The sequence below is a fragment of the Stomoxys calcitrans genome, chromosome 3 (genome assembly GCF_963082655.1).
Source record: "Stomoxys calcitrans chromosome 3, idStoCalc2.1, whole genome shotgun sequence".
NCBI lineage: Eukaryota > Metazoa > Arthropoda > Insecta > Diptera > Muscidae > Stomoxys > Stomoxys calcitrans.
The window spans coordinates 79185311-79718216 of record NC_081554.1 but is presented as its reverse complement, the minus strand read 5'-3'; the positions used below and the strand labels follow the sequence as shown (position 1 = coordinate 79718216).

The window sequence follows — 532906 nt, the reverse complement described above, 5'->3', positions numbered from 1 at the left end:
TAGGATGAACGAGAATACTTGTACTCAAATGATAGGACGTGTCAGAGGGCAATCCCCTCCCCCTATCCTACTCAAAAAATGGAAATTAAGAATAATGTATGAATAATATGAAATAATACATGCAGGCCCATCAGGATAGAACAGGGCAGAAATAAAAGGTCTTTGGTAGAAGAGTATACTTTTTACCCTCAAATTGGGATGGAGACAGAAGGACCTACGGATCTTTAAGAATGTAGTATACCAAGTGTTCGCTTTGAAATATGATTTCGAATGTAGATAACCAATACAAAAAATTAATTAGTGTTAATCTGAACGAGAACCCCTAGCCCTGAATATCTTGATAGCCTCCTTTAAAATGCTTGACATTATGGGACTCGAAACAAAATCGTGCTCTAGCACTATGCTGATATCACTTCAGGGTCCGCCTCTAAACTCCCTTCAAACCATTTATGATTGCCTACTGTGGCGATAAATAATAGGCGATAAAAAATAGTAGAAAACGAATTTGATATCCAAGTTTGAGGCCAAATGTTTGCGGGTCGTGCCAACCCATAAACTCCCCCTAAACCAATGGCAATTGGGGCTCAAATTAAAGAAATTTGAGAGTAGAGCACGATGCTGATATTTTCTCGGGGCTAAGTATGGGCTTATGCTTGCAAAATTTGTGAGATACTATGCCATGTAAAACTTCTCTCCAAAGAGGTTTGGACGCCTTATGGACTCGGCTATATAAAGGAGGTCCCTTATCATTGAGCATAAAACTTCCGACTGCACTCATTGATATGTGAGAAGTTTGCCCCTTTTCCTGAGTGAAGGTTCATGGGCAAAATTAGTTGTTTGTTTGTAAGTTCGTGGGTGGCCGCCCCACACTGCATATCCCTCAAACTGCACATATTTGTGGATTATGGCAAAAAGAGTGAAAGAAGTCGCAGCGAAGCGGGCCCTGTCCAGCTAGTATATATATAAAACCCAGTTTACACTGCTCATTAAATCCGGATTTAATGCACTCGTCAGCTGATTTTTTAAAGGGAAAACAGATGTTCGAGGCATTAAATCCGGATTTAAAGAGAAGTGTAAATGGGGTTTCAGATCAAATTCAACTACCGTGGTACAGGGCAAAATTAGTTTCAATATGCAACTCCAAAAAGAAGAAGTGCTGAACCCGTTGTTTATTATACCGATCGGCTGGAATTTCTTTTGATTTCATTTAGCCATGATCGTCCGTCTGTCCATGTACCGTTGTAATCGAGGTATTGCCAACTCTCCTTAATAATCCATTACATGTTACCAAACTTTTGTTTCATTAAATAAGTACCACAATTTAGTATTTTTGTATTTATTTCAATGTGAAAACCATTTACAATAGTCAGACTTCGGTAACAATGATGGTGAAGTAATCAGCTCAGTTCAACAAATCCAGATTTTTTTAATCACTGCATTTATGGACTTTGCGAATATAAACTCAAATTTTTTTTTGAGAGCATAATATAATTGGATGCATATTAACCCATGTTGTTCGATATTAAAATGTTCTAAAATAAATCCTAAGGCTGTATAAAAGTAGTGACATCTTTTGATAAGCAAATACTTTTTCTTTCGTTTCTTTTCGTTATGGACGATGATACTAGAACTGATTACCCGAAATAAAAAATACATACTTTTAAAATACAGATTTTAGGAAAAAATCCGAGACATATCTTTTAAAGTGACTACTTTGATATCTCCAATTCAATATGAAAGCATGATTTACCCTAAAATGTATATGCGGAAAAATGATTAGAAAAAATATATTTGAAAATTTTGTAGCCACTTACGGTATCATGCTCCACATTAGAGTCAATAACCAAATTACCACGAGCCAGTGCCAAAAAGGATTTGTAATTTGAAATGTCAATCCTTTTGTCATCAGAACAAATTTTGCTCTATGAATGGACACAGTATATATGTATAGAGAAATGTACAATACAATGAAAAAGTATTAATGCAGGTGCACTCACCTCTTCCACGGGACACGATGTAGGAGCACCAAATACTTTGGCGTAGCTTTTCACTTCTTCGGGAACTTGTTTGGCCATGGTGCACCAGTCCATTTTACCCTCTTTGACGACAATTCCGTCTTTGGTTGCCTTAAATTTGGAAACAGCGGTCTTAAACCCTTTATTTACAATGCATCCTGTTGGTATGAGTTCACATTTTTTATTCAGCTTTAAGGTAGACTCTGGATCTATAGTAATAACGGGATCTTCAACACAGTTCTCAGCTTTTAGTATTTTTATTTTGTAGCCATTCTAGAAGAAGCAAAAATTAAACAAACTAAATGAGATATAGGAAGCCATCAATACAACTTCCAACAGATGCACAGAATCATGTGTACTACGGAATTGGTGTATTTGCCACAGAAAAAAGTCTGTCATTACACAAAAACACATGCATTGGGAAAAGGTGCAGCTAATAGACAGGGTCGTCGAGCGTGGTTAATGTAGTAATTGTATTATAGATGCGTTTTCGCAATTAATACGATTCAAATACCTAATGTGGTTGAAAAGCTTTCTAACCAAAGACGAAACGCGTCCTATAGTGGTTGGTGTGTGTTGTTATCTTTGGCTTTCCTTTTCCATTAGCAATCTCCGATCATTGAGCTCGTCTCGAAAGAGAAACAAACAAAAATTGTTCTTTATGTTGCAGTTTTTGCAGCAATGTTTATGTGAAAACAAAACAAGTAAAAAGGCGTTAAGTTCGGCCGGGCAGAACTTTGGCCAAAATCCGGTGAAAATTGCATGCCTTTGCCCCATAGCAGCGATATCGAAATACGTTCCGATTTGCACCAAATACTAATAAGTACAAGTCATTATTCAATTGTTTAAACAAAATATTGATCTTTTTAGTAGCTATATCTAAAAATAGAGTGATCTGAAACATATACGACACGAATGTCGAAAAGCCTAACATAAGTCACTGTGTCAAATTTCAGTGAAATCGATTATAAATGCGCCTTTGATGTGGCCAAAACTTTAAATCGAGAGATCGGTGTACATGGCAGCTATATCCAAATCTGCACCGATTTGAGCTAAGTTGCAGAAAAATGTCGAAGAGTCTAACACAACTTACTGTCCCAAATTTCAGCGAAATTGGACAATAAATGCGCTTTTTATGGACCCAAAACCTTAAATCGAGAGATCGGTCTATATGGCAGATATATCGAAATCTGAAACGATCTGCGCCATATTGAAGAAGAATGTCGAAGTGCACAACTTAAATCACTGTCCCAAATTTCGGCGACATCGGATAATAAATGCGCCTTTTAAGGGCCTAAAACCTTAAATCGAAAGATCGGTCTATATGGCAGCTATATATATATCTGGACCGAACTGCGCCAAATAGAAGAAAAATATCGAAAGGCCTTACATAATTCGCTGTCCCAAATTTCAGCAAAATCGGATAATAAATGTGGCTTTATATATATGGTATATATATGGTAGCTATATCCAAATCTGGACCGATCTGAGCCAAATTGAAGAAGGAGGTCGAAAAGTTTAACGCAACTCTCTGTCCCAAATTTCAGCGAAATCGGATTATAAGTGCGCTTTTTTCGGGCCCACGACTTTAAATCGAGAGATCGATCTATATGGCAGCTATATCCAAATCTGGACCGATCTGAGCCAAATAAACTAAGGACGTCGAAGGGCCCACAACACTCACTGTCCCGAATTTCAGCGACATCGGACAATAAATGCGCCTTTTATGAGCCCAAAACCTCAAATCGAGAGATCGATCTATATGGCAGCTATATCCAAATCTGGACCGACCTGAGAGAAATTGAAGAAGGATGTCGAAGGGCCTTACATAATTCACTGTCCCAAATTTCAGCAAAATCGGATAATAAATGCGCTTTTTATGGGATCGATCTATATGGCAGCTATATTCAAATCTGAACCAATCGGGACAAGATTGAAGAAGGATATCGAGTAGCCTTACACAACTCACTGTCCCAAATTTCAGAAAAATCGGAAAATAAATGTGGCTTTTATGGGCCAACGACCCTAAATCGGCGAATGGGTCCGATATAGCTCATCTTCGAACTTAACCTGGTTATGGACAAAAAAAGAATCTGTGCATAGTTTCAGCTCAATATCTCTATTTTTAAAGACTGTAGCGTTATTTCAAGAGACAGACGGACGGACGGACATTGCGCCCTCTAGAGTCTTAAGAAATCAAGATCCCAGATCGGTTTATATGGCAGCTATATCAGGATCTATACCGATTTACGCCATACTTAGCACAGTTATTGGAAGTCATAACAAAACACCTCATGCAAAATTTCAGCCAAATCGGATGAGAATTGGACGCTCTATTGGCTCAAGAAGTCAAGACCCAAGTTCGATTTATATGGCAGCTATATCTAAAACATGGACCGATTTGAACCATACATGGCGCAGTTGTTGGAAGTGAAACCAACACACCATGTGCAAAATTTCAGTCAAACCAGACGAGAATTACGCCCTCTAGAGGCTCAAGAAATCAAGACCCAAGATCGGTTTATATGGCAGCTATATCAAAACATGGACGGATTTGGCCCATTTACAATCTCAACCGACCTACACTAATAAAAAGTATTTGTGCAAAATTTCAAGCGGCTAGCTTTACTCGTTCGCAAGTTGCTTTGACAGATAGAGAGACGGACGGACGGACATGGCGATAGACTTAAAATGCCATGGCGATCAAGAATATATTGGGATGCCCAAAAAGTAATTGCGGATTTTTTAAAAGAAAGTAAATGTATTTTTAATAAAACTTAGAATGAACTTTAAACAAATATACTTTTTTTACACTTTTTTTCTAAAGCAAACTAAAAGTAACAGCTGATAACGGACAGAAGAAAGAATGCAATTACAGAGTCACAAGCTGCGAAAAAATTTGTCAACGCCGACTATATGAAAAATCCGCAATTACTTTTTGGGCAACCCAATATATACTTTATGGGGTCTCAAACGCATATTTCAAGGTGTTACAAACAGAATGTCGATATTAGTATATCCCCATCCTATGGTAAAGGGTATAAAAATCATGCTTCGCAACCATATAAAAGCATTGGTAGTATCATAGTTTTGTAAAGTGTTATTTTTGTCTGTAGAGAGATGACCTTGTTTCTAAACTGCTTGCTTATTTTTTGTGTGTACCCATGGAACGAGGCCATTGCAAATTTTTCTCTGAACATTCCCTTCATGTCAAGCAGAGACACTACTCTCATATCAAATATGCAGTGCGATTGATGTATTTAAAAGTATAATATTGGCAAACAGATGTTACTTTGGATTGAACAAGCTGTTCAGGAACAAAGCCACCTTTTGACAGACGAAAATCACATTGTAAAAGACCCTGATAGTACCTGGGCTGTTATATGGCTCCAAAGCATGGGTACATGTGAAAATCGACGATGCATTGCTAGGAGTGTTTGAGAGAAAGAGTCTTCGTTTAATGTATAGACCAGTTTGCATTGATGTCGAATATCGGTTTCGTATGAACGAAGGGCTGTATGACGAACATAAACTCATCACAATACAACGATTGCGTTGGCTTGGTCATGTTGTCAGAATGAATGAGGAAGCCTAAGCTAAGAAGTCTTTTGAAAGCAACCATAATAGAACACGCGGGGAAGACCAAAACTCTGATGGAGTGACCAAGAAATATATCTCAAAACTGAGTGCCAGAAGAATCGCAGAAGATCTAGACCCTTGGAAATCTATTCTACGTTCGGCTAGAGGAACAAATGTTCTGTAAACCACACATCGGAATATGTATACCAATATCAATGTAAGTATGTTTTTTGTTTTGTCATTCCCTTACGTGTCAGAAGTTGTAATTTTATTTTACCCAACAACAAATATTGCCCTAGAGTTGTTCAAAAAATTATGAGAGCCAATTGTTTAATGACAATGACCGTAACGAATATGCTGTATTGCTTAGTATGGTTGAATAATGTTATTCTTTGTTTGTTTAATTTCATTGACTGTGGTCCCCGGCAACCCAATCGTGTCCTTAACATCTCATTTTTTTCTTGCTATTAATTTTCAAACAAACTTACACAGGCAAAGGCAACTTCCAAAATCACAGCAAAGATGGCAAGATTTAAAACGGTTTTCAAAAACATTTCGAGCAAACGGTTTTATTTCACTTATATTTTTTTTTTATTACAAATTAATATTTGAGGTCCAAGTTATCGTGAGTCGTCGTTTTTATAGCAGATTTTTCCATAATAGCTCTACAAATTTAAAAGCTCCATAAGTTTAGCATCAATTATTTTTAAATTATTCGCTTCACAAAAACGACAATCTTTGATCGTAAACCACCATTATTCCCAGTGACAAGCGAGATTTTGACCATCAGACTTTGGAATTGTTGGAAGCTTATCTCTAGCGTTCTTTTATATCTTTGGGTTAAATGTTGCATGAAAATATTATTTTTTACCACCAGACCATTATCGATGTTGTAAAAATTTCACTTCCAACTTAATGGTCCAAAGAAAAAAATGGTGTTCCAACATTAAATGTTGGTTTAAGGGATAATTAATAATTAAAATGGCATTTAATTTATATTTCAATGGTCTAAATGAAAATTTAATAATTGGCAAGTTGAAAAGTTTTAAGAGATTTAATAACAAAACTAAAGCTTTAAGGGCCATTAGAATTTATAATCGAATTAAAGATTTTACTGTTCATGGTCGCATACCACAGGCAAACAAAATATTTTAGACCAATCTGCTTAACCTTTCACATTCTCAATAGATTAAGGTAATTCAACTTTTACAATCAGATAAATAATTTTTGATTTCTTAGGGGGTATACTAATTTCGTCATTCTGTTTGTAACTACTCGAAATATTCGTCTGAGACCCCATAAAGTATATATATTCTTGATCGTCGTGACATTTTATGTCGATCTAGCCATGTCCGTCCGTCTGTCTGTCGAAAGCACGCTAACTTCCGAAGGAGTAAAGCTAGCCCCTTGAAATTTTGCACAAATACTTCTTATTAGTGCAGGTCGGTTGGTATTGTAAATGGGCCATATCTGTCCATGTTTTGATATAGCTGCCATATAAACCGATCTTAGGTCTTGACTTCTTGAGCCTCTAGAGTGCGCAATTCTTATCCGATTGGAATGAAATTTTGCACGACGTGTTTTGTTATGATATCCAACAACTATGTCAAGTATGGTTCAAATCGGTCTATAACCTGATATAGCTCCATATAAACCGATCTTGGGTCTTGACTTCTTGAGCCTCTAGAGTGCGCAATTCTTATCCGATTGGAATGAAATTTTACACGACATGTTTTGTTATGATATACAACAACTGTGCCAAGTATGGTTCCAATCGGTTCATAACCTGATATAGCTGTCATACAAACCGATCTTGGGTCTTGACTTCTTGACCCTCTAGAGTGCGCAATTCTTATTCGATTTGCCTGAAATTTGTACGACGGATGCTTTCATGACCGTCAACATACGCGTTTATTATGGTCTGAATCGGTCTATAGGCTGATACAGCTCCCATATAAATCGATCTCTCCATTTTACTGCTTGAGCCCCCAAAGGGCGCAATTCTAATTCGAATTGGCTGACATTTTACACAGGTCTCCAACATATAATTTAATTGTGGTCCAAACCGGACCATATCTTGATATCGCTTTAATAGCAGAGAAAATCTTTTCTTATATCCTGTTGTAATGGTCTTAGACACATAAAAGCCACATTTATTATCCGATTTTGCTGAAATTTAGGACAGTGAGTTAAGTTAAGCCCCTCGACATACTTTTGCAATATGGCACAGATCGGTCCAAATTTGGATGTAGCTGCCATATAGACCGATCTCTCGATTTAAGGTTTTTTGCTCATCAAAGGCGCATTTATTGTCCGATTTCACCGAATTTTGGAACAGTGAGTTGTGTTAGACCCTTCGACATCCTTCTGTAATATGGCCCAGATCGGTCCAGATTTTAATATAGCTGCCATATAGACCGATCGATTATAAATCGAGAGATCGGTCTATTGGGCGGCTATATCTAAATCTGGACCGATCTAGGTCAAATTAACAAGTATTCCAAAGGTTTTAAAACAAGTCGTTGTCTTAAATTTCAGCGAAATCGGACAATAAATGCACCTTTTATGGGCCTAAAACCTTAAATCGACAGATCGGTCTATATGGCAGCTATGTCCAAATCTGGACCAATCCGGGCCGTATTGAACAGGGACGTCATGGAGCCTAACGTAACTCGGTATCCCAAACTTCATCGTAATCGGACTATAAATACGCCTTTTATGGGCCAAAGACTATAAATCGAGAGATCGGCCCATTGGGCAGCTATATCTAAATCTGGACCGATCTAGGTCAAATTAAACAAGGAGATCGAAGGTCTTAACACAAGTCGGTGTCTTAAATTTCAGCGAAATCGGACAATAGATGCACCTTTTTTGGTCCTGAAACCTTAAATCGAGATATAGGTATATATGGCAGATATATCCAAACCTGGACAGATCCGGGACATATTTAACAGAGACTTTGAGGAGTCTAACACAACTCGCTGTCCCAAATTTCATCGAAATCGGACTATAACTACGCCTTTTATGGGCGAAATTAAACAAGGAGATCGAATGACTTAACTTAAGGCACTGTCCTATATTTTAGTGAATCGGGCTATATCAAGACATAGTCCGATATAACCCAACTTTGAACAAAAAAGAATCTGTACAAAATTTCAGTTCAATATCACTATTTTTAAACACTGTAGGGTGATTTTAATAGACAGACGGACAGATATGGCTAGATCGTCTTAGATTTTTACGACGTTCAAGAATATACATGCTTTACAGGGTCGGCAATGGATATTTCGAGGTGTAGCAAACGGAATGGCAAAATGAATATACCCCCATCTTTCGATGGTGGGTGGGTGTAAAAATAATAAAGCAACAAATAAAACCCACCACCGAAGAGAGATGATCGACAGACCTACTTACATGGTAGCTATACCATGTTATAAAATGATTTGGACCGTGTTTGGCACAGTTGTTGGAAGTCGAAGCTGCTTGTAAGGGCTCAAGAAGTCAAAAAGAGAGATCGGTAATAGACTGATTTGGAACGTACTTAGCACAGAACACCACATGCAAAATTTCAGGCAAATCGGACAAAAGTTGCGGCTTGTAGAGACTAAAAAAGTCAAATCAGGAGATCGGTTTATATGGGAGTTATATCAGCTTAAAGACCGATGCCGACGTGGCTAGATCTACCCAAGATGTCGAGACGATCAAGAATATATACACTTGATGGGGTTTTAGACAAGTATTTCGAGGTGTTACAAACGGAATGACTAGATAATTATACCCTATCCTATGGTGGTGGGTATAAAAGTAAATAGACAATTTTATAGCAAAGGAGCGGGAGAGGATTGCAAAAAAAATTGCCGGAGCGGAGCGTAAACATTTTTGCCGGAGTGGGAGTGGAGCGGAGCGGCATGAATATGCAAAACGAAAGATTTACATTGCATCATATTTTGCAAACATTGTCACATCTACGTTGGAATGGCTACTCTTATCAAATTTCGTTTTGTGAAAACCGGAACATAGTTTTAAGACTACCCTTTGCAAGAAAACAGGCTCTGTGTCTCCCATTCCCTGTACTCTTGAGTAGTTAAAATTCAAGAACTCTTAGTCCACAAACCATACCTCCACACACCTACGGCTGCTGGATAAGAACAACGTAAGACTTCCCTTTGCAAGAAAACAGGCTCTGTGTCTCCCATTCCCTGCACCCTAGAGTATTTAAAATTCAAGAACTCTTAGTCCACCAACCATACCTCCACACACCTACGGCTCTGGATAAGAACAACGTCAAATCCTCCCGTCATTAAAAGCACCATTAGTGTTCGCAAAGCGGCCTTACAATGGTGGTGATTTATCTGACGAAACCGGACCATAGTCAGGATTCAAAATTTCCATATACTTCGTCTTTCGATTCTCCCAGGAGTTTATCCTTGCAAGATTCGTTCGATGTTATCATGATGAGTTGCATCCAGGGGCAGTTAAGAAAGCAGTATAGCCACTCATCCTCAGGACACTGGACACTTGCTGTGTGGATTTTCGATTCATCCTTAGATTCTTCACAAGCTGCTGCTGTCGAAGTACCTTTGGAGTTTCCCCCTTCCACGCTGGCGCACACTTTGAGCCCAATCCAACTGGATAAGCCACCAACTCAGGGCTTGTGGAGTTCCTTTTCGAAGTCTTTCAAATCTGCTTTGATAGTGGAAGGTGGATTTTCAGTCTACAGCAATCCTCACCAGCTGTATGAGCTGTATGACGACGATAGCATAGTTACACGCATCAAAATATAACGGCTACGTTGGCTAGGTCATGAAGAAACTCCAGCAAAGAAGTCTCTTGAAGGCAAACACGGTGGTATATGCAAACCGGGACGACTAAAAGCCCGATGGAAAGATTAAGTGGTGGGAGACACCTCGAAACTTGGTGTCAGAGATTTTAGAATGAGCGCAGAACATCGAGGCGCTTGAAACGCTATTCTACGTTCTACGGCTAGTGGAACAAATATTCTGTCATAGCCAATTAAAGTAATTAAAGTAAAGTAAGCAATCCTCAAGACTGCAGAGATTTGGTTGATAGTTACTCAGACAAGTGTTCAGCAATAACTGCTGAGTCGTCTCCTGAATCCCCAAAGACACCGCTTCTCTATACCTTCAGCTTCAGTTTTGTTGAATCGGTGGAATACAACTTCTTTAGACTTGATGATCTTAAAGAGCTCCTTAAATAGCAAACCTTTAAACATGCCTCCTTATTCTTCTACCGCATACACGATAGCATACACCAGTGTCAGCATAACCCACTTTGTATATACAGTGTAAAATGTTTTAATAACAGCCATATCAATGGAGGGATGAGCGATGGAGGCCACCGTAGCGCTGAGATTAGCATGCCCGCCTATGACGCTGCACGCCTGGGTTCGAATCCTGGCGAGACCATTAGAAAAATTTTTCAGCGGTGGTTTTCCCCTCCTAATGCTGGCAACATTTGTGAGCTACTATGGTATTTAAAACTTCTCTCCAAAGGTGTCACACTGCGGCACGCCGTTCGGACTCGGCTATAAAAAGTAGACCCCTTATAATTGAGCTTAAAACTTGAATTGGACTGCACTCATTGATATGTGAGAAGTTTCCCCTGTTCCTTAATGGAATTTTCATGGGCAAAATATGCATTGATGAGCGATGTCTTCAAGCTTCAGGATCCGACCATGGGATTATAACGTCCGTTGCACAATACGATTATTATTGATACGATCGATGTTGGCAACTGGGATCAATCGTAGTACTTACTACAAACTGAATGCCTGCCTGACAATCACAACAATTAATTTGTCCTCTCGTTTTCTGATTCTTGTCAGGAGAACGAAATCTGGTGCTCCTATATGCCAAATGTTTGCAGTGGGAAGACTATTAGCCTCATCCCAATATTATATATGCCTTCGTGAGGCCTTAGTTTCGAAATTGTATTCTTCCATACTATTTTTTCTCATAAAATCTCTTTGAAAATTAAATGTCATAGTCAGGAGGGCTGCAATTTTGCGTCACACACCCAATAGAACCTTCACATTTAAAATTTACTTATCTATATATGGCCCAATACTTTCCTTATCTTTTATTAACATATAAAACAATTGTTCTTTTTTCTAATAATTGATCCAATCCATTTTATTTACAAAAACGAATTATTCCACACGTATAATAAATTGGACATCGATAACACAAACATATAAAAGTTTCCAAAATATTTCCATTGGTGTTTAAAGAATAAAAGAAACAATGATAGATCAAGCACAAATCAAATGCCGCTAGTTCCCATACAATTAACTCCCGACAATCTCCGACTTCGCGTGTGGGTCAATAAATTCCTCAGATTAATTGGTGATCTCCATTTCAATGTGGAAACACGATTTGCCCTGATTGTACAGAAAGAAAATGGAGGCATTATATGATCATTCTAAAAGAAGTTCTAGCCAAAATTACTTACGGTGTCATGAGTTATGTCCGAATCAATGATCATGTGACCGCGGGCCATATTCAACATGGCCTTATATTTGGAAATGTCAACCTTGTGTTCATGGGCACAAACTTTTGACTACAAGCAAGAGAGAAATGGCACGTTTAGACAATATTTATGGTATTTTTAGTTATTTGGTACTGCTTACATCTTCCACGGGACACGATTGTGGAGCACCGAACATCTTCAGATAATCCTTAGCTTCGGCAGGAGCATCATTAGCCATGGTGCACAAATCCATTTTGCCCTCTTTCATTACCATACCGTCCTTGGTAACCTTAAACTTGGAGACAGCGGTCTTGAAGGGCTTGTTTATAATGCAGCCACTGGGGATAATTTCACATTTTTTGTTGAGTTTCACTGCAAAGTCTGAGTCAATGGTTATGATAGCATCGGCACCAGCACAATTTTCAGCCTTTAACAGGTTAACTTTGAAGCCATTCTGAAAATAGAAAATAAGTAAAACATTTTTAGTCTCTAATGTGGCATTAGCATTTTTAAACCCTCCACCATAGGATAAGGGTATACTAATTTCATCATTCTGTCATCATTCCGTAACACCCTAAAAAGTATATACATTTTTGATCCGTTCCTCTGTTAGTCTATCGAAATCTGGCCATACTCCTTTCGAAGGAGTAAAGTTAGCCATATGATATTTTGCACGAATATTTACTTTCTATTAATACAGGTCAGTTGAGATTGTTAATGGACCAAATCGGTCCATGTTTAGATATAGATTCCAATCTCCCGATTAACACCTTGAACCTCTAATGAGCGCACTTTTTATCATATTGACAGAAATTTTCACAATGACTTCTTCTATGACCTCAAACATACTTGCCAAATATGGCAAACCTTACATAGCTTCCATACAAAACGATCTCCCAATTCTACTTTTTGACCCCCTATAGGGCGTTGTTCTAATCCGATGTGGCAGAAATTTTTCACAATGACTTCTACTATGGGCCAAACCAAGTATGGTCCTAATCGGTCCATAGCCTGATATAGCTCCAATAGCATAGCATTATCATATGTTTGCCCATAAACAGATATGGTGGAGGGTACACTGAAAAAAATGTATCATAAAATTTTAGGCAAAAGAGCTAAAACTTTAAAATAAATAATAAATTTTTGTACCACCTCAAAATATTGATCTAGGACCCCATAAAGTATATATATTCTTGATCGTCTTGAAATTCTAATTCGAACTAGCCATGTCAGTCCGTCCGTCTGTCGAAATCACGATAGCGGTCGAACGCAGCTTCAAATTTTGCAAAGATACTTTACATTGATGTAGGTCGTTGGGGATTGCAAATGGGCCATATCGGTTCAGATTTTGATATAGCTCCTTGTCAAATCGGGAGATCGCTTTATATGCGATCTCCCGATTTGATTTCTTGAGCCCCTGGAAGCCACAATTTTTGCCTAATTTGGACATAGTGTTCTGTTATGACTTCGAAATACTGTCCTACGTACAATACAAATCGGCCAAGAACCTGATATAGCTCCCATCTAACCGATTTTCCGATTTGACTTCTTGAGCCCATGAAAGCACCATTTTTGTCTGATTTGCCTAAAATTTTGCACATGGTATTCTGTTGTGACTTGCAATAATTCTGCCAATTACGGTCCGAATCGGCCTATAAACTGATATAGCTCCTATAGGTTTATATAAAACCTATCTCCCGATTTGATTTCTTGAGCCGCTGGAAGCCTTAATTTTCATCCGTTTGGGTGAACTTTTGCACATAGTGTTCTGTTATGACTTCCAATAACTGTGACGAATACGGTCCAAATTCGTCTATAACCTGATATAGCACCCATATAAACCGATCTCCCGATTTGACTTCTTGAGCCTTTATAAGCCGCAAATTTTGTCCGGTTTGGCTGAAATGTTGCATGTATTGTTTTGTTATGTTTTGACTTCCAACAACTGTACCAAGTACAGTCCGAAACAGTCTATAACCTGATATAGCTCCCATGTAAACCGATCTCCCGATTTGAATTCTTGAGCGATTACAAGGGGTACGGCCACACTGAGCTGCAATGAATCCACTTAAAAACGGGAAAGGCCGTCCAGAACCACATTAAGGGTTCCTTTTCTGTGTTCCATCTGAAAGTCTTAGCCTTTTAGTTTAAGGCTTCATCTCGCTAGACGCTCATTTAAGTGAGTTAAGTTAAGCCCCTTGACATATTTCTACAATTTGGCCTAGATAGATCAAGAATTACATATAGCTGCCATATGGACCGATCTCTCGATTTAAGTTATTGGGGACATAAAAGGCGCATTTATTGTCCGATGTCGCCGAAATTTGGGACAGTGAGTTGTGTTAGGCCCTTCAACAGTCTTCTTCAATATGGCTCAGATCGATCCAGATTTGGATATAGCTGCCATATAGACCGATCTTTCGATTTAAAGTCATGGGCCCTTTAAAGGCGCATTTATTGTCTGAATTTGACGAAATTTGGGACAGTGAGTTGTGTTAAGCCCTTCAGTAGTCTTCTTCAATTTAGCTCAGATCGGTGCAAATTTGGATTTGGATATTGTCCTATTTCGCCGAAATTTGGGACCATGAGTTGCGTTATGCTCCTCAACAATTTGTTTAATTTGGCCCAAATTGGTCTAAATTTGGATATAGCTGCCATATAGACCGATCTCTCGATATAAGGTTTTGGGCCCATAAAAGGCGCATTTATTGTCCGATTTTGCTGAAATTTGGGACAGTGAGTTGTGTCACATCGTTTCAGATTTGGATGTAGCCGCCATATAGACCGATCTTACTTTACTTTACTTTAATTGGATATGACAGAATATTTGTTCCACTAGCCGAACGTATTGTAGAATAGCGTTCCAAGCGCCTCGATCTTCTGCGCTCATTCTAAAATCTCGGACACCAGGTTTGAGGTGTCTCCCACCACTTGATCTTTCAATCGGGATTTTGTTCTTCCCGGTTTGCGTGTACCACCTTCAAAAGACTTCTTTGCTGAAGCTTCTTCATCCATTCTGACAACATGACCTAGCCAACGCAGCCGTTGTATTTTGATGCGTGTAACTATGCTATCGTCGTCATACAAGCTTGTGTTTCATACCTCGCCTATATTCTCCGCTAACGCAAACTGGTCCATATATTTTACGAAGAATCTTTCTCTCAAATACTCCAAGCACTGCCTCATCTGCTTTCACAAGTACCCATGCTTCGGAACCATATAACAGCACGGGTAGTATCAGTGTCTTGTTAAGTGTAGTCTTCGTCTGTCGAGAGATGGCCTTGTTTCTAAACTGCTTACTTAGTCCAAAGTAGCAAACTGGTGTCATTCGTTTCGGTTACGGCGGTGCCGAGGTAGATAAAGTTACTGACTGTCTCAAAGTTGTGGTTCCCAACTTTCTCCATTTTCTTTATCTGCTCGGTTGTGCAAGGCTTTTTGGGAGTTGAAACCATCCATTTCGTCTTATCTCCATTTACTGCCAGACCCATTTTCATTGACTCTCTTTCGATTCTTTCAAAGGCTGCAGTTACTACTTCCGGTGACCGACCTATGATATCGATGTCGTCGGCATAGGCGAGTAGCAAGTGTTCTCTTGTGATTAGTGTGCCATATCTATTCACATCTGCATCTCGTATAATCTTCTCCAGCAGGATATTAAAGAGATCAAACGATAGGCTGTCTCCTTGTCTGGAACCTCATTAGGTATTAGATGGTTCGGAGAGATCCTTTCCTATTCTTACTGAGGAACGCGTATCAGCAAGTGTCATCCTGCAGAGTCTTATTAATTTTGCCGGAATAACAAACTCAGCTTGGCTTGAAATACCTTTGAACGTAAAGGAGTATCGAAGACGGCTTAGTAGTCAACAAAGAGAGATGGTAGGTGTTGATTTGTTCTTCTCGGGTCTTTTCCAGGATTTAGCCCAGGTCTAGAGTGGATTTACTAGGTCTAAAGCCGCATTGGTAGGGCCCAATTATCTCATTGACTTTAGGTTTTAATCTATCACACAGTACTCTGGAGAGTATCTTGTATGCGATGGGGAAGAGACTTATTCTCCTGTAGTTGGCACATTCCATCTTGTCTCCTTTCTTGTGTACGGGACATAGTATGCTGAGGTTCCAATCATCGGGTATGCTTTATTCTAGCCAGATTGCGCAGATAAGCTGATGCATACGCCTTATCAGCATGTCGTCTCCGGTCTTAAATAGTTCAGCGGGTAACCCGTCGGCTCCTGCTGCCTTGTTGTTCTTTAGTCGGGTCACTGCTACTTGGACCTCATTCTGACTAGGGTAAACATTCTATACCATTATCGTTGATGGGTTCTGCGGTATCCTCTTCGCCGCCAACGTCGGACACTAGCGGTTGGGTAAAATGTTCTTTCCATATCCTCAGCATATTATCTGTGTCAGTTACCAGGTTTCCTTCTTTGTCTCTGTAGGAGGTTATAGACCGATCTCTCGATTTAAAGTCTTGGCCCCATAAAAAGCACATTTATACTCATTCGAGTGAGTATTAAGCGGCAGATGGAATTTGTCGAGCGTCTTTCTCTTCCTTCGATTAAGAACCAAATCACAGCCGTCACTTTGCTCCCATACGGGTTATGGTGGAACTGACTTCCCTTCTACCATATTAAGCACACTGCTGAAAATAATAAATATTTAAGACGGCTTCTATACCATTTGCCTTAGCCAACTTCGCCGTAGTTCGAAGAACCTCTTGACTTATATCTCAAAAAAGATGAGCAGCCATTGCAGATGGGGCGGATGAAGAAATGCAGTATCGTTGTATTGATATAACCTTTACATTGGCATATCACCCAATTCAAATTCTTTACTTCATAGACGGCTCTATAGCTGTACTGTGGTGCTACACAGAGAAGGCCCAAGGACTAGATCCAATTATTATGGTTGTCCAAAACGATACATGCGCATATAAAAACGAAAGTGGACTGATATAGAGAAAAAGTGCTACATATGGATAATACAAAAGGTTCAGAGAATTTACTGTCTTAGCTAGGCGGAGCCTACTGGAGCTCTTCAGACTATTCTAGATATCCGACCCATAGACATGTGAGGAAGCCACTATGGCACTATGACACTGAAGGCGATGGGATAATGGATACAGGATAGGAGCAGGTCAGGTATAGTCGATGCGACGATAGGAAACTTGAAAGGAATAGAAGAGGTTTCCGATCGGATATCTGAGATGACACTTGAGGTCGTGTGCGAGGCACAGTTGTCGTCTGCACCGTCTTGTTTTAACGAAACGGTTGGACCAAGGCACCGTCTTGTAGTGACGAGACGGACGGATCAAAGCCAAAGGCCAGAGTGGGTCTGGGGGTCTACATTGAGAACCCAGGGGCTGAGATCTGTTTCCGACTACCAGATCATAATACAGTCCTGCTGGCGGAGATAGCGGGCGGTCACAGAATGCGTGAGGTAGCGAGGTTTTAACGCGAGTACGTCGAGTGTAAACAACTTTACGGAGAGTAAATTGGCCATCAGGGCAATATCAACCAGAACTGTAAGGTAATAAGGACTGTTAGAAGGAGATTAACGCGTTCTCAGGGGATGGCACGATCCGCATCGTTTGGATGCCGGGCCATAGCATAGTAAGGGGGAATGATGGGCAGACGATTTGGCAGTGAAGTCCAGAGGACTACCATTAATAAACTTGGTTAATCTGGTGCTTTTCGGGACGACGTGGTCAGAGTTAAGGACGTGGGCGGCGTACGCGCATTTAACACTGTGAAACAGCGAAGCAATCGATAGGATGACGAAAATCCAATGATTACTTCAAGAAAATTAGGAGGAGATCAGTATCATAACGTGAGTTATAGGACTGTGAGTTCACTTATGAAGAATGGGTGTGGTAAGTGATAGCACGTATAAGGTATGAGATGATGAGACGTTTAATTTATTTCCAATGTCATTACCCAGCTCTCACGTCTAACAAGCAACAGCACTTGGGGGTGGACACAATACCCGATATGAAGCAAAGTAGGTGCGTGGTATGGAGAACAACAAAGAATTTTGTTAGTTGCACTCAATTCCAGACTTAGATATGCTTAGTTTTTATACCCAACACAATAAGGTGGGTGTATACTAACCTAGCCATTCCGTTTGTAATTCCTCGAAATATTGATCTGCGACCCATTAAAGTCTGGACATTTTGAGTCGATCAAGCAATGTCCGCCCGCCCGTCTGTCAAAATCCAGACTTCCAACAACTGTGCCAACAACTGGTTGAAATCGACCTATAACCTGATATAGCTCTCATATAAACAGATCTCTTGATTTCATATCTGGATCCCCTAGAATCCACAATTTTTGTCCGATACGGCTAACATTTTGCACGTGGTGTTCTGTTACGACTTTCAACAACTGTGCCAAGAACGTTCCGAATAAATCTATAACCTGATGTAGCTTCCATATAAACTGATCTTCCATTATCCTTGTTCGGTTCCTAGAAGCTTTCATTTTCGCCTGGTATGGCAAAAATTTGGTACGTAGGGGGAATTGGACTCATGATTTACAAGCAAACACAAATGCCAATTTTCCCACGAAAATCCCATTAAGCAAGTTCGGGGACTTTCTTCCATATCAATGAATGCTCTCGATTACAATTATGGCTCAATGACTAAAAAAGAGAATTCTTCTTTTAGCTGAGTTCGGAAGAGTTTTACCTGCCCAAGGGCCTCATAAGCGCCTCGCATGCAGAAGTGATGGATTAAGCTATCATTGATTTAAGCATTCAATGATTTAAAAGAAGTCTCCACGCTCTTCCATTATGGAACGTTCGTGAACGTAGATAAGGATCCTTGATGTTTATTATGCTAATGTCGGGATTACTTATCAATAATTCTTTAACTTACACAGGCCAAAGCAACTTCCAAAGCCACAGCAAAAATCACCAAACTAAAAACTACTTTCGACAACATTTTTCCACAGATTGTTTATATAAATGGTTTATTTTTATCACTTTAGTTTGCTTATAAAACGAACTGTATTGATCATTTTCTGCATTGCAAGGGCTTATATAGCGGCAATTGAGTTCAGATTTTTGGTGCTTTTTTTACAAATAATTGCCGTAGAAAGCTTTTTTCCCATGCATTTTGGCTATTTCGTAATTATTTCTAAATTTTCCACCCCATAACTGCGGCAATCTAAGATAAGCCCATGTCATACTAAAAGGTCAATCAAAGTTCCAAACCAAAGCATTTGGAAACTGTAATTGTTTTGTTTGTCTACACCATGTGATTATAATTTTTTTTTGTCAATTTCCAAAACTATTAAAGATGAGTCAATTGACCAGTGCATGCCAACTTTAGTGGGTATTATTAGGTACTCATATACTTGATAAGTGATGGCAAAATGTCGATAAACACTTAATATTTAAAGGCAATGTACGAAAAAATTGCAAAAAAATCAATTTCTAACGCACATACATATCTACATATAGATATATAGACAGTGATATATTGATATAATGGAATTGAACATATTATAATTGTGTTGAACCAATTATTTTTCTACACTCTCACAACAGAATATTTTTCGGCGTAACAAAGAGGTAAAAGGATCTCTTGATCACTCAACAATTAATTTGTATTACAATTATAAGCAAAAAAAAAAATTTTTCTGCATCAAAAATGATATCATATTTAGGTTAGGTAAGGTTTAAATGGCAGTCTGCCATCAGACTCACTAAGAGGTTTTCGTCAATTGTAATACCACAGGAATAGAAGATGCCTTCCACTTCCTACGTTGAACCATCCAGATCGCTTTAAAAAGCCCAATAACGAATGTTAACATCCCTTAAATCAGATAGGTTCTCAAAGAAATGAGAACCTAAAGTGGAACTCCTTCTAAATGCCAGAGCACGACACACACATAGAAGGTGTTCTATAATCTCTTCTTCTTCGATGTCCTTACAGCTTACGCAAAGTCTTTACTGGCAACCTTCAGCCTGTCAACATATTTTCCAATGAGACACTGACCTGTCATGACGGACACAATGACTGAGACGTCTGTTCTAGCAAGTGACAGCAAAACGTTAGACCTCTTCAAGTCTAGATTAGGCCACATAGTTTTGGAATGCTCACAGTCCCCTCTTTGGTACCTTCTATCATTCGTAGCCCTTCGGCCCTGATCCTGGAAAATTAGCTTACATGTGGCTAGAGGCATACCCACAGATTCCAGTTTCCCTGGCACTCAGAACAGGTGAATTTTGAACTGTTCAACCATCTCGCTGAGAAATCTGCCACAAACTTCTCATATATCAATGAGTGCTTTCCGGCTCAAGTTTAAGCTCAGTGATAAGGGGCCTCCTTTTTATAGATGAGTCCGAACGTCGTGCCGAAGTGAGACACCTCTTTGGAGAGTAGTTTTTAGATTTGTAAGGCACTATGCCAGTACCTCACAAAAGTTGCCAGCAATAAGAGGGGAAAACCACATTTGAACATTTTTTTTTCTGATTCGATCCGCTAGGATTCGAACCCATGCGTTCAGCGTCATAAATGAACTCTGCGCTACAGTGGCTCCAAGGGTGGCCGGGTAACCTGGTAAAGTGATATGACCAGTTCTAGATCTTTAGAGTACACCCCAAAGCCCAATTGGTCGTCCAGTTTGGAACCACCCATACATCAAGGATTACACAGTATCCGTATCCGCCACATGACCAAAGAGAAAGCTCCCTTAGCCTCATGGCAGTGGTAGCAGCAATTTGTCTAGCCACATTCCACAGGGGCATAAGATGTAATATTAAATTTAGTGCATCAGATGGTGTCGTCCTCAATGCGACTGTAATGCACGAACAAACCATCTTTTGGATCCGGTTGACTATTGAACAGTAGGTGGACTTTTGAAGCGCCGTCCACCAGACCACAGCACCATATAGCATTGTAGGTCTGACACCTTCAGTATATAACCAATGCATGACTCGCGGTCTAACGCCCCAACTTTTGCCAGTGGCTTTCTTACAGGTGTATAGGGCAAGAGTTGCCTTTCTTGCCCTTTGCAAAATATTGCATTTAAACTCCAATTTCATGTCCAGCAAAACACCCAAATATCTTGCGCTTTCTATAAATGGAACATTCTCTTCTCCTAAGAAACTCCTGCTGTAGAGAACTACTACCAAAATGTTGGATTTTAAGTTAAATTTCCTGTCCAACAAAACGACCAGGTATTTTGCGTTTTCTCATAATGGAACATTCTTCTTCCGAGAAGTGACAACCTATGTAACTTGTATCTCCTGCTGAAAAGAACTACTTTGGTCTTGCACGGATTTTCGCCTAAACCACTTCGCCGTTGAAGATAGAACTTCCTGAAGTATATCTTTCGGAGTAGTGGGACACTTGCCCCTAACCGCAATTGCCACGTCACCAGCATACGCGACCACCTTTTTACGCATTTCTCTTCCAGAGACAATAAAACATTGTTAATGGCTATATTCCAAAGTAGAGGACACAGAACATCTCCTTGAGGTTTTCATCTGCTGACCCATCTTTTTAGATCCACAGATCCCAAGCCTGCCGTAATGCATCTTTTAGTAAGTTATTAATAAACTTTCTTACGGTAGAGTTGATGCTTGGATATTCCAACTCCTTTATGATTGACGTCGGTTTTACATTATTGAAAGCAAAGCACCTTCAATGTCGAAAAATGCTGCTATTGTATATACCTTGGCAGCGAGATAACCCTGTTTGTAGGCGATTAGGTCGTGAAGGGCAATTTGATCGAACTAGCCCTCACCATATGCATGCTATTGCCTAGACTGGCGATCTTCAAGGATTTTTGCCCTAAAATATGTTTCTCTCAAGAGTATTCACCATAAAGGATGGCAAACTAAAATGACGAAGATCTTTTGCCTTCGTGTGGTAAGGTTTTCCTGCTTTTGGAGTGAAAATGACCTTAGTGTGCCTCGATCCCTCAGCTATATACGACATGCCGATACAAGCGGGGACCAGTTTATCGGACACAGTTTGTTTTTCAACCGATGATACATCATCAGGGCCTGGCGATCAGGGATCCGGAGCGGGTACTTTTTCCGCTCCACTCAGACAATTTTTTTCGCTCCGCTACCTCTCCTTTACAATTAAATTGCCAATTTTTCACAGCTTCATAGAGAACGAGATATGCATATTATTTTTGCCCTTACGATCACAACATCAAGCAATATTCCACTTCGATTGTGCTTTACAACTTACTATGGTTGGAATGGTTGTAAAGCATCAGGATTTGATATCTCTTGCTGATGATTTTTCTTGGTCGGAAATGAAATCGCGATACAGGAAACTAGTGAAATGGTTCGAGCAACAATACACTCTTTGCTGACTTTTAAATGTTTTTCATTAAACAATGGTCTAAGGCCGGACAATATCCTGCAATGGAATCACAGTATTCATGATCACCATTTATATCGGACTATATCTTTATGAAGCCTCCATATAAACCGATCTCCCGAATTGACTTCTTTAGCCTCTAGAGGGCGCGATTCTCATCCGATTTGGCTAAAATTTTGCAAATCTTGTCGATTATATTGCCAATTGGTCCATAACTAAATATAGCTCCCATATGAACCGATCTTCCAATTGTATTTTTTGTAACTTTTGAGGGAGCAATTCTTATCCGATTTTGCTGAAATTTTGCATAATTTCTCCTACAACCTCCAAGATTTTTCCAAAGTATGGTCTGAACCAGTGCATAAACTGATAAAACTCACATATTATTCGGCCTCCCGATTTCACTCCCTCTAGAGGACGCAATTCTTATCGATTTGGCTATTGCTTGATGTTGTTGCGATCAATGGTAAATGGTACACAATCTAGGCGGGGATGCGAGCTAAGCGCGGTGCAACTAGGTGCGGATACAAGCTAAATGCGGATGCAAACGAATCGCTGGGCTAACACATTGAACTATTTTAAGACAAGTTGTTTTGATTGCGGATACTGCCACTTATCTACTTTGGCCAGTCTTTCTCTAGCACCAGAGAGTTCACACCGATAGCAACAAAGACCCAACCTTAAAAGCACTAACGAAAACCGATTGATCGGTCGCTGTTTGACCCTAGGCTTGGCTCTAGAATATGCTGACACAAGCTAGTCATTCAGAACCTTTGTGATCCACTTGACCATTATGTCTTTGTCCTCCGCAGTTTCCAATTCCATTTTAGGTCTAGGGGGGATATTCATGCAGATTGTATACCGTAATTTATCCCAATCCACGACGGAAGAAGAAAAACACTTAGATTACTTTTTGCAAGAATACAGCCTCTGTGTTTCGCTTTCCCCATACATTTGAGTAGTAAATCCTCCTGCCAACGGAAGGATCTTTAGTGCGGCCTTACAATGGTGACGATTTATCTACAGAAACCACACCATAGTCAGGATTCAGAATTTCCACCACTGTTTCGTTAGCCTCGTCTTCTGAGTGCGCTGGGTGTTCATCCTTACAAGATTCGTTCGATCTCATCATGATGAATTTCTTTACGCATTCAGGGGCACTTGAAAAAGCAGTGAAACTAATCTTCCTTAAGACACTGTATGAATGTATATATATATATATATATATATATACATTCATACTGTTCCCGAATGTGGGGATCTTGGCTTGTATTTTGAGAACTCGAGGGGTTTTTTCTAATTCTATGAAAAACAAGTAAAATCTGGGAAGTTGAAGGGCACAATTCTATTGGCTCTAGAGGAGGCCACCGTAGCACAAAGGTAAGCATTGTCCGCCTATGACGCTGAACGCCTGGGTTTGAATCCTGGCGAGACCATCAGAAAAAATTTTCAGCGGTGGTTTTCCTCTCCTAATGCTGGCAACATTTTTGAGGAACTATCCCATATAAAACTTCTCTCCAAAGAAGTTTCGCACTGCGGCACTGCGGCACGGCATTGAGATTAAATTTGAATCGGACTGCACTCATTGATATGTGAGAAGTTTGTCTTCGTACATTAGTGGAATGTTCATGGGCAAAATTTGCAAAAAATTAGTATTTTAATTTTATTCTACTATTTAATTTTATTCTACATACCAAATCAGCAAAAATTAAAGCTTCTAAAATCCGAACAAGCATGATCAAAAGACCGATTTACATGGGACCTATATCAGGTTATAGACTGATTTGGACCGTTTTTAAACCAAATCGGATAATTATTGCGGCTTGTAAGGACTCAAGCACTCAAATTAGGAGATCGGTTATATCAGGTTATAGACCGATTAGAACCGTACTTGGCAGAAATGTTGGAAGTCATAGTTAGGTTAGGTTTAAGTGGCAGTCTGCCATCAGACTCACTTAGACGTTTTCCTCCATTGTGATGCCACAGGAACAAAAGAAGGAAGATGCGTTCTAGGTCCTACCGTTGAACCATCCATATCGCTTTAAAAAGCCCAACAACTTGCGAACGTTCACATCCGCTAAATCAGACAGGTTCTCAAAGAAATGAGAACCTAAAGTAGAACTCCTTCTAACTGCTAGTGCGGGACACAGACACAGAAGGTGTTCAATAGTCCCTTCTTCCTCGATGTCTCTACAGCTTCTGCAAAAGTCGTTGCTTCCGTCTGTCAGCATGTTTTCCGATTAGACAGTGACCTGTCATGACGGACACAATAAGTGAGACATATTTTCCAGCCAATGACATCAAAGCAGTAGACCTCTTCAAGTCTAGATGAGGCTAAATCGGACAACAATTGCGGCTTTCGGGGGCTCAAGAATTCAAATCGGGAGATCGGTTTATATGGGAGCTATATTGATTTGGACTGTACTTGGCACAGTTGTTGGAAGTCATAACAGAACACTATGTGCAAAATTTCATCCAAATTAGACAAAAATTGCGGATTCCAGGGGCTCAAGAAGTCAAATCGGGAGATCGGTCTATAAGGGAGCTAAATCCAAATCTGAATCAATATGAACCAATGTCGAGACGATCCAGAATATATATACCTTATGGGGTCGCAGATCAATATTTCGAGGTGTTACAAACGGAATGAGTAAATTACTATACCCCCATCCTATGGTGGTGGGTATGAAAATTGCATATTTTGTTCTACATATGCGCCCTTAGAAATTGACATATCTTGTTCAAACTTCACTTAAAAAGCATTTACAATATGTTTTCTTCTATTTAAGCAAGACTAATCAATGAAAATACTTTTTTTTTTGCAAAAAATGCAAAAATCCACCTTTCTTCACATTGTTTTATTTCCAAACCGTATAACTTTAAACTCAATTATCGAAAGATGACGAATACTGAAGCAAAGTCATAGTAAATTTTGTCACCAATCTAAATCACAAATGCTTTCGTAAATCGCAAAATACGAAGCTAATCACGGCCAAAATTTCAACAAATAAAAATTAAAAGTCGAATATCCCCGAAACCAGTGTAGATATTGTATTCCATCGGACTGTAGAGATTTTTGAGCACTATCAAGCAAAAAAAAAAAAAAAAAAAAAGAATTTTAAAAATCGGTGCCATCAAATCGATGTTTTGAGTGCTCAATAATGCAGTTTTTTCGTATTTTTGGAGAATTTTTTTTTTTGGACCAAAACGTTCTGATTACGTATAACCTCAAAAATGTCAAGCTTAACGATCGAGCTGTTAGTTAGCAGATGGCAACACAAGGGTTGTACAATCCCAAAATATAAAAGGCATCCCGTATATTCTTCATAGGATCCGATATATCTATGGGATGCAAACGAAATGAAACAATTAATATTGGGTTGCCCAAAAAGTAATTGTGGATTTTTTAAAAGAAAGTAAATGCATTTTTAATCAAACTTAGAATGAACTTTAATCAAATATACTTTTTTTACACTTTTTTTCTAAAGCAAACTAAAAGTAACAGCTGATAACTGACAGAAGAAAGAATGCAATTACAGAGTCACAAGCTGTGAAAAAATTTGTCAACGCCGACTATATGAAAAATCCGCAATTACTTTTTGGGCAACCCAATATTTCGACTCTTATCGTTGTTGGTATAAAAACGTTCGTGATTCACAAACCCTTAAGTGTTCATTATTTATTAAACAAAAAATTAATTTTATAACAAACAGTTGCGTAAATATTAAAATATACAAAAATAACAAGTACATATCCTGGGAAGGTTTCTAAGCTAGTCTCCGTATTATTTCGATATTTCCATTTCGATGTGAAAACAGGATTTTCCCTGGAAATTAAGTTTGTTTAATTCTCTAAAAGTTTCATTTATTTAAAACTACTCAGTTTCCATTTTTTAGATGACAATATTCGTAGAAACCACCTGAAGAATATACTTACAGTATCATGTTCTATATTCGAATCAACGATTATTTTACCACGCGCGAGACTAAGCATGCCCTTATATTTGGACAAATCAATTTTATTCTCATTTCCACAGACATTATCCTGAAAAAACATCAAGCAAGCGTACGAAAATATGTTAAAGTTTAATTTGCCTTCTTCTATAAATGTAATTTAATTGTTTTTACCTCCACTACTGGACACGATGATGGAGCTCCAAACATTGTTACATATTGCTTAGCCTCATCGGGAATCTGATTGGCCATGCTACACATATCCATTTGACCCTCTGCCAGCGTAATACCATCCTTGACCACTTTGTAATTGGAAACTGCGGTGTTAAATGCCTTAGTATGCACACATCCTTTGGGCACAATTTCGCATTGCTTGTTCAGCTTTACAGAGAAGTTTTCATCTATAGTAACAATAGCATCCGGTCCTGCGCAGTTTTCCACTTTTAATAATTTAGCTTTGTAGCCATTCTGAAAGATTGAAAGGCCCGCTGATTACATAATGCTTACATATTTACTTGCTTCGAAATTCAAAGGTAGTTGTTAAATTTCTCAATCAATGAAACGAATATAATTGGGATTAATTCTTATTAATATATCGAATTTCTTCTCAACTTGCAAAAAATAACAAGTAAAAGCGTGCTAAGTTCGGCCGGGCCGAAATTATTTACCCTCCACCATGGATCGCATTTGTCGAGTTATTTTCCCCAGATCTCTTCTTAGGCAAAAAAGGATATAATCAACGATTTGCTCTGCTATTAGAGCGATATCAAGATATGATCCGGTTTGGACCACAATTAAATTATATGTTGGAGACCTGTGTAAAATGTCAGGCAGCTGTATCGGGCTATAGACCGATTCAGACCATAATAAACACGTATATTGATGGTCATGAGAGGATACGTCGTACAAAATTTCAGGCAAATCGGATAATAATTGCGACCTCTAGAAGTCAAGACCCAAGATCGGTTTATATCATAGGAAAACACGTCATGTAAAATTTCATTCCAATCAGATAAGAATTGCGCACTCTAGAGGCTCAAGAAGTCAAGATCCAAGATCGGTTTATATGGCAGCTATATCATGTTATGAACCGATTTGAACCATACTTGGCACAGTTATTGGATATCATAACAGGGCACGTCGTACAAAGTTTCATTCCAATCGGATAAGAACTGCGCACTCTAGAGGCTCAAGAAGTCAAGACCCCAGATCGGTTTAGAAGCAGCTATATCAGGTTATGAACCGATTTGAACCATACTTAGCACAGTTGTTGGATATCATAACAGAGCACGTCGTGCAAAGTTTCATTCCAATCGGATAAGAATTGCGCACTATAGAGGCTCAAGAAGTCAAGACCCCAGATCGGTTTAGATGGCAGCTATATCAGGTTATGAACCGATTTAAACCATACTTGGTACAGTTGTTGGATATCATAACAGAACACGTCGTGCAAAATTTCATTCCAATGGGATAAGAATTGCGCACTCTAGAGGCTCAAGAAGTCAAGACCCCAGATTGGTTTAGATGGCAGCTAGATCAGGTTATGAACCGATTTGAACCATACTTGGCACAATTGTTGGATATCATAATAGAACACGTCGTGCAAAATTTCATTCCAATCGGATAAGAATTGCGCACTCTAGAGGCTCAAGAAGTCAAGACCCCAGATCGGTTTATATGGCAGTTACATCAGGTTATGGACCGATTTGAACCATACTTGGCACAGTTATTGGATATCATAGAAAACACATCATGCAAAATTTCATTCCAATCGGATAAGAATTGCGCACTCTAGAGGCTCAAGAAGTCAAGACCCAAGATCGGTTTATATGGCAGCTATATCTAAACATGGACCGATATGGCCCATTTACAATACCAACCGACCTACACTAATAAGAAGTATTTGTGCAAAATTTCAAGCGGCTAGCTTTACTCCTTCGGAAGTTAGCGTGCTTTCGACAGACAGACGGACGGACGGACAGACGGACGGACGGACAGACGGACGGACGGACAGACGGACGGACGGACAGACGGACAGACGGACGGACATGGCAAGATCGACATAAAATGTCGCGACGATCAAGAATATATATACTTTATGGGGTCACAGACGAATATTTCGAGTAGTTACAAACAGAATGACGAAATTAGTATACCCCCCATCCTATGGGGGAGGGTATAAAATTATCGCGTCATTTATTTCGCTAAGGATAGCTGCATATTGCATATTGTTAAGGATGATTTTTTGGCTATTATCTCTATGGCAACACTGTTTTGTACAGCTCACGCACGTTTCGTGATTCGTTTCACTGTCAAACATCTTCAGTTTTGTCTATAATTTAACCATGAATCGTCTTACAAACGACCAACGCTTGCAAATTATTGAATTTTATTATCAAAATGCGTGCTCTGTTAAGAAAGTTCATCGCTCGCCTTTTTCATTTTATGGTAATTTTTTGCCTCAATGGGTACGTAAATAAGCAGAATTGTCGATTTTGGAATGAAGATCATCCCAAAGCATTGCAAGAGCTACCAATGCATCCAGCAAAAGTCACAGTTAGTTGCGGTTTATGGGCTGGTGGCATTATTGGACCGTACTTCTTCAAAGATGATGCGAATCGTAACGTAACTGTGAATGGTGGGCGCTACCATGAGATGATATCCAAATTTTTTTTTTTGCCAAAATGTTAGAGCTTGACTTGCATGACATGTGATTTCAGCATGACGGTGCCACATGCCACACAGCTCGCGTTATAATGGACTTAATGAGAGGGGAGTTCGGTGAACATTTTATTTCACCATCGGGACCGTTCAATTGGCCGCCCAAAACGTGCGATTTAACGGCTTTAGGGCTATGTTATAGCTCATGTCTATGGAGACAAAACCGCTTCATTTGACGCAGCTAGTGAAGCCATGTCGGCTTCACTAGCTTCAGGCGAAGTCCCTGGTCCGGTTCTTGAGGATTATACCGATCCTATTTCAATTTGCATAGGGCATTGGACTTCTCTACCTGAAACATATGTTCTTCGATGTGGAGTGCGACCGATCCTAAATCTCACCTATAAGGAGAGAGACTCCCAGTAGTTGTTAATAAAAACGAAGTATCTATCATTCACATCGCCAAAGTCTGGCCGTTTGATAGAGGCGAACAATTCCTTTACCTAGGACTTTATCAGAAAAGGAAGAAGAAACTCCGGGAGGAGAACAAAAATACCGACAAACTTTGTGAGAGTCGGTTAGTATAGATACAAGATGTTCACTAGCCGCTGAAGAGGAAATTCTGTGAATGTGCTTCAGCAGCTGGAGAAACAGCTAAGGGGGAATGATAAATACGGCAAGTGTGCAATCACTGCGGACTTGAAGTTAATTAGTCAAACTTTTATTTGGATTCCCATTGTCAGGTAGTGGTGATAATGCATTCGATATGAGATAGTTCAAATTTTAACGAAATGGGTTAACTAATTATCGAATATACATACGTAAGAGGCATTCTGTGAAAAAAAGCCACTTAAAAAAGTGCTCATATTTGTTTGGAAATTATATATGTTTTAGTACATGTAAACACCATGATTTTAGGTCCGTGTAATACAGGGTTGTCATAGTGTCTGGATTCATAACTTTCAACTAAATAATTTTCGAACCGCTATAACTCTAAAACAAGTGAATGACTTTAGAAACTCTCAAAGAACTTTTTTGCAGAAATTCCTAATACACACTGATAGAAAAAGGATGGTAATTTGCCAAAACCGGCTGTTATTATTTTATTCGCGTTGTTGGCAAATATTTCTAATACCATTTGGTATCAATTTAATACCAGACGAGGGTGGCTTTTAGGAATTGACTGCGTCAGATTAGTATTCTTGTCATCACGACAAAAGTGTTATTTAGCTTTGTACTTAAAAAATATAAAATATTTGTTTTTATAGCCTCCAACATAGGATGGCTGTATACGAATTTCGACATTCTGTTTGTAACTCCTCGAAATATTCGTCTAAGACCCCATAAAGTATATGCATTCTTCATAATCATGACATTTTAAGTCGATCTAGCCATGTCCGTCCGTCTGTCTGTCGAAAGCACGCTAACTTTCGAAGGAGTAAAGCTACCCGCTTGAAATTTTGCACAAATACTTCTTATTAGTTTAGGTTGAATGGAATTGTAAATGAGCCAAATCGGTCCATGTTTTGATATAATTGCCCTATAAACCGATCTTGACTTCTTGGGCCACTAGAGGGCGCAATTTATTATGATATACAACCACTGTGCCAAGTATGGTTCAAATCGATCCATAACCTGATATAGCTCCCATATAAACCGATCTTGGATCTTGGGCCACTAGAGGGCGCAATTTTTATCCGATTGAGCTGAAATTTTGCTCGACGTGTATTGTTATGGCTCTCAACAAGTGTGCCAAATATGGTTTAGATAGGTCCATAACCTGATATAGCTGCCATATAAACCGATCTGGGATATTGACTTCTTGAGCCTCTAGAGGGCGCAATTCTCATTCGAATTGGCTGAAATTGTATACAATGACTTCAACTATGACCTCAAATCTCGAATCAGACAATAATTCGTATAAAAACGATTTCTGGGAACTCTACAGCCTTTAAAAGTTGAAACATTGAGCTCAAATTTGACACAGATACGTCTTTTTGATGCACGCTGGTTAAGTTCTTGAACGGGCCAAATCGGACCATATTTGGACCATAGCTGCTATATAGACCGATCTGCCGATAAAGGGTCTAATGCCCATAAATGCTTTATTTTTAATCCGATTTCGCTGAAACTTTAAACAGTGAGTAGCTTAAGGCATCCCTACATCTGACCTGACAAATATGGTTCAGATGGGACTATGTTTAGATTTAGCTCCCATATATACCAATCTGATGATAAAGGATGTGAAGCCCATAAAAGCTTTATTTATTAGCCGATTTCGCCGATTTGAAATTTGAAACGGTGAGTAGTTTCAGACCTTCCAATATAAGGCCTAAATATGGTTGAGATCGGACTATATTTAGATATAGCCGTCATATAGATCCATCTGCCAATAAAGGGTCTGTAGCCCATAAAAGCTTTATTTTTTATCCGATTTTGCTGAAATTTGTAACAATGAGTAGTTTTAGACCTCCCTACATCTCACCTTAATATAGATCAAATCGGACTATATTTAGATTGAGCTGCCATATAGACCGATCTCCAACTAAAGGGTCTGAAGCCCATAAAAGCATTATTTTTTAACCGATTTCGCTAAAATGTGAAACAGTGAGTTGTTTTCAGCCTCCCGATATCCGAGCATGGTTGCCATATAGACCGATCTGCCGAAAGAGGGTCTAAAGCTCATAAAACCTTTATTTTTTACCCGATTTTGTTGAAATTTGAAATACAAAATTCAGCAGTGGCTTATATCTAGTAGACCACTTAATGTTCGTGCCGAATTTGTGTTCATAAGTTATTCAATTTTCAGCGGTCGAACCACAAATGCCTTCGCAAATTGCAAAATACGAGGCAGATTTTGGTCAAAATTGCACAAAAAAAAAATAAAAATTGAATATCTCCGATACAAGTGGAGATATTGTAGACCTCAAGCGGACTTATTTGTAGGGATTTTCAGGCACTATCCAGTAAAAAATTTTGATAATCATACCATAAATGGAGATTTGGCAGCCCGAACAATTATTCGAAATATTGAGGTGACCAATTTTAGGGGCCTTTCAAAAGGCACACGGGCAACCTAGGGCCTTAGAATTTTGCACACGATCTTGTTAACATCTCAGCTCTAACTATTTTAAAAAAAAAATCTCTACCCCTTCTCACACGGCATATTTTTTTCGATTTTCTGCCACTGTGTATTTTGAGGCTATTTGGAAACTGGTTGAAAATTTTTTAGACATCGTTAGAAAGGTTACAACATTCTGCGAGTATTGAAAATAAATTGAGCAAATTGTTCCTTCCTATCAAAAATTATTGGCTTCAGAATCTAAAACTTTGGAAAAAATCTATATTTTGCATTTTTTTGTGAAAAAAATAACATCTTTATTTCTTTCATAACTTTTTTTTTCTTTCCAGTAGGTGCTATTTTTATACCTTCCACCATAGGATAGGGGTATACTAATTTCGTCATTCTGTTTGTAACACCTCGAAAGATGCGTCTAAGACCCTATAAAGTGTATATATTCTTGATCGTCATGTCATAGATCGACTTAAAGATCTAGCCATGTCCGTCTGTCCGTCCGTCCGTCTGTCTGTCGAAGCACGCTAACTTCCGAAGGAGTAAAGCTAGCCGCTTGAAATTTTGCACAAATACTTCTTATTAGTGTAGGTCGGTTGGTATTGTAAATGGGCCAAATCGGTCCATGTTTTGGTATAGCTGCCTTATAAACCGATCTTGGGTTTTGACTTCTTGAGCATCTAGAGGGCGCGGTTCTCATCCCATTTAACTGAAATTTTGCACGTAGTGTTTCACTTTCAACAACTGTGTTAAGTATGATTCAAATCGGTTCATGGTATAGCTGTCATATAAACCGATCTAGGATCTTGACTTCTTGAGCCAATAGAGCGCGCAATTCTCATCCGATTTGGCTGAAATTTTACATGAAGTGTTTTGTTATGACTTCCAATAACAGTGCTAAGTAAGGCGCAAATCGGTATAGAACCTAATATAGCTGCCATATAAACCGATCAGGGATCTTGACTTCTTGAACCTCTAGAGGGCGCAATTCTCATCCGATTTGGCTGAAATTTTATACAACGGCTTCTCTCATGACCTTCAACATACGTGTCTAATATAGTCTGAATCGATCAATAGCTTGATACAGCTTCCATATAAACCTATCTCCCGATTTTGCATTTAAGCCCTTATAAGGCGCAATTCTTATCCGAGTGAACTGAAATATTACACAATGACTTCTACAATGATCAGCATTCATTTATGGTCCGAATCGGACTATAACTTGATATAGCTCCAATAGCATAACAGTTCTTTTTCAATATTCTTTGTTTGCCTAAAAAGAGATACCGCGCATAGAACTTGACAAATGCGATCAATGGTGGAGGGTATATAAGATTCGGCCCGGCCGAACTTAGCACGTTCTTACTTGTTTTTGTATATTTTAATTTTGCTGTATCACGTTTTGAAATCCGATTCTTCAGTCAAAAGTTATGAATTTAGGCATTTCCATTCGTTGTTAAGATTCAACTTTTCTGTGTGCAGATGAACTTTGCAAGCCCAGGACTGGAACTACAATACACATTCTATGGAATTTTCAATCTCTTGGGTATGACTATGGCGTCATGTAACCTAATTCTTCGAGATAAGCCCCAAAGGGCAACGGATGATAAATGATACCGAATTGGGCTGTAAAAACTTGGAGATTAAGCCGCCTAATCTTAACATGAAAAGTGGATATCTATCATGACTGGTCACTGTCTGATGGAATATCATTCTGATAGACCACAGTTTGCAAGAACCGATCCTTACAGAAACTGAATTACACACCACAGTAAGTGTGGGCGTGTCCTAACAGTACAAACAAATAAATTCTCCATGAACGTAAATGTCAGTTAAAAAATTTCAAAAGTAGTTAAGAAAATCGTACTTACACAGGCCAATGACACATACAACAATCCAGTGAATAATGCTATGTGAACGAGAAGTTTGTCCATCATCTTTTGTTCGCGCTAAAAAATCTATAACGCTAGCAGAATTTCTAAAAAACAAAGTCCTTGATGTTTCTAAAAACTCGAGGCTTATATAGTGAAAATGTTTTTCTGTCAGTAGTTTTATTGCCTCGTTATTAGTAATAATTTGTTTAGCGATCATAGAGAGCTTTTATAATACTTCATATATTTATCAAAAGCATTATCCTAATCTACACGATACTACAATCGTGCTAGTTTAATTTCCTTTGTACTTTACTAATTATTTCATCAAAGTAGATATTATAATTTTATATAAACTTTTGTATAGGATTATTGACTGCACGGGTGTAAATGAATTGAAAGACTATTCATTTAAAATGAACTCAAATTAGAAACTTTAATACGGAAGCAAAGTGTTTCTTTTGGATTGACATATTCCAGGAGACAGAGAGACTGTGGGTAATTGCTCGAAATGAAGCCTAAAAGGGCAACATATATTAGGTAGTCATATGTTATGTGCCACATAATCTTGGAGTGTTCACAACCTTCCACAATCTTAACTTGAAGAGGTCACAATCTTAACTTGAATAGGTCTACCATTTTTTGCCATTGGCTAGAACAGTTTGTTTCTCCCATAGTGTCCGTCATGACAAGTCACTGTCGGATTGGAAAATATGCTAATAGACTGGTTTCGAATAATGATTTTGGCAGAACCTGTAAAGACGGCGGGGAAGAGGAGACTATAAGACATATGCTGGGTGCGTGTCCCAGAATGACAATGAGATCCACTTTAGTTTATTATTTCTTCGAAAATTTGCACAATTAGCGGATGTGAACATTAACATGTTATAAGGTTTTTTAAAGCTATCTGGCTAGTTCAGCGGCAGCATCTAGAAGGCATCTTTCTTTTCCCGTTTTGGTAGTATCAAAGTGTCTAAGTGATTCAACTAAACTTTACTCATGATGTAGTTCTTACATCAAGCCAAAATGAATTATCTACCTTTAAAAAAGTCTTGTATTTATAGCAGGGATGGAAAAGTTAGTACTTTGATACTTTGTTCAGTACTTTTCCACACTAGGAGTACCGTAGTATCCCCGCGAAGGATTTAGTACCATTTCAATCACAAAGAATTTTTCAAACAATTTGGATGTTTTCCAACCTATTTTGTCTAAAGAGGCGAGTATTTCTCATTTGCGACGACTCCCAGATATCTTTCATTTAAGTCCCATATTGTACCGATCGCCCTATGAGGCCGTTTGAGGGGTTTTAGGGTGGGGCGTTCCCCCTAGTTACTTGACTCGAAATTTGAATATCTGATATTCGTTTTTGGGTATCATTGTACAATACAATCAAAAATTCGTCCAACCATCTCCGATATATGTATGTATATTTCGGATATATCGCAAACCCTTCGTCTTTGGCTTCCATTAAGATACAAGGGTACTTCTCCCTTATTACAAAGTGCAATCCGATTTAAGTTTTAGCTTAACGATGTGCCGAGTTCGAATGACGAGTCGCATAGTGACACCACTTCATAGACATACCTTGCCATATGCTTCACAACTATGCTAACCTTTGCGCAACGGTAGCCGCCTTCGTCTTCGCTTAGGGTTATTATAAATGACACTAAAACAAGTAAAAGTTAAAGCACTAAGAATTTTTCAAAAAAATTTAGAGCTTTTCCAACCTTTTTTGTCTAAAGAGGCGAGTATTTCTCACTTGGCACAATAAAATAGGATTATTCACTTGTTAGCCGATCGAATCAAGTTCATCCGGCTATCGAATTTGCGTTATGCAGATCGTTTGGAGGTGATAAGGAGCAATATCAGTTCATATTTAGGAACAGGTGCCTAATTTGTCTTATTGAGCTTCTAGAAAGCTTTGGAGGAGACACGGACCTCTGATACATGGCCTCCGAATTCTATAAGAGATTCGTGCCCGACTCCCAAGTATCTTTCAGTTAAGTCCCATATTGTACCGGTCGGTCTATGAGGCCGTTTGAGGGGTTTTAGGAAGGGGCGTTCCCCCTAGTTACTTGACTCCAAAGTTGAATAACTGATTTGCGTTTTTAGGTAACTATGATTGTACAATCACAAATTCGTCCAACCATCTCCGATATATGTGTGTATATCTAGGATATATCGCAAACCCTTCGTCTTCGGCGTCCATCAAGGTACAGAGTGTAGTCCGATTTAAGTTTTAGCTTAACGATGTGCCGAGTTCGAATGGCGAATCGCATAGCGACACCACTTCATAGGCATACATTTCTAGATACTTCACAGCTATGCTAACCTTTGCGCAACGGTAGCCGCCTTCGTCCTCGGTTAGGGTTATATATAAATGACACTAAAACAAGTAAAAGCGTAAAGTTTGACCGGGCCGAATCTTATATACCCTCCACCGTGGACCGCATTTGTCAAGTTCTTTGTCCAGTATCTCTTTATAGGCAAACAAAGGATAATGGATAAAAATTGCCATGCTATTGGAGCCATAGACCAGGTTATAGACCATTTCGGACATTAATTGATTTGGAGGTTGGATACAATAGTAGAAGTCATTGTGCAAAATGTCAGCCAAATAGTATAAGAATTGCCCCCTATAGAGGATCAAGAACTTATATCGGGAGATCGATTAAGATCGATGTAGTAATCAACAAGTAAGAGCGTGCTAAGTTCGGCCAGGCTGAATCTTATATACCCTCCACCATTGATCGCATTTGTCGAGTTCTATGCGCGGTATCTCTTTTTAAACAAACATAGAATATTGAATAAGAACTGTTATGCTATTAGAGCTATATCAAGTTATAGTCCGATTCGGACCATAAACGAATGGTGAACATTGTAGAAGTCATTGTGCAATATTTCAGATCATTCAGATAAGAATTGCGCCTTGTAGGGGCTCAAGAAGCGAAATCAGGAGATAGGTTTATATGGGAGATGTATCAAGCTATTGATCGATTCAGACTATATTAGACACGTATGTTGAAGGTCATGAGAGAAGCCGTTGTACAAAATTTCAGCCAATTCGGATTAGAATTGCGCCCTCTAGAGGCAAGATCCCAGATCAGTTTATATAGCAGCTATATCAGGTTCTATACCGATTTACGCCATACTTAGCACAGTTATTGGAAGTCATAACAAAACACCTCATGCAAAAATTTCAGCCAAATCTGATGAGAATTGCGCACTCGATTGGCTCAAGAAGTCAAGATCCAAGATCGGTTTATATGGCAGCTATATCAAAACATGGACCGATTTAACCATACTTAGCGTAGTTGTTGGAAGTGCAACCAAAACACTACGTGCAAAATTTCAGTTAAATGGGATGAGATTTGCGCCCTCTATAGGCTGAAGCAGTCAAGACCCAAGATCGGTTTATATGGCAGCTATATCAAAACATCGACCGATTTGGTCCATTTACAATACCAACCGACCTACACTAATAAAAAGTATTTGCAAATTTTCAAGCGGCTAGCTTTACTCCTCCGAAAGTTAGCGTGCTTTCGTCAAACAGACGGACGGACGGACATGGCTAGATCGACATAAAATGTCGCGACGATCAAGAAAATATATACTTTATGGGGTCTCAGACAAATATTTCGAGTAGTTACAAACAGAATGACGAAATTAGTATACCCCCATCATATGGTGGAGGTTATAAAAACGGACCCTCCCAATATTGACGAACCATGAAAACGAAAAAAGGACCATTATTTGCGTATCTGCACCTGGAATGTCAGCACTCTTTATATAGAAGGTGCAGTATACGCGCTGGCGGATGTATTAGAGAATTATAAGGCAGATATTACCGCCTTACAGGAAGTTCGATGGACTGGGAATGGCGTCACCACAACACCGAACGGTAACGAACTATACTATAGCTGTCATAACACGAGGCATGAATTCGGCTGTGGATTTGTGGTTAGTCGAAGACTGAAACACCTTGTCTCCAGCTTTACTCCGGTGGATGAGAGGCTAGCCACAATCCGCATAAAAGCCAAATTCTTCAACATCTGCCTTATTTGTGCCCATGCCCCGACGGAAGACAAGGACGAGCAGCCCAAGGATATTTTCTACGAGCGCCTAGAGAGAGAATATGACCGCTGCCCCGCCCATGATATTAAAATCGCTCTAGAAGATTTTAATGCGAAGATAGGGAAGGAAGATATTTTTGGTCCAACAGTCGGAAAATTAAGCCTCCACGAGACAACGTCCAGTAAGATAGATTTCGCCGCGGCAAAAAACATGGTAATTAGTAGCATCAGATTTCAACCTAAAAATATTTACAATGCCACATGGCTGTCACCAGATCAAAACACGAGGAATCGATACAATCGATCCGTGGAGCGAATATAGATTCGGATCAATACCTTTCGCTCCCGTTTGGACATGGCGAACAAAGTACGATCTGACACTGCACGAAAGCTGGACATTTAAAAGCTGCAAACAACACAGATGGCAGCGACATACTCCACTCGACTGACCCAACTGCTTGTTGAAAGCACTCATTGTTCCGATGATATAATGGCGCAGTGGCAAACTATTGTCCACTCCATGAAAAATGCCGCGAAATCAGTACTTGGGTACCGGAAGCCTCCTCCAAGAAACCCATGGTACGACCAAGAGTGTCGAGATGCTACTGAAGCCAAGAATGCGGCATATAGAGCAATCCTGCAATAGCAACGCAACGGAGAGGTATCGGGAGAAAAGGAGAGAGGAGAAACATCTATTCCGCAAAAAGAAATGGAAAGACGTGAGTGTGAGCGAATCTAGATGTACAGGCGTCAGAATGAAGTCCGGTAATTCTACCAAAGAATTAAACATCAAACCGATGGCATTGGTGCAGGCAGATCCTCCTGCAGAGACAATGAAGGAAATCTGGTAACTGACACTGATATCATGCTGACTGGCAGTAAGTGGAGATAAGACGAAATGGATGGTTTCAACTCCCAAAACGCCTTCTACAGCCGAGCAGCTGAAGAAAATGTAGAAAGTTGGGAACCACAACTTTGAGATAGTTAGTAACTTTACCAACCTCGGCACTGCCTTAACCGAAACGAATGACACCAGTTTTGAGATTAAGCGAAGAATAATACTGTCAAACAGATGCTACTTTGGACTAAGTAAGCAGTTTAAAAACAAGGCCACCTCTCGACAGATGAAGATTAAACTATACAAGACACTGATACTACCCGAGCTGTTATATAGTTCTGAAGCATGGGTACTTGTGAAAGCAGATGAGGCAGTGCTTGGGGTACTTGAGAGAAAGATTCTTCGTAAAATATATGGACCAGTTTGGGATGATGGAGAATATAGGCGACGTATGAACCACGAGTTGTAAGAGCTGTGTGAACAGTATGACTACAATAGCATAGTTACACGTATCAAAATACAACGGCTGCGTTGGCTGGGTCATGTTGCCAGAATGGATGAAGAAGCTCCAGCAAAGAAGTCTTTTGAAGGCAAACACGTTGGTACACGCAAACCGGAAAGGCCAAAAGCCCGAAGGAAAGATCAAGTGGTGGGAGACACCTCGAAACTTGGTGTCAGAGATTTTAGAATGAGCGCAGAAGATTGAGATGCTTTGAACGTTATTCTACGTTCGGACAAATATTCTCTCATAGCCAATTAAAGTAAGAGGCTCAAGAACTAATATCGGGAGATCGATGTAGTAATCAAAAAAGGGGATCACAAATGAGAAAGTACCTAAAGAACTAAGAAAATGCACTAGTTCCTTTTGTGGAACGGAACTATAAGGAGCGGTCACTAAAAGGAACTAAAATGCCCACCTCTACTTTCTCTACTTTATTTCGGGAGATCGGTTGAGATAGATGTAGTAATCAAAAAAGGGAATCGCAAATGAGAAAGTAGCTAAGTAACTAAGATAAGGAACTAGTTCCTTTTGTGGAACTTAATTAAAAGGAGCGATCACTAAAAGGAACTAAAACACCTCTACTTTCCACAGACTGACGTCAAACGAACCGACATGGCAAGATCGACTTAAAATGTCATGGCGATTCAGAATATATACTTAATGGGGCCTAAGACCAATATTTTGATGTGTTACTAAAGGAATAGCGAAGATAGTATACCCCCAGCCTATGGTGGAGGGTATTGATCTGAGAACCAAAACTCTTTTGAGGTTTTCTTTACTTAAATTTCCATCACACATTGTGTAATCTGTAAACGGCGAGGCAGAAGTTTTCCAAAGATATATTTTGTATACCTGCACTCCAATATTTTGGAATGCTTTATGCAAAACTTAAAAGTACTCTTTCGGTCTAAAAAGTACCTTTTTAGTACCATTTTAAAATTTGTATTTTCCATCCCTGATTTATAGGTGAGTGAACACCCTGATGTGCAGCAATTCTTAAATTCCAATAGACAGCTTTACTAAAATGGATTTTTATGATAACCAGCATCACTCCCTCTTCTTTCAAAAATTCATCATGCCATTTCATTTTGAAACATTATACGATGGACAAAATTTGCTATAAATAATTACATTAAAACACGAAGTATGTCTAATTGCCAATTCGAGTACATATTTTTTTTTTTTTTAATTTCTGATGTTTTGTTTCAAAAGACATAATCCCGATAACACCATGAATGTTATTTGCATCGTAGTTTACCCTCGAAAACTATCGTATCAACCGACGATCCAGAATTTTGGTTTGTTTTCAATTGAATGTTGAAAACCATTTTTGTTACACATTTTTTGTGCAAATTGTCCACATCGCCATTTGCTGAAGTAAATGTGACAATAATTATTGTACGACAAGGATTATTGTCATGTTTATAAATGCTTACCATCGTATTGCAAAAGCATATGACAATAGCATACGTAAAGGTAATCGATCCCACATTAGCATTGAATACCCAAAGTTTTTAAACGATTTTAAATTTAAATTTAAACACATTTTTGTTTATTTAACCAGCTTAGTTGCCAGAACTTGCATTTACAGTTATTATATGTATTTGTACTTATTTATAAATATAATAGTTGCGTTATCAGTTCCGCTAGATGAAAATACTTTTTAGAAGGGACAGCCGCCCTGACAAAGTTCAACGGTCCCATTAATATTTGCTCTGTTTATAATCAATATCATTGGATGGTGGTATTTGCTTCTGTTATTCCATTTGCTACGAATGAAGATTAATGTTTCCAAAAAGCATAGAAACTATTAATTAACGATCAAAAATATATATAGTAGACCGTCCATGCTTTAGAGGATATTTTTTTTTTTTTTTTGCAAAAGAGAAAATCGTATCTTCCATTTTTCCCCCTCTTGATCCCAATAAGCAAAATGCGAAATATTATAGCGATCGGTTAAGATACCCAGTGTCAAAGCGACGTTCAAAGTTGGATGCACTTAGATTAGGATAGATTCTTCCATTGTGATATCAAAGGAACAGCAGAAGGAAGATATCTTCTAGTCCCACTGTTAAACCATCCAGATTGCTTTAAAAAGCCTCACAATTTGCGAATGTTCACATCCGCTAAATCAAAGAAGTCCTCAAAGAAATGAGAGCCTAAAGGGGACCTCTTTCTGACTGCCAGTGCGGAACACACATAGCAGATGTTCCATAATCTGTTCTTCCTCGACGTCCTCACAGCTTCGGATTTTGTCAGTCTGTCGTCATGTTTTTCGATCAGACAATGATCGTCATGATGGACACAATGACTGAGACGTCTGTTCTAGCCAATAACAACAAAGCGGTAGACCCCTTCAAGTCTAGATTAGGCCACATATTTTTGGAATGCCCACAGCACCCTCTTTGTGACAAGAACAGTTGAATTTTTAACTGTTCAGCCATCTCGTTGAGAGATCTGCGACAGTCGAGGGCGGTTTTTGTGTTCAGAAAGGGTTTTAATGACTGCCTGGCTTTCTCAGAAGATATTTATCCCAATCGTGGTTATGACATTATATCTTAGCCATTCCACCACTAAAGACTCTTGAGACGTTAATAGAAACCTATCTTGAGGTAAAGATCCCTCAAAATCGCCTGTCTCGCCAGCAACATGCCTATAGTAAAGGAAAATCTACTGAAACAGCCCTTCCCTACCTAGTAGGCTACACAAAGGGTTCCCTCGCTGTCAAGGAATATACAATGATAACATTTTTTGACATTGAAGGTGCTTTGTTTTCAATAATGTAAAACCGACGTCAATCATAACGGAGTTGGAGTTTCTAGGCTTCAACTGCACCGTAAGAAAGTTTATTAATATCTTATTTACTGAAAGATTCATTACGGCAGGCTTGGGATCTGTGGATCTTAAAAGATAGATCAGCAGAGGAACACCTCAAGGTGTACTGTCTCCTTTACTTTAGAACATAGCCATTTACAATATAGTATTGTCTCTAAAAGAAAAATGTGTAAAAGTGGTCGCGTATGCTGATGACGTGGCAATTGCAGTTAGGGTAAAGTTTCCCAGCACTCTAAGAGATATACTTCAGGAAGCTCTACGTGCAACCGAAAGTGGTCTAGGTATAAATCCGCGCAAGACAGAAGTAATTCTTCTCAGCAGGAGATAAAAGATGCCTACAGTGGCACCCGTCTTCTTAGGAGGAGAGAATGTTTCATTTACAGAAAACTCAAAATACCTGGGTGTTTTGCTGGACAGTTAATTGAACTTCAAACCCAACACTTTGGAAAGGACAAGAAAGTCGAATCTTGCCCTATACACCTGCAAGAGAGCCATTGGCAAAAGTTGGGGATTTAGACCGCGTGTCATGCATTGGGTATATACTGCAGTTATCAGACCTATAATGCTGTATGGTGTTGTGGTCTGGTGGACAGCGCTTCAAAAGTCCACCTACTGCTCAATATTTAACCGGGTCCAAAGAATGGCTTGTTTGTGCATCACAGCCGCACTGAAGACGACACCATCTGATGCACTGAATTTAATGCTACATATTATGCCTCTGAACATTGTGGCTACCCAAATTGCAGCGACCACTGCCGTGAGGTTAAGGGAGCTGTCTCATTGGTCTTGTGGCGGCAACGGACACTGTGTCATCCTTGATATAATATCCGATGTTCCTGGCAGTGTGTATTACACTTACCTGAGCCGGTTCTGATAGAACCGATTGGATCCACGATATCCCTGGGAATAAAATTTACAAAGACTTCTATATGGATGGTTCCAAACTTAACGACCAGGTGGGCTTTGGGATGTAATCTAAAGTCCTAGAACTGATCATATCGAAAAGGTTACTCGACCACTACAGTGTGTATCAAGCGGAGATCCTTGCAATTAAGGAAGTGGTGGAATGGCTAAGATATAATGTCATAACAACGATTGGCATAAATATCTTCTCAGACAGTCAGTAGCAGACTGCCATTAAATCCCTGGAGAACGTATATCTGAACACAAAAACCGCCCTCGACTGTCGCAGATCCCTCAACGAAATGGCTGAACAGTTCAAAATTCACCCGTTCTGGGCGCCGGGCCACAGAGATATCCCAGGGAATTGTAAAGCGGATGAACTTGCGAGACTAGGAACTACCCTACACATTTCAGGGAAACTAGAATCTGTGGGTATGCCTTTAGCGACATGTAAGCAAAGTTTTCAGCATCAGGCCCGAAGAGCAACGAATGATAGATGGTCACAAAGAGGAGGCTGTGGGCATTCCAAAACTATGGGGCCTATTCTAGGCTTGAAGAAGTCTAACGGCTAGAACAGAGGACTCAGTCGTTGTGTACGTTATGACAGGTCACTGTCTAATCGGAAAACATGCTGATAGACTGAAGGTTGCCAGCAACGACTTTTGCAGAAGCTGTGAGGTCATCGAAAAAGAAGAGACTATAGAACACCTTCTGCGTGTTCGCACATGCATGCAGAAGGAGTTCCACTTTAGGTTCTCAATTCTTTGAGAACCTGTCTGATTAAGCGAATGTGATCATTCGCAAGTTGTTGGGCTTTTGAAAGCATCTTCCTTCTTCTGTTGCTGTGGTATCACAATGGACGGAAACGTCAAAGTGAGTCTGATGGCAGACTGCCACTTAAACCTTGCCTAACCTAACCTAAGCATTGAAATCTATTGCGATTATGCTACAATAGCGTTTAGGTCGCCCCGGTAGCCAAATTGGTAGCGTGCTTCGATTACCAGTGCAGGGGTCGTGGGTTCGATGCCCGCCAGAAGCCTTGGTCTGTCGCAACTGTGGTATCACAATGGACTTTAAATTATCTAAGTGAGTCTGTAAAGAACTGCCACTCTCACCTAACCTAACATACAATGGCCTTTACGGTTGTTTTATAAGTCTTTTATATTATCTCCAGGGCTCTTGTATGCATCCAATGACGCCTGGAAATCCCTTTTTATCATAAAAATATCGTTTTATTTTTTATTTCTTCCTCAGGAGATAGCATTTTCATAAACCGACGACACACTCTGTTTTCAAAAAATCCCAAAAATTCTTGAAATATTTTGCAAACGAATGTTCTGCAAGAAGTTAAAAAAAACTTTTTTCCAACAGTTTGCTGGTAGCTCTCTGTAGCCAGGAAAGGCAAAAATGTCGCAAGCTTGATATCATCTTATATGGCGGTACTTCTCTAGGACGACAGTGAACTTTTCTCAAGTTCTCGATGAAGCTTACGAAAACTGTATTTCGACACACGAAATTTAAAAAAAAAAACATATTATACAAATTTTGATTAATAGTTTTTCAGCCATAAACTTATTGGAGAGTAGATATCTCCACAACGTTGAATCTGTCTCGTAATTGCCTACGAGGTCCTTCTTCAATGTTTGACTCCTCTTCTGTAGTATACAAGTAAAAACGCTAAAAGTTCGGCAGGGCCGAACTTTGGATACCCGCCACATCGGGTATATATGTCAACCACCTTCCGTCAAAAGCCGGTGAAAAATGCATACTTTATGCCCCATAGCAGTTAGATTCAAATATGTTCCGATTTGGACCAAATAATAGTAAGTACAAGTCATTGTTCAATTGTGTATAACAAAATATTGGTCTTTTTAGTAGCTATATCTAACATTAAACCGATTTGAACCATATACGACGCGGATGTCGAAAAGCCTAACATAAGTCACTGTGTCAAATTCCTGTGAAATCGGAATATAAATGCGCCTTTTATGGGCCCAAAACCTTAAATCGAGAGATCGGTCCATACGGCAGCTTTATTCAAATCTGAACCGCTCTAGACCAAATTGAAGAAGGGTGTCGAAGGGCCTAACACAACTTACTGTCCCGAATTTCGGCGACATCGGGTTTTACATGCGCCTTTTAGGGGCCCAAAACCCTAAATCGAGAAAACGGTCTATATGGTAGCTATATTCAAACCTGCACCGATCTTTGCCGTGTGTCCGAAGTATGTCAAGGGGCTTAACTTAACTAACTGTCTCAAATTTCGGCGACATCGAACAATAAATGCGCCTTTTATGGGCCCAAAGCCTTAAATCGAGAGATCGGTTCATATGGCAGTTATATCCAGATCTGGACCGATCTGGGCTAAATTGAAGAAATATTTCGAAGGGTCTAACACAACTCGCTGTCCCAAATTTCAGCAAAATCGGATAATAAATGTGGCTTTTATGGGCCTAAGACATTAATTGGGGGATCGGTCTATATCGCAGCTATATCCAAATCTAAACCGATCTGGGCCAAATTGAAGAAGGATGTCGAAGGTCTTAACAAAACTCCCTGTTCCAAATTTCAGCAAAATCGGATATAAAATGCGCCTTTTATGGACATAAGACCCTTATTCGGCGGATCGGTCTATATGGCAGCTATATCGGAATTTGGATCGATCTAGGCCAAATTGAAGAAGGATGTCGACTGGCCTAACACAACTCACTGTCCCAAATTTCAGCAAAATCGGATAAGAAATGTGGCGTTTATGGGTCAAAGACCCTAAATCGGCGGATCGGTCTATGTGGGGGCTATATCAATATATAGTCCAATATAACCCATCTTAGAAATTAACCTGCTTATGGACAAAAAATAATCTGTGCAAAATTTCAGTTCAATATCTCTTTTTTTAAAGACTGTAGCGTGATTTTAACAGGCAGACGGACAGACGGACGGACATGGCTAGATCGTCTTAGATTTTTACGCTGATCAAGAATATATATACTTTATATAGGTCAAGTGGCTAGCTCTACACGTTCGACCGCTATCATGATTTCGACAGATTGACGGACTGGGTAGATCGACTCAGAATGTCGAGAATATCGAGAATATATATACTCTATGGGGTCTTAGACGAATATTTTGAGGTGTTATAAACGGAATGACTAAATTAGTATACCTCCATTCTATGGTGATGAGTATAACAAATAGCCTAAGAGTTGCAGAATTGTATATAAAAATTAGAAGTTGATCAAGAGAAATTGGAAAAACACCCTTATGGCAATGCTAAAATCGTAAGCATTTAATAGTATTAACATAGCTTACATATGTAAGGGCGAAAATATGATTTCGATGTGCACAAACCGAAAAGATTCGTTTTCGTGCCATTTGTTCGTCTGGATTATTGTTTGATGTCCATAAACAGGCTATTAGTGCGACGTTTTTCAATTCACCACGATGCTCACCAGCACTACCTGCCTCTCAGTTTCTGTACTTTATTAAAAGCCTAAAGGTTTGTGTCGCCGCTAAATTATCTTTACAGATTCCATAACATATCGATAAGTTTGCCAGTTCAAAGTTAATTTAAATCGATTACTTTGTATGCATTCAAATTAATCGATTCTGGATTTATTTCGATTACGACAACGAATAGCCAGTGGTATGTGGCTTTACTACATGGTTTGTAAGGCGTTTGACATTTCTTTTTTGCTTTTTTCGTCATTTGCACCAAGTGCCCGCCCCCCCCCCATACGTCTGCTGTTTATGGTTCTGTTTTGGTTTTTGCAGTGGCCAACAACTACCAACACAAAACACATTCAATCAGTCTTAACCGGGCGATAAGAACAAAAGTTACGGTCTCTCGGCCACGCGGGTAATCAAATGCTAGTGTGCGGCAAACTAATAACGAAATACAATAATAATTATTGAAGTTTTGAACAATAAAACCAACGAAAATCGAATTAATATATCTAAAAAGTGTAAAGAATTTTTGTGTTTTCACAAGTATTGTCCAATCAAGTTGAAAATAATACGAGGTAATAAAAATAGAAGAGAGAAAATGGTTACCGCAATAAATATTGGTTTGAAAACGTGTTAAAATGAAATGAAATATCAGAATAAACGAATTCGATTCCGTCGGTCAATGGCTTTTTATTAAAACCAACACCTTTCTTGAAGAAAAGAAATAAAAACAACAACGGAATGAAAGAGTAAAACATCAGTGTTCTTTGTTATTTTCTACGTTGTTTTAAGCTTGGGTTAAATCATCAATGTGATGTGTGAATGCGCTCCAGCGTATGTGCGTGTGTGTGTGTGTGTGGGTTATAAAAATTCGAAAAATTTATCTACCAGATAAATTTAAGTGCTTGAGATAAGTGATTTTGGAAATTCATTCACAGGTGGTTGATAAAGGGTGTAGTCTTATCAATTATCACAAAAGTAGGTCTTACCAATTAAAATAAAATGAAAATTTTGATTAACAAAAAAAAATCTACCTTAAAAATGATAACACAGCGATATTGAAAATTCTAAAAGCAGCAGTGTTCGATCATAAAGTTTTTTTTGATGTGTTAAGTGTTGTGGTTGTTGTTGTTGCAGTTGCTGTGAATACAGTTCGTTGGTGTTTACTCTCGCATGTGGTGAAATGAAATGATCTCTCCCATATGCCAGTTGGTGACGTTATAACGTCATTTTTGTTGAACACAAACACATATTTATGAATGACCTACACATCGATGCCTGTTCCTCTCCCCCCACCCCATGTTATGGCCAATGACAACAACAAATGTCTCAGTGATCAACAAATTGTTTTTTTTGTTGTTGTTGTTGTTGTTGCTCTACCTACGTTTGTTGTTTTACCACTTGTGTATTGTTGCTCTGCCAAGAGTCGTTGTTGCTGTATGATGCCGCTTAAGCCCCAGGAATCACCAAACAAACTGGTATGTATTTAATGAATCATCAATGATTGATTGTCAAATAATATATACCTATGTATATTTGTTTTGAACTTTTTTCGTGTAGAGAAATTGCGTTTTTTTTTATCTTTTGTAATTTTTAATAATAAATATTGTGATCAATATTTTTTTAAAAGAATAGCTAGACGAATTAGATAACGTTGATCAGCTGTTTTCATTTTAGTTGACAACAGTCTTAACATAAAATTTATTGTTGACATTCATTTAACATTGTTACCTATTCGCATGGGAGCTACTCAGTAGAAGTATTTGGAGGGAATCGACAAAACTTTGCTCGATTTTAACTTCAGACACTTTCTTTCAACACCGCAAATTTAATCAAAATTTTTTATTTATGTCTAAATCACAGTAAATATTGGTTCAAATAGATAAGAATACTAGAGAGTTCTAAGAAATATGACACTGTCTGCGAACAGGTCGATAGCGTTAATGACGCCGCCAAGGTAAAAAAGTTTCTCTCAAAAACCCATGTCCAAACTGAAACTTTAGTAGACGACATGGGATTGAGCGCAGAGATAACGGAGGACATGTTTCATCCACAGGATATAACGTGACTCACGGACACACCGGAATCTTGGAATAATGACGTTGATCGAAGGTTTATAATTACGGAATTTATAGTGAAGGAGTGCTTGAGGAGCTTCAAACCATTTAAGTCTCCCGGACCTGATGAAATATTTCCGGCGCTACTACAGAAAGAGGCAGACTATCTTGCGCCTCATTTGGTCAACATTATCAAAGCGTGCCTAGGACTCAAAACCATGGAACGTATTGTTGACACCTTGACAAAGAGTAGGAACTGCTCAAATACAAACAGCATGGCTATGTCAAGGTCAGTGGAGACTGCCCTGCACGAGATTGTGCATAAAAAAGAAGAATCCTTCGATGCCAAAATGTACACCTTGGCGGTATGCATTGACATCGAGGGGGCTTTTAACAATGTGCGGACCACTGATCCAATCCTTAGACCAATACCGGGTGAACCCGGTCCTTAGAGACTGGATAAACCATATGCTAACGGACAGGTGGATAAATTGTGTGTTCCATGGCATAAATATAAAGGAGAAAGTGGCACAAGGCACGCCACAGGAGGGCATTTTATCGCCACTCCTATGGGTGACCACCATTAATAACCTATTACGGATGCTGACTGAGGAGGGATTTGAACCAGTCTGCTATGCAGACGATGTTATAATACTTCTAAGGGGTAAGGATCCGAACGAGCCATGCAGAAGGGCCGAAGGGTCTTGCATATGGCATATGACATCTGTGCTAGACCCTGAGGTCTTAATGTTTACCCACAGAAGACTGAAGTATGCCTGATCACGAGGAAAAAGAAGGTGGGTCAATTTAAAGCACCACGCTTCCTCAATTAGACAATTTCGATATCTGACAAGGTCAAATACTTAGGTGTGATCTTGGACAGGAAACTGAATTGGAAGTGTCACATTCAGGAGCGTACTGAGAAGGCTCGCAGATGTTGGGCACTATATAGACGGGCCGTAGCTCGAAATGGGGCCTGAATCCGAGGTTATCCCACTGACTCTACAGTAGCGTGATTAGATCAATACTTACTTACGCCTCAGCAGTTTGGTGGACAGCTATGGAGAAAAAGTGCAACATAGGGACCATACAACAGGTTCAGAGAACATGTTGTCTTGGCATAGGCGAAGTGATGAGGACCACGCCCACTAGGGCACTGGAGACTATACTAGATATCCGACCCATTGACATACAAATTAATTGTAAGGCAGCCACTGCGGCTATGAGATTTAAGGCGATGGGAGAATGAATTGAGGATGGGAGCAGCTCATACGTTATGCGTTATAATCGAGGCGACCATAGGAAACCTAAAAGGAAGGGAAAGGGTTTCCTATCGGATACCTGAGACGTACTTGAGAACGAGTGCGTGGCACTGCTGCCATCGGCACAGTCTTGGATTAACGGAACCCTAGTATTGCCATCTGGAAGATCATGTAACACGGATGGATCAAAGCTAGAGGACAGAGTGGGCCTGGGGGTTTACATTGAGAACCCAGGGATTGAGATCTGTTTTAGACTGCCTGACCATAATACGGTGCTGAAGGCGGAGATCCGGATGATCACGGAATGCGTGAAGTGGTGTGGTGTTAACGCGGGGATGTCGAGTATGAACATCTTTACGGACAGTAAACAGGTCATAAGGGCAATAACAATCACGACGGTAAGGTCACGAACAGTCTTGCAGTGTAAGAAGGAGATTAACGCCTTCTCTGAGGATGGAAAAATAAGCATCGTTTGGGTGCCGGGCCATAACGGAGTAAGGGGAAATGAAAGGCCAGACGATTTGGCGGTGAAGGCCAAAGGACTGCCGTCGATAAACTTGGTTAACCCGAAGCCTTTCGTTTCGACGCAGTCCGAGTTAAGGGAGTGGGCGACGAATGCGCATGCAACATTGTGGAACAACGAAACGGTCGGTAGGACGGCGAAAATCCTATGGGGGGCCCAGATCGTGAGAAGGCGAGCCTATTACTGAAAGGAGGAGGTCAGTATAGCTATTGGTATTATAACGGGACACATAGGACTATGAGCTCACTTAAGAAAAATCGGTGCTGCAAGTGATAGCATGTGTAGGGCATGCGGGGCAGATTTTGAGACGTTGGAGTATTTTTTTTGTCATTGCCCGGCTTTCGCGTACAACAGATACCGGCACTTAGGTGGAGACAATACCAGCCATGAACCAACTTAGGGGTGTGGTATTGAAAATTAACGATTTTGTAAGTAGAACGGAATTCCTAACTTAAAATTTTCTTTTTAGAGGTTACTTAATAGTTTTTACTGGCTTAGATGTACGTCCATAGTGGCATGGGGCGGATTAATATATGCACCCTCTTTTCAACTTAACCTTACCTAACCTACTACGAAAGTGCCACCGTGAGCCATTTGGTGCCTCTTTGAGGAGCTAAACTTTTTCCTTATAGGTATGTATACCAAGCCTTCGGTCAGAAAGGAAAAAAGTTGAATTTGCATATTCGGTATATTTTAGTTTTTAAAACCCCGTATACACTGCTCATTAAATCCGGATTTAAAGCTCTCGTCAGCTGATTTTATAAAGGGAAAAGAGATGACCGAGCCATTAAATGCTGATTTAAAGAGCAGTGTAAACGGGGTTCAGGTTTGTCCTTAATATTGATAATCTATATAAAGGGTGATTTTTTAAGAGCTATAGGAAATTTTTTCAAAAAAAAAAACATGTAAAATTCAGAAAAATTCATAAAATCTTTATTGAATCCATAGTACGGTCCATATAAATTAATGTTTGAAGATTATTTCATACAAATGATTACCGCGACTGCTCTTCAAATGCTCAATCCGCTAAGTCCACTTTTGGCATACTCTCCAACATTTCTGGAGGTATCTCACGAATAAATGCTTCAACGTTGTCTTCCAATGCGTAAATTGAAGATATGAGCTTGAACATAGTCCCACGGAAAATATTCTAAAGGCGTTAAATCGGACGACCTAGACGGCCAATTAACCTGTCCCGAACATGAAATAAAATGTTCACCGAGCTTGACTCTCCATAAGTCTATTATTACGCATGCATGTGGCATGTAACACCATTTTGATGAAATCGCACGACCTAGACGGCCAATTAACCTGTCCCGAACGTGAAATAAAATGTTCACCGAGCTTCACTCTCCATAAGTCTATTATTACGCATGCATGTGGCATGTAACACCATTTTGATGAAACCACAAGTCAAGCTCTTTCATTTTGGACAAAAAAAAGTTGGATATAACCTCACGAAAGCGCTCACCAGTCACAGTTACGTTACGATACGCATAATCTTTGAAGAAGTACGGTCCAATAATGCCACCAGCCCATAAACCACACCAAACTGTGACTTTCTCTGGATGCATTGGTAGCTCTTGCAATGCTTCTGGCTGATCTTCACTCCAAAATATATATAAAAATGAATTTGTGTTTGTTTTTTTTGTGGCTTTGTAAATTTGTTTATTCCGAATAGAATCATAAAAGGCTGAACCGATTCGCTTTAAAGTTTCGCAGATTGTGTATGTTGGTCTGGAAGGAGCAATAGGCTATCTAATTTTTATACCCACCACCATAGGATGGGGGTATGCTAATCTAGTCATTCCGTTTGTAACACCTTGAAACACTTGTCTAAGACCCCATAAAGTATAAATATTCTTGTTCGTCCCGACGCCCTGAGTCGATCTAGCCATGTCCGTCCGTCTGTCGAAATCACGATAGCGGTCGAACGCGTAAAGCTTGCCGATTGAAACTTACACAGATACTTAATATTGATGTAGTTCGTTGGGGATTGCAAATGGGCCTAATCGGTTCAGATTTAGATAAAGCTCCCATGTAAACTGATCTCACGATTTGACTTCTTGAGCCCTTACAAGCCGCCCACAATTTTCATCCGAATTGGTTCATAATCTGATAAAGTTCCCATATAAAAGGATCTCCCGATTTGACTTATTGAGCCCTTACAAGCCGCAATAGCGGACGAAAGCGTAAAGCTAGCCGTTTAAAATTTTGAAAAGATACTTAATATTCATTCATTCGAGATTGTAAATGGGCTATATCGGTTCAGATTTAGATATAGCTCCCATATAAACCGATCTCCCGATTTGACTTCTTGGGCCCCTGGAAGCCGCAATTTTTGAAATTTTGCACATAGTGTTCTGTTATGACTCAACAATATACACCGATCTCCCGATTTGACTTCTTGAGCCCTAACAAGCCGCATTTTTTGTCCGATTTTGCTCAAATTGAGTATGTAGTTTTTTTATGACTTCTAACAACTGTGCCAATTACGATCCAGTTCAGCCTGTAACTTGATATAGCTCGCATGTAAACCGGTCTCTCAATCATCCTTGTTCAGTTCCTTGAAGCTTTAATTTTTTGATAGTTTGACAGAAGTTTGGTATGTAAAATAAAATTATCCCCTTCAACTAAATCTATTTTGTATACATTTTTAGCAGAATACATGATGGTGGGTTTTCAATATTCGGCCCAGCCGAACTTGGCACGCTTTTATTTGTTCTATTTAAGGCCAAATTTTCACTTTCCGCGTTGTGTTGGAATCTGCCAAATGACAGCTCTGTTGTAAAGCTAGACATTTTTGCTTTACTCAATCTCCTCAATCAGAGTGGCAAAAGTGCTTCGACAATTGGTTCAAACGCATGCAAAAGTTTATAGATCTTAATGGGGAATATTTTGATAAGTAATAAAGCGATTTTCTATGATTAGTATTTATTTTTGTGTTCTTTAATTCCGAAATATGAAAGGCAACCCTCGTAATTACATTTGTTATGTTTACGACACTGTGTGTATATGCTAAAAATACTCACACTCTCTCTAGAAGGAGAGACACAAGAGAATGATTTTTGGTCGCGTAAACGAATAATCATTTGCGGCTGCCGAAACACTATTGCAATTAAAGAATTTTTGATTTTACAATGAAAGAAAGATTTATTAACGGTGGGAAAATTTGATAACTGGTTAACTATAAACAAAGTTATTTACTTTCAATAATTCTACATTTATGACTAAATTTTTATATGTTGGCGCCAAACGTTATACATTTACAACAAAAATAAAACTTTGTAATAAAATTGTTTAGTTTGTTCTAAATACGTTCCAAACGTTTGGTTTTTTGGTCATCGACACCAATATCTCCGACTTTATTTCCAAAAATTTCATCCCAAAAGACTATATTTCCTTCAACCGAACTGATATGGAGCCAATACGGAAATTAAGTGGAATATACTATGGAGTAAAGGTCTACTGTCTCCTCTACATTGGAATATAGCCATTAACAATGCATTATTGTCTCTGGAAGAAAAAGGCGTAAAAGTGGTCACGTATGCTGATGACGTGGCAATTGCGGTTAGGGGAAATTTCCCCAGCACTCTAAGAGATATAAAGGGTGATTTTTTTGAGGTTAGGATTTTCATGCATTAGCATTTGACAGATCACGTGGGATTTCAGACATGGTGTCAAAGAGAAAGATGCTCAGTATGCTTTGACATTTCATCATGAATAGACTTACTAACGAGCAACGCTTGCAAATCATTGAATTTTATTACCAAAATCAGTGTTCGGTTCGAAATGTGTTGAAATTTTGACAAATTTTGTTCAGCGATGAGGCTCATTTCTGGTTGAATGGCTACGTAAATAAGCAAAATTGCCGCATTTGGAGTGAAGAGCAACCAGAAGCCGTTCAAGAACTGCCCATGCATCCCGAAAAATGCACTGTTTGGTGTGGTTTGTACGCTGGTGGAATCATTGGACCGTATTTTCTCAAAGATGCTGTTGGACGCAACGTTACGGTGAATGAACACATTTCGAACCGAACACTGATTTTGGTAATAAAATTCAATGATTTGCAAGCGTTGCTCGTTAGTAAGTCTATTCATGATGAAATGTCAAAGCATACTGAGCATCTTTCTCTTTGACACCATGTCTGAAATCCCACGTGATCTGTCAAATACTAATGCATGAAAATCCTAACCTCAAAAAAATCACCCTTTACTTCAGGATGCTCTACGTGCAAAAGCGAAGTGGGCTACCGAAAGTGGTCTAGGTGTAGGCGTAAATCCGTGCAAGACAGAACTAGTTCTTTTCAAGAACTAGAGATACAAGTCGCCTACAGTGGAACCTGTCTCCTTGGGTGCTGAGAATGTTCCATTTACAGAAAGCGCAAAATACCTGGGTGATTTGCTGGACAGGAAATTGAACTTCAAGTCCAACATTTTGGAAAGGGCAAGAAAGGCCACTCTTGCCCTATACTCCTTCAAGAGAGCCATTGGCAAAAGTTGACAAAAGTCAGACTTATAATGCTATACGGTGTTGTAGTCTGGTGGACGGCGATTCAAAAGTCCACCTACTGCTCAATACTTAACCGGATCCAAAGGATGGCTTGCTTGTGCATCACAGCCGCACTGAGAACGACACCATCTGATGCACTGAATTTAATGCTACATCTTATGCCTCTGGACATTGTGGCTATCCAAATTGCAGCTACCACTGCCGTTCCTGGCAGTGTGGACTACACCCTAGCTGAGCCGCTTTTTGATAAAAATTACTGTACCACTACTTCTGATAGAACCGATTGGAACTAAGATATCCCTGGTAACAGAAGTTACATAGACTTCTATACGGATGGTTCTAAACTAAACGATCAGGTAGGCTTTAGGGTGTACTCTAAAGATCTAGAACTGGTCATATTGAAAGGGTTACCCGACCACTGCAGTGTGTATCAAGCAGAGATCCTTGTATCAAGCAGAGATTCCTGTATCAGCGGAGATCCTTGCCATTCCTCCAATCTGATGTGGTGGAAGGGCTAAGATATAATGTAATTACGACGATTGGCATAAAAACTTCTCAAACAGCCATTAAATCCCTGGAAAACGTATTTCTGAACAAGAAAACCACCCTCGACTGTCGGAGATCTCCCAACGAGATGGCTGAACAGTTCAAAATTCACCTGTTCTGGGTGCCGGGCTACAGAAATAATTCCAAGGGAATTGTAAAGCAGATGAGCTTTCGAGACTAGGAACTACCCTACACATTCCAGGGACACTGGAATCTGTGGGTATGCCTCTAGCGACATGTAAGCTAAGTTTTCAGGACCAGGCCCGAAACGAATGATAGATGGGGCTGTGAGCATTCCAAAACTATGTCACCTAATTTAGACTTGAAGAGGTCTACTGCAGACGTTTCAGTCATTGTGTCCGTCACGACAGGTCACTGTCTAATCGGAAAACATTCAGACAGACTGAAGGTTGCCATAAACGACTATTGCTGAAGCTGTGAGGACATCGAAGAAGAAGTGACTATAGAACACCTTCTGTGTGTCCCGCACTTGCAGTTAGAAGGAGTTCCACTGATTTAGCGGATGTGAACATTCGCAAGTTCTTGGGTTTTTAAAGCGATCTGGATGTTTCAACACTTGGAACTAGAAGGCATCTTCCTTCTTCTGTTCCTGTGGTATCACAATGCATGAAAACGTCTAAGTGAGTCTGATGGTAGACTGCCACTTAAGCCTAACCTAACCTAGTGCAAATCTAAAAGCTTATTTTTAATATCATCCTCCCCATAAAATCAGGAACAGGAACTGTCCTCCCCATAAAATCAGGGAAATATCTTAACCTAAAAGAGTTAAAATGCACCAGTAAACATTTATTTAAACTCTTTACTGTGTCTCTACAAGGTTCCAGTATTTCTATGCTTCCTTTATTATGATCGAGTGCTATTAGTCATTCGTTTTTGAAGTTCGAATGGTTAACAATAAAAATTGTCATAAAATTTAAACAACAAGAAATGGAATTGCCTTGCATTTCTGAAATCACGTAATCAATTGCTGTGACTCTTGTCTTCCCTCTTAATGTTTGACCTTGTTTTTATTCCAATTGTAAAATGAATGGACGTTTTGACTTTCAATTTCAATACAGAGAGTAAGAGAAAATAAAAAAAATAACTCAAATAGGTTATTTAAATGGGTTTTATTTGTCAGTAAAAAATTTATTTATTTGTCTGTTAAAAAAATATTTCTAAGGTCACAATGTAAAAATCTGCGCAAATTATTTATAGAGAATACCACCGGTATTCACAAAACTTAATGAATATTTGAAATAGGTTTATTTGACTGATTTCCTTTATATAGAACTGTCAAATGAACATATTTTAAGGCTTCATCAAGTTTTGTGAATAAGACCTTATATCTGTAGCGTGTTTTCAAATTGCTTGATTGGAAGTGGCATCTTGATTATCTCCTACAGATTTGTAAAAATTTATTGAGTACAAACAAGTGTATGGTAATCTAGACATTCCTTAAAATATTTCTCTTTGACCCTATAAAGCATATGCGTTTTTCATCTTCTTTACATTCTAACTAGAACGAGCCATGTCCATTAGTCCGACCATAGGGGATATCACTATGGCTGTCAAACGAATAAAGATATCAGCGTGATACCTTTTTTTAGAGCATTGGATACAGCTTACATTTGAGGTTCATCGACATAACTTCCTGAGCCCCTAAAATCATAAATATTTTTCCGATTTGGTTGAAATTTGTTATTTATGAGGCCTTCGAATTGGTGTAGTTTACGACATCCTTGTCTGATAAGGTTTTGATCGGATAATATGATAAAGCTCTCATCCCGGCCGACGCGGAGTAACTGAGAGCTTCACGCGGTTTGGAACATTGAGCTTCGACTTGTGTGGTGTTCTTCGTTATAGTCTAGTACTGACTTCGACTTTTCGTCCGAACAACTGTCAAAACGCATAATAAAAATATTCTGACGAAGAAAACTCGAACACATTCCATACATTCCAACACATTCCCTGGTAAGGGGCGGTTAGAAGAGAGCGTCGGATCTTGGAGCAAACGGCTAGCGACATCGAGATATACATCCCACATAACCCATGCAGTTGGGAATCTGGGCACCCGGAAAAGTAAAGGGTCATTCTGAGAATAGTAACAAGTTAAAATGTGCTAAGTTCGGCTGGGCCGAATTTTTGAAACCCAACACCATGGATTCTGCGTAAAATAGACACAAAATAAGATTAGTTGAAAGGCATAATTTTACTCTACGTACCAGATTTTTGCCAAACCAGGCAAAATTGAAAGTTTCTAGGAACAAAATAAAGATAATCGAGAGATCGGATTACATGGGAGCTACATCAGGTTAAACACTGATTTGGATCGTACTTGGCACAGTTCTTGGAAGTAGTAGCAGAACACCACGTGCAAAATTTTAGCAAAATTGGACAAAATTTATAACTTCCAGGAGATCCAGACATACAATCGAGAGATCGGTTTATATGGGAGATATATTAGGTTATAGACCGATTTCAACCGTACTTGACAACGTTGTTGGAAGTCGTAATAGAACACTACATGCAAATATTAGACAAATCGGACGAAAGCTACGGACTGCAGGGGCTCAACATGTCAAATGGGCAGATTGGCAGATCGGGTTATATGGGAGCTATGTCAGGTTATAGACCGATTTCAACGTACTTGGCAAAGTTGTGGGAAGTCATAACAGAACACTTCGTGCTAAATTTTGGCCAAATCGGACAAAAACTGGGCTTCCATGGGCTCAGGATGTCAAATCGGAGATCGGGTTATATGGGAGACCGATTTCAATCGTACTTGGCATGGACGTCGTACCAGAATACTAGATGCAAAATTTCAGCCCAATCGGATAACAATTGCGGCTTCAAGGAGCTAAATATGTCAAAGCGGCAGATCGGTTTATATGAATCCCCAATGACCTTCATCAATAAAATTTATCTGAGCAAAATTTTAAGCGGCTAGTTTTATGCGTTCGTGATTTCGATAGGCGGACGGACGGACATGGCTAGATCGACTTAAAAGGTCCAGACAATCAAGAATATATTGCATTTTGTAAGGACTCAAGAAGTCAAATCGGGAGATCGGTTTATATGGTAGCTATACCAGGTTATAGATCGATTCGGACCGTACTTGACACAGTTGTTGAAAATCGTAACAAAACACCACATGCCCTATTTCAGCCAAATCGGACAAAAATTGCGGTGTGTAAGGACTCATGAAGTCAAATCGGGAGATCGGTTTATATGGGAGCAATATCATGTTATAGACCGATTCGGACCGTACTTAGCACAATTTTTGTAAGTCATAACAAAACACCACGAGCAAAATTTCAGCTAAATCGGAAAAATTGCGGCTTCCAGGGAGATCGGTTTATATGGTTTATAAGTCTGAACCGATATGGACCATTAACAATCGTCATTGACCTTAATCAATATTAAGTGTCTGTGGAAAATTTCAAGCTGCCAGATTTACGCGTTCGACCGCTATCGTGATTTTGACAGACGGACGGACATGGGTAGATCGACTCAGAACTTCGAGACTATCAAGAATATTTATACTTTATGGGGTCTTAGACGAATATTTCGAGGTGTTACAAACGGACTAGAATAGTAACCCTCCTCCACATAATAATGTCCGATAACAGGTTGAGGCTAATAGATTTCGCCGCGACAAAAAACATGGTAGTAAGCAGCACCAGAAAAAAAAATCACAAAGCCACATGGGTGAACCCAGATCAAGAAGTAAGGAATCAAATTGATCACATTGTGCTAGTAGAAAGGCATTCATCCAGCGTGTTAGATGTACGATAGATCTGAGGAGCGAACAAAGATTCGGATCATTACCTTGTTGCTGCGAAGGTTCGCACCCGAATAAACAGGGCGAGAGAAGTACGATCTGACACTGCACGGAAGCTGGACATTGAAAGGCTGCAAACACAACAGATGTCAACGACACACTTCACTCGACTCATCCAATTTCTTGATGAAACCACTACTTGTCCCGGCAATATAACGGCTCAGTGGCAAACCATTACCATTACTTGAGTACCAGAAGCCTCCCCCAAGAAACCCTTGGTGTAACCAAGAATGTCGAAATGCTACTGAAGCCAAGAATGCAAACCTGCAGATCCCGCAGAACCAATCCTTGATGATGGTACGCAATGTTTACCTGTTTAAGCCATGTCTAAGTTTCATAACCCTGTAAAATTAATAAGACTCTGCAGGATGACGCTTGCTGATACATATTCCTCAGTAAGAATGGGAAAAAATCTCTCCGAACCATTCAATACCAAAAGCGGTTTCCGACAAGGAGTCTTATCGTGTGATCTCTTTAATATCCTGCTGGAGAAGATTATACGAGATGCAGATGTGAAAAGATATGACAAACTATGCACAAGAAAACACATGCTACTCGCCTCAGCTGACGACATCGATATGGAGGGACTTTGCTACGCAAATGGAATATAAACCATGTTAATCATCTTCCGCGGGCCATCGTTGCGCAGAAGAACTTGAAATGGACAGCAGTTTGACCCTGTTCCTTAATGGAATGTTCATGGGTAAATATGCAAATGTTCTTCCCAAAAAGATGTTGCTTTGAAGCCCGCCGTTCGAACTCGGCTATTAAAAGAAGGTTCCTTATCATTGAGCTTAAACTTGAATCGGACAGCACACATTGATATGTTAAAAGTTTGCCCACTGTTCCTTAGTGTAATGTTTGTGGGTAAATTTTTATTTGCTGCAACATGGAAGTTTATAAAACCATAATTTTCATAATCTCATCTTCAGGAACAAGAAACTGTGTTGTATTCTTCAATTACGGTTTGTTGGTTTGCAAGCCAAGTATATTTCCATACTAATCGTTTAATATAGGAGGGCAATTTGAAATTTTAAAATGTTTTCCCAGCAAACAATGAATGCAATAAATGTGGACACCAACAAGCCGTGAAAATACGCATCGACAGACATCATCAACAGCACAAGTCATCCATTGGCTTTGAGCCAAAGTAGCAAGAAATTATGATTTTATTCTTTTTGGCTATACACTCAAAGAAAAAAGTATGTTATATGCTGAGAGGAAAAAAAAAACATACTCTCTTACTGAGTTAAAATTCATGATGGGATATTCTTAAATAAGAATGTCCGATAATACGATGCAGATGTGATGTACATATCAGATGCATATGCAAACTCTGGCGTGACCCACTTTTTGCACTTCAAATGTCTTTATTTCTGTTATGGGCAGGGATTATTCGTATTTATTTCTTTGGAGGTAGCGAATATGGTTGTCATGTCCCTCAAAAAACAACATGGCACCACTAAGTTGATAGGCAAGGGAAAACAAGCATGAAAACATAAAAACAAATGGTTTGAATTGTGCTATTAAGTTGTATTTCAATAAACACATTTATCTTGCGATTTATTTAAAAAATCTCCTCTATATATGTTTATATGACCATATATGTGCGTAAATATATTTGTACAGAAAGAGTGCCAAAATATGGTTTCGTTAAACACAATGCCTGAAATTCATTTTCAGACAACGTCAAAGAACGTGAGTGATGTTTTTTCGACAGCTATTCTCTTGGGAAAAATTTAAATCACTTCACTGATGTGTCAGCATCAATAAATGATAATGACGTCCACTTTGTGTACGACAATGGAATACTAAAAAGAGGATATATTTCATAAAATAAAATGTAAATATATATTTTTATATTTTCTATTTAAACTGTTGGAGAATGTGGAAATGTGTGGTGCATTTTGAAATAATTTAAGTAAAATATAACCAGTGGAGTAAAACTTGAGAGCCTATTTAAATTTCTATTGCATTATAAATGAAAAGTTATTTTCTTGCAATATATAATAAGTCGATCACACAAAAAGGAGTTATGTAGTTGCGTGGACAAAAAATCTACCACCACAGCTAGCAGATAGGGTGCCGAGCTTGGTTGCTGTGGTATTATATCACAAAGATAATATACAAGTACAACCAACCAACGTGCGGCCCTTAAAGCCTTCACTATTAAAGAAGATTTCCACCAATAATCGAAACGAGTGATGCTATAGTTAGCGGTGTGGTATCCTCCAGCTTTACTTTTCCATCTTAAAAGAAAAAACAAGTAAAAACGTGCTAAGTGCGGCCAGGCCGAATCTTATATACCCTCCACCATGGATCGCATTTGTCGAGTTCCTTTCCCGGCATCTTTTCTTAGGCAAAAAAAAAAAGGATATAAGAAAAGAGCGATATCAAGAAATGGTCCGGTTTGGACCACAATTAAATTATATGTTGGAGAGCTGTGTAAAATGTCAGCCCATTCGAATAAGAATTGCGTCCTTTGGAGGCTCAAGAAGTAAAATAGAGAGATCGATTTATATGGAAGCTGAATCGGGCTATAGACCGATTCAGACCATAATAAACACCTATGTTGATGGTCATGAGAGGATCCGTCGTGCAAAATTTCAGGCAAATCGGATAAAAAGTGCAACCTCTAGAGGCTCAAGAAGTCAAGAACCCAGATCGGTTTATATGGCAGCTATATCAGGTTATGATCCGATTTGAACCTTATTCCACACAGTTGTTGAATGAATAAGAATAAAATACGTCATGCTCAATTTCAGCCAAATCGGATAGGAATTGCGCCCTCTAGAAGCTCAAGAAGTCAAGTCCCCAGATCTGTTTATATGACAGCTTCATCAGGTTATGAACCAATTTGAGCCATACTTGGCACAGTTGTTGGATATCATAACAAAATACTTCGAGGCAAAATTCATTCAAATCGGATAAGAATTGCGTACTCTAGAGGCTCAAGAAGTCAATAATCAAGATCGGTTTATATGGCAGCTATATCAGGTTATAGACCGGTTTGAACCATACTTGACACAGTTGTTGGATATCATAACAAAACACGTCGTGCAAAATTTCATTCCAATCGGATAAGAATTGCGCTCTTTAGAGACTCAAGAAATCAAGACACAAGATCGGTTTATATGACAGCTATATGAACCAACCCTCCTATACTAATATGAAGTATTTGTGCAAAATTTCAAGCGGCTAGCTTTACTCCTTCGAAAGTTAGATTGCAAATGGGCCAAATCGGTCCATGTTCTGGTATAGCCGCCATACAAACCGATATCGGATCTTGACTTCTTTATCCTCTAGAGGGCGCAATTTTGTACAAATACTTCTTATTATTGCGGGTCGGTTGGAGTTGCAAATGGGTCAAATCGGTCCATGTTTTGGTATAGCTGCCATATAAACCGATATCGGATCTTGACTACTTTATCCTCTAGAGGGCGCAATTTTTATTTGATTTGGTTGAAATTTTGCACGTAGTGTTGTTGAACCAAATCGGTTCAAAATATGATATAGCTGCCATACAAACCGATATCGGATCTTGCCTTCTTGAGCCTCTAGAGGACACATTTCTTATCTGATTTGGCAGAAATTTTGCACGTAGTGTTTCATTATAATTTCCAACAACTGTGCTTAGTATGGTATTAATCGGTTAATAATCTGATATAGCTGCCATATATACCGATCGGGGACCTTGAAATATCTAGAGTAAGCAATTATTGCCGGTTTTAGCTGAATTCTACTATGATTTCTCTCACGACCTTCAACATACGTGCCAAATCTGGTCTGAATCGGCGCATAACTTTATATAGCTCCCATATAAACCGATCTCCCAATTTTACTTCTTGAGCCCCTAAAGGGCCCAATTCTTATCTGATTTGGCTCAAAAGAAAATTAAAAGCTGCATCTGTTTTCATAAATTTTAATATTTAGAGCAACGGTCGGCTTAAAAGTGAGTCAGTTGGTTAGTTTGGGACGTTTTCATCCATTTTGATACCACAGGAACAAGAGATGTTAGATGCCTTCTGGTTAATACCGTTGAACCATGCAGATCGCTTTAAAAAGCCCAACAACTTGCCAATGTCAACACACACTAAAACAGACAAGTTCGACCTGTCATGACTGAGACGTCTGTTCTAGCCAGCGACTGCAGAGCGGTGGACCTATGAATTTGAACTGTAAATTTTAAACCGTTCAGCCATCTCGTTAAGTGATATGCGACAGTCGTGGGTGGTTTCGGAATTCAGAAATACATTCTCAATAGATTTGAAAGCTGTCTGGCTGTCTGAGGAGAGATTTATGTCAATCGTCGTTATGACATTATATCTTAACCATTCCACCACTTTTATAAATGCAAGGATCTCAGCTTGATACGCACTAAAGTGGTCGGGTAATATTACCGATATGACTAGTTCTTCAGAGTAAACCCCAAAACACACCTGGTCGTTTGGTCTGGAACCATCCGTATGGAAGTCTAATTAACATTTATTACCAGGGATATCGTATCTCCAATCGGTTCTATTAGAAATAGTGGTACAGTGCTTTTTATCAAAAAGCGGTTCAGGCAATGTGTAATACTGTTTGGAACATCGGGCAATGTATAAGGATAACACAGTGTCTGTATCTGCCGCATGACCAAAGAGACAGCACCTCACAGCAGCGGTCGCAGCAATTTGTATAGCCACAATGACTAGAGGCATTAGTTGTCCTATTTATTGTCTAGGGAACGACCCATACACAAATCCACCTGAGAGAACATCCTTGTTGATAAGAACAATATGGGATGTAAATACATAATAAAGATTAGCAATTCTTAATTTAATGGATATGTGAGTTAAGTTGGCCTCTCGGGAATGTAATAAAATCACAAAAAATGAAGAATGATTGCAATGGTTCAGTGATGCAATGACGATGAACAGTTTTTTTCTTTGCCTCTGCTGCTCAAGTGAAAATTTAGAGTCAAACGTGCTGGCGGCCATTGAATGTTTAAAAGGACACAGACCAATCGGGAGATATGGGAATAAAATGCATAGGTCATGGAATAGGACCTCAATTATGATATTTCGAATAAGTAGTCAAATATTCAGCGACACATCATTAAAAATTTCTTATTTTATTGAAAACTTGTTTTGCCTCATAAAATATTATATAAAGCAAAACGAGAAAATCATTTGTCATTTGAGTATGCTGAACCTTTGGTGATTCATTTGTAATATAATCGATCTCCTAACAAAAAGCATAAGTAATGAAAGCGATGATTGTGATTAACATTATTTTCCTTACCCAGCGTTAAACTTCCAGCTTTCAGCAACACTGACACAGTTTCTTTTGACTGCCTATAGAGCTTCAACATCATGATTGTTCATTGCCTTAAATGCTGTCTGTCTATCCGTTTGTCTGTCTTTTTGTACTTCGAACATCTGTTTATCACTGCTTGCATGCCTTCAAGTCTGGTACGTGCCAAGCGATTTTTCTCTGCGATTATGGCGAAAATTTGTTCATGAGATTTCATTTAATGTTCATATTTTACGCGACTTTCTGTAGCAAAGATTTGTGAATTGTGTTCGTTATGTTCCCAGCTACCCATGGGCATTCCAGTCTGGATTGCCATTTTCAGCGGTTTACATTGCTTTCTTTTATTCATTGTTCCTTGCCTGCAGAATTTCGTAGTTATCACCTGCGTAAGGAAGTGGAAGTGCGTGCATTCGTTTAATGGTAAAATGACTGCTGTTGCTTCCACGTTATCAACCTTTGCTAAGGTCACTTGGTGTATGAGTAAAACTCCAAGATCCAAAAGCACAGAGATTTGTAATAAAACCGTCGTAAAAATGTATATGAGTTTCAGTTTCAATTAAAATGTAATTATTTATATTTGTTGTATTTTCAATAAACTTTTAATAACAGAAATCATTGAGGCCTCCTTTGAATTGTTAATTTCTTCCTAGCTACGTGAAGTTTGCATGTATAAATCGTTCTCAGAATTTCATCTTGCTAGAATGCTAATGTCTGGTGCTGGGCGACACAGGGAGAAGAAAATATATGAAAAATACGGGAAATATAGGAATGCGAGTGCTTCTCCGGATCTAAAGTCCTCGCACACACAAGTATTCTTTCTCCCAGTGCCTAACATTGGTGCTCCGCGTCTGCCCATGCATGACAGCGTATTGAAGATCACCGCGACCTTCGTCATATCAAACCCCTCTTATTCACGTATCTGAGGAGACTCCCCAGAGACACAACTGTAAGTTCGACGAGATCGGGTAGGAACCGCCTCCCTATTGGTGCTCCGCGTCTGCCCATGCATGGCAGCGTATTGAAGATCACCGCGACCTTTGTCATATCAAACCCCTCTTATTCACGTATCTGAGGAAACTCCCCAGAGACACAACTGTAAGTTCGACGAGATCGGGTAGGAACCGCCTCCCTAGGATGGAAAGCCTGTGCTCCTGTAGACACGGGCATGAGCATAGCATGTGCGCATGGGAGTTCCGTTATGATTGCTTTAATCGTATCCTGTTATGATTCCTTTAATCGTACTCAGTGACGAATTAACGAGGGTCAGCAATGAGAACCCGGAACCACTTCGACCTCATCGTTCTTGAATTCAAGCCCTTGAGGGCTGCCATAACGTCCATATCCTAAGTCTCAAAGGTGGCAAGTTCAACCTCCCAATTTACTTTGCGGCAAACGTAATGTTACAAACCTCTGCATGAAGGATCGTGCACTCGTCCGTCAATCTAACTGATATTTTGTTGTTGAGTGCCTTCGAGTAAACCCCCTGTCCCGTCCCTGACTCCATTCTGGAGCCGTCAGTGAGACCCGAGGTTTCACCCAACTCAAACACAGAATCCGCCTCCCACTCCTGCTTACCGGGAAAGCGAATCCGGGACAATCTTTCCCGAATCGGTTTTGAAGATAGGTATTCTGAGACCCTTCTCAGCCAACCTCCTGCATCCATTCCTTGTCCGCCTTCTCTTAGCATACACAAGTTGCCTTAGCCTAAATTCTACCTTAGCGAATCAACATGTGGTTAAGCATCTGTATATATTCCAGAATTCATGGAATATTTCCGGCGTAACTACAAAAAGAGGCCAACTATCTGGCGCCTCATCTGACCACTATTTTCACAGCGTGTCTAGGACTGGCATATACTCCGAAAGACTGGCAGAAGGCAAGGGTGGTTTTTATACGAAAGCCTGACAAGGCAAGTTATGCGACAACAAAGGCCTATAGCCCTATAAGCCTTACGTCCTTTCTACTCAAAACCATTGAACGCATTGTGGATTCCATTATAAAGAGTAGGACGTCCAGCGAACTACTTAAATACAAACAGCATGCTTATGTCAAGGGAAGGTCGGTGGAAACTGCCCTGTACAAGGTTGTGCATAAAATAGAAGAATCCTTCTATGCCAAGACGTACACATTGGCGGTTTGCATTGACATCGAGGGGCCGATTTCTAAGGTTTTTTTTAATGGATAGTTCTCAAAAATCTCTACAAAATTTTTTCAGATAAAAGTGTCCTCAAAAACCAAAAAAAAAAAATTCTACAAATATCCCAAAATACCAGTTTCGAGAAATGATGATTTCAAAGGAATTTTTTAGAAAATTTGTTATGGAGGCTACAGTTTTAAATTTCGGACCACAAATGAAAATTTGTCAGCCCGAACAATTTTTCGAAATGCCGAGGAGACAAACTTAAGGGGCCTGCCAAAAGCCGCACGGACCACCTAGGGTCTTAAAATTTGCACATGATTTTCCCACCACCATAGGATGGGGGAATAAAAATCCCATAAAGTATATATATTCTTGATCGTCTCGTCGTTCTGAATCGATCTTGCCATGTCCATCCGTCCGTTTGTCGAAATCACAATAGAGGTCGAAAGCGTAAAGCTAGCATCTTGAAATTTTGCACAGATTCTTAATATCGATGTAGATCGTTGGGGATTGCAAATGGGCTATATCGGTTCAGATTTAGATATTGCTCCCATATAAACCAATCTCCCGATTTGACTTCCTGAGCCCCTGGACGCCGCAATTTTCATCCTATTTGGCTTAAATTTTGCATGTATTGTTCCGTTCTGACTTTTAATAACTGTGTTAACTACGGTCTAAATCGGTCTATAACCTGATATAGCTCCCATACAAACCGATCGCCCGATTTGATTTCTTGAGCACCTGGAAGCCGCAAATTTTGTCCGAAATGGCTGAAATTTTGTACATAGTGTTCTTTTATGACTTCCAACAATTGTGCCAAGTACGGTCCAAATTGGTCCATAACCTGATATAGCTCCCGATCTCCCGATTTGACTTCTTATGCCCTTACAAGCCGCAATTTTTGTCCGATTTGGCTGAAATTTTGCTTGTGGTCTTTTGTTATAACTTCCACAAAACTGTGCCAAATACTGCTAAAATCAGTCTGATATAGCTCTCATGTAAATCGGTCTCTCGATCATCCTTGTTGAGTTCTTAGAGGCTTTAATTTTTACTGGTTTGACAGAAGTTTGGTATGTTGAATAAAATTATGCCCTACAACTTAATTTATTTTGTATAAATTTTTAGCAGAATCTATGGTGGTGGGTTCCCAAGATTTGGCCAGGACGAACTTAGCACGGTTTTACTTGTTAATAGTTTGTTTCGTTTTTATCTCATTGTGCGCCCCATATCTGACAGGGGATTGCCATCTTCGAACGGTAGGTACCTGTATTTCATGACCGGTAGTGGTTCACCTGATCCCTTCAGGGCTGCTACCGTTTAATCCTCATTGCTGTAACGAGATATCACGGTTAGATTCAGATCTCTACTTGTAACGATACTGCTTCTAATCTTACTATTAGTAGGTGAGGGATATCTTCTTAAGATGCTTTAACCATGGTTCCTGAACTAGGGACATATTTCTGAGCAGTTCTTCTATGGCTGCCTCTGAGTCAGACAGTCAGCCGCAGGCTATCAGCGTCTGAGGGTTGAGCTTTTCTTTGTCAACAATATCCAACTTCATATGACGTCATATTTTGAATTTTCCATCTAGCTACTGTAGTGGGTATGCCTTTTATGGTTGTCGCCAGACAATATTTTCCTAGTTGATTGTCTCAGTTTTACTAATCATACAGAAGCGCCAAATAAGCATACTTTGATGTGTTGAAAGGATGATATCGTCCCTTCCCAACATAAATGATTTATGGCCCACGAATGTTTATATACTGAAATGGCAGTTTCTTTTGGCATCGAAAAGAACTTTCTGCGCTTCCTGAAATGATATCATTTCCTTGTAAATGTTTGTTTACAACTTAATTTCGGCCTTTCGTTAATAAATTTCATTAATATTTTGTATTTTCCAAGAATTGTATTTAAGGAGTTTTATTTAATTAACATGTGTTGCACCCCCTATTGGTTAATATGTGCTATCCTCCATACAACAATGCAACAAATGTGAGCAAGAGTTGTTGTACTTGATCTTAATTAACTTGGCTGTTTACATGGCTTTGCGAGACGGTTGTGCCATCAAGCCAATTATCATAAGTATTCCAAAATGGGCAACAGAAAAAAAGTTGCCCAAGTATTTGCCACTACCCACGCCAAAAGAAAAACAACAACCAACCAATGACGTAAGACAAAAAGTTTTTCTTGTACATAAGCGGAAAGGGAGAGGAAAAACATCGATAAGGATATTCAAACATGAACTTTAACTGTCTTAATTCTGGCAAAAAAAGCATGTCCTGAAAACTTCTGCATCAATTTTAAATTGACCATTTTTTTCCAATTAGAATCGAAGAATTGTAAAAGCTAAAAAAAATTGCTTGCATTATTTATCGCAAACAAGAAATGGATTTTTGGTTTTATATACTTTTGTTAGCAGACATATAAAACATTCTAGTTACAAATAAAAAGTTCAGTTTGAAGCTGCTGTTTTACACAGAACATAGTTTTTCCTTGAATTCTTTGCCACACATCTGCAACGTATATGAAACCAGAAAAAACCTTTTTGATATTAAACATTGACTTTTAATATTAGGTTGCCCAAAAAGTAATTGCGGATTTTTCATATAGTCGTCGTTGACAAATTTGTTCACAGCTCGTGACTCTGTAATTGCATTCTTTCTTCTGTCAGTTATCAGCTGTGACTTTTAGCTTGCTTTAGAAAAAAAGTGCAAAAAAAATATATTTGACTAAAGTTCATTCTAAGTTTTATTAAAAATGCATTTACTTTCTTTTAAAAAATCCGCAATTACATTTTGGGCAACCCAATAATTTACTACAATCAAGACTTTTTGAGAGAAGTTACAGTAATTTACAGGAGGTCAACTTAGAGCTGGCAGATTATGGATAATCGCAACATTCGATATTTTCAATAATAAACATCGATAATATCGATACTATCGTTAATTTCCCATCGCCTATATTTCAAACGAAAATGAGAGGTAAAAATCTGGAGATCGATTTATATGGATCGATCGATATATATTTATAAGGCAGTTGGAAGTTCTTCATCATCTGATGAAAATTGCGCTTTCTATAGGCACAATGTATCGTATAGAATATTTTTGTTCAATATTGAAAAAAATTTACTTTGCGAGAGTATTAGATAGGAAAATTGTCGATAGATATTCAAATATATTGCCAGCTCTAGGCCACCGAAGCGCAGACATTAATAGGTTCTCCTATAATACTTAACTGAATTTGGCATCTAGCAAAAACGTCCAGAAAACATCATATACATAAAAATATATTTGTAAAATTTTTTAGCTTTAGGATAGGTCTATGTGGCAGTCTGCCATCACTTTCTTAAACGTTATCGTCTATTGTGATACCTTAAGCACTGAAGAAGGAATATGCCTTTAAGCTCCTGCCGTTGCACCATCCAGCTCGTTTTAAAAACCCCAACAAATTGCGAATGTTCATATCTGCTAATTCTGACAAGTTTTCAAAGAAATGAGGACCGTTTGCCCGCCAGAACACACACGCAGAAAGTACACCATAGTCTCTTCTTCTTCGACGTTCTCACAGCTTCTACAGAAGTCCTTGCTTGCAACCTTCAGTCTGTCATACAGTGGTCTCTCATGATGGACATAATGACTGAGAAGTCCGTTCTTGCCAGCGACAGCAAAACGATAGACCTTTTCAAGTCTAGATTAAGCCACATAATTTTGGAGCGTTCACCACCCGCACGTTGTGGTCATCGGGTCTGAATACCCACGGTTCCAGTTTCCCTTGAATTTGTAAGGTAGTTCCTAGTATCGCAAGCTCGCCTGATCTACAATTTTCTGGAATATCAATGAGGCCCGCCACCCAGAAAAGGTGAATTTTGAACCGTTCAGCCATCTAGTTGAGAGAGATTTGCGACTGCCGAGGACGCTTTCTGAATTCAGAAATATATTTCCCAGAGATTTAATGACTGCTTGGCTGTCCGAGAAGATATTTATGCCAATCGTCGTAATGCCATTACATCTTAACCTTTCCGCCGCTTCTTTAATTGCAAGGATCTGTGTATCAAACTACAATAGTCGGGTAACCTTCTCCATATAACCAGTCCTAGATCTTCAGAGTACACACCAAAGCCTTCCGGGTCTTATATTGTAGTTTGGAACCATCCGTATGGATGTCCATGTAAAAAAAAAAACTTTCGGCAATGATGAGCCTATAAAATCGCACTTGGTTCAGTTTTTTGCAGATAAAGGCCAGAAGTTCTATGAGCGTGGAATACTAAATTTGCCAGGAAAATGGCAAAAGGTTATCGAACAAAATGGCAATTATATATTTGATTAAAGTTCATTCTAAGTTTTATTAAAAATGCATTTACTTTCTTTTAAAAAATCCGCAATTACTTTTTGGGCAATTACTGAGCAAGTACTTTTTGGAACCATCCGTATAGAAGTCCATGTAATATCTATTTTATTACCAGGGATATCGCAGTTCCAATCGGTTCTATTATCTACCATGAGGCTCTTTTTTCTTGCAGAAGCGGCTTCAACCAGCAACTTAAGTCTTGAAGGTGTCATCTCTGAATGGTGTGCCATATATAGAGAAACCAACCAGTAATGAGACTTATTAATTTCAAGGCTGGTTACTACTGAATCTTCAGTGCTTAGTGAAGGAAGAAGAAAGGCGTTTAGACTATTCTTTGCAAGAATACAGGTTCTGTGTCTCCCATTCCCCGTACACTTTAGAGAAGTCATTGATAATTCAGACAGACAAGTGTTTAGCAACAACTGTTGAGTCGCCTCCTTCAGATTTTTTGAGGTCTGCGGAGCCGGAGTTTAGTACGAATGCTACGTGTCTCCGATCGTCTTCAGCCTCATCCACTCCACCGATGTTACAGTCTGCGTTTAAAAGATTGGGAATAGAGTCCCTAAGTCTCACAAGTATGGAATCAGGATCTGAGGGAATACTTGGAATCCAAACGTGTTGCCATTGGTCGAGAATTAATATTTTCATTATTGACCAAATCCAGTGGTGGCACAGGCGCAATGATGAAGACCACGCCGACTAGAGCACTAGAGACTTAAGGCGATTGGAGAATGAATAGAGGATAGGAGCAGGTCATACTCTCGTAGTATAGTCGAGGCGAAGATAGTAAGCCAGGATGTATTAGAGGAGGTTTCCGATCGGATACCTGAAATGACACTTGTAGTAGAGTGCGAGACACTGCTGTAATCGGCACAGTCTTGGATTGACGGAACTCTGATATTGACATCTGAGAGATCGTGCTATACAGATGGATCAAAGCTAGAGGACAAAAATCCTATGGGGAGATCCGGATCCTGAGAAGGCGAGGCTATTACTGAAAGGAAGTAAGAAGGAGGTCAGTATAGCTTTCGGTATCATAACGAGACTCATAGGTCTACGAGCTCACATATGCAAAATCGGTGCGGCAAGTGAAAGTGTGTGTAGGGCATGTGGGGAAGATGATGAGACGTTGGAGAATTTCATATGACATTGCCCGGCTTTCACGGCTTACAGACAACGGAGTGAAATAACAAGACGTCCGCTCCACTCAACGGTTATATAACTTTTTAGACAAACAATAACTTTTTATATCTTTTTAAACTATTTGATTAATTTTTGCACCAAAACCTCGATATCCCTTTTTTATGTTTATCAATGAACGCCATACTGTGCTCTGATCCTGGACCTTGCAAGAAAAACAAGTTCCACTTTATATTCAAATTGTTTTGTCTGAATTAGCGTGTTTTGTCTTTTTAAAGAAATTTGGCTGATTTTTCTGCAGGAGCTAGATAGCATCTTTTTATACCCACCACCGACGGATGGGGGTATATTCATTTTGTCATTCCGTTTGCAACACATCGAAATATCCATTTCCGACCCTATAAAGTATATATATTCTTGGTCAGCGTAAAAATCTAAGACGATCTAGACATGTCCGTCCGTCTGTCCGTCTGTCTGTTGAAAGCACGCTACAGTCTTCAAAAATAGAGATATTGAGCTGAAAATTTTCTTGTCCATAAGCAGGTTGAATTCGAAGATGGGGTATATCGGACTATATCTTGATATAGCCCCTATATAGACCGATCCGCCGATTTAGGGTCTTAAGCCCATAAAAGCCACATTTATTATCCGATTTTGCTGAAATTTGGGACAGTGAGTTGTGTTAGGCCCTTCCAAATCCTTTGTCAATTTGGCTAAAATCAGTCCAGATTTCGAAATAGCTGCCATATAGTCCGATCCTCCGATTTATGGTCTAAGGCCCATAAAAGCCACATTTATTACCCGATTTCGCTGAAATTTGGGACAGTGAGTTGTGTTAGGCCATTCGACTTCCTTCGTTAATTTGGCCTAGATCGGTTTAGATTTGGATATAGCTGTCATATAGACCGATCCTCCGATTTAAGGTCTTAGGCCCATAAAAGCCACATTTATTATCCAATTTTAATGAAATTTGAGACAGTGAGTTCTGTTAGGCCCTTCGACATCCGTCGTGAATTTGGCGTAGATCCGTACAGATTTGGTTTTAACTGCCATATAGACCGATCCTTCGATTTAGGGTCTTAGGCCCATAAAAGCCACATTTATTATCCAATTTTGCTGAAGTTTGGAACAGTGAGTTGTCTTAGGCCCTTCGACATCTTTCTTCAATTTGGCCCAGATCAGTTCAGATTTGAATATAGCTGCCATATAGACCGATTTCTTGATTTAAGGTTTTGGGCCCATTAAAGGCGCATTTATTGTCCGATGTCGCAGAAATTCGGGACAGTGAGTTAAGTTAAGTCCCTTGACGTACTTCTGCAATATCACACAGATCGGTCCAGATTTGGATATAGCTGCCATATAGACCGATATCTAGGTTTTAGGTTTTGGGGCCATAAAAGACGCATTTATTGTCCGATGTCGCTTAAAATTTGAGAAAGTGAGTTTAGTTAGGGTCTTTGACGTCCTTCTTCAATTTTGCCCAGATCGGTGCAGATTTGAATATATATCTGTCATAAAGACCGATCTCTCGATTTAAGGTTTTGGGCCCATAAAAGGGGCATTTATTGTCCGATTTCGCCGAAATTTTGGGACAGTGCTTTTTGTAGGCTCTTCGACATGTTTCTGCAACTTGGCCCAAGTCATTCCAGATTTGGATATAGCTGCCATGTAGACCGATACCGATTTAAAGTCTTGGCCCCATAAAAGGCTCATTTATATCCGATTTCACTGAAATTTGACACAGTGACTTATGTTAGGTTTCTCGACATCCGTGTCGTATATGGTTCAAATCGATTTATTTTTAGATATAGCTACTCTACTTATTAGCATTTAATCCAAATCGGAACATAATATGACATAAGGTATGAAATATTCACCGAATTTTGATGAAAGGTGGTTTACATATTTATATACCCGAGGTGGTGGGTATCCAAAATTCGGCCCGGCTGAACTTAACGCCTTTTTACTTGTTTTGTCTTTTTAAAGAAATTTGGCTGATTTTACGGCAGGAGCTAGAAGAAATCTTTTTTCTCTTCTTGCTGTGGTATCACTATGGACTACATTGTATAAGTAAATCTGATTGCAAAATGCCACTTAAACCTAACGTAACATAGCCTTTCATATACACAGCGGTAGTTAGTGCTAGATGAACTTCAAATATCATGTGTTTTTTGCGGTTTCAATTTCAATTTTCATTTCGTCCAAAGGGGGATTCTAATCAATAAATAATTGTCACTCGTACTAAATAAATTACACCGTGGACTTTTATATCCATCTATCAAAAGATTACATGTTTTAAACTGATATCATGGTTATAGTATATATGTTAGTGTGGTATCGATTAAATTGACCTTCTACTTCTAGAAATTTATTATTTATCCCCCAAACTCACATTTTCATTTACATGTTCAGTTTTAATTGATGTATTAGCTTTAGTGCAAATGTTTAGTATTTGAGTTTAAATTTGCTCTGCTGCATTGTTGTACTAAAGAAACAAAACGAACAAAGATAACAAATCTTATAAAACTTTATACCTTGGCCAAAAATAAGCAAAATCAAGTTGGGAGGAGATCGATGATTGTGAAATAGTATTAAGTCATTTATAACAAAGTGTACTGAAAATCGTAGCCCTCTAGAAGCCCAAAAAGTCTAATCGGAAGATCGATTTATATGGCTGATATATCATGATATAAAAACTTCATGCAAAATTTCGGATAAATCTGATAAGAATTGCGCCCTCTAGAGGCTCAAGAAGTCTATTCCGGAGATCGGTTCATATGGCGGTTATGTCAGGTTAAACAGTTGTTAGAAGTCATACCACAGTTGTTAGAAGTCATACCAGAAGACTTCATGCAAATCGAATGGGAATTGCGCCCTCTAGAAGCTCTAGAAGTCAAGACCCAAGGTCGATTTATATGGCACCTATATCAGGTTATGAACCGATTTAGACCATACCTGACACAGCTGTCGGATGTGATACCAAAACACCATGTTCAGCCAAATCGGACAAGAATTGTGGCCTCTAGAAGCTCATGAAGTCAAGACCCAAGATCGGTTTATATGACAGCTATATCAAAACATGGACCGATTTGGCACATTTACAATCCCAACCGACCTACATTAATAAGAAGTATTTGTGCAAAATTACAAGCGCCTAGCTTTACTCCTTCGAAAGTTAGCGTGCTTTCGACAGACGGACGGACATGGCTAGATCGACTTGAAATGTCATGACGATTAAGAATATACATATATACTTATGGGGTGTATAAAAAACGATTTTATGTGACTCCAAAGACATTCAATGGCTTCGAAGTTGACACGAATTGTGGCTAAAAGGTAGGCGTATTGTCTTCTAAAATAGGACTGCAAAGGAAATAAAATACAATACTAGACTCCATGATTTTATCTTATCCCATATGTTAATTTTTGCTCTTGTTGGAGTATTATGCCAATGCTCAATCGGGAGCGAAGAGCCATATTGAGTAGTTATGAGGAAAATTGCACTCTAACTTTTACGAGCCTTTTTGGTGGAACGGCGACTTGAGGAAACTTAGATAGATTATGAGGCTCTACAATAAGACGAAAAGAACCAAGCTATGTGAGGATTGGAATCTTTAAGAGAATTCCTTAAGCAAACACAAGAGCCAGGTGGAGTTTGCCAAGAGGGCTTCATGGGTCTATCATAAGCGTAGAGAGGCTTAGCCCAACCCCCAGAAAAGTAGTAGTTTGACCTCTATGGACGCGAATTCCCTTGGAAGCATTTTAAGGTATGACGGAAACTAAGAAGAGTACCGCAAATCGATTACGCGTAGCCTTCTGGTCGATTTCCTAGGATGGCATCGATGCTCTTCACCCAACAAAATGCCGAGGCATTATGTTCATAGTTGAAGCATTATAATGGTGAATTTATTTGAATCCTACAATACTACATGACCGGATGGAAAACTGCCAACAACTTTGCAGACCATGCTCCTATAGGCCACCATACACTCGGAGGCCATCGTGGCGCAGTGGTTTGCATGTCCGCCTTTGAAGCCGAACGCCTGGGTTCAAATCCCAGCGTGAGCATCAGAAAAATATTCAGCGGTGGTTTTCCCCTTTCTAATGTTGGCTACATTTATGAGGTATCCTGCAATGTTATAACTTCTCTACCAAGTGGTGACGCTATGCGGCACTCCGTTCAGATTCGGCATAAAATGGATAGCCCTTATCAGTGAGCTTCAATTTTAATCGGACTGCACTCATTGATATGAGAGAAGTAATGGAATGTTCATGGGAAATTTAGTTAAGTATACACCCATAGGCAAAATCAACAACTTCTTTGTCAAATTGAAGCTATTGTTTTATAAAACTGAGTCAACGCACAGATACAGGGTGTGCCAGGGAAACTTAGTTAGTTGAAAGGTCAATAAAAACAAATCAACTTCTGTTATTGTTTTAATTCTTTTTATACCCACCACCATAGGATAGGGGGTATATTCATTAGTCATTCCTTTTGGAACAAATCAAAATATCCATTTCCGACCCTACAACGTAAATGTACTTCTGATCGTCGTAAAATTCTAAGATGATTTAACGAACTCCATGTGTCTGTCCGTCCTTGTGGCCGCCATTGTAATCACTCTACAGTTCTTGAAAATTGAGATATTGATTTAAAATTTTGCACAGATTCATATTTCTTCTACGCAGGCGCATTTATTATCTGATTTAAATAACATTGAAAAAAAGTGAGTTGTTTTAAGCCTCCCGACATCCGATTCAATATGGTTCAGATCGGACCATATATAGCTGTCATATAGACCAATCTGCTGATTTAGGGTCTTAAGCCAATGATTGCAGCATTATTATCCGATTTCACTGAAATTTGAAATAGTGAGTTGATTGTTCAAATATAGTTGCCATATAGACCCATCGGGCGATTAAGGGTCCTAAGCCCATAAAAGCTGCATTTATTACCCGATTTTGGTGGAATTCGACACAGTGACTTGAATTAAGCTTCCCGTCACCCGACCAGCATATGGTCCAGACCACACTTTATCTAGATAAAGCTGCCATATAGACCGATCTTCCAACTTAAGGTCTTAATCCCATAAAAATCGGATTTGTTGTCCGACTTCGATGAAACTGTGACTTGAATAAGAGTTCTCGGGACCTGAATGAAATATGGTCCATACCATGTTATTCATATTATTATGGATATGATAATGGAGTTGTTATAAAAAAGGATGGTTAATTTATCTATGGTGGTGGGTATCCGGCCGCACTTAACACTTTTTTATTTAAAAATTCAATATCCCAATTTTTTTATGTAGTCTTGAAAGTAACATCGGGTAAATGGGTACCCCCATTGCGCATACACTGATTAAGCCGAATGTGTCCACTCATTGCAGCATAGCAATCAGTACGTTTGCAATGACGTCGCGAATTTTGTTCTTGAGGTGTGAGGTATGGTTCGTGGTCGATCGACATAAACCAGGGATTTCAAATAACCCTACAAACAGAAATCGCAGGGAATGTGCGCCATCAGCGCAGTAGTTTTTATTGGGATGAAATTTAAGGTATTGAAGGAGAATTCGTTGAACCCTGGGGTCTGAAATTCCTATAGCAGCTACGTGTTTGTGAGCCGAACCCCGGGGAAAACGCACTACTGACTGATTCACTCTTTCGACATTTTTCCCAAGTTCTGATGATCCGTTGAAGTCCATTTCTGGGTTTAACGACACTTCCACACCCGGAATGGACTCGTAAGAATGTATTACATGCAACTTTGGACATCGTGTCGGCACGGGTGTTTTTCGATCCGATCGCCATAATATTTTGTATTTTCCTTATTGGGATCAGAAGGAAACAAGTAAAAGCGTGCCAAGTTCGACCGGACAGAATCTTGGGAACCCACCACCATGGATTCTGCTAAAATATGGGAGCTATAACAGGTTATAGACCGATTGGGAGCGTCCTTAGTACAGTTGTTGGAAGTTGTAATATAACACTTTGTGCAATATTTCAGCCAAATTGGTAGAAAATTGAGGCTTTCAGGGGCTCAAAAAGTCATATCGGGAGATCGGTTTATATGGGAGCCATATCAGGTTATATGCAGATTTGATCCGTACTTAGCGCAGTTTATTAAATGCTAACATAACACTTCGTTCAAAATTTCAGCCAAATTGGAAAAAAATTGCGGCTTTCAGGGTCTCAGGAAGACAATTCGGGAGATCGGTTTATATGGGAGCTATATCACGTTATATACCGATTTGAATCATACTTGGCACAGTTGTTGGAAGTTATAACATAACATTATGTGCAAAATTTCAGCCAAATCAGGTGAAAATTAAGGCTTCCAAGGACTCACGAAATTAAATCTGAAGATCGGTTTATATGGGAGCTATATCCAAATCTTAACCGATATGACCCATTTGCAATCCCCAATGACCTACATCAAAATTAAGTATCTATGCAAAATTTCAAGCGGCTAGCTTTACGTGTTCGACTGCTATCGTGATTTCAACAAACGGACGGACATGGCTAGTTCGACTCAGAGCCTTGCGGAAGCTAACTGGAAGGTCAATGGGCTTGGCACAAACTCTATAGATACTGAGGTGGTACTTTTGAGCATAATGTGAAAGCTGGATATTTCCAGCGATGAGGCATGGCGGCATGTAATACACGTCGCGATGGATTATGTCCATGGGGAGTCAATCCTTTTAGATGGACAGGTTGTGGTTTTCCTGATAGAGTAACATTGAACTGAGGGTACCCCGTCATTCCAGAAGTTTTGTATACACGGATAGGTCCAAATGGGATGAGACAGGAGTCTTCATTGAGTTCATATAGGCTTCTGGAAGGGTGTAGCATCTTGTGAGTCAAAATAAATTTCCTACATATAAGAATTTTATTTACTAAAAGCAGTTGTGGGCACACAAATACATTTTGTGTAGGTGCGCTTTAATGTGCAAGTGTCTATGTTAGCTGATTTCGAGTAATGAAAGTACATTAAACTGATGCTTTTCTTTTTTTCAGATTCGACTTCGTTTATGTCGACACCATTACAGCGTTTACAATTACAAAACATTGGACCTGACAAAAAGAGACTTTAGGTGAACGCTACAAAGAATTATATCGTGGTAAGTTTGAAATATTTAGTGTTTTTTACTTAAAACAAACAAGTAAAAACGCTTTAAGTTCGGCCATGCCGTACTTTGCATATCCGCCATCATATATATATTCATCATCCTATTTTAATATTACTCCACTACCATATGCATAATTATATCCAAAGTCCACAGGCTTATATTGGGTGATTTTTTTGAGGTTAGGATTTTCATGCATTAGTATTTGACAGATCACGTGGGATTTCAGACATGGTGTCAAAGAGAAAGATGCTCAGTATGTTTTGACATTTCATCATGAATAGACTTACTAACGAGCAACGCTTGCAAATCATTGAATTTTATTACCAAAATCAGTGTTCGGTTCGAAATGTGTTTCGCGCTTTACGTCCGATTTATGGTCTACATAATCGACCAAGTGAGCAAACAATTAATGCGATTGTGACCAAGTTTCGCACTCAGTTTACTTTATTGGACATTAAACCAACCACACGAATGCGTACAGTGCGTACAGAAGAGAATATTCCGTCTGTTTCTGAGAGTGTTGCTGAAGACCGTGAAATGTCGATTCGTCGCCGTTCGCAGCAATTGGGTTTGTGTTATTCGACCACATGGAAGATTTTACGCAAAGATCTTGGTGTAAAACCATATAAAATACAGCTCGTGCAAGAACTGAAGCCGAACGATCTGCCACAACGTCGAATTTTCAGTGAATGGGCCCTAGAAAAGTTGGCAGAAAATCCGCTTTTTTTATCGACAAATTTTGTTCAGCGATGAGGCTCATTTCTGGTTGAATGGCTACGTAAATAAGCAAAATTGCCGCATTTGGAGTGAAGAGCAACCAGAAGCCGTTCAAGAACTGCCCATGCATCCCGAAAAATGCACTGTTTGGTGTGGTTTGTACGCTGGTGGAATCATTGGACCGTATTTTTTCAAAGATGCTGTTGGACGCAACGTTACGGTGAATGGCGATCGCTATCGTTCGATGCTAACAAACTTTTTGTTGCCAAAAATGGAAGAACTGAACTTGGTTGACATATGGTTTCAACAAGATGGCGCTACATGCCACACAGCTCGCGATTCTATGGCCATTTTGAGGGAAAACTTCGGAGAACAATTCATCTCAAGAAATGGACCGGTAAGTTGGCCACCAAGATCATGCGATTTGACGTCTTTAGCAAATTTTATGCGTTTTTTTTTAAAAAAAAAGTTATCAAGCTCTTAACAAATCACTCTTTACTTTTGTGCACCAGCCACTGCTGTATGTGGTCCAATGTGGGTCATGTTCTGTTTATATGAAGGAAGGCTTTAAACAACACACTGTGGATCGTATTTATCAAGTTCTTTGGACGGTTTCTTTTTATAGGCAGAAACTTAAAAAAGGATAATGGGAAGTCATAACAAGAAATCCCCATGGATTTTGTTATGCTTGGATAACAAAGAACTACTATATTCGGAAGATCCGCTCATATGGGAGCAAATCTGATTTTGGAACGATTGCAACCATACTTGATAGATCTGTTGGAGGTCATCGGAAGGGTCTTAGGGCAAAATTTCAAATCAAATAAGAATTGCGCACTCCAGATGCTTAAGAAGTATATTCGGGGAATCGGGTTATATGGGAGCTATATCAGGTTCTGAACTAATTAGGACCATACTTCGCATATTTGTTTGAGTCATAAGAAAAGCGAATTTTCAGCTAAATCGGAAAAGAATTGCGCTATTTGAAGGCTTAAGCAGTATAACCTGGAGATCGGTTCGAAGGCCACCGTAGTGCAGAGGTTAGAATGTCAGCCTATGTCCGCTGAACGTCCTGATTCGAATCCTGGTAAGAACATCAGAATTCTTTTTCTTGTGAGGTACTATGCCATGTAAAAACTTTTCCCCAAAGAGGTGTCGCACTGCGGCAAGCCGTTCGGACTTGCCTATACAAAGGAGATCCCTTATCATTGAGCTAAAACTTGAATCGCACAGCACGCATTGAGAGAAGTTTGTCACTGTTCCTTAATGCAATGTTCATGGGAAATTTTGCAATTTGCATAGAAAAGGTCAGTTATCAAATGTTCGGCAAACTTTTAGCCAAATCGGATAAGAATTGCGCACTCTAGAGGCTCAAGGGTATATGTGGGAGAGGGGTCTCCAAACCAAGTATGGTCTGAATCGGCCCATACCCTGATGTAGCCGCAATAGCATGGCAATTTGTATTCATTTTGTTTCCTTTGAATAGATACCGATCAAAGAATTTGACAAATGCGATCCATGGTAGAGGGTATATAAGATTCGGCTTGGCCGAACTTAGCACTCTTTTGGTTGTTAAGGTTTATATATTTTTAAACCCACCACCGAAAAATGAGGTTATATTCATTTTGTCATTCTGTTTGCCAAATATCCATTACCGACCTTATAAAGTATACATATTCGTAAAAATCTCAGATGATCAAGCCATGTCGCTCCGTCCGTCTATCTGCTGAAATCACGCAAAATATCTATCTTAAAAATAGAGATATTGAGCCGAAACTTTGTATAGATTCTATTTTTTTGTCCATAGGCAGTTTATGTTCGAAGATAGGCTATATTGGACTTTATTTTGATTTAGTCCCCATATAGACCGATCTGCTGATTTAAGATCTTAGACCCATTAAAGCCACATTTATTATCCGATTTCGCTGAAATTTTATAGACTGAGTTTTGTATGACCTGTCAATATCTTTGTTTAATACGGCCCAGATCGGTTCAGATTTAGATATAGCTGCCATACAGACCGATCTCTCGATTTAAGGTATTGGGCTCATTAAAGCCAGTGAGTTATGTAAGGCCCCTCCGCATCCTTGTTTAATTTCACCCAGATGGGTCCAGATTTGAATATAGCCGTCGTATAGACCGAATTCTTGATTTATAGTCTTGGTCCCATAATAGGCGCATTTATTGTCCGATTTCATAGAAATTTGGTGACATTTGGCGACATCCCTGTTTAATACTTCCCAGATTGGTCCAAATTTGGATATAGCTGCCATATATACCGATATCCCGATTTAAGGTTTTATGTTTATAAATGGTGAATTTACAAACTTCTTTTGCTGAATTTAGGCATAATGAGTTGCGTTAGGCCCCTCGACATTCGAACCGAGTGGGGTTAAGATCGGCCTATATTTCAATATTACTGTCATATAGACCGTCTTACAAATTAATGTGTTGGGCTCATAACAAGCGTATTTATTGTGCGATTACGCTGAAATTTGCTAGACGTTACAGTTAAGTTACACTCCTCAACATCCCTGTTCAATATGGTACAGATCGGTCCACATTTGGATATACCTGCCATATATAGCGATCTACCGATATAAAGTCTTTGGCCCATATCGGTCTATATTTGGAGATGGTTGTCTTTTGCCCCATAAGAGGTAAATTTTTAAATTTATTGTAAACATTTTTAATAAATAAATGGGTTTGCATTGACTCTAGGAGTGAAAATTGGGCGATAAATATATGAGAGCTATATCTAAATCGGAACCGATTTCCATGAAAATCACCAGTAACGTCGAGAGTCATAAAAAAATCCCACCTGCCAAATTTCGACAGAATCAGTTAACAAATGACCATTTTATTGCTTTATTACAAAAAAACGGACGAATATATATATAGGAGCTATATCCAAATCTGAACCGATTTTTTCCAATTTCAATAGGCTTCGTCTCCAGGCCAAAAAAGATGCCTGTACTAAATTTGAAGACGATCGGATGAAAACTCCCACCTGTAGTTTGTACACAAATTAATATGGACAGACGGATAGACAGACAGACAGACATAGATAAATCGAATCAGAAAGTGATTCTGAGTCGATCGGTATACTTATCAATGGGTCTATCTCTCTTCCTTTTGGGTGTTACAAACTAATTCACTAAGTTATAATACCCTGTACCACAGTAGTGGTGTAGGGTATAAATAACCTAAAGTATCCTTTGGGAATTTTGCTTTACTGATCAAATGCTATTACACAAACTTGGAAATTCTCAACCCCAGACCTTGACCCTGAAATTGTTCCACATTGTTGTTAATAAACAACATAGACATAGCAAACATGTATATGCCCTGCCTATGTAGGAGGGTATTCAAATTAATTACATTGGACTTAGTCTATTTCACAAACAACTCCACAATTCTTCTAATAACAATAAAGTCACAATTGAAAGTGAAAAAGACCTTAGAGAACAAAGAGAAGTTAAGTGGTATGAGAATAGCTCCTCCAAATGATAACATTCCATCCGGAGGTTAAGTGTACTATACTTTCGTAACCAAATGTTTACAGTTGGCGCTCTACTAGACTACGCAAATGCTTAAGCCAACAAAACTCAACCACTTTTTTTTTATTTTTGTTTGTCTCGCTGTCATCGTTAGCTTCGTTGGGTTGTTGCCCAAATGCTGGGTAGTTAGCACACTCATATACCTAAAGGTATACTGAGTATATCTAAGCATTTGGCAGTAGATAGTGCTGACTGGAGTTAGGACCATTTTCTCGGTAACTGCTTGTTATAATAGCATCAATAAAGCAATACGCTTGAAATTCGCACAAAATATTGTTATTGACTTAGATTGTTTGGGATTATAAATGGCTCATATTCATATGACATCTTGACCGTAAGACTAATCCTAAATACCTTTTAATTCGCCTCTTACCATGCCGGGTGCTGGGTTTTGGCCCGGTAGAGATTTTTCCAGCTTTTACTTGTATGGGCTCATTTAGATATATTTTAACTAGTCGTTGGAAAAATAGTTCTTATTCGTTTATCTTTCGCCATCAGCATGGCTAAGCGAAATATTTGGCCAACACAAGTGGAGACTCCAAAGCTTTCCGCAGTTTTCGATTTTTGCCTTTGAGCAGCAAGAAAATAAGCCCCACCAGTAATGAGATGAGATGATTAATTAATATTTAGGATTAATTCATACAACTGCTGCAGTACAAAGTCGTCTAAAAATCCGCATGATTTCTCTGAGTTTGCCAACAGTTTTTGGTTTCTTTTTCTCCAAAAGTCTATGTCGAGTGAGTGTATGTTAAGTAGCTGGTAATCGAAATAAATTTGGCGGCGCTTAGCCTCTGTGGCTTGGAAAAAAAACAACACAAATCATTAAATATCTCTGGCGGTTTATGTAAGACTTTCACTTGTAATTCTTGGATGAAAAATGAAAAAAAGGAAAATCATTAACGACTTTAGCGGTTTGAAGTGTAGGAAAAAAATTTGACAATTTGTGTCCGTTGCCTAAAAAATATTTAAAATTGAAGGCATTCATCCGTAGCAATGATACCATTTATTATGGAATGCCGATATTTTCATTCGATGTTTAAAGAAGTTTTAAAGATTTAAACGTATATTTGGATAAATTTTGAATTGCTTATCACAGTCAAAACCAATTGTTTTTGATACCCACCACCATAGGATGGGTGGGTATTAAAATATTGATCTGCGACCCCATAAATTATTGTAAAGGGTGATTTTTTTGAGGTTAGGATTTTCATGCATTAGTATTTGACAGATCACGTGGGATTTCAGACATGGTGTCAAAGAGAAAGATGCTCAGTATGCTTTGACATTTCATCATGAATAGACTTACTAACGAGCAACGCTTGCAAATCATTGAATTTTATTACCAAAATCAGTGTTCGGTTCGAAATGTGTTAAAATTTTGACAAATTTTGTTCAGCGATGAGGCTCATTTCTGGTTGAATGGCTACGTAAATAAGCAAAATTGCCGCATTTGGAGTGAAGAGCAACCAGAAGCCGTTCAAGAACTGCCCATGCATCCCGAAAAATGCACTGTTTGGTGTGGTTTGTACGCTGGTGGAATCATTGGACTGTATTTTTTCAAAGATGCTGTTGGACGCAACGTTACGGTGAATGAACACATTTCGAACCGAACACTGATTTTGGTAATAAAATTCAATGATTTGCAAGCGTTGCTCGTTAGTAAGTCTATTCATGATGAAATGTCAAAGCATACTGAGCATCTTTCTCTTTGACACCATGTCTGAAATCCCACGTGATCTGTCAAATACTAATGCATGAAAATCCTAACCTCAAAAAAATCACCCTTTATATACATTCTGGATCGTCTTGACATTCTGAGTCCGTGCGTACGTCTGTCGAAATCACGATAGCGTTCGAACGCGTTGAGCTAGCCGCTTGAAAATTCTCACAGATACTTAGTATTAATCTAGATCATTGGGGATTGCAAGTGGGCCATATCGGTTCAGATTTGGATATAGCTTCCATAAAAACCGATCTCCCGATTTAATTTCTTGAGCCCCTGGAAGGCGCTATTTTTGTCCGATTTGGCCAAAATTTTGCACATAGTATTCTGTTTTCACTTCCAATAGCTGTGCCAAGTAGGGTCCAAATCGGCCTATAACCTGATATAGCCCCCATATAAACCGATCTTCCGATTTGACTTTTTGAGCCCCTGGAAGCCGCAATTTTTGTCCGATTTGGCTAAAATTTTGAATGTGATGTTTTGTTATGACTTCCAACAATTGCGAATACGGTTTAAATCGGTCTATAACCTGATATAGCTCCCATATGAACCGATCTCCCGAATTGACTTCTTGAGCCCCTGGAAGCAAAAATTTGTGTCCGATTTGGCTTAAAATTTGCACATAATGTTCCCCTATGACTTTCAACAACTGCGACAAGTACTTTCAAAATCAGTCTATAACCTGATATAGATCCCATAAAACCGATCTCCCGGCTTGACTTCTTGAGCCCGTGGAAGCAATAACTTTTGTCCGTTTTGGCTTAAAATTTGTTTAATATTCTGTTATGACTTCCAAAAACTGCGCCAAGTACGGTCGAAATCGGTCTATAACCTGATATAACCCCCATATAAACCAATCTCCCGAAATGACTTCTTGAGCCCCTGGAAGCAAAAATTTTTGTCCGATTAGGCTACAAATTTGCACATAATGTTCTCTTATGACTTTTATCAACTTTGCCAAGTACTGTCTAAATCAGTCAATAAGCTGATAAAGCTCCCATATAAACCGATCTCCCGATTCGAATTCTTGATCCCCTAGAAGACGTAATTTTTATCCAATGTACATTACATTTTGCATATAGTGTTCTGTTATGATTTCCAAAAGCTGTGCTAAGTAGGGTCCAAATTGGTCTATAACCTGAAATAGCTCCCATATAAACCGATCTCCCGATTTGACTTCTTGAGTCCTTACAAGCCTCGAATTTTCTCCGATTTTGCTAAAATGTTGTACAAGTTTTCTGTTATGACTTCCAACAACTGTACTAAGTAAAGTCCAAATCGGCCTATAAGTCAAGTCAACTGTACCGTATAGCATACTGACTGCTATGGTAGGCAAGATTATAAGCCTTGCGGCTGCTTGAGCTGACCTTTAGGAGATGTATTTTGCTGTATTATATGTCGACTGGGTGAAGGGAGATTATGGGGGTTTTATCCTCCGTTTCATTTCTGGACAGAATACTGATTTAGTCTATTATGAAGCAACTTGTCCTATTTTTGGTAAGCATGCTGGCATAATAGCATGCCAGCATGCTGTTACTAATTGTCGTCCAAAGATCTTCATGTTGTGGTGTGCAATATAAAAGGAAATTTGGCGATAGGTTGGTTGTTTTAAGGTTGTTGCCTACGCCGATGACATAAGTATCCTTCCTCTTCTGTTGAATTGGATTGATACGATGCTGAAAGGCATGAACGCATCACTTAAAGATGTCTCAATCAGGAAGATCACCAGAAGGAGAGAATTTATCCTCCGTTTTGCAGCCCTAGGTTATCAATGGTAATCTCGAGGTTTAAATGTTGTTGCCTACGCCGTTGACGTTGTTATGCTGCCGCTATCTTGTGAATGTTAGTTTCTTTGCGTCGTTCTTGACTAAGACAAAACTGCACTCAACCAATTTTGTTATTGAAAACAGCAAAAATGTTTGCTTAAACAGCAGTTTTTGTCTGATGAAAATTAATCCATGGTGGTTGATTTCCAAGATATGGCCCGGCCGAACTCTACATGCTTAATTTTTGCTTCAAAATATGTATAAACCAGCAAGGAAAGACAAAAGTCGGGCGGTGCCGACTGTATAATACCATACACCTACCCTATAAGTGCAATGTGGGAGCTATATCTAAATCTGAACCGATTCCGACCAATCTTCTTAGATAATGTGGTAGTCGTAGAGGAAAGCGTTGTACAAAATGTTGGCAATATTGGTCAATAAATGCCCGACACGGGATAGCTGTGAGCACCACACAGGCTGCAACAATGAGGTTCGATCTGTGTGGTATTCAGTGCTGTCACGAGAAGCTTAGCTGCGAGCTACCAGGCGCGTCCACAGGATGCGGATAGTGGAATTCTTCATACGGAGTAGCTAAAATGGCAGTCGCTGTACAGATCTGCGGTATCGGGCGCAGAGTCTCAGTAAAAGGCCGGGTGGCACCGGCTCTTGCACAAATACTGAGTGCCTATGATGCTCGATATGGCAAGGCGGGTTATTGGCGCCTTTAAGTAACCAATGGTCACCTTGTTTCCGCGGCCATCGGTCGTTTGGACCGGAACGAGCTTGCTCAGCTACAGGAGCTTGACGAGGATCACAACCTCCTCATGAAAATGTGGCTACAACAACAACATAAATGCGATTGCAGTGGATCTAAAAAAGAAAATTGGGTGATATACATATATAGCAGCTATATCTAAATCTGAACCGAGAATCAAGAGAAAATCCTTACTGCCGAATTTCGAGAAAATCGGATAACAAATCAGCACTTTATGGGAGCTATATCCAAATCTGAACCGATTTTTACCAATTTTAATAGGCTTTGGCTCTAGACCGAAAAACTCCATACCAAATTTGAAGACGATCGGATGAAAATTGCAACCTGTAGTTTGTACACAAATTAACATGGACAGACGGACAGACAGACGGACGGTCTATCTGTCTGTCATGGCTAAATCGAACCAGAAAGTGATTCTGTGGCGTTCGGTATACTTATCAATGGGTCTATCTCTCTTCCTTCTGGGTGTTACAAACAAATGCACTAAGTTATAATACACTGTACCACAGTGGTGGTGTAGGGTACAATTTTTTATCGTAGTTGCTTTCTAAAACTTTTTTTCAATGTTTAAACTTCTAAGTTCTTTGCATGCAACTAGAAGATATTCTTTTACTTTGTATACCATTTCATGGGGTTTTTTTCGCCTTGACTTGTTTACAATTAATGTCCTGCGCGTGTCCAACAACACTTCATTTGCTCAAAGTGAGTTTTATATTCCCACATACTGAAAGTTTCGCGCATTCACAGCTCCAATTACAAAATGTTGCTGGTGAGATAAGTGCTTATTAGACGGCAATCCGCAGCACCATAGTAAACCAATTTTACAGCACCTTTGTGTACTATTACAGATTTTTATCGCCGTCTTGCAAAAGTCAAGCGAAATGTTTACATTGGCTAATAAAACAACAAAACTATAACGCAGAGGCCGGTGACCACTGTTTGCTATTCACCAAATAGGAAAGACAAATCATAGCCACTGGCGTCGGTTTGCGATTTACCTACATACGTGATGAAGTCAAATTTAATTTTTGAGGTGGGCATGAAATGTTGTTCAGAATTTAAAATTTGCTTAAGGGTTTATTTTTAATTTCCATTAAATCGTCACAACACAGAGAAATGTAATTGGCCAAACAGATCATATCTGACATGAAAATTAGAGGTTTTAGGTAAGGTTAGTTTCAAGTGGCAGTCTGCCGTCAGACTCACTTAGACGTGTTCGTCCCTTGTTATTCCACAGGAACACACCACGGAATACGTCTACTAAAGGGTGATTTTTTATCTATTATCCTTTTGTTAACTCTGGTTTAAACACCTCACCCAATTTTCGTGTTATGTTTCAAACATCCTCAGTCTTACCAACGAACAACGCTTGCAAATTATTGTTTTGTATTATCAAAATGCGTGCTCTGTAAAGAAAGTTCATAGCGCGCTTCTTCCATTTTATGGTCAGTTTAATTTTTGGCTCAATGGGTTCGTAAATAAGCAGAATTGTCGATTTTGGAGTGAAGATCAGCCAGAAGCATTGCAAGAGCTATCAATGCATCTAGAAAAAGTCACAGTTTGGTGCGGCTTATGGGCTGGTGGCATCATTGGACTGTACTTCTTCAAAGATAAAGCGAATCGTAACGTAACTGTGAATGGTGAGCGCTATCGTGAGATCATATACAACTTTTATTTGGCCAAAATGCAAGAACTTGACTTGCATGACATATGGTTTCAACAAAACGGTGCCACATGTCACACAGCACGCGTAACAATGGATTTATTGAGAGGCTAGTTCGGTAAACATTTTATTTCACGGACCGGTCACTTAGCGGCGTAGATCGTGCGTTTTAACGCCTTTAGACCATTTTTTGTGGGGCTATGTTAAAGCTCATGTTTATACAGACAAGCCCGCTTCAATTGACGCATTGGAAGACAACGGTGAAGCATTTATTCGTGAGATACCGGAAATTTTGGAAAAAGTATGCCAAAATGGCACGAAACGGATTAAGCATTTGAGCCACTGTCACGGTCAACATTTGAATGAAATAATCTTCAAACGTTAAATTATATGGATCGTACTAGCGATTCAAATAAAGATTTCGTGCATTTTTCTGAATTTTATGTATTATTATACCCACCACCATAGGATAGGAAGTATATTCATTTATCCATTCCATTTGCAACACATCGAAATATCAATTTCCGAACCTACAAGGTAATATATTTCGGATCGTCGTAAAATTCCAAGACGATTTTACGATGCACGTGTGTCTGTCCGTCCGTCAGTTGAAATCACGCCTTAAAAAATTGAGATATTGAGCTGAAATTTGGCACTGATACGTCTTTTTGATGCTCACTGATTAAGTTCTTGAACGGGTCAATTTGGACCATATTTGGATATAGCTGCTATATAGACCAATCTGTCGACAAATGGTCTGAAGCCCATAAATGCTTTTTTTTATCCGATTTCGCTGAAATTTAAAACAGGGGTTAGTTTCTGGCCTCCCAACCAAATATGGTGCAGATGGGACTGTATTTAGATATAGCTGCCATATAGACCGATCAGCCAATAAAGTGTTTGAAGCCCATAAAAGTTTTATTTTTTATCCGATTTCGCTGAAACTCGAAACAGGGGCTCTTTTCAGGCTTTTTGCTATTTGAACCAAATATGGTGCAGATGGGACTATATTTAGATATAGCTGTCATATAGACCGATGTGCTGCCCTATAGACCGATGGATCTTGACTTCTTGATCCTCTATACTGCGAAATTCTTATCCTGTTTGGCTGAAATTTTGCAAGAAGTGTTTTGTTATGACTTTCAACAACTGGGCCAGGTATGGTTCAAATTGGTTTATAACTTGATATAGCTGCCGATCTTGAGCCTCTAGAGGGCGCAGTAATTATCCGATTTGGCTGCAATTTTTTACAACGGCTTCTTCCATGACCTTCAACATACGTGTCAAATATGGTCTGAATCGGTCTATAGTCTAATACAGCTTACGTATTAAGTGATCTCCCTATTTTACTTCTTGAGCCCCTAAAGGACGGAATTCTTATTCGAATTGGCTGAAATTTTACACAATGACTTCTACTATGGTCTCCAACATTCAATCGATTATGGTCCGAATGGGACCATAACATGATATAGCTCCAATAGCATAGCAAGTATTTTCTTTTATCCTTTCCTTCGGTTGCCAAAAAAAGAGATACCGTGAAAAAAAAACTCGAAAAATGCGATCCATTGTGGAGGATATATTAGATTCGGACCGGCCGAATTTAGCACGCTTTTTCTGGTTTTTTCTCTTTTTTAAAGAGGCCATATTGTAGATCAGGGATGGAAAAGTCAGTACTTTAGTACTTTTTTCAGTCCTTTTTCCAACCGAGGAGTATCGTAGTACCTCCGCGACCGATTTACTATCTTTTCAAGAACTACGAATTTTTCGAACAATTCGGATACTTTCGAGTCTTATTTATCCTAAAAGACGAGAAGTTCTCAATTTATGAAACAAGCCACGATAAAATAGAGATATTCATGCGGACCGTTTGAGAATTGTAAGGGGCAATATCACTTTATTTAATTGACTAATTGTTCCTCTAGAAAGCTTTGGGAGATTAGCGGCGGCCCTGACACTTGTCTCCCAATTTCTATATGAGATTCGTGATATGCTCCCAAAATGAAGGTCTCTGTAGTACCAATCGGTCTATACGTTTGTTTGGAGTTGGGCGTTCCCCCTAGGTACTTGAATCGAAATTTGTGTTGTTGGGTTACTATCAACATATTTGCCAATGCCATCCATTAAAGAACAGGGGGAAAACTTCACACATATCAATGAGTGCTGTCCTGCTCAAGATTAAGCTCAATGAAAATGTTCCTCCTTGGGCACCTCCAACAATTTCATCGCTCATGAAATCTCGTATATATCGCAAAAGATGGGGATGCTTTGTCTTCGGTTAGAGTTAAATATAAAGAGCCTAAAATTGCTTATCATGAGAATTCTTTTGGGGGTTTCCTTTACCATTACCATCGCCATAACTTGGAATATCCAACACCTCTGTTATGCTGTGTAGTCCGGAAGGTAGAAGATTTCCAAAGAAATACTTTTGATTTTTATTATGGCTTTAATTTTCCATTCCATAGAAATGTTGGATCCTTAAGCTCGTCTAGAAAGAGAAATGAATACATCATGAAAAATGATCCTCGCCCTAACAGGCAAACAAAAATTGAGGTTTTTGAAATCTTTGTGCAAGACAAAAAGTACTCTTTCCGCCCCAAAAGTACCTTTTTCCTACCATTTCAAAATTAATAGTTTCCATTCCTGTTGTAGATGCATTGACTTCAATGTCCACAACAATGTTGCGTATACATATGCAACATGACGTTTATAACTAAATTTGATATACACTTCGAAGGTGTGTTTATATATAAACAACTAAACTTGTGTTTATTTCTTGGTGTGAAAGCTTCGGTCCAATCCATTAATAACCATCAGTTATGTACAGATTTACCAGATTAATGATACTGGCACAACATTTCTTTCTACATATTAATATAAACTTAGTTTTTTTCTACTTTCAACTTAGCCTCGTAGTGATTTGTTGATCAAACGTTGTATTTTGTTATCATTTGTCCCATAATTTGGCGTCTCCAGTTTATGTGCTCATTTTTTGTGTTTCAGCTGATAAATTTCCCATATATCAAAACAAAACATAAAATATAAACATTTCTTGTTTATGGGGGTCAGTGATTACAACAATTCACCCCATAACACAGATATTAGAGTTTAATGGATTTCGGTTTATTTCTAGGATCTTATCGATATAATTGTGCTTGAGTATTATGTTTGTGTTTATGGTAAAATGTGGTGTTTTTATAAAAATACTGGTGTTATATTTTTATCAACACTTCATAAGAGAATAAAAACATGTGGCAAAAGTAATGGCAAATTGTTAGAAATCTCACAATCCCACACAATATGTTACTGGGAAGCAGATACATACAGTAAAGTGGTCAAATGACAATGTCAATAAAATGCAATGAGGAGATATTAACCTTCAAAATACAATATGTTAGGTTGAAACCCCTGTTTTTGGAAGATAAATACCATGGATAAGTTACTAGCTATTTGATGAGGATATTGTAATCATGTTTAACTCCAATGGAGCCATTATAGTCAAGAGTTTCAAAACTTCCATAACTACATTAAAACAAAAACCAGCAAGGAAAGCCAATAGTCGAGCGGAGCCGACTATATAATACCCTACACCTACCCTACAATTATAAATTCAGGCAATAGATATATGTATATGAGAGCTATATCTAAACCTGAACCGACTTTTTCGAACAGATTGCTTGAAAATTATTGTTACTTCAGCCACATAAGTGAAAATCCGGCGATAAATATATACGGGAGCTATATCCAAAACTGAACCGATATTGATGAAATCTCGCAAGTATGTTAAGATCAGTAACAAAACAATCCGTGCCAGATTTGGTGCAGATCAGTTAAAAACTATAGTTACTATGGCCATTTAAGTGCACATCGGGCGATAGACATATATGGGAGCTATATCTAAATCTGAATCGATTTTTGCCAAAATAAATAGCGTTCGTCCTTGAGCCAAAAAAGTGGCATGTACACAATTTCGTGACGATTGGACAACAAAAACGACCTGTAACTTGATTACAAGAATACATGGACACACAGACGGACGGACGGACGGACATGGCTAAATCGTATACATACAGAGACTATAGAAACTTTGGTTATAACTGACTATTTAGTGAAATTGGTACCGTTGGCATTTATGTTATGTCTTGCGTGGATGAACAGACTGCATTTTTTCAACGTAATGTCAGTCGGATTTTCGACAAATGTGTTCCGATGAAGACCCCGAACTGTTTTTACGAATGAGAATCAGTGGTTTGATAATGATAATAAAGTATTGATACGTAATAGAAATTGTGACACTCTCGATGGAAGCGTTTTAGAACACCTGAACTCTCTAATGATTACAAGCGTGCGAGGAATCAGATCACATTTGTATAAAGACGAAGAAAATATCTTATTTTAGTCGTAAATGTCAAGAGGCATTGAACACGAAAGATACTTGGAGACATATTAAGTCAATTGGAATAGGAAGTGATAATGCATCAATTAGTCGTCATGTTGATTTAGATGAGATTAATAGGAGTTTCATGAACAAATCTTTTCCTGAGCCAAACGTACATTTCTACGACAGTGAATTTAGTAACGTAAACCATAGTAGTAACAACACCTCATCAGACCTACGTTTTGATCTTGAGCGTTTTGAACAAAGCCATTTCGTTAGCGCTGTAGAATCGAGTAAGTCTAATGCCATTGGCTCTGATGGTATTGACCCGAGATTTTCTTCGATAATTCTACCCTTTATTCTTGCGTATATGTGCCATCTTTTTAACAATATTATTTTAAGGAGTTGCTGTCCATAGTCTTGGAAACAGGCAAGGATAGTCCCAATACCAAAGAATAACCAGGAATTTAGGCCAATAGCAATACTTCCATACATCTCTAAGATATTTAAGACTCTAGTCAACCGGAAAATATCAGGATATATTGCGAATAATTCGCTGATAACAGATTTTTAATCTGGTTCCTGGCTAAAGCACAGTTGAAGATGTAAGGAGTGATATTGACAGCGATAAAGTTGCCTTTCTTGTTCTTTAAGATCATTCGAAGGCATTTGATTCCGTTGATCCCAATATACTTTGCCTTAAACTGAAACATTTATATACATTTTCTGAAAGAACAACGGATCTTATATTTTCCTATCTTTCGAATAGAAGCCAATCGGTATGTGTTGATAGCCGGTGTTTTAGTTATCCTTCAGTCTCAAGAGGTGTTCCACAGAGGTCTGTAATGGGTCCACTACTTTTTTCCTTATGTAGCAATAACCTTCCTGGACAGTCGCGGAACTGTGGTATTCATATGTATGCCGACGACGTACAGCTGTATATAAGCTCTTCGCCGGAAAGGCTGATCAATAGCGTACTACGCCCTAATAGTGACTTGGATAGGATAAACACATAGGCAAAGGCCAATGGACTTCTTTTAAATCCAACAAAGTCAAAGTGCATTGTGATTGGTAGGAATCGGGTCACAATGCCGCCCAATCTTGATGTCTTTTTTTATTTAAATATTGTATCAGTAACATTTCTTAAATTGTTCTATTTTAATGAAAACTTGTTGAACTCATTGTATTTATCAATTTACCAACCCATGCTTTATATAAAATATTGTCTTTTGTTTGGTTTTTAACATTATAAAATATAAAAACCGAACAAACAAAAATCGAATCAGAAAGTGATTTTGAGTCGATCCGTCTAGCTCTTCTCCTTCTTAGCGTTGCAAACAAATGCACAAACTTATAACACCCTGTACCACATTGGTGGTGTAGGGTATAATTATGCACCTCTAAAACTTGTCCAATATTACTTAGACATCCGCTATCACCATTTGTTCATCGAATTTCATTCATTTGTTTCCAACAAATTGTTGCCTCTTTTTAAGGGAAAGTCAATGCCATTCACATTTTTATGTGTAGTTATACCAAATAACTCACATTTTAGTTGCTGCCACACATAGACCTGAATTATAACGAAACGCCAATTGCCTACCTCTTCCTAATTAACTTTTTTTTCTAATTACCGTCACAAAATACTAACTAAAATTACGTGAGTGCGAAAATTACGCAATGTCCACCATAATGTCGTGATACACAAATATTTATCATGGGTTTTTGAGTTTGTATCGAATTCAAGACACTAGACAGCACGAACCATATGTCAGATGGTTTTATTCAATTTATACGCTCGTTGGCGTTTAATGAAGAAACGTACATACGTACGTTCATAAGTAGGTGGGTAGGTATGCATATAAATGTCGGCGAAGTTCCTCTAAATGAAAAATCAAACCGTTAAACTAATGAAAACACATAACAAACCAATAGCAAACAGATATTCTAGCCTCGTAGAGTGCATTTTTATACGCAGGCGTGTTTTTTTCCAGATCAACGGACGGACGATATGTTTACACTTATCTCAAAGATATGGTTTGTGTTACAACCAACCACAAACAAAATCGACACATTGGTGTCAATTAAACGATTTAACATAAACATAGCCTGCATTTGACATACAAGCAAACAGATATTGGAAACAAAAATATTATCTTTGGCTTTTCTATGGAAACCAAGAGAATAGATGCAGTTGGTACAATTGTTGAACAGCTGATCATAGCACACCAGTGTTGCCGTTTCACAAAACAAAGTGGTTTCTGGGATACGAGTGTAACATACATGGACCCTTATTTAGTGTAGGCAGTTCAGACTATAAGATCACTTCCATTTTTTAGCATTGAAGTGGAATAGTTCATTTGGATCGGTTGAAGGACAAGATGACTGGAGTAGCAGGAATGGTCAAGAGTGTTCTAAGAAGTGATTGGGGTCTTAGTCGTCGCTCTGTTCGTTGTTCCACATATGGAGGTCAATTTGTAGCTTGCGCAACTTATGCGCAAGCTGCGACTGCCCTTGGACGAAAGAAGATCCTCTCTTGTCAACGGGTGGCTATGGTGGCTTGTTTGCCTGTGAACAGTACCGTTTCGACAGATGCACTACAGGAATTCCTTGGCGTGCCTCCACTTAATTTACTCTTTACTTGGCTGTTCTGTGAAGAGTAAAAAAGGGAATTCTATTGCATTGGCCCACTGATTCTGAGCTGGCTGTGGTGTTTAATGGGTTTGTTTTACTGCAGTGTTGCACAACATGAAAATGATACTGTATGAATTATTCTCCATACTTTTTTATACTCGCCACCACAGGATAGGGGGTATATTCATTTAGTCATTCTGTTTGTAACTCCTCGAAATATTTATCTAAGACCCCATAAAGTATATATACTCTTGATCGTCATGACATTTTAAGTCGATCTAGCCATGTCTGTCCGTCCGTCCGTTCGTCTGTCTGTCAAAAGCACGTTAACTTTCGAAGGAGTAAAGCTAGCCGCTTGAAATTTTGCACAAATACTTTCTATTAGTGTAGGTCGGTTGGGATTAATATAGATGCCATATAAACCGATCTGGGATCTTGATTTTTTGAGCCGCTAGAGAGCACAATACTTATCCGATTTTTCTGAAATTTTGCATGAGGTGTTTTATTATGATTTCCAACAACTGTGCTGAGTATGGTTCACATCGGTCCATAACCAGATATAGCTGTCATATAAACCTATCTGGGGTCTTGACTTCTTGAGCGTCTAGAGTGCGCAATTCCTATCCGATTTGGCTGTAATTTTGCACGTGGTGTTTTGATATGACTTCCAATAACTGTGTCAGTATAGTTTAAATCGATCCATAACCTGATATAGCTGCCATATAATCCGATCTGGGGTCTTGACTTATTGAGAAACTAGTAGGCACAATTATTATCCGATTTAGCTGAAATTTTGCATGAGGTATATTGTTATGACTTTCAGCTGATGTGCTCAGTATGGTTCAAATCGTTCCATATCCGGGTATAGCTGCCATATAAACCGATCTGGGGTCTTAACTTCTTGAGCCTCTACAGGAAGTAATTCCTATCCGGTTTGGTTGAAATTTTGTACTATGGCTTCTCTTATGACCTTTAACATACATGTCGATATGGTACGAATCGGTTTGTAGCCTAATATAGCTCCCCTATAAACCGATCTCCCAATTTTATTCTTCAGCCCCTAAGTGCGCAATTCTTACTAGATTTGGCTGAAATTTTGCACAATGACTTAAGACCCCGATCTGGGGTCTTAACTTCTTGAGCCTCTACAGGAAGTAATTCCTATCCGGTTTGGTTGAAATTTTGTACTATGGCTTCTCTTATGACCTTTAACATACATGTCGATATGGTACGAATCGGTTTGTAGCCTAATATAGCTCCCCTATAAACCGATCTCCCAATTTTATTCTTCAGCCCCTAAGTGCGCAATTCTTACTAGATTTGGCTGAAATTTTGCACAATGACTTCTACTATGGTCTCCAATATTCAATTCAATTATGGTCCGATATTGTTCCAATAACATAGCAATTTTTTTCGTTTATCCTTTGTTTGTCTAAAAAGAGATAATGTGGAGAGAAGAAGAGAAGAAGATTCGGCCCGGCCAAACTTAACACGCTCTTACTTGTTTATACTCTAGGGGGTATATTCATTTAGTCATTCCATTTGAAACACATCGACGCCCTATAAACCAAGGTTCTTCTTTGACTTTTGAACACCTGCATGATGTTTTACCGAAATATAAAAACAAGTAAAAATGCTTTAAGTTAGGCCGGGCCGAACTTTGGATAGCCACCACCTCGGGTATATGTATATGTAAACCATCTTTCGTCAAAACCCGGTGAAAAATGCATACCTTATACCCCATAGGAACTATATTGAAATATGTTCCGATTTTTACCAAATACTAATGAGTACAAGTCATTGTACACAAAATATTGGTCTTTTAAGTGGTTATATTTAAAAATAAACAGACGAGATCCATATACGACACGGATGTCGAAAAGCCTAACATCAGTGACTGTGTCAAATTTCAGTGAAATCGGATTATAAATGCGCCAATACTTTAAATCGTGATATCGGTTTATATGACAGCTATATCCAAATCTGGACCGATTTGGTCCAAATTGCAGAAAAATTTTGAAGGGCCTAACACAACTTACTGTCCCAAATTTTGGCGACATCGGACAATAAATGGGCCTTTTATGGGCCCAAAACCTTAAATCGAGAGATCGGTCTATATGGCAGCTATATCCAAATCTGAACCGATCTGAGCCATATTGCAGAAGAATGTCGAGTGGCTTAACACAGCTCACTGTCCCAAATTTTGGCGACATTGGACAATAAATGCGTTTTTCATGGGCTCAAGACCTTAAATCGAGAGATCGGTCTATATGGCAGCTATATTTAAATCTGGACTGATCTGAACCAAATTGAAGAATAATGTCGAAGGTTCTAATACAACTCACTGTCCCAAATTTTGGTTAAATCGGACAGTGTATGCGCCCTTTATGGGCGCAAGACGTTAAATCGAGAGATAGGTCTATATGACAGATACATCCAAATCTGGATCGATCTGAGCCAAATTAAAGAAGGACGTCGATGGACCTAACACAACTCACTGTCCCAAATTTCAGCAAAATCGGATAATACATGTGGCTTTTATGGGCCTAAGACCCTAAATCGGCGGATCGGTCTATGTCAAGATATAGTCCGATATAGCCCATCTTCGAACTCAACCTGCGTATGGACAAAAAAAGAATCTGTGCAAAGTGTCAGCTCAATATCTCCATTTTTAAAGACTGTAGCATAATTTCAACAGACGGACATGGCTAGATCGTCTTAGATTTTTATTCTGATCAAGAATATATATACTTTATAGGGTCAAAAATGTATGTTTCGATGTGTTGCAAACGGAATGACAAAATGAATATACCCCCATCCTTCGATGGTGGGTATAAAAATGAGTTTTTACCAGGTTGTGGCTCGAATTTCTATAATGATAAGTGAGAATGCATTTAAAGTTCATTACTGGGGATTTATTGAAATACAATGACTTAACAATAATTTGATAAGGCAAGAATGGCTAAATGCTACAGCGGCTGATACGAGGAAAAGGAAAATAAAAGAAATGCTAACAGTAAATTAAATCAAAATCTTATTTTTAATTCAATATTAAGGAAATTTTGTCTTACCAGTGCAGATTTCGATTTCCACTACAGGTGTTGGTATGTGGTGTCACAAATTGTGTGACTCTGTAACGGACTGTCACAGTTTAACTTATGTATGAAATTTAAGTTTCTTTAGCGGATTGCAAATTCTTTAATGGAAACTTCTTCTTTAGAAGATGTGATTATCCTTATAGACCAAGAGTCATGTGGAAATAACTATGAAATGCAAACAATTGAAATGGATGCAATAACACCCATTTAATAGGAATGACAAACATTTGTACTATTCCGAACAATTTGCGTCATCCGTGAGAATACATTGTGTTCCAGAATACATTGTTTTAAACGTGCCACACCAATAGTGGCTTTACTGAGAATTTTTAGTTTAGTTTCGCTTGTCTGTGGCGAGGACACCATTGTTCAAGTTTATTGCAACGATAATGAGATTTCAATTGAGAATAAATAGAATTGAATAGATTTCACTTAGACGTAATTGCCATAAATGTAGTAGGTGTTGTGGGGAAAATTAACTAGAAAAATTGCAGACTCCTTAAGCGATTGCCATCTAATGCGAACAAAGTTTTAAACTACTTTTTTGCATTGGCCAGAATAAAAGAAAAACAAAAGTCGAGCCTTGCGGACTTTATTATACTCTACAACTAATCCACATGGGTATAAACAGACCAAAATTCGAGCAAGTCTGTGTAATTATAGTAATATCGGCTTTATAAGTATAATATCCGTATCTGAACAGATTTTTATAAAATGTGCCGATTTTTGAAAGGATCAGTTGTAAAATTACCACATTATTGTGGTGTATAGGAGAACTATATCTAAATCTGAACCGAATTGTATGAAATCCTCCAGTTAACTAAAGAGTCTTAAAAAATCATTCGTGACATGAGAATTGGTTGACAATTGACCAGATTATTTCAATATTGGAACAAATCGGATGAACATATATATGAAACCTACATCTGAATTTGAACCGATATGGACCAAACACCAAATTGTGCTAGTTGTAGGCGAAAACGTTTTGATAAATTTTGAGAAGATGGGTTAATAAATGCGTTGCCATGTGCTCTAATTATGAAAATAGGGCTATTAATCCATAGATATGCATATTTCGAAGCAATACCTAATTCTAAAAAGATTTTCAGTAATCTGAAGAGTCACACAAGAATCTCTGGTGCCAAATTTCGTAAGGAACAGATATATCGAAATCTTAACCTAATTTTTCCAATTTCAATAGACTTCGCCACTAGGTCAAAAAATTGTCTGTGCCGAATTTGAAGATGATCGAATGCAAATTGCAATTTTGTACACAAATTAACAATGTAGACCCCAGGTCCACTCTGTCCTCTAGCTTTAATCCATTCGTGTAACATGATTTTTCAGAAGGCAATACTAGGGTTCCGTCAACCCCAGTCTGTGCCGCTGGCAGCAGTGCCTTGCACTCGACCTCAAGTCACGTCCCAGATAACCGATCGGAAGCCTGTTCCCTTCGTTCCAGGTTTCCTATCTCGGCCTCGATTATACCGCGATGGTATGAGTATGCTCCCATCCTCAATCCATTCACCCATAGTCTTAAGTCTCATAGCAGTAGTGGCTGCCTCACACTCAATCTGTATTTTAATAGGTCGGATATCTAGAATAGTCTTCAGCGCCGGTCCTCATCGCTCCGCCTATGCCAAGCCAACATGCTCTCTGAATGGTCCTTATGTTGCACTTTTTCTCCATCGCAGTCCACCAAACTACTGAGGAGTAACTTGGTACTGGTCTAATCACTCTCCTATAGAGCCAGTGGACTAGCCTCGGATCAAGGCCCCATTTCGAGCCTACGGCCCGTCTACATAGTATCCAAAATCTGTGAACCTACTCAGTAGGTCTCTGAATGTGAAACTTCCAATTCAGTTTCCTATCGAAGATCACTCCTAAGTATTTGACCTTGTCAAATATCGAAATAGCTTGATTAAGGAAACGTGGTGCGTCAAATTGGCCCACCTTCATCTTCCTCGTGAACAGCGTATTTCAGATTTCTCTGGGTTAACATTGAGACCCCTGGGTCTAGCCCAATCATATGCCATATGCAAGACCCTTTTGGCCCCTCTGCATAGCTGGTTCGGATCCTTACCCCTTAGAAGTATTATAACATCGTCTGCATAGCAGACAGGTTCAAATCCCTCCTCTGCCAGCATCCGTAACAGGTCATATGGTGGTCACCCATAGGAGTGCCGATAAAATGCCCCCCTGTGGCGTGCCCTGTGCCACTTTCTCCCTTATATTTATGTCATGACACCGGCAATTTATCGACCTATTCCTTAGGATATTGTTAAACGGCTCCCCGATGTCTATGCAAACCGCCCATGTGTACGTCTTGGCATCGAAGAAGGATTCTTCTATTTAATGAACAATTTCGTGCAGGGGAGTCTCCACCGACCTTCCTTTGACATAATCATGCTGTTCGTATTTGAGCAGTTTGTTGGATGTCCTACTCTTTATCATGGTTTTCAAAATACATTCCATGGTTTTTAGTAGAAAGGACGTAAGGCTTATAGATCAGTAGACCTAAATACCATCCTTGCCTCCTGTCAGGCTTTCGTAGTATATGCAAGTCCTGGGCACGTTGTAAAAATAGTGCCGGATGAGGCGGCATCCTTTTGTAGAAACGCCCGAAATATTACATCAGGTTCGTGAGACTTAAATGGTTTGAAGCTCTTCAAGGATTCCTTCACCATAAATTCCGTAGTTATAAACCTTCGATCAACGTCATTATTCCAAGATTCCGTGAGTCCCGTCGTATCCTGTGGAAAATGGGTTTTCATTAAAAGTCTCAACATGTCTTCCGTTGTCTCTGCTCTTACTCCCATGTCGTCTACTAAAGTTTCAGTATTTTATCTTGGCGTCGTCATTAACGCTACCGGTAACGCTCTTCGCTCTGTTAATTTTTTTGTATTCCTTGAGCCCAGCCTAATAAACTTCCGCTTTTTTACGACGTGATCTGTTAAAAAGTCTGCGGACCTCTTTCCCAACATTGCGAGTCTCCCCGGTCATCCAGGGTTTATCTTGGGCTGATTTCCTTTCCCGAAGAGGACAACTATCTTCGAAGGACCCTACTAGTGGAGGCGTAATCCTGTTGACATTTTCGTAAATGTCTTCTAAGCGTGGATAATCTAAATTATCTTGCCCAAGTCTTCTACTGAGTAGCCTTCCGAATTTTGTCCAGTTAGTGTTCAACTTATTCCGGAAGCTTATCGGAATTGGCGCTGGCCGTGCTATTTTAAACCTAATGTAGCGATGGTCAGAAAAAGAGTGTTCGAAAGAAACCCTCCTATCTTGAACGCCATCGATTAGATTTTCCGAACACAACGTCACATCTAATACTTCCTCCCTAATCCTATTAACAAAGCCTACGGTGTTACCAATATTAAGTGTTAATAGGTGGTTAGTATTCAAGAACTCTGCTAGGGTTTGGCCTCAAGACTTCATTGACAATCAATCCAGTTATAATATACCTTCGATTAAGTTCATTATTCCAAGATTCTGTGTCTCTGTAATAAGTTGATTTTCAAATTATTACTGAAGTTTATCGGAGGATAAGGAGGAAGGAACTCTTCTTGTGGTGGACCTTGATCAAGTGGCTGTGATAAGTTTGACTAAGACTAAGGGCATGGCGTTATACGGGAGCAAGGCTGACTTTTTTTTAAGACATGCTCTTTTAAAAGTTTTGCGAACCTCCTTCACAGTCTAAATTATCTTGCCAAAGTCTTCTTCTGTGTAGTCTTCCAACTTACGTAATAAGTTGATTTTCAACTTATTACTGAAGTTTATCGGAGGATAAGGAGGTAGGAACTCATTTTGTGGTGGGCCTTGATCAAGTCGCTGTGACAAGTTTGACTAAGACTAAGGGCGTTCTACGGTAGCAAGGCTGACTTTTTCAAGATTGGGAAGACTAGGATAGGCAAAAAATTTCATGTTGAGACATCAGGCAGGGCAGTGGGAGGTGACTTAATACCGCCTAACGAACAGGGGGCTAACGACTAGACCATCACTGAATTTCTCAATATTGGAAGACAAGGATAAGCAAAGATCCTAATACTAAAACAGGCAAAGATCTTTATATTGAAACATCAGGCAGTGCAGAGATAGCAAACTCAATGCAGCCTAACTAACATAGAGCTGGCGTTGTGAATATCACCCGCTCCCAACGATCCCATTTTCTGCAGGACCAATGATTGAGGTCATCTAGATAAACCTCCACCGGAGACATACGCTCTGATGTAGAAAATCAGCAAGGGAGGAAGATTTAAATACCCTTTATTCAGGGGCCATGGGCGACACAGTTTCTTGACAGAATTATATCAACTACCAATCCGAAGACCTGGGTTATTTGTCATAAAAATTTAAATTATATTTTTCCCCAGAGTTGTCAATGCCGGATGCAATGGCATCACTTTATCTGCCTTTCGACTCTTCGACACCGCCACCCACGTCGGAGCAGCAACAGCTGGTGAAAAAGGCACTACAGACACGAAACGAGGTGCTAAGCAAACTCTCACCACTTTTCGTGGGGTAGTACCTATATTTATAAGCGGGGTCAAGCCCTGGCAGAATTCATGAATACTATCGACCTAATAACACTTAATATTGGTAAAACCACTATCTTTGTTAATAGTATTAGAAAGGAGGTTTTAGATGTATGTTAGCAAAATTTAATCGATGAGATTCGGGATTGGAGAGTCTCTATGGAGCACTCCTTTTCGGACCATTGCTACATTAGGTTTAGAATAGCAAGGCCATTGACGAATCGGATAAGCTTCCGGAATAAGGTGAAAACCAACTGGACAAAATTCGGAAGACTATTCGGAGGAAGACTTGGGCAAGATACTTCAAATTATTCAAGCATAGAAGATATTGACGACAATGTCAACAGTATTATGTCTGCAATAGTTGGATCTTTCGAAGATAGTTGTCCTCTTGGAGAAAGCAAATCAGCCCAAGAAAGTAACGCAACATTGGGAAAGAGGTACTCTGACTTTATAATAGAGCACGTCGTAAAAGAGCGGAAATTTATGGGGATGTGTATCACATACGAAGCCCACCGTAGCGCAATGGTTAGCATATTCGTTATAGGCTGAACGCCAGTCGAGAACAGAACAAATTTTTCAGCGTTGTTTCTCGCCTCCCAATGCTGGCGACATTTGTGAGGTACCATGCCATTCTCGTCAAAGAGGTGTAGTACTGCAGCACGCCGTTCAGCACCTAGGATCGAATCCTGGCGGGACCATCAGAAAAACATTTTCAGCGGTGGTTTTCCCCTCCTAATGCTGGTAACATTTGTGGGTTAATATGCCATATAAAACTTCTCTCCAAAGAGGTGTCGCATTGCGGCACGCCGTTCGGACTCGGCTATAAAATGGAGACCCCTTATTATTGAGTTTGAACTTGAATCGGACTGCACTCATTGATATGTGAGAAGTTTGCCCCTGGTCCTTAGTGGAATGTTCATGGGCAAAATTTGCATTTACTTTATGATAAGGTTATACAATTTTAGAATTATACAGAAGGAATAACGACATCTTATTGCGGAGCGTATATAAAATGGCCGACAGATGGCCAATTCCCTGTCAAAATGGACAACTTCACAAAATGGATTTCCGTTTTTCATTTTTTGGCCCCTCAAAAATTTTCAAAATTTTTTACAGTACTATATTGAATTCCAACTTAACACATAAATTATGATAACCTCGCCTTGGTAACTTTTGGTTCTACGGAATATTTAAACCATTAGTCCTATTTACTTACATTCATAAATATATTCATATTGTGCTCTTTGCTGTCAACGGATGAACTCGTAAAACTTAAAACCATTAAATTTGCTTTTTCAGCTATCATCTGTTAGGTACTGAAATATTAGCAAAAATTGGGGCACATAAACGAAACCCACAAATGTCCACATTCATTGCAATAAAAGTCATTTAAATAGGAAATAATTCATTCGTACAATAAATGAATATGATAACAAATGTGCTGAAAAATGTGTTGACAGGATTAAACATCCATATTATCAGTACAGCTATTCAAAATTTAGTACAACCTTTAATGTTTGAGAAATTCGGATGTAGAGTATTTTAATATCCACCACCATAGGATAGGGGGTATATTCAATTATTTATCCTGGCTGCAACACGTCGAAATATCCATTTCCGACCCTACCAAATAAAGGGTGTTTTTTTTGAGGTTAGGATTTTCATGCATTAGTATTTGACAGATCACGTGGGATTTCAGACATGGTGTCAAAGAGAAAGATGCTCAGTATGCTTTGACATTTCATCATGAATAGACTTACTAACGAGCAACGCTTGCAAATCATTGAATTTTATTACCAAAATCAGTGTTCGGTTCGAAATGTGTTCAAATTTTGACAAATTTTGTTCAGCGATGAGGCTCATTTCTGGTTGAATGGCTACGTAAATAAGCAAAATTGGCGCATTTGGAGTGAAGAGCAACCAGAAGCCGTTCAAGAACTGCCCATGCATCCCGAAAAATGCACTGTTTGGTGTGGTTTGTACGCTGGTGGAATCATTGGACCGTATTTTTTCAAAGATGCTGTTGGACGCAACGTTACGGTGAATGAACACATTTCGAACCGAACACTGATTTTGGTAATAAAATTCAATGATTTGCAAGCGTTGCTCGTTAGTAAGTCTATTCATGATGAAATGTCAAAGCATACTGAGCATCTTTCTCTTTGACACCATGTCTGAAATCCCACGTGATCTGTCAAATACTAATGCATGAAAATCCTAACCTCAAAAAAAATCACCCTTTATATATAAATCTAAAGTCTTAATTTTAATACGATTTCATGATGCCCGTATGTATGACCATCTGTGCGTTCATCAGTTTTAATCTCCCTAAAGTCTTTAAAAGTTGAGCTCATAATTGGCACAGACCGGTATTTCTTCCATACGCAGGTTTAGTTCTTGAATGCTTCAATTCGGACTATATTTGGATATATATGCTATATAGGCCGATCTCTCGATTTAGGGTCTTAAGCCCATAACAGACGCATTTATTGACCGGTTTTGATGAAACCTATTCCTTAAGATGGGAACATATTTGGATATAGTTTTAATATAGACCAATCTACCGATTTTGGGTCTTAGGCCCATAACAGGCGTAATAATTACCCGATCACGCAGAAAATTGAAACAGTGAGTTGTACTTGAACTGTCAAAATGCGAACTGAGTATGGTTTATATTCGTCTATGTTTAGATACAGCTGCCATATAGACCGATCTGCCGATTTAGGGTCTTAAGGGCATTTATTAACCGATTTTCCTTGAAACTTGGAACATTGAGTTCTATTAGACCCAGTGACATCCACGCCAAATTTTGCATGCATATACCAAAAAAATAAAGAAAGGTGCTTTGGCGTTATGTAACAGTGTCAATACTTTGTCTTTGTGTCTTTGCATTTTTTCAGCACTTCGTGCATAGTACTCAACATCGGATTTAAGGTGTATTTTTTTGGAATAATCATAAAAAGATGTTACAAACAAAACTACATCATTACCTTTCAAATGCATATTATAGAACTCGTTTGGTAGCTGATATAGGGGGACGTATGTAGACTTTTGACGCCCACTGTATACTTTTAAACAAAAGAGACCTCCTATTAGAAAGGTTTTTCTGTGACTTAAACTAAGTTGTTGTTGTTGTTGTAGCAGCTTGTTGTGTTCTATCTTTCGTCTGCTTGATTCTGTTGAGTGTCAAGACCCAGGAACTCTGCGACTAACAGAAATCTGGGTCTGAGTCTGTATCATCTGATCCCTAGTTACAATTGGGACATACATCTTGCACGTCGGCATCAATCCTTGCTCTGTAGGAGTTGAGGCGGCTGCATCTGCCGAAACGTAATTGAGCCAGAACTCTTTTGGTTTGCCGGGGGAGATCAATTTCTTCGGGTGCAATGGGAGGCGGTCGTTCTTCAAGGACTACATTCACCAGGTAGTTATTTACCTTATCTGCTACCGTGTCTGCATGAATGTTGTCTATACCTGTTTGATATGCGGCTTGATCTAGAGGTTCTCTCTTGTAGCGCTGAACTTCACGCTCTATATCATGTAGATCTACCTTAAGGCTTCTGGGTTGTGGATGATGATGATTTGGATGGTCTCTGCGATAACAACCCAAAACCTATTGCTTAGACAACATATAGTTATGTCTTCACACTGGTAGGATCTTTGTCTCCTGATAGAGGTGATGCACATGCGAACTGCGGAGACAGACCGTCGCAGTTCGGTGGGTGGCTTTCTGACAGATCTGAATATTATTCCACTGCGTGTCACAAAGCTGTGGAGACCACACTGGCGCTGCATAACTTACCACAGACCGGCCAATTGCATTGTACATGGTACACAAGGTCTCTCTGTCTGCACCCCAAGTGTAGCGGTCACTAGCGCCAGGTGCAGGAGAGATGGGTCTATATTGCACGGAATGGTGTATCACGAAGGCCAATCCCCCACCTCCATTCCTTGAGCGGTCTTTACGTAGCACATTGTATCCGTGACAACTATGCAAGCTGCAGGTGTTTGTCAACTTTGTCTCCTGGATCGCTGTGACCAATATGTTCTTTCGACTCATAAAATCCACAATCTCGTCGATCTTGAAACGGAGACCGTTGCAAAAATGTGAACTTCCCGGCACTGGCCTGGCAATATTGGGAATGGGATGCTGCTGTTGCGTATATTACCGCACGGGAGAGGTAAGGGGGCCACATAGTCCGAAGACGAGGACTCAGAAAGCGACGACGACGACGCTTGTGACCCACTGCTGTCTATGTTCGCACAGCACCTTGCAACATATTCAGTATGACTATACTCCCGTAGAGATGTGAGGCTATAGCAAGATCGAAAATGTACCCTCTCCATGCACCGGTTACACCTCACCGACCAATGATTGAGGCGGTTCTGGCAAAACGAGCAAAACCAGAGTCCGGGGTTCTTTTCAATTCCGGACCAGAAGCGTGCGTAGAAGGCACTCCGCATACTTGCACAGATTCTTTTTTTTTTGTCCATAAGCAGGTTAAGTTCGAAGATGGGCTATATGGGACTATAGGCCCCATATAGACCGATCTGCCGATTTAGGGTCTTAGGTCCATAAAAGCCACATTAGTTATCGGATTTTGCTGAAGTTTGAGACGGTGAGTTGTGTTATGCCCTTCGACATCCTTCTTCAATTTGGCCCAGATCGGTCCAGATTTGGCCATATTGACCGATCTCCCGATTTAAGATTTTGAGCCCATAAAAGGCGCTTTTATTGTCCGATTTCGCCGAAATTTGGAACAGTGAGTTGTGTTAGAACCTTCAACATATTTCTGCAATATGACCCAGATCGGTCCAGATTTTGATATAGCTGTCATATAAACCGATCTCTCGATTTAAGATCTTGGGCCCATAAAAGACGCATTTATTGTTCGATTTCGACGAAATTTGAGACAGTGAGTTGCATTAGAGCCTTCGACATCCCTCTTCAATTTGGCTCTGATCGGTCCTGATTTGGATATAGCTGCCATATAGATCGATCTCTCGATTTAAAATCTTGACCCCATAAACGGCGCATTTATAGTCCGATTTCGCCGAAATTTGATACAATGACTTATGGTAGGCTTTTCGACAGCCGTGTCGTATATGGTTCAAGTCGGTCTATATTTGGATATATTTACAAAAAGCCAATATTTTGTTCTACAAAATTGAACTTGTACTTATTAGACCACTCAATGTCCGCGCCGAGTTTGGTCCAAATCGGACCATATTTCGATATAGCTGCTATGGGGGCATAAATTGTGCATTTTTCACCGAATTATAACGAAAGGTGGTTTACTTATATACCCGAGGTAGTGGGTATCCAACGTTTGGAACGGCCGAACTTAACGCCTTTTACTTCTTTTTTGTTGGCATATTCATAAAAAGATATTACAAACAAAACTACATCATTACTTTTCAATTGCATATTATAGAACTTCTTCGGTAGCTGAAAAAGGGGGGACGTATGTAGACTTTTGACGCCCACTGTGTATTTTTAAACAAAAGGGCCCTCCTATTTGTAAGGCTTTTCTGTGACCATAAATAAGTTGTAATTTCTCAAAGTAAATTCCTAAATTTTAACGATATTATATGACCGCTGTTAAACATTTTATTTTCAATACTAAGTCTTATAACCAAATTTATACTAAACCAAGAAAACAAATTCTATATAATAGTTTCTAAACATAAAGTTAAAAATCTTTCTCAGAAGGAAATGTTTCCTTTTAATAAGGTTCTTCAACTATGACTCAATCTGTTAATTATTAAAAAAAATTATTGCATAAAATTAGGTATATGTAGAAGTATAAGGTATCAATGATGCGGTATATTCGACTTTGTTCGACTTTTGGATTTGCTTTGTTATTAGCACTTGCGTCTAAAAATTCATAAAATTATTCATATATTTAAGTTCTTATTATATTTAATCCTAGTATGTATGATTTTCTTTAAGACCTGCTGATTTGCTCAAAGATTTGCTTATTGACAAGCAGTTATTTTATCAAATGTAATCAATTTAATAATAAGAAATTTAATATATGGCTCTAAGTTAAGTATTTAAAGAACATTTAAGAACTTATTTCATGATTGCCAATACATTTCACCAACTCAAGCATTACTTATGTTTACAAAAAGCATTCGGGAGATACAAACAATATCCTGTTTGGTGCTTCATTTTATATTTCGTAAGACGTTCGATGAGCATTGATTGACAGCAGCCTTTAGAAATTGACACATTGTGTTGCTCTTACAAAATGTGCAAGGATATGCTTTGAAATATATATCAATACTGAATGCGTAAGCATGAGGAGCTAAGTAAAAAGACCCACGCATATAATCAACAAAATGTTATGAATGGATATCTCTCGATTTATTAATAATACCTTTCTTGTATTCCATTTGCAAAAGGCTGAGAAGGTAGCAGCACAATTATATACAGAGTAATGAAATTGTATTATAAATCGTAAAATGTTATCATTACGAATGGATATTACATGGAATAAGGGTTCAGAAACGAAAACATGAAATGAATCACATTGTATAGTCACTTGAATTTCGAAAAAGTAATTTTCATGTGACGTTTATGTGAAGTGAGACAACGGATTAGGAAGATTTTCAATATATATAAAAATGATTGTGTTGACTTCTAATGCAAACGCATAGTTAACGCCTCTGTTGTTAATTGGGTCATTCATTAAATAAAACTCACTAGGCATTTTTTTATGGACTTGATCATAGAAAAACTTCTAATCAAGTCAGCCAAGTAAGATATAAAGATCATGTCAATGGTTACATAGTTTCCTAAGCCGATCCTCGATCAAAGATTACCAACTCGGATATCATGGCAATACTGTAAATGGACTGACAAATTTGTTATTCTGCCAGACTATTGTGGTTGGTGTAAATGCTGTGTCGGATCATTACCTTGTTGCAGGAAAGGTTCGCACCCGTTTGAACATGGCGAGGAAAGTACGATCTGACACTGCACGGAAGCTGGACATTGAAAAGCTGCAAACACAATAAATGCCAGCGGCATACTCCACTCGACTGATCCAACTGCTTGATGAAAACACTACTTGTTCCGATGATATAATGGCGCAGTGCTAAACTATTGCCCACTCCATGGAAAATGACGCGAAATTCGTACTTGGGTACCGGAAGCCTCCTCCAAGAAACCCATGGTACGACTAAGAGTGTCGAGATGCTACTGAAGCCAAGAATGCGGCATATAGAGCAACCCTGCAATCAGTAGCAAGGAGGAGAGGAGAAGTATCGGGAGAAAAGAAGAGAAACTTATATTCCGCAGAAAGAAAAAGGAAATGGAAAAACGTGAGTGTGAGCGAATTGAGACGTACAGGAGTCAAAATGAGTCCGGAAATTCTACCAATGAATTAAACACTAAACCGATGTATTTGGTGCAGGCACATCCTCTTGCAGAAACAAAGAAGGAAATCTGGTAACTGACACAGATAGCATGCTGAGGATATAGAATCAACATTTTATACTACTGTTAGTGTCAGGCGTTGGCGGCGAAGATGATACCGCAGAACCAATCAATGATGATGGTATAGAATTTTTACCTCATAGTCAGAATGAGGTCCAAGTAGCAGTGACCCGACTAAAGAAAAACAAGGCCGCAGGAGCCGACGGGTTACCTGCTAAACTATTTAAGACCGGAGGCGACACGCCGATAAGGCGTATTCATCAGCTTATCTGCGCTATCTGGCTAGAAGAACGCATATCCGATGATTGGAACCTCAGAAAACTATGCCCCGTATACAAGAAAGGAGACCAGATGGAATGAGCCAACTACAGAGGAATAAGTCTCCTCCCCATCGCATACAAGATACTCTCGAGCATACTGTGTGAAAGATTAAAACCTAAAGTCAATGAGATAATTGGGCCCTATCAATGAGGCTTTAGACCTGGTAAATCCACCCTGGACCAGATATTCACACTGCGCCAAATCCTGGAAAAGATTTGAAAAGAAAATCCGAGAAGGACAAATCAACACCTACCATCTCTATGATGACTACAAAGCCGCCTTCGATACTCCTTTATGTTAAAAGTATTTCAAGCCATGTCTGAGCTTGGTATCCCCGCAAAATTAATAAGGCTCTGCAGGATGACACTAGCTGATACGCGTTCCTCAGTAAGAATAGGAAAGAATCTCTCGAGGTTTCAGACAAGGAGACAGCCTCTCGTGTGATCTTTTTAATATCCTGCTGGAGAAGATTATACGAGATGCAGATGTGAATAGATATGGCACACTAATCACAAGAGAACACATGCTACTCGCCAATGCCGACGACATCAACGTCAAAGGTCCGTCACCGGAAGTAGTAACTGCACCCTTTGAAAGAATCGAAAGAGAGTCAGTGAAAATAGGTCTGGCAGTAAATGGAGATAAGACGAAGTGGATTGTTTCAACTCCCTAAACGCCTAAAAATGGAGAAAGTTGGGAACCACAACTTTGTGACAGTCAGTAACTTATCTTTATTTATCGACACAGCCGTAACCGAAACGAATTACACCAGTTTTGAGATAAAGCGAAGAATAATACTGACATACAGATGCTACTTTGAACTAAGTAAGCAGTTTAGAAACAAGGCCACCTTTCGACAGACGAAGATTACACCATACAAGACACTGATACTACCCGTGCTGTTATATGGTTCTGAGGCATGGGTACTTGTGAAAGCAGATAAGGCAGTACTTGAAGTATTTGGGAGAAAGATTCTTCGCAAAATAAATGGTGATTTTTTTGAGGTTAGGATTTTCATGCATTAGTATTTGACAGATCACGTGGGATTTCAGACATTGTGTCAAAGAGAAAGATGCTCAGTATGCTTTGACATTTCATCATGAATAGACTTACTAACGAGCAACGCTTGCAAATCATTGAATTTTATTACCAAAATCAGTGTTCGGTTCGAAATTTGTTCAAATTTTGACAAATTTTGTTCAGCGATGAGGCTCATTTCTGGTTGAATGGCTACGTAAATAAGCAAAATTGCCGCATTTGGAGTGAAGAGCAACCAGAAGCCGTTCAAGAACTGCCCATGCATCCCGAAAAATGCACTGTTTGGTGTGGTTTGTACACTGGTGGAATCATTGGACCGTATTTTTTCAAAGATGCTGTTGGACGCAACGTTACGGTGAATGAACACATTTCGAACCGAACACTGATTTTGGTAATAAAATTCAATGATTTGCAAGCGTTGCTCGTTAGTAAGTCTATTCATGATGAAATGTCAAAGCATACTGAGCATCTTTCTCTTTGACACCATGTCTGAAATCCCACGTGATCTGTCAAATACTAATGCATGAAAATCCTAACCTCAAAAAAATCACCCTTTATATGGACCAGTTTGCATTAATGGAGAATATAGGCGACGTATGAAACACGAGCTGTATGACGATGATAGCATAGGTTCACACATCAAAATACAACGGCTGCGTTGGCTAGATCATGTTGGCAGAATGGATGAAGAAGCTCCAGCAAAGAAGTCTTTCGAAGGCAAACATGGTGGACCAAAGACCAAAAGCCCTATGGAAAGATCAAGTGGTGGGAGACACTTCGAAACTTGGTTTCATAGATTTTAGAATGAGCGCAGAAGATCAAGGCGCTTGGAACGCTATTCTACGTTCGACTAGTGGAACAAATGTTCTGTCATAGCCAATTAAAATAAAGTAAGTAAATGCCGGGTGACTGGATAATTCTCATGAAGCCATCACAAACATTGTAATTCCCTCCCTATCATTTCACTGACTTAAATTAATTGCTTTGGTTTACTTCTCGCACAATCACTTTATGTAATGTTTCCCTGCATGATCAAAAAAATTTTTAAAAATCAATTAAGTTAACATCAATTGTCCAAGATTATGTTTTTAAATTAATTAATCCCATTGCTGTTTTCTTGCCTTAATAAAATTTAAAGAACGTAAACAGAATGATTTTCTTGTTTTACTTTATTTGCTGTAATCTGTAATGGACATAACATTTTCTACATCTAAACTAGTGTCTATGACTTTATAACTAAAATTCCCATCACGAAGCGGTTGCTTCCACTTAATCCTTTCGCCTTGCCTTTTCAAAGATATTATGTCGTAAATCATGGACTTTGTTACCAGCCAAAAGTTTTCTTTACACAAGATTTGAGTCTAACTGTCGTAGACAGCATACTGGTGTATACAAAACGTATGTACTTGTACTTTTGCCACAAACTTAGATGCACTGTACGGAATGAGGTCATGGGCCAAAATTTCCCGGGAAAATTTATTTTCAACTTGACCAAGCATAATAAGTGTAATGACAGTTATGATAGGTATGGGTAAATATTTATTTTTTACAGCATAGAAGAGTTTTTATCAGGAGTACCGAATTTTTGTTACACTTCACACGGTATCCATCTAAACAAATGAAAACATTTTAAGCTTAGACTGGACAAGCTCAATCAACTTTGTATTTTGTCATTCCGTCTGCAAAGCATCGAAATATCCATTTCCGACCCTATATATATTCTTGATCAGCGTAAAAATATAAGACGATCTAGTCATGTCCGTCCGCCTGTCCGTCTGTCTGTTGAAATATCGCTAGTCTTTAAAAATAGAGATATGAAGCTGAAACTTTGCACAGATTCTTTTTTTTTTTGCCCATAAGTAAGTTAAGTTCAAAGATAGGCTATATCGGATTATATCATGATATAGCCCCCATATAGACAGATCCACCGATTTGAGGACTTAGGCCAATAAAAGCCACATTTATTATCCGATTTTGCTAAAATTTGGGACTGTGAGTTGTGTTTAGGCCAGTCGACATCCTTCTTCAATTTGGGCCGGATAGGTCCCGATTTGGATATAGCAGCTGGGTCTCATATAGACCCATCTCTAGATTTAAGGTCTTGGGCCCATAAAAGGCGCATTTATTGTCGAAAGTATCCGAAATTTGGGATAGTGAGTTGCTCATATCGGTCCATATTTGGATATAGCTGCCATATAAACCGATCTCTCGATGTAAGGTTTTGGCCCCATAAAAGGCACATTTATAATCCGTTTTCGGTAAAATTTAACACATCCGTTTGGTATAGGTTCAAATCGGTCTACATTTGGATATGGCTACCAAAAAGACCATTATTTTGTACTACAAAAATTAAACAATGAACGAACTTAACGCCTTTTTACTTGCTTTTATGATTTTAGTTTTTCGGAGTGGTAGCAAAATTGCAAATTTTGCCCATATATCAATGAGTGCACATATTAATGAGTGCTCTCTGACTAAAGTTTCAGCTCAGTGATAAGCGTCCTCCATGTTATAGCCAAGTCCGTAAGGCGTGCCGCAAAGCGACACTTCGGAGTGGTGGAACTGGTTGATAATTGTGTCAAAGCGTCGTCTGTGAAATTGAAAAGCGTTCAGGATATTCTGCCATTTCATCATGGGGTAAACCACAATAGAGCAGCGACAGTAAATCATTGAAATTTATTAGTAAAATGCGTACTCTGTGAAAACCGCATTGTTTGTGATAAAATACCATAAACTGATCTTGACTTCTTTAGCTTCTAGAGGACGCAATTCTTATCCGATTTAGCTGAAATTTTGCACGAATTGTTTTAACTTCAAACAACTGGCCCAAGGATGGTTCAAAACCTGATATAGCTCTCATATAAATCGGTCTCGGGTCTTAGCCTCTTGAGCCGCTAGAGAGAGCAATTATTATCCGATTCAGCTGAAATTTAGCATGAAGTGTTTAGTTTTCCAATATGCCAAGCATGAACTAAATCGGTTAATAACCTAATATAGCTCCCATATAAACAAATCTCGGATCTTGACTTCTTAAGCGTCTAGAGGGCCAATTATTACCCGATTTGGCTGAAGCTTAGTATGACTTCCAATGCGAAGTATGGCTTAAATCGTTTCACAACCTTATATAGCTCCCATATAAACCGATCTCCCGACTATACTTCTTGAGCCTCCAGAGGGCGCAATTATTATCCGATTTGGCTGAAATTTTGCACAATGACTTCCACTTTGGTCTCCAACAGCCAAGTCAAGTTTGGCCCTAATCGCTTCATAACTTGGTATAGCTCCAATAGCATAGCAAATCCTATCTATTATGCTTCGTTTGCCTACAAAGAGATATCGGGCGAAGAACTTTGCAAATGCGATCCATGGTAGATGGTATATAAGATTCGACCAGGCCGAACTTTGCTGCCATTACTAATTAAAAATAAGATACATAAGTTATCAAATTAAAAACATTTTCAATGAACAATACGAAGAAAGATTATTCATTCCATCAAGTTTCACCTACGCGAAATTTTTTTCTAAAGCGTATTACTGTTATGCATATGGAAAATTTTCAGTTAAATTCCCACAAAGTTGCAAATGCAAATTTCCTCAAGAATATTCCAATAAGGAACTGGGGCAAACTTCTCACAAATCAATGAGTGCTGTCCTATTCAATTTTAAGCTCAATGATTAGGGGCCTCATTTTTATAGCCAAGTCCGAACGGCGTGCCCCGAGCGACACCTCTTTGGGGAGAAGTTTTTACATGGCAAAGTACCTCACAAATGTATTAGGAGGGGATAACCACCGATGACATTTTTTCTTATGTTCCTGCCAGGATTCGAACCCAGGCGTTCAGCGTCATAGGCGGACATGCTAACCTCTGCGCTACGGTTGACTTCCACAAAGTTGCAAATCCGAATACTAAATTATTCTTTCTTTAATAAAAGTTATAGTTTAAAATTCGTAAAAATATAACACAATCCTCCACCTTCAATTCTAGTAGCTTTCAACATATTAGCGATACATATATGTATGTGTGTATATTACATACAATTCAAATATTTAGGCATTTCCGTTTATTTGTTCAAATGTGTGAGTTTTGTGTTTTCCTCGCGATTGTTTGTTATGGGAAAACATTTACATGAAAAATACATTTCGTGTAAAAGTATGCTTTAAGGGTATCCCATAATGAAAGATGAAAACTTGTTTATGACATCCCAAAAATATAAGTCTATGGAATTGAGGTCCTCTTTATTATTAACCACCAATACCCTTAGAAAATGCAAAACAAAATATCTTGTATATAAAAATCAATTTGTGTTTGTTTGTAGGTTTGTTTTTTTGTTTGTATGTTTGTGTGTTCCTTATAGATTCAGAAACGTCTGAACCGATTTTCTTGAAATTTTCACAGATGGTGCATAATGACCCCGTGGTGAAAATAGGGTACTACATTTTTTGATATCTGAAGGGGGGGGGGACCCTCCCCCTTACCCTAATTTTCAGAAACGGCAGATCTCGGAGATGGTTGGTGTGATTTATGCGAAATTTTGTGTGCTCTCATAACCTTAAAATAAAAATTTGGTATCCAAATTTCGGATGGGGTACCTAGGGGTGCTGCCCCACCCTAAAACCTACCAAACATATATTTAGTCCAATCAAGACAATATGGGTCTCAAATGAAAGGTATTTAGGACAAGAAAACGTATCTGATATCCAATTGTCGGCCAAGTGCTGCCAAAACACCCCTAAATCGGACATATTTACCGACCATGGCAATATGGGACTCAAATAGTAAGTATTTTCTGACTATTGCAATATGAGGCTCAAATAAGAGGGTTTTTAGAGTGGAACACGAAGCCGATATATATTTTCAAGGCCAACTCACTGAGTGGCAGCCCATCCCCCAAAACACCCCCAAGCCGGCCATGTTTGCCGTCTATGGAAATATGGGGCTCAAATTAAAGTTATGTGGGAGTAGACCACGTATTTGATATCAACATTAGGGGCCAATTGTCTAGCGGACGTCCCACCACCATATAACGTATTTGCTCACCAAGATAATTTGGGTCTTAAAGAGAGTGGAACTAAATATTTATAGTTTTTAGGGCCAATACCCCAAACCGGACATATTTGCTGACTTTTGCAATAGGTGTTTAAATGAGATTAGAAAACGAATTTGATATCCAATTTTGAGGCCAATGGAAATATGGGGTTCAAATAAATGATATATAGATATATGAGAATAGAGCACGTTGCTGATATATTTTCCGGGCTTAGTGTTTGGGGGACCACCCCAATCCCCAAAACACCCCTAAATCGGGCATATTTACCGACCATATCAATGTGGAGCTTAAATGAAAGGTATTGGGGGGTAGAGCAAGAATTGATATCCATTTTCGGGACTAATTTTCTGGGGGTCTACCCCTTTCCCAAAATACCCCACAAACAGCAATTTTTTAGTGACCATCACATATGGGGCTCAAATAAAGGTATTTGGGAGTAGAATACGAGTTTGATATCCAAATGTAGGACCCTGTATTTAGGGCATAACCCCTTTCCCAAAACACCCCCAAAGGGTAAACATTTTTCTACCATGCCAATATGTGGCTCCAATGAAAGGTATTTGAGATTAGAAAACCAATTTGATAACCTATTATGGGATTTGGGATGTCTCATCCTGTAAACTCCTCTTAAGCCAATGGCAATATGAAGTTTACATAAATGGTATTTGAGAGAAGAGCACGATGCTGATATTTTTTCAGGGCCAAGTATCTGGGGGACCACCTCTCCCCCGAAAACATCACTAAATCAGACATCATGAGAATACCGGGCTGAAATGAAGTATTTTAAGAATGGAGTACACCTTACATCCAAACTTAAATTAGTGGACCAATAAAGATCATATGGGATTCAGATAAAGGCACTTATATTGTTGAACTGTTAGTCAAGTTAGCATGGTATTTCACTAAAAGATCTTTAATTGTCCAAAATAAATATTCCAAGGAAACTTTTGTTCCATATAAAGTAAAAGAAGGCGCAGCGGAGCGGGCTCGGGTCAGCTAGTAGAATTATAAAATCATAAAGAAGCTAACCCAGACGACGTATTTTCAAAATATAAAAGACTGCTGTTACCTGGCGAACGTCCCTTCCCTAATAGTAATGTGGATCCAGGAACCTTTGCTTTTATCGTTAAAGACAGCTTGATTGTGTACGTTATTATCAAGACATTATTGAGATTTGACCAGGAATAGGTCAATAAGGAAGATATCCCTCCTCAATCAATAGCATACGCATTGATACTACGGCGACTAAGGGACTGCAATCCAAATATTTCAGCTATCGAATGGAAGATTGGAATAGCCTGGTCGAAACCGGAGACACGCACTATGTATCCTAAATTCCGGCTACCTCGATCATTGATAATTGGGCGGCTAAGGGACTGCAATCCACATCTTTCAACTATCGAATGGAATATTGGAATAGCCATGCACTATACATCCTAAATTCCGGTTACTACGATAAGCTATACAGGTCAAAAGCAGTTTTGTCCCACGGATTCATCAAGATGAGGCTAAAGATGTGGTTGGAAGTAGAGGTGTGAACGTGAATCGTGAGATTATCACTCATCAATAAAGCGTAAGTCTCGTGATTCGTGAGGAAGATCCGAATTCAATCACGTCATCGTGCGTGACCCTGATTGAATTTAAATTCTTCCTGCGTGAACTTGAGGAAGTCATATCATGATCACGACACTAATCACGACTCACTAGAAAATCATGACTCACGAGGAAATCACAACTCACGAGTCACGAGACATTCACGACTCACGAGACGCTCACGAGCCACTCACGAGAAAATCAAATGTGAGTCAACATAAAAACTTATATTAACTTTTTCTGTGAGCGTGAATGGTAAATCACTCTAAGCGCACATCTCTTGTTCGAAACTTTTGAAACGAATCAGCAAAAGTTGCTGAAGACTCGTCGGAGGAATTATTATCCACATCGCTAAAAACTTTCGGATTATTCGAAACGGGAAATCTCCTTACCTCGCTCAAAGGCGGAGGGGAAGGCCCCAGAACTTAACAAGCCTCTTGTAGTAATTCCGCTTCATAGTTGGTAGTTCGGTTTCATTAGGTTCAAGTTGTACGCTAGTGGCAAAGGAGGGGCCTCTAAATACGTATATATTGATGTTTCAAATCTCTGAGGATGATTTTATATCTAAGTCGATTTAAAGAATTGCCAAAAGAATTGGGACTGCGAAGTCCCAGGCGACTACAGCTTTTGTTATCATTGCAACATTAGTTTCAGACTTTGTGAAAATACTGCAGAAGTGGTCCCTCCGTGAAGCATATGGAAGTCGAATAGGCATAAATTTCGGCAAGCATTCTACAGAGCTTACCCTAGTTGACCTGAAAAGCAAATGGACACTGTCGAAAACATTGATATGATGGTTATGCAGATCAAAAAGGCCCTGAACTTCTCGCTCAAGTCTGTAGGAGAAAACCAAGGGGCAGCAATGACCGCCACGGTGGTCCACAGAACTGGTTGATCTAAGGAAGGGATGCAGAAGACACATTAATAGAGTGAAGCGGCTTCATAGGAATGAGACATCTATAAGGCTGAGTTAAGAATATACAGGGGCGAGCTTAAAAAGCGCAAGGCCATATTCTAGGTGGAATTTGGGAGCTCTGTGGAAGGTACATCGGAGCTCTAAAGGCTACGAAAGCTTTTATCCCATACACCTATTACGAAAGGCTACATGCAGAAGTGTCAGAATGTATGGACAATTTCTATTAGGGAAGCAGCGGAACCACACAAGTCAAATTGCCGAAAAATGTCAAACGAACAATGTGACATAAAAGAGGTATGACACTGGTATGTGTTCTTAAGGGATTGTTGAACAAATTGTTTCTGAGTCAAGAAAAATCCCACTCAAACAATCCTTCCTGACCTAGCTTACACATATGAGAAAAACTGGAGTCTGTGGTCATGCCTCTAAAGCCTTATAAGCCCATCCTTCGAGATGAAGCCCAAAGGGCAACTGATGACATATCTTATATATAAAAATCAATTTGTATTTGTTTTTAGGTTTGTTTGTTTGTGTGTTCCTTATAGACTCAGAAACAGCTAAACCGATTTTCTTGAAATTTTCACAGATGGTGCATAATGATCCCGTGGTGAAAATAGGGTACTACATTTTTTGATATCTGAAGGGGGGCGGACCCTCCCCCTTACTCTAATTTTCAGAAACGCCAGATCTCGGAGATGGGTGGTGCGATTAGGACACCAATTTTTTATTTTTAGGGTACTATACGAGAGCACACAAAATTTCGGATGGGGTATCTAGGGGGGCTGCCCCACCCTAAAACCTACCAAACATATATTTAGACCAATCACGGCAATATGGGATTCAAATGAAAGGTGTTCAGGATAAGAAAACGTATCTGATAACCAATTGTTGGACCAAGTGCTAGGGGGACCACCCCAAGCCCCAAAACACCCCTAAATCGGACATATATACCGACCATAGCAATATGGGACTCAAATGAAAGGTATTTGCGAGTAGAATACGAATCTGATATCCAAATGTGGGACCACATTTCTGGGGGTCCACCCCTTTCCCAAAACACCCCCCAAACAGGACTTATTTACTGACCATGGGAATATGGGGCTTAAATAAAAGGTATTTGAATGCAGAATACGAATCTGATAACCAAATATGGGACCAAGTGTTTGGGGGGCCGCCACTTCCCAAAAACATCCCCCAAAGGGGACAAATTTACGATCATAGCAATATGGGGCTCAAATGAAAAGTCTTTGGGAGTAAAGCACGAATTTGATATCAATATTCGGAAAAATTGTCTATGGGGCCACCCCACCCCCACAACACCACCCAAAGAACATTCTATTAAAGAACTGGGGCAAACTTCTCACAAATTAATGACTGCTGTCCGATTCTATTTTAAGCTCAATGATATGGGACCTCCTTTTTATAGCCGAGTCGGAACGGCCTGCCGCAGAGCGACACCTCTTTGGGGAGAAGTTTTTACATGACAAACTTCCTCACAAATTTCGCCAGCATTAGCAGAGAATAATTTTCTAAAGTTTCTGCTAGTATTCAAACCCAGGCGTTCAGCGTCATAGGCGGACATGCTAACCTCTGCGCTATAATGGTCTCCAATAAAAACTGCTGTAGCATGTTAGAACTTTACCTTTATGAACTCATTGCCTTTCATACTTGGTTTATTTGTACACACAGCGAAAACATTCACAAAAATAACAATTAATTTGCCCATTTATCTAGACTAATGAATGATGGAAAAATTATAATTATCAACATTTATTTGAAATAAGCTAATTAATGAATATCTCTTTGAGAACTAATTTCCATTGTTAGTTATGCCAAAGATACCCTCCCTTAATGCCACAATTTTACTGTTACTAATTTGAATGAATTATCACTCCTTTCATGGCTTTGTGAATCCCATTCACGTGATTTTTATTTATTTCGTGTTTTGTGGCAACAAGTTCCCCACATAGGAATTCCATTTGACTATTTTGGTAAACACACATACCCAACACTTCAATGTGGTACAAATGGAAATCCCTTTAGGATACCTACTTATATTGGAACATGGCATATACTATGTAAGTTTCTTCGAAAAAATAGCTATGAATATCCACTTGTTTTTTTGGTTTTTTTGTCTTTCCTTCATAAAATACTTGACCGAATTACTTTGTAAGGGTCTCATAAATTTTGTCGCAACTAAAAACTTTTGGTTTTGTTTTGTGGTTAGAAAAACGGGGTTCGCCAATAAAGCAATTAATATGGTCATTTTACGAGTAAATGGCATTACTTAAGTGTTGTCCTTTGTTGCGTAGGTCACAAAGTCATGTTAGTGAAAGAACTTTTAGGTTTCAAAGGCGTTGGAAGTCAAAAGATTAAATTCACAAGTTAAGAGTAATTGGTTTGTTTGGTTCTGGTGTGAAAAAATACTAAGCAGAGTAAGGGATCTTTGAAGTAACAAACAGATAATAAGACATGGGATAAATATGAGTAGATCGAACGAGTGTGTCTTTACCGTCTTTGTCTGTTTTGATAACAGAGCAAAAGAATTGTGCTATGTGAGTATCCCAGAACCCGATTTGACTTTGTATGAAAGTTGTATCAGTTCAGGTTCACCGCTTCTGTAATTTGGCCCTATTAGTATAGGCCAGTCCCGATAAATCTTCAACCTCCCAGATATTCACTTTAAAGCATATCCAAGAAATGTATTATAAATTGACATCTATAAAATACGCTGTGGAACATCTTATGGTTACTTTTTGACTATTTTACTTCGTTGAATTGAGGATAAGTGCTACACACAGAGGTTAGCAGCGCAGAGGTAAGCATGTCCGCCTATGACGTTGAACGCCTGGGTTTGAATCCTGGCGAGACTATCAGAAAAAATTTTCAGCGGTGGTTTTGCCCTCCTAATGCTGACAACATTTCTGAGGTACTATGCCATCTAAAACTTCTCTCCAAAGAGGTGTCGCACTGCGGCACGCTGTTCGGATTCGACTATAAAAGGAGGCCTATTATCATCGAGCTTGAACTTGAATCGGACTGCACTCATTGATATGTGAGAAGTTTGCCCCTGTTCCTTAGTGGAATGTTCATGGGCAAAATTTGTATTTTTGCTACACACAAAATTCAGAGATGATACAAGACGAAGCACATGTTATTAAAGTTTCTCTTGCAACAAAAGTGGAACACAATCAAAAATATGTTAAACCAGATAGGAATGGCGGTAACGACTTTATAATACCCTACACCCACACTTTAAATACAAAAGTGGGACTATATCTAATTCTGAAGAAATTTTGATGGACCTCGGCGGATGTATTCAGATAGGTTATTAAAATTACTGTATCAAATATCGAGCAAAGCAAATATGTTCAAAATGTAATAACTACGATTGACAAATGACGGGAGATGGGAGCTATATCTAAATCTGAACTGATTTCGATCAAACTTTATGGATATTGTGGAATTCGTCGAGGAAAGCGTTGTACAAAATTTTGGAAAGACTGGTCAATAAATGCGTTTGCAGTGGGTCTAGGAGTGAAAATCGGGCGAAATATATTTATTTGAGCTATACCTACTATACTATCGAGAGTCATAAGAAAATCATTCCTACCAAATTTCAAGAGAATCGGTCAACAAATGACAATTTTATTGCTGTATTACTGCAAATCCGACGAACATATATATGGGAGCTATATCCAAATCTGAACCGATTTCTATAAAATTCACCAGTAATATCGAAAGTCATAAGAAAATCCTTCCTGCTAAATTTCAAGAGAATCGGTCAACAAATGACCATTTTGTTGCTGTATTACTGCAAATCGGACGAACATGTATATGGGAGCTATATCCAAATCTGAACCGATTTCCATAAAATTCACCAGTAATATTGGGAGTCATAAGAAAATCCTCCTTGCCAAGTTTCGAGAAAAACGGTTAACAAATGATCATTTTATTGCCGTATTACTGCAAACCGGACGAACATATATCTGGGAGCTATATCCAAATCTGAACCGATTTCCATAAAATTCACCAGTAATATTGGGAGTCATAAGAAAATCCTTCCAACCAAATTTCGAGAGAATCGGTTAACAAATGATCATTTTATTGCATTATTATTGCAAATCGGACGAACATATATATGGAAGCTATATCCAAATCTGAACCGATTTTTTTTTCCAATTTCAATGGGCTTCGTTTCTAGGCTGAAAAACATGCCCTTTTCGATGTTACAAACTAATTCACGAAGTTATCATACCCTGTACCACAGTAGTGGTGTAGGGAATAAAAATTCGCGTCAGTTTCTTAGGCACAAAATCACTCAAAAAAATATATTCGTCGATTATAAAGCATCGCCATCTCACTATACATACATATACTTCCAATTACAATGTTAAAACCATAGTCGCTTTATAATCTCTTTGCATACATTTATATTTAATATGAACATTCATTCTTTTACTTCCAGGTTTACATTTTGCATCTTTAAACGCCATCAAAAAAAAATAAGGTAAGATACAATAAAACTGTAGACAACCAAGTTGAAAGGCATTATAATGGGCCCAGACTAACTTCGGATACCCTCTACCCTGAATATGTTTGTTATCCTATTTCATTATAACTCTACTATACCATATTTTTATCCAAATATGCCATATATGGGACGCTCATATTTGGTTCAGGTGCCAAGAAGCCTTATGCAAGTCACAGTTTCAAATTTCAACGAAAAGGGTTTATAAATGAGACTTTTATAGGCTTAAGATTCTAAATCGGCTAATCGGTCGATATGACAGCTACATTAAAACTTGGATTATAATCGTTTCGAACAACAGGATGCTTAGTCCAAATCACTGTCCCACATAACAAAGAAATCGGGTAATAGATGCGCCTGTTATGTGCTTGGGAATCGGCAGTTCGGTCTATATGCCAGCTATATACATCCAAATATGATCCGATCTAGACCATACTAAGTTTGGAAATCGGTCGTCCTAGTTTAACTCATTATTCCACATAATCGCTAAAACGGGTAATTAATACGCCCCTTATGCAGTTAAGACCCGAAATCGGAAAATCAGTCTATATGGCAGCTATAAGTAAATGTGGACCATACTCGGATCGGATATCAAGTGACCTAGTGAAATATACTGTTCAAATTTTCAGCGAAATCTGGTAATAAAAATGCCGTTTTTTATGACCAAGTCCGAAAGGCGTACTGCACCTATTACGTACGACACCGTACGACACCTATTAGGACACAAGGAAATAATAAAAAACTTTTTTTATGTTCTCGCTAGAATTCGAATCCAGGCGTTACGCGTCAAAGGCGGATATGTTAACCTCTGCACTACGCTAGCTTTCGTCATTCGTTTCGGATATGGGGGGCTCTACTGCAACTCACTCTTCCAAATTTCAGCAAAATCGGATAATGGTCCTTTTAGAGGTTCATGGGTCATTAGCCAGCTATATCCAAATATCATCCTATTTGGCCCTTTCAAGAATTAAATCTGAGCATTAAAGAAATATGGATTTTATCAAAAATCAGTCTTTTCGAATTTGCAAAAAATCCAATTTTTATCAAAAATTTTCAAACTTTTCCAAATAAGATACTTCTATTTCCTACAGGTTTACGTAAACTTTTGACAGGAAGATATAATATTTATACCCTACACCAACACTGTGTTACAGAGTATTATAACTTCGTGCATTTGTTTGCAACGCTAAGAAGGAGAAGAGCTAGACGTATCGATAAGTATACCATTTGGCTTAAAATCACATCATGATTCGTTTTAGCTACGTCCGTCTGTCCTGTCCATGTATTCTTGTAATCAAGGTACAGGTCGCATTTAGTGTCCGATTTTCACGATAAGTCACGATAAGTCTCTTTTATTGGTTCAAGGCCAAACGCTATTGATTTTGAAAAAAATCGTTCCAGATTTAGATAGATTCCATATATATCTTTGATCCGATGTGTCCTTTTAAAGCTGTAGAAACCACAATTTTGTTCCGATCCTTACAAAATTTGACACAAAGTGTTTTTTTTTTTTGACGTCCCAATATGTGTGCGAAATTTCATTGAAATCGTATCAGATTTAGATATAGCTCCCATATATCTCTTTCATCCGATTTGACCCGATCTTTACTAAATTTTTCATGAAGTGTTTTTTGTGACGTTCCAATACATGTGCAAAAATTTAGAAAAAAATCGGATCGGAAATTGTCAAAATCGGATATAGCTGCCATATACATTTTTCATTCGATATGGCTTTTAAAGCTGAAGAACCCACATTTTTGGTCTGATCTTCACCAAATTCGACACGAAGTGCTTTTTAACGTCCCAATATATGTGCAATATTTCATCAGATTCGGATCAGATATAGATATAGCTCCCATATATATCTTTCATCCGGTTTGGCCTATTTATTTCCCCCTTTTTATACCCACCACCATAGGATGGGGGTTATACTATTCTAGTCATTACGTTTGTAACACCTCGAAATATTGATCTGGGACCCATTAAAATATATATAATCTGGATCGTCTCGACATTCTAATTCGATCTAGCCATGTCCGCCCGTCCGTCTGTCGAAATCACGAAATCGGTCGAACGCGTAAAGCTAGCCGCTTGAAATTTTGCACATATACTTAATATCGATGTAGGTAGTTGAAGATTGGAAAAGGCCATATCGGTTGAGATTTAGATATAGCTCCCATGTAAACCGATCTCCCGATTTGACTTCTTCAGCCCTTACAAGCCGCAACTTCTGTCCGATTTGGCTGAAATTTTGCATGTGCTGTTCCGTTATAACTTGCAAAAACTGTACCAAGTACGGTCCGAATCTGTCTATAACCTGATATATCTCCCATATAAACCGACCTCCCGATTTGCCTTCTTGAGCCTTTACAAGCCAAAATTTTTTGTCTGATTTGGCTGAAATTTTGCATGTGGCGTTCTGTTACGACTTACAACAACTCTACTAATACGGTCTAAATCAGTCCAAAACCTGATATAGCTCCCATGTAAACCGGTCTCTCGATAATCTTTGTTCGATTCCTAGAAGCTTTAAATTTTTCTGGTTTGACAGAAGTTTTGTATGTAGAATAAAATAATCCCCTTCAACTAAAATAATTTTTTTTTAATAAATTTTTGGCAGAATCCATGGTGGTGGGTTCTCAAGATTCAGCCCTGCCAAACTAAGCACGCACTTGCACTCTCATTAATTAATGAGTAGGTTGAAGCATGTAATCTTTTTGGGGTCTATCGAACTGATGATGAAGCTTTGGTCAGCTTCGAAATCGCGATTTCCGTGGCCTGCCCAATGCTCTTCTAGTACACGACATTTCGCCTAAACTTTTCAGAAAGGTTTTTATTTTGCTTTCTATTTTAAATTTAAGCAAAATCAAAGCCTATTGGTTTCATTTGGAAAAAAAGTTCAACATGGGGATTAAAATTTTATTTATTGTACGTTTTATCTAGTATATTTTTCTCTCACTTGCGAACAAAAGTTACCCAAAGCTTGTCCTTGAACTTCAACGTATACGAATTAAATATTCTAAGGTAAAGTGTTTCGAATTATTATATTCGTTTGCGTGTTCTTTGCTGCTCTGGTTTTAAAGTGTTTCTTATAAAATTCGTTAGTAGGCCGCCTAATGGTATGCAATGGTATAACATGCTACACTTAACTCCTGCACGATATGCAGTACTTTACAAAGAACCAAATTTTGAATCTTCTTTAGAAGAAATACAGGAAAGTGTACAGCACAGAGTATCCTTAAACCGTTGCTTATAAAATTCGTTAGTAGGCTACCTAAAAGTATGCAATGGTATAGGAGTTATGTGTATCATAACTCCTACACGTTATGCAATACTTTACAATGAATAACATTTCGGACATTCTTGAATAGGTATATAAAAGCGTGTATGGCACAATGAATCCTTAAATTTAAATTTCTTTCATTTCCTCCACGCTACAAAATTAAAAACAAAACATAAGTAAAAAGTCTCGTATACCTTCAAAACTTGGTTGAGTCAAAAGTTGACAAGTTGAAATGTTGTCGTCGACCGACATAGACCACCCCATTACCGGGCGAGTAGAACTTGTAGAGTACGACTGGATAATTATTTAATGTCCCCGAATGTCACATGAAATTAAAAGCATATTTCCTTCATTCCCATGTAGATTAAATTAAAAGAAACATTTAGTCATCAGTCGTCATATCCATTGTCGTTCTCATAACTTCTAGCTTCTGTTGCATGTTCTGGGAAAATAATGAATGGACGACGAACGATGAACGGATGAATGAATGTCCGCGTGTCTTCAGCCAAAGAGTGGGATTGCAACAATTTCAATTTCCATTCTCTGAGTCTAGGTATGTTAATAGGCCAAAATGAAAAATTGTGTGGCAGGCGTTCAAAAGGAATTCTCTGCGAAACCCGGCCACACATAAGAACGGAATGTAAAGTTAACTAAAATGTGTGCCATGAGTGTTGCTCTATTGTCGTGTTGCCAAGAGTTTTGTATGAAATTTATGTCAGAATTCATTAATTAAAAGTGTTTGCTTTTGGTCTTTTTGTTTTGTTACAAGATTAGGCAGAAAATAGTTTTTTTTTGGGCGTTATTCCATTTCTTTTGATTACACTCAGTGAAAGAGTGTCATTAATAAATTCTTAGCAATGAGAATTTTTTGGGAATTAAGGCCTTTAAAGGCAGTGTAGAAATGCAAAATTTTCCTAAGAACATTCCACTAAAATGTGGCGGGGATATTTCTTTCATATAAATGTAAATCATTTCATGCATTATTTTATTGAAGCTCTACCATAGAAAAGGTACGCCCTTTGGTATGAATTTTCTCATCCCGTTTCGATTGGACCTTGTAAAGTCCATAAATTGGTCGTCATGATATTCAAAGCTGATTTGGAGGTGTTCGTCGGTCTGGGCCAAACTGTAGCTCTTACATAACCCGATCTATAAATAAAACTTCTATTATGCTCCGATTTTCTATCTCATGAATATCCAGAATTCATTGACTCTATCTTCTTATAAAGGGTGATTTTTTTGAGGTTAGGATTTTCATGCATTAGTATTTGACAGATCACGTGGGATTTCAGACATGGTGTCAAAGAGAAAGATGCTCAGTATGCTTTGACATTTCATCATGAATAGACTTACTAACGAGCAACGCTTGCAAATCATTGAATTTTATTACCAAAATCAGTGTTCGGTTCGAAATGTGTTCATTCACCGTAACGTTGCGTCCAACAGCATCTTTGAAAAAATACGGTCCAATGATTCCACCAGCGTACAAACCACACCAAACAGTGCATTTTTCGGGATGCATGGGCAGTTCTTGAACGGCTTCTGGTTGCTCTTCACTCCAAATGCGGCAATTTTGCTTATTTACGTAGCCATTCAACCAGAAATGAGCCTCATCGCTGAACAAAATTTGTCAAAATTTGAACACATTTCGAACCGAACACTGATTTTGGTAATAAAATTCAATGATTTGCAAGTGTTGCTCGTTAGTAAGTCTATTCATGATGAAATGTCAAAGCATACTGAGCATCTTTCTCTTTGACACCATGTCTGAAATCCCACGTGATCTGTCAAATACTAATGCATGAAAATCCTAACCTCAAAAAAATCACCCTATATATAAACATTAATTTGTGTTTGTTTGTAGGTTTGTTTGTTTGTGTGTTCCTTATAGACTCAGAAACGGCTTAACCGATTGTCTCAAAATTTTCACTGATGGTGCATAATGATCCCGTGGTGAAAATGTGGTACTACATTTTTTGATATCTGAAGGGGGAGCGGACCCTCCCCCTTACCCTAGTTTTCAGAAACGCCAGATCTCGGAGATGGGTGGTGCGATTTAAGCAAAATTTTGTGTGCTCTCATATAGTACCCTAAAAATAAAAACTTGATATCCAAATTTCGGATGGGATACCTAGGAGGGCTGTCCCACCCTAAAACCTACCAAACATATATTTAGGCCAATCACGACAAAATGGGACTCAAATGAAAGGTATTAGGGATAAGAAAACGTATCTGATATCCAATTGACGGACCAAGTGTAGAGGGACCACCCCTACCCCCAACACACCCCAAAATCGGACATATTTACCGACCATGGCAATATGGGACTCAAATGAAAGGTAATTGCGAGTAGAATACGAATCTGATATCCAAATGTGGGACCACGTTTCTGGGGGTCCACTCCCTCCCCAAAACACCTCCCAAACAGGACTTATTTACTGACCATGGCAATATGGGGTTTAAATTAAAGGTATTTGAGTGTGGAATTCGAATCTGATATCCAAATATGGGACCAAGTATTTGGGGGCCGCCTGTCCCCAAAAACATTCCCCAAAGAAGACAAATTTACGAGCATATCAATATGGAGCTCAAATGAAAGGTCTCTGGAAGTACTCCATGAATCTGATATCAATATTCGGGAAAAAGTCTCTATCTGCTCAACCCACCCCAAAACACCACGCAAATAGAAAATATTTGCTGACCATTGCAATATGGAGCTTCAATAAGAGGTACTTTAGAGTAGAATACGAAGCTGATATTTGTTTTCAGAGAAAATCACTGAATGGCCGCCCCATCCCCCAAAACACCACCAAAACCCTACATATTTCCCGACTATGTAAATATGGGGGGCAAATGAGAGATATTTTGGAGTAGATCACGAATCTAATATCAACATTCGGGACCAACTGTCTAGGGGACGTCCCACCCCATAACAACCCCCAAATAGGACGTATTTGCTCACCATGGCAATTTGGGTCTTAAAGAGAGTGGAGCTCTCCACAAAGCGGGGTTCAAATAAATGATATTGAGAGTATAGCACGATGCAGATTTACTTTTAGGGCTAAGTGTTTGGGGGCCATCCCCACTCCCCCTAAACACACCTAAATCGGACATATTTACCGGTCAATGTGCGGCTCCAATGAAAAGTATTGGGGAGTAGAGCATGAAATTGATACCCATTTTCTAGACAAATTTTCTGGGGGTCTACCCCTTTCCAAAAACACCCCACAAACAGCAATTATTTATTGACCATCGTAATATGGGGCTCAAGTAAAGGTATTTGACTTATGCAGTCATCAATATCGGCTGTGCAATCGGTAGGATTCCACGAGATCATCGGTCCCAAGTTGAGGATCTGGTTAACGATCGGATTTTTGAACATGTGTGGAACTATGTAGAGGGTCCACCCATAAAAATGATGAGCTGCGAGTTTAGAGGGGACATATTTACGCTGCGTTTTGCGTCGGCGGAATATATTGATACCGTCAAACAGCTCGTCAGAGGTATTCACGCTCTCTGGGAGGGTGCAAAGCTCGACCTTGTGAGAAAGGTGGATATCCCCCAGCTCACAAAGGCTACGGTCTTCATCAAGGGATGGGGCAGTAAATTTGCGACGGAACGCATGTTGGGATTCTAGGGCAAGCAAAACCAAGGTTTAGTCGCAGAGAAGTGGGAGGTCTTCCACAGGGAGGAAAAGTAGGAAGGAACTCTCTTTGTGGTTGGCATTGATTGAGTCTCCGTGACGAGTTTGGCTAAGACTAAAGGCACGGCGCACTACGGGAGCAAAGCTGTCTTTTTCAAGATTGGGAAGACTACTATAGGCAGAAATTTTCATTCTGCGACACAAGGCCGTGCAGTGGCAGGTGACTCAACACCGCCCAACAAACAGGGGGCCGACAACGAGACAATCACGGTATCTCTCAATATTGGAAACACTAGGAGAAGCAATGATCCTAATACTCAAATATCAGGCAGGAACCCGATGACGAACCGATCACCGACTTAAATATTAGGAATACTGGGATAGGTAAAGATGCTAATATTGAAACATTAGGCAGTGCAGCTACAGGAGACTCAATGCAACCCAACGAACAGGAAGCCGATGATGGTACCATCACTTGGGAGTATGTGCCCATTTACTTAAGATTTGGAAGGTAAGATAGGCAAAAATCCTAGTATTGAAACACCAGCCAGAACAGGGAATGGAAACCCAATAAAGCTTAACGAACAGGGACCCGACGATAAAACCATTACCGACTTCATAAAAAGTCGGAAGACTAGACTTAGCAATGAACTTAAAACGATGACATCAGGCAGTGCAGTGACAGGAAATTCAATGCAGTCTAAAGAACAGGGAGCAGACGATGAGATCATCACCTACTCCCAAGATGTCCATTTACTGGAGGATCAATGATTGAGGTAATCCAGATAAACCTCCACCGGAGCGAGACTGCTTCACACGCTCTGATGGAGAAAATCGGCAAGGGCAAGATTCATATTGCCTTAATTCAGGAGCCATGGACGACCCGGAACAAAGTCTCTGGACAAAACCATATCAACTACCAAGGCCGAGGACTTGCGTTATTTGTCATAGACATTTGAATTATATATTTTCCCCAGAGTTGTCAACGTCGGATGCAACAGTGGTGAGCCAGGTAGTCGGTGGACTTTATCTGCCTTTCGATTCACCGACACCGCCACCAACGTCGGAGCTGCAACGTCTGGTGAGGAAAGCAAAACAGACAAGAAACGAGGTGCTAATAGGATGCGATGCGAACTCTCACCACATTTCGTGGAGTAGCACCAACACTAATAAGCGGGGCCAAGCCCTGGCAGAGTTCTTGAATACTAACGACCTAATAACACATAATATTGGTAACACCGCTACCTTTGTTAATAGGATTAGGGAGGAGGTATTAGATGTGACGATATGTTCCGAAAATCTGATAGATGAGGTTCAGGATTGGAGGGTCCCCATGGAACACTCTTTCTCTGACCATCGCTACATTAGGTTTAGAATAGCACGGCCAGCGCCGAATCCGATAAGCTTTCGGAATAAGTTGAAGACCAACTGGGCAATATTCGGAAGACTACTCAGAAGAAGACTTGAGCCAGATAATTTAGATTGTCCAAGCATAGAAGAGATTGACGAGAATGTCAACAGTATTACGACTGCACTGGTGGGGTCCTTCGAAGATAGTTGTCCTCTTCGGGAAAGGAAATCAGCACAAGAAAAACCCTGGATTACCGGGGCGATTTGCAATATTGGGAAAGAGGTCCGCAGACTTTTTAACAGAGCACGTCGTTAAAAAGTGGAAAAGTTTGTTGGGATGTATATTACACACGGCTCAAGGAGTACAATCAGATTACCAGAGCGGCAAAACGTGCCTCCTGGAAGCTTTCCTGCGAACATGTCGATAGCCGATAAGCCAAGATAAAAAAGGTTTCTCTCAAAAACCTATGTCCAAACTGAAACTTTAGTAGACGATATTGGAGTGAGAGCAGAGACAACGGAGGACATGTTGAGGCTTTTGATGAAAGGAGACACCGGAATCTTGGAATAATGACGTTGATCGAAGGTTTATAATAACGGAATTTATGGTGAAGGAATCCTTGAGCAGCTTCAAACCATATAAGCCACCCGGACCTGATGGGATATTTCCGAAATTACTACAGAAAGAGGCAGACTATCTGGCGCCTTGTCTGGCCAAAATTTTCACAGCGTGCTTAGGACTTTCATGTACTCCGAAAGCCTGGCAGGAGGCAAGGGTGGTGTTTATACACAAGCCCGGCAAGGCAAGTTATACGACACCAAAGGCCTACAGACCCACAAGCCTTACGTCCTTCCTCCTCAAAACCATGAAACGTATTGTGGACACCATGATAAAGAGTAGGACATCCAGCGAACAGCATGCCTATGTCAAGGAAAGGTTGGAGGAGACTGCCCTGCACGAGGTAATGCACAAAATAGAAGAATCCTTCGATGCCAAAACGTACACCCTGGCGGTATGCATTGACATCGAGGGGGCTTTTAACAATGTGCGGACCGACTTACTGATCCAATCCTTAGACCAGTACCGGGTGGACCCGGTCCTTAGAGACTGGAAAATATAAGGCATAAATATAAGGGAGAAAGTGACACAAGGCACGCCAAAGGGGGGCATTTTATAGCCATTCCTATGGGTGACCACCATAAATGACCTATTACGGATGCTGACTGAGAGGGGATGTGAACCCGCCTGCTACGCAGATGACGTAATAATACTTCTAATGGGTAGGGATCCGAACGAGCAGAAAAAGGTCTTGCAGAAGAGCAGAAAAGGTCTTGCATATGGTATATGACTGTGCTAGACCCAGAGGTTCAGAGAACATGCTGTCTTGGCATAGGCGGAGCGCTGAGGACCACGCCCACTAGGGCACTGAAGACCATTCTACATATCCATTGACACATTGACATACAGATTAAGTGGGAGGCAGCGACTGCGGCTATGAGACTTAAGGCGATGAGAGAATGAATTGCGTATAGGAGCAGCTCATACCATAGCGGTATAATCGAGGCGGCGATAGGAAACTTTGAAGGAAGGGAAGAGGTTTCTGATCGGATACCTGAGATGAACCTTGAAGTCGATTGCGAGGCACTGCTGCCATCGGCAAAGTCTTGGATTGACGGAACCCTAGTATTGCCATCTGGAAGAGCATGTTACACGGATGGATCAAAGCTAGAGGACAGAGTGGGCCTGGGAGTTTACATCGAGAACCCAGGGACTGAGATCTGTTTTAGACTGCTTGACTATAACACAGTCCTGCAAGCGGAGATCTGGGCTATCACGGAATACTTGAAATGGTGTGGTGCTAACGCGAGGACGTCGAGTGTGAACATCTTTGCAAATTGCAAATTTTGCCCATGAACATTCTAAGGAACACTAAAGAACAGGCGCAAACTTCTCACCTATCAATGAGTGCAGTCCGATTCAATTTAAAGCTCAATGATATGGGCCTCCTTTTTATAGCCGAGTCCGAACAGCGTGCTGCAGTGCGACACCTCTTTGGAGAGAAGTTTTACATGGCATATTACCTCACAAATGTTGCCAGCATTAAGAGGGGAAAGTTACCGCTGAAAATTTTTTCTGATGGTCTCGCCAGCATTAGAACCCAGGCGTTCAGCGTCATAGGCGGACATGCTAACATCTCCGCTACGGTGGCATCTTTACGGACAGTAAAATTGCCATAAGGGCAATAACAACCAGGACGGTGAGGTCACGAACATTCTTGCAGTGTAAGAAGGAGATTAACGCCTTCTCTGAGCTTGGATCCACAATGTTTGGGTACCGGGCCATAACAGAGTAAGGGGAAATGAAAGGGCAGAGGATTTGATGATGAAGGCCAGAGGACTGCTGGCAATAAACTTGGTTAACCCGAAGCCTTTCGGGTCGACGCAGTCCGTGTTAAGGGAGTGGCCGACGAATGAGCATGCAACATTGTAGAACAGCGAAACGGTCGAAAATCCTATGGGGGGATCAAGATCGTGAGAAGACGAGGCTATTGCTGAAAGGAAGTTAGAATGAAGTCAGTATAGCTATTGGTATCATAACGGGACACATGGGACTACGAGCTCACTTATATAAAATCAGTGCGGAAAGTGATAGCATGTGTTCGGCATGCGGGGAAGATGATGAGACGTTGGTGATTTTCCTTTGTCATTGCCCGACTTTTGCGTCTAACAGATACCGGCACTTGGGTGGGGACACAATATCAGACATGAACCAAGTTATGGAAGTGTTAGCTAACCCATAAATTTAAGTACTGGAGTGATGGTGTTATGGTTACAAGATTATGTTTCGAGATGCAAAGATTATAAAAGGATTATAAAAAATTAAAAATGTAAAATATGGGACATACTATATACAACATTAATAATTTGTGAGAGCATTACTAATTTATAAGAGCTTTAAAATTGATATGTCAAATTAGGTCATGTTTATGAGTTGTATGAAAATATTTTGCTCTTAAAACTACATGACTTGCTAATGGTGTGAACGACATCTGCGAGTTGATTCCAGAGACTGATTGTACGAATAAAAAATTGATTTTGTGAAAACTTTCGCGTGGGAGTTTCGGCACCGTAGAGCAGTGTGGGTAAAATGTAGCTATTTACTAGAAGTATTCTAATGTTTATGGGAGTAAATGCTTGCGTTGGCCAAAGATTCCTAATCGTTGAGTAAGCTTTGCACAGTAGATTTGGTCCGACCAGTTCAAGCGTTCATTGGTTATTATGCCCAGATTCTTGGCCTTATCAACAATCTCGATAGATAAAGTTCCTAGTTGTATGGTGTTGTAGGAATTAATGGTGGCATTCCTATTTCGAATAATAATTGTCGTTCGATTTACTCGGATTTAGTAAAAGACAGTTTGTTGTAGTACATAATACCCTGGAAAGATCAAGGTTGAGATGATGTACACAAGCATCAAAGCGATCGGAGTTGGCTGATAAATACAGTTGTACATCATCGGCATACATATGCATATTTCATTTGACAAATCATTTGCATACATAAAATAGAGTAGTGGCCCAAGAATAGAGTAGTGGCCCAAGAATAGAGTAGTGGCCCAAGAATAGAGTAGTGGCCCAAGAATAGAGCCTTGTGGGACACCTCTTTTCAGTGGCAGTAAATCTGAACTATTAGAACTGTTGTTAGTATATTTTGGCCTACAACGAATGATAGACGATCACAAAGAGGGGCTGTGAGCATTCCAAAACTGTGTGGCCTAATCTAAACTTGAAGAGCTCTACTGCTTTGCTGTCATTGGCTAGAACAGACGTTTCAGTCATTGTGTCCGTCATGACAGGTCACTGTGTAATCGGAAAACATGCTGACAGACTGAAGGTTGCCAGCAACGACTTTTGCAGAAGCTATGAGGACATCGAAGAAGAAGAGACTGTAGACCACCTTCTGTGTGTGTGTCTCGCACTAGCAGTCAGAAGCTCTTTAGGTTCTCATTTCTTTGAGAATCTGTCTGAGTTAGCGGATGTGAACATTCGCAAGTTGTTGGGCTTTTTAAAGTCATATGGATAATTCAAAGTTAGGAACGGTAGGAAGGCATCTTCCTTCTTCTGTTCCTGTGGTATCACAATGGACGAAAACGTCTAACTGAGTCTGATGGCAGTCTGCCACTTAAACCTAATCATACTTGGCCTAAATTCGGATTGTTGAGTGGTCAAGAGGTCAGTCTTGTTCAGATAACTCTGTATTTTGTTATGAAGAATTTTTTCAAAGACTTTAGACAAATATGGTAAAATCGCTATTGGCCGAAACTCTCGATCGTCTTTATACCCACCACCGAAGGATGGGGGTATATTAATTTTGTCATTCCGTTTGCAACTCATCGAAATATCTATTTTCCGTCCTATAAAGTATATATACTCTTGATCGTCGCTAAAAATTTAAGACGATCTTGCCATGTCCGTCCGTCTGTCTGTTGAAATCACGATACAGTCTTTAAAAATAGAGATATTGAGCTGAAACTTTGCACAGATTTTTTTTTTTTTTTTTTGCCCATAAGCAGGTTCGAAGATGAGCAATATCGGACTATATCTTTTAGTCCGATATTGCCACATTTAATGTCCGATTTTGCCAAAATTTGGGAAAGTGAGTTGTGTTTGACCCATCGACATTCTTCTTTAATTTGGCCCAGATCGGTCCAGATTTGGATATAGCTGCCATATACAATAGATCAAACTCTCGAGTTAAGGTTTTGGGCTTATAAAAGGCGCATTCATTGTTCGATGTCGCCGAACTTTGGGACAGTGAGTTGTGTTAGATCCATCAACATTCTTCTTTAATTTGGCCTAGGTCGGTCCAGATCTGGATATAGCTGCCTATGGACCGATCTCTCGATTTAAGGACTCATAAAAGGCGCATTTATTTTTCGATGTCGCCGAAATTTGGGACAGTAAGTTGTGTGGTGCCCCTCGACATCTTTTTGAAATTAGGCCTAGACCGGTGCAGATTTCGATATTTGGATAATTTTGGGACAGTGAATTGTGTTAGGCCAGTCGACATCTTTCTGCAATGTGGTTCAGATCGGTCCAGATTGGGAAATGGCTGTCATTTAGACCGATCTCTCGATTTAAGGTTTTGGGCCATTAAAAGGCGCATTTATTGTCAGATGTCGTCGAAGTTTGGGACAGTGAGTTACGTTAGTCTAGTCGATATCCTTCTTCAATTTGGTTCAGATAGGTCCAGATGTGGATATAGCTGCCATATAGATCGATCTCTCGATTTAAGGTCTTGGGCCCATAAAAAGCGTATTTGTTGTCCGATGTCGCCGAAATTTGGAACAGAGAGTTGTGGTAAGCCCCTCGACATCCTTCTTCACTTTGGCCCCGATCGATCCAGATTAGGATATAGCTGCCATATAGACCGATCTCTTGATTTAAGGTTTTGGACCCATAAAAGGCGCATTTATTGTCCAATGTTGCCGAAATTTGGGACAGTAAGTTGTGTGGTGCCCCTCGATATCTTTCTGCAATTAGGCCTAGATCTATGCAGATTTGGATATATCTGCCGTATAGATCGATCTCTCGATTTAAAGTCTTGGCCCCATAAAAAGCGCATTTATAATCAGTTTTCGATGAAATTTGACACAGTGACTTATGTTAGTCTTTTCGACATTCGTGTTATATATGGTTCAAATCGTTCTATATTTTGCACGATATTAGGATAAATAGGCTCTTCAGGGATTACATGGTCAATTGGAATGTTTATAAAGACGGCGTTAAGCTCGTTGACGTTAATGTTTTTGTTATTTGCTGCTATTCAATATACCAATATTACGGATTTGTGCCCATTTTTGCTTGCTTCCAATTGCACTATTAAATATGGATTCATAATGATTAATGTTGTCCCGTTGTATCTTGGTCACAATGGCTCGAAGTGCGTACTTGAAAAGCCCATGCTCAGTTTTCCCGTGCGAAGGTCAAATATTCGATTCCCACCAAAAGTTTTGACGCTATCAAAATGGACTTAACTTATCTAAGTGAAACTATTTTAAGACTTCCATACTAAGCTTACCTATTGTAACATGCAATCGGAATGGTCGAGGTGATAGGTATAACAATTACATTGGCCATAAACCTTTGATGGTTTATTTCCCGTTTACAATAATCATTTGAAAGCTGCAATTTATTATACATATCTGGATAAACATCGTGACATTAACCAGATTTACATCAAAAACGACCTTTGCTCCTTGTTGGTCTTCAAGTAGCTACATGGAGACTATGTTTAGTTTTCTTTTTATGCAGTTGACTTTTTCATTTCTCTAATGCCTTTTGGTCTTGTTTATAACTGTCAAGCGAGTGAAATATTTTTAAAATACCATCCATTCTTTTACGATTTGGCCTTTCCAATAGTTTCTCTGCCATTCGAAGGATTTTTTTGTGTGTTATTCTTTTGTAAGAAGCTCAGCAGTTTTTGCTTGGGACTCGCTATTCAGCAGCATTGGTATTGTTCAACCAATGGCATCTACGTCTCCGAATATCCCTGTATCTTTTATCATGACTGTTGTACTGAATTGAGAATCGTGTTGTATATGTATCCTCCCACGTTGTATTTATAACCAGATACATCTACTGTAGGCACATTAATCATGCGATACCCTTGTTTTGCGTCTGCGGCGTAGTTGTAGCTGTTTCTTTTCGTTTTTTATCTTTCCTCTTGTTAGATTTCTTTAGAGAGAAAAAAAAACAGACAAGGTTTTTTTCAAACATTTATTTTTTCAAATTTAAGCTTGTCCATATGATTGGGTTCAATTGTCGTATAATTTTTTCCCCCACTTTTTAAGTGCCGTTTTGTTAATGATATCATTTTTGCAATGCAAATAAATTTTTCAACTTTTTAAGGAATGTGTTTTTGGGCACATACATGGCAAGCATATGCCAATAGTTATTGCACATTCCAACATATCTGAAAATATTTAGCATAGATTTGAGCTTAAGAAAACAGACTTGAGATTTAGTGTTTGCTGAATATGTCATAATAAATTATGATTTTCAGCTAGAAAATAAATAATGGTCAGCCAATGACTATTATATGAGTACGTATGCATAGCTTTTTGTGATGAGATGTGGGTTGACATGGAAGTGTGAACTCAAATGATTTAACGCCACTTCAACTTATGCCAATAATTTAGCATTCCATTATAGTTTAGCTGTATACACAGAAAACAAAATTGGTTTCAACCACTTCAATCACAAAAATGATAATATCAATCACAGTTTTTGAAAAATGTGTGATAGAAAAAAATTTCAATTAAAATAATGATTGAAAATTTTTGTTGATCCGATTACAAAAATGATTGCAATTTTTGAAATTTTAATTTAATTTAATTAAAAAAAAATTATTGAAATTTTCGAAATACCAATTAGTTATACTCACCACCATAGGATGGGTGTTGAATGGATTGATGCATTTACCATTGTTTTTTAGTTATAACAATCATTTTTAATTTTTTTATTGAATTTCAATTATTATGAACGAATTAGCCTACTTTGAATTCCTAAAGTGAAATGTGTATTAAAACCAGTATTATCATCGGCCAGCTGTGTAGCATATAACCGAAAGTCTGAAGGAAGTTTGTGGTTCTAGAAGCTAGCGCACGTATATGGGACCGGCCTACTAGCTCGTCGGAGGGATAGGTTCGATGCTTCTCTAGCCATTTGTTCGCTACAATTAAATTACTTTATTTATACGTGCAAAAAGGAAAGAGGATAAAGGGGGAAAATGTAGGCAGTGATTTCGTTGGTCCATTTCTTTGGACAGACGTAAAGGTGGTGATTCGTCCATATTGCCCTCCCAGCCTGGTCATAGGAATGCCAACCGAAATACAAATCTGTTCCTAAGACCCCTAACATCACAGTGGCCTAACTATCTAGCCCATCGGCAAATCAAACAGGATGCTTAAACGAGTTAGTTCAAATCCATTTTAGGTTTATTAAATCCATAAGTAATTTTCATGGTATTTTAGTTATTACTAGTAAGTTAAGTTGGGCTTTAATCATATTCTTAAATTTTATAACAGGAAAAAAATTACTTAGTGTGCCAGTATATAAAAAAAAACAAATTAACTTATTAGCATCTAAAAGTCTTAAAATTTATATGCAAAAATATTCAACCAAACGTTTCATAACCGAAAATTATTACCCACTCTAATGTGTTTAAACGCTCATCAAGAAACAGATATTGTCACCCAAGTTGCAATATAGAATATAAAGAGAATAAATAAACATTACTCACATTCAGCATGCCATACAAAAAAAATGTTGCTCCAACGTCGAAAGGCCTTTCGATGAGCGCTGGTGGCTGTGTATGGGGGAGTAATTTACAGAATATGACAATATCGATCTATTGGCTGGTGTTTCGGCTACAATGTTGATAGACATTGACCTGCAAAGCGACAATTATTATTGACTGTATGTTTCAATTGTTGTCAAAGTCTAGCTACAAGCAGAACAGAGTGTATGTACATATGTATGATACAAAAAAAAATATGTATGTGCATTCGTGCGTTTACCTGTTTTGCTTGTAACCAGATGTAATGTATGTTATTAATATGTTATGGATATAAGGCAAGGGGAAATAAAAAGTTATTTAATTAAGCACTTAAAACTTTAGATATAAGAGGCAAAACGTTGTTTAACATGTAATAAAAAAAAACAGCTTAAGACCAAAATTATTAATTAAACTATAAAAAAAAGAAAATAGGAAAACCTCCTCATTTCTAAAAATCCACAAAAATCAGCATATCTACGCCAGTCTGCAGAATTTCTTGGGTACTTCTCGTATTACAAATTTCGCCTTCATACCATCAAATTGCTGCACTACTTGATGGTTCAAGATTAAATCACAATTTTCCCAGTTCTCGTAATCTTTAGCGGCCAATTACACAAGCTCCCACAAATTTCAAACGAGTTTAATAAACCACGGGGAGTTCTAGACACGGCTTTCATAAAAATTTAATTCTTGTTGCTTCTTATCTTATAGCACTGTATGACATGTACTCTCCAATGTGGTCGATCTGATACTTAAAGCTCAATTAATGTGACTGAATGGTGGGGAGCCGTTACCAGTGCTGGGCATTCCTGTATTTCTGCACTCAATGCGTGATCCAAATACATAAACTAGTGCCTTCTTGACACCTTTCTATAAATGAGTTTTATTCAGAGTTTGGTGCCAATCCTAATAAGAGAGAATAAAAGACACAAATCAAATTATTCCCTTTCTCTGCCAGGCAGAATTAAACAGACTCACCGCTTCTGCGAGATGGCACCGATACCAATTATATAAAAAAACTTTTAATGGAAAATTGCCCAATCAGATCCGGTATGATTATAGAAATCAAAAGAAATTTTTTTCCCACCACCGAATAGGACTAATTTGGCTGGCAAATTCACCGAATCAGTCATAAAAAAAAATATTAAGACACAAAGGAAAAAAAATTACTGTGACTTCCTCCAAATATAATTAAATTTTAAGAAAACTTCACTGGTGTGGATCTAATGACAAAATGGCCGAGTAAAGTTAATTCCGAGGTAATGAAACCTTCTCGACGCGGAAGCCGATCTACGAACTTCCAGGCTAGTGGTAAGCAAAGCAAGAAAAAAAAACTCAACAGCCCAATGGCATAAAAATCTAATCGATTTATCGCTAGCAACTTCAAATGTAGATGGCGCCGTGTATGATGGCAAATAGCACAATCATAGAAACAATTCAAGCCAGTTTGATTGGGCCTTTTCAAAGAAAAATCAAGCAGGCAAGTGAACCCCTTACAATCCCCCCAGCCAAAATCAGACTTCGGGGTGTTCAACCAGAAGCTGATACCACTTGCCGAACAAATACATTCAAAAGCGACCTATTGACGGATGTCCTTGGCATGGTAGGTTCCTACTGAATTACCCCTGAGATCTTCTAGCTCATAGTAAGAATTACCGATCTTCTTCCTTACACGCGCCTTAAGAAACGTAGGAGCGAGCTTCGCATTGTAACCCTGCTCGAAGTTACTTTGCCTAAAGTTCCTACGGTACACCTCCTGTCCTACATTGTAAGATATTTCCCTTGAACGCAGATTGTAGACCTTCTCATTCCTCAAGAATTGCCTCTGAGCAGATTCAGCAGCCCTTTTAGCCATGATGTCCCTTGAATCGTTCCGATCAAACCTAACAGAACGGTCTTCTAACAGTTCCAGCTGGCGAAGTAAAGGGTACACTGCACCATTGGTGATCATGTTCTGTCCAAATGCCAAATAATAGGGGGAGGTACCAATAGCCGAATGTTTCGATGAACGCAATGAGCAACATATGCTACTTAACAACTCGTCCCAGTTCCTTTGGTTGGGTTCAATGTAGGATTTTATACCAGCTAATACAGAGCGATTGACCCTCTCCGAAGCGTTGGCCTGAGGGGAGTGGATGGCCGTATAAACATGACTAACGCCATATCTTTTCAATAGCTGATTAAAACCAACCGATTTAAATTGGGAACCATTGTCGGATACGATGGTTTCTGGTACCCCAAAGGTGTGAAAAAGGTCACCCTCAAGGTACTTCACGACAATGTCTGAGGTAAACTTCTTGATTGGTTTAAGGAATGGAAATTTAGAGAAGTGGTCCAGAGCTATAAAGATGCCTATATGACCTGTTCTTGTTCGGGGATACGGACCTAAAAAATCAACATAGAGTTTCTGGAAAAACCTACAGGTTTCAGGGGTCTTACCCATTGGAGGTCGAAGAACTATATTCGGATGCTTTACAGATTTACACACCTCGCAACTATTAACGTACTCTTTAACGTCAACGGCCAAGTTGGGCCAAAAGAAAAATTGACGGATTCTGGCTAGAGTTTTATTTATTCCACAATGTGACGACAACGGATTATCGTGTGCTCTCCTTAGCACATCAGATACTAATTCTCGCGGTACCCAAAGCTTCCATACAAGATCATCGTGAATCTGTTCACCAGTCGCATGTTCAGTCCGTCGATATAAATATCCGTCCACAATTCTAATGTCGGGAAATTGTTCTTTATTCCTTCCCATTTGGTCCAGCAGGTGTCGGTACTCATCCGACTTAAAATGCGTAGAGTTTAAGTCTACGAAGAACCCAGAGTCAACATCAATGGCAGACAGACTTTGCAGACCTAGAGCGGACATGTCCTCCGTATTGGCCCTAGAAAGTGTGTCAGGGACTATGTTCAAACTACCGCGCCTATGCTGAATGTTAAATTTGTATCCCTGAAGTTTTAAAGCCCACCGAGCCAACCTTGTACTTAGATCAGTCTGGGACATGAGCCACTTCAATGACGCATGGTCAGTGATGATAGTGAACTCATGTCCTTCGACATATGGTCTAAATTTTTTAACACTTAGCATTGCTGCTAAGCATTCCTGTTCGGTAACCGAATAGTTGCGTTGGGCTTTGTTGAGTTTCTTCGACATAAAGGCGATAGGAACTTCTTCACCCTCCGCATTCTTCTGTACCAGTACGCTTCCTATACCTGTTTTGCTGGCATCGCAGTGTATATAAAAAGGCTGCGAGAAATTGGGGCTATGTAAAACAGGTGCTGAGCACAAGTGAGACTTTAAAACCTCAAAAGCTTTTTGGGCTTCCTCGGTCCATACAAATTTCTTTTTACCTTTTAACAAATCAGTTATAGGCGTAGTAATAGATGCATAGTCCCTGATAAACTTTCTATACCATCCTGTCATGCCTAAAAACCTGCGAACTTGTTTTACCGATCTCGGTGCAGGAAACTCAGTGATGGCGGACACTTTTTCCGGATCGGTTCGAATAACCCCATTACCCACCACATGGCCTAAATACTTTACTTCTGGGACACAAAAATGGCTTTTCTCAATGTTAATGGTAAGACCAGATTCACGAATCTTGTTAGCTACAGAGCCTAGTACCTGTAGATGCCTCTCGAAAGATTCCGATATGACCAGAAGATCATCAAGGTAGACAAACACTTCCGCCCTTAAATCCGGAGGTATGACCTTATCCATCAAACGGGACATGGTCTGGGGAGCGTTACACAACCCGAAGGGCATAACCTTAAAGTGGTACAACGGCCTCCCCGGGACGGTAAATGCTGTCTTTTCTCGTGACTTCTGGTCTAAAGGAATCTGCCAAAAGGCATCCTTTAGATCAAGGCTAGTTATAAATTGAGCTTTGGGTAACCTGCTCAGAATGCCGTCAATTTGGGGCAAGGGGTAAGCATCGCCTATGGTGACCGAGTTTAATTTCCTGCTATCAAGACATAACCTGTTTTTACCTGGCTTCCTGTGTAGAACCACAGGAGAAGACCAGGGACTATTTGATTCCTCTATCACATCTAACGCTATCATGCGGTCTATCTCCTCGTATATCAGTTTTTCGATGGCAGGGGACACGGGAAAATGGCGTTGTTTTATCGGCTTGGCGTCTCCGGTGTCAATGCTGTGGCACAGCACGTCAGTCCTTCCTAACCCCTCCTTTGAATACGAAGGAAAAAGGGACACCAAACGATCGAGCCGAAGTTTTTGAGAATTTGTCAAGGGTATTTGAGTGGAAATTTCGCCTAAACTGGACGAAGAGGATATTCTATCGTTTCGAAATTCAGCGGGCAACAAATTAAACATCTCCCAGAAATCTATTCCAAGAAAGAGGTCCTTATCCAAACCTGGCACTATAAAAACGGTTATGGGCATCTCACTATCTCTAAATGTAACAAAAGCCTTCGTATACCCAACAACATTCTGTCCCTTTCCATCAGCCGTCTGGACAGTAGATTTAAGCTTCTTGAAAGGCGCACCTGACTCCAAAAAATTTCGTGCAGCGTCCGAACCAATGCATGTAATAGAAGCGCCTGTGTCCAAGAGGCCAAGCATCCTTTTCCCAAAAAGGGTGACTTCGGCATAGGGACGAACATCGGATGGGCGGTTCAAAATAGAGGAAACTAACTTCCTATTAAAAATCTTTACTCTACCCCAGAAAGTTTTCATGCGTAGAGCTGATTTTCTTTTCTTGCCACAATCGTTGAATATCCTATCTCGAGCCTGGTTGTATTCCCTAATGCGGACGTGCAGGGGTTTAAAAGGAAATAGTTCCTTATTTGTGGAATTACTTTCGGACATTCTCCTGGGAAAACTCCTGTCACTGGGGTCTGAGCTGGTTATATATGGGGTATTAGTAGTAGAAAGGTTAGCGGGTCGTTTCAATATCTCTATTCTATCTCTGCGGTCTGCGCTCTGCTCGACGTATGTGCACTCCTTTGTGCACAAAATCGACCGTTTTTTGAAGCACATTTCGCGCAGTTTGGTCTATATGTATTGGGAGCTCCACAACCATAACAAAAGATTGTTCTCTCCTCAAGGCAATCTTGATATCGATGACCACCCTGCCCGCAGTTCCAGCATACAAAATTAATCGCCGAAATCTCATCAGGTGGATCTGTCAATACAACATTCTCGTCAGCATCTAGTTCAGATAATCTCTTGGGTATTGGAACAGGTTTCGAAATAGCCAACCCGTGCCTACGGCGCATATCCTGCATAAAAAACTCACGTCTCCTGCATGTGTCGCGCAAGTGCTGCAACGATCTTATCTCTATATTCAAGATCTCATGTTGGATTTCGGGCAGTAAATTTCTCCTAAGGATTTCCACCAACAACCCATCAGATAATGGGGTCCTAAGCCTATCGGTCAGAGATACTATAGAATCATAGAAACTATCGAAGGATTCGTTGGGCTTTTGCTTGCGCTCCCGTATCAACTCTCGTAAATCAACATCCGTCCTAGAGTCCTGATACTGCTCACGAAGAGCTCTGCACAAATCTTGCCACCGGATACAATTTACTGAGCGATGATACCGCCAAAACCAATCATTCACTTTGCCATCGAACAACGAACTAGCATTCCCACAGAGCAAATCATAGTTACCTTGCAGAGTCTGAGCGGTCAATGCCTCAACCCGATAAATAAAATTGTCAACCGAGATACCATTCTGACCACCATTAAACTTTAGCTTCCAGTTGGATATTATCTGTAAGACCTTATCTGGACGAGAAGTCAAGTCAGAAGACGAAGAGCTGCCATAGGAGGACGTATTTAGAACAGCTTGAGCATTAGACGGGGGATGCCTATTCTGAGAGCCCCCAGGTTGATCTATATGCGGTGTTATACCAAAAAGTTCCCTAAATGTACGGTTCTCAACAACAGGGAGTGTCTGCATTTGCTGTGGGGAGGTCTGACGTTGCCGAGATGGGCCATCGGGTGAATTTGAAACTCCTAATGCCGCGAAACTTGATGCAATTTGCCTTTCTATAATTTGACTCATTTGAGCACTAAAGTCAGCCATGAACTGTGCCTGTTGGGCCGAAGCGAGGTCTGTTACCAACTGTGTGATTCCTTGTGTCTGTGCTACGTTAGCAGCATTGCCAGTCATATCTGCACTGCCTACATTCTGAGCCGGACCTGTGGCCAACGAAACCGGATTATTGGCCTGCTTTGCCTGAGACCTTGTCTTAACGGGGGCTGCACTCGAGGTACCTGATTCCGTGACAATCCTTGTGTCACATATAGGACAGAAAGGCCTTGTCTTGATTGCCCTATCCAAACAAGCCTTATGGAAAATATGGCCACATGCGATCTTCCGTACCGACGAGGCGGAAGCTATCGATTCGCCACAAGCATTGCATGTAATAACATCATCTACCCTAACCTCATTCGCACCCTTATCAACCGTATTAGTAGCCATAACTAATGAAGATCAAAACAAACAGAAATTAAACCAAAAATCGAGTTAACTGCAAAAAAAAAATTTAAAACCAAAATAAAAAAATAGATACCAATGAACGTAAAAAAAAACGCTCAAAACTAATTATCTTGGCATATAAAAAATCAGTGTAAATAATTCAAAAATGTTCTTTCTGAATACTCAGAAAATGTATATATATGTAATCTTTCCCTTTCTTTAATCCTTTCCAATTTATCCAATAGATGTATTCCTCAGAATTTCTCTCTATGAGTGTCCAAAGGGACAAGTTATCCCTCAAGGGCTTCGATATTATAATTCTCTTTAATCAGTTTATCCACAAAAATTTCAAATTATATCTAACATTTGAATAGAATGAAAAACTAAGCCAAAAATAAGATAATTTCAAATTAAAATTATGCATGTAGTTGTCATCCTGTTTGATCTTACCGAAATTTAGAATAGGTTTGCCACTTAAAATGATAAAAAAAAAATGTCCACAAAACCTACGCCAATAAAAAGAAAATAAAGTTTATAGAGAGAGACAGACAACAAAAGTAGCACCAGACCGGATGGAATCTATTTGGTTCCAAAATCCAGGTGATGGTAAGGATAGTATAGTGTCGTAAATTCGATACAAGCTGTGGTCAGATCCAGCACAACTGTCCAGAAACTGCATTCCATCCAGTTTATAACAAATATAACAACACCTTCGTAGATAGTTCAAGGGAGATTATTGTCAAAAATAGGTAGAAAAGGAATGGATATTCAATTCTTGATCCTTTATAAAATCCTTATTGTGAAATAATCACGAAATAGAAAAGAGGAAAATTTTAACAGAAATAGTACAGAGAAGTGAAAAAAAAATATTTTGTAGAGAGCCGAACGTTTATTTCAAATCCTGAGGATCCAAATGGTGGTAATAAAAGAAGGAAATCTCATTCGGGCCCCACGTTGGGCGCCAAAAATAATTTAATATGTAGCATATAACCGAAAGTCTGAAGGAAGTTTGTGGTTCTAGAAGCTAGCGCACGTATATGGGACCGGCCTACTAGCTCGTCGGAGGGATAGGTTCGATGCTTCTCTAGCCATTTGTTCGCTACAATTAAATTACTTTATTTATACGTGCAAAAAGGAAAGAGGATAAAGGGGGAAAATGTAGGCAGTGATTTCGTTGGTCCATTTCTTTGGACAGACGTAAAGGTGGTGATTCGTCCATATTGCCCTCCCAGCCTGGTCATAGGAATGCCAACCGAAATACAAATCTGTTCCTAAGACCCCTAACATCACAGTGGCCTAACTATCTAGCCCATCGGCAAATCAAACAGGATGCTTAAACGAGTTAGTTCAAATCCATTTTAGGTTTATTAAATCCATAAGTAATTTTCATGGTATTTTAGTTATTACTAGTAAGTTAAGTTGGGCTTTAATCATATTCTTAAATTTTATAACAGGAAAAAAGATTACTTAGTGTGCCAGTATATAAAAAAAAACAAATTAACTTATTAGCATCTAAAAGTCTTAAAATTTATATGCAAAAATATTCAACCAAACGTTTCATAACCGAAAATTATTACCCACTCTAATGTGTTTAAACGCTCATCAAGAAACAGATATTGTCACCCAAGTTGCAATATAGAATATAAAGAGAATAAATAAACATTACTCACATTCAGCATGCCATACAAAAAAAATGTTGCTCCAACGTCGAAAGGCCTTTCGATGAGCGCTGGTGGCTGTGTATGGGGGAGTAATTTACAGAATATGACAATATCGATCTATTGGCTGGTGTTTCGGCTACAATGTTGATAGACATTGACCTGCAAAGCGACAATTATTATTGACTGTATGTTTCAATTGTTGTCAAAGTCTAGCTACAAGCAGAACAGAGTGTATGTACATATGTATGATACAAAAAAAAATATGTATGTGCATTCGTGCGTTTACCTGTTTTGCTTGTAACCAGATGTAATGTATGTTATTAATATGTTATGGATATAAGGCAAGGGGAAATAAAAAGTTATTTAATTAAGCACTTAAAACTTTAGATATAAGAGGCAAAACGTTGTTTAACATGTAATAAAAAAAAACAGCTTAAGACCAAAATTATTAATTAAACTATAAAAAAAAGAAAATAGGAAAACCTCCTCATTTCTAAAAATCCACAAAAATCAGCATATCTACGCCAGTCTGCAGAATTTCTTGGGTACTTCTCGTATTACAAATTTCGCCTTCATACCATCAAATTGCTGCACTACTTGATGGTTCAAGATTAAATCACAATTTTCCCAGTTCTCGTAATCTTTAGCGGCCAATTACACAAGCTCCCACAAATTTCAAACGAGTTTAATAAACCACGGGGAGTTCTAGACACGGCTTTCATAAAAATTTAATTCTTGTTGCTTCTTATCTTATAGCACTGTATGACATGTACTCTCCAATGTGGTCGATCTGATACTTAAAGCTCAATTAATGTGACTGAATGGTGGGGAGCCGTTACCAGTGCTGGGCATTCCTGTATTTCTGCACTCAATGCGTGATCCAAATACATAAACTAGTGCCTTCTTGACACCTTTCTATAAATGAGTTTTATTCAGAGTTTGGTGCCAATCCTAATAAGAGAGAATAAAAGACACAAATCAAATTATTCCCTTTCTCTGCCAGGCAGAATTAAACAGACTCACCGCTTCTGCGAGATGGCACCGATACCAATTATATAAAAAAACTTTTAATGGAAAATTGCCCAATCAGATCCGGTATGATTATAGAAATCAAAAGAAATTTTTTTCCCACCACCGAATAGGACTAATTTGGCTGGCAAATTCACCGAATCAGTCATAAAAAAAAATATTAAGACACAAAGGAAAAAAAATTACTGTGACTTCCTCCAAATATAATTAAATTTTAAGAAAACTTCACTGGTGTGGATCTAATGACAAAATGGCCGAGTAAAGTTAATTCCGAGGTAATGAAACCTTCTCGACGCGGAAGCCGATCTACGAACTTCCAGGCTAGTGGTAAGCAAAGCAAGAAAAAAAAACTCAACAGCCCAATGGCATAAAAATCTAATCGATTTATCGCTAGCAACTTCAAATGTAGATGGCGCCGTGTATGATGGCAAATAGCACAATCATAGAAACAATTCAAGCCAGTTTGATTGGGCCTTTTCAAAGAAAAATCAAGCAGGCAAGTGAACCCCTTACAGCTGGCAACTCCATTTCCCTTTTTCTTTCTTTATGCTGTGGACCGTGGTGTCTTGTATACTATGGCAGCGACCCTCGATCTCTTTCCGCTACAGCCCATCACATCTCGTTGATCATCAATAAAGCTAATGTAAGTCCGAATTTGAACTCATTTTTTGTCTCCGTTCTTTCGGCATTGCCATAAGTAAGCACAGTCTCGCTGGGTTTTACATGGTGAAGTGTGTCCCCTGTGGTGAAGAAAAGGAACCTGAGTTTCACTCTGTCATCTCTGAGCCTTAGCTCTAGAAATAGGACTTAGCCTTAAGCTAAGTGTCTGAACAATGGGGGTATACTAGTCTAGTTATTCCGTTTGCAACACTTCGAAATAATGATCTAGGAACCCATAAAGTCTATATATTCTTGATCGTCTCGACATCCTGAGTCGATCTAGCTATGTCCGTTTGTCAAAGTCACGATAGAGGTCAAACGCGTAAAGCTAGCTGCTTGAAATCTTGCACATATACTTAACATTGATGGAGGTCGTTTGGGATTGCAAATGGGCTAAATTGGTTTATATTTGGATATAGCTCTCATATAAACCAATCTCCCGATTTTACATCTTGAGCCCCTGGAAGCCGCAATTTTTGTCTGATTTGGCTGAAATTTTGCACACAGTGTTCTGTTATAACTTTCAACCAATGTGTCAAATACGGTCCCAATCGGTCAATAACGTGATGTAGCTCTCAAATAAACCGATCTGCCAATTTGACTTCTTGAGCCCCTGGAAGCCACAAATTTTCGTCCGATTTGGCTTAACATTTGCACGCAGTGTTCTGCTATGACTTTCAACAACCGTGCCAATTACGGTCCAAATTGGTCTATAACCTGATTTGGCTTCCATATAAACCGATCTGCCAATTTAACTTCTTGAGCCCCTGTAAGCAGCAATTTGTATCCAATCTGGCCGAAAATTGCATGAAGTGTTCTGTTATGACTTCCAATAACTGTGCCAAGTACGGTCCAAATCGGTCTATAACTTGATATAGCTCTTCATATAAACCGATCTACCAATTTGAATTCTATAGTCCTTACAAGCCGCAATTTTGTCCGATTTGGCTGAAATTTTGCATTCGGTGTTCTGTTACGACTTCCAACAACTGTGCCAAGCATGATACAAATCACTCTATAACCCGATATAGCTCCCATATAAACCGGTCTTTCGACTATACGTGTTCGGTTCCTAGAAGCTTTAATTTTTATCGCTTTGACCGAAGCTTGGTATATGGAGTTAAATTTTGCCCTTATAGGTTGGTGTGTGTTGCTATCTGTGGCTTTCCTTTTCCGTTTGCAATCTCCGATCATTGAGCTCGTCTCGAAAGAGAAACAAACAAAAATCGTAAAATTTAATGATCTTCGTCCTAACAGGCAAAAAAACTTGAAAAATGGAAAAAAATTTATCAAAGCCCTACCGGGACTCGAACCTGTGCACACGGAGCAACAGCGCGAGCTGTTGCCGTTGTCTAGCGTTCGAAGCCATCAATACAACTTCCAACAAATGCACAGAATCATGTGTACTACGGAAGAAGTGTAATTGCCACAGCAAAAAATTCTGTCATTACATAAAAACACGTGCACTCGGAAAAAGTACACGTAATAGACAAGGTTGTCGAGTGTGGTTAATGTGGTAATTGTATCATAGATGCGTTTTCGCTATTAATACGATTCAAATACAACATACCAACGCACGGCCCTTAAAGCCATCACACCCAATATGGTTGAAAAGTCTTCTAACCAAAGACGTAAGGCGTCCCATAGTGGTTGGTGTGTGTTGCTATCTTTGGCTTTCCTTTTTCATTTGCAATCTCCGATCACTGAGCTCGTCTCAAAAGAGAAACAAACAAAAATTATGCCCTTCAATTAAATCTATCCCATGATTCGGCCCGGCCAAACTTAGCACGCTCTTAGGTTAGGTTAGGTTGATTTTAGTGGCAGTCTGCCATTAGGCTCACACGAACAGAACAATGAAGAAGCCTTCTAGTTCCTACCGTTGAACCATCCAGATCGCTTTAAAAAGCCTAATAACTTGCGAATGTTCACATACGCTAAACTAGACAGGTTCTCAAAGAAAAGAGAACCTAAAGTGGAACTCCTTCTGACTTCTAGTGCGGGACACACACACAGAAGGTGTTCTTTCTTCTTCCTCGATGTCCTCACAGCTTCTGCAAAAGTCGTTGCTGGCAACCTTCAGTCTGTCAGCATGTTTTCCGATTAGACCTGTCAGACCATACCTGACCTGTCATGATGGACACAATGACTGACACGTCTGTTCTAGCCAATGACAGCAAAGCAGTCAAGTCTAGATTAGGCCACATAGTTTTGGAATGCTCACAGCCCCCTCATCTATCATTCGTAGTCCAAAGGGTCTGGTTCTGAAAACTTAGCTTACATGTCGCTAGAAGCACACCCACAGATTCCTGTGTCCCTGGAATGTGTAGGGTAGTTCCTAGTCTCGCAAGCTCATCCACTTTACAATTCCCATCCTACAGGTATATATACCATTCTGATACAAGCAGAGTATATCTCACTAGGCCAGGGAACCAGTCTATCAGACATAGCTTGTTATTCAACCGGTGATACATCATCTTAATGGCGACTTAATGGAGTCGAAACTTCTTTCTCAGCTCGCCCTTATATTTTCTTAGCTCAGCCATATAGATTTTCCAATCGTGGCTTTTGCTTTGTTGAAGAGTTTTCTACAGTCCTTCCTTAGACCAACCAGCTCTGGGGTCCACAATGGCGGTCGCTATTTGCCCTTGGGTTGGCACTAGGACATGCTGCCACAAGCGAATCATTCAGGGCCTTTATAATCCGCTTGACCATTATGTCTATATCCTCCATAGTTTCCACTTCCTTTTGTGGTATAGAAGGGATAGACGTGTAGAATGTGTGCCGAAATTTATTCCAATCCGCATTTTTTCTGATTAGCCGAGGGACCACTTCTGCGAGGATTTAATATACCTACCACCATAGGATGGGGGTTTACTAATCTAGTCATTCCGTTTGTAACACATCGAAATATTGAACAAGGACCCCATAAAGTATATATATTCTTGATCGTCTCGACGTCCTGAGTCGATGTTGCCAAGTCCGTCCATCCGTCCGTTCGACCATCCGTCCGTCCGTTCATCCGTCCGTCCGTCCGTCCATCCGTCCGTCCATCCGTCCGTCCATCCGTCCGTCCATCCATCCGTCCGTCCGTCTATCCGTCCGTCCGTCCATCCGTCCGTCCATCCGTCCGTCCATCCGTCCGTCCGTCTGTCGAATTCACGATATCGGTCGAACGCGTAAAGCTAGTCGATTAAAACTTTGCACAGATACTTAATATTAATGTAGGTCATTGGGATTGCAAATGGGCAATATCGGTTCAGATTTGGATATAGCTCCCATATAAATTGATGTCCCGATTTGACTTCTTGAGTCCCTGGAAGCCGCAATTTTTGTCCGTATCGCTGAAATTTTACAAATACTGTTTTATTATGACTTCTAACAACTGTCCCAAGTACGGTTCAAATCGTTCTATAACCCCATATAAACCGATCTTCCGATTTGACTTCTTGAGTCCCTGAAAGCCTCAACTTTTATCAGATTTGGCTGAAATTTTGCACATAGTGTTCTGTTTTTGGTTTCCAACAGCTGTGTCAAGAACGATTTAAATCGGTCTATAATCTGATATAGCTCCTATATAAACCGATCTCCCGATTTGACAACTTGATCCCCTGGAGGCCACCCTTTTTAATCCGATTTGGCTGAAATTTTGCATATAGTGTTCTATTATGACATAGTGTTCTGTTATTGGTTTCCAACAGCTGTGTCAAGTACTATTTAAATCGGTCTATAATCTGATATAGCTCCTATATAAACCGATCTCCCGATTTGACAACTTGATCCCCTGGAGGCCACCCTTTTTAATCCGATTTGGCAGAAATTTTGCATATAGTGTTCTATTATGACTCTCAACAACAGTGCTAAGTACGATCCGAATCGATCTATAACCAGATATAGCTCCCATGTTTTAGCAGTATCCATGGTGGTGGGTACCCAAGATTCGGCCCGGCTGAACTTAGCATGCTTTTTCTTGTTTATGAATCACTTTATATGTATCATTTTATGTAATCTTAAGTAAATACTCATCAAAATATGATACCGGGATATGAGGTTTTAAAAAAGTCATCATCCTATTGTACATGGGAGTACAGGCATTAAGGAGTTCGCTATGGTCCAAAGAGTGGCCTGTGTCCAAGTCACTGGAGCGTTGAAATCCATTCTGTATACTGTAGATGTAGAACCAAGACTGAGGAAAACCTTAGACTAACTGTCACCGAGATCGATTCGATGTTGTGTTTAACAACGATGATACTTCAGTATTTACTGATGTCTTCTAGATGGCGTCAGGGACGTGATTGGCGCCTACCGGCATGCACTCCATATCCGTACGTAGTTGATCTACATATCGGATCAGTGTACGATCTTTCAGGTAAATATCTGTGCCACGACGGCAACTCTAAGTGAAATCCTAGTAAAAGACTTACCGACCAAGAAACTTGGGATTTATGTCAGTAAAGTCCTGTCCTTGGGCACCCAGAGGTGAAAGTGGTTGGTGGAAAGTTTTGAATCCTATACTAAATTCCATGCTTATAATATAGCTCTGAATTGGTATACCTGAAACGATCTTATTCCGAAAGTTGGGAAGGCATAAAGATATACCACGGAGGGTTCTTTCACAATGAGCAAACCAGTTACCGTTCTTGTTCATGAGCCATTTTTCGAGCTACTGAAAATCGAGGTTGAGGGAATGGCCTGCGCGGAATCGGTGACTAGCTACCGTCGAACTAAGGAGGAACTGGCTTTTGATGAGGAGGTAGAATCGAAATTCGCTGCCCTGGTTTGTGCGGGGTCCATGTGAGTATCTCTCTTTGGAAATGCTATGCGACGAGGTATTATCAATTCAAAGTTGGCAGTTCACGGGTGAAAAGGTGAACGCCTCAAGTACGTGGGTTTTTAACGATTCTCTGAAACTTCATGGCAATAAATGCGCAAATAAGACTTCATTTATTGGCGCATTTATAAACCAATAACACGCCAATAGAGTGAATTATGTTAGGCTCCTCGACATTCATGGTGAATATTGTGTTAATCTGACCATAATCTGTTAATCTAATCATAATAGGCGCTTTTTTCAGTCGACTTCAACAAATGTGAAACTGTCGGTTATTTAAGATCACTCGATTTTCTTGTCCAATTTAATCTTCAGGACCATATATATAGCAGCCATAGAGGTCATGAGCATATAGCCGCTATATAGTTCAAGGACCGTAGGGACCCATTCATATGGTTTGAATCCCTTAATCCCGTGGTATTTGAATATAGATCGATAAAATATATATCCATGGTGGTGAATACCCACGACCATGAATATGTATCTTATCAGCCTAAATAATTTCATATCCAAATATAGACCGTCTTGGCTGGGCCAAATTTAATGCGTTTTTACGTGATGTATTTTAAATGTTAAAGCGATGAAGTATCTTAGGAGGGTACTGTTTTTATAACCTTTCTACTTTTTTGAGGTAACTTGTTACGCAATGCAAGTCTTAAAATAAAACCACAATCCATGTTATTCAGCATAACCTAAAGACTTACAATCATAAAAGCTGTTTTAGTGCCTATTTTTAGGAGTCTCTGCAGTAAAGATGATCAAGCCTTTTGGCACTGCTACCAGTATAACAAGGCAGCCGAATGCTTTTATTACAGCACATTGTGCTAAGAAATGATGCCGGCCATAAAGTTGTTAGTTGTGCTCTCTAATGGCAATTGTTGTAGCATATCCTAAGGCGCAAGATGTACTCGAAATTAAAGCACAGCTGACATAAGAGTAATAAAATTTCAATGTCCTTCAATTTAAAAACAATTTTTCGCTCTCTTACACATGCAAACACTTTTCTTGCTTTCTTCTTGTTTAAACATTAGATAAGCTATAAAGATGTTGTTTTTCTCCTGTACATATTAAACAAACAAATCATTAACTTCTTAGCCTATCCTTAGGCGATTAATTTAAACATTTTTTTCTTGCATACGTAAAGAGAGTCATCACGCAAATAAATTTGTGCCCTCTCCCACGAAGATGCAATTTGAAACTCTTATAAATAACAGCATAAATTGCGAAAACGCCTTAGTTTCCAGTTGGAGTTGGTTGAGAACGTGCGAATCTCAGAAGAAACATAAAACTTTGTGCGTACGCCAAAGGACCTACAACGAAGTAATTTACACCTCATGCAAATAAATCTTAAACAGAGAACCCATAACGGTGGCCTAACTTCTGAATAAAACAAAAAACACCGTTAAACACCTTCCTCAGGCTGGGCGATTTAGTAGACAATCGTTGGGCAACAAATGTCTGCGGAAACGGAAGTAGTAATGGCATACAGATAAACAGAAACAGCAATGCACAGCATGGTACAAACTCGAGCACTCAAAAAGAAAGAGGAAAACCAGCAAGTGGAAAATGGTAAAAATTAATTGGTGACTTGTGGAAATAGCAAGGGAAGTGAATATTTGCCATTTGACTTATGACAGTGCTAAACCTTTGCCACTGTATCAAACTCGACCTTGACATTCTAGACACATAGGAGGTAGCTGGTGAAAAATGATAACTTGAATGAGAAATACTTTATTTGATTAGAAATGCGAATTGGGCAATCAATAAATTATGAATCGTTATGTTCAACTTAGCCAAGGGAAATTTTGCTATTTTATTGCTCATTTGCTAATATTGCCCTTAACACATTCACTGGTGACTTTTCTTCTTGGACAGGTGCTTTGTCTTGGATGCGTACAAACTTTTCCAAAGCTCTACACAAACCTGTGTACCACCAACTCACTCATGTGTGTTTTTGCACTTGCATGGGGAAATGCGGCGTTCGTGCATGGTTTCATTTTTTATTGGCTTACGTGCTTTTGAAGCTTAGCGATAACAAAAGGTTAAATGTCGCCGTTATTTCCTCTGCTGCACAGTAACTCAGGTGTTTCCTTCATATCACAAAATGATTTAGTTCTGATTCCTTGGAAAAAATTAGTCCCATATCGAATTGAGTCCCGTGGAGTATTCATCAACTTTGTTACTTAGTAAATACTAAGAAAAATGAATGCAACATCCTGGTACAATGTAATGTGCTTAACAAAAGATTAATTACGAGAGTGGCACACAGTCTACGTGCTTTCTATTACCAGGAATATTATAACTTCAATAGGCTCTATCAGGTATTGCGGTTGGCATTTTTATAGGCCACCGTAGCGCAGATGTAGGCATGTCCGCCTATGATATTGAACGCCTGGATTCGAATCCTGGAAGCAACATCAGAAAAATTTTCAGCGGTGGTTATCCCCTCCTAATGCTGGCGACATTTGTGAGGTACTTTGCCATGTAAAAACTTCTTCCCACAGAGGTGTCGCCCTGCGGCACGCCGTTCGGACTCGGCTATAAAAAGGAGGTCTCGTATCATTGAGCTCAAAATTGAATTAGACAGCACTCATTGATTTGTGAAAAGTTTGCCCTAGTTCCTTAATGGGATGTTCATGGGCAAATTTGCATTTGCAATTTTATACCCACTACCGTAGGATGAGGGTGTATGCATTTTGTCATTCCGTTTGCAACACATCGAAATATCCATTTCCGACCCTATAAAGTATATATATTCTTGATCAGAATAGGTTAGGTTAGGTTGAAAGGAGGGTGCAGATATTAATCCGCCCCATGCCACTATGGACATACACCTAAGCCAGTAGTCAGCTTGTTGTGCGCTCTATAAAGTTACCTCTAAAAATAAAATTTTAAGTTGGTAATTCCGTGCTACTTACAAAATCATTAGTCGCTTTCAATACCACTCCCCTAAGTGGGTTCGTATTTGGTATTGTGTCTCCACCTAAGTGCCGGTATCTGTTAGACGCGAAAGCCGGGCAATGACAAAGGAAATGCTCCAACGTCTCATCATCTTCCCCGCATGCCCTACACATGCTATAACTTGCCGCACTGATTTTACATAGGTGAGCTTGTAGTCCTATGTGTCCCGTTATGATACCAATAGCTATACTGACCTCCTTCTTGCTTCCTTTCAGTAATAGCCTCGTCTTCTCACGATCTGGATCCCATCATAGGATTTTCGCCGTCCTACCGACCGTTTCGCTGTTCCACAATGTTGCATGCCCATTCGTCGCCCACTACCTTAACTCGAACTGCATTGACCCGAAAGGCTTCGGGTTAACCAAGTTTATTGACGGCAGTCCTCTGGCCTTCACCGCCAAATCGACTGCCCTTTCATTTCCCCTTACTCCGTTATGGCCCGGCACCCAAATGATGCGCATTTTGTCATCCTCAGAGAAGGCGTTAATCTCCTTCTTACACTGCAAAACTGTTCGTGACCTTACCGTCCTGGTTGTTATTGCCCTTATGCATTGCCCGGTGTATGCATTTTGTCATTCCGTTTGCAACACATCGAAATATCCATTTCCGACCCTATAAAGTATATATATTCTTGATCCGAGTAGGTTAGGTTATGTTGAAAAGAGGGTGCAGATATTAATTCGCCCCATGCCACTATGGACATACACCTAAGCCAGTAAATGGCTTGTTGTGCGCTTTAGAACTATGAATTAACCTCTACAAATTTTATGTTAGGAATTCCGTGCTACTTACAAAATCCTTAACCGCTTTCAATACCACTCCCCTAAGTGGGTTCGTATCTGGTATTGTGTCTCCACCTAAATGCCGGTATCTGTTAGACGCGAAAGCCGGGCTATGACAAAGGAAATGCTCCAACGTATCATCATCTTCCCCGCATGCCCTACACATGCTTTAACTTGCCGCACTGATTTTACATAGGTGAGCTCGTAGTCCTATGTGTCCCGTTATGATACCAATAGCTATACTGACCTCCTTCTTGCTTCCTTTCAGTAATAGCCTCGTCTTCTCACGATCTGGATCCCATCATATTATTTTCGCCGTCCTACCGACCGTTTCGCTATTCCACAATGTTGCATGCCCATTCGTCGCCCACTACCTTAACTCTGACTGCGTTGACCCGAAAGGCTTCAGGTTAACCAAGTTTATTGACGGCAGTCCTCTGGCCCTCACCGCCAAATCGACTGCCCTTTCATTTACCCTTACTCGGTTATGGCCCGGCACCCAAATGATGCGCAGTTTGCCATCCTCAGAGAAGGCGTTAATCTCCTTCTTACACTGCAAAACTGTTCGTGACCTTACCGTCCTGGTTGTTATTGCCCTTATGGCAATTTTACTGTCGGTAAAGATGTTCACACTCGATGACCTCGAGTTAGCACCACACCACTTCACACATTCTGTGATCGCCCGGATCTCCGTCTGCAGGACCGTATTATGGTCAGACAGTCTAAAACAGATCTCAGACCCTGGGTTCTCAATGTAAACCCCCAGGCCCACTCTGTCCTCTAGCTTTGATCTATCCGTGTAACATGATCTTTTAGATGGTATTAATAGGGTTGCGAATCCAAGACTGTGCCGATGACAGCAGTGCTACGCACTCGACTTCAAGGTTCATCTCTGGTATCCGATCGGAAACCTCTTCCCTTCCTTCCAGGTTTCCTATCGTCGCCTTAATTATACCGCGATGGTATGAGCTGCCCCCATACTCAATCCCAAACGATGCGGATTTTCCCATCCTCAGAGAAGGCGTTAGTCTCCTTTTTACACTGCAAGACTGTTCGTGACCTTACCTGACCTTAATTATACCGCGATGGTATGAGCTGCTCTCATACTCAATCCATTCTCCCATCATCTTAAGTCTCATAGCCGCAGTGGTTGCCTCAGAATAGTCTGCAGTGCCCTAGTGCGTGTGGTCCTCATCGCTCCGCCTATGCCAAGACAACATGTTCTCTGAACCTGTTGTATAGTCCTTAGCAGTGCACCAAACTATGCACTAAGTATTGGCCTAATCACACTCCTGTCTAAGTAAATACCAACAACACAAAAAAGGGCTAAAAAATCTAGTTCTATGAATTTTGAGGGTAAATATAAACTTCTGACACATTTTTATCTTCATCTCAGTTTGATACAAACTTAGGGTTCTAACCGATAGATGGGTGACGGTCAGTGACTTATTGTCCCGATAAATACTGATTGCTGCAAATTAAAACGGTACGTTCGCGTACTCATCCGGTAAAAATTTGCCAATAAAAATTTGCAAAAAAGTAAAGAACTTCTGTGGGGGAAAATAACCGCAAAAATTTGCAACCTCTCATTTAGGTTTGGTTTGGTTGAGTTGAAAAGAAGGTGCGGATATTAAGCCACACCTATGTCAGTAATCGGTTTGTTGTGCGCTCTTAGTTTTTAAACTCGATAAAGCAAATCTAAGTCAGGAATTCCGCGCTACTTACAAAATCCTTAATTGTTTTCCATACCACTCCCCTAAGTTGGTTCATGCCTGGTATCGTGTCCCCACCTAAGTACCGTTGTCGGTTAGCCTTACATTTAATCTGTATATCAATGGGTCGGATATCTAGAATAGTCTCCATTGTCCTAGTGAGCGTGGTCCTCATCGATCCGCCTATGCCAAGATAACATGTTCTCTGAAACTGTTGTATTATCTTAACGCACTTGTCACCATAGCAGTCCACCAAACTACTGAGGCGTAAGTAAGTTGTGGTATAATCAAGCTCCTGTAGAGCCAGTGGGCTATCGTCGGATTCAGGCCCCATTTCGAGCCTACGGCCTGTCTACATAGTGCCCAACATCTGTGAGCCTTCCCAGTAAGCTCCTGAATGTGACACTTCCAATTCAGTTTCCTGTCCAAGATCACACCCACATATTTGAACTTGTCAGATATCGAAATCGTCTTAATGAGGAAACGTGGTGCGTTTAAGTGGCCCACCAGCATTTGACCTTGTCAGATATCGAAATTCTCTTATTGAGGAAATGTGATGCGTTAAATTGGCCTACCTTCGTCTTCCTCTTGAACAGGCATATTTCAGTCTTCTCTGGGTTAACATTGAGACCTCCAGGTCTAGCCCAGTCATATGCCATATGCAAGACCCTTTCGGCCCTTCTGTATAGCTCGTTCGGATCCTTACCCCTTAGAAGTATTATAACTTGGTCTGCGTGACAGACGGGTTCAAATCCCTCCTCAGTCAGCATCCGTAATAGGTCATTTATGGTGGTCACCCATAGGAGTGGCGATAAAATGCTCCCCTGTGGCGTGCCCTGTGCCACTTTCTTCCTTATATTTATGCCATGAGACACACAATTTATCCACCCGTTTCTTAGCATATGGTTTATCCAGTCTTTAAGGACCGGGTCCACCCGGTACTGGTCTAAGGATTGGATCAGAGTGTCGGTCCGCACACCGATAAAAAGTATTTGTGCATAATTTCAAGCGCCTAGCTTTTCTTCGAAAGTTAGCATGCTTTCGACAGACGAACGGACGGACAGACGGACATGACTAGATCGACCAAAAATGTCACGAAGATCAAGAATATATAAACGTTATGGGGTCTTAGAAGCATATTTCGAGGTGTTGCAAACGGAATGACGAAATTACAATAGTATACCCCCCATCCTATGGTGGAGGGTATATGTCAAGCTTTACAATAGAGCTGCCAGTTGGCAGATTGCAACACAAGGATTGTCCAATCCCGAAATATAAAAGGCAACCCTCGTAACTCCCTTGTGTACTTACCCTTTCTTTAGGACTACCATTAATCTTTTAAATTTTTTTTTTAAATCTATTCGGTTTAGATATCAGATTTAGATGATAATCATCCTTCTATAATCTTTGAAAGGGTTTCTGTTATTAAATTGAATATGTTTCTAGATTCTTTAAAATAATCGACAAAAGTCGTCATTGTTTGGCCTACTGTGAAATAAATAGTTGTACCATGTACACTCATGTGTTTTGTATTTCCACTCATATTTCGGAGTTATGAAAATGATAACGTCATTAAATCGTTCTTAATTTAATTGGGTCACAAAAACGACTACAATAACACTTTTGTTTCATTTCATATTGAGCACATCTTAAAAGTTCACCTGGGAAACAGCCATTGCATTGTTTGAATAAAAAAAGTATTTCATATTTAGGTAAAGCGTGAAGTATGACAGCTATTAATACGAAATTGAGAATATTTTACAACTTAAATTTGCCATGCAAGAATACAAATGTTCCTGGTACAAAATAAAAAAAAGAAATAATTTAGAGTACAAATGGTTATGGAAGCGAAACATGAAATAATGACACACCTTCTTCAAATATTTCAAATAATTATCAACGACATACGGCGATAAACATCAACACCATTCGCCCGTCACTATCTCTTTCTAACTAGATCTAGAACAATGAGAAGGGCTATCATGCATGACATTTTCCTGCGTCATTGGCGTCATTTGTTGCTATCGCAATTGTTATTAATCTATTAAAACAACGAGCAATGTATTCATGGGGGTGTCATAAAAAATTCGACTTCGTTCTTGGTCTTGTTTTTATGTTCTATTCCAATTACATGGCTAACGCACGCGAGTTATTGCATTACGAAATTAGTGAGAATGACATATTAAACCATAAGAGAAACTTGTAAGTTATTACCAACAACACAAAAAGGGCTAAAGGATCTATATCTATGGGCAACTTTGAACCGATTTTTGTATGGATTTTGAGGGTCAATATAAATTTCTAGTACATTTTATCCTCATCTCAGTTTGTTACAAATGTTGGGTTTTAACCGGCAGATGGATGACGGTCAGGGATGATAATCTTGATACTTTGGTACTATTTTGATACTTTTTAACGCTCGAAAGTGCCGCGCGATCCATTTGGTACCTTTTTCGAAAGTTAAAAATGATTAAAAATTAAAAAAAAAAACAAATAAGAGCGTGCTAAGTTCGGCCGGGCCGAATCTTATATACCCTCCACCATGGATCACATTTATAGAGTTCTATGCGCGGTATCTATTTTTAGGCAAATAAAGAATATTGAATAAGAACAGTTATGCTATTGGAGCTATATCAAGTTATGGTCGGATTCGGATCATAAATTAATGCTGAACATTGTAGAAGTCATTGTGTAATATTTCAGTTCATTCGGATAAGAATTGTGCCTTGTAGGGGCTTAAGAAGCAAAATTGGGAGATTTATATGGGAGCTGCATCAAGCTATTGATCGATTCAAACCTCATCAGAAAAGTATGTTCAAGGTCATGAGAGAAGCCGTTGTACAAAAGTTCTGCTAAATCGGATGAGAATTGCGCCCTCTAGAGGCTCAAGAAGTCAAGATCCCAGACCGGTTTATATGGCAGCTGTATCAGGTTTTGTACCGATTTACACCATTTATTGGAAGTCGTAACGAAACACTTCATGCAAAATTTCAGTCAAATCGGACGAGAATTGCGCCCTCTAGAGGTTCAAGAAGTCAAGACCCAAGATCGGTTTATATGACAACTATACCAGATTATAAACCGATTTGAATCATACTTAACAAAGACGTTGAAGTGATACCAAAATACTACGTGCAAAATTTCAGTCAAATCGGACTAGAATTGCGCTCTCTAGAGGTTCAAGAAGTCAAGACCCAAGATCGGTTTATATGGCAGCTATATCAAAACATGTACCGATTTGGCCCATTTACAATCCCAACCGACCTACACTAATAAAAAGTATTTGTGCAAAATTTCAAGCGGCTAGCTTTACTCGTTACGCACATTGTTAACAGCGCCCTCGATATAAATGCAAACCGCCAATGTGTACGTCTTGGCGTCAAAGAATTCTTCTATTGTATGCACAACCTCTTGCAGGTCAGTCTCCACCTGCCCTTGACATAAACATGCTGTTTGTATTTGAGCAGTTCGCTGTATGTGCTACTCTTTATCATGGTATCCACAATACGTTCCATGGCATTTAGCAGAAAGGACGTAAGGCTTATAGGTCTGTAGGCCATTGGTGTCGCATAACTTGTCCTGCCGGGCTTAGGTATAAATACCACTCTTGCCTTCTGCCAGAGTTTCGGAGTATATGCAAGTCCTAGGCACGCTGTGAAAATAGTGGCCAGATGTGGAGCCAGATAGTCGGTCTCCTTTTGTAGTAACGCCAGAAATATTCCATCAGGTCCGGGTAACTTAAATGGTTTGAAGCTCCTCAAGGCTTCCTTTTACCCTAAATTCCGTTATGATAAGCCTTCAATCAACCTCATTATTCCAAGATTCCAGTGTCTCCGTGAGTCCCGTCGCATCCTGTTGAAAATGCGCTTTCATCACAAGCCTCAACATGTACACTCTGTTGTCTCTGCTCTCACTGCCATGTCATCTATTAACATCTCAGTTTGGACATGGGTTTTTGAGAGAAATGTTTTCATATTGACGACGTTATTAACGCTATCGACCTAGTCGCAGAAATGCCTCCAGGAGGTACGTTTTGCCGCTCTGGTAATCTAATTGTAATCTAATTATTCCTTGAGCCATGTGTAATACACATCCCAATATAATTCCGCTTTTTTTCGACGCGCTCTGTTATAAAGTCTGCGGACCTCTTTCCCAATGTTGCGAATCCCCCCGGTCATCCAGGGTTTTTCTATGGCTACTTCTCTTTCTCGAAGAGGACAACTAACTTCAAAAGTCTCCACTAGTGTCATTTACAAAACTCGCCAAAATCTTATTCGCTCTCACACTCTCACAAAAAAAAACTTTCCGTAAAAGTTTGTGCAAATTTTTGATTGCTGCGAAATGTTGCCATATCTTCTAAATTACATTTAAAGTGTACGAGAAAACCAAGTTTGCTAACAGGAGGTTTATTCCCAATACCAACCACCACAGAATGGGGGTTTATTCATTTTGTCATTTCGTTTACAACACATCGAAATATCCATTTCCAACCCTATAAAGGATATATATTCTTGATCAGCGTAAAAATCTAAGACGGTCTAGCCATGTCCGTCCGTCTGTCTGTTGAAATCACGCTACAGTCTTTAAAAATAGAGATATTGAGCTGAAACTTTGCACAGATTCTTTTTTTTTTTTGTGCAAAAGTAGGTTTATATCGAAGATGGGCTATATCGGAGTATATCTTGACATAGCCCCCATAAAGGACGATCCTTCGATTAAAGGTCTTAGGCTCATAAAAGCCATATTTATTTTGCGACTTTGCTGATATTTGGGACAGTGAGTTGTATTAAGCTCCGACATCCTTCTTCAATTTGGCCTAGATCGGTCCAGATTTGGATATAGCTGCCATATAGATCTATATCTTTATAATCCGATTTCACTGAAATTAGACACATTGACTTATGTTAGGCTTTTCGACATCCGTGTCATATATGGTTCAGATCAGTTTATTTTTAGATGTAGCTACTAAAAAGATTAATATTTTGTTATTAACTATTGAACAATGACTTGTACCTATAAGAATTTGATCCAAATCGGAACATATTTCGATGGGGCATAAGGTATGCATTTTTCACCGAATTTTTGACGAAAGGTGGTATAACTGTTTGTTTTATTGCTGGACCCAAAATGTAACTAACAACACTCATATATTTGTACCGTTTCAACCAAATTTTCTTTAAGGCTTAAGAATTTTTTTAATACAATCACTCCTAGAGGTTTAAGAACGATTTATTTCTTTGCCTTCGGCTTCGTAAAGTGTTGGCCATTATGTTGCATATAAATGAAAAATTCTTTAAGCTAATTCTTCTTCAGCTTGGTATACTTGTTTGTATTTTTTTTTTTTTTTTTTTTTTGTCCAAGTGTTTCCTCTAACAAGATTTTAAGTGTGATACATACCGTACGTGCATAACATTCTGGCACGTATCATACAACACCAAAACTTAAAGGTTCATGTGAGTTTCCTTCAGTGACAAAAAAAAGACTAGGGGGTGTAATTTCACCAAGCGCCTCACAGGAGCTAAATAATAATCAAGGGATTTAGAATGTTAAGTCATAAAATGATAGAGTAGATTTTGAATTAAATCAAAATGAAATATGAGCATGAATACTCATTAAGTTAGCAATGTGTGTTGGAAAAGTTTTGCAGAATAAGATACTCCTAAATTTGGCAATAATTGATTAAAGGGATTCCAAAGAAAAAATTTTAATGCCTTTGTTTGAAGTATAACACTTAGCCTAAGAGGCGATAATTCGAAAAGAATATTTTACAAATGCTTGATATTGTTACAGGTATGTCAATGAACCATTTTTCATACCCACCATCATAGGATGGATGTATACTAATCTAGTCATTCCGTTTGTAACACCTCGAAATATTGATCTGCGACTCCATAAAGAATATATATTATGTATCGTCTCGAGATTCTGAGTATATCTTGCCATGTCCGTCTGTCGAAATTACGATAGAAGCCGAATGCGTGAAACAAGCCGCTTGAAATTTTGCACATATACCTTTCATTGATGTACAATAGTTCGTTGGGAATTGCAAATGGGCCTTATTGGTACAAATTTGGATATAGCTCCCATATAAACCGATCTCCCGAATTGACTTCTTGAGCCCTGGAAGCTGCAGTTTTTGTTCGATTTTGCTGAAATTTTGGATCCAACTTTCAACAACAACTGTTACAACCTCCAACAACTGTGCGGTCCAAATCGGTCTATAACCTGATATAGCTCCCATATAAACCGATCTCCCGATTTGACATCTTGAGCCCCTGGAAGCCGCAATTTTTACCCGATTTGACAATATTGTATTTTCAAACGAAGAGTTCAGTACTTGTAATATTCTATGGTAGTCAGTGTGTCTTGAAAGCATAAATGAATCGCCTTTCGTAAATATTTTTACCCATCACTGGTCTATACACTCAAATACTCAGCATTTCTCTCTAGTGGGAGAGACACATGAGAATAAATATTAGACTTTTAAACAAATAATCGGTTGCGGCTAAAAGAATGCCTTTTATTGTAGGCGAAGCTGTTGAAGGTTTTATAAACAAAGTTAGTTACGTTGAAAAACGCTACCTTTATGGCTAACGTTTGATACTCTACTCTACTCTACCCTACTCTACTCTACTGTACTGTACTGTACTGTACTGTACTGTACTCTACTCTACTCTATTCTACTCTACTCTACTCTACTCTACTCTACTCTACTCTACTCTACTCTACTCTACTCTACTCTACTCTACTCTACTCTACTCTACTCTACTCTACTCTACTCTACTCTACTCTACTCTACTCTACTCTACTCTACTCTACTCTACTCTACTCTACTCTACTCTACTCTACTCTACTCTACTCTACTCTACTCTACTCTACTCTACTCTACTCTACTCTACTCTACTCTACTCTACTCTACTCTACTCTACTCTACTCTACTCTACTCTACTCTACTCTACTCGCATCAATCGGTGCACCGATTAACCGTGATTGCGTTTTTGAAAATTTTGGGGTAAGTGGGTGGGAAATAGCGTATATAGCGGTTTTAGTCCGACGCATTTTTTTCTCTCCGGAACTATCTAAGTCTATAACGCTGGATGAATACTTCCATCAATCACAGAGTGATCAATTTGGTTTCTCGCTTCTTAATCGGAGGACAACCATATCAAGACGCTGGTGTTTTAAGTCATAGGCACATCCTCAATCTCTTATTGGCCGTTATTTATGAAGTCTAAATTTTTGATTGTTGGGCCAGAGATTTTTTCTTTCCTATCTTTAAATCTCCTCATACGGTTTTTTTATCATATGATGAGAGCGGTCATATGTCTGCCAAGGTACTCTTAAAGTATATCCTTGATTTGTTGATTCCTTCCTTCTTTCGCGATATGTTAACATATGAAACAGATGTGGAGGAGGAATTTGACTTTTAAGCCAATTATGACTCGCCTCTCATCCACCGGAATAAATATGGGAACAATATTTCATTTTTCGAGTCATTGCGGCTGTAGACAACGCTTCTCTCTCTGTGATGCACCTCCTGTACTCAGCTGATGTCGGTTTTTAAATTTTGTCATACATGCGCAATTGAGTATACTAAACCTTTTCTGTTTAGAGTTCGGGCATTTTAAGTACAGATTCGGAAATCGATCCTTAAGTTAGTTTGAGAGCGTCGTCACCAATAGAGGAGTCTTGGCCCTACGACTTAATCATGAACCATTTAGGCAAATAAGACGTTACGTCCGCAAACGGTTTCAAATAAAATTTGTGCTAAATTCTCCAAATATTTGAGTATATTTTTAGATCCTGCCTAAAATCCTACCATTTATTGATTTTTAAATGGTTAGAGAAAAGTTTACTAAAAAACAGCATTTCTATTATAATCAACAAAAAATAAGTTGCTTAGACTCTCTTTGGTCATTTAGGAATTACTTTATTTTCACAATTTTCTTTTTATTTCTTTAAATGGAATTTTCTCTAGTTTCCTAATGTCTGTCCCATGAGTCTTAATGCATGTTAAAAAAATGATCTTAAACACAACAAAATTAATTTTCTTTACATTGCTTCATTCTATGGTGTGGAATAATGAGGTAGAATTAAACATTCAGTCAGTATCATTATTAATAGACATTTCATTTTAATCCTACGATAAAAGATCAACGAGACCTCTCCACCACACTGTTTTATATCTATTATCCCACAGTGGAACTATGAAATGGCATGAACTGAGCCATTAAAGCGTTAACGAAGAGATGAAAAAAAAATGTTAATGAAATTCATAAAATCGTCACTTCTTTAATGTCTGCCACAAACATTTTTTCATTGTGAATGGTCGAATTGTTAAAATAAGAACCGACTACAATTCCAAGAAAGAAAAAAAGGAAAATGTAACACAAAAATAAACCAAATGCCTACGATGACAGTTTCTACTTTCACCTATACGTCCCGCAACCTTTGTTTGTGATTTATAAGGATAACATTGGGTTGTGGTGTTTACGTTTAGGATCTTTTAGTTTGAGAACCAGATAGCATGTGATTGTGCAGTGGGAAGAAAGTGTTATACTTAGTAGCCATATTGTGAGTGTAGTGCTGCCATAGAAAACATGTAAAAAAGTGCTATGTTTGGACGGATTGAATCTTCGGTACTATTGTCTCAAGAAGTCACATCGAGGCACGGATGCTGGTCATAGCAGTTGTCTTTGTGCCAAATTTCAGCCAAATCAGGTAAAAATTGAGGCTTCTAGGAGTTCAAGAAGTCATATCCGGGAATTAGATTATATGGGTGTTATATCAGTATGTAGACCCATTTGGATCATTATTGGCACGGATGTTGGAAGTCAGAACAGAAGTCATTGTGCCAAATTTCAGCCAAATCAGGTCAATTGAGGCCTTTAGAGGCTCAAGAAGTACAAACTGGGGATAGCTTTATGTTATATCAGTACATAGATCGATTCGGATCATACTCGGCACGGAGTCAGAACAGAAGCCTTTAGGGGCGCAAGAAGTCTAAACTGGGGATCGGTTTATATGGCGGCTATATCTAAATCTGAACGAATGACTAGATTAGTATACCCCCATGCTATGGTGCCGGGTATTAAAACTCACAAGACAAGCAGTGGTGACACTTGCATAGGCAAACAAAATAAAATCATAACAAAACAAGTAACAGCGTGCTAAGTTCGGCCGAGCCGAATCTTATATACCCTCCACCATATATCGCATTTGCCGAGTTTTTTTCCCGATATCTCTTTTTTGGCAAATAAAGGATAAAAGAATCATAATATTGGAGCTACATCAAGTTTTGGTCCGATTCGGACCATAATTCGATAATAATAATAATTCGTGTAAGAAATTCGCCCTTTTGGGGCTCAAGAAGTAAAATAAAGAGATCGGTTTACATGGGAGCTGCATCAGGCTATAGATCGATTCGGACCATATTTGACATGTATGCTGAAGGTCATGGGAGAAGCCGTTGTACAATTATGCACTCTGGAGGCTCAAAAAGTTAAGATCCCAGATCGGTTTAAATGGCAGCTATATCAGGTTATGCATCAATTTGAACCATACATAGTACAGTTGTTAGAAGTCATGGCAAAACACGTCATGCGAAATTTCAGCAAAATCAGATAATAATTACGCCCTCTGGAGGCACAAGAAGTCAAGATCCCAGATCGGTTTAAGTGGCAGCTATACCAGGTTATGTATCGATTTGAACCATACTTAGCACAGTTGTGCTAAGTGATCCAACTGTTTGACGCAATGGTCATTCAATGCGCTCACCATAAAAAATGCCGCGAAATCCGTACTTGGGCAGAGCCTTCCCCCAAGAAAACCAACAAGAGTGTCGAAATGCTACTGAAGCCATAGTGGGGGCGACGAGAATACCACAGACCCAATTCTTGATGATGGCATAGAATGTATGCCATCCAGTTAGAGTGAGGTCCAAATAGCTGTGGCCAGACTGAAAAACAACAAGGAAGCAGGAGGCGACATAAGGCGTATGCATCAGCTTGTCTGCGTGATCTGGCTAGAAGACCGCATACCCGATAAATGGAACCTCAACATAATACGTCCTGTTTACAAGAAAGAAGACAAGACCGAACTTACCAACTATAGAGAAATATGTCTCCTCCTCTCTTGAGCGTACTGTGTGAAAGATAAAAATCTAAAGCCAATGATATAATTGGACGCTGTCATTGCCGCTTTAGACTAGATATTCACACTCCGCCAAACTCTGGAAAAAACCGGGAAGGGCCGGTCAACACTTACCATTTACGACAGCCTTATACGTTCAGAGCCATTTCAAGCCTGAAATGTTTGAGTTTGGTATCTCTGCAAAATTAGTAAGACTGTAAAATGACACTTACTGATACATGTTCCTCAATAGGAATAGGAAAAAACTTTTTCAAACCATTCCATAAAAAATGAAGTTTCAGACAAGAAGTTTAATATCCTCTTGGAGAAGATTATACGAGATGCAGATGTAAGTAGCTACTGCCGACGACATCGATATCTTAGATCGGTCAACGGAAGTAGTATATGTAACCTTTGACAATATCGAAAAAGAGTAAGTAAAAGTGGGAGATAAGACAAAGTTGATAATATCAACTCTGGGAACGCCCTGTACACCGGTTCAAACAAAGCAAGTTGGAAACTATAACGTTGAGATATTCAGCAATTTCATCTCCCTTGTCACTGTAGTTTTAATATAACACGAATTGTTATATTAAAAAACAAATGCTACTTTGGATTAAACAAGCAGTTTGGGAACAAGGCTAACTGATACTACCTGTGCACTTAGAGACGAGGAGTACTTGGAGTGTTTGGCATACGAAGTTATGCTTAATGTCCAAGTAGAAATATTGGATTGTTATTTTCATTCAGGTACCTAAAAAACAGAGTTAAGGAGTCAGTTTGCCCTGTTACCTGGTCGGTAGTAATGTACCGTAATGAACTATACGTTTTAATATATTGGGTTGCCCAAAAAGTAATTGCGGATTTTTCATATAGTCAGCGTTGACAAATTTTTTCACAGCTTGTGACTCTGTAATTGCATTCTTTCTTCTGTCAGTTATCATCTGTTACTTTTAGCTTGCTTTAGAAAAAAATTGTAAAAAAAGTATATTTGATTAAAGTTCATTCTAAGTTTTATTAAAAATGCGTTTACTTTCTTTTAAAAAATCAGCAATTACTTTTTGGGCAACCCAATATAATGCGTTTTTAAAATGTTATTGATATGGTGTTTGGTCCTATCTCAATATTAAACTCTGAATTCAGAACAAATTATTATTATTTTTTGTTTATTCCCTATAATAGGTTGAGAGTCACTTCGTTTGCAACATCTCGAAAAAGAAACCAAAGATCCCATATTGTAAACTATATGCTACTATATTCACGATCGTCATGATTTTCTGTGTTGATTAGTCAGTTCCAATCAGCCTGTCCTAAACGTTCATTCGAGTAATCCCAAAGGATTATAATTTTCCACAAATACTTCTTCTTTCTGCAGTGGTATACTATATAACGGCGGCAACACTGCCTATTGTTATATATGAAGCAGAGGGGGTAAAGTGTTTCTTTTTTCGATTCGACTTAATGTGTTAGTGTAGGATTTGTTACTAAAACTCTCTGCTGCTATTCGATTTTTTTTATGTAGGCCCTTTTGCGCTTCACATTACCTTGTTGACATTTAACCTTTTTTATGCCACCGCCGTCAATGTCGCAACAAGTCTGAGGTTGCGACATTCAAAAGGTAGGCTACTGTACGAACTGCAGATTGCCGTTCTGTTCATAGTCAGCCTGTTGTATGTGTTTAGCATTTTATATTAGTTTTCTCCCTCTCCTTTTTACTATTTTACTATTATTCTTTTATTGCCTGGCTTCCCTCCCTACGTTTCAATGTGGCTATTCCATATAAAAAAGAAGAATTTTTCATGTCCGGAGTGAGTATAGTTTTTCTTTCAGTTTATAATTGAATCACTTTGTTTGTTTAAATGACAGAGTATTGATTTTTTTATTTGGTTTTATTTATCCTTGTTGAACGACTACATTGTTTGGGAAGGATTTGTTCTTGTGCATTCGTTAGCAATAATGGATGTATTGATTACGAGGAAAGTAGTTGTCAAACCAATGGATGATAAACTCACGTTGCTCTTTCAAAATCGTTCAAGTTCTAGAGATGTTTATGTTGGGTGAAATCTTTTTAATGACAAATTATCGAAAAGTGGATAATAGTTTATAGGAACAACAATTGTGCAAAAATTTCAGAAGATATATAAGAATATTACACATTTTGTGGATGCTAAAACAAAAGGAGGGACCACGGAAATGGTATGTTAAGGAACTATGGTAATATCTTTAATATTTACAAAATGGTTTTTTTCAACTTTCAAATTCATGTTTATTCTTCTTATATTGGCATATGTTTACATTGTTCGAGATATTACATCAAATGAGATCAATTTTTTCATTGGGACTTTTACTATTATTTGATCTTTTAAAGAGTAAAAAAGGAAAACCCCTTCTTATGAAAGTGTAATATCCAAATACAGTTCGAAAAACAAATATGTATAAACTAAATTTACTAAATGCAAACATTTCAATTTGATGATAACTTATTCATAAATTTTTAGTTATAATGATGTGCCGCAACAGGCCCTTATTAGAGAATAAGTAGATTATTACAATATGTTCGGTTAAGCCTATTAATGAAATCAGATATTTTTTTGTAACCGTATCTATTATAAAGCAGATTAGTGGGAAATTGAGGTTGAAGATAAATTGAGAATTTGAAGATAATTTTAAGGCATTTATTTTGTATTATTTGAAGCTTCTTCACATGTGTTTTCGCAGATTTATACCATGTAGGACATGCGAATGTTAGGGTAGATTTCATCAAAGATTTGTAGATGAGAATTTTGTTCTGTAGGTTCAGAGGTGAACGATGACTAAGTATTGGCCATAGAGATCTGAGGGTGTTAGACCCCTTTTTTGCAATTTCATTAATGAGTTTGATGAAATTTAGTTTTTATACCAACCACCATAGGGTGGGGTTATAAAGGGTGATTTTTTTTGAGGTTAGGATTTTCATGCATTAGTATTTGACAGATCACGTGGGATTTCAGACATGGTGTCAAAGAGAAAGATGCTCAGTATGCTTTGACATTTCATCATGAATAGACTTACTAACGAGCAACGCTTGCAAATCATTGAATTTTATTACCAAAATCAGTGTTCGGTTCGAAATGTGTTCAAATTTTGACAAATTTTGTTCAGCGATGAGGCTCATTTCTGGTTGAATGGCTACGTAAATAAGCAAAATTGCCGCATTTGGAGTGAAGAGCAACCAGAAGCCGTTCAAGAACTGCCCATGCATCCCGAAAAATGCACTGTTTGGTGTGGTTTGTACGCTGGTGGAATCATTGGACCGTATTTTTTCAAAGATGCTGTTGGACGCAACGTTACGGTGAATGAACACATTTCGAACCGAACACTGATTTTGGTAATAAAATTCAATGATTTGCAAGCGTTGCTCGTTAGTAAGTCTATTCATGATGAAATGTCAAAGCATACTGAGCATCTTTCTCTTTGACACCATGTCTGAAATCCCACGTGATCTGTCAAATACTAATGCATGAAAATCCTAACCTCAAAAAAATCACCCTTTACTAATCTAGCCATTTCGTTTGTAACACCTCGAAATATTGATCTAGGACCCCATAAATTAAAAATATTCTTGATCGTATTGCCATTCTGAGTCGACCTAGCAATGGCCGTCCGTCTGTCGAAATCACGATATCGGTCGAACACGTAAAGCAAGCCGCTTGAAATTATGCACAGATTCTTGATATTGATGTAGATCGCTGGGGAATGGAAATGGGTCATATTGGTTCAGATTTGGATATAGCTCCCATATAAACAGATCCCCCGATTTGACGTCTTGAGAGGAAGCCGCAATTCTTGTCCGATTTGGCTGAAATTTCCCACATGGTGTTCTTTTATGACTTCCAACTACTATGCCAAGTACAGTTCAAATCGGTTTATAACTTGATATAGCTCCCATATAAACCGATCTCTCGATTTTACTTCTTAACCCCCTGGAAGCCGCAATTTTTGTCCGATTTGGAAAATTTGCATATAGTGTTTTGTTATGACTTTCACCAACTGTGCCAAGCACGGTCCAAATCGGCCTATAACCTGATATAGCTCCCATATAAATCGATCGCCCGATTTGACTTCTTGAGCCCTTACAACCCTCATTTTTTGACGATTTGCCTGAAATTTTGCATATATTGTTTTGTTATGACTTTCAACAACTGTGCCAAATACGGTCCAAATCGGTCTTTAACCTGATATAGCTTCCATATAAACCGATCTACCGATTTGACTTCTTGAGTCCTTACAAGCCGCAATTTTTGTCCGAGTAAGCTGACATTTTGCATTCGATGTTCTGTTACGACTTCTAACAACTGTGCCAAATACGGCCAAAATCAATCTGTAACCTGGTAACCCCTTATCCCAATTTTCAAATATATATTTCCAAATATATTTAAGAGTAGAAAACGTATCTGATATCTAATTGTCGGACCAAGTGTTTGAGTGACCACCTCAACACCCCTAAATCGGACATATTTACCGACCATTACAACCTGGGACTAAAATGAAAGGTATTTGCGGGTAGAATACGAACCTGTTATTCATATGTGGGACCAAGCTTCTGGGGGTCTACCACTTCCCCAAAACTACCCCCAAGCAGGACTTATTTACTGACCATGGGGCTCAAGTAAAAGGTTTTTGAGTGTAGAATACGAATCTGATAACCTAATGTGGGACCAAGTGTTTGTGAGACCCTTCCCCAAAAACACCCCTCAAAGGGTACAAATTTACGACCATAGCAATATAGGGCTCAAATGAAAAGTATTTGAGAGTAAAGCACGAATCTAATATCAATGTTCGAGCAAAGTGTCTGGGGCCACCCCAACCCCATAACACCACCCAAATAGGAAGTATTTGTTTACCATTGCAATATGAAGCTCAAATAAGAAATATTGTAGAGTAGAACACGAATCTGATGTAAATTTTCAAAGCCAAGTCAATGAGTGGCCGCCCCATCCCCCAAAATACACCCCAAACCGGTCATGTTTGCTGACTATGGAAAAAGTGGAGCTCAAATAAAGGGCATTTGGGAGTAGACCATGAATCTGACATCGACATTCGGGACCAACTGTCTAGGGGACGTCCCACCACCATAACAATCCCCAGGTAGGACTTATTTGCTCACCAAGACAATTTGGGTCTTCAAGACTGTGGAGCTCGATATTCATAGTTTTTAAGGTCAATACCTCAAACCGGACATATTTGGTGGGTTTTGCAATAAGTGGTTTAAGTGAATGGTATTTGAGATTAGAAAACCGAATTTGATATCCAATTTTAACACACCTAAATCGGGCATATATACCGTCGATGTCAATGTGGGGCTTAAATGGAAGGTATTGGGGGCAGAGCAAGAATTGGTACCCACTTTCGGAACCAATTTTTGGGAGTCTACCCCTTTCCCAAAATATCCCACAAACAGCTATTTTTTACTGACCATCGCAATATGGGGCTCAAATAAAAGTATTTGGGAGTAGAATACGAATTTGATATCCAAATGTAGGACCATGTATTAAAGGCATCACCCCTTCCCCAAAACACCCCCCAAAGGATACACATTTTCGACCATGAAGCTCAAATGAAAGGTATTTGAGATTAGAAAACGAATTTGATAATCAATTTTGGGGCCATGTGTTTGGGGGACGCCTTATCCTGTAAACTCCCCCTCAAACCCAATGGCAATATGGAGTTTAAATAAATAGTATTTGAAAGAAGAGCACGATGCTGAAATTTTTTCAGGGCCAAGTGTCTGGGGGAACGCCTCACCCCCGAAAACACCCCTAAATCAGACATCATGAGGATATCAAGCTGAAATAAAGTATTTTAAAAATGGAGTACATCTTACATCCAGACTTAAATTCGTAGACCAATAAAGATCATATGGGATTCAGATAAAGGCACTTATATTGTTAAGCTGTTTGTTAAGCGATATACTATTTTCGTAGCATGGTATTTCACTAAAAGCTCTTTAATTGTCAAAAATAAATATTCCAAGGACAAGTTTGTTCCATATAAAGTAAAAGAAGGCGCAGCGGAGCAGGCTCGGTCCAGCTAGTCTTTAATAAGAAGGATGCTAAAAAATTGCATTGACCTAAAGAAAAGCATATTGTGTCAAAGTGTATAAGCTGGAGACTATATATGAAACCGCATCCAAACCCATGTCTTGTTTTATGACAGCTGTATTACAAAACATCGCCTTTTGGTAATGTGGTAAGCCTTTGCCCTAATATCGCATTTGCTCATCCTTATCTTCGGAACATGGACATTTTTTCTATTCTATGATTTAAGAATATCTTTGAATTGAAAAGACTCTGGAAGAATATATTGTATTTATATCTAACCTTTGTTATGTATAAATATGAACATATAAATCAAACTGCATATTAAAAATTTATGTTCAAACATTACAAAAGCTAAAAATAAAAATATTATCATTATATGTTGCTGCTGATATGTTTATAGGCTATAGCAAAACTTTGTAAAAGCGAGCCAAGAAGTTGTATAAGTTGTTCTTCGTATATATTATTCACAGTTTTTATCTGAGAGCCTTGGAAAAAGCAGGCTTCTGTCATGAAGAAAAAACAGCAAATTATCATAAAGAAATTCAGCAGCATAATTGCCTTTACTTGGACAATAGCATAAATGAGAGTTTTAAGAAATTCATTTATACAAGAATTAAAAATTATTTCTGTTAAAAAAAAAAATATTAATTGTAATTTTTATATTATGGATCCAACTGTTGTTGTTATCACATCTTGCAGTTAATTGGTCTGTCCGTTATTCTCTCTTTTCATGCTAAGGTCCGCAGCGAAAGACTTCTGGTAATTAACTGTGCGACTGTAATTGTTGCTTTGGGTATACAAATAAAAAATGATATTTAATTTTTCTGTACTCGCAGATAGCGTTTGTGTTGCTGCATTTTTTTTTTTTTATCGCACTTTCATTAAGAATGGAACTTTTTTAAGCCCCAGTTTATTTTATCGCCAGGACATTTCCTTCTTTTTTGCCCACACCTTCTGATGCATGCAACAGGTTGTCTGATTAGGGTTTGTGTTGCTAGAAACTGATTGTTAGTAGGCAATATCTGGTAGTACTATATAAGATTTGAAATTGAACTTTATGAGCTTCATTATTGTTTCGATTTTTTGTATACTTTCTTCAATTTGGGTTTCGTTATGAATAGAAATCCCTAGGCACAATCAACTTGGTGTTGTTATGTATCCACCATAAGATATATCCCAGTGTTGACATCAATGGTGTTCAAATATTTTTAATACTTTTTAATAGCATTAATATCATCAACGACACTAAATACATGCTTTCGGTTGTCGTCTTTGTTACTGACACTTAGGATCAAATATTTTTTTTCACCAGAGATGCCATTAAAGAATTCTTGTATCCTATACCACTACTTTGGGTATTATAACTTTGAGCCATTTTAAAACTTCTCTACCAGGAAGGGTAGCACTCCATCCAGACTCGGCAATAAAAAGGAGGCTCCTTATCATTGAGCTCAAACATTAATCGGACTGCACTTATTGATATGTGAGAAATATTCCCTGTTCCTTAATGAAATGTTCATAAACAAATTACTTGGAAATTGAATTAATACAAATTCCATTAAGAAGCTGCGGGGATATATCACTCATATCAATGATTGCTGTCCGATACAAGGATAAGGGACCTCCATTTTATTGGCCAGTTCGAATGGCTTGCCGTAAAGCGACACCACTTAGTAGTTCTAGGTATTAGGAGCACTAGGAAGAGACAACCATTGCCGAAAATTTTTCTGATGTTCAACTCGAAATTTGAACCCCGACTTTCAGCGTCAAAGGTGAACATGCTGACCTCTGAGCTACGGTGACGCTTCAGTTTGGCGGCAATTTACTTAATGTGCTCAATATCATTTCACAAATCCGCTGATTGTTTCGCATTCATAAAGTAATTTAAAAATCATTTTATTGGTCTGAGGTTTGAACTTGGGACCTTTGTAGCGTAAATCTGAAGCATACGTTCTGTGCTCCAAAACTACTAAAATCACTACCATGTTTAAGAATATTGTGTCTATAACTAGAATATATCAAACATAAATGCAACAAGTAAAAGCGTGCTAAGTTCGGCCGGGCCGAATCTTATATACCCTCCACCATGGATCGCATTTGTCGAGCTCTTTCCACGGTAGATTTACTCTGCTATTAGTCGATATCAAGATATGGTCCGGTTTGGACCGCAATTATAAATTATACTGGGTTGCCCAAAAAGTAATTGCCGGTAATATAGTAGTAATATAGTCAGCGTTGACAAATTTTTTCAATGGCTTGTGACTCTGTAATTGCATTCTTCCTTCTGTCAGTTATCAGCTGTTACTTTTAGCTTGCTTTAGAAAAAAAGTGCGCGAAATTTTGTTTACATTTGTTTGTTTGGCGTCAATTTTAATATGGGTACCACATGTATTGAAAGAAATTCATTTAACAAACCGAATCAACGCTTGTGCACCTTATGCACCTTAAACGCAATGAATTCGATCCGTTTTTAAAACGAAACTGGAGATGAAAAATGGATTGTTTACAACAACGTTAGTCGAAAACGATCATGGTCCATCAAGGAGAAGCGACCAGACCATTGGTCAATCGTAAAGGTGTCCACCAGGACAACGCTGGACCGCACACATCTTTGGTCACTCGCCAAAAACTGAGTGAGCTTGGCTGGGAACTTTTGATGCATCAACCATATAGCCCTGACCTTGCACCATCAGACTACCATTTATTTCGATCTTTGCAGAACTCCTTAAATGGTAAAACTTTCGGCAATGATGAGGCTATAAAATCGCATTTGGTTCATTTTTTTGCAGTTAAAGGCCAGAAGTTCTATGAGCGTGGAATACTAAATTTGCCAGGTAGATGGCAAAAGGTTATCGAACAAAATGGCATTTATATATTTGATTAAAGTTCATTCTAAGAATTGCGCCCTCTAGAGGCTCAAGAAATCAGGACCCAAGATCGGTTTATATGAAAGCTATATCAGGTTATGAACCGATTTGGACCATACTTGGCACAGTTGTTAAATATCATAACAAAACACGTCGTGCAAAATTTCATTCCAATCGGATAGGAATTGCGCACTCTAGAGGTTCAAGAAGTCAAGACCCAAGATCGGTTTATATGGCAGCTATGTCAAAACGTGGGCCGATATGGCCCATTTACAATACCAACCGACCTACACTAATAAGAAGTATTTGTGCAAAATTTCAAGCGGCTAGCTTTACTCCTTACAACAAATTACAAACAGAATGACGAAATTAGTATACCTCCCATCCTATGGTGGAGGGTATAAAAAGAGAAGGAGAAAGAATATAGCCCTGGGGTACACCTGCGGTCAATTTATGCTCATTGAATGAGAACCCATCTTTAACGGCTCGAATAGTGCGATCTCTGAGAAAGCTCGAAATAAATCGAACGAAGCCATTACCGACACCAAATGCCACAAGCTTTGATAGTAGTGCACTGTGCCAGACCCTATCAAATGCCTTGGAGGTATCCATAGCCACAACCTTACTCTTACCAAACTGGTGGATTGAGCGACTCTAACGTTCCGACAGAGGTGCCATGAGGTCGCCGTAGAGCGATTTCTGCGGAACCTATACTGTTGGTGACTAAGAAGGCCATTAGACTCTAAATACTTCACAAGATGGTGATTAACCATGCTCTCCATGACCTTGGAGAGACTGGAGCATATCGCAATTGGCCGATATTTCGCAGTGTTGTTTACCTCACCCTTCTTGGGTATTGGCTGAGCGTTCGCAACCTTCCAACGCGCCGGGAACATTCTCACACGGTAGGCAAGGTTGAAAAGGTTGCGTAAGGCACGAGCGAGCGTCGAAGAACACTTGAGTAAGACAAGTGCTGAAATGCCATCCGGGCCCGGGGATTTATTTACGTCTAGATTATCGATTGAACCGATCGGTCTTTATGCCCGGTTCGTTTGATTTTGGTTGACGTTTGGCCCAAATTTGTATACCAGATTCGTACTCTACTCCCAAATACCTTTCATATAAATCCCGTATTATTCCGATCAGTCTACATGGCCCATTGGGGGTTTTTAGGAAGGGCATGTCCCCCAGGTACTTGACCCCAAATATGCGATTTGCGTTTTTGGATTACTATTAAAGTAAAAGCAAGAATTCACGTAAATTGGTCCACCCATCTCTGATTCTCAGATATACCAGCAAAATATGGGGCCAGTTCGTCTTCTATTATGCATTCTATCTAACATAATGCATAATGCATTTTTCCTTCGACAAGGCTACTTGCTTCGGACTCTATTAATGAATTTCGTCTTAGTTGACCAGTAGAAAAATTCTTTAACTTATATCTCTAATCCCCTTATACTCTTACATTCATCACGTTTCGGAAGTATTAAAATAAAACCATCATTCAAGAACACTCAGTGGCAATGGGTGTCTAGTTTACAGTAACCAACTGCAAGTAAGCAACGACCGCATATGAAGACACTCCCTGCTGTTTGTACTATTACTCGTGTCTTAAATCGCATATGACCGACCAAGCATATGAGTGGCACTAAGGAGGATAAAATATTTTGTCACACCAACTGTCAGACAACCAGCGCATATTTTTATGGATACTCGTTTAAAATGTACGAACAAATGATACAACAGATAGCATGTTGCTGCTGATGTTGTTGTTGTACGGAAAATATTAATGGGAGTTTCCATTACGAAAAACATAAGAATTAACTTCTAATCAACAAAAAAAAAAAATTTGAAAAATATTCTGAACTATAAAAACTACGGTTTCAGGCAGATATATGTGGCAACGCTGTGATCAATTCATCGATACAACAGCTTTGCAAATGACTTAAATTAGGGTTTCGACATTGCTAACAGGAGCGATTCTACTTCATCTTGTGGAGAACGGTTAAAGTGACCGAATCTTTTATACCCTCCACCATGGATCGCATTTGTCGAGTTGTTTACCCGGTATCTCTATTTAGGCAAACAAAGGATAATGGATAAGAATTGCTATGCTATTAGAGTTGTAGCTAGTTATGGTCCGATGGGACCACTGAATGCTGGAGACCTACGTATATGAAATTGTGCAAAATTTCAACCGATTCGGAAAACAATTGCGCGCTTTAGGGGCTTAAGATATAAAATCAGGAGTTAGATTTATATGGGCGTTGTGTAAGGCTATATACCGATTCAGACCATATTTGACACGTATGTTGAAGTTCATGAGAGAAGCCGTTGTGCAAAACTATAGAGGGACAATAGCATATGTAATTGTGTAAAGTTTCAGCCAAATTGGATAGGAAATGCGCCCTCTAGAGGCTTAAAAAATGTAATCGGGAGATCGGTTTATTTGGGTGCTATATCAGGTGGTGAACCGAGTTAAACCATGCTTGGCATAGTTGTTGCGAGACAATAGCAAACTTTTTACGAAAAATTTTACCAATTTCGGATAAGAATTGCGCCCTCTAGAGAATCAAAAAGTCAAGATGCCAAATCGGTTTATATGGCAGCTACATCAGGTTATAGACCAATAAGAACCATATTTGGCACATTTGTTGAAATCCATAACAAAACACCTCATACAAAATTTCAGCCACATCGGATAAGAGTTGCGCCCTCTAGTGGCTCAAGAAGTCAAGATCCCAGATAAGTCTATATGACAGCTATTCCAAAACATGGACCGATATGGCCCATTTACAATCCCAACTGACCTACACTAATAAGAAATATATGTGTTAAACTTCAAACACATAGCTTTACTCCTTTAAAAGTAAGCGTGCTTTCGATAGACAGACGGACGGACATTGTAAGATCGACTTAAAGTGTCATGCCGATCAAGATTATAAACTTAAATCCTATGGTGGAGGGCATAAAAATGGGTTTAAAAATATTAATGCAGTTCTTTCGATTAAAGCTAGCTCCGAGTCGATCTAGCCATGACGTTCTGAGTCGATCTAGCCATGACCGTCCGTCCGTCCGTCTGTCGAATTCCATGCTGGTGGGTTCCCATGATTCGGCCCGGCCGAACTTAGCACGCTTTTACTTGTTAGGGTTAGGTTAAAAAGAGGGTGCGGATATTAATCCGCCCCATACCACCTAAGTCAGCAATCGTGTTGTTTTGCGTTCTATATACTAAAAAAAGTAACCGCGAAAAAGACAATCTAGGTTAGGAATCCCGTGCTACCTACAAAATCCTTTATTGTTTTCCATGCAACTTCCCTTAGTTGATTCATGTCTGACATAGGAAATGCTTCAACGACTCACCATCTTCCCCACATGTCCTACACATTATATCACTTGCCGCGTCGATTTTGCATAAGTGTGCTCGTAGTCTAATATGTCCCGCTATGATACCAAACGTTATACTGACCTCCTTCTTACTTCCTTTTCGTAATAGTCTCGTTCTCTCATAATCCAGATCACCCCATAGGATTTTCGTCAAAAAACAAAATATGCGATTGTTTAAGTGAAAATCCCCATGTACATATGAAGTTTGCATGCCGTCGGCGTCATTGGGTCATACTTCTTTTTTGGCGTTGCCAATCGGCACATTACAGTGAATTGCCAAAGCTGCCGCACCATGCCCATTGATTATTTTTTGGCCTGAATCGGAAGATATAGACCCGGATGACGTGTGGCTTCAACAGGACGGTGCCACAAGCCACGCAGCACACGTTGCAATCGAGTTATTAAAGAATATGTTTGAAGAGGGTGTTATTTCAAGAAATGGCGCAGTCGATTGGCCGCTTCATTCGTTCGATTTGACGCCTCTAGACTATTTTCATTGGGGCTACGTCAAGCCATTGGTCTATGCCAAAAAGCAGACGATGTTGAACGGGAAATAGCGACCATTTCGGCTGAAATGTGTGGCCAAATCATCGAAAATTAGGTCTAACGTATTGACAGTGGCAAACGTGTCGGAGGTGGGCATATGAATAAAGTCGAGTTCGAGTAGGTTTTGCGTTTTATTTAAAAATTGCTGTCAAGTCGTTATAGGAAAACCCGATATCTTATATTGGGTTGTCCAAAAAGTAATTGCGGATTTTTTAAAAGAAAGTAAATGCATTTTTAATAAAACTTAGAATGAACTTTAATCAAATATACTTTTTTTACACTTTTTTTCTAAAGCAAGCTAAAAGTAACAGCTGATAACTGACAGAAGAAAGAATGCAATTACAGAGTCACAAGCTGTGAAAAAATTTGTCAACGCCGACTATATGAAAAATCCGCAATTACTTTTTGGGCAACCCAATATATAAAAATCAATTTGTGTTTGTTTGTTTGTATGTTTGTGTGTTCCTTATAGACTCAGAAAAGGCTGAACCGATTTTCTTGAAATTTTCATAGATGGTGCATAATGTCCCCGTGGTGAAAATAGGGTACTAAATTTTTTGATATCTGAAGAGTGGCGGACCCCTTACCCTAGCGATTTGAGCGAAATTTTGTGTGCTCTTATATAGTACCCTAAAAGTAAAAATTTGGTATCCAAATTTCGGATGGGGTACCTAGGGGGGCTGCCCCAACCTTAAACCTATCAAACATATATTTAGACCAATCACGACAATATGGGACTCAAATGAAAGGTATTTAGGATAAGAAAACGTATCTGATATCCAATTGTCGGACCAAGTGCCCAAGCCCCAAAACACCCCTAAATCGGACATTTTTACCGACCATGGCAATATGGGACTCAAATGAAAGGTATTTGCGAGTAGAATACCACGTTTCTGGGGGTCCACTCCTTTTCCAAAACACCCCCCAAACAGGACTTATTTACTGACCATGGGATCTATTTGAATGTAGAATACGAATCTGATATCCAAATATGGGACCAAGTGTTTGGGGGGCCGCCTCTCCCCAAAAACATCCCCCCAAAGGGACAAATTTACTACCATAGGAATATGGGGCTCAAATGACATGTCTTTGGGAGTAAAGAACGAATCTGATATCAATATTTGGGAAAAGTGTCTATGAGGCCATCCCACCCCCGCAACACCACCCAAATAGTAAGTATTTTCTGGCTTTTGCAATATGAGGCTCAAATAAGGGGTCTTAAAGTGGAAAAAATCCGATATATATTTTCAAGGCCAACTCTCTGAGTGGCCGCCCATCCCCCAAAACACCCCCAAGCCGGTCGTGTTTGCCTACTACGGAAATATGAGGCTCAAATTTAAGGTATGTGGGAGTAGACCACGTATCTGATATCAACATTAGGCGCCAACTGTCTAGCGGACGTCCCACCACCATAACAACCCCCAAATAGGAAGTATTTGCTCACCAAGACAATTTGGATTTTAAAGAGAGTGGAACTAAATATTCATAGTTTTTAGGGCCAATACCCCAAACCAGACATATTTGCTGATTTTTACAATAAGGAGTTTAAATGAGATTTGATATCCATTTCTTAGGCCAATGGCAATATGAGGTTCAAATAAATGATATATAGATATATGAGAATAGAGAACGTTGCTGATATATTTTCCGGGTTTAGTGTTTGGGCGACCACCCCAATCCCCAAAGAACCCCTAGATCGGGCATATTTACCGACCATGACAATGTGGACCTAAATGAAAAGTATTGGGGGGGTAGTGGAAGAATTGATACCCATTTTCGGAACCAATTTTCTGGGGGTCTACCCCTTTTCCAAAATACCCCACAAACTGCAATTTTTGGGTGACCATCGCAATATGGGGCTCAAATAAAGGTATTTGGGAGTAGAATACGAATTTTATATCCAAATGTGGGACCATATATTTAGACCCCCAAAGGGAAAGAGTTTTTCGGCCATGCCAATATGTGGCTCAAAAAAAAGGTATATGAGATTAGAAAACGAATTTGATAACCTATTTTGGGGCCATGTGTTTGGGGGACGCCTCATCCTGTAAACTCCTCTTAAGCCAATGGCAATATGGGGTTTAAATAAATGGTATTTGAGAGAAGAGCACGATGCTGATATTTTTTCAGGGCCATGTATCTGGGAGTACACCTTACATCCAAACTTAAATTCGTAAACCAATAAAGATCATATGGGATTCAGATAAAGGCACTTATATTGTTAAACTGTTAGCCAAGCGATATACTATTTTCGTAGCATGGTATTTCACTAAAAAATTTTTAATTGTCGAAAATAAATATTCCATGGAAACTTTTGTTCCATATAAACTAAAAGAAGGCGCAGCGGAGCGGGCCCGGGTCAGCTAGTATATATATATACGTGTTGCAAACGACATAACAAGCTAGGAATCGTTTGTTAAGTATAGTCAGACAAGCTGAATTCAAGTAGTTAGCAGTATTGCTCGGCTGACACTGAACTACATACATAACTTTAACTAATCCTTTAGAGCTACCCATTATATGTTTCCTTGTTTATCCAACCCACACACACAGCCCATGCACAATTTCATTGCCAACACCATTTACAGATATCCCGCTCGGTTGTCTATGTAAGCAATTTTTCGTGGTTGTTTTTGTCACAATTTTCTTACATTCATTGGTGCTTTCTGCTAAATGGCCTCAACAATGTATTGGGGGCACGAAGACAAATTATCCACATTATACTTTATATGCTCCAATAGACATTACATGGGAGAGATAGTAGGTTGCTCATATTGCCGCCTTTTTGACCATTTTGACAGGTTTGGTGAATTTCATCATCATCGTCTTGGAAGAATTTAAGCTAATGGCAACAATTACTTAAGACGGTTTGGAGGAAGGCTCGTAGTCTGTCGTTATGTTATGATCACATGACGATTGTCACTATTGGAAATGCTGACTAAGTTTCTATCTTTACAGGTACCCGTGGCACATGCGAAATACCTTTTCGTTTTCTTTTGAATGACATTACATTTGATATGAATTGAAAGCATTTCTCGCAAGAAATGTGTTGGTTGGCCATTTGTTTGAGCTATAATAAAGCCTAAACATGGGTTGCTGTTAAGAAGATGGAAATTAATTTTACAAATAAGCTAAGAAATTTGGAAGGTTTTTGCTGACGTATGAGGTAAAAGTAGCAAAAAAGTTTACTGTTATTGAAGGGACCTAATTTTTTGAAATTTAGAATTGGTAATTTTGGGGATAGAGATATCTTAAAATTAACAAGTAAAAGCGTGTTAAGTTCGGCCAGGCCGAGTCTTTGGAACCCACCACCCTGGACCCTGCTAAAAATGTATGCAAACTAAATTTAGTTGTAGGGCATAATTTTATTCTACATACCAAACTTCTGTCAAACCAGCAACAATTAAAGCTTCTGGGAACCAAACAAGGATTATCGACAGACTGGTTTATATGGGAGCTATATCAGGTTATTGACTGATTTAGACCGTACTTGTCACAGTTGTTGTCGTTACAGAACATCATTAAAAAAATTTCAGCCATATGGGACAAAAATTGCGGCTAGTAGGGGCTCAAGAAAGAACTCATATCGGGAAATCGCTATATCATATACTATATCAGATTATTGACTGATTTGAACCGTTCTTAACACAGTTCTTGGAAGTTGTGTAAGGGCTCAAGAAGCCAAATCAGAAGATCGGTTTATATGGAAGCTATATCAGGTTATATACCGACTTGGACCGTACTTGACACAGTTGTTGAAAGCCATAACAAAACACTATGTTCAAAATTTCGGCCAAAACAGACGAAATTTGTTGCCTCCAGGGGCTCAAGAAATCAAGTCGGTAGATCATATAAACCATATGTTGTTGGAAGTCATAACAGAACACTATGTGCAAAATTTCAACCAAATCAGACGAAATTTATGGCTTCCAGGGACTCAAGAAGTCAAATCGGAAGATCGGTTTATATGAGAGCTATTTCAGATTATAGACCGATTTGGATCGTACATGACACAGTTGTTTAAAGTCATAACAGAACACTACATGCAAAATTTCAGCCAAATCGATTCAAGTTTGTGGCTTTCAGGGGCTGAAGAAGTTAAATGGGGTTACCGTTTTATATGGGAGCTTTATCAGGCTATAAACCGATTTAGACCGTACATGTCACAGTTGTTGAGAGTCATAACAAAACACTACGTGCAAAATTTCAGCCAAATCTGACGAAACTTGTGGCTTCCCGAGGCTCAAGAAGTCAAATCTGGAGATCGGTTTATTTGGGAGCTATATATAAATCTGAACCGATATGGCCTATTTGCAATCTCCAACGACCTACATCAATATTAAGTATTTTGCGCAAAATTTCAAGTGGATAGCTTTACCGCTTTCGTGATTTCGAACGGACGGACATGGCTAGATTGAATACATATATATATATATATATATATATATATATATATATATATATATATATATATATATATATATATATATATATATACTTTAGGAGACGCAGATCAATATTTCGAGGTGTTACAAACGGAATGACTAGATTAGTATAGCCCCATCCTGTGATGGTCGGATCAGAAATCGCGATCTACCATGCCTGCCAACGTGTTTCGAAAACAGCACACACTTGTCTAGATTTTATAAGTTCTTTGCTATGCTATTCTTTACATAAACACATTGAACATGATCTCGAGCTAGAATATGTTCGAAAAATAAAGTTATGATGTTTTTCTTATTCATGATAGAGGGTGTATTAGGTTTGATCCCACCATACTAAACATCTATATACATCTTTTAGCTTCTTTTGCTACTTATGCCTATACTAAGAAGGGTTACTTAACTATTAAGTAAACTAATTTTTTGTTTTGTTTTTTAGGTAAGATATTGAGATATGGTCGAGTTTCCCTAATTGGTAAGTTCAATACAATATGGGTATCAAATTTTGTTCAGCATACAATTGTATAGTATCTTGCATGAAATCTTAGCCAGTCGCCTGTAACCATCTATAATATATGTGATTTACATTTTAAAATTTAACAAGTAAAAGCATGCTAATTTCGGCTGGGCCGAATGTTATATACCCTCCACCATGGATGGTATTTGTCAAGTTCTTTGGTATCTGTTTGTAGGCAAAACAAAGAATAATGGTTAAAAATTGCACATATTATTGGAGCTATAGTATCAGGTTATGTGATCAGTAGTAAGCCTGCTGCTCTGAAATTGCAGAACTACTGCTGTAATGGCAGATCTACTGCTACAAAGCAGCAAAATTAACTACTAATTTTCAGCAGACAGTCATTGCTATTTTCAGTAAACTTTTTTCTACGAGTATTGCTTATTCGTTTTCGATAGACTGTCTGATGTTTGTTTTAACTTCTTCACAACGGTCCCGAAACCAAAACAGGATGCCAACCCCAAAACTACATTTAAATACTCTTTATGTTATATTGCGTGTCAAAATTCCATATCGTCATTTCAATGTTCTTAAGTTTTTCTGCAGCTACATTTAAGTAATTGCCTATTTAAATAACTTGCCAAATTTAACGAAAACACATTTTAATTTTTTTTGAAACGCTACATATAAATATGCTCTGACAAAAACCTTTAATTTTGGTTGTAGTTTTTGCAAAAAAGAAAATCCCACAACATCAATAAATCATGAAATGTGCCAAGTTTTTTCAGCTTGTTGTTGGTATTTCAATTATTAAATAAATTTCAAATAAGTACATCAAACAAAATTATAGAATTCTCAAAATTCTGGAGTAAAACATGCAGACGCATTACAGAACAATAAGCATGTCCACCTATGACGTTGAAATCCTGGCGAGAACATTAGAAACAAGTGAGAGCGTGCTAAGTTCGGCCGGGCTGAATCTTATATACCCTCCACCATGGATCGCATTTGTCGAGTTCTATGTGTTCTTTTTAGACAAACAAAGAATATTGAATAAGAACTTTTATGCTATTGGAGCTATATCAAGTTATAGTCCGACTCGGACCATAAATGAATGCTGAACATTGTAGAAGTCATTGTGTAATATTTCATTTCATTCGGATAAGAATTGCACCTTGTAGGGGCTCAAGAAGAAGAATCGGGAGATAGGTTTATATAGGAGCTGCATCAAGCTATTGATCGATTCAGACCATATAAGACACGTATGTAGAAGGTCATGAGAGAAGCCGTTGTAAAAAATTTCTTCCAAATCGGATGAGAATTGCGCCCTCTAGTGGCTCAAGAAGTCAAGATCCCAGATCGGTTTATATTGCAACTGTATCAGTTTGTACACCGATTCGCGCTATACTCAGCACAGTTATTGAAAGTCATAACAAAACACCTCATGCAAAATTTAAGCAAAATCGGATGAGAATTGCGCGCTCTATTGGCTCAAAAAGTCAAGATCCAAGATCGATTATATGACAGCTATATCATATGAACCGATTTGAACCATACATGACACAGTTGTTGGAAGTGATACCAAAACACTACGTGCAAAATTTCAGTCAAATCGGACGAGAATTGCGCCCTCTAGAGGTTCATGAAGTCAAGACCCAAGATAGGTTTATACGGCAGCTATATCAAAACATGGACCGATTTGAAAAATACTTAGCAGAGTTGTTGAAAGTGATACCAAAAAATCACGTGCAAAGTTTTAGTCAAATCGGACGAGAATTGCGCCCTCTAGAGGCTTAAAAAGTCAAGACCCAAGATCGGTTTATATGGCAGCTACATCAAAACATGGACCGATTTGGCCCATTTACAATACCAATAGACCTACACTAATAAAAAGTATTTGTGCAAATTTTCAAGCGGCTAGCTTTACTCCTTCGAAAGTTAGCGTGCTTTCGACAAAGAGACGGACAGACGGACATGGCTAGATCGACTTAAAATGACATGACGATCAAGAATATATGTATGTACTTTATGGGATCTCAGACGCATATTTCGAGGTGTTACAAACAGAATTATGAAATTAGTATACCCCCATCCTATGCTGGAGGGTATAAAAAGTAGTATCTTAAATTTTCAAAAGCCATAAGGCAAATGCTCATATGAACATATAAAATAATCTAAAAAAGCAATTAGTTCACTTTACTTTCCACCACAATTTGTTTATGAACCATTTAACAATTTCTCTAGCAAACCATAGTTGGTCGATATTTTACTCCAAAATGAAACAACAAACGTCCCTTCGTGAATGGGTGTGTGTTGCCGGAATCGAGTCAACAAGAAGGACATTAGACACGTTTAAATGTTACCCATTTTTTGAAAATTTTTTCATCTGCATGGACAAAGGCGAATTCATTGATTCTTTTATTCTATTAATGGCCTAGTGAATGAGAAAAGCTCTGTTGACCCGAGAGAGAATAAAACCAACACCCACACCGTGCCCATTCACTCTTCATTGAGTTTAAAATACTACGAATCACTGATAACACTCCCACTGTCATATACTACCTACCCTAGATTGTGGATGAATGAATTTTGCATGCCGAAACTTCCACATGCAGCACCTATTGTTCAAATCCAGAATAAGCTCAAGCTTTATAGAAGCTATAATAGCTATACTCGTATACTTCCAAGGCAGCCTCTACAATGGCTGATAGAAGCATCTTTGGGAGTAACACCTCCATGCATTTTTAAATCAAATTAATTGCCAGTGTCACTCTCATAGCCATCAATAACTGAATGGTCGTGTATTTGTCAACTAGTGATAGAGTTGGGATAGAAGACTTAAAAAAAAAACTGCAACGAGCAGTGTTTTTCATACCCACCACCGAATGATGGTGGCATATTCGTTTTGTCATTCCGTTTGCAACACATCGAAATATCCATTTTCGACCCTATAAAGTACATATATATTCTTGAACAGCGTAAAAATCTAAAATGATCTAGCCATGTCCGTCCGATTGTCTGTTGAAATCACGCTACAGTCTTTAAAACTAGAGATATTGAGCTGAAACATTGCACAGATTCTTTTTCTGTCCATAAGCAGGTTAAGTTTGAAGATGGGCTATATCGGACTATATCTTTATATAGCCCCCATATAGACCAATCCGCCGATTTGGGGTCTTAGGCCCTTAAAAGCCACATTTATTATCCGATTTTTCTAAATATTGGGACAAAGAGTCATGTTAGTTATGGCCCCTCGACATCTTTCTGCAATATGGACCAGATCGGTCCAGATTTGGATATAGCTGCCATATAGACCGATCTCTAGAATTAAGGTCTTAGGCTTATAAAAGGCGGAGTTATTGTCCGATTTTTCTGAAACTTAAAACAGTGAGTTGTATTAGACCCTTCGACATACTTCTTCAATTTGGCCCAGATCGGTACAGATTTGGATATAGCTGCCATATAGACCGATCCCTCGATTTAAGGTCTTGCGCCCATAAAAGGAGTATATATTGTCTGATGTCTCCGAAATTTGGGACAGTGAGTTAAGTTAAGCCCCTTGACATACTTCTGCAATATGGCACAGATTGGTTCAGATTTGGATATAGCGGCCATGTAGAACGATCTCTCGATTTAAAGTTTTGAGCCCATAAAAGGCGCATTTATTGTCCGATGTCGCCCAAATTTGGAAAAATTTGTTATGTTAGGACCTTCGACATTCTTCTTCAATTTGGCTCAGATCGGTCTAGATTTGGATATAGCTGCCATATTGACCGATCCTCCGATTTAGGGTCTTAGTCCTATAAAAGCCACGTTTATTATCCGATTTTGCTGAAATTTGGGACAGTGAGTTTTGTTAAACCAGTCGATATCCTTCTTAAATTTGGCCCAGATCGGTCCAGATTTTGATATAGCTGCCATATAGACTGATCTCTCGATTTAAAGTCTTGAGCCCATAAATTTGGCCCAGATCGGTCCAGATTTGGATTTAGCTGCAATATAGATCGATCTCTCGATTTAAGGTTTTAGGCCCATAAAAGGCGCATTTATTGTTCGATGTCGACGAAATTTGGAACAGTGAGTTGTGTTAGGGTCTTCGAAATTTTTCTGCAACTTGGCCCAAATCGGTCAAGATTTGGATACAACTGTCATATAAACCGATAACTCGATTTAAAGACCTGGCGTCATAAAAGGCGCATTTATAAACCGATTTCTCTGAAATTTGACACAGTGACTTATGTGAGGTTTTTCGACATCCGTGTCGTATATGGTTCAGATTGGTTTATTTTTAGATATAGCCACTAAAAAGACCAATATTTTGTTATACACAATTGAACAATGACTTTTACTTATTAGTATATGGTCCAAATCGGAACTTATTTCGTTATGGCTGCTATGGGGCATAACGTATACATTTTCACCGGATTTTGACGAAAGGTGGTTTACATATATACCCGAGGTGGTGAGTATCAAAAATTCGACCTGGCCGAACTTAACCCCTTTTCACTTGTTTTTTGATTTATCTCAAGAGGGATATTTTAAGGTATCCTTAAATCTGTATGTGTGGGCGATAATAAACTGGTTAAAGCACATGCACCTGGCAACCGCACTTGCCAACCGTTTCATTTGGAGACCACTGGTCCATAATATAGTGATATGTGCAAGCGATTACTATTCGCATAATTCACATCTATGTACACTGTAATTTCGAATGGTGGTAGGTGTAGAAAAAGCTTACCAAAATATTGCAAACAAAAAATTATTTTTTATACCCACCACCATAGAACGAGGGTATACTAGCCTAGTCATTCCGTTTGTAACACCACGAAATATTCGTCTAAGACCCCATCAGGTATATATATTATTGATCCTCTCGATGTTCTGAGTCGTTCAAGCCATGCCCGTCCATCCGTCTGCCGAAATCAAGATAGCGGTCGAACATGTTAAGCTAGCCGCTTGAAATTTTGCACAGATACCTTATATGGATGTAGGTCGTTGGGGATTGCAAATGGACCATATCAGTTCAGATTTAGATATAGCTCCAATATAAACCGATCTCCAGATTTGATTTCTTGAGCTCCTGGAAGCCGCAATTTTTATCTGATTTGGCTATCTAAATCCTTTTTGAATAGAAGAACTTATCAATCCTCTCCACTGTCGAATTTATCACCTTTTCCACTTTAATGTTAAATAATAAAATCATCACACTTTTCTAAATTTAAACACTCGTTTTACGTTGAAGATAATCCAAACACTTGACCAATTATTAAGCAATTATCTTAACAGTTTTCTTAAGCGTTTGCCTACACATGGCAAACAAAAATTTTTTCCGGTTTACAAGATTGGTAGTCATAAATTGACTCACTTCCACTATGCATGGTTCACAAACCCAAACAAATGTGACTGGTTTCTGGCATCAAAAAGCAAGCACATTCTTCGGAATGATAAATGTGTGGGCTTTGGTGCCATTTCTTTTGCCTTCTAATCCTTGCATCCTGTTTTTGATATCTTTTTGTTGCAGTCACATAAATTAAATCGATAACTGTCTGACTGTGGCCCAGTCTTTTGTAGTTTTGAAACTTTGCCAGTAGTGCAAAAAGTTGGCTAGTTGGAAAACGAGAAATTGTTGAATTGCTTTATGAATAACAAGAAAATACAGAGAAAAATATTAAAGTCATTCGTTTGAGTTAAACACTACCGTTTATGGCAGTTTGAAGGTGGTTTGAGTACCCTTTCCCAAAGGAAAGGTCAGTTTTAGCACCCGTGCACAAAAGATAGGCTAGTTTAGGTACCTTTTTCCAAAGGAGATGATAGTTTCAGTACACTTTCTCAAAGAAAAGGAAAGTTTTAGTAACCTAAGTACACTTTCCTAAAAGAAGGGCTAGTTTTAGAACCCTTTCCAAACAGAAAATGCCAATTTTAGTATCTTTTCCCAACGGAAAGAGTAGTTTTAGTACTCTTTCCCACAATAAAAGGATAGTTTTAGTACCCTTTACTGAAATAAAAGGGTTGTATTGATCCCCTTTCAAAAATTAAAGGGTAGTTTCAGTACTCTTTCCCAATTGAAAGGATAGTTTAAATAGCCTTTCCCAAATGAAAGGGTAGTTTAAGTACCCTTTTCCAAAGAAAGAAAGAAAAGTTAGTTTTAGTAAACTTTCTCATAGGAAAGGTATTTTAAGTAAACATTCTCATAGGAAAGCTAGTTTAAGTAAACTTTATCAAAGACAAAGATAGGTTAAGTAACCTTTCCCAACAAAAGGGAAGCCAAAGAACCCTGTCATACAGCAAATGGTTTCCAAAGTAAACTTTCCTAAAGCAAAGGGTATCAAAAGTTCCCTTCCTATACGGAAGCTTAAATACAATGCCCTTTCTCAAATGAAAGGTTAAAAAAATTTCACTTTCCCAATAGTATTGTTGAAAACCCATTTTCCACAGAATACGACTGGACCCACGGAGACACTGGAATCTTGGAATAATGACGTTGATCGAAGGCTTAAAATTACGGAATTTATGGTGAAAGAATCCTTGAGTAGCTTCAAACCATTTAAGTCACCCGGACCTGATGGGATATTTCCGGCATTACAAGAGAAAGAGGCAGACCATCTGGCGCCTCATCTGGCCAAAATTTTCACAAAGTGCCTAGGACTTGCATATACTCCGAAAGTCTGGCAGCAGGCATGGGTGGTGTTTATACCCAAATACTGCAAGGTAAGTTTTGCGACACCAAGGGCCTACAGACCCATAAGCCTTACGTCCTTTCTACTCAAAACCATGGAACGTATTGTGGACACCATGATAAAGAGTAGGACATGCAGCGAACTGCTCAAATACAAACGGAATGCCTATGTCAAGAAAGGTCGGTGGAGACAGCCCTGCACGAGGTTGTGCATAAAATAGTAGACTCCTTCGATGTCAAAACGTACACCCTGGCGGTACTCATTGACATCGAGGGAGCTTTTAACAATCCTTAGACCAATAACGGGTGGACCCGGTCCTTAGAGACTGGATAAACCATATGCTATGGAACAGGTGGATAAATTGTGTGTCCCATGGCATATATATTTGGTTGCCCAAAAAGTAATTGCGGATTTTTTAAAAGAAAGTAAATGCATTTTTAATAAGACTTAGAATGAACTTTAATCACACATACTTTTTTTACACTTTTTTCTAAGCAAGCTAAAAGTAACAGCTGATAACTGACAGAAGAAAGAATGCAATTACAGAGTCACAAGCTGTGAAAAAATTTGTCAACGCCGACTATATGAAAAATCCGCAATTATTTTTTGGGCAACCTTATATAAGGGAGAAAGTGGCACAAGGCACGCCACAGAGGGGCATTTTTTCGCCACTCCTATGGGTGAACACCATAAATGACCTATTACGGATGCTGACTGAGGAGGGATTTGAACCCGTCTGCTACGCAGACAATGTTATAATACTTCTAAGGAGTTAGGATCCGAATGAGCTATGCTGAATGACCGAAAGGGTCTTGCATATGGCATATGAATGGGCTAGACCCATAGGTCTCAATGTTAACCCAGGGAAGACTGAAATACGCCTGTACACGAGGAAGACGAAGGTGGGCCAATTTAACGCACCACGTCTCCTCAATAAGGCGATTTCAATGTCTGACAAGGTCAAATACTTAGGTGTGATCTTGGACAGGAAACTGAATTGGAAGTGTCACATTCAGGAGCATACTGAGAAGGCTCACAGATGTTGGGCACTATGTAGCCTACGGCCCGAAAAGGGGCCTGAGTCCGAGGATAGTATACTGGGTCTACAGGATCGTGATTAGACCAATGCTTACTTACGCCTCAGTAGTTCGGTGGACTCCTATGGAGAAAAAGTGCAAAATATGAACCCTACAACAGGTTCAGAGAAAATGTTGTCTTGGCATAGGCGGAGCGATGAGGACCATGCCCACTAGGACACTGGAGACTATTCTAGATATCCGACCCATTGACATGCAGATTAAGCGTGAGGCAGTCACTGCGGCTATGAGACTGAGGGGCTATAGGGGAATGGATTGAGGATGGGAGCAGCTCATACCATCGAGGTACAATCGAGGCGACGATAGGAAACCTGGAAGGAAGGGAAGAGGTTTCCGATCGGATACCTGAGATGAACCTTGAAGTCGAGTGCGAGGCACTGCTGCCATCGGCACAGTCTTGGATTGACGGAACCCTAGTATTGCCATCTGGAAGATTATGTTACACGGATGGATCAAAGCTAGAGGACAGAGTGGCAATGGGGGTCTACATTGGCAACCCAGGGACTGAGATCTGTTTTAGACTGCCTGACCATTAAACGGTCCTGCAGGCGGAGATCCAGGCGATCATGGAATATGTGAAGTGGTGTGGTGACATCGAGTGTGAACATCTTTACTGACAGTAAAATTGCCATAAAGGCAATAACAACCAGGACGGTAAGGTCACGAACAGTCTTGCAGTGTAAGAAGGAGATAAACGCCATCTCTGAGGAAGGCTTAATCCGCATACTTTGGGTGCCGGGCCATAACGGAGTAAGAGAGAATAAAAAGGAGGCGATTAGACAGTGAAGGCCAGAGAACTGCCATCGATAAACTTCGTTAACCCGAAGCCTTTCGGGTCGACGCAGTCCGAGTTAAGGGAGTGGGCGACGAAAGCGCATGCAACATTGTGGAACAGCGAAACGGTCGGTAGGACGGCCAAAATCCTATGGGGGGATGCTGATTGTGAGAAGACGAGGCTATTAGTGAAAGGAAGTAAAAAGAAGGTCAGTATAGATGTTGGTATCATAACGGGACACATAGGGCTATGACCTCACTTGTGCAAGATTGGTGCGGCAAGTAATAGCATGTATAGGGCTTGGGGTGAAGATGATAAGACATTGGAGCATTTTCTTTGACATTGCCTAGTTTTCGCGTCTAACAGATACCGGCATTTAGGTGAGGACAGAATACCAGACATGAACCAACTTGGGGGAGTGGTATTGAAAACAATTAACGATTTTCTAAGTGGCGAGGAATTTCTAACTTAAAATTTTCTTTTTAGAGGTTACTTTATAGTTTTTAGAGCTCACAACAAGCCGATTACTGGCTTAGATGTATGTCCATAGTAGCATAAGGCGGATTAATATCTGCACTCTCTTTTCAACATAACCTAAACTACCTTCCCAAAAGAAAGGGTAATATTAGTACCCTTTCCCAATGGAGAGGGTAGTATTTGTTCCCTTACCCAAAGGGAAGAAAATAATTTGTCCTCTTTCCCAAAGGAAAGGGTTGTATTTGTTCCCTTTCCCATAGGAAAGGGTAGTTTCTGAACCCTTTCAGAAAGGAAAAGTCGTTCCCAAAGGAAAGGGTAATTTTAGTACCTTTTCTTATATGAAAGGATAGTTTTAATATCCTTTCTTAAATGAAACTGTAGTTTTATTACCCTTTCTTATTGAAAAGGATAGTTTTATTGCTCTATACCAAAGGAAAGGGTAGTTTTAGTACCCTGCCCCAAAGAAAAAGACAGGGTTAATACCCTTTCCCAAAGAAAAATGTAGTTTTATTGCCCTTTCCAAAAAGAAGGGGTGCGATTTTAGAACCTCCTCTAAAAGAAGGGTAGTTTTAGTACCCTGTTCCAAACCAAGGGTTAGTTTAAGTACCCTTTCCCCAATCAAATGGAAGTTTAAGTGCCCTTTTTCAAACGAAAGGAATGTTTTGATACCCTTTCTTTTGGCATTTTTGATACCCTTTCCCAAAGAAAAGGGTAGTTTTATTGCCCTTTCCAAAAAGAAAGGGTGGTTTAAGAACCCCCTCAAACAGAAGTGTAGTTGTACCCTTTCCTAAACGAAAGGGTAGTTTTAGTACCCTTTCCCAAACCAAGGGTTAGTTATAGTACTCTTTCCCAAACGCAAGGGTAGTTGAGGTACCCTTTCCTTATCGAAAGGGTAGTTTTAGTAACTTTTCACCAACGAAGGGAAGCTTTAGTACCCTTTCACCAATCAAAGGGAAGTTTTAGTACCCTTTTCCAAACTTTCTTTTGGGAAAGTATAGTTTCAGTGACCATTCAGAAAAGAAAGACCCTTTCCTAAAGGAAAGGATAGTTTTAGTATCTTTTTGGAATGTTTTAGCACGCCTTCCCAAAGGAAAGTGAAGACTATATTTTAGTTTCAGTACCCTTTCAAAAAGAAAGGGTTAGTTTCACTGCCTTTTCAGGAAGGAAATGGGTAGTTTCTTTACCCTTTCAGAGAGGAAAGGTAAGTTGCAGTACCCTATCGAAAATGAAAGTGTAGTTTCAATACCCTTTCAGAATGGAAAGTGTAGTTTAAGTACCCTTGCAGAAAGGAAAGGGAAGCTTCACTGCTCATCACTCCACTTCCAAAAAAAAATTGTATCGTATACAAGTCAAACGATACCATAAACTGATTGAATTGTTTATTGCTTTTATTTGAAATGTAATTAAAAAAAAATTTTAAATCAAGATGCATACCGCCTCTTCGATTCATATCATTCCATTTGATACATTTATACAATTACACCAGCACAATTTACGATCTTAACACAAAATCGATTAAAACCCGTTTAATAAAGGATATCCATTGCCAGTTTGCGGCAATGGTTAAGTCTTGCGGTGCCCAGTAGCGAAATATATCAACAAATATGTTCAAAATTGAAACTTAACACACCAAGACATGCGGACAGACAGACCGACCGACAACCGGCTGTATTCAGAGCACATAAAACACTATGGTCTCCTAGCTACACTGGACAATGCATGTATCACTTGACAAGTACAACCTCCACTTGTCTCCAGATAATGCTAATGAAATGCATATCTATTCATGCAACCATTCAACAATCCGCAACAACTAGCCACTAGCAACATGATGTCATGTTGCTTGTGTATTTCAACGTTTCCTTAGCACACTAAAAGCGAGCTGGCATCTCTGGCTGTATCGTAAATTGAAAGTGACTTCGATATCTCCTCAAAGCAGCATTAACCAGTTGATCATGGCTGTTGATTGTCGAGGTCTTACAAAATACCCAAAGCAGATAAAATCACCAGTAAAGAGGCATATGTTTGGTGAGTAAAAAATTTTTTTTCGATGGCCGTATGGAAGACTATTTTTAGAAAACAAACCGTCTTAATGTCTATGGCATCATTTATCTCCCTCAAGCGTAGCCCATGAATTTTTCAGTTTTCGCTAGTCGCCAAGATCTTGACATGTTGCAACTACAATTAGTTGCTGCCTTGGCAATGCTCAATGCCTGTCTGGCTATGTCAAGGTCAAGTTCGACCAATTACTGTTGCATGTTTGCCATAGCACTTGGTGAGCGTAGCAGATTTGTTGCAAGCATTTCGGCTCATTGATGACTGCCAGTATCCAAGTTGGCTCTTTTTTAAGTTCTATGCATTTTGGCAGATTTTTCACGAAACTTTATTCAATTCATTAAATAGGAAATTGTTGTTGATGGAAGAGTATTGCATTGTTTTTGTCGTAATTCATTTTTAGACTGAAAACTTGTCAACCAATATTGGAAATGAAAAGGGTTTTAGAATTTAATTGAAATGTGTTTGCCACAATCAATAAACATTGTTGAAGTCTATGTGACATTTAGGAATTCAAAGAATTTTCGTGCAAGAATTCTCTGAATTGAAGTACACATAAGATATCCATTAACGGTTATAAATAATTTAAGCAATTTATGTGAATGGTGATATTGCATTTGGAACATGGAATATTAACTAATGACGGTTCTGATTGGCTAAAATTGGCAAAGCCCGGGCTAATTTGGGTTCCTGCTTCATCTCAACTGTGGATAGTTATCCCCTTGGTGACAACTGGGTTACCTAACTGCAACACCCTTTATAGGTAGTGAGATAGCATATGACGCGAGATTCACAAGTTTTTATATTTCCTAAGATATAAAAACATAGTTGAGGCGTTGGCATTAATCCTTGCTCTGTAAGAATTGAGGCTGCTGCATCTGCCGGAACGTAATTGAGCCAGAACTACTCTGGTTTGCCGTAGAAGGTCTACTTCTTCAGGTGCAATGGGATGCGGTCATTCTCCAAGGAGAAAGACATTCACCCGGTAGCTATTCACCGCTTCTGCTACCATGTCTGCATGAATGTTGTCTAGGCCCGCTTGATACGGCACTTCAGCTAGAGGTTCTCTCTTGTAGCGCTGGAACTCACGCTCTAGATCATATAGATCTACCTTAAGGCTTCTTTCTTGGCGGTGAATACCTATCCAGAAGGTGATGATTTGGATAGTCTCTGCCAGAACAGCCCAGAAGGTATTGCTCAGACATCATGTAGTTATGTCTTCGTACTGGTAGCATATTTGTCTTCTGATGGAGGTGGTCCACGTGAGAACTGAGGAGACAGCCTGTCGCAGTTCGAAGGACGTTCTGACAGATCTGTATATTATTCCTCTGCGTGTCACAAATCTGACGGGACCACACTGGCGCTAACCTACCACACACCGGCCAATTGCTTTGTACGTTGTCAACAAGGTTTCTTTGTCAGCACGCCAAGTACTGAAGGGAAGTGACTTGAGGACCTTGTTTCAACTTTTGATTTTATAGCAAACTAGCTGACCCGGGCCCGCTCCGCTGCGCCTTCCTTTGCTTTATATGGAACAAAAGTTTCCTTGGAATATTTATTTTCGACAATTAAAGATCTTTTCGCTTGACTAACAGTTTAACAATATAAGTGCCTTTATGAGAATCCCATATGATCTTTATTGGTCTACCAATTTAAGTTTGGATGTAAGGTGGTCCTCCAGATACTTGGCCCTGAAAAAATATCAGCATCGTGCTCTTGTCTCAAATACCATTTATTTAAACTCCATATTGCCATTTGCTGAAGAGGAGTTTACAGGATGAGGCGTCCCCCAAACACATGGCCCCAAAATAGGTTATCAAATTCTTTTCTAATCTCTTTTCTAAATATATCAGCAACGTGCTCTATTCTCATATATCTATATATCATTTATTTGAACCCTATATTGCCATTGCCTTTAAAAATGTGATATCAAATTCGTTTTCTAATCTCATTTAAACTCCTTATTGCAAAAGTCAGCAAATATGTCCGGTTTGGGGTATTGGCCCTAAAAACTATGAATATTTAGTTCCACTCTCTTTAAAACCCAAATTGTCTTGGTGAGCAAATACGTCCTATTTGGGGGTTGTTATGGTGGTGGGACGTCCGCTAGGCTGTTGGCCCCTAATGTTGATATGAGATACGTGGTCTACTCCCACATACTTTTTATTTGAGTCGCATATTTCCATAGTCGGCAAACGTGATCGGCTTGGGGGGTGTTTTGAGGGATGGGCGGCCACTCAGTGAGTTGGCCTTGAAAATATATATCGGATTCGTGTTCTACTCTAAAAACCCTCTTATTTGATCCTCATATTGCAATAGTCAGCAAATACTTCCTAGTTGGGGGGGTGGGGTGGCCCCATAAACACTTTTCCCGAATATTGATAGCAGATTCGTGCTTTACTCCCAAAGACCTTTCATTTGAGCCCCATATTGCTATGGCCGTAAATTTGTCCCCGTTGGGGGATGCTTTTGGGGAGAGGCGGCCCCTCAAACACTTGGTCCCATATTTGGATATCAGATTCGAATTCTACACTCAAATACCTTTTATTAAACCCCATATTACCATGGTCAGTAAATAAGTCCTGTTTGGGGGTGTTTTGAGGAAGGGGTGGACCCCCAGAAACTTTGTCCCACATTTGGATATAAGATTCGTATTCTACTCGTAAATACCTTTCATTTTAGTCCCATATTGCCATGGTCGGTAAATATGTCCGATTCAGGGGTGTTATGGGGGTTGGGGTGGTCCCCCTAGCACTTGGTCGGACAATTGGATATCAGATACGTTTTCTTATCCTAAATACCTTTCATTTGAGTCCCATATTGTCGTGATTGGTCTAAATATTTGTTTGGTAGGTTTTAGGGTGGGGCAGCCCCCCTAGGTACCCCATCCGAAATTTGGATACCAAATTTTTATTTTTAGGGTACTATATGAGAGCACACAAAATTTCGCTTAAATCACACCACCCATCTCCAAGATCTGGCCGCAAGATTAGCGTAAGGGGATATCAAAAATTGTAGTACCCTATTTTCACCACGGGGTCAATATGTACCATCTGTGAAAATTTCGGTTCAGCCGTTTCTGAGTCTATAAGGAACACACAAACATACAAACAAACAAACAAACAAACACAAATTGATTTTTATATTGTATATAAGATTACTGTGGCATGAGAGAAGAATTTGTAAGAGCTGTCAAATGTGGCACCGTGTATTTTGGGACACTTGATGTCCGGAATTGTCACTCCGTCGACCATCACTTTCAGCTCCCTACGAACCTCATGCATGGATGTAGTGAACAATGTGGCTGAATATTTGGTGGCAGATATCTTCAAATTTCTTGCAGCGAAATAAGAGGCAAGTTCGTTGAGGAAGATGTTTAACCTATCTCTAGATGTCATCAATGGGTATTAGGCCTGATGCCATGATTGTAAAATCGTACGCATATGATACGATCTCTATGCCGTCTGGAGGGGGTGGAATGTGTGATAGGTAGAGGTAGAGTGCCGGAGATATCACCCAGCCTTGCGGAACTCTCTGTTTCACTCCACGTTGTTTCGATTTCTTATCCATAAATTCCAAAAATGACTTTGCGTCCCAGCGTTCAAGCCTTGCTGGAGGGACATGTTGGTGATGTCCTCAAAGAGTTTGGCATACCTGACCATGTCGAATGCCTTCCATAGGTCTAGTGCCACGAAGACCGTCCTATCACATGGCCTGGGCTGATTGAAGCCATGCAAATGTGAGCGATGATGGCTTTGCTTTGCCGGCTTCGAAATCCATACTCATGCTCGGCGAATGGAAATTCTCGAACGAGGCTCGGAAGGAGTAGTCCTTCAAGCGTCTTGGCTATCGGTGAGATTAGGGCGATCGGTTTGTTCGACACCCCCTTACTCGGATCCTTTCCAGGCTTCATTAGCGGGATCAATGTGCCCATCTTTCAGATATCGGGTACTATAAGAGTGTTCAAAGACAGGTTAGGGACAGTCGTAAGGTACTCGACCCCAGGTTGATCCAGATTCTTCAGCATCAATGTAGAGATACGTCGGGGCCCAACGCCTTGGATGACTTGGCGCCACGGATGACGTTCGTAACTTCGTCCACTGCTGTTCTTCGGCTTGGAGACCACAGATACATCGAATGGCTCTCCTCCTAGCCCTGTCAATATTGGGTTGAACAATAAATTGGCGCACCACTTCCGGTCAGTCAAGGTTACGTCACCAAAAGTGACTTAGGTCCTGTCGTCCCGTCTACCGGGGTTCTAGAGTAACTTAATAGTTAACCATATTTGGGTGCCGTGCCATAGCGAAGGAAGAGAGATGAAAGATTTGGCAGTGAAAGCCAGAGGACTGCCGTCAATAAACTTGGCAAACCCGAATTCTTATGGGTCGACGCAGTCCGACTTAAGGGCGTGGGGGACGAACGCGCATGTAACACTGTGGTTCAGCGAAACAGTCTGTAGAGCGACCAAAATCCTATGGGGATATCCGGATGATGAAAAGAAGAAGTTATTACTGAAAGAAAAAACGAAGAAGGTCAGTATGGCTTTCGGTATGACAACGGGACATATAGGACTAGGAGCTCACTTATGCAAAATAGGTGCGGCAAGCGATACCATGTTAAGGGTATGAGGGGAAGATGATGAGACGTTGGTGCATTTCCCATATCATTATCCGGCTTTCGCGACTAACAGACACCGGCAACGGTGGTTATCCCCTAATTAATGCTAGCTACATTTGTGAGGTATCCTGCCATGTTTAAACTTCTTCTCCATGTTAAACTCGGCATAAAAAGGAAGGCCCCTTATCATTGAACTTAGACTTTAATCGGACTGCACCCATTGATATGGGATAAGTATCCCCTAGAATGTCAATGGGATATCATTAAAAGAAATGTTCGCCTAAAAAAGTGGCCGTTTGATTTAGTAATACTTTGTGTCAGCTACCCTGTATACACGAGTTGTATTTTTATTAATCTTATCTCTATAAAATCCTTCTCATTGTTAAACGTGTCCAGGTTAATATTCAATTCGCCATGTTATTGCTTGTGAAAGTTTCCATATAGTTTTTATTTTATTACTTAACTTTATATGTATATATACGAGATGTTTCAAACTTCCCATTCTGACTGTAAACTCGTGGCCCTTGAGATTGTTGCCATTGGTGCACATGCAATATCAATCTAAATGACTGGTACAAAATATTGTGGGCATCGCAAGTTTTTAAATATTTTTGTTAACTTTCAATGTGCGTGATTTCGCGAAATACATGTAATTTTCATTTTCTGATGTGAAGGGAAAAGCAGTTGCAAAGATTTTGCGATATGATTATAAACGTCACAGTTGATGTAAACCAGTTACAAAAAACTCATGCATATGTACATGTCAGCAATGGTTGATGGAGGATGTGAATTTCGTAATCATTTTAATTGATGGCAGCGTTGAAGGCTTAGTAACTAAAAAGGATGATAGCTTTTTCAGGGCCATTACTTTTGTATAGAACTGGTTGACAGGCTTTTATACCCTAAAACCACTATTGTTAATTTATTAACAATAAGTACAGATGTTTAATGGAGAAGGGTCCCTTAAAGTAAGAAGAGAAGAGGTCCCTTAAAGTAATGCTAAAAACTTAAATCCGACAGTCTTTATTGATATAAGAGAAATCTTCCCGCTGTTCCTTGTGGTGTAGTGCATTTGGAATTCCCGAAATGAGTTAGATAATTATCTTCATTGGCATAGTCTTTCTCCTAAGATCGTTCTAGAATAAGTTCACACCTTGAAATTCACATCACATAAGCCATAAATACCCCCTAAGTTGGCTTCGCTGAAGATGAATAATGGTGGGTGTTCAAAAATATTGCTCCACCAAACTTATTGCTGTGTTTCTATTTTTTTGTTTTTCTGCAACACTTTTTTGTTGATCTCCATTTGATAACTTCTTGATGTTAAGTAAAGTACAAATTAGTAATTTCTTATCGAACCTGCTTTCAATTGACATTAGACGCATGCTGAGTAATGCACCTGTTTGTTGTTCACGCTAAGTCTATGGTCAACCACCTTATGCCAATCACAAAAATGAGTCATTTAAAGACGTTATATGCGGTTTCAAGCCCGTTTTATTTGCAATTATTTTTTTGAGGTTTATATCTTGCTGTGTACATAACTCATAATCATTAGCAATGTATGATTAAACGGAAATTTTGAAGTCATTCATTTAGAGGGGCTTCCATTTAAGTACTCGTCAGATATCATACTTAAATGAATGAGTTGTAAACTGTCATTTCTTTTTAGTTTCCAACTTGAGGCCTGTAACCTTCATTTATTAAATCGGTAATTCAATTAAAATCCATTATTTTGTTCTCTCTTTCAACTGCAGAAGTGTTTCTAATTGCCTTGAAAACTATTAACAGCAATATAATTAACATAAGCAAATGATTGATGGCTGTATGCCAATATACCATGTTTGCCTAAAGGACGGAAAGTTATGCTATTTTCCCTAAACAACAGGAAGATGAGACTATAGAACATCTGTGTGTATATCCCGCACTGTCAGTCAGAAGAAGTTTCACTTTAGGTTATCGTTTCTTTGAGAACTTGTCCGTTTTAGCGGATGTGAACATTCGCTAGATGTTTGACTTTTTATAGCGATCTGGATGATTCAACGGCAGAAACTAGAATGCATCTTCCTTCTCCTCTTCCGGTAGTATCATAAAGGACGAATTGGTCTAAGTGAGTATGTTAGCAAACTGCCACATAAACCAATCCTAACAATGGATCCGATAGTTGTATTAAAATGTTCGAGACTCCAAAAATGCAGTCGAAAACATACCATAATTAGATATAATCGAATAAGTCACCATTGAGACCTATTTTTTAAAAGAAAACGGTAATCGACTTATTGCTCGCTTTAACAAGTCAAAAGAATCCTTGGAAAGTCTATGCAAGAAACAGTATACTTATATATCCATGTACCTAGTAGACAGTATAGCTTGTAGTGAACTCCTCTTTACTCTTCCTCAGTATCGACAGCTTGCTCCTTCTTTCCTTCCATGAAAGACTTCATATAGTCTCAGTAGATCGTCGACAAACTCCGGCCCCTACTGGCCGGATATAAGTTACAACTAACTTCAAGTCTGACACTGCTTTGTTATACCCTACACCACTACTGTGGCACAAGGTATTATACCATTGTGAATTTGTTTGTAACACCCAGAAGGAAGAGAGATAGACCCATTGATAAGTATACCGATCGACTCAGATTCACCTTATGATTCGATTTAGCTATGTCCGTCTGTCGCAATTTGCATCCAATCATCTTCAAATTAGCCACAAGCATTTTCTTGGCCCTAGAGACAAAGCCTATTGAAATTGGAAAAAATCGGTTCAATTTTAGATATAGCTCCCATATATATGTTCGTCCGATTTGGACTAAAATTGCAATTATATCGTAATTTTTAAACCGATTCTCACTAAATTTTGCACTAGTAATTATCTTATAAGTGTCGACATTATTGGTGAATTTCATGGAAATCGGTTCAGACTTAGATATAGCTGAACTCCGGCTGACCTCAACAAGTCTGAAGGGATTGTATCCTAGGATGCAACAAGTTGAAACTGAATGTCTATAGAAGCGGTTGGGTTGGGGAATCAGTAGACGTCTCTGCAGTTGTTGCTGAACACTTGCCTGAGGAACAATCGACCACATCGCTTAGGTCTGGTGGATTGCAGGAGACTGAAAATCCCCCTGCCACAATCGAGACAGGAGGGGATGACATCGAAACGGGACCCGACAAGCCCTGTGTGGGTGTATCACAAAGTTGAACTGGGCTCAAAGTGCGCGCCAGCGGGGAAGCACAAAACTCAGAAAGTACTTCGACAGCAGCAGTTATTGAAGAATATAAGGAGAAATCGTCCACACCACAAATGCCTAGTGTCCTGAAGAATAGTGGTTCCACAGTTCTCTCACCTGCCCCTGGATGCGTACGGAAGCTCATCATGACTAATTTTAACGAATCTTGTGAGGATGATCTCCTGGTGGAGTTAACACAACAATGATGGAAGTTCTGAATCCTGACTATGGTCCGGTTTCTACAGATAAATCTCCACCATTGTAAGGACGCTTCGGCGGCACTAAAGGTCCTCCTGATGGCTGGGGGATTTGGCGTGGTTCTTATCCAGTAACCATGGGTGTGTGGAGGAATGGTACGTGGACTAAGAATTCCGGGATTTAAACTTCTCAAGGGTACCGGGAATGGGAGACACAGAGCCTGTATTCTTGCAAAGGGTAATCTAAATGTTTTTCTTCTTCCGTCGATATTTCAATGTATTGCAAACGGTATGACGAAATTAATGTCCCCCCATTCTATCATGGAGAGTAAAAATAGCTAAACTACTTTAAGAATGTGGATGCTTAAGTCTTGTTTCTCTAGGCACCGGCTTCAAAATATATAAAGAACAATCTCTTTTCAGAAACCTATTTCAGAGTCCTATTTCGGAGACCACCGGAGAGCAGAGGAAAGCATGTGCGACTGAAAGCCTTGGTTCGAATCCTGGCGAGAGCATCACAAAAAATTTTTAGAGGTGGTTATCACCTCTTAATGCTGGCGACATTTGTCAGGTACTTTGCTATGTAAAAATTTCTCCCCAAGAGCTGTCGCACTGTGGCACGCCATTCGGCCTCGCCAAAAAAGGAGACCCCTAATCCTTGAGTTTAAACTTGAATCGGACAGCACTCATAGATATGTGATAAATTTGCCCCTATTCCTTAGTGGAGTGTTCACGGGGAATTTTTTTATTTTTTTTTGTATTTCAGAGTTTCGAGAATAATTAGGAGAAGAATTCGTACCTAATGCTATTGGAGCTATTGAAATTTTGGTTTTGCTTACAACTGAAATAAATATTTATTCCATCTTACCCTAGTTGCAAGGCAAACCAAAATTCTCTGCAATTGAATTGTAATGTCATCACAGAATTAATGAACCATTAATAAACCAAGTAACAGCGGACTATCCATTTCGAACACTCGAATGAAAGAAAAAAACTAACAAATATACACTGAAAACTGCAACACATAGCTTGCTGTCATTAAAGTGGGTGGGATTTTCCCTCACTAAATCACTTTTAATTTATAGTTTTTTCTGGGTAAATTCACCGAAGGCAAAACACCCATAGGAGATGGAAGTCATCGAGACAGAAGGACAGAAATTAAAAGTGTTAGACGCTTGACCATCAGCGTTGCGTTATTCTGAGCAGCAGTTGTCGTGTGGCCATATTAGCCAACGTCACATTTTCCGTTTTACAAGAATGTAACAGTGCTAAATAAAGTCTGTCTGTTTGAGTTCTGCTGCTGACGGCCATCGGGTAATTATTACTAAAGCAACAACAAAAATGGCAAATTAACGACAACCTTCTGCCATTGAGTATCCATTTTCAATACAAAAACAAAAAACGGCGATTACCAGACAAATGGACATTATATAAGAGGGTTTGATTACTTGGGATGATAAGAGTGGCACCCACCAACTGTGAACCGAAATTGACCACCTATCGCTAGGAAGTGAAAAATTAGGAAATGCAAGTAAAAGCGTGCTTGCTCTCCAGAAGTCATATCGGGACATCGGTACTTAGGGGGGCCTATATCACAATATTGACCGATTCGGCTAAAACTTGAAGCTGATGTTGTAAGTCAAAACACAGGGTTTTTGGCAAATCAGGTGGCAATTTAGGCTTCTAAGGGCTGAAGGAGTCAAATCCGGAGATCGGTCTATATAAGAGCTGTATGTGTTTATAGAGCGACTCGGATCATACTTGGCATTGATGTCGGTTTATATGGGGGCTATATCTGTTTATAGACCGATTCAGATCATACTTGGCATGGATATTTGTTCCAAATTTCAGCCACATCGAATGAAAATTGAGTCTGCTAAGGGCTCAAGAATTCAAATCAAGGGATCGGTTGAAAATTGGGGCTTCTAAGAGCTGAAGAAGACAAATCCGGGGATTAGTTTATATCATACCTGGCAAGGATGTTGGAAGTAATAAGTCAAGCTTGTCTCCCAAATTTCAGCCAAATCGGATGAAAATTTAGGCTCCTAAGGGCTCCAGAAGTCAAATCCGTTGATCGGCTTATATGGGGGCTATATCTGTTTATAGACCGATTTGGATCATACTTGACATGGATATTGAAAGTCATAACACAGGTCTTTGTTGCGAATTTCACCCAAATTGAATGAAATTTGAGGCTTCTGAGGGCTCAATAAGTCAAATCTTGGGATCGGTTTATGTAGGGCTATATCTATTTATAGACCGATTCGCATCATACTTAGTTTGGATATTGAAAGTCATAACACAAGTTTTCGTTCCAAATTTCAGCCGAAACCAGATGAAAATTGAGGCTTCTAAGCGCTCAAGAAGTCAAATCCGGGGATTGGTTTTTATGGGGGCTATATCTGTTTATAGACCTATTCGAATTATATTTGGCATGGATATTGGAAGTTATAACACAAGTCTCTGTTCTAAATTTCAGCCAAATCGGATGAAAATTCAGGCTTCTAAGAGCCGAAGAAGATCCGGGTATCGGTTTATATGGGGGCTATATCTATTTATAGACCGATTCGGATCATACTTGGTCTGGATGTTGGAAGTCGGCAGACGGACTAGATCGACTGAGAAATTCGAGACGATTCAGAATATATGTACTCTATGGGGTCGCAGATCAATATTTGAAGGTGTTACAAACGGAATGACTAGATAACTATAGGCTTAAGAAGTTAAATCTAAAGATCGGTTTAGCTATATCTGTTTATTGGCCGATTTGAACCAAACATGGAACACTTGCATTTAAAATGTCATGATGATCAAGAATATATATGCATTATGGAGTTTTAGATCAATATTTCGATGTATTACTTATGTCATATAATAAATTTAACAAAACAAAAGCTATTTAACAAATATCTTAATCAATTTAAATTTTTATACCCTCCACCATAGGATAGGGGTATACTAATTTCGTCATTCCGTTTGCAACACCTCGAAATATTCGTCTAAGACCACAAAAAATATATAAATTCTTGATCGCCATGACATTATAAGTCGATCTAGCCATGTCTGTCCGTCTGTCCTTCCGTCCGTCCGTCTGTCGAAAGCACGATAACTCTCGAAGAATTAAGCTAGGAGCTTGAAATTTTGCACAAATACCTCTTATCGGTGTAGGCCCGTTGGGATTGCAAATGGGCCATATCGGTCCATGTTTTGATATCGCTGCCATATAAACCGATCTTGGATCTTGACTTCTTGGTCTTTTACAGGGCGTACTTTTCCGATTTGCCTGAAATTTAGCATAAGGTGTTTCGTTATGACTTCCAACAAATGTGCTTGGTATGGTTGAAATTGGTCGATAACTGCCACATAAACCGATCTTGAATCTTGGATCTTGACTTCTTGAGCCACTACGGGGCGTACTTATCCGATTTGCCTGAAATTTAGCATAAGGTGTTTTATTATGACTTCCCAACAAATGTGCTAGGTATGGTTGAAATCGGTCGATAGCTGCCATATAAACCGATCTTGGATCTTGACTTCTTGGTCCTTTACAGGGCGTACTTTTCCGTTTTGCCTGAAATTTAGCATAAGCTATTTCGTTATGACTTCCAACAAATGTGCTACGTATGGTTCAAATTGGTCGATAACCTGATATAGCTGGCATGTAAACTGATATTGGATCTTGACTTCTTAAGCCTTTACAGGGCGCAATTATTATCCGTTTTGACTGAAATATCGCATGAAGTGTTTTATTATGACTTCCAATAACTGTGCTAAGTATGGTTCAAATCAAATCCATAACCTTATATAGCAGCGATTTGAATCTTAATTTTGAATCTTAACTTCTTCAGCCACTTGAGAGCGCAATTCTCATACGATTTGACTGAAATTTGTTTTGTTAAGTGTGAAGTGTTTTGTTATGACTTCTAAAAACTACGCTAAATATGGTTTAAATCGGTCCATAAACTGGTATAGCTGCCCTATAAACTGATCTGGGATCTTGACTTCTTGAGCCAATAAAGGGCGCAATACTTATCCGATGCGGCTGGAATTGTTCATGAGTTGTTTTGTTATGACTTCCAACAACTCTTCTAAGTATGATTCAATTCGGTCCATAACGGTTATATCAGGTTCCATATAACCCGATCTTGAGATTTTACACGAAGTGTTTTGTTATGACTTCCAACAGCTGTACTAAGTTTGGTTAAAAACGGTACATAACCTGATATATCTGCCATATAAATTCATCCCATGTGGCTGAAATTTAGCATGACGTGTTTCGTTATGATTTCCAACAACTGTGCTAAGTATGGTTCAAATCGGGCCATAACCTGATATAGCTGCCATATAAACCGATCTTGAATCTTTAGTTCTTGAGGCACTAGAGAGTACAATACTCAACCCATTTGGCTGAAATTGTGCATGAAATGTTTTGTTATGACTTCGAAAAGCTGTGCTAAGTATGGTTCAAATCTGAGCATAACCTGATATTGGTGCCATATAAAGCGATCTGGGATCATAATAACAATTCATAACAATTCTTATCCATTATTCTTTGTTTGCCTAAAAAGAGATACCGCGCAAAGAACTCAACAAAGTCGATCCATGGTGTAGGGTATATAAGATTCGGCTTGACCAAACATAGCACGCTCTTACTTGTTTTATTTTTCCATCATCCTTATCTTTATCCTCCTTTTCTAAGCGTCTAAAATATGTTGGTTTGCAGTGCAAAGTACAGGAGCTAGAGTCTGGGCAATATGCAAGCAAGCATACTAAGACGAGTACGTTGCAGCACGCAGCTCTAATGTAATAGTTTCTAGAATTCATTGATAATTCACTCAAGGTATACAACGATTTCCTTTAATAGCCATCGACAAGAGTGCCATCACCATTTGCCACTATGCATTGCAATTATAAATAATTGCTACTTCTTTCACCGATGCAAAATGGAAAAATAATGACAGCATTCGACTCCTGCCAGACAGTCTGCAAACAATGCCACAAATCATTTTAGTCATTTTGCGGGGCCATCCATGCAGCACCCATTATATGAATACTGTACTAAAACAATTTGAAAAGTGTTTAGATAATTTGAAAAGTGTTTAGGGTTCTTTTTGAATAGGAAAAAATAAGTGTTGATTAACAGCACGAAAAGAGTATAGACAGCATGCGTTTAGGAATTGTGATTTGTAGTTGCTCAAGAAAGCATACTGGAAGATCTATTGAGTTGGAAGCTATGGGCTTTAGGGACTTAGATGACACCCATGTAGTTGATAGAAAGCACAACAGAACCAAACAAACAAATGCCAAGTGTCTGGCATCTCTTATTCCAAATATGGGGCACTTTCGTCAAACGGATGGACAGATATGGCTATATATACATCAATATTTTAGAGGGTTTTAGATCAATATTTAAATTTTTTCTAAATATTGCAATGAACTATTCAATAGCAATTTTATTCTGTAATCCCTTCACAAGACATCTCATATTTCCCTTAAAGTGATTTATACTGTTTTCAAAAATAGCTCTCCTCTAGACATGACAGTTAGTAAAATAAATTAACTCTGATTTTGCCATTCAAATTAGCTGACGACCATCAAACAATCTCGTGTAGAAAGTCATTTGCAGTGAGAACATCAGAAAGAAAAAATCCAATAACTAATCGAACATTATTAGTAATGACAAATATGTCAACTTAGCGGATATTACACTCAATCACTCGCTTAGAATGAAACTGAATTTTTAATTATTGTCGTACACAAGGCTTTTAGAATCAAAGTGGGACTGAAGAATTTATTTAATGGCATTTTAAAATATTGACGCATTTCTTAGTGCTTTAAAAAGACACTAAATAAGTTAAATTCGGCACCAATGTTGGAATGATTTGTCAATGGTCAATTCTTAGACAAGTCCAAATGGTGTTTCATGCAGGCACCAGCCACGATGGCCTAATCCCGCAGGGCTCTAAACCCCAGGTGAAAACGATGCGTCTACCAACTCCCCCATACATAGCCGAAGCTAACATGAGTACCAAATCGAGTTCACGTTGTCTGGACGTGTCCTCCCCCTTGGTTAGGAGCAGAGTACTATCCAAAACTCTTTCCGTTCTATGGGTCACGGCACCCGGCTGAGTACATGCAACTCCACATCGAGCATCGACATGCCCTTCCTGCGATGTTAAACCACAGCCACCACGTTGCTCCCAACTGGGGCCTCACCAATAGTCAGGCTAGAACCGAAGTTCCAGGGACTCCTGACTCCCGTGGTACCATATTAAGGACTCTGGTACGACCACGTAGTCCAACTACTACCAATTGAACTCCAGACAGTTCCGGACTGGGCACCTTATGGGATGATGCAAACTATCCCGTAGCAAGACGTCATTGAGACACACTCAGAAACTAGGTGGCATAACCCGAAATGACTCAACACAAATCTGATCCAAAACAGGAGTGCCATCGAAACATTCACACACACGGTATACAGTATGTTAGTCACTAGGAATAACATCGACACCGTGTTAAAACTTTCAAAACATCAGAATTCCACACACATCCACTCGACTAGCTCCAAGACTTCATGGTCCAGTTATCTACAGCTCAATGCAGCCTACTAATTGCTCATCCATACATCGTAACATCGCTTCACCCGTCCATCACCACATCCATCTCCTCACTACCAGCTCCGAAACTTCATGGTCCAGCCATCTTCAGCTCACTGACTTAGCTCGATGCAGCCTACAAACTGCTCATCCATCCATCGTCCCATTGCTTCACCCGTCCTTCCTGTCCTCCTTCCTACCATCCCCATCCTAATCCACATACACTACGTCTATCAGCTTTCTATATCATGTCGTACCCAAGAAATCAATTGCTAAGGAAATCCCAAAGCAACACGATACCTGGGTAGCTTTAATATTCCACTTCAGACCGTGGTGAAGAGGTATTATATACTTTTCACCTAAATGGTCCCCCGTGGGGGGGGGTCAATTCTTAGGCCCCTTTATGTTCAGCTTGGAAAACAGGGCTTTTGGGTCAACGCTAACGGGACAGTCATGCGGCGAAAGGGATCGTGTATGCCAACTAGGTTTCTGAAGTATCGTGACAGGATAAATAGGGTGTCACTGAAGGAACTGGTAAATCATTTTTCTGTGCAGCGCCAGTCAGGTAGCACTAAAGGCTATTATTGGTGCGATCTTAGAAGGTTGTGCGCAGACGAAGACTCTTTCGGAAATGTTGACATCCTGCAGTCGACAGAGAAGGTGCATCCGATCAGTTTTTGGATTTTTCTTTATTCAGGATCCTTCTTTGAGTGGAGCGGAAGTTTCATTATTTAGCTCCGCAAGAATATTCTTAACACGTAATATGTAGTTATAATCGGAAAAAAATTTTAAGTCACTCAAGCTTACCTACGATAGTGTTATCCACTAGGCGGTTGATGATTTTAGTCTGTTTCGAGTGGAACGGCAGATCCAGAGCCCGGGAGTAGGCTTTTAATGGACTCCAGAAACCCCACAGCTACGGTGGAGGTATTAAGCCGTAGCACGTTGTCTGCTACTGCCATATCTACTCACATCTGCATAATGTTTCCCAGCAGGATATTAAAGATATCCTTCTCTGGTCTTTTCCAGGGTTTGGCACAGTGTGAATATCTAGTCTAAAGCCGCTTTGATAGGGACCAATTATTTCATTGACTTTAGGGTTTAATCTTTTACACAGTACACTCGAGAGTATCTTGTATGCGATGGGAGGAGAGTTATTCTTCGGTAGTAGACACATTTCGTCTTGTCTCGTTTTTTGTGTACGGGACATAGTATGCTAAGATTCCAATCATCGGGTATGCTTTCTTCTATCCAGATTGCGCAGACAAGCTGATGCATACCGCCTATCAGCATGTCGCCTCCGCTCTTAAATAGTTCGGCGGGTAACCCGTCGGGTTCTACGGCCTTCTAGCTCTTCAGTCGGGTCACTGCTACTTGGACCTCATTCTGACTATTAGGTAAACATTCTATACCATCATCAGGGATTGATTCTGCGGTATCATCTTCGCCGCCATCGTCGCTCTTAAATAGTTCAGCGGGTAGCCCGTCGGCTCCTACTGCCTTGTTGTTCTTCAGTTGGGTCACAGCTACTTGGACCTCATTCTGACTATTAGGTAAACATTCTATACCATCATCAGGAATTGGTTCTGCGGTATCATCTTCGCCGCTATCGTCGAACATTTTACAATTGGGTAAAATGTTCTTTCCATATCTTCAGCACACTATCTGTGTCAATTACTAGATTTCATTCTTTGACTCTGCAGAAGGATTTACCTGCACCAAAGCCATCGGTTTGATGTTTAATTCTGTTTTAGAGTTTCCGGACTTCTTTCTGACTCCTGTACATCTCAATTCGTTCACACTCACGCCTTTCCATTTCTTTTTTCATTCTGCGGAATAGACGATTCTCCTCTCTCCTTTTCTCCCGATACCTGTCCTTCGTCAGGCTCGTTGCTACTGATTGCAGGGTCGCTCAGTATGCCAAGAGGCTTCAGTAGCATTTCGCCACTCTTGGTTGTACCACAAATCCACAACCAAATTCATACCTCGGTGTTGTTGTGGAGCCCTTACCTAACCATCGCAACTACTGTATGGCAGTAATGTTTGCCTGGTACTTCTCCATTACATCCGCCAGTGGGTACACTGCACTCTCTCTCTCTATAAAAAAGGCGGACATTTCAGGTGCAGATACGCAAATCAGGATCCTTAAAACGTTTGCGGCGGCCGCCAATATAGAAGGGATCCGTTTTTATACCCACCACCATAGGATGGGAGTATACTAATCTAGTCATTCCGTTTTTAACACGTCGAAATATTGATCTGCGGCCCCATAAAGTATAGATATTCTTGATCGTCTCGACAATCTAAGTCGAACTAGCCATGCCCGACTGTCCGTCCATCTGTCTGTCGAAATCACGATAGCGGTCGAACGCTTAAAGTTAGCCGCTTGAAATTTTGCACAGATACTTAATATTGATGTAGATCATTTGGGATTGCAAATGGGCCATATCCGTTCAGATTTAGATATAGCTCCCTTATAAACCGCCACAATTTTTGTTTTTGCATATTTATATATAATTTTGCACGTGGTGTTCTTTTACGATTTCCAACAACCGTGCCAAGTACGGTCTAAATCGGTCTTTAACCTGATATAGCTCCCATATAAACCGATCTCCCGATTTGACTTTTTGTCCGATTTGGCTGAAATTTCGCATGTAGTGTTTTATTATGACTTTCAACACTGTGCCAAGTATGGCTAAAATCAGTCTTTAACCTGATAAAGCTCCAATGTAAACCGGTCTCTCGATCATCCTTGTTCGGTTCCTGGAAGCTTTAATTTTTGCTGGTTTGACAGAAGTTTGGTATGTACAATAGAATAAAATTATGCCCTATAGCATAATTAATTTTGTATAAATTTTTAGCAGAATCCATGGTGGTTGGATTGCAATATTCTTACTTAGCACGCCTTTACTTGTTTTTATACCCTCCACCATAGGATGGGGGTATACTAATTTCGTCATTCTGTTTGTAACACCTCAAAATAGGTGTTATATATATTCTTGATCGTGATGTCAATTTAAGTCGATCTAGCCATGTCCGTCCGTCTGTCTGTCGAAAGCTCGCTAACTTTCGAAGGAGTAAAGCTAGCCACTTGAAATTTCACACAAATACTTTTTATTAGTGTAGGTCGGTTGGGATTGTAAATGGGCCAAATGTCCATGTTTTCATATAGCTGTCATATAAACCGATCTTGGGTCTTGACTTCTTGAGCCTCTAGAAGGCGCAATTTTCGTCAGATTTGACTGAACGTGGGATTTTGGTATCACTTCCAATAACTGTGCTAATTATGATTTAAATCTGGTAAAGCTGTCATATCAACCGATCTGGGATCTTGACTTCTTGAGCCTCTAGAGGGTGTAATTCTAGTCCGAATGAACTGAAATATTACACAATGACTTCTACAATATTCAGCATTCAATTATGGTCCGAATCGGACTATAACTTGATATAGCTCCAATAGCATAACAGTTCTTATTCAATATTCTTTGTTTGCCTAAAAAGAGATACCGTGCATAGAACTCGACAAATGCGATCCATGGTGGAGGGTATATAAGATTCGGCCCGGTCGAACATAGCATGCTCTTACTTGTTCTTCGTCGTTTTTGCTAAGTAATTCCTTCAGGTTCTCTGGGTGATGGGCTGCTTACCCGATGCCCCAAACCTATCTGCTTTATTGTTCTTTAGGTGAACTCGTGGCACATTTTAGATGACTAAATTTTAAGGCCCACCAATGGGCCCCTGGCACTTCTAGGGCCCGAAATTTTGCATATAAACTGGATAACACCTCAGCTATAACCATGTAAAATTTCATGAAGATACATCATCCATTCCAAAAGAGGGGACACATTTCCTCTTATTGTTTTTTTTCCATCCTACTGTGCGCTTTCGCTATACCTTGATTATAAGAAAACATAAACAGACAGACAGAAAAAGTTCAGAAGTAAACTTAAACACTCATTTATTTTCTGCAAAACAAGACACAAATTCAAAAATATACTAAATTTCACAATTTCATAACGGTCTCACAACCAAGAGTTACCATATGGTTTATTAATGGTTTTGTTTATTTTTGTATTCTTGTCTAATTTCCATTTATTTTTGGTATTTTTTATTTGTCTTCAAATAATGAATGAAATTTCATTGTACGAGCACTCTCAGTAGTGTGTGGTTTTGTTTTATTTTTCAAATTATTTGCCTTATAAACGTAAACGGTCATCCATCCGGTTTTTTGTATAAATAATTAATTGGCCGCAAGAATGCACGCAAACCAGTTGCCATATACCATATACACTCAACGAAAAATGTTTGCTATAAGCAGGCTCGGCTCACCAGTTATAGTATTTTCATAGAATGGGGGTATATAAATCTGGTAATTTCATTTGTAGTACCGCGAAAATAGAGTATAAGATCACATGAGGTTTATCGTCACCTTAAATGACGGAGAACTTCATTCACAATTCTTTTGCATGCATTTGCAGATATGTGTATACCTAGTGAATACACAAGAGATATATTAAAAAAATTTCAAGTTGTTCTTATTTATATTTATTTAAGAGCATTTTTTTATACTTGTTATACCCACCAGCGACGGATGGGGTATATTCATTTTGTCATTCCGTTTGCAACACATCGAAATATCCATTTCCGACCCTATAAAGTATATATATTCTTGATCAGCGTAAAAATCTAAGACGATCTAGACATGTCCGTCCGTCTGTCCGTCTGTCTGTTGAAATCACGCTACAGTCTTCAAAAATAGAGATATTGAGCTGAAATTATGCACAGGTTCTTTTCTTATCCATAAGCAGGTTAAGTTCGAAGATGGGCTATATCGGACTATATCTTGATATAGCCCCCATATAGACCGATCCGCCGATTTAGGGTCTTAGGCCAATAAAGGCCACATTTATTATCCGATTTTGCTGAAATTTGGGACAGTGAGTTGTGTTAGGCCCTTCAACATCCTCCGTCAATTTGGCCCAGATCGGTCCAGATTTGGATATAGCTGCCACATAGACGGATCCTCCGATTTAGGGTCATAGGCCCATAAAAGCTACATTTATTACCCGATTTTGCTGAAATTTGGGACAGAGAGTTGTCTTAGGCCCTTTGACATCCTCCGTCAATACGGCTCAGATCGGTTCAGATTTGGATATAGCTGCCATATAGACCGATCTCTCGGTTTTAGGTTTTGGGGCCATAAAAAGCGCATTTATTGTCCGATGTTGCCGAAATTTGGGACAAAGAGTTAAGTTAAGCCCCTCCACATATTTCTGCAAGTTGGTCTAGATCAATCATGATTTGCATATAGCTGCCATATAAACCGATCTCTCGAGTTAAAGTCTTGGCTCCATAAAAGGCGCATTTTTAATCCGATTGCACTGAAATTTGACACACTGACTTATGTTATGCTTCTCAACATCCGTGTCGTGTATAGTTCAGATCGGTTTATTTTTAGATATAACTACTAAAAAGACCAATATTTTGTTATATACAATTGAACAATAACTTTTACTTATTAGTATCTGGTCCAACTCGGAACATAGCTGCTATGGGGCATAAGGTATGAATTTTGCACCGGATTTTGAGGAAAGGTGGTTCACATATATATCCAAGGTGGTGGGTATCCAAAGTTCGGCCCGGCCGAACTTAACGCCTTTTTACTTGTTTTTCTCATACTATCATATAAAAAAAAGCTTGGTGTGAAAATTAATGGTGTTTGCTCTTCTTTTTTTTTATTTATTTGTTTTTTTATTTTGAGTGTTCGACAAAAGTTTTACTTTGCAATGACTGATTGAAATTGCCTCTGTTATCTTGTCACGTGACGTCATGAATTTTGTTCCGAGTTTAACTATAATTTTGCTGTTTATTTATGTGACTAATCAATATTTCATTAAACATTCTTTCACACTGACAATTTTGATATTTTATAGGTCGTTAATGGTTGACTTCTAAGTACGAAATTCTGACATATCTTTGAAAAATCGTCTATTTGAAAATATATCTTAAATTTACACGATAAGTTCTGCAATGAGTTTGATGTCATTTTGACCAAAATCGGCAAAAACTTGAAATACCTCCCTTACAAACATAGCTCTCGATTTCACATCTTGAAGGCCTAATTCGAACTAGATAAAGCTTATAATAGGCGTGACGAGTTTTGTTATGACTTTTAATATCAGTGCCAAATTTTTCGGGGATTTACAAAAACCATTTCCTGTCCCTATTCGTGGGCCCTCTGATTGAATCATACCCTACCAATTTATAACCTGGTTTAGCTGCCATATAAACCGATCATGGATCTTGTCTTCTTGAGCCTCTAGAGGGCGCAATTCTCATTAGATTTGGCAGAAATTTTGTACAACGACTTCTCCCACGACCTTAACATACGTGTCCAATATGGTCTGAATCGATCTAAGCTAAATACAGCTCCCATATAAACCGATCTCCAGATTTTGGTTCTTGAGCCAATATGGACTGAATCGATCTAAGCTTAAAACAGCTCCCATATAAACCGATCCCCAGATTTTGGTTCTTGAGCCCCTACAAGGCGCAATTCTTATCTGAATGAATTGAAATATTACACAATGAATTTTACAATGTTCAGCATTCAATTCATTTATGGTCCGAATCCGATCAAACTATAACTTGATATAGCTCCAATACCATTACAATTCTTATTCATTATTCTATATTTGCCAAAAACGAGATACCGCGCAAAGAACTCGACAAATTCCATCCATGGTGGAGAGTATTTAAGATTCGGCCCGACCAAACTTACCAAGCTCTTACTTGTTGAGATTACTTTTTTTAGTATTTGGAGCCCACAACAAGTCGATTACTGGCTTTGGTGTAAGTCCATAGTGGCATGGGGCGGATTAACAACCACACCCTCTTATAAACCTAACCTAACCTAATCTCACAGAAGTGGTCGCAGGAATTTGTGTAGCATCGAGCATTAGGTGTAGCATTAAATGGATGGTGTCTGTGGACGACACCGCGGCTGTGGTGCACAAACAAGCCATTTATTGGATCCAGCTAAGTATTGAACAACAGGTAAACTGTGGAAGTGGCGTCCACCAGACTACAACACCATATAGTATTATTGGTCTGGCAACTACAGTATGTAGTCAATGCATGTCAAACGGTTTAATCCTCCGTCTATTGCCAATGGCTCTCTTGCAGGTTAATAAGGCAAGAGTTGCGTTTAATGCCCTTCCCCAAAGGTTTGATTTGAAGTTCAATTTTCTGTCCTGCAAAAAACCAAGGTATATTGCGCATTCAGAATATGGAACGGTTTATTTTCCCAAGAAGAGAAGTGCCACTGTGGGTAGCTTGTATCTTCTGCTGAAAAGAACAACTTTCGTCTTAGATGGATTAACACCTACCCCACTTTCGGTAGCCGACTTCCTGTTGTACGTAGAGCTTCCCAAGGTATATCTCTTAGAGTGATTTACCTTATATGGAGATTATACGGAGTGAAGCCAGAGCTTCTTCCAGGGTATACATCAAAAAGGGGGTAAGTAATGTATTACATTATGCTTGTCCGTCCATCCAACAAAGTGTTGTGGTAAAACAAAGTCCGTTTTCCGTTGCTCATTTCTTCCCTTGGATTTTGCTACTAGACATTGTTTAGAAGAAAATTTATATAGAGATTATAACGAAGGGAACCCAAAGCTACTTTAAAGATAGGGTATATGTCTAAAGTGGGTTTAGGCCTACATTTTTAATAAAAAATAGTTTTTTGTTTCCCTATCAATAGTTTATTTCTAGTTTCAAATTTTTGCCCAAAAACTCTTGTAAGATTTTTTCTGTTCCATCATTCAGGCATTTCAAGTAGTTTGTTTTTTGCACACATATAAAGCCTTGTCGAGTCTATTACAATTTGCAAATTTGTCTTTTGGCAAATATTGGAACCACATGTGGCACTTACATTGTGTTTTACAAGATTTGGTGGCATGTTAATAATGCCACAAAAGCATGTTTCAGTTTAAAGGCTTGGCAGTTTATTTATGAATGTAATGAACTATTTTTTCTGATGTACTTAATTGATTTCAAGTATAAACATATGGCCCAATAAAAGTGATAACTTTATGCCTTACAGTGAGGTCTAAATGCAACAAAAAGATTTTTTAGATAGTTTTTATTTGTGTAGTATAAATTTATGCTTAATCAATCAAATATATATTAAATGACTAGTGTTGCGATATTTCAGGTACGTTAACAAACTGTTAATCATTTGGTGAGTTAAAACAGTCAAAAGCTCGGTAAGTTTGACAGATTCGAGTCTTTTTTACCCTCTATCATGGGCCAAACCCTTGTACTGTACTTCGAAACAGATTTTTTTGCACTTTCACCACTCTGTAACACAACAAAAACAGCTGGTACGCCTGACAGATTTTATGTGGTATGTTCAGTAGGTCTACAAGTAATGCATGCAAAATACAACTGTATAATCCGAGACTTGTCACATAACGTAGAAACGATTGTAGGACTAATCGCACAACTAATCATCCGAGTCCACATCTGTAGTACAATTGAGTCATTCGAACCAATTATTATTGCGCCTTAAAGTATACTTCATATTATAAAAATCTAAAGCTACAGGATAAATAATCACTAGATATGCCTAACACACCTGTTGCAAGCACATCCCAACAAACAAAGCGTAAGATAGGCGAAACATCACCAGAAAATAATAACATGGCAAAGAAACCTGTTGGTAGTATGGAGGTCAGTGAACTTATGGAAATTATGAAATTCACTATGAATAATATACTTGAAGAGAAAATTAAGAATCTGCCCACCAAACAAGATATGGAAGATGTTAAAGCCGGTATATCATTTGCAACTTCTGAAATTGCCAATCTGAAGACTGAAAATATTCAGTTAAAACAGGAAGTGGAATTGCTCAAGAACAAACTGGAAGAAAGCGACAGGAATGTGGCATGGTTGGAGCATCAAATACAAAACACAAAGCTTGTCTTTAAAAATATTTCAAAAGATAAGCCTGCTCTGAATATAGTCAAACAGATATGTAATGACATGCTAAACATCAACCCCCCTATAGCTTCGGCAAGAACCCTTTATGAACGAAACGGATTGCAAACTGTAATAGCCGAGTTCCCAAATGAAAATGCAGTAGTCGAGGTTCTGAAAAATACTAAAGCTTTAGCAGGGTCTGCAATCTCAATTGAAAGAGATCTGAACCCTAGAAGGCAGAGAAACAAGATAGCTATGCTGCTCATAAGAAAGTCAATTCTCGAAGAATCAAGAAAACATAAAATCGTAGTTAGAGATGATAAATTAAACATCAATAACAAGTGGTTCTATTGGAACAGCGAAAGAAAATTAATGTGTGGGCGAGAAGAGGGGGAGTCCGTATTAAAAGAATTATATGGGAATGAACTGACAACAGCATTCTACAATAATATTTTTGAAAAAATTGCGTCAAAAAACTAGATGATCTCCAAGGGAGACAAAGCTCAAAGAAAAAACAAAATAATATGGAAATTAAAATTATATCGTACAATGTAAACGGAGTATCAAATAAATATTTGTTCCCTAATTTTTTTAACTATCTAAAGGAGTTTGAAATCATTATCCTCATAGAAACACATATCACAGCACAAAAAAGATCTCAAACCGAAAAATACTTCCCCGAGTATGAAATATATTGGGTAGATGCCATAAAAATAAATAGATTTGGTCGTGCTATCGGCGGAGTATTCGTAGGAGTGAAAAAATCTTTAAATAAAGCAGGCATAAAGCATACATTTATTCTTAATCAGACACTCTGTGGATTACAGATTATAACAGAAAATTTTCAACTGTTGATAGTTCCACTCTATATAAGGGGCTCAGACTGGATACGAGAGTTTGCCCTAGCAAAATTGTTCATGGAAGAAATGAAATGCGAAAACCTTATAGTGCTAGGTGATATAAACGTTAGAATAGGCGAATCACAACAAGGCATTGTTGATCTATATAGAGATTCGTTCCACGCATGTACTGGGCCGAGAAAGTCTAAAGATAAAGAATTAAATACGAATGGACGAAGGTATATCGACTACTGCAATGAACATAACCTGGTAATTCTAAATGGCCAAACATTAGGAGATGAGGACGGTAATTTTACATATTTGAGCAACACCGGAACCTCAGTAAATGATATATGCTCAGTATCCATAAACATGCTTCAATATGTGGAAAGCTTCAAGGTGGTAGACAAAATCTGGTCAGATCATTTGCCAATAACTCTTAACCTAAAGCTAAACAACACAGTAGTCCCACAAAATAGGCTCAATTTACTACCGAAGCTGCATTGGAAAGATAGTCATAAATTGCAATACCAGGAAAACCTCACCGCTAATCTGAGCTTACAATTAATGTCCAACAATATAACATGTCTCAAGCACATGACAAATACAATTGTTGCATCGGCAGTTCAGCAAAACAAAGCGCAGCAGTACGTACCACAGAAAAAGTGGTTTAATGATAGATGCTACTGGGCAAGAAGGAAAACATTTGAAATCTTATCGAAATTTCGGAAATCATCGTCGGAAACAGATAGACAGGCATATTTGAGCGCAAAAAAAAGATATAAGGACATTTGCGAAGTATCTAAAAGAATGTACTACGCCAATATCTCTGAGAAACTAAATAATACATCGAATGCAAAAGAATGGTGGAGTTTAGTAAGAGAGTTAAATGGCCGGGACTTTCGTATCAGTCATACTTTATCCGCAGAGATACTTAGAACCCATTTTATGGAACTGCTCAGGCAGGAACAATCGTCCTTGAGAGTTCATTACGCACCTGCACTGATCGTAAACGACATTCTAGATAAAGACATAACATTAGAGGAAATTAAGTATACCCTTGCCAAAACAAAACCGAACAAGGCGCCAGGTGAAGACCGAATTCCCTATGAATTCTATTCAAATGCTACTGATGAATTCCTGACCCAGCTTGCAGCAATTTTCAACAAGATCTACACCGAGGGCAAAATTGAGGAAGAATTTCAGAAAACAGTTATATTCCCTATTCATAAAAAAGGCAGACTCGATGATGCATCGAATTATAGAGGTATATCCTTTATGAATTCCGTGGCTAAAATATTCATGGGTGTACTAAATGATAGACTGGGACAATGGGTTGAAGAAAACAATATATTGGTTGAATTCCAGGCAGGTTTTCGAAAAAACTATTCTACGGTGGACAATATATATAATTTAGCTTCGATGGTCAATATCAAGCTGGCGGAAAAGAAGAAGGTTTACGCGTTTTTTGTAGATTTTCGAGCGGCATTTGACAAAATTTCACGAAACTTACTTTTCTACAAATTAAATCAGATTGGCATCTCTTTCAAATTTATAAAGATGATAGAAGCTGTCTATCAAAACACTCAGTCAGCAGTGTGGACTGGAGAAGAGCTGTCTGGTTATTTTGATACAGAATCTGGTGTAAAACAAGGGTGCTTACTATCGCCATTATTATTTTCTCTTTATATAAACGACTTAAGCGATGCACTGGAAGGAGGTGTAGATATAGAAGGCATAAACATAAAAACCCTGCTGTATGCTGACGACATAGTAATTTTAGCGGAGGATTCAACTACCCTGCAACAAATGATAGCAAACTTGGAAGAATTTTGTAAAAAATGGAGCTTAATAGTCAACACTGAGAAGTCTAAAATCATGGTATTCCGAAACGGGGGAAGACTATCACAGCAGGATAAATGGTTCTTCCATGCAGAACCATTAGAAGTGGTATCAGAATATAAGTACTTAGGGGTGGTACTAACGCCCAAAATGAAGTTCTTGAAGCATATTCAGTCCCGGACAACACAAGCTAAAAGTGCTATAAAAGCAACATGGAAAAACTTCTTAAAGAAAGACGAAATATCCCTGCAAGATAAATGGAACTTGTACATGGCGGTTTGCAGATCGGTACAGTCGTATGCAGCGCAGGTCTGGGGCTATGAATATTTTGAAGAAGTTGACCAATTGCAGCGTTTTTTCTTAAAAACTGTTCTTAATTTGCCAGACTCTACACCAAATTATGCTCTCTATATGGAAACAGACTTACAAGAAAGTCATTTATACACACTGGGACTGCATTTGAAGTATATATCTAGTACGTTGTACAGATATAAAAGGGATAGACTGCCGCATAAACTTACACTTATAATGGTCCAGAAACAAATATTTTGGGTGAAAGCTTTAAACGACATTCTAAATGAGCTGGATATGCAACCATTGGTTGGAAATATAACGCAAGGTGAATGGAACAGTATGACTAATTCCATCATAGATTCACTATCGCAAGCTAACAAGCAAAGATTGCTGCAGAAAGCTTTACAAAGCAGGTCACGGTTTTATAAAAACCTGGATTTCACAAGAGGGTGTTTGTACCTAAATGGCGAATATAAAGTTAAGGACATTACGTGGATATTTAAAGCACGGGTCGATTTGATATACCTCAATGCTAATCAAAGAGGCTTAAATTTGGTTGACAACGATTTGTGCACGCTATGCAATTTGAGGGAGAGAGAGACAATATACCATTTTCTTGCCGTATGTCCCATACTAAGAAGCCAACGCATGCTTTTCTTTCACAGGCCGACGCTGACAGAACCTGAATTAATTAGCATCTTAGATGGAAGAGAGGTAGCAGACTGGGATAATCTTATAAAATATACCAAAAATGCCTTACAATACCGAAAGCTAATATTAACCGAGTACGCCTAATACTATTAAGCATAGACTAAAATGTCCCTTAAACACAGCTTTGAAAATGTTTCTTTAAATCCGGCTGACGACTTGAAGTCATAGCCGTAAATCTTTATTTTGATGGATTAACTCTGAAATACGCTAATATATTGCTTTTATTTTATTTTAAGTTTATTTAGACATTATTGTATTGAAAAAGAAAATAATGAAAATAAAGATTACTACTACTACTACTACTACTTCGAAATTTCTTTTGTCTTAAGTTCTGTTAAAATTGCACATACATGAAGGCCAAACCAACCTACACTTATATGAAGTATTTATGCAATGTTTCGAGCGTCTAGTTTTGCCCTTTCCTAAGTTAGCATACTTTCGGAAAGGTCTTGGCTGAATCGTCTTGGCATCCCACAAAACCCATGCGGTTGTGGCGCTAGGCCAGTAACCCGCCCCCGAAAAACTATGAGACACAAAGGAATAGTAACAAGTAAAAAGGCATTAAGTTCGGCCGGGCCGAACTTTGGATACCCACCACCTCGGGTATATATGTAAACCCCCTTACATCACAATCCTGTGAAAATTGGATAACTTAAGCACACAAATTCGGCACGGACATTGAGTGGTCTGTTAAATATAAGTCACTGTTCAATTTTGTAGAACAAAATATTGGTCTTTTTGGCAGCTATATCCAAACATAAACCATAAGGGACACGGATGTTGAAGAGCCCAACATAAGTCGCAGCGTCAAATTCAACGAAATCGGATAATAACTGCGATTTTCATAAGACCTAGACTTTAATCGAGAGATCGCACCTATAACCAAATCTGAACCGATCTGGACCAAATTAAACAAGGATATAATAATCATAATATTTTATTATAACTTCACTACTATATCCGTAGTTATATTTTAATAGTGGCTGGTCTCGATCATATTTTATTCATGTCCCGAGAACTCATATATAAGTAACATTTAGACCCTAAATTGGAAGACCGGTCTATATGACAGCTATATCTTAAATGAAGAGAAATGAAGAATCATAAAATATATGGATTACACTATATTAGACACTGATACTACCCGTGTTGTTATATGGTTCTGAGGCTTGGGTACTTGTGTAAACAGATGAGGCAGTACTTGAAGTTTTTCAGAGCAATGAAGAATCATAATATATATGGACCAGTTTGCGTTATTGGAGAATAGGCCAGGTATGAACCACGAGCTGTATCTTACAGCTCAAAATAAAACGGCTGCGTTGGCTAGGTCATGTTGTCAGAATGGATGAAGAAGCTCTAGCAAAGAGGTCTTTTGAAGGCAAACACAGTGGTACACCGGAGAGACAAAAAACCCGATGGGAAGATCAAGTGGTGGGAGACACCTCAAAACTTGACGTCAGAGATTTTAGAATTAGCGCAGAAGATCGAGGCGCTTGGAACACTATTCAACATTCGGCTAGTGGAACAAATGTTTTGTCATAGCCAGTTAAAGTAAAACAAAAAAAAATGTCATCGAAAAATGCATCAAACCGCAGATCACTTTTCAAGTCACTGTGATGTGGTACTCTACGTTTTCAGCAAATCATAAAATAATTCAATTGATTTTGATCAGTCGGCGGCATATAGGCAAAAAACAAAGCTCCCTCCCCATCAAAACCAAACATTGTTTGTTATGGGTGCGCCTGTGAGTGCTGCATGAAGTTCACTTGAGTTGAACCATAGCAAAGATTTCTTGTCTTTTTGCGGGTTACTGTGTCAACATCTCATTTACGAGTGGAGTAATGTAATACATTCTGTCTGTCCGTCCATCCGTCTGTCCACAACATAGTGTTGTGGTAAAACAACGTCCGTTTTCCGTTGCCCATTTCTTCGCCATGGATTTTGTTATCAGACATTGTTTAGTAGTATTTATTGTTTATTTATTTGAGTATTATGGAACACAATAAAATACTCAGTGTGACATAAAAACGAACTACAAGAACTACATTCACTACACTTTGTGCGTGCCATAAATTTGTGCTTGGCTTTATTTATTTGTCAACACGAATGCTATATCATCACCACCACCACCATCTTCATCGTCATGGAGTGGTCAAGCATCGAACCATCGAGGCATTACTTATGTTGCTAGAGCAAGGAGAACTCTGTCTCATGTGGCTTGATTACCCATTTCTGTTATTCCTAAATTAATTGGACTGAATTTATCTTCAACTGTCTGCAAATATATGTCATGATAAATACAACCATTTTGCACAAATTAGGTCATTCATTGGCGTCTAGTTTGTGCACTCACAAACACACTTCCCAGAATTCGAATCGAAGTTTTGCCATAAATTTTAAGAAAGATTTTGAGTGAAGCTATGGCATGTACTAAGAATATTAAAATTAATTATAATTTAATAGGAAGAAGACAGGCACAAAATGATCTAAATAGAATATAGAAGAAAGAGTACACGCTGAGAAAAGTCACATTAACACCATATGTTACTAATGGAACAAGTAAAAGCGTACTAAGTTCGGCCGCGACGAATCTTGGGTACCCACCACAATAGATTCCGCTAAAACATGTACCCTTTTTAACTGAGTTCGTATTTGAATTATATTGGCCTCAAGAAGACATATTGGGATATCGGTACTTAGGGGTGCCTATATCACCATATTGACCGATTCGGACAAAACTTGACACTGATGTTGTAAGTCATAAGATAGGCTTCTAAGGCTGAAGAAGTCAATTCCGGCAATCAGTTTATATGGGGGCTATATCTGTTTATAGACCGATGCGGATCATATATGGCATGGAGTTGAAAGTCATAACTCAAGCCTTTGTTCCAAATTTCTGCCAAATCGGATGAAAATTGAGGCTTTTAAAGGCTCAAGAAGTCAAATACGGGGATCGATTTAAACGGGGGCTATAACTATTTAATGACCGATTCGGGTCATACTTTTTAGAGCTGAAGAAATCAAATGCGGGGATCGGTTATAGGCTGGCGATATCTGTATATAGACGGATTCGGATCATACTTGGCATGGATGTTGAAAGTCATAACAAAAGTTCTTGTTCCAAATTTCAGCTAAGACGGATGAAAATTAAGGCTTCTTAGAGCTGAATAAATCAAATCTGGGTATCGGTTTATAGGGTGGCGATATCAGTGTAGAAACCGATTCAGATCATACTTAGCATGGATATTGAAAGTCACAACGCAAGTCATTGTTCAAAATTTCAGCCAAATCGGATGAAAATTGAGGCTTCTAAGGGCAATTGCTATCCCCCCCATGGCTAGATATACTCAGCACGATCCAGAAGATATATAGTTTATGGGGTCGCAGATCAATATTTCGAGGTGCTTTGGTGGTGGGTATAACAACACCAATACAGACTGGAGTTGATTTAATGAAAACATTCCATTAAATTCAATAAAAATTGTTTAAAAATTAAACCCTAAAGACATTTCTAAAAAAAAACTTTTTAAGAAGTTATCTCCAAAGACTATGTTTCTAAAAAAATTTCTTTAAGACAATATTCAAAGAAAATTTGCTTCAATGTTATCTTCCCATGCGTCATTTGAAGCGGGCTTATCTTGAGCTTTAACACAACGCCACAAAAAAAGTCTAAAGGCGTTAAATCGCACGATCTAGGCGGCCAATTGAGCGGTCCCAAACGTGAAATAAAATGTTTACCGAACTCGCCACTCAATAAGTCCATTGTTACGCGGGCTGTGTGGCATGTGGCAACGCCTTGTTAAAACCACAAGTCATGCAAGTCACTCTCTTACAGTTTGAGCAAAAAAAAGTTGGATATTATCTCACGATAGCGCTCACCATTCACAGTTACATTGCGATTCGCATCATCTTTGAAGAAGTACGGTCCAATGATGCCACCATCCTATAAACCGCACCAAACTGTGACTTTTTCGGGATGCATTGGTAGCTCTTCCAATGCTTCTGGCTGATCTTCACTTCAAAATCAACAATACTGCTTATTTACGCCTAAAATGAGTATGCTGCAATACGCAAAGCTTACTCTTTGGCAAATCAAAAATTACTGAGTAACAGGTTGTGGCTATAGTATGTTAAGCTGATGCCCAATGTTCTTTTCAGGTAGATATGTTGGTAGTTGATTGTTTACTTTTGCTTAGTGCCTACATCAGTATATAGACTGATGCGGATCATATTTAGCCCGGACGCTGAAAGTCATTGCAGTAATCTTTGCGTTTAATTTCAGCCAAATTAGATGAAAATCGAGGCGAGTAGGAGCTCAAGGAGTCAAATACGGTGATTGGTTAATATGGGGACTATATCAGTATATAGACCGACTCGGATCATACTTGGCATGGGTGTTAGAAGCTGTAATAGATGTACTTGTGCCAAGTTTCAACCAAATCGTATATAAAGGCAATTATTTTGGAAGGTAGAACAGAAGTACTTGTGCCAAGTTGGATGAAAAAGGCTCAAGCAGTCAAATCCGGGGATCGGCTTTTATGGGGGCTATAACAGTTTATAGACCGTCTGATAATACTCAACAGAGATATTGGTAGTCAGAACCCAAGTCCTTGTGCCAAATTTCAGCCGATTCAGATAAAAATTAGGCTCAAGAAGCCAGAACTGAAGATCGGTTTCTATGGGGGCTATATCCAAATCTGAACCGATATAACCGATTTGCAATCCTCAACGACCTGCAAAATTTCAAGATGATATCTTTATTCGTTCGAACGCTATCGTGATTATATGATAGGGTAAATATTTCGAAGTGTTACAAACGAAATGGCTAGAAAAGTATACCGAAAAGTGGGTAGCCATCAATTGGCTAGTTGTGCGCTCTAAAACTAAACATATAAGGACCTGCTATTTGTAGGGCTACTTTGCGTCTTAACTAAGATAGGTTCAAAACCTGATATAGCTCGTCTCTAGCGTCCTAGTTGGCCTGGTTCTCACAACCCCACTTTTGCCCATTGGACCTGTAATAAGTTTTCACATTGCTCTTTCTCTCCATTGTTAACCCTCATACTTTCAATGTGTATGTTGGAATTGGCCTGACCACACCTTCGTAGGGCCAGTGGGCCATCTTGAAATTTACTACCGACTGAATTTTTTTTTACCTTTTCCGTACATTTTTGAATCCAAGATCACATCCCGGTATTTAACTGTAGCCTTTACTGAGATCATTCATTGGTAAAAGCTTGAGACCCCTCGTCTGGGCCAGCTATATTCAACTCCCAAGACCCCCCACGCTTCCCAACATACAAAATTTGGATATCTTTGACTCACAGTATTGTAACATCGTCTATAGATATGCACGTGAGCTGTCGCATCAACTGTGAATCCCGTGTGAGTCACGTGACACTCACGAATAACCGTTAACAAAAATATCGAAAAAACACAAAAACCTCAATCCAAAATATATCTGGCGTCATGCCCCAAATATTTTTTCGAACTCGTGGAGTTAAAAAGGTTCTAGAGAACGTAAATAAATGCCCGGGCCGGATGGCATATCAACATTTGTCTTACGCAGGTGTTCTTCGACGCTCGCTCGTCCATTACGCAACCTTTTCAACCTTGCCTACCGTGCGGGATTGTTCCCGGCGCGTTGGAAGGTTGCGGACGTCCAGCCATTACCCAAGTGAGGCAAACAACCCTGCGAATTATCGGCCAATTGCGATATGCTCCACTCTCTCCATGGTCATGGAGAGCATGGTTAATCACCGTCTTGTGAAGTATTAGAGTCTAATGGCCTTCTTAGTGACCAACAGTATGGGTTCCGCAGAAATCGCTCTACGGGCGACCTCATGGCACCTTTGTCGGAACGTTGTAGTCGCTCAATCCACCAGTTTGGTAAGAGTAAGGTTGTGGCTCTGGATATCTCCAAGGCATTTGATAGGGTCTGGCACTGTGCACTGCTATTAAAGCTTGTCGCATTTGGTGTCGGTAATGGCTTCGTTCGATTTATTTCCAGCTTTCTCAGAGATCGCACTATTCGAGTCGTTGTAGATGGGTTCCCATCCAATAAGCATAAATTGACCGCAGATGTACCCCAAGGCTCCTTTCTTTCTCCTTCTCTTTTTCTTATTTTTATAAACGATCTGCTGGGTCAGACATGGAATCCGATCTACTCATTTGCGGATGTCAGTAATCTTTGCCATTCGTACACATTCGACCATGGGCCGAGTCTTCAAGAGATTGAGGACAAGAAGCGGGTTATGCTGGCACTCTACCAGGATTTGCTGGCCATTTCTGAGTGGAGTCGATTGAATCGAGTATATTTTAATGCACCGAAGACTCAGTGCTGCTTGTTGATACACAAACGATTCGCTGACCCATTACGATCATCTTTGTCTATCAACGGTATAGGTGATGAGCAATCAGAAGCTCTTGATGTTCTGGGCATGAAAATACAAAGTAATGTCCGTTGGGCTAAACATGTATTTGAAGTGTCGAAAGAAGCATTCAAGTGTTTAGGCTTCCTCAAACGGTGTAAGAATTACTTCACACCGTCTGATTTTCTTAACATGTGCACCACTTTCATTAGGCCGAAAATGGAGTACAACGCAGATGTATGGGCTGGAGCTTCAAAATCAAACCTGGAGCTACTGAACCGTGTACACAGGAGAGCAATGGCGTTGATTGGGGACAGTGGGGTATCCAACTCTATTGCCTCCCTTGATCATCGTCGCAATATGGGTTGTTTGGCGCAGTTCTATCGGTACTTTCATGATGTTTGTTCGTCTGATATTCGTTTTCTTATTCCTGATGTAAGGATGTATGTCAGGAATACTAGACGTTCCAGGAACTCACATCCGTAATTGATTGGCCAGCGGATCGCACTATGCATTATAGGGAGAATTCTAATTTCGCCCGTACCGTTCGTATGTGGAATCGGTTAATTTTTTTCCAACCCACTTTGACATCCAAAGATTTAAGACAGATGTCAATAAGCACTACAAGATGCTCACTAAGCACTGACAAAGTCCTATTCTCTATCCATTCTCCCTTAAGTCTCAAAGCAGTACACTTTATTTGTATGTGTATGGGTGGAAAATCTATAATAGGCTCTAGTGCCCTTAGTCGCATCGTCCTCATCGCACCGCCTATACCAAGACAATATATTTTCTGAACATTTTGTGTTATCCTTACGTTACTTTTTTTCTCCAGTTCTCTAGTTTTTTCGCAGTCCACAAAACTACTGAGGAGTAAAAAAGTATTGGTCTAACCATGCACCTGCAGAGCCAGTGGACTATCCTCGAATTCAGATCGGCTCGAAAAGGGATCGAAGACAACATCTACCATCCATCCAAAATTACCCCTAAGTCTTTGACCTTGTCAGATATCGAAATATTTCTATTGAGGAAACGTGGTACATCAAATTGGTCCACCTTCGTCTTCCTCGAGAGTAGGCAGATTTCAGTCTTCTCTGTGTTAACATTGAGATCCATAGATCTAGCCCAATCGTATGCCATCTGCAATTAATTGCATCTGCAAAATCCTTTGATAGCTAATTCGGATCCTTACCCTTTAGAAGTACTATTATATCGTAGCAGGCGGGCTCAAATCCCTCCTCAGTCAGCATCCGTAATTGGTTATTTAGGGTGGTCACCTATGGGAGTGACGATAAAATGCCCCCTGCGGCGTGCCCCATGCCATTTTCTCCCTTATATTTATGTCATGGGACCTACAATTTATCCACCTGTTCCTTAGCGTGTGAGCTATCCAGTCTCTAAGGACACGATCACCTGGTACTGGTCGAAGGATTGTAGAAGTGTATCAGTTAGATCAGTTTATCTAAAGACAAAATTTTATGAAATTTACAAAATGTATTTGAAATTTCGTCAAAAGACAAAAAGTCTATAAAATTTTCTATAAAAAAACCAAATTTCTAAGAAAGACACTATTTCAGAGATATTTTCTCTGAAGTGAATTTTCTTTAAGAACAAAATTTTAATTAAATACTCTTTAAGACAAATGTTCAATGATATGTTCTCTATAGACAAAATTTATGCACAATCTGATGCCGATATAATTGCATGCAACATTTCCACTGCGGCTACGGCCAATATCTTGTTGCCCTAACCAACATAGACAAATTGTCTACATTCCTACCCAATACATAGATATGGCGAAATGCATCACATGCAATTAATCAACTCGTCAATGTGGGTCAAACAATTAAAAGCGAAAATGGAATTTTAATTGAGTTTCAATATTGTGGCAAAAAAGACAATATTCAAATAAAACGCAAACTTTTCATTCAAAAGAGATTAAATATAGACCCGCTTCAGATAACTCCCAGGAAAATTTACAAAACTCATTAGTGTGCACTCTACAAGTGGGTGTTTTGTGTGCTACTCATCGTGCTTGGCAAAGTATGTTACCCGCATTTACGGCAAACACAAGAAAAACCAAGAAGATTTATTGGATTCCTTCATGGGTTTCCTTAAATCTTTCCGCACATGCACTTTGTGGCAGTGAAGGAAAATAAACTGCATGAAATTTGTTGTGCTACAGTGAAGTGCAAAAAATCTGCAGTTGCAGAATTCTTTTAATATGATTGAAAGTAACAAAATATTCACTAAGAAAAAAAAATATACCCTCCACCATTGATCGCATTTGTCGAGTTCTTTTCCCGGCATCTGCTATTAGAGCGATATCAAGATAAGATCCGGTTCGGACCACAATAAAATTATATGTTGGAGACCTGTGTAAAATATCAGCCAATTCGAAAAAGATTTTCGCCCTTTGGGGGCACAAAAACTAAAATAGAGATATCGATTTATACGGGAGCTGTATCAGCCTATAGACCAATCAACACGTATGTTGATGGTCATGAGAGAATCCGTCGTACAACATTTCAGGCAAATCGGATAATACTTGCGACCTCTAGAGGCTCAAGAAGTCAAAATCCCAGATCGGTTTATATGGTAGCTATATCAGGTTATGGACCGATTCGAACCTAACTTAGCACAATTGTTGGAAGTCATAGCGAAACACGTCGCGCAAAATTTCATTCCAATCGGATAAGAATTGCGCCCTCTAGAGGCTCAAGAAGTCAAGACCCAAGATCGGTTTATATGGCAGCTATATCAGGTTATGAACCGATTTGAACCATACTTGGGACAGTGTTTGGAAATCATAACAAAACACGTCGTGCTAAATTTCATTCTAATCGAATAAGAATTGCTCACTCTAGCGGCCTAAAAAGTCAAGACCCATTTACAATCCCAACCGACTTACACTAATAAGAAGTATTTATTTTTGGAAATCATAACAAAACATGTCGTGCAAAATTTCATTCCAATCGGATAAGAATTCTGCCCTCTAGTCAAGAAGTTAAGACTCAAGATCGGTTTATATGGCAGCTATACCAAAACATGGACCGATATGGCCCATTTACAATCCCAACCGACCTACACTAATAAGAAGTAGTTGTGCAAAATTTCAAGCGGCTAGCTTTACTCTTTCGAAGGTTAGCGTGCTTTCGACAGACAGACGGACGGACGGATGGCTAGATTGCCTTAAAATATCATGACGATCAATAATATATAAACTTTATGGGGTCTTAGACGAATATTTCAAGGAATTACAAATAGAATGACGAAATTTGTATATCCCCTTCCTATGGTGGAGGGTATAAAAACAAGTTAGAGCGCATTAACTTCGACCGTGCCAAACTTTGGATACCCACCACCATGAATTTATTTATTACGCGATTTCGCTGAAATTTAGAACAATGAGTTTTATTGGGCCCGTCAATATCTGAACCACAATTGGTCCAGATCGAAACATATTTGGATATAGCTGCCTTATAGTCCGATCTTCCGATTTTGGCTCTTAGGCTTATAACAGGCGCATTTATTGCCCGACTTCGCTGAATTTTGGAAAAGTGAGTTTTATCAAGACTTCTTCAGATTTAGGGCCTAAAGACCATAAAAGAAGCATTTATTCTCCGATTTTGCTGAAATTTGATTTTCGGATTTTCTCGAAATTGTGTAGGTTGGTCTGGAATGAAACATAGGCTATATAATTTCTTGGTATCAAAAGGGGGACGATCCCTCCCCCTTATGCCAAAAACACAACCCAAAATCTAAAGTGTACCGGTCGGGACAATATTAGTATCAAATCAATGGTATTGGAGAGTAGAATACTAATATGGTATTAAAATTTGAGTCTAAGTACCCATCGGGCCGCACCAACCCGAAAACTCCTCTAAACTGATATATTCGAAGTTCATGTCAATATGGAACTCAAATGAAAGTATTAGACAGTAGAGTACAAATATGGCATAAAACATTAGGTCCAAATAATGGAAGGTCGCCCACTCCCAAATACCCCCAAATGGGCATATTAGTCGACCATGGCTATATGCGACTCAAATGAAAGGTAATAGGGAGTAGATTGCGAATATGATATTAAAATTTGCGTTCAAGTCCTCCTAAATATACGTCAAATGGGTTATTTGACCCATTATGACAATATGGGACTCAAATGAAAGGTATTTGAGAGTAGAAAACGAATTTAATATCCGATTTTGGAGCCAAGTGTTTTAGGGTACGCCCTAAAGCACCCTCTAAACTGAACTTCATTTCCGTTCTGAATAAAGATCGAATTTGATATCTAATTTCAGTGCAAAGTGCCGGTGGCCGCCCCAACCCCAAAACACCCTCCATATTTGAGTCGAAATGTCTGAGGTGCCATCCCTCCTCTAATGAGAATATTGCCCTAAGGAAGAACATTACCAGCAGGAACCGAGAAGGGCCCAATTTTCACACATCAATGTGTGCTTTTCGATTCAAGTTTAAACTCAATGATAAGGGATCTTTTTTTAAAGGCGAGTCCGAACGGCGTCCGCAGTGCGACACCTCTTTGGGGAACATTTTTTAAATGACCATGCATGGCATTGTACCTCGCAAATGCCGCCAACATTAAAAGGAGATAAACACCGCTTTGTCCGATGTTCTCGCCAGGATTCAAACTCGTTCAGCGTCATAGGCTACAATGGCACAAATTTGATATTTTTATACCCTCCACCATAAGATGGGGGGTATACTAATTTCGTCATTCTGTTTGTAACTACTCGAAATATTCGTCTGAGACCCCATAAAGTATATATATTTTTGATCGTCGTGAAATTTTATGTCGATCTAGCCATGTCCGTCCGTCTGTCCGTCCGTCCGTCCGTCCGTCCGTCCGTCTGTCTGTCGAAAGCACGCTAACTTCCGAAGGAGTAAAGCTAGCCGCTTGAAATTTTGCACAAATACTTCTTATTAGTGTAGGTCGGTTGGTATTGTAAATGGGCCATATCGGTCCATGTTTCGATATAGCTGCCATATAAATCGATCTTGGGTCTTGAATTCTTGAGCCTCTAGAGTGCGCAATTCTTATCCGATTGGAATGAAATTTTGCACGACGTCTTTCGTTATCATATCCAACAACCGTGCCAAGTATTTTTCAAATCGGTCCATAACCTGTTATAGCTGCCATATAAACCGATCTTGGGTCTTGACTTCTTGAGCCTCTAGAGGGCACAATTCTTATCCGATTTGAATGAAATTTTGCACGAAGTATTTCGTTATGATATCCAACAACTGTGTCAAGTATGGTTGAAATCGGACAATAATCTGATATTATTGTCATATAAACAGATCTGGGGATTTGACTTCTTGAGCTTCTACAGGGCGCAATTCCTATCCGATTTGGCTGAAATTTTGCATGACGTATTTTATTTTTACTTTCAACAACTGTGTCAAATAAGGTTCAAATCGGTTCATAACCTGATATAGCTGCCATATAAACCGATCTGGGATCTTGACTTCTTGAGCCCTAGAGGTCGCAATTATTATCCGATATGCCTGAAATTTTGTACGACGGATCCTCTCATGACCATCAACAAACGTGTTTATTATGTTCTGAATCGGTCTATAGCCCGATACAGATCCCATATAAATCGTTCTCTCTATTTTACTTCGTGAGCCCCAATGGGCGCAATTCTTATTCGAATTGGCTGAAATTTTACACAGGTCTCCAACATATAATTTAATTGTGGTCCGAACCGGACCATATCTTGAAATCGTTTTAATAGCAGAGCAACTCTTTTCTTATATCCTTTTTTGCCTAAGAAGAGATGCCGGGAAAAGAACTCGACAAATGCGATCCATGGTGGAGGGTATATAAGATTCGGCCCGGCCGAACTTAGCACTCTTTTACTTGTTATTTATTATATATTTTTGATATTTCGCCCTGAATGCGAAGTGTCCCCACTCTAAAAAGATGTTAGAAGGTTAAAGAAAGCGAAGCAGGCCCGGTTCGGCTAGTGTAACATAAAAGATGTAAAAAGATATTAAGTTCGGTCGGGTTAAAGTTATGATACCCCCAACTTGATTAACAACATTTCAACAAAATCCGGTGTAACATGCTTCATTTATTAACCTATAGTAGCTATATCGAAGTAAGATCTGTTCTAGACCAAACTCGCCTAAATTAACTGTTCCAAATACCTGTAAATCAGGTAATAAATGGGTCTTATATGTGTTTAGGACAGGGAAATCGATATTTATGATAGTTATATCCACATATGATCTTATCTGCGCGATATTAGACGAGGATATGTACTTGTTTTACATAGCTCACTGTACCAAAATTCCAAATAGGGTAATAATAAAAAATATGCCAGTTTGGAGAGAAAGACCTTCAACCGGGAGTTCGGTCTAAGTGGGGGAAAAGAGCAAAACACAGCTCACTGTGCCAAATTTCAAAGAAATCGGGCATTATATTGGGTTGCCCAAAAAGTAATTGCGGATTTTATAAAAGAAAGTAAATGCATTTTTAATAAAACTTAGAAAGAACTTTAATCAAATATACCTTTTTTACACTTTTTTTCTAAAGCAAGCTAAAAGTAACAGCTGATAACTGACAGAAGAAAGAATGCAATTACAGAGTCACAAACTGTGAAAAAATTTGTCAACGCCGACTATATCAAAAATCCGCAATTACTTTTTGGGCAACCCAATATTAGATTTTTATGGGCCTTAGTCCTTGATGCTGGTTTACCGATGATCAGAGAAACTGTCGCCATTCACGACTTTACACATCACATACCCTTCCGCTGATATTCTTCCGATACAAAGGTAACATCATGACATAGATCTGTTAATTTCCTTTATTGTAAATCGCAAAATTGCAACCTACAATGTATTCGATAAGTGTCTCGCAGCCTTCATTAACATCTGAACTACTTAAATCGTCCAAGAATAATACAAAAATCAATATGTTCACATATATTTTTGTAGAGTACCAACTCAATATTTCCATGTCTTGAAGATAGAATAACTTAATTAGTTTATTCACTCTGCGATGGTATTGGGTAAGAAGCTTTCCCTTTCCTTTGATCTCTTTTTGTACGTCATTGTACACATTGTATACAGCTATCCATAAACTTTATGCAATACAACCAAAATATTTTTAACAAACTCAACATTTTCATTAAGAGAATGCACCCAAGGCAAATGCACAATTGGCAGATGCTGATTTTTCATGACTTTAAAAGCAAATAAATTACCCTCACATTATATGCGGGTTTATTTCATTTTCCCTTTAACGTCATTACGAACATCTTGAACAGTTTCATCCGCAACAACTGCACTTCGCTGTCGTTCCACAGACAACAATCACCTTCTGTTGCTGTTATTGATTTGTGTTGATTTTTTTGGCCCACTTCAATGCGAAGACTTAAAATGTGCACCACAGGAAGGAAGTACATGTAAAAAGGCTTTAAGTTCGGCCGGACCGAACTTTGGATACCCACCACCTCGGGTATATATGTAAACCACGATTCATCATAAACGGATGAAAAATACATAATTTATGCCCCCATAGTAGCTTTATCGGAATATGGTCCGATTTGGACCAAATTCGACACGGATATTGAGTGGTCTAATAAGTACAAGTCAATGTTCAATTTTGTAGATCAAAATATTGGCCATTTTGATAGCCATATCAAAATATAGACCAACCTGAACCATATACGACACGGATGTCGAAAGGCCTTACATAAGTCACTGTGTCAAATTTCGGCGAAATCGGATTATAAATGTGCCTTTTATGGGACACAGACTTTAAATCGAGAGAAGGGTCTTTATGGGAGCTATATCCAAATCTGAACCGATCTAAGTCAAATTGAAGAAGAATGTTGAAAAGCCTAACGCAACTCACTGTCCCAAATTTCGGCGAAATCGGACAATAAATGAGCCTTTCATGGGCCCAAAAGTTTATATCGAGGGATCCGACTATATGGCAGCTATATCCAAATACGGACCGATCTGTGCCAAATTGAAGAAGAATGTTGAAGGGCCTAACACAACTCACTGTCTCAAATTACGGCGACATGGGACAATAAATGCGCCTTTTATGAGCCCAAGACCCCAAATCGAGAGATCGGTCTATATGGCAGCCATATCCAAATCTGGAATGATCTGGGCCAAATTGCAGAAAGTTATTGAATAGCCCAACGCAACTCACTGTCCCAAATTTCGGCGAAATCGTACAATATATGCGCCTTTTATGGGCCCAAAACCTTAAATCGAGAGATCGGTCTATATGGCAGCTATATCCAAATCTGGTCCGATCTGTGCCATATTGCAGAAAGATGTCGAGGGGCCTAGCATAACTCGCTGTCCCAAATTTCGGCGACATCGGACAATAAATGCGCCTTTTATGGGCCACAAACCTTAAATCGAGAGATCGGTATATAGGCAGCTAAATCCAAATCTGAACCGATCTGTGCCATATTGCAGACAGATATCGAGCGGCCTAACATAACTCATTGTCCCAAATTTCGTCGAAATCGGACAATAAATGCGCTTTTTATGGGCCCAAGACCCTAAATCGAGAGATCGGTCTATATGGCAGCTATATCCAAATCTGGACCGATCTGTGCCATAATGCAGAAAGATTTCGAGGGGCCAAACACAACTCACTGTCCCAAATTTCAGCAACATCGGACAATAAACGCGCCTTTTAAGGGCACAAAACCTTAAATCGAAAGATCGATCTATATGGCAGCTATATCCAAATCTGAACCGATCTAGGCCACATTGAAGAAGGATGTCGGGTGGCCAAACACAACTCATTGTCCCAAATTTCAGCAAAATCGGATAATAAATGGGCCTAAGACCCTAAATCGGCGGATCAGTCTTTATGAAGTATATATCAAGATATAGTCCAATATAGCTCATCTTCGAACTTAACCTGTTTATGGACAAAAAAAGAAGCTGTGCAAAATTCCAGCTCAATATCTCTATTTTTAGAGACTGTAGCGGGATTTCAATAGGCAGACGGACGGACGGACATGGCTAGATCGTCTTAGATTTTTATATACTTTATAGGGTTGGAAATGGATATTTCGATGTGTTGCAAACGGAATGACAAAATGAATATACCCCCATAATTCGGTGGTGGGTACAAAAAAAAGCATTCCCTTGGTGCAATCTCTTTTTTTAAACACAATTTTTATTCACTTTGTAGCGAACTTGATTGCCATACTTCAAGATTTATATGCATTCTTAAACATGATGACCTTTACAAAGTTTGCCAATGGTAAAAAATTAAGATGTTTCTTTAAGACTTCAGTGGCGATTTAAACTGAGCTACCTTATTGAAGGTTATGCTTTTTCGGTCCTGCAAAGTTTACTTATATACCCCCCCCCCCCCCCCCCCCTAGATGTTTGTATGTTTGCTCATACCATTTTCCAAAAATTTCACATTTCCTTTCCATTCTGTTTAACAATTTTCAATTTATTAACTGTTTGCTTTTTCAATTGAAACATAAACAACTCATCCATTTTTATTGAAAATATGAAATGTTGAACATTTGTCATAAATGTAATTATTCGTCTCAACACATGTAGTCCGTCCAGGCATCCAAAATAGATTTCCCAAATATATTCAGCATTAAACCACACATCACTCATTGAAGCGAGCAACATAGATTTTTGGAGGCAACACATGCATATTTCAAATCACGTTCTCTAGCGGATGTGTAACAACATTTCAAGCGTGTTGATCAACTCTTCACGCTTTGCTGCATTGACGCCCCTACTGCTAGTCCCAAAATCCCCCAACAAAAGAAACTTCGGAAGTAAGGAAACTCTCGCGTAATGCCATTAAAATGGACAGACATTGTTGAAATGACCCGAATAGATGGACAACATACAAATGACCCAATTATGGACACAAAAAGCGATTAGTTTAGGGGACCAATTAATCAACCAACTCAACGTATACTTCAAATAATGTATGTCAATACAAGCTTAATAACAAATGAAAACAATTACAGCAATTGAAATCGGTTGAAGAGAGATTCCTGGTTGCAAGTAGAATATCAAACCTGCATTGAAGCATATTGTGTGCGTTTTCTAGTCTCACAAATTAGATACATATATTCTTTAACCGTAAAAATTGATTTTATTTCCTGAACCCAATATTTGTTCAATTTTCTTTTTGTTCTTTTTTCGTCATGTAGACCAAACCGCCGATTTGAATATAAAGCCCGCAGACCGAATCCATCGCTAACAATCTTGCGATTTGACTTCTTTGACAACGAAAGGTGTCAGTAAACGACATGTATTTTTATACCCACCACCGTAAGATAGGGGGTATATTCATTTAGCCATTCCGTTTGCAACACATCGAAATATCAATTTCTGACCCTACAAAGTATATATACTTCGGATCTTTGTAAAATTCTAAGACGTTTTAAGGATGTCCGTGTGTCTATCCGTCTGTTGTAATCACAGCACAACAGCCTTCAAAAATTGAGATATTAAGCTGAAATTTGGCACAGATACGTCTTTTTGATGCACGCTGGTTAAGTTTTTGAACGGCCCAACTCGGACCATACTTGGATATAGCTGATATATAAACCAATTTTCCGATAAAGAGTCTAATGCCCATAATGCTTTATTTTTTATCCGATTTGAAATTTGAAACAGTAAGTAGTTTTAGGCCTCCCGACATCTGACCCAAATATGGTCCATATCGGACCATATTTATATATAGCCGATAAAGGGTCTGAAGCCCATTAGAGCTTTATTTATTACCCGATTTTGGATGAAATTTGAAACAGAGGGTTATCTGAAGCCTATTGATACCTGACCTAAATATGGATCAAATCGGACTATATTTAGGTATAGCTGCCATATAGACCGCTCTCCAGATAAAGTGTCTAAAGCCCATAAAAACTTTATTTTTAGCCGATTTCTCTGAAATTTGAAACATTGAGTAGGTTTACGCCTCCTAACATAGGACCCAAAAATGGTTCAGATCGGACTATATTTAGATATAGCTGCCATATAGACCGATCTCCCGATTAGGGGTCTGAAGCCCATAAAAGCTTTATTTTTTAACCGAATTCACTGAAATTTTAAACAGTAAGTAGTTTTACGCCTCCTAACATAGGACCCAAATATGCTTCTGATCGGACCATATTCAGATATGTCTGTCATATATACCGTTCTGCCGATAAAGTGTCTGAAGCCCATAAAAGCTTTATTTATTACCCGATTTTGCTGAAGTTTGAAACAGAGGGCTATCTGAAGCCTATTGATACCTAATCAAAATATGGGTCAAATCGGGCTACATTTAGGTATAGCTGCCATATAGACCGATATCCAAATAAAGGGTCTAAAGCCCATACAAGCTTTATTTTTTAACCGATTTCGCTGAAAAATTGAGTAGTTTTACGCCTCCTAACATAGGACCCAAATGTGGTTCAGATCGGACTGTGTTTAGATATAGCTGCCATATAACCCAATCTGCCGATAAAGAGTCTGAAGCCCATAAAAGCTCTATTTATTTCCCGATTTCCCAAAAATTTGAAACTGTTAATAGTTTTAGGCCATCCGCTATCCGACCCAATTATGGTAAAGATCAAACTGTATTTAGATATAGCTGCCATATAGACCGATGTGCCGATTAAGGGTCTGAAGCTCATAAAAGCTTTATTTATTCCCCGATTTGAATTTTGAAATACGAAATTTTTTTTTTACTTGTTTTCTTTATTTATATGACTTCCTTTATAATGTAAGAGGCGACAAGTATTTTTCATAAGTATTGAAATTTTTTTGATCCACTTGTGTCTCACATAGAGCAAGTTTTTATACCCTCCACCATAGGATGGGGGTATATTAATACTATACTTTTATTACATACTTTTATTAGTTTGGGTCGATTGGGATTGTAAACCGATCTTGGGTCTTGATTTCTTGAGCCTCTAGAGGGCGCAATTCTAGTCCGATTTGGCGTTTGCACGTGGTGTTTTGGTACCACTTCCAACAACTGTGTTCAGTATGGTTCAAAGCGGTTCATAACCTGATATAACTGCCATATAAACCGATCTTGGGTCTTAATTTCTTCAGCTTTTAGAGGGCGCAATTCTTATCCCATTTGGCTGATTTTTTGCACGTGATGTTTTGGTGTAACTTCTAACAACTCTGCTAAGTATGGTTCAAATCGGTTCATAACCTGGTATAGCTGACATATAAATTGATCTTGGATCTTGACTTCTTGTGCCGCTAGAGGCCACAGTTCTCATCCGATTTGGCTAAAAATTTGCATAAGGTGTTTTATTATGATATACAATAACTGCGTTTAGTATAGCGCAAATCGGAACATATACTGATAGCTGCCATATAAACCGATCTGGGATCTTGAATTCTTGAGCCGCTAGAGGGCACAGTTCTCATCCGATTTGGCAGCAATTTTGTAAAATGGTTTCTCCCATGACTTAAACACACATGTACAATATAGTCTGAATCGATCTACACCTTGATACAGCTCCCATAAAAACCGATCTCCCGATTTTGGTTCTTGAGCCCCTACAAGGCGCAATTCTTACATTCGGATGTACTGAAATATTACACAATGACTTCTACAATGTTCAGCATTCAATTCATTCATGGTCCGAATCGGACTATTACTTGATATAGCTCCAATAGCATAACAATTCTTATTCATTAATCTTTGTTTGCCTAAAAGAGATACCGCACAAAGAACTCGACAAATACTACCCATGGTGGAGGGAATATAAAATTTGGCCCGGCCGAACTTTGCATACTCTTACAAATACAAATTTTGCAAATGAACATTCCACTAAGGAACAGGGGCAAACTTCTCACATATCAATGAGTGCAGTCCGATTCAAGTTTTAAGCTCAATAATAAGGGGCCTCCTTTTTATAGCCGAGTCCGAACGGCGTGCCGCAGTGCCACACCTCTTTGGAGAGAAGTTCTACATGGCATAGTATCTCACAAATGTTGCCAACATTAGAAGGGGAAAACCACCGCGGAAAATTTTTTCTAATGGTCTCGCCTGGACTCGAACCCAGGCGTTCAACGTCATAGGCGGACATGCTAACCTCTGCGCTGCGGTGGCCTCCAGGCTCTTATTTGTTAGTAATTAATTCCAACATCCATTTTTTCACATGAAATGTTTCATATGTATCAGATGATGTGTGCAACTGATAGCAACTAAGCCAGTAATCGGCTTGTTGTGCGCTCCAAATACTAAAAAGTTACCTTGGAAAAATCTAAGTCTGGAATTCTGTGCTACTTACAAATTCCATAATTGTTGGTTTATATCGGGTAATGTGTCTCCATATAAGTGTCTGTTTATCCCGTAAGCCCGGCAAATTACATAGAAAATGCTCCAACGTTTCATCATTTTCCTCACATTTTGCATAAGTGAGTGATTTTGCTTAAGTGAGCTCGTAGTCCTATGTGTCCCGTTATGATACCGAAAGCTATACTGACCTCCATCTTACTTCCTTTCAGTAATAGCTCGTCTGCGCACAATCCGAATCACTCCATAGGACTTTCGCCGTCCTACCGACCGTTCCACATCATTGTATGCAGGTTCTTGGACATGCTGTTAACTCGAACTTCGTCGATCCGAAAAGCTTCGGGTTTACCAGTTTTATTAAGGGCAGTCCTCTAGCCTTCATTGTGCCAAACCGACTGCTTTCTCATTCCCACTTACTCCGTAATAGCCCGGCACCCAAACTATACGGATCGTACACATTCTCAGAGAAGGCGTTAATCTCCTTCATACACCCCAAGACTGTTCGTTACCGTACTGTCCCTGTGGTTATTGCCCTGATGGCCAGTTTACTGTCCGTAAAGATGTTCACACTCGACGTCCTCACGTAGCACCGCTCCACCTCACGCATTCTTTGATCGCGCGGATCGCCGCCTCCAGAAACGTATTATGGTCAGGCAGTCTTAAACAGATCATAGTCCTTGGGTTCTCAAATTACACCCTCAATGTAGATCCACTCTATCGTTTATCCTTGATCCATCCGTATAACATGATCTTCCAGATGGCAGTACTAGATTTCCGTCAATCCAATCCAATCCAATCCTTATCCAATCAATCCAATCCCTTAGGCTAAAAGTTGTTTATATGACCTACAATGGTCCCTAGTATGATCCAAATGGGTATATAACCTTATATAGTTACCATATATATCCTAATATAGCTCCCATCTACCGATTTAACTTGCTGAACTTTTGATATCCATACCATTTATTATCTGATTGGACTGATATTTCACACGCGATAATTTTCGCATGTTGTTATTCTCTACTTATAGGAAGTAATCATCAAGAATATTTGACAAATGCGATCCAGGGGAGAGGGTAGGGGTTTATTTTTCAGTCATGCCGTTTGCTACACATGGAAAAAACGAATTTCCGTCCTTACAAATATACTCGTATATATTCTTAATCGTTGTAAAATTCTACGGCAATTTAACGATGTCCATGTGTCTGTCCGTCCGTCTGACACTACGTTTGTTGTAATCATACTACAGCCTTCAAAAATTGGGTATTGAACTGAAATTTGACGCAGATCTGTATATCTTTAATATACAGGTTAAGTTCTTGAAGGAGCCTATGTTAGGTTCGGTTTAAGTGACAGACTCACTTAGACGTTTTCCTCCATTTTGATAGCACAGGAACAGGAGAAGGAAGATGCCTTCTATTTCCTACCTTTGAACTATTCAGATCGCTTTAAAAAGCTAAACAACTTGCCAAATCAGGCGTCCTCATAGTTTCGGCGATAGTCTTTACGGACAACCTACAGTTCCCTGGGGCATCTCTGTAGCCCGGCACTCAGAACTGTTAAATTTTTAACTGTTCAGCCATCTCGTTGGAAGAGCGGAAGAAGAGGGTGATTTTTGATTTCGGAAATTTGTTTCCCATAAATATTAGGTTGCCCAAAAAGTAATTGCGGATTTTTTAAAAGAAAGTAAATACATTTTTAATAAAACTTAGAATGAACTTTAATCAAATATACTTTTTTACACTTTTTTTCTAAAGCAAGCTAAAAGTAACAGCTGATAACTGACAGAAGAAAGAATGCAATTACAGAGTCACAAGCTGTGAAAAAATTTGTCAACGCCGACTATATGAAAAATCCGCAATTACTTTTTGGGCAACCCAATATATTGGCTGCCGGGCTATCTGATTGGAGAAAGAGAAGATAGATATGACAATCGTCGTTATGCCATTACATCTTAGCCATTCCACCACTTCTCTAATTGCGAGGATCTCCACTTGATACAAACTACAGTAGTCGGGTAACCTTCTCGATAATACCAGGCCCAGTTCTTAAGAGTACACCCCAAAGCCCACCTGATAATCTAGTTCGGAATTAGTGGCTCAGGTAATGTGTAATTCATACTGCCTAGGATATCAGTTATTGTATAATGGATAACATAGTGTCCGTATGCGCCGCATGACCAAAGATAATGCTCCTTTAGTCTCACAGCAATATTCGCAGTAATTTGTCTAACCACAATGTCCAGAGACATTAGTTGTTGCATTAAATATAGTGTATCAGATGGTGTCGCCCTCAGTGCGGTTGTGATGCACAAACAAGTCATCCTTTGGATCCTGCTGAGTATTGAACAGTAGATGAACTTTTGAAACACTGTCTACCAGGCCACAGCACTATATAGCATGATGGTCTGACAATTGCAGTTTATATCCATTGCAACCGTTCTAAGTATGGTTAAAATTGGTTCTTAACCTGATATAGCTGCCATATAAACCGATCTTCAGATTTGATTTCTTGAACCTCTAAAAGGCGCAATTCTTATCCGATTTGTTTAGCACACTCACAATAATCGTGCCAAGTATAGTTTAAAAAGGTCTTAACCTGATACAGCTCCCATATAAACCGATCGTCCAATTAGAGCCTCTAAAACGCGCTATTCTTATCCGATTTAGCTGAAATTTGGTTGTATGAAGTGTTTTATTACGACTTCCAAGAACTGTGCTAAGTATGATTCAAGGTGGTATATAACCTGATATAGTTCCTATATACACCGATTTTACATCTTGACTTCTTGAGCATCTAGAGGGAGCAATTCTTAACTGATTTGCTTGAAATTTCACATGACGTGTTTTGTTGACTTCCAACAACTATGTCAATTATGGCCTAAATCGGTTCATAACCTGATGTAGCTCCCATATAAACCGATCTCCCGATTGCACTGATTGAGCCTCTAGAGGGCGCATTTCCTATTCGATTTCTCTCATTTAGACTTGTTCGAACCAATAGTGAGGATAGGAGTAAAATCTACAACTCCTTCTCGGGATCTGATTGAGAATGTAACACAACCCTGAGACTGTATTCTCAACTTTTCTATACCCTGTACCACAGTGGTGGTGTAGGGTATATCACTTCCTGATTCGATAAAGCTATGTCCGTCTGTCTGTCTGTCCATGTATTCTTGTGATCAAGGTACAGGTTGCATTTATTATCCAATTGCCATGAAATTTTGCACATGTCACTTCTTTTACCCAAAGACGAACGCTATTGATTTTGAAAAAAATCAGTTCAGATTTAGATATAGCTCCCATATATATCTTTCATCCGATAAGGGCTTTTAAGGCTGTAAAAGCCACAATTTAATCCTATCTTTGCAAAATTTAGTACTAGGTATTTTATTTGACGTGTACATAGATTTTCAAAATTTCGTCAAAATCGGATTAGATTTAGATATAGCTCCCATATATATCTTCTATCCGATGTGGAATTTTGAGGCTATAACAACCACATTTTTGACCTATCTCTATAATTATCTCTAAAATTAAGCACAAAATTAAGCGTTCTAAAACGTGTGCAAAGTTTCATGAAAATCGGTCCAGATTTAGATATAGCTCTCATTTATATCTATCATCCGATATTACCTTTTAAGGCAGTAAAGATAATTTTTTTCAAATAATGGGCGTGAGATATTGCATTTGATGTCCCAGAGCAATATCTACTCCCATATATATGTTTTATCAGATATGACTTTTTAAGGCTGAAAAATCCATAATTTTTGCTCTATCCTAAGAAAATCTTACAAGGTTCTATTCGATATTTTGATAGGTGTGCAAAATTAAAGTCTGACTAGACTTGGAGATAAGTTCTATATATTAAAAGTAGAACGTATACTAAGTGGTGTAGGGTATTATATAATCGGCTCCGCTCGACTTTTGCCTTTTCTTACTGATTCTTGACTAAAATCAGATCAAAGATGGGAGGCTCAGTTCCATCCATCCTTTTAATCGAACGATAACTTCATACCAGAATTTTTTCTTGAAACAATTATATACATCTGGTCATATCTAGATTAAAAATTTTTAGACAACCCTAGTAAATAATAAATAGTCCTAATGTTTATAATATTTTCTACTTTAAATATGTCTATGCATCTCATTTAACCTTGCAGGAATTTATTCCCTCGCATCAGACCAAGAGTTTATATTGTTGTGAAATTTTCTTTTACAGACCACATGCAACATTTTGATGGCTATTTTAATAGTTCATATTTATCCAAAATATATTACGCGTTTTAGTACCCTATACGAGATTGTTAATATACTTACGCCGTTATACATTTTGGACTGCTGCAATATCTATTAGTAATGTCTTATTTAAATACATGCATGGTGAATATGTAGTTCAATAAAGTAAAAAAAATTTACAGAATTTTCTTTTTTTAACTTGCCATTTGCCGCTTAATTTTTGTTTAATAAACGTTGTGTATGTAAATTTATTTGATTGACTATATACATATAATAAGAAACATAGTGACCCATCCGCAGGCAGGCACATTCTCCTGCAGAGACAAAGAAGGAAATGTGGAAAGAACATTTTACCCAACTGCTAGTGTCTGATGTTGGGGGCGAAGAGGATACCGCAGAACCAATCCATGATGATGGTATAGAATGTTTACCTCCTAGTCAGAATGAGGTCCAAGTAGCAGTGACCCGACTAAAGTACAACAAGGCAGCAGAAGCCGAAGGGTTAACCGTTGAACTATTAAAGACTGAGGCGACACGCTGATAAGGCGTATGCATCAGCTTATTTGGCTAACAGAACGCATACCCGATGATTGGAACTTCAGCATACTATGTCCCGTACACAAGAAAGGAGACAAGACGGAATGTGCCAACTACAGAGAAATAAATCTACTCCCCATCGCATGCAAGATATTCTCGAGCGTACTGTATGAAAGATTAACACCTAAAGTCAATGAGATAGTTGGGCCCTATCAATGCGGCTTTAAACCTAGTAAATCCACCCTGGACCAGATATTCACACTGCGCCAAATCTTGGAAAAGACCCGAGAAGGACAAATCAACACCTACCATCTCTATGTTGACTGCAAAGCCGCTTTCGATACCCCTTTACGTTCAAAGGTATTTCAAGCCATGTCTGAGTTTGGTATTCCTGCAAAATTAATAAGACTCTGTAGGATGGCACTTGCCGATACGCGTTCCTCAGTAAGAATAGGAAAGAACCATTCAATACCAAACGAGGCATTAAACAAGGAGACAGCCTATCGTGTGATCTCTTTAATATCCTCCTGTAGAAGTGAGTAGATATGGCGCACTAATCACAAAAGAACACATGCTACTTGTCTATACCGACGATATCGACAGTCGAGAATCGAAAGAGATTCAGTGACAATGGGTCTGGCAGTAAATGGAGATAAGACGAAATGAATGGTTTCAACTCCCAAAACGCCTTGTACAACCGAGCAGATAATGAAAATAGAGAAAGTTGGGAACCACAACTTTGAGATAGTCAGTAACTTTATCTACCTCGGCACCGCCGTAACCGAAACGAATGACACCAGTTTTGAGATGAAGCGAAGAATAATACTGGCAAACAGATGTTACTGTTTAGAACCAAGGTTACCTCTCGACAGACAAAGATTACAGTATACAAGACACTGATATTACTCGTATTAACAACACGTTATGGTACTTGGGAAAGCAGATGAGGCAGTGCTTGGAGTATTTGAGAGACCTATTTTTCAATTTTTGTTTGTTTCTCTTTCGAGACGAGCGCGTTTCGTCTTTGGTTAAAAGACTTTTCAACCATATTAGGTGTGATGGCTTCAAGGGCCGTGCGTTGGTATGTTGTATTTGAATCGTTTTAATAGCGAAAACGCATCTATGATACAATTACCACATTAACCACACTCGACAACCCTGTCCATTAGCTGTACTTTTTCCTAATGCATGTATATTTGTGTAATGAGAGACATTCTTTCTGTGGCAAATTAGACTTCTTCCGTACTACACAACTAAACAACTCCGATCATTGAGCTCGTCTCAAAAAAAAAAAACAAACAAAAAATGTAAAATTTAATGATCTCCGCCCTAACAGGAGTTGGACGAAGGAGTTGTTTAGCGTTCCATTTGCATCTCCGATCATTGAGCTCGTCTCGAAAGAGAAACAAACAAAAATTGTAAAATTTAATGATCTTCGCCCCTACAGGCAAAAAAATTGAAAAATTAAAAAGAAGTATTTTTCGTAAAATATGTGGCGTTAATGGAGAATATAGGCGACGTATGAACCACGAGCTGTATGACGACGATAGAATAGTTAGACGCTTTAAAATTAAACTGCTTTGGCTAGGTCATGTTGATAGAATGGATTAAGAAGCTCCAGCAAAGGAGTCTTTTGAAGGCATACACGGTGGTACACGCAAACTGGGAAGACCAAAGGCCGATGGAAAGATCAAGTGGTGGGAGACACCTCGAAACTTGGTGTAAGAGATTTTAAAATGAGCGCAGAAGATCGAGGCGCTTGGAACGCTTATCTATGTTCGGCTTGTGGAACAAATGTTCTGTCATAGCCAATTAAAGTAAAGTAAGTGGCCCATCCGTGTCATAGGTTAGGTAGCTTAGGTAAAAATGGCAGTCCTTTACAGACTCACTAAGACAATATTATGTCCATTGTGATACCACTGTAGCGACAGACCAAGGCTTCTTGCGGGAATCGTTTCCACGACCCCTGCACTGGTACTCCAAGTAAGCTACCAACTCGGCTACCTCGCCGCCCGTCTCATAAAACAAGGATTATTTTATTATAACTAATGCTGGAAAGAAACTAATCGTCTTTTGCAGAAATTAAGAAATTATAAAAAATGGTACTACAAATTCGTATATGCCAATCTTAATATCACTACTGCTTGTCAAATTTAGAACGAGATTCACCATATGCTTTATAAAATATAATCATCGCAAAATGTTTTCATTGGTTGCACATTTTTGACAATTAACCTTAATTGTTGTTCTTCTCAAATAAATTTTAATGACTGTAAGCGTATAGTAAAACCATGTGCCCCAGGCATTTCATGATCATCGTTAATTGCCTGTTCTCATGGAAGTATTCTTTATGCCATGGATAAAGCAAATATTTATTTTGTACAAATGAACATTAAATATTTTGATTATTTATAATATTAAAATATTTTGTTGAAGCATGAAATATGAAAAGAAATTTGGTCTATGTAAATAATAAATGGGAACTTACAAGGTCAAATATTGGGTTGCCCAAAAAGTAATTGCGGATTTTTTAAAAGAAAGTAAATGCATTTTTAATAAAACTTAGAATGAACTTTAATCAAATATACTTTTTGTTACACTTTTTTCTAAAGCAAGCTAAAAGTAACAGCTGATAACTGACAGAAGAAAGAAAGCAATTACAGAGTCACAAGCTGTGAAAAAATTTGTCAACGCCGACTATATGAAAAATTCGTAATTACTTTTTGGGCAACCCAATACTTAGGAGTGATCTTGGATAGGAAACTTAATTGGGAGTGTCACATTCAGGAACGTAATGAGAAGGCTCACAGAGGCTGGGCACTATGTAGACGGGCCATAGGCTCGAAATAGGGTCTGAATCAGAGGATAGTTTACTGACTCTACAGGAGCATGGAGAAAAAGCGCAAAATAAGGACCAAACTACAGCTTCACAAAACAAGTTGTCTTTGCATAAGCGGAGCGAAGAGGACCACGCTCACTAGGGCACTCGAAACTATTCTAGATATCCGACCCATATACATTCAGATTAAGTATGAGGCAGCCACTGCGGCTTTGAGACTTAAGGCGATGGGAGAATGGACTAAGGATGGGAGCAGCTCATACCATCGCAGTATAATCGAGGCGACGAAACCTAGAAGGAATGGAGGAGTCTTCGATCGCAGACAGATTCCCCAATTTTATTTCTTTATCCACTAAAGTGCGCATTTCCTATCAGATTTGTTTCAAATTTCGCACTATTAATTCCACTCTGGAGCGTATATAAAATTCGGATTTAGCAAGCTTTTATTTGTTTAATATTTTGCGTTTCAGTACCATAAAGGCATGTAAAAATTCTCCAAAGCGAAAAAAAACGACTATAAAAAGGAGGTCATTCATCATACATCTGTAACGATGAACTAAGGAATCAGTTGTGGAAAATGACTTCTGAAAAATCTGAACCCTAACCATGATCTGGTTTCTGCTGTAATTGCGACAGCTTTAATGGTCTCTGTGATGATTTATACGTCTGCCGCTCAGCACTTGGAATGATATTAGTCAGGCATGAGTAAAATCAATTTCTCTACTGACTGGCTTTCCTGGCTTATATGGCCCAAGATTCAAAACCGTAAAAACTTAAAGATGCATGGTTTACAGCTATCAGGCTCTTTGCAGATCTACTCATCACAGAATTATCGATAAGGTAGAGGGTTCCGCGGCGGCTTGAATCTCGTTCTCTATAGGAGACGTGTACTTCCTTGTTGATGGATTGGAAGGCTCTTTGCAGATCTGCTCATCACAGAATTATCGATAAGGTAGAGGGTTCCGCGGCGGCTTGAATCTCGTTCTCTATAGGAGACGTGTACTTCCTTGTTGATGGATTGGAAGCAATTTATCTTACGGAGCTCAAGACTCTGGACAGGTAGATAGAAACATATCTTAGGGCAAGGATCCCTGGAGGTCGCCTGTCGCAGCAGCAGCATGCATATAGTAAAGGCATATCCACTGAAACAGCCCTTTACGACCTAGTCGGCTGCATAGAAGGTTCTCTCGCTGTCAAGGAATTTACAATAGTAACATTTCTTGACGTTGAAGATACTTTCAATAATGTAAAACCGACGTCAATCATAAAGGAGTTGGAGTTTTTAGGCATCGATTGTACCGTAAAAATTTTTATTAATAACTTACTAAAAGATGCATTACTGCAGGCTTGGAATCTGCGAATCTAAAAAGATAGGTCAGCAAAGGAACTCCTCAAGAAGGTGTACTGTCTCCTCTACTTTGGAATATAGCCATTGACAATATATTATTGTCTATGGAAGAAAAAGGCGTAAAAGTGATCGCCAGCTTTCCCGTATCCACAATTGCTGATGATGTTGCAATTGTGGATACGGGAAAGCTTCCCAGCTACCGAAAGTGGTCTATTTATAAATCCGTGCAAGACAGAAGTAGTTCTTATCAGCAGGAGATACAAGTTGCCTACAGTGGAGCCTGTCTCCTTGGGAGGAGAGAATGTTCCATTTACAGAAAGCGGAAAATGCCTGGGTGTTTTGCTGGACAGTTAATTGAACTTCAAATCCAACATTCTGGAAAGGGCAAGAAAGGTAACTCTCTCCCTATACACCTGCAAGAGAGCCACTGGCAAAAGTTTGGGGTTCAGACCGAGTGTCATGCATTGGGTATATACTGCAGTTGTCAGACCTGTAATGCTATATGGTGTTGTGGTCTGGTGGACGGCGCTTCAAAAGTCCACCTACTGCTCAATACTTCACCGGATCCAAGGGATGGCTTGTTTGTGCATCACAGCCGCACTGAGGACGACACCATCTGATGCACTGAATTCAATGCTACATCTTATGCCTCTGGACATTGCAGCAACCGCTGCCAAGAGGCAAAGGAAGATGGACATGTGGCGGCTAAGGACACTATGTTATCCTTGATACAATATCCCATGCGTCAGGCAGTGTGGATTGCAGCCTTTCTGAGCCGCTTTTTATTAAAAATTACCGTACCAGTATTCCTGATAGAACCGATTGAAACTACAATATCCCTGGTAAGAGACGTTAGGTTAGGTTAGGTCGAAAAGTGGGTGCAGATATTAATCCACCCCATGCCACTATGGACATACACCTTAGCCAGTAATCGGCTTGTTGTGCTCTCTAAAAACTAGAAAGTAACCTCTAAAAAGAAAATTTTAATTTAGGAATTCCGTGCTACTTACAAAATCCTTAATTATTTTCAATACCACTCCCCTAAGTTGGTTCATGTCTGATATTGTGTCTCCACCTATGTACCGGTATCTGTTGGACACGAAAGCCGGACAATGACAAAGGAAATGCTCCAACGTCTCATCATCTTACCCCATGCCCTGCACTTGCTATCACTTGCCGCACCGATTTTACATGAGTGAGCTCGTAGTCCTATGTTTCCCGTTATGATACCAATAGCTATACTGACCTCCTTCTTGCTTCCATTATGTAATAGCCTCGTCTTTTCACATTCTGGATCCCCCCATAGGATTTTCGCCGTCCTACCGACCGTTTCGCTGTTCCACAATGTTGCATGCGCATTTGTCGCCTACTCCCTTAACTCGAACTGCGTCCACCCGAAAGGTTTCGGGTTAACCAAGTTTATTGACGGTAGTCCTCTGGCCTTCACCGCCAAATTGTCAGCACTTTCATTTCCCCTTACTCCGTTATGGCCCGGCACCCAAACGATGCAGATTTTGCCATCCTCAGAGAAGGCGTTACCTTACCGGATGTTATTGCCCTTATGGCAATTTTACTGTCTGTAAAGATGTTCACACTCGACGTCCTCGCGTTAGCACCACACCACTTCAAGCATTCCGTGATCGCTCGGATCTCCGCCTGCAGGACCGTATTATGGTCAGGCAGTCTAAAACAGATCTCAGTCCCTGGGTTCGCAATGTAAACCCCCAGACCCACTCTGTCCTCTAGCTTTGATCCATCCGTGTAACATGATCTTACATAGACTTCTATACGGATGGTTCCAAACTAAACAAACAGGTGGGCTTTGGGGTATACTCTAAAGATCCTTCACATTCCAGGGATACTGGAATCTGTGGGTATGCCTCTAGCGACTTGTAAGCTAAGTTTTCAGAACCATGCACGAACAACGAATGATAGATGAGCATTCCAGAATTATGTGGCCTAATCTAGACTTGAAGAGGTCTATTGCTTTGCTGTCATTGGCTAGTACAGACGTCTTAGTCATTGCGTCCGTCATGACAGGTCGCTGTCTAATCGGAAAACATGCTGACAGACTGAAGGTTGCCAGTAACGACTTTTGCAGAAGCTGTGAGGACATCGAAGAAGAAGTGACTATAGAACACCTTCTGTGTGTGTGTCCTGCACTAACAGTCAGAAGGAGTCCCACCTTAAGTTCTCATTTTTTTGAGAACCCGTCTGATCTGATTTAGCGGGCTTTTTAAAGCGATCTGGATAGTTCAACGGTAGGAACTAGAAGGCTACTTCCTTCTCCTGTTCCTGTGGTATCACAATGGACTAAAACGTCTAAGTGAGTCTAATGGCAGACTGCCACTTAAACCTAATCTTTCTTACGGAGAGTTCTGGTCTATAGACATTCCGCCATATTCTGAACCTTCAGAATATACAGATAGACCCGAACAGAAGGAGGCACCGTTCTGGAGTGTTCTGTGTTTGTAAATACAGCAAAATGGGGACATTTGCCGTTTTGCGATTACTGTTCTTAGAAAACATGCCCAATTAAGCTAAAGTGAACCGAAGAGAGTAAAATTCATACTGATTTCCTTACCACTTTATTGTATTGTCATATAATACACAATTATATGAGTTAGTCTGATACCAAACAGTCACCTTAACCTAACCTTATATACACAATACCATGTTGCAGTTATAACTTTAGGAATTTTTTCTTCGAATTCATTATCATAAAAACAATTCATTGATTATGTATGCAAGTCAACTCAGGGCAAACCTTTAACTTTAAAAAATGCCATCGCCTTCTAACGTACAAAAATATTTTTGTGGCGGGTTCTTTTTCTGTTCTATGGTTTATCGTAACATAATGTATGCTCTTTGTTATTATTTTGTTTATTTATATACAATAATAATTAAGTACTCATTTAGTAAGATTGTATTGTCAATATCAATTCATTTAATAATACTTATAATGTTTTCTTCTCTCCGTTTTCTTTTCTTTGCAGATAAAATCGACTCGACGCTTGGCAGTGTACACAGAAATAAACAAATAAAAATCCGTACATATATTAAAAAATTATATTTAAATGATTAAAATAATTAGGGCTTAAGTATAGGGAACATTTTTTGTGAATAACATGAAGTGAAGAAAATGGAATTATATAAGTATGAAAGGCAAGGAATAAGAAGGAATAAGAATTGTTTTTCAATATTCGAAACTTTAAACTTTAATATATTTAGTTAGATATTGATCGTAAATGGTTTAATCATATATATGTAGTCTTAACCATCGTTCTAAGTTAGACTGGAATGGTCTGTCACGATGCCGTTTAAACAAGTGTTTGAAGATTGTCTTAGACCACATCGTAATTAGGTCGGAATTAGGATATAGCTCCTAAGAAGACCGAGCGCCTACACAGTTTGTGTTGAATAGTTGCATCCATTTGAAACCAGAATTTCTTGCTTCGAGTACTTCTCCTGTAAGTTCGCCAAATGCTAGAAGGTTTGATGATGTCGTGACAATGTTGCAAATTTGTGTGAACAGATGGCATGAATTGCTTCTAATAATGCGTGCTACAAAAGGCCGAGTGTATTGAACTTTTTTGAATACTTGAAAAATTTTGTAATCAATTCAATAGTGTAATTCAAATTTGGTTTGATTAGGTTAGGTTGAACAAGTAAGAGCGTGCTAAGTTCGGCCGGGCCGAATCTTATATACCATCCACCATGGCTCGCATTTGCCAAGTTCTATGCGCGGTATCTCTTTTTAGGCAAACAAAGAATATTAAAGAAGAACTGTTATGCTGTTGGAGCTGTATCAAGTTATAGTCCGATTCGGACCATAAATGAATGTTGAACATTGTAGAAGTCATTGCGTAATATTTCACTTTATTCGGATAAGAATTGCTCATCGTAGGGGCTCAAAAACAAATTCGGGAGATAGGTTTATATGGGAGCTGTATCAAGCTGTTGATGGATTCAGACCATATTAGACTCGTATATTGAAGCTCATGAGAGAAGCCGTTGTAAAAAAATTTCTGCCAAATAGGATGAGAATTGCGCCCTCTAGAGGCTCAAGAAATCAAGATCCCAGATCGGTTTATATGGCAGCTATATTAGTTTATGTACCGGTTTGCGCCATACTTATCACAGTAATTGGAAGTCATAACGGAACACCTAATGCAAAATTTTAGCCAAATCGGATGAAAACTGCGCGCCGTAATGCCTCAAGAAGTCAACATCCAAGATCGGTTTATATGACAGCTATACCAGATTATGGACTGATATAAATCATACTTAGTACAGCTGTTGGAAGTGATACCAAAACACCACGTACAAAATTTCAGTCAAATCGGACGAGAATTGCGCCCTCTAGAGGCTCAAGAAGTCAAGACCTAAGATCGGTTTATATGGCAGCTACATCAAAACATGGACGTATTTGAACCATACGTAGCGCAGTTGTTGGAAGTGATACCAAAAGACCACGTGCAAAATTTAAGTCAAATCGGACGAGAATTGCGCCCTGTGGAGGTTCAAGAAGTCAAGACCCAAGAACGGTTTATATGACAGCTATATCAAAACATGGACCGATATAAATCATACTTAATACAGCTATTGGAAGTGATACCAAAACACCACGTGCAAAATTTCAGTCAAATCGGATGAGAATTGCTCCATCTAGAGGCTCAAGAAGTCAAGACCTAAGATCGGTTTATATGGCAGCTACATCAAAACATGGACGTATTTAAACCATACGTAGCGCAGCTGTTGGAAGTGATACCAAAAGACCACTTGCAAAACTTAAGTCAAATCGGTCGAGAATTGCGCCCTCTAGAGGCTCAAGAAGTCAAGACCCAAGATCGGTTTATGCCAGCTATATCAAAACATAGACCGATTTGGCCCATTTACAATTCCAACCGACCTACACTAATAAAAGTATTTGTGCAAAATTTCAAGCGAAAGTTAGCGTCCTTTCAACAGAGAGACGGACGGACGGACAGACGGACATGGCTAGATCCACTTAAAATGACATGACGATCAAGAATACATGTACTTTATGGGGTCTCCGACGCATATTTCGAGGTGTTACAAACAGGATGACGAAATTAGTATACCCCATCCTATGGTGGAGAGTACAAAAAAGGGTGCGGATATTAATCCACCCTATACCACTATGGACTTACACCTAAGCCAATAATCGACTTGTTGTGCGCTCTAAATACTAAATGGTTAGGTAAGGTTTAAGTGGCAGTCTGCCATCAGACTCACTTCGACGTTTTCGTCCATTGTGATACCACAGGAATAGAAGCAGGAAGATGCCTTCTATTTCCTACCGGTGAACCATCCAGATCGCTTTAAAAAGCCCAACAACTTGTGAATGTTCAAATCCGCTAAATCAGACAGGTTCTCAAAGAAAAGAGAACCTAAAGTGGAACTTCTTCTGACGGCCAGTGCGGGCCACTCACACAGAAGGTGTTCTATAGTCTTTTCTTTTTCTATATCCTCACAACTTCTGCAATAGTCGTTACTGGCTACCTTTAGTCTATTGGTATGTTTTCCGATTAGACAGTGACTTGTTATGACGGACACAATGACTGAGACGTTTGTTCTAGCCAGAAACAGCAAAGCAGTAGACCTCTTCAAGTCTAGATTAGGTCACATAGTTTTGGAATGCTCATGACCCCCTCTGTGTGACCATCTATCATTCGTTGCCCTTCGGACCTGGTCCTAAAAACTTAGCTTACATGTCGCTAGAAGCATACCCACAGATTCCAGTTTCCCTGGAATGTGTAGGGTAGTTCCTAGTCTCGCAAGCTCGTCCGCTTTACAATTCCCTGCGATATCTCTGTGGCCCGGCACCCAGAACAGATGAATTTTGAACTGTTCAACCATCTAGTTGAGAGATCGGCGAACGTCGAGGGCGGTTTTTGTGTTCAGAAATACGTTCGCCAGGGATTTGAGGGCTGCCTGGCTGTCTGAGAAGATATTTAAGCCAATCGTCGGTATGACAGTATACCTTAGCCATTTCACCACTTCCTTAATTGCAATGATCTTCGCTTGATACACACTGCAGTGGTGGGGTTTCCTTTTCGATATGGACAGTTCTAGATCTTTAGAGTACACCCCAAAGCCCACCTGGTCGTCTAGTTTAGAACCATCCGTATATAAGTCTTCAATTACCAGGGATATCGTAGTTCCAATCGGTTCTATCAAGAAAAGTGGTACAATACTTTTTATCAAAAAGCGGCTAAGGTAGGGTGTAATCTACACTGCCTGGAAAATCGGACATTGAATCAAGGATAACACAGTGCCCGTAGCCGCCACATGACCAATGAGAAAGCTCTTAACACATGACCGCCACATGACCAATGAGAAAGCCTTAAACTCTCGGCAGTGGTCGCGGCAATTTGTGTAGTCACAATGTTCTAAGGCATTAGATGTAGCATTAAATTCAGTGCATCAGATGGTGTTGTCGTCAGTGCGGCTGTAGTGTAAATACTAAAAAGTAACCACGAAAAAGAAAATCAAGTCAAGAATTCCGTGCAACTAACAAATTCCAAAATTGTTGGTTCATATCTGGTTTGTCTGATTACCGCGTAAGCCCGGCAATGACATAGGAAATGCTCTGACATTTCACCATCTTCCCCCCATGTCCAGCGCATGCTATCACTTGCCGCATCGATTTTGCATAAGTGAGCTCGTAGTCCTATGAGTTCCGTTATGATATCGAAAGTTTTACTGATCTCCTGCTTGTTTCCTTTCAGTAATATCCTTGTCTTCTCGTGATCCGGATCTCCCCATAGGATATCCGTCGTCCTACGGACCTTTTCACTGTTCCACAGTGTTACATGTGCGTTCATCGCTAATGCCCTTTACTCGGACTGCGTCGATCCAAAAACCTTCGGGTTAACCAAGTTTATTGACGTCAGTCCTCGGGCCTTCACTGACAAATCATCTGCTCTTGCATTCCCTCTTACTACGCTATGGCCCGACACTAAACGATGGGGATCATGCCATTCTCAGAGAAGGCGTTAATCTCTTTCCTACATTCTGTCCTCGATGTTATTGCCCTTATGGCCAGTTAACTGTCTATAAAGTTGTTCACGTTCGACGTCATCGCGTTGACACTACACCACCTCACGCATTTCGTGATCCCCCGAAATCTCCGCCTACAGAACCGCATTATGGTCAGGAAGTCGAAAACAGATCTCAGTCCCTGGGTTCACAATTTAGACACCCAGGCCCAGTCTGTACTCCAGCTTTAATCCATCCGTGTAACATAATTTTCCAGAAGGCAATACTAGGGTTCCGTCAATCCAAGGCTGTGCCCCAGGCAGCAGTGTTCTCACTCGACCTCAAGTGTCATCTCAGGTATCTGATAGGAAACCTCTTCTAATACATCCAGGTTTTCTATTGTCGACTCGATTATACACCAATGATATGAGCTGATCCTGTCCTTTATCCCTTCTCTCATCGCCTTAAATCGCATAGCCACAATTACTGCCTCAGAAATAATCTGTATGTCTATAGCACGGATATCTAGAATAATCTCCAGTGCCCTAGAGTACCTGGTCCTTCCTCATCGCTTCGTCTATGCCAAGACAACATGTTCTCTGAAACTGTTGTATTATCCCTACATTGCACTTTTTCTTCATTTCAGTCCAAAAAACTACTGAGGCATAAGTTAGTATCGATCTAATTACTCTCCTGTAGAGCCAGTGGACTATCCTCGGGTTCAGGTTCCATTTCGAGCCTACGACCCGTCTGCCTAGTGTCCAACATCTGTGAGCCTTCTCGGTACGCTCCTGAATGTAACACTTCCAATTCCGTATCCTTTCCAATATCACTTCTAAGTTTTTGACCTTGTCAGAAACTTATGGAAATCTGAAAGCAAACGTGGTGCTTGGTGGCCCACCTTCGTCTTCCTCGTGAACAAGCAGATTTTAGTCTTCTCTGGGTTAACATTGAGACCCCTATGTCTAGCCCAGACGTATATCATTTACAAGACCGTTTCAGCAATTCTACATAGCTGATTCGAGGCAATTTTTGTCCGATTTGACAACAACTGTATCAAGTACGGTCCAAATCGGTCTACAACCGGATGCAGCTTCCATATAAACCGATCTCCCGATTTGACTTCTTGAGCCCCTAGAAACCGCAATTTTTGTCCGATTGGTTAAAATTGTGCTCGAAGCATTCTGTTATGACTTCCAACAACTGGATAGACTCCTGAACAGCAGCATTCGGTACTTGAAGTACATTTATGCCCTTCAACACCAACACCATGTACGCAGTAAATCTGTAAATGGTTGTATCCTATATAAACAGAGACCACGATTTGAGCTTTTGAGAGCCTGGAAGTCTCACTCCGTCGCTGCATTTATTTAAGGTAGTATCCATTGTGGATGCACCAAACACCATTTAAGCCTTCTAAACTCAGAGCGGTAGTTTTTTTTTGCGGACAAAACCAATCCCAGCTTCATACAAATCCCTTTTTACGTTGCCTACTCTATCTAGAGCTCACAACGTCGTTGTGTTTACAAAGAAAGAAAGAAAAGGGGAGCAAAAAACTCAAATCATTGACTGGAGCCCGTCTTCAAAGCGCGCTCAACAAAAACAAAATCAATGGCTTGTCGTTCAAAGAAAGAAATTTAAATAAACAATGTTTCGTTATTGTTGTTGTTTTTTTTTTTTGTAAAATATGAATTATTAATTGATAAAAAAAAGAGTTATATTTGAATGCTGTGCTGTATATCAGGGCATTTACAACAACACCGAGAACAATAAGAATTTATCTTAAATTTGAAAACAAAATTTACAAGAAAACGTACCAACGAACGAATGTATGTGTGTGTGTATATGTTATGATCATTGTAATCACCGAACGTGAAGAAGAAGTAGTAACGAAATCCAGAGGCCAACGAAGTAAACAACAATCTGAACAACAACAATAACAATCAAACACAATACTTTCAACCAATCGTCGCCGGCGCGAACAGTTTTCTTAAGGAACTCGAACGGATAAGACTGAATTTCGTTGTACGAAAGCAAGAGCGGACGTTTAGTTTTTAACGGTTTTTACGTGCTTGCGTGAGTGTGTGTCAAGTTGTTTTGTTTTTGTTGTGATTAATTCTCTCAAATCGTTTTCAAACACAAAAGTGAATTCTCAATCAAATGCAAATGCAATGAGTATGCGTCATATAAAATCTATGAAATTCCAATTTAAAGCTGAATTTAAAATGTAGAAAATCCATGAATATCGATGAGCGAAAGAAAATACTAAAACCAATGTGCTTTGTTATGGTTAATTCCAGAATCAATATGTGTGATTAATTATTTTCTTACGAAATAAAAAACAACAAAATGTCTAAATTGTTATAATATAGAAGATCCATCCAAAAAAAAAAATACTGTGAAATATTTTAATAATTAGCACTTAGTTGAAAAACGTAAAAATCGCCGAAATAATTATAACAAGTTACCCAGTATTTTTTACCTTAATTGAATCATTATGAATCAACCTCGATCAAAGTGGCCGCCCATCAGCAGTAGGCGTGGCTGTTGTTTATACCGAATGGATTTAATTTTGCTGCTCTTATTGGGATTATGGATATCAAATACCATCATTGGATGCAAAGCATGTAAGTATTGTGACACATTTTCCAATTACATACCATCTACATCTACCCTTGAGAGTCGCACCTAAAGTAAACCAAATATTTACATACAAATGAATGTGTGAAGAAACGTGTCTAAGTTTCTAATGTCAACAAGAAGTTGTTATGAAATATGACCATAAATTTGTTAACAGCTGCAGAAGTGTTAATGTGATTAATCTGTTTTTATTAAATACATGAATCGAACAAAAATGTTTTCAAGAATAAACGCAATTTATGTATTTAAAAACAAGTAAGGACGGGCTAAAGTCGGGCGAAGCCGACTTCATGATACCCTACACATCATTGGATATGCAGGCGAAGTCGTTGAATTTGCTTAAATTGGATATGTAAAATGTCGATCAAAATCCATACATATTGTAGGAGCCATAGAGTAAATCGTTGGGCAAACTTTTGGGAAGATCGATTAGCAAAGGCCTTAAGAGTGAATATCGGGCGATGCATATATATAGGAATTATAACTAAAACTGAAAAAATTTCTATGAAACTCATCAAAAGAGTTATAAGGTAAACCTTCGTGGCAAATTTTGTGAAGATCGGCTAACAAATTACTAAATTATTGAGTATTATTCAAAATGTGGCGTAAATGCGGCTATATCTAAATCTGTACCTATTTCTATTATATTCTATAGCACCGGGAATCCTAAGGGAATCCTCTGTGCCAATTTTCGTGTGAATCGGTTAATAAATGACCAAATTATTGCAATAATAGTCCAAATCGGACAAACATGTATACGGTAGCTATATCTAAATCTGAACCGATTTCTATGAAATAATGTCGAGACTTAAAAGAGAATCACTAGTGCAAAATTTCGTGAGAATTTGTTTACAAATGACGATATAATCGCAATTTTAGTCCAAATCGGATGAACTTATATATGGAAGCTATATCCAAATCTGAACCGATTTTTTTTCCAATTTCAATAGGCTTCGTCTCTAGGCCCAAGAACATGCTTGTGCCGAATTAGCAGGCGATCGGATGAATATTGCGACCTGTACTTTGTATACAAATTAACATGGACAGACGGACACAGCTAAATCGAATCAGAAAGTTCTTCTGAGTCGATCGGTTTATTTATCAATATGTCTCCTCCTTCTGGGTGTTACATACAAATTCACTACGTTATAATACCCTGTACCGCAGTAGTGTAGGTGTAGGGTATAATTAGAATGGAACGATTATTTAAACGAAAATATTTATCGCATATCAAAGCAATGAAGTCCGTATTAAGGCTGGTACTATGTTCGCTGTCGCAATTACTTTTCTTTAGATAATAGATATTGAAGCAAAAAGTGCTCGTTTCATTCAGTAGGCCATTCCCCCATAAAGTTTTAATAAGAATATTACGTTGCCATTGACATTTTTGTAGTTTTTTTAATAAAAGTAATCGCGAAAAAATAGTGATTTTCAAAACTGAAAAACTCTCGTGCTTTAAGCCTAGTACTGCGCTCAACTTTTTGTCCGAACAATTTCCAAAACGTACTATAAATTAATAAAAACGCATTAACTTGCCGGGCCAAATTTAGAATAACCACCACCTCGGATACATATTAACCCCATAACGTGAAGGCCTGTAAAAATTGTACTGTTTATAATACCTTAGCAGCTATATCATAATATGGCCCGACCAGGACCAAACTCGCCCAGGACGTGAAGGGGGTGTAACACAATTTACTCTCCTAGTGGTCTTAAATGGGAGATTGGTCTTTATGGTAGCTATAACCAAAAAATATAGTCCGACCTACATCATATTCAGAATGTGTGGGGACCAATACATCTCATTGTACCAAAATTCTGCGAAATCGGGTAATAAATCCGTCTTTTATGGCCTCTAAACTTTCAATCGGGTGTTCGGCATAGACCGATCTAGACTATATTCGGTACAAACGCGGAGGTTAACACAACTCATTGTACCAAATTTTAGCGAAATCGGTTAAAAATGCACCTTTATGAGCCCAAGAACTTAAATCGGTATGTATGTATACATCCATCAGAACCATATCGAGCACGGATATCGAAAAGCCTAAATTATAGCGAAATTGGGTAATAATTGAACCTTTTAAGGATTAAGAACTTAAGTTGGAAGATCGGTCTATATGGTGAATATATATCCGACTGGCAAAAAGCCTAAAAAAGCTCACTGTGCCAAATGTAATCCGATAGTAAACACTGCTTTTATGGACCAATATGGCAGCTATATTCAAATATAGCCCGATATTGACCATATTCGGTAGAAATGTCAACGTTCCTCACACTGCTCATTGCGCCAATTTTCAGAGAATTCGGCAAATAATTCCATTTTTTTTAGGCCTAAAACCTTAGATCGTGATTTTGGTATATATGGCAGCTATATCCAAATTTATACCGATCTGGTTCGTATTACTTATAGATGTCGTGAAGCCTAACACAATTCATTGTGTCAAACTTCAGCGAAATCGGTTTATAAATTCAACTTTTATGGGCCTAAAACATGAATATGAATATGACAGCTATGTTCAAATCCGATCCGATCTGGGTCTTATTATACAGGGATATCGAGGGGCCTAATACAACTCACTGTCTCAAATTTCAGCAAAATCAGACAATAAATGCGCCTTTTATAGGCTCAAGACCTTAAATCGAGAAATCGGTCTTTAAGGCAGCTATATCCACATCTGAACCAATCTAAGCCAAAATAGGGAAGGATGTCGAAAGCCATAATACACCTCACTATCCCAAATTTTGGCGACATCGGTCTATAAATGCGCCTTTTATGGGCCCAAGAACCTTAATCGTGAAATCGGTATTTATGGCGGCTATATCCAAATCTTAACCGATCTAGGCCAAATTGAAGAGGTGTGTCGAGTGGCCTAACACAATTTCGGAGACATCGGACAATAAATACGCCTTTTATGGGCCCAAGACCTTAAATCGAGAGATCTATATATATAGCAGCTATATCCAAATCTGTACCAATCGGGGCCAAATTGAAGAAGGATGTCGAGTGGCCTAACACAACTCACTGTCCCAAATTTCAACAACATCGAATAATAAATATGACTTTTAGGGGCCCAAGATCCTAAATCAGCGGATCGGCATATATAGGGGCTATTTCATGATATAGTCCGATATAGCCCATCTTCGAACTTAATTATGGACAAAAACAGAATCTGTGAAAAGTTTCAGCTCAATATCCATAGTTTTAAAGACTGTAGCATGTTTTCAACAGGCAGACGCACGGACATGGCTAGTTCGTCTTAGATCTTTATGACGATCAAGAATATATTTACTTTATAGGTTCGAAAATTGACATTTCGATGTGTTTCAAACGGAATGACAAAATGAATATACCCCATCCTTCGGTGGTGGGTATTAAAATCATTAATAAATTAAGTACTTGCCTTTGGGACAAAAGACTCTCACAAAAGGCTGAAAAAAATCTCAAAAAATAGTACCTAGGATGATTTAAATAATATCTTAGGGCATTTACAAAACCTTATGGAGCTTTAAAATAGATTTGTTTGACAGATATCCTTAATAGAACTTTCAAATGAGCCTACTTTAAAGCTGCATTAATATACGGCCGTGGGTTGTTATTTTCTTTACTGTTATTTGAAATCGTTAAAGAATTATCGAATAATACAAAACTATAAAAAACAGTAAAAACGTGCTAAGTTCGTTCGGCCCAAATCTTGGACAACCAAAACCTAGATTCCACCAAAACTTTACCTCTATTAACACATTTTGTATTTGAATTATTTTATATGAATAAAAATGGGAATTGATTGCGGCTTCTATGGTCTAAAGAATTCATATCGGGGTATGGTTACTTATGTGGGCCAATATCAGTTAGAATCTGATTCGGATCAGAGAACCACACATCGTTTCAAAACAACACCATTCAAAACTATTCATAGAAAGATAATGTGACGAAAGCTGTGCATTGCATTGCATGTCTTTTGTTTTTATACCCACCACCATAGGATGGGGGTATACTAATCTAGTCATTCCGTTTGTAACACCTCTGATTCGAAATAGCTATTCTGATTCGAAATAGCCATGCCCGTCCGTCCGTCACTCTGTCGAAATCACGATAGCGGTCGAACGCGTTAAGCTAGTCGCTTGAAAATTTTCCCAGATACATAGTATTGATGTACAATAGGTCGTTGGAAATTGCAAATGGGCCATATCGGTTCAGATTTAGATATAGCTCCCATATAAGGGGGGCCACAATTTTTGTCTGATTTGGCTGAAATTTTGAACATAGTGTTCTGTTATGACTTCCAACAACTGCGCCAAGTAGGGTTCAAATCGGTCTATAACCTGATATAGCTCCCATATAAACCTATTCTCCGATTTGGCTTCTTGAGCCCCTGGAATCCGCAATTTTTGTCCGATTTGGCTGAAATTTTGTACGTGGAGTTCCGTTATGACTTCCAACCATTGTGTAAAATACAGTTCAAATCGGTCTATAACCTGATATAGCTCCCATATAAACCGATCTCCCGATTTGACTTCTTGAGCCCCTGGAGGCCACAATTTTTGTCTGATTTGGCTGAAATTTTGCTTATAGTGCTCTGTAATGATTTCCAACAATTGTGCCGAGTACGGCTTAAATCGGTCTATAGCCTGATATAGCTCCCTTGTAAACCGATCTCCCGATTTGACTTCTAGAGCCCTTACAAGCCGCAATTTTTGTCTGATTTGAATGAAATTTTGCATGCGGTGTTCTGTTACGACTTCCTATAACCTGATATAGCTCCTACGTAAACCGGTCTCTCGACCATCCGTGTTCGGTTCATAGAAGCTTTAATTTTTGCTGGTTTGACAGAAGTTTGGTATATAGAATAAAAGAATGCCTTTATACTAAATTTATTTTGTATAAATTTTTAGCAGAATCCCTGGTGGTGGATTCCCAAGATTCGGCCCTGCCAAACTTACTTGTTTTACCATAGCGGATCTTCCGACTTCCTTGTATGTTTCTAATTTCCTCGTTCCCAAGACGTTTACATATCGAAAATTTAATTTATGGCCAATGAATTATTTTTTTGTATGTGAGTAATGAATTTGTTACGTTAACATAAGCCTAGATGCGAAATTTGTGTTCAATCGGTTTAAAAGCATTTTGCATAAAAATTCGGTCTTTTAAAAAATCTATTAAAGACAACTTATTTTAATAATACTCGTATTCCAATCAACTAAAATGAACTTGAAAAAAATTTTTCTCTCACAATCTCACAAATATGTCTACTCTGACTACCAATATCTTTAGCATTTCTATCGCCATTGCCAGATAACAGAGACATAAAAATCTAAATTAAATTTCTGATAAACTATGACGATACGGCAAAAAAGTCAACAAATACAAATAGGAAATGAATCATCATGTAACGCTATAATTAGGCCGGTTGTTTATTAACCAACATGCGGTAACAACAACCATCCGAGGCGAACAGCGAAGACAACATGTCACCCAACAAATAAATATAAAATATAATTGCTGGCGCCTTAATATACAACTTAAATTGAAAATATATTCTACACCATAGGATGGGGGTATACTAATCTAGTCATTCCGTTTGTTTCACCTCGAAATATTCGTCTAAGACCCCATAAAGTATATATATTCTTGATCGTGGAACGGTCAAACGCCTAAAGCTAGCTAGAAATTTTGCACAGATACGTCTTACTAATGTATTGGGTCGTTTGGGATTGCAAATTGGCCATATCAGTTCAGATTTAGATAAAGCTCCCATATAAACCAATCTCCCGATTTGACTTCTTGAGCCCTTACAAGCCGCAATTTTTGTCCGATTTTACTGAAATTGTGAATGTGGCGTTCCGTTATGACCTCCAACAACTGTACTAAGTACGGTTCGAATCGGTGTATAACTTGATATAGCTCCCATGTTAACCGATCTCTCGATCATCCTTAGTCGGTTCCGTCCGTCCGTCCGTCTGTCGAAATCACGATAGCGGTCGAACGCGTAAAGCTAGCCGCTTGAAATTGTGCACAGATACCTAATATTGATGTAGGTCGTTGGAGATTACAAATTGGTCACATCGGTTCAGATTTGGATATAGCTCCCACATGAACCGATCTCCCAATTTGACTTCTTGAGTCCCTGTTCCTGGGTACTTGGACCCAATTTTTAAATCCATATTCGCATTCTGCTTTTCAATACCTTTCATTTAATACCCATTTTGTCATTATCGGTTTCCTTTTGCTTTTGGTGATTTTTGTGTTTTTGGGCTAACGGGGGAGGGTCCACCCCTTCCGATATTAAAAAATTACAAAGCCTGTTTAATCTACTCATGAATACCTTTTATTTGAGTCCCATATTGTCTTGATCGTCATATAAACCTATCTTAGGAGATTATGGGGTTGGGGCGGCCCCCAGTTACTTGGACGCAATTTTTAACATGAAATTCGTACTCTACTCATGAATACCTTTCATTTCATTTGAGTCCCATATTGTCCCGATTGGTACACTTTTATTTTTGGCTAGTACTTTTGTGGTAAAGGGGAGAGTCCGCTCCCCTTCCCATATCAAAAAACTATATAGCCTATGTTTCCTTCCAAACCAACCATCACAATCTGTGAAAATTTTAAAGTAATCGGCTCAGCAGTTTTTGAGTCTATACGGAGGAAACAAACAAATACAAATTGATTTTATACCCACCATCATAGGATGGGGCATACTAATCTAGTCATTCCATTTGTTACAACTCGAAATAGTGATGTAGGACCCCATAAAGTTATATATAGTCTTGATCGTCTCGACATCCTGAGTCGGTCTAGCCATCGAGCGGTCCGTCTGTCGAAATCACGATAGCAGTCGATGTTAGGGATTGAAAATGGGCCATATCGGTTCAGATTTGGATATAGCTCCCATATAAACCGATCTCCCGATTTGACTTCTTGAGCCCCTGGAAGCCGCAATTTTCATCCGATTTAGCCATATCGGTTCAGATTTGGATATAGCTCCCATATAAACCGATCTCCCGATTTGACTTCTTGAGCCCCTGGAAGTTGTAATTTTTGTCTAATTTGGCTTAAATTTTGCACATAGTATTCTGTTATGACTTTCAACAACTGTGCCATATAAACCGATCACTTGATTTGAACTTGAGCCCCTCGAAGCCGATTTGGCCATATCAGTTCAGATTTGGATATAGCTCCCATATAAACCGATCTCCAGATTTGACTTCTTGAGCCCCTGGAAGCCGCAATTTTAATTCGATTTGGCCATATCGGTTCAGATTTGGATATAGCTCCCATATAAACCGATCTCCCGATTTGACTTATTGAGCCCTTACAAGCTGTGATTTTTATCCGATTTAGCTGAAATTTCGCACATAGCGCTTTGTTATGACTCTCAATAACTGTGCCAAGTACGGTCCAAATCCGTTTTCAACTAGATATAGCTCTCGTATTTTAGCAGAATCCAAGGTGGTGGGTTCTCAAGATTCGGCCCGGCCGAACTTAGCACGCTTTTACTTGTTATATATAAGATTAGACCATATCGGAATATCATATATATGGGAGCTATATCTAAATCTGACCCGAATTTTTTCAATTTCAATGACTTCGTGTCTAGTCCAAAAAAATGCCTGACTAGGCTTTAAAAGATGCCCCCATACAAACCGATCCCCGGATTTTACTTCTTGAGCCGCTAAAAGCCTGATTTAGGTGAAACTTGGCACAAGGACTTATGTTCTGACTTCCAACATCATTGCCGAGTATGATTCGAATCGGTCAATTAACCGGTATACAGCGAATTTAGTGCACCAGCACCACTGCTGAAAGTTGTGCAAGTTGTTTGCTAGAATATTGAAAAATCTTTTCAATCTTAAGTTATGGCTTGGATAGAAATCAGTTGATTGAATCTATTATTATCAATTTTGTATGCCTTCATTGCAAAGGGCTATCCCCAAATACCCAACCAAAACTAAAGTACCTTATCGCCTTTTTGGAATGTCATATCTTGGGAAATACCAAGAACATCCAAAATATTTTGAATTTTTGCTTCCTTCCTCCAGACAGGCAGTTTTTTTTTTTTTTTTTTGAAGGAGTGTTGTGGAGGATTGATGTGATTATCCGCCACGGATTATCGAATGCTATGCAATGTGTGTGCGTATGTGTGAAAGTGTCCATATGCCCTCCTGATAAGGTTCATTCTTTTCCGTATCAGCAAAAAACCACACAACACGAGCTTCGACGCCTATGCATTAACAACAGCAACAATACTTAAGAGTCAAGATTGAATTCCGCTACCGCTGCAACTAGCAGCTGTTGTACAAACCCCAGCCCCTGCCGCCACAAAATAACCACAACACTCACTCATGTTTCATTGAAAAAAATTGTTTCCTTTATTTCATACAAAACCGAGTGCACAATCATATAATCTAAAAATAAATGCATTAATTTCGTATTATGTACCGTGATACTCCCTCCACACACCCGCACTTAGTTATTTGTGTTTGTTCTAATGTTGTTGTGGCGTTATCCTTGCAATGAATTAAAGTCTAGCGGTTAGAGAGTAAAAAAATGAAAAACCAGTAAGGAAAGACAAAAGTCAGGCGGTGCCGCCTATATAATACCCTACACCTACCAATTAAGAGCTATAACTAATTCTGAACCAATTTTGATGGACCTCGGGGGAGATTTTCAGATGGGTAGTACAATAGTGTCTGCATTAAATTTCGAGCCAATAATAGAAAATATGGTTAAAAATCAATCTGAACCCATTTTTGTAAAATAGATATGAAATAGAAATATATATGCCAATTTTGGTGGCAATCTGTTGACAAATGACATCATTATTGCATTGAAGTGAAAATCAGGCGATATATATATATATATATATATATATATATATATATATATATATATATATATGGAGCTACATCGAAATCTGAACCGATTTCCATGAAATTCACCGGTGGTATTGAGAGTTATAAGAAAATCATTCTTGCCAAATTTCGAGAGAATCGATTAAAAAATGAACACATTATTGCAATATTAGTCCAAATCGGACGACAATATATATGGGAGTTATATCCAAATCTGAACCAATTTTTTCCAATTTCAATAGACTTCTTCTCTTGGCTTAAAAAAATATCTGTTTCATATTTGAAGATGAATAGATGAAAATTACGACCTGTAATTTGTTCACAATTTAACATAGACAGACAGACAACAAACAGACGGACAAACAGACGGACATAGCTTAATCGAATTAGAAAGTGATTGTGAGTAGATCAGTGTACTTACCAATGGGTCTAGCTGTCTTCCTTCTGGATGTTTCAAACTAATTCACTAAGTTATTATTTCCCCGTTCCACTGTAGTGGTTTACAGTATAATTAATGAATGAACTGCATTTAAGAATATTTCATGTGTATTGGGTTGCCTAAAAAGTAATTGCGGATTTTTTAAACGAAAGTAAATGCATTTTTAATAAAACTTAGAATGAACTTTAATCAAATATATAATTTCCATTTTGTTCGATAACCTTTTGCCATCTTCCTGGCAAATTTAGTATTCGACGCCCATAGAACTTCTGGCCTTTATCTGCAAAAAACTGAACCAAGTGCGATTTTATAGCCTCATCGTTGCCGAAAGTTTTACCATTTAAGTTCTGCAAAGATCGAAATAAATGGTAGTCTGATGGTGCAAGGTCAGGGCTATATGGTGGATGCATCAAAAGTTCCCAGCCAAGCTCACTCAGTTTTTGGCGAGTGACCAAAGATGTGGGCGGTCTAGCGTTGTCCTGGTAGAATATGACACCTTTACGATTGACCAATTCTGGTCGCTTCTCCTTGATGGCTGTATTCAATTTGTCCAATTGTTGACAGTAAACATCCGAATTAATCGTTTGGCTCCTTGGAAGCAGCTCAAAATATACCACACACTTTCAATACCACCAAACAGACAGCATAACCTTCTTTTGGTGGATATCAGCCTTTGAAGTGGTTTGAGCTGGTTCACCATGCTTGGACCACGATCGTTTTCGACTAACGTTGTTGTAAACAATCCATTTTTTATCTCCAGTTATGATTCGTTTTCAAAACGGATCGAATTCATTGCGTTTAAGGTGCATATCACAAGCGTTGATTCGGTTTGTTAAATGAATTTCTTTCAATACATGTGGTACCCATATTAAAATTGACGCCAAACAAACAAATGTAAACAAAATTTCGAGCACTTTTTTTTTAAAGCAAGCTAAAAGTAACAGCTGATAACTGACAGAAGAAAGAATGCAATTACAGAGTCACAAGCCGTTGAAAAAATTTGTCAACGCCGACTATATTACTACTATATTACCGATTACTTTTTGGGCAACCCAATATATAAGAATATAAACAAGACGTAATTTGAACAAAATGTTTCTTAATTAAAATTAAAAAAAAAAAACTAAAAGCGTGCTAAGCTCGGCAGAGCCGAATCTTATATACCCTCCACCATAGATTGCATTTGTCGAGTTGTTTTCCCGGTATATCTTTTTCGGCCAACAAAGGATAAAAGAAAATGACTGCTATGCTATTGGAGCTATATAACGTTATGGTTCAATTCGCAACATAATCGCAACAACATTTCAGTCAAATCGGGCAATAATTGCGGCCTCTAGAGGCTCAAAAAGTCAAGATCCCAGATCAGTTTATATGGCAGCTATACCAGGTTATGAACCAATTAAAACAATATTTGGCACAGTTGTTGGAAATCATAACAAAACATTTCATGCTAAATTTCAGCCAAATCGGATAAGTATTAAGCCCTCTAGTGGCTTAAGAAGTCAAGACAAAATCGGTTTACATGGCAGCTATATCAAGTTATGGACCGATTTAAACCCTTCTTAGCACAGTTATTGAAAATCATAACAAAACATTTCAAGCAAAATTTCAGCCAAATCGGATGAAAATTGCGCCTCTAGTGACTCAAGAAGTCAAGATTCAAAATCGGTTTATATGACAGCTATATTAAAACATGGGCCGATATGGCCCATTTAAAATCCCAACCGACCTACACTAATTAGAAGTATTTGTGCAAAATTTCAAACGGCTAGCTTTGTTCATTCGAAAGTTAGCGTGCTTTCGACAGGCATACGGACGGAAGGACAAACGGACAGACGGACTGACATAGCTAGATCGACTCTAAATTATATATATACTTTATAGGACGAAATATTACTTTATAGGATGAATGTTTCGAGGAGTTGACAGAATGACGAAATACCCTCATCCTAAAGTGGAGGGTATAAAAATCAGTGAACAAAATTTCAATTAATTACAATTGAGATCCCAGTGACGGATATTGTCCGGCTATATACCATTTTGATCAATTTTTCCTATGCAAGTACCACGGCAAAGAACTCTTAAAAGTAACACAAACTGTGTGATGTTTCTTAAACGCATTTGACAGGCTACCCGTATTGCGATTTCTGATTCGCCATGAATCTTCATCAACGGGCTTCGTCAAATGGATCATGGTACTTACCAACCCAATTAGAGTAGGTTGTAAGGCACACATCTGTATTTAAACAGAGCTCTTAAAGACGACTTGCTCCACAAGCGGAATAAGAGTTCTTTGCTCTTTGAATAGATAAAATAATCTACATTTGAATCGGATAAGAATTGCGCTCAAGAAGTATTATCGGGAGATCGGTTTATATAGGACCTATATCCAATTATGGACCATACTTGGCATAGATGTTGGAAATCAAAATAACACACTTCTTGCAAAATTTCAGCCAAATCTTATAATTATTGCGGTGCCTGAAAGCTTAAGACGTCAAGATTCCAGATCGATTTATATGGCAGCTACATCAAAAGATGAACCGATTTGGCCCAGTTACCATCCCAACCGACCTACACTAACAAGAAGTATTTGTGCAAAATTTCAAGTGTCTGGCTTTACTCCTTCAAAAAATAGCGTGCTTTCGATGGACGGACGGACGGTCGGACATAGCTTGATCGACTTAAACTGTCATGAGGATCAAAAATATATATACTTTATGGGTCTGAGACGCATATTTCGAGGTGTTACAAACGGAATGACGAAATTTTAATAGTATAGTATCCTATGGTCGAGGGTATAAAAACACTATATAATACCCTACGCCTACCCTATAAATGTAAATTTGGCGATGTTAGTTTATGGAAGCGATATCTAATTCTGAACCGATTTTGTAATAGTACCGGAAATCGATCGAAGGTATATATGGGAGCTACATGAACCAATTTCGAGCAAATTTCTTATACATATCGGAGGCTATAGAATAATTAATTATGCTAAATTTTGAGATGATGGGTTGATAAACAGGAAGCCACCGTGGCGCAGAGGTAAACATGTTCGCCTATGACGCCAAACGCATGGGTTACAATCCCGGCGTGAACATCAGAAAAAAATTTTCATCGTTGGTTAGCCCCTTAAAAATGCTAGCGACATTTGTAAGGTATTATATTAAATTTCCCATGAACATTTCATTAAGGAACAGGGGATACTTCTATCATATCAATGAGGGCAGTCCGATTAAAGTTTAAGCTCAATGATATGGGGCCTCCTTTTTAAGCAAGCCGCAAGGACACCACTTGGTAGAGAAGTTTTAACATGGAAGGATACCTCACAAATACATGTAGTGCTCCGTTATGGCTTCCAACAGCTGTGCCAAATCGGTCTATAACCTGATATAGCTCCCATGTAAAACAGTCTCTCGATCATCCTTGATCGGTTCCTACACCCATAGAAAAAAGTTTAATGAAAATAGCAAACACTGTCTGCGGAATATTAGTAGTTAACTTTGTTGCTATTGTAGCAGTAGTTCTGCTATTACATCAGTAGTACTGCATTTTCATAGTAGCAGGCTTACTGCTGAAAAGTCTGTTGTTAGCTGACAATGACTGCTACTTAATTATGAAGACGATGTTAGAAGAAACAAGTAAAAGCGTGTGAAGTTCGAGCCGGACCGAATCTTGGGAACCAACCACCATGGATTCTGCTAAAATATGGGAGCTATATCTGATTATAGACCGATTTGAGGCGTACTTGGCACAGTTGTTGGAAGTCATAACGGAACACTGTGTGCAAATTTTCAGTTAAATCGGATGAAAATTGCGGCTTGCAGGGGCTTAAGAAGTCAAATCGAGAGATCGGTTTATATGGGAGTTTTATTTTAATCTTAACCGATATGAGCCATTTGCAATTTTCAAAGACCTACATCAATGTAAGTTATTTGTGCAAAATTTCAAGCGACGCGTTCGGTCCATAACCTGATATAGCTGCAACTTAATCCGATCTTCAATCTTGACTTCTTGAGCCACTAGAGGGCGCAATTCTTATCCGATTTGTCTTAAATTTTGCACGAGGTATTCTGTTAAGTTTTCCAACTATGTATGGTTCAAATCGGGTAATAATCAAATATAGCTGCCATTTAAACCGATCTGGGATCTTGACTTCTTGAGCCTCTGGAGGGCGCAGTTATTATCCGATTTGGCTGAAATTTTGTACAACGGCTTTTCCCATCACCTTCAACATACATGTCGAATATGGTGTGAATCAGTATATAGCCTGACACAGCTCCTATATAAACCACTCTCCCTATTTCTTGAGCCCCTAAAGGGCGCTATACTGATTCGAATTAGCTGAAATTTTACACAATGACTTCTACTATCTCCAACATTCGATTCAATTATGGTATGAATCGGACCATAACTTCATATAGCTCCAATAGCATAGCAATTATTTTCTTTCATCATTTGTGTGCCTAAAAATTTAAACCGGGAAAAGAACTTGACAAATGCCATGCCTGGTGGAGGGTATATAAGATATATATATATATATATAAATTTCTTTAAATCTAGATACAAATGGCCATGCCAGCCATGTGCGCATTGGTAGAGCAATAACAAAAAATGCTTGCTTGCTCAGCCACATTTCGAAATGTATACTAATGGATGGATCAGGTAGCTTCTTCACAATAATATTCCACAAATTAAAATCATCTCTTCCAACAAAAAAAATGCCTAAAGTAATCAAAACAAGTAACAGGCAACCATAATAAGTAGCATACAATTTTTTTCAGCAGTTGTGTACTTAAAACAGCAGATTTTGTTAGTTGAAATAGCAGTAAGAGATGTTTGCTAATATAGCAGCCCTATGTTTGCTGAAACAGCAGTAATGTTTGCTTTCCCATTTCAGCAGACAAAACTGCTGTTTTAGCAAACATTTTTGCTGTTTTGAAACAAGTTTGGTTAAGTGCAGAAGCTTTATTTTTTTGAATGACTTTAGTCCTTTATGAAATCAACTGTTACTATTTTACACGCTTACCAACAATGTCATGTAAATCGGCGATAATAGATGGGGATAAGAAAATCCGCTCAATGAGCATTTTTCTCCGTACAAAATAAGCGAGAAAAGCCGCTAAGGGCTAAATAAAACTGCTTTAAAATCTCCAAATTGATTTGTTTTTAGAATGTGGACAAAAGCAAGTTTTAATGGAATTTTTCTCAAAAGCCATAACTGCAAACAAATACAAATTTAATACAAATCCAATTTTAATGAATAATTAATTTGTTTTTGATTGAAATTATTTATTTTTGGAGCCAAAATACAAGCCTCAAATTTTAATTTTGTTAATGTCCTTGCTTTATAATGATGTAATTCCAATTCTTAATATTATAATTATGTGCTTTACAATGTCAGTGTCCACAGACACATTTGCATATAAATTATAATTTTAGGCAAGACGTCATTACATCATAAACATGTAATAATCAATAATGAAGCGTCAAATAATTTATGTTTCCATGATTACAGGATTTTGCTCATAGATTTCAAATGTTGTAAGTGTGCCAAGGTATATCTCATTTATATTGCAAATTCAAATTAACCCAGGAACATTCCATAAAGGAACAGGGGTAAACTTCTCACATATCATTGAGTGCTCTCCCATTGATAGCGGACGAACGCGTGGATACCTAATACTAATGTAGGTCGTTAGGGATTGTAAATGAGCCATATCGGTTCAGATTTATATATAGCTGCCACATAAACCGATCCCCCGACTTGACTTCTTGAGCCCCTACAAGCCGCAATTTTTGTCCGATTTGGCTGAAATTTTGCATGTAGTGTTCTGTTATGACTTCCAACAACTGTGATAAGTAGGATCCTAATCGGTTTATAACCTGATATAGCTTCCATATAAACCGATCTCTCGATTTGACTTCTTGAACGCCTGGAAGGCGCATCTTTTGTCCGATTTAGCTGAAATTTGGCACGTGGTGTTTTTTTATGACTTCCAACGACTGTGTTAAGTAGGATCCAAATCGGCCAATAACCTAATATAGCTCCCATATAAACCGATCTCCCAAAATGACTTTTAAAGCCCCTGGAAGCCGCAATTTTTGTCCGATTTGGCTGAAATTTTGCATGCGGTGTTCTGTTATGACTTCCGCCAACTGTGTTAAATACGGTCTAAATTGGTCTATAACCTGATATTGCTCCCATATAAACCGAAATCAGATCACAAATGAAGATTTGACAGACCCATCAATTTTTCGGAGTACCAAGGGGACCACCTTCAGGAGCTTTGAAACTTTGCACACGAACTGGTTAACACCTCAACTCTAACCATTCTAAATTTCAAAGAGATATCTCTTCTCGTTCTCACACAGCATATTTTTTATTAGTTTCTTTTCGCTTTGCTTCCACTGTAGGACGTCGAGACCATCAAGAATATAGATACTTTATGGGGCCTTAGAGGAATATTACAAACTGAATGACTAGAAAAGTATACCCCCTTCATATGGTGATGGGTATAAAAATGAGGAGATACATCAACTGATCTAACGCGTTTCGACCCCTTGGTGTGACCATACATTAGTAGGTTGTATTTATCTCGAAGGAATTGCACCTCCACAAAAAATACAACACTGACTAAGCTCGATACAGGGTATACACATGGTTTTATACATCGTTTGGAAGTTATGTTGATGGCATTGGGTCGTATACAATTTTCGATCATTAAGCTCATCTCGAATGAGAAATTAACACATCATTAGAAGAATGATCCTCGCCCTACCGGGCAAAGACAAAATTTGAAATATGGGTTGCCCAAAAAGTAATTGCGGATTTTTTAAAAGAAAGTAATTGCATCAAATATATAATTGCCATTTTGTTCGATAACCTTTTGCCATCTTCCTGGCAAATTTAGTATTCCACGCTCATAGAACTTCTGGCCTTAATCTGCAAAAAATGAACCAAGTGCGATTTTATAGCCTCATCATTGCCGAAAGTTTTACCATTCAAGGAGTTCTGCAAAGATCGAAATAAATGGTTGTCTGATGGTGCAAGGTCATGGCTATATGGTGGATGTATCAAAAGTTCCCAGCCAAGCTCACACAGTTTTTGGCGAGTGACCAAATATGTGTGCGGTCTAGCGTTGTCCTGGTGGAATATGACACCTTTACGATTGACCAATTCTGGTCGCTTCTCCTTGATGGCTGTATTTAATTTGTCCAATTGTTGACAGTAAACATCCGAATTAATCGCTTGGTTCCTTGGAAGCAGCTCAAAATATACCACACCCTTCCAATCCCACCAAACAGACAGCATAACCTTCTTTTGGTGGATATCAGCCTTTGAAGTGGTTTGAGCTGGTTCACCATGCTTGGACCATGATCGTTTTCGACTAACGTTGTTGTAAACAATCCATTTTTCATCTCCAGTTATGATTCGTTTTAAAAACGGATCGAATTCATTGCGTTTAAGGTGCATATCACAAGCGTTGATTCGGTTTGTTAAATGAATTTCTTTCAATACATGTGGTACCCGAATATCAAGCTTTTTCACCAGTCCAAGACTTTTTATGTGATAATGAACGGTTGATTTTGGTATATTTAACTTCTCTCCTATCTCACGCTCAGTTACATGACGATCCAATTCGATTAATGCCTTGATTTGGTCAACATCAACTTTATTTGGCCGACCTGAACTTGGCTCATCTTTAAGTGGAAAATCTCCAGAACGGAATTTGCGAAACCAATTTTGACACTGTCTTCCTTTTAAGGCTTTATTATCATACACATCTCGTAACTTTTTAGCAACCTGCTCCGCGTTTTTTCCTTTACGTATATAAGAAAGTAAAATATGACGAAAATGCTCCTTTGTGGGCTCCATATTAAAATTGACGCCAAACAAACAAATGTAAATAAAATTTCGCGCACTTTTTTTCTAAAGCAAGCTAAAAGTAACAGCTGATAACTGACAGAAGAAAGAATGCAATTACAGAGTCACAAGCCGTTGAAAAAATTTGTCAACGCCGACTATATGAAAAATCCGCAATTACTCTTTGGGCAACCCAATAATAAAGGAATATGTTTATTTGCCAAACATTATTTTTAACAAAATTCATGTTACGTTTACCCTATGCTTCAGGTGTCACTCACATTTATCAACACACCACCGTTGATATGGAATGACAACATATCATGCTCGGGACATCCAATCGGTTGAGATGTGTGTGGGCGACCTATCAAGCCTTTTAAAACGGGCAGCATATTTTTCCACTTTTTCTGGGAAATTTGCTTTTCTTTTGCAAAAGTCTGTAGCCAAAAACAACTCAACCAACTCCCAACGTTGCTTAGCTACACTTGTCACAACAGTGTTTCTTATCAAAATCCCATTTTAATTGATCAATTGTATGCAAGCCCACATTGTGGCCCCGAAGACATGGCTCTGTGCAAAATATCGCAACTATGGAATCAAACCAACATTGGCCGCCCTCATCGGCTCCATAGTGAACAAATGAATGAATGGACAAATTGATGTCAGACCATTGATAAATGCCTCGGGCGGCGGTGGTGATGGGTTTCTTTCGCTAAATTAATTCATTGCAAATCTAAACTGTGTCAAAATAAGACAGTTTCTTGTACTGCTTTTCCAAAGATTCACACTCGTATCAGTATCGGCAAATCGTCTGGACTTTGAACTCTTTCAATGGGTAGGCAGGCAGGCACATTGATGATTGAAATGAAATTTTGTGGCAACTGCAAAAACGTGCATACAAATTTGAAATTTCTCATGAAGCATTGAATGAGGCACATTTGAAGAAAAATTTTTAATTTGTTGGCATGATTTAATAAAAAAAAAAATTAAATCAAACAAATAAAAGAGTGCTTAGTTCGGCCCGGCCGAATCTTGGGAACCCACCACCATGGATTATATCGGCTCAGATTTAAATACCAGCTCCCATATAAACCGATCTGCCGATATGACTTCTTGAGCCCTTACAAGCCGCAATTTGTATTGTTCCGTTATGACTTTCAACAACTGTCTCAAGTACGGTTCAAATCAGTCCATAACCTGATCAGTTAATAAACTGATTTCCCGATTTGACTTCTTGAGCCCCTGAAGCCAAAATTTGGTCTGATTTGGCTGAAATTTTGAATGTAGTGTTCCGTTGTGACTTCCAATATCTGTGTCAAGTAAGGTCCAAATAGGTCTATAATCTGATATAGCTCCCATATAAACCGATCTCCCAATTTGACTTTAAGAGCCCTTACAAGCCGTAATTTTGCATGTGGTGTTATGTTATGTTTGGTATCCCTGCAAAATTAATAAGACTCTGCAGGATGACACTTGCTGATACGCGTTCCTCAGTAAGAATAGGAAAGAATCTCTCCGATCCATTTAATACCAAACGAGGTTTCAGACAATGAGACAGCCTATCGTGTGATCTCTTTAATATCCTGCTGGAGAAGATTATACGAGATGCAGATGTGAATAGGTATGGCACACTAATCACAAGAGAGCACATGCTACTCGCCTATACCGACGATATCGATATCATAGGTCGGTCACCGGAAGTAGTAAATGCTGCCTTTGAAAGAATCGAAAGAGAGTCAGTGAAAATGGGTCTGGCAGTAAATGGAGATAAGACGAAATGGATGGTTTCAACTCCCAAAAAGCTTTGCACAACCGAACAGATAAAGAAAATGGAGAAAGTTGATATCCACAACTTTGAGATAGTCAGTAACTTTATCTACCTCGGCACCGCCGTAACCGAAACGAATGACACCAGTTTTGAGATAAAGCGAAGAATAATACTGGCAAACAGCTACTACTTTGGACTAAGTAAGCAGTATAAAAACAAGGCCACCTCTCGACAGACGAAGACTACACTTTACAAGACACTGATACTACCCGTGCTGTTATATGGTTCTGAAGCGTGGGTACTTGTGAAAGCAGATGAGGCAGTGCTTGAAGTATTTGAGAGAAAGATTCTTCGTAAAATATATAGACCAGTTTGCGTTAACGGAGAATATAGGCGACGTATGAATCACGAGCTGTATGACGATGATAGCATAGTTAGACGCATCAAAATACAACGGCTGCGTTGGCTAGGTCATGTTGTCAGAATGGATGAAGAAGCTCCAGCAAAGTGGCACACGCAAACCGGGAAGACCAAAAGCCCGATGGAAAGATCAAGTTGTGGGAGACACCTCGAAACTTGGTGTCAGAGATTTTAGAATGAGCGCAGAAGATCGAGGCGCTTGGAACATTATTCTACGTTCGGCTAGTGGAACAAATATTCTGTCATAGCCAATTAAAGTAAACTAAGTTATGTTATGACTTCCAACAACTGTGAAAAGTATAAATCGGTCTAACTGGCATAGCTCCCACATAAACCGGTCTCTCGATTATCTTTGTTGCGTTCCTAGAAGCTTTAATTTTTGCTGTTTTGACAGAAGTTTGACATTTAGAATAAAATTATTCCCTTCAACTAAATTTTTAGCAGAATCCATGGTGTTGGGCTCCCAAGATTCGGCCCGGCCGAACTAAGCACGCTTTTACTTGTTGAAAGTTCCGCTATTTCGTTGAAAGATCTGCGACAGTCGAGGGCGGTTTTTGAGTTCAGAAATACATTCTCTTGAGATTTAATGGCTGCCTGGCTATCTGAGAAGAAATTAATGTCAATCTTCGTTATGACTTTATATCTTAGTCATTCCACAACATCTTTAATTGCAAAAATGTGCGCCTGATACACACTACAGTGGTAACCTTCTCGATATGACCAGTCTTAGTTCTTCAGAATCCGCCCCAAAGCGCAACTGGTCGTCCAGTTAGGAACTATCAACAAAAGCGGTACAATACATTTTAGCAAAAAGCGTCTCATGCAATATGTAATCACCACTTTCAGAAAAATCGGGGATTGCATCGAGGATAACTCAGGATCCGTAGCCGCAACATGACCAAAGAGAAGGTTCCCTCAGCCTCACATCAGTGGTCGCAACAATTTGTCTAGCCACAATGTTCAGAGGCAGTGGGTATAGCATCATACGGTGTCGTCCTCAGCGCAGTTGTGATTTACAAATAAGCCATCCTTTCGATCCAGCTGAGTATTGAACATTAGATGGATTTTTTAAGCGCCATCCACCACACTACAACACCATATAGCATTATAGGTCTGACAACTGCAGTATATACCCAGTGGATAACATGCGGTCTAAATCCCAAACTTTTGCCTTTGAAAGTTGCCTTTCTGGCCTTTTCCAAAATGATTGATTTGTGATTTGATCAATAAATGGAACATTCTCTTCATCAAGAACACATGTGCCGCTGTGGGTAACTTGTATCTCCTACTGAAAAGAACTACTTCCGCCTTAGACGGATTTACTTTAAGGCCACTTTCGGTAGCCCACTTTGGATCATGCTTTCCAGCATACTTTCTCCCCTGCTGAATTTGCAGCAGCTTTGTTAGGGGATTTCAAGCCACCCAGTAGTACTGGAGAACTAAATTTACTGGTAACATTTTATAACAATGTCCCACTTTAATGCGTTTACACTATGTATACAATTCAGCACTAGGAGCACAAAAGGGTGGTAGTTTCGTTTAAAATACAATACAAACGCAGTGTTGCATTTGAATTTCGAAAGAGATTTCCTGCAAATCTCTTCAAATAGGTAGATTTTCTCACACTGAAAATGTATGGAAAACCTCGCTGGAAAACACTAGATTTGCTCCAGTGTAAACAGAGCTTTACTCTATTGCACCGAAAATGCTCTCAGCACAACATTTTGTCCTTATACAATCACTAAAAAAAACATTTGTGCGTCTTGTATTGCATACAAAAGTTTAAGTCCAATTTTATAAACAGTTTTTGTTGGGCTACCATGAGTTTTGGAAGCCACAACAAAACACTTCATGCATAATTTCAACCAAAACGGACAACAATCGCTGATTCTAAAGGGTCAAGTAGACAAAGCGGAGGATCATTTTTTATGGGAACGGATAGCATGTGTCATACTCTTTGCTCGGTAAAAGTTAAAAGTTAAGTTATCGGCAAAAGTTAAAAAAAGGTAATGTTAGGAGGCCACCGTAGCGCAGAGGTTAGCATGTCCGCCTATGACGCTGAACGCCTGGGTTCGAATCCTATCAGAAAAAATTTTCAACGGTGGGTTGAAAATTCCTGAAAAAATCCTAATGCTGGCAACATTTGTGAGGTACTATGCCATGAAAAACTTCTCTCCAAAGAGGTGTCGCATTGCGGCACGCCGTTCGGACTCGGCTATGAAAAGGAGACACCTTATCATTGAGCGTAAAACTTGAATCGGACTGCACTCATTCATATATGAGAAGTTTGCCCCTGTTACTTAGTGAAATGTTCATGGGCAAAATTTGCAATGTTAGGTCAATCAATAAATCACATGGATTTTTGTATAAGCTCTAGGAGTACACACGAGAAATTGGTTTATATAGGAAATAGACCGATTCAGACACAACTAGGCATTGATATTGGAAGATACACAAGAATTCATTGTGCAACAAAAAAGATTATCCCCTCCAGGGGATATGGGCGCCTAATCAGGTTATGGACCGAATCCAACCATACTTGGGAAAAGAAATTTTGAAAATTTTCAATCATCTCGGATAGTAATTGCGCCTTAGGGACTCAAAAATTAAAATTGGGGAGATTGGTATTTATGGTAGCAATATCTAACCATGGACCGATCGGACGCATTTACAATTTACAACGATCTATTGTACATCGGTAAGAAGTATCAGTGCAAAATTCAACGAATTACTTTATTGTCTTAGTTGTATCGTGATTTCCACAAACGGACGGACAGAAGGATTGACAGACGGACAGAACGGCGAATGGACATGGCAAGATCGACTTAAAAACGACAATCAATAATACAGGATTCACTAATAGAAGGTTAGGTCACATGCAAAACACAAAGTGGATAGGCCCCATAAACATCATTAAGGATGTCAAATCTGACGATTGAAAATGTCATCAGTTAGGAGAAAACGTAAAAAAAGAATTAATGTAAAAAGAGAACAAGTTGACATCCTCAATGCCAAGTACTGCCAAATATTAAAAAAAAAGTATATCGGCTGATCGCTTGGCTTAACCTTATTCAGTGAATCCTGTCAATAATATTGGTTGCCCAAAAAGTAATTGCGGATTTTTCATATAGTCGGTGTTGACAAATTTTTTCACAGCTTGTGACTCTGTAATTGCATTCTTTCTTCTGTCAGTTATCAGCTGTTACTTTTAGCTTGCTTTAGAAAGAAAGTGTAAAAAAAGTATATTTGATTAAAGTTCATTCTAAGATTTATGAAAAATGCATTTACTTTCTTTTAAAAAATCCGCAATTACTTTTTGGGCAACCCAATATATATACTTTATAAGGACACAGATCAATATTTCGAAGTGTTACAAATGGAATGACTTCATTAGTATGCCAAATCCTATGGTGGAGGGTAAAATAAATTAAATATTCTGTGTGGGCCCATCGCCGCATTAAATTTGACAAGCCATTTAATAATTGTCAAAACCGATTGAAATATTTTTCTTTTCTCAAATTCCCCTTTTTTGAGCTTCTTTTTATTTTGGTTGTTTAATCTTGTTGTTGGATTTCTTTGTCTAGGCTTTGATTTTACTTATATTTAGATCTCAATTCTTCTTTTGTGCGCTGATGTGCCAGTACTAGACACCATCCATTTTGATTGGAATTCGTGACACAAATTCAATATCTCTTTCGATACATACTTCGTTCATAAATGCCTGGGGGATAGAGAAAAAATTCTCCAAATTCATTGACCATTGTGTGGCGTCAACTTCAATTGAAATAATTGAATTGTTTTCTATTACTTCACTCAATCTGCGTTGCAGTTTCATTGCTAGTCGTTGCACATAATGCCTTAATTTCTGTATAGCTTACTATTCAAGCGGTTTTTTATACCCACCACCCCAATTCATTTTGTCATTCCGTTTGCAACACATCGAAATATCCATTTCCCACCGTATAATGTATACATATACAGTGGCACAGAAAAGTCCACATCTCCCACTCAGAAAACGAGTTTAACAAAACGAAATTTTTAAACAAAAAGTTTTTCCACCAAATATTGCATGTTGTTAAAAGTGTTCACCATGTTCCCCCGTGTTTAAAATAGTTGAAATATCTTCTATTCGGTTTATCTTCATAACGTAACTGTCAGTTTACGAAGCTGCCATTTACGAAAAGGTATGTAGACTTATCTGTGCCACTGTATATTCTTGACTGTCGTAAAAATCTAAGGCAATCTAGCCATGTCTGTCTGTTGAAGTCACACTACAGTCTTTAAAAATGGAAATAATTAACTGAAACTTTGCACTGATTCTTTTTTTGCCATAGCCAGGTTAAGTTCGAAGATAGGCTATAACTGACTACTTCTTGATATAGCCCCATTTATACCGTTCTGCCGATTCAAAGTCATAGGCCCATTAAAGCCATATTTATTATCCGATTTTACTGAAATTTGGTACAATGTGTTGCCTTAAGCTACTTGAGGTCTTGGGTCCCCAAACGGCGCATATCCAATTTCGCTGAAATTAGGCACAATCATCTACGTTAGGCTTTTGAAACCGTACTCTATATGGTTCAGATCGATCTACATTTGGATATAGCTGCCTTTGATACCGTTCTCCCGGTTTTAGATTTTGGGCTCATAAAAAGCGCCTTTATTACACGATTTCGCTGAAATTTGTCACCATGTGTTGCGTTAGGCTCTTCGACATTCGTGCCGAGTATGGCCAGATTTGGATTTGGATTCATAATAAAACCAAGTTTATTTCGCTGAAATATAACTTAGTGAGCTATGTCAATATAGTTCAGATCAATCTATATATGGATATAGCTGACATATACATATACTGATCTCCCGATTTAAGTTCTTAGACCCATAAAAGACACATTTTTAACCCATGAATTTGGTGCAATATCTGAATAAGGTGGAGATCGGACCATATTTAGATATAGCTGCTATGGGTTCATAAAGATACATTTTCACCGCATTATGACGAAAGGTGGTTAATATATATCCAAAGCTCGGTCCGGCCGAACTTAATGCCTTTTTATACCCTCCACCATAGGATGGGGGTATACTAATTTCCTCATTCTGTTTGTAACTCCATGTTCATCTAAGACCCCATAAAGTATATATATTATTGATCGTCATGACATTTTAAGTCGAACTAGCCATGTCCGTGCGTCTGTCTATCGAAAGCACGCTAACTTTCGAAGGAGTAAAGCTAGCCGCTTGAGTTTTGCACAAATACTTTTTATTTGTGTAGGTCAGTTGGAATTGTAAACGGACCAAATCAGTCCATGTTTTGATAAAGCGGCCATATAAACCGATCTTGGGTGTTGACTTCTTGAACCTCTAGAGGGCGCAATTCTCATCCGATATGGCTGAAAATTTGCATGAGGTGTTTTATAATGACTTCCAAAATCTGTACTGAGTATGGTTGAAATTGGTCCATAACCTGATATAGCTGTCATATAAAGCTATGTAGGTCTTGACTTCTTGAGCGTCTAGAGGGCGAATTCTAATCTGATTGGAATGAAATTTTACACGACGTGTTTTGTTATGATATCCAACAACTGTACAAAGTATGGTCTAAATCGGTTCATAACCTCATAAAGCTGCCATGTAAACCGATCTTGAATCTTGACTTCTTGAGCCACTAGAGGGCGCAATTCTTAACCGATTTGGCTGAAGTATGTCGCATAACGTGTTTTGGTATGACTTCTAATAACTGTGTTAAATATGGTTCAAATCGATCCATAACCTGATATAGCTGCCGTTTAAACCGATCTGGGATCTGGATTTCTTGAGTCACCAGACGGCGTAATTATTATCCAATTTGGCTGAAATTTTGCACTACAGCTTCTCCCAACATACGTGTCAAATATAACTCGAATCGGTCTATAGCCTGTTGCGGCTCCCATATAAACTGATCTCTCTATTTTACTTCTTGAGCCCCTAAAGGGCGCAATTCTTACTCGAATTGGCTGAAATGCTTACTACTCGGGACGATTGGCGATGGGCCTAGAAGAACTCATTATGTAAAATTTCAGCGAAATCGGTTAATAATTCACCTTTTTTGGACCTAAAACGTTAAATCGGGAGATCAGCATATATGACACCAACATCCAAATTGAAATCGGGCAATAAATACGCCTGTTATGGGCCCAAGACCTTAAATCGAGAGATCGATCTATGTGGCAGTTTTATCGAAATATAGACCGAAAGACTAATTTCAGCGAAATAGGTTAATAATTCACCTTTTATGGGCCAAAAACCTTAAATCGGGAGATCAGCATATATGGCAGCTGCATACAAATGTGGACCGATCTGGTGAGATGTCTGGGAGACTTACACAACTCGTTAAACCAAATTTTAGTGAAATCGGACAACAAATACGCCAGTGATGGGCCCAACATCCGTCGAAATATAGACCGATCTGAATCATACTCAGTACTAATGTCGAAGGGCCTAACGCAACTCAGTATGCCTAATTTCAGCAAAATCGGTAAATAAATTCACCTTCTACGGGCCTAAATCATTTAATCGTTAGATCGGTCGATATGGCAGCTATATCCAAATCTGTATAGGAATGTCGAAGGACCTATCACAACTCACTATACCAAATTTCTGCGAAATTGAACAACAAATTCGCCTATTATCGGCCCAGGAACTTAATCGTGAGATTTTCTATATGGCAGCTATATCCAAATCTGGACCGATCTGAACCGACCTGGACTGTATTGAACAAGGATGTCGAGAGGTCCAACACCACTCACTGTACCAAATTTTCAGCAAAATCAGATAATAAATGGGGCTTTTATGGGCCCTAGACTAGACTAAGAATATCAAGATATAGTCCGATATAGGCCATCTTCGAACTTAACCAGCCCATGGACAAAAAAAGAATCTGTGCAAAGTTTCAGCTAAATATTTCTATTTTTAAAGACTGTGGCGTGATTTCAACGGACAGACGGACGGACGGACATGGCTAGACCGTCTTAGATTTTTACGCTGATCAAAAATATATATACTTTATAGGGTCGAAAATGTATATTTCGATGTGTTGCAAAGGGAATGACAAAATGAATATTCCCCCATCCCTCGGTAGTGGGTATAAAATTTATAGTGTCATCATTCAATCGGAATGATAATACTAAGGAGAAAGAACGAGGATGAGGAAGAACGCAGCATATTTAATCAATCATAAAACGTTCTGGAATGCAAAAAATTGCTACAAATTTTAAAAAATAAAAAATTATAATTATTAATTCCGAGAAACATTTATTTATTATTTTGTTTTGTTGTTGCTTGATTTCTTCGGATGAGTGTTAGTGTTGATCAACGTTAAAATATCAAGCATTTAGCGGGAAAAGCTATTTATTGGGTTGCCCAAAAAGTAATTGCGGATTTTTTAAATGCATTATTTTAATGCATTTTTAATAAAACTTAGAATGAACTTTAATCAAATATACTTTTTTTACTCTTTTTTTCTAAAGCAAACTAAAAGTCACAGCTGATAACTGACAGAAGAAAGAATGCAATTACAGAGTCACAAGCTGCGAAAAATTTTGTCAACGCCGACTATATGAAAAATCCGCAATTACTTTTTGGGCAACCCAATATTTGTCCGTAAGCTAGCGAATCCGCTAGATTGATAAATAAAACAACCTAATTATTGACATCATGTAAAAGTTATGGTATAGAGTTATTACTTATAACCGAGTTTCCGATGTTTTTTACAAATAAATGTAAATTGAAGACTTTGCACTGGTACACCTCCAGTCTCAAACCACAGCGGACTATAGAATAGATTCAAATACTCGCATTGTTTTATCTAGTTTACCACTTCTTCATGCTCATAATTTTCATATCAAATTTCACTTAGGCCAATGTGTTGCTTTTCACCATAGACACACACACAATGCGATCAGCAGCAAAGCTTCAGCATCACTCAGACATTAGATCATCACCATTTGTCTTGTTTTTCATGTCTCCAAGTAATATCATATTGTGGCACCACTGCTCGTCCGAAGTGCAGCATCACCAGATAGAATGCACGAAAGTTCAAACTCAATCTCTGCAATCGTACATGGACCTTGTGTTGGTTGACAGCATTGGTGGCTGACTTGCTTACTAGCTAGAAAAGCAATAAATCGCAACATATTATTCAACCACAATCGCAGACAGAAATAGTCTGGAACACAGAGGCATGCCGCCAGACAATAGCGCCTGTCAATATGTGCATAGCCATTAGGTTTATTTTTATAACATCTACGGCAAGAAGTGTGAACTGCACGATCATGACCATAGTTATTTTAAGTCCTTTAAAAGACTAGCAGCTAGAGGATGAGAAGGTTTCTTCCCAAGTATGAAATTGTTCAATTGACTACACTCCCACAGCAATGAAATGATTAAATCGAAATTAATATAAAACAAGTAAAAGCGTGCTAAGTTCGCTCGGGCCGAATCTTATATACCCTCCACCATGGATCGCATTTGTCGAGCTCTTGCCACGGTATCTCTTTTTAGGCAAATAAAGAATAAAAGAAAATAATTGCTATGTTATTGGTTCATTTTGGACCATAATTGAACTGAATATTGAAGACCATTGTAGAAGTCATTGTGTAAAATTTCAGCCAAATCTAGTAAGAATTGCCCACTTTAGGGGCTGAAGAAGTAAAATTGGGAGATAGGTTTATAAGGGAGCTGCATTAGGCTATAAACCGATTCGTGCCATTTTCGACACGTATGGTAAAGGTCATGAGAGTAGACGTTGTACAATATTTCAGCTAAATCGGATAATAATTGCGCCCTCTAGTGGCTCAAGAAGTCAAGACCCTGGATCGGTTTATGTGGCAGCTATATCAGGTTATGGACCGATTTGAACTATTCTTAGCACAGTTGTTGAAAGTCAGAACAAAACACCTCATGCAAAATGTCAGCCCAATCGAATAATAATTGCGTCCTCTAGGGGCGCAAGAAGTCAAGACCGCAGATCGGTTTATATGGCAGCTATATAAGGTTATGAACCAATTTGAACCATTCTTAATACAGTTGTTGGAAGTCATAACAAAACACGTCATGCATTATTTCAGCCAAATCGGATAGGAATTTCTCCCTGTAGAGGCTCAAGAAGTCAAGACGCCAGATCGGTTTATATGACAGCTATATCAGGTTATGGTCCGATTTGAACTATTCTTAGCATAGTTATTGAAAATCATAACAAAACACCTCATGCAATATTTCAGCCAAATCGGATAGGAATTTCTCCCTGTAGTGGCTCAAGAAGTCAAGACGCCAGATCGGTGTATATGACAGCTATATCAGGTTATGGACCGATTTGAACTATTCTTAGCACAGTTGTTGAAAATCATAACAAAACACTTCATGCAAAATTTCAGCCAAATTGTATAATAATAGCGTCTTCTAGTGTATCAAGAAGTCAAGATCCCAGATCAGTTTATATGGCAGTTATATCAGGTTATGGACCGATTTGAACCACATTCAGCAATGTTGTTAGAAGTCATAATAAAACACCTAATGCTAAATTTCAGCCAAATCGGATAAGATTTGTGCCCTCCAGCGGCTCAAGAATTCAAGATCCCCGATCGGTTTATATGGCAGCTGTATCAAAACGTGGACCGATGTAGCCCATTTACAATCTCAACCGACCTACACTAATAAGAAGAATTTGTGCAAAATTTCAAGTGGCTAGCTTTACTCCTTCAAAAGTTACCGTGCTTTCGACAGACAGACGGACAGACGAACGGACAGGCGGACGGACATGGCTAGTTTGAGTTAAAATGTCATGACAATCAAGAATATATATACTTTATGGGGTCTTAAACGAATATTTCGAGGAGTTACAAACAGAATGACGAAATCTGTATACCCCCATCCTATGGTGGAGGGTATAAAAATATTATTATACCACCACCATAAAATGGGTATACTAATCATCACCCACATTGAAAAAAAAAAAAGTTGGCCCAAAATTTAAAATTTTTCCTTAATTGTAGAATTTTAGGAATGAAAACGAGCCAAAAAGGCAAAACTTTAAAATAAGGATGCTATCTTTAAATTAAATTTCCTATTTACTAATGGACATGACCATCCGCTCCAAGTTTTGATCGCTGATTGAATTATATTTTACTTCATAGATGACTGTCCAATTATTATTTTTTGCAAAATTTTTTTTTTTTATTTCAGTGCAGAAAAATTAGTCTGCCGATATCAGCAAACACTGTCTGTTGATATTGAATAAAAACTTTAAAATTTTGAATGAATCCATGCTAAACTTGTGTACCCTCCACCATAGGATGTGGTTATACTAACTTTGTCATTCCGTTTGTAACACCACGAAATATTCGCCTAAGACCCCATAAAATATATTCTTGATCATCATGATCATACATCTAGCCATGGCTGTCTGTCTGTCGAAAGCACGCTAACTTTCCAACGAGTAAAGGTAGGCACTTGAAATTTTGCACAAATACTTCTTATCAGTATAGGCCGGTTAGGATTGTAAATGGGCCATATCGATCTATGTATTAATATAGCTGCCATATAAACCGATCTTCGATCTTGACTTCTTGAGACACTGGAGGGCGATATTCTCATCCGATTTGGTTGAAATTTTGCATATGGTGTTTTGTTATAACTTCCAACAACTACAATATGATAAGTTTGGTTCAAATCGGTCCATAACTTGATATAAGTTCCATATAAACCGATCTTGAATCTTGACTTCTTAAGCCACTAGAGGGCGCAATTTTCGTCTGATTTGACCGAAATTTTGCATGAGGTATTTGTTAGGTTGGGTTCAAGTGGCAGTCTGCCATCAGACTCACTTAGTCGTTTTCGTCCACAGGAACAGAAGAAGAAAGATGTCTTCTAGCTCCTACCGTTGAACCATCCAGATCACTTTGAAAAGCCAAACAACTTACGAATGTTCACATCCTCTAAATCAGACAGGTTCTCAAAGAAATGAGAACCTAAAGTGGAACTTCTTCTGGCTGCCAGTGCGGGACACACACAGAAGGTGTTCTATAGAGTCTTCTTCTTCGACACGGCTTCTGCCAAAGACGTTACTGGCAAACTTCAGTCTGACACCATGTTTTTCGATTAAACGGTGACCTGCCATAACGAACACAATGACTGAGACGTCTGTTCTAGCCAATGACAGCAAAGCGGTAGACCCCTTCAAAACTAGATTAGGCCACATAGTTTTCGAATGCTCACAGCCCCCTCTTCGTGACCATCTATTATTCGTTGTCCTTTTGGCCTGGTCCTGAAAACTTAGCTTACAAGTCGCTAGAGGCATACCCACCGATTCCAGTATCCCTGAAATGTGTAGGGTTTCGCAATCTCGTCCGCTTTACAATTCCCTTGGATATCACTGTGGCCCGGCACCCATAACAGGTGAATTTTGAACTGTTCAGCCATCTTGTTGAGAGATCTGCGACAGTCGAGGATGGTTTTTGTTTTCATAAATACGTTCTCCAGGGATTTAATGGCTGTCTGAGAAAATATTTATGCCAATCGTTGTTATGACATTATATCTTAGTCATTCCACCACTTCCTTAATTGCAAGAATCTCCGCTTGATACACACTGCAATGGTCGGGGGTATGTGAGCATTTCAAAACTGTGACCTAATCTAGACTTGAAGAGGTCTACTGCTTTGCTGTCATTGGCAAGAATAGACGTCTCAGTCACTGTGTCCGTCAAGAAAGGTCACTGTCTAATTGGAAAACATGCTGACAGATTGAAGGTTGACAGTAATGACTTTTGCAAAAGCTGTGAGGACATCGAAAAAGAAGAGACTATAGATCGGGATATCGGTATAAATGGTGCTATATGAAGATATACGCCATCTTTGAACTTTAGGCTGTAGAGTAATTTCAACAAACAGACGGACAGATATGTTCAGATCGTTTATGAATATAACGACGATCTAGTATGCATACTTTGAAGAGTTGAAAATGTATAATTTGATGTATTGCCAATGGAATGGCAAAATGGCATTTTTGGCTTGTAGAACTTTTAGTTGGTTTTGGTCGGTTTTGGTAGAATTTTTCATAAAATTTGGTAGGAAATAATTTTCTCGAGTGGCAACACTGCCTATGACCTCCTATGGCGGAGAGCATAAAAAGAACTATTACCCTTCTTGTAGTGTTTACTATTTCTCCTTAGTGCTTATTTATCATTTAAATAACAAGAAGAGTAGTGCCATCAATAACAATGGGCAAATGGCATAAACAACAACAGCAAAGACACTCATGACACTTATCTTTCAGAACATATTCGAATTATCTGTCGGGTGGCATAAAGACATAGCCGCCGCTGCCATCATCTTTTCTTTTGTACACACTAAAAACCTTTTCTGAATGCATCGTCTTGTTGTTCTTATTTTTCTAGTACCGCATCCCAGACCACAAATTGCTGACAATAGCATAAGAAAAAGCGACATGGACTATGAAAGAAATTATGCCGTCGAACTAGGAGCACCGTTGGTCATACCTTTGTTGGAGGAAATCATTTTAGAAAAAGGCTCTGATACTGAGTTGAGATGCGAATCGAACGAGCCAATCGTATGGAAATATCATTACGATGCTGAAGTTGGGGAAGAAGTGGCTTATGTGCCCAACGACAAAAGCCGACCGTATGGTCAAATTTTACCATTGAAAGAGGTCACTCACCAATCTGTAGGCAATTATTATTGCATTAAGGAGTCCAGTGTGAATCTCAGCAATGTTATTGAGGATTCAACGCTCACCGATTTGGCCAACAATAATTTGGCAACATCGATTTATATCTATGTAAATGGTAAGTTTTACACATAAAATTCTGCTTGTTGGCATCTTATTCGAACTTTTGTTTTTGCCTTAGATACGGAAAACTTGTTGGCACCCATGCCATTCCCGGTTATTCATGTGGTACAATTCCAAGATGCTGTTATTCCATGCAAACCCTCAATGCCCGATATTGAGGTTTTGCTAACGATACCCAGTAGTAAGGTAAGCTTAATCCTAAAAGTGGATTACACACATACATTACATTACATAGGAAAACAAAAATTACAAACCAAACTGAAATCATCTTAAAATGAGTTAAGTGGTAAAAAAAAATGCAATGTGACACAAAAGAAAAGTGAAAAAAGTTTGATCTATTGAAAATTCAGAACGTTGTAAATATTTGTAGAGAAGAGCATAGACTTTTAGAAGAACTATGTCGTTTTTGTTCCTTATCTCTAATACAGTGTGAGATATGGGGAGTTTGAAATCATTACAATGCCCAAATGACATGTATGCATTGAAATGACCTAAGCTTGTACAACTTTCTTTTCTAAAATTGATATTTAAATGTCACATTGTATCAAATTTTATCACTTACTCATAATATAATATGAAAATAATACATTATTACACAAATATAGTCACTTTAAATAACTTACCACTCCCTAATATTAAAACAGCCCGCTTTTAAAATACATTCCCTCTTTCTTTAACTCTTTATTAACTATACATCTTCTCGCTTACATCATATACACTGATCAATCATGCATTATATTTATTATAGTACAAAAATCGAAAATTAATTATCCTAAATCGCATACAATAGAAGGGTATCGTTACTGTAATTGATCGGTAAAGCCTGTTTTGTAGGTAAAACATCATCAGTGGCAAAATATTTAAACAAACAAGTAAAAGCGCGCTAAGTTCGGCCGGGCCGAATCTTATATACCCTCCACCATGGATCGCATTTGTCGAGTTCTTTTCCCGGCATCTCTTCTTAGGCAAAAAAGGATATAAGAAAAGAGTTGCTCTGCTATTAAAACGATATCAAGATATTGTCCGGTTCGGACCACAATTAAATTATATGTTGGAGACCTGTGTAAAATTTCAGCCAATTCGTATAAGAATTGGGCCCATTGGGGCTCACGAAGTAAAATAGAGAGAACGATGTATATGGGATCTGAATCGGGCTATAGACCGATTCAGACCATAATAAACACGTTTGTTGATGGTCATAAGAGGATCCATCGTACAAAATTTCAGGCATATCGGATAATAATTGCGAGCTTTAGGGGTCAAGATCCCAGATCGGTTTATATGGCAGCTATATCAGGTTATGAACCGATTTGAACCTTATTTAACACAGTTGTTGAAAGTAAAAATAAAATACGTCATGCAAAATTTCTGCCAAATCGGATAGGAATTGCGCCCTCTAAAAGCTCAAGAAGTCAAATCACCAGATCTGTTTATATGACAGCTATATCAGGTTATGGACCGATTTGAACCATACTTGGCACAGTTGTTGGGTATCATAACAAAACACGTCGTGCGAAATTTAATTCCAATCGGATAAGAATTGCGCCCTCTAGAGGGTCAAGAAGTCAAGACCCAAGATGGGTTTATATGGTAGCTATATCAGGTTATGGACCGATTTGAACCATACTTGGCACTGTTGTTGGATATAATAAGAAAACACGTCGTGCAAAATTTCATTTCAATCGCATAAGAATTGCGCACTCTAGAGGCTCAAGAAGTCAAGACCCAAGATCGGTTTATATGGCAGCTATATCAGGTTATAGACCGATTTCAACCATACTTGGCACAGATGTTGGATATCATAACAAAACACGTCGTGCAAAATTTCATTCCAATCGGATAAGCATTGCGCACTCTAGAGGCTCAAGAAGTCAAGACCCAAGATCGGTTTATATGGCAGCTATATCAGGTTATGGACCGATTTGAACCATACTTGGCACAGTTGTTGGGTATCATAACAAAACACGTCGTGCGAAATTTCATTCCAATCGGATAAGCATTGCGCACTCTAGAGGCTTAAGAAGTCAAGACCCAAGATCGGTTTATATGGCAGCTATATCAGGTTATGGACCGATTTGAACCATACTTGGTACAGTTGTTGGATATCATAGCAAAACACGTCATGCAAAATTTCATTCCAATCGGATAAGAATTGCGCACTCTAGAGGCTCAAGAAGTCAAGACCCAAGATCGGTTTATATGGCAGCTATATCAAAACATGGACCGATATGGCCCATTTACAATACCAACCGACCTACACTAATAAGAAGTATTTGTGCAAAATTTCAAGCGGCTAGCTTTACTCCTTCGGAAGTTAGCGTGCTTTCGACAGACAGACGGACGGACGGACGGACGGACAGACGGACAGACGGACGGACATGGCTAGATCGACATAAAATGTCACGACGATCAAGAATATATATACTTTATGAGTCTCAGACGAATATTTCGAGTAGTTACAAACAGAATGACGAAATTAGTATACCCCCCATCTTATGGTGGAGGGTATAAAAATATTTTGTATTGAACCACCCATTTATTTTTGCGATTAATAGGAACATTTAGATTTTTGTATACATTTTCTTATATCCCCATGTTCCTGGTAATAAGTTCACAAGAGAAACCAATAGGGAAAACAAAAGTCGGGCGGAGCCGACTATATAATACCCCACACCATCGAGTCTACATACTGCTTTTAATACATAGAACCTTCGCCGAAATCTAGTCAAACTTAAATTTTACATACCTTTGATATATCCAATTGAACCTTCTAAGATTATCTTACCATAGGATCTAAATTGTGGCTACTACAGCCTTAAATACCATATCGGATGAATGATATACATGGGAGCTATATATAAATCTGGACCCATTTTGATGAAAGTTTGTACACATAATGGAAATAAACATACAACGCAACATTTTGTGAAGAAAAGACTCAAATTGTAGCTTCTACAGCCTAAAAAGGTCATGTCTGATGAAAGATATGGAAGATGGAAGATATATCTAAATCTGGACTATTTTGACAAAATTTTGCACTCACACTTGACGTCAAATAAAACCCCTCATGAAAATTAATATAAGTGTCGAACCCAAATTGTGGTTTCAATAGCCTCAAATGTCCATATTGGCTGAAAGACACATATAGAAGCTATATCTAAATCTGAATCAATTTTGATGAAATTTTGTACACATATTGGGACGAAATAAAAAACAAGTAAAAGCGTGCTAAGTTCAGCCCGGTCGAATCTTATATACCCTCCACCATGGATAGCATTTGTCGAATCTCTTGAAAAATTTTGTAAAAATCGTACCAAAAATGTAGTTTCTACAGCATTAAAAGCCATATCAGCTGACAGATATATATGGAAGCTATATCTAAATCTGATCCGATATTAATGAAAATTTACTCAGGTATTGATACGTCTAATTAAACTTCTCATGTGAAATTTTGTAAGGATCGGACCAAAATTGTGCCTATTAAAGCCTTAAAAGACAATATAGGATGAAATATATATATGGGAGCTACATATAAATCTGAACCTATTGTTATGAAATTTCGCAGACGTATTGGGACGTCAAATAAAACATCTCGTGCAAAATTTTGTAAAGATCGGACCAACATTTTGTTGCTTTTACAGCCTTAAAAGGCCATATCGGATGAAAGATATGTATGGGAGCTATAACTAAATCTGAATCGATTGTTTTGAAATTGCACACATATTAGGACGTCAAATAAAATATCTCGTGCAAAATTTTGTAAGGATCGGACCAGCATTATGGCTTCAATAGCCTTAAAAGGCCATATCGGCTGAAAGATATATGTGGAATCTATATCTAAATCTGATCTAATTCGAATGAAATATTGCACTCCTATTGGGACGTCATAACAAATAAAAAGTTAAGTTCGGCTGGGCCGAACTTTGGCTACCCACCACCTCGGGAATTACATATATCTTTCGTCATAATCCGATGAAAAATATATAATTTATGCCCCATAGCAGCTATACCGAAAAATGGTCCGATTTGGACCAAATTCGACAAGCACATTGAGTGGTCTAATAAGTACAAGTCAATGTTCAATTTTGTAGAACAAAATATTGGTCTTTCTCAACGCCATATATAAATACAGACCGATCTGAACCATATACGACACGGATGTGTCAAATTTCACCGAAATCGGATTATAAATGTGCCTTTTATGGGACCAAAACCTGTAATCGAGATATGGGTCTATATGGCCGCTATATCCAAATCTGGACCGATCTGGGCTAAATTGCAGACAGTTGTTGAAGAGCTTAACATAACCCACTGTCCCAAAATTTCGGCGCCATCGGACAATAAATGTGCCTTTTATAGGCCCAGACCTTAAATCGAGAGATCGGTCTATACGGCAGCTATATCCAAATCTGGACCTATCGGGGCCAAATTTAAAAAGGATGTCCAGCGAACTAACAAAACCCACTGTCCCAAATTTCGGCGAAATCGGACAATAAAAGCGCCTTTTATGGGCCCAATACCTTATATCGAGAGATCGTTCTATATAGCAGCTATATTCAAATCTGGACCGATTTGGGCCAAATTGAAGAATGATGTCGACTTATCGACTCAAATTTCAGCAAAATCGGATTATAATTGTGGCTTTTATGGGCCTAAGACCCCAAATCGGCGGATCGGTCTATCAAGATATAGTCCGATATAGCCCATCTTCGAACTTAACCTGCTTATGGACTAAAAAAGAATCTGTGCAAAGTTTCACCTTGATATCTTTATTTTTAAAGACTAAAGCGTAATTTCAACAGACAAACGAACGGACATGGCTAGATCGTCTTAGATTTTTACGCTGATCAAGAATACTTTATAGGGTCGGAAACGGATATTTCGATGTGTTGCAAACGCAATAACGGAATGAATCCTTCGGTGGTGGCTATAAATATTTGTGAACTTTAGCCATACTATAAAAATTATGAATGATTTCGAAAGCACAGATGTATTTTTCCTTTTTATACCCACCACTTTAGGGTATAAAATTTCATAAAATTCGGTTTAAATGTAGATGTAGGTCCCCCATATATCTTTCATCCGAAATAGACTTTAGCCTGTAGAAAGCGCAATTTTCGTCCGATTTTGCATGAGACGTTTTGTTTCACGTTCCAATACGTGAGCAAAATTTCATTAAAATCGGTCCTGATTTTGATATAGCTCCAATGTATTTATTTTTTTCGATATGGACTTTTAAAGCAGTAAAAGCCACAATTTTGGTCACATCTCTACAATATAGGGCTTGAGATGTTCTATTTGACGTCCCAGTATGTGTCATTAAAATTCGCACAGGTTTCGATATAACTCCCATATAATCTTTTATCCGATATAGGCTTTTAAGGATGTGGAAGTCTAAATTTGTTGTCATATCGTAGGAAAATCCTACAAGGTTCTATTTGATATTTCAATAGGTATCCAAATTAAAGTCTGACTAGATTTCGAGATAAGTTCTACATATAAAAAGTACTATGTATCCCAGGTAGTGTAGGGTATTATATAGTCGGCTCCGCCCGACTTTTGCCTTTCCTTACTGGTTTTCTTTATATTGTATTTAGATTTCACATTTTTGAAGTAAGTATAAAGCATAGTGGTTATATCACTTGCGTTTTGTAAACTAGCAAACCGGAATATGGGGGTATAGTCCTGACCAATTTCATACTCACCTACATTATTCACACTTTACACTTCGGTTAATGCAACAATACTTTCTATATAAATACATCAACTTGTTTTGTTTTATTTGTTATTTTTTTATGTTATTACGCTTTTTTTTCCCTATGCAATTAACAAAATTCCCTTAGGACGATGAACTAATAACTGTCACAACTTCCAATTTGACAATACAAAATATAAGCTATCCACCGATTATGGTCTACGACAGTATTAGTTATATGCCCTCGGTTGGGTTTACCATTCACAGTTTGGACACAGTTGTGGGTGATCTCAATTGTATTGGCCGATATGGGGAAAATACTTCGGAATTAATTTATTCCATTAGAGTTTTTCGTATGTGGTGATTATGTTTTTTGTTTTTTAATAATTTATGCTACTAATATTATTTTTAATTAAAATAAAATTAAATCTTTCTGATAAAATTGTAAATTAGTAGATTTTTTTTAATTTTCTATTACAATAATGGAGAACTTATTTCCAGCATTGTGTCATTTTCTGTATATACCAGAAAGTATGTATATACATATTAGTATTAGTTGTATGTAAATAGGTAGTTAGTTTCTTTATGTCATTTGTAAATTTTTCTACAATAATCATTTTTTAAAGAAAATCAACTGCAAATAAATTCAATATAAGAAACTATAGTTTCTTTTATTATTTGTAAATCTTAATAAATTATGAATGATGGGAAATACGAATATATTTTGGGAACATCTCGTTAACCCGGATCCCCTTGCAGCTTTTTGGTAAATTTCTTCTTTTAACGTTTTTTCATGATACAGTTTTTCGACATAAACGATTCCAAATATTACAAATGACCACTTGTTTGAAAGAAGCACTTCTCAACTGTCAGAAACAAGTAGACTTACTTCTTAATGTAAACCCGTTGTAATGGGCATATGGCAACATCAGGGCGATCCAGGTTAATGAACTGACAGAAACGTATCATTCATAAAATTATAATGTCCGATTTTATATCCCTTATGGGTCCCAAAAATCGATAGTAGTTTTTTGAAACGCTTTCCCTCAATTTGTTTCCTTTTAATCCCAATAAGCAAAATACGCAATATTATGGCGATTGGTTAACGATAACCCGTGCCGTCGATACAACGTCGAAAGTTGGATGTAGTGCTTTCTAAGGAAGTACTTTAGGTTCTATCATGAAATTGATTAACTTAGTACACATTAACATGTAATTACACGTCTACTGTGTCAGTGATAAAATGTGAAGTCCGACTCAGAAATTTAACGAATTTCCATGAAATTTGGTAGGGATTGTGATAATCATATGAAAGCATCTGCAAAATTTTATCAAAATCGGTTCAGATTTGGATAGTTCCCGTTATAGCTTTAAACCTACAGAAACTATAACCACATAATTCATTTTCGGCTACTATCTTTATATGGGAGCTATATCTAAATATGAACCGATTTTGATGAAATTTGCTAGAGGCTTTCAAATGAGTAGAGATGGGTTTCATCCGGGTAAATACTCAATGCTTGGGTATTTATAAATTTTGAAATATTCTGGTAATTGAAATCATTTTGCAATTTTTTTATAATTTCTTATTCTTTGCATCTAAAACTGACTTTCTGATCTCATAAAATCGGACTATAATCCGATATCCAGACTAAAATTGTTGAGGCAATTAATTCCTCATTTTTTATCCAGTTTCGATGAAATTTGGTACAGTGAGTTCTGGAAGAATCCTTCCCATTCTGGTGAATTGTGGTCCAGATCGGACCATATTTGGAAATAGCTGTCATATAGACCGCGTCTGCGGAGTTGAGTTTTGGAGGCCGGTGTCGAAGTTGGAGGCGGACTATTGTGCCGGAATCGGAGTTTGGTTCGGAGTTGAGCACGCTTGCCCCGACTCCGAACCACTCTACAGCTCCGGCTTAAGGATCCTACTCCGACTTAGGAGTCTACACCGACTCCGGAGCTAGGGCAAGGACTGCGTGCTAGACTCCGCAGTCCTGGTATAGCCTGACCTCCAGATGTAGGGTATTGAGTACATAAAAGGTCCATTTTGTTGCCTGTTTTCGATCAATTTTGGCACAGTGAGTTCTGGTACCCCTTTACACTTTTTTGTTGAACATCATGCAGATCGGACCATATTTGGATATATGTGCCATATAGACCGATCTTCAGATATAGGGTATTGAGCACAAAAAAGGTAAATTTATTACCTGATTTCGATGATATTTGGCACATTTCGAGCACTTTTCTTCCGATTTTGATGAAATTTGAAACAGCGAGCTTTAGTACCTTTCCACACTTTTTTGTTTGTCCAGATCGGACAATATTTGGATATAGCTGCCATGTAGATCGATCTGCCGATATAGAGTATTAAGCCAATAAAATGAGCATTTTTTTCCGATTTGGATGAAATTTGAAACAGTGAGTTTTGACAGACTTATACACCTTTTTCTTTAATATCGTCCAGATCGGACAATGTTTGGATATAGATAGTATTCAACAAAAAAGCTGTAAAGATTAATCAAAACTCACTGTTTCAAATTTCATCAAAATCGGATGAAAAATGCTTCTTTTATTTGCTCAATATTCTTTATCGGGAGATCGGTCTATATGGCAAATATATCCAAATATGGTCCGATATGGACGATATTTAACGGAGAGGAGTAGAGGGGTACCAAAACAACGCTCTGTTTCAAATTTCATCAAAATCGGATGAAAAATTCTCCATTTATGGGCTCAATACCCTATGTCTGGAGTTCGTCTATATGGCAGCTATATCCAAATATGCTCCGATCTGGACGATACGCAATAAGAAAGTGTAGAGGCGTATTAAAACTCACTGTTCCAAATTTCATCGAAATCGGATAAAAAATGCTTCTTTTATGGGCTCAATACTATATATGCTGTCGGTAAAGGCTTCGTTCGATTTATTTCGAGCTTCCTCAGAGATCGCACTACACGAGTCGTTATAGATGGGTTCTCATCCAATGATTGGCCACAGGTGTACTCCAAAGCTCAGTTCTTTTCGATCTGTTGAGTCAGACATCGAATCCGATCTACTCATTTGCGGATGACAGTAATCTCGGTCATTCGTACTCATTCGATCATATGCTGAGTCTTCGAGTTATTGAGGACAAGAGGCGCGTTATGGAGATACACTCTACCAGGATTTGCTGGCAATTTCTGAGTGGGGCCGAATGAACCGAGAAGATTTTAATGCACCCAAGACTCAGTGCTGTTTGTTGTCACACAAACAATTCGCTGACCCATCACAATCATCTTTATCTATCAACGGTATAGATGTTGAACAATCAGAAGCTCTTGATATTCTGGGCATGAAAATACAAAATTATGTCCGTTGGGCTAAACATGTATTTGAAGTGTCGAAAGAAGCATTCAAGTATTTAGGCTTCCTCAAACGATGTAAGAATTACTTCACTCCGTCTGATTTTCTTAACATCTGCACCACTTTCATTAGGCCGAAAATGGAGTACAACTCACATGTATGGGCGGGAGCTTTAAAATCAAACCTGGAGCTACTGGACGGTGTACAGAGGAGAGCAATGGCTTTGATTGGGGACAGTAGGGTATCCAACTCTATTGCCTTCCTTGAGCATCGTCGCAATGTGGGTTGTTTGGCGCTGTTCCATCGGTACTTCATGATATATGTTCGTCTGATATTCGTCTTCTTATTCCTGATTTAAGGATGTTTGTCAGGAATACTAGTCATTCCAGGAACTCACACCAGTTTGTAATTGATTGGCCAGCGGAACGCATAATGCATTATAGAGAGAGAATTCTTATTTCGCCCGAACCTTTCGTATGTGGAATCCGGTTAATGTTTCCCCCCGCCCCCCCCCCCCCCCCCCCCCCCATCCACAAGGCATCCAAAGATTTTAGACAAATGTCAATAAACACTGCACCATAACACAACTCACTGTTCCAAATTTCGGTGAAATCGAACAATAAATGTGCCTTTTATGGACCCAAAACCTTAAATCGAGAGATCGGTCTATATGGCAGCTATATCCAAATCTGGACCGATCTGTGCCATATTCCAGGTATATGGGGCCTTTCATAACTCACGGTCTCAAATTTCGGCGAGATCGGATAATAAATGCGCCTTTTATGGGCCCAAAACATTAAATCGTGAGATCGGTCTGGCAGCTATATCCAAATCTGGACCGATCTAGGCCACATTGAAGAAGGATGTTGACTAGCCTAACACAACTGACTGTCCCAAATTGCAGCAAAATCGGATGATAAACGTGGCTTTTATGGGCCTAGGACCCTAAATCGTCGGACCAGTCTATATGGGGGCTAATATCACGATATAGTCCGATATAGCCCATCTTCGGAATTAACCTGCTTATGGACAAAAAAATAGAATCTGTGCAAAGTTACAGCTCAATATCTTTATCTTTAAAGTCAGTAGCGTGTTTTCAACAGACAGACGGACAGACAAACGGACAGACGGACGGACATGGCTAGATCGTCCTAGATTTTTATGCTAATCAAGAATATATATACTTTATAGGGTGGGAAATGGATATTTCGATGTGTTGCAAACGGAATGGCAAAATCAATATACCCCCATCCTTCGGTGGTGGGTATGAAAATGTCTATATCGGATGATCGGTATACAGAACAGCTTTATCCAAATATGATCCGACCATATTTGACAGGAATGGGTAAGGGTCTACTATAACTCACTGTGCCAATTTTAATCGTTAGCGTAATAAATGGATCTTTAATGGTCTTAATACCCTATATCGGGAGATTGGGCGGTCGGTCTATAGGGCAGCTATATCCCAATATAGGACCATATTTGGATATAACTGCCCTATAGATCACACTTCACAGAAATGGTTAGGACCAGAACTCTCTATGCCAAATTTTATCGAAATCTGATGAAAAATTACCAATTTTTTGCCTCAAGACCTTAAGTCTGGATATCGGTCTATATAGCGGCAATATTTTTTGAAATCAGAAGGTCAGGTTTATATACAAAGAATATGAAATCATCAAAAATTCTTTGGAAAATGTTTGTATACCCAAGATATCAGCAAAATTATAAATACCCAGCTTTTGGGTATATATGGGTAAATACCCGGGTATTTACCCGCTATACCGGATAAATACTTTTTGGGTATTTAACCATCGCCCATCCCTACAAATAAGCAATAAAACACTTCATACCAAATTTCGTGCGAATCTGTTAAAAATTGGGGAAACTACGACCATTTAAGTGAAAATCGGGCGATATGTATATGGGAGCTACATCTTAATCTGAGACGGTATTCACTAAAATTAATAGCGTTTGTCACGAGGCTAAAAAAGTGATATGTGCAAAATTTCGTGATGATTGGATAACAAATGCTACCTGCACCTTGATTACCAAAAGCGGAAAGACAGACAGGCGAATTCGCACCCAGACGGACATGGCTTAATCGAACTAGGAAGTAATTCTGATTAACAGCTAAAGTAGTGGTAGTTGTATTCAGTTTGCAATAAAAGCCATATAAATGCTTACTTTGTGCTCAAACTAAATTCTTAAGGTACGTTCAGATTAGTCAAATATTTGACACACCTTGTTTTATCATTTTCGCCCAAAATATGTCAAATTCATATATTCTTGATTTTTCTATTCAAATTAGACACATGTACTTCACACATTTTGTATCTCCAATAATAAATCAAATAGCATTAACCAATATGATAAACCAAGCTGGGTCAAATATTTGACTGATCTGAACCTACCTTAAGACGTAAAATCCTCCAATGTGTCCCAAAAAATTCAGATTTTCAAAATTTTAATGCCGTTACGGCACGTATTATCGTTAACCGATCGTCATGATATTTCGTATTTCTCTTATAAGGACCAAGGAGAAGAAATGGAAGGTATAACTTTCTCAATTTGCCAAAAAAATTCTCCCTTATAGGCTGGGAAGATATAATGTACACACTATGTTTTTCATTACGTTTATAACATTCCGAAAGATTGTTCTAAGACCCTACAAAGTGTATATCCTTGATGGTCGTGGGATTTAAGTCGATCCAGCCCTGTTTGTTCGCCCTTCTGCTGTCGAAAGCACTCTAAACATTGAACGAGTATAGTTTATCGCTTAAAATTTCCTCAAACTTGATGTAGGTCGATTGGAAATATTAACTTTAAACTTGGTGTTGGATCTCATGCTTAGTATTTTTAATTTTCTCTATCTCTTAAGCTTCTATCATTACAATCACTCGCAAAATTCCTCACACACACAACACTTTCAACACACTCAAATTGCTTTTTCTCCCTACCAGATATTGATTTTTATAATTCCAATGCTTGGCTTAAAATATTCTTTTTTTCAATATTTTTTTAATTATCTAAATTGAAATAATTGTAATTCTTTTCTTAAAACCATATTGCTACTCTTACCACGACCTTAACATCTGTAGACTTTAGCCAGCGATAGCGGTGTACGCTATTCTCCACGCTTGGGCTTTGTAATCGAAATACGCAGCATGGAGGAACATGGTACCTATATATGCCGTCCGAAAATACCATCGCCAGACAATGAGGACGAATCCACCGACATCGAAATTATACTGGGTAACAAAATTGTTAATCGTGAGTTGTTGCACCCCTGTTTTTGTGCTTGTTTCCGTCTTTTTTTTAAGTTTGTTAGTTATCCTAAATGGTCTGCTAACCCACAAATGTACAAATGAATTGAAACAGAAAATGGAAATCCCTTCCTAAGGGCTCCCTACTCCCCTTCATAGTGTCATAGTGGGCAATTATATGCACTCTGGGGTGGTGTGTAGTTTAAGGAGGGATTTGTGGTGGTTCCATTGGATAATGAGATTATGTTAAGTTTTGTTTTCGAACATTTTTGGTTTATTTTTATCAAAGGCATGGGTTTTCATTCTATATTAATTCATGGTTTCTAAATTTCTGGTACATTAAATGGTGGTGTTTATCTTTTTCTCTCTCTCTCCCTTTCACCCTTTCTTTTGTATCAACATTCATAAAACATTATTAAAAAATTAAATTTATATAAAAATTATTAGATTTAACATGGGCTAACCCAACGGGCCAATCAACATCTGGAGAAATTTTGGGTCTTATCACCAACACCTTATGGAATACCACAAATGTTATAACCACTACAACTACAACCTCTTCACCTAATCCTAATCCCAAAACTGCAGCAGTGCCAACTCCTATCAGCACTGTTGTAAAAAGTTCAGTAACTAACCCAAACCAACTAGTCTATGTCACTAACAGCACCCATGTTAGTCGTCTCATTAATAATGTCGTCCCCGATCGTAATGTCCCTGGGCTTGATGATGGTAATGGTGGTGCGGATGCTAATGAGATGAATGATCTGGTCATAGAAAATGAATATCTCTCACAACATGACACATTGCACAACAATCATTTGGGTGATGGTATTATCATAGAATACATGCAACATCAATTTCGACAATATCCATACTCAACAACTACAACTACGACTACGACAACCAATAACTACGACGATTACGAGGATTCCAATAGCAACAACGACTCTGAATATCATCAGAGTGAGCAAGAATCCTCGCAAAGTTTAGAATCTAACTTCGCTGGTTTAAATGTCCCCATTTTAAGAGCTAAGCGTGATGTAGAAACCACAACCCGACATTCATCTCGAGCATCCCATTCAAAAAGTAGTACTCCTAAGCGTAAGTGTTTGCTTGGTGGCTTAACTGAAATGTTTTTATTATTTGTTACTCAAAACTACTGCACACCATTCATTGAAAATGCTTGCAAACATTATCGCAAAGAGAAAAAAGACAAAATCATAGAATTTTTTTTTTTTGTAAATTGGAAAATCATGTGTGTTTTAAAGTTACTTGAGAAAGAAAGAAAGAAAGCAATGCTTGCTGGAACTCACGTTTATAGGAGGAAAAAGGGAATGAAAATTAAGAAATTGATAAATTTCCATAACTGCCTGTAAACAAAAAAAAAGTTGGCAGAAACTTTAAGATTTTTCCTTATTTTTAGGATTTTAGCATTGAAAACGAGTCAAAGAAGAACCAAAACTTTACATTTAAGATGCTATCTTTCAATTTAATTTCCTATTTACTAACGGACACAATCATCCGTTTTAAATTTCTATCGGTGACTAATTCTTATTTTACTTCACAGATAAATGTCCAAGTATTATTTATTGAAAAATTCTTTTCTTAAACTTGGCATCTTAACCTAAAAAAACTAAATATTTAAAGACGCTCCTATTTCTAAGGCTTTTTGGCGTCTTTATCTAAGCTACACTGGTGTCTTGTCCCAAAGTCAATTTCCTTACCTTAACGTTTTTTTCCTGCATTTTAGATTGCTATCTTTAATAACAAGACGCAAAGTTAAGGATTTATTACCCTGTCATTTGAAGTAAAAAAATCCTTAATATCAAGAAAAATATCATTCACCAAAGGAAATGTTTCTTAAAAAGTAGGAAAATTTATCATCTTTAAATTAAGTATCCTTATCTTTGGCTCGATCTTTAAAATTAGGGCAAACATTTTTTCAGTGTTTTTCTTTAAAATTTAAAAAATTTGCAAATAATTCTGTAACTAACTAAATTCTAAACTTCCCTTGAACATTCCATTAAGGAACAGGGGATACTTTTCTCATATCAATGAGTACTTTCCCCGATTCAAGTTTAAACTCAATGATAAGGGGCCCCCTTTCCTATGCCGATAAATGGATTATTTGGGGTTTCAACTAGTTTTTCTTTATTATAAATTAATTTAATACCAAGTTCAATTTAATATTCAAACATAATTTAAACTCAATTTAATGTATATACAAAGTATTGTGCAATTAAGTGAAAATTTTTGCCAACCACTGGTCCATGCGCTCAAATACTCAGTAGGAGAGACACAAGAGTATATTTATTGGTCCCGTACACTAATAATCGTTTGCGGCTATCGAAGCACTTTCCAATAGAGCTGGCAAACTATCGATAATCGCAACCAATGATAATTTCGATAGTTTTAATAATATATATCGTTAGTATCGTTAATTTCCCATCACCTATATTTCAAACGAAAGTTACTTGAAAAGTAAAAACGAGGAGATCGATTTATGTAGAAGCAATATCATTACACAGACCAAATAAACCATGATTAATAAAGTCAGTTGGAAGTCATGAGAGAAATCCTTGTACAAAATGTTAGCCTAATCGAATGAAAATTGCGCCCTCTATAGGCGCAATGTATCTTAAAGGATGCATTCAGAGTCGGATTGCTTATTTTTGTTTAATTTTGTAAAAAAAATTAACTTTTGCGATAGTATTTATCGGAAAAATATCAATTGATATTCAGTGAAAAATTTAAATATCGATATTACCATCGATATTTTGCCCGCTGTACTTTGCAATCAAAGAGTTTTTTGGTTTAACAACAAAAGAAAAGTTCTTTTGCCATTAGTTAGTTAGGTATTTTATGATAAAAGTGTTTTGTTAGTTGTTAAAAATATCCCAAACGTTCTTTTTTTTTGCGTGCAATGACGAGCACTCAATTGCAATTATTTGCAAACCTATGGGTCTGCTTAGGATTATTGTGTATGTACAAAGAAATGAGCAATAGAATGAGTATTTTATACGCTCAAATACTCACCCTCTCTCTCAAGTAGGATAGCCACAAAAGAATAAATAATGGTCCAGTGCACGAATAATCGTTTGCGGCTATTAAAGAACTTTTGAAATTAAAGAGTTTTTGGTTTAACAACAAAAAGAAGGTCCTTTTACTGTAGAAGGGTTAACAAAAAACAAAGTTAGTTACGTTCAAAAATGCTACGATTACGGCTTATGTTTGATATGTTGAAGTGAAACGTTACGCGGTTACAAAAAAAGAAAAACTTTGATAAAAGTTTTTTCTTTGTCTGAAAAATGTCTCAAACTTTTTATTTTTTTGAGTGTGGATGAAACTTGGCGCAGATATTTGTTACAAAAAATGGACCATACAGGTCCACGTTTTAGGCTAAGTCCTATATAGACCATCTTCCGACTTCCCGAAATCATAAAATTCCATTTTCTATCCGACTTACCTCAAACTTGAAATAATGTGTTCTTTTGAGTCTCTCCCCACACATGCCAAATATGGACCAAATCGGGTAGTTTTTTCTATATAGCTGTCATATAGGCCGATCTCCCGAAACCACCAAATCCTCATTTTCTATCCAACTTCCCTCAAACCTGAAATAATGTGTTCTTTTGAGTCTCTCTACACACATGCCAAATATGGACCAAATCGGGTAGTTTTTTCTATATAGCTGTCATATAGGCCGATGTCCCGATTAATAGTTTTGGCCTATTGGATCAGTGCGTTATATTACACCTATCAAAACCCTTACCGATTATAATGCAAATGCGACCATATTTGGATATAGCTACCATATAGATCGATCTTTCGATTTTGGGTCTCGAGACCATAAAATACATATTTGTCATATTTTCCTTTCGTTTTTACCCATTTCTCTTTTGGACAATTCCTACTGTGGATGTTGAAAGTCACTGCACTGCATTCAAAATTTCCACCAAAGCGTAAGCAATTACGGCTCCCAGGTGCTCAAGATGACATATCGGGAGAAAGGTTTATATGGGAGCTATATCAGATTATGGACAGATTTGGACGTTGGAAGTTATAACAAAACACTTCCTGCAACATTTCAGTCAAATCGAACAAAAACTGAGGCTTCTAGTGGCTTAAGAAGTCAAATACTTTTCAAGACTTAACGGTTGTGAACATTTTTTCCTGATTCACTTAAGTTGGGATTCACTTTTACGAGTTTCTCTTACTAAGTACTTCAGTTTTGGATAACTGTGAATTTCATATGATCAATATTCAAACAAAACATTATTTACATCACAAACTAACCAACTGCATAGTTGTACAAGTTTATTATACAATAACGTTAACTAGGTTATATATGCAGATAGAATGTTGAAGCGCCAGTTAAACACCCATTTGAAAATGAATCTCATTCAGAAGGGAAAGACTAAAACTCCGATTGTAAGACCAAGCGGATTGTATTCAACGATCGTCGTATTACACTTAAGAATAATTTCGAGCTGATCCAACTACTTGTATATGGGATCAGTCCCTGTGTCTTCTGGGCAACCACGGCACTCATCGTAAAACACTTCACTAGTCATCCAAACGAATAACTTTAAAAATATAATTATCAATTAAAAAGTTACAGAATTATTTGCATAATTTTTCGATTTACAATAGAACCAATGTGGGAGTGGGTATGAGTCAGTAAGAATGAGAGTCACAATGGAATGTTATAGTTACCAACTTGATGAAGACTCTTGGTTCAATGGATAAACATTTTTCATTCATTGCTCAACGATCTTAAGAAATTTGACAAATATAAGAAAGCTTTCACATTATCACTCAAGTCGAAGTTGCATGCGAAGTTCCTAATAACTCATTTATTTAGTCTGCTAAAAAGTCTGCCAAAAAAGCTGATGGAGTTCTTACTTCCTGATATTAAAAGCTATGTATACTTTTTTAGGATAAAAATTAGACTATTAACGTTTTGGCATCTAATTTCGTCAAACTAAAGACAATGCAATTAAATTGTGTAAATACTTAGGAAAATTTTGATAATCATTAGTTTTTCATGATTGAATTAAAAAAAAAAAAACATCTGTGTGGTTAAAAAATCGTTCTTCAATTCGGACCGATTTAAACGCGAATTAATAAGAAGAATGTTCAGTAACATCTCTTATAAGCGAATTATCATCTATCAACGTTTGACTCGACGAAATGAATGGAGTTCTGTTTTCGCTTTTTCAAAATGGAATTCATATGAAGTTTTTTTGGTATGCCTATTGATTTCAATCGTATTGCAAACATTTTTTGTACAGCTTTCTTATGAATAACATAATACTCTTGGAATAAATTTTTATACATCCTTTTACTAACATTTCTTTATTACTAAAGAATATTTGGAAATAAGCAGCTTGCATGTTTAAATCTTTTGCTTGCATTTAAATTGTAAACATTTAAACTATTGTAAATAGCTTTCAATTCAAAAGATAATCTTTATTTTTAGAGATTCTATTGTATTATTAGGATACAACAACTATAAAAATTTACCTTGATGTCGCATTATTGTGAACTAATGGCCTCTAGTTTTGAGCACTTTAATAACACCAAGACAAAATAAATGTATAAACCTGGAATGGAAAAGTCAATAATGTAGGACTTTTTCAACCAGAAAAGTAGCTCTTTCTCTAGAGTCGTAAATCATGCAAATCGGTTCAGTAGTAACTTTTTTTCTACTGAACAACCAGAAGGTTGGAGAAGTCAAAAGTGGTCAACTTTGACAAACTGTATCGCACCCTGTATTAAAGATATTGACCTACAACAGCACTTTCCTATAACCTCCTCTACAAATGTCTAGAACATTTTGTATTGCTAAGATCAACAGATAAAAAGTTGTAGATTTTTTTCCAATTTTTTACCGTTTGGCTCACTGTGCGTCGTAGAACATTATTGCCATTTTGCTATGACAACGGTGGATTTTCAACAAACCTTCAACATAAATTGATTGCGTATGGCGAATTTCATACGCGAGTTATCTCTGCAAAGTAATGCACATCAATTTCCCAAAAAATTATACATAGTTGAAATTCTACTCTGGACGCAAGGTTAGGTTAGGTTCGGTTTGGTTTAAGTTCCAGTCTGCCATCTGACTCTCTTAGACGTTTTCGTTCGTCGTAATATCACAGGAACCGTTGTACCATTCTGATCGTTTTAAAAAATGATCTAAGCTGGAACTCCTTTTTTATTCTCTTCTTCTTCGACATCTTTACAGCTTCTGCAGAAATCCTACCAGCATGTTTTCCGATGATACAGTGACCTGTAACGACGGACAATGACTTGGACGTCTGTTCTTTACAGCGAAAATAAAGCAGTAGACCTCTTAAAGTCTAGATTAGGCCATATAATTTCTTGGCTATGATGCAAAAGCAAGTCATCCATAGGATCCGGCTGAGTATTGAACAGTTGGTGGTCTTTTGAAGCGCCGTCCACCAGACCGCAGCACCATATAGAATTGTAGATCTGACTACTGCAGTATAAACTCAGTGCATGGCACGTGGTTTAAACCCCTAACTGTTAGCAATAGCTATTTTGTAGGTGTAAAAGGCAAAAGTAGCCTTTTTGTCCTTTCCAAAATGTTTCATTGGAAAATTCTCTCCTCCCAAGAAGACTGGTGCCACTGTCGGTAACTTGTATCTCCTGCTGAAAGAACAACTTCAGTCTTAAACGGATTAATGCCTAAATCACTTTTAGTAGCCCAATCCTCTCTCTAAGAGTGCCGAGAAACTTTCCCCTATCCACAACAGCCACGTCATCTGCATTCGCTACCACTTGTAGACCTTCTTCTTCCAAGGACACTAATATAAACATAACATAGACATCTTTGTAGATCTACAGATCCCAAGCCTGCCGTTATTCATCTTTTTGTAAATAAGTTATTAATAAACTTTCTTACGGTAGTGTCGATGACTGGAAATTCCTGCTTCTTCATGATTGACATCGGTTTTACTTTATTGAAAGCACCCTCAATGTCAAGAAATGCTACCATAGTGTATTCCTTGACAGCGAGACAAACTTCAATGTAGCCGACTAAGTCGCGAATGGCTGTTTTAGTGGGCTTCCTCTTACTATATGCATGTTGTTGCGAAGAGAGGCGGTCTCCCGGGGATCTTTGCCGTAAGATATGTTTCTATCAACCCCTCCAGAGTCTTCAGCATAAAGGATGACAGTCCAATAGGTCGAAAATCGTTCACCTTCGTGTTGTAAAGTAAAAATTAACTTTTTGTGCCTCCATCCCGAAGGTATATATGACAGAGAATACCTGCCTAAGTCAAGGAGCCATCCTATGGGACATGGCTTGTAATTTAACCAGCGATACATCATCAGAGTCTGCCGACTTAAAGGATTAGCAAACTTTTTATCACTCAAAGCTTTAGAGTTACATATATGAAACATCATCAAAGACTCAAGCAAATTAAAAATCTACGTTGTCATTGGAGAGGATGAATCTTAGAGGGAGGTTGTCCTTTTTGCGGCAGGAGTTAAATAAGTCTTGCATAACTTTGATCGCACAATGGTTGCTCCGGGCAATGTTAATTCAAAATGTATCTTATTTCCAATATGTCTTCCACCATTTGAGAGGTTTTTGATAGTCATTCAGAGTTCTTCAAAATGAGTAAGAGGAAGAAATGAATGAACAGATTTTACGCAACCTCTTTCGCGTTTCAGGCATCAAAATAAATACAGGACAAACTAGAATGGCACGAGAGTTCCAGCGTGCATTGCAAAAAAAAAATGGTTATTCACATCTCTCAACGATATCTAAGATAATTTAATAACCATTAGTTTCCAAGGTTCATTAATTGTATATAAGTTGTAAATACACCTTTAAAATAAAGTTAAATATAATAACATTAAATTAAGTTTTGTTGAACATAGTACAGCTTTAACAGCTTGTAGCTTAAAAAAAAAACTTCTTCTATGCACGCTCTTTGTTTAATTATCGTTTTTAATGTATGTACAATTTTCTATGTTTTCTGTTATCACTTGCCAATTTATATTTTTGTTTTTACGTCTCATGCATGATGCTCATTGTAATGTCAATAAAAAAGAAACAGCTTCCCCATATCCATTTGCTTAAATTAACTTCTCTTAGAAAATATTGTTATTCATACAATTATTTGAATACCTTCCAAACGAAATAGCACGTACTGAGAAAATGGAGAGACCTAATGTAACATCGACCTCCAAACATCATGCCTTGGTGGGTGAGACATTTCATTTGATTTGTGAAATTCGAACAGCCCATGATGTTATAGTGAAGATAACATGGAATCTGCCCGAAGGAGTGGACAGAGTAAGCACTACAGTGCCAAGGTATATATTTAGGTCTAATAGTTATCAAATCTTCTAGGCACGAACCACCGAAATTAGTCGCAAATCCTCAAAGTATACCGCCCAACATACCTTTACCGAAGGTGTACTCACGGTGAGCAATGCCCAGCTGAGCGATAGCGGCAAATACACTTGCAACGTCACCGATCACAGTAATCACAAGAACAAGGACTCATACGACATGGTCATAATGGAAGAAGGTCAATCCTATATTGAGATTCGTGAAACAAATGATTACTACGAAGTGAAATCACCAGCTAATAAGACAATGCAAATGGCCATACTCTATAAAGGTTATCCACATCCCAGCCTTAAATGGTATGGACCAGATGGCACTCAGATACCTCAGGGTATATCCGGCAATGGCAAATACAATGTCTCAACTTTAGATGACAAGACCACATTGACCGTTCGAAATGTCCACTTGCTGGATAGTGGCCGCTATGTGGTCAAGGCTTCGAATGGAGTAGTGGAAAAGGAACTTGAATTCAATGCTACTATATTTGATAAGCCCATAGTGGCCATTAGTGATGTCTATGTGCATGAGGGAGAAAAGGCCCATGTACAGTGCCATGTGAAGTCGCATGTTAAACCTATAGTTACATGGGTCTTTAGGCCATGCAGCATTACACCGCGTTGGCCATCGTGTACAAAAAAACTCATTCAAGATTTCAATGTAAGTTGTAACGATAAAGGCCAAAACAATATGAGCGCATTGAGCTTTGTTTTTGAGCGTTGCGCTGAATAATACAACTCTGTCAACAAATCCCACAAAAGCAATACGCAACAAGTAAAAAAGGCGTTAAGTTTGGCCGGGCCGAACTTTGGATATCCACCAACTCGGGCATATATTTTTGTAATTTGTAATTTATTTATTTACACCCGCACAACAAGAATATAAAATTATTATAATTAAAGTGCGGGTAATATCTCCAACAATTGTACATAGTAAACACTTAAAACTAAGAATCTATAGCTATACAATACATCACAGATTTTGAATGAATAACTTACTAACTAATTTAAACCACCTTTCGTCAAAATTCGGTGAAAAATGCATACCTTATGCCCCATAGCAGCTACATCGAAATATGTTCCGATTTGGACCAAATACTAATAAGTACAAGTCATTGTTCAATTGTGTATAACAAAATATTGGTCTTTTTAGAAGCTATATCTAAAAATAAACTGATCTGAACCATATACGACACGGATGTCGAAAAGCCTAACGTAAGTCACTGAGTCGAATTTCAGTGAACCCGGTTTATAAATGCGCCTTTTATATGGCCAAGACTTTAAAATGAGATATCGGCCTATATGGCAACTATATCGAAATCTGGTCCGATTTCGGCCAAGTTGCAGCAAAATGTCGAAGAGACTAACACAACTCACTGTCCCAAATTTCGGCGAAATCGGACAATAAATCCGCCTTTTATGTTTCCAAAACCTTAAATAGAGAGATCGATCTATATGGCAGCTATATTCAAATTTGGACCGATCTAGACCAAATTGACAACACAACTCACCGTCCCAAATTTCAGCAAAATCGAACATTAAACGCACTTTTTATGGACCTAAAACCTTAAATCGAGAGATCGGTCTATATGGCAGTTATACCCAAATCTTAACCGATCTAAGCTAAATTGAAGAAGGATATCGAAGGCCCTAACACAACTCACCGTCCCAAATTTCGGCGAAATCTGACAATAAACGCGACTTTTATGGACCTAAAACCTTTAATCAAGAGAAATCTATATGCAGCTATGTCCAAATCTGAACCGATTTGGGCCAAATTGAAGAAGGATGTCGAATGGCTTAACACAACTCACTGCCCCAAATTTCGGCGCCATCGGACAATAAATGCGCCTTTTATGGGCACAAAACGTTAAATCGAGAGATCTGTCTATATGGCAGCTATATCCAAATCGATTAATAAATGTGGATTTTATGAACCTAAGACCCTAAATCGGCGCATCGGTCTATATGGCAGCTATATCCAAATCTGAACCGATCTGGGCCATATTGAAGAAAAATGTCGAAGGGTCTAAGACAACTCACCGTCCCAAATTTCGGCGAAATCGGATAATAAATGTGGGTTTTTTGGGCCTAAGACCCCAAATCGGCGGATCGTTCTATATGGGGGCTATATCGAGATATAGTCCAAAATAGCCCATCTTTGATCTTAACCTGCTTATGGACAAAAAAATAATCTGTGCAAAGTTTCAGGTCAATATCTCTATTTTTAAAGACTGTAGCGTGAATTCAACAGACAGACGGACGGACATGGCTAGATCGTCTTCGATTTTTACGCTGATCAAGAATATTTTATAGGATCGGAAATGCATATTTCGACGTGTTGCAAACGGAATAACAAAATGAATATACCTCCATCCTTCGGTGGTGGGTATAAAAATTATAGACTTTTCAACTTTGACGACTGAAATCGAGAAATTTACAGGCCTCAAAGTTAAAAATTGTTAATCTTTTGCGGTTTGCTTTTGTGGCATTTGTTTGCAGAGTTGCATTTTTCAACGCAACGCTCAAAAACAAAACTCAACGCGCTCATTCTTTTTTAGCCTTAAATGTAGTCACCCTTTCATGTTTATATTTTATTCAAATCAGGAAACAAGTTCCCGCAATGGTGATACTCCACTTGATTTCATCTTTGACATGCATTTCATGCCCTCCTCTCCTGGCATCGTGTTATGTAATGCGGCCAACAAAATCGATCTCGTCAATGGCAAGGCCCATGTTTTTGTACGCGATATTGGGGAGAATATGACCATCTATGGCATTAATGACACCGACATCATTGCATTGGGTGATACAGTAACGATTACTTGTGCAGCCGTAGCCTATCATTTTACAGATGATATTCAATGGTTCGATAAGGAAGGCGAGCCAATTCAAGAATCGGAAAGTAAGTGATTGCTCATAAATTAGCCCATGGATCTGTGGGTAATGCAGCTTCTCCATTGCAGATATTAAGATGACAACTACGGCCAGCGAATATTCCTATAAAAAATCTCTCACCTTTAAACATATTCGCGATGACGATCAGGGTCTGTATGAGTGTCGCGCCCGACAACTCAATGATAAAGATGAATATAGGATAATCAATATTATAGCACATGGTAAATGAGGGCATAAACAGTCTATGGAAGCAAGGGGTTCAAGGTATTTTTGTTTTTCCTTTCAGAACCATCTTCACCCATCATGACCTTCACCAATCTGGGTAAAAAAAATAAAATTGAGCGTAAGTTGGGTGAATCCCTGGAGCTACGCTGCGAGTCTCATGCCATACCAAAGGCCACAGTTACCTGGTATAAGGACGATGTTGAGCTGACAAATATTACCAGCGATTATGTTGGCCACTTTTTGATACCCTACATCAAACCCGAAGATCAGGGTCAATATAAATGTGTGGTCCAAAACAGATTGGGAGTCATTGAACAGACAGTGAATATAAAAATCACAAGTAAGTCTAATCCAACCTAATCCAATCCAATCCATTATTGTCAATATGAACTCTTACAATTACAGATATACCTGGTTTAACCTTGGGCTGGATTTTCGGCATTGTCTTGCTGCTGTTGGTGCTAATTGGCTTGGTCATCTATCTGTGCATACGAGTTAAAAGGGAACGTAAACTTTTGCGTGAACTCAAAGCTGCCGGCTTGGCCAATTTCGAAGAAGGTGCTGTGGAACACATCAATCCTGCTCTCACTTTAGATGAACAAGCCGATTTACTACCCTACGATCGTTGCTTTGAATTTCCTCGTGATAAATTGAAGTTGGGCAAACAGCTGGGCGCTGGTGCTTTTGGTGTTGTCTTGAAAGCCCACGCTGAGGGTATACGGCCCGAAGAAAAGGAGTCAGTGGTGGCTGTGAAAATGGTTAAGCGCAATGCTAACAACGAGGTGATGCGTGCTTTGGTGTCGGAGTTGAAAATTATGGTGCATTTGGGTCAACATTTAAATGTGGTCAATTTATTGGGAGCAGTGACTAAGAACATAGCAAAACGTAAGTTGAATTTAATTGAAAACGGAACAAATTTTTTTCAGTGTTTTATAGTTTGTAAACAATATTGGTAATTTAATCGCTACACTGAAAAATGAACGAACTGAACTGGTTCGCATTAGTTAATATTATAGTCGGGATTTCTATGCAAAATCGAAATTTGTGCACCTACAATTGGATAATTCTTTGGTATTGTGCATATTTACTAGAAGTTTTCAAGTCAATATAAATTTGCAAAAAAAAAAGTGTATAGTAAAATACCACCGCATTTGCCAAATAATAGATACGAAAATTTCGATTTTGCATAAAAATCCGTACTCTAGTTACCTTTGCCGTTCACCAGCTCTGTAATTCAAAACGGTAATTTTATTCGCTTCGTAAACTGATTTACCGTAACTTTGTTGGGAGGAATGACAACAATACAATGGTGACACTGTACACGGCAACACGTGTGAGACGTAAGAGACTGACGGGTAAATGACAATCCCTTTGCAGCCGGTCCTATGGACTGTATTGTGCCCGGTACGGGATAACTATAAACACCTCACAGGCTCGATCTTTGGGCTTCGATCTATATAGTGTTCATAGTTATCATGAGTATCATAGCTGGGAGCTTCCGGGCGTATCCACAGGTAGTGGATAGTGGAATGTTCCTTGCGAAGTAGCTGCCACTGCAGTCGCGGACAATCAGCGGTATCGAGTGGAGAGTCTCAGCCGGGCGGCACTGGCTTTTGCTTAAATATTACTAAGTGCCTATGATGCTAGATATGACAAGGCGAGTTTTTGGGGGGCTTTAAATAACCAATGACCATCACGATCCCTCAGCGATCAAACGTCAAAAGGAGAAACAAGGTCCTCAAATCAGTTGCCGACAAAGAACTCTTGTTGACCATGAACAAAGCAATTGGCCGGTCTATGGAAAGTTATGCAGCGAGAGTGTGATCTCCTCAGCTATGTGACAAGCAGTGGAATAATAGTTAGATCTGTCAGAATGCCGCTCTTCAAACTGCGATGGGTTGTCGCCTCGATTCTCATGTGGGTCATCTCGATCAGGAGACAAAGATCCTACCCGTGCAAAGACACCTGTACCTTCTGGGACCATCCAAATCATCATCTTGTGGCAAGGTATCCATCGCCCAGAAGCCTTAAGGTAGATCTACTTAATCTACAACGAGAGGTTCAGCGCTACACGAGAGAACCTCTTGATCAAGGGGGTATAGACAATATGCATGCAGACACGGTAGCAGATGAGGTGAATAGCTATCGGGCAAATGATGTCCTTGGAGAGCGACCGCCACCCATTGCACATGAAAAAATTTACCTCCTCCGGCAAACCAGAGTTGTTCTGGTTCAATTACGATCCGTCAGATGCAGCCGCCACAACTCCTTCAGAGTAAGAATTGATGCCAACGTGCAGGATGTGTATCCCGATCCCATAACCTGGGACCACACGACACACGTTACTTGTTTAACTGCCCATCCAGATTCATTCGCCTCTGACACAGATCCCTCTGGATGCACAGTGGTCCTAGATCTGGTTATTCAGCAAAACCAGGCCGACACAAGAACACTAAACTCTGCTACAACAACAACAACCTGAACCAATAAGAAGTATCTGGGCAAAATTTCTTCTAGTCATTTCGATAAATAGAATCGACCACTGCGGGTACTCTCATAAGATCGATTGAGAATAGACGGTACCATTCTTTAACTCTGCCCCGTATGCTACACAAGACCTCATACGATACCACCAATCGCCAATCTACATGCCTGGCAAAAAGTCAAATCTAACTGCATAATCACACATTCCTGGACCAAGAGCTGGGGACTATAGCCGAATCAGAATAATTTCAGAATAAACTCTTTGCATACTGACAGCGATTGTGTGTACAGTAATTTCACAACAGTGAGTTATATAAAGTGTGGTTTGGATCACCGTCCACAGTTACGTTACGATTCGCGTCTTCTTTGAAGAAGTACGGTCCAATGATGCCACCAGCCCACAAACCCCACCAAACTGTGACTTTTTCTGGATGCATTGATAGCTTTTGCAATGCTTCTGACAGATCTTCACTCCAAAATCGACAGTTCTTCTTAATTACGTACCCATTGATCCAAAAATGAGCTTCGTCGTTAAATATGGAAGAAGCGCGGGATTACTTTTCTCCATTTGCATTTTGATAATAATATTCAATAATTTGCAAGCTTTGTCCGTTTGTAAGACGATTCATGGTTAAATTATTGACCAAACTGAAAATGTTTGACAGTGAAACAAAACACAAAACGTGCATGAGCTGTTTAAGTGTTGCCAAAAATATAATAGCTAAAAAATCACTCTTTACAAGTCATATAAACCTACCCTATTATTTGGCCCCAACAAAATGTTGCCGAATATGGAGGGCGGCTTATAAAAGTGTGACAGACCGTTTTCACTTGTTTCTTCTAAGATGTTGGCTTTTCTGGGACCATGCTCGTATTTAGCAAAAATTGCGTTTCTTATACAAATTTTAAAACGAATGCAATGTTAAAATCGTTGAACAGAAAATTTAAAACTTCTAAAAATTAAACCCACTCGTTTAAATTATATCTTCTTTTTTTTCTTAGGTGAACTTATGGTTATTGTGGAATTTTGTCGTTATGGCAACGTTCAAAACTTCCTAATGCGTAATCGTAAACGCTTCATCAATCAAATCAATCCTCAAACTGGTAAGATTGATCCAAACATCATAACCCAAAGATTTTCGGACAACTTTGAGTTAGATCGGTAAGTTCATCATTTTTTTTTTTCTTTGGTATTTCAACAACTTTGTCTGTCTATTAAAAGTATTGGCTATATTTCCATAATTTGTACATAATGTTAATACCACAAAAAATTAGTTTAACTCAAAATTGTAATCGCTTGAAAGCAAACGAATGACTAAATCTTTGTAATGTATGTAGATTATGCTCTCCTCCTGAGGATTACCCAAAGTAAATCTTTCTGCTTATAACTCACTCAAAAAGTTCTGAACATTTTTCACACTTCTTGGATTCTATGAGATTTTCCCACAATGCCTACGATCTAGTCTCGAAGTATCTTCCCCTACTTTGTCCTTTATATAAGTTTTAATCCTACCCTTATTAGTCTCATATTCAACAAACTTTTAGATAAAGAGTGATTTGTTAAGAGCTTGATAACTTTTTTTTAAAAAAAAACGCATAAAATTTGCAAAATCTCATCGGTTCTTTATTTGAAACGTTAGATTGGTCCATGACATTTACTTTTTGAAGATAATTTCATTTAAATGTTGACCGCGGCTGCGTCTTAGGTGGTCCATTCAGAAAGTCCAATTTTGGGCAACTTTTTCGAGCATTTCGGCCGGAATAGCCCGAATTTCTTCGGAAATGTTGTCTTCCAAAGCTGGAATAGTTGCTGGCTTATTTCTGTAGACTTTAGACTTGACGTAGCCCCACAAAAAATAGTCTAAAGGCGTCAAATCGCATGATCTTGGTGGCCAACTTACCGGTCCATTTCTTGAGATGAATTGTTCTCCGAAGTTTTCCCTCAAAATGGCCATAGAATCGCGAGCTGTGTGGCATGTAGCGCCATCTTGTTGAAACCACATGTCAACCAAGTTCAGTTCTTCCATTTTTGGCAACAAAAAGTTTGTTAACATCGAACGATAGCGATCGCCATTCACCGTAACGTTGCGTCCAACAGCATCTTTGAAAAAATACGGTCCAATGATTCCACCAGCGTACAAACCACACCAAACAGTGCATTTTTCGGGATGCATGGGCAGTTCTTGAACGGCTTCTGGTTGCTCTTCACTCCAAATGCGGCAATTTTGCTTATTTACGTAGCCATTCAACCAGAAATGAGCCTCATCGCTGAACAAAATTTGTCGATAAAAAAGCGGATTTTCTGCCAACTTTTCTAGGGCCCATTCACTGAAAATTCGACGTTGTGGCAGATCGTTCGGCTTCAGTTCTTGCACGAGCTGTATTTTATACGGTTTTACACCAAGATCTTTGCGTAAAATCTTCCATGTGGTCGAATAACACAAACCCAATTGCTGCGAACGGCGACGAATCGACATTTCACGGTCTTCAGCAACACTCTCAGAAACAGACGCAATATTCTCTTCTGTACGCACTGTACGGTTTAATGTCCAATAAAGTAAACTGAGTGCGAAACTTGGTCACAATCGCATTAATTGTTTGCTCACTTGGTCGATTATGTAGACCATAAATCGGACGTAAAGCGCGAAACACATTTCGAACCGAACACTGATTTTGGTAATAAAATTCAATGATTTGCAAGCGTTGCTCGTTAGTAAGTCTATTCATGATGAAATGTCAAAGCATACTGAGCATCTTTCTCTTTGACACCATGTCTGAAATCCCACGTGATCTGTCAAATACTAATGCATGAAAATCCTAACCTCAAAAAAATCACCCTTTATTAGGTAAGCGTTCATGATCATTGTAGTTTACTACGCTTTTTCATCCAGATGTCCGCATTTTCCAAATATTTGTCCCTATTAGAGTCAGTTCTGAACTCCAAACTCTGGTGATAGCCTAACGCTATCCGACAAATAATTACTACCTCATTCGCTGTAAAATGTTGTGCTTTACCATATCAAAGATTTAGTCATATTAGCTCTAAATGCCTACGAGTACTAACAAAAACAAATATTTCCTTATGCACTGTCTTTGTTTTGGCATTAATTATTAATTTTTTTGATTTTTTTCTTTTTATTTCTTTTTACCCTCTTTTGACTTGCCACAACTTTAACTAACCAAATTTGATACTAAAATTTTACCGGAATACCTAACAAATTAAAAAAAAACACACAATTGAACATCAAACACTTTGCCCTAATGCATCAACTTTTTCATATACAATTTGAATTCTAAACTACTAAACTCTAAAAAATATTTTTCTCTTTTTTGCATATCTCCGGCCAATAATGTTATTGTTTTATATTTTATGTTTTATTGTATGAAATTAACATACATTAAACCAACATATGTTTGGTCTCCTGGTGGTGATGGTGTTGTGATGTTGATGGTAAATGTGATGTGATTATGTTATAACCAACAAACAACATATGATATTGTATCATTTCTACCCTACCCTAACTTGTTCATCTTTATGTGGTGTATGGGCACGTTTAAACTAACCCCTCGCAAAAAAACCCCTCAAAATAAATCCCAAACCCGCAATACCCCAAAACAAATATATTCCCTAAACAAACGTATGTAAATGCAGATCTGGTCTGAAATATGTTAACCTATCTTTCTCGAACCATCAATATATCAATCATATGAACAATATGAATAATATCAACAATATGAACAACTATTATTCCATAAATAACCGCAGAGAAACGGACAATGACCCTCGGTCTGGTACTAGAGCAGGCCGCCCTGGTTCCACTGGATATATTACACAATCGGAACTGTACGAGGGCCAAGTGAATACATGTGGCACGGAGCGCACTGTGATGACAACAGTACCAGAAGGTAAGTTAATTAATTGATCGCTTAAATGGGGAATATGGTTCAATATAACTATAAAATTACGTTATTTCTTCTGTAAGACATCGAGTCTTAGGAACGGCTTAATTGTTTGAAATATTATACATTTTGAAAGAATCGGTTAGCATTTAGATAAATATCATATATACTTATGATCTATAACAAGATCCATCTCAGTAAATTACTTATTGGGGGTCGGGTGTGGTTTCATTATGGATTGGTTGTGTCGGATCGTTTTATACCAGCCGGTCGAATACCCCAAGTGCGGTGCAATTTCCCGGCGCCGGCGGTGGTACTCGCAGACGAGCGTGATTGGATTCGTTGCACGGACCACACTAACCCTAGAATCAGCGAGTTGAATCTGGAAATTAACAGGCTATTCAACGAACATAAGCGGAATTTGTGGCTGGAACACTTGAAGCAATGTAACTTAGGTACCGGTTTAGGCAAACTGTGGTCTATGTTAATCACTCTTGAACCCCGGTAGATGGAACAACAGGACCTCAGTCACTTGTTATAACTCCTCGAAATATTCGTCTCAGACTCCATAAAGTACATATATTCTTGATCGCCATGACATTTTATGTAGATCTAGTCATGTCCGTCCGTCCGTCTGTCGTCGAAAGCACGCCAACTTTCGAAGGAGTAAAGCTAGCCGCTTGAAATTTGTCACAAATACTTCTTATAGGTGTAGGTCGGTTTGGATTGTAAATGGGCCATATCGGTTCATGTTTTGATATAGCTGATATTGGTTCTCGACTTCTTGAGCCAATGGAGGGCGCAATTTTAGTCCGTTTTGACTGAAATTTTGCACGTGGTGTTTTGGTATCACTTCACAACTGTTGATTCAAATCGGTTGATGTTTTGATATAGCTGTCATATAAACCGATCTGGGGTCTTGTCTTCTTGAGCCACTAGATGACAGATTCTTATCCGATTTGGCTGACATCTTGCACGAGATCTTTTGTTATGATTTTCAACAACTGTGCCAAGTATGGGTGAAATCGGTGCATAACCTGATAGAGCTGTCATATAATCCGATCTAGTGTCTTGACTTCTTAGGCCTTTAGAGGGCGCAAATCCTATCCGATTTCGCTGAAATTTTGCATGACGTGTTTCGTTATCACTTTCAATAACTGTGCAATCAATAACTGTTTCAATAACTGTTCAAAACCTGATATAGCTGCCATATAAACCGATCTGGGATCTTGACTATTATCTGATTTGGATGAAATTTGTACAACATGACCTTCAACATATGTGTCAAATATGGTCTGAATCGGTCTATATCATAATACAGCTCCCCTATAAAACGATCTGCCTATTTCACTTTTTGAGCCCCTAAAGGGCGCAATTCTTATTTAATTTGGCTGAAATTTTACACAATGATTTCTACTATGGTCTCCAACATTCATTTCATTATAGTCCGAATCTGACCATAACTTGACATAACTCCAATAGCATAGCAATTATTTTCTTTTATCCCTTCCTTGACTTTGTTTGCCTAAAAAGAGACACCGAGAAAAGAACTCGACTAATGCGATCCATGGTGGAGGGTATATAAGATTCGGCCCGGCCGAACTTAGGCGAATGTCGAAAAGCCTAACATAAATCACGGTGTCAAATTTAAGTGAAATCGGATTATAAATGCGTCTTTTATGTGGCCAAGACTTTAAATCGAGATATCGGTCTATATGGCAGCTATATCCAAATCTGGACCGTTTTGAGCCAAGTTGCAGAAAAATTTCGAAGAGCCTAACTCACGTTCCCAAATTTCGGCGAAATCGGACAATAAATGCGCCTTTTATGGTCCCAAAACCGTTAATCGAGAGATCGGTCTATATGGCAGCTATATCCAAATCTGGACCGATCTAAGCCAAATTAAAGGAGAATGCCGAAGGGCCTTACACAACCACTGTCCCAAATTTTGGCGACATCGGACAATAAATGCGCCTTTTATTGACCCAAAACCTTAAATCGAGAGATCGGTCTATATGGCAGCTATATCCAAATCTGGACCGATCTAAGCCAAATTGAAGGAGAATGTCGAAGGGCCTTACACAACCACTGTCCCAAATTTTGGCGACATCGGACAATAAATGCGTCTTTTATTGGCCCAAAACCTTAAATCTAGAGATCGGTCTTTATGGCAGCTATATTCAAATCTGGACCGATATGGGCCAAATTGAAGAAGGATGTATATGGTCTTAACACAACTCACTGTCCCAAATTTCGGTGACATCGGACAATAAATGCGCCTTTTATGGGCTCAAAACCATAAATCGAGAGATCGGTCTATATGACAGCTATATCCAAATCTGGACCGATCAGGGTCAAATTGCAGAAGTATGTCGAGGGGCTTAACTTAACTCACTGTCACAAATTTCGACGACATCGGACAATAAATGCGCCTTTAATGGGCCCAAAGCCTTAAATCGAGAGATCGGTCTATATGGCAGCTATATCCAAATCTGGACCGATCTTGGGCCAAATTGAAGAATGATGTCGAGGGACCTAACACAACTCACTGTCCCAAATTTTGGCAAAATCGGACAATAAATGCGCCGTTTATGGGCCCAAAACCTTAAACCGATCTGTGCCATATTGCAGAAGTATGTCATGGAGCTTAACTTAACTCACTGTCCTAAATTTCAGCAAAATCGGATGATAAATGTGGCTTTTATGGGCCTAATACCCTAAATCCGCGGATCGGTCTATACGGCAGCTATATCCAAATCTGGACTGACCATGGCCAAATTGAGGAGGGATGTCGAAGGGCCTAACACAACTCATTGTCCCAAATTTCAGCAAAATCGGATATTAAATGTGGCTTTTATGGGCCTAATACCCTAAATCCGCGGATCGGTCTATACGGCAGCTATATCCAAATCTGGACTGACCATGGCCAAATTGAGGAGGGATGTCGAAGGGCCTAACACAACTCATTGTCCCAAATTTCAGCAAAATCGGATATTAAATGTGGCTTTTATGGGCCTAAGACCCTAAATCGGCGGATCGGTATATATGGGGGCTATATGAAGATATAGTCCGATATAGACCATCTTCGAACTTAACCTGCTTATGGACAAAGAAAAGAATCTGTGCAAAATTTCAGCTCAATATCTCTATTTTTAAAGACTGTAGCGTGATTTCAACAGACTTATATTTATTAGACCACTCAATGTCCGTGCCGAATTTGGGTGCATAAATTATCCAATTTCCACCTGATTGTGACGAAATTGGGTTTACATATATACCCGAGGTGGTGGGTATCCAAAGTTCGGCCCGGCCGCAATTAATGCCTTTTTAATTGTTTTATATTGCTTTTTGACAGTTGTTCGGTCGAAAAGTGGAACTCAGTACTAGGCTTTAAGTTGACGATTTTCTAAAGGGTGATTTTTTTGAGGTTAGGATTTTCATGCATTAGTATTTGACAGATCACGTGGGATTTCAGACATGGTGTCAAAGAGAAAGATGCTCAGTATGCTTTGACATTTCATCATGAATAGACTTACTAACGAGCAACGCTTGCAAATCATTGAATTTTATTACCAAAATCAGTGTTCGGTTCGAAATGTGTTCATTCACCATTCAGCGATGAGGCTCATTTCTGGTTGAATGGCTACGTAAATAAGCAAAATTGCCGCATTTGGAGTGAAGAGCAACCAGAAGCCGTTCAAGAACTGTCCATGCATCCCGAAAAATGCACTGTTTGGTGTGGTTTGTACGCTGGTGGAATCATTGGACCGTATTTTTTCAAAGATGCTGTTGGACGCAACGTTACGGTGAATGAACACATTTCGAACCGAACACTGATTTTGGTAATAAAATTCAATGATTTGCAAGCGTTGCTCGTTAGTAAGTCTATTCATGATGAAATGTCAAAGCATACTGAGCATCTTTCTCTTTGACACCATGTCTGAAATCCCACGTGATCTGTCAAATACTAATGCATGAAAATCCTAACCTCAAAAAAATCACCCTTTACTTGTTAACCAAAACAGCTGATTTTTATCGCCGAAAGTGGCTACAAAATCGTTTTTTTTTACTAAACGATAGTCCATGAATTGCTCTACTGGTTTCTATAAATGCGGCAATTATTCACTCTGCTTTGATGTATGTATTTAAATTTGAAAGACCCATAAAAATTGCATAATATTACAATAGTTTTAACAAAGCAATAATTTCTATTTACAAATTTCATTAAAAATCCAAGGTGCCGTTAGAGAAGAAGGTAATACTTGGAATACAAATGAATTTCAGATAAAATATATATTTTAACAAATTCGTGATATATAAAATGAAACTGACATCTCGTAATTTGTTTTGCATTTTTTCACCGCACACAGATGACGACAACATTATGTCAAATAATTCAGTACAACCAGCATGGCGCTCGAACTACAAGTCCGATTCTACCGAAGCAATGTCAATTACCACTATGGATCTTATTAGCTGGTCTTTCCAGGTTGCTTGCGGCATGGAGTATCTTTCCTCAAAGAAAGTTCTACATGGCGATTTGGCTGCGCGTAATATTTTACTGTGTGAGGATAACATTGTAAAAATTTGCGATTTTGGTTTGGCTCGCTCCATGTACAAGAGTGATAACTACAAGAAACAAGGCGATGCGCCTTTACCAATCAAATGGTTGGCCTTGGAATCCTTAAGTGATCACATTTTCAGCACCTATACCGATGTTTGGTCGTTTGGCATTGTAATGTGGGAACTGTTCTCATTGGCTAAGGTCCCCTATCCCGAAATTGATGCCAATCAGAGTTTATACTTGAAGCTGAAGGATGGCTATCGCATGGAGAAGCCACCATATGCAAATGATGATTTATATGATATCATGTTGGAATGTTGGAGCACAAATCCGGAAAGAAGACCCTTATTTAATGTATTGAAGGAGAGATTTGCCCTGATGTTGGGTGAAGAGATAGCAAGTGTAAGTAATGATAAAAAGTAAACTAAAAAAAGTTTGTTCTTACTTTGGAGCCAAAGATAATGAACATAATTTAAGGATATCCAATTTTCCATCTTTTTAAGAAAATATTTCCTTTGGTCAAAGATTTTTTCTTTGATGTTAAAGAAATTTTATACTAGTTATATAAAAGTTTAAATATTTTCTTAAATTTTTGTCTTATTTTGAAAGACAAAAATCTTTTAATGAAGGTCAAAATATCATTGAACAACTCTGTACCATAGTTAAAGACGCAGAAACCCCTTACAAACAGCAGCAAACTTTTTCTTATGGATTTTTTTCATTGCAGCATTATGTGGACCTAAATGAGCCATATCTTCGCGTAAACACAGAGTACATGAAGCGTAATCAGACAGATTATTTAGCCTTAATGGGTTCGCCAGATGAAATGGCGCCGCCACCACCAAAATATGTCAATGGACATATCTTACCGGAAATACGTAAGTCCTGTTCAATTGATCCCTTACTAACTTTACACAAACTAAAAGTTTTATTTCCACATACAGTGCCACACATAAGTATTGGCACAACCATCAATTTTTAACTTGACCGCTATTTTTCAGTCCCGTCTTCCAGTCTTCTAAAAAAAAAAACATTTTTTCGAAAGAACCCAAGATGTTACTTTACTAAAGCAGAAATTTTTATTCCAATTTTTTTTAACTTTTTATATTTTATTTAACCAAAAAATAACGTGATTTCATCGCACAAAGGTATTGGCAAGCTAATATTTATATCTTAAACTAGCTGACCCGGGCCCGCTCCGCTGGGCCTTCTTTTACTTTATATGGAACAAAAGTTTCATTGGAATATTTATTTTGGACAATTAAAGATCTTTTAGTGAAATACCATGCTAACTTGACCAACAGTTTAACAATATTAGTGCATTTATCTGAATCTCACATGATCTTAATTGGTCTACGAATTTAAGTTTGGATGTAAGGTGTACTCCATTTTTAAAATACTTCATTTCATCCCGGTATTCTCATGATGTCTGATTTAGTGGTGTTTTCGGGGGAGAGGTGGTCCCCTAGATACTTGGCCCTGAAAAAAATCAACATCGTGCTCTTCTCTCAAATACCATTTAGGTAAACCCCATATTGCCATTGGCTTAAGAGAAGTTTACAGGATGAGACGTCCCAAATCCCAAAATAGGTTACCAAATTCGTTTTCTAATCTCAAATACCTTTCATTTGAGCCACATATTGGCATGTTCGAAAATTTTTTTCCCTTTGGGGGTGTTTTGGGAAAGGGGTGATGCCCTAAATACATGGTCCTACATTTGGATATCAAACTCGTATTCTACTCCCAAATACCTTTATTTGAGCCCCATATTGTGATGGTCACTAAAAAATTGCTGTTTGTGGGGTATTTTGGGAAAGGGGTAGACCCCCAGAAAATTGGTCCCGAAAATGGGTGTCAATTCTTGCTCTACCCCCAATGCCTTTCATTTAAGCTCCACATTGATATGGTCGGTAAATATGCCCGATTTAGAGGTGTTTTGGGGATTGGGGTGGTTCCCCTAGCACTTGGTCCAACAATTGGATATCAGATACGTTTTCTTATCCTAAATACCTTTCATTTGAGTCTCATATTGTCGTGATTGGTCTATATATATGTTTGGTAGGTTTTAGGGTGGGGCAGCACCCCTAGGTATCCATCCGAAATTTGGATACCAAATTTTTATTTTTAGGGTACTATATGAGAGCACACAAAATTTCGCTTAAATCGCACCACCCATCTCCGAGATCTGCCGTTTCTGAAAATTAGGTTAAGGGGGAGGGTCCGCCCCTCCTTCAGATATCAAAAAATGTAGTACCCTATTTTCACCACGGGGTCATTATGCACCATCTGTGAAAATTTCAAGAAAATCGGTTAAGCCGTTTCTGAGTCATAAGGAACACACAAACAAACACAATTTGATTTTTATATACAATATAAGAATAAGATATCCAACAAATTTAGTCTAATTAATACTTTGTTGGCTAACCCTTATGTCCCCTTTCATATGCCGTTTTGGGCTTTCTCCATGCAGTGGAACGGCCATCAAAACGGAAAATGTTGTACTTACTCTCATCCGAGAATAGCACTTGGTCCCAAAAGCTGTTCTCTTGTTATGCTAGGCACTTCTTCTGGTTCTTTAAAGAAATAAGGGCATTTCGTCTAGCAACTCGGTCACTGTAATCGGCCTCATGAAGCACTCTTCTGACCGTCATAGGACGCATTTTCTTTCCAGTCTCCTCTTAAAATACAGCTGTTAATTGTGTTGATGATTTTTTGGGGTCCTTTTGAATTTCTCGACAAATTTTTTTACGCTCCCGGTCACTTAAAACTGGAGAACGCCCAGAGCGTTTTGCGTTTTGTAAATTTGATTCTCCTTCAAATCTGTTGACGATGCTTCGAATTGTGAAACGGATTTTTTTTACGCTCCCGGTCACTTAAAACTGGAGAACGCCCAGAGCGTTTTGCGTTTTGTAAATTTGATTCTCCTTCAAATCTGTTGACGATGCTTCGAATTGTGAAACGGATTCTGTCCATCATTTGACCGATCTCTGCAAACGATTTTCCTTGGCTGTGGAATTGCATTATAATTTTTCGCTCAGACACAATCGTTTCTTTTTGCTTTGTGGCCATTTTTTCTATTTTCTGTATTTAATTTTATTCTTTTAACAAAACACTTAAATTAACAGTAAAACAACACGGTAGATAATTTTAGAAACCAATTGCAAGGAACAAAACAACACGGTAGACAATTTTAGGAACCAATATTTTTGCCAAAGTGTTGCCAACTGGCAAAAATTAGGAAAAAATATAGTAGAACATGAAGTGTCCCAATACTTTTGTGCGATGAAATCGCGTTATCTTTTTGCTAAATAAAAAAATTTGGAATAAAATTTTCTGCATTAGTTAGGTAACAACATACGTTGTTTCGGAAAAATATTATATTTTAGTAGACGGGGCTGAAAAATAGCGGTCAAGGTAAAAATTGATGATTGTGCCAATACTTATGTGTGGCACTGTATGTAGTTTAACAAGGTTTTTCTGTGGATAATGTGAATAACAACTCTCTTTGTCTTTTTCTCTTGTTTCAATTTCTCTTATGATATATAAACAAACACCTATATCCGCACACACACACACACATACCAAAATAATCTACCATACACCAACATATAAACAAATGCACACGCCCACTCTGCTCTGCACTCTACATCCCACACGATCTCAATTGTATGTATGTATATACGCTTGCGCATTACCTCTCTTTTGTGTTATGTACAAAATAAAAGGCATTGATTTATCTTCGGATGATTATTTACAAATGAGTCCCAATGGAGGCTCGGTCATTTTCTCACCAACACGTCCCAAAGACTCACCACCCACGGTCACCGATGATGGTGCCGATCAACCACCCAATATCTCAACTACTTCCTTTCAATTCCCAGATACAGCAGCCGAACAACATTCCCCCACGATAATTAATAATCTGGATAGTCCCGATGACAAGCCGCCGCGCCATAAGAAGAATGGGGTCGAACCCCTGCCCGAGGAGATTCCCATGCTGCAAGGTGTAAATCGCCAGGATAAGAGTCCAGAGCCTCCGCGAAGATTTATTGATGTACTGCAACAACAGATGACGAATATGCCCACACCATCACCCCGCCATCATATAAACGAGACTAGGCTAACGGGAGAGGGATCAGAGAATTATGTGAACATTAAATCGCCCAAGAAGACCCTTAACAGCAATGGCTCGAAAGCTGCTGATGCTTTCTCCAATCCCAGCTATCAGATACTCAAGCAGGGTGCAGAAAAAGATGAAACCAAGTAATTGCTATATGGAGTATGAAAAAGTGAGAGATTAAGTGAATGATAAGACGTAAACGACTTGTGCTCATAGAAATCAACTATTTCCTAATTGAAACTTTTGATTTTATGCTATATAGGTTCTTATAAGTAGTAATCAAATTGTAGTTTCAAATTTGAACAGAAGATGACTTTTAATTGAAACTAAAAGTTTTGAAAGAAAGTAATTGTTTATAGAGCCAAAAGTCGCCATTGAAGTTCTTTTATCATTCGCCGGCGAGAGAGGGACAAAGCGAGTGTGAGAGTTTTCGTTCTATTTCATGTTATTTATTTTGCTGTTCCATTCTTTTAGTCCTACTCTCTAACGCTCTCTCTCTCTCTCTCTATCTGCCTTCCCCTCTTCCTCTCTATTGGTCAACTTGTAATATAATACTTGTCGTTTTGGGCGCATCACCTAGTGATGCGTTCTTATTTTAAGCTGTCTTCATTGTGAATCCCATTCATACATCTTCTCCGTATTGTGCAAGTCCTATTTTTAATGTGACTAAAATAATTTGTAGCTTTTTAAACTTGACTTCCAAAAAGCTTTTATTGCATTTAAGTTCTCCAAAAATAATAAAATCGTTATTTATTAGAAAGTTTTTAAAGAGAAATAAAAAATGTTAATAATACACATCATTACTCTTCATACGGGATACGTTAATATAAGGTTAAGTCAATTACAAAACATAAAGTGGATAGGCCCCATGAACATCATTAAGATTGTCAAAATCTGCCTATTGTGAATGTTAAAAAATGTCAGTAAAATTTTGTATTTCTTATAAAATTCAGCATATTGCACATCCACGCATTATTTTTATACCCACCACCGACGGATGGGGGTATATTCATTTTGTCATTCCGTTTGCAACACATCGAAATATCCATTTCCGACCCTATAAAGTATATATAATCTTGATCAGCGTAAAAATCTAAGACGATCTAGACATGTCCGTCCGTCTGTCTGTTGAAATCACGCTACAGTCTTCAAAAATAGAGATATTGAGCTGAAATTTTGCACAGGTTTTTTTTTATCCATAAGCAGGAGTTCGAAGATGGGCTATATCGGACTATATCTTGATATAGCCCCTATATAGACCGATCCGCCGATTTAGGGTCTTAGGCCAATAAAGGCCACATTTATTATCCGATTTTGCTGAAATTTGGGACAGTGAGTTGTGTTAGGCCCTTCAACATCCTCCGTCAATTTGGCCCAGATCGGTTCAGATTTGGATATAGCTGCCATATAGACCGATCCTCCAATTTAGGGTCTTAGGCCCACAAAACCCACATTTATTATCCGATTTTGCTGAAATTCGGGACAGTGAGTTGTCTTAGGCCCTTCGACATCTTCAAAATGGCTCAGATCGGTTTAGATTTTGATATAGCTGTCATATAGACCGATCCTCCGATTTAGGGTCTTAGGCCCATAAAAGCCACATTTATTATCCGATTTTGCTGAAATTTTGGGACAGTGAGTTGTGTTAGGCCCTTCGACATCCTCCGTCAATTTGGCCCAGATCGGTCCAGATTTGGATATAGCTGCCACATAGACGGATCCTCCGATTTAGGGTCATAGGCCCATAAAAGCTACATTTATTACCCGATTTTGCTGAAATTTGGGACAGAGAGTTGTCTTAGGCCCTTCGACGTCCTCCGTCAATACGGCTCAGATCGGTTCAGATTTGGATAAAGCTGCCATATAGACCGATCTCTCGGTTTTAGGTTTTGGGGCCATAAAAAGCGCATTTATTGTCCGATGTTGCCGAAATTTGGGACAAAGGGTTAAGTTAAGCCCCTCTACATATTTCTGCTAGTTGGTCTAGATCAATCAAGATTTGCATATAGCTGCCATATAAACCGATCTCTCGATTTAAAGTCTTGGCCCCATAAAAGGCGCATTTTTAATCCAATTGCACTGAAATTTTACACACTGACTTATGTTATGCTTCTCGACATCCGTGTCGTATATAGTTCAGATCGGTTAATTTTTAGATATAACTACTAATAAGACCAATATTTTGTTATATGCAATTGAACAATAACTTTTACTTATTAGTATCTGGTCCAAATCGGAACATAGCTGCTATGGGGCAAAAGGTATGAATTTTGCACCGGATTTTGAGGAAAGGTGGTTCACATATATATCCAAGGTGGTGGGTATCCAAAGTTCGGCCCGGCCGAACTTAACGCCTTTTTACTTGTTTCTTTTCATTTCACATCTTCTCCAAGTACGTCTTGAATTCTTTTAATGTTGTGTATTTTATTAATTCAATTTGAATTTCAAAATGAACAAACGCCCCTTGCAAGCTAAGAAAAATGTTTACAATGACAAGTTTGACAAGCTTAATGACGAAAGTTAAAAAAATTGTATGTCAGCTGATCGCTTGGCTTAACCTTGTTGAGTGAATCCTGCCCTTCACATAGACCAAAGGACTTTGCCAATCACATCCTATCCAATCAACGCTAAAAAAAATTAAAAGTTCAAAAAAACACAAAAATGTTCACACTCTATTCTTTTGCCAATTCATCGATATTTGTAGACGACACAGCTGATAGCGATATTGCGGAATGAAATGAGTGCAAACATTTTAGTGGTTTTAGCAGGCATTGATATCTGTTGTACTGCAAATTACGATTAATCGGTTATTTCTATCTGTTATCACATGACAATTCTATCCCGAGCATCTGGCTTGCTCTGGATAGGGTTAAGGTAAAACACAACACTGTTGTTTCAATCATATCCATGCAATTCACATGTACTGGTAGAGTTCCAAAAAAAAATTCTTGGACTGTTATCGTTAACAGATAATAATAACCTATAAATCGTGATGTGTACTGTATAGTTATGAAATAAAAAATAAGTTTAAGATGTGGGCAAAATATGACATATGGGTGTTGAAATTGCTCTTCTACCATATTTCCAATTTGTTTTGTTGATGTTTCAGGAGTGTATTTATCTATTGGTCTGTGCTCTTAAATACTTACTACAAAATAAATAATGAAGCATATGTGAATGAATGTGAGAATAAACAAAACATTTTAAACTTTCTAGTTGTATTCTTTTGTTATATTTAAAATAGGATATACCTGTAGCTTTAAATATTTTATAATGTAAAATATATATATTTTATACCATTAAGTATTTTGTTGAAATTTTGCCTAAGGACTTACATCTTCAGAATGGTGTAAACACCTAAAATATACTTACACATACACATAGCCATAAAAAATTTTTAAGAAAATATTGCTTAAAGTGCATCGTATTCGATAAATATATATAAAAAAAAAACAAAATATACAATAATACAAAAAAAACAGCTGAAATAATTGTGTAATTGCATTGTGCTGTAAGATTTATTAAAAATATATTTTTCTAAAAAATATTCATAAAAAATGTTTACTAAAAAAATAACTTAAGTGTTTTATTTACATAGATACATTTCTTGGGGGTTCCGCATGATACAATTAAGAGGTAGCGTCATTAGCAAAACAACAAAAATGTACCCCCAACGAAACTACCTTGAGTGGTAAATGCCGTAATTTGAAATGTCAAAGTGGTTTTAGAAATAAACTATGTTTTACAACCTATCTTCTTCAAATGTGTTTTATATTTGTATTTGTATTTTCATCATTATAACACTGTTTTGTTGCTTATTTACACACACACATATCGAATCAAAAAGAAATTCTTTTTAAGATTGTAGAAAAAACACAGCTGTGTTGTCAAGCCTTTGACATTTAGATTTACTGTAAAATCAAAACATATATAAAAAAAATTGTACTCAGCTGTTCGCATGACCTCACTTTATGCATCCTGGGGGTTCCGTTTCAGCCATTGGAGAGGATTTGCTTTTAATTCATTCCCAGGTTCTGATTAAGGATGAGAATGAGTACCTCTACACTGGTAAAAAAATGACGGTACTTTGCCAATACTATTATTTTGTATCATTGGCAAAGATTTTTAATGCCATTTGGTATCAATTCAATATCAGACAAAGGAGACTATTAAGAATTGACGGCATCACATTTATATTCTTGCCATCGCGCCAGAAGTGTTGTTGAGCTTTGTACTTAAAATATTGTCAGCATTATAAAATACTAGTTGGACAGGGCCCGCACGGTCAAGAAAAAGTCCTGTTTGTTGGTGCTGGTACGGCCTTTCAGATATTTCGCCCCAATGTGGATATCATATTGGTGTTCTACTCCCAAATTTCTTTCATATAAGCCTTATATAGCTATGATCGGTAAATATGTCCGGTATCGAGGTGTTTTTGGGTGTGAGTTGGACCCCCATGTATCAGATTTGTGCTCTAGTCCCAAAAATCTTGCATTTGAGCCTAGTATTGTCATTATTGGTTCAAATTTCCTTTTGACGGCAGTTGGAGGTGGGCGGCCGCCCAAGTCATCTAACCTTAAATAAGGATCCCAAATTTCTGTTTTTGTTTATTATAAAAAAACTATTCTACCCATCTTCGAAATTTGGCGTTTTTGAAAATACGGTAAGGGTCCGCCCATTAAAGTTTGGATGTTAGCTCTACTTCATTCTCTTGGTTTTGGTGGTGGATTGGAGTAGCCAAACCCTTTGCCTCGAAAGTTGATATAAGATTCATACTCTACTCCTAAAAACCACAATTGAGCTACATATCGCTAAATTCGGTATATAACTGTGGTTTAAGGGGAGGTTATGAGGTGTGGCGTCCTGAAACACTTGGCCATAAAACAGATATTAGATTTGAGCCCCAATTGCCCCCAAACACTTGGCCTCAAAATTGGATATCAAATTCGTTTTCTGCTATCAAATACCTATGATTTGTGCCCCTTATTGCTGTAGTAGGCAAACATGGCCGGTTTGAAGGAAGTTTAGGGCGCGGACACTGAAATAATATAAGCATCGTGCTAGAACACGGTTTTGTTTAAGCCCCATAATGTCAAGCATTTCAGGACCAAAAACGTGGTCCTGAAAGTGAGTATGAATTTCGTGCTCTACTCCCAAATGCCTTTCACTTGAGTCTCATAGTGTCATGATCGGTAAATACGCAAGTCTAATATAGCGGTTTTTACGGAGGTGAGGTGGTCCCCCCAGACTACTCTAGTATACCATACCATTTATTATAGCCCCACATTGCCATTGGTTTTAGGGGAGTTTATGGGATGAGGCGTCCCCCCAACACTTGGCCCCAAAGTAGGTTATCAAATTCGTTTTGTAATCTAAAATACCATTTGAGCCACATATCGCCATGGTCGGTAAATATGTGCGCTTTGTGGGGTATTTTGGGGAAGGGGTGGCGAATACGTTTATTTATTCATTCATTTATTTGTTTTGGGGAAGGGGTAGACCTCCAGAAAATTGGTCCCAAAAGTGACATAAATGTCATGTTCTACTTCTCAATACATTTCATTTGAGGGCCACACTGACCTGGTCGGTTTTAGGTGTTTTGGGGAGTGGGGTGGTTCCCCAAACACTTAGCCCTGAAAATAAATTAGCATCGTGCTCTACTCTCAAATATCATTTATATGAACCCCATATTACCATTGGCAATATGGAAATTAAACTAGTTTCATAATCTCAAATACCTTTCATTTAATCCCCTGATATGACTTATTTGTGGTAAGGGCCCTAAAAACTATGAATATCGAGCTCCTTTGGGGAGAGGGGGCCCCCCAAACACCTGGTTCCATTTGGATATCAGATTCGTATTCTAAACTGAAAATCCTCTTACTTGAGCCCCATATTGCCATGGTCAGTAAATAAGTCCAATTTGGGGGGTGTTTTGGGGAAGGGGAGCACCCCCGAAAACTTGGTCCCACATTTGAATATGTCAGATTCATATTCTACATGCAAATACCTTTCATTTGAGTCCCATTCTGCCATGGTCGATAAATATGTCCGATTTAGGGGTGTTTTGGGGGTTGGGATGGTCCCCCAAACACTTGGTCCGATAAATTGGATATCAGATAAGTTTTCTAATCTTAAATACCTTTCATTTGAGTCCCATATTATCGTGATTGGGGGCCGCCGCACCCCACCTAGGGGCGTCCTAGGTATCCCATCCGAAATTTAGATACCAAATTTTTGTTTTTATGTTACTATAAGACGACTCCCAAAACTTCGCTTAAATCGCACCACCCATCTCCGAGGTCTATCGTTTTTGAAAATTCGGGTAAGGGACAGGGTCCACCCCCCCTTCAAATTTCAAAAAATGTAGTTCCTTAATATCACCACGGAATCATTATGCACCATCTGTGAAAATTTCAAGAACATCGGTTCAGCCGTTTTAATTTCTTTCTCGCATATTCTCTGCTGATGTACGCACACGTATACACACACGCAGAGACAAATTTCATAGTGTGTTTTGTCAAAACGTCGATCAGTTTGATGACAAGATGGCGGATTGCACCGTATGATTTGTGGTTGTTGTAGAAATGAGACCACATTTAATTGATTCGCCATGAATATAAATATGGTACAGCAAATTTCTAAATATAAAGGCACCTTTGAGTTCCTTCTAACTACAAGACACTCATCGCGAACTGTTAACATGAAAAACATTTGTTGTTGTTGGTTGTAATAAACAGCTGTTTGTATTCAAACGCGAAACGTCAGAACGTGATACGACATTTGGCAGACATAAAATCCCCAAGTTGTTTTCGAAGTTTATAAATTTTAAAGATTTTGTTCTTTGGATTCTACAAGAATTGTTTCATTCATATCGGAGAGACTGGAACTAAACAAACTAAAATCAAAAATAGACAGAATAAGAAACAAGTATTATGTCTTATGCCACCAAGCAAGTAAGTTTCCAGCTGATATCCTGCATTGTTTGTGACGCAATAACAGCAAATTCCATCAAAATCCGGCATTTTCATAGGATCTACAAAGATGTACTAATCTAATGTTTGTTTTCTTTCTTTGTCGTCACATTAGGGTCCCCAGCTGCTAAATGGCTTTAAACGTTTAGGCCGTTTCGACAAAGGACTGGGCGCCCAGCTTCCTGAAGCCTACAAGAAATTCTGGCGAGAATGGAAAATGACAAAACCAGCGGCTGTTCACTACATTCCCAAAAATGGCGAATGGGAACGTGATGAAGTTACTAATGAAATTAAACCCATACAAAATATTCCATTGCCTTTGATCGACCCTCCAGAGACCCACCAAGGTATTTGGGGTGGTGAAGCTGTCATCAAGGGATTTCAAAAGCGTCAACGTCTCTCACGCCGGGTTCCTCATTTTTGGGTACCGGTTCTAAAACGCTCTGTTGTACACAGTCAGGTGCTCAATGAATACATGTCAGTGGTGGTAACTGACCGAACAATACAAAAAATTCATGAATGCCATGGATTTGATCATTATCTGCTGAAGGTATGTACGATGTGAAGATTTGTCCAAATTTCACCCATTTTTGAATTTGGTGTTGCTGTTTAACAAGATAAGCAAAGATCGTAGGTACCAAGATTTAAATTAGGCATAGATAAAATTAGACATAAAATGTAAGTGACATAGGGGGCCACGCAATTGAAAATGTGTCGAAAATTTGGGTTGCCAAATTAGAATGGAAAAATTTAAAGACATCCTGTTTTTAATAAAATAGAACGAAACTTCTTTCTGATCAACTACTCATTTCTCTGGTAAGACACTGGGAGCTTTCTAAGAATGTGGGGTTCGCGTACAAGTATGTGGCTACAATGACAACTTCATCATTAGACGGAATGGCATTTCAATAAAGCCGAACGTAATGATCAATGCAATCCCGGAACGGGATAAAGGGATCCCCATTCCCGAAACGGGATAACTATGAGCATCACACAGGCTGGAACTTTAAACTTCAATCTGTGTTGTGTTCTTCGTTATCACGAGGCGCTTAGCTGGATAGTGGAATGATCCATACGGAGTAGCTGGATCTGCAGTCGCGAACCAGCGGTATCGAGTGGAAAGTCTCAGTTATTGTTTTTTTTTTTTTTTTTGTTACCACATTTTCATGTGGAGGTGGCGATCCTCCTTAAGCTCCTATAGGTCAGCAAGCTCGTTCCGGTCCAGAGGACCGATCGCCGGGGAAACAGGGTGGCCATTGGTTATTGAAAGGCGTCAATAACTCTCCTTGTCAGTGAGAGGCCGGTGGCACCGGCTCTTGCTTAAATATTGAGTACCCATGATGCTCGATACGATAAGGCTAGTTATTGGCGCATTTAAATAACCAATGGCCGTCATGTTCCCAGGGCGTTCGGTCGTATAGACCGGAACGAGCTTGCTTGCTTATAAGAGCTTGACGAGGATATAACAACATCAATGCAATCCCCACTGCAGTCGGGTTTACGTTCCAAGAACGATTCAGGACATTCCTGTCCCCCTTACGGAACTCTACGGCCATAACAACCATATTTAATTTTTTAGTCTCATAAATCGTACTTATTTACTCTAAAGCCTTATTTAATATGGTTTTTTATAATTTTCAGAATCCAGCTTGTGATTTAAGATCAGCCTTGGCTTTGTCTCTCAAACGCAAAATACTTCAAGAACTTTTAAACGGCTGTCCCTCTTTGGCATCTCAACCCACTGAACGTCAGCGAGTCCTTAAAGAATATAAATGCTATTTAGAATCGGTAAGCTAAGCTAAAATTTACTATATAGCCAAATCGATAACCATGTTATATGTTACCATATTGCAGTATACCCCCGAGGAGATTGATTGGTATGGCTACACATATGAAGAAGCCATTAAAAAAATGGATGCCCAATTGCGCGAGGAAAACAAAGCGCTACCACATAAAATTCAATTTCGCCTCAAGTTAATTGAGCAATTGAAGCAGGCCGGTATAAGTGAAGCAGCAGGAGCTATGGAAGCTTCTGATAAACCTTCAACAAAGGATTCTTCAGGCGGTGATGCAGATATAGAGGCTTTAACGAAATTGTAAGTGTTATTATCGAAATAATGTATACTTTAGAAATAAACTCTGTTTTTTATATTTTCAGGGAATCCCCTTCTTCAAGTTCAACTCCCTCAAACTGGCTGTCAAAAATCAATCCTTTTGGAAAGAAACAAGAAACCTAAAATAATTGTTTCTCTTAATGATTTTACTGCCGTATTCCGATTTGTTATGAGGTATTAAAATATGAAGATTATTTTAAAATTTATTAAGAAATTCTGACAGCAACTAAAACTGAATATATTTTATTGTTGTCAGAAATTCGTTGTTAAATTTTATAAATACTTTTCAGATTTTGAAAAGCCCAATAGTCGTTACTTTGATGTCTATTTGATGATTCACTTGTAAATGAAGATCAAAAATTCTTTGATTTGAATTGTTTACATTAAAAATTTTGGTTTCCTAAGTAAATTTTTTTCTCTTTTCTGTATCGTAAAAACTTAACAAAAAAAAAACGATACGAATATACAACAGTGGAATAAATATATCAATAAGTATGGTTTATGATTTGGTTATAAAAGCTCTTATTGAATGTGGTCTATTAAGGCTGTAGAAGAAACAATATTGGCCCGATCTTTACCACATTTTGCATGACTTGTTTTGTTTGAAGCCTTAAAACGTTTGCAAAATTTCATGAATTTTGCTCCCATATATATTTTTCATCCTATATGGCCTTTAAAGCTGTAGTCGCCCCAATTTTGGTGCGATATTTTCAAAATTTAGCATGAGCTGTTCTATTCGACGTCCCAATATGTGTGTTAGGTTAGGATAGGTTGAAAAGAGGCTGCAGATATTAATCCGCCCCATGCCACTATGGACATACACCTAAGCCAGTCAATCACATGGCAGCCGGTTGTACGTACCGGATTGACCCGATGAATTCCTTCATCGGCAAGGGCTGCCGCCTCAGTGTACCACACACTGATACTACAACAACAACAACCTAAGCCAGTAATCGGCTTGTTGTGCGCTCTATAAACTATAAAGTAACCTCTAAAAAGAAATTTGTATGCTAGGAATTCCGTGCTACTTACAAAATCCTTAATTGTTTTCCATACCACTCCCCTAAGTTGGTTCATGTCAGATATTGTGTCTCCACCTAAGTGCCGGTATCTGTTGGACGCGAAAGCCGGGCAATGACAAAGGAAATGCTCCAACGTCTCATCATCTTCCCCGCATGCCCTACACATGCCATCACTTGCCGCACCGATTTTACAAAAGTAAGCTCGTAGTCCTATGTGTCTTGTTATGATACCAATAGCTATACTGACTTCCTTCTTGCTTCCTTCCAGTAATAGCTTCGTCTTCTCACGATCTGGATCCTCCCATAGGATTTTCATCGTCCTACCGACCGTTTCGCTGTTCCACAATGTTCATGGGCACTATCTTAACTGGGACTGCGTCGACCCAAAAGGCTTCGGGTTAACCAAGTTTATTGACCTTCACCGCCAAATCGTCTGTCCTTTCATTTCCCCTTACTCCGTTATGGCCCGGCACCCAAATGATGCGGATTTTTCCACCCTCAGAGAAGGCGTTAATCTCCTGCTTACACTGCAAGACTGTTCGTGACCTTACCGTTCTGGTTGTTATTGCCCATATGGAAATTTTACTGTCGGTAAAGATGTTCACACTCGACATCCTCGCGTTAGCATCATACCATTTCACGCATTCCGTAATCACCCGGATTTCCGCCTGCAGGACCGTATTATGGTCAGGCTTTTTAGTTTCTATTCATATTTTTTAAGGCTTTCGTCTCTCTTCTCTTTATTTTCTATCTAGGACCAAAGGTCTCCGAGTAAAGCTGTTGCCAACTACTATGCCCAGTCTTTTATGGGCTGATTAGGGATTGCAACCCAACTTCAGTTGAGTTTCCATCAGGCAAATAAGTTATAGAAATTTTCATTTCTCTTTTGAATTGCATATGTTTTAACAATTTACGTAGTAGCTAAACCTTAAAAACACTAATATTGAATGGAACTGAAAAAAATTTTAAATTTTGTACAAATTTTTGATTAATTGTTTGATCTTCTGGCACCCAACCAAACCTTAAACATATACATTCTTGGCAATACCATGACAGCCGGTTGTACGTACCGGATTGACCCGATTGAGTTCTGTAGTCTTAGTGTATAACACACTGCTACAACAACAGATTCTTGGCAATTTTCTCAATCCAGACTCTTGGATATCTGAGTGTGTTCTTGGAGTTCACTCATGGTCTGAAGTGCCTAGTGGCCAAAGGACATGATAACTGCAGGCGTTGTTTAATGTTTTTCTGGATTGGATCCATCATAATCGCTTTTGATTCATAGTTTACGAATTCTTCAACTTGCGTCAAAGATCATTGCAATTAAATTTTGAAAACGATGCACTTTCCGACGCATGTTCACAGCAAGTTGATAGATTATACGGTAGATTACTGCTGCAATGTATATTACATATTGGAAATAGAAGCATTCACATAAGGTGGACATATTTGGATTAACTGGATTATTGTCCCGAAGAAATGCAAGGCCAGTGCAATTAATAAATGTCGTTAAAATAAATTGCATGCACATTTTTATTATTCGATTGCAATGAAAAAAAAAATCTTATTAATTTCGTTTAAAATAATAATATGTACATCAGAGTTCATGTACACACTGATATACAAGATGTATATAGTTAAAATAATAATACAAGACAACTACAGAAATAATTTTACTTAAATTAGAAAAAAAATATATATTTATAAAATATTGCAGTAATAAATGTGTTGTATGTATGTGTACATGTGAGAGTGTATTTGTGTGTGTGTGTGTGTGTTTCTATGCAAACAAGGGAATGCTCTGTATTTAGTAACTTACTATGATAGCTATGCATAAATCAATGTGTAGAAGAATACTTAATGATACCATCAACTAAACATTACCAAACAAGGAGTTTCTGTAACATTTGTGCTTTATGGAGAATGCGGCGGCAAAGCGAGTTTTAACAAATCACATACAAACATAAAACCAACAAAAAACTAATAACATATACCGAGAAACGGATGCTCTCGTAAATGCTGTGTCCTTTAGTCCTCTAGTAGCGCAGTCATAGTTGTGGTTACCATCTAGGCAATTGGATTCTTTTTCATTAATGCTATGTCGGCGGCCATCATATCATTCACCAATTCCATGAAAGTGACTTTAGGTGCCCATTTCAACTCGCGTTTGGCCTTTGAGGCATCACCCAATAGAAGGTCTACTTCGGTGGGTCGAAAATACTTTGGATTTATGCGTAAACGCACAATGCCGCTATCCTGTTCGATGCCAACCTCGTTAACACCTTCGCCTTGCCAAACGATTTGTCGTCCTATGTAGCGAAAAGCTGCTTCCACAAATTCACGCACGCTGTGCGTCTCACCTGTGGCTATTACATAATCGGAGGGCGTATCTCGTTGAAGCATCATCCACATGGCCTCCACGTAATCGGCGGCATGACCCCAATCACGTTTCGAATCCAAATTACCCAATTCAAAATACTCCAATTGGTTGAGGTAGATTTTTGCCACAGAACGTGTGATTTTGCGTGTTACGAAATTTTCTCCGCGTCGGGGAGATTCATGATTGAAGAGAATACCATTGCAAGCAAACATGTTGTACGCTTCGCGATAGTTCACCACAATCCAGTAGCCATACATTTTGGCACAAGCTGAAAAGATAATGAAACCAATAACGATTAAAAAACCATAGAAGCAAAATATTATTGGAGAAATGTTTGGTATTATTAGCAAAAAAAATGCAATGGAATCCCTTCCCATTACTCGTTAATGTCCGCGGTTCAAGCGATCTAAGTTATATTAGGTTGAAATTTACGCATCTAGCAAGTTTAACCACTTCACTCAGAGACCTTATACGATGTCTCCCTAGAAATTAGAAAAAACGGGATGAAGTTCCACCACAGTACAGTGCCAGACAGTAGTATGAAAAAGGGATGGTAGTAGAAATCAACGCACGAGTTTCCTCCATTTAGCAACTTTAGGCTCCTACATTTTTCCAGAATGACAGGAGGGGTATGTGCCTGCAGAGAATCTAAACATGGAAAGAGGTGTTCAACCATAATCCTGTGCTCAACCGTCTCCAACTCCTAGTCATCAACAACATTGCAGATTCCCGCCTCTACCCGTGTACACCACGACGTCATAGATATGGCATTAGAAGAATTCGAGTTCGAGGTCAACAAGGACTTCTCAGTAGCCCGATGTTATGCCATCTCGGCCCCCTTTACCCTGCAACCTACCACATCAGCCTATGAATCGTTTGCACGGAATTCGTTGAAAGCATTAAGCAACCAAGAAAAAAACCAGTAAGGAAGGTCAAAAGTCGGGCGGTGGCGACTGTATAATACCCTACACCTACCCTATAAGTACAATGTGGGAGCTATATCCAATTCTGAACCAATTTTGGTGGACCTCGGCGAGCAAATATGTCCAAACTGTAATAACTACGGTTGACAAATGACAACATTATTGCAAATTACCCAAAATCAGACGAACATATATATGGGAGCTATACCTAATTTTGAACCGATTTCGAGCAAACTTCTCAGTTAATGTGGTAGTCGTCGAGGAAAGCGTTGTGCAAAGTTTTGGTAAGATTGGTCAAACAATGCGCTTGCAGTGGCTCTTGGGGTGAACATCTGGCGATATACATATATGACATCTATATTTAATCTGAGCCGATTTCTATGAAATTCACCAGTAATGTCGAGAGTCATAAGAAAATCCTTCCTGCAAAATTTCGAGAGAATCGAGTGAAAAATGTGCACTTTCTTGCAATATTTCTCAAAATCGGACGAACGGATATGGAAGCTATACCTAAATTTGAATTGAATTCGATTTTGAGCAGACTTCTTAGATACTGTGGAAAGCGAGGAAAGCGTTTTGCAAAATTTTGTCAAAATGGGTCAATAAATGGGCTTGCTCTGCCTTAAGAAGTTAAAATCGGCCGATATATATATATATATATATATATATATATATATATATATATATATATATATATATATATATATATATATATATATATATGATCTAAGTCTGAACCGATTTCCATGAAATTCACCAGTAATGTTGAGAGTCATTAGAAAATCCATCCTGCAAAATTTTGAGAGAATCTGTTAACAAAAGACCATTTTATTGCAATATTATTGCAAATCGTATGAACATATATATGGGAGCTATATCTAAATCAGAACCTATTTCAAGCAAACCTTATAGACATTGTGGAAGTCGTCGAGGAAATCGTCGTACGAATTTTTTAGGAAGATTTGTCACTAAATGCGCTTGCAGTGGCTCTAGGAGTGAAAATCGGGCAATATATACATATTTTAGAGCTCTATCTAAATCTGCACCGATTTCCATGAAATTTACCAGTTAAGACGTTAAACAAGTCTGGTTTAATGTCCAAATCCGAGAGACGAAACATATTTACTGTCAAACAGAAAGGACAGAAAGGGCTTTCAGTATTATAAGGTCTATGCGAGACATAAATTTTACCTAAGCATTTTCATAGTTACAGAGAAGATAGGAATAAAATTGCGTTCACAACCCCCGAAGTGAATCTTCAATCGGTTTGTTACAGAACTAAAAAAATGCTTTCAGAACTGAAATTAATTTTCATCAATTTGGATTTTGATCATGCACCACTGTGCATCATCTTCATTTGTTTATATTCTAAAATTCTACTTATGCGAAACATGCGGTAGCCTTTGTTTACCGAACAAAACAAAACCAAAACCCAAACTGAAAGAAAAAAAAAACATTACGTCGATATAGAACATGAATGCCTATACAAAACAGTTGTGGCTTTAATGTTTGAAGTTGAACGAAATATAAGAAAGCAAAAGATTTGCCGGGCCACAATGAGAACAAAAAGATTGCATGGTAGTCTGCAATTTAAATTTTCGCGAAATCCCATACAAATTATACCTACATAAAGTTAAGAATTTTGTTCGATCGTGATTTCGACAGATCGATAATGGCTTGATCAACTTTGAATCCCAAGGAGATCATGAATATATATACACTGTATATCAATATTTATTAGCGGAAATATCTCAATCCAATGTTGTGGATATATAAAGACAAAAGAAGTAAACTAGAGATCTTAACAACATTTAGGGCAATTCGGTTGTTCATACCGGAGTGATCCGATGGTGTCCTTCATCGGCAAGGGCTACCGCTCAGCAACATTTAAGGAGTTCGTTTATTACCATTTCTTCTCTCCATTTTATTTTATGATTGTATTGAAAAATAGGTTTTCCAAAAGGAATTAATTTTAAATCTCATAAAAAGGCTTATCTTTTGCTTTTTTCATAGCCCTTGCCGATGAATGGACACACCATTGGATCACTCCGGTATGAATAACCCATTTCCCAATAATTAAAAGGTAAGCAATCCATAATAACAATAAATGAAACAAAAAGCGGTGTACGTAAAGAAAACCATAACGTTTCGCTCTACTTACCATATGGCGATCTTGGATAAAATGGTGTCTGCTCATTTTGCGGCGTCTCCACCACTTTGCCATACAGCTCTGATGTTGAAGCCTGATAGAATCTTACTTGTTTTTCCATGCCACACGTTCTTATCGCATCCAAAATACGCAGAGTGCCCACAGCATCTACTTCCGCTGTATATTCACTCAAATCGAACGAAACCTTGACATGAGACTGTGCGGCTAAATTGTAGATTTCCTGAGGCTTAACCGTATTTATTATTTTCACCAAACTACTACTGTCGGTCATATCACCATAGTGCAATTTCATGGAACCACCCTTGTGGGCCTTTGGATCTGCATACAAGTGTTCTATGCGGGATGTATTAAACGTGCTGGCGCGTCTAATAATCCCATGAACTTCATAGCCTTTCTTCAATAGAAATTCAGCTAAATATGAGCCATCCTGTAAAGATTTTGTAGGTGTATGTACTACATTAATTAATAGCTATTACAGATGTATTGTGCTTGTTATTGACATTCGTTACTCTTATCTTAATTTTTCCCATTAAAATTCCTGACTCACATATCTGTGTGTGTTTGCCTGAACTCAATCGATGTCAAAGCTTATTTACAATATATCTACAACCCTTACCAATCGGTATTAGTTATCAATTCATATTATCTTTCATAAGTAGTATAATTTGCGTCTCTACCTGTCCCGTGATGCCGGTAAGCAAAGCAACGCGTTGCTTTGTTTCTGCTTCACCATTTAACCCCTCGCCAGTATCATTGTTTTCATGTGAATTCGTTGTGTTATCCGGCGAAAGGCTGGCTTGGATTTCACTCATTTTTAAATGATTTTCAACTTTACTACAAGGTACTAAAGAAAATTCACACACAGACGTCTGCTTTTTAATATAAACAAAACGACTACTATTTTTGCATACAACAACGTTACAGCTGGTCAAATACCAAAGCCAAACAAAAAGTCGAAACAACGGCGCAAAGCTTCAATATCGAATAAGATGTGTTTCATAAAAAAAGTGGACAGAGTTGCATTTCACTGATTGAGGCGTTACGAAGATCAGAATTTCAAACAGGGTTTTCAATTCGAAAAAGAAACGAAACTATGAATCAAATAAGTAATTAAAAGAGAAAATATATATAATATACTAAACCTAACTTTTGGGCGTTGCTTTTTTGGCATTTGTATGCAGAGTTGCATTTTTTAACGCAGAGCTCAAAAACAAACTGAACGCGCTCATTCTGTTTTGGCCTCTAAAGGGGCAAAACTGACAATCATTACAACTGTAAACCATTATATAGGGTAAGTGCTCCTAAGTTCGGCATGCGCAGGTAGTGGGCAATTTTGTTTTTCAAACTCAAATAACTAAAAATATGTTCAACTTTTTATTAAAAAAATAGTGAACAGACGTTAATAATGTTCTCGGTTCTCCTTGTAAACAAAAATATTTGAGCTAAGATTACAGACTTTCGCCAGACTTTCGTTTTTAGTGAGAGGGTGTCCATCAACAAGTGCGACAATGCCTGTTCTTAAGAAAAACAAAAAACAAGGCCGGGGCGAATCTTGGGAACCAACCACCATGGATTCTGCCAAAAATTAATACAAAATAAATTATGCCCTTCAACATAATTTTATTCTATATACAAAACTTCTGTCAAACCAGCAAAAATTAAAGCTAAAGGGGCTCAAGAAGTCAAATGGGGAGATCGGTTTATATGGGAGGTATATCATGTTGTAGACTGATTTTGGCCGTACTTGGCACAGTTGTTGCAAGTCATAACAAAACACTACATGCAAAATTTCAGCAATAAAATCAGGACAAAAATTGCGACTTGCAAGGGCTCAAGAAGTCAAATCGTGCGATCGGTTTATATGGACGCTTTACCAGGTTATAGACCGATTTGGACCGTACTCGGCACAGTTGTTGGAAGTCATAGAAGACACCAAGTGCAAAATCTCAGTTAAATCGGACAAAAATTGGGTATTCGATGGGCTCTAGAAGTCAAATCGTGAGATCGGTTTAAATGGGAACTATGTCACGTTATAGACCGATTTGGATTTGCCACAGTTATTGAAAGTCTCAACGGAACATTCAAAATTTCAGCCATATCGGACAAAAATTGCGGCTTTCTGGTGCTCAAGAAGTCAAATCTGTAGATCGCTTTATATGGGAGCTACATATATGTATGAGTCTGAACCGATATGGCCCATTTGCAATCCCCAACGATCTACATCGACATTTAGTATGTGTGGAAAATTTCAAACGATTAGCTTTACTCGTTCGACCTCTATCGTTATTTCGACAGACGGACGGACATGGCTAGGTCGAATCAGAATTTTGTCCTAGGTCAATATTTCGAGGTGTTACAAATGGAAGGACTAGATTAGTATACCCCCATCCTATGTTGGTGGGTATAAAAAAAAAAACAAGTAAAAGCGTGCTAAGTTCGGACGGGCGGAAATTTGGAAACCCATCACCATCGATTCTGCTAAAATATGGCAGCTATATCTAGTTATAGACCGAATTGGACTGCGCTAAGTATGCGCAGTTGTTGAGAGTCATAATAGAACACTTCATGCAAAATTTCAGCTAAATCGGATAAAAATCGCATCTTGTAAGGGCTCAGGAAATCAAATCGGGAGAAATCGCATCTTGCAAGGACTCAATAAGTCAAATCGTGAGATCGGTTTATTTGGGAGCTATATCATGTTCTTGACCGATTTGGCATAGTTGTTGAGAATCATAACAGAACACTATGTACAAAATTTCAGCAATATCGGATGAAAATTGCATCTTCCAGGGGCTCAAAAAGTCAAATCGGGAGATCGGTTTATATGGGATCTATATCAGGTTATACACAGATTCAAACCCTGATTGGCACTGTAGTTGGAAGTCAAAATATAACACTATGTGCTTTTTACCGATTTCTCTGAAATTTTTAACAGTGAGTTTTTTAAGCCTCTGATCGGACTATATTTAGATAAAGCTGTCATATAAACCGACCTGCCGAAAAGGGGTCTGGAGCCAATAATAGCTTTATTTATCACCCGATTTCGCTGAAATTTGAAACAGTGAGTTTTTTTAAACCTCCCGATATCCGCCCAAAATTTGGTTCAGATCGGACTGTATTTCGATATAGCTGCCCTATAGACCTAACTGCCGATAAAGGGTCTCAAGCCCATAAAAGCTTTATTTTTTATACGATTTCGCTGAAATTTGAAACAGTGAGTAGTTTCAGGCCTCCCAACATAGGACACAAATAAGGTTCTGATCGGATTATATTTAGATATAGCTGCTATATAGAGCGATCTGCCGATAAGGGGTCTGAACCAATAAAAGCTTTATGTATTACCCGATTTCGCTGAAATTTGAAACAGTGAGTTGTTCTGAGCCTCCCAATATCCGACCTAAATATGGTTCAGATCGGTTTTTATTTGGATATAGCTGCCAAAAAGGCCAATATTTTGTTCTATAAAATTGAATAGTGACTTATTTATATTAGACCATTAAATGTCCGTGCCGAATTTGGGTGCTTAAGTTATCCAATTTTCACCGGATTATGACGAAATGGGGTTTACATATATATCCGAGGTGGTGGGTATCCAAAGTTCGGCCAAGCCGAACTTTATACCCTTTTACTTGTTGTCACTGGATTCATTCGCCAAGTTGTCGATAACAGCTTTTTGTTTTTAAAAAATCAGCTGTTTTCAATCACTTGAAGAACGAATTGAGTAACGAAAATAAAAAAAAAGTTTGTGGTCTGAGCCATGACATAATTACCAGGTAGTGTACCGTAAACAGCTGAGTACATTTTTTTCTCGCGAAGTGCACTATTTGTCAACGAGTTTTAGTTGTGTGTGTGTATTATAGTTAAGAACCTTACACACACAAACAATAAGAAATGGCGCGAACTAGTAGATACACAAAATCAGAGTTGCACTAATCGCTGATTTTGATAGATATTGCACGCAATATTTTGTTGTTGGGCAACTGCCACTACCTGAAAATAAATATATCTTGGTCTGAGCCGAAAGTATTCAAAGTGAGAGTTTTATTCTATGCTGTTGTTCATAGTTATGCAAGGATTTTATAAAACTTGACTCTGCAACCGGCACTCCATTTATATGCACAAACATCATATCTCCATTGCCATGAGGTTGAATTGAACAATTCTGGTTTTCAAAGACTTTAACAACAAGTTTGTTCAATCTGGCATATTTAGCGAATAATGAGGAATCATATTCAATTTGTATTGGGTTGCCCAAAAAGTAATTGCGGATTTTTCATATAGTCGGCGTTGACAAATTTTTTCGCAGCTTGTGACTCTGTAATTGCATTCTTTCTTCTGTCAGTTATCAGCTGTTACTTTTAGCTTGCTTTAGAAAAAAAAAATGTAAAAAAAGTATATTTGATTAAAGTTCATTCTAAGTCTTATTAAAAATGCATTTACTTTCTTTTAAAAAATCCGCAATTACTTTTTGGGCAACCCAATACATAAAGTACCTTTTTGTCCACATATATGTTAAAAAAGGCTCACATCATCAGCGTACACCGAAAAATCCCATATTCTTTAAATTAATAATAATTGATGCTTATGCATCCTCAATTCTGTGCTTGTAAGTATAACAATTTTTCTAAGTGTAAAGTGTTTGAAACATTAAGTTTATGCAATATAAGACAAAAGCTTTCTAAGATGCGAAAGTGCGTTAATATGCCAACATACACAAAATGCCTCTTTCTAATGATCAAAACGAAGACCTAACACGAGCAATGCTGCGAGTGCAAACGTCTACATACAGCTACACCACACAGCACAATACACCACGACGAAGGGGAATTTCATTGTTTAGCTTTCGATTTCGAAGTCGTTGCAAAGCCATTCAATTAAATTATTAACATTTCAGTCGTTCGTAGACGTTGTAGTTGAAGACATTCGAGTAAATTGTTTTTAAAGAAAACTTGTTTAAAGTCGAAATTGATTTTTTTTTCTCTAAATATTATAAAAATGGAAAAACATATTTTGGTTGTTTGTGCTATTTTTGCCTTGTGTATGGTTAACAACGGTAAGTGTGTGTGTGTCGTCTTATATTTTGTTAGGTGTGGTTGTAGAAAATGTGAATGTGTGAGTTTGTATTTGCATATTCGTATAGTAGACACCATTGAATGGAATTTTTTTTTGTTTATAAAAAAAGTAATAAATAACAAATGTTCGTTTATTAATATATAACATATGGCTGGATGTTTTTTTTTAAATATCCAAAATATATATCAACAAAGAAATTTATATGGAGCTGAATAATTTTGAGGTGGGTGTTTTGAATGGATTTAAAGTGCAAACGTGTTTAATAAACAAATTAAATGTTTTGAGTTATTCAACATCATGGCTGTTGTTTATTTAGCAACGCAAATACTTGTGTTGTAATTGATGTTAATTCTAATGAGTTCGAAAGCGAGTTCTGCTGATTCAATTTACAGCGGCTGAGATTCCAAACAAATTTAGAGCCAAATGCACTTTGAACAATTATTTTTAACAATGGTTATTAGGTATTTTTTCAACTTACATTGAGTTGTGGTTGTTGTGGGAAAACATTTTTAAGTGAAGCAGTTTAATACAAAGTATTCTAATGCCTATCACCCTATAGGAATGAAGCACACTCACTTTTCCATCCCTCGAAATATTGGCCTATAAATTATAAAATTTTCCATAGCTATAACAATTAATTTAGTTCTGGCGTTGTCGGTTCCATAGTGTTTACAAATCGAAAACCACGAAGTTTGAAACGAATAAAGTTATCTTCCAATTCTTTTTGTTTTTGTGAATGCTGAGATGTTTTCCTATAAGTGTGCAGGTTTTTCGATCGCTAGTAGGTCTTTTTATAATTCATAATGTTCGAATCAGGACGACCTTCTGAATCACCCGTATACTGAATCACAGCAAAATAGTGGGTAAAGTTCATGTTTTAACCATAAATGTGAACTTGGTTTACCTATTTCATTCTACGACCTTAAATCCCTAACTGGATCCATTTATACGTCATATTGGCATGGTTACTGTTAACCGATGCCTATTTTTCGTATTTTGCTTATTGGCAAAAAAGGAAAATAAGTAAAAAGGCATTAAGTTCGGCCGATACCTACCACTTCGGGTATATATATGTAAACCCCCTTTCGTCACAATCCGGTGAAAATTGGATAACTTAAGCACCCAAATTCGGTACGGACATTGAGTGGTCTAATAAATAAAAGGCAACGTTTAAATTTTGTAGAACAAAATATTGGTCTTTTTGGCAGCTATTGTATATCCAAATATAAACCGATCTGAACCATATAGGACACAGATGTCGAAAAGCATAACATAAGTCACTGCGTCAAATTGCAACGAAATAGGATAATAAATGGGCTTTTTATAAGGCTAAAACTTTGAATCGAGAGATTGTGGCACCTATAACCAAATATGGACCGATCTGGATCAAATTAAACAAGGATATAATAATCATCCTATATTATTATAATTCCACTATTATATCCGTAGTTGTATCTAAATAGGAGCTGGCCTCGAGCTATTTTAGCTATTTTATTAAGGTCCCGAGAACTCATATACAAGTTATATTTTCAGACAATAAATCTACTTTTTCTGGGATTAAGACCCCAAATTGGAAGATCGGTCTATATGTCAGCTATATCTATATAGTCTGATCTGACTAATATATGGGTCGGAAAGCTAAAACCAACTCACAACTTCAAATTTCGACAAAATCGGGTAATAAATAAAGCTCTTATGAACTTCAGACCCTTAATCGGCATATCGGTCTATATGACAGCTATATCTAAATATAGTCCGATCTGAACCATATTTGGGTCCGTTACTGGGAGGGCTAAAACTAATTACTGTTTAAAATTTAAGCGAAATTGGTTAAAAAATAAACCTTTTATGGGCTTCATACTCTTTATCGGGAGATCGGTCTATATAGCAACTATATCTTAGTATAGTCTGATCTGAACAAAATATAGGTCGGATATTGGGAGGCCTAAAACTACTCACTATTTCAAAATTCAGCGAAATCGGATAAAACATAAAGCTTTAATGGGCTTGAGGCCCTTTATCGGCAGATCGGTCTATGTGGCAGCTATATATAAATATAGTCCGATCTGAACCATATTTGGCTCCGTTACTGGGAGGGCCGAAACTACTTACTGTTTCAAATCTAAGCGAAATTGGTTAAAAAATAAAGCTTTTTTGGGCTTCATACCCTTTATCGGGAGATCGGTCTATATGTCAGCTATATCTAAATATAGTCCGATCTGAACCATATTCGGGTTCTATATTGGGAGGCCTAAAACTACTTACTGTTTAAAATTTCAGCGAAATCGAATAAAAAATAAAGCTTTAATGGGCTTCAGACCCTTTATCGGCAGATCGATCTATATGGCAGCTATATCTAAATATAGTCCGATATGAACCATATTTGGGTCCTTTATTGGGAGGTCTAAAACTACTTACTCTTTCAAATTTCAGCGAAATCGGGTAAAAAATAAAGCATTTATGGGCATTCGATCCTTTATCGGCAGATCGGTCTACATGGCAGATATATCTAAATATAGTCCGATATGAACAAAATTTAGGTCGGATATTGAGAGGCCTAAAACTACTCACTGTTTCCAATTTCATCGAAATCGGATAAATAATAAAGCTTTAATGGGCTTGAGACCCTTTATCGGCAGATCGGTCTATATGGCAGCAATATCTAAATATTGTCCGATCTAAACCATATTTGGGTCACATGTCAGGAGGCCCTAAACTACTCACTCTTTCACATTTCAGCGAATTCGGATAAAAAGTAAAGTTTTTATGGGCTTTAGACCCCTTATCGGCAGATCGGTCTATGTATTTTTGGGTATATTTAGATATACCCAAATATGGACCGATTTGGCCCGTTCAAGAACTTAACCTGCGTGCATCAAAACGACGTATCTGTGCCAAATTTCAGCTCAATATTTACATTGTTGAAGACTGTAGAGTGATTACGGACAGGCACACGGACATCGTTAAATCGTCTTAGAATTTTACGACGATCAGAAATATATATACTTTGTAGGGTCGGAAATTGATATTTCGATATGTTGCAAACGGAAAGACTAAATGAATATACCCCCTATCCTACGGTGGTGGGTATAAAAATACAAAGCTGAAACCTCTATAACATATTTTGTTACCCAAATGATTAGTTTCCGACTTTTTAAGGGACAATTTCCTTTGGTGAAAGACATTTACCCTGATATTAAGGATTTTTTTATTTTAAAGGTAGGTAAATAGATCTTTAACCCTGCTTCTTGTTATTAAATACAAAAATCTGAAATATAGGTCAAAATATCATTGAAAATTAGGAAATTGACTTTGGGACAAACAACAGTGCACTTTAGCTAAAGACAAGCTACAATCTTTAAAAATAGAGATATTGAGCTGAAATTTTGCATATATCTTGATATAACCCCCATATAGGCCGATCTGCCGATTAAGGGTCTCAGGCCCATAAAAGCATCACTTATTATTCGATTTTGGTGAAATTTGAGACAGTGAGTTGTGTTAGGCCCTTCGACATCTTTCTTAAATTTGGTCCATGTTTGGATATATCTGCCATATAGACCGATCTCCCGATTTAAGGTCTTGCGCCCATAAAAGCCACATTTGTTATCCGATTTTGCCGAAATTTGGGACAATGAGTTGTGTTAGGCCCTCAGACATCCTTCTTCAATTTGGCCCAGATCGGTCCAGATTTGGATATAGCTGCCATATAGACCGATCCGCCGATTTAGGGTCTCAGGCCTATAAAAGCCACATTTATTATCCGGTATTGCTGAAATTTGGCACAGTGAGTTGTGTTAGGCCCTTCAACATCCTTCTTCAATTTGGCCCAGATCTGTCAAGATTTGGATATAGCTCCAATATAGATCGATTCGCCGATTTAGGGTCGTAGGCCCATAAAAGCCACATTTATTATCCGATTTTGTTGAAATTTGGGACAATGAGTTGTGTTAGGTCCTTCGATATCCTTTTTCAATTTGGCCCAGATCGGTCCAGATTTGGATATAGCTGACATATAGACCGATCTCTCGATTGAAGGTTTTGGGCCCATAAAAGGAACATTTATTGTCAGATGTCACCAAAATTGGGGACAATAGAAGGCGAATTTATTATCCGATTTCGCCGATATTTGGGGCAGTGAGTTGTGTTAGGCTCTTCGACATTTTACTGCAACTTAGCCCAAATCGGGCGCATATAATCCGATTTCATTGAAATTTTACACAGTGAATTATATTAGACTTTTCGACATCCTTGTCGTATATGGTTCAGATCGGTTTATTTTTAGATATAGCTACTAAAAAGATCAATATTTTGTTATACACAAATGAACAATGACTTGTACTTATTATTATTGGTCCAAATCGGAACATACTTCGATATAGTTGCTATGGGGCATAAGGTATGCATTTTTCACCGGATTTTGACGAAAGTTCGGACCGGCCGAACTTAATCGGGGATTAAGACGGTTGGGATTATAAATGGGTGAAATCCGTATATGTTTAGATATAGCTTCCACATAAACCGATTTCCCGAATATACTTTTTGAGCTTTTAGGGAGCGCAATTCTTATCCGATTTCTATAAGGATTTATTACCTCCAACAGATGTTCGAAACCGATCTATGGTGGAGAGTATATAAGATTCGGCTCAGCCGAACTAAATACGATTTTACTTGTTTTTTTTCTGGAAAATAAGAGATCTTAAACATAGCTCACGCACAAAACTACAGCACTCATATATAAACCACAATATTTTTGAGTCACAGCCTATGCGTAAAAATAAATATTTCAGACTAATTAGAACACATAACAACGTCTGTTTTTTTTTAAACAATTTATACACAAATGAGTGTTTTTTTTTTTAATTTGAACATAAATATGAATTTTAACACTTAGTCATAGTAAAGAGGGTGAACTTGACAAAAGCCTCTTAACTCACCAACACCCAGAAAAATAAGCTTACTATTGATAATAGAGTATTAAACCATGTTTACACTTAGAGGAAATCTAGATTTGCGACGAGATTTCGGATATACCGTGTTTTGTAACGAGATTTCCCACAAATTTTCAGTGTGTGGAAATCTACTTATTTGAGGAGATTTGCAGCAAATCTCCTTTGAAATTCAAATGCTGTTGTATTGAATATAGGTTATTATTGATAGATTGATTGATATTGATTGGTTTATATGGAAGCTATATAAGTTTATTGACCGATTTGGAAGTCATAACAGAACACTACAAGCTAAATTTCAGCCAAATCGGACAAAAATAGCGACTTGTAAGGGCTCAATAAATTAAATCGGGAGATGGGTTTATATGGGAGCTATATCAGGTTATAGAGCGATTTGGACCGTATTCGATACAGTTGTTGGAACTCATAAGAGAACACTTTGTGCAAATTTTTTGCAAAATCGGACCAAAAATTCCAGGGGCTCAAGAAGTCAAATCGGAAGATCGGTTTATATGGGAGCTATATCAGGTTACAGACAAATTTGGTCCGTTCTTGGCTCAGTTGTTAGGAGTCATAATAGAACACCACATGCTCAATTTCAGCCAAATCGGACAAAAATTGCGGCTTCCAGGGAGATCGGTTTATATGGTAGCTATATCAGGTTATTGCTCGATTTGAACCGTTTTTTGCTCAGTTGTTAGAAGTTATAACAGAACACTGCTTGCAAAATTCCGTCAAATCGACAGATCGGCTTATAAAGGAACTACTTAACCAGAAGTAGTTGGCCGATTCAAACACAACTTGACACGGTTGTTGGAAGTCATAAATAAATATTCCGTGCAAAATTTCACCCCAATCGGATAACAATTGAGGATTCTAGGGGCTCAGGAAGTCATATCGGGAGATCGGTGTATGTGGGAACTATACGAGTATCAGGTTATTGACCGATTTAGAACGTACTTAATAACGGTTGTTGGAAGTCATAAAAAAAAATTCCATGCAAAATTTCAGCTCAATCGGAAAATAATTGCGTATTATAGAGCCTCAAGAAGTCAAATAAAGCGGATTCAAGAGGCTCAAGAAGTGTGTGGAGCTATATTAGGTTATTGACCGATTTGGAGCGTACTTGACACGGTTGTTGCTAATCATAAAAAGACATTCGGAGCAAAATTGAATAACAATTGCTGCTTTCAGAGGCTCAAAAAGTCAAATCAGGAGATCGGTTTATATGGGAGCCTTGTTCAAATTTGAACTGATATCGCCCATTTGCCAATTTCCCATGACCTACATCAATAAGAAACATCTATGCAAAATTTCAAGTTTCTAGCTTTACGCGTTCGATAGCTATAGTGAGTTCCACAGATGTTTATGAACATTTTATAGATACTTGCAACTTGTAACCGGGTTTGATTTAAAATGCGATAAAACCATAAATTTATATCTAATAGATGTGATATATAAATATTTTTATAACTATTAATTCTTTCAATTCTATTTTCAGCTAATGCTATTCAATGTTATAAGTGTAAATCAACAATTGATGGTGGATGTACTAATGAAGCGCTGGATAGTGCCACCACCTCCGTAAAAGTTGTTAATTGCGATGATGAGCCAAAACCAAATACAATGGAACAATATATGCCAGTAACCAGATGTAACAAAGTTGTCTCAAGTGGTAAGTATAGAAAACAAGTAAAAGCGTGCCAAGTTCGGCCGGCCGAATCGATCTATGGTGGAGGGTACCACCATCGATCGCATTTGTCAAGTTCTTTGAATGACTTTTTCAATATATATATGAGCAACATCAAGTTATTGACCGATATGGACCATACTTGGCATGGCTGTTAGAAATCATGGAAAAATACCACCCCCAAAAATTTCAGGCAAATCGAGTAAAAATTGCGCCCTCCAGTGGCTCGGAGTGTTAAATTGGGAGATTGGTCTATATGGCAGCTATATCAGGTTATGAACCGACTTAGACCATACTTGGCACTGGAAGTCATACCAAAACAAGATATGCAAAATTTCAACCAAATTGGATATAAATTGCGCCCTCTAGAAGCTCAAGAAGTCTAATCGGGATATCGGTTTATGTGGGGGCTATATCACGCTATGGACTAATTTAGATTATACTGGGCACAGTTGTTGTTAGTCATTCCTCAACAATATGTGCAAAATCTCAGCCAAATCGAGTAAAAATTGCGCCATCCAGTGGCTCAGTGTGTTAAATTTGGAGATCGGTTTATATGGCAGCTATATCGGGTTATGAACCGATTGAAGTCATACTTAGCACAATTGTTGAAAGTTATACCAAAACAACGTATGCAAAATTTCAACCAACTTGGAAAAGAATTGCGCCCTCTAGAAGCTCAAGAAGTCTAATCGCTAGAACAGTTTATATGGCAGCTATATCAGGTTATGAACCGATTTTAACCATACTTAGCACAGTAGTTGAAAGTGATATAAAAATACCACGTGCAAAATTCCAGCCATATCGGATAAGAATTGCGCCCTCTAGAAGCTCAAGAAGTCTAATCGCTAGAACAGTTTATATGGCAGCTATATCAGGTTATGAACCGATTTTAACCATACTTAGCACAGTAGTTGAAAGTGATATAAAAATACCACGTGCAAAATTCCAGCCATATCGGATAAGAATTCCGCCCTCTAGAAGCTCAAGAAGTCAAGACCCAAGATCGGTTTATATGGCAGCTATATCAAAACATGGAATGATTTGGCCCATTTACAATCTCAACCGACCTACACTAATAAGAAGTATTTGTGCAAAATTTCAAGCGCCTAGCTTTACTCCTTCGAAAGTTAGCGTGCTTTCGACAGACAGTCTGACGGACGGAAATGGCTAGATCGACTTAAAATGTCATGACGATCAAAAATATATATTCTGGGATCTTAGACTCATATTTCGAATTAGTACACACCCATCCTATGGTGGAGGGTATAAAAAGTGAAGATTACTTGAATCAAACCGGAACGAGGTTAAAAGTGCAGTGATACCGGTTTTTACTATGTTCAAGTAAGAAATTCTTGATTTAAGTATGGAAAATCAAGAGCGAATTTCTTGATTTCAGAATTTTTTAAGAACTTCATTTAAGTTTGATCGTACTTGAATAATCTGACTGATTTAAATACTCTCTAGATTGTTTCAAAACTTAAGTATATAAGTATATACTTGAGTGTGATATGTAGTTTGAAACCTGTCAGAAACGGGACCTGAAATCATGCTCTTTCTTTTAGTTTTTACATGTATTGAAACATATATAACAGAGAACTCAAATGTTTGGCACTCAATAGACACTAATGAAAAACTCTCAATAGAAACTTGTGTTTTGTTTCGCATGCTACATGTTACATCTTAAAATAGTATGCCACCTATATATGCCTCATATTTGGGAGCTATATATAAATCCTAACTGATGTTTACCAAAACCAATAGCGTTCCTACTTGGGCCACAAAGCTACTTGTGAAACATTTGACGACAATTGGAAAACAATGCGACTTGTGAATTGATTATTGATTGATATCAAACCTGCAAAAATTAAACCTTCTGGGAACCGTCCAAGGATAATCGAAACCGGTTTATATGGAAGCTATATCAAGTTATATACTGATTTGGACAGTACTTTGTACAGTTTTTGGAAGTCGTCACAGAACACCGCATGCAAAATTTCAGCCAAATTGGAATAAATTTGCGGCTAGTAAGGACTCAAGAAGTAAAACCGGGAGATTACTTTATATGGGAGCTTTATCAGGTTATCGAGCGAATTGAAACGTACTTGAAACAGTTGTTAGAGGTCATAAAAGAACACTATGTTCAAAATTTCTGCCAAATCGGATGAAAATTGCGGCTTCTAGGGGCTCAAGAAGTCAAATCGAGAGATCGGTTTATATGGGAGCTATATAAGGTTATCAACCGAATTGAACCGTACTTGAAACAGTTGTTGGAAGTCATATGAGAACACTATGTGCAAAATTTCTGCCAAATCGGACGAAATTTGTGGCTTCCAGGGGTTCAAGAAGTCAAATCGGGAGATCGGTTTATATGGGAGCTATATCAGATTATAGACCGATTTAGACCGTACTTGACACAGCTGTTGAAAGTCATAATGAAAGACTACATGCAAAATTTCAGCCAAATCGGACGAAATTTCTGGCTTCCAGGCGCTCAAGAAGTCAAATCGAGAGATCTGTTTATATGAAGCTTTATCAGGTTATAGATCGATTTGGACCGTATTTGACACAGTTATTGGATGTCATAAGAGAACATTATGTGCAAAATTTCAGCCAAATAGGATGAAAATTGCGGCTTCAAGGGGCTCAAGAAGTCAATTCGGGAAATCGGTTTATATGGGAGCTATATATAAATCTAAACCGATATGGACCTTTTGCAATCCCCAAAGACCTACATCAATATTAAGTATCTGTGCGAAATTTCAAGCGGCTAGCTTTACACATTCGACCGCTATCGTGATTTCGACAGACGGACATGGCTAGATCGTCACCACCTTCATCTATAGCCCGAGATGCGGTACTGTTTTAATAGCATTAATACACTCCTCCTTAGCGCTACCACCCTAGAGAGTTTTAATCCTGACATAATACAGTGGAGAACTAATAGTATCCAGAGCATACAAAATCGAGAAAATCTTTAACTGAAAACGATGGATCTGGCTCTTTAATCCCTAAGAAAGACCTCGGCTACGGTGAGCCCGTCCAGGTTTATTGAGGTTCCAAGATAGCAGCAACACTAAACTTCTGCTCCATTATGAGACAAGCAGATGATGTAACTACACCGCTTACATTGGCCTTAGTGCACTTTACGTTATCCAAACACCGATTATAATCTGAATCAACCAATTGTCACTCTAACCTATCGTAGAAGAAGACCATCCATTGTCTAAAAAAGCTGTACAGCTAATATACATAAATTATATTTGTACATGCATATGTAGTTTGGGCGAATGTATATATGTACATTAGAGAAATTTAAATTCAGCTGGCATACATAATAAAATGGACATAAGTTTGGTCTACGATCGATTGGTTGCTATTGGGGCTGATGTCACCGAACCAAAGGCAATTTTCTTTTGGCTGCGCGCAAATATTTTCGCTGAATACCCACCGAATTGTCTAACGAAATAGGCAGAGCCAATAACATTAACCATACAGAGTGTAGTTGGCGGCTTGGTATGGCCCATATAAACAAACATTTGGAATTGTTTACGCAGTTATTGTGACTGTGAGTATGGTGTACAATACCATCCATGTGAGCAAATTCTTTAAGCAAGTATCTCTAAAGATAATGACGCAATTTTCGAACTCATTCATACGTTTCTCTGGCTTTAACTCTCATTCGACAATAGATGTGTGTTGGTGCTACCTCAAGGTCGTTGTGGTGAAAAGCTGCTTTGTTTACAGCTTAGCTTTGATCCAACTCACCACACTTTGTTACAGCATTTGTTTTTCGTAAACCATTACATAAAGCTAAGACTTGTTTGTTTTTTTGTTGTTGTTGTTTTTTTTTTTCAGATAAAGCCGGTCCAATTGTTTCCCGCGACTGTCATTTCCAAGTGGTTGGCACTAAGCCTGATGTCTGCGCAGTTTCGCATAACCAACAAGTTGATATGTGCTACATTTGCTCTGGTGATAAGTGTAACAGTTCCTCCTCCGCCGGACGTTTTGTGGCTTTGGGTTTGACTGCCATCCTTGCTTTCGTATCTATGCAGTTCGCCTTGTAATTTTCCCTTATTTCTTATACCTACTGTTTTCATTTGTAATTTAGAAGTGCCCACTGTTTGAGGTACCTGATTAAGGTAAAATTTAACAAATTTGTTGTAAACGTAAAATAATTGTTGTAAAGTGAATAAAATACAAACTAAAAAAAAAGTTTTTTGTTGTAGGTACCGCTAAATTCGTAGCATTGTTTAAAACAAAATTTATTTTTTACTCAACTCTATATGGGTAAGCATCATGTGGGTATGGCTATACTAGAACATACATTGAAATGAAATTTTCTCTAAAGACAAAATTTTAATGAAATTTCCTCTAAAGACAAAATTTCAATGAAATTTTCTCTGAAGACAAAATTCCAATGAATTTTTCTCTAAAGACAAAATTCCTATGAAATTTTCTTTAAAGAAAAAATGAAATTGATACAACATTTTTGGGTTCAAATAAGATGGGGGACGCCCCATCCCAAAACCCACCCGAACGGACATGTTTAACGTTTGGGACAATATGTGTATCAAATGAATGGTATTAAAAAGTAGAGTACGAAATTGGCATAAAAATGTCACCCAAAGTGTTGGAGGGGTTCCCCACCCCAAAAACACCACCCAACAGGAAAACTATACCGCTTTGGGCAATATGGGTATCAAATAAAAGGTATTTAAAAGAAGAGTACATATCTGGCGAAAAAAAAACGTATTCCTTGATATCTGAGCGATCTCCTCACTTCCCAAAACACCCCAGCTTGACATATTTTCCGATTGGGACACTATGGGACTCAAACGAAAGGTATTTATTTGCGAGTTAAATGCGAATATGGTATTAAAAATTGAGTCCAAGTACATAAGGATCCGTCCCAAGCCCAAAACCGACCCAAAGTATCGCAAAAATCAAAGTGGACCGATCTGTACAATTTGAGACTCAAATAAAAGGTTTTCGGGTGTAGAATGCGAATATGGTGTCAAAAATTGAATCCAAGTACTTAGGGCGCCGACCCAAGCCCGAAACTGCACCAAAAGTACCGCCCAAAAGCAAAATTGGACCGATCGGGACAATATGGGACTCCAATGAAATTTATTGTAGTGTAGAGTACGAATATGATTATCGATTATGATGGTCGCCCCAAAACCGCCCCACGTGGGCATATAAGACGATCATGATAACATGTGACTCATATAAAAGGTATTCGGGAGTAGATTACGAATATTGTATTAAAAATGAGGTTCAAGTAAAAGGAGATTGCCTAACCCCCAAAAAACCTCCCAAAATGTGAATATTTTTCAGTCGTGGCTAATGGGGTTCAATAAAAGGAATTTGGTTGTAGATAGACAAACTGTACTGGAGAGATACATGTGGTTGTAGGTAAGAAGCTTATTTTTCGCGTGGTGCTAATGAAAGCGCAGCAGAGCGAGACGGGTACAGCTTCTGTTACATAGAAATTATAAAGTATTGCGTATTGTGATTTTGTTTGTCCCGAATAGGCTCAAAAACGGGTTAAACGATTTTCATGAAATTTTCACAGATGATAGAGTTTTGACCTCATTAAAAATAGGGCACCTCATTTTGTGACTACCACAATTTTCAAAAACGGCAGATCTTGGAGATGGTTGCATCGGCTTAAGTGAAATTTTGTACGCCACTTTATGCTAACCCAAAAACGCAAAATTGGTATAAAACTTTGGAATTAAATAAACGCCCTTCCCCCAAACCAACCCAAAGGTACATTTTTAGCTTTTGAGAAAATATGGGTATCAAATGGAAGGCATTTAAGAGTAGAATTCGAACCTGTTATAGCAAAAACCGCCCAAAAATGATATGTTAACCGATTGGGGGAATATGGGTATCAAATGAAATGTAATTGGAAGTAGAATACGACACTTATATAAAAATTTGGGGTCAAGTCCCCTGGGGCTGTCCCACTTCAAAATTATGCACCAAATTGACATGTACAAAGAACGGGACATGGTGGGACTTAAATAAAAGGTATTTGAGAGTAGAATATACAAATTTGGGTCAAGTCCCGGGTAATGATTACCTACCTCAAACTTTTGCACCAAATGGACATTCCAATGAAATTTTCTCCAAAGACAAAATTTCAATGAAATTTTCTCCAAAGACAAAATTTCAATAAAATTTTCTCTAAAGACAAAATTTCAAAAAAAAGTTTTTCTAAAGACAAAATTTTAATGAAATTTTCTCTGAAGACTAAATTTCAATGAAATTTTCGCTAAAGACAATTTCTATAAAATTTTCTCCAAAGACACAATTTCGCTATTTTCGCTAAAGACGAAATTTCATTGAAATTTTCGCTAAAGACAATTTCTATGAAATTTTCTCTAAAGACGCAATTTCAATGAAATTTTCTCTAATGACGCAATTTCAATGAAATTTTCTCTAAAGACAAAATTTCAATGAAATTTTCTCTAAAGTCAAAATTTCAATGAAATTTTCTCTAAAGACAAAATTTCAATGAAATTTTCTCTAAAGACAAAATTTCAATGAAATTTTCTCTAAAGACAAAATTTCAATGAAAATTTCTCTAAAGACAATATTTCTATGCTGTTTTGGCTGTTGTACAGGTATACAGATATGTTTTTACGCTTTTACTTAACAAATTTGTGGATACTATCGATAGTTAAAAAGAAAAATATCGAAACTATCGAAAGGGGCAAATATCGACAGCTCTATGTTAGACTAATGATGATATGGTTGTTGTTGTTGTAGCCACATTTTCATGTGGAGGTGGTGATCCCCGTCATGCTTCTGATGTGACCAAGCGCGTTCCGGTCCAAACAAAGATCGCCGCTGGTACAAGGTGGGCATTGACAGAGTTCCTGAATCTGGATACTTAACAGAATCAAGCAGACGAAACATAACACACATAATAGAGCCGACTGGGGCTACAATGGCCCTGGTATTAGAAGGAGGTGTGAGGAAGCTCGGCCCAAACAAAGATTGTCGCTGGTTCAAGGTGGACATTGGTTATTAAAAGGCGCCAATAACTCGCCTTGTCATATCGAGCATCATAGGCACTTAGTATTTGTGCAAGAGACGGTGCCGCCCGGACTCCCACCGAGACTGAGGTAGCTCCAGGCTAAGCTTCTCGTGACAGCAATGAACACCCACACAGATCGGACTTCAATGTTCCAGTCTGTATGGTGCTCACAGCTATGACGTGGCGGGATGATGATATAGAAAAAATTGTCTGGTGGACGGCGGACCTAAAATGTCCACGGTTTCCAAATCAGCCCTTCTAGTGAATTCGCTGTGGAGGCTACAAATATTTTAAAGAATTATCTTTATTTGGTCTCAAATTTTAGGCTTTTTTTACCAATTTTTTTGATTCTATCCGACTGTGTTCCGCGGGAATAAAGTATCTTCCTCTTTACTCTAGTAACAACTACGGGCCCTTGGAGAACGACCGCTTTCCATTACCAGAGTAGTTCTGGCTCAATTACGATCCGGTAGAAGTAGCCACCTAAACTCCTACAGAGCAAGGATTGATGCCGACGTGCAGGATGTATGTCCCGAATGTGACCAGGGACCACACGACACACGTCACCTATTTAACAGCCCAGCCGGAGCCACTCGACTCAAACCCAGATCTCTCCGGATGCACCCCATCTTAGTCACAGAGTTCCTGGATCTGGATACTCAACAGAATCAAACAAACGCAAGATAGAACATAACACCCTGCTTCTAAAACAACAACAACAACAACTAAAGGCATTGTTTCATCCTTAACACAATATTTCCTACTAAAATTTTAAGAAAAATCCTACTAAATCCGACCAAAACCTACCAAATGTTCTACCAGCCAAAAATGGGATGTATGTTTTTATACCCACCACCGATGATTTGGCCAGTTGGCGTTCCATTTAGAATACATCAAATTATAAATTTTCAAGACTACAAAGAACGAGATTGTCGTTATTCGTATAGGATCTAGACCTGTCCGTCTCTCTGTTGGTTGAAATCACTCTACAGCCTGAAGTTCAAAGATGGCTTATATATTGATTGATTGATACTGACCCCCTTATAAGAGATCTTGAGTTCATAAAGTCGTATTTTCACCCCGATTCAATAAAGGGCCGGATGGAACCGGCTCTTGCTTAAATACTGAGTGCCTATGAGGCTAGATACGGCAAGGCAAGTTATTGGCGCCTTTAAATAACCAATGGCCATCATGTTCCCGCAGCGATCGGATGTAAAGACCGGAACGAGCTTGCTCGCCTATAAGAGTTTGACGAGGATCGCCACCTCCACATGCAAATGTACAACAACAACCAGACTGACCAAGTTAATATGCACCCACTTTATGGTGGAGGGTATAAAAAATAGTAGACTGTCAGTTTATGATGGACATCAAAATATTGTTATAAACTAATTATATTTTGTATTACAGTATATTAGTTTTATTTGTAACGGAGAATACAACAACCAACAATAAACATCTAGTTATTAAGTAGGTGTTTGAGTTTATCAATTTTCGATGGCTTGCCTTTTGAGCGATTGAAAGAAACCTACCAAATATGAACAGACGAAATTAAATGGAATGGAAGATCAAAATCAAAGCATTTCCGTCATACTATAAGAGAAAATGTATTATCTAATAGAATTACAGGTGCGTGCGTTGATTACAGGCCAAAACATCACAAAGTGTGTGTGGAATACAATGCCAGTTGCTGTTGGTCTTGACCATTGGGACTAATTAATTATAAAATATAAATAGCACTTAACATGTCACCGCCCGCTAAAAATATTACAAAATTATAATTATACTAGTATCAAACGAAAGGCTCTCTTGTTTTCCCACAGAAATCATATAATACGACGGCGAAGGTTTTGTTGCAGTTTTGTGGGCTAGTAGACATCTTAACGCACCAAATCCTCGGGATTGAACATACCCTACAAGGAAGAGCAAATAAATGCATTACAAAATAATAATTCCAGTGTCAAACATTTGTGGAACTTACTCTGGCACGTCTCAATATAGAATCCTTGCTGGCATCATAGGGATGATCTTTTGAGGGGATTTCCAAAACAGCTGGCACAGGTGATGTGTGTGCATCAATCACGTGACGAATAAGCTCAGCGCAATTCTGATTGATAAGGATGATGTCAATGTCATCGCGTTTCAAGAAACGCTTGAAGCAATCCTCAATCTCACTTACTGCAGTATCTTTAATATTAAATGGACTTTTGTTTTACAAAATTCTCTTAGCTAAAGCCTTTTATATAAAAATACTCACTTTTGTCGACAACCATAAAATTGGGATGACGATTTTTGTTTATCTCTCCCACTCCTCCAAGCAAGAATCCCACACAGGTGTCCTAAAAACATTGCACATATTATTAACTTTATTAAAACAATAATTTTATTTGGAAGACATGCCTCATCACCGATCACAGAAATCAATTTTCCTCTAATAGCCGAATGCAAAGCCATCTTTTCTTTCAATTTTAATTTGGCCTATTAGAAACGAAATGAATACTGCAATGAAAATGTATATGTAATTGTAAATTTTTTGGTAGGTCAGATGACAAACGTCAAAATATCAGGGGAGGTTCACATTAGCCTATTGATTATTTAACGTAACGTAACAGAACGCAGTGGTGAAAAAAAACAGTCTTAACACTTTTGGATTGGATGTGTGTGGATGGAAAAACTGAAAGAAAGGTTTTTTTTTTTGGCAAGCTACATAAAAAAAAAATAATCTGTGTCGATCCCTCAATAAAATGATCCAATTAACTACAAAACTGATCCATCTAGGCAAAAATTCTGCCATTACACAAAAACACATGCATTGAAAAATAATAGACAGGGTTGTCGAGAGCGGTTTATGTAGTATTTACATAAAAAGAGGCGGTTTCGCAATAAATTCGGTATAAGTACAACATACCAACGTACGGTCCTTGAAGCCTTCACACCTAATATGTCTGATGAGTAATTCTTAACCAAATGACGAAATGCGTCACATAGTGGTTGTTCTTGCAGCAGTTTGTTGCGTCTAGACCTACTTGATATGTCGCTTGATCTAGAGGTTCTCTCTTGTAGCGCTGAACCTCACGCTCTACATCATGTAGATTTACCTGAAGGCTGTTCAGAAGAAGAAAGTGGATGCAAATGCAAATTTGCTCATGAACATTCCATTAAGGAACAGGGGCGAACTTCTTACATATCAATGAGTGCAGGCCGATTTAAGTTTAAGCTCAATGATAAGGGTTGGTGTGTGCTGCGATCTTTGGCTTTCCTTTTCCATTTGCAAAGAAAATTCTCTGATCATTCAGCTCGCCTCGAAAGAGAAAAAAAAACAAAAATTGTATAATTGTATGATTTTCGCCCTAAAGTAATGACTTCATTCACAGCGAAAATGCCAACTAAATTATTGCGAAATCCGACGGACACAGCAAAGACAACAATACGAAGCAGAGTTGTTTCTGCGCATTTCATTACATTTGCAATTAAAATTGTGCGAAATTTATACTAATGCAGCGACAGCGCTACAATTTTCCTCATAGCATTCAGTACCACTTGTACGGAAGGTGTTTGCTTTATCTTCGTCACCATTTTTTTATAGTGCGTTTTGACAGTTTTTTGTGTGAAAAGTCTCGAAAAAATACGGTTTGGCAAAACAAATTTTGGAAAATCGTACCGGAATTGGGAGAAATTGTACGTTTAGTACCGCAATTGGTACTTTCTTTGCAAATGGAACTAGAGCTCTGAATTTTGGAACTTAGATACACTTAGCTTTTGGAAATTTATACATTTAGGTACCAAAAAAAGTACGAAATGGGTGATCTTTGTACAGGGCAGATGGATTAAGGTAAGACTTCAAAATTTGAAATAATGAAGCGGATGGAGCTAGGGGTCTGAAATTTGGCCATGACCTTCAACATACGTGTCAAATATGGTCTGAATCGGTCATTAGCCTGATACAACTCCCATATAAACCGATCTCCCAATTCGCAATTCTTATTCGAATTGGCTGAAATTTTATACAACGGTTTCTACTATGTTCTCCAACATTCAATTCAATTATGGTCCGAATCAGACCATAAATTCATATAGCTCCAATAGCATAGCAATTCTTATTTTTATACCCACCACCGTAGGATGGTTGGTATTGAGCTGAAATTTGGCACAGATACATATGTTTGATTCACGCTGGTGAAATTCTTGAACGGGCCAAATCGGACCATATTTGGATATAGCTGCTATATAGACCGATTTTCCGATAAAGGGTCTAATGCCCATAAATGCTTTATTTTTCATCCGATTTCGCTGAAACTTGAAACAGTGAGTAGTTTTAGGCCTCCCAAATATGGTCCATATGGGACTGTATTTATATATAGCTGCCATATAAACCGATCTGCCGATAAAGGGTCTGAAACCCATAAAAGCTTTATTTATCATCTGATATCAGTCCTAAATATGGATCAAATCAGACTATATTTTGGTATAGCTGCCATATAGACCGATCTCCAGATAAAGAGTCTAACCCATAAAAGCTTTAGTTTTTAGGCGATTTCGCTGAAATTTTAAACATTAAATAGTTTTACGTCTCCTAATACAGGACCCAAATATGGTTCAGATCGGACTATATTTAGATATAGCTGCCATATAGACCGATCTGCCGATAAAGGGTCTTTAGCCCATAAAAGCTCTATTTATTAACCGATTTCGCTGAAAATTTAAACAGTGGGTACAGGACCCAAATATGATAAAGATCGGACTGTATTTAGATATAGCTGTCATATAGACCGATGTGCCGATTAAGGGTCTGGAGCTCATAAAAGATTTATTTATTACCCGATTTTACTGAAATTTAAAAAAAAAAAATTCAGCAGTGATTTATATTTATTAGACCACTCAATATCCGTATGGAATTTAGGTGCATAGATTATCCAATTTTCACCGGATTGTGACGACAGGGGGTTTTCATATATACCCGAGGTTGGTTTTTTTATATAACCGGCCTGGCCGAACTTAATGCCCTTTTACTTGTTTGCCTAAAAAGAGATACCGGGAAAAGAACTTTTAGCCTTTGTTTGCCTAAAAAGAGATACCGGGAAAAGAACACGACAAATGCGATCCATGGTGTAGGATATATAAGATTCGACCCGGCCAAACTTAGCACGATTTTACTTGTTTTTTAGTTATTACTGCATACTTTTTTGCTGTTTCTACTAAAGAATTTCTCTGAGGGTAGAGTCTTAAACAGAAGCTCCTTCCTCGGATTTTTCCAAAGACTTTTTGTTCAATATGACTTGTTTTGCAATGACATGTCCTATTGGGTAATGTAGGAAACTTCAAATTTGCAGTTGGTTGTGTGGCTTTGTGTTATTTAGTTATTGTGGCAGTGGTTATTTGTGTACATCACACAAACCCGCAGGTATTTTCACAGTAAAAGAAGAAGGGTGAAATACTGTGGTCTACCGAGAGCTCTCATACCAACCCAACTGTCGAAAACAACCCCATTGCATTAGCCAGATGTGAATTAATGCCAGAGCAACCACCCAGTTGACTTACCAGAAGCAAAACACTGTATTGACATACATAATTCGGCAAGTAGCACGAAGTACAATTGCTCCCTTTGACGCGGTGCCAAAAATTGAGCACACACGTTGGGCGCGCACAAGAAGTCGGCGAAAGCATTGCTCACCGCACATCATCAATATCTCAACGGTCAGCATATGTATGACTGAGTGTGTTGCCGTTGGCCACGAAGAGAGTGCAGACAGATGGTCTTGAAGGTACGAGCGTATAATCGCTGATTTCGGGATGCTGTCGTCTGCAACTTCAGATGGATTTTGTGCCTTCCGCCGCAGTCTCTTTCGAACGCGAGTGCCGTTAATTTCATAGAAAAAGGAGGGGGTGTGCTCTGCCTCTAACCGAGTGTACATTGTACATATTTGATATTTGTGTTCATCATCATCATCATACTTATATATGAGATTTGCGTGTATTTTCAAATTTTACTTAAATCATATCTATAGCAAACAAATCTAAAAATAGAGCATAACGAGAAAACTTTTCGAATATACAGTCGTCTTAAAACCTTAGAGAAAGAAATTCCCTGAATATTTGCATAAAATAATAGCATCACAGCAACTTGCAACATAAACATAATAGTCGAAAGCACACACCTAACCTCCACACCCTCACGCGACGCATATTCTCCAATTTCCATTGCATATTGAAAAACAAAAAACCTTTCAACTTGAATTAATTATGTTACCTTGAGTGATTTAAACGAAATAATAAAAGTTCACACACACACAGTTTTCACACATTGAGTATCTCAAAAACGAAATTCATAAGACAACAATCGAAAAAAAAAACCAAATAAAAATGCCCGCTTCAAATACCATTGTTTTGAAAAGTTTGTCCATTCTTCTGGGCTTGTTTTTCGTGTTCGTGGGAACCCTTAAGCTGACGCCTCACATCAGCAAGGATTTGTACAAGGATTTGGTAAGAAACTGTTCGGTGAAAAATCAATAACCCCAGAGTTAAAAGTTATGCCAATGTGTCCATATGTAGGAAGCATAGCAGATGCATCATATGTATCTATACTTATACAACATTTCAACTAACATATCACAACATCCCTCTTGTCACTTTTTTTGCTCAATTTCTCTTTCTCATTGCATAGCAAGAATACTCGCTCATCTGATGTTCTCTTTTCTCAATACTGCCATACTTTCGCTGTCATAAATTGTTCGTAATGTTCCAAGAGTTTGTTTGTAAACAAACGTTTAAGTTTTTTATGTTTTTTGGAAAAGAGCAAATATTTCCGATTTTACTCGGAATTACTTGCCAATGGCTGTCTTTGTCATCGTGCATGCGTTATTCTATTTTTGAGAAAAACACTTTTAATTTTTTGCGATAAAATTTATTTTATTTTTGACAACATTTTGAGCAGTGACCTCCCCATGTGGAGGCAATGACATTCATGCATGACCAGAAAAAAAGAAAATATTAAGAAAACACAAGGAAACGACAAAGCTCTTCAATGTGGACAGATATAAAAAGATTTGTAAACGTTTTACATACATAAATATTTTTACACTATTCATAATATTAGAAAGAATCTAATATTCATACACACTGTGGTTTATAACATTTAATTTAGAATGTTTTAATGTTGAGTAAAAAATATTCTAAGGATTTATTAGGGCAGTACTATGGTCGCTTTTCGCGACGAAAATCAATATTTTCTCACGATTAATTCTTTGTTTGTATAATACTAGCTGACCCGGGCCCGCTCCGCGGCGCCTTCTTTTACTTTATATGGAACAAAAGTTTCCTTGGAATATTTATTGTCGACAATTAAAGAGCTTTTAGTGAGATACCATACTACAAATATACTATATCGCTTGACTAACAGTTTAACAATATAATTGCCTTTGTCCGAATCCCATATGATCTTTATTGGTCTACGAATTTAAGTTTCGATGTATGGTGTACTCCATTCTTAAAATATTTTATTTCAGCCCTATATTCTAATGATATCCGATTTAGGGGTGTTTTCGTGGGTGAGGTGGTCCCCAGACACTTGGCCCTGGAAAAATATCAGCATTGTGCTCTTCTTTCAAATACCCTTTATTTAAACCCCATATTGCCATTGGTTTAGGGGAGTTTACAAGATAAGTCGTCCCCCAAACACATGGCCCAAAAATAGGTTATTAAATTTGTTTTCTAATCTCAAATACCTTTCATTTGAGCCAGATATTGGCATGGTCGAAAATTTTTTTTCTCTTTGGGGGTGTTTTGGGGAAGGGGTGATGCCCAAAATACATGGTCCTACATTTGGATATCAAATTCATATTCTACTCCCAAATACCTTCATTTGAGCCCCTTATTGCGATGGTCAGTAAAAAATTGCTGTTTTTGGGGTATTTTGGGAAAGGGGTAGACCCCCAGAAAATTGGTCCCGAAAGTGGGTATCAATTCTTGCTCTACCCCCCAATACCTTTCATTTAAGCTTCACTTTGACATGGTCGGTAAGTATGCCCGATTTAGGAGTATTTTGGGGATTGGGGTGGTCCCTCAAAAACTAAGCCCGGAAAATATATCAGCAACGTGCTCTGTTCTCATATATCTATATATCATACATTTGAACCCCATATTGTCATTGGCCTCAAAATTGGATATAAAATTCGCTTTCTAATCTCATTTAAACTCCTTATTGCAAAAATCAGCAAATATGTCTTGTTTGGGGTATTGGCTCTAAAAACTATAAATATTTAGTTACACTCTCTTCAAGACCCACATTATCTTGGTGAGCAAATACGTCCTATTTGGGGGTTCTTATGGTGGTAGGACGTCCCCTAGACAGTTGTTCCCAAATGTTGATATCAGATACTTGGTTTACTCCCAAATACCTTTAATTTGAGCCCCATATTTCCATAGTCTGCAAACATGATGGGCTTGGGGGTGTTTTTGGGGATGAGCGGCCACTCAGTGAGTTGGCCTTGGAAATATATAACGGATTCGTGTTCTACTCTAAAGACCCTCTTATTTGAGCTTCATATTGCAATAGTCAGCAAATATTTCCTATTTGGGTGGTGTTGTGGGGGTGGGGTGGCCCTATAGACACTTTTCCCGAATATTGATATCAGATTCGTGCTTTACTCCTAAAGACCTTGCATTTGAGCCCCATATTGCTATGGTCGTAAATTTGTCCCCTTTGGGGGAGGTTTTTGGGGAGAGGCGGCCTCCAAACACTTAGTCCCATATTTGGATATCAGATTCGAATTCTACACTCAAATACCTTTTATTTAAGCCCCATATTCCCATGTTCAGTAAATAAATCCTGTTTGGGGGGTGTTTTGGGGTAGGGGTGAATTCCCAGAAACGTGGTCCCACATTTGGATTTTAGATTCGTATTCTATTCGGAAATACCTTTCATTTGAGCCCCATATTGCCATGGTCGGTAAATATATCCGATTTAGGGATGTTTTGGGGGTTGGGGTGGTCCCTTTAGCACTTGGTCCGACAATAGGATATCAGATACGTTTTCTTATCCTAAATACCTTTCATTTGAGTCCCATATTGTCGTGATTGGTCTAAATATATGTTTGGTAGGTTTTAGGGTGGGGCAACCCCCCTAGGCACCACATCGGAAATTTGGATACCAAATTTTTATTTTTAGGGTACTATATGAGAGCACACAAAATTTCGCTTAATTCGCACCAATCATCTCCGAGATCTGGCGTTTCTTAAAATTAGGGTTAGGGGGAGGGTCCGCCCCCCCCCCTTCCCCTTTAGGTATCAAAAAATGTAGTACCCTATTTTCACCACGGGGTCATTATGCACCATCTGTGAAAATTTCAATAAAATCGGTTCATCCGTTTCTGAGTCTATAAGAAACACACAAACAAACAAACCTACAAATGGTCCGATCTGGACGATATTCAACAAATAGGTTTAGAGAGGCTCATTACACAATATCGAGTGATCGGTATATATGGCAGCTATATCCAAATATGGTCCGACCTGTACCACATTTGACAGGAATGGGTAGGGGTCTACCAGAACACACTGGAAATCGGGAGTCGGTCTAAGGGCAGCTATATCCAAATATAGTCCGATCTGAACCGCAGTTCCCGGAAATGAATATTGTGATTGTGTAAAGTGACCAATTAATTGCCTCAAAACCTTAAATCTAGAGAACGGTCTATATAGCAGATATATTAAACTAAACCCCGACTTTATGAGATCAGGCAGTACTATGTTCGCTTTTCGCGACGACAATTAATACTTTCTCGTGAATAATTGAAGAAAAAAACTTGCTGATTGCATTCAGGAGGAAATTCCATCATTATTTATGAAAAAATTTTCCAGGAGCCTTGCGCCATCTAGAGGCTCAAGAAGTCAAGACCCAAGATCGGATTATGTGGCAGCTATGCCAGGTTATGGACCGATTGAACCATACTTAGCACAGTTGTTGGAAGTCATAACAAAATACTTCATGCAAAACTTCAGCCAAATCTGATGCGAATTGTGCCCTCTAATGACTCAAGAAGTCAAGATCCAAGATCGGTTGATACGGCAGCTATATCAGATAATTGACCGATTTGAACCATACTTAGAACACTCGTTGAAAGTCACAACAAAACACCTCACTCAAAATTTCAGCTAAATCGGATAAGAATTGCGCCCTCTAGAAGCCCAAGAAGTCAAGACCCAAGATCGGTTTATATGGCAGCTACATCAAAACATGGACCGATTTGGCCCATTTACAATCCCAACTGACCTACACTAATAGAAAGTATTTGTGCAAAATTTCAAGCGTCTAGCTTTACTCCTTCGAAAGATAGCGTGCTTTCGACAGACTGACGGACGGGCGGACAGACGGACAGACGGACGGACATGGCTAGATCGACTTAAAATATCATGACGATCAAGAATATATATACTTTACGGGGTCTTCGATGAATATTTAAAGGAGTTACAAACAGAATGATGAAATTAGTATATATCAGCGTTGGTTATCGCCTCCTAATGCTGGCGACATTTGTGAGGTACCGTACCATTCGGTATGGCAGCCATGTAAAACTTCTCCCCAAAGAGATGTCGCATTGTGGCACGCCGTTCGGAATCGGCTTTGAAAAGGAGGCTCCTTATAATTGAGCTTTAACTTGAATAGGACAGCGTTCATTGATATGTTAGAAGTTTGCCCCTGTTCCTTAATGGAATGTTGATGGGCAAAATTTGCAATTTTCCCCAGAGTTGTCAACGTCGGACGCAGGGAGACAGGGAGACGGTGGCATCACTTATCTGCCTTACGACTCTCCGACACCTCCACCTACGTCGGAGCTGCAACGGCTGGTGAGGAAAGACAGAAAATGAGTTACTAATAGGGTACGATGCGAACTCTCACCACATTTCGTGGGGTAGTACCAACATTAATAAGTTGGGCCAAGCCCTGGCACAATTGGTGTGGTGTTAACGCTAGGACTACAAGTGTGAACATCCTTATAGACAGTAAACTTGTCATCAGGATAACAACAACCAGGACGATAAGGTCACGATTAGTGAACAGTATAAGAAGGAAATTAACGCCTTCTCTGGGGATGGCCTCATCCCCATTGCTTGGGTACAGGGCCATAGCGGAGTAAGGAGGAATAAAAGAGCGGACGATTTGGCAGTGGAGGCCAGAGGACTGCCGTCAATAAACTTGTTAACCCGGGACGACGCAATCCGAGTTAAGGTCGTGGGCTACGAAAGCGGATGCAAGCCTGTAAAAAAGTAAAACGGTAGGTAGGACGGCGAAAATACTATGTCGAGATCCAGATCATGAGAAGACGAGTCTATTACTGAAAGGATGTAAGAAGGAGGTCAGTATAGCTTTTGGTGTCATAACGGGACACATATGACTACAAGCTCACTTATGCAAAACAGGTGCGGCAAGTGATGTAATTTTAAGGGCATGTGGGGATGAAACGTTGGATCATATACTAAGTCATTGCCTGGCTTTCGCTGCCAAAAGACACCGACAGTTAGTTGGGGATACAATACCAGCCATAAATTTACTAACGGACATGACCATCTGTTTAAAATTTTGATAGCTAATAGATTCTTATATTTCTTCATAATTGACTATCTAATTATTATTTTATGAAACATTTTTCTTTTTCAACTTACTATCTTAACTTAAAAGCGTGCTAAGTTCAGCCGGATTGAATCTTGGGGACCCACCACCATCTATTCTGGTAAAGATAAAAATGTCAAAGCCGGGCAATGACAAAGGAAATACTCCAACATCTTCCCCCATGCCCTACATATGCTATTATTTTCCGCACCGATTTTATATAAGTGAACTCGTGGTCCTATGTGCCCCGTAATGATATCAAAAGCTATATTGACTTACTTCTTACTTCCCTTCAGTAATAGCCTTGTCTTCACCTGATCTGGATCCCCCATAGGATTTTCGCCGTCCTACCGACCGTTTCGCTGTTCCACAGTGTTAAATGCGCATTCGTCGCCCACGCAATTAACTCGGACTCCGTCGACCCGAACGTCTTCAGGTTAACAGGTTTCATTCCCCCTTACTCTGCTTCCATCCTCAATCCATTCTCCCGCCGGCTTAAGTCTCATAGCCGCAGTGACTGCCTCACATTTAATCTGCATGTCAATGGGTCGGATATCTAGAATAGTCTCCAGTGCCCTTGTGAGCGTGGTACTCATTGTCCACCTATGCCAAGAAAACATGTTCTCTGAACCTTTTGTATGGTCCTTATATTGAACTTTTTCACCATAGCAGTCCACCAAACTACTGAGGCAATAGTAAGTATTGTTCTAATCACGCTCCTGTAGAGCCAGTGGACCATCCTCGGATTCAGGCCCCATTTCGAGCTTACGAGCCCAACATCTGTGAGCCTTCTCAGTACGCTCCTGAATGTGACACTTCCAATTCATTTTCCTGTCCAAGATCATCCCTAATTATTTGATCTTGTCAGATATCAAAATCGTCTTATTGATGAAACGTGGTGCGTTAAATTGGCCTACCTTCGTCTTCCTCGTGAACAGGCATATTTCAGTCTTCTCTGGGTTAACATTGAGACCTCTGGGTCTAGCCATATGCAAGACCATTTCGGCCCTTCTGCATAGCTGGTTCGGATTCGTACCCCTTAGAAGTTTAATAACATCGTCTTAAATCCCTTCTCAGTCAGCATCCGTAATAGGTAATTTATGTTGGTCACCCATAGTAGTGGCGTGCCTTGTGCCACATTCTCCCTTATATTTATGTCATGGGACAGACAATTTATCCACTTATTTCTTAGCATATGGTTAATCCAGTCTCTAAGGAGGCAACCGTAGCGCAGAGGTTAGCATGTCCGCCAATGACGCTGAGCGCCTGGGTTCGAATCTTCACGAGACCGGCAGAAAAAATTTTCAGCGGTGGTTTTCCCCTCCTAATGGTACATGTGAGGTACTATGCCATGTAAAACTTCTCTCCAAAGAGGTATCGCACTGTGGCACGCCGTTCGGACTCGGCTATAAAAAGGAGGCCCCTTATCGTTGAGCTTAAAACTTGAATCGAACTGAGAAGTTTGCCTTAGTGGATGTTCATGGGCGAAATTTGGAATTTTCAAGGACCGGGTCCACCCAGTACTGGTCTAAGGATTGGATTAGTGTGTCGCTCCGTGCAGGGCAGTCTCCACCGACCTTACCTTGATATAGACATGCTGTTTGTATTCGAGCAGTTCGCTGGATATCCTACTCTTTGTCATGGTATCCACAATACGTTCCATGGTTTTGAGTAGGAAGGACGTAAGGCTTATGGGTCTGTAGGCCTTTGGTGTCACATAATTTGCCTTGCCGGGCTTGATTATAAATACCACCCTTGCCTCCTGCCAGGCTTTTGGAGTATATGGAAGTCCCAGGCACGCTGTGAATATATTGGCTTGGTGGGGCGCCAGATAGTCTGCCTCTTTCTGTAGTAACGCCGGAGATATTTCATCAGGTCCGGGTGACTTAAATGGTTTGAAGCCCCTCAAGGCTTCCTTCACCATAAATTCCTTAATTATAAATCTTTGATCAACATCATTATTCCAAGATTCCAGTGTCTTCCTGAGTCCCGTCGTATACTGTGGAAAATGGGGTTTCATCAAAAGTTGTTGTCTCTGCTCTCACTCCCATTTCGTATACTAAAGTTTCTGTTTGGACATGGGTTTTTGAGAGAAACTTTTTTATCTTGGGGGCTCCATTAACGCTATCGACCTGTTGGTTTTCAACTTATTCCGGAAGATTATCATTTTGTATCAGTATTTTTCTAAGAGGCTATTGCTTGTTATACCCTACACCACTACTGTGGTACAGGACATTATAACTTAGTGAATTACTTTGTAACACCCAAAAGGAAGAGAGATAGGCCCATTTATAAGTATACCGATCGACTCAGAATCACTTTCTGATTCGATTTGTCTGACCGTCTGTACAGGTTAATTTGTGTACAAAATTTGGTACAGGCATGTTTTTCGACCTAGAGGCGAAGCCTATTCAAATTGGAACAAATCGATTCAGATTTGGATATAGCTCCCATACATATGTTCGTCCGATTTGCAGTAATATTGCAATAAAATGATCTTTTGTTAACCGATTCTCTCGAAATTTGGCAAAAAGGATTTTCTCGATATTACTGGATAATCGGTTCAGATTAAGATATAGATCTCATATATATGTTCATCCGATTTTGAGAAATATTGCAAGAAAGTGCTCATTTTTTAATCGATTCTCTTGAAATTCGGTACAAAAGATTTTCTCTTGACTCTCGATATTACTGGCGAATTTCATAGAAATCGGTTCAAATTTAGGTATAGCTGCCATATATGTATATCGCTCGATTTTCACTTCTAGAGCCACTGCAAGCGCATTTATTGACCAATCTTGCCAAAACTAAAACTTTCCTCACCAACTACCACAATGTCTGAGAAGTTTGCTCCAAATCGGTTCAGATTTAGATATAGCTTCCATATATATGTCGGTCCGATTTTGAGAAATATTCCAATAAAGTGCTCATTTGTTATCCTTAGTCATTACAGTTTCAACATATTTGCTCTGAATTTGATACGGGCTGTTTAATAACTCATCTGAAAACATCCACCGAGGTTCAGAATTGGATATAGCTCCCACATTGTACTTATAGGGTAGGTGTAGGGTATTATTTAGTCGGCACTGCCTGACTTTTGCCCTTCCTTACTGGTTTTATTTATTGTTATGATCTGCCGGACCAGGTCTACCAAATACTTATGTGTGTTTATGTATTTTGTATATGTTTAACATTCAATTGTATATGAATATTTTCATTTAAAAAAATTGGACAAATGTGCTGCTATACTGCTTTCATTCATTTTAAATATTCACAATTTTTAAAATTTATTGAACATAGTACATCTGGCAAATTGGTGTTATAATTTCTTATATTCCCTCAGATACATTGGAACAAAGTACGTCAGAATATAGGCCGTGTGATAATAAAAAAAAATCACATAAAGAACAGCACAGAAATGACTACCTCAAAAATGTTATTGATTATAAACAATAAACCGCTAAGTATGTATACAAAGAGAATCAAAGTGTGCTCTTAAACATTGCCCAAGAGTTGTTTTAAAGGCCAAACATTTCACGACCTCCGAAGCGTTTTGCGCTTCTCGGAGACCACAATGATTATGTTTACCGAATATGTTTGCCGATTGTTTCGTTTGCCGTTTCGCGCGTATATAGGCGGATGGCCCATTGTGGAACGATTTCTTATTTAATTTATAAACAAAAATTATTTAGCAAACAACCCAGCTAGAAGGTAATAAAATGTTTATTTATATACAAATATAATGCTGTTGCCCTCAAAATGAGAGGGTGAATTGAAATTCCTTCAATCATTTTATTTCTTTTATTAATTGTACAAATTGCACATATGAATTTTCTTACTTGTGTATGCATGCACACAATGGATTTGCAAGTCGCCAATTCATCCCACATATGGGACGTTCTGAGCAAGCTATTGAAAGATGAAATCAATAAATTTTAAAAATTTTAATTTCACTTTGATTACGAAAGTATTTGCACATCTGTATGATTTCTTGCGTGGCTCTCTAAGTAGCGCGGCAAACATTCGGAAGCTACTCATCTGCATTGCTTGTTTTTATGGCAGGCAGGCAATGCTTTAAAGTATTCACTTTAAAAATGAAAACAGTGTACAATAAATAGAGAATTACCTTGTTTTGAGATTGAATTATGTGTCCATTTGAAAATGTTGACAATAATGTTTTAATTGTTTAAACAATTGTCCTAGATTGCCTTCAGTATTTGAGCTATTAAAAGCGATGCTGACCATAAAACCTATTGAGGATTTTCTTAACATCAAGCTGGATGCGATTCGTTCTCTAGTTTCAAATACTTTTTTACTTGAGTCCCATATTATCTTTATTGGTTTGTATTTCCATTAAGCGGGCAACCCTGGATATCCCATCCTGTATAAAGGTACCAAATTTTTGTTTTTGAGTTATTATAAACAAACTAAATTTTGAAATTGCTCCACCCATCAGCGAGATCTAGAGTTTTTGAAAGTAAGATAAGGGGGGAGTCCGCCCATTAAAGTTTGGATATTAGATCTACTTCATTCTCTTGGTTTTGGTGGTGGATTGGAGTAGTCAAACCCTTTGGCTCGAAAGTGGAAAGTGGATATCAAATGCATACCCTACTCCCAAAATTCACATTTGGGCTACATATTGCTATATTCCGAATATATATGTGTGGTTTAAGGGGGAGTTTAGGTGAGGCGTACCTGAAACACTTGGCCTTGTTGTCATAGGGTGGGACGGCCAACCAAGCACCAAAATATATCAGCATTGTGCTCTACTCTCAAATTTCTTATAATTGAGCTCCAATAGCCATTGGTTTAGGGAAGAGTGTATGGGGTGAGAGGATCGCCAAACACTTGGCCTCAAAATTATATATCAACCACCCACTTTGACATCCAAGGACTAAAGACAAATGTCAATAAGTACTACATCCTTTTAACCCCCTCCAATTCCTAATTTCCTCTCACCAACGCAATGCACTGCATTCATAGGGGACATCCCCTGCGTGTTGGCTGACAGCCCTTTTTGTCATCTTAGGCAAACATGGCCGGTTTGAAGGGAGTTTGGGGGGCAGAACCTGAAATAATTTCAGCATCGTGCTAGAGCACGATTTGTTTGGGCCCTATAATGTCAAGCATTTTGAAGGTGACCAACAAGATATTCAGGGCAACGGGTCTCGTTCAGATTCACACTAATTAATTTGTATACCCTCCACCATAGGATGGGGGCTATACTAATTTCGTCATTCTGTTTGTAACTACTCGAAATATTATTCTGAGACCCCATAAAGTATATATATTCTTGATCGTCGCGACATTTTATGTCGATCTAGCCATGTCCGTCCGTCCGTCTGTCTGTCGAAAGCACGCTAACTTCCGAAGGAGTAAAGCTAGCCGCTTGAAATTTGCACAAATACTTCTTATTAGTATAGGTCGGTTGGTATTGTAAATGGGCCATATTGGTCCATGTTTTGATATAGCTGCCATATAAACCGATCTTGGGTCTTGACTTCTTGAGCCTCTAGAGTGCGCAATTCTTTTCCGATTAGAATGAAATTTTGCACGACGTGTTTTGTTATGATATCCAACAACTGTGCCAAGTATGGTTCAAATCGGTCCAAAACCTGATATAGCTGTCATATAAACAGATCTGGGGACTTGACTTCTTGAGCTTCTAGAGGGCGCAATTCCTATCCGATTTGGCTAAAATTTTGCAAGACGTGTTTTGTTATAATATACAACAACTGTGCCAAGTATGGTTCAAATCGGTTCATAACCTGATATAGCTGCCTTATAAACCGATATGGGATCTTGACTTTTTGAGCCTCTAGAGGTCGCAATTATTATCCGATTTACCTGAAATTTTGTACGACGGATTCTCTCATGACCGTCAACATACGTGTTTATTATGATTTGAATCAGTCTATAGCCCGATACAGCTCCCATATAAATCGATCTCTCTATTTTACTTCTTGAGCCCCAAAGGGCGCAATTCTTATTCGAATTGGCTGACATTTTACACAGGTCTCCAACATATAATTTAATTGTGGTTCAAACCGGACCATATCTTGATGTCGCCCTAATAGCGGAGCAAATCTTTTCTTATATCCTGTTTTCCCTTAAAAGAAATGCCGAGAAAAGAACTCGACAAATGCGATCCATGGTGGAGGTTATATAAGATTCGGCCTGACCGAACTTAGCATGCTTTTACTTGTTTTTTTTTGTTTTGGTTATCTACATTCAAAATCATATTTCAAAGCTACCACTTGGGAATGCACATTTTTAAAGATCCGTAGGTCCTCCCTCCCGGAGGCCACCGTAGCGCAGAGGTTAGCATGTCCGCCTATGACGCTGAACGCTTGGGTTCGAATCCTGGCGAGACCATCAGAAAAAAATGTTCAACGGTGGTTTTCCCCCCCTAATGCTGGCAACATTTGTGAGGTACTATGCGGCACGCCGTTCGGACTCGGCTATAAAAAGGAGGCCCCTTATCATTGAGCTTAAAACTTGAATCGGACCGTACTCACTGATATGTGAGAAGTTTGCCCCTGTTCCTTAGTGGAATGTTCATGGACAAAATTTGCATTTTTGTAGGTCTAATCGGCCTTCATATATTACTTTTTAATTCCTTTTTCTTGGGTAGGATAGGGAGAAGGGGATTGCACTCTGACACAAGCTTTCATTTGAGTACAATATATTCTCGGTCGTCCTCCATGACAGTTTCGTGTTGTGTTTATTGAGAGGAGAGGGTCGCTCCCTCCGACGCTAAGACCCAAAAGTAGATTTATTTCAGTATTTTATTATCGCGTTATACATGTCCTGCTGAATGGTCGGACAGCTGGACGTGACCCAGATTCTTGAATCCTTATATCAACATTATATTCGAACTCTATTGACATATATATTCATGCCCGTTTAAGAGGTTTTGTTCATGCCGGTTTAAGAGGTTTTGGGGTTGGGGAGGCCCCGGAGCCACCTTGGACCAAACTCTTATAACAGATGTGTACTCAACTTCCAAACACCCTTCATTTAATATTCATATTGACCCAATTGGTAAATATGGCCTGTGGGGTGTTTGTAGAGGCCCCTTAGACACCAAGGAATAAATTTGTATTTCAGATTTCTACCCATCTTTCAAATACCTTTCATGCTATACCCATGTTGCGGGTTTTTTTGAGGGTGGGGGACCCCTTTGGAATACTTCGGGGTTGGGGAGGCCCCGGAGCCACCTTGGACCAAACTCTTATAACAGATGTGTACTCAACTTCCAAACACCCTTCATTATACCCTCCACCATAAGATGGGGGGTATACTAATTTCGTCATTCTGTTTGTAACTACTCGAAATATTCGTCTGAGACCCTATAAAGTATATATATTCTTGATCGTCGTGAAATTTTATGTCGATCTAGCCATGTCCGTCCGTCCGTCTGTCTGTCGAAAGCACGCTAACTTCCGAAGGAGTAAATCTAGCCGCTTGAAATTTTGCACAAATACTTCTTATTAGTGTAGGTCGGTTGGTATTGTAAATGGGCCATATCGGTCCATGTTTTGATATAGCTGCCATATAAACCGATCTTGGGTCTTGACTTCTTGAGCCTCTAGAGTGCGCAATTCTTATCCGATTGGAATGAAATTTTGCACGACGTGTTTTGTTATGATATCCAACAAGTGTGCCAAGTATGGTTCAAATCGGTCCATAACCTGACATAGCTGCTATATAAACCGATCTTGGGTCTTGATTTCTTGAGCCTCTAGAAGGCGCAATTCTTATCCGATTGGAATGAAATTTTGCACGACGTGTTTTGTTATTATATCTAACAACTGTGCCAAGTATGGTTCAAATCGGTCCATAACCTGATATAGCTGCCATATAAACCGATCTTGGGTCTTGACTTCTTGAGCCTCTAGAGTGCGCAATTCTTATCCGATTGGAATGAAATTTTGCACGACGTGTTTTGTTACGATATCCAACAACTGTGCCAAGTATGGTTGAAATCGGTCCATAACCTTATATAGCTGTCATATAAACCGATCTTGGGTCTTGACTTTTTGAGCCTCTAAAGGGCGTAATTCCTATCCGATTTGAATGAGTTTTGGCACGTAGTATTTTGTTATGATATTCAACAACTGTTTCAAATAAGATTCAAATCGGTTCATAACCTGATATAGCTGTCATATAAACAGATCTGGGGACTTGACTTCTTGAGCTTCTAGAGGGCGTAATTCCTATCCGATTTGGCTGAAATTTCGCAAGACGTTTTTTATTGTTACTTTCAACAACTATGGCAAATAAAGTACAAGTCGGTTCATAACCTGATATAGCTGCCATATAAACCGATCTGGAATCTTGACTTCTTGAGCCTCTAGAGGTCGCAATTATTATCCGATTTGCCTGAAATTTTGTACGACGGATTCTATCATGACCATCAACATACGTGTTTATTATGATCAGAATCGGACCAAAGCCCGATACAGCTCCCATATAAATCGATCTCTCTATTTTACTTTTTGAGCTCACAAAGAGCGCAATTCTTATTCGAATTGGCTGACATTTTACACAGGTCTCCAACATATAATTTAATTGTGGTCCAAACAGGACCATATCTTGATATCGCTCTAATAGCAGAGCAAATCTTTTCCTATATCCTGTTTTGCCTAAGAAGACATGCCGGGAAGAGAACTCGACAAATGCGATCCATGGTGGAGGGTATATAAGATTCGGCCCGGCCGAACTTAGCACGCTTTTACTTGTTTAATATTCATATTGTCCCAATTGGTAAATATGGCCTGTGGGGTGTTTGTAGAGGCCCCTTAGATACCAAGGAATAAATTTGTATTTCAGATTTCTACTCATCTTTCAAATATCTTTCATGCTATACCCATGTTGCGGGGTTTTTTGGGGGGGGGGACCCCTTTGGAATACTTCTGGCGAAATTTGAATACCAAGTTCGTACTCTACTCTTAAATACCTTTCGTTTGATACCCATATTGTCCCAATCGGTAAACATGTCCGTGCAGAGGGATTTTAAGGGGTGGGGAGGCCCCTGAGACACCAAGGAATAAATTCTTATTTCAGATTTGTACTCTGCTTTTAAATACCTTTCATTTTTTTTTTTTTTTTTTTTTTTTTTTTTTTTTTTTTTTTTTTTTTTTTTTTTTTTTTTTTTTTTTTATTACACGCAATTTACAAATTAACTTCGTTTTAAATTAAGCCCAAAGGCAATAAATTAATAAAAAAATCCACTGGAAGGAACAACAGAGACAAATATCACGGTCTGTCAGCAGTATACTTTGTCAATAAATTTGACGGTATCAGCTGTTCTCTTCTACCCAAATACTGGCTACGAGTTGCATTTACCCAACACCTTATTTAACAGGGTTGCATCTGAAAGTAGTTGTCGAGATCTATATCGGTTGGATAATGTAGTATAAATGGTGTGTGTCCTTGCTATACACTAGTACTGAATTATCGACGTGAGTCACCCGGTGTTAGATCAAATACACTATGAATACAGGGTCATTAACCCCCCGCAACAGCATTGGCTCTTTCCGCTTGAACAAATTACAAGAACTAGAAAAGATAAACGCCGAACTGTCTGAAAGGAATGAAAGATATGAAAGGCTTTGTGGTCAACTCCAAAGAGATGTTGAATCTTTAAAGTTCAAACTCAACAAGCAAACTGAATCATTTGAGACAGATGAAGAAGAGCTCCAACAAGAAATAGGTCGTTTTGATTCTCAACCTCCAAATTCTTCCGAAAACTGCAACAGTGCAGTAGCATCGCCCTACGAATGGCAAACAGTCAGACGAAACAAGCGAGCAAACGAAAGCCCAGAGCATGTTATTAATAATAACACCAAAAAACAAGCCACTACCCAAAAATATTGGTTGAGTAAGACTCCTCAAACTGCCAACCAATATGCGGATCTGGATAATGACGACGGGTCTCAACCCAACTCTAATCCGCCTCAAATTCTTTACAAACCTCCGCCTATATTTGTTGAGAAGGTTGCTAACATACAACCTTTAATATCCATGCTAAAACAAACTGTTCCAAACCAATTTGAAATAAAAACCCTGCGAAATGAACAGGTCAAGATAATGCCAAAAGACCACGAAACTTATAAAAAAATTATTGGTGAACTAGAAAAGAAAAACACTGAGTTCTTTACTTACAAACCAAAATCTGAAAGGGGATTTAAAGTAATCTTGCGAAATATGCACTCAACAGCAAATATAGACGACTTGAAAAACGAGCTCTCCCAACTTGGACATGAAGTCAAAAATATATGGAATATAAGAAGTCGTTATACAAAGGTTCCGCTTCCTCTGTTTGAGGTCGAATTGAGCACCAAGCCCAACAATAAAGATATATATTCCGTAACAAAACTTATGTCATGCGTTATTAGATTTGAGCCTCCGCGTCCTAAGAAAATAGTCCCTCAATGCTCAAACTGTCAACAATACGGCCATACAAAGTCATATTGCAAGAAAAAATCAGTCTGCATTAAGTGTGCTGGACACCATGAATCAAAATCATGCGAACGCAAAAACTGGGCAGACGAGGTAAAGTGCGCCTTATGTAATGGTAATCACCCAGCAAATTATAAAGGATGTTCAATTTATAAGCAAATTTACTCCCAACATTACCCCTCTCTTAGAAACACGAGAGAGAGTCAACAGCCTGAAACCCGAACTTTGACGACGAACCCCACATATTCAAGCGCTGCTAGAAGAACAGATTTTCCGCAAACCTCACAACAAAACACCCAAATTCAGCCACAAAATCTTCAAACGGATCGAAGTCCGCAAGTATCCGAAATACATGAAATGTTAAGCAATTTAGGAACACTTATGCAGCAGATGACAAGCCTTCTTATGAGTCTAACTTCAAAATTAACACAAATCTAATAATGAACTTTCTTAATATAGTGTTCTGGAATGCCAACGGTCTGGCACAACATACCTTAGAAGTGAAAAACTTTTTGTCTTCTAATCAAATAGACATACTTCTTGTGTCAGAGACACATTTTACCAGCAAGCATCACTTTTGTATCCCCCAATACGATTTTTACCACGTTATGCACCCATCTGGAATGGCACGTGGTGGTTCAGGAATCTTGATAAAGCAATCCATTAAGCATCACCAAGGAACCCACTACAGCTCCGATATAATTCAGGCAACAAACATCATAGTAGAAAGCATGCAAGGACCTTTAACAGTGTCATCAATCTATAGTCCACCAAAACATACCATCAAAAAAGAAAATTATATTAATTTCTTTAAGACATTAGGAAGCAAATTCATAGCTTGTGGAGACTACAATGCCAAGCACACAATATGGGGATCACGTCTTAATACGCCGAAAGGCCGACAGTTATACTGGGCTATAAAAGAACTTAATCTTCGGGTTATTTCACCATATTCTCCAACATATTGGCCGTCAGATCTGAATAAAACCCCAGATCTTATAGATTTCTGCGTTTCCAAAGGGATTTCAGCTGGCTCCGAAAAATGTTTTTCAAGCCACGATCTGTCTTCTGATCACACACCAGTCTTTCTATCATTGCACGCACAGCATATACCCCAAGATCAAAAATGTAAACTTCACAATAATAAGACTAACTGGCATTATTTTCGTTACCTAGTCAGCAAAACATTACATCAAAATTTACCTTTAAAATCAGATCAAGACATTTCTTACGCCGTAGACCACCTAGTGCAAACTATACAGAGCGCTTCATGGAACTCTACACCCAAGAAAAGTTTCATAGATTCATACAAATACCCTGCCTTTATACAGAGAAAAGTTAAAGAAAAGCGCAAGGCGAAAAAACGTTGGCAAAAAACAAAATCACCAGAGAACAAACGAAAACTTAATAAAGCAACTGCAGATTTGCAAAAGTTATTAAAATGCGTAGATAATAACCATATTGAACAAGAAATCCAAAATCTTGGGCCAACAAAGTCAACAGACTATTCTCTATGGAAAATCACGAAAAAACTCAAAAATGAGCCAAAAATCAATTACCCAATTCGAAAGTCTGGTAACTCGTGGACAAAAAGCAACTTAGAAAAAGCCTACACATTTGCCAATCATTTATACGATGTTTTCACCCCAAATAGCTCGGAAGAACCGCCCAAATGCTTGGAAACTTTCTTAAATGAACCTCATCAGCTTGACCTGCCAATAAAGAAAATTTCAAAAGCCGAAGTCTCACATGCAATAAAGATTCTAAAACCTGGTAAGGCTCCTGGCTATGACTTAATAACCCCTAAAATACTCAAAGAACTCCCTAAAGAAGGTACTGACTTCATTACGTTCATATTCAATGCCTGTTTAAAGCGCTGCTTCATTCCGCCCCAATGGAAAGTTGCCCAAGTCACAATGATCCAGAAAACTGGAAAACCATCCGATCAAGTCAAATCATATCGACCAATAAGCCTACTGCCAATAATTTCAAAGGTATTCGAATCTCTATTTCTTAAGAGACTAATGCCAATAATTGAGGAAAATAACTTGATACCAAATCATCAATTCGGATTTAGAAAGAATCACGGGACTACTGAACAAATCCACAGATTAGTGGAAACCATAAATTCTGCATTTGAATCAAAGCAGTACTGTACTTCCGCATTTTTAGACATCTCGCAAGCCTTTGACAAGGTATGGCATGAGGGTCTTCTCTACAAGGCAAGGAAACTTCTTCCAATAAATTACTATCTATTAATTAAATCATATATTCAAAAAAGAATGTTCTTCGTCCAAGAGGCCGATGAAATGAGTGATTTAAAATCTGTCAGAGCTGGGGTACCACAGGGGAGTGTGATGGGCCCAATCTTATATATCTTGTTCACATCTGATCTACCACAGACAGAGAACGCAGTGGTGGGTACATTCGCTGATGACACCGCTGTGCTAGCTGTTAATAAAAATCCACAAATAGCAAGCAATATGCTTCAAACCTACCTAAATACTTTGTGCGAGTGGCTGAAACACTGGCGTATAAAACCAAATGAAACTAAGTCTATACACGTAACATTCACACTTAACCACGGAAACTGCCCTCCAGTTCAAATGAATGAAGTCCAACTCCCGCAGGCGAATGAGGCGAAATATCTGGGACTATACTTGGACAAGAAACTAACTTGGAAAACGCACATAAAAATAAAAAGAAAAGCTTGTGATATACAACTACAAAAAATGAATTTTCTGATTGGACCAATTTCCAAGTTATCCTTAGAAAATAAGATACTTATATACAAATGCATTATAAAACCAATCTGGACATACGGTATCCAGCTATGGGGAACCGCTTCACATACAACAATCAAACTACTACAGCAACTACAATCAAAAACATTACGCAAAATTGCAGGTGCACCATACTACATAACTAATAAGCGACTACACGAGGAATTAAATATAAAAACTGTCCAGGAAGAAGTATTGTCACAACTCCAAAATTATAAATTGAGAATTCAACAACATCCAAACCCACTAGCAACAAACCTGATGAGGAACACTGAAACATTTAAGCGGCTCAAAAGAAAAGCACCGCAAGACCTACTGTAAATTTTTAACTCCACTTTAATGATGCATAAATAAATTTTATACGTGGGCCAACCACTGGGTTGGCACCATTAGTAATTATAATATACAAAATAATGTCGATAATAATGTAAATATCTATACTAAGATAGAAAGCATTAATAAAAAATGAATTAAAAAAAAAAAAAAAAAATTTGGTACCCATATTGCCCAAAGCGGTAAAAGAGTCCAGTTCGGGGTTTTTTTGGGGGGGGTGGGGGAGATTCTGTGGAAAAAGAGTTTATGGTTCTGTGGAAAAAGATATGCCACATAACTGCCATTATTTGACAATTTGTTTTGCAAATAATTTGTTGCCAGGTAATGCGCGACCAAGGTGGCGAATGGCGAATGTGGGCATTATTAAAAAATAGTAATCATACGCACCGATGGTCTATAAAAATAATAAAACAAATCATGGTCTTTGCGAAGTTTATGATGGTACTCTTTTTTCGCTAAATCAAACCCGTAGACATGCCACGGATTACTAACATATTTGCGTAAAAAAAAATAGAATTTTCCAGGGTTTTAAAATAAATTCCATAAATCCTCCAAGTGATTAAATTTTATTTGTCTGTTTTTTATTGTAGCGCACAGAATACGTGAAGTATGCCAAAGTTTTTCCATTGACAGCACTTTTTGGTATTAAAATTCCTTCCAAATGGTATCGACGTTCCGTTGGTGTCCTGGAAATTGTATGTGGTTTGGCCATGGCCCTTATTCCGTACCGTAAGCATTACTTGTGATTGATTGTCGCTATTTTTCAAACAATAAAATATTTCTCTTTTTTGCAGATAAAGTTAAGAATGCTGCCAACATTACCCTTTTAGTCCTAATGCTTTTGGGCATTTATCAACATTGGATGGTTAGCGATCCTTTCGAACGTTCCGGACCAGCGTTGGTCTTTACATTCATGCTAGGAGGACGTTTAGTTGTCTGGTATCAGGTAAATATTAAATTATATTTTATGGAACAATAATATGAATATTCAATAGAGATATGTTCAATTAAAGCTATGGCATAACTATGGACGAAAAATTCTAACTGTAGACTGGCACTAAAACCTTTCCTTACCATGTTCAATTCCAAAAACTATTCGGTAATGCCAAAAAGTTCCAAATCAATAACTTTTACTTGATGTGTGCTATTGGACAAACAAGCTGATCTGGTAAAAATTTTCTTTAAAGAGGTGTAGATAAGCATTTTCCCTGTGGGACTGGGCTATAAAATTAGACCCCTTGCCATGTTCGCGTTGTTGAAATTATAAAAGAGGTCGAACGAATCCAAATCATAAGAAAATTGAGGCTTCTAAGGACTCAAGAAGTCAAACCAGGGGATCGGTTTATATGGGGGCTATATCTGTTTATAGCCCGATTCGGATCATACTTGTCATTAATGTTGAAAGTCATAACACACGTCTTGTTCCAATTTTCAGCCAAATCGGATAAATATTGAGTCTGAGAAAATTGAAAATTGAGAAAATATATATATAGGTGCCATATCTAAAGATAAACCAATTTTGATGAAATTCGGCCGACGTATTGGGACATCAAATAGTACATCTTTTATCAAATTTGGTAATGATCGGACATAAATTGTGGGTACTGCAGCCATAAAAGCGCATATTCGATGAAAAATATATATGGGAGCTTGATCTAAATCATGAGACATCAAACAATACATCTTTTACCAAATTTGATAAAAAATGAGGCTACCACAAGTATAAAAGCACAAATTGGATGAAAAATATAAAAGGGAGCTACATCTTAAACTGCACCGATTTAATCCAGTTTTAAAATATTTCATTCCTGGGCCAATAAAAAAATGTTTGGTCCATTTTGAATGCCAAATACCCCACTGTGCATCGTGGCTAGACAAATAGCTGCGACTACTGCTGTGACGATAAGGAAGCTTCGCCTTTGATCATGCTGCGCCTGCGGACGCTGTGTTATCCTTGATACAATGCCCGATATTCGAGGCAGTGTGGATTACACATTGCTATTCCTGTTCCCACTATTCCTGATAGAATTCATTGGAACTACGATGTTCCTGGTAATAGAAGTTGCATAGATTTCTAAACGGATGTTTTCAAACTAGACGACCAGGTGGGATTTGAGGTGTACTCTGATGAGCAAAAACTGGTCGTATCGAAAAGATTATCCCACCGTTGTAGTGTGTATCAAGCGGAAATCCTTGTATTTATAGAAGTGGTGGATTGGCCAAGATGTAATGTCATAACGACTATAGGGAAAAACTTCTTCTCAGGCTGTCAGGCAGCTATCAAATCCCTGGAGAACGTATTTCTGAATTCAGAAACCGCCTGGGCCACAGATATATCCCTGGGAATTATAGAGCGGACGAGGTTGCTTGACCAGGAACAGCCTTACACATTCCAAAGGAACTTGAGTTTGTGGGTATGCCTCTAGCGACATGTAAGCTAAATTTGCAGGATCATATCCGATGGGCAGCGGGTGAAAAATAATCACCAAGGGGGTGTTGTGGGCTTTCCAAAATTATGTGGCCTGGTCTAGACTTGAAGAGGTGTACCACTTTGCTGCCGCTGGCTAGAAGGGACGCCTCAATCATTGTGTCCGTCATGACAGGTCACTGTCTGATCGGAAAACGTGCTGACAGACTGAAGTTTGCCAGTAACGACTTTTCCGAAGCTGTGAGGACGTCGAGGAAGAAGATACTATAGAACACCTGCTGTGTATGTGTCCCGCACTGGCAGTCAGAAGGAGTCCCACAATAGGTTCTAATTTCTTTGAGAACCTGTCTGATTTAGCAAATGTGTGCATTCGCTTTTAAAGCGATTTCGATGGTCCAACGGTAGGAACTAGAAGGTATCTTTCTTCTCCTGTTCCTGTTATATCACAATGGAAGAAAACGTCTTAATGAGTTTGATGACAGACTGTCACTTAAAACTAACTTAACCTAATTGCGGATTTTATGGTATAGGAAACCTTGAAAAGCTTTCAAATCGAAATGAGTACAGGGATTGATGCTAGAAGATTTCGGCTCACAGACGAATTGAAAGTTGACAAGAACTGAAGAGAGGTTGTCAGTCCATTGGTCTGCAGCAAAACTTAAGTTTTTATTATACTATTTTATTGAATACTAGCTGACCCGGGCCCGCTCCGCTGCGCCTTCTTTTACTTTATATGGAACACAAGTTTCCTTGGAATATTTATTTTCGACAATTAAAGATCTTAAATGAAATACCATGCAAACTTGACTAACAGTTTAACAATATAAGTGCCTTTATCTGAATCCCACATGATCTTTATTGGTCTACGGATTAAAGTTTGGATGTAAGGTGTACTCCATTCTTAAAATACTTCATTTCAGCCCGATATTCTCATGATGCCTGATTTAGTGGTGTTTTCGAGGAAGAGGTGGTCCCCCAGATACTTGGCCCCGAAGAATGTCAGCATCGTGCTCTTCTCTCAAATACCATTTATTTAAACCCCATATTGGCATTGGCTTAAGAGGAGTTTATAGCATGAGGCGTCCCCCAAACACATGGCCCCAAAATAGGTTATCAAATTCGTTTTCTAATCTTAAATACTTTTCATTTGAGCCACATATAGCCATGGTCGAAAAAGTTTTTTTCCTTTGGGGGTGTTTTAGGAAAGAGGTGATACCCTAAATATATGGTCCTACATTTAGATATCAAATTCGTATTCTACTCCCAAATACCTTTATTTGAGCCCCATATTGCAATGGTCACTAAAAAATTGCTGTTTGTGGGGTATTTTGGGAAAGGGGTAGACCCCCCAAAAAATTGGTCCCGAAAATGGGTATCAATTATTGCTTTACCCCCTAATTCCTTTCATTTAAACTCCACATTGACATGGTCGGCAAATATGTCCGATTTAGGGGTGTTTTGGGGCTTGGGGTGGTCCCCCTAGAACTTGGTCCGAAAACTGGATATCAGATACGTTTTCTTATCATAAATACCTTTCATTTGAGTCCCATATTGTCGCGATTAGTCTAAATATATGTTTGGTAGGTTTTAGGGTGGGGAAGCCCCCATAGGTACCCCATATGGTACTATATGAGAGCACACAAAATTTCGCTTAAATCGCACCACCCATCTCCGAGATCTGGCGTTTCTGAAAATTAGGGTAAGGGGGAGGGTCCGCCCCCTTTCAGATATCAAAAAATGTAGTACCCTATTTTCACCACGGGGTCATTATGCACCATCTGTGAAAATTTCAAGGACATCGGTTCAGCCGTTTCTGAGTCTATAAGGAACACACAAACATACAAACTAACAAACAAACACAAATTTATTTTTATATATAAGATTGACGTTCAAGTTTTCTACACATAATAAGGTCCTGCAGGCGGAGATCCGGGCGATCACGGAATGCGTGAGGTGGTGTGGTGCTAACGCAAGGACGTTGAGTGTGAACTTCTTTGCGGACAGTAAACTGGCCATAAGGGCAAAAACAACCAGGACGTTAAGGTCACGAATGGTGTTGGAGTTTAAGAAGGAGCTTAACGCCTTCTCTGAGGATGGCACAATACGCATCGTTTAGCAGTGAAGGCCGAAATGCCTACTATTTAAATCAATGGTAGCATGGATGGGAAAATCCAAGTTGGCTATTAGGACAGCAGGGCAAACCTCGAAACTTTTTTTGGGTACGACTTCGAACGGACCACACTTTCAGGTATATCCAAGATATATCAGAGATTGCGAGATCGATTTATGGGACTTTTTTTTTTGTACCTCAACAGTAACCCAATCAGATATTTAATTTGGAATTCAGAATTTAGGGGAAACGCCCCAATCCAAAAACCCTCCGCCGATACGGGTATATAGACCGTTCGGTACGATATGGGATTTAAATACAAAAGTATTTAAGAAGTAAAGTACAGAACTGATAAAAAAACAGGGACCAAGGATCAAGTGATGGCACATCTATCAGTTTCAAGTGATCAGGCGGGAGATTTAAAGGAACTATGTCTGAACGGGTTCGATATTGTTTATATAACACTGGTTGCTAGCAGAGCACACCACTGAAGCATATTCAAACGTTGCACAGTGGGAGAAAATCGAAAAAAATATGCATAGAGAGAACGGGTAGAGATATCTCTTTGAAATTTGTAATAGTTAAAGCTGTGATTTTATTGTTGCTACAAAGTCGTTGTAAATTTTGCCACAAATCCAAATCATGCATAAAAATCATAATCGAACCATAATTGCATTCGCAAATTGAAAAAAAAAAAAAAAACAAGTAAAGGCGTGCTAAGTTCGGCCGGGCCGAATCTTATATACCCTCCACCATGGATCGCATTTGTCGAGTTTTTTTCCCGGCATCTCTTCTTAGGCAAAACGGGATAATAGCAGAGCAAATCTGCTATTAGAGCGATATCAAGATATGGTCCGGTTTGGACCACTATTAAATTATATGTTGGAGACCTGTGTAAAATGTCAGCCAATTCGAATAAGAATTGCACCCTTTGGGGGCTCAAGAAGTAAAATAAAGAGATCGATTTATATGGGTGCTGTATCGGGCTATAGATTGATTCAGACCATAATAAACACGTATGTTGATGGTCATGAGAGAATCCGTCGTACAAAATTTCATTTCAATCGGATAAGAATTGCACACTCTAGAGGCTCAAGAAGTCAAGACCCAAGATCGGTTTATATGGCAGCTATATCAGGTTATGGACCGATTTGAACCATACTTGGCACTGTTGTTGGATATCATAAGAAAACACGTCGTGCAAAATTTCATTCAAATCGGATAAGAATTGCGCACTCTAGAGGCTCAAGAAGTCAAGACCCAAGATCGGTTTATATGACAGCTATATCAAAACATGGACCGATATGGCCCATTTACAATACCAACCGACCTACACTAATAAGAAGTATTTGTGCAAAATTTCAAGCGGCTAGCTTTACTCCTTCGGAAGTTAGCGTGCTTTCGACAGACGGACGGACATGGCTAGATCGACATAAAATGTCACGACGATCAAGAATATATATGCTTTATGGGGTCTCAGACCAATATTTCGAGTAGTTACAAACAGAATGACGAAATTAGTATACCCCCATCTTATGGTGGAGGGTATAAAAACGAACCCAATCTCGGCTAAAATTTCAAAAGTATTTTCAATTTTTCAAAACTCGTATATCCCCGAAACCGGTGGAGATATTGTATACCTCAAGTGAACTTTTTTGTAGGGATTTTTGAGCACTATCCAGCAAAAAAAGAAATTTGAAAATCGGAATAGAAATGAATGATGAAATATGAAAATCTGACTAGAAATAAATGATGATTTTACAGCCCGAACAATTTTTCGAAATGTCGAGGTGACCAAATTTAGGACCCTGCCATGAGGCGCCCGGACCATCTTGGGCCTTAAAATTTTGCACACGATCGGCTCTAACTAATACAAATTTCAAAGAGATATTTTTACCCGTTCTTACACTGCATATTTTTTACTAGATTTTTTTGATTTTCTCCCACTGTGAGTTGGCCTATGGCTTTTGGCCAAGGCCTAGGGTTGATCTCCAAATATAAATTTAAGCAGAACAGTTATCAGAAGCTTAGCAAAAGATCATCATACAATGTTTCATAAATGTTTCACGTTCAAAAAACCTCAAAGGGGTTTCAAAAATCACTACAAACTCAATATAGCCAATAAGATTAGAAAAGAATTAAAAGATTTCCGCATTGTGGTCACAAGACTGTTGCGGCAGGCAAACGAATTTCCTTGATTTTTGTATGCATAAAGGCGGGTACTATGTTCGCTTTCGCGACATTTTTCGCACATTTCTTTTTTTAAGGTAATAGATTTTAAAGTGAAAAAACTTGCTGATTTCATTCAGTAAGGCATTCCATTCCATTACTTATGAAAACATTTTATTAAAATTGTTCATTTGTGTAGTGTAGTAATGGCGAAAAAATATTGGTTTTAAATACTTAAAGCGAACATAGTACCTGCCTCAATGTCAAAAGCACCACATTGCGTGTGGGTGTCAATCAAGAGATAAAAAAGAAATACGCATCATATAAATATCTGTGTACCGTATGTACGTATAAATTGATGTTTCAAATCTCTGAGGATGATGTTATATCTAAGTCGATTTGAAGAATTATCATTAGTCTATGTAAACATTTTATTACTGTCATTCAGAATTTGATGAAATGTGCTGATCAATGGTGCACAATTGTTTCGACAACTAGAATGCTATCATGGAACAATTCTTATATGACGGTATGTGACATATTGCTACCTATCTACTAGTGCCAATGTCGTTACAACAGCCAGAACTTAAGGGAAATAATTAAAATTTTGGGGACAAGGGTTTGGGGTCCCGCCCGATTTCCAAAAATTGCCAGAAAGGAGAATATTCACCGATTGGTATAATATGGGATTTAAATGAAATTTTAGGTTTTAGGGTTGGGCTGGCTCCCTTACACTTGACCTCTAACAATGCTCCACGCTATCACTGTGGTACAGGGTATTATAACTTAGTGCATTTGTTTGTAACACCCAAAAGGAAGAAAGCTATATTATTGCCGCACAGAATTTGCATATGACATCTCGTAATCCTATGTGTCCCGTTATGATACCGAAAGCTTTACTGACCTCCTTCCTACTTTCTTCCAGTAATAGCCTTATCCTCCCACGATCTGGATCTCTCCATAGGATTTTCGCCGTCCTACCGAACGTTTCACTATTCCAAAGGGACACATGTGCGCATTTGTCCTCCCCGCTCCTAACTCGGACTGCGTTGTTGTTGTAGCAGTTTGTTGTGTTCTATCTTTCGTCTGTTTGATTCTGTTGAGTGTCAAGACCCAGGAACTCTGCGACTAAGATGAGGTGCGTCCACAGGGATCTGGGTCTGAGTCGAGCAGGTCTGGCTGGGCAGTTAAACAGGTGACGTGTATCGTGTGGTCCCTGGTTACAATCGGGACATACATCTTGCACGTCAGCATCAATCCTTGCTCTATAGGAGTTGAGGCGGCTGCATCTGAAGGAACGTAATTGAGCCAGAACTACTCTGGTTTGCCAGGGAAGGTCAAATTCTTCAGGTGCAATGGGAGGCGGTCGTTCTCCAAGGACTAAATTCACACGGTAGCCATTTACCGCATCTGCCACCGTGCCTGCATGAGTGCTGTTTAGTCTTGCTTAATATGCCGCTTAATCTTGAGGTTCTCTCTTATAACGCTGAACCTCATGGTCTAGATCATGTAGATGATTTGGATGCTCTCTGCGATAAGAGCCCAAAAGGTATTGCTTAGACAGCATGTATATTCCACAAATGACTGGCGACCACACAGATAATTCGCGACCCAGCGTTTCAGACCTGGCTGGAGGGACGTGTTAGCGATGTTCTCAAATAATTTGGCATGACTGACCGTGTCGAATGCCTTCGATAGGTCCAGTGCCACGAGGACCGTCGCATCAAATGGCCTGAGCTGATTGAAGCCACGGCAAATGTGTATGGTGATGGCATGCAAATCAGTTGTTGTTCTATGCAGTCTTCGAAATCGATGCTGATTCTCGGGAGAAGTATTCCCTCAAGTGTGTTGGCTACTGGTGAGAGAAGAGAAATCGGTCTGTATGATTACCCCAAACTTGGGTCCTTTCCAGGCTTCAGTAGCGGTATCAATCTGCCCATTTTCATGACTTTGGGAACTATAAGAGTGTTCAAAGATAGGTTGAGAACAGAGTAAGATACTCAACTCCAGATTCTTCGCGAACAGTTTACAGATGACATACGTAACTTCGTCCACGGTAAATTGAGATGGCTGTCTTTCGACTCGGAGACCACATATACGACGAATGGCTCTCCTCCTAGCCCTGACCCGAGAGTGACAGCACAATAATTTGACGGTTGAACAACCTGGCGCATCTCTTCGGATCAGGAACAGTTATGTCGCCAAAAGTGACTGAGGTCCTGTCTTCTCGTCTACTGGGGTTCTAGAGTGACTTAACAGTAGACCACAGCTTCCCTAACAGGTTCCTAAGTTACATTGCTCCAAGTGTTTCAGCCACAAATTTCGCCGCACCTGGGGTATTCGACCGGTTGGTATAAAGCGAACGGCTGCTGCGTTAATGATTTCTCGGAATTTCCTCGCGGCAACTAGCACATTTTTGGGGGGTGTCAGTTCACTGAAGCGGCGATTGGTGTAGTCTCGGAAGCCGTCCCAATCGGCCTTTTATTGATTGATAAACTTCCGGTTTTTAGAGATTATAAAGTCGAGTGGTCGGTCGATGGGGAGGTGGTCTGATACCAAAGAAATGACGATTTGCCAGAATACGTGACATAGGAGGTCAGGGGATGCAATGGAAATGGATGGCGAGCTGCTGCACCTTCTCGAAATTCTAATGGGGGCATCCTCATTCACCATACAGAACGGGCATCTTTCAATCTGTTCTGCCAATGCTATGCCCCGCTGGTCGTTACCTAGGGAAGAGGTCCATGTAACTTGATGCTCATTAAAGTCTCCTAAAACCAGGCGAATATGGCCAGACAGAATGTCACTAATGCCAGGCCTAAATACTTGGCCATCAACTGGGTCACTAATACCAGCTAAGCTTCTCGTAGCAATGAACACCACACAAATTGGAGCTCAATGTTCCAGCCTGTGTAGTGTTCACAGCTATCCCGTGCCAGGTTGCATTTGTAATATAAAATAACGAATAATATAAACATTATATTATAAAAAAAAAAACTTTTTATACTAATTGCTCTCCCATTATCACCCACTCTCTCTCTCTTTTACAGACAAGTCGCAAGGAAGCTGAACAAATTGCCATGGCGCAAGCGCAAACGAATGGAGTTAAACAGGATTGAAGTTGTCTTAAGAAAAAAGCAATAGATTTTAAACGCTACATTTTTGGTGCCACCCTACCATTGGTTTCGTCATCACAAATATCTCGAATTTTCATGAATTAAGGCGCTCAATTTCGAAAGGATATAAAAGCAGTTCGTACAATTATTCACAGTGTCATCAAATTTTAACAGAAATAGCCGAAGCGAAAATGACAACTCATTGAGCACTTAAACCGAAATAAATAATAAAATAAAATAACTAGTGTTTTTTTATTTACTTTGTCTAAGAGTTGTAAAATTCGGAAAAATTCAATTTTGAGAAAAAAATTTAATAAATTTTTCTTTAAAGACTAAGTTTTAATTTTCACCCTAAAACCTTCCAATGGACAAATAATCTGGTATATAGTGGCAATACCTACGCGGAGGCCACCGTGGCGCAGAGGTTAGGATGTCCGCCTATGACACCAAACACCTGGATTCAAATCCCGGCAAATGCTGGCGACATTTGTAAGGTCAATCCCATGGCAGCCGGTTGTACGTACCGGGTTGACCCTATGGAATCCTTCATCGGCAAGGGTTGCCGCCTCGGTGTACAACGAACTGCTAAAACAACAAAATTTGTAAGGTATCCAGCCCTGTTAAAACTTCTATAATAAGTGTTGTCGCTATGCGGCACGTCCGCACTCAGCATTATTAAGAAGGTCCCATATCACTGAGCGCCAAAACTGATATAGGACTGCCCTTTTTGATATGAGAGTAGTATCCCCAGTTCCTTAGTGGAATGTTCATGGAAAAATATGGAAATAAGTATATATGAGCATTAACAACGCGAACTTGGGCGGGCAAAGGAGGAACGCTTCATAGAGGCTTGGTCAAACCTATTCTCTAGAATCTCGTGATAAATTAATTCCTAAATAAACTCAACAAGGAAGGTTGTGAAATTATTCGCATTAGCGCAATTGCTGCTAATCCTAGGGAAATTTTAATCAACGATCAGTGAAATCATAGACGACCGATCGAGGAAGAATAGGTTAGTAATGGCCCAGAGAAAGTCCAAACTTGTTCTTTAGATATAAGATAACCTTGTTGACCACGTACAAAGCAATGGTCTGGCCGGTCTGTGGTAAGTAATGCAGGGCCAGTGTGGTCTCGTCAACTTTGTGACACGCAGTGGAATAATATTCAGATCTGTCAAAATGCCGCCTTCCGAATTGCGACGGGCTGTCTCCACAGTTCTCATGTGGATCACCTCCATCAGGAGACTAAGATCCTACCACTGCGAAGACATAACTACATGCTGTCTAACCAATACCTTTTGGGCTGTTATCGCAGAGACCATCCAAATCATCATCTTGTGGATAGATATCCACCGCCCAGAAACCTTAAGGTAGATCTACATGATCTAGAGCGTGAGGTTCAGCGTGTAGACAACATTCATGCAGACACGGTAGCAGATGCGGTAAATAGCTACCGGGTGAATGCAGTACTTGGAGAACGACCGCCTCCCATTGCACCCGAAGAAATTGACCTCCACCGGCAATTACGTTCCGGCAGATGCAGCCGCCTAAACTCCTACAGAGCAAGGATTGATGCCGACCACAAAAGTCTATGTATGTCCCAATTGTAACCAGGGACCGCACGATACAAGTCACCTGTTTAAATGCCCAGCCAGACCCACTCGACTCAGACCTAGATCCCTGTGAACGCGCCCCATCTTAGTCGCAGAGTTCTTGGGTCTAGACACTCAACAGAATCAAACAGACGAAAGATAGAACACAAAAAACTGCAACAACAACAAGGATTGATGCTGACGTGCAAGATGTATGTCCCGATTGTAACCAGGGAACACACGATACACATCATCTGTTTAACTGGCCAGCCGGACCCACACGACTCAGAACCGGATCCTTGTGGACGCACCCCATCACAGTCGCACAGTTCCTGGATTTGGCCACTCAACAGAATCAAGCAGATGAAAGATAGAACACAATAACCTGGTGCAACAATTGACGCAGGGAGGATGTTCCATATAAAGTTGGATTAAGTTTAAATTAGCGACGATACGTGGATAATGATAACTATGACATTGCCTTGATAAGGATGATATTATGTCTGGTTTATGTGACCATGTCTGCTTCTTCAGTAGCCCATGTTTTCCATCTTGGCAATACAATTATTTTACAATCTGGGAAATCTTGCAAATTAATCCCTGAAGTCTTCTTAAGTTCATCAATAAGTTAGGATAGTACTGCTAGCAGACACGAGTTTAAGTCAATTCACATAAAACAAACAGAGCGGGGACATTTATAAATAGTATAAATCTTTATTCGGTTTTACATAAAAAATATGTAATGGATTGTTAGTAGTGGAATGTGTATATAAAAATATGTAAAACTTTATGTCGCTTAAATTGTAAAATAGATAAAATTTGGTGTTTGTAAAAAAACAACAAAATTATGCAGCAGATTCTGCATTTAAATTTCTTTCAAACAAACTAAAATGACATAGAGCATTTTTGGAATCTAGTAGCCAAAACAACTAGGAATCGATGTGAAATTCAAATACAAAACACTGACATAATAGAAATTTTAATGAAATAATAGTGGACGGCAATGCTTGTCATTTAAGTATTTTAAGCATATAAAAAATATCGTATGTAAAATAAAATTAGAAAATTTTTATAGAGATTTTGAGAATTGAGCAGAGATTATAGCGTATTCGATTCAATATGGAAGGCACTAATTGGCTATACTTATTTATGTATGCTTGCTTTATATGATAATTTTAATCTTTGTTACACTTTGTACTTTAATGGGCTTCCCTAATTCCTTAGAAACCATGCCACTGTTGAAACTAGTACTGTTGTCACCGCTATAGCTACCTGGTTTCCACTTAGTAAACCTGCTCCATTGCAGCCATCCTTGCTGTTGCAAGTACAGAACTCCATAAAAATATTGTAGCTGCCGGTGCGCATTAAACAGTAGCGCTCGTCACCACCAATACCAGGTTCTCCAATGAAGGCACAGCTGCGAAAGTAGCGCCATTCACCATGGGCCTTTTGTCGAATCTTGCGACACATGGTTGGCCGCACCCCGGGTAAGTGCTCCAAATTAGATACCTGATTGCAATCCGTAATAACCAATGTGCTGTTGTCAAAGGGATCGCCACATTTGGGATCACTGTCTGATCGGCACTCCCAGCATTTAATAGCAAGCACTAAAAAGTCAAAAACAAAAATTATTAGGTTCACTCATAGTGCATCACCAGCATTCTTCATGTTTTTATTGTTGTTGTTGTTCTGTTTGCCATAGACTCGTATCAGCATTTTATACCTGTTTGTATCAAGCACAGAGCTATGATTGTATTTAAAACCCAACGTTCCATTGCACCACGGCTCAACTTCTTATCAAACAATTGGTACTGAGCGCAAAATATTTGAAAACAAATTGGAAACAATTTAAATTAAAATAGAAAAGGCAACCAATAAAAATATTTGACCCGCCCTAAAATTTGTTGTTTGTTGTTCTCTGTCGACTGCGTGATAGGTGTCAAACGCTACTATCGACCGTAAAAGGCCGTTGTTGTGCACAACATACACAAATAGTTAATGGGGCATTTACACGACGAAGATATATACGATAAACGCTGTGTTTTATTTTAATACTAATGTAGTGCAGTGCAAAGCTATTCAATAATAAGAGGTTAGGTGACTTGTATGGCGAAACAATAGGTGTGTTCGGGAACTAAAAAATTTGTGCAAATTTGCAAAAATTTTTACTGGAAGTCGTTCGCGTACTTTATTTGCCAGTAGAAGAGAGCGCGAGAGAGCAAATTTTGACAGTTCGAAAATAGAGAACCTGTAAATTTCTACTGGGACTTTTTTTGCCAGCAGAAACTTGCAACTTTGAACAGATGTTTTGTAAAGAACAGCTGTGTTATGAAAAGCAGCTGTTGCATGAAAATACAAAAGTTAACACCAAAATGGATCAAAAAGGCAGAGGTAAGTAAAAAATAAAAAATTGTTTATTGGTAATTATGAAATATGTTTAATTTTTATATACTTTTAATGAAAACTCACCAAACGATGTAATTTTACCTCAAGTCGATTGTTATACATTAGAAGGTAAGTGTAAAATTTGAGGAATTATTTGGAAAATCTTGAAAGTTAAAACATTGTATCCTTCCAGATACCAAGAAAAGAACAATTATCGGTGTCTTAAGTGTTTTGATGGAACCATCCTCATCGGAGCGCTAAGATGAAACCATCACCGTTCCTTTGAGTGTGTTTAGGAGGGAAGATGCTGCCATGGATTGATAGGGTCTAGCTGGGCAGTTAAACAAGTGCAAATTAGTCTGCCAATTATGAACGAATAATGATATCTTCAATGATAACAAAGTGTCCGCAGCCGTTACATGACCAAATAGAAAGCTTCCTTAGCCTCACATCAGTGGTCGGAGCAAATTGTCTAGCCACAATAGCCAGAAGCATTAGATGGTTACTCTGTAGTGGCGCTTGCACTGATTGTAGTTAACTTACCAAATTTTATTTGAAAATTTAACTGATTTTCCTATTTCTATTAACTTAGAGGCGCCATCTGTCTTATTATAGCCAGATTATTTGATAACTGGTCTATCAATGTGTTGACGTTTTTCACGTCATTTATTGGTTAAATTTCTACTTTTTCCTGGAATGCAAGCCGTTATTTGAGGCATTACCAAGGTTTCGATTGCCCGAATATAGAGGCACTCTGCCATTTGGTTTCGTCATCCACCGTGAATAAGTTTTAATTACAAATCTAAGTGAAAGTGTTCAAAAGTTTAAAGTTTTCTTTTTGACTAACCTTAGCCTCAATTAGTAAGTTTATATCTTTTTCACAATAATAAACTTCTGGTTGTCTAATTTTGGCTTTAATTTTTACGGCAAAAACATATTATTTTATTTCTGGCGTATAGATTTCTCTTTGGAACTCTTATATCCCAAATCAAAAAGGCCTATCATCAATAAAGCTGTTGCCGCAGCTCAACCAAATTTGCCTCTCCCATCGTCTTTAATTGCACGAACGTATCAGTTCTCTTTGATCGCCGTTGTTAGCATCGCATACCCCTTTGTTCAAAGTCAATTGTCCGTCGGCAGAAGGAAGAAAAAAATCGTTTTAATAAATGCTTTTGGTTGGAATTCGATGAGGAAAAGTGCTGTTTGTCAATGTTTCATGTGGGTGAAAAAGGAAAAAAATTCGCCAAAGTCCATGGCAAAATTACCAAAGTTGCCAAAATTTACCAGAAACCTCACCAAAAGTGTGAAAAGGCCGGGTAAAATAAACTTGTAAAAGAAACGCTAATGAAATTATGTAGAAAACCTGTTAAAATAGTGTACAACAATACAAATGAAGTTCTGTTTGGCATAGAAAAAGCATCATTAGAATATCAAAAACCACCTTTGAAAAAAAAAAAGAAAACTCTACGTTAAGTGAAGTGAAATTATGTTCAAAAGTCATATACATTTTTTTTTTGTTATAACTAAGGATACGTACATATTCTTTTTGCCATTTTTAATTCATTTATACTCTTATGTAGTATAATTTGTTCCTTCTTTTTTTTTTATTTATTTTTTGTATTCAAATCATATGAAAGTGTAACAAAAAAAAAAAAAAACAACAAAAAAACGAAAAATTAAGTGCAAAATATTAAGTCTGAAAAGAATTTAATGATAAAAAAAGAATTGCAAAATATTCCCGTTGGCTCTCAAGATCACCATCTTCATGTTCAGGGTAAATTAGCAACAACAACAAGAAATTGCCTAGTGTTCTTTTTTTTTTTTTGAATATTTTAATGATCATTAAACTCCTATACTAAAATTTACTGATGATGGTGATCTTGCGGAAATGTTGCTAGTGTCACTTTTTTAAATGGTGTTAAAATTAGTGCCATGTTGACTAGTTGTTTTTTTTCACCACTGTTGGCAACATTTCTCCTTGGTACATTAAATTCTTTTTCTAGCAACATTTTGTTTCTTTTTGTCTGCACTGATCAACCTGTTTAGCAACATGACCAGGGCAACATTGTTTAAAAATTTGTTCTAGCAGCGCAGCCGGCCAAACATCATTGGAAGTACTTTCAACGAGAGACCGTCAGCAGCTGGTAAGTCAATGACTTTTGTTTCTTTTTTTTTTATTTTGTTGCCTATGCTTTGTTCTGCAATTGATCTAAGGTATGCAGTATTAGAGTGGCCATGAGAGTGAAATCAAAGAAAATGTTTTAACTACATTTTTTTTTTTGTGAAATTCGAGATTTTGGATTTGTTATATGAATTAAGTAAATATTTTGAGATACGATTAAATCTGTTAATGTCTCTCTTAAATGTTAAACTTGCGTAATGGATTTAATATGGTTACCCTCATATTGACCCTTCTTGCTGGTACTGTAGAAAGGCAACCAAATGCATTTTTTTATGGACAAGCAAAACAAAAGTGATATTTTGAATTTATTTTGTTTACTTTTTTTCAATTCTTTTGCACTTTGTGGTTTTGCATATATACTTGTTTAATATATATATTTTTTTCTCAATTCTAAAAGTAATCTAATTTCCTTATAAACTAAAGAAAAAAAAGAAGGAAAAAACTTAAGAGGAAAAGAAAATGTTTCTCTCTTAAATTTAATTATGAAAATCAATCAAAATTTCCCTAGTTAAAAATTTTGCTATCGAATTAAAAAAAAAAAAAAAATATATATATATATATATATAATTAAACTAAATTTCTCTCCTTTAGGGATTATATTTATTAACTAAATTTTCTATTTACAATTTAATATATACAATTGTTTTTTCCCGTTTTTTTTTTTTTTTTTTTTTTTTTTTTTTTTTTTTTGTTTCTATTTCTTTTGATTCAAACAATTAGTCAAGTTTACAATGAACCTATGAAATTTAAACTAAAATTTTCCTTGTAATTTAGATACTTTTTTTTTTTAATTTAGTTTGGTTTCTAGATATTTAGGAATGTTAATTTAATTTTTGTATTTTTTTCTCCATGTATATTAGGGTACGAAAATGAGCTATTGTTTGTTTGAATTTTTATTGAAATATAATATGATGAATTTTAAGTGAGCTTGAAAATACGTCTGTTTGATTCCTGCTAGGGTCGGGTAAAGCTTGTAGGATGCATGCAAGGGGTTAAATCATAGAAAATAAATCCGATGGCAATGGATTGTTTTGACCATGGTCGGGTGGGCAATAGTGGCAACACAACATCTTGTTGCTTAAGTCTTTTGATATGGTTTGTTGCATCTTTCTTTCAGCAACTTTTACATGTTCCTAAACTTTCTACCACTTTTCTTTCTATTCTGGCAACTTGTCAATTCAACTATATTTTCCGTTTCCTATGTTCCTATACTGTCCGTTTCCTTTCCTTCCTGTCTTAATTAAATAGCACGCATACAAATATAGATTTATATGTGGCACAGTGGTACCCGTGGCATTCAAGCACATCGAACCTCCCCACCGACGAGCAATAAGGCCGGAGATATTGCGTGCTAGTTCCTTGATCAATGCCCCAAAATAACATCAACCATTTTCGACCAACGTTATATGCTACAGAATAAATTTAATGGCGCCCAACGTGGGGCCCGAACAGGACATTTAGTAAATTTTAATACCACCTAGCTTTACGCTAACTTTTGTTCGGCTTCACATTTTTTTCCTCTTATTTTTCCGAAGACATTTCATGTTAATTTGGACATTGTTCATGGTCATATTTTTAATCCTTTACCAACCAATTATCAGACATGTTTTTTTCTATATCCTATCTGCATTTTTGTGTTTATTTTTTTATGTTCGCTTTGGAATTCAGTTTCTGGATGGCTATATGCTAGCGCTGACCACGGGCAAAAGAAGTTAATACAAAATTTCCCTTTTTTTTTCCGTTGGATATATAGTGTGTGAGCAACTATACCAAGGAAAATTCGTCTATCTCTCTTGCTTTTCTACGCTTTCTTTATATGTTTTCTGTCACCATATCAAAAGAAATTATATTCACAAGCTTTCCCGAATTTTTAAAAGGATCAAACAGATGATATTTTGAAAATAGTGTTCTGGTAAACCGATTTCTATTTTGCGATTAAAAATAACCATTATTAATTTAGATACATCTTATAGAAGAAATAATTTTTTTCAACGAGATAATTTTTTTTACTATTATTTTAAAATTGAATTTTTATTTCCTATATTTTTTTCATTAAATAATTTTTCATTACAATTTTATTTTTTTTTTTTTTTGGTGTTCTTAATCTTAAAAATTTTTGGTTTTGGTCAAGAGTTTTTTTGGCTATTACTAACTTACTTAGCTTTTTCATTTTTTTTTTTTTTTTTTTTTTTTTTATTTCACAATTTTTGTTTTGGTATAACCAAGTTGTTAAGATGTCGAAGGAAGCTGCCAGTGGTAGTGTTCCAACTGAAGGTGGGGTAGATACACAATTAACTTGTGGTGCTTGCGCTTCTTTGATAACTTCAAAATCGCAATTTCAGCGAACTAATTGTGGTCATAATTTTCATAAGGCGTGTTTGGCGCAGTGTATGAAAACTCGTCCTTTTTGTCCAACATGCGATGCTCGTATTCTAAGCGATTCAAAGGTTCCCGGTGCTGCGGGAATATCGACTAGGTCCCAGGCGAAGTCACAACCCCCTCAGCCACCCACATCTGATGCTGCGGGAGATCAGACAGCATCTGGTGGCGCGAATACTGCTAGTAGTAATGATAGGTCTATTCGTTATGAGGATTTGCAGGGAGTGATTGCATCTGCAATGGCAACCCAACAGGCTCAGTTGTTAGCAAGTTTAAGTGACCAGATTTCTGGGCTGATTCGAACTAATGTTGAGACGATGTTTTCACAACTCAATTTGAATGGTAGATCAGGTTCTCCAGTTGCTAGACCTACACACACTCATACTACATCACCCAGAGAGATGCCTACCTTACCTTCAGTAGAAGAAAGGACATTTCGAGAGATGTTAGGTATATCCTTGAATACTTCAGGTCAGGCACCCCACAATACTAGTCGCTCAGGTCCTCCAGCTTCAGGTGCAGCCTCGAGTCGTAATACTTCCTCGTCCGATCTAAATTCAAGGCCAGATAAGGTCCTCCATATCATGACCAATTGGAAATTAAAATTTACTGGTAACTCTAATGGTTTGCCAATAGAGAATTTCATTTACCGAGTTGAAGCTTTAACAGTTCAGACGCTCCAAGGAGACTTTGATTTGTTATGTCGAAATGCCAGCTCTTTGTTTGAAGGCAAAGCTGCGGATTGGTTTTGGCGGTACCATAGGTCCGTCTCATCGGTTTCTTGGCATGATTTGTGTAGAGCATTAAGACGACAATACAGTGACTCCAGAACAGATATCGATATAAGGGAGTTGATCAGAGATAGGAAGCAAAACCGGGGTGAAAATTTCGACAGTTTTTATGAATCGATTGTGGAGTTAACAGACCGATTAAAAGAGCCCTTGTCTGAGAATATGCTTGTCGAAATATTACGTCGGAATTTATTACCTGAAATTCAGCACGAAATACTCAACCTCAAAATTAATTCCTTGCAGGAACTTAGAGATATTTGTAGGAAGAGGGAGTTTTTCATGCAGGATATCCGTCGAAAACACCCTGTGCCTTTTACTAAACCAGGTTTTGGTCTTAAGCGAGTATCAGAATTAGAGGAGATAGAGAATAGTGATATGGGAGAATTGTTAGATTCTGCTAGTGACGAAGTTTCTGCCCTTAACTTCAATTGTTGGAATTGTCACCAATTAGGACACAGATACCAAGATTGTCTTTCAGATAGAACTGTGTTCTGTTATGGTTGCGGGTCTCCTAATGTTTATAAGCCAACTTGCCCCAAATGTAGTCCAAAAAACGGTCGATCGGGTGCACAGAGGAGTGCACCGACACAGGAAAGACAAATGGAGACAGACAGGAAGTAAGAATTTTGAAAAGACAATTAAATTATAGTGATAGCAGTTGTGAAACCCAACCGGATTTGGACATAGATTTACACAAGGATAAAAATGATTTTAATAATACCAAGCTACGTACAATAAAGCCTTTTCACGTGCGATTAAAAGAATATTATGAGGCTAGAAACAGGATCTTTAATGAAAATAATGAGATTAAGAAACCAACAAGATCGGCCAAGCGAATGCGTTCATTTTGGGAAAAAGTTCGGAATTTGAAGAAAATGTGTATTTGCTCAATTTTAGACAGACCTTCTGATTTTAGGCCATATGCTGAAGTGATCCTCTTTGGCAAAAAGTTGTTAGGACTACTAGATACTGGTGCCTCATTAAGTTGCATAGGGTCTTATGCAGCAAAGGATTATTTGAACTCAGGTCAGGCTTATAAGAAATTAAAATCCTTTGTTCAAACTGCTGATGGCGCAAGCCAGGGTATAGCAGGGCTTGTAGAGACTAAAATTTTGTTTAAAGGGATTGAAAAGCCGATCAGTATTTATATTGTGCCCAGCCTTGATAAGGATTTGTTTTTGGGGATAGATTTTTGGAAACTTTTCAACTTACTTCCTCCGGGATTAGTGACAAATGAATATGTGTCCGATAACATTTCTTTCATTTCGGAGATAGCTCCCAAAATACAACTTTCTCACATTCAGCAGCATCTTTTAGACCAGGTTATCGATTTATTTCCTTCGTTTGCGAAACAGGGATTAGGAAAAACAAATGTGATTCAGCATGTAATCGATACTGGGTCAGCGAAACCCATCAAACAACGACATTTTCCAGTCTCTCCAGCAGTGGAGAAATTGATCTATGCAGAACTAGATAGGATGCTGGAGTTAGGAGTAATAGAGGAGTCTAAAAGTGCATGGTCCTCACCAGTAGTATTACATAGGAAGCCCGGTAAAAATAGGCTTTGTCTAGACAGCCGCAAATTGAACGCTGTCACAGTAGGGGACGCATATCCTTTACCACAAATTGATGGAATATTAAGTCGTCTTCCCAAGGCGGAATATATAACAGCCTTAGACCTTAAGGATGCCTTTTGGCAAATCCCTTTAGATCAAGAATCAAGAGAGAAAACAGCATTCACCGTTCCTGGGAGGCCGTTGTATCACTATACGGTAATGCCGTTTGGATTATGTAATGCTCCGCAAACTATGTCCAAATTGATGGACAAAGTTATACCACCGGCTCTCAGGACGGAGGTGTTTGTTTACCTCGACGATTTATTGATCATATCGGATTCGTTTGAAAGGCATCTTGTAGTACTAAGGCTTGTTGCGAAGAGAATCAGAGAATCTGGTTTAACCATTAATGTGGAAAAAAGCAATTTTTGCGTATCAGAAGTAAAATACCTAGGCCATTTAGTAGGAAATGGTGTAATTCGTACCGACCCAGACAAAGTGTCTGCAATAACCGATTTTCCCGTCCCTCAATCAGTCAAACAGGTCCGCCGATTCTTAGGAATGACTGGTTGGTACCGCAAATTCATCAAAGACTATGCTTCGGTTGCCACGCCTTTGACCGACTTAACTAAAGTAAAACGTAAATTTGTTTGGACTGACGAAGCTCAGCGATCTTTTGAAGCCTTAAAGTCCCATTTGAGCACCGCTCCGGTTCTACACAGTCCAGACTTCTCACAGCCGTTCTTTATACACTGTGATGCAAGTAGAACGGGGATAGGAGGAGTTTTGGTACAGAAAGACGCGGAGGGTGAAGAGTTTCCAATCGCCTTTATGTCAAAGAAACTCAACCAAGCCCAACGCAATTACTCTGTTACCGAACAAGAATGTTTGGCAGCAATGCTAAGCATCAAAAAGTTTCGGGCTTACGTGGAAGGACATGAGTTCACCGTCATCACTGACCATGCGTCATTGAAGTGGCTCATGTCCCAAAGCGATCTGAGCACTCGGTTAGCTCGATGGGCATTAAAGCTTCAAGGCTATAAATTCAAAATCGAACATAGGCGTGGTAGTCAAAATATAGTCCCAGATGCACTTTCCAGAGTAAATTTTGATGACCTTTCAGCTCTTGATATATCTGCGTTGACAACACAGGACCATTCCGATTCCCAATTTCAAAGTCAGTCCGCATTAGAGGTACAGAGTCTGTCTGCTTCAGAAAACAACAGCGGTTTTTTTGTTGATATAAATTCAGATTGCTTTAAATCTGCTGAGTATAAACAGCTATTAAAGAAAGTAGGCAACAGTCTAGACAAAATGCCTGATTTGAAGATCATGGATGGGTATCTCTATAGGAGAATGGAGCATGCTACTGGTGAGCAAATACATGACGATCTGTCCTGGAAATTATGGGTTCCCCGCGATATGGTCTTAGAAGTTTTGAGAAAAGCTCATGATGATCCGTTATCATCTCATGGAGGAATCAATAAGACTTTATATAAAATTCGTAAGTTTTATTTCTGGCCAAATATGGTAGTAGACGTCAGGAATTATATAAACAACTGTGAGGTATGTAAATCCAGCAAACATCCTAGCCAACCTCTACGACCACCAATGGGTAAGACTTCAGAAACGCAGCGATTCTTTCAAAAACTTTATATTGATTTCCTTGGTCCCTACCCTAGATCTAAATCAGGAAATATAGGCATTTTTGTGGTTTTAGACCATTATAGTAAATTTCCTTTCTTAAAGGCAGTTAAGAAGTTTACATCTGAGGTTATTATAAATTATTTAGAAACTGAATTGTTCCATATATTCGGTGTCCCCGAAACAGTCGTTTCTGACAATGGGTCTCAGTTCAAATCGAATTTGTTTAGCCAGCTAATGAAAAGATATAATATAAACCATGTGTTCACGGCAATTCATGCACCTCAGGCGAACGCTTCGGAGCGTGTAAATAGGTCAGTATTAGCTGCTATCAAATCCTATGTATCACCGAATCAGAAGAACTGGGATAGTCTTCTGAGTAGTATAGGATGCGCTTTGAGGTCCACCGTTCATTCGGCAGTAGGGACATCGCCTTATTTTCTCACCTTTGGCCAACACATGGTAACAAATGCGTCCATCTATCCTGTTCTACGTCAGTTGGAAATGCTGGAGGACAGAACGGTTCGTTTTGACAAGAATGATTCACTAGCAATTATGGGTAACAGGGCTAAAGAGTTGATGAATGGACAGTTTGAGAGAAACGAAAAATCTTACAATCTACGCTCCAGAGAGGTAACTTATGATGAAGGCCAGGAAGTCTTTCGTCGAAACTTTAAACAGAGCAATTTCGAACACGGCTACAACGCAAAATTGGCTCCAACATTTCTCAAGGCTCGCATTCGGCGTAAATTAGGAAATTGTTACTACGAGTTAGAAGATTTGAGAGGAAATTTGGTAGGTGTTTACCATGCCAAGGATATACGTCAGTGATGTTTTCATAGTGCAAGCGGTATCAGCTTTGGTTGATAAAGGCTATCCCCCAAAGTCTGACTTTGGCAGGGGGGATTTGTAGTGGCGCTTGCACTGATTGTAGTTAACTTACCAAATTTTATTTGAAAATTTAACTGATTTTCCTATTTCTATTAACTTAGAGGCGCCATCTGTCTTATTATAGCCAGATTATTTGATAACTGGTCTATCAATGTGTTGACGTTTTTCACGTCATTTATTGGTTAAATTTCTACTTTTTCCTGGAATGCAAGCCGTTATTTGAGGCATTACCAAGGTTTCGATTGCCCGAATATAGAGGCACTCTGCCATTTGGTTTCGTCATCCACCGTGAATAAGTTTTAATTACAAATCTAAGTGAAAGTGTTCAAAAGTTTAAAGTTTTCTTTTTGACTAACCTTAGCCTCAATTAGTAAGTTTATATCTTTTTCACAATAATAAACTTCTGGTTGTCTAATTTTGGCTTTAATTTTTACGGCAAAAACATATTATTTTATTTCTGGCGTATAGATTTCTCTTTGGAACTCTTATATCCCAAATCAAAAAGGCCTATCATCAATAAAGCTGTTGCCGCAGCTCAACCAAATTTGCCTCTCCCATCGTCTTTAATTGCACGAACGTATCAGTTCTCTTTGATCGCCGTTGTTAGCATCGCATACCCCTTTGTTCAAAGTCAATTGTCCGTCGGCAGAAGGAAGAAAAAAATCGTTTTAATAAATGCTTTTGGTTGGAATTCGATGAGGAAAAGTGCTGTTTGTCAATGTTTCATGTGGGTGAAAAAGGAAAAAAATTCGCCAAAGTCCATGGCAAAATTACCAAAGTTGCCAAAATTTACCAGAAACCTCACCAAAAGTGTGACAAGGCCGGGTAAAATAAACTTGTAAAAGAAACGCTAATGAAATTATGTAGAAAACCTGTTAAAATAGTGTACAACAATACAAATGAAGTTCTGTTTGGCATAGAAAAAGCATCATTAGAATATCAAAAACCACCTTTGAAAAAAAAAAGAAAACTCTACGTTAAGTGAAGTGAAATTATGTTCAAAAGTCATATACATTTTTTTTTTGTTATAACTAAGGATACGTACATATTCTTTTTGCCATTTTTAATTCATTTATACTCTTATGTAGTATAATTTGTTCCTTCTTTTTTTTTTATTTATTTTTTGTATTCAAATCATATGAAAGTGTAACAAAAAAAAAAAAAAACAACAAAAAAACGAAAAATTAAGTGCAAAATATTAAGTCTGAAAAGAATTTAATGATAAAAAAAGAATTGCAAAATATTCCCGTTGGCTCTCAAGATCACCATCTTCATGTTCAGGGTAAATTAGCAACAACAACAAGAAATTGCCTAGTGTTCTTTTTTTTTTTTGAATATTTTAATGATCATTAAACTCCTATACTAAAATTTACTGATGATGGTGATCTTGCGGAAATGTTGCTAGTGTCACTTTTTTAAATGGTGTTAAAATTAGTGCCATGTTGACTAGTTGTTTTTTTTCACCACTGTTGGCAACATTTCTCCTTGGTACATTAAATTCTTTTTCTAGCAACATTTTGTTTCTTTTTGTCTGCACTGATCAACCTGTTTAGCAACATGACCAGGGCAACATTGTTTAAAAATTTGTTCTAGCAGCGCAGCCGGCCAAACATCATTGGAAGTACTTTCAACGAGAGACCGTCAGCAGCTGGTAAGTCAATGACTTTTGTTTCTTTTTTTTTTATTTTGTTGCCTATGCTTTGTTCTGCAATTGATCTAAGGTATGCAGTATTAGAGTGGCCATGAGAGTGAAATCAAAGAAAATGTTTTAACTACATTTTTTTTTTTGTGAAATTCGAGATTTTGGATTTGTTATATGAATTAAGTAAATATTTTGAGATACGATTAAATCTGTTAATGTCTCTCTTAAATGTTAAACTTGCGTAATGGATTTAATATGGTTACCCTCATATTGACCCTTCTTGCTGGTACTGTAGAAAGGCAACCAAATGCATTTTTTTATGGACAAGCAAAACAAAAGTGATATTTTGAATTTATTTTGTTTACTTTTTTTCAATTCTTTTGCACTTTGTGGTTTTGCATATATACTTGTTTAATATATATATTTTTTTCTCAATTCTAAAAGTAATCTAATTTCCTTATAAACTAAAGAAAAAAAAGAAGGAAAAAACTTAAGAGGAAAAGAAAATGTTTCTCTCTTAAATTTAATTATGAAAATCAATCAAAATTTCCCTAGTTAAAAATTTTGCTATCGAATTAAAAAAAAAAAAAAATATATATATATATATATATAATTAAACTAAATTTCTCTCCTTTAGGGATTATATTTATTAACTAAATTTTCTATTTACAATTTAATATATACAATTGTTTTTTCCCGTTTTTTTTTTTTTTTTTTTTTTTTTTTTTTTTTTTTGTTTCTATTTCTTTTGATTCAAACAATTAGTCAAGTTTACAATGAACCTATGAAATTTAAACTAAAATTTTCCTTGTAATTTAGATACTTTTTTTTTTTAATTTAGTTTGGTTTCTAGATATTTAGGAATGTTAATTTAATTTTTGTATTTTTTTCTCCATGTATATTAGGGTACGAAAATGAGCTATTGTTTGTTTGAATTTTTATTGAAATATAATATGATGAATTTTAAGTGAGCTTGAAAATACGTCTGTTTGATTCCTGCTAGGGTCGGGTAAAGCTTGTAGGATGCATGCAAGGGGTTAAATCATAGAAAATAAATCCGATGGCAATGGATTGTTTTGACCATGGTCGGGTGGGCAATAGTGGCAACACAACATCTTGTTGCTTAAGTCTTTTGATATGGTTTGTTGCATCTTTCTTTCAGCAACTTTTACATGTTCCTAAACTTTCTACCACTTTTCTTTCTATTCTGGCAACTTGTCAATTCAACTATATTTTCCGTTTCCTATGTTCCTATACTGTCCGTTTCCTTTCCTTCCTGTCTTAATTAAATAGCACGCATACAAATATAGATTTATATGTGGCACAGTGGTACCCGTGGCATTCAAGCACATCGAACCTCCCCACCGACGAGCAATAAGGCCGGAGATATTGCGTGCTAGTTCCTTGATCAATGCCCCAAAATAACATCAACCATTTTCGACCAACGTTATATGCTACAACTCCAGAGTTTCTTTGTCAGCAAGGGAGAATGTTGTTTCTACTTTTGTGTACGGTGATGGAATGTAAAGCAGTTTTAGTCCTATGCAGCCTTCGAAATGCTTGCTGATGCTCGGCGAATGGAAATTGTCCAGCGAGAGGATCAGAGTTTTCAGAAAGGTTGAGGACAATTGTAAGGTACTCGACTCCAGGCAGATCAGCATCAGTGTACATATTCCGTCTGGGACCAGCACCTTGCGCTACTTGGCACCACGGATGACATTCGTGCACGATATTTTGTGATGGCTGTTCAGCGGCTCGAAGATTACCGATACGACGAATGGCTCCCCTTCTAGCCTTGTCACTCTCGGGTCAATAAATTCACGTTTATTTAAGAACAAGTAAAAGCGTGCTAAGTTCGGCCGGGCCGAATCTTATATACCTTCCACCATGGATCGCATTAGTCGAGTTCTTTTCCCGGCATCTCTTCTTAGGCAAAAAAAAAGGATATAAGAAAAGGCTTGCTCTGCTATTAGAGCGATATCAAGATATGGTCCAGTTTGGACCACAATTAAATTATATGTTGGAGACCTGTGTAAAATGTCAGCCAATTCGAATAAGAATTGCGCCGTTTGTGGGCTCAAGAAGTAAAATAGAGAGATCGATTTATATGGGAGCTGTATCGGGCTATAGATCGATTCAGACCATAATAAACAGGTATGTTAATGGTCATGAGAGAATCCGTCGTACAAAATTTCAGACAAATCGGATAATAATTGCGACCTCTAGATGCTCAAGAAGTCAAGATCCCAGATCGGTTTATATGGCAGCTATATCAGGTTATGAACCGACTTTTACTTTATTTGACATAGTTGTTAAAAGTAACAATAAAAAACGTCTTGCGAAATTTTAGCCAAATCGGAGAGAAATTGCGCCCTCTAAAAGCTCAAGAAGTCAAGTCCCCAGATCTGTTTATATGACAGCTATATCAGGTTATGAACCGATTTGAACCATATTTGGCACATTTCTTGGATATCATAACAAAAAACTACGTGCCAAAATTCATTCAAATTGGATAAGAATTCCGAGACCCAATCTCGGTTTATATGACAGCTATATAAGGTTATGGACCGATTTGAACCATACTTGGCACAGTTGTTGGATATCGTAACAAAACACGTCGTGCAAAATTTCATTCCAATCGGATAAGAATTGCTCACTCCAGAGGCTCAAGAAGTCAAGACCCAAGATCGGTTTATATGGCAGCTATATCAGGTTATAAACCGATTTGAACCATACTTGGCACAGTTGTTGGATATCATAACAAAACACGTCGTGCAAAATTTCATCCTAATCGGATAAGAATTGCGCACTCTAGAGGCTCAAGAAGTCAAGACCCAAGATCGGTTTATATGGCAGCTATATCAAAACATGGACCGATATGGCCCATTTACAATACCAACCGACCTACACTAATAAGAAGTATTTGTGCAAAATTTCAAGCGGCTAGCTTTACTCCTTCGGAAGTTAGCGTGTTTTCGACAGACAGACGGACGGACAGACGGACGGACATGGCTAGATCGACATAAAATTTCACAACGATCAAGAATATATATACTTTATGGGGTCTCAGACGAATATTTCGAGTAGTTACAATCAGAATGACGAAATTAGTATACCCCCCATCTTATGGTGGAGGGTATAAAAATACCTTAAAAGTATCGCCAGCATTTTTTATTTAAAAAAAATGTTCTCCAAAGCAAGCAAATCAAAACCCAACCACAACAAAAATCAGCTGTTTTTCTGCAAATTTTCACTGGAAGTCGTTCGCATACTTTTGTGTGCAAATTTTTTAAAGAGAGTAAAATGGCTCTTACTCCCCTGCAAAGTTTTACGTTAAAAGAACGCGAACAGACCTAATTTTGTTTTTTGTTAAATATTTGTCGCTGTCTGTTAAAAAAGCCGAACGTATACCATTCAGAAACGGTCTTCTTTTTCAATTAAAGTTCCCAATGATTGTAAATGTGCCTCCCAGCGAAAAATTTTACGAGGAGAATCTCAATGTTCAATCAATTGATTCTTTCAATCGAGTAAAGGTTGATAATGAGTTTTTTTCATTCTTTCATGATTGGAAAGCATATATATTGCTAAGTTTTTACTGCAGACGTTTTACATTCTATTAAAACACAGTCCGTTTACGATTACTTTACTTAACAATGATTTATTGATCTACTTATTTGCTTTACAATTTCAGTTTGCTGATACGTTTACAATACGCGTTCTCCGATAAGACTGACTTGCGTTGCGTTACGCCACTGCGTTATATACCTCTTACTGGCCATATCGATGTTTCGAGAATACACAATCTGGTAACTTCGAGATCTTTGATCTCTGCTAAAGCTGACCAGCATTTACAAAGACAAACACAGATACATAAGTAAGTAAGTAAGTAAGTATGTTTTATTGAGACTTCTTCTTTCAATTTCATTACAGTACATGCTTAACGAATGGTTAACATTTAAACCTTAGAACTATACATGTCTTGTTCTAATACATATGTGTAGTACAATACGCTACATGCTATGTGATAGGGTTGACATGTGGAACATTCAATGGGAATGAATGAGACAAGGCTTGCTCTCGGCCTTTACAGATGTATACAGAGCTAAGTGGTCTGCTAAAATAAATACACTACTACAACTACATAACACTTACAAAATAAAAACAAAACGATTCTGCACACTCAGTGGCAGCGGCGTGTGTTTGGGTGTATATATGAAACATTAACATATGATTTAATGAATGAACGCGTGCGAAGCACGATATCACAGAAGGTGAGGATAATAAGATTGATAATTATTAAAGTCTTTTTACGATTATTAAAGTCTTTTTCTTTGTAATTTTTCCAGGTACATATGTATAAAGTTTTGATTGCACATTTAAGGTGAGTTGGGTTTATAATATAAAAGAAATGAATAAAAAAGAATAAAGTTGATATATATGTTTATCTCTAGAATTTTAGCCCCTATGAGAGCCGGTTGTTGCCTTTGTGTAGAATTGAGGTAGGAGGCCGGAGTCGTTGTCAGTAATTTCGCTGAGTATGGCAATAGGAGAAAAATAGGCCGAATCCGACCATCGTAAGTTCTTCTCAGCGTTAAAAATATCATACAAAAGTGAATTTTCGTGGTTTTGTAGTCTCTCGCTAAATATCTTTTGATGGTGCATGGCGTATTTACATAGTGGCTGGACATTTGCGGCGTCATATATGATGTTATTGGAAAATCTTTTGATTGGAGTTTCAAAGTGTTTGTTTACGCATTTTCTAATGATTTTGCGTTCAAAAATTTCAAGTTCGGAGACTACTACAGGAGAAATTGAGAACCAGATAGGAAATCCATACAGCAGTAATGACCTGATTGCAACTTTATACAGCAATAGTTTAGTGCTTTGCGGTAAGTATTTGTTATTAAATAGAAACGCAAATGAGGCTGCTATTTTCTTTGCTTTCTGTAGTGTGGCTCTCGCATGTGAATTAAATTTCATCAAGTTGTTGAAATTAATGCCTAAGTATTTAATTGTATTTCTGAATGGAATGTCGACACCATCCAGTGAAAGTTGAAGAAGTTTGCTCTCAGGGACTACATTTCTTGGGCATTTCCCTGAAGCATTTCTGATGCAGATGGCTTCAGATTTCAGAGCATTAATTCTAATCCCCCATTTCTTGTAGAAATCATTTATCAACTTGAGATGAGCGGATGCATTGCGGAGAGCCAGCTGAGGAGAAGGATGATGTCCATATATCAAGCAGTCGTCGGCATACAAGACTGCCTGCGAGTCTCGGCTGGTGTGAGGAAAATCGTACAAAAGAATGTTAAATAGAAAAGGCGCTAAAACACTCCCCTGAGGAACTCCACTACCGACGCTGCCCGGAGATGAAATCGTATCTTGAATCTTCACAGTGAAAAAACGGTTCGTAAAAAAACTATTCAATATCTTTATCAAGTAAGGGTCTACTCCAATCTCTACCATTTTATACAGGATTCCCTTGTGGCACGCAGAGTCAAAGGCTTTTTCAATGTCAAGCGCAATGGCGACGGTACAGGATTGGATTCTGAGATTCTGGATAATATCCGTGTGGAATTTCAACAGTGCATGTTGTGTTGAGTGGCTTTTTTTAAACCCAAACTGATAATCGGAGATAGGATTTACAATGAACTCATTCTCAATCTTTTCTTTTAGGATTTGTTCATAGATTTTGCCAACGTTGGAGAGCAAAGAAATTGGACGATATTCAGCTACAGTCTTGCTACTTGGCTTTTTCTTGATTGGTATTATGATGGCCTTTTTCCACTCCAACGGAAAGTACCCAAGGTTTGTGCAGTTGTTGAAGATACATTCAAGAATTTGTAGTGAAGATTGTGGTAAGTGTTTCAGTATGAAGTTTGAAATTTTATCAGCACCGCTAGACTTCTTATTATTTATATTGCAGATGATGTTTCGGATAGTGTCAGTGCTGGTAAAGTGGAAAGTATCGGGATTCTGTATGGCCGGGAAGTTTTCACTAAAATTATAAATTTGGTGTGGCAGCGGCGTTAGAAAATCTGCCACTCTTGAATCATAGTCACTAACTGGGTTTATTGGTGTTCTTTGGCTGAATGTTCTCTCATACGTCACTTGGAATTGCTCGGCAATCTCCGCTTTGTTGAACAGTTCGGAGTCGTTGTGCATTATGCTGTGACAAAGAGAGGACTTGCTTTTCCCCACTATATTATAGACCTGCCTGAATGCTGATGGCCCCGGTCTGATGTTTTGCAGTTTTTTGTTGAAATGTTGTGTGTTTTCAATATTTATAGTTTCCTTAATTATCGTTTTGAGCAGCTGGATCTGCTTCGAGAGAATAATATATTCCTGACTTCGCCTGTTGCCTGTTCTGTGAAAGATCTTTTTAAGGTCTTTCTGCCAACTGTGTTTTATTCTAAAAAATCGCTTCACTTTCTCAGAAAGTGGAAGCTTGTCCTGATGGACTATAATTTTGCGGGAATGGGCATCGTGTACGGAGGTGACAATGTTGTTGAATCGGTCTATGAAGATGTCAATTTCATTGACTTCCAAATTTCTATTTGAAGGAGGCATAAGGCTCAAGGAAGCAGAATCCAGATCATTTCGAAAATTTATCCAATTGGTGTCTTTGTAAGATGTATAAGATTGGGGTGCTTTCGTGACAACTTCAGAGGAGTGAAGATTCAGTTCCAATTTTATTGGATAATGATCCGAGAAGGTAGATAGGCTTGAAATTCTAAAGTTTGCTTCTATAGTATTCAAAAGATTTGGGCTGACGAGGAAATGATCAAGAAAAGATGGGCCATTTGGGTAGGAAGGCGAAGAGTCACAGAGTCGGACAACGTCCAACGCGTGATCTAGCAGCCAGGCCTGCAGTGTTTTGCCGTTTAAGTTTTCGGAACTGTCACCCCATGAGAGGCTTCTGGCATTCAAGTCGCCACCAACAATAAAGCCATCGAATCTAGCAAGCAGGTCTAACAGCCTGTCAAGATCACTTTGAAGTCTTTGCACTGCATAACTGCAAGGGATATAAATAGAGCCAACTAAGATTCTTTTTTGGGTGTTGTTGAACGATGTATTTATCTGAACGAAAGTTGAGTTCAGACCAATGTCGGTGAATACAATTCTATTGTATTCGATGTTGTTTTTTATCAAAATTGCTACCCCTAAGGGTGAACCATCATAAACAAAGTTGTAGCCATCAATTTTTAAGTTTCGTCTCCTACGGAGATGACATTCTTGGATAAGTCCAATATCTATTTTGTTGTTTATCAGGGTGTTACGCAGGTCAATTTGGCGACTTAGATCAAAAAGAGATCTAACGTTGAAGGTAAGTACATTTATTGATCTATGGATCATTAGATTTTACTTTTCTTAGAAGACGCAAAAATTCTGCCTTTGCCTCTGTCTTTGACATAGTCTGATATTCCATGAGGAATATACTGATCTCTTGCTCAATTGTGAGCTCCTCAGGCTCCAAGAATAATTTGGCAAGATTCAGAAATTGTTCAATAATTGATGATTTTTTTGGGGTAGTTTGATGGAATAGGTTTGCGAAAGATTTTTCGGTGAAATTAGTTGTGACATTAATGGCTTTACTTACATTGTTTTTTGCGGTAGCATTGTTTTGGATGGCTTTATTTATTCTTTCCTTACGCGCGGCAGCGTATTTTTTGTAGATGGGGCAACCTTTCCAGTTTGCTGGATGGCCAGATTCTTTGCAGTTAGCGCAAAATGGATCGGAGGTATCAGTTTTTACACGGTCGCAGGCTCCAGGTTCGTGTTGCTTATCACATTTAACGCAAGTATACGCCGAATTACAATTGCGTGAAATATGTCCCCATCTTTGGCATCGATGGCATTGTAAATCGCTCCTTCTCTTCGGTTTCTCCCAGGAAACAATTTGATTAAGAATCCCCCGAATGCTGGAAACGTCACCAATCGTCTTGCTAGGCTTCAAGGAAATAATAAACAGACCAGTGTCAATATTGTTCTTTATTGATGTAGAAGTTTTAAATTTGGAAATAGTATCTATAGTCTCTGGAGCCAGGACATCTAGTTCGGCTTTAATTTGTTCCACATCAGTATTGGAATGTAGGCCACGGATGATAACAGAATCTTGTCTCAACTCTTTAGGAGTGAAGGAGTGAGATTTTATGTTTTTCGATCGAAGAATTGTCATCATAGAAGTATGCGTATTGACATCGGCGAAGTACAACTTACTTTTATTTCTATTGACGTTTTTAACTTTAAAAGAGCTGTCTGGTATCTTCGAGCGCAGATCATCCACCAACTCTTTTATGTTAACATTATAAAGAAAAATTGGTGGGCACCAATTTTTCTTTTTCGGTTCAGGAACCATCTTGGACTCAGAGGTACGTTGTGTATCGTTTGTACTTGCCTGCTTGACGGATTTTATTTCCAAATCGCCTAGCACACCCAGTAAGGAGAATCTGTTTTGATCATTAATGTTGTTAGCTGAAATGGCTTTATTAAGCTGGGAAATGTCGACATTTTGCGGTAAAATGGAGTCATCATGCCTTAGTCTCTTGCGTTCGTTCTCAGTTGTTTCGCGCTCGTAGGAGCTTGGTAATGTATTCGCCGCCTTTTGTGCATTAGACGATGAGGCCACTACTTCCACGACATCATAATCCATGTCGGGTGGTGAGGATCCCGGCATCACGGTTGCAAAATACGCAATTGGATGCCTGGAGGGTTTCAGTTTATTCTCAGTCCGTTAGTAAAAAATTATAAAATTTTTGCAGTAAAAAAAAAGACGTCTGCCTAGTCGAGCTATCGTTTAATCCACACAGATACATAACGTGATATTTGATAGGCAAACACATACACTTACATTTATTGAATATTTAAGTTAGGGGTGCAGCCAAACGAAAGAAACACAACATAGACTATTACGAGTAAGGGAACAGCAACAAGGAACAATTACGAAATTTTAGGGAATACTAGAAACAATGTTTCTGGCAACATTTGTGATGTAATATGCCTTGTAAAACTTCGCTCCAAAGAGGTGTCTCAGTGCGGCACGCCGTTCGGTCTCGGCTTTAAAAATGAGGCCCCTTATCATTAAGCTTAAACTTGAATCGGACTGCACTCATTGATAGGTGAGTAGTTTGCCCCTGTTCCTTAGTGGAATGTATCCATCCTTCATCGGCAATGGCTGCCCCCTCAGTGTACAACATACTGCTACAACAACAACAACGTAATAAGAAAACTGTTACAATTTGAAATTTAAAATAACGGAAATTAAACTAAAGGGACCTTAAAGCTAATAAACTACAAATATAACAATATAATACAAAAAATCGTTATCATGAATTGATACATTTTATTTTCTCAGTGCTTTAAATGTCGATGAAACAGTGTTATCGACATGCATCTTTCAATGGTGTAAACACGACTGGGGTTTAACAATAACATATCTGTGGTGTGTGTAAACAAGCCTGGATTGATTTTGACAAATGCTACTACCATAACAACAACAACATTAGATTCATTCATCAATTTCAACATTACACTATTTTTTTGTTTATTTTCTATTGTTTTCATCAATTAAATATTGATATTATAAATAAAACAATAAAATTAATATATAATGAGGGCTACAACGCACAACCTAATACTGCTTTTGCTTGTGCTAGGTCTAAGTGGTGAGTTATTAGAGCTATTGGTTAAAACTTAGGAATTAAATAAGGGTGTGGCTAAATCTAATTAACAATTTTATTAAACTTACAATTTCTTCTTCTACATGCAGGTACATGGGCCATTCGATGCTACCAATGTTCCTCCGACCAAGATAGAAAAGGCTTCGATAGCTGTGGCGCCTACAAACCGTTCAATCGTACCGAACACATAGCCATTGAATGCAATAGTGAAGAGTCTCATATGCCTGGTTCATTTTGCATGAAGGTGGTACAACAAGGACCCCGTGGTTTTATATGTATGTGGTCATCACAAGTCGTGATGGGTATTCATAGCTTTTACTAAATGAACACTTGAATTATTGCAGGGGATGGCCGCTGGAGGCAGGTGATTAGACGTTGTGCCTCTGTTGCAGATACAGGTGTGACAGGTGTCTGCAATTGGGGTGTCTCTGAAAATGGAGTGTACTGGGAAGAATGCTATTGCTCCAGCGATAGTTGCAATAGTGCTGAAACCTTGACTACAGCAAAATCCTTGTGGGCTGCGGTCATTTTAATGTGTGGTTTTGCATTTGTTCGTGTTGTTGACAATTAGCATAAATGGCTTGAAAACGAGCATCATTTAGAGTAAGAATCTTTTTTTTTTGAGTATTTCCCGAAACGCATTCCGTCCATATTTACGAAATAGTTTTGTGGTACATTTGTAATTCTACATGTTTTTTAATAACTATTTACACGATGACAACAACGACAGAATCTCTTCATTTGTTCATACGAGTTTAAGCTTCATATTATAAAGTCCAGACATATCAAATAAATATTATATTGATGAAAGGTATATATATCTATACAGCAGTAAATTTTTCACGATATGCCTAAAGGTGTTATAAATAATTGTTTTTCTTTACTTAGGCCATTTCTTGATTAATCTTCTTTATGGTTCAAATTCTATCACAAGAAAGTTTTCGTTGCAAAATCTTCAGACCTGCATCTTGCCAACCAGCTTCAAGATTATTGGATACAGCAAGATAGGTAATAGTGGTACCATCGCTGAAACATTTCGAAGCCATGTACGATTTTTTATCGCCCAACCATTTGGCGGTTTCCTCCATGGCTAAATCAACATCTTCATCCAATTTATACTATATAGAAATATATTTTGCTTAGACATATATAACAATATATGGCACAGTAGTGCTATAATCAAACTTACCCATTTCTGGTACAAGTGCAGTGGTTGATTTTCACTGGTCCATTTTAAAACACGTAAAAAATAACGAAAAAATATATTATTATTTCTTCTAACTTTAAGAAGTTGACTTGCATTAAGTCTTTCCACTTTTTCAAGAAGATCCTCGCAAATTTCGATATCTTTTGGACGCCTTAAAGTATTCATAAATCCTTTGGCAATTCGTTTATAGTTCTCATATTGCTCTTGCAAGAGTTCATGATGTTGTTGGAACTCTTCTGATGTGGTTGGTACTACAACATCTGATGTGACTGTTTGTGGTGATAGCTCTGTGCTGGATTCCCTTACTTCTGTCTCTATTTCGGGGTTCGTCGGCCTCGCTTCTTCTGCTACTTCGGATGTCGATGGCACAGGTTCTATGTCGGGATTTTCGATTTCGTCGTCTAACGATGGTGATTTCACTCCATTTGTTTCAGCTGCGGGCTCATTTTCTCTCTCATCTTTAATTTTGTCTGCCATTCTCAATTACATCAAATTTTTAAACTACAAAATAAAATAAAGTATTCCTACAAATATTTTTTGTGACATTAATAGACTCAACTGGATTAACCCTCAAAAGTGCAAACTGTAAATTTTGAGCCAAGGCTATGTTCAGATTAGTCAAATATTTGAACCAACTTGTTTTATGATTTTACCTAAAATATGTCAAATTTGTACATTCTTAATTAATATTAGGCACATTTATTTTGTTTATCCAAAAACAAATCAGATGTTGTTGTAGCCACATTTAAATATGGAGATGACGATCCTCGTCAAGCTCCTGTATGTGCGCAAGCCCGTTAAGGTCCAAAGGACCGATCGCCACGGGAGCAGGGTGGCCATTGGTTATTTAAAGGCTCCAATAACTCGCCTTGTCATATCGAGCATCATACGCACTCAGTATTTGTGCAAGAGCCGGTGCCGCCCGGCCTCGCACTGAGACTCTCCGCTCGATACCGCTGAGTGTCTGCGACTGGCGTTGCAGCTACTCCGTATGGAGCATTCCATTATCCGCAACCTGTGGACGCGCCCGGTAGCTCGCAGCTAAGCTTCTCGTGACAGCACCACACAGATCGGACCTCAATGTTCCAGCCTATGTTCCAGCGTGTGGGTCTGGCTGGGCAGTTAAGCAGATGACGTGTGTTGTGTCACAATCGGGTCATACATCGTGCACGTCAGCATCAATCCTTGCTCTGTAATTGAGGCAGAACCACTCTGGTGTGCCGGCACCAGAGTAGTTCTGCAGAGTAGTCCTACACCTGCTTGTTATGCCGCTTGAGCTAGAGGCTCTTTCTTGTAGCGCTGAACCTCTCGCTCTAGATCATGAAAATCCCCCTTAAGGCTTCCGGGCGGTGGATACCTATTCACTAGATGATGATTTGGATGGTCTCTGCGATAACAGCCCAGAAGGTATTGCTAAGATAGCATTCAGTTATGTCTGATGCAGGTGGCCCACATGAGAACTGAGGAGACAGTGCGTCACAGTTCGAAGAACGGCGTTCTGGCAGATCTGAATTCTATTCCCCTGCGTGTCATTGACGAGACCAGATTGGAGCTGCAAAACTTACCACAGACCGCCAATTGCTTAATGCGTGGTCAATACAGTTTCTTTGTTGTTGTTGTAGCAGTGTGTTATACGCTGAGGCGGCAGCCCTTGCCAATGAAAAACTCCATCCGGTCAATCCGGTGCGTACAATCGACTGCCATGGGATTGAAGGTTTCTTTGTCAGCACCCCAGGTGCTGCCGGCAAGTGACTTGAGGACCTTGTTTCTACTTTTGACTTTATCGCAAACTGCTGTGGCATGTGAGGAGAATTTGTAAGAGCTGTCAAATGTGACGCCAAGTATTTTGGGACACTTTATTGTTGGAATCATTTCTCCATCGACCATCACTTTCAGCTGCATACGCACCTTAAGCGTTTACGTAGTGAACAGTGTGGCTGAAGATTTGGTGGCAGATATCTTCATGTCTTTTGCAGCGAAACAAGTTCGTTGAGCTAGACGTTTAACCTATCGCAGATGTCATCAATGGGTGGGGGGCCTGATGCCATGACCGCACAATCGTATACATATGATTCGATCTCTTTGCCGTCTGGGGGTGGAATGGAGGATAGATGGTGGTTAAACACTGGCAGAGATATTACCCCTACCTGGGGAACTCCCTGTTTCTCTCAATGGTTTTTCGATTTCTCATCCTTAAATTCAACAAATGACTCGCGACCACACAGATAATTTCCGACCCAGCGTTGCAACCCTGTCCGGAGGGATGTATTGGCAATGTCCTCAACTAGTTTGGCATGGCTGACCATGCCGCATGCCTTCAATAGGTCTAGTGCCACAAGGACCGTCCTAATCACATGGCTTGGGCTGATTGAAGCCACTGCAAATGTGTGCGGTGATGGCATGCAAAGCTGTTGTTGTGCTATGCAGTCTTCGAAATCCATGTTGATGATGCTCGGCGAATGGAAATGCTCCAAGGAGGCTCTAAAGGAGGAGGGAGATCGGTATTTAATACTCCCCCTTAGGAGGGTCCTTTCCAGGCTTCAGTAGCGGGATTACCTTGTCCATCTTCCAGACAACGAGTACTACAAGCGTGATCAAAGACAGGTTGAGGACAGTTGTAAGGTACTCAACTCCAGGTAAATCCAGATTCTTCAGCATCAGTGTAGTGATACCGTCTGGGCCCAACACCTTGGATGATTTATCGCCACGGATGACATTCGTAACTTTGTCCACGTTAAATTGTGATGACTGTCCATCGGCTAGGAGAACATGGATACGACAAATGGCTCTCCTTCTAGCCCTGTCACTCTCGGAATGCACAACAAATTGACGGTTGAACAACCTGGCTCATCTCTTCAGGCCAGTCATAGTTATGTAGCCAAAAATGACTAAGGTCCTGTCATCCCGTCTACCAGGGTAAAAGAGTGATCTTACAGTAGACCCCAACTTGCCTAAACCGGTACCTAAGTTACATTGCTCTAAGTGTTCTAGCCATAAATTCCGCTTACGTTCGTTGACTACCCTGTTTATTTCCAGATTCAGCTCGCTGATTCTGGGGTTAGTAGGTTCCGTGCAATGAATCCCATCACGCTCGTCTGTGAGTACCACTGCCTGTCTCACCATTGTTGCATTCGACGTTGACAACTCTGGGGAAAATATATAATTCAAAGTTTTATGATAAATAATCATTGAGCTTAAAAACTTGAATCGGGCTGCACTCATTGATATGTGAGAAGTTTGCCCCTGTTCCTTAGTGGAATATTCATAGGCAAAATCTGTATGACAAATAACGCAGGTCCTTGGCCGAGTACCTGTAATAGCATAGAATAATTGGTAGTTGGTACGGTTCAGTCCAGAAACTTTGTTCCTGGTCGTCCATGGCTCCCGAATTAAGGCAATATGAATCTTGCCGTTGCTGATTTTCTTCATCAGAGTGTGTAGCAGTCTCGCTCCGTTGGAGGTTTATATGGATTACCTCAATCAATGGTCCTCCAGTAAATGGGCATCTTGAAAGTAGATGATAATCTCATTGTCTGCTCCCTGTTCTTTAGACTGCATTGACATTCCTTTCACTGCACTGCCTGATGTCATTGTATAAGGTTTTTTGCCTATCCTAGTCTTCCGACTCTTTATAAAGTCGGTAATGGTTCCATCGGCGGGTCCCTGTTCGTTAGGCTGTGTTGAGTTTTCATTCCCTTTACTGCCTGATATTTCATTACTAGGATCTTTGCCTATCTTAGTCTTCCAAATCTTATGTAAATGGGCTTCTTGGGGGTAGGGGATGGTACCTCCATCGGCTCGCTGTTGTTTAGGCTGCATTAAGACTCCTGTCGCTGCGCTGCCTAATGTTTTAATATTTGGATCTTTACCTATCCTAGTCTTCCGAATCTTGAAGTCGGTGATGGGTCCGTCGTCGGGACACATTTGTGAGGATTTCTACAATAAGGGAAAAAATCATGCCTGCTCTGATTTTCGAAAATTCAAAACGAAAACCAGTAAGGATAGGTAAAAGTCGGGGGGGGCCGACTATATTATACCCTACACCACCGAAAATACGTACTACTCTCAATATATGGTGCCTATGATGAAATCTAGTCTGACTTTTATTTTGCATACCTATTGAAATATTGAATAGAACCACAGCCTTAAATGGCCTTAACGGATGAAATATATATATATATATGGAAGCTATATCTAAATCTGATCCGATTTTAATGAAATGATGCACACGTATTAGAACGTTAAATAAAATATCTCATATAAAAGTTTGTAAAGATCGGATCAAAACTGTGACTTCTACAACCTTAACGGCCATATCGGCTGATATATATATATATATATATATATATATATATATATATATATATATATATATACATATACATACATATATATAAATATATATAGGAGCTATATCTAAATCTAGACCGATTTAAATGAAATTTTGTACACATACTGGGACGTTAAATAAAACGCATCGTGCTAAAGAGATCGAACCAAAATTGTGCCTACTACTGCCTTAAGAGTCCAAATCGGATGAAAGATATATATGGGAGATATATCTAGATCTGAACCGATTTTTATGAAATTTTGCACACATATGAATACGTCAAATAAAGCATCTCATGCCAAATTTGGTAAAGATCTGTAGAGTGCGCTCGTAGATGTGTTTTTTTCCGTTTTTTTATGTGTGAGTGAGACATATAGGTGATTTACTTTCTCAGTCCTTTCTTTTAGCCACAAACCTTCTTTCACAATCCACTGTGTGAGTGAGGCAGGTATAGCATGGTTATATATGTTTGCTGCAGTTTCCTTGTAGCTGCTTTTGTTCACATATAGTCGCTGCCAAGATACACCGGACATTAGCACAGTGTTAGGACATCCGCTTAGTAATCCGGAGGCCCAGGTTCAAATCTTGGTCAGGGTGAAGTTTTTTTATTTTTTTGTAATTATTCAATTTTTTTTTTTTTGTACTAAAATCTGACATTTCCATTTCCATTGCAAATGGAAATATGGATAATGTATCTGGCTGAGAGATTTGTTTCATATTTTCGCCCTGTCCCTGAGCTCAAATTTCCTTTGGGTAGCCATATTTAACTTGGAATTTGCTGAATGGTGTTACTTTTTGGAAGTGACCCGAGCGTTTAAAAGCGCTTGGATCAGCCGAGATCAGCTCTTTTCAGTTCAAAGTGATCTCCCCGACCAGAACCCCTGTCAGTAAAGTTTTTTTTTCTTTTTGCGTTGTTATTCGCTATTATAACTTTTGGAAGTTTTACCAACAATTTATAAAGTTCGCGAGTGAATATAATATTAGTTTTCACGACTTTTCTTTATAAGTAAGTTTGAATAATAATTCACGCGAGTGGTTACAGTATTTTTTTTTTAAGGAAATTCCTTTGATTTTATAGTCTGCAATAGCATTTGTTTTGCCACGAAAGAAATTTTATGCATATATGCACGGATCCTTTTCTTACTGTTAGCTGTTCAGAGAATTAAAATTTTCTTGGTAAGAGTGTGTCTAAGTTCTCTTATTATTTCCTGGTGGTGACGTTATGTATTTCATTATTCTTCAGCTTTGGAGTCTGTGACCACCAGACGAATGCTCTCTTCACCATCGATTGGCTTCGCTGTGATCAGTCCGTGTATTTCTGCCGTCGTGAGGTTGTGTAATCGGCGTACCCCCAGTAAAGCGTGGTTAAAAGGGAAGCGGGAGGAATTAATCCCCGGGGAAAATCTTGGTTTTTCGGCCTAGAAGGAGAATTTTCTTTTTGTACAAGTCTTTGACTCATCATAACCCTTAAAATCTGAAGGCTGTGCTGTGGCTAAATTAACTCCATTCCCGGACGGTAGAATTATATTCATATGGCCTGATTCGTTGTGCGAGAAAGAGACCATTGTGTGATTTTTATATTTTTGCTTAATGCCTACACTTTACGATTTACTAAAGAAAAAGACTCTAGAGTTAATAGTTTTTTTAAAGAAACCCTTATGAAAAGCACTTTGTAAGAAAAAAAAAAAGAACAATGAAAGTGAAATGTCAGTGTTCGCAATTTTACAATTAGTAAATCTTAAATTTTTGTTTCACGCTGAAATTAAAATTAAAACTAACCATATCTAAGTGTGCAAAAATCAAAATCGTTGTTGTCATAGCAAAAGACTATTTCATACCTAAAGGCAAGTGATTTATACAAACTATGTACATTCATACATACATAAAGGTTTTTGGGTAAAGCCCTTAAAAGAAGGGAACATCAAAGCATTGCAAGCAGCTTCGTGTACCAATCGCATTGAAAGGCCTTTCAACGAGGGAATCGAGCTACCAAGTAAGTGATCTTAACACTCTTTTTGTTATTACCTTTGGGACTCGCTCTCTTAGAATGTTAAAAACAACCGTTACCCTTCTGAGAGAACTTTGTCCAGTAAATAATTAAAATCATTTAAATAAATTTACTTATTAAAGATTTTCCATTCAATGATTCGAATTAATAACCTAAAAATTTAAATTCGAATATGTGTCTGGATGGTCTTTAATATAGAGTTGCAAAAAGAAACAGGAAATATTAACTTTGCTTCCGAACGCATGCATACGAGATAGTCACGTATATACAGCTGACATCTACGGCACAACAACAAACGCCCACCAGTTTTAAAGTTTTGAAGACACTGCTGCAATCATACCTATTGTGCCTACAGCATCGCAACTAGTTTAATGGAGCAGTGACCATTTCGTATGCACGCGTTACATAGCAAATATTTATATTAAACAAATTTAAATCCTTGTCGAGTGTTTATTTAACTATTAACAACGATGCTGATAGATATTGCACCCTCCAATGCATACAATTTTCTGTTTTGATAACGAACATAACTCCATTACTTGCTCACCGGAGACTGTAGAATTTAAAAACCAAATGTACAAACTCTGCGGTCATTGACCCAGTATAACTCAGCTGTTTTTGTACGTATGTCGGTATGTCTATATGTTCGCTTTGTTACAGCACAGCAAGACAATTTAATACGGGTTTCTTAACATAAAGAAAAAAATGATCGCATGAGACTTCACTTTCATTTAAGAAAAAAAAACCATTTATTTTTTTTCCTAAAAGGAGATTTATTTTATACCCCATATATTTTTCTTGGATAGCTATAATGTTCTACTATTATAAAATTTGTATTGTTAACTCTTAGCTACGAATTGAGGGAACTCTCGATAAGGTATTTTGAGGAGATATTTGGGAACCTAAGTTAACTAGAACACAATAGTGCTTTCTTGCTCTGTTTAATGAAATTTTAGGTTTACTCTTAGCTGTTAGGTTAAAATAAAATAAACCATGTTCATAAAAATGAGAAAAATGCTAAATTCCTGAATTAGAAATAAAACTTTGTATTTTCGGAATGAAACTTTTTGGTAGATATTTATTGAATAAAGGTCGTTTAGTCGCAGATATGTGCTAGATATACCGTTGTCGTTTGATTTCCTCTGACCGGAAGTGTAGAGGAGGTGTGGCGTAGAAGGGTCTACCATGAATTTGATGCTATTAAGGAAGCTAGGTAGACAGGTAGGGAGGGCGAATTGTGGTGAACACCATCTTAACCACAACCGAACTTACACCTGAATTTACTTTCCCATTTCTTTCGTTTAGGCCGTACTCTCTATTAAGAGTCGACCTCATACAAGCACGCAAATATCTTATTAAAATTTTACGGTAGCGAAGTGAGTGAGTGAAATGGCAAGATCCCAACCCACCGACGAGCAAGTAGGCCGGAAAAACATGCGTGCTTCCGCCATGATCACCCTCAAAGAACCCAGTGGTTTAACAAACCTACTATTTCCGGTACAAATCGACCGTTGTATGCTACAATTATGAAATTTTTGGCGCCCAACGTGGGGCCCGAGTGACTTTGAACCATTATGTTTGTTTTTCTCTTCTTGCGTAAGCTAGAATGTTGAACAGGTCTTCTTGATATTAAAGATATCGTAGTTAATTCACTCGGCTCCAAAACTTTTTTTCCCCTCTTTCTCTTTCCCACTATTCTTTTTATTTCTTATCATTTTCTATTGTTGGTAACATTACTTATCATTGGATTTTGCAGTCTGTAGGAAGCAGTAGTGCTATCGGATGTAACCGGATAATGATTATCGCCAACCCTCTCCTTTTACTGTCTTAGTGAATATTTAGGCTGTTGATATTTTTAATGGAATTCAGTTTTTGGAATATATTTCTAAACCTGACTTTAAGATATCGATAATTTAAATAATTTACCCTTAATTTTTTTTCGTATTTGGAGTATTTTCATGTTATCAAGGACATGATTATCCAAAGTGAAACCGCTTTCTTATCTTTGTCTGTATCTCTACGTTTACTTTTCCTAATTTTTCCTATTCGGGGATAGGTTATTTACAAATTATGTTCCACCCCACATCTCCTTCCGGTAACAGTTAAGGAATCAAACGATTTTGTTTATGAAAATCTGTTTTTTCGATTTAGTTATTATTTTTTTTATATTATTACTAGATGCTTTATCTTGGGATAATTTTCATTTGATATTTTGGATTTGATTGATGTATCATTGATTAGTGTTGAGTTTTTTTTTGGCGATCTCATATATTGTTTTTTTGCGATTCGATTGTGATATTTTTATTAATTCGGTCTTGAGGCTTCGGCACTTATTTAATGATGTCGGTTCGTAGAAGTACGGAGGATATCCATGCTGCATCGACTGCTGCATTAGGCGAGGATACTTGTTCTATTTGTAGGCAGACTTTGGCAGACACAGCGTCTATGACTGAAACCGTGTGTAGGCACCGTTTTCATAAGACATGTATTTCTAATTATGCTCGCACGAATCAGAATTGTCCAGTATGTGGTGTTAGAGTTACGAAGGATGTTGGTGCTTTGACATCAAAATCCTCACAGAAAGTTAATTCTCCGGTTACTACTAGATCGGTTGCGAAAGCAAAGAATTTTGATGCTGGTAGGTCCACTGATGGTACGGCTCCTGGTCAAAATCCGCTCAATAGTAGTCCAGCAGATACATCACCTGCTAGTTCCACTGTTTCAGTATCAGCTCTCAAGGAGGTGGTTACCACGATTGTTTCCGAACAGCATACACAATTACTTTCCGTTTTGAGTACACAAATTTCTGCGTTGGTTGAGAAAAGTGTTGAGGCTGGCATATCGCGCTTGAATTCAGTGAATTCTATACATGCTTCGCACTCGTCGTCACCTCAAACCGGAGGGAATCCTCGAATGCATGCTTTGCCTGACGTGGAGCAGCGTACTTTGGAACAACTTTTGGGGATCCAACCTCGAAATTTGAATCAAAGTCACAATGCTAACCTGCACGGAAGTTCAAACGCTGGTCAAGAGGCACTTGATGTTCGCCCTAGCCATAATGGCACAATGACAGATTTATTGTTCCGACCTGATAGGATTAGCCAGATTTTGCATAATTGGAAACTTAAATTTAATGGAAGTTCGAATTGTTTGCCAGTGGACAGTTTCATTTACCGCGCTGAGGCGTTGACAAAACAGACATTGAATGGTAATTTCGAAATTTTGTGTGGAAATGCCAGTATGTTATTCGAAGGAAAGGCTAGTGACTGGTTCTGGCGTTTTCATAAATCAGTAGGTAATTTTCAATGGTCTGACTTGTGTAGAGCATTGCGTGAACAGTATCGTGATTCTCGTACTGATATGGACTTCCGAGAATTGATACGCGATCGTAAACAAAAGCCGAATGAATTGTTTGATGTTTTTTATGAGTCAGTGATTGATCTTGTTGATCGCCTTAATCAACCCCTGTCTGATCGTACCCTCGTGGAGATCTTAAGAAGGAATCTGCTCCCCGAGATACAACATGAGATTCTCAACATGAAGATAGATTCTGTTGGACAATTGAGAGAGGTTTGTCGCCGCCGTGAATTCTTTATTCAGGATATGAAAAATAGGCACAGTGTAGTGAGCAATAAGTCCCATAACTTTTCGAGGCGTGTTTCTGAGCTGGATGTTGCAGGCAGCGAGGGCCCTGAATTGTTAGAATTGGATGAAGTTGCTGAAGTCAACCTCACCTGTTGGAACTGTAAGCAATCAGGGCACCGATATCAAGACTGTGTTGCTGATAGAACCATCTTTTGTTATGGATGTGGCATGCCCGACACCTATAAGCCCAATTGTCGAAAGTGTGCTTCAAATTCAAAAAACTTCCGCTCGAATCCACCGAAAGGTGCATCCAGGGTGAACAGCCCTGCCGACAATTAAAGTTACTTACTAACACTATTGAAGAATTTCCCAAATGTGACTCCCCTATTTCGTCTGCTTCCTCTAAAACAATTTCTTTAGCTCCTTCTGATAATATAGCATCAAAATTGCCAGTTATTCCTGCCAGACTTGGTCCCAGACCATTAAAACCTCTCCACGAGCGTATAAAACTTTATTACGAGGCTCGCGCTAGAATTTTTGGTGAAGAGCATAAGCCTGCTCGATCTGCGATACGAATGAGAAACTTTTGGAAGAAAGTTAAAGCGGTGAAGAAACTTTTTGCAGTCTCAGTCATTAATAGGCCTGGTGATGTCCGTCCATATGCCGAGGTTCAGTTATTGAATAAGAATATGATCGGGTTATTAGACACAGGTGCCTCTGTATCTTGCCTAGGTTCACAAGCAGCTAGGAACATTTTAGTGTCTAATGAGAAGGTCCGAAGATTTAATACCTCAGTCAACACGGCTGATGGCAAACCGCAGGATGTGAAAGGTGTTCTGACAACCGATATTGCATTTAGGGGAAAAGTTGTACCCATATCTTTATTTATTGTGCCTAGTTTGTCGCAAGATTTAATTCTAGGAATGGATTTTTGGCGAATTTTTGATTTGTTCCCATCATCTTTGCTACCTTGTATTGCCCCTTGCATTCCGAATGTGTCCGAAATTTCGAATAGACGTTTCCTTACTAGTGATCAAGAAATGAGGCTTCGACTTGTTGTGGATGCTTTTCCTTCATTTTCCAAGGAGGGACTTGGAAAAACTACCGTTCTGTGCCACGTTATCGACACTGGCGATGCCAAGCCTATAAAGCAGCGCCATTTCCCGGTTTCTCCCGCTATTGAGAAACTTATTTACGATGAACTCGACCGGATGTTGGCAATGGGGGTCATCGAGGAATCGACTAGTGCTTGGTCATCTCCAGTTGTTCTTCACAGGAAACCTGGAAAGAATAGGCTCTGTCTGGATAGCAGGAAAATAAACTCCGTGACTATAGGCGACGCTTATCCTCTTCCTCATATCGACGGCATATTGAGCCGTCTGCCTAAAGCTGAATATATTAGCAGCATTGATCTTAAAGATGCATTCTGGCAGATACCCCTCGACCAATCATCGAAAGATAAAACAGCCTTTACCGTACCTGGAAGACCGCTGTATCACTTCAAAGTCATGCCGTTCGGATTGTGCAACGCACCTCAAACAATGTCCCGGCTGATGGACAAAGTGATACCAGCTACTCTCAGGACGGAGGTATTTGTTTATCTGGATGATCTCTTGGTGGTATCTGCTACATTTGATCGTCATATGCAAGTGTTAGAGGAAGTGGCTAAGTCTTTGCGTGCCTCCGGACTGACAATTAATGTTGAAAAAAGTAGATTTTGTGTGACGGAGGTCCGATACTTAGGTCATGTGGTTGGTGACGGGGTAATTCGCACAGACCCAGAAAAAGTTTCCGCAATAACAGATTTTCCGACACCAAGGTCTGTGAAGCAAATCAGAAGGTTTTTAGGGATGTCAGGTTGGTATAGGAAATTTATTCGGAGCTATGCGGCCATATCAGCCCCTTTGACTGATATGCTGAAAGCAAATCGTAAGTTTATATGGAGTGAAGAAGCTCAAAGGTCCTTTGAAGAGTTAAAGTCTATCCTGAGTTCAGCCCCTGTTTTGCATAGCCCTGATTTTTCGCAGCCTTTTTATATACACTGCGATGCTAGCAAAACAGGTATAGGAAGCGTATTGGTGCAAAAGAATGCGGAGGGTGAAGAGTTTCCCATTGCCTTCATGTCAAAGAAACTCAATCAAGCCCAACGCAACTATAGTGTCACCGAACAGGAATGCTTGGCCGCAATGGTGAGCATTAAAAAGTTCAGGGCTTATATCGAGGGACATGAGTTCACGGTGATAACAGATCACGCGTCGTTAAAGTGGCTCATGTCTCAAAGCGACTTAAGCACAAGGCTGGCTCGGTGGGCTTTGAAACTTCAAGGGTACCGCTTTAAAATCGAACATCGTAAAGGATCGCAAAATATAGTTCCGGATACCCTTTCCCGTGCCAACACGGAAGATTTGTCCGAAGTCTATGGTTTGTCTGAAATAGGGACTGACAGAGGGATTTTTGTAGATTTAAACTCTACCCCTTTCTCCTCAGATGAGTATAAAGACTTAGTTAAAAAAGTTGAAGAAAACATTAACTCCACTCCTGACGTAAAGGTAATTGATGGATACTTGTACCGCAGGACTGAACATTCGGTTGGGGAACAGACGACTGATGACTTGACTTGGAAACTGTGGATACCCCGGAGTTTGGTTCCGGAAGTTTTGAGACGACACCATGATGATCCCATGTCGGCCCATTCTGGTATGAATAAGACTTTAGAGCGCATTCGCCGTTACTATTTTTGGCCCAATTTAGTGAATGATGTCAGAAGTTACATCAATGCCTGTGAAATCTGTAAGACAACGAAGCATCCTAACCACGTTATGCGTCCGCCAATGGGTAAGACCAGTGAAACGTATAGGTTTTTTCAAAAACTTTATGTTGACTTCTTAGGTCCTTATCCCAGATCGAGATCTGGTAATGTTGGAATTTTTGTCGTTTTGGACCATTTTTCAAAGTTTTCGTTCCTTCAACCTGTTAAGAAATTCACTGCCGAGGTGGTGACAAAGTTTTTAGAGGAAAGTCTTTTTCACGTTTTCGGTGTGCCAGAAACTATAGTGTCTGATAATGGCACACAATTTAAAGCCCATAAATTCAATGACCTTTTGCAAAGCTATGGCGTTTCCCACGTTTACACTGCCGTTCATTCGCCTCAGGCCAATGCGTCTGAGCGGGTAAACCGCTCAGTAATTTCTGCGATAAGATCTTACGTCAGGTTGGATCATAAGGATTGGGATGAACAATTAAGTAGAATTTCTTGTGCATTGCGTTCAGCCGTCCATTCTTCTGTGGGTACCTCTCCATATTTTATGGCCTTTGGACAACATATGATTACAAATGGGTCCACTTACAAGCTCTTGAGGACGTTAGGCATGCTTGATGATCGTTCGATTCAGTTTAACCGGTCTGACTCCTTTGATATAGTCAGGACTAAAGCCACGGAGTGCATGCGCAAACAATTTGAACGCAATGAGAAGGCTTATAATACGAGATCTCGCGAGGTGTTGTATGAAGAGGGTCAGGAGATATTCCGTAGAAATTTCCGACAGAGTGACTTCGAAAAAGGATACAATTCTAAATTGGCTCCTACATTTATTAGAGCACGGATTAAACGTAGACTGGGCAATGCATATTACGAGCTTGAGGACTTACAAGGAAGGCCAATTGGTAAATATCACGCTAAAGATATTCGTCAGTAGAAACATCTACCAGCGTGATCATCTTTCGGTTCATTTCACTCCCCGAAATCTGATTTTTGTGGGGGGTAAATGTAGAGTGCGCTCGTAGATGTGTTTTTTTCCGTTTTTTTATGTGTGAGTGAGACATATAGGTGATTTACTTTCTCAGTCCTTTCTTTTAGCCACAAACCTTCTTTCACAATCCACTGTGTGAGTGAGGCAGGTATAGCATGGTTATATATGTTTGCTGCAGTTTCCTTGTAGCTGCTTTTGTTCACATATAGTCGCTGCCAAGATACACCGGACATTAGCACAGTGTTAGGACATCCGCTTAGTAATCCGGAGGCCCAGGTTCAAATCTTGGTCAGGGTGAAGTTTTTTTATTTTTTTGTAATTATTCAATTTTTTTTTTTTGTACTAAAATCTGACATTTCCATTTCCATTGCAAATGGAAATATGGATAATGTATCTGGCTGAGAGATTTGTTTCATATTTTCGCCCTGTCCCTGAGCTCAAATTTCCTTTGGGTAGCCATATTTAACTTGGAATTTGCTGAATGGTGTTACTTTTTGGAAGTGACCCGAGCGTTTAAAAGCGCTTGGATCAGCCGAGATCAGCTCTTTTCAGTTCAAAGTGATCTCCCCGACCAGAACCCCTGTCAGTAAAGTTTTTTTTTCTTTTTGCGTTGTTATTCGCTATTATAACTTTTGGAAGTTTTACCAACAATTTATAAAGTTCGCGAGTGAATATAATATTAGTTTTCACGACTTTTCTTTATAAGTAAGTTTGAATAATAATTCACGCGAGTGGTTACAGTATTTTTTTTTTTAGGAAATTCCTTTGATTTTATAGTCTGCAATAGCATTTGTTTTGCCACGAAAGAAATTTTATGCATATATGCACGGATCCTTTTCTTACTGTTAGCTGTTCAGAGAATTAAAATTTTCTTGGTAAGAGTGTGTCTAAGTTCTCTTATTATTTCCTGGTGGTGACGTTATGTATTTCATTATTCTTCAGCTTTGGAGTCTGTGACCACCAGACGAATGCTCTCTTCACCATCGATTGGCTTCGCTGTGATCAGTCCGTGTATTTCTGCCGTCGTGAGGTTGTGTAATCGGCGTACCCCCAGTAAAGCGTGGTTAAAAGGGAAGCGGGAGGAATTAATCCCCGGGGAAAATCTTGGTTTTTCGGCCTAGAAGGAGAATTTTCTTTTTGTACAAGTCTTTGACTCATCATAACCCTTAAAATCTGAAGGCTGTGCTGTGGCTAAATTAACTCCATTCCCGGACGGTAGAATTATATTCATATGGCCTGATTCGTTGTGCGAGAAAGAGACCATTGTGTGATTTTTATATTTTTGCTTAATGCCTACACTTTACGATTTACTAAAGAAAAAGACTCTAGAGTTAATAGTTTTTTTAAAGAAACCCTTATGAAAAGCACTTTGTAAGAAAAAAAAAAAGAACAATGAAAGTGAAATGTCAGTGTTCGCAATTTTACAATTAGTAAATCTTAAATTTTTGTTTCACGCTGAAATTAAAATTAAAACTAACCATATCTAAGTGTGCAAAAATCAAAATCGTTGTTGTCATAGCAAAAGACTATTTCATACCTAAAGGCAAGTGATTTATACAAACTATGTACATTCATACATACATAAAGGTTTTTGGGTAAAGCCCTTAAAAGAAGGGAACATCAAAGCATTGCAAGCAGCTTCGTGTACCAATCGCATTGAAAGGCCTTTCAACGAGGGAATCGAGCTACCAAGTAAGTGATCTTAACACTCTTTTTGTTATTACCTTTGGGACTCGCTCTCTTAGAATGTTAAAAACAACCGTTACCCTTCTGAGAGAACTTTGTCCAGTAAATAATTAAAATCATTTAAATAAATTTACTTATTAAAGATTTTCCATTCAATGATTCGAATTAATAACCTAAAAATTTAAATTCGAATATGTGTCTGGATGGTCTTTAATATAGAGTTGCAAAAAGAAACAGGAAATATTAACTTTGCTTCCGAACGCATGCATACGAGATAGTCACGTATATACAGCTGACATCTACGGCACAACAACAAACGCCCACCAGTTTTAAAGTTTTGAAGACACTGCTGCAATCATACCTATTGTGCCTACAGCATCGCAACTAGTTTAATGGAGCAGTGACCATTTCGTATGCACGCGTTACATAGCAAATATTTATATTAAACAAATTTAAATCCTTGTCGAGTGTTTATTTAACTATTAACAACGATGCTGATAGATATTGCACCCTCCAATGCATACAATTTTCTGTTTTGATAACGAACATAACTCCATTACTTGCTCACCGGAGACTGTAGAATTTAAAAACCAAATGTACAAACTCTGCGGTCATTGACCCAGTATAACTCAGCTGTTTTTGTACGTATGTCGGTATGTCTATATGTTCGCTTTGTTACAGCACAGCAAGACAATTTAATACGGGTTTCTTAACATAAAGAAAAAAATGATCGCATGAGACTTCACTTTCATTTAAGAAAAAAAAACCATTTATTTTTTTTTCCTAAAAGGAGATTTATTTTATACCCCATATATTTTTCTTGGATAGCTATAATGTTCTACTATTATAAAATTTGTATTGTTAACTCTTAGCTACGAATTGAGGGAACTCTCGATAAGGTATTTTGAGGAGATATTTGGGAACCTAAGTTAACTAGAACACAATAGTGCTTTCTTGCTCTGTTTAATGAAATTTTAGGTTTACTCTTAGCTGTTAGGTTAAAATAAAATAAACCATGTTCATAAAAATGAGAAAAATGCTAAATTCCTGAATTAGAAATAAAACTTTGTATTTTCGGAATGAAACTTTTTGGTAGATATTTATTGAATAAAGGTCGTTTAGTCGCAGATATGTGCTAGATATACCGTTGTCGTTTGATTTCCTCTGACCGGAAGTGTAGAGGAGGTGTGGCGTAGAAGGGTCTACCATGAATTTGATGCTATTAAGGAAGCTAGGTAGACAGGTAGGGAGGGCGAATTGTGGTGAACACCATCTTAACCACAACCGAACTTACACCTGAATTTACTTTCCCGATTTGTAAATAATTTTGTGCACAAATTAGGACGTCAAATAAAACAGCTCATGCAAAATTTTGTAAACATCGGAGCAAAATTGTGGCTGCTACAGCCTATAAACTCCATATCGGATGAAAGATATATATAAGTGTTATATCTAAATCTGAACCGACTTTTATAAAATTTTGCACTCGTATTGAGACTTTAAAGAAAACACTTCTTGCTAAATTTTGTAAAGATCGGAACAAAATTGTGGCTGCTACAGCCATAAAATTCCATATCCGATGAAAGTTATATATAGGAGCTATATCTAAATCTGGACCGATTTTGACGACATTTTGCACACATATGTGGACGTTAAATAAAACACACCATGCCAAATTTTGCTAAGATCGGAGCAAAATTGTGGCTTCTATAGCCTTAAAAGTCCATATCGGATGAAAGATATATATGGGAGATATATCTAAATCGGAACCGATTTTGTTCAAAATCAATAGCGTTCGTCCTTGGGCCAAAAAAGAGACTTGTGCAAATGGCTATCGGACAATAAATGCGAGCTGTAACTTGATCACAAGAATACATGGACAGAGAGGCGGTCATAGCTAAATCGAATCTGGAAGTGATTCTTAGCCGATCGGCATACTTTTTAATGGGTCTAGCTCTTATTCTTCTAAGCGTTGCAAAAAAATGCACTATGTTATAATACCCTGTACCACAGTGGTGGTGAAGGGTATACAAATTGTTTTGCCTACATTTTTATACCCACCACCATAGGATGGGGGTATACAAATCTAGACATTCCGTTTGTAACTCCTCGAAATATTCGTCGAAGACCCCATAAATCTTATATATAAAATTCAATTTGTGTTTGTTTGTCTGTTCCGTATAGACTCAAAACGGCTAACCGAATGCCTTGAAATTTTCACAGATTGCGTGGTTTGGTCTGGAAGGAAACATAAGCTATATAATTTTTTGATATCGGCCCTCCCCCTTACCACAAAAGTACTACCCAAAAAAATAAAAGTGGACCGATCGTGACAATATGGGTTTCAAATGAAAGGTATTTAAGAGTAGAGTACGAATTTCATAATAAAAGTTGGGTCCAAGTACCTGGGGAGCCGTCCTAGCCCCAAAACCCCTTGAAATAGGTTTATTTGACGATCATGACAATATGGGACTCAAATGAAAGGTATTCGGGAGTAGATTATGAATATGGTCAGAAAGTAGGAATAGGCTTTATAATTTATAAATAACGGAAGGGGGCGAACCCTCCACGGTTACCCCAAAAACACGACCTAAAATCAAAAGTGGACCGATAAGGACAATAAGAGTATCAAGTGAAAAGTATGCGGGAGCAGATAACGAACCTGGCATTCAAATTTATGTCGAAGTATAGGGAGTTACCCCACTCCCCTTACCCTAAACGCCCAAAATGGGCACATTTGCCAATCAAGGCTATATGGTACTCGGTTTGTTTGTTTGGCAGAACCGATTTTCTCGAAATTTTCGCATATTGTGCAGGTTGGTCTGGAAGGAAACATGGGCTATATAATTTTTCGGTATCGGGAGGGGGAGGGACCCTCCCCCTTATGCCAAAAACACAACCCACAATCAAAAAATCTAAGACGATGTAGCCATGTCCCTCCGTCTCTCTATTGATATTACGCTACCGTCTTTAAAAATAGAGATATTAAGCTGAAATTTTGCACAGATTCTTTATTTGTCTATAAGCAGGTTAAGTTTGAAGATGGGCTATATCGTACTATATTTTGATATAGACCCAATATAGACCGATCCGCCGATTTATAAAAGCCACATTTATTATCCGATTTTGCTGAAATTTGGGACAGTGACGACTGGCCTAACACAACCGATCTCTCTTTTAAGGTCTTGGGTCCACAAAAGGCTCATTTATTGGCCAGTCGATATCCTTCTCTAATTTGGCCCAGATGGGTCACGATTTGGATATAACTACCATATAGATCGATCTCTAGATTTGAGGTTTTGGGCCCGGCGCATTTATCGTCCGATTTCGCCGTAATTTGGGACCGTGAGTTGTATTATGCCCTACGACATCTTTCTGCGATATTGCAAAGATCGGTGTAGATTTGGATATAGCTGCCATATAGACCGATCTCTCGATTTAAGGTCTTGGGCCCATAAAAGGCGCATTTATTGTCCCGTGAGTTGTATTATGCCCTTCGACATCTTTCTGCGATATGGCAAAGATCGGTGTAGATTTGGATATAGCTGCCATATAGACCGATCTCTCGATTTAAGGTTTTGGGCCCATAAAAGGCGCATTTATTGTCCGATTTCTGCGAAATTTGAAACAGTGAGTTGTGTGAGGCCCTCCGATATCCTTCTTCAATTTGGTCCAGATCGGTCCAGATTTGGATATAGCTGCCATATAGCCCGATCTCTCGATTTAAGGTCTTGAGCCCATAAAATGCGCATTTATTGTCCGATTTCGTCGAAATTTGGGACAGTGAGTTGCGTTAGGCTCTTTGACAACTTTCTGCAATACGGCGCAGATCGGTCTCGATTTGGATATAGCGGCCATATAGATGGATTTCTCGATTTAAGGTTTTGGTCCCATAAAAGGCACATTTATAATCCGGTTTTAGTGAAATTTGATACATCCGTGTCGTATATGGATCAAATCCGTCTATATTTGGATATGGCTACCAGAAAGACCAATATTTTGTTCTACAAAATTGAACAATGACTTGTACCACTCAATATCGGTGTCGAATTTGGTCCAAATCGGACCATTTTCGGTATAGCTGCTATGGGGACATAAATTATACATTTTCACCGTATTATGACGAAAGGTGGTTTACATGTATACCCGAGGTGGTGGGTATCCAAAGTTCGATCCGGCCGAACTTAACACCTTTTTACTTGTTAGCAGAATCCATAATGGTGGGTTCCCAAGATTCGGCCCGGCCGAACTTAGGACGTTTTTACTTTTTTAAGTCTTCTTCTTTTATGGTTTGATATGACTTGAAGTTCTTCCTACTATATAGAAACTTGATTAGAGTATGCATTCCAACATAGATATGACAAGGTTTGCAAGATATAAGGCAAGCAAAATCTTTCGTTTTGCTTTTTCGAAAACCGGAACAGGCCGCAATGATTTGTGAAAATTTTCCACAGTGATCGAACTAAATACCTACCTTTACAGAATATTCTTGCGGAGCAAATTAACAAAACGTCCACCCTCCTCAACGCCTCAAACAAAAATCATCAGCCATCTTATATATAAAAACCAATTTGTGTTTGTTCGTAGGTTTGTGTGTTTCTTAATGACTCAGAAGCGGCTGAACCGATTTTCTTGAAATTTTCACAGATTGTGCATAATGATCCCGTGGTGAAAACAGGGTAAATTTTTTGATATCTGAAGGAGGGGGGGGGGGGGGGGCGGACCCTCCCCCTTATTCTAATTTTCAGAAACGCGAGATCTCGGAGATGGGAGGTGCGATTAAAGTGAAATTTTGTGTGCTCTCTTATAGTATCCTACAAACAAAAATTTTGAATCCAAATTTCGGATGGGGTACCTAGGGGGGGCGCCCAACTACCAAACCTACCAAATATATATATATACACCAATCACGACAATATGGGAATCAAATGAAAGGTATTTAAGATTAGAAATCGTATCTGATATCCAATTGTTGGACAAAGTGTTAGGGGGACTACCCCAAACCCCAAAACACCCCTTAATCGGACATTTTTACCGATCATGGCAATATGGGACCTAAATTAAAGGTATTTGCGAGTAGAATACGAATGTGACATCCAAATGTGGGACCATGTATTTGGGGCACCGCCCCTTCCCCAAAACGTCCCCAAATAGGACTTATTTACTGACTATGGCAATATGAGGCTCAAATAAAAGGTAATTGAGTGTAGAATATGAATCTGATATCCAGATGTGGGACCAAGTGTTTGGGGACCGCCCTTCCCCGAGAACATCCCCCCAAGACGACAAATTTACGACCACAGCAATATGGGGCTCAAATAAAAGGTCTTTGGATGTAAAGCACGAATCTGATATCAATATTCGGGAAAAGTGTCTATAGGGCCACCCCACCCCCATAACACCACCCAAATAGGAAGTATTTGCTGACCATTGCAATATGAGGCTTAAATACAAGGTATTTTAGAGTAGAACGCGAATCTGATATAAATTTTCAAAGCAAGCCAAGTGACCAAAACACCCCCCAACACGGCCATGTTTGCCGACTATGAAAAAATGGGGCTCAAATGAAAGGTATTTGGGAGTAGACCATGAATCTGATACCAACATTCGGGACCAACTGTCTAGGTGACGTGCCACTACCATAACAACTCCAAAATAAGACAGTAGACACTCAAGACAGTGGAGCTAGATATTTATTGTTTTTAGGGCCCATACCCCAAACCGGACATATTTGCTGGCTTTTGCAATAAGGGGTTTAAATGAATGGTATTTAAGATAAAAAAAGGAATTTTATAACCAATTTTGAGGTCAATGGCGATATGGGGGGCAAATAAATGATATATGGATATATGATAATAGAGCACGTTGCTAACATATTATCAGGGCTTAGTGTTTGGGGAACCACCCCAATCCCCAAAACACTCCTTAATCGGGCATATTTACCGACCATGACAACGTAGGGCTTTATTGAAAGGTATTGGGGGGTAGAGCAAGAATTGATACGCACGCGACCAAGTTTCTACCCCTTTTCCCAAAATACCCCACAAACAAAAATTTTTTACTGACCATCGCAATATGGGGTTCAAATAAAGGTATTTGGTATTCCCCAAAACACCCCCATGCCAATATGTGGCTCAAATTAAATGTATTTAAGATTAGAAAACGAATTTGATAACCAATTTCGGGGCCATGTGTTTGGGGGACGCCTCATCCTGTAAACTCCCCTTAAACCAATGACAATATGGGGTTAAAAAAATGGTGTTTGAGGGAAGAGCGCGATGCTGATATTTTTCAGGGCCAAGTGTCTGGGAGACCACCTCAACCCCGAAAACAACCCTAAATCAGACATCATGAGAATATCGGGCAGAAATAAAGACTTTTAAGAATGGAGTACACCTTACACCCAAACTTAAATTCGTAGACCAATAAAGATCATATGGGATTCAGATAAAGGCACTTATATAGTTAAACTGTTAGTCAAGCGATATACTATTGGGTTGCCCAAAAAGTAATTTTCGGTAATATAGTAGTAATATAGTCGGCGTAGACAAATTTTTCAACGGCTTGTGACTTTGTAATTGCATTCTTTCTTCTGTCAGTTATCAGCTGTTACTTTTAGCTTGCTTTAGAAAAAAAGTGCGCGAAATTTTGTTTACATTTGTTTGTTTGGCGTCAATTTTAATATGGGTACCACATGTATTGAAAGAAATTCATTTAACAAACCGAATCAACGCTTGTGATATGCACCTTAACGCAATGAATTCGATCCTTTTTAAAATGAATCATAACTGGAGATGAAAAGTGGATTGTTTACAACAACGTTAGTCGAAAACGATCATGGTCCAAGATGGTGAATCAGCTCAAACCACTTCAAAGGCTGATATCCACCAAAAGAAGGTTATGCTGTCTGTTTGGTGGGATTGGAAGGGTGTGGTATATTTTGAGCTGCTTCCAAGGAACCAAACGATTAATTCGGATGTTTACTGTCGACAATTGGACAAATTGAATACAGCCATCGAGGAGAAGCAACCAGAATTGTTCAATCCTAAAGGTGTCATATTCCACCAGGACAACGCTAGACCGCACACATCTTTGGTCACTCGCCAAAAACTGAGTGAGCTTGGCTGGGAACTTTTGATGCATCCTCCATATAGCCCTGACCTTGCATCATCAGATTACCATTTATTTCCATCTTTGCAGAACTCCTTAAATGGTAAAACTTTCGGCAATGATGAGGCTATAAAATCGCACTTGGTTCATTTTTTTGCAGATAAAGGCCAGAAGTTCTATAAGCGTGGAATACTAAATTTGCCAGGAAGATGGCAAAAGGTTATCGAACAAAATGGCAATTATATATTTGATTAAAGTTCATTCTAAGTTTTAGTAGAAATGCATTTAATTTCTCTTAAAAAATCCGCAATTACTTTTTAGGCACCACAATATTTTCGTAGCATGGTATTTCACTAAAAGCTCTTTAATTGTTGAAAATAAATTTGCAAAGTAGTTTTGTTCCATATAAAGTAAAAGAAGCGAAGCGGGTCCTGTCCAGCTATTGCTAAATAAAATTACGTTCTTTTTTTATCACATTTAAATCTATATTTCATTTGCAAATGACAATTGCAAGTTTACATAAATCTGTTTAACATTTCATATTATCAGTTTTGGTTATTTTTACCATTTGTTTTATTTTAGCAGACATTTATTTGATTTCATATAACTGCGAATAGCCTGTGTTTTTGTCGCAATTAAAAACTTAATTCGATTTTTTTTTTGTTTTATCTTCTTTGTGTTTTTATAATAATTTGTTATTTGAAAATAGAATGTTTGCATTCAATTTTGTTAATTATTTTCCTCTTATCAATACGAATGGTATAAGTTTAAGTTGTGTTTGTTTTTTCTTTGTTATAACTAATGACTAAAAATCATGTTAACATTCAGTAATACTTGTATTTTTTTTGTAATTATTTTTTTCTTAAATTTTTGTTTTTTTTTTAGAAAACGGTGTTGCTTTGTTTATTTGTTATTTGTTTAACATTTCCCATCTCCGACCTTATATTCAAATTTGTTGGGGCTGTGTGCGATACTGTGAGAATGTGAGTGGAAAGGGTAAGTAAGCTAATATGAATAAGGATAATCATTTGTTCAATATATATTTTTAAAATTTTCAACAAACAATAAATTAATTGTTGAAAAATCAACGCAATCTTAGGAGAATGAGCTCAAGTAAGCTTGAATTGTACAGCACTCATACATGGGACAGAAGTTTCACTGCTATTTTCATAAAAAGTGCTGTTAATCATTGAGAATATCCTTATATTAAATTTAATAAAATATAATATCATTGAACAAATGTCATCCTTGTATGTTTCTTATTGGGTTATGATTATGTTAACAAAATTATTGTATTTCAATAAAAGGCAAAACGAATTTGAGCAAAACTCTCTTTTTCGAAACAAGAAATTGTATCTAGTCAATTGTGTAAAATTTAATTTTTTGAAAAAATTGTTGCTTTTTAAGTGCTTCATAAAGTGACTCATATTTGTAATGATATGGTATTTGCATTTGTTCTTTAAAAATTTGAATTATTTTTTTATAAGTATGCATTTTAATATTGGCGAGTGAGTTTAGCAAAAATTTATGAATAAGTGTGTTTTTTTTTTATAAATTCAGTAATAATATGAGAAAACTTAATATGCATAGTAGTGTGAGTGGTTACAAAGCAAATACATGTGACATAATACAAATGTATGTACGTATGTGTGTTATGTTTAAGTTATGTTTGAGACTATGTAGTATATTGTTCTGTTATATTTAGCACAACGAAGTGAAAAATATTGCTCAAATTAGAGAATGTTAGCAAATTATTTTTTAAAAAAATTTTATGTATAGTATGTCTGCGTATGTGTGAATGAATGTGTCTATTGTTCGAATTATGATGTTCGCTAAGGGACTCAAAGAGAAAGCTGAAATGAAAAAAAAAATGTAAAATAAAAATTCCATAGCCAATACATGAAGATTTTTCATTTGCTTGAGTAAACGTTGGGAAGAGAAGCGATGGGCACATGCACTCATAACAAATACAGATTTTTCTAAGCCTGTTGGATTTTGTTCTGGTGTGCGTATATAAAAACACAAGACTGTATGATAGCAAAAACAAGTAACAAAGGGTGTTAAGGTCGGCTGGGCCGAATCGTTAAGTCTAAAGACGGTTTCTCTTTATTGGCAGTAACTAAAATAGAATAATGGGAGGTTATAACAAGAATATCCATATGCTTGCATAAGAATTGCGTCCCCTGGAGGCCCAAAATGAATAGGGGTTTTCAATAAGAGCTCTACAAAGTTTTTTTTTATAAATAAAACGAGCAAATATGTGCAAACTGTATTATCTACAGTTGATAACTGTAACATTATTGCAAATTACCCGAAATCTGACGAACATATAAATGGGACCTATTGTATATCTAAATGCAAACCGATTTCGAGCAAACTTCTCAAATATTGCAGTGGCAACCTGCAGTGGCTCTTAGAGTGAAAATCGGGCGATATACATATGCAAATTTTGCCCATGAACATTCCACTAAGGAACGGGGCAAACTTATCACCTATCAATGAGTGCAGTCCGATTCAAGTTTTTAAGCTCAATGATAAGGGGCCTCCTTTTTATAGCTGAGTCCGAACGGCGTGCCGCAGTACGACACCTCTTTGGAGAGAAGTTTTACATGACATATTACCTCACAAATGTTGCCAGCATTAGGTGGGGAAAACCACCGCAGAAAATTTTTTCTGATGGTCTCGCCAGGATTCGAACCCAAGCGTTCAGCATCATAGACGGACATGCTAACCTCTGCGCAACGGTGGCAACAGCTATATCTAAATCTGGGTCGATTTCTATGAAGTTCACCAATAATGTCGAGAGTCTAAGAAAATCCTTGTGGTAGTTGCCGAGGAAAGTGTTGTACAAAGTTTTGGCAAGATTTGTCAATAAATGCGCTTGCAGCAGCTCTGAAAGTGAAAATCGGGCGATATATCTGAACCGATTTCTATAAAATTCACCAGTAATATCGGAAGTCATAAGCAAATCCCTCCTGTCAAATTACGAGAGAATCGATTAACAAATGAGCACCTTATTGCAATATATCTCAAAATCGAACGAACATGTATATGGGAGTTATATCTAAATCTGAATTGATTTCAAACAAACTTTTCAGATATTCTGAAGTCAGTACTTAGCTTAAAGAAGATTAATTCAATAAATGAATTTTTCAAAAAATAAGAATTTCAGAGTGATTTTGTGAAGAAAAATGCGAATCAGTTAGCGATCGTACAGGCATTTTGTTAATAGACATTCACGGACCAAAGGCATCAAGTTGAATCTACAAGACGTAGAGCGGAAGGTTCAGCGCTACAAATGGAATTCATGTGCCCTTCTAACCCAACTAAACTCACCCTCAAGGTGGCGAAGACAAAATTCGACATTTCCGTAGGGTAAAGGGAGGATACTTCTCTTGTAGAATATAGTACTATTCGATTCAAATTTAAGTGTAAGAAAAGGAACTTCCATTTTATCCCTCATTTTCCGAGTCTGAACGTCGTGCCACTGAGTGATACATCTTAGTAGAGAAGATTTACATGCTGAGTTCTACACAAATGTTATTAACATAAGCTAACATTTATCCGTGATGCTTTTTCCAGTAGAATGTATGGACAATGTCTAGCGAGGAAACACTAGAACTATGCGTGAATACATATTTTCTGGGAAAGCAGTAGCTTATTCATAAATAACTTGACTTGATTCAGAAGAGGGACACCACAAGTAGGTGTACTGTCTCCCCTACATTGATGGTCACTAATGGTCTCGCCAGGATTCGAACCCAGGCGTTCAGCGTTATAGGCGGACATGCTAACCTCTGCGCTATGGTGGCCTCCAGATTAGATTAGTATGGGGGTATACTAATCCAATTGTGGTGGGTATAAAAAGGAGAAAGTTGGGAGCTACTACTTTGGTTAGACAGCAATTTTATATTATTAAAAATTGAATTAAAATGAAGGATAATATTGGCTAACAGATGCTATTTTGGACTGGGCAGGGAGATGAGAGATACAAAGATACTTCTCCACAGAAAAAAATTACTCTAATACTACCCGAATGCAGATGAGGTAGTACTTGGAGTGTTTGAGAGCAAAAGTCATCGTAAAACATTGGACCAATTTGCATTGATGAAGAGTATCGGCGTCGAAGAACCCTTTCTACCCTTATTGACACCACTACTTTAATATAAAGCCATGTTAACAATATGTTCTTGTCTCTGGAAGAATGAGTTTTATTGCGGTTAAGGGAAAGTTTCCATGCACTCTTAGAGAGAGAGAGAGAGAGAGAGAGTTTCGAGAAAGTGGTCTAGGCTTGAATCTGAAAGTTGTTAATTTTAGCGTGAGACATAAGTTACTCACGGTGCCACTGTCTCCTAGGTAGGAGAGAACCTTTCATTTACTGAAAGCACAAAATGCCAGGGTATGTTGCTGGACAGGAAACTGAACTTTAAATGCAACATTTTGGGAAGGCCAAGAAAGGAAACTCTTGCCCTATACACCTGTAAGAGAATCATTGGCAAAGCTTTGAAGGGTCTAAACCGCGTGTCGTGCACTGGCTGTATACTGCAGTTGTTAGACCTGTAATGCCATATGAAGATGCTATTTGAGAAGAGGTGCAGAAGATTGAGGCGGGCAGTTGAAAAGACGTTTTGTTATAACCAACTAAGTAAGTAGCAGAAGCAGCACTGGATGTAGTCAAGCAGCTAGACGTCTCGTCTCTGGCTAGATCTTTGGTCTTCTCTAAACAACACTAGCCCCTCGAAGAGGAAGCCATCTTACATGTTGTTGTTGTAGCCACATTCGTATGTGAAGGTAGAGATCCTCGTCCAACTCTGAAGGTAAGCCATCTTGTTCCGGTACATGGGATCGATCGCCATGGGATTGTTTCATTGAGTGGTTTGACTAATCCTATGTGCCTATCAATTAGGTGCCACTGCCTTTTTGGGATCACTGTATAGCAATCTGCGAATCTTCCTTAATCCCCTTATGGAATAGCTAGGACCTGATCTAGATCGTAACACTGCAGGTACACGAGGTACATTTTATTAGGCAATAGGTAAACCTATCCACAAAGAATATCTTTAATGCATATAGTCTATTTTTAATACAATAAAAAACAAGTAAGAGCGTGCTAAGTTCGGCCGAGCTGAATCTTATATACCCTCCACCATGGATCGCATTTGTCGAGTATCACTTTGAAGGCAAACAAAGAATATTGAATAAGAACTGTTATGTTATTGAAGCTATATCAAGTTATAGTCCGATTCGGACCATAAATGAATGCAGAAAATTGTAGAAGTCATTGTGTATTATTTCAGTTCATTCGGATAAGAATTGCGGCTTGTAGGTGCTCAAGAAGCAAAATCGGGAGATAGGTTTATATTGGAGCTGTATCAAGCTATTAATCGATTCAGACCATATTAGACACGTATGGTGAAAGTCAAGAGAAAAGCCGTTGTACAACATTTCAGCCAAATCGGATGAGAATTGCGCCCTCTAGACGCTCAAGAAGTTAAAAACCCAGGTCGGTTTATATGGCAGCTATATCAGGTTCTATTGCGATTTACGCCATACTTAGCACAGTTATTGGAAGTAATAACAAAACGCCTCATGCAAAATTTCAGCCAAATCGGATGAGAATTACGCGCTCTATTTGGCTCAAGAAGTCAAGATCCAAGATCGATTTATTGTATATGACAGCTATACCAGATTATGAACCGATTTGAACCATACATAGCACAGTTATTGGAAGTGATACCAAAATACTATGTGCGAAATTTTAGTTAAATCGGACGAGAATTGCGCCCTCTAAAACCTCAAGAAGTCAAGACCCAAGATCGGTTTATATGGCAGCTATATCAAAACATGGACCGATTTGGCCCATTCACAATACTAATCGATCTACACTAATAACAAGTATTTGTGCAAAATTCCATGTGGCTAGCTTAACTCCTTCAAAAATTAGAGTGCTTTCAACAGACAGACGGACGGACAGAAAGACGGACAACGGACATGGCTAGATCGACTTAAAATGACATGACGATCGAGAATATATATACTTTATGGGGTCTCAGACGCATATTTCGAGGTATTACAGACAGGATGACGAAATTAGTATACCGCCATCCTATGGTGGAGGGTATAACAATATTGGAATGTCTTCTATATCTGAAATCGAGGATTAATGTCATTTGCTTGCTCTTAGTGAAACTATTTCCCCCGTGTAAACCTCATGTAATGGCAATTGGAAACGAAAAATGTATTTTTTTCTAAAATAAATGAAATGAATTAATTGACATATTTTTATAAAATACATACAAATACATAATGATGAAAGTCTTAACTAAATACAAGTGCATACATATGCATTATTATCTGATAATAGTTTTAAATTAATGTCTTAACAACAACGTCTATAAACGGATATAACATTTTAAAAATTCAGAAGTGACAACAAAATTGCCAACTGAGGTTGGAACCGAGAAAAGATTTTTCAATACACATATGTATGTCCTTATCGTAAGTAATACTAGTTCAACATGTTTAACATGTCTCAACAATACAAATTTTAATAGAAATCAGTGCTAATTCAATTAAAGTAGAAAGTTAAGTATATGACATTTTGTATATAATTCGCCAGGGCAATATGCAAATGATAAATAATACATGAAACTTTGATGGAGGGGGTACTATTTTTGGGTTATTTTTTGCGGTTGCAATTATTGTTTTTGTTTAAACACATCAAAACCAACACTGACAGTTATCTTTTACTATTGATGGCAAAGAGAACATTTTTACTTGTTTGGAAAGTAACTTTAAAATATTGCAAATATAATAAAATATAAAAAATCAATAACCCCTAAAGGAGCATATCCAATGATCTATTCTGGGTACAAACAATTAAGCCAAATTTCTCAAAATCGGAGCAGCATATATATGAGGGCTATATCTAATTTTAAACCGATTGCGACCAAACTCTTTGTATATTGTGGAAGTCGTCGTCAAGAGTCATAAAAAAAAATTCATTCCTGCCAAATTTCGGATGAATCGGTTAACAAATGATATAGGGGAGCTACATATATCCAAATCCGAACCGATTTTTATAAATTTCAGTAGGCTAAGTTCGGCAGGGCCGAATCTTATATACCCTCAACCATTGATCGCATTTTTTAAGTTCATTGGCCTATATCACTTTTTATAGACAAACAAAGGATCCTAATGCTAATTCGGCTATATCAAGTTAAGAACCGATTGGCGTCATACTTTGGTTAGCTGTTGGAGACCAAAGTGGAATTCATTGTGCAAAATTTCAGCTAAATCGGATAAGAGCTGCGCCCTATAGTGGCTCAAGAAATAGAAAGTGGCTCGATAAATAACAAGTAAAAAGGCGTTATGTTCGGCCAGGCCGAACTTTGGATACCCACTACCTCGGGTATATACCTTTCGATCCGATGAAAAATGCATCATTTATGCCCCATAGCAGCTATATCGAAATATGTTCCGATTTGGACCAAATACTAATCGGTACAAGTCATTGTTCAATTGTGTATAACAAAATAATGATCTTTTTAGTAGCTATATCTAAAAACTAACCGATCTGAACCATATACCACACGGATGTTGAAAAACCTAACATAAGTCACTGTGTCAAATTTCAGTGGAATCGGATTATAAATGCGCCTTTATGGGGTCAAGACTTTAATCAAGATATCGGTCTATATGACAACTATATCCAAATCTGGAACGATATGGGCCAAGTTGCAGAAAAATTTCGAAGAGCCTAACACAACTTACTGTCCCAAATTTCAGCGAAATCGGGCAATAAATGCCCCTTTTATAGCCCCAAAACCTTAAATCGAGAGATCGGTCTATATGGCAGCTATATCCAAATCTGGACCGATCTAAGCCAAATTGAAGAATAATGTCGAAGGGCCCAACACAATTCATTGTCCCAAACTTCGGCGACTTAGAACAATAAATGCGCTTAATCTTAAATCGAGAGATCGGTCTATATGGCAGCTATATCCAATTCTGAACCGATCTGGGCGAAATTGCAGAAGGATGTCGAAGAGCCTAACACAACTCACTGTCTCAAATTTCAGCAAAATCGGACAATAAATGCGCGTTTTATGGGCGCAAGACCTTAAATCGAGAGATCGGTCTATATGGCAACTTTATCCAAATCTGAACTTATCTGGGCCAAATTGAAGAAATATGTTGAAGGGCCTAACACAACTCACTTTCCCAAATTTCAGCAAAATCGGATAATAAATGTGACTTTTATGGGCCTGAGACCCTAAATCGGCGGATCGGTCTATATGGCAGCTATATCCAAATATGTACCGATCTGAGCCAAATTGAAGAAGGATGTCGAAGGGCCTAACACAACTCACTGTCCCAAATTTCCGCAAAATCGGATAATAAATGGGGCTTTCATGGGCCTAAGACCCTAAATCGGCGGATCGGTCTAAATGGGTGCTATATCAAGATATAGTCCGATATAGCCGATCTTCGAACTTAACCAGCTTATGGACAAAAAAAGAATCTGTGCATAGCTCTGCTCAATATCTCTATTTTTAAAGACTGTTGCGTGATTCCAACAGACAGACGGACGGACTTGGCTAGATCGTCTTAGAATTTTACGCTGATCAAGAATATATATACTCTCTAGGGTCGGAAATGAATATTTTGATGTGTTGCAAACGGAATGACAAAATGAATATGCCCCCATCCTTAGGTGGTGTGTATAAAAAGAATAAAACAGGTCTCCCTGTTTATATGGACGTTATTTTGGGTTATGAACCGATTCAGGCATATATCGTATAACACGTATGTTAAAAGTCATACAAGAAGTCGTTGTGCAAAATTTCATCCAAATCGGATAAGAATTGCTCCCTCTAGAGGCTCAAGAAGTATAATCGGGAGATCAGTTTATATTGGAGCTATATCAGGTTTTTAACCGATTTGAACCATACTTGACGCAATTGTTGATGGTGATACCAAACACAATTCGAGCAAAATTTCAGCCAAATCGGATAATAATTGCGCCTTCTAGAGGCTCACGAAGTCAAGATTCGAAATCGGTTTATATGCGAGCTATATCAGGTTAAGCACCGATTTGAACCATACTTGTCGCAGTTGTTATAAGTTGGAGCAAGACATTTCATGCAAAATTTCAGCCAAATTGGATAATAGTTGCGCCTTCTAGCTTCTCAAGAAGTCAAGATCTGAGATCGGTTTATATGGGAGATATATCAGTTTATACACAGGTAACAGGTGACAAAACACTTCTTGCAAAATTTGAGCCAAATCGGATAATATTTGCGCCCTCTAGCTAAATAAGATCCGAAATCGGTTTATATGGGAGCTATAAAAGGTAAAGCACAGATTTGAACCATACTTGGAGCAGCTGTTAGAAGTTAGAACAAAACACTTCATGCAAAATTTCAGAGGCTCAAGAAGTCAAGATCATTTGGCCCATTTACAATCCCTACCGCCCTGCACTAATAAGAAGTAATTATGCAAAATTTCAAGTGCCTAGCTTTACTCTTTCGAAAGTTAGCGTGCTTTCGAAAGACAGGCAGACGGACGGACGGACTAGTTTAGTATACCCGATCCTATGGTGGTGGGTATAAAAATGGCATAAATTTTGGTAGGTACTTTGAATATACATATATATATGCCAGACAACGTAAATTTTCTGTGCACCTTGTGTTGTGTATGTTGATAATGGTATAATGTTAGGGCAAACATCAATTGGCTCGGTCAACGGCCATCTTCAGAAGTTATCTTTGACTTTCTCATATCGTTTTACTATGCACGCTAAGCACTGAATTCATATGTAGTAGTAGCCGGCTTTGGCATTAATTTTCTGTACATGGCACACAATTCAGAGGAGCCCCCTTCAAACATAAAGTTGCTGTTGGAAGCTGCTCCTACAGATAAGAAGAACCTTGTTGTGTACATCATCTGGTTCGGGGATGTTCAGATGTTAATGCAAGGAGTGTGCTGCTTATCGATCATCGAAACATTAGTTTCAGCCTTGGTGAAAATACTGGAAAGTGATATCTTCGCTAAACAGAAAGTGGGTGATTTAGGTTAGGGTTCCACCCAAGTAGAAGAAGTAGTAGAAATTGTAGAGGACATTGATATGATGCGGATCACGAACGCCCTGAATAATTCGCTTAACTTCTGCATATCGTAGGACCAAACCCAAAGGTAGGCAACCGACATGGTGGTTGACAGTGGTTGGTCTAAGGAAGGCCAACAGAAGACTCAACAAGGACACCACAGACCTGGGACATATATAACGGTGAATTGAGAAGACAAGGGCTAGCTAAACACGTTAAAAGGCATTATCTTCGGCCGGGCCGAACTTTGGATACCCACCACCTCGGATTTATATATTAACCACCTTTCGTCATAATACAGTAAAAAATACATCATTTGTGAACCCATAGCAGCTAAATATAGTCCGATCTCCACCATATTCAAGAAGGCTATGTAAGGGTCTAACAAAACTTTACCTTTTATGGGTCTAAGATCTTAAATCGGGAGATCGGTATATGTATAAGACAGCTATATTCAAATATAGACCGATCTGAACCGTATTGGACAGGAATGTCGAGGAGCATAACACAGCCCACTGTGTCAAATTGCAAATTTTACTGTCTCAAGAACTTAAATCGGGAGATCGGTACATATGGCAGCCACATCTAAATATAGCCCGATCTTGACCATACTCAGTACGAATGTCGAAGGGCCTAACAGAACTCGTTCTGCTAAATTTTAAAATTATCCTTTTATAAGTCAAAGATATTAAATCGAGAGATCGGTCTATATGGCAGCTATATCTAAATCTGGACTGATCTGGGCCGAATTCAATAAGGCTGTCGCGGACAATCAGCGGTATCGAGCGGATTCTCAATTAGAGGGCGGGCAAATACTGAGTGCATTTGGTGTTCGATATGACAAAGCGAGTTATTGGCGCCTTTAAATAACCAATGGTCATCTTGTTCCCGCGGAACAAGCTTGCTCACCTACAGGAGGTTGACGAGGATCGCCATCTCCACATGAAATTGTGGCTATAACAACAACATTAACAAATAGTCCGATATAGTCCATCTTCGAACTTAACCTGCTTATGGACAAAAAAGGATTTGTGCAAAGTTTCAGCTCAATATCTCTTCTTTTTAAAGACAGTAGCGTGATTTCAACAGACAGACGGACGGACATTGCTAGATCGTCTTAGATTTTTGCGACGACCAAGTATATATGTACAATATTTTATAGAGTCGGAAATGGATATTTCGATGTGTTGCAAAAGGAATGACAAAATGAATACACCCCCATCCTTTGGTGGCGGGAGGAAAACACATTCAAGGCCTCTAAGAAAAATCACATTCTCCACACCCATTACGATAGGTTAAATTCAGAAGTCAGACAACGTATGGATATTGATTAGTGAGTAAACACGTGAACTACTCCTGGATATACATTTCTCTCCAACGAAAGATGTGAATGAGTCAAGAATTCTTTAGCCAGGACCTGATAATTGCCAGGAAATTGAACTTCAAATCCAACATTTTAGACTGGCTGAATACTCCATTTGTTAGACCTTTAATACAATATGGTGTTGTGAACTGGTAGACGGCACTTCAACATTACATCCCTACGGATGTAAGATAGTCACGAAATACGAGCTATAAACGCTCCAAGATTTGTCATCCAATTTAAAGGTAAAGAGGTCTACCCCTTTGCTCAAGTTGGTTAGACCAGAAGTCTTTCATGATGACAGACTAAAGGTTGCAAGTAACGATTATTGCAGAAGCTGCGAGGACGTTGAGGAAAAAATAGAATATCTGCTGCGCGTGTTTCCTGCACTGGCAAGAAGAAGAGTTCTACTTTAAGCTTTTATTTTTTGGAAGACTTGTCTTAATTAGCGGATGTCACCATTCGCAAGTTATTTAGCTATTTCAAGCGATATGGCTAATTCAAGGGTAGGAACTAGAAAGCATTTTCTTTCTCCTACTCCTGCGAAATCACAATAGACAAAAAAGTTGAAGTGCGTCGGATTACTGACTGCCAGTAAAACTTGAACTTTTTGCTAGGATTCGAACTCTTGCATTTAGCGTGATATGCAAATATGTTTCGTTATTGTGGCCTCCATTTGTGGCTATGCTTGTACGCCAAAAGCTCACAAAAAGGAAGTCCAAAGCTTGACTTTGAGACCTAAGTCAATTAAAACAAGTTAAAGTGTGCTAAGTTCGGCCGGGCCGAATCTTATATACCCTTCACCATGAATCGCATTTGTTCTGTTCTTTTCCCAGTATCTCTTTTTAGGCAAACAAAGGATAAAATAAAAGAATTGCTATGCTATTGGAGCTATACCATAATTAAATTGAATGTTGGAGACCCTGGTAGAAGTTATTGTGTAAAATTTCAGCCAAATCGAAGAAGAATTGCACCTTTTAAGGGCTCAAGAAGTAAAATAGGGAGATCGGTTTATAGGGGAATTGTATAAGGCTAAAGACCGATTCAAGCTATAATTGTAAAAAATTTCAGCCAAATCGGATGATAGTTGCGATCTCTAGAGGCTCAAGAATTCAAGATCCCAGATCGGTTTATATGGCATCTGTATCAGTTTATGGACCGATTTGAACCATATTTGTCGCAGTTGATGGAATGTGGATGATCATAAGAAAACACGTAATGCAAAATTTTAGCCAAATCGGATAAAAATTGTGCCCTCTTGTGGCTCAAGAAGTCAAGGTTCAAGATTGAGCCTCTAGGCTCAAGAAGTCAAGATTCATGATCAGTGTATATGACAGCTATATCAGGGGCAAACTTCTCACTTATTAATGAGTGCAGTCCGGTTCAAGTTTAAGCTCAATGATGAGGTGCCTACTTTTTATAGCCGAGTCTGAACGGTGTGCCGCAGGGTGACACCTCTTTGGAGAGAAGTTTTCCATGGCATAGTACCTTACAAATGTTGCCAGCATTATGAGAGGAAAAGCACCGCTGAAAATTTTTTCTGATGGTCTCGCCAGGATTTGAAACCAGGCGTTTAGCGTCATAGGCGGACATGCTAATCTCTGCGCTAAGGTGGCCTCCAATAATAAGTATTGGACTAATAATAAGTATTTGTGCAAAATTTCGAGCGGCTAGCTTTAATTCTTCGAAAGTAAGCGTTCTTTCCACAGACAGACGGACGGACGGTCATGGCTAGATCAACTTAAAATGTCAAAATACTTTATTGGGTCTTGAGGAAATTTAAATTTTTTTAATCAAAGGAATTTTATAAAAAAAAAAAAATTATTTGTCCTTTTTGCATCAATAGTGAACATAACAATGGGAGGAGTTTTACCCGCGCTCACTTAATGAAGAAATGTTTATTGGAAACCATATATTTCGAAAATTCTTTTTCCAATATCTCAAATCTTTAAAAAGCAAGTAAGGCAAAAACTCCTTTCTCTTTATTATTGACTAACATTTCTTGTTGTTGTATTAATTGTTCCGTTTATTGTTTTTTTTTTTACTTTAGACCACAATAGGTGTACGAACATCCAATGTTTTGCTATCGGTTAAAGTCGATGACAACGAACACGAGGTGTTATTGTTGTTTACATTACTTTCGATATCGGCCTCATCGTCGTTGCTATTGCCAGTTGTTGTAGTGGTGGGAGCTGTTGTTATTGTGGGTGTCGTTGTTGTCAATGGCGATGGATTGTTGTTGTCAGCAATGGAGAAAAGAGCCGCCGATGGTATGCGATGTACCTCAACAATTTCGGTAATGGTTATGCCCTCTTCATCCTCATCCGTTTCCAATTGGGAGTGAGGATAAAAGATTGGTAGCAGACCTGGTGCCAGCTGTATATGCTGAATACTGGCACGTTTGATTAGTTCGCTATAAGGTGGCGTTGGCGTGCGTTCGCCATATGTGGAGCTCGAAGAACTTGTCGATGGTGTTACCACAATTTCCTCAAATATGGGATCTATGCCATCGGTGGTACTGATGGGCGAAAGATTTGTGCTCACTGTCTTTGTAGTTGGTGATGATGAGTTGGTCAACTCGTTCAGTTCGGCCAACATTTGTTCAAAGCGCACATGAGCCACTGTCTCCTCACTGTCGTCACCCTCTTCAGCGCCATTGAGAGCATAGTAGAGATTTAGGTCGGCATCTGTACCGAAAACGCTCTTGAATTGTTGAAATAGTTTTTGAGTCTCTTCATCGGCAACTTGGCTGGCATCGGTGTCCACATGGTATTGTTGTGGCGGTTCGTTTGTAGTCCAAATAAAAAATTCATTTGAGCAATCTTTTTCACTTCGTTGACCTCGTCAAACTTTCTCGGTTGTCTTGGATTTTGTTTTAGTAGGTGTTAAATTGGTGGGGAAACTGAAATGGAAAACGACAGGCAATGAAGACTTTCATGTCGGGTAATGTGACCAAAGGATTAAAGATAAAGTCAAGAGTTAGAGTAATTTTATAACAAATAAAGCAATGATTAGAAAACTGCTATAAAACATTTATTCAATAACAAAACTTTGTGTTTTCTTGTTGTTTCTCCTATGAGACGAGCTGGGTTAGGTTGGGTTGAATGGGTCGCCCACCAATGGTTAGTTCACTCGGAGGCCAGTTTGGCCTATTGTGGTACCCTAGAGAGAGAAAGGGAAGAAAAATTAAAATGTGAGAACTCGTACGGCTCCCCAGAAAGACAGGACGAGTGGAGAAACCCGAGCGGGAGGTGAAGAACCGCTCTTCCCTAGCCAGCACAGACCTACCCACGCCGGAGCCTGTGGCCCCCCGCGTTGAAACCATCCTATTCTCTCAAAAACCTCAGGAGAGATACCAGAGGTACGTTCGCAAGTTAACCCAGATCACAGAAGAAACGGCTTCCCAGAAAGGAGAGCCTACGTCTCTGCAGACCCAGGCAGGAACACAGCAAGTGCTCAATAGTCTCCTTCTCATCCTCATTGAGGCAACTCCTACAGAAGTCATTGTGCGGTATCGACATGCGAGCCGCCATGCTGCCTTTGACACAGTGCCCGGTTATGACCCCTGTCAAAGCACTCATCGACTTTTTATCGAACGCCAGCAACTCCCTCGTCCTCCTCCGATCGATGATCGGCCATAGCGCCTTCGCAGTCCGGCAACCATCTAACGTGTCCCAACTCGCCACCGACGCGGCCCTGGCCATCCCCTCTACAGTGTTCAGAAGCTTGATAAATGGCACGTAGGCAAGACCGATGACTGCTCCGCCCGGCGCAGACGAACCGCTCCTGGCGCACTCGTCCGCCCTATTATTTCTTGGAATTCCTTCATGCCCAGGAACCCATGTCAGCATCACATCGTGGGCCCGGGGTCTATCCAGGGATTCCAAACAGTCCGCCACGCATCTATCCACATTAAATTCTGAGTTTCGAGGGCGGTAAGCCCCTTGCCAGAATTTCTCTTGCGGCTACTGCAATAGCCTGAAAGACGGTACACTCGTCCGGCAATCTCAGAGACATACTGATATTGAGTGCATCAGAGTAGACCCCCAATCCAGTCCCTGACTCCATCTTGAAGCCCTTGGTGTAGAACGATGTCTCATCCTCCTCAAGTACACCATCCGCCCTCCATTCGTCCCTCTCAGAAAAAACGAATCGCGAATGCCCTCATTCCAATCGGCACTGGTGCCAGGTAGTCGGAGATCCTCATCAGTCTACCCTCCGTATCCATACCCAGAATCTCTCAGCCTAAACGCGTCCTTCTCCCTACGGCGTCCAACCATGCCAGTGCTCCATAGGCCAGTACTGGTCTCACGATGGCCGTATACATCCAATAAATCATCTTGGGAGTCACCCCTCACTTCCTACCGAACATCCTCCTGCAGGAGTAAAAAGCACACAGTACTTTACGGCTTCTTTCCTCGGTGTTCGAATCGAGGACTATGCCTAGGTACTTCTCCTCCTTCGACAGCCGCAGGGTGACCCCGTCCAAGGATAGAGTCTGAACTCCGGTATATTATATCTACCCGTAATGATCGGAGATTTTTTGCAATGGAAAAGAAAAGCCAGAGACTACAACATACCTACCACTATGGGACACGTTTCGCTTTTGGTTAGAAGAATTTTCAAATTGAGTGTGGGGGCTTCAAGAGCCATATATTGTGGTAGGTTGTAACGGTGGCAACAGAACAAAACCTCTGGTGAGTAGCGTACTCACGAACCTTGTGCCTACCAACTAAGCTACTGGGGAACTCAATAAATGTATATAAGTATAAAAGTTTCGGATATTTTCGTTATCTCTTGACTCTCTTTTCACTCACTTCATTTGCTCTTGTTATTAGACTTACCCTTTATTTAGGGAGGCAGTTTGGGTTTCATCACCACCTCCCTTAGAGGTTTGCGTTTGGGTAGAAGACATATTATTTTTACTGAATGGTGCCTGGAAAGAGGTGGAGGTTATGGTAAAATAACCACCGGGCTTCGGTTTCAAATGTCTGTTATTGATTTGCATATGTACAGTCTTCATAAATTCTATTTGATGAGCTAATTTCTGGATTTGCTCCTGCAAAAGAGAATAAAAAATAAATCATTAGCCAATTTAATAAAATTTGAGAAGCAGAAGCATAGCACTAAGATTCTTACCTTAAGTTCTTCATTTTCCTGATACAAGTCGGGAGATTCGTCTGGCACCAGGCCCACACCATTCAGCGAAAACGATGCTGTTATGCTACGCACTTTGGCCTTTTGATCCCATTTGTCACCCTGACCTTTGAAGATACGTGATATTTTCGGACCAAATACTAGAGCAATGGTGGTGGTTGTTGAGAGTTGGGTTCGTATAAAACCCAAAGTGTATTTTATATCAGGACCAGCTTCGGGATATATCAAAATGCTGTAATAGAAAAAAGTGAGGTAATCAATTGAGAACTTCAATGGAGACAATATCTTGATAAAATTCGATAGATGTTGCTCGTATTTGAACGTTACAAAGTTAAGGAGTTAAACTAAACACAAGTAAAAGTGTGCTAAGTTCGTCCAGGCCGAATCCACTATGGATCGCATATGTCAATTTCTTTGCACGTTGTCCCTTTATTGGCAGAAACTAAAGTGGGAGCTCATAATAACAAATTTCAATGGGTTTTTATATGCTTATATAAGAATTGCTTTTTGTAGGTGCTCAAGATGTCAAATCGAGAGATCGGTTTATAAAGGACTTACATCAGGTTATGTACCATATCTGGTATGAGCCATATCTGGTATATGCATTGGAGATCGTCTTCGTGCGAAATCTTAACCAAATGGTATAAGAATTAAACCCTCTAGAGTCTCAAGAAGTAAAACCAGTTGATCGATTTTTATCAACTAGGGTAATGGTTGGAGGTAACACGAGAAATTAAAATTTTAGCCAACTCGAATAAGAATTGCGACCTGTTTAGGCTCAAGAGGTATATCAGTTTACGTGGGAGCAATATCAAAACCTGTCAGCTATATCAGGTTATGAACCGGTTTAAAGCATACTTAGCACAGTTGTTGGAAGTCATCACCTAACAAGTCGTGCAAAATTTAAGCCAAATCGGATAAGTGCTCTCTAGTGACTCAAGAAGTCAAGATCCAAGATCGGTTTATATGGCAGCTATATCAAAATATGGACCGATATAGCCCATTTACAATCCCAACCGACCTACACTAAAAAGAAGTATTTGTGCAAAATTTGAAGTACCTAGACTTACTCCTTTCGAAAGTTAGCGTGCTTTCGAAAGACAGACGGACGGACATGGCTAGATCGACTTAAAATGTCATGACGATCAATAATATATATACTTTATGGGGTCTTAGACGAATATTTCGAGGAGTTACAAACAGAATGACGAAATCAGTATACTCCCATCCTATGGTGGAGGGTATAAAAATTCAGGCGCTTAGCTTTACTCCTTCCAAAGTTTGCTTGCTTTCAAAAGACGGACGGGCTTCTAGATTGAATTAAAAAGTCATGACGATAAAGAATATATATATACTCCATGGGGTCTTAGTGGAATATTTCGATGTGTTACAAACGGAATGACGAAATTAGTATAACCCCATCCAGTGTTTCCGTTGCGCAATTAAAGTTTGAAATTCCGACCCTTTTCAAGGCGATTGACTTTTGCGCGACTTCTCTTAATTTACGCAACTTTACGACTTTTTGCCAAATTGTGCTACTTTTTGTACAATTTTGAGAGTACATAAATATTACTAGGAGACAAGGCACAGTGTTGCCAAAGTGCTGAAAAATCTTGGATATAATTCTTAAACTTTTAAACGAATAGCGATAGGCACACGAAACTTAACATAGTCAATGTTGAGAGGTTTTCCAATAAGTGGGTCCCGAGGTTGATCCATGGCTTGAAAAATGTCAAATTTTAAATTGCTAGTCAAACGCCTTGATTCTTATAAATCTTGAAAATCCCTAAAGGTTTATGAGCTACTGGCCTTGCAAGAAATTTTGTTTTGAAATTTTTCTTCAAGGTATTGTCGGCATTTTTGAAATTGTGTTATTATTTGTACGAGTATTAAAAGAAAAACATTGCACATTTGTCCCTTTCAATCAAAATTTATCCACTTCATAACCTGAAATTTCAGAAAAAAATTAAAATTTGGCATATTTTCCATAAAGTGTAACATTATTATTTACTTCATAACATTTTTCATCCACAAGTTGCTATTTTCTTTCATATATCTTGAAGAATACTCAATGTAGGTGCGATTTATGCTATGCCTTTACTATATATACGAAATTGTAGTGCTCGCATTAGCTTTGCCAAAATTGGGTTTGATGAAAAATATATTAAACAAGTTCGGCCGGGCCGAATCTCTCATTTGTCGAGTTCTTTTCCCGGTATCTCTTCTTAGGGAAAAAAGGATATAAGAAAAGATTTGCTCTGCTATTCAATATATGGTCCGGTTTGAACCACAATTAAATTATATGTTGGAGACCTGTGTAAAATGTCAGCCAATTCGAATAAGAATTGCGCCCTTTGGGAGCTCAAGAAGTAAAATAGAGAGATCGATTTATAAGAATTGCGTCCTCTAGAGGCTCCAGAAGTCAAGACCCAAGATCGGTTTATATGACAGCTATATCAGGTTATAGACCGATTTGAACCATACTTTGCACAGTTATTGGATATCATAACAAAACACATCGTGCAAAATTTCATTCCAATCGGATAGGAATTGCGCACTCTAGAGGCTCAAGCAGTCAAGACCCAAGATCGGTTTATATGGCAGCTATATCAAAACATAGACCGATATGGCCCATTTACAATACCAACTGACCTACACTAATAAGAAGTATTTGTGCAAAATTTCAAGCGGCTAGCTTTACTCGGAAGCTAACGTGCTTTCGACAGACAGACGGACGGACAGACGGATGGACATGGCTAGATCGACATAAAATGTCGCGAAGATTAAGAATATATATACTTTATGGGCACTCAGACAAATATTTCGAGTAGTTTCAAACAGAATGACGAAATTAGTATACCCCCCATCCTATGGTGGAGGGTATAAAAATAGATTAAGAGTAGATATTTGTGAATAAGAGGGTTCATATTTCGGGCTTAGAGAACAGAAAAACATTAATTTTCGAAAACAGCTTGATTGTTTTTCAAAATATTCCCCATTAAGATATATACACTTTTGCATGCGTTTGAGCCAGTTGTCGCAGTACTTTTGCCACTCTGATTGAGGTTTCTCCAAAACGTGAATTCTGAACACATCAACCGCTTCTTCAGGTATCGAAAAACGTTGACCTCTCATTTTATTTTTTACGTACGGGAATAAAAATAAGTCATTCGGTGCCAAGTCAGGACTATACGGCAGATGATTCATCAAATCGATGTTTTGAGTGCTCAAAAATGCAGTTGTTTCGTATTTTTGCAGAATTTCTTTCGACTAATCGACACGAGCCTTTTTTTGAGCGATTAACAAGTTATGTGGTATTCAATGTGAAAAAATCTTTTTGACTGTTAATGCCAAAGTTTGTCTCAATCTCAAGATAGGTCACATGACGATCCTGCAATATCAGTTGGCGCACAGCATCAATGGTTTTTGGAACTACGATATCGGTTGATGCACTGTTGTTGAGTTAATCCACCCCGAAAGTTGTAAAAAGTAATCGCACGAAAATATTCCTCCTTGCAATTAAAGAAGAGTGGAATGGCTAAGATATAATGACATTACGACGATTGGCATAAATATCTTTTCAGACATCCATTAAATCCCTGGAGAACGTATTTCTGAACACGAAAACCGCCCACGACTGTCGCAGATCTCTCAACGAGATGGGTGAACAGGTCAAAATTCACCTGTTCTGGGTGCCGGGCCACAAAGATATCCCAGGGAATTGTAAAGCGGATGAGCTTACGAAACCAAGAACTACCCTACACATTCCAGGAATACTGGAATCGGTGGGTATGCCTCTAGCGACATTTAAGCTAAGTTTTCAGGACCAGGCCCGAAGGACAACGAATGATAGATGGTCACAAAGAGGGGGCTGTGAGCATTCTAGAACTATGTGGCCTAATCTAGACTTGAAAAGGTTTATCGTTTTGCTGTCACTGGCTAGAACAGACGTCTCAGTCATTGCGTCCGTCATGACAGGTCACCGTCTAATCGGAAAACATGCTGACAGACTGAATGCCAGCAACGACTTTTGCAGAAGCTATAAGGGCATCGAAGAAAAAGAGAATATAGAACACCTTCTGTGTGTGAGTCCGGCACTAGCAATCAGAGGGAGTTCCACTTAAGGTTCTTGTTTCTTTAAGAACCTCTCTGATTTAGCGGATGTGAACATTCCCAAGATATTGGGCTTTTTAAAGCGATCTGGAACGGTAGGAACTAGAAGGCATCTTCCTTCTTCTGTTATATAACAATGTGGTATGACAATGGACGAAAACGTCTAAGTGAGTCTGATGGCAGACTGCCACTTAAACCTAACATAGCCTAAGACATTTAAAACTTGGAGCTAGAAATACATGGATACATTTAGCCTAACGTGAGCCCATGAAGTCATAACAAAGATCTGCTTTACATACTATATGGTAAAAAATTGCAAATTTTGCCCATGAACATTCCACTAAGGAACAGGGGCAAATTTCTCACATATCAATGAGTGCAGTCCGATACAAGTTTAAGCTCAATAATAAGGGGCCTCCTTTTTATAGCCGAGTCCGAACGGCGTGCCGCAGTGCGACACCTCTTGGATGTGGTAGCTATATCTAAATATAAACCTTAGGTTAGGATAGGCTAAATATACTGAAAAAGGAACGTAGAGAAATGAAATCGATGTCAGAAATCCCTAATTATTCTCCATTCCACGCCCCTAAGTCGATTGAAGGCTGGTATTGCGTCCTAACCTTAGTGCCAGTGTATTAAAGACGGGCAATGGCATGGCGGTGCCACATGCCACACAGCACGCATAACAATGGACTTATTGAGAGGCGAGTTCGGTGAACATTTAATTTAACGTTCGGGACCGGTCAATTGGCCGCCTAGATCGTGCTATTTAACGACTATGGGGCTATGTTTAAGCTCATGTCGTGAGATACTGTCCGAAATGTTGGAAAGAGTATGCCAAAAATGGACTAAGCGGATGGACCATTTGAGGCGCAGTCACTGTAAGCATTTAAATAAAATAATGTTCAAACTAATTATATAGACCATACTATCGATTCAAGCAAAGATTTCATGCATTTCTCGGAATTTTATGTGTTTTTTTAACCCTTTATAAGCGAGAGATAATTGAGTGGGGTACAACAAGCGTTCCTCAAGAGTAAGTGAGTGGGAATGTCTCTAGGAAGTGTATTCTCATTGACTCTCTGGAGCCTCGTGCTAAACAATGCGGTATTGGATTTCAACAATGATAGCGCAAAATTAATCGCATATGTGGTCGATGTTATGTTGCAGGTCCAAGGTAAATTTCCTTTTAAAATTCAGAGAGGAGACAAGAAGGGCTACGAGATTTGTGTTGGAGACGACGCCAAGGATTATGATTTTTAATGATTTTGAACCTGAGATAAAAGTTAACATTCCCGTTTTTGGATGAGACCTCACTCCATTTGTCGAAGGAGACGAAATACCAGGGCCAAGTCCTAGATTCAAAATTCCAAGCAATACGGAGAAAAGTCCTGCGAATATTCGGTAAGAAATAGGGAGTGTTGACGTATGGCGCACTGGTATGTTGAAAGTTTGTTGAAGGACTAGGAATTTAGGTTTAAGGGGCAGTCTGGCGTCAAACTCATTAGACGTTTTCGCCCATTGTTATAGCACAGGAACAGAAGAAGGAAGATACCATCTAGATACTGTCGGTGAACCTTCCAGATCGCTTTAAATAGCAAAACAACTGCGAATGTACTTATCCGCTAAATCAGACACGTTCTGCCGGCCAGTGCGGGACACAAACACAGCAGATGTTCTATAGTCTCTTCTTGCTCGACGGCCTCACAGCTTCCGCAGCATGCAGAAGTAGTCAGGATGTATTCCGATCAGACAGTGACCTGACGGACACAAGGTAGACCTCTTCAAGTCAAGATTAGGACAAATAATATTGGAATGCTCACAAACCTCCATTCTGACAATATGTATTTCATTGCCCTTCAGACCTGATCCTGTAGATTATATGTCGCGAGAGGCATACCCACGTATTCCAGTTCCCCTGGAATGTGCTCCACAATTCTATGGGACATCTTTGTGAAAACTTCTCCTCAAAGAGATGTCTCAAGAAGTACAATCAGGAGATGGGCTTAAGTTAGGTTGAAAAGAGGGTGGGGATATGGACAAACATCTAAGCCAGTAATCGGCTTGTTGTGCGGTCTAAATACTAAAAAAGGAACCTCGAAAAAAAATCTAAGTTAGCAATTCCGTGCTACTTAAAAAATCCCTAATTGTTTTCTATGTCGCGCCCCTATGTTGGTTCGGGGCTGGAATTGTGTCCCCACCTAAGTGCCGGTATGCCGGGCAATGACATAGGAAATGCTCCAACGTCTCATAATCTTGCCGCACCGGTTATGATATTGAAAGCTTTACTGACCTCCTGCTTGCTTCCTTTTAGTAATACCCTCGACTTTTCACAATCCGGATCTCCCCATAGGATTTTCGTCGTCCTGTCGACCATTTCTCTGGTCCACAGAGTTTCATGTGCGTTCGTAACCCACATTCTTAACTCGGACTGCGTAGACCCCAAGGCTTCGGGTTAACCAAGTTTGTTGACGGCAGTCCTCTGGCCTTCATTGCCATAACGTCTGTTTTTTCATTCCCCTTTACTTCGCTATGGCCCGGCACCCAAATGTTACGGATCGTGCCATTGTCAGAGAAGGCATTAATCCCTTCTTACACTCCAAGACTGCTCGTGTCACATTTGACAGCTCTTACACATTCTACCCATATGCCACGTCAATTGGCGATAAAGTCAAAAGTAGAAAAAATGACCTTAAGTTAGTTGCTGGCAGCACTTGGGTGCTGACAAAGAAACCTTGTTGACCACGTACAAAGCTATTGATCGGTCCGTGGTATAATAATAATAATATTCAGATCTGTCAGAATGCCGCCCATCAAACTCCGATGGGCGGAGTCCACATGAAAACTTCTCCTCCGTTCTCATGTGGACCACCTCCATCAAAAGACAAAGATCCTACCCGTGCGGAGACATAACTACGTGCTGTCTAAGTAATACCTTCTGCTCTGTTATCGCAGAGAACATCCAAATCATCATCTAGTGGAAAGATATCCACCGCCCAGAAGCCTCTAGATGGATTTTCATGATCTGGAGCGTAAGATTCAGTGTTACAAGATCAAGCTGCATTTAAAGCGGGTCTTGTCAAGACTCATGAAGACCTGGTAGCAGATGCGGTGAATAGCTACCGGGTGAATGTGGTCCTTTAAGAACGACCGCTTTCCATTGCACCTGAAGAATTTGACCTCCCCCCGCAAACCAGAATTGTACTGGCTTAATTGCGATCCGGCTGATGCAGCCTCCTTAACCCCTACAGGATGCCAACGTGCAGGATGCGAGTCCTGATTGTGGCATGGGACCACACGACGCCCAGCCAGATCCACTCGACTCAAATCCAGATTCCTCTGATCGCACCCCATCTGAGTCGCAGAGTTCCTGGACCTGTATATTCAACAGCATCAAGCAGACGAAAGATAGAACACAATACACTACTACAAGAGCAACAACTGATTCGAGATAGGATCTTTAGGATTTACTTCCCGGACTGAGAGGATTGCGCGGCAGATTCTGGACGATGAGACCTCGGTCTTCACTAGAGGTGCTAAGATGGAGACAGGATTGGTAATGATATCTAGTACTTTTATCATTACTTGATATCATTAACATGTGGGCTAACAAAAAACGTATCCGTGTCAAATTTTATCGTGTTCAAATAACAGAGAGATAGACACTCATAATATACATACTTTGAAAAAATTTAAAAGTATATGCCCTCTCTCATACGAACGGCCACCAAAATTAGATCCTTTAAACGTCTGTAATGAAGTGTGATGTGAAGTCTGCATACAAGTTAAAGCCAAGATGCATTTGTTTGTAAACAAATGTAATTGTATTCATCCACAAAACTGTGTCAACTAATAATGTGTTTGTAGGTGACTCCAAAGTAGTCGAGTTTCCACTTTTGTTTACTCTTGGTCCACCTACTGCTATTCACACAGTAATAAAATCATGAATAAATGTAAGAGTAAATTGGCCCAATGAGATTTTACTTTCATCTCCTCAGAAGCCCGCAATAATAGTATAATACAATGAAATACTATCACAGTGGGGTTAGTGCATCTTCTACTAACTTCCCCCGCCTAACAAAAGTCGCCAGCTGTTGAAGTTAGTTTGACAGGGTTGAGGGAATCCAACTAATTTTTGTTGTAGTCCGCTTTGTGTAGCAGTTTCTTGCAACGAAGTATTATTCATAAATCCATTATCATTACCTTCTTTTGTGGTCATAACGCTAATGATGTTTCTAACCCAATTTCAGCAAGGCTTAATAGAGGCCACCTTTATATTTCCCTTGCACACACACACACACATTAAATGCCCAAAAGGATACTTACTGTAGTGCCACCATTGCTGTATTAACAATGGCGATATTGTAAATGGCATATGAAATAAGACGAGCCTCGTTGTACAATGACTCTGCATTGCGGACATTGTAGCAGACACGTATGCCCCAAGCCAAGAAGAGCACTTCACCTATAGCCAAGCTATGGTCCCACCAATTATATGAGCATTGCTTGAATTTCAAACCGTATTGATCGTTAATCTGGAAAATAAAGAATGCAGTGAGAAATTAGTTCAATATTTTTCTTAAAAAATTCATTAGTCCACAAAGAAATTACTCACATAGAGGGCATAGGGAGTATCAGATATAGTCCAAGTACCCAAATAGATAAGCATTACCAATAGTATGGGCACCATCCATTGTAGCAATTGTTGATCGGTTAGTTTGACTTTGTGTGCCGATTTTACGCGATACGTAAGCGACACTCTGAAAAGGAACAAGGCAATCACAATAGCAGTGGAGGTTATGAGTTAGTAATATTTTTTAAAAAATTACCTCCATGTTTTCATTAGCAACGATGTGTATGTTATGCAGAAACCCATGTGCCGTGTCCATTTTGTTGTCACACACCATGTTGTATCCAAGTATGGAAAAATTGCCACCATCTGTGGAAAGAAAACAAAAAAAAAACACAACATTACACTTTACTAGAAAGTATGGTTTAAAGAGTACAGTTTTTAAATCATATTTTCAATGGGTGTTATAGCTCATAGGTTAGGTTAGGTTATGTTGAAAAGAGGGTGCGAATATTAATCCGCCCCATGCCACTATGGACCTACACCTAAGCCAGTAATCGGCTTGTTGTGCGCTCTAAATACTAAAAAAGTAACCTTGAAAAGAAAATCTAAATTAGGAATTCCGTGCTACACTCCCCTAAGTTGGTTTATGTCTGGTATTGTGTTCCCACCTAAGTACCGGTGTCTGTTAGCCGCGAAAGCTGGGCAATTACATAGGAAATGCTCCAACAACTCATCATCTTCCCCAGATTCCCTACACGTGCTATCACTTGCCGCACCGATTTTGCATAATGATCTCGTAGTCCTATGTGTCGCCTTATGACACCAAAAGCTATAGTAACATCCATCTTACTACCTTTCAGTAAAAGCCTCGTCCTCTCACGATCAGGATTTTCGCCGTTCTAAAGACTTTTTCACTGTTACACAGTGTTACATGCGCTTTTGTCGCCTACGACCTTAAATCGGACTGCGTCGGCCCAAAAGGCTTCGGGTTGACCAAGTTTATTGACGGCAATCTTCTGGCCTCTACTGCCAAATAGTCTGCCCTTTCATTCCCCCTTATTCCGTTATGGCCCGGCACCCAAACGATGCGGACGATGTTCGCACTCGACGTACTCGCGTTAGTACCACACCACCCCACGCATTCTGTGATCGCCCGGATCTCCGACTGCAGGACCGTATTATGGTCAGGGAGTCTAAAACAGATCTCAGTCCCTGGGTTCTCAATGTCAACCCCCAGGCCCATTTTGTTCCCTAGCTTTGATCCGGCCGCGTAACATGATCTTACAGACGGCAATACTAGGGTTCCGTCAGTCCAAGACTGTGCCGCTGTCTCAGGTATTAGATCGGATACCTCTTCCTTCCTTCCAGGTTTCCTATCGTCGCCTCGATTAAACCGCGATGGTATGAGCTGCTCCAATCCTCAATCCATTCTCTCAACGCCTTAAGTCTCATAGCCGCAGTGGCTACCTCGGGTTAACATTGAGATCCCTGAGTCTAGCCCAGTCATATGCCATATGCAAGATGCTTTCAGCCCCTCTGCATAGCTGGTTCGGATCCTTACTTCTAAAAAGTATTAAAACATCGTCTGCGTAGCAGACGGTCTGAAATCCCTCTTCAGTCAGCATCCATAGTAGGTCATGTATGGTGGTCATCCAAAGGAGTGGCGATAAAATGCTACCCTGTGGTGTGCCTTATGCCACTTTCTCCCTTATATTTATGCCATGGGACATACAATTTATCCACCTGTTCCTTAGCATTTGATTTATCCAGTCTCTAAGGACCGGGTCCACTCAGTACTGGTCTAAGGATTGGATCAGTGTGTCGGTCCGCACATTGCTAAAAGTCCCTCGATGTCAATGCATACCACCAGTGTGTAGTTTTTGGCATAGAAGGATTCTTCTATTTTATGCACAACCTCGTAGAGTTCAGTCTCTACTGACCTTCCCTTGACATAGGCATGATGTTTGTATTTGAGCAGTTCGCAGGATGTCCTACTCTTAATAATGGTGTCCAAAATACGTTCCATGGTTTTAGGTAAAAAGGACGTAAGGGTTATAGGTCTGTAGGCCTTTGGTGTCGCATAACTTGCCTTGCAGGGCTTGGATATAAACACAGGGCTTGGGCATAATTGCCATCTGCCAAGCTTTCGTAGTATATGCAAGTCCTACGCAAGCTGTGAAAATAGTTGCCAGATGAGGCGCCAGATAGTCTGCGCCTTTCTGTAGTAACGCCGGAACTATTCCTATCTGGTCCGGGTGATCAGCGTCATTATTCCAAGATTCCGGTGTCTCCGTGAGTCCCGTCGTATCCTGTGGAAAATCGGTTTTCATCAAAAGCCTCAACATGTCCTCCGTTGTCTCTGCTCTCTATCCCATGTAGTCTACTAAAGTTTCAGTTTGGATATGAGTTTTTGTCCAGTTGGTTTTCAACCTATTCCGGAAGCTTATCGGATTCGGCGCTGGCCGTGCTATTCTAAACCGCATGTAGCGATGGTCAGAGAAAGAGTGTTGCATGGATCCAATACTCTAATACTGAATCTCATCGATCAGATTTTCGGAACATATCGTCACATCTAATACCTCCTCCCTAATCCTATTAACAAAGATAGCGGTGTTACCAATATTAAGTGTTATTAGGTCGTTAGTATTCAAGAACTATGCCAGGGCTTGGCTCCGCTTATTAGTGTTGGTACTAACCTTCGAAGTATGGTGAGAGTTTGCATCGCACCCTATTACAACCTTGTTTCTTGTCTTGCTTTCCTCACCAGCCGTTGCAGCTCCGATGTGGGTGGCGGTGTCGAAAGACAGATAAAGTGATGCCAGGTATGCTCCACCGTCTCCCTGTCTCACCACTGTTGCAACCTACGTTGCCAACCTTGGGGAATATATTTAATTCAAATTTTTATAACAGGCCCTCGGCCGAGTACCAGTGTTAGCATAGAATAATTGATAGTTGATATGATTCAGTCCAGAAACTTTGTTCCAGGTCGTCCATGGCTCCTGAATTAAGGCAATATGAATCTTGCCCATCAGAGCGTGTGTAGCAGTCTCGCTCCGGTGGAGGTTTATATAGATTACCTCAATCATTGGTCCTCCAGTAAATGGGAATCTTGGGAGTAGGTGATGATCTCATCGTCTGCTGCCTGCTATTTGGACTGCATTGACTTTTCTGTCACTGCACTGCCTGATGTCATCGTTTTGGGTTCTTTGCCTAGTCTAGTCTTCCGACTTTTTATAAAGTCGGTAATGGTTCCATTGTTTGGTCCCTGTTCGTTAAGCTTTATTGGGTTTCTGTTCCCTGTACTGCCTGATGTTTCAATACTAGGATCTTTGCCTACCTTAGCCTTTCTAATCTTAAGTAAATGGGCTTCTTGGGAATAGGTGATGGTACCATCATCGGCTCCCTGTTCGTTGGGTTGCATTGAGACTCCTGCCGCTGCGCTGCCTAATGTTTCAATTTTAGGATCTTTATCTATCGCAGTATTCCGAATCTTGATGTCGGTGATGGGTCCGTCGTCGGGTCCCTGTTTGTTAGGCTGTGTTGGGTCTCTCGCCACTGCACTGCCTGATATTTTAGTATAAGGATCTTTGCTTATACTAGTCATTCCAATATTGCGAGATACCGTAATTGTCTCGTCGTTAGTTCCCTGTTCATTGAGCGGTATTGAGTCACCTGCCACTGCACGGCCTAATGTCTCAATATGAGGGTTTCTGCCTAACCTAGTCTTCCCAATCTTGAAGAAGACAGATTTGTTCCCGTAGTGCGCCATGCCTTTAGTTTTAGCCAAAATCGTCACGGAGACTTGATCAATGCCAACTACAAGGAGAGTTCCTTTCTCTTTTTCCTCCCTGTGGAAGACCACCCACTTCTCTGGGACCAAACCTTGGATTTGTTTGCCCAAGAATCCCAAAATGCGTTCCGTCGCAAATATACTGCCCCGTCCCTTGATGAAGACCGTCGTCTTTGTGAGCTGAGAGATGTCCATCTTTCTCACCAGGTCGAGCTTTATGCCCTCCCAGGCAGCGTGGATACCTCTGACGAGCTGTTTGATGGTATCAATACATTCCGCTGGCGCAAAACGCAGATTTAAGATGTCCCTCCTATATTCGCAGCCCATTATTTGTATGAGTGGACCCTCTGCAGAGTTCCACAAATGTTCGAAAATCCGATCGTTAACAAGATCCTTCACTTGGGACCGATGATCTGGTGGAATCCTACCAGATGCAATGCCGATATTGAAGACTGCATAAGTCAGCTCGTCTCTGTTGTGCTTTCTTGCCACTCTGGCGTAAGAGGGCGGCTTCTTACCATTCTCAGCGACCATCTTCCCCTTTCGTGATGGCTGCGGCATCCTTTTGGAAGTCACAGTCCTCCATGAACACTTAGGCGCCGTGTGCGCTTCCTTCCTTCCTGTTCCGACTTTGTGTACCTCCGCAGGACACAGTCTGGAGTCTCCATTGCGGGATGGCTGTCTTGGTACTTGAAAACGGGAAGCTCTTTTTCTTCTTCAGTATTTCAGCAGTGTTATGGTCTCCGGGAGATCTGATTCTTTTTCCAGCTTCCGTAGAAGTGCTTGGAATGCCAGTTCTATTCCTTCCAGTATTGTGGACTTTCGCCCGATTTCGCTGCCGCTACATACTCCGCTATCTCCTTCGTCATGCCTCGGATCGCTTTCCCGGTTCGCTTGTGAGCTTAGCAAAGCCATCGCTCACTTTTGCCGTTATCCCGATGCCCTCATCTCTCGATTCGGCTGCGATGACTGTTTCATTGAGCTCGTCGCTGTATGAATCCTAGTCGAAACCACCACCTTCACTTAAAGGCTGGGGACGAGCTGTGCATCATTCTTGTTTATCCGTCTCTTCTTCATTAAAGCATTCTTCTTGAAGCATTACTCTCAACTACAGGTGCCAAGGCACCCACACCTATAGGAGAGGAGGACAACACGCTACGGTCTGACCACCACCGCAGATGTTGGGTCTTTGGAGACCATATCTAGCCTACTCCAAAAAGGCTTTAAAATGTTTCAGCAATAGGTAGTACCTATTCCGAGATACGGATTTTTTTGTCTTTGAGAAGCGAAATAAAAACACGTTTGCTGCACTCAACGGCAACTTTTATTTCATAAATTCAATAGTTATATCGGCATTTGGATGTTCTTTATCCCAGATGCGACAGTTTTGCATGAATATAGCCTCATCACTGAACACAATTTTTCGATACAACAGTGGATCTCACATTTGTCACAAAGCACGAATTTTGATCATAAATTTCAAGGATTTGCAGTCGTTGCTCATTTGTGGGTTTCTTCGTGATGAAATGGCACAGTATATTGAGCACTTTTTATTGGGTTGCCCAAAAAGTAATTTTTTAAAAGAAAGTAAATGCATTTTTAATAAAACTTAGAATGAACTTTAATCAAATATACTTTTTTTACACATTTTTTCTAAAGCAAGCTAAAAGTAACAGCTGATAACAGACAGAAGAAAGAATGCAATTACAGAGTCACAAGCTGTGAAAAAATTTGTCAACGCCGACTATATGAAAAATCCGCAATTACTTTTTGGGCAACCCAATATTTTTACATATGACGTTTGAAAACAATTACCAACCAGTGTTGCCACCTCGGAATCACAACTCATAAAAAACCACACTTTGTATGGCTTGACAGCGAAAGAGCCTTCTAAGTTTCCAACTAGGTCATGAAGGGCTGTTTTGTGAATTTTCCCCAATATATGTATCTCTGAAACAGCAAACCACAAAAACAAAACTCTCTAGATTTTTATACCCTCCATCATAGGCTGGGGGTATACTAATTTCGTCATTCTGTTTGTAACACCTCGAAATATTCGTCTAAGACCCCATAAAGTATATATTTTTGATCGCCATGACATTTTAAGTCAATCTAGCCATGTCCGTCCGTCTGTCTGTCGAAAGCCCGATAACTTTCGAAGGAGTAAAGCTAGCCGCTTTAAATTTTGCACAAAGAACTTTTATTAGTGTAGGTCAGTTGGGATTGTAAATATGCCAAATCGGTCCATGTATTGATATTGCTGCCATATAAACCGATCTTGGGTCTTGACTTCTTGAGCCTCTAGAGGGCGCAATTCTCGTCCGATTTGACTGGAATTTTGCACGTGGTGTTTTGGTATTACTTCCAACAGCTGTGCTAAGTATGGTTCATATTGGTTTATAAGCTGATATAGCTGCCATATAAATCGATCCTGGGTCTTGACTTCTTCAGCTTTTAGAGGGCGTAATTCCTATCCGATTTGGCTGTCATTTTGCACGTTGTGTTTTGGTGTCACTTCCAACCACTGTACTAAGTACGACTAAAATCGGTTAATAACCTGGTTTAGCTGCCATATAAATCGATCTTGGATCTTGATTTTTGAGCCGCTAGAGGGCGCAATTCTCATCTGATTTGAAATTTTGCATGAGGTGTTTTGTTATGACTTCCAACAACTGTGCTAAGTTTGGCGCAAACCTGTTATAGCTGCCACAAAAATCGATCTAGGATCTTGACTTCTTGGGCCTCTGAGGGTGCAGTTATCCAATTTGGTTTAAGTTTTCTCCCATGACCTTCAATATACATGTGATATATGGTCTGAATCGATCTATAGCTTGATACAGCTCCCATATAAACCGATCTACCGATTTTGCTTCATGAACCCCTAAAAGGTGCAATTCTTATCCGAATGACCTGAAATATTACAAAATGACTTCGGACTACAACTTGATATAGCTCCAATAGCATAACAGTTCTTATTCATTATTTTTTGTTTGTCTAAAAAGAGATAACGCGCAAAGGACTCGATAAATGCGATCCATGGTGGAGGGTAGATAAGATTCGCCCCGGCTGAACTTAACTCTTACTTGTTTTAACTTAACAGATTACTGACTGATAGGAAGAAAAACTTCTTTTTACAGCCACCACTATATGATGGGGGTATATTATTCTAGTCATTTCGTTTGTAACACCTCGAAATATTCGTCTAAGACCCCATAAAGTATATATACATTTCTGATCGTTCTGAGTCGATCTAGCCATGTTCGTCCGCCCGTCCGTCCGTCTGTTGAAATCACGAAAGCGGTCTAACGCGTAAAACTATCTGCTTGAAATTTTGCACAAATACTTAGTGTGGATGTAGGTCATTGGAGATTACAAATGGGCCATATCAGTTCAGATTTAGATATAGCTCCCATATAAACCAATCTTCCGATTAGAATTCTTAAGCCCTTGCAGCCCGCTGTTTTTGTCCAATTTGGCTGAAATTTTGCATGTAGTGTTTTGTTACGATTTCCAACAACTGTTCCCAGTGCAGTCCGAATCGGTCTATAACCTGATACAGCTCCCAAATAAACCGATCTCCCGATACAACATCTTGAGCCCAATTTTTGTCGGATCTGGCATAAAATTTGCATGTAGTGTTCTGCTATGACTTTTAACCATTGTGCCAAATAAGATCCAATTCAATCTATAACCTGATATAGCTCCCACGTGAACCGGTTTCTCGACCATCCTTGTTCGGTTCCTAGAAGCTTTATTTCTTGCTGGTTTGACAGAAGTTTGGTATGCAAAATAAAATTATGCCCTTCAAATAAATTTATTTTGCATAACTTTTTAGTAGACTATAGACCATAGCTTGTCTGACTCCTAAATGTACCCTAACGTAATAAGTGTGGAGGATACGATTTTCCTTAGCCCAGAGGCCTTGGATGTATCTTCCACGGAGTAGCTGAATTCCAACCAGGATTCCTGCTGAGCCCTTTTCAGCTTCCCGTTATATTTTCTAAACTCAGGCTTATAGCTTTACCAGACATGTTTTCTGCAATTCTTCCCCATACCAACCAGTTCTGTTAGCCACCATGGTGGTCGTTGTTTGCCTCTTTTCAGTTTCCAACACATTTTTCTGTTCACTAGTAGAATGTGTAGCTTAGCTTATCCCAATTCGCCTTCCTTCTGTTTAACAAAGGGATTACTAGTTGACCCTCGAATGTATACAAATTTCATGCTCCAACAAATATGTTATGAATATTTTCCATTTTTTGAAGTCATTTAAATTTTTATAATAATTTTTAACGCTTTGGTTTTCTTTTAAGCTATGATTGTCCCTTTCGGTATATAATCAAGTGCGACTTATCACACCAAGGAATTGAGCTAATATCCCATTCATATTCTGCTCCATTCACCTGTTAGAGAAAACCTCAAAAATTAACATCTACTTGTAGGCTAAGGAAGATCCATGTAGCAGTGTATAAGTATGTGTAAAAAGCAAACATTATGTATTGCACTCTCATGTATAATGAACACATGTACATACATTTTTAAAAAACATGATGTATGAATGCTTGAAGCGTAATGGGGAAACACAGGAAAAGCCAGGAAACATGAGGTAAAATCTCCCTCTGGATTGGTTATTCATGTTAAACATGGATGTGTATTCACCCGGCGTAGTGTGGTCTTATGTCGAAGGTAATGGTGTAACACATTCGCACAGACACAAATATTCTCACGCTAAACACACACACACACACACTCAAACAGGAACATATGTTAAGAATTCTTTTGGATGTATGAGTATGTGTATGTGAATTCATTTCGTTCCAGCCGTGCTTATCCTGTCTTTGATAAATGAATATCATAAACGTGAAGGCTTTTCAAAGGTGCAAACGAAGGAGGAACGAGAAAATGAAGTAAAAACCAACAACATAAAGAGATTTGTTGTGTTAAAGGCTGCCACTAAATAAATTTAAGAAATACCTTAACAGGAGTTATTTAAAAATTCATGGCACCTAAATTCGTATTGTGGCATTTCTCTAAAGTCTTTTATGGGTGGCTTCACCTTAGTCTGTCGTAGGTTGACTGTCATTTTATTTTGGGGTTTATTCCCTTATTTACCAATAGACTTTGGTTAAGTGGAGCGGGAGTTGTCCTTTAAAAATTGAAACAACAGGTTTCATTTGTATCATGAAACGATTTTTTTTTATTAAAAGATTTTGCGACCCTTATCCAAAGAACTTGACTTTTTAAAACCATTTGATAAAGACGACCCAATTATTTGACTGGTTTTGAAATTGGCAAAAGATCATAAATTATTCTAAATCCCATGGTTTGTCGTAAGAATGTCGAAAGTGCTTGCATAAGCAAAGATGGTCTCTTGGTTGTTATGAGTAATTATACCCTACACCACCACTGTAGTACAGCGTACTATGCATTTGTTTGTAACACCCACAAGGAAGAAAGATAGATCCATTGATAATGGTAATTTGCTGACAATGTACAGGTCGTAATTTTCATCTGATCGTCTTTACATTACATCATACACATAAAATTTTTTTTATGTAGAACGAAGCCTATTGAAATTGGAAAAAATCGGTTCAGTTTTGGATGTAGCTCCCATATATATATTCGTCGGATTTGGACCAATATTGCAATGATGTGGTAATTTGTTAACCGATTCTATCGAAATTTGGCAGGTAGGATTTTCTCATGACTCTCGACATTACTGGTGATGTCATGTCCGTCTGTCTGTCATTGTACTTTTATACCCTCTACCATAGGATGGAGTTATGCTAACTTCGTCATTCCGTTTGTAACACATCGTCTTAGTCCGAATCCCATAAAGTATATTCTTGATCGCCATTACATTTTAAGTCGATCTAGCCATGTTTGTCGAAAGTAAAGGTGAACACGTTCCAAGCGTGAGTCAAGTGAGTCGTGAATGAGATCCAAATCTAATCAGGTGATCTTGTATGAGCTTGATTGCATCACGAGATATCACGACTCAAAGAAAATCACGATTTAGGGCTGGTATTCTACTCAAATGGTATTATTCAATCAAATGTTTTTGTTTCCAATGCCAAAACCCGTTTTTATACCCTACACCATAGGATGGGGTTATACTAGTTTCGTCATTCCGATGGTAACACCTCGAAATATTCGTCTAAGACCCCATAAAGTATATGAATTCTTGATCGTCATGACATTTTATTTCGGGCTATCCAAGTCCGTCCGTCCGTCCGTCCGTCTGTCTGTCGAAAACATGCTAACTTTCAAGTGAGTAAAGTTAGCCGTTTGAAATTGTGCACATATATTTCTTAACAGTTTAGGTCGATTTGGATTGTAAATGGGCCATATCGGTCCATGATTTGATACAGCTGCCATATAAACCGAACTTGGATCTTGACTTCTTGAGCCACTAGAGGGCGCAATTATCATCCGATATGGCAGCAATTTTGCATGAGGTATTTTGTTATGATTTCCAATAACTGTGCTAAGTATGGTTCAAATCGGTTCATAACCTGATATTGCTGTCATATAAACCGATCTTGGATGTTGAGTTCTTAAGGGGATGCCATTTTTATCAGATTTGGCTGAAATTTTGTACAACGGCTTCATACGTGTCAAATATGGTCCGAATCGGTCTATAAGCTGATATAGCTCCCATATAAACCGATCTCCCGATTTGACTTCTTAAGCCCCTGATAGCCGTATATTTTGTCCGATTTGACTGAAATTTTGCATGTTATTTCTGTTAAAACTTCAAACAACTGCACGGTAGATCGGTTTATATGAGGGCTATATCTAAATCCCCAACGATCTACATTAATATAAAGTGTTTGTGCAAAATTTCAAGTGGCTGGCTTTATGCGTTCGCACGCTATCGTGATTGCGACAGACGGACGGACGGACATTTTCCCTGCGCGTTGGAAGGTTGCGAACTTTCAGACCATCCCCAAAAAGGGTGAAGCGAACAACCCTGCCAATTACCGACCAATTACGAAATGCTCGGCGCTCTCATAGTTTATGGAGAGTATGGTTAAGCACCATGTTGTGAGATACCTAGAGTCCAATGACCCTCTTAGTGATATACAGAATGGCTTCCGCAGAAATCGCTCTATGGGAGACCTAATGGAATTTTAATAGGATCGTTGGATTCGCTCTATACACCATATTGGATATGTCCAAGGCATTTGATAAAGTCTGGCATGGTGCACTTTTATCCAAGCTAGTCGCTTTTGGAGTCGATAATAATTTCGCTCTATTTATATCGAGCTTTCTTAGAGATCGTACTATACGAGTGGTTGTAGATGGGTTCTCATCCGATGAGTAAACATTGACTGTAGGTGTGCCACAAGGTTCTGTTCTTTCCCCTTCCCTTTTTCTTATTTTCATTGACGGGCCATTGGGTCAGACTTTGAATCCAGTCTACTCTTTTGCAAAAGACAGTAATCTGTGTTATTCATATTCATTCGACCAGTCCTCAAAAGACTAGGGAAGGGAGGCGCCATTTCCCAGTGGGTTACAATGAACAGAGTAGATTTTAATGCACAGAAGACGCAGTGCAGTTTCTTGTCTCATAAGCTATTCACTGACTCACTACAATCGTCAGTATTTATCGAAGGGAGTCAGATGATCTTCATGTTCTGGGCATGAAGATACAGTACCATGTCCGTTGGTCAAAACGCGTATTCGAAGAGTCAAAAGAAGCATTCAAGTCTTTGGGCGTTTTTAAGAGGTGCCAGATGTATTTCATCTCTTTTGATCTTCTTAATATCGATACTGTCTACATCAGGTCGAAGATGGAGTATTACTCTTATACTCCTTGGAACTGCTTGACCGGGTTCCAAATCTATTGCTTCTCTTGAACATCGTCAGAATGTGGGTAGCGTTGTACTGCTCTATCGTTACTTTCAGGGCACACGATCCGAGAATATCCGTTTTCTTATTCCTGTCGTTAGGATGTTCAACAGGAATGCAAGACTTTGCAGGAACTCATACCCGTTTGTAATTGATTAGCCAGTTGACCGGACCTTGACTGATCCAATCCTTAAACCAGTACCAGGTGGACCCGGTCCTTAGAGACTGGATAAACCATATGCTAAGGAACAGGTGGATAATTTGTGTGTCCCACAAGGTACGCCACAGAGGGGCATTTTATCGCCACTCCTATGGGTGACCACCATAAATAACCTATTACAAATGCTAACTGAGGAGGAATTTGAACCCGGAGCGCTCCGGAACAGGAGCGTGATTAGACAAATACTTACTTACGCCTCAGTAGTTTGGTGGACTGCTTTGGAGAAAAAGTGCAACATAAACAGGTTTAGAGAACATGTTGTCTTGGCATAGGCGGATCGATGAGAACCACGCCCACTTGGGCATTGGAGACTATTCTAGATATCCGACCCATTGACATACAGATTAAGTGAGGAAGCCACTGCGGCTATGAAACTTAAGGCGATGGGAGAATGGATGGAGGATTAGAGCAACCATGGCGTTATAATCGAGGTGACGATAGGAAACCTGGATGATAGGGAAGAGGCTTCCGATCGGATACCTGAGATGAACCTTGGAGTCGAGTGCGAGGCACTGTTGCCATTGGCACAGTCTTGGATTGAAGAAACCCTAGTATTTCCATATGGAAGATCATGTTACACGGATGGATCAAGTCTAGAGGTCAGAGTGGTCCTGGGGGCTACATTAAGACCCTAGAAATGAGATCGGTTTTAGACTGCCTGACCATATAATGGTCCTGTAGGCGGAGATCCGGGAGAACACGGAATGCGTGAGATGGTGTGGAGCTAACGCGTAGGACGTCGAGTATAAACATCTTTACCGACAGTAATATTGCTATAAGGGCAATAACAACCAGGACGGTAAGGTCACGAACAGTCTTGCAGTGTAAGAAGGAGATTAACGCCTTCTCTAAGGATGGCAAATCCTTAGTGCCTCGTACTCGACTTCAAGGTTCATTTCAGGTATCCGATCGGAAACCTCTTCCCTTCCTTCCAGGTTTCCTATCGTCGCCTCGATTATACCGCGATGGTATGAGCTGCTCCCATCCTCAAACCATTCTCCCATCGCCTTAAGTCTCATCACCGCATAGGATCGGATATCTAGAATTGTCTCCAGTGCCCTAGTGGGCGTGGTCCTCATCGCTCCGCCTATGCCAAGACAACATGTTCTCTGAACCTGTTGTATGGTCCTTATGTTGCACTTTTTCTCCATAGCAGTCCACCAAACTACTGAAGCGTAAGTAAGTATTGGTCTAATCAGGCTCCTGTAGAGCCAGTGGACTTTCCTCGGATTCAGGCCCCATTTCGAGCTAACGGCCCGTCCACATAGTTCCCAACATCTATGAGCCTTCTCAGTACGCTCCTGAATGTGACACTTCCAATTTAGTTTCCTGTCCAAGATCAAGTATTTGATCTTGTCAGATATCGAAATCGTCTTATTGAGGAAAGGTGGTGCGTTATATTGGCCCACCTTCGTCTTCCTCGTGAGCAGGCATATTTCAGTCTTCTCTGGATTAACATTGAGACCTCTGGGTCTAGCCCAGTCATATGCCATATGTAAGACCCTTTCGGCCCTTCTGCATAGCTTGTTCGGATCCTTACCCCTTAGAAGTATTATAACATCGTGTGCGTAGCAGATGGGTTTAAATCAGTCAGCATCCGTAGTAGGTCATTTATGGTGGTCACTCATAGGAGTGGCGATAAAATGCCCCCCTGTGCCACTTTCTCCCTTATATTTATGCCATGGGATACACAATTTATCCACCTGTTCCTTAGCATATTGTTTATCCAGTCTCTAAGGACCGGGTACAGCCGGTACAGGTCTAAGAATTGGATCAGTGTGTCGGTACGAACATTGTTAAAAGCCCCCTCATGTCAATGCATACCGCCAGTGTGTACGTTTTGGCATCGAAGGATTCTTCTATTTTATGCACAACCTCGTGCAGTACAGGCTCCACCGACCTTCCCTTGACATAGGGATGCTGTTTGTATTTGAGCAGTTTGCTGGATGTCCTATTCTTTATCATGGTGTCCACTGTACGTTCCATAGTTTTGAGTGGAACGGACTTAAGGCCTTTGATGTCGCATAACTTGCCTTGCCGGGCTTGGGTACAAACAGCACTCTGAGGCGCCAGATACTCTCCCTCTTTCTGTAGTAATGCCGGAAATATTCCATCAGGTCCGGGTGAATAAAATAGTTTGAAACACCTCAAGGATTCCTTCACCATAAATTCCAGTGTCTCCGTGAGTCCCGTCGTATCCTGTGGAAAATGGGTTTTCATTAAAGCCTCAACATGTCCTCCGTTGTCTCTGCTCTCACTCCCATGTCGTTTTCTAAAGTTTCAGTTTGGACATGGGATTTGAGACAAACTTTTTTTATTTTGGCGTCGTCATTAACGCTAGCGACCTGTTCACAGAAAAGCTTCCAGGCGGCACGTTTTGCTGCTCTGGTAATCTTATTGTATTCCTTGAGCCGTATGTAATACATATTCCAATAAACTTTTTGCACTAGACCAAAAAAGGGACTTGTGCAAAATTTCATGACAATCGGATAACAAATGCGATCTATACCTTGATCACAAGAATACATGGACGGACAGACGGATATTGCTGAATCGCATCAAGAAGTGATTCTAAGCCGATCGGTATACTTATCAATGGGTCAAGCTCTTCTCCTTCTTAGCGTTTGCAACGTTATATGCACAAAGTTATAATACCCAGTATGCACAGTGGTGTGGTGGAGAGTTTATGTATGCCAGGGGGATTATTAAAATCCAGCTACTTTTAAGTATGCCTCATTATCATGGGATTTTTATTAAATTTAACATTAAGTATCACTTGTTGTTACTCTTTTCTGTTACATGTGTCAACCAACAAGTCTGTCAACTACACATACAAAGTAGTGCATAGGAGAGGAGGAGTTTTGTTGCTAATGGAATTTACTTGTTGACTCAAAATTAATAATGAAAAATATGCGTGTATTGGCCACAACAATGCCATCAGCGAAACACAATGAAATAATCAGAATGAGGGGTTGCCTTTAAATATCCTGAACGGAAGAAGCCCCCGTTTCTCTTGTGAATAAATTAGTCCGTGAGTAGAATTAAACAACACACGCACGTACATGTGATGGCCGCAGCAACTCCATTTACTGTGGCATGTGCCCCATTCTTAATCACATGTCCATCAGAGAGCAGCACCCAAATGGCAAAGAATTTGTTGGGTTCATTATTTTTTCAGTTTGTAGTGGACGCATAACACTGCCGGCCACAAAAGTGAAAGTAATTTGTACGATTAGTTCCGTAGGCGGCCAATTTATGTGACCCATGGCTAAGGAGAATTCCTAGAATCAGAAGTTTGAGCTGGACGTTGATGTAATTTGTTGCCATTCCCGAATTGCGTGCTGGGCGATGTGTGGAAGTGTTGGGAAAAACAAATCACTTTCATTTGGTAATTGTTTGCTTCAAATGGAAGTCTCAGTTAATTGAATAAAAGGTCAGCGCCCTTCCACTTCAATCTATGCGCATAAGTGATTGCTTGTTATGAATAATAGATATCTCAATTCTCTTGGGCGCCTTTTATAAGCCGAGTATATTTGCAGATTACTTTAATGCCATTTTTATGTTTTGCAAATAAGTGGAACAAAATAAACAACTGTTAGTCTCCAGTTGCATAAATTGATGAAATTTATATTGAACAGGGAATTAATAGTTCGGCACTGTTGAGTTATACTTAGTTTGATGGATTTATTAAAGTGAGTGATGCCGCTCTGCAAATGCAATGCTAAAGTAAATGATTCGGCATCCGCAGCAGAGAACGGTTCGAATGATTGAGATATTTGGTCTTTGCTACATATTTTCCTACTCTTTTAAAAGGCAACGATACAAAGCGAATGGGGTGAATGATTCCCTATATGTAATGTGACAACTTTCATTTCGTTGCTTATCATGTAACGGCATTACAAAAAAAGTGCATCATGAAGCAACTATCAAAAACACTGAATGGATTTGAAGCAACATCAATAGTTGCTATTTTTGGATGAAAGTGTATGACACACAAATTCTGTTCTGACCACCATAAAAGACCTATTACGGAGGCTGACTGAGGATGATGTTATAATACTTCTAAGGGGTAAGGATCCGAACGAGCTATGCAGAAGGGCCGAAAGGGTCTTGCATATGGCATATGACTGGGCTAGACCCAGAGGTCTCAATGCTAACCCAGAGAAGACTGAAATGTGCGTGTTCACGAGAAAGACGAAGATGCGCCAATTTAAAGCACCACATTTCCTCAATAAGACGATTTCAATATCTGACAAGGGCAAATAATTAGGTGTGATCTTGGACAGGAAACTGAATTGGAAGTGTCACATTCAGGAGCTTACTGAGAAGGTTCACAGATGTTGGGCACTATTAATGGCTATATTCGTAGGTAGATGAGACTCCTTAAGGTGACATTTGCAGACTCACCTTTGGGTACTCCGTAATGCACCTTGCAGTAAGGAAGTTATTAATAAACTTTCTTGCGATAATATTGATGACAAGAGTTTCCAGCTCCTAATTGATGTTGGTTTTACACTACTGAAGCAGAAATGCTACCATTGTAAGTTCCATGGTAGCGAAAGAGCCGCCAGATTTATACTATGTTTGGTGTTGCCCATGAACATTCCACTAAGGAACAGGGGCAAACTTCTCACATATCAATGAGTGCAGTCCGATTCAAGTTTAAGTTCAATGATAAGGGGCCTCCTTTTTATAGCAGAATCCGAACGGCGTGCCGCAGTGCGACAGCTCGTTGAAAGGAAGTTTTACATGGCATAGTACCTCACAAATGTTGCCAGCATTAGGAGGGGAAACCACAGCTGAAAATTTCTTCTGTTGTTCTCGCCAGGATTCGAACCAAGGCGTTCAGCGTCATAGGCGAACATGCTAACATCTTTAATTTGAGCCTTATATTGCTTTGGTCGGTAAATATGTCCGATATGGGGGTGTTTTTGGTAGTGAGGTGGACCACCATATATCAGATTTGTGCTCTTGTCTCAAATATCTTTCATTTGAGCCCAATAATGTCATTATTGGCTAAAATTTCCATTTGTCGGGTTCGGGGGTGGGGCGGCCGCCCTAGATATCCCACCTTAAATAAGAATACCAAATTTCTGTTTTTGAGTTATTGTAAATAAACTAAATTTGCTTAAATCGCCCCACCCATCTCCGACATCTGACGTTTTTGAAAATAGCGTAAGGGGAGGGTCCGCCCGTTAAAGTTCGGATATTAGATCTGCTCATTCCCTTGGTTTCGGTGATGGATTGGAGTAGCCAAACCCTTTGCCCCGAAAGTGGATATCAGATTCATACTCTACTCCCAAAAACCGCAATTGAGCTAAGCAAGATTTTGTTTGAGCCTCATAAAATCAAGCATTTTGAAGGTGGTGATCAATATATTCGGGGCTACGGGTCTGGGTTATTGGTTATCCACATTCAAAAATATATTCCAAAGCTACACTTGGGAAAGCATATTTTTAATGATCCGCAGGTTCTCCGGTGTCTATCCAAATTTGAGGATAAAAAGTGTACCCTGATCGGCCTGATCGGCCTTCATATATTATTTTTATACCCTACACCACTACTGTGGTACAGGGTATTATAACTTAGTGAATGAGTTTGTAACATCCAAAAGGAAGAGAGATAGACCCATTGATAAGTATACCGATCGACTCAGTCACTTTCTGAATAGATTTAGCTATGTCCGTCTGTCTGTCCGTCTGTCTGTCTGACCGTCTATCTGTCTGTCCGTCCATCTGTCAATTGGTGTACAAACTGCAGGTCGCAATTTTCATCCGATCATCTTCAAATTTGAAATAGGCATGTTTTTCGGCCTACAGGCGAAGCCTATTGAAATTGGAAAAAATCGGTTCAGATTTGGATATAGCTGCCATATATATGTTCGTCCGATTTGCAGTAATAAGGCAATAAAATGGTGATTTGTCAACCGATTCTCTCGAAATCTGGCAGGAAGGCTTTTCTTATAACTCTCAATATTATCGGTAAATTTCACAGAAATCGGTGGAGATTTGGATAAAGCTCCCATATATATGTTCGTCCGATTTGCAGTAATACAGCAATTAAATGGTCATTTGTTTACCGATTCTCTCGAAATTCGACAGCAAGGATTTCCTTACGACTTTCGATGTTACTGGTGAATTTCATAAAAATCGGTTCAGATTTGGATATAGCTGCCATATATATGTTCGTCTGATTTGCTGTAAGACAGCAATAAAATGGTAATTTGTTAACCGATTCATGAAATTTTGCAGGAAGGATTTTCTTATTTATTGGCCCATCTTACCAACATTTTGTACAACGTTTTCCTGGATGACTGCCACAGTATCTAAGAAGTTTGGTCAAAATCGGTTCCGATTTAGGTATAGCTTCCATATATATATTTGTCCGATTTTGAGAAATATTGGAATAAAGTGCTCATTTTTTCCCCGATTCTCCCGAAACTTGGCAGGCAGGATTTTCTTATGACTTTGGACATTTCATAGCAATCGGCCCAGATTTAGATATAGTTGTCATATATGTATATCACCCAATTTTCACTTCTAGAGCCACTGCAAGCGCATTTTTTGACCAATCTTGGCAACATTTTGCACAACGCTTTTCTCGTTTTTCAATTAAATTTTTTATTGAAATTGTTTGTGCGACTTTTTTCTGCGTAGTGTTCTGATAAGAATTCCAACAATCCTGCCAAGTATTGTCTGCATCGGTCTATAACCTGATATAGGTCCCATATAAACCGATATCCCGGGTTGACATCTAGACCCCCTAGAAGCCGAAGTTTTTATCCGATTGGGTTGAAATTTTGCAGGTATTAGACCATATTTTTTCCTGATTTTGTAGAAATGGCGGATTCCCATGATTTGGCCGGCCCAATTTAGCACGTTCATTTTTTTTTATTTTGTAGACACAACTCCTATAACTGTTTGAAGTCTTCGAGGCATCCTGAGTTCATTACAAATAGTGGATGTCTCCGGTTTCACTACTCATTCTATCTGCCAGTCTTTCAGTCGGCAATTGCAAAATTGGGATTGTAGGTCTTAGTCTTGGTTTATGTGAGGATTTGAAGGATTCCTTGGAATCCTTTGGTTGAGAAGGGATATTTTCGTGTTTTTCCCAAACACTGTGGTCAGGTGCAGCAAATCTCATCAATCGCCATGATACTCGTTAGCTAAACTGTGATCCCCAAAAAATGTTACTTCGAATCTGCCCTTATATTTACCATCCTGCATCTACACAGTATGTAGAAAGTCCCGACAATTTCATAAGGACATCGGAAAATACCGATGACAGTCAAAGTAAGAGGGCCCAAAATGTAAAACGGTTGACACTTTTACTACCTTTAGTGATCTATTTTTAAAACATGCGCCAAAGATCACATGTCTCATACATAAATTGCGCGTACAGAGATACCTAAGGTAATTTCGGTCCAAATTTAGAATGAATGTTAAGCCGTTTTGTGATTCTGATGGTACCTTGTGAAGCAAATTTGTTTTTTCTTTTTTACATAAATCTCCGCATGATGTGCCAACCGCCATTTAGCATAATTGGTTTATAAATCAAACACATTTTTAATGTGCTTATTTTGGTAGTAAACTTACCTCCAAATACATAATGGCACATCCGATGAGGGTTATTAGCAAAAATATTGGACTGGCCACTTTGAATACTTTCAACTTGCGATGATGGAATAAATATCCGGCCAAAATGCAACAGCCCACAGCACACGCCACTGAGATGGTGAGTAGAGATATTCTGCAATAAACGAAAGCAAAACAAAGCCAACGCAGGAAATTTTTAAGTGAAAATAATGATGGATATTTCCTCTCCCACCTTTTCGCCTTCAATCAAAAATAAAATGAACTTACCTAAAAGGCCAATTGTAATCGGCCAAACACGGTTCAGGTCCTGTGCACGATTCACACCCTGGAGCACACTTCAGGCATATGAACACTTCAGAGTAGTAATTGCTAATATTATCCTGATGTTCTTTCCAAGCAATTTCCATAATGGTGCCATTAAAACCATCTGGATGACGAATGGAATAGAAGCCGCGTTTGCACAAACATTGGTAGGCACCACGTGACCAAGTGTTTGCTGTTGCCAAAATTTTACTTGTTGTTATTGTCGGTGCTTCCGAGGTGGGTAAACGATAGTCACACTGCGCCATTAGAGTAAAAGCCAGATTTGGAGTCAGAGTGGCATTCCATCGTAATACATGGCGTGTGGCAATTCGTTTGTTTTCACGGGCCAAAGAAATAAGGAAGTGTAAACGGAAACGTGAGTTGCAAAGGAAATACAATAAAGTTACATAGGAAACCAAACAAACAACTAAACAAAGGGAATACACAGTGTAAAGTTAATAACAATTTTAAAATGTTTAACACCCCCATGCTCATCATTGAGTACAACTATTGACATTTTAAGCATCATTAAATATTACGTGGCGCCTCTTGGCTGAAATAGTTTAAAAGAGAAGGCACACTGGGGTGTTTTGAAGGAAAAACAATACGATGAGCTTTGTGGTAAAAAAATCATATAAGAGATCTGTTATAAAAAATGTTGTAGCCACTTTAATAGGACTAGGGGTAGTTTAATATAGTCATGCTGTTTGTTGCAAATGCAAATTTTGCCCATGAACATTACACTAAGGAACAGGGGCAAACTTCTCAAATATCAATGAGTGCAGTCCGATTCAAGTTTGAGCACAAAGAAAAAGGGCCTCCTTTTTATAGCCGAGTCCGAACGGCGTGCCGCAGTGCGACAACTCTTTGGAGAGAAGTTTTCTATGGCATAGTACCTCATAAATGTTGCCAGCATTAGGAGGGGAAAACCACCGCTGAAAATTTTTTTCTGATGGTCGCCAGGATTTGAACTCAGGCGTTCAGCGTCATAGGCGGACATGCTTACCCCTGCGTTACGGTGGCCTCCAGTTTGATACCAATCGAAATATCAATCGGAGACCATATGATATCGAGTCAAGTTATTCGAGATTCTTCGTTTTATTCGGATTTCAAGCGTAATAGTGTAATTGCGATATATATGGCTGGAAAATTACAACCCGCTATTGTTGGGGGCTATATTAAGATATAGTCCGATATAGCCTATTTTCGAACTAAACCTGCCTATGGACAAAAGGGGAATCTGTGAAAAGTTTTAGCTCAATATCCCTACTTTAAAGCAATGCGGTGTGATTTCAAACAAACAGATGGACGGACATGGCTAGTTTGTTCTAGATTTTTACGGCGATCAAGTATATATACACTTTATAGGGTCGGAAATCGATATTTCGATGTGTTGGAAATGGAATGACAAAATAAATATATACCCACATCCTTCGGTGGTGGATATAAAACCACCATGTTTAAAATTTCAGCCAAATAATTGCACCACCTAGAGGCTCAAAAAGTCAAACCAGGCAAACCTGTTTGGACTATACTTGGCAATTTGGGTGGTAATTGTGCCTTCTAGAGGCTCAAGATGCCGAATCTAAAGATCGGCACAATTGTTGAAAATTAAAACAAAACACCTTGTGCGAAATTTCAGCCAAATTGGACGAGAATTGCGCCATCTTGAGGCTAAAGAAATTAAAATCCAAGTTAGGTTTATATGGCAAATAGCTCCCATACGGCTATGGACCATGCTCAGCACAGATAAAGTTCATGATAGGCCTTACAAGTTACAACATGTAAAAAGGCGTTAAGATCGGCCAGGCCTAACTTTGGATACCAAACACCTCGGGTATATATGTAAACTACCTTTCATCAAAATCCGGTGCAAGTTGCATACCTTATGTCGCATAGCAGTTATATCGAAATATGTTCCGACTTAGACCAAATATTAATAAATACAGTAGCTGCATTTAAAAATAAACCGATCTGAATCATATACGACCCGGATGTCGAAAAGCCTAACATAAGTCACTGTGTCAGATTTCAGTGAAATCGGATTTTAAATGCGCCTTTTAAGGGGCCAAAACTTTAAATCGATATATCGGTCTCCATGGCAGCTATATCCAAATCTGGACCGATTTGGGCCTAGTTGCTAAAAAATGTCGAAGAGCCTAGCACAAAACACTGTCAACTGGCAACTGGGCCAAGTTGCTAAAAAATGTCGAAGAGCCTAGCACAAAACACTGTCCCAAATTTCGGTGAAATTGGACAGGAAATGTGCCTATTATGGGCATAAAACCTCAAATCGAGAGATCGGTCTATATGACAGCTATATTCAAATCTAGACCGATCTAGGCCAAATTTAAGAAGGACGTCGAAGAACCTAACTAAACTCATTGTCTCAAATTTCAGCGAAATCGGGCGATAAATGCGTATTTTATGGGCCCAAAATCCAAAAACCGAGAGATCGGTCTATATGGCAGCTATATCCAAGTCTGGACCGATCTGTGCCACATTGCAGAAGTATGTTAAGGGTCTTAACTTAACTCACTGTCCCAAATTTTGCCGACATCGGTCAATAAATGCGCCTTTTATGGGCCCAAACCTTAAATCGAGAAAACGGTCTACATGGCAGCTATATTTAAATCTGAACCGATCTGCGCCAAAATGGCGAAAGATGTCGAAGGGCCTAACACAACTCACTGTCCCAAATTTCAGCAAAATCGGATAATAAATATGGCTTTTATGGGCCTAATACCCTAAATCGGAGGATCGGTCTATATGGCAGCTATATCCAAATCTGAACCGATCTGGGCCAAATTGACGAAGGATATCGAATGGCATTTGGACAATTCACTGTCCCAAATTTCAGCAAAATCAGATAGTAATTGTTGCTTTTATGGGCATAAGACCCTAAATTGGAGGATCGGTCTATACGGCAGCTATATCCAAATCCGGCCCGATCTGAGCCAAATTGACGAAGGATGTCGAAGGGTCTAACACAACTCACTGTCCCGAATTTCAGCAAAATCGGATAATAAGTGTATGTTACATAAAATAGGTATAAAACAAGAACGGCTACAAAATTATGTTCCGCTTTCAATTTTTTTCAGTCTTTTTGGCAGTCTTATTTGTCAGATACCAATCAGTTGGACTCTTCTATTTGAGCTATAGTAGAAATCAAGGTAAGGACAAAAATATACGCTAGCAGTTATGTTAAAACCGCGTTGAAGGAAGCCATTGTATATTTATGGGTCAAAATACTCTGCAGCTTGCAACTCATGAATGGCTCAGAGCAATAGTAAAAGCAAAAGGTGGTCATATTGAGCAAAATTTAGCGGATTATGAAGTTTAGATTCTGTCCACATTTTGTCATTTGAATTAACAAAAAATGTTTTCACAGAAAGTGGTCTTTGAACCCTTTTTCCACTTCGCAACATTAGACGGCAGCGATATCATGTTATAAGTCAACAATTCTTGTTGGGTTGCTGCGATTGCAGGAACTTAGTGAATTTCCGAACATCACAACGAACATTTGACAGAAAAGATATACCAAGTGAACAAGTCGTAAATCCCAAAATGATCAGGCCTTTTTAACCCAGCGGACGTACGAGATTTTAACTCAAGAACAGCCAAGCGAAACTTTCATTTAAACTTTTCATTTCCATTTCAAGCGATGGTGTGGGCAGCTGTGACGGGCACTGGCCGCTCTTCAATCGTTTAATGTGACTGGCATTAAAAAAAATGCGACGTATTAAAGGGAAAACATTTTGGTAGCTGGTTTGGAGTCGTGGGTATGAAAACATTGAGGGCATTCTGAAGTTCAGATTCGTTTCACACATTTTTGTCATTTGAATTAACAAAAAATATTTTCATAAAAAAGGGGAACCCTATTTTTCACTTCGGAGCACTAGCCCGCTGTAATAAATCTTTGTTACCACGTACATTGTCTCTGTGGAGGATTGCATTGTTTGTCCCTTCGGAACTAACTCGTCCAGTCCTACTATTTGAAAGTACAGCTCAAAGGTTCTTTGGCCAGATCATTCAGATAGGAGAAGAACCTTATGAGGCAGGTCAAAGAGCCTTGATTTCTGTAGCTGCGTAAAGATTTATACCTTGGCCCCGCCTCCACACTTCCAATCCCTATTTCTATATTCGGTAGTTCTATAAATGGCATGAGCACGAGATTGTGAATTTTTTCACTAGGCGATCGAGGGTTCTTTCTATAAAAAAGCCTTTTTATATCCTGACATGTCGTCGTGTACAGAAATACAAGCCAGCCATCCCACGCCATGTGTTAAGAGCTTGTTCAAAGATTCCACACATTCCACCACGCACTTCATGTTTACCTTGCTTTCGTTTATGGTTCTAAGCACCGACATACTGTCAAAAAATTCCTATATTTGGCCAAATCCTTCCATGACCATTCGCTCAGTCGGTTACAATATCATGTGCAAAGTGACTTTGTAGTCCCCCTTTGGGAATGCGTACGAACACCTTCCTTTCATTTGATTTAGTTTTGAGATCCACCATACTGCCAAAAAATTTGTGAATTTGAAAGACTGAAAATCCCTACAGCGGTCTGATTGACCTTTCCCGTACCAGACAGTCATGATGACACACCGATACCATGTGCATCAAAATAGACCCCCAATCCCACTCCAGATACCATCCGTGAAGATAGTGGTTTAATAGTCCCGCTTGGGGAATGCGTATTTTGCATAGACGATGTTGAGTCACTTTCGTGGCAAGTGGTCGGACAGTCTGCTAGCCTTTCTTGAGCACCTATTCAAAAAAGATCTATCCTTCTTCACAACATTGAGTTTCTTTAGCTTACGCGCAGCCTTGGTACCAGATTTCCGAACAAAAACCTCATTAGGCTGTATATTGGGCATTGCTACCAACGATGTTACAAATAGATTCCAATATTTACGAACTCCCTTCTCTCGCCAGTAGCCAAGACGTTTGAGGCACTACTCCTCCCGAGCCTTGTTGGAGAATATCTATTTGCATGGATTTCGAAGACTGCATAGAACAACAACTGCTTTGCATGTAATCACCGCATTGTGATAGGAAAGTCCTCGTGGCATAGTCAGCCATGCCATGCCAGCCAGGCATAAAATTCCAGTCATTTGTGTAATTTAGGGATAAGAAGTCGAAGCACCGTAGAGTGAAACAAGGAGTTCCCCAAGGTGGGGTTATACCTACGGCACTGTTAAACCTGTACATATTCTCCAACCCACCGATGTACGATCAGGTCCATTGGCGATATATGTGATAGGTTGAACATCTGCCTCAACGAACTTGCCTCATATTTCGCTGTAAGAGATTGGAAGATATGTGCCACCAAATCTTCGCGTTAGTTGAATACTGAGCAGAATGTGATGGTCGATAAAGTGTCCCAAAATACTTGGCGTCACATTTGACAGCCCTTACACAATACCCCACGTGCCACAGCAATTTGGGATAAAGTCAAAATTAGTAGCAAGGTCTTTAAGTCACTTGCCGGCAGCACTTGGGGTGTCTACGTACAAAGCAATTGGGCGGTCTTTGGTAAGATATGCAGCGCCAGTGTGGTCTCGTCAGCTCTGTGACATGCAGTGGAATAATATTCAGATCTGTTAGCTTGCCGACCTTTGAACTGCAACCGGCTGTTTCCTCGCTTCTAATGTGAACCAGGGACCACACGTCACCTGTTTAAATACCCAGCCAGACCCATTTGACTCAGACCCCTCCCTCTGGACGCACCCCATCTTAGTCGCAGAGTTCCTGGATTTGGATATTCAACAGAATCAAGCAGATTAAAGACAGAACACAACAAACTGCTACAACAACCAAATATTTACGCCACCTGCTCATAGACAATCAAAATGGTTCAGTATCTCCACTTGGCGACCAAGTGACCTACGTAGTTAAGCCGCTTTCTTATTTTCTGAAATGTCGTCGTATCCAAGAAACCAACTTGGCATTAGAGTTTATTGAGAGATTCTTTACATTGAATAAGGCTCTTTATTCGACCTTTCCGGACTTTAAGGCAGCCGCAATAAACATGAGTATCGTGGACAGAAGATTGGGGCCATCCGTGAAAATTGTGGCCTAACAGTTCTTAAACACATCATCCGCCGCCGAGTTTTCTCTTTTAGGAGTGTTTATTCTGAAGTTTTTATTTTGAAACGGTCTAAGGCCATATGTGTCCTTCTCCCGAATGCCGAGTTCTCAGCCTAAACGCAAACTTGGCAGCACAGTTTCTAATATATATCTTCCAATCCAAGTTGGGGTGTAGACCTCAGCGATCCCGTGATAACGATAAATACCTTTATTTCTAGCTCTCGCATAGTAGTCCTTTAATCCACAGCTATCTAACAAGTAAATATCCCAAATGTCAGCGTTGCTCTAACGATGCCGTATTCATACCGAACATCCATTTTGGGTGCATTCTCGAGGTTTTACCGAACATCCTCTTGCAGGAGTTGTAGACACAAATCGCCTTACGACTTCTTTCTCCTATATATCTATACCAGTACAGTTTCGAACGAAGACTTTAGGCCTAGTTATGCTCTGTTTATAAGAGCCGTATATATCGTAAATGTAGGAAAACGTGTCAGCTGTTTTGATTTTGCTTTATGAAAGCACAAATGATTATCAAACGACTGACGATCGTTACCGGAAAGTAAAGTTAGTAAAAAAATGTTTCGTTCCGTTTTCGTGTCAGCTGATAAAATTTGAAGTTTGAAGAAATTTCAAAACCAAAAATGCTTGTTTGTTTAAAAAACTGCTATTCTCCTATTCAATGATTTCTTTGTGGAATTTATTACAATTTATTGTTAATAATTAAGGTTGAATTTTTAGCCCACCATGGGAAGGTGACCAGCCTGACGTGTTGTGAAAAGTAAAAGAAAAAGTGAAAAATAAAACTAAAAGTAGGGGGTAAGCGCCAATACGGCGCTGTCGTTTTCGCTTTTCCATGTTAGCACTATGTCATGAATCTGGGGTCTGTTCAGGGATTCCACACACTCCGCCACGCACTTCGACATCACTGTACTCGAACCCTCGCACTTGAGGGCCGCCATATATACCTATTGATTTCGACAAGGCACGGGATGATTTAAGTACCACATCAGTTCAAACTCTGAGCTCCAATTTGTTTGGTGTTCATCGTCATTACGGCAAGCCCATGGCAGCCGGTTGTATGTACCGGAATGACCCGAAGGATTCCTTCATCGGCAAGGGCTGCCGCCTCAGTATACAACACACTGCTACAACAACAACATTGTCAATACGAGAAGCTCAGCTGAGAGCTACCGGGCGTGTTCTCAGATTGCCGATAGTGGAATGCTTCGTATACGGAGTAGCTGCAATTTCGAATACGGAGTAACTGCAGTCGAGTGGAGAGTCTCAGTGAGAGGACGGGCGGCAACGGCTCCGCTTAAATACTGAGTGCCTGTGATGCTCGATATGACAAGGCGATCTATTGGCGTCTTTAAATAACAAATGGGCATAAAGTTTGCTCATTTATGGAGCTTAACGAGGATCGCTACCTCCACATACAAATGTGGCTACAACAACAGCAACAACAACAATTGATTTTGAAACAACAATTGATTTTGAAAAAAGAATTTCTTTCGCGTCTATCGTTATCGCACATAGCTCTGCCTGAAATGTTGTGTGTGTCGTAGTATAGCCCCACTCCCGTTCCAATCTCCTGAAACGTTCCTCAGTCTGCCCACCGCATCCATAGTGTCCAGAAGGAATCCTTTGCTGTATTTTGTCCTACGCGCGGCTCTGGACGGTGACTGTCGACCCATCTCCTCGTTGTTAAATGCCCTCTCAATATTCAAGAAGGCCGCCATCGCGTACTCCTTCAGTTGGAGAGATGTTTTAACTTCTTGCATCACTGCCCGGAGGCCCGATTTCTCCGACCTGCCCCTGAGTTATGCCTGAAGTTCTCCGACATCAGAATCTACCTCACTTTCAAGTCTTTTGTGTTAAAAACATGTTTTGTTTCAAATGTGAAATGCTTCTTTACATTTACGATACATTTGTTAACATTTACACTACATTTACAAGAGCATAACCAGGCCTTTAGTCTAAGTTTTTCGCCTCCTATGGCAATTGCAAAGTTACTTTACAAAGTGTTTGAGTGGCCTTTCCAGATCTCGCTTAAGGTCGACAGCCTTGACAGCCAGACATAGTCCGCAATATTCAAAACATTGTCCGCTTGTGCAATTAGATTTTGCAGAGAATCGCCTAAAACATACCTCTTTGATGCGTTCCTCTTATAACATCGTTCTACCATATCCCAAATTTGAGTTGATAATTTTGCTGTAGAGCATATTTTTCGTGCAATGGCTCTCCACGTTGTTAAATGTCTCCTCAATATTCGGGAATGTCCCTTTGACGTTCGATCTACTTCGTAGAGGACCGTTTCTAATGACCAGTATTTGAAGTATGTATATTGTGCCTTACTGAAGGTTTTCTATCTGATTTAATCTCTCATATTCTGGTCGACCTGTGTTTCTAGTGTAAAAATGATTACAGACTAATTGACCAATAGTGTGTCGCTGTGTCATTGTTTGTTTCTGTCGCTTAGGGATAAAGACCAATGGAACTTCTCTCTATTCTATAGGTGTGTACGACTATATTAAACTCTTCTCGAAAAACCATTCTAGTCGTGGCATGAATGGTTGGCCAATAGTCCCTTCTGCGATAATGCCGGGATGAGTCCATCAGGTTTGGGTGATATAAACGGCGGGTCGTATGTGCCGCCGGGATAATATACCCGATGAGAACGACTTGGCGTCTCCAGCAAAAGTTTCTCAACTTTCCAATTATTCTCGTTGGGCTTACCATCATCCTTTCCCAGGAAAAGAGGGATGCCCTATACGTAATCCATATTCTGCACTGATGTCTTCCAAATCGGTGAACAATTTCAGCGATGAATTGCTCTTCCCTCTTCACGTCCCCTTTTCTAAGGCTGCAGGGTATGTTTACCAGCTTTTTTGAAGAGAATACCTCTCTTTTTATACCCTCCACCATAAGATGGGGGGTATACTAATTTCGTCATTCTGATTGTAACTACTCGAAATATTCGTCTGAGACCCCATAAAGTATATATATTCTTGATCGTCGTGAAATTTTATGTCGATCTAGCCATGTCCGTCCGTCTGTCCGTCCGTCCGTCCGTCCGTCTGTCCGTCCGTCCGTCTGTCCGTCCGCCCGTCCATCTGTCCATCCGTCCGTCCGTCTGTCCGTCCGTCCGTCTGTCCGTCTGTCCGTCCGTCCGTCTGTCCGTCCGTCCGTCCGTCCGTCCGTCCGTCCGTCCGTCCGTCCGTCCGTCCGTCTGTCCGTCCGTCCGTCTGTCTGTCGAAAGCACGCTAACTTCCAAAGGAGTAAAGCTAGCCGCTTGAAATTTTTAGATATAGCTGTCATATAAACCGATCTTGGGTCTTGACTTCTTGAGCCTCTAGAGTGCGCAATTCTTATCCGATTGAGATGAAATTTTGCACGACGTGTTTTGTTATGATATCCAAAAACTGTGCCAAGTATGGTTCAAATCGGTTTATAACCTGATATAGCTGCCATATAAACCGATCTTGGGTCTTGACTTCTTGAGCCTCTAGAGTGCGCAATTCTTATCCGATTGGAATGAAATTTTGTACGACGTGTTTTGTTACGATATCCAACAACTGTGCCAAGTATGGTTCAATCGGTCCATAACCTGATATAGCTGTCATATAAACCGATCTTGGGTCTTGACTTCTTGAGCCTCTAGAGGGCGCAATTCTTATCCAATTTGAATGAATTTTGGCACGTAGTATTTTGTTATGATATTCAACAACTGTGCCAAATATGGTTCAAATCGATATAGCTGTCATATAAACAGATCTGGGGACTTGACTTCTTGAGCTTCTAGAGGTCTCAATTTCTATCCGATTTGGCTGAAATTTCGCAAGACGTTTTTTATTGTTACTTTCAACAACTATGTCAAATAAAGTACAAGTCGGTTCATAACCTGATATAGCTGCCATATAAACCGATCTGGGATCTTGACTTCTTGAGCCTCTAGAGGTCGCAATTATTATCCGATTTGCCTGAAATTGTGTACGACGGATTCTCTCATGACCATTAACATACGTGTTTATTATGGTCTGAATCGGTCTATAGGCTGATACAGCTCCCATATAAATCGATCAATTATTTACGGCAGGAACTGAAATACGAAAATCGAACGACAAAAAGGTGGATAGAAAAGGCAAACAACTCGTCGAATTATGCACAAATAATAATTTATTAATTTTAAATGGGAGAACATGTGGCGATGAAGAAGGATCTCTTACTTTCATTAATTCTATTGGTAAATCTGTAAATGACATTTGTGCAGTGTCTCAAGAAATTCTAAGTCTTGTAAATGAGTTCATTGTAGAAGACAAAACATGGTCGGATCACTTGCCAATAAAACTAAACATCTCAATACAGACTTACAATAAAGTAAATAAAAATCTTAATTTATTACCAAAACTCTCATGGAAAAATAGCAACATAAACCGATATCATAAAAATCTTCAAACAAATTTGCATAAAGCTCTAAACGAAGATAATGAACCAACATTAGATGACCTTGGTAATGTCATAAAAGAGTCAGCCAAGATGAAGATGAGTAGAAATGTTGAGTTTACACCAAAACAACCGTGGTACAATTTGAAGTGTCATACAGCAAGAGAAAAAATGTTTAAATTGCTAAAAATGTTTAAAACAACAGACACTTCAGATGCAAAACTAAAATACTTAAACTCGCTAAAACAATATAAAGATAATTGCAGCTCAAGTAAACAGAGTTATAATGAAAAACTGATGTACACTGTAAATAATGTAACGAATTCCAAGGAATGGTGGAAGGCAGTTAAAGAAATTAGAAATCATAAATTCCAAATAAGTAGCGTGTTATCAGCAGATAATTTCAAAATACACTTTGAAAATTTATTGAACCCATCACACAGTTCGTTAGAAATGAGTTATGCGCCCAACTGGAACACCGATGCTATACTAGATAGAGAAATAAGCATGGATGAGCTCAAATATGTTTTGAAAAACTTAAAGATGAACAAAGCTCCGGGAGAGGATCGTATCCCATATGAGCATATCGTATATGCCTCAGATGATTTCCATAAACAAATATTGAAAAGATATAACACAATCTTTGATACTGGAATAATTGATAATACTTTTATAAGAACGGTAATATTTCCAATTCACAAAAAAGGTGACTTGTACCAACCAACAAATTATCGAGGAATTGCGTTTATGAATTGTTTAGCGAAAATAATGATGGGTATTCTAAATGAACGACTTTGCAAGTGGGTGGAATACCACCAAATTTTAACAGAATACCAGGCTGGATTCAGAAAAGGCTACTCGACTGTAGATAACATATATAATCTGGCATCTATTGTAAGCCTAAAATTAAAAGAAAAGAAGAAGATATATGCATTTTTCGTAGATTTTAAGGCGGCATTTGATAATGTTTTCAGAAAGTCTCTACTATATAAACTTTCACAGATGGGCGTATCAAACAAATTTATAACATTAGTTCAAAGTATATACAACAACACACAATACGCAGTCTGGACGGGAGAAGAATTATCAGATTATTTTGAAACTAATTCAGGAGTTAAGCAGGGATGTCTACTATCACCGATACTTTTCTCACTGTACATTAATGATTTGCATGAATATCTTGAAGGAGGAATTTATATTCAACATCTAAACATAAGACTTCTGTTATACGCGGACGATATAGTAATACTTGCCGATGATATATCAACAATGCAGAGCATGATTTCCAAATTAGAAATGTACTGCAATACCTGGAACCTTAAAGTAAACATGGACAAATCAGAAATGTTGATATTTAGAAATGGAGGACGTCAGAGCCACAACGAAAAATGGACATACGGAGGGCAGCCGATAAAAGTAGTAAATGAGTATAAGTATTTAGGAGTAACATTTACGCCGAAACTAAAATTTACAAAACATATAGAAAAGCGAACAGATGAGTCAAAAACAGCTATAAATGCAACGTGGGATTGCTTACTTCGAAAGAGAGAAATAAAGATAGGAAAGAAGTGGGACGTATATCAAGCTGTCGTTCGATCAATTCAGACATATGCGGCTCAGGTATGGGGCTTTTCTCACTTTGAGGAAGTTGATAATTTGCAACGCTACTTTCTGAAGAAAATACTTAAAATACCAAATTTCACCCCGAATTACGCGTTGATGCTGGAGACATCTGTCGAAAATTGCCATTTATACACAATAAATCTTCATCTACATTACATTTACCAAATAATGTACAAGTACCATGAAAATCGATTGCCAAAAATACTAACAAAATTGCTGTTGCAGGAAGAAGTATTCTGGGTAACGGAGGTCAAAGCACTAGCGGAAAATTTGAACGTCCAATGGCCAAATACTTCCCAGGAACATGAATGGAAAATTTTTAATTCACATATTGTTTATAATAAAAAAATACAATTAATAAATGAAAATCTGAGGAAAAAATCACAAAGCATGTCAAGAATATATAAATTCTTAGATCACACTAGAGGAGAATTTTACTTTACTGATTCTTTTTCCAGCGAGGAAATATCTTGGATATTTAAGGCGCGATGCGGATTAGTCCATTTGAATGCAACGAATTTTTACGCGGAGAATGAAATGAAAAATTGTTCCCTTTGTAATCTGAATGAAGAGGAAACTATACGCCATTTCTTGGGAGTTTGTCCAGTTATGAGAGAGTTCAGAATACGAATCTTTCAAACACCAATATTAACTGAAGAAGATACAATAAACATTTTAAACGGCAGTAATGTAAACCACTGGAGAAAACTTGTCACATATTTAAAATCTGGTTCAAAGTACAGAGAATTCTTAATAAATGAATATAATTTTACGAGAACATGATATTAACTTCTATTTTACGACTGACGGTTTTTTCAAAACCATTGTCAAAGTAACTTGCTTGTTTCTTGTTTGCAAAATTAATTAATTTCAAATGAACTGTAAATATTTATATATATAAACCAAACATTATTAATTTTGTATGAAATTATGGACTAAAATGATAATTGCAAAATAAAGAAACGAATAATAATAAAAAAAAAAAAAAAAAAAATAATATAAATCGATCTCTCTATTTTACTTCTTGAGCCCACAAAGGGCGCAATTCTTATTCGAATTGGTTGACATTTTACACAGGTCTCCAACATATAATTTAATTGTGGTCCAAACCGGACCATGTCTTGATATCGCTCTAATAGCAGAGCAAATCTTTTCTTATATCCTTTTTTTTGCCTAAGAAGAGATGCCGGGAAAAGAACTCGACAAATGCGATCCATGGTGGAGGGTATATAAGATTCGGCCCGGCCGAACTTAGCACGCTTTTACTTGTTCTTGAGTATCATTTATTCCAGTGTCCAGTGTTACTCGTCGTGGATATGATTTTAAAAAGGCTTCGTTCAACATTACGTAACAAAATCCTCTGCTGGTTTCGGTTCCCTTCCGAGCGATATAGGTAAGGTAGCCCCAGACTTTGCTTACGTTGTCTGAACTTATCATAGTCTATTTTATTCGATTTTCTATATGCCCTTCTCTTTTATCACCTTATTTAAATGAATTCGTTTAAACTAATTAAATGAACAATCACTTTAAGAATACTACAAAAAATGATGATCATGTCTTTCGGCGTTTTTATAAAAAACTAAGCTAAAATTCATAAATTTGAAACAAAGAAGTCTAGCATATATCACAGCAAATCACCGGCAAACAAATGTAAATTCCATAATTCATGAGGATATTGCACAGAGAAGAGTCCGTATAAGAGAACACCGTACTAGGATGCGTATGAGTGTCGGAAATTCGATAAAACACTCATTCGTACAGTGGACATCGTGTAATTGAATCTAGGCTGTGTTCATCTTTTAAAGAGACTAGCTCACACGCTATTTTTTCCATTAAATTATGATACATTTCGGTATTCATTGCTTTAGTCTTTTGTGACACCCACAAAAGGTTTAGGTTTAGGTTTTGAAAAAGTTCTCCTTACCCCATTGTCATTCAGTCAATTTTCTACTTTGTTCATGAGGCAAATAAAAAACATAAGGCTTGTAGTTAAGTAAACTTACCACCATTGTGTCACGATGGCATTTATGCGACTTGTGGAACGCCTGAATATCGTTAATGAATTCTGACGACTGTGAGCTGGTATCCACCAAGTGCAGACGCCGTGTCTGTATCTGCTGATAATTGAAACGATAAGCCACTGGTGCTTCGCATTGATTGACACGCAACCCGGTAACGTCAATATCGATGCTGACGAAACCTCGCAGACCATGTCTTCCGCTCGGTGGTATTGCAATACTGTACGAGAGTATCCATTTGCTAAGTGAACATGAGAAGTACGGGTATGTCCACCAGCCTTTGTAGTAAATGTTCGGTGGGCTGGGTGCGAATTTCGGTGAGCGCAATGTCGGTGAGGAGCTTTCATCGGCAAACCTATGCGAAAGACAAAGAATAAATATGGAACATTAAAACGCAATACGTAAAAGGACATTTTAATTAAAAGCTTAGAAATATAGATTCCCAATAAATGATATTGAATAAATTATGAAACCATCAACAAACCCAAAATATTTGATGTTTCTTTCATGGTTTCATAATTGGCCATGAAGGACCTATTTTGGTAAACCTTATTAGTGACATACACAACCATCATAAGACCTGTTTCAAAACCAAATGATGTAGGGCCCTATGGTAAGAGAGCTGTGGTGGCCTTGGAAATACAAACAAAAGAACAGAACTAGCCTGTATCGAGTTGAGAACTACAACACAAACTGGAGTGAAAGCTGTGTTATAAATTGATTGAAAGTTACATTGGGAAATGTTTCGCCAAAGTTAAATTTAGGCTAAGGTCGGACCAGAAATGAAGATTTGGCAGCCCGAACAATATTTCGAAATGCCGTGGTGACTATTACCTATTTTTTACTAGTTATACCCACCATCGATGGACAGGTATATAAACTATATATATTCTCGATCGTATTGAGAATCCATTGCAGGATATTGTCCGGCTTTAGACCATTGTTTAATGATTTCTATTCCAAAAATAGTATAGCAAAAACCATTTATAGTCAGCAAAAGTGTGTTTCGCTGCTAGAAGCATTTGACTGGTTACCCGTCGTTGTGAAAACCTAAGACGTTGTAGCCATGTCCGTCCTTTTGTCCTTTGAAATCACTTTACAGTCTTTAAAAATAGAGATATTGAGCCGAAACTTTACATAGATTCTTTTATTTCCATAGGCAGGTTAAGTTCGGGTTGGGCTATATCGGACTTTATCATGATATAGCCCCCATATAGACCGATGTGCTGTTTTAAGGTCTTAGGCCCATAAAAGCCACATTTTTTATCCGATGTCGCTGATTTTTGATACAGTGAGTTGTGTTAGGCTCTTCGACACTTTTTTTGCAACTTGGCCCAGATCGGTTCAGATTTGGATATATTAGCTGGCATATAGATCAATCTCTCGTAAGGTTTCGGGCCCATAAAAGGTACATTTATGGTCCGATGTCGCCGAAATTAGGGACATTGAGTTGTGTTAGGCCCCTCAATATCTTTCTACAATATGGCACAGACCGGTCCAGATTTGAATATAACTGCCATATAGACCGATCTCTCGATTTAGGGTCTTGCGCCCATAAAAGGCGCATTTATTGCCCGATTTCGCCGAAATTTAGGACAGTGAGTTGTGTTTTGCCCTTCAACGTTCTTTTTCAATTTGGCCCCGATCGGTTCAGATTTGGATATAGCTATAGGTTTTGGGCCCATAAAAGGCGCATTTATTATCCGATTTCGCTGAAATTTGGGACAGTGAGTTGCGTTAGGTTCTTCGAAGAACCAGATCGGCCCAGATTTGGATATAGCTGCCATATAGACCGATCTCTGAATTTATGGTCTCGGGCCTATAAAAGTCCGATATAGCTCATCTTCGAACTTAACCTGCTTATGGACAAAAGAAGAATTTGTGCAAAGTTTCATCGCAATAACTTTATTTTTAAAGACTGTAGAGTGATTTCAACAGACAGACGGACAGATGGACGGACATGACTAGATCGTCTTAGATTTTTAAGCTGATCAAGAATATATATACTTTATAGGGTCAGAGGCCACCGTAGCGCAGGGGTTAGCATGTCTGCCTATGAAGCTGAACAGCTGGGTTCGAATCCTGGCGGGACCGTCAGAAAAAATTTTCAGCGGTGGTTTTCCTCTCCTAATGCTGGCAACGTTTGTGAGGTACTACGCCATGTAAAACTTCTCCCCAAAGAGGTGTCACACTGCGGCACGCCGTTCGAACTCGGCTATAAAAAGGAGGCCCCTTGTCAATGAGCTAAAAAAACTTGAATCGGACGGCACTCATTGATATATGAGAAGTTTGCCCCCTGTCCTTTAGTGGAATATTCATGGGCAAAATTTGCAAAGGGTCGGAAATGGATATTTCGATGTGTTGCAAACGGAATGTATATACCACTATCCTTCGATGGTAGGTATAAAAAAACATTTGTAGTGCTCTTATAGAAAACCTGATACCCAGTAAAATGTATGGATTTCACTCAATAGTTGGTATTTCACCCAATTTTCCACTAACAACTTTATGCCATTGATTACTTCCTGTAAGAGATGTTTGCGCCTCAAAGATTATCGTATTCACCAATCATGCTGAATAAGAATCCTTCACCCTAAAAACTCATGATTTGTGCAAAAAGTAAGACAGCATAAAGGGACGATGAAGTGAAAGAGTTCGATGAATGTTATAGAATGTATATCGCCTATGTAAATCGAATTTACATTTTTTTACTAGTCACCCTTTCATTATTGCAGATTTTGATGGCATTCGTATTTTGGCTGGCTGTCATGTAAAGGACATTATATAACTTTGTTTTGATAGAAGTTTCGAAAGCCGCTATCTACATTTAATTTAAATATTTCCTAGAATATTTCCAAGATTTGACATTCCTAGGTTTAATATTCAGCTTTTTCGTATTTCCCCTAAAATAAAATCCAATGCATATATTTGTTCTTCTGGACATGATGGCATATATGATTACTTCTTCTGCTCCATCTCGGCTTACATCTATGGTGAGCACTTTTTTGTACTTTTTAAAACATTAAACTGATTAAGAACTTTCATATTTCATTTTGCAATTTGCCCTCACTCCCCTTCCCACCAAAAATATTTTGTTTTTTAATATTAAAACTTATGAAACACTCATTATTTCTTTTGTAAATTCCTTTCAAACTTTATGCGATATGCTCACGAAAAAGACGGGCAAAAAGTTTCCAAAGTAAAGAGACACTGGCAGACATGACAGGAACTACAACGATGTGAGCAGCTGAGTACTCTGGCAAGAGCATAAGAAAAAGTTTGCCAAAAAAAAAAACGGAATGACAAATTGAAAGTGGCGAAGAGTAAACAAAACAAAAAAAGGAACTTCGTTCAATGAGTGTGTGTGTGTGTGAGTATGTGAGTGTAGAGGACATTCCACAAGTCATCAATAGAACAGCATTTCATATGCCACAGACCTTAAACTTGACATCCAAGGACAAGGAAATATTTTTTTAGTGTGAAATGAAGGAGTACCAAGGTTTCTATGAAAACATTTCTTGTGTATATTCAATATTTTCTTCATATGTATGTAAGTATTTGGCATCGCATATCATATATCCTTTTACAAATAGAAATATGAGTTTATGGTGATGAGTGTCTGCTGAAATTACTTAAAAATTTTGAGTTTTCGAACTGTGTACAAGTAAGGAAAGAACAAAGTTGGGCTGTACCGACTATATAATACCCTAACCACCGAATCTACCTACTATTGAAACCTATGTCTTAAACTAATCCGACTTTAATTATGTACGCCACTTGAAATACAGAATAGAGCCTTACAAGATTTTCTTATGATCGGAGCTAAATTGTGGCAAGATTTTGCCTACTGCAGTCTTCAAAGGGACCAATTTTTATTTTGCTTTTTGAGCTCTTATCTTACTTATGCGCTTGGGGGTTATCCGCTGAACTAATTAAGACCGGAGGCGGAGTATGCATTAGCTTGTGTGCGCAATCTAAAGTGGAACTCCTTCTAACTGCTAGTGCGGGATAGACACAGCAGGTGTTCTATAGTCTCTTCATGACGGAGACGTCTGTTCTAACCAGTGACTGCAAAGCGCTAGACCGCTTCGAGTCTATATTAGGCCACATAGTTTTGGAATGCTCACCTGCCCTCTCTTTGTTACCATCTATCATTCGTTTTCCTTATCTAAAGATGCTACTAACAACAAAAATGTGCTCTATGGTCTGGTTAACAGTACGTTTTGGTGATTTATGGTGTAAAGTCAAAATAGTTGCTGCTTTAAGTGGTTCACCAGGAGAGAACCACATTAAGTTTATGCCTCCATCGTCGGGAGCGATAGAGATTATTAAAACCTTTATGAAATGAATATTGATACCTCAAGAAGTAATTTTATTTTTGAGTTCAAAGGAAATGGTAAAAATTGGTGTTTGCCAGTAGAAAAAATATTTCTACAGCCAAATCGTCAGAAAAAGCGGACTATGCCATAATTTGTTACGAATTATGTTTAAAGAGAAGAAAGCTATGATAAAAAGTGCAAATAACGTACATACACTACTCTAACGACTTGGGATAGACAAAAATTTCTTCTACCACAGGAACAGAAGAAGCCTTCTAATTCCTACCGTTGAACCGATCGCTTTAAAAAGTCCAATAACTTGCGAATGTTCACATCCGCACATCAGACACATTTTTAAAGAAATAAGAACCTACTGTGGAACTCCTTCTGACTTCTAGTTTTATAGTCTCTTCTTCTTCGATGTCCTTGAAGCTTCTACAATTGTCGTTGCTGGTAACCTTCAGGCTGTCAACATGTTTTCCGATTAGACAATGACCTGTCATGACAGACACTATGACTGAGACGTCTGTTCTAGCCAATGACAGCAAAGCGGTAGACCTCTTCAAGTCTAGATTGGGCCACATAGTTTTAGAATGCTACCAGTTCCCTCTTTGTGACCATCTAACATTCGTTGGCCTGGTCCTGAAAATCCAGCTTACATGTCGCTAGAGGCATATCCACAGATTCCAGTATCCCTGGAATGTGTTGAGTGGTTCCCAGACTAGCAAGCTCGGACAATTCCCTGAGACATCTCTGTGGCCCGGCACCCAGAATAATTGAATTTTGAACTGTTCAGTCATCTCGTTGAGGAATCTGCGACAGTCGAGGGCAATTTTTGTGTTCAGAAATACGTTTTTCAGGGATTTAATGTCTGCCTGGATATCTGAGAAGATATTAATGTCAATCGTCGTAATGACATTATATCTTAGCCATTCCACCACTTCCTTATTTGCAAGGATCTCCGCTTGATACACAATGCAGTGCTCGTTTAACCATTTTGATATCACCAGTTCTAGATCTTTAGAGTATACCCCAAAGCCCACCTGGTCGTTAAGTTTGGAACTATCCGCATAGAAGTCATGATTCCAGGGATATCGTTGTTCCAATCGGTTCTATCAGGAATAGTGGTACAGTACTTTTTATCAAAAAGCGGCTCAGGTAGGGTGTCATCCACACTGCCTGGAATATCGGGTATTGTATCAAGGATAACACAGTATTCGTACCCGCCACCTCTCCAATGAGAAAGCTCCCTTAACCGGCAGTGGTCGCTGCAATTTGTCTAGTCGGATGGTGACGTGCTCAATGCGGCTGTGATGTACAAACAATCCATCGTCTGGATCCGGTTAAGTATTAAGCAGTAGGTGGACTTTTGAAGCGCCGTCCACCAGACGACAACACCATATAGCATTATAGGTCTGACAACTGCAGTATATGCATGGCACGCGGTCTTAACCCCCCAACTTTTTCCAATGGCTCTCTTGCAGGTGTATAGAGCAAGAGTTGCCTTTCTTTCCCTTTTCAAAATGTTGGATTTTAAGTCCAATTTGCCGTCCAGCCAAAAACCTAGGTATTTTGCGCTTTCTGTAAATGGAACATTCTCTCCACCGTAGAAGACAGGTTCCACTGTAGGCAACTTGTATCTCCTGCTGAAAAGAACTTCACCTGTCTTGCACGGATTTATACCTAGACCACTTTCGGTAGCCCACTTAGCTGTTGCACGTAGAGATTCCTGAAGTATATCTCTTAGAGCGCTGGGAAACTTTCCCCTAACCGCAATTGCCACGTCATCAGCATACAGCATACCAGAGACAAAAATATATTGTTAATGGCTATATTCCAAAGTAGAGGAGACGGTACACCTCCTTGAGGTGTTCCTCTGCTGACCCATTTTTTTAGATACACAGATCCCAAGCCTGTCGTAATGCATCTGTTAGTAAGTAAGTGGTCGATAAACTCTCTTAGTTAGTGTTGATGCCTAGAAACTTGACAGCGAGAGAACCCTCTATGTAGCCAAGATCGTGAAGGGCTGTTTCAGTGTATTTGCCTTTACTATATGTATGCTGCTGCCGCGACAGGCGATCTCCAGGGATCTTTGCCCTAAGATATGTTTCTATCAATCTCTCAAAAGTCTTCAGCATAAAGGTTGACGAACTAATATTACGAAAATCTTTCGCTTTCGTTTGGTAAGGTTATCCTGCTATCGGAATGAAATGTCCTCTATCCCACAGGTATATATAACATGCTGATACAAGCAGAGTATTTCTTCCTAATTCAGGAAACCAGTCTATTAGACACAGCTTGTAATTTAACCGGTGATACATCGTCAGGGCCTGGCGCCCAAAGGATTTTCGGCTCAGACACAATTTCCCTAATGGCCTCCGACGAATGCATAATAGAGAAAACCCCTTCTAGAGTCACGTTGTTCGAGTAGATCTAGTGTTTCCTCACCAGACATTGTCCTTTCGTTTACTGACTTCTGAATATATCCCATCTTATAAGTTCTCCAGGCTAGAATCTTCCTTTGCCTAGAGGCCTCAGATGTGTCATCCACGGAACTGCAGAATTCCATTCAGGATTTGTTCTGAGCCTTTCTTAGATCTCAATCGTTTGGACCATTTGTGGTTTTCGCTCTGTTAAAATGTTTTCTCCAGTCTTTCCTTAGACCGATCTGTTCTGAGGACCACTATGGCGGTCGAATTTAGTCCCTTGGCTATGCTCTTAGACATATTGGCACAAGCGGTTTATACCTTCTATTACAAATCTTCAGATTGCAACTTATAATATAATCGATAAGCATCCATATCGTTGATATCCGAACTTCCCCAAATCTGATTATGTTCATTAGCATCATTTCCTACAATAAGGCCCTTTTCCCTGCAGAAGCGGATTCACCAACTTAGGGCTTAGAGGCGGCATCACTGAGTCGTGAGCCATATATGGGGAAGTAATGAGACTTATTAATTTCAAGGCTAGCTGCGTCTGAATCTTCATTGCTTAGGGACGAAAGAAGAAACACATTTCGACTACTCTCTACAAGAATACAAACGTGTCTCTCATTCTCCGCATCGTTGAATAGCTGAAATCTAGTCCATGAACAACTCCTCCACACGCCAATGGTTCCTGGATAAAAACCACGTAAAATCCTCCTGCCATCAGGAGGACCTTTAGTGCCATCAAAGTTGCCTTACAATGTGGAGATTTATCTGCAGAAACAGGATTTAGAATTTCCACCACTGTTGCATTAATTAGCTTCGTGTTTTGACTCCGACAGGAGTTCAACCTCACAAGATTTGTTCCATCTTGTCAAGATAAGTTTTTTATGTATCCAGGGGCAGTTTGGAAGAAGGCATCAGAACCATTTTTTCTCAGGATTTTGGACATTTGCGGTGAGATTGTTCTTAAGATGCTTCACTAGCTGCTGCTATCGAAGTCTCTTTTGAGTTCCGTCTGTACCTTATGGCGCACACCTTGAGCCCAATCCAGCTGGATTGGGCTCAAGCCCACACAATGTTTGTCCGGTCCCGTTTCGACGCCTTCCGTTTCTGTTTTGATAGTGGCAGCGGGATTTTTTTACCTGTAATCCGCCAGACTTTAGAGATGCGGTAAGTAGTTCTTCAGACAACTGTTCAGCAATAGCTGCTAAGTCGTCTCCTGATTGTTCAACCGCACTGCTCCTATATGCTTTCAGTCACAATTTGTTGAATATGTAGGATTGAACTCCTTCAGACTTGTTGAGGATTGCGAGACAGCTGGGGTTTAGTACAAATACTGCATATCACCGTTCAACAACAGCCTCATTCAGTCTACCGCTCTTCCAGTCGGTGGTTAAAATGTTGGGATTACAGCCTCTTAGTCTCCCCAGTATGGATTCAGGATTTAAGGGAATCCTTGATATCCTTCTTGACTAAATCCATTCTGCGCCTTGCCAGATCTCGTCAAGGTTTTTTGGTGATCAACGATATATTTCAAATGACAGCTGATCCCCGAAAGCAATTACATTGTATCGACCCCGCACGGGATCGATGCATCGCACGGGAGACTATTCTAGATATCCGACCCATTGGCATATAGATTAAGTCTGAGGCAGCCACTGCGGCTATGAGACTTAAAGCGATGGGAGAATGGATTGAGGATGGGAGCAGCACATACCATCGCGATATAATTGAGGCGGCGGTAGGAAACCTGGAAGCAAGGGAAGAGGTTTCCGATCGGATACCTGAGATGAACCTTGAAGTCGAGTGCGAGGATCTGCTGCCATCGGCACAGTCTTGGATTGAGGGAACCCTAGTATTGCCATCTGATAGATCATGTTACATGGATGGATGAAAGCTAGAGGACAGAGTGGGCCTGGGGGTTTTCATGGAGAACCCAGGGACTGAGATCTGTTTTAGACTGCCTGACCATAATACGGTCGTGGAGGCGGAGATCAGGGAATGCGTGATCACGATCACGGAATGTGTGAAGTGGTGTGGTGCTAACGCGAGGACGTCGAGTGTGAACATCTTTACCGACAGTAAAATTGCCATAAGGGCAATAACAACCAGGATGGTAAGGTCACGAACAGTCTTGCAGTGTAAGAAGGAGATAAACGACTTCTCTGAGGATGGCAAAATCTGCATCGTTAGGTTGCCTGGCCATAACGGAGTTAGGGGAAATGAAAGGGCAAACGAAATGGCAGTGAATGTCAGAGGACGGCCGTCAATAAACTTGGTTAGCCCGACGGGTCGACGCATTTCTAGTTGAGGGACGCATTTTCGGGTGGACGCATTTCTAGTTAAGGGAGTGGGCGACGAATTGTGGAAAAGCGAAACGGTCGGTAGGGTGGCGAAAAACCTATGGGGGGATACAGATCGTGAGAAGACATGGCTATTACTGAATGGAAGCTAGAAGGAGGTCAGTATAGCTATTGGTATCATAACTGGACACATTGGACTATGAGCTCACTTACGTAAAATCGGTGCGGCAAGTGATAGCATTCGTAGGGCATGCGGGGAAGATGATGAAACGTTGGAGCATTTCCTTTGTCATTGCCCGGCTTTCGCGTCTAACAGATACCGGCATTTAGGTGGAGACACATTACCAGACATGAACCAACTTAGGGGAGTGGTATTGAAAACAATTAAGGAATTTTGTAAGTAGCACGGAATTCCAAACTTTAAATTTTCTTTTTAAAGGTAACTTTATAGTTTTTAGATCACACAACAAGCCGATTACTGCCTTAGGTGTATGTCCATAGTGGCTTGGGGCGGATTTATATCTGCACCCTCTTTTCAACCTTACCTACAATCTATAGAAGGCCCAGGAAATTCTGCAAGGACATCGGAGTATAGAGTCCATTGACTATTCCAATCCAATTGTTCCTAGGCATGCGGCTCTGTTTTTCTCTCTTCTTGACAGGTACCATCACCAAGCATCCTTTGCGACATTAGCAAAGGTTCTTGAATCGATAATACTATTGTTTGCCTTAGTTCTTTTGGATATGGGATGCCCTCCAGGTGACCGCAGCCTTTTGGCTGATTGCGGTGCAGTTTCCGAATCTAGACGTGTAGCCTTTGGTGTAGCCTATGCAGTGAGCCTCCGACCCCAATTAAGGGAGCTTCTCTCCTTATCAGTGAGAGTCTTAGGGTCATTCGCACCAAACCTCTTAATAAACTTTAGAGCGATGCTGGTTTTATTATTCCAACCACTTAAAGAGCATATGGGTTTGCCAGAGAAGGCCGATGGCCTAGGCAAATTATACACATGCGAAGATAAAATAGGCTCGGCGTTGTCCTTAAGACTCGAACCAGGTGCCTTAATCATAAGACACTGCTGACCAGTCGTCCATCGGCTAGTGGAGGCTGGAACAGACACTCCACCAGATACTCTACGACTTGATATCACCGGAAAAGCTTTTGGGTCTCTGGAGTATATTCTAACCCTACTCCTGGGCTCTAGATTTGCCGCTCCACTGGAAACAGAATCAGATCATCGACCGCCTAATGGATACCACTATCATAGTTATCTTTCATAGTTATCGAATCAGAAAGTGATTCTGAGTCGATTGGTATACTTATCCATGGGTCTAGCTCTTTTCTGTTGGGTTTTGCAAACCACGATAGTGATGTAGGGTATACATAGGCATATTAAGAAATTCAATGAAATGAATATTGAATTTGTTTTATTATTTCATTCACTTTAAACGTTTCTATAACGCTATGGCTTGCAGTTTGAGCAAAAAGTTCCATCAAAGGAGGGAACTTTATTCTGCAAACTCTGCTGCAAAAATGAAATAAGTTGTTTCCCTTTAGAACAACATCTGTTGTGACACAAAATACAATTTATGTGATATTGATACGAGTGTGTTACACATACATGAATACGCCAGTCTTTCGAGTCTCATGTAAGGCAGTGCTGATGCGGTTGGTTGAGGCGAAATTGACTTTTCAATCGAATTAATTTGGTTAAAAACTTGCTCTTTCGATGCCAAGAGGTGACATAGATGATGTTAAGGAATTTTGCTTTTACACAATTCTCGTTCAATTAAGACACCTCAAGAGAAATATTTATGTGGTTATTTGTGTTGGAGGGAATTATAGCAGTGAAAGTATTAACAAGTAAGAGCGTGCTAAGTTCGGCCGGGCCGAATCTTATAAATCCTCCACCATGGTCGCATTTGTCGAGTTCTTTGCGCAGTATCTGTTTTAAGGTAAACAAAGAATAATGAATACGGAGGGAGGAGGAGCTATATCAAGTTATATTGGTTTATATGGGAGCTGTATCAAGCTATAGATCGATTCTGACCATATTGCACACGTATGTTGAAGGCCATGGGAGGAGCCGTTGTACAAAATTTGTGCCAAATCGGATGAGAATTGCTCTCTCTAGTGGCTCATGAAGTCAATATCCCAGTTCGGTTTATATGGGTTTATATGGTATAGGTAATATCAAAACACCACGTGCAAAATTTCAGTCAAATCGAATGAGAATTACGCCCTCTAGAGGCTCAAGAAGTCAAGACACAAGATCGATTTATATGGCAGCTATATCAGGTTAATTCCCCGATTTGATCCATACTTCGCACAGATATTGGAAGTGATATCAAAACACCTCGAGCAAAATTTCAGTCAAATCGGAAGAGAATTGCGCCCTCTAGAGGCTCAAGAAGTCAAGTCCCAAGATCGATTTATATGGCAGCTATATCTGGTTATGTACCGATTTGCGGAATACTTAGCACAGTTATTGGAAATCATAACAAAACACCTTATGAAAATTTCAGCCAAATCGGATGAGAATTTCGCCCTATAGAGGCTCAAGAAGTCAAGACCCAAGATCGGTTTATATGACAGTTATACCAGATTATTAACCAATTTGGATCGTACTTAACACAGTTGCTGGAAGTGATACCAAAACACTACGTGCAACATTTCACTCAAATCGGACGAGAATTACGCCCTCTAGCGGCTCAAGAAGTCAAGACCTAAGATCGGTTTATATGGCAGCTATATCAAAACATGGACCGATTTGGCCCATTTACAATCTTAACCGACCTACACTAATAAGAAGTATTTGTGCACAATTTCAAGCGGCTAGTCCTTCAAAAGTTAGCGTGCTTTCGACAGACAAACGGACGGACGGACGGACATGGCTAGTTCGATTTAAAATATCATGACGATCAAGAATATATGTACTTTATGGGGTCTTAAACGCATATTTCGAGGTGTTACAAACAGAATGACGAAATTAGTGTAATCCCATTCCATGGTGGAGTGTATAAAAAGTATAAAAGAATTTAGCGGCTAAAACAACTAAAGTATTCGGCGTAATTGAAAAGGAATATGAAATATGCTGCATCATAGGATGGGGGATTAATAAATTTTATCATTATACAATATTTGTCGACACTCGCAATATTGACTTTAGACAGCTGAAGTCATCCCCATGGTTATCTAAGAGCGATAATAGGAGTGATTTTTTTAGACAGATCCATAGTCACTAAAAATTTTTCTGTGATTTAGGCTGGTTACGACTAAAAATTAGCTAATACGTGTTTCTTGATATCAGCATTTCACGATCCTTTGGCCGAAATTTTGCATGTGATGTTTTGTTATCGTTAATAGAATCGGGCCCAATTACAATTTCGAATTTTAGCATGCTTTCGGTAGACATACACATGAATGCTGAATGCATTCAAGTTTCCGCATCTTATAAATTTTGAAAATCTCTACTATTTATTTGAATCTATAGTACGGTCCATGTAATTTGATGTTTGAAGATTATTCAATGCAAATGTTGACCGTGACTGCGCCTTAAATAGTCCATCGGCTTAGTCCGATTTTGGCATGCTCTTTCCAACATTTCGGCCGGTATCTCACGAATAAATGCTTCAATGTTGTCTTCCAATGCTTGAGCTTTACCATAGCCCCACAAAAAATAGCCTAAAGACGTTAAATCGCACCATCTAGGCGGCCAATGGACCGGTCCCTAACGTGAAATAAATTCTTTACCTAACTCCCCTCTCAATTAGTCCATTGTTGCGCGTGCTGTGTGGTACCGTCTTGCTGAAACCACATGCCATGCAAGTCAAGCTCTTGCATTTTTGGCCAAAAAAAAAATTGGATATCATCTCACGGCAGTGTTCTTCATTCACAGTTACATTACAATTCTTATCATCTCTGAAGAAGTACGGTCCAATGATGCCACCAACCCATAAACCGCACCAAACTATGACATTTTCTGGATAGTAGCTCTGGTAGCTCTTGCAATGCTTCAGGGTGATCTTCACTCCAAAATCGACAATTCTTATCATCTCTGAAGAAGTACGGTCCAATGATGCCACCAACCCATAAACCGCACCAAACTATGACTTTTTCTGGATAGTAGCTCTGTTAGCTCTTGCAATGCTTCTGGCTGATCCATTGAGCAAAAAATGAGTGTTGCCAAAAAGATAATAATTAAAAAATCTCCCTTTATAAAACTAGTGCTTCCTCTTTTTCTTAAATGTTCTTGGGTAAATTTCCCCATGGATTTATATACAAAACAGCAAAAGTTTCAACCACTTACCATGGATACATTTGTGAAGGTTTCTTTGCTATCTGTAGCCCTTCTTCTTCGTAACGTTGTAATTCACCATGTTTATCGTGATTCTTTTTAATCCACCATACATAGGACTGTACAGAGCCATTGGTTATATTGAGTGCCAAAATTCGGGCACCGGTTGTATAGTCGTCACTAAGCAATCCTTTGGCCAAGGCTTCTGATAAACCTAGAAAAAAATTAAAGCGAGAAATCAGATTAGAAACTTGAAAATGAAAAAGGAATATATTTTGTCCTTCTCCAGGTTCCACTAGCCGAAAGGCGACTGGTCAGCAGAGGCTTTTGACGAAGACATCTGGTACATTTCGAATGACTGAGCTAGCTTTCATTTTTATACTCTAACCATGTCCGACCCTCCTTCCGTCTGTAGAATTCAGAATTACAGTCGAACGCGTAAAGCTAGCCCCTTGAAATTTCGCACAGATATTTAATATTGATGTATGTCGTTGGGGATTGTAAATGGGCCATATCGGTTCAGATTTTGATATAGATCCCATATAAACCGATCTCCAGATTTGACTTCTTGAGCCCCTGGGAGCCACAATTTTTGTCCGACTTGGCTAAAATGTTGGAGATAGCGTTCTGTTATGATTTCCAACAACTGTGTCAAGTACGGTCCGAATCGGTCTATAACCTGATATATAGAGCCCCTGAAAGCTGCAATTTTTGTCTAATCGTCCACGCTGCAAGTGTCTTTCTCACCTGCCGCTGGATGCGTACGGAAGCTCATCATGACAAGATCTAACGCATATTGTGAGAATGAACTCCTGGCGGAATAAGAAGATGAGGCTAACGCAACAGTGCAGATAAATCTCCAGCATTGTAAGGCCGCTTCGGCGGCATTAATAATCCTCCTGATGGCAGGGGGACTGGACGTGGTTCTTATCCAATAACCATAGGTGTGGGGAGGAATGGTTCGTAGACTAAGAATTCCGGGATTTAAACTACTAAAGGGTGCGGGGAATGGAAGACACTGAGACTGCATTCTTGCAAAGAGTGGATTAGTGTTTTTTTTTTCTTCCGTCTCAAAGTAGAGAAGATTCAGTAGTAGCCAACCTTGAAATAAATAAGTCTCATTATAGGCGAGCTTCCCTATATATAGCAGAGGATTCAGAGATTCCGCCTTCAAACCTTAAGTCGCTGGTTGAAGCCGCTTCTGTAGGGAATAAGAGCGTCATTGTAGAAAGTGATGCTAATGCACGTCACCATATATGGGGAAAATCGGTTGTCAACGAAAGGGGTGAGCTGCTTATCGAATATATTATAAGTTGCAATCTGGCGTTTTTTTTTAACCGGATGAACCAACCATTATTACCAGGAACAGGCAGGAGGTACCTTTGTATCGGAAGATACAAATGGAAGAATATGCGACTGGGATGTGTTGGATCATCGTTATATTAGTTTCAGCCTTGGAGAAAATACTGCAGAAGTGAACCCTCGGCTAAACAGAAGAAAGGCGGATTGGGATAGATTTTGGCACACATTCTGCACGTCTATCCCTTCTAGATAAGCAAATGAAGAGGAAACTACGGAGAATATAGACATAATGGCAAAGCGGATCACGAAGGCCCCCGAATGAGTCGCTTGTGTCAGCGTGTCCCAGTGCCAAGCCAAGAGGCAAACAGCGACCGCCATGGTGGACCCCAGAACTGGTTGGTCTAAGGAAGGACTACAGAAAACTCTTCAACAGAGCGAAAGCCACAAGAGCACCACACGATTGGGACAACTATAAGGCAGAGCTATGAAAATATAAGGGCTAGCTGAGAAAGGCGCAGAACAAATCCTGGGTTGAATTCTGCAGCTCCGTGGAGAATATCTCTGCGGCATCTAGGCTAAGTAAGATTCTGTCCTCGAGACCTATTACGATGAGGTATATTTAAAAGTCAGAGAATTAATGGACAATGTCTAGTGGGGAAACACCGGAACTACACGTTGGTCCACGTTTCCCGGGAAATTCTCCAATGGACAACGTGGCGACAGAAGAGGTTTTCACTGGTATGCATTCGTCGGAATTTATTAGGGAAATAGTGTCTGAGCCGAAAATCCTTTGGGCGATAAGAAGTTTCGACTCCTTTAAATCGCAAGGCCCTGATGATGTATCACCAGTTGAATTACAAGCTATGTCTGATAGATTGGTTCCCTGGCTTAGAGAGATATATTTTGCTTGTATCAGTATGTCATATATACCTGTGGGATTGAGGGACACAAGGGTCATTTTCATTCCGAACGCATGAAAACCTTACCACACGAAGGCGAAAGATTTTCGTCCCCATTTGTCTATCATCCTTTATGCTGAATACTCTTAAGAGTTAAAAAAATATCTTAGGGCAAAGATTCCTGGAGATCGCCTGTCGCAGCTGCAGCATGCATATGTTGTAGTAAAGGCAAATCCACTGAAACAGCCCTTCATAACCTAGTCGGCTACATAGAGGGTTATATCGATGTCAAGGAATATACAATGGTAGGATTTCTTGACATTGAAGGTGCTTTCAATAATGTAAAACCGACGTCAATCATAAAGGAGTTGGAGTTTCTAGGCATCAACTCTGCCGTAAGAAAGTTTATCAACAACTTACTTACTAAAAGATGCATTGCGGCAGGCTTGGGATCTGTGGAACTAAAAAGATGGGTCAGCAGAGGAACACCTCAAGGAGGTGTACAGTCTCCTCTACTTTGGAATATAGCCATTAACAATATATTATTGTCTCTGGAAGAAATAAGCGTTAAAGTGGTCGCGTATGCTAATGACGTGACACTTGTGGTTAGGGGAAAGTTTCCCAGCACTCTAAGAGATATACTTAAGGAAGCTCTACGTGCAGCAGCGGAGTGGACTACTGAAAGAGGACTACACTTAAATCCGTGCAAGACAGAAGTAGTTCTTCTCAGCAGAAGATACAAGTTGCCTACAGTGGCACCTGTCTCCTTGGGAGGAGATAATGTTATATTTACAGAAAGCTCAAAATACTTTGGTGTTTTGCTGGACTGAAAATTGAACTTTAAATCCAACATTTTGGAAAGGGAAAGATATACAACTCTTGCTCTATACACCGGCAAGAGAGCCATTGGCAAAAGTTGGGGGGTTTAGACCGCGCATGATGCACTGGGTATATATTGCAGTTGTCAGACTAATAGTGCTATATGGTGTTGTGGTCTTGCGGACGGCGCTTTTAAAGTCCACTTACTTAACATACTTAACCGGATTCAAAGGATAGCTTGTTTGTGCATCACAGCCGCACTGAGGACGAAACCGTCTGATGCACTGAATTTAATGCTACATCTTATGGCTCTAGACATTGTGGGTCGACAAATTTCAGCGACCACTACCGTGAGGTTAAGGGAGCTTTCTCATTGGTCATGTGGCGGCTATGGACACTGTGTTTTTCTTCATACAATATCTTATGTTCCAGGCAGTGTAGATTACACTATACCTGAGCCGATAAAAAGTACTGTACCACTATTCCTAATAGAACCGATTGGATCTATGATATCCCTGGTAACAGAAGTTACATAGAGTTCTATACGGATGGTTCCAAACTAAACGACCAGGTGGGATTTGGGGAGTACTCTAAAGATCTACAACTGGTCACATCGAAAAGGTTACCCGATCACACTGCAGTGTGTATCAAGCGAAGATCCTTGCAATTAAGGAAGTGGTGGAATGGCTAAGATATAATGTCATATCGCCGATTGGCATAAATACCTTCTCAGACAGCCATTAATTCCCTGGAGAACGTATTTCGTAACACAAAACCGCCCTCGACTATCGCAGATCTCTCAACGAGATGGTTGAACAGTTCAAAATTCACCTGTTCTGGGTGCCGGGCCACAGAGATAACCCAGGGAATTCAAAAGCGGACGAGCTTGCGAGACTATCAACTACCCTACATATTCCAGGGATACTGAAATCTGTGGGTATGCCTCTAGCGACATGTAAATAAAGTTCTCAGGACCAGGCCCGAAGGACAACGAATGATAGATGGTCACAAAGAGAGGGCTGTGAGTATTCCAAAACTATGGGACCTAATCTAGACTTGAAGAGGTCTACTGCTTTGCTGTCATTGGCTAGAACAGACGTCTCAGTCATTGTGTCCGTCCTTACAGGTCACTGTCTAATCGGAAAACATGCTGACAGACTGAAGGTTGCCAGCAACGACTTTTGCAGAAACTGTGAGGACATTGAAGAAGAAGAGTCTATGGAACACCTTCTGCGTGTGTGTGTCCCTAGCAGTTAGAAGGAGTTCCACTTTAGGTTTTCATTTCTTTGAAAACCTGTCTGATTTAGCGGATGTGAACATTCGCAAGTTATTGGGCTTTTTAAAGCGATCTGAATGGTTCAATTGTTCTTGTGGATTAAAAATGGAAAAAACATCTAAGTGAGTCCGGTGGCAGACTGCCTACTCTAGCTTGTCTCTCCAAAAAGTATTACACAAAATGAATTGGTTTAAATGAGAATATGTTTAGAAGTAAGGACATTTTTTCCTGAATTTATATTTTGCTTTTGTTAAGTCAGTGAGCACCTCTAAGGGGTGGTCTTGTTGTCACATATAAGTTTTACTCCTATCGAGTACGTTATCACACTCCCCAATTTGTACAAACTATGATGTTGCACGTGTAGGACCATGTGATTATTGTTTTCATGACAATCTTGTATTAATAGCTTATACATTTTTTACTTCAATGAGATTTTTGTTTGTTCTGTGGTAGCTCGTGTATTGAACGCATGCGATTGCGATGTCATCTTTGTTGTTTTTGATGGCCAAAGTCAGACTCCCACAAGCAAAAATACTTTACACGTGCACAGAGTACATTTGCAAACTTATGAGGTTCGTAGGAGTAGATGGACAGTGGATTGGGGATTGATTGAAATGCAGCTAGTCATAATAATAATGATATTTTGCAGCTTTTGTTCTGGTAAATAATAGCTAAGGTAACATAAATGGCAACAATAATTAGAGTTTAGGTTGTAATTTTATGCTACGACTAGAAGTAACTACAAATTGGAAGGGAAAGCAATCTTCCCTTCAA

The 532906-nt window shown here is 38.9% G+C and overlaps 15 protein-coding genes across 25 annotated transcripts in view; 6 read left to right on the top strand and 9 right to left on the bottom strand.

Moving 5' to 3' along the window:
- Positions 1–1709: 1709 nt before the first annotated feature.
- Positions 1710–6148, bottom strand: LOC106082737 (uncharacterized). The gene is made up of 4 exons (XM_013245441.1): positions 6083–6148; positions 1998–2288; positions 1815–1922; positions 1710–1751 (listed from the first exon to the last, which is right to left on the bottom strand). The coding sequence occupies exons 1-4, from the start codon at positions 6146–6148 to the stop codon at positions 1710–1712; spliced, it is 507 nt and encodes a 168-aa protein (XP_013100895.1).
- Positions 6149–11800: 5652 nt separating this feature from the next.
- On the bottom strand, positions 11801–19020 carry LOC106082725 (uncharacterized). Its single transcript, XM_013245427.1, has 4 exons — positions 18955–19020; positions 12244–12537; positions 12066–12173; positions 11801–11994 (listed from the first exon to the last, which is right to left on the bottom strand). Exons 1-4 carry the CDS (start codon positions 19018–19020, stop codon positions 11953–11955), a joined length of 510 nt encoding a protein of 169 aa, XP_013100881.1. The 3' UTR covers positions 11801–11952.
- A 7054-nt stretch (positions 19021–26074) lies between these two features.
- LOC106082736 (uncharacterized) lies at positions 26075–34148 on the bottom strand. The gene is made up of 4 exons (XM_013245439.2): positions 33978–34148; positions 26550–26843; positions 26359–26466; positions 26075–26248 (listed from the first exon to the last, which is right to left on the bottom strand). The coding sequence occupies exons 1-4, from the start codon at positions 34041–34043 to the stop codon at positions 26207–26209; spliced, it is 510 nt and encodes a 169-aa protein (XP_013100893.1). The 5' UTR covers positions 34044–34148; the 3' UTR covers positions 26075–26206.
- Positions 34149–46961: 12813 nt separating this feature from the next.
- Positions 46962–338947, top strand: LOC106082738 (vascular endothelial growth factor receptor 1). 11 transcript variants are annotated; one of them, XM_013245442.2, is made up of 17 exons: positions 46962–47147; positions 266038–266364; positions 298162–298569; positions 298633–298760; positions 310717–310888; positions 311329–311982; positions 319059–319210; positions 319268–319924; positions 321871–322168; positions 322230–322382; positions 322448–322726; positions 322792–323271; positions 325873–326032; positions 328523–328776; positions 333141–333736; positions 334062–334212; positions 337060–338947. In XM_013245442.2, the coding sequence occupies exons 2-17, from the start codon at positions 266235–266237 to the stop codon at positions 337599–337601; spliced, it is 5214 nt and encodes a 1737-aa protein (XP_013100896.2). In that variant the 5' UTR covers positions 46962–47147; positions 266038–266234; the 3' UTR covers positions 337602–338947. The 11 variants fall into 11 exon arrangements, with proteins under 11 accessions (XP_013100896.2, XP_059222047.1, XP_059222046.1 ...); XM_059366064.1 differs by having other exon boundaries at positions 265969–266364; XM_059366063.1 differs by having other exon boundaries at positions 265883–266364.
- Positions 224069–259732, top strand: LOC131996057 (uncharacterized). The gene is made up of 3 exons (XM_059365495.1): positions 224069–224824; positions 225031–227813; positions 259729–259732. The coding sequence occupies exons 1-3, from the start codon at positions 224069–224071 to the stop codon at positions 259730–259732; spliced, it is 3543 nt and encodes a 1180-aa protein (XP_059221478.1).
- A 5250-nt stretch (positions 338948–344197) lies between the features above and the next one.
- On the top strand, positions 344198–346951 carry LOC106082734 (large ribosomal subunit protein bL28m). The gene is made up of 5 exons (XM_059365171.1): positions 344198–344410; positions 344544–344978; positions 346070–346216; positions 346283–346524; positions 346587–346951. Exons 1-5 carry the CDS (start codon positions 344390–344392, stop codon positions 346663–346665), a joined length of 924 nt encoding a protein of 307 aa, XP_059221154.1. The 5' UTR covers positions 344198–344389; the 3' UTR covers positions 346666–346951.
- Positions 346952–349119: 2168 nt separating this feature from the next.
- LOC106082726 (GDP-mannose 4,6 dehydratase) lies at positions 349120–353958 on the bottom strand. The gene is made up of 3 exons (XM_013245428.2): positions 353718–353958; positions 353032–353467; positions 349120–350215 (listed from the first exon to the last, which is right to left on the bottom strand). Exons 1-3 carry the CDS (start codon positions 353850–353852, stop codon positions 349635–349637), a joined length of 1152 nt encoding a protein of 383 aa, XP_013100882.2. The 5' UTR covers positions 353853–353958; the 3' UTR covers positions 349120–349634.
- A 3970-nt stretch (positions 353959–357928) lies between these two features.
- Positions 357929–368992, top strand: LOC106082727 (uncharacterized). Its single transcript, XM_013245429.2, has 3 exons — positions 357929–358093; positions 364564–364737; positions 368611–368992. The coding sequence occupies exons 1-3, from the start codon at positions 358036–358038 to the stop codon at positions 368817–368819; spliced, it is 441 nt and encodes a 146-aa protein (XP_013100883.2). The 5' UTR covers positions 357929–358035; the 3' UTR covers positions 368820–368992.
- A 4187-nt stretch (positions 368993–373179) lies between these two features.
- LOC106082731 (V-type proton ATPase subunit F 1) lies at positions 373180–374336 on the bottom strand. Its single transcript, XM_013245434.2, has 4 exons — positions 374204–374336; positions 374061–374142; positions 373785–373990; positions 373180–373716 (listed from the first exon to the last, which is right to left on the bottom strand). Exons 1-4 carry the CDS (start codon positions 374255–374257, stop codon positions 373684–373686), a joined length of 375 nt encoding a protein of 124 aa, XP_013100888.1. The 5' UTR covers positions 374258–374336; the 3' UTR covers positions 373180–373683.
- Positions 374337–377560: 3224 nt separating this feature from the next.
- On the top strand, positions 377561–407055 carry LOC106082728 (novel acetylcholine receptor chaperone). The gene is made up of 4 exons (XM_013245430.2): positions 377561–378283; positions 397582–397720; positions 397786–397937; positions 406749–407055. The coding sequence occupies exons 1-4, from the start codon at positions 378164–378166 to the stop codon at positions 406815–406817; spliced, it is 480 nt and encodes a 159-aa protein (XP_013100884.1). The 5' UTR covers positions 377561–378163; the 3' UTR covers positions 406818–407055.
- Positions 407056–409154: 2099 nt separating this feature from the next.
- On the bottom strand, positions 409155–410347 carry LOC106082732 (uncharacterized). Its single transcript, XM_013245435.2, has 2 exons — positions 410129–410347; positions 409155–410012 (listed from the first exon to the last, which is right to left on the bottom strand). The coding sequence occupies exons 1-2, from the start codon at positions 410178–410180 to the stop codon at positions 409618–409620; spliced, it is 447 nt and encodes a 148-aa protein (XP_013100889.1). The 5' UTR covers positions 410181–410347; the 3' UTR covers positions 409155–409617.
- A 21012-nt stretch (positions 410348–431359) lies between these two features.
- LOC106082730 (uncharacterized) lies at positions 431360–432369 on the top strand. Its single transcript, XM_013245433.2, has 3 exons — positions 431360–431540; positions 431645–431830; positions 431900–432369. Exons 1-3 carry the CDS (start codon positions 431486–431488, stop codon positions 432124–432126), a joined length of 468 nt encoding a protein of 155 aa, XP_013100887.2. The 5' UTR covers positions 431360–431485; the 3' UTR covers positions 432127–432369.
- On the bottom strand, positions 432339–433305 carry LOC106082729 (uncharacterized). Its single transcript, XM_013245431.2, has 2 exons — positions 432745–433305; positions 432339–432673 (listed from the first exon to the last, which is right to left on the bottom strand). The coding sequence occupies exons 1-2, from the start codon at positions 433237–433239 to the stop codon at positions 432473–432475; spliced, it is 696 nt and encodes a 231-aa protein (XP_013100885.2). The 5' UTR covers positions 433240–433305; the 3' UTR covers positions 432339–432472.
- A 23156-nt stretch (positions 433306–456461) lies between these two features.
- LOC106082743 (probable G-protein coupled receptor CG31760) lies at positions 456462–469535 on the bottom strand. Its single transcript, XM_059364633.1, has one exon. It carries the CDS (start codon positions 469298–469300, stop codon positions 468749–468751), a length of 552 nt encoding a protein of 183 aa, XP_059220616.1. The 5' UTR covers positions 469301–469535; the 3' UTR covers positions 456462–468748.
- Positions 469517–532906, bottom strand: part of LOC106082742 (probable G-protein coupled receptor CG31760) — a 172821-nt gene continuing 109431 nt past the window's right edge. Inside the window, exons 4-13 of the mRNA XM_059364632.1 lie at positions 527849–528050; positions 514473–514842; positions 500269–500561; positions 500002–500155; positions 480802–480911; positions 480588–480732; positions 480299–480507; positions 471842–472091; positions 471547–471761; positions 469517–469604 (exon numbers count right to left, since the gene is read on the bottom strand). Coding sequence (XP_059220615.1) covers positions 469547–469604; positions 471547–471761; positions 471842–472091; positions 480299–480507; positions 480588–480732; positions 480802–480911; positions 500002–500155; positions 500269–500561; positions 514473–514842; positions 527849–528050 — 2006 coding nt within the window. The 3' untranslated portion in view covers positions 469517–469546. The remainder of the gene's footprint in view (positions 469605–471546; positions 471762–471841; positions 472092–480298; positions 480508–480587; positions 480733–480801; positions 480912–500001; positions 500156–500268; positions 500562–514472; positions 514843–527848; positions 528051–532906) is intronic.

Excerpts from the sequence above, each read along its gene's own strand:
- LOC106082737 (XM_013245441.1), bottom strand. The coding sequence starts at position 6,148 with ATGTTTTTGAAAACCGTTTTAAATCTTGCCATCTTTGCTGTGATTTTG. Across the intron at positions 1,923-1,997 it reads CATCGTGTCCCGTGGAAGAG|AGCAAAATTTGTTCTGATGA; the intron begins GTGAGTGCACCT and ends GTCCATTCATAG. Across the intron at positions 1,752-1,814 it reads CTAATGTGGAGCATGATACC|GGTAAATCATGCTTTCATAT; the intron begins GTAAGTGGCTAC and ends TATACATTTTAG.
- LOC106082725 (XM_013245427.1), bottom strand. The coding sequence starts at position 19,020 with ATGTTGTCGAAAGTAGTTTTTAGTTTGGTGATTTTTGCTGTGGCTTTG. Across the intron at positions 12,538-18,954 it reads TGGAAGTTGCTTTGGCCTGT|AATGGCTTCAAAGTTAACCT; the intron begins GTAAGTTAAAGA and ends TTCTATTTTCAG. Across the intron at positions 11,995-12,065 it reads CGGACATAACTCATGACACC|GGCAAATCGTGTTTCCACAT; the intron begins GTAAGTAATTTT and ends CTGTACAATCAG.
- LOC106082736 (XM_013245439.2), bottom strand. The coding sequence starts at position 34,043 with ATGATGGACAAACTTCTCGTTCACATAGCATTATTCACTGGATTGTTG. Across the intron at positions 26,467-26,549 it reads CATCGTGTCCAGTAGTGGAG|GATAATGTCTGTGGAAATGA; the intron begins GTAAAAACAATT and ends ATGTTTTTTCAG. Across the intron at positions 26,249-26,358 it reads CGAATATAGAACATGATACT|GGAAAATCCTGTTTTCACAT; the intron begins GTAAGTATATTC and ends CTTAATTTCCAG.
- LOC131996057 (XM_059365495.1), top strand. The coding sequence starts at position 224,069 with ATGCCTAACACACCTGTTGCAAGCACATCCCAACAAACAAAGCGTAAG. Across the intron at positions 224,825-225,030 it reads GGCGAGAAGAGGGGGAGTCC|GAGTTTGAAATCATTATCCT; the intron begins GTATTAAAAGAA and ends AACTATCTAAAG.
- LOC106082738 (XM_013245442.2), top strand. The coding sequence starts at position 266,235 with ATGAATCAACCTCGATCAAAGTGGCCGCCCATCAGCAGTAGGCGTGGC. Across the intron at positions 310,889-311,328 it reads GGGTAACAAAATTGTTAATC|ATTTAACATGGGCTAACCCA; the intron begins GTGAGTTGTTGC and ends AAAAATTATTAG. Across the intron at positions 319,925-321,870 it reads AACTCATTCAAGATTTCAAT|GAAACAAGTTCCCGCAATGG; the intron begins GTAAGTTGTAAC and ends TATTCAAATCAG.
- LOC106082734 (XM_059365171.1), top strand. The coding sequence starts at position 344,390 with ATGTCTTATGCCACCAAGCAA. Across the intron at positions 344,411-344,543 it reads TGTCTTATGCCACCAAGCAA|GGTCCCCAGCTGCTAAATGG; the intron begins GTAAGTTTCCAG and ends TCGTCACATTAG. Across the intron at positions 344,979-346,069 it reads TTGATCATTATCTGCTGAAG|AATCCAGCTTGTGATTTAAG; the intron begins GTATGTACGATG and ends TATAATTTTCAG.
- LOC106082726 (XM_013245428.2), bottom strand. The coding sequence starts at position 353,852 with ATGAGTGAAATCCAAGCCAGCCTTTCGCCGGATAACACAACGAATTCA. Across the intron at positions 353,468-353,717 it reads TTACCGGCATCACGGGACAG|GATGGCTCATATTTAGCTGA; the intron begins GTAGAGACGCAA and ends AAATCTTTACAG. Across the intron at positions 350,216-353,031 it reads TTATCCAAGATCGCCATATG|CTTGTGCCAAAATGTATGGC; the intron begins GTAAGTAGAGCG and ends TTATCTTTTCAG.
- LOC106082727 (XM_013245429.2), top strand. The coding sequence starts at position 358,036 with ATGGAAAAACATATTTTGGTTGTTTGTGCTATTTTTGCCTTGTGTATG. Across the intron at positions 358,094-364,563 it reads CTTGTGTATGGTTAACAACG|CTAATGCTATTCAATGTTAT; the intron begins GTAAGTGTGTGT and ends TTCTATTTTCAG. Across the intron at positions 364,738-368,610 it reads TAACAAAGTTGTCTCAAGTG|ATAAAGCCGGTCCAATTGTT; the intron begins GTAAGTATAGAA and ends TTTTTTTTTCAG.
- LOC106082731 (XM_013245434.2), bottom strand. The coding sequence starts at position 374,257 with ATGGCTTTGCATTCGGCTATTAGAGGAAAATTGATTTCTGTGATCGGT. Across the intron at positions 374,143-374,203 it reads TTTCTGTGATCGGTGATGAG|GACACCTGTGTGGGATTCTT; the intron begins GCATGTCTTCCA and ends CAATGTTTTTAG. Across the intron at positions 373,717-373,784 it reads CTATATTGAGACGTGCCAGA|GGTATGTTCAATCCCGAGGA; the intron begins GTAAGTTCCACA and ends TCTTCCTTGTAG.
- LOC106082728 (XM_013245430.2), top strand. The coding sequence starts at position 378,164 with ATGCCCGCTTCAAATACCATTGTTTTGAAAAGTTTGTCCATTCTTCTG. Across the intron at positions 378,284-397,581 it reads AGGATTTGTACAAGGATTTG|CGCACAGAATACGTGAAGTA; the intron begins GTAAGAAACTGT and ends TTTTTATTGTAG. Across the intron at positions 397,721-397,785 it reads CATGGCCCTTATTCCGTACC|ATAAAGTTAAGAATGCTGCC; the intron begins GTAAGCATTACT and ends TCTTTTTTGCAG.
- LOC106082732 (XM_013245435.2), bottom strand. The coding sequence starts at position 410,180 with ATGGAACGTTGGGTTTTAAATACAATCATAGCTCTGTGCTTGATACAA. Across the intron at positions 410,013-410,128 it reads TCTGTGCTTGATACAAACAG|TGCTTGCTATTAAATGCTGG; the intron begins GTATAAAATGCT and ends TTGACTTTTTAG.
- LOC106082730 (XM_013245433.2), top strand. The coding sequence starts at position 431,486 with ATGAGGGCTACAACGCACAACCTAATACTGCTTTTGCTTGTGCTAGGT. Across the intron at positions 431,541-431,644 it reads GCTTGTGCTAGGTCTAAGTG|GTACATGGGCCATTCGATGC; the intron begins GTGAGTTATTAG and ends TTCTACATGCAG. Across the intron at positions 431,831-431,899 it reads AGGACCCCGTGGTTTTATAT|GGGATGGCCGCTGGAGGCAG; the intron begins GTATGTGGTCAT and ends GAATTATTGCAG.
- LOC106082729 (XM_013245431.2), bottom strand. The coding sequence starts at position 433,239 with ATGGCAGACAAAATTAAAGATGAGAGAGAAAATGAGCCCGCAGCTGAA. Across the intron at positions 432,674-432,744 it reads TGCACTTGTACCAGAAATGG|TATAAATTGGATGAAGATGT; the intron begins GTAAGTTTGATT and ends ATTTCTATATAG.
- LOC106082743 (XM_059364633.1), bottom strand. The coding sequence starts at position 469,300 with ATGTTGGCCGAACTGAACGAGTTGACCAACTCATCATCACCAACTACA.